Source organism: Mercenaria mercenaria, chromosome 2 (genome assembly GCF_021730395.1).
Source record: "Mercenaria mercenaria strain notata chromosome 2, MADL_Memer_1, whole genome shotgun sequence".
NCBI lineage: Eukaryota > Metazoa > Mollusca > Bivalvia > Venerida > Veneridae > Mercenaria > Mercenaria mercenaria.
Window position 1 is genome coordinate 70,139,430 of NC_069362.1, and position 576,716 is coordinate 70,716,145.

At 34.9% G+C, this 576,716-nt stretch overlaps 5 protein-coding genes, 3 long non-coding RNA genes and 1 pseudogene across 13 annotated transcripts; 7 read left to right on the forward strand and 2 right to left on the reverse strand.

The window, feature by feature from the left end:
• Positions 1-2,033: 2,033 nt before the first annotated feature.
• Positions 2,034-27,159, reverse strand: LOC123564241 (4-aminobutyrate aminotransferase, mitochondrial-like). The gene is made up of 13 exons (XM_045357651.2): positions 26,891-27,159; positions 21,747-21,877; positions 13,996-14,113; positions 13,615-13,664; positions 12,170-12,250; positions 11,491-11,583; positions 10,627-10,753; positions 10,263-10,411; positions 9,825-9,962; positions 8,619-8,786; positions 8,263-8,409; positions 5,308-5,419; positions 2,034-4,558 (listed from the first exon to the last, which is right to left on the reverse strand). The coding sequence occupies exons 1-13, from the start codon at positions 26,949-26,951 to the stop codon at positions 4,434-4,436; spliced, it is 1,500 nt and encodes a 499-aa protein (XP_045213586.2). The 5' UTR covers positions 26,952-27,159; the 3' UTR covers positions 2,034-4,433.
• A 7,689-nt stretch (positions 27,160-34,848) lies between these two features.
• On the reverse strand, positions 34,849-443,516 carry LOC123564244 (BAI1-associated protein 3-like). 6 transcript variants are annotated; one of them, XM_045357655.2, is made up of 30 exons: positions 443,373-443,516; positions 385,694-385,741; positions 326,460-326,621; positions 290,063-290,240; positions 192,254-192,341; positions 148,867-148,950; positions 147,235-147,402; positions 142,982-143,048; positions 123,128-123,389; positions 122,767-122,983; positions 119,374-119,577; positions 118,591-118,694; positions 113,180-113,297; positions 103,271-103,486; positions 101,090-101,250; positions 99,552-99,603; positions 98,195-98,230; positions 84,572-84,741; positions 83,881-84,004; positions 81,718-81,786; positions 81,292-81,468; positions 75,259-75,465; positions 70,590-70,658; positions 63,301-63,447; positions 52,743-52,853; positions 49,821-49,904; positions 49,337-49,418; positions 48,764-48,926; positions 43,991-44,193; positions 34,849-39,990 (listed from the first exon to the last, which is right to left on the reverse strand). In XM_045357655.2, exons 4-30 carry the CDS (start codon positions 290,236-290,238, stop codon positions 39,893-39,895), a joined length of 3,657 nt encoding a protein of 1,218 aa, XP_045213590.2. In that variant the 5' UTR covers positions 290,239-290,240; positions 326,460-326,621; positions 385,694-385,741; positions 443,373-443,516; the 3' UTR covers positions 34,849-39,892. The 6 variants fall into 6 exon arrangements, with proteins under 6 accessions (XP_045213590.2, XP_045213591.2, XP_045213588.2 ...); XM_045357656.2 differs by lacking the exons at positions 385,694-385,741; positions 443,373-443,516 and adding an exon at positions 359,728-359,859; XM_045357653.2 differs by lacking the exons at positions 290,063-290,240; positions 326,460-326,621; positions 385,694-385,741; positions 443,373-443,516 and adding an exon at positions 250,484-250,783.
• Positions 56,497-59,026, forward strand: LOC128555207 (uncharacterized). Its single transcript, XR_008369872.1, has 2 exons — positions 56,497-58,236; positions 58,831-59,026. It is a non-coding gene; the product is annotated as an uncharacterized LOC128555207 (long non-coding RNA).
• Positions 175,789-177,099, forward strand: LOC128555208 (uncharacterized). The gene is made up of 2 exons (XR_008369873.1): positions 175,789-176,706; positions 176,967-177,099. It is a non-coding gene; the product is annotated as an uncharacterized LOC128555208 (long non-coding RNA).
• Positions 443,517-443,525: 9 nt separating the features above from the next.
• Positions 443,526-451,219, forward strand: LOC123564246 (uncharacterized). Its single transcript, XR_006688961.2, has 3 exons — positions 443,526-443,932; positions 445,513-445,613; positions 450,826-451,219. It is a non-coding gene; the product is annotated as an uncharacterized LOC123564246 (long non-coding RNA).
• Positions 451,220-464,866: 13,647 nt separating this feature from the next.
• On the forward strand, positions 464,867-478,055 carry LOC123564248 (astacin-like). Its single transcript, XM_045357662.2, has 10 exons — positions 464,867-464,984; positions 465,301-465,331; positions 468,210-468,289; positions 468,871-468,946; positions 469,866-470,001; positions 473,100-473,275; positions 473,687-473,986; positions 476,784-476,921; positions 477,174-477,424; positions 477,887-478,055. The coding sequence occupies exons 1-10, from the start codon at positions 464,922-464,924 to the stop codon at positions 477,968-477,970; spliced, it is 1,335 nt and encodes a 444-aa protein (XP_045213597.2). The 5' UTR covers positions 464,867-464,921; the 3' UTR covers positions 477,971-478,055.
• Positions 478,056-479,608: 1,553 nt separating this feature from the next.
• On the forward strand, positions 479,609-499,927 carry LOC123564247 (astacin-like). The gene is made up of 10 exons (XM_045357661.2): positions 479,609-479,738; positions 481,246-481,276; positions 485,873-485,952; positions 486,338-486,413; positions 488,649-488,784; positions 492,988-493,163; positions 495,657-495,956; positions 496,983-497,120; positions 497,963-498,213; positions 499,713-499,927. Exons 1-10 carry the CDS (start codon positions 479,676-479,678, stop codon positions 499,794-499,796), a joined length of 1,335 nt encoding a protein of 444 aa, XP_045213596.1. The 5' UTR covers positions 479,609-479,675; the 3' UTR covers positions 499,797-499,927.
• A 37,579-nt stretch (positions 499,928-537,506) lies between these two features.
• On the forward strand, positions 537,507-540,702 carry LOC123562266 (sulfate transporter-like; annotated as a pseudogene).
• A 17,585-nt stretch (positions 540,703-558,287) lies between these two features.
• Positions 558,288-568,281, forward strand: LOC123564249 (sulfate transporter-like). Its single transcript, XM_053536864.1, has 2 exons — positions 558,288-558,404; positions 564,495-568,281. The coding sequence occupies exons 1-2, from the start codon at positions 558,390-558,392 to the stop codon at positions 566,586-566,588; spliced, it is 2,109 nt and encodes a 702-aa protein (XP_053392839.1). The 5' UTR covers positions 558,288-558,389; the 3' UTR covers positions 566,589-568,281.
• Positions 568,282-576,716: the final 8,435 nt, after the last annotated feature.

Sequence of the window (576,716 nt, forward strand, 5' to 3'; positions counted from 1 at the left end):
ACATAACTAGGTAAAACATCGTTTTTGACAATTGTTTACATTTTTTCTTTACAAATGGCATTCTTATTTAAAGGGGGACAACTCATTAAGAATAGTTTAAGTATCCAACTCTGTAGGACAGAACAGTAAAACATGTATTGGACAGATAAGTTGTTTGTCATGGTGCTGTTCATTTACTACAAAAAATCTGTTGTTTGTGATATACTGCTAAACCTTAAATACAATTGAAAAAAAAGCCATGTAGAATAACATGTATATAATGATCTGAGAAATGCCCTTTTTGTACAAGCTAAGCATGTCTAGTGGTGACAAACTTAAATATTTGTTTACAAATGATGCTTTATCAAGAATTCTAGCCAAACCTGCGTTTTAGTTCTACAAAGGAGAAAAGTTTGCTTGTGTAAAATGATTCTGTTTTTATGAAACACGTAAAGTGTTTTTATCATTCCTGAGAAGTAACTGCTAATCAAGTAATCCCCGATGTGACTGAGATTGATCTTCTTAAGTTTGGCGCTGGAGTTTAATTCAAAGCACATGCGTCTTGTCACTGTTGGTTTTTAAAATATGTTTTAATATTCGAAAACAGTGTACCTCTCAGTTTTATCTGTAAGTGCTTATTCAAATGATCTATATTGTGTAAATAATGACAGCTTTTGTGATATTTTTGTATGTGTAATAGTCTCTAGTAATTCCGGTTAGAATGGCCATATCTTGTAACGTAATTTTAACTTGAATGTATATGAATGTATATGAGACTTTAATGCAGAATATATAATGAATGATATATAATGTAGAGTTTTCTCCGGCTAAGACTAAGCATGTTCATGTTGGAAGTGTTACATGTTGGTTTGAGGCTTCTGTAACTACTTCCGCTTCTAACGGAAATGTTACAACTGCAACAAATGTAAAAACGATGACAACAAATGAAACAAACTTTTTGATGCGATTTTCTAAACCCTGATATCTCCTCATACAATATTCGTCCGTATTGTCTAACTAATACATGTTGTTGTCAACCAAGACCCGTACATTCAATCAGAGCTGTTATATTTCGATCTTTTTGAACAGATAATCTGATATTTATGTTGTGTTAGCGTACTGTTTAGTTTTTCAGCTTGTACATTTTGGATACTCCTTCTTCCAAAGCTTTGGGTATTGTTCAATCGCACCTTGGATATAGTGCCTGCTGTTTAATTTTGTCGTTTGGCAGTTTCTGTGATATGCAGGCTCCATCATCTCAGATCCCCTCTCAAAATTCCTGCCTGTTGGGCAAGCCCATACGTGTATTTAAATGGCGACCATACGCCGCATTTCATGGATCACAATCTGTGTATCATTGAAGGTTCCATGTACACTTCAATATGAACACATCTGCGGATGCCTCCAAATTATTTTTTGGTACTGGTTACATGTGTAAATGTTGAGTTCTACTCAACCCAGGGCTAGAGGGTGCGGGGGGTAACATGCATTTCCACAACCGTCCATCATGAACAGGCTCAGTTAAACCGATCCTGAAACATGTTATTTTTGCCGCGTTGGGCGACCTATGGACTTTCATTTTTTTTCTATTTTATAATAACGTTTATTTTAATCATTTTACAATCATCACCATCATTATCATCATAATCATCATAAGAGTCAAACTAAACTCTTACACCAGTCAAACTCGACTATTTTTCATTATTATCACTTATTATCTTATTATTATGATGATGAAGACGATGATGGAAATCAATGTTATTACAAGTTCTGGTTGAAAAAGTATGTATTAGTTACAATACGTGAAGGTGTGTTGTAAGAAGAAATATCAGAGCATTGAAAATCAGATCAAAACTGTTCAACTAGTTTGTTCTATTTTTACTTTTATGGCCGTCGTTGTTACTCTTGCTGCCGATTTGTTAAATTTGTCGCCGGCTAATACATTTGTTGTTATTGTAACATTTATTGCCCTGTTGGGAGGCATGTGCTTTCATTAAAGGTAATCTTTATTATTCTGTTGCATTTTCACAACTGACAGAAAGAACAATGCAAACTTCAGAAAAGAAAAAGTGTTTTATTTCGCAAACAATTCATATATACAATACATATTTCTCTATTCATACTATATTCTGTATAAATTATAAAAGTGGTGTCATATGTAAGTTATCCATTAATTTTGTCTTTTACATCTATCTGATCAACCACATTAAAATTCAAAATTCCAGAAGTCTGTATAAAGGAATGATAAGAGATCGCTCGGTGGGTTGATCATGTGTATCATATGTTGCAAACAATCAAATATAAAGTCAGTGGATTTGTTCCAAACTCATCTGACTGGTCGAAAATAATCACATATTGTCAGATTTCTTTCACGAGTATTTCGTGCAATATCCCTAAGGAACTATCTAAGAGCATTACATTGTATGCTACGTCAAAGGGTATAACCATCAAAGAAAAAAATGTATAGAAGGACGCATGTTGATTTGAATTTTAACTATAATCAGTTAAAATTCTTACAGATTTCTAAACAAACGGAGTTTGTCATGTAGCATTCTCATCCAACAGAACCAAACGAGTAACTAGGGAACTATAGTAAACCTCTGGTATGCGAGAATGGTCACGTATGGACTTTTCGTTGATATTTCATACTTCATGTAGCATTTATATTATATGCCTATTGTGACAAAATTATTTAGTTGTGAGAAAATTATGTATTTGTGCTAAAAGTATGAAAAATATTCGTAATATTTGTGATATTATAATATTTGATATGTATGATCTAATTATTGCATACACATGTATAATCACTAAAAATATACCTTTCTAAGGTGTGAAATATGTATTTACAAAAATACAATACACGTAACATGTATTTACTACGTATAATTAAAACAATCTGAAAAAATATCTAAATTAAAGCAGTTTTTGTTGTACATGTACTAAATACAAAATTTATATGCATGACACATATTAACATTTACACTAATATTTCTAACCGGATAAAACAACTATTCCTTAACAAACAAGAGGGCCACGAAGGCCCTGTATCGCTCACCTGACCTAGGAATCATCAAGATTAACATTCTAACCAAATTTCATTAAGATATGGTCATAACTGTTGCCTCTAGAGTGTTAACTAGTTTTTTCTTTGATTTGACCTGGTGACATAGTTTTTGACCCTACATGACCCAGATTCAAACTGGACCTTGAGATCATCAAGATTAAAATTCTGACCAAGTTTCATGAAGATACAGTCTTAAATGTGGCATCTACAGTATTAACAAGCTTTCCCTTTGATTTGACCTGGTGACCTAGTTTTTGATCCCAGATGAGCCAATATCAAACTCGTCCAAGATTTTATTGAGGGAACCATTCTGACCAAGTTTCTTTAAGATTGCGCCAAAATTGTGACCTCTAGAGTGTTAACTAGCTTTTCCTTTGATTTGACCTGGTGACCTAGATTTTTATCCCATAAGACCCAGATTCAAACTTAATCTAAAGATCATCAAGATTAACAATCTTCCTAAGTTTCATGAAGATACAGTAATAAATGTGGCCTCTAGAGTGTTAACAAACTTTTCCTTTGATCTGACCTAGTGACCCAGTTTTTGACCCCATCTTACCCAGATTTTAACTTGATCTATATATCATCAAGATTAACATTCTGGCCAAGATTCATTAAGATATGGTCATAAATGTGGCCTCTAGAGTGTTAACTAGCTTTTCCTTTGATTTGACCTGGTGACCTAGTTTTTGATCCTACATAACCCAGATTCAAACTGGACCTTGAAATCATCAAGATTAACATTCTGACTAAATTTCATGAAGATACAGTCATAAATGTGGCCCCTACAGTGTTAACAAGCTTTTCCTTTGATTTGACCTGGTGACCTAGTTTTTGACCCTGGATAACCCAATATCAAACTCGTCCGAGATTTTATTAAAGGTAACACTCTGACCGAGTTTCATGAAGACTGGGCCAAAATTGTGACCTCTAGAGTGTTAACAAGCTTTTCCTTTGATTTAACCTGGTGACCTAGTTTTTGAACCCAGATGACGCAATATCGAACTCGTCCAAGATGTTATTGCGGGTAACATTCTGACCAAGTTTCATTAAGATTGGACCAAAATTGTGACCTCTAGAGTGTTAACAGTCAAATTGTTGACGACGACGGACGACGGACACAGAGCGATCACAAAAGCTCACCTTGAGCACTTTGTGCTCAGGTGAGCTAAAAATGTTAAAATCTCAATTCCCCGCCAGTCTGTATAAGTTCTTGAAATACTGTCATATCTGCTGAAAGTATACAATCTCCTCACAGTTCAATAATTACAGTTCAATACCTTACACGATTCCCGTCTTTGTGCTTCATCCAAGCCTTACATTGTTCAATTCAAAGAATTCTAACAAAGAGTCCATGTACTTGCTGAGATCATGAACAAAATGCGTCGCTTCACTTGCTGAGTTCGGACAGGACGTCATCAAATCGTTCCATGAACACGTCAACGTGTTTGTTCTGGAAGAGCAAAGTTGTTCTAAACCTCAGAGACGTCTCTCCACAGGCACCCGTGTGAATTCCTGAAGTTATAAAGTACGTTTTATACATTAAAATAATTTCATAAAAGCTGCTTGAGAACTACGAACTTGTATCATAAGAAAAGCATGCGTGTTTTCTATTGAGTCAATATGTAACCGAATTCCATCAAGCTCTGTCCTGATTACGAGGTTTGAAAAAAAGGTACCAGGGTTTTGTTTGTCTGACATCTGATCAGAGGTTTACATAGGCATAGGAAATAGAGATCAATATAATTGCACCTTTACTAATCCTACCAGGTGTTATATATTACAAAAGTGCTTCTATTGTGACATTTTGATACAAGCAAAACTGTATTATCTGCACTATAAAATACTTACTGGTATTTCATTTTATTATCTGCTATAAGTAAGTTGACAAAATCATAGGAAGCAGGTTTTGATAGGTAAATCAAACAAATGTGAATGAATCCTAAATGTTTTTGTTGTGCAAAAAAGTATTATATTGTGTCTTAAACAGTTTTCATTTTCCACTCAACTGTGTAACTGCAAGGGAAGTAAACTAATAGATATATCTGCTTATAAGTACTAGCCCAATGCAAGAGTTGTCATTCTTTGAGGATCACAACTTTAGGTTAAATCTTGAAACTTCTGTTATTGATATTAACAAAACTATCATAAATTTCACATTTGTGAAATCATTTTTGGTTATTTCAAGGACTTCGAAATCAATTTCTAGACTTTATTTAATGTATTTCTATCATTTAAAATTTGAGGGTCTATCTCTATATTACCTTTCTTACGAAGATTTGCCATCACTTTATCTCTCGTAGCAGTATTGTTACAGTCGATAGCACACAGTGTTCCGAGTCCCCGAGATTTTGATAATATTTCTGGATATTTGGCCTAGAAAACAGACAGAGTACTATAGAAATGTACTTTGTTCCCCTTTAAGTTTCTATCTTAGACAGATCTATCATTTGCTTTTAAAGACAATGGGGTCAAGAAAGCTCAGCAAGCCATAACAAAGGAATAAACTGAAATACTGTCAGAACAATTCAAATGTTAAAAAAGGTGTCACTTCTCTGTCACTATATGAATATTATCTCATTTTATTTTTACACAGCAGGAAATGTCCTCTTTAGCGACAGGATTTTGATAAAGTTAGTAAAGTATTGGAAGACTTCAAAGTCATGCACTCGTTATGGAACAAGAAAATGAAAACGGACACTCATTTTGAACAGAGATGTTATCCTATGATGTTGCTAAACGCAGGTTTCACGTCTTTGACCAAGGGGTCTTGGTTTTATACGCGACACAACGTCTTTGACCAAGGGGTCTTGATTTTATACGTGACACAACGTCTTTGACCAAGGGGTCTTAGTTTTATACGCGACAAAACGTCTTTGACCAAGTTTTATACGCGACACAACGTCTTTGACCAAGTTTTATACGCGACACAACGTCTTTGACCAAGGGGTCTTGGTTTTATACGCGACACAACGTCTTTGACCAAGGGGTCATGGTTTTATATGCGACACAACGTCTTTGACAAAGGGGTCATGGTTTTATTCGCGACACAACGTCTTTGACTTTGAGGCTCTGCTTTTACACGTGTCATAATGTGTTTGACCTAGATGTCTTGGTAGTACCTAAGGGTTGGTTTTGGTTTTACAGGCGACAGAGCGTCTTTGACTTAGGAGTCTTAGTTTTTACAGGTGACACAACGTTTTTGACACAGGGGTCTTGGTTTTACACGCGACATATTGTCTTGACCTATGGACATTGGTTTTACACGAGACCAGGGGTCTTGGTTTTATACGTGACACAATGTATTTGATCTAGGGATCTTAGTCTTTTATGTGACACATTCCCTTCTTCATGCGAATGTTTGTGCCTAGTAGTTTTTGATTGGACAAGAAAAATTATGTAAAATCTCTGTGTGAGTTTGAGCTCCACTGCACTACAGATATGTTATTTGCACGAGTCACAGAGTCTTGAATATGTGTAATCAAAAATTTATTGATACATATATTGGCTTCATAAATATGGAACTGACTGAGCATTTACCTTTTGTTATGGTGGCTGATTTCTGCCAGTGTCGTCCTGTCGTTCTGGCGCCCCCGCCATAACGAAAGAACGACGTTTTCCTCTTTTGGCGTTGTTTCGTTCCCTCGTTCTGGTGCCCCCGCCAAAACAATGTAACGAAGAATGCAACTCGACAGAACGAAAGAACGACACTTATAAACGGCGCCCTAAAAACGTCGTCTTGGCGTTCTGTCGTTCTGGAGCCCCCACCACAACGACGGAACGAAACAACGCCAAATGTGAAAGTATCGTTCTGGCGTTCTGGCGCATTCCGGTAGAGCATGCGCAGTATTGACATGTTTCGGCAGAGTAACTCGGAGTTTTTAGTGGAGACCGCCATTTGGGTTGTTCCTTATCCCCATATCGTACCCGTACCGTACATTCATATTCGGAAACTTTCGATTTTCACGGAGTGTGGCGGAAACACATGACGAAAAAAATCTATTTTTAGACATATTTAAGGGGCTGTTGTTGTGGTCTTATGCTTATGATATGTATATAATTTAATGTCATTTTGAAAATTGTATCTTAAGGTTCATTATGTTTGCTGCTAATTGATGACCCAGTTTTTCGTCAAATTTAAACATGTAGTTCACAAAGGGAGTGGATATAACCACATGTTTTCTGATATTATTCTTTTCCATCAAAGCTAGAATGAATGCATTAAATAAAAAATATTTACTTATGTTTAGAGTAAAAATATGGCTAAGATGTTTTAAGTATTTGACCGTATACATATTTAAAACTAGATAAAAACTTCCACCGTTTTTATCAGTATGTTTATTTTTTCCAAATTTGAATAACCTGAGTATTATAGCTGGATATATCTATTAAGTCGCTGTCATTTTCAACTTAAGCTTGAAACAAAACCGGGTGATATGAATGAAATGAAGTGTGAAATATGAAAGATGGGTGCCGTTTCCAAACATTTATGGATTCCGTGCAAAAGTGTGTCTATCTATTTATGAAACAGTAGAAATGGGCTTAAGCAAAATACGAAAAAAAAATGACAAGACTGCGCATGCTCTACCGGAACGCGCCATGAACGATACTTTCACATTTGGCGTTGTTTCGTTCCGTCGTTGTGGCGGGGGCGCCGTTTATACGTGTCGTTCTTTCGTTCTGTCGCGTTGCATTCTTCGTTATATCGTTTTGGCGGGGGCGCCAGAACGAAGGAACGAAACAACGCCAAAAGAGGAAAACGTCGATCTTTCGTTATGGCGGGGGCGCCAGAACGACAGAACGACACTGGCAGAAATCAGCCACCATATTTTGTACTTAAAACTTGGACATTTACTGCTCAAAAAAGCATAACAGGGGAGAGAACTGAAAATTCAACTTCTTTTAAATCGCTTTAATCTGTTATAAAAATATAAATTAAACACACACAAACACAGACTGTAACTCATCTGCAAATCATATTCCACCAAACAAAGGCAAATTCACCAGTTTCGTATTAGATTAACCTTTACAAAAGAACACCATTGAAACTAGACAGATAACTTTCTTCCTAACAGTGTTAATCGCTCTAGTTTTGTTCCTTATGCTTTTTATTCGACAGTCTTTAATTTTACTTGGGAACCACGGGATCTGCGTGTCATACAATAATATTGTTGCACATATACCACATATGTCACAACTAACTTGAAGAGTAACTTTACCTGCATAAGCTTGAGTCCAGATAGAAGGTAGTCCCCAGTGACCTTCATACTGTGTAATAAATTTTCCTCTTTAATTACTTTGACAACTTCTTCCAACAGAGCAATCTTGCTGGGATCACCTACCCATGTGTTAAAAATCCTGAATCCCTAGAGAAACACGCAAAGTTTGGTACGTAACACTGATTTATTGTATCATATGGTCACCAAATTTCCATTTTAGTATATTAAGACTTTTAATGACGAAATAAATCCATTCTCTACAAAATCTGAGAAATCAATTAATTTACCAACGCTTACTGATTGAGATAACTCTAGTTTAACTGAAACAAACTCTATATGAAACAATGAAGAGATACCTCTTTAGGTTTGAAAGATTCCTTCTTGTAGAATCCTCCAGTCAACATTTTCTTACTGAATGTAACAATATCAGGGGAATCAGTCAGGTTGAAATGTTCATGTGCCCAGAATTTTCCTGTTGCTCCACATCCCGTCTGTACCTCGTCCATGAGGTATCCTAAACCTCTCTGTGAAACAGGCATAACAGGTATGTATCAGTATACATTCATAATTCGTTATAAATACTTGTGAATATAATGGCTAAAGTTTTGAACAATATCGCATGCAAGTTCTTAACAAAACATTCAGCTGACTGCGTGAGTGCATGCCCTGTGATAAGAAGTTGATAAGAGTAGAAGTCGGGATGTAGTCAATAAGTCGTGTTTTTCTGAATTTGGTTAAAATATAGGGGCCTGGATTTGTGTTGGAAATTAGTTTGAGACAAGTTAAAATGTTATGATTAAAATATTATAACTTAAATCCTTCACCATCTATTATAAGATTATACAAAAACTGTACATTTAAATACCATTAAATTTTCATGTATTCCATGTCTACAGAGTAGGACTTAATACCATATGGTGGATTTGTATATCATGGCCCATGAAAGCGTCTTTATGATTGATAGGTCTTTGTGTCAAATAGATATTTCAGCATGTCAATCTTCCAAAATAACCCGTTTCATAGCAGAAACACTATTTTACGTAGTTTACAAGTATATCTATGTAGTCGTATTTAATACGTTAAATAATCACTGTTACTTACACCATTTTGTTCAATTAACTTTTGAAACCGCAGCACTCTCCGCTTTCTCTGATACTATTCAATTCCGTAAACAATATCATTTTGTGCGCAACCATAAAACCCATTTTTTGTTAATATACATATAAATAACAACATGATCTAATCATACAGGGTCGTATCTTTCGTTATTGACCTCATGATCCTAAATACACCCCACACTGTACCGAAAAGGCATAAGAGCAGGGGTGGGGGCAGGGGGCCAGTCCTTCCCACAATATTGACAATGAGGGCAACATATGTATTGCCCCATCCTAACTTTTGACCCCAAAAACAGATTTTTCTTAGAAATAACAGTAGATAGAGGGAAACAAGCCAATTTGAGATATAGTGTAAATATACTGAAATGGATGGATACGCCATTATACAGAACCATCTAAAGGCTAGTGCGGTGATATTAACAGATTTTATGATTTAGTATTCACCTTGTTAGTTATATCCCTGAGTCCCTGGAAAAATTCTCCCGTTGCGAAGACATCTCCCCCTTCACATTGTACAGGTTCTACAACTATCCCGGCAACAGGTTGGCCTTTCTTGTTATATTCCTCTATCTTGTCTTCCACCTGGAAACATTGTAGAAACCATATCTTCTATATAACGTACTCATATTCATACAATATTAAAATTACACTTATTTTCAATACATAATCAGTCTGCTTGTATACTATACTTTCTCCTTTGTTATAGGTATCTGCTGTCATAAAACACGGACATCAATATTATTTGGATTAAGTGTGCAGTTTTAATCTGAAAATACACCTAGATACAGTTAACTTGCGATAACAAAGGTATTTTTTCACACCCATAAAAACTATTCCTTTTATCTTAGTTGATAATTTTTCAATATAACGTTGATGCCAAACCTCTTCTAGGATCTTGTTTTCCTCTGCCCTGTTTTCCGCAACATATTCTTCTAGCGGGTATTTTAGGTTTGGGAATCGGACGAGAGGCCAGTCTGGTACCGGAAAATCCAACTTGTGTATCCACTTAGAGTGAGAGCAAGCTAGAGCGCCTGTCAAGAGTAAAATTATTAGATCATTTGTGTAAAACTTTAAACAAATTGGTATTGTACTCTACATGGACAAAGTTATCTTAACATCCCTACAAGTACTAGCAAATTTGGCCTTTATTTTCGATAATGAGTCATTGTTTTTTTAATTTCATAACTTATTATAAAGATAAATTTTATAATTATAATTATCAATTATCACTATGTGTTTTACTTACCCATTGTTCTTCCATGGAATGATCCATTGAATGAAAGAATGGAGAGAGGGGGTGATCCTGGTGCCTTGTTAACTAGGCATGACTCCAGAGCCTCCTTGTCCGGGGCTTTCCCTCCTCTCTGGTCACTCTGTAAGTATACAGTTTATAATCATAAACGTGGCAGTTAGAATGTCATTATATCCTGACAGAATGATAGGGACAATATTTCTTATATATATGTAGAGAATAACTTCTTATTAAAAACTAGCATTCAGAGTCATGAAAGCTCCTTGTCAAATCATACAATATGTGATATGTGTTAACGCAGCATGCTTCAAATGTATCATTGAAAGTTTGTTACGTTTTAAAGATTAATTTTACATTAAACATAATATCTTGATCAAGGTATGGTTATATGACCTAGTGCTTTGACATCTTGAGCAATGAAATGGGTGTAGTCGCTAAGGTGACTATTCTTAAGACTAGCTAACGAACTATGTTGACTGTCCTCTGTTAAATCGAAAAGCTAATGAGATCAATAAATCTCATATATAATTTTCCTCTTATCACCTTGCCTTGACAATTCGAAAACCCTTTTTTTCAAATGATTTATATTGATTCATATAGGATGGATGTTCCGGTTATGTTTTTTAATGCTGCAGTTTAACATACTTGCACTGATTGCTTCATGTTTAGCTCATATATGCTAAAGTACATTGCAATCAACTACTATAGATTGGATGTAGTTCTCCAACAGAGCTGAATCTTTTTTTATCTCTGTCCTAGCGTCCCGATGCTGTGCTTAAACAAATGTACATATTACATATAATTGTCTGTAGCATCCGAATACTGTTTTCATGTTCAGTATTTTAGTATTTTACATACCATATATTTTATAAAAATAGCTTTAAGACCATGTTCCACAGAACAAGTTCCACATGCCATTGTCTGTACGTTGGTCATACCTGGTGGGCAAACCTGAAAGGGAAGGAATGCACTCTGATTAGTTAATGATGTTTCTCATAAGTATTAATCATTATTGTTTTATAGATACCTTGCCAAAAGTCCTTGAAAACGTTCTTTACGGGCGCCTTTAAAAGACAGTGGTGCAATGTGCCTCACATGTCAAAATTATAATAGTAATACAAACTAACCGCTGACATCAACGTCATAAAGAGATTTCTGACTTGGATGACATTTAACCTTTAATAGCCTGCTGGTCGCAAGTAATTTTGCCTTTGCGACCCATACTGAATGATGGACCATTCCATTTTAGAAATTTTGCAGGGAAAAGGTTAAGGTGAAAAGGAAATGGAACGGATACGTAACCGTACGTTCAAATTCTGAACGAGGAAAATGAAAAGAATCGTTGGTATATAAACAAACTGTTTCAGTGCGTTTTCTGTCCGTAATGGTATAGATGTACCAGCTCATAATGGCCAGAAGGCACAACCATTCCGTATAGCAAAATCTAATAATTCCTAGTTTTAGGAAAGCAGCACATTTTATTTGACAAACGAGCTTTTTACGGTTGAACCAGTCAATGATAACGACATATACATACAGATACAAGAGCATTCTGTAGCCTTGATACCCAGTCTGCGGGAGGATAGACTGCCAGGGCTGGACGGTTTACGAATGTGGACTGAAATATAATCAGACAAAATAATTAGCATTTCTAATACCGCGATAGCCTAACATATCAAACAATGCAATTGCTTAATGGGAAAATGACGTTGTCTTACTGTAACATTGATTCTCTCTGATGGGTCTTCTATAAATCGTTCAAGACAGTGACATGGCAACGTAAAACAAAATGGCAAATTCAGTTACTATTAATAACCCATATTTAGTCATTTTCTTATATTGCCATGTCTTCTTCAATAATTGTTTAATTTTTAAAAAATCATTTAATTATTTGAATGGCTGGATTATGGCTTTCATATTAAACCAACTCTTCTGATCGAGCATTACATTGTACTTCCCTCTTAAAGTGAATGCAAGTTTAGGATAAGAAACGTTCATGAAATGACTCTGTGGCAAGTAAGAATTGATAAAATTGTAACTGTTTTGATGTATATCATCTACGCAAAATAATCCAATAAGGGGTTCTTCAGGAAACTAGACTGTAACTAAGCAAAATACTAGCCAACTCGGTTTGACTGAGTTTATTTATTAGCTGTTACGTTATAAGAAATGAAACACCCCTCAGGCATCTAGTACACTTTATAAGAATTCAATAATAAAAGAACAATACACACACTGATCCTAAAGGACCAGAAATAACTATTATGCTTAGCTTTCTTATCCTTAACAAATGGATCGGTTCATTGAAATAATTTAACCAAAAATTAATGACTTCCTTTTTAATAAAGCAAATATGTACAAAGGATATAAGTCATCCTGGACCAAAATACAACTGTATGCAAAGGCATTTATTGTTTTTATCGCAGTGGCAAAAATATGCAGGAAAAGTACAATGCTTAGAAAACAGACCACAATCTCCTTAAAATCATGCGATCAGAACAGAAGTATAACTGATATCATATGACCAGAACATAACGAGAAATTGGATATACAGATCTTCATTACACAAATACACAGTTTGCTCACAATACAATAAACTCAACAACTACCCACATGGCAAAACAATCCAAGTGTAAGGCCAATCACTCTGCTAAACATTTTGCGTCAGGAATGAAAGTGGAAATAGAATCAAGGTCATTAAAGCTGTAACCCTGCTAGAATTCACCTTACCCGATCTATATATCTTCATCGCATATTTGCATAGCAAATCATAGCTCAATTAGTCTGAAAAAAAGTTAAAAAGGGCCATAACTCTGTTGAAAGAAATTAATCTTTTGATTTTACTTTTACCACTTTCTAATGAAGATCCTATGTACATCTAAGGCAAAAAGAGAGGACGGACGAATATCTATTTCAAAGTGGAGTATCAAAATGAAAAGAAAGTAATCCATCTAGGATTTTGTTTTAATAATAAAAAAATACCATATTTTCAGGTTTGGACACGGCATTGATCAATGCTGGATGGTTGTAACCTGAAAATAAAACAATGGATGATTAAATTAGACATTGTTCTTGTAAAATTGCTCTCTTGTGAGAAGAAAATATGACTAATACAATTTGAACTGCCGCTGTTGTACCACGATCTGTTATGAAAAATGTACTATGGATAATGTATTTTTGTTGCACGTTTATTCCGCCGTTACGTCGGCAGTTTTATGTTTCGAGGATGAGCAGCTACAGTAACAGACATATGTGAAATGCTTGAAATTTTTACATATTACTGCCATATGCCAAACAAATATGCCAAGTTATGTCAAGTAATAAGGACTACAATATCTTTAATGATGCAACGTATGTTTTTACCAAGAGGTACAGACGAAATCTGCGTGAACAAGTCCAACAGAACGTTGCCGTCTACATCAGCCAAGTAGTTGCCATGACTGCTGTCATAGTCACAGAAAAAATGAACTGCGCCAACATTCTGAAATAAAACACAATATCTTAACTTATATTACAATATTCAGTAACCGAGACAAGAAATGTCGGGAGACAACGTCCTCATCTATTTCAATCTAGAGAAGAGTGGCCTGTAACTCAAGGTAAACTGTTTGAAGGCTTTTTTTTTCGCAATGAAAAACAAAACAATAAAAAAAATGTATTTAGAAACTTAAAAAGATCAGGAAAATTTAGCACTAGTTATACACGTTCTGTTTAGATACTGTTATAATACAGTTCTGGTGTAGAAAAATATATCGATGTTTGATGCAAATCCATCTTTTAAGTATTAACGTAAAATTCTAAGTAAAAATGGGCATAACTAATAAAATACTGATACTAGAGTTATGGTCCTTGTCACACATGATGTAGGTGATGATGAGGAGCAAGTATTGTTAGAATGAAAAAAAAATCCGATTTTAAATTTAAGTAAAAGTGTGGCGGCATTCACAAAAATCCATGAGGGGACAAAAACATTGACCTCGGCGCCTAAGAGACGTGTTGTCAAAGTAATAATACTAGCCCCATAACTTATCATAACTGATCGGAATCAGGTGAAGGATACATCAGATAAGGTATGTTATTATCCTTTGGGATCATGGAGTGCATTATCAGTGTAATATAGAATTCAGCTTAAGCCGGAGCTAGGGGACGTGGTGTGTGTTGCTTGTTGCATTGACTCAATCACTAGATCAAACCGAGAGCTATTATTTTGTTTGGCTGCGTTCTACTCGAAAGATATCAAAACTGCCGTTCTGTGAGTGTTGTATGGCAGCCGTAAAAAGTACTGAAAAAAACTGATTAATTTTATTAAGCGCCAAATTCCATACAGTGACACATCCATTGGTGTTGTACATTTAAAATGCTCAGTGTTGACATACAAATGTGAGCTCCACAGCGTGCATTCGCAAAAAGCGTCCATTATTACCATTTGAAGTCGACAAACATTATTTTCAAACTTGTCTGATTTTTTAAGAAATAAGTATACATTAGCCAAAAATCAAATTTGTCTATGCAAGAACATGTGACAACATCTCAACGACAATTGTTAGAGTGCAGCTTAATGTTACGTGACTGAGGTTATTATCATATATGGTAATTACATTGATCCCCTTAGCTATATGGTATTTTAATAAAAAAAATAATAAAAGCAAACATTAACAAAAATATTTAAAATATCAATTATTAGTCAACAACAACAACAACAACAATTACTTTTATTAATGTCAGATTACATACATGTAATAACATGACTCATTTTTTCAAACAAGATGTGGGTTTAGATGGGGACAGACATAATTATATATCATATACGAAGATATAATTTACAAACTTAGAGTATCATAAATACAGATCGTAAAACTTAGTGAAAAGAAAGAGTAATACGTTTACACTGAGGTTTGTAAATACTTATACTTGTTGGGAGAATAAGATCACGAAAAAAGCATGATCTAGTTAAAGGTATGCCATTGACGGTATCATTATTATGAATCGACTGGGGGATTAAGTAGAACTGGGAATTTTGATTGGTCAGTAGTTTCTTTATACATGTACCGGTCATTGACCCAGTTCATTCATAAGTTTACAAAAACAAATGTGTATGTGCGCGTTGGCAGCGTGGACATTACTATGAGATTAGTGTTACTATTGGATATAAGTAATATGGTTGTAAGTACTTATACATATTATTACTGGCTATTTCGAAAATAATTTATTATTAGCGACACGAATGCACTTATGTTTTTTAATACACCGAATGATACGGAAGACAACAGATCACGAAATTTAATTATATTTGGCCTGTTAGAGAACGCTCTAGGGATATATTTCATTCGTTCGTAGGCGAAAAAGGGGCATTTGAGAAGATAGTGGAATTCGTCGCCCACATCATTTAATGAGCACAACGTGCACTTTCTTTCCTCATAGGGAACATTGAATTGACGCCATCTCCCTGTCTCTACTGGCAGTCTATGATTACCTGTTCTAAAGTGAAATAGTACTAGTCTTTTGTTTTTAGGGAGAATAGTAAGGTAAGGTTCTAACTTGATATCAGACTTAAATAGTCTGTAATTTAATCCCTTTGAAGAATTATTTAAACTTCCATCAAACTTTTGTAAGAATTGGTCATGTAAATTCCTTTTAATTAATTGACCTATATTTTTTAAGTATAAAGTTTTCTGATTAATCCAAAAAAAGGTGTTCCCTGTTAGATCCAGAATACTTTTAATATGATTTATCCATTTAAAATGTATTGTAGAGATCAGCATGTATTCGTAACATTTCCTTGCTATTTTTAGTTCACTTCCCGTAAGAAGTTTAGCCCAATAATTAATAATTCTAGTTTTAATCACTATTTCGAGCGGATAGCGGCCAAGTTCTCCATATAACATATATATAGGCGTACTTTTCTTGCTGTCAGTAATTTTACGCAAAAAATCAGTATGTACTTTTCAATTATGTCTAAGTTCTCGAACCCCATACTTCGCAGTTATAAGTTAATATAGGAACAATGGTTTGATCGAAAAGTTTCAACTGGACATCTACTGGCAAATCAATATTAGATATTCTCATATATAGAATGTGTAACGCCTTTCTGGCTTGACTCACTAATTGTTTTCGTGCGTTTAGGAAATTTCCCGAAGAAGAAAAGAGAATACCTAGATATTTGTAATCTTTCACATTTTCTATTATTTCGCCATTTATAGTAAAATTGTAGTTTTCAGGTTTGCTCGTGCCAAATATAACAATTTTTGTCTTTTGCATATTGATTGTTAGTTTCCAAATTTTACAATACTGATAGAAATCATTTAACAAATTTTGAAAAGTTGTTGCATCTTCACTAACTATAACTGTGTCATCTGCATATAAAAGTATGAAAATTTTAAGATACACGTTGATTTCGCCATTGTTTTGATTTAATTCAATACTGGTGTTGTTTCTATTTAGATAATCTTCTAAATCATTGAGATATATTGAAAATAAAACGGGGGACAAGTTCTCTCCCTGTCTTACCCCGCAGAAGCTTTTGAAAAGCGGAGATATATTACCATTTAAAGAAACACATGATTTAATATCTGCATACATATTGAAGATTACATTAAAAAGCTTTCCGTTTATTCCATTTTTAAGCAGTTTGCTCCAGAGTCCTACCCGCCAAATTTTGTCGAAAGCGGCCGTAAAATCGATATACGAGCAAAAAAGTTTCTTTTTTTGTGATCTCAAGGCATCAATTAGAAATTTGAGAGTAAAAATATGGTCTGTGGTTGAAAATCCTGATCTAAATCCGGCCTGATTTTGATTAAGAATGTCAAAGTTGTTAAGAAATACAGTTATACGTTCATTTAAGACAGCTGTGAATAATTTTCCCCAAACAACTCAGTATTGTAATAGGTCTATAATTCGCCGGATCGAGTTGCGAACCCTTTTTTTTGTATATTGGCATTATAGTACCGATAAGCCATTTTTCTGGCAAAATTCCACTATCAAAAATCTTATTAAAAAACTTACAATAAATTGGTGTCATTATATACTGTGTATTTTTGATATATTCATTATAAATGTAATCTTGCGGCAAAGCTGCTTTATTGTTATTGTTTTTATTAATCATTTTTATTATCTCCCTTTCCGTGATTGGTGCGTTTAAAGTATCGTCCTCGGAAATAAAACTCGATTCCTCATGATTAATTTGTTCGCTATCACCATGACAAGGCTCAGAATTTACGGCCTTAAAATGTTCATAAAACTCATGTATATCTGGCGTTTTATTTTGAGGGCATACGGTATTTAAATTATTCAAAATTTTCCAAAAATCTTTAGGCTGCCTGGAATGCATTTCTCTCAGTTTTCGTTCGTTTCGCGTTTTATGCTGATACATGAAAGTATTCAGTGTTTGTTTATAAACTCTAGCGGCACGATTTAATTCTGCTTTATATAGGTCATTTTTATGTATACTATACAATTTACGAGCGCGGTTATATTTACGTCTCGCTTTGTTACACTGAGGCCCATACCACTGGTATTTTTTCCCTTTGGTGGAGATACAATTTGAATATTTATCTTTATTTGAGCAAAAACTTTGCGGAAAAGATTTGTATGCGGAGTATTCAAAAAGACTAGCGATTTTATCGGATATTTCGTTTATTTCAGTTTTTGATATGTCGCTTGTTAAATTGCGGAGGGATTGCTCAATCGACGCGATTTTTCTATCGTCTAAATTTGAAACAAAATCAGCTGTGAGATTATTTTTCCATTTCGGAGGTTTAACATGTCTACTAGAATTTGTATTATTCGGTGCGTTTGGACTATCAGTGCTATGTACATGTGAACATTTTATGACGGCAGATAATAACGCATGCCCATCGGAAAATAAGGTGTCAACTTCTTTTACCTCAAAATCTAGTAAAAAAGGGAAAAGATGTACTGATCCTGCCATGTAATCAATTACAGAAGTTCCTCTAAATGTAAAGTTTCCTTTATCACGATCCTTGCCCACTCTACCATTTAGTATATATAAATCATTGCATTTACATATATCTAAGAACTTATGTCCGACTGCATTGGTTTTAGTATCCATTGAGCTTCTCTTTAGCGGAAAATTATGTTTTTCAAGTACTTCAAAAGAGTTAAAACTACTCAAAAATTCTTCATCAAATTCAAAGTGGTTTGATAAGAATTCATATATAATAGTAAAATCATCAAAGGTAGAAGTATGGCCATTTACGTCCCCTAAAACCAGACAATATTTATATTTAATACACATTGATGATATTTCATTTTCAAGCTTGAGAAATTCGTCATCGTTAAAGAAGCGTGACTGATTTGGTGGGATATACATTGCACCAATAATAAAATCACTATCAAAATTTTTAAACATATCAGCATGAACTTTAACCCAGTAAATATACTCGCAATCAGTCTCCAGTATTTCTATTTGGTTTATATAAGTATTTCGAATGAAAAAACCTATGCCTCCTGATTTCCTATAGTAACTGTCCTTTCTTGGTTTTGAGAAAAAAGTGTACTCGGGTATTTTTATAATATCATAAATATCTAGTTTGCTTTCTTCCACGCAGAAAATGTCGTACTCCTTAATAAGATCGAGAAATTCCGGATAATTACTTCTATTTTTTAATCCGCAAACATTAAGACTCCCTACTTTGAAGGTATTTACTTCAAAATTAGCGTTTTTATGCGGTAAACAATGTGTTTCAGGGGAGGCAATTTTGTTAGTAAATGAGATACAACTTTCCCTATTAATTGTCGCAGACTGATTACTAGTATTAACACAGCTACTTTTAACCTGGTCATTATTCTTTTCATACAATGCTTTACTGTAAGTGTTCGAGTTTATATTTTTCACTTCAGGACTCGTATAATGATCACAACTAGTAAAACTAGAACAACTAGGCAAATCCATACATTGGTTACATAGAAAAGTATCTAAACTTACGTAATGTTCACATCTTACAAAAGTTGAACAGTTAGGTAAATCCATGCATTTGGAACATAGAAAAATTTCAGATGCAAAAGTTGTATTTTCAGTTTCATGACACTTAAGTTCAGTTTGACACACGGGCGTATCCGCCTCAAAGACACATGGCGGTACTGCCCCCGGCCTGTCCTACTTGCACCCGGCCTTGGAACCTAGTGAAAAGTGGTCTGAGGGGCTTTCACCATGGCTTCCAGCGTTGTTTCTGTCCTCGTTGGGGATGGACACTGCTTCCGAATAAAGTTTATTTTGAACAGGGACAGAATCCTGTCTGTAACTGGTAAACAGAATCACTTTAGGTATTTTTTAAAGTTAATATTACACTTTTTTCAAAACAATGTTATAGATAGTCAATGGTGAGTAAAGTGCATTGCCTGATTTATCCTCATTGCATGTGTTTTCTCTAAAATATCTAATATGTACTGTACAATTATGTTACAAAGTCTGACCGAGGATGTTACAAACTCTAAACGAAGTCATAGGCGAACGTTACAAACTCTCGTCATAGTATTGTATTTATAAATTTGTTGAACATACCAGTACGTCTTAATACAAATACTTTAAAAGTATGTTAATTCAGTTTCTGTTTAGAGTGTGTGATAGATAAATAACTGTTCTAGAGATTTCCTTCATACTTTAAAAAAAACTCCAAGGGCTGTTATATTTGATAGGATTGAAAAATTTAAGTATCTTAAAAACTTCTGAAGTTATCGTCAAAACCGATGTATTTGTGATTTTTCTGATGTAACTTTTTATCCATCTTAGACACTGAAATATTTAAAGTTTCATTTCATTTTGAAACTTTTAAGATATCTTAGATAGTATGAAATCAAAATGCTCCTGAAGTCTTCGTATAATTTACGAACAACAATATTACGGGTTCAGAAGATCCTTTGAAAACCTGCTCGATAGCTGTAACACAACCACCTAAAGAAGAAGAGGCTCTGCTTGATTCCGGCTATTCATAAAAAATAATAAAAAGTGCAAGAGATGTCTTTTTTTTTTTACTTAAAAGTAGGTGTTTAATAAAGCATCAATATGAAACAATATGAAAGTGGTATAGTTTTAACCCTTTATACAAATACATTTTACCATGAATACCTAAAGTGTAACATTTAAAAGACCAAGTCGTATACTGACAAAGCATTCGTACTTGAAAATAAAATAATACGAAATGTCAAAGTGAGAGTGTCAAAAGCATAGCTATTTAGATTACAAAACGTTCCACTTTAAACCGTTTTTATTAGCATCCGTATTTGGCAGACTCTCCAAATACCACTTCAAACTGTTTTATTTTTATCAGCTTCCATAATTGGCAAACGACAGAAAATGAAAATAAAAACGAATATTACACACTTTATAGAATGTAGGTGAAAACTGAATAAAGAAATTATGTTTCGGCTGAATAATATTTTTGTTCAGAGTGAACGGCAATACTTGCAGCATCCCGCTGTCTTTAACGAAAAGCAACTTATGAAACCCTGAATATACGAATACTTGCATTGATCGTAGAGCATTAAAACTACGTTTTGATTTATGCTGAGACTGAAAAGGTAGACCCAGACATCCAGTCAGTTATGCCAGTGCTAATTAAAGAGGTGACTTCAAACATATATATTTTCGACTTCTTCAAATGACAAGTACATTTTGACACATTCTAACGCTGAGATATATTTTCTGTTATCGTTGCGGGATTGTAACATATTATGTAGAGTCTGTAACTAATACTTAGTGATATTATTTGCTCTTAACTTCGATATTACAAAACTATCTTTGTCTTTTTTTAATCAACAAGTTGAGGATCTATTATTGTTCTAATGAAGAATATTTTATGGAAGTCGATATCCTACTTTCACTTTCAACCAAAGCAGGCTTTAATAGTAAAATTCCTTATTTTATTCGTACTATGTTTGTACATGTTTTCGAACTGATAGAGTAATAGCTCTTATTTCAAAACCACATTTTACCCATGGAAACATGGAATCAAGGTTGTAGTACATATGATAATTGAATCAACGAGGTCACATGTAGCAAATATCACTTTTCGTTGAGATGTTGTCACATGTTATCGTTGAAACTGGACTTATTTTGTAACGTACTTCTTCCGAAGTAGAAATTTAGATTCACATACCTGTATCTGGTCTAGCTCTTGAATCAGTTGTTTTGACTTTGGTCCGGGGATGTCGGTAACAACCCTAGGTTCACTGGGTTCAGCCAAATCCGTGCTGGGCTGGCGGGCGACTGCCAATACATGTCTATCACCTATTAAATTGTTATGCTGTTAAGTTTATGTTGATCCATGTATAATTGAAATGAGAAACGTTTTAGTGTTATCTGTATAACTATTACAGGTAAATAATTGTTGAACAATAAACATGTTTCACTGAGCATGGATTTACATATTATATACACATACTATTAAAGATAAAGTACAAACTTTTCAAGGTTTAAGTACAAACATTCACAAATAAAGGAAAATCAGAACATTTTGCATTCCGTACATGCTTGCTATTGTTGTCAAAGTCACAGTATGCATTTCAATCTATAGCACACAATTCAGCTTGCCGTGAATATGAAAATTATACAAAACTATGTGTCATCTGAGGGGACCTATATTGCACCCCTTCCGCTTTGTCCTTGCATCAGTCGGCCAGTCTGACTGCCATCAATGCGATAGTGCAAAAACTTGGTAAATAGATAGTGGACAATATGAAAACTATGCACGTTTTTCTATTTTACTACTTAGTCACGTAGCTGTTATGGAAACTAGTCATTTAACTAGATTTTGATGCTTAAATGAACAAAAATGTCTAGCCCGTTATTTGTAAAAATATCGCCTCATTGACGCTGCAGACATTTCGTGTATGTCAACGTTACAGTCCGGACAAGATCTTACTTGACCTTTGACCCCAAAAGTGTGATATTGGCCTGAGAGACAGATGCACGTGTGTTGCGTTTGGCACGCATTCTCATAGATTTCGCTCCGTGCATGATCTAGTTACAGCCTGGACAAGGCCGTCATTTTGCCAAATGTAAAAGATCGCTCTATGCAAGTTACCACCCAGACAAGATCTTACGTGACCTTTGCTTCCTATGTGAGGCATCGAAATTTTCGATGGGAAAAAAATATCAAGATAGTCAACGAATGACCATTTACCTACAAACGAGACCCTGGCCTTGCGCGCGACACGCTGTTCCATCGAGGTAAGTGTCGCATATCAAAGCTACAGCACTTATACTAGCGAACTAACGCATGCACAAACATCGTGTCCATAGCTAGTGGGTCCGACAAAACCTGACTAAAAGCAGATCATGTGATAACTTAAACAAGAGATCACAGAGTGATCTTGGCGCCCACCAATGTGTCATTTTTGAGTGTTTTAAATTTCAAGACTTATTGACTAGCTCAAGGTCAAATTTCATTTCCGTACACAAAACTGTACATGTTGTCCAAATTCGAAAGCTGTAGCTTGAGAAATGTGAAAGTAGGTCATTAGATCAATTTCAAGGACAAAGTTCTTTGAAAAAAAAACTATGCATGTGCATCAAGTTTGAAGGCTGTAGTTTGAGAAATGTGAAAGTAGGTCACTAGGTCAATCTTAAGGTCAAAGTTTCTTCGGTACATAAAACTATGCAAGTGGTCCAAATTTGAAGGCTGTAGCTTGAGAAATGTGAAAATAGGTCACTAGGTCAAAATCAAGGTCAAATTACACTCCAGAACACAAATCTATGCAGGCGGTCCAAATTTAAAGCCTGTACCTTCAAAAATGTGAAAGTCGGTCACTAGGTCAATGTCAAGGTCAAAATTTGTTTCGGTACACAATCCTATGCATGTGGTCTAAATTTGAAGCCTGTAGCTACAGAAATGTGAAAGTAGGTCAATAGGTCAATCTTAAGGTCAAAGTTCATTTCGGTACACAAAACTATGCAAGTGGTCCAAATTTGAAGGCTGTAGCTCGAGAAATGTGAAAGTAGGTCACAAGGTCAAAATCAAGGTCCAATTTTATTTCGGAACACAGAACTATGCATGTGGTCCAAATTTGAAGCCTGTACCTTCAAAAATATGAAAGTAGGTCACTAGGTCAATGTAAAGGTTAAAGTTTGTTTCAGTACAAAAAACTATGTATGTGTCCAAATTTGAAGGCTGTAGCTTGAGAAATGTGAAAGTAGGTCACTAGGTCAAAATCAAGGTCAAATTTCATTTCGGAACACAAAACTATGCATGTGGTCCAAATTTGAAGCCTGTACCTTCAAAAATGTGAAAGTAGGTCACTAGGTCAATGTCAAGGTCAAAGTTTTTTTCAGTGCACAAAACTATGCATGTGGACCAAATTTGAAGGCTGTAGCTACAGAAATGTGAAAGAAGGTCACTAGGTCAAAATCAAGGTCAACTCATTGCCACTCAAAACCATACATGTGGTCCAAATTTGAATGTTGTAGGTTATTGACAAGAATATTTTAAAAGCTTTTCCCTATATAAGTCTATATGAACCATGTGACCCCCAGGGCGGGGCCATATTTGACCCTAGGGGGATAATTTGAACAAACTTGTTAGAGAACCACTAGATGATGCTACATTACAAATGCCAAAGCCCTAGGCTTTGTGGTTTGGACAAGAAGATTTTTAAAGTTCTTCCCTATATAAGTCTATGTAAACCATGTGACCCCCGGGACGGGGCCATATTTGACCCTAGGGGGATAATTTGAACAATCTTAGTAGAAGACCACTAGATGATGTCACATACAAAATATCAAAGCCCTAGGCCCTGTGGTTTTGAACAAGAGGTTTTTAAAAGTTTTTCCCTATATAAGTCTATATAAACCATGTGACCCCCGGGGCGGGGCCATATTAGACCCCAGGGAAATAATTTGAATCTGATGATGGTGGGCTAAAAAGTAAAAGAAATGTTTTCATGCACCTTGATTATATTTGATAGTCAATGAATGACCATTTACCTACAAACGAGACCATGGCCTTGCGCGCGACACGCTGTTCCATCGAGGTAAATGTCGCATATCAAAGCTACAGCACTTATACTAGCGAACTAACGCATGCACAAACATCGTGTCCATAGCTAGTGGGTCCGACAAAACCTGACTAAAAGCGGATCATGTGATAACTTAAAAAAGTACAAGAAATGTTTTCATGCACCTTGGTTATACATGGCAAGCAATTTCTAGAATATGCAGGTCTTTTTATAAGTTGCTGTATCAAAGCGTGTGTTGTGATCAAAATAAAACAACAAAGGATCAAGCAATAAGCGAGACATAAACTCGATACTAAGAGACCCATTTCAGTCTTTTTTAAGTTTTTCGTATATGTAAGGTAGACAAAGTAGAAAAACATGACTTTAAAATTGAATGATCCTGGCCGCCTCATTCCATATATTTTTTCATAGACTCAGAAAACCCATCATACTTCGGGTAATTGAGGCGTTTGTAAAAACGCCATTGAATATGTTTTACGTAAAATAGGCGTTTAATCAAATAAAACAGTTTCAGTTTCAGTTTTCGGTTTAATTGAGGGGTTATTAAGCTGCACAAAAAGTAGCAGGCAAAGTACCAAATTTGGTCCGAGTATGAGCGAAAATAATCAGGTCTTGATCCAAAACATTTTTATCAGCTCATTGTTCCTTAAGGAACACTTATGGTGAACATGTCACATTTGACTGAGCATGTAATGGATACAAGGGTATCGTCAAAGCAATCCGATTTCCCGTAGGGCGCCGCCATCTTAGGCTCATGCATATTCATTACAGATAGCCTCTAGCCCAATATGTGTTTACGCATAATCAATCTTTATTCCAGTGCAATACAACTACGTTAAATAACAGAAATAGAAGACACGATAATAAAGTTTAAGGTTTAGCAGTATATCACAAAACAACAGATTTTTTTTAGTAAATGAACAGCATCTTGACACACAACTAATCTGTCTAATACATGTTTTACTGTTCTTTCCCACAGAGTTGGATACTTAAAATAGTCTAAATGAGTTGTCCCCCTTTAAATAAGAATGCCATTTGTAAAGAAATAAGTGTAAACAATTGTCAAAAACGATGTTTTACCTAGTTATGTAAAGTTTAAACACTCGCATGATGATGCAAATGCATCAAAACGAAGACATGTAACAGCTTTTAAAAAAATGGTGAGTTTTTAAAGGCGCTGAACTGTCCAGAAGTGTGGCCCCTTCATGCAGTCCCTTTCCGGAATTTAATACATATATCAATAAACTGACAATGGTTTTGTAGAATAATATAGATGTTTTATACGCTGTTTAATTTTCATGTAAAACAATGCTTTCTTTCTATGATTTGATGACGTTCGAACTTTTTTCTCCGAAACATGGACCTATACCTTAAATCATGTAACTCCTCGATTAAATATATCATAGTAAAGAATGGAGATTAATGAAATGAATATGCATCATCTAAAAATAGACTCCCGCCAAAACAATTACGTAATAAAATTGTCCCTAGTCACGTGATTCCTTTAGCTTCTAACGTTTCAAATTTGCAAGTAATTTCTTTTGCGTACTTTTTTACTTCCTGATTTGTTTTTCGAATCGTAAACGCATGTACGAAATTTCTTTGTGTTAAGTGTGCGGGTGATACTAGTCGCGTGATGAAAATATCCGGAAGTGAAATACAGACTGCAAGACAAATGCTTCCAATAGCATAATATGTACTGCACTTGCTCATATTTAAAAAGAAAACAGCTTTGGGTTATGATAAAAAAATGTTAATACTTAAGATTAGTTCTTAAATAGATCTAGATTAAGTTTGCACAAAAAATGACAAAACATATTTTTCTCATTGCATTATTAGACATTTGTAACATTATGCTAGATTTCTAAAACAATATCCCTTAAAAAGAATATTTAATATGTGCTAGAAGGAACCTTTTGGTAAGCTAAATCTTGTATAAGTAGAATATCGGAACCGATTCTTAGTTTTAGGGTCCCAAACATTTTTAAAGTTTACAGCGATGTTGTTGCGCATGCCCAATTTTATTGTCTATTTTCACAATTCTCTAAGGCACTTTCCGGTCCTTAACTTTCACTGTGCGCAACAAATTTTATTATTTACCTGTATTGTAATACTAATTATTTTATCTATAAATTTCTTTAATTTTGTTTTCCATATATACATTGTCTAATATACAAAAATGAAACGTTTTCGATAATTATAAGTAATAATGTTTAATTACAAGCAACACTGTATAATGATTAAATCATGTTTTGTAATTAAAAGCATGTATATAAACAATACTTACTGACAGTTACAGTTTCCTGTATTTTCCTTAGCAACACATTGAGTCTCCTAGTTACCGACATTTTTCATCCGAGGAATAAAGTAAATGCAGTAATAAGTGTTAGTGCAAGCTACAATAAATTTAAGACCAAATGTTTTTTCTCCGCTTATATAGAGAATATAACTCGGTTAGCTGGCCTTCGAGAGTACACTACACACATGAAAAAATGGTTCAGTATGTTTTGTTTTTCAGTACAAATTATCTCCTAGTCAGAAGTGATTTCTCCGATTAAGAAAAATACGAATTATAATTCAATCTGCAACGCATGTTAACAGTAACAAAGACGTTTATAATGAATTTTATGAGAATTCATTAATTTAACAGATACCGTAAATGGTCTGATTAACAGACTTTGCAAATTATATTAGCTACTATCACTTAGTTAAACGGTTATTGATATCCATCATCATGTCATACAGATTTTGATATCTTTATACGATCTACTTACGATCTTGACTAGGTATCTGAGTGTCATGGTGACTGATAGGTCCGTGGGTCGGGTGGCTTTTCATGTTTTTATATTATTCAACACGAATGTCACTATAATAAACATACTTACTTATAGCTTCTACAGGGTCGGAAATTCGGTCAATTACAGGGCCTATATAATTCTATGTAGTATATGTGAAAAAGAAAAATGTAAACAAGTCGATGAACTACTCCAGTGGTAACTAGATAGAAGCAGTATGTGCCAGTAAATGGGTGAGATCTTTATTTATGCAATGCACCGTATTGCGCCGTTGGTTTTCTTTGTTAAGCTCATGAATACAAAGTCTGTAATTACTTAAAATCGTACCGTACAAAAATAGCAGCTGAGCATGTCATTTTCCCTTTATTTATACAGAATATTTCAGTCAAGAGCTTACATGTTTATTATTTACTTGGTGAACTATTTACTTATCGGAAAATATTAGCTTTCTATTTACTGACAGCTCATTACAACGAAATAGATTTAAAAATAACATGCGTGTTTATATTTATCTTTCAATAACTTTTCAAAGGGCGGATCCAGATCTTGGCCTGTGTGTGGGAGGGGGGAGCGGGGATGGATCCCTAAGGAAAGTACTGACAGGTAAATTTCAACTGCATCAATCAGAGGAGTGTCTGTCTAAGCCGCTGGACGCGAAGGTAATAGATTCGAGCCCTAGTGGGATCAAGACTACTAGTATGACTTTCCATATAAAACCTGTACGTACTAGCTTTGAGGTCGACGCACGATAATGCGACACGATATCGCGACAATGCGACACGACACATCCAGCTATAGCTTTGATCCCTAAATTTCTGTATTTTATGAATAGCTACACTTTCTATTCTTGAAAAGATCTGTAATCTAGGAAGATTTTCGCACATAAACTGCACGATAACACTTCTGTATAGAGAACATAATGATTATCCTATTAATATATTTCTAATTGATTGCTGCCTATCAATAAGCAGCAAAATATAGGGAGTAAAAATTAAGATCGTATAAATTTGGACTCGATTATCACACGTATGGTATAGTACCGTTGCAGAGACGAAATGTCCAGCGACGACTAAACTTTGAAATGTTGAACTTTACACTACGGCCGATTGTTCTTAAATATATGTGTCTTAAATCTATTTATGTACATATAACTATAGAAAGAGACAGACGTCTAATACTTCGAGCTTGCTGGAATCCGTCTGAGTCTCAGCATAAACTATGATCCCTGAGAAAATGACTTCATGAGGAAGGATTGACCGCATGACCGATATGGCAGAAAATCGATATCAGGGGAGACAACAGCTATATGGTATTGGTAACGGGTGACCGGCATTGCGATGTCGACATCTATTGCCTCCGGGTATCATCACCTGGATGTTTATTTCAATTTCAAGAGGTTTTCCATAAGAAATAAAACAAGTATTGCATGCACTTTTAGTTACAAACTATGTAAAAGAAGGGACCTTACATAAGAAATTTAAAAAGTCATTTTTACCAAAACAATACTTGTAGTTTCTTAAATTTTTGTCTTTCAAGTCACAAAATATTAATAAATAAAACAAATAAATTTTAGAATTGACATTGTAAAATCATGTCGATTTATAATAGTTAATTCTGCTCTTTCTTTTCTGTGTGACATATAGTATATGCTATCAAATGTTTCAGACCCAAGGTTAAAATTCTGATAATGACCTTGTTAGATTTTACAACCACGTCCATTTTTAAGTCACAAAAATCCCTCGGTGTGCCAATGACTGTACTCGTGAGGTGTCGTATTTGAGTATATTATACACTTATTATATACCTATATAAATTCTGTATAAAAATCGGCTTGTATTTCACAATTAAATATGAACAGACAAAACGAAATTCCGTATTGTACCTTTTACATTCTGTATTGTACCTTCCGTATTGTATGCTGCCGGACTACTTTCATAAATATGCATGACCTGACACAGTTCTATAAATAATGCATAAAAACTGGACTTAGTTCCAACATAGAAGACTTCGTTCAATAACAAAACAACAAACAAAAAGTAGAGATATATAATAAAAGGGTCATTATAACAGTAGCTATAGATCTGGGATTTGTATTCGGCTCTCGTGGATTTTGCAAGATCTGGCAAAAATACAGCATCCCAGATCAAGCTACTATTGTAATAACCCTATTGTATTCCGGTGGTCAGTCAGAAAGGAGTCTGCCAAGCAGTGGTAAGCAAGTTGGACTACAGTATCGGTGATCCGCGTTCGATCCGGAATGCTTCGATTCCGAAGGGGCGCCTGATATTCTGGTTATTTTTAGTGCTGGGTGATAGCGTAATTAAACTGGTATTGTTTCCATCCGAATCGGACAGGGTGCTTAGGCTCGACTCCGTCACTGAGATTCTATGCGGGCGGGGACTTTCATCAACTGAGCACTTCACCGAATTCATTTGCCATGATGCCAGTTACACACATATGGTATTCATTCAGATGTAAAATGTGTAAAGTACAAACGGCAAAACTCTCTCCTAAAATAAAATTGTTCAACATTTTATATCAAAAGTACTTGTGTAATAAGTGTGATAAGAGCGGTTTCATTGTGCCTGCAGTCCGCAATTCCTTGCACATGAAAGAAATTCGATATTCAAAAATAAAAGTATAATAAAATTAAAATTTGGATCAGTAATTTGGTGGTAAAAAAGAGAAGTGAAACTTGTGAGAAAGATGATGGGGGCGGGGGAGGGAGAAGGGGGATATTAAGGTCCGAATTGAACGAGTCAATAAAAGATTAAAGGCGTTATTTTCCGAACATCTGTTATATCTATAGATGTATGAACATGCAGAAAGATGGATGTGTTGGCTTTCTGCAAAAGGTCAGTGTGTAGATAGATTGATAGTGTAAAGTTGAAGAAATGACAGGTGCCTTCAGTTATTTCACCATATTCGTAGAGGACAGTCTTTATCTTCTTTAGAACTTAAATGAACTGCAATGTGTGACGTATTTGTTCTTCAGAATATTTTCATATTTTAAGATGAAGAATGTTCGGGGTGCAAGTGAATTGTTACGAATTGCATGTGACCACAACTAAAGAAAATATAAAAAAAAGTAGGGTCATGGTGGCACTTTGTCACTCAACTGAGCACCAGTGCTCTTAACTCTATGCATGTCAAGTTCATGAAACTTTATCTACGTAAAACATACTGTCACATGAATTCACATATCAAGTTTGTATATAGTGCACTGATTTAAATATTACATGGAAATTATTACTAAATCAACCGAACATAACCCATCAATCAAGAGTCTGACCCTACCAGTAATCCGACTTGGCTGTAAGCATGAGAAGTAAATGTATACCAAAGAAAATCATGACAATTTTTGAAAATTTAAGTGCAATTAACTCTAAATATATTTATCTGATCTGGCCCATATTCCAACTTGAAAGAGATCTCATTGGTATAATACACATTATGAAAATATTATTAGAATTGGTTAAAAACATGAAGGTGCTCAAGCTTAAAGAAAGCGACGTATGGCATTTATGATAGATCAAGGGCATGCAACTCTAGACTTACGATTACATATTTTATGTAAACATGGATAGGATTGTTGAAGAAATGTTGGTGCTAGTGTGTAAACACAGTGAAATTAATATACATTTATAGCTTTTTTTCAAAGGCCCATAACTCCGTTAACTAGGCATGGTACTAATTCAAAACCAATCATAGTACAAAAGAAGAAATCCACACAAATTTATCAATATAACTTTAAAGTGGAATTATACGCATTTTTCAAGTAAAAATACAGCACAAATAGATATGTGTGTAAAAAGGGTGAAGGAAATTATAGTTTTTAACCCAGTATACCAAACTCTTCCTGTTACCATTACGAAATAATAACTTTTTAAATATGACTTTTCTTATTTTGACTGGGGCAGTCTTTTTAAGAAAAGTCAAACTGCTTGCAGAAGTTGCTTCCCTTCAACCTCAGAAATCTCTACTTATAGGTAAGGGAGATCATTGCGTACAAGACTGAAGAAATAAATTATTTTTTATAAGTCCGATTTCTTCATTTCTAAAGCATCACTTTCAAATACTTATGCGGCATTATTGTTAATTAAACACATTTAAATGCACAGCAACCGAAAACTAGCTTTTATAAAACATTCACCAAAAACACACTACGTGCTGTGAGATGCGCATAATGCCACTTTAAACGGTCATATCTCAGCCGAAAATCTGTTCGTCGGAAATGCCGACGATATGCAAAACTAGACGTCTTGGGGTAATGAACCTTTCTACAGTTTGGATGAAATCCCACTAGTAGTTGCAGAGTAGTAGTCCAGAAAAACTTTTGTGACAGCCGGACAGACCGACAGACAAACAGACAAGTGAAAGATCAATATATCTTTCTATCAAGATTATCATTAATACATTGATGTGCAGCCGTGTTTTCGCTTTGATGTTTTCAATACAGTATGCAGGTTCAAGGTTCTGCCGTTAGAAACTGACAGATAGCGCAAGATCAGTATCTCTTCTGTACATAGGGACTTTCTATCAAGATTCTCATTATTATGTTGATGTGCACGCAGCCATGTTTACGCTTTGATATTTTCAATATGCTGGTTCAAATGCTTCGTCGGACAGCTCGATACTGTTCATTGTAAAAGGGGCATTGAAAGGTTAAGACGATTTTCAAGAAATACCAAGGAAGCACTGGGAACATTCGTTCGCCCAGTCAGTGACTTTCTTCCAATCTGTTTCACTAATAACAGATAAGTCAAAATGTAAGATTTAATATTATAAAAACAGAAAGAGGAAGGGACCCAATATTGAGCCTTGGGGATTCAACTTGCACAAAAGGAATCCCTCTTTAGCACTTAAAAATATTACAAAAGACAGTTTTGATGTTTCATGTAGGTATAGAAGTTTTTGTCTCTACCCAGCTGACAGTCGTTGAAGATAACAGATGTCGGTTGTTCCTATTTCTTCTTGACCAGTAGTGTTACCTGGAGACAGCTATTTTACTTTGGTTGAAACATTGTGTCCCTTATTTATATAATGTACTTAATTAACCCGATTCATTTGTTTCCTTTGACTCAAGCTCCGTTCAGGGTTTAGTCCTGACAATTTAAAATATTACATTTCCTAGTGGGGATTTTTACCATTTGTTGGACGAGAATTATATAAGTTTCTATATTTGTTGTCTGTTCATGGCTGGAGATTAACATGACCAGTGTAGGTTGAGGTCATGTAATGTCAATGTATTACTGTTTTGGGGTTTTTTAAATGGTGGATGGAATACTTCTCACAGTGCTTCATGGTATAATATGAAACTCGTATTCTTTTTGAAGGTTAATTTTAACCCAGTTTATTGCAGTTTAAGGTTATTCTTCACATATTAGACACCCTGACCTTAGCATCTATCGTCTCTGATAACTTGGCTAATAGTTAGATTTTTGTTTTGTAGTTTCTAATGTACAGAACAATGACGTACCTGAACTAGTTATACAGTCCTCATACTGACATAGGATTTGTTCATTTTACTGTGACCTCCAACATCATTTATGTATATTTAATTATCCCAGATTTATAATTATATTCGCTCATTTCATGATAATCATGTTAAGACGCTTTACATTGCACAAAGTTAGCCACTCGGGGCGCCAAATTCATCCGGAAAGCCGGAACCAGGATTGGCCTTTTAGTTAGGTGGGAGACACTCGAGAACAGAGAAATTTCCAGAGCCTGGACCTGGATACAAACCCCAGATCTGGACAGTCGAGCTTGACACCACTTTACAACAGCTGTATCTTAAATTTTCTACGTGACCTCGGTGACCTATCCAGGTTAGTTCCTACACTTGGTATGAAACCTTTTCACAACAGTTAACATTAAAACAGACAGAATTTTGAAATTGGCTACAAAATAGTCATAAATTTAAGGTAGTTCTGAACATTTGGAATGAAAAACAACTACCGTGTACTCAATCCTGAAATCTTCAATTCAGCACTGAAATAAAAATAGACAGGGCCGAGTGCTTGATTTTGTTAGGGCTTGTGACTGTGAAAATATGGACATCAGGCAAGTTATATAATGGGGTCTATGTGAAAATTAACCTATCGATCTTTCGGCAGACTAAATAATACTCCCGTTACACCGTCTTCTTGTACGAAATAAACAGCTCTTTTACAAATTTAATGTAAAACTTGACCCAAAATCGACGTAGGTTTGTTGATTTCATAACATATACCTATCTACCAAATAATGCATTCATTCTGTCAAAAGTTATCAAAACAATATGAACATTTTTCAAAATTTTACGTCCATAAATCTGTCAAAATTGGTGAATTGTAACAAAATTTGAAGTTGGGACTGTATTCGAGTGCATTTAGTTACAGTATTTTATGATAAAATACCTTTGTACTTAAAATAATTCAATTTATTTATCCGTTCAAGTGTAATTGATCCGACAACCAAATGTTAGGTCAAAATGGGCCATAACTCTTCAAAAAAATTGATGGACTGTAACCAAAATCTAACTAAGTCAACATTTTATAACCATACATGTGTACTATGAATTCAGTCGATTCATCTTTTCAAAAGTTATCAAATGGATATCAGTAATTTATTGAATTTTAAGTAAAATAAGGACCATAACTCTATCAACATTTGGCGAGTTGTAACCAAATTTGAACTAGCCTGCACTTTTTAATCATATCACAGAAACACAGATGCACACACACACTGGCATGCACTGGCATGGTGACTCTAGGGCATGTTCTAAACTTCCTTCACTAAGCTATAATCAAAACTTTGATGACATTTTTGTGAACCGAAAATTTTCTAAAATTAAGATTTTAATAAAACTTCTAACAGTTACGAATTATTTATTACATGGGCAAATAAATGAATAGGTCTGTGTGTTTATTTTTGATATATTTGGGCTTTGAATGAAGTGATCCAAAAATTTCAAGTTGATTGTAAGACATTAATTGGAATTATTTCAAAAAGTCAACATTTTTATGATCATTATTTATCTTTAGAATGATAATGACATTGCCATTTTTATAAATTTACTTGTAAATTGCCAACAATTCTAAGTTTTGGATTCCGTATGTCAAGCCCTGGTTTCATTCTACATTATTCGGGATAAATGTTGTGCCATTACTTTTGGTTTACAAAACTACCTTAATTGCAAGATTTTGCTTTATTTTTTGCTCATCCAATGATTACAGTCTCTCAGGCAATTACCTTATGACCTTGAACAATATTTGACTTCATTACTTGACATCAGGGGAGGTAACTAAAGACACAGATTTGGGACTACTTAGACCCAGTTCAAATACAGCTAAGTAGTAATCTTTGATATACAACTGTAAAAGTGATGGCAGTAAACAAAATATTGAGACTTCAAAATACTGAAATAAATATCCCAGTATTAAATAGGACAAGAAGATGATTTATATAAATACTGGTTATTTATTAGAATAATCAATAAAAGTGCAATATAATATGAAATTTTATATAGCAACAAGAAAGAAAGAAAAAATATGATGCTGACAACAACTAGATTGCAAATAACTTTAACAAAACAACACTGATGCAAAATATCAACTTTGGTCCCATGAAAGTCATGAATGTAACCACAGGGAATTAAGCCTCTATTAGCAAGTAGTCCTATTCTACCAAAAAAGCTCTATCCGTCTTTGTTTGTTATAAATTTCTATTTTCTTAAACAGAAATAAGTTTCAACATGTTTATCCTGAAAACAGGACAAATATTTGAGAGGTGGGCTGAAATCAGACAGTGTTATTTTCTTACATAAACTTGACCTTTCTATGCATTAAATTTTATTGAATAGTAAACAGTGCACTAGTTTTATACCACTGAATGTTGTTGAATTATTAACAGTGCACTAGTACTATGGTGATAATATAGATGGATCACCAACTAAACCATTTTTTTTTTAAATGCCCATCTCCAAATGCCTTTAATCTTGATATGAGAAGATATACTACCGTGATAGCCTTGTCTTTCCCTGCCAGATAGGCAACGAAGAAGCAACAACCTATTTTGTATTCAGTGGAAACATTAAAGGTATAAACAGATAAAATATACATGTTAATTTGGTTCCTACATAGTCAGTCTAAAAATGAAACACCACTGATCGACTTACTGTTATTTTAATTCAGTCATATAACCAAAAATTTACAAACAAGAAACAGTATAAATGTTATACATCATACTTATGTAAGTTTTTTGTTACTCATTTCACGCAAGTTTTGGAACTGCTGCCCTATCTAATTACATATATCATACACCATGTACACTGGTAAATTACAAAACAAATAATGAATCCTCTGGATGTAAAAACACACACACACGTTTATTGCACAAATAAACTGCACAAACAAGGACTGATATATTCTTAAAAACAAAACAACAAAATTCGTATTTCTAAAAGCATATCAACAAATCTTTGGAAGCATTGATAGGTCACCTCAGTTTAGAAGAGTCACAACACACCAAAGTCTAATAATTGCTTTACTTTATGCTATCTACATATTCCATGCTAGGCATACTTAATACCTTGTCATAAAAAGGGAATGATGACCCTAAGACTCTCACATAACCATGTAATGATGTAGTTTTGGACCCAATTTTGTGCAGTTGAACAAAAATTTGAGAGTTATTATGCAAAAAACTATAGATTAACTTGGTGAAGACATATCAAGTGATTCATGACATAAAATTTGTTTGAAAAACAAGAGGCTCTGGGGATATGATGACCTTAATTCATACACCTGAAACATTATTCTGTGTGACAAGATGAATGTTACTAAAGATTAAGGGTGAGTACACCATACCCAAGCATAATTATCATAGTTGAAAAGATCTTTAAATTTCATCCATTTTTTCCCCTTTATTTCATATCATGCGTTGTTTTTGTTAACTCAAATCGAAACAGAACACGAAAAACTAAAACTGGTATTATTGTCAACCTCTGGCAAAAGGCCATGACATTGCTGTGTTTTGTACAGTGAATGTTCATGCCACGTTATCTGAAGACCCATCTAAGCACGAAACATCTAGATGGACAAGGTAAGTTCCATGAAGATCCAGTTTGTGATTTATAACGTTAACAATGACCTAGTTTTAACATCAATGTGACCAAGTTTCAAAATTGCCATAGATTTCCCATGGTAAAAATGCCATACAGAATGTTAATAATGCTTTCCTATAATATAACCTAAATACTAAGTTTTTAACCCCTGACCAAAACTCAAGTGAATCAGGTAAACAAAATCTGTAAGTAAGACAGTACTCGACTATTTGAATTGTTGTCCCAGAAGCAGGAATATAACCCTAAATATCAAAATATCTGTAGAGTTTCAATCCAGAATTTGCATTAGTTTTGGAGATTGTAGTTTGCATGCAAAACTTTAACCAGAAGTTTTATGTTCAAAAGGGGACATGGTTTTGCAAAATACATGTCAGAGATATGGGACTTGATGCTATGACCTACTTTTATAAACCTGAAGAAATGTGTGAAGTTTTAATTCAATATTTTTATAAGTTTTTGAGATAAGTTTTATATGCAAGCATCTAAGTCAAAATGGGGGCATATTTTGCCAAAATACATGTCAGAGTTATACGACTTCATCCTGAGAGGTTAGTTATTGACCTAGAACAAGAAACTAGATTTGTGTTCATAGGACACAGGTGCCCCCATTCCTGTCAATGTACATGGTTTTATGACTCAAGGTTAAACATTTTTTTACATTTTAGAAACAGTTTCAATGATCTGACCTAGTCTTTGACCAGTTTCAACCTTAGCTCAGATAAATAGTTGGATCCAGATTCTTGTAAAGTGTTTAAAACAAGGTGTATGAAGTCTTTACAAGGTTTTTCTATGACCCAGATACGTTGTTTTTGACCTTTTTTAACTTGACTTACATCTTTAGTAAAATTTATAACAGATAATCTATTATCAAACTTGTTCATGATTCTCTTGAGGTGAATATTGTGGTGCAGATTTATAGAAATTGCATTAAAATTGTGACCTTTAGTGTTAACAGTAACTATTAATGAGCAATGACAAGTGACAGAGAGCAGTCAAACAGCTCACCTTGAGCACTTTGTACTCAGGTGAGCTAAAACATGGATACTAGATAACAGATTTCAAAGTACCTCAGTCTCTGGTGACCTAACACAATAAGCAAAAACCTCTCTTTCTAAATATTGCATTCAACTACCAGTCCTTCAAGTACATAGGTGAGAATAGTTTCTGTACTTGTGGTAGATACAAAAAAGTTATCAAAATAGACCCATTATATACATATATATTATAGCTAATCACATTTAACTAAGGCTTTTAGTTCTTCAATGCTCAGATTTTTTTTTCAAACAAGTGGCCCCAGACACAAGCTTTAAGCAATGGCCCGAGATAAGTAATTTCATCTCTCAAAGCAAATAACAAAACACTTCTTGCATACATATTTACAAAAATCATCGGTGACAGATGCCAAACATACTGGATCAGATAATAAGGAGAGAAAATTAAGAAACTGCAGCCGAGATACAGGTAGACAAGACAGACAGACAGACAAACTTGGTTATGTAATACAACATGGTCTAATACAGTAAACAGTAGAGTTACAGTGCTTAATAAAGCTGAAAAGAACTATGATCTTGACCTTTAACCAACAGACACATGAAGCAATAGGGGTCACCACAGACATAGGTAATCATAATAATGACAATTTTAGGCCAAGTGTTTTTTAGTTTTTGAGAGGAAACTGTTTTCAGTCTCCAGGTTAGTATCACATTGACCTTTGATCTATTGATCTCCAGAACAATACTGATCATCTTCAGGCAACAAGCAATTATCCTACGCAGTATGACGACTGTAAGCTGAAGTGTTCTATATCATTGAGTGGAAACCGCTTGCAGTCTAGACGTCATAGGCAATCATCTTAATATGAAGTTTGACCATTGTTAGACCAAGTATTCTCTTGTTACTGATCGCAAACCAGATGTTCTACCGGCCGACTGACTTAGACAGACAAACTGACAATCAGCAAAACAATATACCCCCTCTTCTTCAAGTGGGGCATAAATATTGAATATCGCTAAATGCATTTTTGTCAATAGAGAACTATGAACAAATCTCGGGGAATATTTGATAAAATAAAGGTTTGACAACTACCTAATCTTTTTATCTTTTTACCAATAAAATATACTATTATTAAAATTAATGAAATACTATTAAATTAATGAACTGTTAGTGGAATGCCTGTTGTGCTGAAACCGAGTCTATCATATTGAAATAATTTACTTAAGGCGTAAAAAAAAAAATTGTTTGTTTCCGGTATCCCGACCTACCCTAAATTTTTGGCCCGACCCTAAATGTTTTTATGGCCTTGGAGAATATTTTTTTTCAACTTTTTAACAAAATGATGCAAAACTGCACTTTTTATGCGTTAAACATGGCCAGTGATGTTAGAAATCAACTTACTAATGCTCTAAAGGCATATCCCCCTTATTTGTAATCATTTTTTGACAAAAAAATAATTTCCGAAAAGTCTCCCTTAATAAAAAAAAATTCCAAAAAAAAAAAAAATTTCCGACCTACCTACCCTAATTTTTTTGAGCATGCTACCGGAAACAAAGAATTTTTTTTTTATGCCTAATGCTTTAAACATTGCATCATATTTTATACTTATGTTATTTATATATATAGTTGCCAATTATCATGTTGCATCAATATATATGTACTTTGTTATGTAACCTGTATTATCAATATCAAAATATCCATGGTACAAGTCATGACACATCAAATCTAATCAGTATAACACAGTAAGGTTCCTAGGCCAACAATAAAAAGCTTTAACATTCCTGTATCATCTGCTACACAGAGAAAAAACAAACACTTCACATAACAAATAGTAAAACTCTGTGCAATCTAATGTGTATAATGTGTAATCATCTATGACTTCAAAAAAATCACATAAACTGAAGATAGAAATTTTATGAAATTTCATTTCATGCAATATATACATGTGTATTTGACTAGAAAGATAAAATGTCCCTTTTGCTTATATGTTAATATGTACAAAATAACATTCTCAATTTCAAATTGGGTATATACTGGTTTATCAGGATCCATAAATAAAACAACCCTGATCAATCAAAATTAGCTAACTCAGTAGGTCACAGTGACCTGATCCATACAGAGGAACAGTGAGACATGTATTAGTATGTCCACACAGCAATTTCAGGTACTGTTTACTGTCTTAAATATTATCAATATAGTTTCATGAAATATGTACTGAGCATTTACACATCAAGTACTCTGCTTTAGGTGGACTTTATTGTAACATCAGCCAGAATTGGTTCAATTCAAAGTACTCCAATATCTTGGCCAAGACTTTAGGTCAGTTCAGGTTAAAACCTATTCCATTCACAAACTGAAGTCACTGCATCATTTGACTTTCCAGACATATGTATTATGAAGACTGTTCCTGGACCTTACTACGTAACTTAACAAAGTCTTCTGCTGCTTTGTCCCATTCCCGCTTTGCTAACACTGCCAAGGCACCCGTCTCTGAAAATATCAAAAATTACTGTGAAACCTGCTTGAAAAAAATCTTTTGCATTTTAAACTGTGAATAAAAACCACTATTTGGCTCCCTCAAATATTCTTTGCTAACAGGTTTGAACAAGAGCTGTCTGTTGACAGCATGCTCGACTATTCGAAACATTGATAGAAGTATAGGGTCAAAATATTACCCGAGATTTTCAGACAAAAGAAAAGGAAAAGATAAGACAATGTACCTGCATTTGTAGATCTGGGTAAGTTTTGCACTATAATGCAATGTGTGACCATGTTGGTAAGCAAGTGTTCAAAGTGTCAAAGCCATATGTCAAACAGTTGATAGACAAAATATCGAATGGTATGCGAACCTAACTAATTTCTTTGTCCAGAAAAAGGCCATAACTGAGCTCAAGTCCTTGTCCTAGGTAAGTAGACTATGAAGGTAAACAAGTTTGTTTGTTTTGGGTTTAATGCCATTTTTCAACAGTATTTCAGTTATATAACGGCGGGCAGTTAACCTTACCAGTGTTCCTGGATTCTGTACCAGTACAAACCTGTTCTCCGCAAGTAACTGCCAACTTCCCCACATGAATCAGAGGTGGATGACTAATGATTTCAGACACATTGTCGTTTATCAAATAGTCACGGAGAACATACGCCCCGCCCGAGGATCGAACTCGCAACCCCGCGATCCGTAGACCAACGCTCTTACCTACTGAGCTAAGCGGGCGGGCTAGGTAAACAAGTGGTCAAGTTTCCAAGCCATATGAAAAACAGGTTAGGCACAATATAGACTGGTATGAAAAACTTCACGGATTTCAAAGTCCAAAAAGGGCTGTAATTTAGCCAAAATAGTTGACAGAGTTATGTACTCTTGTCTACAAATGGAAATCATGATGATAAACAAGTGTTCAAAGTTCTAAAGCTACATGTCAGATAGTTCAAAGTTTCAAAGCCACATGCCAAATAGCTTTGACAAAATGTTGACTTGTATGAAAACTAAACCAATTTTCAAGTTCAAAAAGGGCCATAATTCAGCCAAAATAGTTGACAGAGTTATGTACTCTTGCCTACAGATGGAAATCATGATGATAAACAAGTGTTCAAAGTTCTAAAGCTACATGTCAGATAGTTTTGACAAAACATGGACTTGAACGGAATCTGAACCAATTTCAAAGACAAAAAAGGGCCATAATTCAGCCAAAATAGTTGACAGAGTTATGTACTCTTGCCTACAGATATAAATCATGATGATGAACAATTGTGCAAACTTTCAAAGCCACATGTCAAATAGTCCAACAAGTCCAACAAGAGCTGTCACTAATGGTGACAAATGCCCCCGCAGCGCCTTGACCTTTGACCTGGTGACCTTGACCTTTGATGTGGTGACCCCAAAGTCAATAGGGGTCTTGTACTCAATAAGTACTGTTAGCACATGAAGTTTGAAGGTCCTGGGTGCAGTGGTTCGCGAGTAAAGTGCCTTCATGCAAAAAGTTAATGTTGGCCCCTGTGATCTTGACCTTTGACCTGGTGACCCCAAAGTCAGTAGGGGTTGTGTACTCGATGAGTACTATCAGCATGTGATGTTTGAAGGTCCTGGGTGCAGTGGTTCGCGAGTAAAGTGCCTTCATGCAAAAAGTTAATGTTGGCCCCTGTGACCTTGACCTTTGACCTGGTGACCCCAAAGTCAGTAGGGGTTGTGTACTCGATGAGTACTATCAGCACGTGAAGTCTGAAGGTCCTGGGTGCAGTGGTTCGCGAGTAAAGTGCCTTCATGCAAAAAGTTAACGTTGGCCCCTGTGACCTTGACCTTTGACCTGGTGACCCCAAAGTCAGTAGGGGTCATGTACTCAATGAGTACTACCATATACCTGGTTATTTCTGCGGGTGCAAATTTTTGCGTTTTGGGCATGAAAATGGGTATACTAATTTCCGTGATTTTAATTTCTGCTGATTTCTGTAGAGAGGTTAATTTAATTTCTGTGTTTATCCATGGAGAGTTGCTTTAATGTTTGGGACATGGCTCTGTATAGAGAGGTACAAGTTACAAGGTTTAAAATTTATTTCATGCATAAAATACACTTAAAAACACATTGCAGTCATTTATTTCCAATGGCGACAAGCTATCAGACAACGGCCCGTTGTGATCCGGCAAGCCCTTTCTAACAAGGTATTTCAGCAGAGCCATTAATTTACAAATCTTGCTTAACTATCGCAAACACCAAATTGGCTAAAATTGATTGTACACGATAAACTGATAAATTCTTTTGTACTTTACTGCTAGTGTTACAAATCTTTATCAATAAAAGTTAAGCGAGGGGCTAGTAGCGGAATACGTGTATTGATTAAGTAATTTAAAGTACACAGGTAAAAAGAGGCGACAAACGGGGCGATCCAATATACAAAACAATGATATATATCAGGGCTTTTTCAGTGTGTCCCACGGGGCCGAAATTCGGCCCCATTCCCAATGGCAAATATGCATATTTTTTCCCCAATAGCTGTTCAAAAATTCCCAAAGAAAATTTTTTTTTTTTTTTTTTTTTTTTAAGACCTATGTTGTTGCAAATTATAGTGGTGCAACCATTGTATTGTAGATTTTATTGAATTTTCAGCTTGAATTTGAATATAAAGCAGTTTCCTTTTATGAATATTAGCAGTAGAAATCACAGAAATATACGTAAGGAAAAAAAAGACTGATTTTCATGGAAATACTTTCCTAATTTGGATGTTTAACCGATACATATATTTCCCAATATGGCAGTATTCGCGAGTAGGAAATTCCCAAAAAGCACAGGGGCCTTTTCCCAAAATGGCCAGAAAAAGCCCTGTATATGCGAATTTAATTTTTGCGGCTGGAAGAGACCCGCAAAATATCGCAGAAATTACCTACCCACAGAAATAACCAGTTATACAGTATCAGCATGTGAAGTTTGAAGGTCCTGGGTGCAGTGGTTTGCGAGTATTGTGCCTTCATGCAAAAAGTTAACGTTGGCCCCTGTGACCTTGACCTTTAACCTGGTGACCCCAAGGTCAGTAGGGGTCGTGTACTCAATGAGTACTATCAGCATGTGAAGTTTGAAAGTCCTGGGTGCAGTGGTTCGCGAGTAAAGTGCCTTCATGCAAAAAGTTAACGTTGTGACTAACGAACGGACAGTTGAAAACTAATATGCCTCCCTTCGGGGGCATAAAAAGGGCCATAATTCAGTCAAAATAGTTGAGAGAGTTATGTACTCTTGCCTACAGATAGAGACTGTTATAATAAACAAGTGATAAAAGTTTCAAAGCCATATGTCAAACACTTTACACAAAATATGAACTGGTACGAAAAACATAACCATGATTTCTAAGTTAAAAGGGGCCATAATTCAGCCAAAATCCTTGAAAAAGTTATGTACTCTTGCCTACAACTGGACATGGTGATGGTAAACAAGTGTTGAAAGTTTCAAAGCTTTATCTCAAAAGACTTTGTCAAAAAGTGGACTGGTACGAAAAACATAACCAAGGTGTGACGCCGATGCCGTGGTGAGTAGGATAGCTCTACTTATTCTTCGAATAGTCGAGCTAAAGGCAACACATGCAGAACATTTTACTACTGATAACTGAGTATAACAATTTAAAGATAATGTAACCAGATTTATGAAACATAATGTCTCCATCAAAATTGTGTGTCATAGTCGCAAATAAAACATACAGGACAGTCTGCATGACTCTGCAGGAATATATTGAGAATACATCAAACACTACTTTTTGAGCTTTGACCTTTCTGTATGTCACTGTCCTTGAAACCTGCCTTCGGGACATCATCTCATTAAGAAAAAAATCTGGCCCAGATAACAAAAACCCTACAGGAGGTAAAAAGATACAGGAAGGACACAATTTTGTGACGGACAGACAGAAACTAGACAAACATTGACCAAAAGTAAATAGCTATAGCTTAAAAATAAACATCTGCCTCTGCTACTTAAGTTGCACAAGTGTCCTGACTCTATGAAGTAGCAGTACTTACTTTTCCTGCCTGGCTGCATCAGTGGCAATGTGACAACATTCAGTGCCTCATAACCCGTGACTTCATCCCCATCTACCCCCGGGATCTCAGCCAAGGGCATAAACACTTCTCCAGCAAAGTCATTCTGGAACACATAGTCATGATCCATCACAGTGAACACCAAAGCTGCCCCCTTCCTTTGACACTGTTGTAAGGACACATTACTGCAACATAACAACAGATTGGACGTTAGTAGTCTGGTAAGGCTGTAACTAGTGCAGGTAGCTGGGGTTAGAAGTGCCAATGACTGGGGCTGTGACTAGTGTTGGCTACTATGAGCTGTGACTGGTGCAGGTACTCAGAACTCAGACTTGCACAGGTAAGTGGGGGCTGCGGCTAGTGCAGGTAACATAAGGCCATGGCCAGTGCAAGTAGCTGGGTGCTGTGACCAGTGCAGGTAATGGAAGGCTGTGTCAAGTGCAAGTAACTGGGTGCTGGGACCAGTGCAAGTAACTGGGTGCTGTTATCAGCGTAGGTAATGTGAGGCTGTTACCAGTGCATGTAACTGGGGGATGTGACCAGTGCAGGTAAATGGGGGTTGTAACTTGCACAGGTTACTTGGGATTAGGACTATTGCAGGAAACTAGGGACTAAGACTTGCATAGGTAACTGGGGGCTGTGACAAGTGCAGGTTACTGGAGGCAGTAGTTAGTGCAAGTAACTAGGTGCTGTGACCAGTGCTGGTAACTGGGGATTGTGACTAGAGCCAGCAATGTGAGGCTGTGGCAAGTGCAAGTAATTGGGGAAAACTAGGGACTAAGACTTGCACAGATAATTGGATGTTGTGACTAGTGCAGGTAACTGAGTGCTGTGACTAGTGCAGGTAACTGAGTGCTGTGACTAATGCAGGTAACTGAGTGATGTGACTAGTGCTGTGACAGTGCATGTAACCGAGTGCTGTGACTAGTGCAGGTAACTGAGTGCTGTGACTAGTGCAGGTAACTGAGTGCTGTGACTAGTGCAGGTAACTGAGTGCTGTGACTAATGCAGGTAACTGAGTGCTGTGACTAGTGCAGGTAACTGGGTGCTGTGACTAGTGCAGGTAACTGAGTGCTGTGACTAGTGCAGGTAACTGAGAGCTGTGACTAGTGCAGGTAACTGGGTGACTGGCAAAGGTAACTAGGGACTGAGACTTGCACAGGTACTGGGTGCTGTGTCTAGTGTAGGAAAATGGGGGCTGTGACTTGTACAAGTTACTTGGGGCTATGATTATTGCAGGTAACTAGGGACTGAGACTTGCACAGGTACTGGGTGCTGTGACTATAGTGCAGTAAATGGGTGCAAAGGATATTACATATACCACCACCATTATTAAATTGTTTATGCATAATAAAATATAGGTTCACAAAAAGCTGAGAAAATAAAGTTCCCCGACTTTTCTTCGACTAAAATCCGATTTTCCCTGACCAAAACTTTCCACACTGACAGAAGTTGGCTTCCATCAGCCAACCATTACCAGTTTTATTGTTAAAATGATAACTAAGGGTTGAAAAGAAAGTTTGTTTTGTGTTTTATAACTCAATAAGATCAGATGACTGTATGACATTCTGAGAAAACTTACCCTTCTGTATACATTTTTTTTTCATTAAATGTATGGGAGAAGGCCACTTGCAGAGTTAACAGTACATGTATGTTGCAATAGATTTGTATGTCAATTGTTTTGTTTAACATGACAGTAGTTGAATTTCAGTTTACAATTTTACAAATAAGATCTGACATAAAATCAATTAGAAGAAAATATGCCTGATTATTTTCAAAAGATGAAAATTTCTGATCTCAGTATATACAATAAAATAGTATTTTTTCCAATAACAAAATCTGAAATTAACCAAACTGCTGTAGCTGCAATACGTCAACATTATCATCATTCAATACGACTGAAAATATATACATGTCTTACTTCCACCGTTTTTGCAATGCTTATCTGCTTTTCCAATCTGAACTTTCAATACACCTTTTTTATGATAAACAGTTGCTTTTTTGTTTGATTTTCCATTTATAATACTCAGTATTATATGAGAAGCTATGATGCCAAATATGTCCTAATATCCACCCTAAGTATTCCACCCTAAATATTCAGTTTGTTTGCATCTTTTCTACCTTTCATAAACATTCAGTTTTTTTTTTTCTGCTAGCTGAAATTTAAAGTCTTACAGGTATTCATTAAGATATTGACATAGTATGGTTTTTAATTTGGTCTTTTATTTTTAACAAAATACACCACTAGTAGCTAGTTCATTTTACATAGCAAAATGGCCTGTTAATTCATGAAAATACAGTGTGATTTATAACTTTGGTATGCTGTCACATATTGAAGTGATGCCATAATTATACTTTATAACTTCCTGACAAAGAACGTTGATGGAAGTCTTAATGACATGATTAAAAGCAGATGACAATTTCATGAATTACAATAAGGCAGCATAAACCTTACATTCTATCATAGCTTGATTTGATTGCCAGTTAACCCTTAACCTGCTAAATTTCTAAAATGGAATGGTCCATCATTCAATTTGGCCAATACCATTTATTATTTGAAGGGGTGTTTGTTGAAAATTTACTGACTGAATAGCGAACAGTGCAGACCATGATCAGCCTGCACGGATGTGCAGGCTGATCTTGGTCTGCACTGGTTGCAAAGGCAAAATTACTTGCCGCCAGCAGGCTAAGGGTTAAACAAAGAAGAAGGTCAAACTCTGTATATTCTATGATAAATAACGGTTGATGTGCAGACTGGTAAGAAAGCATTAGTACGACAATTATGACGTCAAATTACTGCATGATGTCCAGTTCATTACTACCGTAGATACCCGTGTATAATGCGCACCCGTGTATAATGCGCACCCCCGATCTAAGTCCAAAATCCTGGGAAAAAAAAAAAAAAAAAAAAAAAAAAAAAATTTGGTCAATTTTGAGGTGGATGGAAAACGAAAGTAGAGTTTACATCGACACCGGTAATAAATTTTATCTCCACGGCGGAGAGCAGCATCGGTCTCACGGTACTATCGATTTTTGTTTTCTCGAAAATAAAACCAGTAAATTATTGTTATATTTGTTGTTTTACCTTTTTTAATTCACTATTTTGAATAAATAAATAGCAGCTAATTCAATATTTCGGAATGGTATCTTTCAAAATGACATGAGCTTCTCAATTTAAACTGATAACAAAAGGTGTGATAGTGTTTTTGTCACGATCATAAAGCCAGTAATTACCGGCAATCAACGTGTCACCTCGTGTCAATTATGTTGTTCACAGTTTGATCTCGGTTAAAGATAATTCTCGATCTTTAATTAGTAACATAATTTTTGTGATTTATAAACATTTCTTTCGTCAAAATACTTTTAAATTTATATGAAATTAATTTTGTTTGAAAGAAAAATAAACAATTCGATCTTTTACGGAACGTAACGGCAATCTTAGATTTTAGCGGAGACAGTAAGCGCGGGGAGTAGTTTCCCTTTACCAAAATGGCGAACATCGGTAACAAACTTGTTTTGAAGTTGGAAAATTGTCTATACCTGTGTATTATGCGCACCCACGATTCGGGGGTGGTCCCGGGGGTCAAAAAACTGCGCATTATACATGGGTATCTACGGTACATGGATAAATGAAGCCCAGCATATTTTTTATCAAAATATTTCAGTGGACATGTAAGAATGAAAACAATCAGGGCCTTCTTGTAGTTTGTTGTCTTGTTTACCACGGCTCATCATTCAGATGCTTGGATATTAAACTAACGCCCTCATGTTTCATTTCTTGCGCATCTGAACTCCAAACCACAATAAATTCGATGACAAACCACTCAAAGGCCTTGATTATTTGTTAATTTATCAACTTTCTGACTGATTTTCAAAGTGATTCTGGCACTCCACCTCTACACTATTTTCGTGAGGTATAAAATATATTTACTAACTTGAACCAAAGTTCAAACCTTATTCTGGGCAAAGGAGAGAAAAGCTTTGAAAAAATGTCTGCTGGCCATGTACTTACTATAACATTATGCTATATGCTGGAAATGCGAGAACTATTTTGTAAAGTTGATTTGATCTTCTTTTTATTCAACAGTAGGATTTGACCTCTTAAAAATTTACTTTCCATTGATTTCTTTTTGTTAACTTTAAACTAGCACAGAACTCCCTCTGGTTATAGAGATACTACAGACATAGAAATGTGTTCCTTATAATGATGTTTCCCTACACCGACATTGTTATATCCAAGTGTATTTCATACAAAATATATAGGGGAAAAATCGGGCAAAAAAAAACAAGTTCCGCATAACCAAGATTTCCTCATATTACAGTTTGCAGTAATTGACAGTTTTATTGTATTAGTTTACTTTCCTTGCACTTATACAATAGAGTGGACAATGAATACGGTTTTAGACATAATATTATAAATTTTTTCACAACAAAGACAATAAGGATATATTCATTTGTGTATGGCTTACCCTTGTTAAACTGCTTCAGGTATTTTTGTCAGCTTATTTATAGTACAACATTAACTTGTAACAATCCGATAATAAAATGAAGTATCACTTAGTATTTTATTGTGAAGATACTAACATTGTGCTTGTATCAAAATTTCACATTTATGAATAGGTGTTTTAACATATGGCAGGTAGGATTAGTAAAGATGAAATTATATTGATCTATATTACCAATGCCTACATGCTGTCAAGTTTTGTCAAATGATACATCAAAATTAGGAAACTGAACATCACATCAAAAACTTACAATTCAAAAGACTCATCAAAAACTGGATTGAGCGTTTTCTTGACAATTTTTGTAGTCTGTGTGGGTACATTAGCAAACATATGTTCCGGACAGAAAGACACAACAACATAAGGATCACTGAGACCATTGGCATCCAGGGGTATCACATCCTTGGCACTTAACACTGCAATACAAACATTACAATGTATTTCTACATTAAACATAGTAAAATAAGAAGTTTTTCATTGTTTTTCACTTTGTCTGGTAAGGCTTTGGGGTGGTTGGTGTTAATTTCATTGCCATAAAACTTTTTTTTTGTTTTCTCCATTATAGAAACATGAATTCATGCATTTCATACGTTACAAATAACAATATGAGATTTGATATCATTGACTTAAGCAAACTCAAAAATTTAGAAAAATAGTCCCATTCAGACTTCTTCTATGGCCTGAAAGTAGTCCCCTAAGGTATATAACAATTTTGAAGAGCAGAAAACCTAAGTCAATTTGATCTTAATTTTTGCTTTCTGTGAAATCTATTTCTAATTCAGGCAAATCTGAGAACAGATAAATAAGCTTTTTTTTAATATCTTACCTTCAACAAGCATAGTATGAGAATCTCTCTTGTACCAAACACGTACACTGAGTGCGCCGTATTCTGTGCTGGTCCACTGACGCTGTAACATACACACATGCAGCATATCTCATACACACCTCATTATCAAATGAATAAAATGGATGGAAATGCAGAAGATTTTATGTTTTAAGACAAAACTAATGTCATATCCAATGACTTGATTTAGATAAAAAAAAATGCAATCCTCAAAACTACAACTGAAAATAGATATGACTGCATACAGCATCTATTATAATGAACTCCTCAGAGAGATTACCTCGTAATAACTCATATAAAGCTTCCTTCTCTGAAAGGTATCAAAAAAACAATTTTGATATCTAAATCAAATGACGCACTCCCTTACCCCCCTCCAAAATACCAAAATCCTGTTAGTATGTTTGTGATGGCAGAGATTATTTTTATTGTACATAAAGACCACTACATATAAGTCATGTTCTCATACCTGTTCGTCCAGTTTTTCTTGATAAAATGTCTCTATAAGGCTGTATGTGTCCATTTTGTGAAGTGACAACTCTTGTCTTACTTTCTGAATTGAAAAGTATTCTACTATTCTTATGTATGTAACTGTAACACTGAGTCATGCAAAACAATGGTTTACTAAAGAGTAATACAGCATAATTCTATCCATTTAATAAAGAAATATGTGGTACTTGGCCTTCAAATATAACCATAAATGTTTTTGAATGGGCATGTGTCTCATGTGTAGTCCTGTTGCTTTGAGGTATTAGAAAACAAATTCCTAATTGTCTTTACAACTGAAAAACAAGAGGGCCATGAAGGCCCTGTATCGCTCACCTGACCTATTGACCTAAAGATCATCAAGATTAACATTCTGACCAAGTTTCATAAAGATATGGTCAAAAATGTGATCTCTAATGTGTGAACTAGCTTTTGCTTTGATTTGACCCGGTGCCCTAGTTTTGACCCCACATGACCCAGATTCAAACTTGACCTAAAGATCATCAAGATTAACATTCTGACTAAGTTTCATGAAGATACAGTCATAAATGTGGCCTCTAGAATGTTAATAAGCTTTTCCTTTGATTTGACCTAGTGACCTAGTTTTTGACCCCACCTGATCCAGATTTGAACTTGACCTATAGATCATCAAGATAAACATTCTGTTTCATTAAGATATGGTCATAAATGTGGCCTCTACATTGTTAACTAGCTTTTCCTCTGATTTGACCTGGTAACCTAGTTTTTGATCCTACATGACCCTGATTCACAATGGACCTTGAGACCATCAAGATTAACATTCTGACCAAGATCCATGAAGATACGGTCATAAATGTGGCCTCTACAGTGTTAAAAAGCTTTTCCTTTAATTTGACCTGGTGACCTCGTTTTTGACCCCAGATAACCCAATAGTAAACTCGTCCCAGATTTTATTGAGGATAACATTTTGACCAAGTTTCATTAAGATTGGGCCAAAATTGTGACCTCTGGAGTGTTAAGCTTTTCCTTTGATTTGACCCGGTGACCTAATTTTTGACCCCAGATGACCCAATATCAAAGTCGTCCAAGATTTTATTGAGAGTAACATTCTGACAAAGTTTCATTAAGATTGAGCCAAAATTGTGACCTCTAGAGTGTTAACAAGCTTTTCCTTTGATTTGACCTGGTGGCCTAGTTTTTGACCCCAGATGACCCAATATCGAAACTCGTCCAAGATTTTATTGAAGGTACATCCTAACCAAGTTTCATTAAGATTGGGCCAAAACTGTGACCTCTAGGGTGTTAACAGTCAAATTGTTGATGACGGACGATAGACTGACGGACGACAGACAGACGACGGACACAGGGCGAGCACAAAAGCTCACCTTTGAGCACTTTGTGCTCAGGCGAGCTAAAAATGAAATTTTAGTAGTCACATTTCAATATGTCTATGACCTTTTAACCAATCAGAGGAACGTTGCGCAAATTAATTTTACAAGAAAATACTGTGCACAAGCAAAATGAGACAAGACTGTAACAAAAATGTTTTTAAGAAAACAGAGCAGGTACTTCATCTGCTTATTATTGGTGGTGACTGGGTGGAGGAGCAAGATGGGGGGAGGGTACAACTTTGCATGTTGATAAATATTCATGGATGGTTTAAGATTTAAAAAAGATATTTTTTTTTTTAATTTGTGGGGTGTGGAGGGAGAGGGTGTGTGACCAGTGGTAGAGGTGACCAAGTGTGGGTACACAAATTCACATGTTGATAACAAAATTAATGTTCATGGAAAAAACTGAAAGAAATGTAATGAAATTCTACCAATTGGTTAGTTTGTTATGTATAAATATGTGGATTTTTAAACAATAAAAGGGCAGTTACTCTGAAGTTACAAAACAGATCCTGATGAAACCGAGTGTGCATTACTACATTATGGTGATCTAAATTCAAATTAAGTTTCATAGTTCTAGGTCAAATATGTCACAAGTTATGAAGCAGAAATTGCCACATTTATGGTACGCTATATAGTTAACATTAGAACTACTAAGGGCCATAACTCTGGTGTTACTTGGGCAATCTGACTGAAACTTGACGGGCCGCATTTCCCTATAGCGGTGAACATGTACATGGAGTTTTATTTAAATATTCAAAACTACTTCCTAGACATGGCTCTGGACAGACGGATGGAAAGACGGACGGACAATGTCAAAACTATATCTCTCCACCTTCGGCGGAAGATAATAAAAAGGGACGTCTGAAATTATTCCTTACAAGTGGAAATATAGTCTCTGTCTCAGCTTTACGATGCTCAGCCTGTATTTGCTATCCTCTATCCCGTAAAAGTTTAACTTCTATGCACTGGCCCTAAAGTTGGAAACCTAGTTCCAATATTGCAACTCTTCTTTAGTCTCAAACATCTTCTTTTATATAATTTATCCGCCCTGACAGTGTAGCTGCAATATCTCACTTATCAAGGTACTGGGATAAATTATAAGTTGAATCCTCTATGTGTTTACATCAATCATTGGATACAGAATGACTTCACTGTCATCCGTCTACCTATCTAAACCCTAGCAGAAGTGCGCTTTGATTGGTGCTATTTATAGAACTTCTTTCTGATTGGTCCAAATTCCGTAGTATTTTACAATGCGTATTTGCTCTAACAAATAGTTGGTTCCCTTTTACTATTGTATATAACATAATGTGTGATGCTGGGATCCAGCTATCACTGTAATTAACCTAAAATCGTCAATAATGACCCAAAACCTATTATTTACAGCAATTCAACTATTATTATTGCAATAATAGAATGCATATTGAATCATGCACTATCTGTGCTTATGTATCACGTTTTCAAGACATCAAAAATGGAAATTATTCTGACAACCCTGTTTGTCAAACATAAATTCTACAGAGGTTATCTACCTTATACAATGGACAAACGATATTCTGCATTGGTAAACCTTTATCATTGGCATTGAAGAACTGTACAAGTAGTCCTATTGCATCATACATCCTCTGATAGAAAACTGGCTTCTGAAAATATAAATAGGGCAAACAATTCAAGCAATAAAACAACTGACAATCACAAGTACAAAGTGTCCATAGTACATGATGCCTTGGCTTACTGCTGCTGTACTGTCATTATGTATCTTGTTGACAATAAAAGACTAAGTAAACTTTCATTTTACCTTTGGTTTGGGATTTGAGTCATCTGGGAATAAAATATCATTAAACAAGACAGCCCTGATGGCCCTATACACTGCTTGCTTGAACAGTTTTGGATGATAATTACTCAATTTTGCAAGTAAAATATCTGTGAATTTATCTTGAAATAGTATATTTGTACAATGGGCCAGCAGTTTAAGACAATGAGATTTTTAAGGTTCCATTATATGCATACAGGGAAAGGTTAACACGCCCCCTGGCAGCAATGTTTTTGTGAATCAAAATAATTGGAACAAGTGAATGAAGTATTGCCATGCAATACAAAGTCCCCTACTGGAAGGCACCTAATTTTCTCTACTGCAGTATAACATAATGAACTGATATCTGTCAATGATGTATAAACAATATTGTACTACATATACAATATGTTATAACAACACACTTGGATTAAAATGTGCATATATAAAAACCCACAGTTGTTTTCATATTGAATTTTTTCGGCTGATTATAAAAATGTTATCATGTAAGTTATTTATAGTAACAACAAAGGGAAATTAATCTTTAAAAAAAAAAAAAAAAAAAAAAAAAAAAAAATCTATATAATATAAGTCCACAAGAAACCCTTTACCAGGTAGAGATAGGTCAAAATACACCTAAAAATTGGATGTAACATGCATGCTGTACCACAGAAAAGTGGTCTCGATTTTTCTCTACCGCCAGTAATAAAAAAGTAACAATAAAATCTATTTATAGTAACAACAAAGGGACGTAATTCTAAAAACAAGGGTGCCTCATGGTGGTGAACATTTGTTCCAAGTTACATCAAAATCCCTCCATGCATGAAGAAGAAATGTTCTGTACAAAGTCATTCTTGAATTTGACCTTTGACCTCTAAATATGACCTTGACCTTAGACCTAGGGACCTGGTTCTTGCGCATGACATGTTGTCGCATCCAGGGGAATATTTGTGCCAACTGATATCTAAATCCTGCTTTGCATGACAAAGTTATAGACCGGACAGGAAAAAAATCCTCTTGACCTTTGATCTCCAAGTGTGACCTTGACCTTTAAGCTAGGGTACTGGGTGTTGCGCATGACACGTCGTCTCATCATGGGAAACATTTGTGCCAGGTAATATTAAAATCCCTTCATGGATGGCACAGTTATGGAAGGGACAGGAAAAAAACTCTGTTGACCTTTGACCCCCAATTGTGACCTTGACCTTTGAGCTAGGGGTCCGGGATTTGCGCATGACACGTCGTCTCATCATGGGGAACACTTGTGCTAAGTGATATTAAAATCCCTTAATGAATGTCAGAGTTATGGACCGGACACGAAACAGACCCTGTTCATGCTATGTTAACATTTGACTGTTTAGTGTGACCTTGACCTTTGAGCTAGGGGTCTGAAAGTTGTGCATGACACATCGTCTTATTATGAGGTACATTTCTGCCAAGTAATATTAAAATCCCTTCATAGATGGGAGAGTTATGGACCGGACAGGAAAAAAGCCTTGTTGACCTTTGACCTCCAATTGTGACCTTGACCTTTAAGCTAGGGGTCCAGGTTTTGCGCATGACACGTCGTCTCCTCATGGGGAACATTTGTGCCAAGTAATATTAAAATCTCTTCATGGATGGGAGAGTTATGGACCGGACAGGAAAAAAGCCCTGTTGACCTTTGACCTCCAATTGTGACCTTGACCTTTGAGCTAGGGGTCCGGGATTTGCGCATGACACATCATCTCATCATGGGGAACATTTGTGCCAAGTAATACTAAAATCCCTTCAAGGATGGGAGAGTTGTGGACCGGACAGGAAAAAAGCCCTGTTGACCTTTGACCTCCAATTGTGACCTTGACCTTTGAGCTAGGGGTCCGGGTTTTGCGCATGACACGTCGTCTCATCATGGGGAACATTTGTGCCAAGTAATATTAAAATCCCTTCATGGATGACAGAGTTATGGACCGGACACGAAATTGCGGACGGACGGACGGACAGACGGACGGACGGACAGATGGACGGACGGAATGACGGAAAAGTGCATTCCTATAGTCCCCGAAACTGGTTTTCAACCAGTAGGGGACTAACAATCTTCATTAAAGGTCACCAAAGGAACATTTATGTACAATTATTTTAAAGGCCATGTATGATAAGGGGTATTTTGGGCCCCCATTCTAATTTTGTTTAAACATATATCAATAACTTGGCAAATGTATGTACTTTCTCATTTCAGTTGCCAAATTTCTCAAATACTCCATTAAATTCATAAAATAATAATTTATCTATACATGTCTGTTTGTCTTTAATTAGGGGGTATATGTAAAGAAAATAAAAAAGTGGAGATTCTGTTTACCTAAATTAAAACTCTGGGCCTGCTTTTTCTGATAAGAAGATTTTTTAAAGTTTCTAATATATACAATAGTCATATTAAATTTTGGAAAACTAACTGAAACCTCTGGCCACAATGATTTTTGACAATAAGAATAATTTGAACAATCTTGGTAGAGGGTCACACAAGGACCACACGATTGTGTGACATTATTTTAAAGTTGGGCCAGCAGTTTCATGCAAGAAGATTTTCAAAGTTTCCAATATATACATATAGGGAATAAGTATCCACCTCCTCTGGTAGTCATGTTTTTTGAACAATCTTAGTGGAGGGTTTTGAAGTTTTCACTACATTTGTATATACGTATATTAGGGAAAAGTGACCAAGCTCTCTTATGGCCATGTTTTTTGACAAATCAAAATAATTTGAACAATCTTGGTAGAGGGTCAAGCAAGAACCATTTGTGTGAAATTATTTTAAAATCTGTCCAGAAGTTTCATACAGGAAGATTTTCAAAGTACATGTACTTAGGGAAAAGTGACCATGACCCCCTGGGGCCATGTTTTTTTATGAATCAAAATTATAAGGACCATTTTTGTAAAATTATTTCAAAATCGGACCTGCAGTTTAGGAAATGTTGTTTGAAGATTTTTCTATATTATGTTTGGGTGGCAGCTTTGTGCAATCAAGCGGACTGTTTTGAACAATTATAGAAGAAAAACACTGATGAACCATCAAGGCCAAGCTTCATCAACTTTCACCACACAGTACCAGTGGAGATGTTGTTTGAAGAGGAACAGTGTGTGGTCACAAAAGCTCACCCAAGCACAGTGTGATTAGGTGAGCTTACAACTACCAAGCCTCTGGCTCAAACTTCCTTCCAAATTTGACTTTTCAGTCAAAAAATTTTGCTTTCTGACTACAAAGATATATGTGAAAACATTTCAAGAAAATCCTTGCGGTTCTTGGAGAGACAATTCAATGAGCAGAATATATACCTGTATTGATTTCTTTTGTTATTCAGGCAGGCTTTCAGAAATTTTCAGGCAAGATTTCATGTGACCTGGCACTAATGAATTATATAAATATGTTTATGATGAATAATACATTATTTCTGAAACATGGTTTTGTAGTTTTTGTCTACATTTAATTAATTTGGTGAAAGAAAGCTGTTCACATAGCGATAGGAAATAGGCGCTTCCGCATAATCGGTATGTGTCGCGCACTAAACTGTTTACGTATGCACCGGTTAACAAAATCGATGTGTTCCGGCACTCGCAGTCAGAAAGGTAAGTTTTATTTCTCAAAATATTCTGTTAAGTACTATTTGTCAACGTATAAACACATGTTCAGTCCAAACTTACGATATCAAAGATTGAATTTAACCCGGATTTTTTAGCGAAACCATTTGAAATCATTGATTTTAAAGGTGGGTAGTTCTGTTCTGTCATTCTCTATTCATAACTTGTGTTTACACGAATCTTCAAACTGTGCATATTTATGTGGGTTTCATTGGTGAACCAGTGGCGCATGGAAGCTAAATATACTATTAATGGCAGTTGGTAAGTGGGAATGGTCAATTATTTATGGTTTGTTTTTGGTTTGCAAAATAATCAAAATGTTAGTTTGACAGACGACAACAACAACAACTCGTTATAGTTTGTTTCAAGACATCTAGAAAATAGAATAATAGAATACTTTTGATTTTGTTCGATGATACAAACTGGAGCATATTATGATCTGTTTGTTGGATGATTTTAACATAATGTTTTAACTGAAAATTGTTTTATGGTACTAGAAAAGGGTATTGCAGTTTTTCCTTGAGTACCTATACTTTCGGATAAAATTTATTTCGGATGTAATATTTGGCTACTGTAGTATTATGTTTTTTCTTATGTTTAAAAAAATGAGACATGCTGGGCAGTTTTCCTGATTTTATTTTGTTATAAGTTATACATTAAAATAATGTATGTGTCATTAGGATAAAAATAGAGCTGCATTTGGCAACATAGTAAAGATTGAACGATTTTTTTTTTTGAGATACCAAGAAGACGCCCCGGTACATCCCGGAACTAAGGGCTGGATACACAACCGGTAGGGGGGCACATGAGTCTAACGACTAGAGTCTCCGAAAGGAGGTACATCAGATAGATACACAATGGAGTGTTTCATATGATAAATTACGTTTTAATTTTATTAATTACTTTGTATATTTCAGAAGCTGTGTGTTCACTGTTGGCACATTGAATGATTGGATAAATAATGCTCTATTGGATAAATACATAAGAAAATAACATTTCAATATTTAAGGCAAATGATTTATACATTTGAAAGGATATGTAAATTCAAACTATTTTAGAGAATTTATAAATGACTGCCTCCTTTGTAAAACAAGATTTTATTTTTATTTTTAAACTGATTGTTACTGTTATACTCAAAGGTTAACATAAGAGAATAAAAAAATACATGTGATATCAATGTCTATTTGCGTTTGACCTCCTTTTAAACTGACATTTTACTAACTTAAATATGGACGTTAAAAAAATTAAAACGGTGGATAGGTAGTTTTAGGTAATAAGGGTCTTAAGTTTTAGATATGAAGATAAAACTATATTTCAGGTAAAGTACATTGGACAGCTGTGATTGTGGTGTGGACAGCTGAGATTGTGTTTTGGACAGCTGAGATTGTGACTTGGACAGCTGAGATTGTGGTGTGGACAGCTGAGATTGGTGTGGACAGCTGAGATTGTGGTGTTGACATCTGAAATTGTGATTTGGACAGCTGAGATTGTGACTTGGACAGCTGAGATTGTGCTGTGGACAGCTAAAATTGTGGTGTGGAATAATGATATTGTGGTGTTGACAACATATTGTGGTGTGCACATGTGATATTGTGGTGTGATGGTTTAAAGTAGCAAAGGTATAAAGCATGTATTATATTATTACATTTCATTATAGTTTGACTATACAAAGGAGAGCTTTTATACTTACCCTGAATTTAGCAACACTTAAATCTTCTGCAAAGTACTCTGAGTTCTGTGAAAGTTACCGATGTCAATTGACTCAGTTGTAATGATTATTTGAAAATTGAATATTTAAAAACATAACACAGGAATTAGCTTTAACTTACTCCAGAAACAACAGTGTTAAACATTCCTGTCTGATGTCTCTCATATGACAAAACTAAAGATTCTTTTAAAGGTAAATTTCAAAATTTAGTACTGTACATTTCAAGAGTAGAATTATTAACTGAAAATGAAATATATGGCTAACCAAATAAAATGCCAAAGATCTAAAACAAATGAATATTCCATACTAATTATGTTAAGAAAGGATAACTTATAATTTCATTAAATATGTACACAATGTCAGTTTCAGTACAGTTGGTTTTTAAGTCCACATGTGCTAGCTTATACAGGGACATTTTTTTTTCAATCTGAATAAATTATAGGATAGATTGTTTTAGATAAGAAGGGTGTTAGGTTTTAGGTATGTAGATAAAACTTTATTTCAGGTAAAGAACGTTTGACAGCTTAGATTGTGGTGTGGACAGCTGATATTGTGGTGTGGACAGCTGAGATTGTCATGTGGACTACTTATATTGTGGCTTGCAGAGCTGATATTGTGGTGTGATGGTTTAAAGTACTAAAGGTATGAAGCATGTATTATATTATTACATTTCATTATAGTTTGACTATACAAAGAAAAGCTTTTATACTCACCCTGACTTCAACAACACTTAAATCTTATAAAAAGTACTCAGAGTTCTGTACAAGTCACCGATGTAATTTGACTCAGTCATAGTACTTACTTGATAATTAATTATATTATTTAAAGACATGACACAGGAATAAGCAGTAACCTGAACCTGAAACAACAGTGTTAAACTTTTCTGTCTGATATTATAAACTGATAAGACAGATTATCATGTAAAGGTAAATTTAAAATATAGCAATAGAATTAAGTGCAATTTAAATATAAGGCTGACTCAAGAGAATGATAAAGATCTGAAACAAATCAATTTTGTATACTAAAGAAAGGATAGCAATTAAAACAATTTACAGTGTCGTTTCAGTATAGTTGGTTTTTAAGTCTACAACTGTTGTATATTGACAAAATTAACAAAAATTGACAAAAGTCTGGTCAGGATCCATGCTGTTTGCTTTCAAAGCCTATTGCAATTAGAGAAAACTGTTGAACAGCATGGATCCTGACCAGACTGTGCAGGCTGGTCTGGATCCATGCTGGTCGCTAACGCATTATGTTCGTTTTATCGTGGTGCGGTTCATTAATAGAAAATCAATTTTTGTTAATTATTTTTGTATATATTTGGTGCTTATTTATTTAGTAAATGTTAATATATTCAATTTCAGATTATTCCTTACTACCTTCCTGTCAACTATATCTTCCACAGCATGATTTAATCTAGTCCCAATCATTGACTCTGGTTACCTCACCAGACGGTCCGTCCACAGAGTCACAAGCAACAGATACTAAAACTCGGCAAAGTACATGTACTTCAGTCTTCCAGAGGATATTGTTAACAATGATGATTTGATGTAAAAAAGAAAATGTATTGAATAGCTATATTTCTCTTGTGTCACTTGGGTGTCAAAGGTCATTTTAGAGATTGTCCGGGCTGTAACTTTGCAACGCATAAACGGGCTTAAATGTTTGCCTCAGCTAGACAGTGTTGTGTTGAACTCCCAGTCCTTTTGACCGCTGGTGGGCTCGACATGTTTCCTGTGGGCATTTAGTTTATATTGCATATACTTCAAGTAGATACACATTTTAGAATACCGGTAGATAACCAAATAAGAAAGAAAACATTTTTTTATTTTACATAATAGCAAAATCTGGAAAATTTTAACTTCAATTTTCACTGTTATATTATTATATAATCACTTATGATGAGTATGAATGCAATATAGACACTGTAGACAATTAATCCCGCATTTTTATTCATATGAAGATACAATATCTTGTTATCTATTATTGTCAATCATTGGTATGTAAGATTTTTGCCATAGGTTTGAATAGCTGACAAGCATGGTAGAAATTATTATTAACCATTAACGGGCTAAATTTCTATAATTAACTTGTCCATCTTTCAATATGGACAGTATCATTAAATGAAAGGGATGACTACCAAAACATACTGACTGAATGCAAACAGTGAAGATCTTGATCAGGCTATACGGATGTGCAGGCTGATCATGATCTACACTGTTCACAAAGGCAGAATCAATCGTGTCCAGCATGATAAGGGTTAAATCCGTTGTTTTTACTGCCTCCTTTTTTGGCTCATTATTGCACAAGTACATATACAGCATTGCTTTTCTAACCATGTAATAATGCATATGATTGGTTTTCAAAATAACGAAGCCTTTTCTCCTCTCTCACCATACTTTAAATAAGTTCAGTTTTAGAAAGTGTTTTGGGGCAAATTATATTCAAATCAATGTAGTCAATGAATGTGTGCAGTTTCAGGTGAATGGCTCAAGCAGTTTTATATCAAATTATATAGTTAATTTTGTCCCCTGTGCATCCTAGAAAGTGTGACATTTTATATGAAGGGTAGTTTTCAACTGTGTTTTATTTTTTCAAACCAAGCATTATTGTAACAGCTTTAATTATTTATGTAAGTCAAACTCTGCACATTTAAAGGAAAATACTTTTTTTCATAAACTACATTTTATTCTTACCAATGTGTCAAATCTTGTGATGGAACCCCCTTCACAAATAAATATGAAAACAATTCTAAATTTAAATGTTGATCGCTTCAATTTCATAACCCTATTGCTTTTCTTATGTCCTAATGTTTTACAAGATCTTAATATTTTCAGCTATGAAGATCCAATTAATATGATTTTTTGTTTGATAAATCAATTTAGCAGAACCTTGATGAATGTCTATACACCCCAAAATGTCCACTTTGCACCATTTCAGTTGTTAAGTGTCAGATATATTTTGAGCCGCGCCATGAGAAAACCAACATGGTGGCTTTACGACCAACATAGATCCAGACCAGCCTGCGCATCCACACAGTCTGGTCAGGATCCATGCTGTTCGCTAACAGTTTCTCTAATTGCAGTAGGTTTTGAAAGCAAACAGCATGGATCCTGACCTGACTGAGCGGATGCGCAGGCTGGTCTGGATCCATGTGGTCCCAAAGCCACTATGTTGGTTTTCTCATGGCGCGGCTCATTTTATTTTTTAAATAGAATATTATTTTACTTTACTTTTTCCTTGAAAGGGAGTTACAATGGATATTAAAGCAGCTTTTGACTTCACATGTAAAGGATTGTTAAACATTCACAAAGCCAAAGCTGTGCATCCTTTTTTAACATTCATAAATTACCTTAGCATTACAGTAATACGTACTGGCAGTTCTATATTCTGAGCAATGTGTACACAATGGTTAGGCAATACTTGACGATTTAGAATTATGTAAGAAACCCTGGAAAATTTATAATTCATTCTTTGCTTTTTTGCCAAAGTTGTCGAGTTTCAAGTTAAAAAGTTACTAATACTACTTCTTAAGCTGTTAATTTTACATCCATATGTTAATGGCCGCTAGTGAATATTGTGTAGTTGAAAGAATTTTAATTACTACTGATTTATAGTATAAATATTTTTGGCTGCAATTTGTCCCCTGTGTATCTTCTCAGTAACATTATAAAGTATGTATGTATTTTACTATTCCACAACATACATCATGTGCCCTGACCTGCCATATTTGGTTAAATCAAGCTTTTATTGTTTTAATCATCGTTTATTTTAAGATTTACACTGATATTGAATATTTTTACTGAATTCTGTGTATGACAGAATATTTATGCTGAACCCTTTATATAACATAAGGTTTTTTATACTGTATTCTGTATAGGAGAGATCGTGTTTGTATACAAATTCTATTTTTAGAACTGATAAGACAGTGATCGGGTGGGCAGAAGCCGACCGTCCATGTTTTTTGTAAACAGTGATGTTTTTCTAACGGTCTAAACTTTCTTAAAACACAAATTACATAAATAATTTTTTGATCAATGGAAAGGTTATAAAACAAGCAATTTATTGATTACTTTTAATGGTTATTTCGAAATAAAATGGATTAATTATGAACGCTTAACTTACACTGTTTTTCTAAAGGTTGTGAAAATCACTACGCCGCTTTTAAAATTATATGTCATTTAAAACGGTTATTCATTGAAAAAAGATATTTGGATACAAAAATATGAAGATTGTTAGTATTTCAAATCTTTTTGAATATTGAAAATCCATAAATGAGCAAAAAAGTTATTAAAAATTAAAAATTCTGATTCAATACGCAAACGGTGTTAAAATCATTTGTTTTGCCAACCACCAGATAAACAGATGTTAACGCGTGACGTCACGGCGATCTCTCCTATATAGCAACATTATTTGTTTGTAAACTTTATTGCACATAAAATATCAAAAGCATTAAAATGTTTTAAGCTGTCAAAAATTGCTTTTAACTATTCCATTTCTATATTCAAACACAAAAATGGACTATAGCAAGACCAAGAGGTCATTTGGGTTCAAATTATGTTAAGGTTACTTCCCTTTGCAAAAAACTGTAAAGCAAGCTAGAGTTGCAGTTCTTTCTTAATCACAGGAATGTTTTGTTAGAAGATAATTTGCAATAAAATATTAATTCAATTATGATAGATTGTAAATATATTTTGCTGTTTTAAGTATACTGAAGGACTTCCAAACATATTTCTATATTTTCTAATCTTTAATTCTGCAGTTGAAAAAATATTGTTCTATCTCTAGTTCACACTCATAAAATTCAATGTCCCTATTTGACATTATTTCTATATATGAAGAATTCAAGTTCGTGAAATGACAATAAATTATAGAATTACCCACAAAGAGCCTGTCCAGTTTTCATATGACACAGGATAACTGTGACATTACAGTCTTCTCTATATAGATATAAAGACAGATTACTGTGACTTACTGCCTCTTCAGTGTCAAGAGCCTCCCTGAACTCCTCCAGACATTCTATCCAGATTGACTCCAGTATTCTATCAAAGTTTGTCTTCAGAAGATTTGTATTGAGCACTAGAAGATTACTGTCAAGATATTCCAATAAATCACCGATAGCCTGAAAAAAATAGTGACATGTAAACCATTTTATAAACTAGAAATGTGTCACAGACACGCATGCCCCCGCAACATGAGAAAGGTCACTGGCCTGGTACTGCTCACAAACTAAAAGAAGGACCCTTGGCCCTATTTATTTACAAAAAAAAATTATATGCACCCCGCCCCCCCCCCCCCTCCCCTCATGAAAAAAAACGATAATAAAAGATAATGATAAAAGAATTGTACTATAGTTTATGATTGTTGAATAATCAAAGGGCAATCACTGGGTGAAAAAATATCCAACTGAACAAGAAGATTTCATGTGCATCCCCTCTTAAGAGTGTTTCAACTGTGGTTGCAGAGAAATACTCTGGGCAAGAATTATACTATAATATACTACTGTTGAATAATAAAAGGGAAATGACAAAATGAACAAGAGTGCCAAAATGTCACAATATACGCCCGTCACAGCAAATTTCTTTACTCTAGCACCTGTATTTGCAAATGGAATTTTAATTTTGTGGTTGTTTAGAAACCATTGTAAGTCTTTTGTTTTTCTAAGTCCACAAAAAAACTCCTTACCATGTAGAGATACCTTAAAATACACCTAAAATTGGAAAGTAACATCTATGTTGTACCACAGAAAAGTGGTCTTGTTTTTTCCCTACGATCAATTATAAAAAGTTACAATATAAGTTATTTATAGTAACAACTAAGGGAAGTTAATCTTAAAAAAAAAAAAAAAAAAAAAAAAAAAAATCCAAAAAAAAGTCCACACAAAAATCTTTACCAGGTAGAGATTGGTCAAAATACACCTCAAAATTGGATGTAGCATGCATGTTGTACTACAGAAAAGTGGTCTAGATTGTTCCCTACGACTAGTAATGAAAAAGTTACAATATAAGCTATTTATAGTAACAACAAAGGGAAGTTATTCTAAAGAAGGGAACGGCGCATGACACTTCATCTCATGATGGTGTATAATTGTGCCAAGTTACATCAAAATCCCTCCATGCATGAAGAAGAAATGCTTCGGACAAAGTCATTCTTGTATCTGACATTTGGCCTCTAAGTGTGACCTTGACCTTAGACCTAGGGACCTGGTTCTTGCGCACGACACTCCGTCTTGTGGTGGTGAACATTTGTGCCAAGTTATATCAAAATCCCTCTATGTATGAAGAAGAAATGCTCCGGACAAGGTTTTCATTCTTGTATCCTTTGACCTCTAAGTGTGACCTTGACCTTAGACCTAGGGACCTGGTTCTTGCGCAAGACACTGCGCCTTGTGGTGGTGAACATTTGTGCCAAGCTATATGAAAATCCCTCCATGCATGAAGAAGAAATGCTTCGGACAAAGTCATTCTTGTATCTGACATTTGGCCTCTAAGTGTGACCTTGACCTTAGACCTAGGGACCTGGTTCTTGCGCATGACACTCCGCCTTGTGGTGGTGAACATTTGTGCCAAGTTATATCAAAATCCCTCTATGCATGAAGAAGAAATGCTCCGGACAAGGTTTTCATTTTTGTATCCTTTGACCTCTTAACTGTGACCTTGACCTTAGACCTAGGAACCTGGTTCTTGCGCACGACACTCCGTCTCATAATGATGAACAATTGTGCCAATTTTCATCAAAATCCCTCCATGCATGAAGAAGATATGCTCCAGACAAAGTCATTCTTGAATTTGACCTTTGACCTCTAAGTGTGACCTTGACCTTAGACCCAGTGACCTGGTTCTTGTGCATGACACTCTGTCTCATGATGGTGAACATCTGTGCCAAGTTTCATCAAAATCCCTCCATGCATGTAGAAGATATGCTCCGGACAAAGTCTGTGGACGCCGCCCGCCCGCCCGCCAGGGGCGTTCCCATAATTTGGGCTTATAAAAATCATCTGACTGGAACATGAAGATAATATGTGCATCTCCTCTTGATAATGAAGCTTCCTATGAACATTTGCTAAATTCCAACCAGTGCTTGCAGAGAAATACTCCGGACAAGAATTGTACTACAGTACACGATTGTTGAATAATCAAAAGGCAATAACTCGATATAACAAGAGCTGTCCGTAAGACAGCCAATGCTCCACTATTCGAATTATTGTCCCAGAAGCAGGAAAATATTACCCTAAATGGTAAAATATCTATAGAGTTTCAATCCAGTATCTGCATTAGTTTTGGAGATAGTAACTTGCATGAAAAACTTTAACCAGAAGTTTTAAGTTCAAAAGAGGATATAATTTGACCAAAATGCATGTTTAGAGTTATGGGACTTGATGCAATCAACTAGTTTTATAACCCCGAAGGCACATGTGAAGTTTCAATTTAATATCTGCATTAATTTTGTTCTGCAGATAGTAACTTGCAAGCAAAACTTTAACCAGAATTTTCTATGTCCAAAAGGGGGCATAATTTGCCCAAAATACATGTCTGAGTTGTGGGACTTGACCCAGTGAGGTTGGATATTGATCTAGAAAAAGAAAAAATAAGTTTCAAATCTATATGCCTTCAAGTAATAGCTGTATGTACTTGCACACAAAAGTTTTAACCAGGATTTTCTAAGTCCATAAGGGGGCATAATTTGGCCAAAATGCAGGCCAGAGTTATGGGACTTGATGCTATCAACTAGTTTTATAACCCCGAAGACACATGTGAAGTTTCAATTCAATATCTGCATTAGTTTTGAAGATAGTAACTTGCATGTAAAACTTTAACCAGGATTCTCTAAGTCCAAAAGGGGGTACAATTTGCCCAAAATACAAGTCAGAGTTATGGGACTTGACTCAGTGAGGTTGGTAGTTAATCTAGAAAAAGAAAAAATAAGTTTCAAATCTATATGCCTTTAAGTAATAGCTGTATGTACTTGTATGCAAAACTTTAATCAAGGTGTGACGCCGATGCTGACGCAAGGTGTAAGTAGAATAGCTAGACTATTCTTCGAACAGTCCAGCTAAAAACAGAATAAGTTAAAAGAATTTGACAAAGAGCCACAAAAGAAACATTTCTGTAAAATTATTACAAAATCAGACCAGCAGTTTCTCAGAATAAGATTTTTTAAAGTTTTCCCTTTTGGTTATTATGGCAACCATAATTCAGCATAAATGACCTAGATCTGAAGGAACCTGAAAGGTGACTAGCCAAGGAAGATTCCTGTGAAATTTGGTTGAAACTGATATAGTGGTTTAGGAGCAAATTGAAATTGCTGACGAAGATGGATGAAGGACATCAAACGATCCTAAATGCTCTTCTTAGCACTTTGTGCTCAGGTGATCTAAACAGCAATACTTTCAGCATTCTTTGTTTGGTTTGAATATGAATCATATCCTGTTATAAATTGCAATACATATTGTCTCAAATTGAAGACATTATTTCCAAGTTTAAGAAACACAAGTCAAAGAAATGCTCTCAGATGAGCTTAAAATAGAAATAAATTTCCATGTGTGTCTTACTTCAAAATCTAAGTACATCTGACATTTTGACATTTCATTTCATGTTTTCATCTGTCTTAATAATGTCTAATCAATAAAATAAATACTTAGAAAGTTATTGTCTCTCATGAAACAAGATCTTCTTTGTCTTTAATAATTTTAGACATTTTCAATAGTGTCGGACAATCCTATTAACTTTGACTGATTAGCCAAGTTGTTCAATCAACGAAAGAAAAACAATCAAACTACTACACAGGTAAATCTCTAAAGACAAACACTGGAAAGTGACACATCATAGGGTAAGTGATTGTTCCTTATAAGTAACCTATGTATACATCATTTTACAACGAAACTGCTATCTCAGTAAACTTGTTTGTGTATAATTCAAAATTTTCTAATAAACAATTTGAACCAAACAAGAACAATTAGTACCAAACGAATTTGCAAAATCTTACTAGTACTTTAAAATAAATTGGAAAAATATTCATGATAATAATTCAAACAAAATCAGCATGCCCACTCATTTTTAAAGTTGAGGGTACATGTACCCCCTGCTTTTGCAAAATAGGGGTACACTTCAAAATTTGGGGGTACACTACATGGCAGATCTGAAAATTTTCTATTTTTTAAACTACTGAAAATTTGTATATTACATGTTTTGTTTTTTTTGTTTGTTTTTTTCATACAGAACTCTCGTGGGTGGGGTATAACAGATGAGATAATTTTAGAAAATGTAAAATGTTTTTCCAAAGTTAAGATAGGAAATTCTGAATCAAAAGACCCCTCCCTATATCATACTAAATATAAATAAGTTTTCAGCAAGGTTCATGTATTCCCAATTTCGTGAACGGAACACGATTCGTCCGAAATAACATACAGTCAACTGAAGACTGGTAAAATTCGTCCATCAATAATAAATGCCCAAACTATTACAGATATGCAATGTGTATCAAAGTTGCAGTTAAATATCGAAAAATAAAATACTGTTAACCTTTTGCTGAGTTTATTAAAGCTAAAATGCCTTTTTGCGTTTCGTATCCATTCTTTTTTGCACACGACTCGTGTGACGTCCGACTAAAACATTTACCAAACCCCTCTAAACAGCTGACAATTACGCCGAGAATTCGGTGATGGAAATGAAATTATAACGTTCGTGGACCGGATCTGCGTTTTAGACCATACCAAACAATTGGCAAGTGCGTGATGCAATAAACAGCGATTTGGCAGCTGAACTGGAGATCCGAATCTCTGCGTGCATGTACCCCCAACAAGTGATTTTTATGCGTGCATTTGATATTTTGTGCGTGATTCACGTACTGCAGTGCGTGAATGGGCATGCTGAAAATATTAGACAATGGAGGATTGTTTACAGCTGTCAGTTGGTGAAAAATATGTTTCTTTAGTGAAGTTGACAAAGTCCAAAACACCATATCTTTTATACCTTAAGTACAATAGCAAATAAATTGGGGGCAATAAAAACAGTTGTCCTGCAAAATTCATTTCGCCATTATATTTATTCTAATTGTAGAGATGGTACCTACCCAAATAAATCAAAGGGGGACAACTCTGAATTGATCAATAAACTGAAGCCAACATTAAACATTGATCAAAAGTGAAAGAAAAATCAGATAGGTCCTTTTTCAAACAACTTATCAGGCAGACAAAATATGACCTACATTTGTTTAAATCCCTTTGTATTCAATATACAATATGCATGCTTTTCTCATGACTTACACTGACAGTTATTTTGTAAGTTGTAGTGAGGCCCTGATAGAAAGTTTAGTAATGCATACATTAGAATAATGCATGCATTCTTTTGAAGAAAATTAACGACATTAAGAAACATTAGTTTTGATCTTTTAGCCAAAGTTGTTTATTTATTGTTCTCAATGGTGATACATTGGTTTACACAACATTTATATATCAAAATGTAAAATGTATATATCCAACAATGAGAAATAACAAAAAAAAAGTTAAATTGGTAACACAAAAAATCATTGTCGTCAAATATAATTACAATGTTTTAAGGTAGTGGTTGTAATTACTACATGTTAAGGTAGCTGACAGGTAATGACTCTATGTAATGTATTTTAAGCAACTCTCAATTTAAACATTCTCTGGAGGGAACAAGCATGATCATTTGCTTTCCTTGAAAAACGAATAAATGCTGAAAAAGTATATGGAGATTACTCTATTTGATGATTTTCGTTAAAGGTCAACTACCCTAAACAAACTAAAAGGTGTTTTATTTATTGTTGAAAACAAAGTAATCGGATAATTTCAGATATCAACATTAATTTAAAACTTATACTGTTAACACAACTTGAAAAAAATGTTTTTGTTGGGGCCTCTCATTTACAAATATATCAACAATTATCACCTGAATTGAGTGCATTCATGAGTGGAAAATATTGATAGTAAAATGGTGTAGGGGTTTGTTTACAATACAAAATCTTTAATAACTTCTTTAAGGTACATTTTTGGTATGGTTTTGGTAAGGTTATAATAAAGAGCATGTCATTCTCTTTCACTCAGAATTTTTTCAAGCGTTTTAGACTCTTGGCTAGTCTTGGAATTTGACTTTATTAAAAGACAAAAGGAAGTTCAGTATAGGCTCTTTCAAAATGTTGAAAGTAGAGTAAACTTACCTTATACTCTATTGAATTTATTTAGCTGTGGGAGCTTTTGATATAGACTATAATTGGGGAAGTCCTAAAATCTTTGAAAAACAGTCAATACAAGAGTTGTTCATTTTGCTTCAGATATTTTGAGAAAGTCATTTTTTAGATATCAAATATTTCTATTTTTGACATGGAGAAGAGGAAAACCATGAATATATTTAGAAAATTGGTGCACTTAGCTATCATTTCAGTCTGAAAAAAAACTATAAAGATGAATTTGAATTTTTAGGTACCATCTCTACTAATTGTGTTTATAATGAAAGTGTATTTGAAGGTTGGAGTATTATGTAGGTCACAGCAGCTAGATTGCTGTGAAGGTATGGAAAGAAAACAAATTTAAGCTATTTGATTTCTGACCTTGAAGTGTAACTCTGACCTCTGACCTAATGACCTGAGTTTTGCAGTCTGCTTGTCCTCTGGATGACATTAACAAATGATGCTTGTTTTAGGAAAATCATTTCACTGGTTAGTAAAATATAGAGGAGACACAAATTTAAGCTATATGACCCTTTAGTATGACTCTGACCTCGGACTTAAGGACCTGGGTCATGTGTTTTACATGTCATCTAGATGATGCTAATTGTTTTAAAAAGTCTTCCAAGCAGTTAAGAAGGTATGAAGTACATACAAATTAAAGCTATTTGATCTGACCTCTAAATGTGACCTTGAGACCTTCAGCTTTGAGAACCAGGTCATACACTGTGCACATTGTTATGATCAAGTAAATGATCTTTACTACTGTTATAAAAGTCTTCCCACATGTTTAAAATGTATGAAGCAAACACAAATTACAAATGACCTGCGTAGCTCCAATATAGCCCCCACATACTTTGAATCTGTGGGTATTACCAGACTTTGTCTAATAACAAAGTCTTGATTATTTTGAAGACAGCAATAACAACAGATTGAAAATCATGAAATCCATAAAATAATACAGTAAATAATGTAAGAGCAGCTGCTCCCCAGACAATACTAATTGTTAAACAGTTAATAAAGTAAAAGGTCGTATGTAGGAATTGTTGACATAGACATTAAATGACCTTCAATACATACATCATCAGCTGGTACCGCCTCTGGTGCCCAGTTCAAGTGAAAAACATCCTTCTTTATATCGGGTCGCATCTGTAACATAAACTTACTGTAATAAGTCATAATCTAAGTGAGTTCTACCCACTCAGCTAACCAGGTAAACTTAAGTTTACAAAAATTAAAAAAAATCACATACTGAGAGTGACAGCCCATATTTATTGGACAATTTTTACCTTGTATTTGAGAACCCGCCTCCCATGATTGTTGAAGTCTGAAGGTAGTTGGCCAAAAGGTTCTTAAAGTCACTGCGTGGAAACCATTTTCAGTACTGAGGTCTCTGTGATCTTGTCCTTTAGTTTAGTCTATACTAATTTATTTCAGGTCGATTGTGAAGCAGGTTCTATAACTTATATCAATCACTCTCGACACCTCATTCCTGATAGAACCCATCACCAAGACCTTGACCTTGTCCTTTGACTTACTTATCTTCGAAACAATAGCAGTCAGCTACCTACCACAGAAAATCATCCTATGAAGTTTTTTTTATTATTTTGTTGGGTTTAATGTCACACTGACAAAATTATAGGCAATATGGCTACTTTCCAGCTTTTGATGATGAGGGAATGATTATTTTATCATGGGCCGGCACCCTGGTAGAACCATAGGCCTTCCGTGAGCTAGCTATATGGCTTCCTCATATGAAAACTCAATGCCCTTAGCGGGGCTTGAACTTACATCAGTTAGGAGCAAGTTTCAGAACTATAGGACTAAGTATTCTTAACTTACTGAGTGGAAACTATTTTCAGTCTCAATGTCACTGTAACTTTGACCTTTAATAGAGTTCATCTACTGACCATATGCAATCATCCAATGAAGTTTGATGCCTGTAGGACAAAGCATTCTACAGTTTCTGAGCAGGAACTGTATTCAGTCCTGAGGTCACTGTGACCTTGACAGTTGACGTATTGACCCCTACATAAACAGAGATCTACTACTGACTTCAGGCATCATCAAATGAAGTTGTTTTTTTTATAATTTATTTTTCAATCTTCTTACATTTACAAATATGCTGACATAGAAAAATATGATGACACAGAAATATATTTTTAACAATAGAAATAAACATGTATTTAATGGTCATCACATCATGCAAACATTTGTTTTATCTAGATTTCTTTTTAAGTTTATGGGAAAATGTGAAAAAATTAAAATTAAATGAAGTTTGATTACTGCAGACAAAAGCTCTCTTTAGTTATTTAGCTGAAACCATTTTGAGTCTCAAAATGACTGCGATCTTGACCTTTGACTTACCAAATAATAGAACTTACCTACTAATCACAGGCAGTCATCCTATGAAGCATACATGTGATAAGTTTAGAATCCCAAAACTGGAGGTTTGCCATTTTTCAGCTGGAGTTGGGGTCTCAAAACTGGAGGTTTTTTATCGGCATAAATTAAATGCGCGGACACATAACTTAGAGGCAAAATCCAACATTTTTGGCCACACAATAATGTATATAAGTCTACACCAGAAGAAACAATCCTCATAACTCTTGATTTGAATTTTGACAGAGTTATGCCACTTTTTAACTTCATTTTTTTATATAATGTCTAATATCTCTGTTACATACAAAGCTATTGTCTATTATGCCCCTTTTACTGGCAAAGCTTTAATTCAGAGTCAATCACTGAGAAGTTGAGCATGCTATCTTACAGAAGCTCCCTCTTGTTCTAACTTTTAAACTTTCTTAACAGATTAAATATGTAGAAACAGTCTCAATTTAGGTCTGAAATGAAGGTGAACATGCATTAACATTATTCTACTCGAGGACTTAAAAAACGAAGCTCTAAATTGGTCTGAACACAACTCATAAATTATGTAAATTCCTTACCCCACCCACTTTCGTATAAAAATACTGATGATTTTGACATGAAAAATAGAAAACAGAAATGCATCAACATGTATTTACCCTTACCAAAATAATGTAGATTGATGTTATCAAATAAATGAGTGTGTGTTTTCATCCAATTTTCAATGAAATAAGTCCGATTTAGTATCAAATTAATTTGGTAAACATTGGCAGAAAATGGCGTAACTCCGTAAGGGGAAATAACACTCCTGTTCTAAAAATAGTAATGGGTTGGTTTTTCCAACAATTATTTATGTGATTTTATTACCGAGCAAAATTTTCTTTGAATAATCAAAATTCATTTCAGTTGGGAATTATTTCTTATGACTGGGAGTTTTTTGCTTCAAATTGGTAAAAAATGGAGCTTATAATTGGGATTGAGAATGGGCAGATATTCGGCCCCATGAGACAGGTGGAAAAGACCCTGCTTGTCTAATCCCTTATCAAAACAAACAATTAATAAATTATAATTCACCTGTGAAAAGCAACTCTTTCCTCCAGCTACATGTGTGTCAAACATGTATAATACACAACAGTCGGTGACACTTTGATTTACTGTGTAAACATGTTTGGCACTCCTTGGTAATTATCAACCCAGTTATAATACTGATTTTTATTTTTTGAAAAGCGGGAGAAATATGGTTTTGGTCGGGAGACGGGAGGCAAGGTGAAAAAATCGGGATTTTGACCCTCCTGCGCGGGAGATCACATGTATGTATGAAGTTCGACCACTGGGAAACCAAGTAGGCTCTAGTTATCTATCAGAAACCAAATGGTCTACTGACTTACCAACAGACTGGGTGACTGACCAAAAAATATACACCTAGGATGGGGGCATAACAAACTAGAGCTGCTTTTGAGAAAAGCGCATGTCTCCCACAGCTGCCTAATCATCTGAATAGTAGTATAAGATCAGATCTGATGAGAAATGTTCAAGTGTAAACCCTACTCCCTAAATATTCTTAACTCCCAATCAGACTTTCAGTGCTTTGATTAATCAACAGCCTTGTCGCTTGAATGAATAAGAAAGTCGAAAAAGGGACATAATTTAGTAAAAAAGTAAAATAGGGTTATGGAACCTGCAAAGTGCTTATCAGCTCATGACAGTGGACAAGTGTATGAAGTTTCAATCCATTCCCATTAGTGGGTACTGAGATACCAGCTTACATATAAGAATATAACCCAAAAACTCCTAAGTTGAAAAAGGGGCATAATTTTGTAAAATGCAAAGTTGAGTTATTGATCCTTTGCACTGCAGGTCATATCATGACAGTGAACTAGTGTGTGAAGTTTCAATCCTTTCCCATTAGTGGATACTGAGATACCAGCTTACATACAAAAACGTAACCAAAAATTTCTATGTTGAAAAAGGGGCATAATTTTGTAAAACAGCAAAATAGAGTTATGGAACCTGCTTTGTGCATGTCAAATTATGACAGTGAACAAGTGTGTGAAGTTTCAATCCATTCCCATTAGTGAGTACTGAGATACCAGCTTACATACAAAACCTTAACCAAAAAATTCTAAGTCGAAAAAGGGGCATAATTTTGTAAAAAAGCAAAATAGAGTTATGGAACCTGTGCAATGTAAGTCAGTTTATCACAGTAAATAAGTGTGTGAAGTTTCAATCCATTCCCACAAGTGGTTACTGAGATACCAGCTTACATACAAAACCTTAACCAAAAATTTCTAAGTCAAAAAAGGGGCATAATTTTGTAAAAAAGCAAAACAGAGTTATGGAACCTGTGCAATGTAAGTCAGTTTATCACAGTGAATAAGTGTGTGAAGTTTCAATCCATTCCCACAAGTGGTTGCTGAGATACCAGCTTACATACAAAAACTTAACCAGATCGGGACGCGGACGCCGACGCGGACGCCGACGCATGGGCGAGTCCAATAGCTCTACTATTCTATGAATAGTCGAGCTAAAAACAACCCAATCAGACTTTCAGTGCTTTGATACAACCCAATCAGACTTTCAATGCTTTGATTATCTAAAACAATGTTTCAAGGGCCATAATTTCAAAGTGCCTGGGCCAATTTGGCTAGTTATTCTTAATTCCCAATCAAGACTTTCTGTGCTTTGATTATCAAAACCAACCCAATCAGACTTTCAGTGCTTTGATACAACCCAATCAGACTTTCAGTGCTTTGATAATCAAAAACAATGTTTCAAGGGCCATAATTCCGAAGTGCCTGGGCCGATTTGGCTAGTTATCGAACTTGGCTGAGGACTTATTGGCAAACACATTTTGTTCAAGATTGGTGAAGATCGGATGAGAAATGTTTGACTTAGAGTGCGGACAAGATTTGTGACACCAATCAAGACCTTCAGTGCTTTGATAATCAAAAACAATGTTTCAAGGACCATAATATCAAAGTGCCTGGACTGATTTGGCTAGTTATTCTTAATTCCCAATCAGACTTTCTGTGCTTTGATTATCAAAAACAACCCAATCAGACTTTCAGTGCTTTGATACGACCCAATCAGACTTTCAGTGCTTTGATAATCAAAAACAATGTTTCAAGGGCCATAATTCCGAAGTGCCTGGCCCGATTTGGCTAGTTATTGAACTTGGCCGAGGACTTTTGGCAAACACATTTTGTTCAAGTTTGGTGAAGATTGGATGAGAAATGTTTGACTTAAAAGTGTGGACAAGATTTGTGACAGATGGACGAACGGACAGACAGACAGACAGACAGGAGTAAATCAATATATCTCCCACAACACAGCGGTGTGGGAGACATAATAAATGAAATCTGTTTAAGAAAATTAACCTTACCTTATCAGCAACTCTGTCAACAACGTTTTTAATCTTCTGTATCATTTGAGCATCAGCTTTAGAGAGTATCTTAGACAGGTCATACTTGGATTTGTTCTTTACATTGTAACTTTCTAATGCAGTCTGTATCTCGTTGAACTGTAACATCTCTGGCATAGGTGACAGGGACTTGCGCACTTGCTCTATATTATTGATGGTTATACACAGCTACAGAAAACAAAAACACATTATAATCAAATTCCGTTAAAATGGAAAACTCATTTTTGATACTCCAGGAAATTATTTTGTATCACAACAAAAAGTCTCACATGGTTTTTAACATATTTTATTTACAAGTGAAATATATAATTGTTAGAACTTTTGTCAGTTGAAAATTATGTAATCCAACAATGTCCTAGGGTTAAAGAAACAGATTGAACTAGAACATAATTTAAAAAATAAAAAATAAAAACAAACAAACACAGATCTCCCAAAGCATTTAATTTTGATATCACATAATGTTATAAAGAAATCATTAACGGGCTATAACTTCATGAACTATACCAACAAAATGCACAAGAAGGCTTAACACCAATCACTCCTGTAAAAGTTTCATTGACACCCAGACAGGGGTTATGGTGATGAAGTTCAGTCAGGAATCTCTATGACTGCAAACTTTATGTATTGAAGTTAAAGGACCATAACTCAGTGAAAAATCATTCAACTGTAAAACACACTGTTGCTGTGAAATTTAATCTAAAATGGACAAGCTAATCAAGAAGAGATACCGGGAAAAGATTTTGTGACAACTTGGACAGACAGGTACCCTAAAGTCTGTTCCATTCCAAAGGTTTACCCCAACTTTGGAGTCATATGACAAAACTACGACACTTACCGGCAAAGTAAACATGGTTTGATAAACTAAAAAAAAGTCACCCTCGAGAAATTTAACGATTTTTTTCTGCTTTGCCAAATATCCAAATAAATGACAAATTTATATTTTCAACGGCAGTCTCCCATTGTAATTTCTTGTCGCCATTGGAGTTTGCTCTCTAATATGAAGTATTGCGCGAAAATTCTCGTGAATTTTATCGGGAGCGACTCAAAACTCATTTCGTTCATAATTCACTACAAGTGAATGCATGGGTGAAATGAAATTTTGTGTTTAAAAAACATGTTATTTAGATCTAGAAAAAATGTAAATTGATTCACTTTTAACCTATCAAAGTTGTAAACACTCCAAAATTCTTCCAAGTCTTCAATAGCTCTATCCAATCCTCAATGAATCAGTTGTAAACAAACAAGCTCTTTAAAGTCTTTTACACATCAATGAAATTCAGGCATCAATCGCACCATGCCCTTGAAACGATGACTTGTTCAATTTAACATCATTTCCAAACGCATGGTTCAAAGATAACCTGTATTTTAGCATCCTTAATGAAGTATTTACAGTCCACCACATATCCAATTTCTTTCACAATGAACACAATATTCACCCTATCGAGTCCCAGTTGTGTATGCTTCTTTTTCTTTGAAAGAAACTTATGACGTATGAGATAAATGACGTAGTATTGCTGGCACTATGCAGATTTATATGAGGCGCACAAGGGAAAATTTACATAGGTGTACAATCAGCCGATAGAAGATAGAAATCTTGACGTGTGTCACGCTATAATCATATTTTACTTTTTGAAATTTATAGATCTATTTAAACAATGATTAATTCTTTATCATTTCGTCAACCTATCTGTTTTATTTTTTTTTATAATGTTGCTGTTTATATGGAAGCATCTCCTTTTTCAAAAGCCAAATTAGATCGTGAACCCATTCTCTATTTTTATTAAATTATTATTATTATCTTTATTATGCCAGATTTACATTTGACTTAAATAACTGGTAAAAAGTCCAGAGAGCAGTCATAGAACGTAAAATATTGTTATTCATAACCGCCGATTTCAATTATAAAAAAAATATCCCCGAACTATCATTTATCAACTTTTATTGTCCATCAGAGCTACGATGTCCAGAAACAGATTTAAACATTTACAAACTATTTTCAAATCATTCATGAATAATTAACGCTAATGCGAGCTGAAACTTGTTTTCTTTCCGTTAAAGTTTTGCTTTAGTCTTACATTACTCCAGTCAGGGTTTTTTTTAACAAAGGTTTGATATTTTCTTTTTGTTTCTAATCATTATTTTTATATATCCTATATTCCTGTTGAATTTGCAGTCTGGAGTATGCTTTTAAATTCCACAAAGGTATGAGCGCAATCGTCGCAAGTGTTACGTAACTTCAGATTTTTTTTCTGGATTTAACGAGCACAGATTAATTATTGTCTCTGGCACAAAGTCTTGTTAATAAGGTCCACGGAGACAGATTGATAATTCTTTTCTTTTCGGTCGGTGCTCACACGTGTAACATTTGGCACGTGACGAGGCGCGCGATCGAAGAAAATATGATAGAATGATCAAAATGATAAGCAAAAAGTGTAACATAGGCGTAGGAGCAGCGGGATCTGAAGGACACCCGGTGTACAGCATGTATTTTGCCCCCCTCACCCCCCCCCTCCATCTTACCTCCCCGTCGTTTCCCGCACTTTTAATTAAAACAAGAGGTTTTTTTTCCTAGAATTAACAGAAAAAGCCCATTTGAGAGAGCATTTATATAAGAATTTAGACTAAATTCAGGGGTGTAAAAAAAATTTTCACACCACTCGCCCTGCAGGACTAATAGCCAGTAATATCTACTCGCCCTTAGTAAACAGCCACTCGCCCTAATAATTGACACTTTTAATACTGTCACTTTTATGAAAGGAGTATTATGTACAATAGTATTATTTCCAGAAAAATATTTATTTTGAAGTGTCTAAAAAATGTGGACACAATAACCATCGTCCATCCACCCGTGTTGAAAGAGATGAAAAAAACGTTAAAGATTATCGGTAATTATTCAGTTGATAAACTAAGTAATTGACCTTGTTTTCATGATCAATTTACACCCCCTCAAAGATCTAAAAGAAGTGTGTCAGTATCTTGACATCTGAAGTGGAGATCAAAGCGGTATTTTTGCTCGAGATTGTCATGACATTACGTCATGTTTTTTCGCGCCATGTGACACATCACTGTTTGATCGTACCGCATCGGTTCTTAAAGGTAGTCAATCACATTAATTTTGAGGAACATTTTCTGACATTTTTCAGTATTTATATATTCTGTTAGAGATTTATTTAAGGAACGAAAAGACCCATTACATAAAGTTAGATACCTATTGGAAATGTATGATTTATTACTTCTTAAGAAATTTTGTAATTATCTCCCTTTAATACAAAAGTGTTTAAAACGTGGATTATTTCTTTTAATTTCAATATAATTTCTAGTTTTACATTTGCATTTGATATATATTGGAATATTACAACTATCTGAAACAAAAGGCAAGTTTTGAAACAAAGTGTAGCTTTGGAATTGATTTATTTTAAATCTATCTGGGTTGCGCAACCGAGATAGACAAAGGGAGGTAATAATAATTTTATAAACTTGCATTTCTAATGAATTTGGCAAGATATGTTCTTGTCAATGCAAATCTTTTACAACTCTAATACAGTAGTGCTTATATTCATAACATTCCTTAGGCAATGTATGTTGGTTGGGCAACCAGGATAGGAAAATCATAGTTTAAAAATTCTTCCAGTGAAAATCTGATGTGTATTAAGAACTAATTAAACACAAATAAGTGTAAATTATCAGTTGGTAAAGTTTTTAAAAAATCTGAAAGTTGACCAAAACCTGATTAACCACCTTTAAAATTGCTGAGAAATAGAAATCAATAAAAAGTTTCTTCTTTAATTTGTTATCAAAAGCGAATGTGCTATATCCCGTATAAAAGGTAAATGTCTCAAACGATATTTACTATAGCGGATATCCTACCTCTGTGACCTATTTGCCCTCAAGGAATTTACATTATTGTTTGACAAAAAAAAACTTTTAAATTGTTGGTAAATAAAATACATGTACAAAGATTCATTTAAAACTTAATAAAAACCGCAATGACATCACATTGCTTTATTTTAAAATCGCATTTCTATTTATGTTCATGAGGTCACGTAACCTATTCTGCCGCACTAACAGAAATCTGTTTGCCAAAAATCGTTTTACTCTATGTATTGTAATTGCTGTCGCTTTTTCATTATTTAAGATTTTTTTATTCTGTTTTTTGTTCTTTCTGGTCAAAAGTCTGAATTTTATGCCCAGAGTATTCATCATTTATTTACTTTTCGAAAGAAATAAGTAACTAAGATCGCGCTGTTTGAATTTTTACAAATGATTATATGAAAATTCGACCGTTTTTATAGAATTTTGCCTACATTTCTGTCGATATCTTATTAAAATCATTATAGAATTCAAATAGTATTATTTCTCAAGAGGTGTTGAAAACTTGAAGCGAAAATGTTAAAAAATGAATGCACTACGCACGGTTTTTGTGTACGTGTCGATGTAAATTAGATATTTAATACGACAGGTCGCACGTGCTTGTGGAATGGAAAATTACCGGCATGACGTTTTGATATCTTTACGATTCGCGGGTAAATTCCAGTCAATCCAGGTAGCGACTGAACCATCTCAAAGTTTGTTGAGGTTTTGGAGTTGTAATTTCTGAATTTTGGTAAAGTAAGGACGTAAAAAACCACTCGCCCGATCGGTCGAGTATACAGCGAGGTCCACTCGTCCTACTCAGACTTTAACTCACCAATGCGAGCGGGCGAGTGGAATTTTACACCCTGTCAGTAAAACGTTAAATTGTTACCTTTGAAAAAGAGGCCATTGTCCGTTCTACATTTTTTATCCACAGTGGTGACTAAAGGAGTTTACATGCAACATAAATATGGAGTCTTAAAAAAAAAATTTGTTTACGTTATTACTTTTCTGTATGTTTTCCGTCACTGGTCCAAAATAAAAATTTGGCCTTTCAGTGGAACATTTACATAAACTGATATTTCTTTATAAATTAGATCTGGGTCCTAAATATAACTAAAAAATACAGAAATGTTAACAAAATTATTTAGGAAAACCCAATATTTCTATTTCTAAACGGTCAAGATAGTTTTTGTAACTATGAACGTATTTCAACGCAAATATTTCGAGTAGTAGACATCTAACCATTTTATGTTTAAAACATTTTTTTCCTTGTCCTGTCCGTTCAGATTAATGTGACGTGATTGAAAGGGAATATCCTTACGGACTGCGAAGTTTAGTTTCCACTTTTATTAATTAAATCCATAAAAATACTCCCGGGAGGTAATATCTATCTAGGTCACATCCACAGAAGTCAAGTTATATTATAATTTTCCGGTCTAACAACAGAAAACATAATATAAGAAGAATACCCATGTGTTATTAAAATATCGAGACGCTCGCACGCACATTTGTTTTTAGAATGCCATTGATTTTTGTGTTTGTTTCTTTCTATTTTCTTATTTATTTATTTATTTATTTATTTATTCATGTTGAGGTGGCCTGACATGAATTCCCCAAGAATTAGCATAATACGATAACAAACACAGTATCTTCAAATATTAACTTGGGCGTTTTAATTTTGAGTTGACCCCTAGTTTGTTGCGCTACGGACGCCGCCATATTGGAAAGTCGACGTAACGTCATATAGCATTACGGCCTATGGGGAAAAAAGAAAAATCCAAGATTATATCTTTAAAATACACTTTATTGAAAAAATGAAAAAAAGGTCTAGAGATATTGATGTATGGTATATAAATATGTTTTTTGGACGATTTTATCGATACTGATAATTCAGAAACGAGGTAAACGTAATAGGTGGAACAGACTTTAGTAAAAGAGGACATATTCATAACTTGATGACAAAATCAAATATAAAATGACAGTAAAACAATGTTTACTGTCAACAGTGGCATCATCAATTTGTCCATATTTACTACAGCTCATAATGTAAATCCCATTTATCTGCAATTAAACAAACTTTCCATTTCAAAAAACTTTAACTGAACTCTTGTGTCTGTGAAGATATGAGTGGCTGTATACCTGCTCTGTAACATCAAACTGTCCATCCTCATCATAGTACCCAGCCTTCCTAAGTTTCTCGTGCACGAGGTCAGCATACAACACTGCACCGCCACACACATCTTCTGTCAGCTGTTGCACCAATGGCAGAGCATCTATCAGGTCAGGCCAGTCTAAATTCTTCCAAAACTCAGTCATCTGCAATGATAGAAGATTTTACAAAAAATTCTGATATCATAGGAGAATGGAAAATTTTCAAGTTCGTACAATTAGCAGGTTTGCTTTTCAATCAAAAACTCTTAAAATTCAAAAATGGTAGGTGTACTTCCCAAACACTAATGGCTAGTAGAAGTATACCAAATTCAGCAAGCAGGGGATTGTCTTACGCTGTTAGACAATTTTGTATATAAGTCACAAAAAAAAGACTGAGAAAAACTTAAGACCTACTTGTGAAAAACAGCAGCAGACATCAACAGCAGACGTACTGTATTTAACTCCACTCTTTACATCCACTGTCTGTAAATACAATAAATAAGTTCCTAAGTTCAACATTTTTAGAGAACAAAATATTTGAAAGTTTTCCCTATAGATGTAATTTTAACAACTTGGTAGAAAATAAAACATACAAATGATACACATAAAGTATGATGTCTTCCTGCATTTTAAAAGATTCTTCAAATTTCAGAATAACAAGAGTAAAGACAACCACATCATCTTCTGCCACTTCAGTTGTGAAAGGGAGGTAAACAGATCAGCAAAAACTGAACCTGAACTCATTCACTCAAGTAGTTGCAAAGCAATTGGCCAAACAATAGCTCGTAGAACACCAAATGCCCCCTTGATGCATTCAATAATTGCACAAGGAACAGAAATTATTTGGTCACTGTACACAAAAGTTCTACTGTTCTGGGTCAATGTGACCTTGACCTTTGACCTACTGACCTAAAAACCAATAGGGGTCATCTGCTGGTCATGATCAACCTCCCTATTAATTGTGTGTGTGTGTGTTCAGGTTTAACGTCTTTTTCAACAATTTTTCAGTCATATAAATGACGGTGTCTACTTGTAGCAGTGAGCATAATGCCTAACTTTATAGTGTTGTCTCACTGGAATATCACGCTGTAGACCAGTCTTAGCACTATCCTCTTAATGCTGAGTGCCAAGCGAGGAAGCTACTAGTACCATTTTTTATGTCTTTGGTATGACGCGGCCATGGATCGAACCCACGACCTCCCGCACTCGAAGCGGACACTCTACCACTAGGCTACCGAGGCGGTTCCCTATTAACTGTGATCCTAGGATCTTAAGCCCAAGCAATCTCAAGTTATCGTCCAGAAACCGTTTAAATGTTCTGGGTCACTATGACCTTGACCTTTGGCCTACTGGCCTCAAAATCAATAGGGGTCATCTGCTGGTCATGACCAACATCACTATCAACTTTCATGATCCTATGCCCAAGCATTCTTGAGTTATCATATCGAAACCATTTAACTGTTCCTGGTCACTGTGACCTTGACCTTTGACCTACTGATCTCAGAATCAATAGGAGTCATTTGCTAGTCATGACCAACCTTTCAATCAAATTTCATGGTCCTTGGCCCAAGCGTTCTTGAGTTACCATCCAGAAACCATTTTACTGTCCCGGGTGACTGTGACCTTGAACTTTGACCTACTCATCTCAAAATCAATAGGGGTCATCTGCTGGTCATGACCAATCTGCCTATTAACTTTCACGATCCTAGGCCCAAGCATTCTTGAGTTACTATCCAGAAAAGGATTTGTCTACTTACAGACATACTGACCAACCAACATCTGCAAAACAATATACTCCTCCTTCTTCCAAGGGGGGCATAATAAAAATTAGAACAAGTAGGGAAATAATTCAGTAATTTTTCAAGGTTGTATTATGTTTCTTGTGGTTTGCACTTATGCTTTATCAGGTCATGTTTCTTAGAATTAATTTCAATAGTCATTTAAAAGTACTTTATTATCTTGACAAAAAATATTGAAAACAAGAGCTATCACTAATGGTGACAAATGCCTTTGCAGCACCTTGACCTTTGACCTGGTGACCTTGTCCTTTGACCTGGTGATCCCAAAGTCGGTAGGGGTCGTGTACTCAAAAAGTACTATCAGCATGTGAAGTTTGAAGGTCCTGGGTACAGTGGTTCGCGAGTAAACTGCCTTCATGTAAAAAGTTAAAATTGTGACAAACGAACAAACTAACGGACAGACAGTTGAAAACTAATATGCCTCCCTTTGCGGGCATAAAAAACACAGAGATAACAAAAACACTGTTCAAGGAAGTGTTATGGTTCTAGTGTTCTGCACTTCCTTTTATACCCCTCTACAGTAATCAAGTTCAATAAAATTCTCTTTTTAATGTTTTTTAAAGTTATTTTTATTTAACTCTTAAAATAAAAAGAGACCATCTTCTGACCACAGGCAATCATCCTACAAAGTTTGACTATTTTAGAACAAAGCATTCTCTAGTGATTGATAGTTAAACCAATGTGTTTTAACTCAAATTATGGATAGATGGTCTGACATACCAACATGATAAAAACCATTTAATCCCTCATCTTTGAAGAGTGGTATAATAAATATTACCTTGTCAAGTTCAACAGCTTTATGGATTCTCTTGTAGGCCTTGTGTTTAGCAATCTGAAGCCATTTCTGTACTGCAAACCTGAACCACTGATAGTACTGGCAGATAGATAAATCTTTCTTTATACTGTAATCAGACAGAACTGAACTGAATACAAGACTGATAGTAAATCAAACAGAACTGAACTGAATACAAGACTGATAGTACTGGCAGATAGATAAATCTTTCTTTATACTGTAATCAGACAGAACTCGAACTGAATACAAGACTGATAGTACTGGCAGATAGATAAATCTGTCTTTATACTGTAATCAGACAGAACTCGAACTGAATACAAGAATAAACAAAAACGTGAATATCATGGTATATTATAAAATCAAATATCTTTGCAAGGCAAGAAGTTTGCAATTTAAGAAATGGAAATGTGCACATGATAGTAAATTCATGATGCAAGTGAATCCCTACATAAAACCAGCTTTACAACAGTACTTTACTTATTTCAGTAAAAACAAACCTCCTTTTATCCTTTAAAATGGTATTCTATCATAAATTATTTTATCTGCCATTTTTAGAAATAATCACAACTCTTCCTTGAACTTATAACTTCTTTGCACAATAGTATACATGTATAAACATATGAAATGCATACTACTTGTGCCACACACAAAAAAAAAAACATGCTGTTTTTGAAACCTGTTAGGCAGATGTTCCTTGAACTTGCAGAACTCTTGTAGTGCCAGATACAGCTCAAACAATTGTGTTCCCATGATGATAACAACACTCTGTTGGTCTGAGACATCCTTGTCGACCTTCTCTAACCTTGACAAGGTCATCTGAAGGTCATCATTTACCTCGTCTCCAAACTGAAGTGAAATAAGGAAACAGTCAGTTAACAGTTGTGAAATCTACTAAATGATAATATTCTTCACCATGTATTCAATGCTTAGCTTAACAAAAATACACTTTGACACTTACAACAATAACATCAAAAACATTAAACAATATTTATTCAAATTAACAATTTTTTTTTAAAAAAATGGGGTGACTGTCATTGATCCATACTGTAACAACATAATAATTTTCACATTTGACTTTTTGAATTTTATTCTGATATGGGCTTTGAGTCATTGACAATAAAATGTAAAATAGGAGCAAGAGGGCCATGGTGGCCCTATACTGCTCGCCAAAGCTCCACAGCTCAAATAGGTAAAAATTTTACTTTGAAAACTAGTCAGCATATTTTCTAAGTTTTCCATAGAGCCATATGAGGAAAACTCAACCTACTCTTGGCAGCCATTTTTTTTTTTTGACAAATAAGTATTAATAACATGTCATCAACAGAGCATTTGCTGTGCTCTGGTGTGCTAAAAAAATTAATCTATTCTGTGAAGAAACTAAAGTTAACAAGAGCACCGCAAAGCGGCACAATATACACCCAAGGTATGACCTTTGACCCCTAAGTGTGACCTTGACCTTGTAGCTCCGCACATCGTCTAGATGTGGTGGACATTTGTGTCCAGTTTCTTCGAAATCCTTTAAGGGGTTCAAGAGTTACAGAGCGATGACCTTTGAGCCCTAAGTGTGACCTCGAAGTGAGACATCTAGAACATGCGCTCTGCACATTGTCTCGATGTGGTGAACATTTCCTTCAAGGGTGTCAAGAGTTACAGAGCAGACATGAAATTGCTAACAGACAGACGGACAGACAGGTATAACATAATACGTCCCTTCGGGTGTATAAAAATAAGGAAGTATCACAGTATCTTGTAAAAAAGAAAAGAAAACTGATTTATATAAGAGTCAAATTAACGTTACATTGCAGTAGATCACTTTAGGATGGAACCACATTATAGCGAGCGCGTAGCTCGCCTTACGGCAATGTGTAGGCGAATATAACAAAGGTGTGCCGAATGGGGCAAAGTGATGTAGCTGAAAAATTTTCCTCTCGTCTGGGCGCCGCCATTTTGGGTGCCCCCATTTTGTTCTACTTCCATCAAAGTCGGGAAAATTGTTGTTTTTTTTTTAAATTTTATATTTGAGTTACAATCTCTATGTTCATTAGGTGTCTTTATTTTTAAAAAAGTTATGTTATGGAAATAATTTCAATTTTGCTTTTATTTTACAAAGTGCGTGTCCCTAGAGGACAGGTGCTCACAGGAAATGCTTTGTTGGCAGTGAATACAGAATTTCATTTCATTGCTGAATATTATCCATCACTCAAAAATAATGCAAGAAAGATTTCCAGTTGGTAGAAAAGAATATGATTTTCTTTTAAAAGATCAAGCATTGGCCAGAAAATGGGATAAAATATCATAAATAAGCATAAAGCCATAAGAACGCCACAAACAGGTAATGACGTCACCGTGACACCAGCTTTCCATAAATTTTGCAACGTATGATATTCGCTGTTACAGGTATAACGACACTAAATATTTGTTTCTTTTCAAGTGAATAGGTTCTCGGAATTGTTTTAAGCAGTGAATAGTTTCTTTGCCGTTTAAGCTACGCTCGCTCAGAGGCTTTGCCTTTTTCATATAAGTAGGATTATGAAAAATATTTCACCTTAAACCCCTATGCACATAAAAGAAGACTTTTTTTAATGTTTCCTTTTACAGATTTACAACCATGGTGGCCCTGAATTTTAAATCAGAGATCTGGATTATAAAAACTTGGAATTATTACACAGAGCTGTTTTTAAACAGATCAGGCTAAATGTAAAATATTTAATGTTTTAGCCTTTCATTTTTTTTTCTAGTGTAACTCTATTTTAAAAACACTGATTCTCTGGTGGTCACACATTTGGACCAAGGGACCCCAGCGTTTACGTTTGTTAAGGTATCACTAGCTTTTAATGTTTCACTAATTGAGCCGTGCCACGAGAAAACCAACATAGTGGGTGTGCGACCAGCATAGATCCAGACCAGCCTGCGCATCCGCGCAGTCTGGTCAGGATCTATGCTGTTCGCTAACAGTTTCTCCAATTCCAATAGGCTTTAAAAGCGAACAGCATGGAGCCTGACCAGACTGCGCGGATGCGCAGGCTGGTCTGGATCCATGCTGGTCGCACACCCACTATGTTGGTTTTCCCATGGCAGGGCTCAATTGTTTGGAAATGTTTTAAATTTTCTTCTATTTTTTTATGTTAAAAACTGACCCCAGATCAATGAAATTTGACAGAGGCTAACTAGTCAATGCTTCACATCTTATCTTAAAGCAAAACATTTCATTATACACCACTAACATGTGGCCACCCATAATTTGTCCCAACTAAACTCATTTAAACAGATCTTAAAATATCCAAGCAAAGATTGGTACAAACTAAGTTTGGCGAAGATAATAGTCAAGATATTCATCAGAGGGAGTCACTTGAATAAAATGTGGGACATCAAAGTAGACGTCATTTCTAATAGCTTTAGTTAGCTGAAACAGCAATTCTGCTCATACTGAAGACAAAACGCAAGACAAGACACACACAAGTATACACACAAATGGATTAAAGCTTTTACAAAACACAAATCCTGCAAAAAAGCTCTTCATCATTGAAATATTTAAGTACAGGTCATTTTCAACATCCAACATTCATGGAATTAGACATTCTTGCATACCAAACAGGATTTTACTGTGCTTTAGTCGGTGCTAGAAAAACTAGTCTTGTAAGACCTGGGTGTAAGATAACTCATGTGCTGCAATTTATGAATGATTGCATAAATTCATATGTTACTTTAACAAAATAGAGCTGCAGAAGAAAAGCATTTGTTTTATTTTATTTCTTCTACTTTAAAAAAATACAGTATGCAAGAAAAAGAATCTATCACTGATAGAATATCTAGCTCTCAGGTAAGTGGTACCGTTGAGCCAGATATTTCCATCCGTACATTCAACTGGTGAAAGATACGTTAGGACAACTACCAGGGCTGGGACGATTTCAAAATTTTGAAACCAGTTAATTGTATGTATGAAATCAAATCAAACCGGTTAATCCGATCCAATTAACCGAGTAATTGTCCCAGTCATAACAACTACTAACCTTAGAAAATAGAACATTTGCTCAGGTGAGCTAATACAAGCTGGGTTATTTACCAGAAGACGAGACATGTACCATGCAATACTCCTAACCATACATGATGAAAAAAGGACAATGACTTTCCCTATAAATGTAGCAACAACCGCGCATGTGCGAGGCAAATTATTGCGCAATCGGTGTTCCAGTCAAAACCTGACCTGAAAATATAGCATGTTTCATACGCACTTATACGAATAAAATAAAGGTTAACCAATTGAAAAATCTGCATAAATGGGAGGGGTTAAGTCCAAATATGGCGTATATGACATATTTATCCTTCTACGGTTGACATTTAGTAAAGAGAATAGGGAGTGAAAAAAACAAAGCTCGCGCTTTTCATCAAAACGGCCATATACGCTGCTGTTTTTGTGGTTTTTTGAAAGTTTTATCTTTGTTCCTTTAGAATTGGGCCACTTGAGGATAGTATATTAACGTGATATACCAGTATTTAGCTCATTTTCTGAGCAAGTGCTCGGCCGACAGGGGAGGTAATTTGCCAGGGTCACACCGTCTCACGTTTGTTCTTTCCAGAAAAATTCTACAGAAATAAACAAAGATCGACAAATACATCATCATCTGTCCTGTGACAGTGGTTTGTTTCATCTGTCCTGTGACAGTGGTTTGTTTCTATGCAAAGTTGTTTTATTGATTGTATGTATGTATGAATTTGCTATATTTTTGTGTTTCTACAGAGTTTAAGACATATGTAAAGCTATGTTTTTCGTACCAAAACTCGTTCGTACTAAACTTTAAAGTACTGTCTACTACTGATGATAATACGCAATAACAGTTATTGATGGTGTTGAATGTAAAGAATAGCCTATAGAATAGATGTTGCATTATTAGGATAGGGATTCAGTGATTTATATTAGATGTTAGTGTACTCAGAAACAATTCTGTACTCTCCTTAAAAATCAGCCTAGAACTTTAATTCTGGTCATAAATTATAATTTTTAATTATATAAAACAGTATTTAATAGAACTTTAATACTAAAGTTATAAATTATAATTTTTAAAGAACAGTATTCACTAATTCAGTAATCAGAAATTAGAGATTCCAGACTCAACTTCAAGTGCAGAAAACTGTTTTTTTTAAAAAGGATATGTAATATCTGTTGTACCAGGATTTGGTGATTGGTACAATGTAAAGTATGAAGAAGATGATGCTATTTATGCATATAATTTATGTGAAGATTATGAGCAGGGTGATTTACAGTTGTTGATAGATTATTTACAGAAGATACAAGTTAAATCAGTTGAATTCTAGACTGTTTTTGCAGAATTATGTACTTATTCTATACTGTGAAAATTAAGATCTGTGAAGGTCTACTTGAGTATTTCAGATTTTTTCATGGAGACTGGTGTTGGCATATACTGTATTATTTTCATGTAAGCGCTGCTCAGAGTTAATCCGCTTTGCTATAGCTCATTTCATCTGTTCACTGTTGGTTTCAGCTTAGATTAAGAGAGTATGTAGGAGAGTGTAAAATGACTTTCACTTCTTTACACCTTTTTCCATTGGAATAAGTTTATTATTTATATGCATAAAATAACACATCTATGTCAGTAAGCAAATCAAATATCATTCAAAATTTTTCTTGCTAATTGTCACTTGAAGTAACACATTTGGTCATTTTTCAATTACACTCTCCACTCCTGTTAACTCTCATGTATGGCTGCTAGACTAAGTCACTTGCATGCTATTTTGCTGTTCATGGCTACATATTTGAATCACAATAGCCTTGTAAAAATATCCTGGAAGTTTTCTTCATCTTTTGTATATAAGATGTACCGTTGTTTGGTGCCAAAGTAGATAAAATTACAAGGCTTACACTAACTGTTCATTGCAGTCAGGCTTATTTTAGACATCATGAAGGTTGCATACGCATTGTTTAATTAGTTTAAGACTGTTGGAAGCTAATCATATCAATAAGAATGCAAAGTTTTTAAACTTACTAACCAATGGATACATGTTTAATGATGTGCAGTTTGATCAGGATCTTCATTGGTTGCTTCTCAGTCAAAACAAACTGTGGAGATCCTGATCAGATTGTACAGATGTGTAGGCTGATCTGGTTCTGCACTGGTTGCAAATGTGTTAAAACATGTATCCATAAACTGTCATTTCACCCCCCCCCCCCCCCCCACCACCACCCTTCCCCTAAATTTTCATCACAAAGCTTTTTTTTCATGTTTTTTTCTTCGGCCTCTTATCTTTACTAAAATGAGTTTATTTTGTGTAGGTATCTAACATATTCATATATCTTAAATGCTTAACAACTCTCTTTTTCTCAACATAACTTTTGTAGCTTAAGATCTTCAGCTCTCTCGGTTTATATACTGGATTGCCGCAACTATGAAAAAAAAAAATATATAAAAAAGCGGCATTTAGAGTTTTGGAAGCCAGGACTATAACTTTTGTACTTTTGTAAACACTATTACTGAAAGTGGGTGGGGTAAATTTATATCCTCCAAACTCATATTCTGTCAATTTCTTGATGGCATATCTTTCCTCTCTTGGCAGACTGAAATGCTTCAAGTACATATACATAAAACTTAACTGCAGCATCATATAATAATCTTTTAAGTAATGAAACTAACTTAATGTATATATTTTTTTATATTTTCGGGTATTTTTGATATGAAGTAACATACTTAGAATCCATATAGTGGTGGCACAACAACCTGGGAGTTAAAAGTTCAAGCTACAAAACAGGTCAGAGATGTATGTAGAACCTGTTGGAATTGACTATTGTGCTAAAAATCATTTCTGGGATGGAAAATTAAACCCAGGTCAACTTTTTTGTAAAATGGAAAAATGGCCGCTTTTTTAACTGAAATTTTTGATGTTCTTAAACTATTAAACTGAAAGTGTTTTGACAAAAACTATTAAAAGTATACATTTTTGTGAATGGTTTGGTCCTATCTACCAGAAAATGTATGGTTTCACATGTATTTTGGCATTTTTCAAAATCAGTGATTGTTGCTAATAAATGATGTGAGATATAATGAAAATGTGTATGAAATGTTTGGGAAATAATACACCAGTTTTTCTATAAATATGCTACATCAATGCCAAAGTTTCCTCAACATGTAATTCAGTGGAAGTTTATGTAATAAACGTGGTTTATAAGAAATGTATGTATAGACGTGACGAATCTACTTTCGTTTCATAATCTCATTTTAAAGCTAGCACGTAACAAATACATACATGTACTTCCGTTTACATTAGTGTAACCTTCGGAGCCTCGTTTTCATTAATGTATCATGTGACGATAAATACTTCAACGAATACACAATTCTACTTTCATTTAACGTTGGAAAACAACAACTTCCGGAGCCTCGTCTTGAGAAATGAGAAATGCATCACGTGACGAATACACAAAATTTCGACGCTCATTATAATAAATGCATCACGTGATCAAATCCAGCCACTGAAACATGAGCTCTTTGTTCAAAACCGCGCCGAAGCATGCGTCAGCCGCTGAAACACAGTTCTTTGTTTCTAGTCCGTGTTTAGATCAACACAGCCGAGTAACAGCGTGCTTATCCACCATCCATCCCCACCGCTTCTCCTTGTTGAGTAATGCCAACTGGTTACAGGTGAGCTGGTCTCTTCCTTCTTTCTTAGTGGAGTGGCGTTAGGCTTTAATCTAAAGCCTCTACTCCCAAGAAAGAAGGAGGCATACTGGCTCACTTTCTACACCAGACTTTATCTGATTTAAGTTCATCTATGTATATACTTTGAAATATGTCATTATTCTTATCTAGTCATACTTTTCAGTCTGGTGTTTGTTAAAGCCAGTTATGCCAAAATAAAAGAATATTTAAACCAAATAACAACTTTGTATTATTTACTGATATAGACACTGAGTATAAATGAGCATCTAATATCAAAAATGTTCAGAATTATACCTTTATCACAAATTTCATTGATACTTACATAGTTTCAAACAGCAATCTAATCTTCTAAGGTATTGTTTTATTTTATGTTTTTCGGTGAGATACTAAAAATATATTTAATTTGGTGAAATAAAAATGGTAAGCAGTGAATCTTTTTTCACTGGCTTAAATGTGAAGGAAAAGTATTAAAAATAATCCAAAAATTATTAGCAAAATATATTTCCATAAAGATATAACTGTATATAAATACTAACACGAACATAACAATAAAAGTTCTATAATAATAAAATGTAAAAGGAATCTGGAAACTTCATAGAACTATGTGACAAATGTTAAACATAGATACTGTGACGTCAAATGTGACGTCATAAGGCAATGCACGTGACACCTCACAGCAAGTATGCTAAAATTTGGTTAAAACCATTGAAAATACATCAAATGAAAAGAGAATGCATTTGTTTCAGTGTAAGATAGGTATGTATTTCACTTGTCAACAACATTATTTAAATTTTTCTTTGTGGCTGTGCAATGGATGAGAATACTGCACATGGTGTTCACTCTGTGAAATATATTTCGATCTTACACTGAAACAAACAATATCCTTATATCTTTCTCAATAGAACAGTGGAAATGCAGCTTTTTCAGTACAGAATTAAAATGAACTAGAGATGCTTTTGAGAAAAGCGCATGTCTCCCACAACTGCCCAATGAAAAATGACTAGTTTCTCTGGATGGTCTAGACGAATGGATCCAATCAGTAATTCAAAAGTGCCTGTGCGGATTTGGCTAGTTATCGAACTTGGCCAAGTTCTATTGTCAAACACATTTTGTTCAAATTTGGTGAAGATCGGGTGAAAAATGTTCGACTTAGAGTGCGGACAAGCTTTGTGACAGTGCTGCCCAACGAAAAATGACTAGTTTCTCTGGATGGTCTAGATGAATGGATCCATTTTTGGCTCAAGGGTAACTACCCGGCTTATGGGTAACTATTCAGGGGTAACATTAGGCTCTACCAAGTTACCAACAAAAAAATTATCATTGTGCCAAACATAATGCAATCTGTACCTACAACCATAGACAGATTCTTGCATAACATATATTTCAAATAAACAAATTCAGTGAATTTATATTTCCCCTGTCATATAAGTTTTTTTATGAATGAGGGGACTATATTTTGAAAGATATTTAATTTCGCGATACACAAGTTAGGTACAAATGGACCATACAATGGTTTGTTGGTTTCTGTCTGTCCTACAGTGATCTTTATTTGTATTAAGTTTCATGAAAATCCATCAATGGTTTACTTTGTTTTGTGGGATTTTATGAATTTTAAACCAATTAAAGGGCAGTACTGCCAGTAAGTCTGCAGTTACTGAAGCAATCCTGATGAAAGAATGCATGCACCACTGCCCTACAGTGATCTATATTTGTGTTGAATTTCATGAAGATCCATCAATGGATTACTTTGTTTTGTGGGAATTTATGGATTGTAAAACAATTAAAGGTCAATAACTCTGATTAATGAACAAAATTGCATGTGGACCACTGCCCTATAGTGATCTACATTTTCATAAAGTTTAATGAAGATCCATTTATAGTAATAATCCACAAACATTTAAGTAGTTTGTGTACTTTTCGCTATGTAAATGACCATAACTCTGGTTACCAAACAGAATACCAGGTGCACAACTTCACATGCTATATAACAATCTTCTGGTGTTTATGACTCTAAGTCAAGATATTTTTTTAAATATTTGGGGAGTGATATTTGGGGAGTGAGTGAGTTGGGTTTTATGGTGAATCGACACAAAATGGTCATATATCGCCGAGAAGAAGTTATATTGAAAATGCCAAATTTTCAAACATTTGAGACCAAAACTCATATGCCCTTTATGCATATTTTTGACTAAATCGAGAGCCATAAATCTGGTATGACAGATAGAAATCCAAACAAAAACCTAGGTGTACAACTTCACATGCTGAATAATATTCCTATAATGTTTCATGACCCTGGGTCAAATACGCTTTAAGACAGGTGCCACAAAAACTTTTATGTCCTTTTATGCCCATCATTGACCAAATCAAGGGCAAGAACTCTGGTCTGGCGGAGAGAAATCTCAAATAAACTTCCTGGATGTGTAAAGTCCCAATTAAAACACCAGGTGCACAACTTCACATGCTGAATAACAATCCTGTGATGACTCTAGGCAGGCTGTCTAGCATACCCTGACAAAAAATTAGGGCTAATTTTAGGGCAATTTGTACAAAAAAATAGGGCTAAAATTAGGAATTTGGTACAATTTTAAGGAAATTTTAGGGCTAAATTTAGGAATTTTCAATTAAAATATGTACTTTAAAGACCATGTAATGTGCTTACCTTTATGTGATTGACATAAAAGTAACTCACAAATAATGCTTTATTTACAGAAAAGACGTCTACCACTGGTAAACTGCTTTGAACTGTGCTAAACTGTTTTTTTCTGAATTAGAAGAACTTTTAAACAACATTTAAAACATTTTCTCTTTTTGATCATTGCAAAAAAGTTAAAAAATTAGGAATTTTTGTGAAAAAATAGGGCCTTTTTAGGAATTTCCTTTGATTTTTTTAAAAAAATAGGAATTTTAGCCAAATTGAAAAAAAATAGAAAAAAGTAGGAATTTTAGGGATGCTAGACAGCCTGCTCTAGGTCAAATACCTTTTGAGATTTGCACAACACAAATTCAGACGGACAGACAGACATATGTATGAACTAGGGCAAATCTAAGTGCTCCCCCAAAAAACTGAGGGGCACAAACATGAAGATCATAGTGTGCATTTAAACAAGAAGATACAATAGTGTGCATTGTAAATGTCAGTTAGGAGGATAGTCTAAGCATTTCCAAACACCATGCAAACTACAAACTGCAATAAATAGGCAATCTCAATATAATGGTACATCTGTTGTTAACATACCATAAGAAGCAACTGTAAAATATGACACATAAATGTTTTTGCTCCCTTTTAAGAAATAATAAGATCTAATACAGTCGAACTTCGATGGCTCGAACTCGAGGGTCCCGTGAAAATTAGTTCGAGTTTTCCGTTGTTCGAGCCATCCAAATGGCGGCCATTTTGAATTTGGGAATTTGAGGGCATGATGTGTTACAAACCTTACATCGTAATAATATATTGTCACATTGTACCTAAATGTGTGTATGATACGATGATAAATAAAAAACGAACGGTGAATTATGCTTTATTATTTATTTTCAAACATGACATAGATACGGAAAAAACACGGATAAAACACTAATATAATTATAAGAATTTGGTGAAGACAGCATCAAACAGAAAGACATGAATAACAAACCTTTTTGAATCATAGTCCAGTACAAATATTATCAATTATTTTGCTTTCCAGTAGCCGACTTAGCTATCCCCCCGTATCCGGGTCCTTTACTAAGTTGTTCAGCCATGCTAAAGCAGTATGAAAGTTGACGTCGGATCTCCAGTTTTTATGCAGTAAATATAAAGACAAACGTAGTATATACATTGCTCAATCATTTTAAATAATAAATCAAAGCCCATTAAAGCATTGCAGTGAACGAAAGTCACTTTGTTTAATTTGTTTGTCGTATACCGACGCTAATTACGTAAGCGTGTGAAAATTACGCACGCGCTGGTTAAAGGGGAAGCTTGGCAAATGTCAGGCAGAAGTGTGAAAAACTTTGTAAACCCAAGCCATCCCGGCAATAATTGTCTGTTCGACTGAATAGGTGTAATTATCACTGTAATTAAGCCGAGGGGACCACCAAATGAGTTCGAGAGTTCGAATTATCGAAGTTCGAGCGATCCGAGGTAGAACTATATAGAATAAAGAAGGAATAAATTCGGGACCGGGCGAAGAGTTCGAGCGATCCCAGGTGTTCGAAAGATCCGAGTTCGAGCCATTGAAGTTCAACTGTATCTTAATACTGAGCAGGTACAGAAAGCTAACTTATACAATTAAGGCCACTGTGAACCAGCCAGATAGCCTCCTGTGATACACGAAAGAATTCTACACCAAGAGCAGGGTTTTGAACCCACAATACTGAAGGGCAAGTGATTCTAAGTAAGTGCATTTGGCCACAGAAGCAGGTTTCTAGATCACAAACTTTCTCCCATACCATGCTATATGTCCACTTGCTTTTAAAAATTGCAAACACTCTTTCATAACTAGTTATACAATTTTTCCCTATACAAGAACTATATAAATGGACAAGGAATTTCTTACTCTGTTCAGACTCTATGTTTTGTAGCACTGGTGACAGCTTTTCGGGTAATTCAAGTCTCAATCAAATTATCTCACTTTGTTTCTTAAGACACAACTCTTATTTGGGAAGAGACTGTGCTTAGACAACAAACAAGTGAACAAAGAGCTTTGTTTTTAATCGCAAAATCATGCCCCAGACGTATGACTAAAAACGTTGTTTTTTGAGGTTTTAAGTTTAAGGCGAAGTTCATACGAAAGTCTAGGTCATCTATATATAGGTCAGTTTGTAGCTCTTGTAACAATGTTTATTGAGTGTGAGTATGAACTCTGGTTTTTCTAGTTTTTAGTTTAAGGTGAATATCATATTAAGGTCAAGGTCATATATATATAGGTCAGTTTGTAAGTCTCACCACAAGGTTTATGGAGTGTGAGTATAACTCTGTTGTTTTTCTTTTTAGGTTTTAAGTTTAAGGTAAAGATCATATGAAGGTCAAGGTCATCTATATATAGGTCAGTTTGTAGGTCTTGCCACAGGGTTTGTTGAGTGTGAACATGAACTTAAGTGTGTCATTTATGTGGGCTGTAGGAACACAAATGTTGTTTATTAAGGTTTTAAGTTTGAAGGTGAAGGTCTTTTGAAAGTCAGGGTCATCAATATATAGGTCAGTTTGTTGGTTTTGCCACAAGGATTGTTGAGTGTGAGTATAAACTAAATCAGGTCATTAAATTGGCATACATGTGATACGTCCCGGATTGTCCGGGATTGTCCCGGAAATTACATACTCGTCCCGGTGTCCCGGACAGTCTTAAAATGTCCCGGAAAAATAAAAATACAGGAACAAATGAAAACAATCCCCCAAAAAACTTGTTTTTGTCTATAATTTGTTAAATTTTACACAATAAACAGTCCCCGTTGTCACATTGTTTATTCCTAATCCCTTTATGCCCTCGAGCGGGCGAGCGGGACACGTGTTGATTAAGCCTGCTTTGATCACGCGACGATCTTTTGATGACACTGATTAAGTTACAGTCAGTTATTATGATGACCCTGATTAAGAACTGACAGGATTATGCAATCAATAACTGTTTTATGATAGTTAAATTAGTCGTAAATCACTTTGTTTTTAGCACGTTGGCGGTAAAGCTACATGTAGCCTTTATGGAAGAGATTATTGAAAACGGTCAATTAAACGATAATTATTTTAAAAGGTTGTAATTATTTAAGATCTAGATCGATTGTCACACATATTTTAAATTAAAATGCTGAATGCCTTTGCCGACCGACCCATGAAATTTGACCAGACTCCAAATATTTTATATTGTCGATTTTATCTACAAGATTTATTTTATTCCTTTAAGGATTCATTTAATTATTAGATAAATGTTTAAGCTTTAGAATGATACCAAATTAGCAAGAATCTAAATCACGATGACCAGGTTGATTCTTCGTATATAGTAAGTCTCCTAATTCTGTTCACCTCGGGAACGCAATAAATTCACGTGCCGAACTATAGATGTATTACCCGTATACATGTATTTACCTCCCTTAAAAAGCTAGACGACATTTGCCGCAAATTAATACAAGCGAGTGAACAATGTTTAGTCTTGGGGAAACTACATGTATATTATGATATTTTTGCATGAAACAGATGAATACCAATGTCACGGTGTATGTCCCGGACAAAAGGTAAAAATCCTGGAAATTTTAACTCAGAATCCCGGAAACGTTCTGAAAAATTATGGCATGTATGAAATTGGGCTATAGGCAATCTGATTCGTAGGAACAGAAGGACTAAGGATCAATGGACTGTTCAATCGCTTTATGCCTTGGGGCATGAAAAAATTATACAACAAACTTTACCTTGTCAGTAGCGATATAGAATGTTTCTGTGACAGCCTCATGAAAGTTAGTTAAGCTTCCTCTACATTTTGAATTAAACAATAAATTTTTGAAGTGATACTAAATAGTGTTAGCAAGAACGAAGTTTTATGAACTAAGCTTAAATGAAATCCCTTGCACCTATGCTATTATACTGAGATTGCCCTATGCCTCAAAAGCCATACATGTACATGCAAAAAAGTGAAGAAAAATCAAACCAACAGAATAAAAGGACAGACCTCCTCACGCAAGCCAGTGTTCACGGTCGCTGAAAGCTGAGTGAATATTCACACTTCAATTTAAGCTTAAAACAACAGTTTTATCAATACAACTACATATCTAGCAAATTAATAAAATAGTAACTAAATAGGGATCTTAATACATTAACAATATGTAGATTTAACTTGTTTACATGGTTATTTGAACTTCCAAATGAAAATAGGTAATTAATTTCATTTTTTTTTTCACTGAATAATTGAAATATTTGAGTGAAATAATTTATCTGGCAATACAGTGAAAAGTATGAATATACAAAATGTGGTTAAATCCAGTGAAAACGTGACTACTGTCGAGCAATAACATTCCCCAACCAGATGAGGCATCAGAATTGTTGCCATAGGAACCATGTGTTTTTATATTGAAATTTAATTGAAAAGCCTGCATATTCTCAATATAACCTACCATCTATAAGTCAGATTTCATGAAAACATTTTTTGTAGAATCTAAATTATCACAGAGTCTATTTTCTTTCTCTTATATTTCCAGACCATTTCTGGCAATAGCAACCACATCTGTTGTCAAAGCAACAAAATAAAAGTATGTGCATATTTTCTACATTGCCATTTATCTAAGTATCAAGTTTCGTGATAAAATATCTTGTACTTTTTAAGTTATGACAAATTCCACCATTTGTGACTGGCAGAAGGACAAACAGATGGATTAAGTGACAGACAAATGGAGAAAATATATAAAATATCTTAAAACAGGGTATTTAATGGACAAAGGTCAAATCATAATACCCCTCTGGTGAAACACCGGAAAGAGACTAAAATGAATATTGCTTTATATGCAAGATCACTATATTTCATTTACGGACAGCACATTTTACAGTAAATATACTGATTGTGATGTTAAACTGGAGATCTTACATGGACTCTTTAGTATCTATGGTGTATCATGTATGTGAACATTAGATTTTACGAAACAAGGGCTTAAGACCAAATAAAGATGCTAAAAAAAGTAAAACCTCTACCTAAAACATCAGACATACAGATATGCACTTAATCTTCTGAACTTAGATATCCAGCATGCTTTCTAGTTTATCTGATGCTAATTTCTCTGTCAAGGATATAGACAGAAAACAACTAAATGGTATGAAAAAACTACTTATATTTAGACAAGAACATGATTAACTGTAGAAATACATTTTGAAGTTACGATTAGGGTATAAAGGGTTCACATGCTGGTTGAAAGTTAGATGAAAAATAATTCTGTTTCTGAGAAAATGCAGACAATTTTTGGTTATATGGCTGGTCATGCACTATTTTACAGGTTTGGATATTACAGAAATACATTGACTGTAAAGGTAAAACTTACCATTTTCTCAACAATTTGATAGGTGATTCGGAAGTATTGCACACCTACAATTCTGTAAGATATAGATCATAGCAAGATAATTGCAGAGGCTATATAAAATTATGAGCCAATACACATAGTTCTATAAACTTGTTTCCTTGGTTTTGTAATCTTTAAAGGGAGTTGATCTGAAATTGAAGTATGTGTTTGTGTATATTTATAAGGTAACATATGATATGAGATTTTTGAAGCAAGGAAGATAAAGAAAATAAATGAACAAAGAAATAAAAAGAAATTTTTGCAGTGATAAAACACTGAAGTAGGCGCATTCACACAAAAACAATAAATAGAGGATATTACACGAGTGTCTTCTCAAAATTTATTAAATAAGTTGAATACACTAAATAAAATTTGAGGCTCTACCAATCATTTTATCTATTTGAGCCGTGCCATGACAAAACCAACATAGTGGGTTTGCGACCAGCATGGATCCAGACCAGCCTGCGCATCTGCGCAGTCTGGTCAGGCTCCATGCTGTTCGCTTTTAAAACCTATTGGAATTGGAGAAACTGTTAGCGAACAGCATGGATCCTGACCAGACTGCGCGGATGCGCAGGCTGGTCTGGATCCATGCTGGTCGCAAAGCCACTATGTTGGTTTTCCCATGGCACTGCTCATTTCATTCAACAAGTTCAATAAATTCAATGTGGAAAGACATAAATGTAATATTCTTTTCATCACATGTTAGCTTTGCCTGCTGAAACTTCAAAATTTCTTCTTTCTTTACCTGTTACAAACCAGGTCAATTTGACCAACGTCTATAGTGGACGCAACTTGACCCCGATGGTTGACCTTTGCATTATAATACATAATGAGGCACAACCTATTATTGAAAAGGAGTGTACGTAAAATACGATCTACACGAGAAAAAGGAAATATAAATTTGTGTAAACATAAATTAGTGTATTCTAAAGTTTTAACTGATCAAATGAAAGTATATATACTTGATACTGCACTGTTTACAAATTAATTCCATATAAATATACACGGATACATTAAGCACCCTTGATTTCTACAATGAAATAGTCGATATGAATAATCAGCCTAAGGTGAACCATCGCGGTCAAGTTGCAACTACTATACTATACTTGAAACAACATCAACACCAAAGCTTTATTACACTAATGTAATAACCAAATTCTGTTACGACTTTATTTTACTCCCACATGGTCAAACATAATAGTAACATAGGATTCAAAGATGTGTGAACGTCTTGGCTATAATGTTTGAATTTTTAGACATTGGCTTATTAACACTTGAGCCGCGCCATGGAAAAACCAACATAGTGGCTTTGCGACCAGCATGGATCCAGACCAGCCTGCGCATCTGCGCAGTCTGGTCAGGATCCATGCTATTCGCCAACGGTTTCTCTAATTACAATAGGCTTTAAAAGCGAACAGCATGGATCCTGACCAGACTGCGCGGATGTGCAGGCTGGTCTGGATCCATGCTGGTCGCAAAGCCACTATGTTGGTTTTCTCATGGCAGGGCTCACTTACTGTTCGTAGAGTTTAGTATAGAAGATAACAGCATGATGAAGGTCTGTGTTGAGCAGATTGGTCAGTTCTAGTAGGCCCTGTATAATATCCTCCTCTGTATCTACATGTGTGTGTTGTCTACATCGTCTGTGACTGCGCTCATACCATTCCAATGTACTTTTCTATACAGAAAATAAAACTAGGTCAAACAAGAAGGACTTAGGTCCAACATCACACACCTGGATACTCAAAACTATCTAAATTTACTCAACAAAAGAAGATGAAGTAGTTAATTGTGCACTGGCCCCGTGTTCACAAAACATTTTTCAGTCTCAGCTGAGTTTGAGTTGGAAATTTTAATATCAGTTTTACTAGAACTTCATGGTTAAATTCCAAATGAGACTGACCATCAGTACTACATAGTCACTTGAAAATAGTTATTAACTTCAAATCGAATTTTAAACATGCTGTTTAGATTTAAATGACAAATAAAGTTTCGTTATCAAACTCAGCTGAGACTGAAATTGTTTTGTGAACACGGGGCCAGTACATCATCAACTTCTACATATATTATACACTCACTACATGGCATTGGATATAGAGGGCTTTAAGTGGTCATTGGCATGACTAATCCTACACTGGCACAAGGCAGTCTGAAAGACAGCTAAATCCCCCGCCACTGCTATGGATAGTGAAAGGGTAAACCTTTGATTTTAGCTGTGACCTTGACCTTGAACTGACATGGCTGACTCATGAATTCTGCACAATGTCTTGATGAGGTGATCATTTGACCAAAGTTTCATGAAAATCCTTCAAGGGGTTTAGGAGATACAGAGCTGAAACCTTTGACCTTCAGTTGTGACCTTGACCTTGAGTTGACATGGCTGACTCATGAGTTCTTGATGAGGTGATCATTTGACGCAAGTTTGATGAAAATCCTTCAAGGGGTTAAGGAGATACAGAGTGGACACCAAATGGAAGGCTCAAACCTTCGACCCTTAGTTGTGACCTTGACCTTGAGCTGGCATGGTTGACTCATAATTTCTGCACATCGTTCTGATAAGGTAATCATTTGACCCAAGTTTTATAAAATTCCTTCAAGGGGTTTAGGAGATATAGAGCGGACACGAAATGGAAGGCTCAAACCTTTGACCTTCAGTTGTGACCTTGACCTTGAGCCGACATGGCTGACTCATAAGTTCTGCACATCGCCTTGATGAGGTGATCGTTTGACCCAAGTTTAATGAAAATCCTTCAAGGGGTTTAGGAGATATAGAGCGGACACAAAATGGAAGGCTCAAACCTTTGACCCTAAGTTGTGACCTTGATCTTGAGCCGGCATGACTGACTCATGGGTTCTGCACATCATCTTGATGAGGTGATCATTTGACCCAAGTTTTATAAAATTCCTTCAAGGGGTTTAAGAGATATAGAGCGGACACAAAATGGAAGGCTCAAACCTTTGACCTTGAGTTGTGACCTTGATCTTGAGCCGCAAGTCTGACTCATGGGTTCTGCACATCGTCTTGATGAGGTGATCATTTGACCCATGTTTTATAAAATTCCTTCAAGGGGTTTAGGAGATATAGAGCAGACACAAAATGACAGGCTCAAACCTTTGACCTTGAGTTGTGACCTTGACCTTGAACCGACAAGGCTGACTCATGGGTTCTGCACATCGTCTTGATGAGGTGATCATTTGACCAAAGTTTCATGAAAATCCTTCAAGGGGTTTAGGAGATATGGACCGGACACGATTTTGTTACGGACGGAAGGACAGATGGAAGGACGGACGGACGGAAGGACTGACGCAGACCATTCCTATAATCCCTCCGCCACGGCGGGGGATTAAAAAGGGTATGCTTATAGCTAATGTATACGGAAGCCTGTATGGGGCACCCTGATGATGGAAAAGAGATTATTTCCTCGTGTTCCAAAACTTGGGAAAATATGGGTAGTTTCTGAGGAGTAGTCATGACCAACTTGTGACAGATGGACGAATGCAGATGCTGACTAGCCGTTCACAAAAACTCCACTGAGGACTGGTGCTCAGTTGAGTTATAAAACATCAAAATCTCTACCTAAGATTATTATTAGGCCAAATATGGTCACTACTAAGAGTGTACTGCCCAATTGTATTAAAAATTACTAGCAGTTGCACTGATTTTAATTGGATTATGAAAGTGGAAGACAACAAGTTACCTTTATAACATTTGTAATCTCTGGGTGGAGCTCCTTATGAAACGGACATGTGCGTTTGAACACATGCAGTGAGTAGATCTCAGCGAGGCACTGTAGCATGCCATCAAGACGCAGCATGGCTTGACGGTTATTCACAGGAAATGCATCTCGTTGTCTTTTTATCAGAGTCAGTGAGTGATTGATAAATCTTGTAAATGATTCTGCAAGGCACTCCTCCTGTGTAATATATAAACAATTAAGTAATTAGACAAACTACTTAACAGGCAATATAGACTATAACCCCCAAAACATTTACATTTTACGTTTTGATGTTTCCATTAATTTTATTGTTACTTCATAGGAGTCATAAGAGAGAAATGACAAAAGATGATCACAATGGACACAGCACGTAGACTGGCTCCATTTCAGCTGATACAGCGAAGTAAGGGTGCTAGCTTCTGAAGCCTTTATCAAAATATATCTACTGGTCTCAGTGTGGCTAGAGCAATTGCTAGAAAGTAATACAAATTATTGTGGCAGACTAAGGACCATAGCGTATATCTTGTTAACTGCCAAATAAAACTAGAGCTATCACTAAAGGTGATGAATGTACCCCCCGCATGCACTGACACAGTACATTGCAATTTGACGCACACAAGATTGCATAATTATGTGGACTGTATGTATATAGACTGTATGTAAACAGTATATTAACAAAAAACAAAGTCCCATAACTATGCAGAATATTCATCTAATAGAACGTAACATGTACCATGCACAACTAGGGTTGATACAGATCACTTGTGTGAAGTTTCATTAAATTGTGTGCAAGGGTTCGGAAGGTTATGCGTGCACAAGATTCCATATGCAGACTGTATGTACATAGTATGTTAACAAGAAACAAAGTCTCATAACTCTGCAATTTTTGTTGTTGAAAGAACCTAACATGCCCCATGCACAACTACTGTTGTTACTGATCACTTGTGTGAAGTTTCATTAAATTGTGTCAAGGGGAAGAGGAGAGATGGTGCGCACAAGATTGTGTCTATGTATATAGTATAGTAAAAAAAACAAAGTCCCGTAACTCTGCAATTTTTTTTTCTAAAAGAACCTAACATGCCCCATGCACAACTGCTGTTGTTACTGATCACTTGTGTGAAGTTTCATTAAATTGTGTCAAGGGGATGAGAAGAGATGGTGCGCACAAGATTGTGTCTACGGACAGACAGACAGACAGACAGACAGACAGATGGACAGACAGACAACCTGAAACCACTATACCCGCCCCCCACCCTTACAACTTTGTTGACAGGGGGTACAATTATTTCAATGTGACTGTCCACCTCCCATTTTTTTAATCATAAATGGAATGACACCATCAGACCAGAGCTGCAAGTTTGGTTTACAAGGGTTTTTAATAACAGTGAGTTTTGTCTGTGGACTTAATGATGCAAACAGTTAAATAGTAAATCTTGGAAACCTGATATATTTAAAATCCCAATATAGTTAAGAAATAATGTAAAGAAAGATTGTGTTTTAATGTTATCAATGTATTAAAAAGAGGTGTGTATTTATTTAAGTAAAACACAATTTTGCTTTATATCATTTCGATTCTAATACGCCCTTTTTCTAAAACACATTTTTTCCAAATATTTTACCTGAGGTCAGCTCAAATAACTCTTTTTCAGAAAAAGTAATATATTATTTTTTTCAGACTGCGTACTTTGATGCAGTTAACTACACATATATCTAAAATAGGTAGTGCCTACTTGAAGTTTGTATTTTTAGTTCCACTGCCTAGTAAGAGACACAGAAAAATAACTGCAATAAATTTATTACATTCCCTAAGGTAAGAATCTTTTATCAAAATGCCAGAATAAAGATATCCTTGTGCTGACAAAACATATTGATCCCTGTGCTGGCAAAACATATTGATCAGATGGTCTCTTAAAATTATCACAAGTCTCTTCCTTTCCCTTTGGACAGAACAGTTTCTAACATTTGATATTTTACTTTTTTCTGTCTACAAATAATTGAAATAAGTGTAGAAAAAGCTATCTGTACCTAATTATATAAATGTTGCTTTGTACAAAGGGGAGCAGTCAAAGAAAAATGCTGGTATTTTCAAAATGATCTTCCTATTCCATCTGAATCTTTTCAAACATTATAGAAAGTGGTACTGTAATGTTTAAGAGAAATGAAATAGAAGTTCTACTTCTTCAAAAACCTTGCATCAATGATATCAGTAATATCATTTTTATTCTCTACAACTTATGCAGGTATCAGTGTCGAATAGTTAAATTAATTGTCAACATATCTGCTTTTGATAATTTGGGAAAAACTATTTAATTACAAGGGAACATTGTAACACTATAGTAAATGAAAATACCACCGAGGCTGTAAGGAAAGGATTACTGTCAACTTCAAATGAAAATTCTGAAGCAAAACTGCATAGCAACAATATTCTATGTTAGAGAGATCAAAGTTTCCAAACAATTATCCTCTATAATGAGAGACATTGCTTTCTACATAGCTCACAATACTAATTTCCAATACTTAAATCTACTAAATATTTGTTCTTGTACAGCTCAGCACATTAACAAGTTTCATTAAAGGTAGATATTCAGGGTACAGCAGGTGAAACACTGACAAAAAGATATGAGCCGCGCCATGAGAAAACCAACATAGTGCCTTTGCGACCAGCATGGATCCAGACCAGCCTGCGCGTCTGCGCAGTCTGGTCAGGATCCATGCTGTTGGCTTTCAAAGTCTATTGGAATTAGAGAAACTGTTAGCGAACAGCATGGATCCTGACCAGACTGCGCGGATGCGCAGGCTGGTCTGGATCCATGCTGGTCGCAAAGCCACTTGTTGGTTTTCTCATGGCACGGCTCATATAGATAAAACCTCGAAGATAGATCATCGACCTCTGTAAAACTGCCTATAACAGCAATACTCCAACAACCAGATTCATGCTGCCTTTTCTCATTTCATCCCCAGACCAATTTTTTTAACCAAAAAAAATTCCAATCCTAAAATAGATTGTAAATTTAGGTTCTGTTACAATCAAATTGCAAATTTTTACACTACATTTGTATTTCCCAATGATTCCTGTGCAAACGTCAGAATGCACCAATTTCATGCTAGCTGATAAAACAACAACTGACACTTGACAAGTAAATATCAGTATACTTTTGCTAAATAGTTCAGTCCGGTAAAATGCAGATACAAGTAAGTTATCAAATTGTTTTCTTTTGTTCTGATCTTTTTTGTTCTGTTTTTCTTATCTATTTTCTTTCTGTTCCAATTTTCTTCCTTTCTTCTTAAATAATTTGTATTTGCCTTTATTTAACATATTTTCATCAATCATTTCCTATTTCTATGTTTATTACGTTCACTTAAACAATCATCATTATCTGATTTGCTACTAAACTTTTCTCATCTGCCATATCTGCTTTGGAAATTCCTCTGTCACTGTGTCATGGAGAAAATGATGCGCCCTCATACAAATTTAACTAGAAGATGCTTTTTTAGAAAAGCACATATCTCCCCCAAAAGCATAGTAGTAATAGGCAAGAAGTCAATAGGGGACAGGAGCAAAAGTCAAAGAGACCCTGATGGTTGGTTTGGTTTGGTTTGTTTGGGTTTAACGCCGTTTTTCAACAGTATTTCAGTCATGTAACGGCGGGCAGTTAACCTAACCAGTTTTCCTGGATTCTGTACCAGTACAAACCTGTTCTCCGCAAGTAACTGCCAACTTCCCCACATGAATTATCAGAGGTGGAGGACGAATGATTTCAGACACAATGTCTTTTATCAAATCGTCACTCAGCCCGCTCGAGGATAGAACACGTGACCCTGCGATCCGTAGACCAACGCTCTACATACTGAGTTAAGCGGGCGGGTCCCTGATGGTTGGCTTAGTGACTGAAATGCAACAGGGATCATCCACTTGGCATGTTCAATCATCTCATGAGTTTCAATGTTCTGGATCAAGTGGTTCTCAAGCTATGGATTGGAAACAGTGTTCCATGTTCTGGCCCCTCTGACCTTGACCTCTGAAAGAATGGCCCCAAGATCAATACAGATCATCTACTAGGCATAACCAATCATCCCACGAAGTTTCAACGTTCTGTGTCAAGTGGTTTGGAAACGGTTTAACATATTCTAGCCTCCTGGAAATGTTTTTCCATGTTCTGGACCCTGTGACCTTGATCTTTGATCAAGTAACCCCAAAAACAATAGGAGTCATCTACTCTGTAAGACCTATCACCCTATGAAGTTTAAAGATTCTGGGTCAAATGGTTCTCAAACTATTGATTGTTACATTTTCCCCATGTTCTAGCTCCTGTGACCTTGATCTTTGACCGAGTGACCTCAAAATCAACAGGGGTCATCTACTAGGCATGTCCAATCACCCAATGAAGTTTCAACATTCTGAGTCAAGTGGTTCTCAAGCTATTGATCAGAAACTATTTCCATGTTCAGGCCCTTTGACCTTGACCTTTGACCAAGTGACCCCCAAAAACAATAGGTATCATCTACTCTGTAAGCCCTATCACCCTATGAAGTTTGAAGGTTTTAGGTCAAATTAATCTCCATTTCTTGATTGCAAATGAAGTGTGATGGACAGACAGACTGACAGATGGACGAACAGGGCAAAAACAATATGTCTCCCCCAGTCAGGGGGAAACATTAACATCTTTGATACAAAAACAAAGAATTAATAGTTGCTGAGTTTAGAACTGTTGAATGTAACCTTGGCACTAATTTTTCCTTTAAAACCATTTACAGTATCACATCATTCCTGGGGAATAGTATAATTCTGGACTAGTATTCAAAATTACAGAACAATAGTCTCAAGGCATAATCAAGAAAAGCTCAAGCATATACTAAAAAAAAATCAGGAATTTTGCATAAATTCTATAAAATTGTAAAGAACACCACTGTGGTCATTGAACTTTAATCAGAAGAAGATTGTTTAAGAGATTACAAGTCAGCGTGTATCTTGTTACATTACAGCATGAATGTTTGCTTTCAGATTAGAGTTACATGAACATTCTGTATCAAAATTTGTAAAGGTCACTACTAAGGCTGTTGTTTACAGAATGGATTGATTGTGCAGAGAAAATATGTAAAACAAAGACATTTTAGAACCCCAATAAATGTTTGTTGAGGCATTAATACTGAGATAAAAGTTGACAGTAATGCCAGTAAATGACTGCACAAGACAGTGATAAATGCTCTAAAGCAATCTAAATGACAATCTTCTGGAGTATATTGTATTCATTTGTTATCCAGTAGAAACCCTAGGTGTGCTTCCCTAAGATTTACAAAACCCCGATGTTCAACAATTCTAAAAGCTATACTTTGATTACAGCTGCAACCTTGTTTCAGTAGAACAACAACTTCTCATGGGAGGCAGTGTCAGCTAAGTCAGGCTCTGAACAGAATATTATGGTTTGGAATCCCAGTGAGTTCGGAATTCGAACATAGTCTCTTGGTTAAAACTACTTAATAACTGTTTCAGCCACCTACACTGTGAACGAAGTTATGGACTGGTAAAGAAATATGGCTATACATATTCATTTCACTTTTAAAGGTGGTCAATCATTTTATTTTATATATACTGTTAGAGATTTATATAAGAAACAAAATGACACATTACAAAGAGTTAGATCCTATTAGAATCAATATTATGTTTTATGGTTGTTTTTTTTTTTTATGTAGAATTTTGTAATTACCACCCTCCACCCCCAGCCAATTTAAGAGCTGAGTATTCCTTTTTATTTCAATGTAATATCTAGTTTTACATTTGAATTTGCTAGAATAGGTAGAATATAATAATCTGTTATTGGTTGAAGATGCAGATGGGTAGATATTGTTTGACGGTAACTGAGTTACTGTAGACCAGATATTACCACTTGCACCTTACAACCACTGGTATATTATATTTCTTGCATACTGTACTTTGCAAGCAATAGAATAAACCAAGCAAAATGAAATGTGTTTTTGTAGCACTCTTTCTAATAGTAGCATATCTAAATGAAATAAGGGAAATTAAAGGAACTGTGCTCCAGATCGTTCGAAAATAGAAAAAAAAGATTTTTTGTTAGATATCTGGAAATTATTGCTTTATTTCTTAAGAATGCTTTGAAACTTAATTACTGACAGACTATAATGTTATTACTCGAGGTAAATTAATCTGCCTCGATTATAAATATGTATATTTAATGCACACTGAACACTAAATCTTCCATAATGCTATTGGTAGCAACGGTGGAAAACTTCTTTATTGCCGCGGCAGTCCTGGTTCGATTCCTGACGTGGTCATCTTTTTTTCTTGATCTGGCATTTTTAAAATAGTTTAGAAACAACAAGAGCTGTCTCCATAGGATGACACATGCCCCCGATGGCACTTTGAATGAATAGTTATGGCCGATGTTAGAGTTTAGGACCTTTGACCTATGGACCTGGGTCTTGCGCGCGACACGTCGTCTTACTGTGGTACACATTCATGCCCAATAATTTTAAAATCCATGCATGAATGACAAAGATATGGACCGGACATGCCCATCAATGCACTATCATGAAATATGACCTTTAACATCTAAGTGTGACCTTGACCTTTGAGCTACGGACCTGGGTCTTGCGTGCGACAAGTCGTCTTACTGTGGTACACATTCATGCCAAGTTATTTGAAAATCCATCCATGGATGACAAAGATATGGACTGGACACGAATGCACTATCATGAAAATGACCTTTAACGTCTAAAAGTGACCTTGACCTTTGAGCTACGGACCTGGGTCTTTCGCGCGGCACGTCGTCTTACTGTGGTACATATTCATGCCAAGTTATTTGAAAATCCATCCATGGATGACAAAGATATGGACCGGACACAAATGCACATCATGAAAAATGACTTTGAACGTCTAAGTGTGACCTTGACCTTTGAGCTACGGACCTGGGTCTTTCGCGGGACACGTCGTCTTACTGTGGTACACATTCATGCCAAGTTATTTGAAAATCCATCCATCGATGACAAAGATATGGACCGGACACGAAAATTGCGGACACACCGACAGACTGACAGATGGTTCAACAAGAGTGCAAGAATGTCACAATATACGCCTGTCACAGCAAATTTCTTTACTCTAGCACCTGTATTTGCAAATGGAGTTTTAACTTTGTGGCTGTTTAGTAATAACTAAGTGTTTTGTTTTTCTAAGTCCACAAAAAAAAACTCCTTACCAGGTAGAGATACCTTAAAATACACCTAAAATTGGAAAGTAACATCTATGTTGTACCACAGATAAGTGGTCTTGGTTTTTCCCTACGGTCAATTATAAAAAAGTTACAATATAAGTTATTTATAGTAACAACTAAGGGAAGTTAATCTTAAAAAAAAAAAAAAAAAAAAAAAAAAAAAAAAAAAAAATTGTAAGTCCTCACAAAAATCTTTACCAGGTAGAGACTGGTCAAAATAAACCTCAAAAGTAGCATGCATATTGTACTACAGAAAAGTGGTCTCTATTTTTCCCTATGACTAGTAATGAAAAAGTTACAATATAAGCTATTTATAGTAACAACAAAGGGAAGTAATTCGAAAGAAGAGAACTGCGCATGACACTTCGTCTTATGATGGTGTATAATTGTGTCAAGTTACATCAAAATCCCTCCATGCATGAAGAAGAAATGCTTCGGACAAAGTCATTCTTGTATCTGACCTTTGGCCTCTAAGTGTGACCTTGACCTTAGACCTAGGGACCTGGTTCTTGCGCATGACACTACGTCTCGTGGTGGTGAACATTTGTGCCAAGTTATATCAAAATCCCTCTATGCATGAAGAAGACATGCTCCGGACAAGGTTTTCATTCTTGTATCCTTTGACCTCTAAGTGTGACCTTGACCTTAGACCTAGAGACCTGGTTCTTGCGCATGACACTCCGCCTCATGGTGGTGAACATTTGTGCCAAGTTATATCAAAATCCCTCTATGCATGAAGAAGAAATGCTCCGGACAAAGTTTTCATTCTTGTATCCTTTGACCTCTAAGTGTGACCTTGACCTTAGACCTAGGGACCTGGTTCTTGCGCATGACACTCCTTCTCATGATGATGAACAATTGTGCCAACTTTCATCAAAATATCTCTATGCATGAAGAAGATATGCTCCGGACAAAGTCATTCTTGAATTTGACCTTTGACCTCTAAGTGTGACCTTGACCTTAGACCTAGGGACCAGGTTCTTGCGCATGACACTCCGTCTCATGATGGTGAACAACTGTGCCAAGTTTCATCAAAATCCCTTCATGCATGTAGAAGATATGCTCCGGACAAGGTCTGTGGACGCCGCCGCCCGCCCCCCGCCCGCCCGCCAACCCACCCGCCCGCCCGCCAGGGGCGTTCCCATAATACGTCCCGTTTTTCAAACGGGCGTATAAAAACTATATGCCTCCCTTCGGGGGCATAAAAACTTGTATTCTAATGTTCATTATATGACCAAACTTCAATTTGAGAGAGAAATATTTTTTTTAGCCAAAATCTGGAGGTCAGTGCCTTTAAAGCCAGTCACAGAAATGATTAACAAACAGACAATCCCATAATGGAAGGGGTATATATAGCTTTGAATAACTGCATTATACATTATAAAGTATGTAAAACATTCTGTTTCCTTAGCAACCACTTTTTAAAATATAACAACCGAACTGCCCTCTATCTGCCAGGTTTCGTGAAATAATCTGTTGTAATTTTGAAGCTATTGCATGATCAACCCTCTTTGACTGACAGTTAAACAGACATATATATAAACTCATAATCAGCTTGACAACACAAGAACTAAACAAGCTAATTCTCTGAAGTGAAGTATCGTCAAGGCTTAAGGGAAGTTGCAAGTCCTGCCTTGGACATTGGTTATGGTCAATTTTTTATCTGTTACCTATACTGACATTTTGTGATGCAGGATGCTGGACATCCACCTATACTTATAAATCACTCTGAACAAAGTTCAGGTGAGATAAAAATCAAATAATGACAATATATTCTGGGCAGAAAACTTTGTATGCTAAGGTACTTGGCAATGGTGCTTTTCATTGAAATTTTGTCAAGTAATTACAGTAAAATACACTGGTATTAAAAGAAAATGTTTGCTTAACTTTTTCTCACTTCTATTTACAAAAAGACATTAGGAAAATAAATATTTTGCAAGCACATAATGGACAACTGTGTGTTTAGGATTGGAAGTACTGTGTCACTTTCACACGTCTAGCAAACATTTAAATTAGTAATTTCTACAAAACTGAAAACTGCTAATGAGTGTGTTCTGTGCAAAAACAAGAATATGTGTTTAAGGAGATGGTCAAAAAATGGTCTTAAAATATCTTGTGACACAACAATTACTGAGTGCACAAAAATGTCAAATGTAAATCACTGATTGTAAAATAGCATGTGTTCCTTTCTTACCAAAGTAAAAAGGCGAAGCTGCATGAGAAAAAAATTATATCATTAAAATTGGGATTAAGTGTAAGTAATGCACTCAAAAAGTCTGGATGCACATACAACTGGTACCTTTCATTTTTTTCTGATAACAGAATACAGACATATATGATTATGTTTCTTGCAATATTCTAACAGACGAAAAAAAAACATCACAGATATACATGAAGAGTTGTATTGACAAAAAAGTTTGAAATCTTGTTTCATAATACACTGGATCTCTAAGAGATGAGAAAGATGATGTTTTATACTTAATGATGCATTTAAAGAATCTGCATATCAACAGCAGAGGACTTCACATCTTAAATGCTGTACTTTGACAAATATTACAATGCTACCACTAAACATATTATACTGAAGCACTGATACTTTCATATATACCTATACAATACAACAATGAACAAGACAATGCATTACTGAAAGGATTATATTTACCTCCTCCCTGGAGAGTGATGTTGGTTCCCACAGTTTGTCAAGCTCCTGAAGGAGACTGAGCAGTAACTGATAATCTAACGGGTGATCGAAGTGCTTGCGGCTATAGGCCATCCAGCGACTATGTAAAAGATAAACAGAAAAGTATAAAGCATTGCCTAAAACAGTAGAAAGCTAAAATAGTAAATCAAAAATGCCCCTATGACACCCTGTAGGAGGAAACTTTTGACCGTTGACATACTGAACCCCGAAACAGTTGGGGTAATGAACTGACCAATGACACTTATTTAACAAATTTCAAAGGTATTCTTGAGTTATTAATCAGATACTATTCTAAGGCCTGACATAAGTGTGATCTTGACCTTTTACCAATAACACTTCATGCAATCGGGGTCAGCTCGATTCTATAACTCGCATGCAATCATTTCATTAAGTTTTAATGAGGCAGGCCAAAAGATTCCCCAATTAATTAGTGGAAACATTTTTCAGTCTGGTAGTCACTTTAACCTTGACCTCTGATATACTGAACCCAAAGACAAAAGTTAGCATTTGCTGATCACATTCTATCATCCTATAAAGTTTGATGATGAACCAATGGTTCTCCAGCTAGTTCACAAAATGTCTTCAGTCTCAAGGCCACTGTAGCCTTGACCCTTAAGTTATTGACCTAAAAACAGCAGGGACCATCTACCGACTAAAGGAAATTATTCTTTGCTGTTTGACTATAACAGATTAAAGTGTTTCATAACAAAGGGTCTTCTAGTAGACAGAACTGACCATCAGACATGAGCAAAACATCATTAGTATTGGATTCATGTTACAGATGGGCCATCAAACTTCAGCTGTAAAATGAATTAAGGCTACTACTATAATTGATATTTCTGGAATACTCCTGTGATGAAGCAAATTGTCAGGTTGTTCTTCAGTCACGTAGTGTATCTATCATCATTATGATGTCTCTTGCCAACAGGAAGACCAAGTCATGCACAGGGTTTACTTTATCTAATAAACAATGAAATATGTGGGTATCATTATTCTAAATAATGACAATTATGAAAGGAACTTTTTGTTTTCATTGACACTCGGCACTGTGCTCATGTTTGCATACTGGAGGGTGATTCAATAAATTCTGTCAATGTCTTCCACAGAAATTTTTGTATGTAACAACATGAAAGTTTCATATACTTGATAATGGATTCTGACTCAACATACCTGTGATATATAGAGTTACTCCAGTTATAACTGACCAAGTTATCTACTGCTGAATTATACACAGTAATATTTCAGTGTTAAAATGAAAGGTGAAGAAAAAACATGAAAATCAAGCCCAGGTTTCTTTGCAGGTACCTCCAAAAGAGACCTTACTTACTTATCATCCATGGTAGTTCTGCAGTCACATTAAGAACAGTTTTTTGTTGGGTAAAAATATTCCAAATGGGTGAAAATAGTCTTAAAGATAGTTATTGTCATTTGAGGTATGGTAGAAGATGACGGTGATAAACTATTTCCCACATAGCTCATACAATAGGCATTTCAGAAAGGACCACCCATTGTATCCTGATTGACCATCTGATATTAAAGGTTTCTGCAAGATGGGTCCCCACTTTGTTGTCAGCAGACCAAAAGTCCCAGAGTTAAGATTGCCCCAAAAACTGCTGCAAAACTATAAAAATTGTAATTCCAAGAAAATTTCTGAGTTGCTCACTGGAGATGAAACTTAAGTTTATCATTCTGAGCCCAAGCCATTTATCAATAATAAATATTCACTAAGTCAGGCAAGAACGGTCATTGCAAAAAGAAACAAGAAGCTGCGTTCAATAAACGCTTGATGCCCCCGGTGGCATCCTTGTCGATACAAAGCAACCTAAGTCCAAAACAAGGTCAAGTTCAACGTCAAACTGAGGTCAGATGATGTGTGAAGATGAGGAATGGTCACAGGTTACATCTGCATTAGTATCAAGTCATTCTAGTAAGGGGTATTGATGCTAGATGAAACGGTCCTATTTGGTTAAGCAAGAGATGGCCCATATAAAGCGACCTAAGTCCAAAATGAGTTCAAGGTCAAGGTCAAACTGAGGTCAGGCGATGTGTGAAGATGAGGAATGGTCACATGTTACATCTGCATTAGTATCAAGTCATTCTAGTAAGGGGTATTGATGCTAGACGAAACGGTCCCATTTGGTTAACCAGACAGAAGAACGAATGGATGGACGGACAGGACAATCACTATATGCCTCCCGCATCAGTAGATGCCGGGGGCATAAAAAAAAAGTTGCCCCATTGTACAAATTTCTTGCAAATAGTTTGTTTTTGTTTGTTTTGGGTTTAACGCCGTTTTTCAACAGTATTTCAGTCATGTAACGACGGGCAATTAATCTAACCAGTGTTCCTGGATTGTGTACCAGTACACAGGCAAATTCTACGAAACTAAAGCTCTTACAGCTGTCCAAAAATGTTCCTTTAAAATAAATGCCAAAGTGAAGGTTTGAAAGGAATAAAGCTTATTCAAACACAATGCATCTGCCGAATATGTCAAATTGAACAAGAAGAAGTTATTCAGGATGAGCACTAACCTTATTCTCCTGACCTGAGTCCCTGTGACTTTTTCCTATTTCCCCCTCTTTTTTGCTTGCAGGTAAATATTATGCCAAATGAAATGGCCAAAGTTCTGCAATTTTTCAGTGTCTCAAAGTATATATGAGGGGAAGACTACTTTGCAGCATTAAGGTCATGAACAGCAAGGCTCAAAATGTGTTGTTTCTATGCAGGGAGAATACTCTGAAGGGATGACATGAAAATTGTCTTGATCTGATTGATAATTTAGGCATACAAAGACCAGTGATAGAATTTACTAAATTACCCTCGTATTTATATTTCAAAATATGTATGTAACTATGCTGAAATTATTTGAAACATGCATTAAGCATATAGATTCTGCTTGATCTCCCAAGGCCACTCAAGACAAGCAATCTTATCACACCTGAGGAGTCACGTCATCTTGTCTCCAGGGGTTTCAGAGATTTTATTTAATCATCTCTTCCAGCAAAATTTGACTTTGCAAATAACTAGAGCTATCATGACAAGTGATTTATACTGCAATATCACAGACAATAAGAACAGTGTTGTGTCTTCATGTAACATTATCGGCAAATATTTCATGTCACAAATATAAACTCCATTCAGATGAGTTACGGTTGTTAATTACAGTTTTCAATTGCTATTTTTGCCAATTATCACTGTTATAAACAAATTTCATTTCAGATCCTGGTAAGGTGAAAAATCAGGAATCAGACTGTCATGCTGCCACAGTATATGCTTGTCAAAGCAGATTACTTTAATACTCTACATACTAGTTATTAATTTTCTCATTTTCAGCTAATTCAAGGGCCTTAACTCCAGAATGACAAAAACTATCTATCTGGTTATCAAACTTAGCCAAGATAGTAAGCCCTATAAAAATTCTGACTTAAATATTGATGAACACTATGTTAGTAAGTAGACACTATCAATTTTTGCAGTTTTAAGTCATTCAAGAGCCATAACTCTAGAAACTAGAACAACCAGCTATTGTTACATGTTTGGTGAAAGCGGCTCTACTTACTTAAGAACTGCTCTGCATACAGTGTGGACACTGAAAATTTTCCTTATTTTGAGAAATTTAAGGGACATAACTCAAGACAGGCTCAGTATCAAACTTGGTTTAAGAACTGCTCAGTTAGAGAGCAGGAACTGTCAATTTTGAGTAATTCAAGGGCCATAACTCCAGAGAGACTAGGATAATCAGGATAATTACCAACTATTAGCCAAGATACTATGCCTATGAATATTGTGACCAAGTTAGGTGAATACTGGATAAAAACTGCCGGTTAGATACACTGTTAATTTTCACAATGATGAGTAACTTCAAAGTGACTTGGGGGATCAAGCTGGTTATCGAACTTGACTGAGATATTATAACTATTAAAATCATGATCAAGTTAGACAGCAGAAAACTTTAGTGGCCGCTGCAAGAACATTCGTTCTCCTGCTACTGTAGATTATCCCATAATACAACATGTTTTGTTGCTGTACAAAGCAGAACAAGAGGCACAAATGGACCTAGATCGCTCGCCTGTGGAGGACCTTGACCTTCTTTGTTTTTGACCACATGAACATCATAAAGCAGTTCATTAAAAGCTATTAAAGCTGGTTTATATATTTGATGAGATAGCCCAACAAGAGCACCGCCTTGCGGGTGCTGACGCTCATCTGATTTTTTTGTTATAATAGAAATATTGTCCTACCCATGATTTTCTAAGTCTAAAAAGGGCCATCATTCTTGCAAAAAGCAGGATAGAGTTATGTTTCTTGATGTACAGTGTCCACTTATGATGGGAAAAACTGTTGCAAGTTTAAAGCAATAGCTTTGATAGTTTATGAGAAAATTGACTTAAACATAATCTCAACCAAGAAAATGATTTTTCTAAGTCAAAGGGCAATAATATTGCAAAAAGCAGGATGGAGTATGTTGCTTGCTTACAGGGTCGCTTATGTGGGGAACAACAGTTCAAGTTTTAAAGCAATAGCTTTGATGGTTAAAGAAAAAGTGACCTAAACATAAAACTTAAACAAGAAATCTGATATTTTCTAAGTCCAAAAGGGCCATCATTCTTGCAAAAAGCAGGATGGAGTTATTTTCTTTCTGTACAGTCCACTTATGATGGTGAAAACTGTTGCAAGTTTTAAACAATTAGCTTTGATAGTTTTAGTATAAAAGTTGACCTAAACATAAAATTATACCATGGAAACTGATTCTTAAGTCCAAAGGTGGCAATAATTCTTTTTGCAAAAAGCAAGATGGAGTATTCTGATGACCAGGTCTGCTTATGTGTGACCAAGTATCCAAGTTCAAAGCAATAGCTTTGATAATTTAGGAAAAAAGTGACCTAACATACAACTAACCAAGAAATCTTGATATTTCTAAGTTACAAAAAGGGTCATAAACTTGCAATATGCAAAGATGGATTATGTTGTCTTGCTATACAGTCAGCTTATGATGGTAGAACAAGTATTCCAAGTTTCAAAACAATAGCTTTAATAGTTTTGGATGAAAAACTGACCTAAACATAAAACTTAACAAGCAACGCCGACGCAGACGCCGACGCCGACGCCGACAACCGCTCACAGTGATGACAATAACTCATCATTTTTTTTCAAAAAATCAGATGAGCTAAAAATGCAAAACCATTAGTCTAGGAGCAAACCTGAAAGAGGTCTGTTCAAATGGGTTCACTGCGATAAAAATTTACTTAATGGCCTCTCAAGATGAAACTTAGCCATATTGATTCATGTGAAATAAAAGCACATAAAAGCACACAGCAAATGAACATATCATTACACAGGTCAATGTAAATTAGAACAAAATTGATAATTACCACACTGCCTGTTGTACTGGAGTTATGTCCCCTTGCACAGCATGTTGGTGAATGATGGTTTGTGCTGCCTGAGGCAGCTCACCATGCCACCGATATGAACCCTCCTGTAATATACATACATAAAGGTACATCCAACAAATACACAAAAAGTCTGATGAACTCACTGACGGATGGATGGACAGACAGACAGTTCAAATCACTATATAACCCTGGGTCTTAGACACTGAGGGAAAAAAATAAGGAAGGTAGAGTTATGGTTACTGTATAATGCACCTTCTCTTTAAATGTTTCTAATTTTGAATGCAGTTTGCATACACTCCCTCCAACACTTTTTATAGTTATGGCCTTGACAACTAAATATAAGGAAGGGAGATAATTCAAAAAGTAAGCAAGGTTATTGTACACTGCACTCTCCTGAAGTCCTTGTGTCATTGTGTAATCCCTAATCCCTAGAATAATTTCAATGTTATGGTTCGTACCAGATAATGTCTGGAAACAGACAGACAGATGGACAGACAGAGTCATTACTACATTGCTTCCTTCACTGAACAAGTTTACCATATCCAGATGGATTCATAATACAGCTGAAACTCGTTATATTGAATTCCAAGGGATGGAGCATTTAATTTCAAAAAAATGACATTTTCTTCTTGTGTCTTCAGAACTTTGAGAAGAAAACAAGAAAAGTAAAATATCTAAGACAAAAAAAACTCATTTATTTGTGGAAAGTTTAGGGTAACAGACCAAACACTATTCATCCACTGAAAGTGACAAATTACTAACCTTGCATTTCCTAACCTCATGTTCAATGAAGATACTGATTAGATCCTCATGTTGTCTAACATCTGTCCAGTTATCATCTTCTGGTATCCCACGATCCTCTCTTGTTGCTAGGGTCAACCTCAGCTTTATCTGACCTTCCACGTTGGACTTTGATGTTCTCCCCTGGAGCTGGTACCATTTCTCATGACCTGATGATGGTATGTCCTACAAAGCAAAAAGCAATTTTTATAATAGCCTCGAAGGTTACATAGCTTTTATAATGTTTAGAATATCAATAGAAATATAGTTCAAACCCAGCTGCCTGCCCATGTCTAAAATGATGTCCAGTATGGCACCTGATATCTGTTACTTTAACACCAAAGAAAAACATAATGACCTGTAATAAGTGTATAATGTCTCATGGACTTCTCTATATAATGGTATTGACGATAAACCCGAACAGAAAATGCGGTTTTTGACCTGTAACATTTTTATTTCTGCAAATTGTAATCAATGGTCGGTATCAAAATAAAGCTTAACATTTGCTGAAAACTTTACATAATTCAAATTTATATTTAGTAAGCAAACTCACACAAAGTAAGGCCCTGAAAGGGGTTTGTAAAATGGGGACTGAAAGAATGTTGACTGATGATAAATTCGACCACTTTGTCATTTACAAAATTTTCTTTGTATTATTATATTGAAACTTTCTCAAAAAGCTGCAACAGTCATTCCTGATCAAGTAATGAAAAGTGACCCTGAATGTCAGGCCTTCATGTTTCGGCAGTGAGCATGCACAAAAAACACCCTCTTCCCCAGTAATTTTGGATAAATATTTTTTATACAAATAAATGTAAGTCATTTATTTATATAGAATATTTACCAATTCTGTTTTTGTTTACACCAGTTGGTGTTTTTACTGGAAACTATTAGATGGTGTGTTCAATTTTATAAATAACCGATTGCAATCGAATATTTCCAAGGTGATCGACTTTATCATCTGTCAGGGTTTATCATCAGTACCAGTAACCCTAGGGGGTCATGATTATTAGTACACTGGTAATAAAAAGTTGTGGGTTTTAATTGTAAATAATTCATAAACTCATCAACATAACATTCAACACACAGATATTCTTCTTTACATTTGGTATAGAAATATGGCTGATTCTGAAGGGATGCCATATATGTATAGAAAACTCATCTAATTTCCTATCTTTGTGACAGCACAGACTTACCATTAACATAAGATAACAGATTCATCAGGCAACATCAAACTCCAGTAACTAAGGACTTAGGTATTTGTCAGGGTTCACTTAAAGGTAACCAGGGAATATCCACCTTTTTTTGCATAACAAGAATTTTCCTTGATTTCTCTTCAAATATGTATAGGCTATTGTCTCCACTTTATTTTCATTGAACAGCAATGTAAAACAAGGGGAGTGTGTAACCTACATGTTGTGATATCATTCAAGTGGCAGCTTATCAAAACTAGAATTTTGATATCTCAAAAAATATGTTTTGAGCTCATTTGTTATGTTTTTTTGTTTCCTTGTAGTTATCAAGTTTAATCTGTTAAAGTTTTGAACCCGTACTGACAATGTTCCATTTCTGTTTCTTTACATATTCTCTGTGTATGATTTCGACATGCTCTGCTTCTTATGAAAATACGTTTTCTGTTCAGGCCTAAATGATGCCGAAATCACATACAGAGGATGATGTAATTGCATGGAAATTACCAACTGTCATTATAGACCCATTACGTTAACTGTACCTATATTATGAACATATGGAGCATTGTGACTGATACTGAGTTTAAAATAAACATGTTACAAAAGAAAAGCATTCATTTTAAATTATTTTTTCTAATATTTTGAAGAATACATATGAGCCGCGCCATGAGAAAACCAACATAGTGGGTTTGCAACCAGCATGGATCCAGACCAGCCTGCATATCCGTGCGGTCTGGTCAGGATCCATTCTGTTCGCTAACAGTTTCTCCAATTGCAATAGGCTTTAAAAGCGAACAGCATGGAGCCTGACCAGACTGCGTGGATGCGCAGGCTGGTCTGGATCCATGCTGGTCGCAAAGCCACTATGTTGGTTTTCTCATGGCGCGGCTCATATTAAGAATAAGAGTATATCACTGGTTGAAGGTGTGGATAGAAATATCAGCAGGGCCTCATTACTGCATAACGGTTACCTTCAAGCCTTATATTTCAATCTGCACCTTCAACCTTCTTACAATGTTACAACCACTTCTGTAAACTGAAAGGATGATGTATAAATTACATCTAGATCTTGTAAAATTTAATAAAAAATCTAGAAGATGCTTTTGTAGAAAAGCACATGTCTCCCCCAAATAGCTTAGTCATAGGCAAGAAGTCAATAGCGGGCAGGAGTCGAAGTCAAAGTGACCCCGGTGGTTGGCTAAGTGATTGAAATGCAATAGCGATCATCTAGGTCATCTATATGGAAATTGTTTTCAATGTTCAGGTCTCATGGGGAGGGACAAAATTTATAAAAAGTCCTGTAAAGGCTGTGGTGGACCAGACAGTAATTAGATTCATGGCTTTAGACAAAGATGCAAATATCAACACCAGAATGTAATAAAACTTGTCTCCTTATCTCCTTTCATAACAAAGCTAGAAACAACACTCAAACAGGATAAATGTGGATAAAACAACTGGAAAGTTTTTTTGGCAGGCTATTAGCTTTATGTAAATCAAATGTTTCCTAGGCATGGCTTGCTAATACCTTTTTATGATGCTATGAACAAAATGTTAAAGCTTCCTGACTCTATCTGGGGAGACACAAATGATATTTTCTCTAAATGAAATATTCATGCAAATTATTACTTACTATATCATAGGTTTCTTTATTACCTAAAAACTTATTTTCTCTGTTTATGCATATTTGATACTTTCCAAGAAAGCAAATCAGGACTGTTTACTGTATATCGGATTTACTGATATTGTTCCAAGTAGTAAGAACTAAATAAAAATCTATGAAATATTAACCAAAATATGCCACTTTTTGCTGACTAAAGGAAAACAAAGCTTTTCAAAATGGAAGACTTAAAATTCTCTTATCTAGAGTACTTCTGTGACAAGTCTATGCATAATGGTAATCAGACAGGTCTTGTGCAGTGAAGTGAAAAAGTCCAATAATCAGGGCACTTTTAAAGCAACTTTAACCAAAAAAAAAAAGGGTCCAAGAGCTAGATTTAAGATTATTTGTTCAGGAAATAATAAAAATATTTGATGTCATTACTAAAGCAAGTAGTCGCCATTGAATACTTTTCCATATCTGATGTGAGATAAATACAGTGTTTTATATTCTATGGTGAAATACAAGATAAATTTCAGACAGGAAACTCATCATGATAAATATCTATATCACCAGTAAAAGGCTTACATCTAGAGATATATTGATACAGCCGAGAAAGTCATCAACGCTGTTGCCGCTACTCTTGCTTGTCCTAGCTGACTGAGCAACTTGTTTGAAGTAACGTCCAAGCCCCTTGATACCCTGTATTTCGTTTAACTTCTTTGCTGCTTCGATAACTGAAAATTCATCATCATGATCCCAGATATCTAAATGCACTCTGTCAGTCTGTACATCTTCAAGGTCACTGAAATGTCAAGGTCAAATACATGTTTTAACTAATGAGCTACTTCTTTAAAATCAATAGATTAACTATCTAACAGCATTAGTATACAATTATCTGAAATATTGAATTGCTTTAAATGGCAACATGTTTTAAATGTCAACTTACAATCTAAATTTATCATTCCACACAGGGTTCAGTGTATTTGGGATCACTCGAGTTGTTTGGATATATTTTGCTGGGAGAAGATCTCTTAATGCCGCTGACTTCTTTTTTAAAGAGAACTTTCTAAAATTCCCTTTGTCCTTTTCTCTAGATCTGCCAGAGTTCTCCTCATCTGATGAGCCCATACTACCTCCTTCTGTCCCTTCCAAACTCTCAATTCTATGCCCGGGCATGATACCCAACATACAGTAAGGGTCGCTGAATCCTGCAATTTAAAACATATATTTTAGTATCATCATTTCTGTTCAAATGTTGATGATGTATACCAAGTTTTATTTCAATCGGATGGAAACTGTAGGAGTTGAGTACAAAAGAAAGTATTACAGACAGATGCGCTCTGTCCGACGGCCTGACAGATGGGTTTATGCCTCCTGGGTCTTCAACACTAAGCAGTATATAGAGCCAATATCATTCCCATTTAAACCTGGCAATACTATCATCATGTTGACATCATTTCTAAGCATACAGGTTACCAAGAAAGAATGCTAGTTTGGCAGAATAACTCACTAGACATCAATTTACTCGTAACTTAATCCACACGGTGTGCTACCTCTAGTATTCTAACACTATTAAAACATGGTTATGCGTTGACTTCCCATCGACCTACCATATTTGGTGCTATACATGTGTCAGTGGTTCCCAATTTAATCTACTTGTTTAAAAGACAAATTAACCCTTACCCTGCTAAATTTCTATAATGAACTTGTCCATGTTTCAATTTGGACAGAACCATTAACTGTTAAAAGGGGTGTTCGCTGAAAATTTACTGACTGAATAGCGAACAGTGCAGACCATGATCAGACTGCACAGATGTGCAGGCTGATCTTGGTCTGCACTGGTCGCAAAGGCAAAGTCACTTGCCGCCAGCAGGCTAAGGGTTAAATATAGCAGGACCCTGTTTTAATATATCTAAAGACTCCAAATCAGTAATTTGCCATATATCATAATTTATTCAAGTTATGCCCTTGTGAATTTATTCTACAGAAAAATCTCCCCTTCATATTGTTTAAATATTTTAAAACACTATTCTACTATATCTTTATTTCTTCTTTAAGAAGTTCATGGAGAGATTAAGAAAACACTATCTGTTCATATATTATAGCTGCAGATGGCAGCTAAAATGTCAAACAGACAGAAGGAAGTATGGAGTACAATCATCAATTTTAGTAAGCTCACATTGGCTGTTCTACTAATTATTTCCACTTATAATCAAAAAAGCTACAATAGTCATAAACAATTTACAGAACCCTTTATGCTGCAAACAAGAATGATGAGAGTAATACAGAAAGGCAGAGATACAGGCAGTCATTTAAAGATGAGACTTGTAAAGGATTGCAACATTTGCAAGTGTCTTGTCTACCACCTTGTCTACATCTTCTACCACCTTGTCTACATCTTCTACCAAACACTACTGGATGCACATACAGTACCATTAAACATGGTTTAAAACCCTGTAAAATATCCACTAATATAGGAAAATTAATAAACCCCATTAATTCTTGCATCACTTTATTTAACAGGTTTCACAATATTGATGGGTTACATGTTAAAATACCATTAAAACACCCATTTTTTACCATGAATCATGCCGTTAAAAATTTAGTTTGGTATTAACAGCAGTGTGATGCCCATTAAATCCTACATTCTGTAAAATGTGATTCGTATATTTTCAGAGGCACAAAAAATAGTTTTTGTTTGTTTTTGGCTTGCACTCGTCCCATCGAATGCTTATAATTCCGATCCCATATTGTTCTAAAATGGACTTTCATCACAATGAATACATACTATGCACACATCGTCTATAATATATCATGATGTTATATTTAGTTGCATTAAAGTTATTTCCCCTTGATGCAGTTACGCCATTTTTTTCAAATCCCTTACAGAAGAAAAAGGCCTGCTGCGTACTCTTGCTGTGTACATACAGCGTATATGATGCGTACATGATGTGTACTGAAATCAAGGGCTTTAAATAGTACGCAGGATATACACCGCACATACACCGATAGTACGTTTGTAGTACACTTTTGACATGCAAATGAGCTCTGCCGCGTACTACTTGCTGCGTACATGCTGTGGACTACATAGTACACAGGATGTATGCTGGAGGAATTCAGTATGCAGGAAATAGTACGCAGCATGTACACGGCACATACACTTTTCACATGCAAATGAGCCTGCAGTGTACTACCTCTGCAGCGTACATGCTGTGTACTCCTGCCGCGTACATGCTGTGTACTCCTGCGGCGTACATTCTGTGTACTCCTGGCCCGAGTCCTGCGGCGTACATGCTGTGTACTCCTGCTGCATACATGCTGTGTACTCTTGTGGCGAAACTGCTGTGATAATGTAAATTCCTTACCCCACCAACTTTCTTATGCAAATGCTGATCATTTGGACAGAAAAAAACAGAAAAAAGATAAGTGACATGCATCAATAAGTATTTACCCTTACCAAAATAATGTAGATTGATGTTATCAAATAAATTAGTATGCTTTTCTTCATCCACTTTTCAATGAAATAAATTAATTTTTGTAGCATGTAATTTGGTAAACATCTGAAGAAAATGGCGTAACTGCATCAAGGGGAAACAACTTTAATGCAACTAAATATAAGTGTTATAAATTTCGAAGTATCTGCGGTGTACATGCAGTGTACTATTTTCTTGTACAAGTCCCTCCTGCGTACATGCAGTGTACTCCTTAAATTTTCAGAGTCTGTGCTGCGTACTTGAAGTGTACTAGTGACCTCCTGCGTACATGCTGTGTACTCGTCGAAATAGTACGCGGCATGTACGCGGCATGCGGTGTATGTAAAATGTACTCCTCTGGTGTACTACTGTGTTCGCGGCATATACACAGCAAATACACAGCATGTACGCCACAGAGGTTTGCTTCTGTAAGGGATGTTTACCAAATTGTGTTCCTACAAAAAATCGGATTTATTTCAATGAAAGTCGGATGAAAACAGATTAATTTATTTGATAACATCAGTCTACATTATTTTGGTAAGGGTAAATACGTATTGATGCATGCCACTTTTTCTGTTTTTCCTGTCCAAATTATCAGCATTTGTATAAGAAAATGGGTGGGGTAAGGAATTTACATTATAAAATGTGTTCAGACCAGTTTAGATTTTCAAATTTTCCAATCCTTGAGTAGAAACTAAGGTTTATAGAGAAGTGAACAGTACACATGATTGTGTAGTTTTACAGTCTGATTTAAATTCATTTGGGGCATGGGCAGACCAGTGGCTTCTTCGTTTCAATGAATCAAAGAGTGTGGTACACTTGATTGGTGGGGGGTGGGGGAGACAAAGTACTGCAGGAGAGCTAAATTGTGATCGCCCATTGTGCGCTGACATTGTCATCAACAGTTGCTTTTTGAATACACCTGACGCCTAATGACTGTACCAGTAAAAACTTGGTCAGAATGTTTGCCAATATAAAAATGTTGAATAGTTAAAACTACCCACATGGTCACTTGATCTATTAAACCGGTACCTGTGAACCCTTCTCATTACAATACAATACAATACAATATCCATTTATTTTCTCATTTCATATGAACATAAGACAGAATGAGGATACAATATGACAAATGTTTGTACCAGGCTGTTACATGTGTTTAAATTACAAAATAATGAGAGAAAAAAAAGAATCAAATATTCTTCTAGCATTTTACAAAACAGTACATATGTATAGATACTATAACGTGTGTATAAATACGTAGTTTAAATCAGTTCGACAAATATCAATATGAAGTTGATTATCTTAAGATATCTAATTCTGATGGCAAATTTTCATGGCCCTTAATTTGCTATACCATTAAAATATTACCAACTCATTAAAATTGAATCCGACATATTTAATGAGACCATTAATCAATTTTTAATAATTAACGGCCATTAACAGAGTATTAAAAAAAATTAATGACCCCATTAGTATTTACTAATTAATGTGGAATTAAGGGGTACTTTTTTAATGCCACATTAATTTCATGCCAATTAAAATTTTTCATGGAGTTTTAAGGAGCCAATTAACTTATTTTAATGTTTTTTTAAGCAGCTTTTCATGGCCATCAAAGTCATTTTAACAAGTTATATTTTACCAGGGTTTTAATATACTTATTTCATGGCTTTTTAATATATGGCATTAAAACTATAGTCATGAAAATCCGATTAAATAGTAAGAAGTAATGGGTGAATATTAATGGTGACCTGTTAAAACACTGTTAAAAACGTTTGAAAAAATCAAGGCCAATTTCATGACCCATTTAATGGCATGTGCATCCAGTAGTGAAAGTCCATTAGGATACTGTAATTTGTCTGTCATTTAGATATAGAAAATCATTTATAGTTGGGTAGCAAACAGGTCAAAATAAGCATATGCTGGCCAGTGTCCATTTAATTTGTACACAAGACATTTTCCTACTTTAAAACAGAAAAGAAGCTTTAAACTTTCTACACCAGGGCAACACTAGTTTACATAAAAAATGCCCAAAATAAGACTGGAGACAGTCAATCTGTATCCATTAAATTTTCCTTTCTTGTTCTGTCTAATAGCATTTTTAGCCTTCCTTAATAATGTAGTGATGAAGGCAAACAAGCAGAAATCAGACAAAAACTCGGAACTTCATTAACAAGGAACAAACAAAATTATTGCCAGTATTTTATATCTGAACAGACATTGTTAATCTAGCTTTAAAGGTCAGTCACAAACCATTTATACACTGTATTTAGACTTTATGGCAATAAAGATAGCAGCCGGGGAATCCTCTTTGCTTTATACCAGAAGAATGACATTATGTATGTTTTTAGCTAATGAATTATACTTTTAATAAAGGTATTATGTGATGTCTGGAAACGTGTAATCGTGTTAACATCAAGCTTCAGTTCCTGCTCATTCCATTCACAATCCAATATTACAACATTTCTCCCAGGAATTAAGGTTGTACTTCATGTTCAGATCCATTTGTTGTCTGCATTGTAGATTTTTCTCCCTTGGATTTTTAAGATATGATAACAAAACAAGAGCTGTCACTAATGGTGACTAATGCCCCTGCAGCACCTTGACCTTTGACCTGGTGACCCCAAAGTCAGTAGGGGTGGTGTACTCAATAAGTACTATCAACATGTGAAGTTTGAAGGTCCAAGGTGAAGTGGTTCGCGACTAAAGTGCCTTCATGCAAAAAGTTAACGTTGGTCCCTGTGACCTTTGACCTGGTGACCCCAAAGTCAGTAGGGGTGGTGTACTCAGTACGTTCTATCAGCATGTGAAGTTTGAACGTCCTGAGTGAAGTGGTTCGCGAGTAAAGTGCCATCATGCAAAATGTTAACATTGGCCCCTGTGACCTTGACCTTTGATCTGGTGACCCCCTAGTCAGTAGGTGTGGTGTACTTAGTAAGTACTATCAGCATGTGAAGTTTGAAGGTCCTGGGTGCAGTGGTTCGCGAGTAAAGTGCCTTCATGCAGAAAGTTAACACTGGCCCCTGTGACCTTGACCTGGTGACCCCAAAGTCAGTAGGGGTGGTGTACTCAATAAGTACTATCAGCACGTGAAGTCTGAAGGTCCTGGGTGAAGTTTTGTTTGTTTGTTTTGGGTTTAACGCCGTTTTTCAACAGTATTTCAGTCATGTAACGGCGGGCAGTTAACCTAACCAGTGTTCCCTGTACCAGTACAAACCTGTTCTCCGCAAGTAACTGCCAACTTCCCCACATGAATCAGAGGTGGAGGACTAATGATTTCAGACACAATGTCGTTTATCAAATAGTCATGGAGAACATACGCCCCGCCCAAGGATCGAACTCGTGACCCCGCGAACCGTAGACCAACGCTCTTACCTACTGAGCTAAGCGGGCGGACTCCTGGGTGAAGTGGTTGGCGAGAAAAGTGCCTGCATGCAAAATGTTAACGTTGGACCCTGTGACCTTGACCTTTGACCTGGTGACCCCAAAGTCAGTAGGAGTGGTGTACTCAATAATTACTATCAGCAAATGAAGTTTGAAGGTCCTGGATGCAGTGTTTCGCGAGTAAAGTGCCTTCATGCAAAAAGTTAACTGAAACTGAAACTGGTTTATTTGCTTAAACGCCTATTTCTACATTTAAAACATATTCAATGGCGTTGTACAACACAAGTTGAAATAAAATATTAAATATAAAATATTTTAAATAAGATTAATTAAAACGAATTAAATTGAAATTATTAATTTAAAGTTAATGATAATACTATATTTTAAAATATTACTAACATATAATTATCACAGACAAACATTAAATTTTTATCACTGTCACTAGCATCACTGTTTTAAAACTCAGTCAAAACTTAGAATAATGCAAAGTAGTCTCTGAAGAAATGCGTTTTCAACTTTTTCTTAAAGCAGTCAATTGAAGAACTTTGTCTGATGTTCAGCGGTAAATTGTTCCACAACTTTGGCCCTATAGTACTAAAGCTTCTATCACTAAAAGTTTTTCGCTTGTTGAAAGGGACGGTGTAACAGTCAACTGATAACTCCGAGGATCTGAGGGAGCGCTGGGGGATTTTCGGTGTAAAGAGTTCAATCAAATATGCAGGCGCATTTCCAACATGGCAATTGAACATGTACATCAAGATCTTAAAGTTTATTCTGGCTTTGATCGGCAGCCAGTGCAAATCGTAGAGTGCCTGCTTAGAACTGTCTCTTCTTCTACGATTCAGAACTAACTTCGCACACATATTTTGAATGCGTTGCAGTTTTGCGATGTCACAATCAGAAATACCGTATAAAATAACATTACAGTAGTTTAAATGCGAAATAACCAGCGATAGCACTAAGGTTTCAGTTGCATCCTGAGTCAAATATTTGCGAATGTTTTTGATTCGGAAAAAGTTCAACATTGCCGTTCTACACTTTATTTTTATATGCTCTTTGAAAGTTAAAGTTTCGTCCAAATAGGCCCCAAAATATCTGATGTTACTCTGTCTCTTGATTTTATCACCACAAATATCTATCTCATGAATATTTAACTTATTCAACTGAGGGACACTTCCAAAGGCAATATGTTCAGTTTTTGAGGAATTCATTTTTAGTTTGTTACTGTTCATCCACCCATTTGAATCTGTAGCAAACTCCTCTAGTTCACCAATGGATTTAGCCTTGATGGATGGTTCGGGCTTAAAACGTGTGCTTGCGGTGTGGTCGTCGGCAAAACCATAGACGGAAATGGACGGGGGAACAATGTCAAAAATCATTCCTGCGTACGTGAGATAGAGCCACGGCCCTAAACAGCTTCCCTGGGGGACACTACACATAAGCTCACGTGCTGATGACACTGTTTGATTCACACTCACGCGGCAGCTCCGTGGCCTCAGATATGAGTTCAACCAGTCCAATGCAACACCAGAGACACCATACTGACATTTCAAAACGTCCAAAAGAATATTGTGATCTACCGTATCAAAAGCTGCACTAAGGTCTAATGCAAAAAGTTAACGTTGTTACGAACTAACGCACGAACGAACGAATGGACGGATAGTTGAAAACTAATATGCCTCCCTTCGGGGGCATAACAAGAAAATCTAGCCAACTATAAGGAGAAGGGTTGTGTGCTCAAGTTTTCTGGACTGATTCGATTTTCATGTTAACAGTTCTTTAAAGAATCTTACAGTTGCACAATTAGTGTGTGTGTGCATGATTTTGAGATACCTGTCCATGACTAAGGAAGCCTAAAGTTTGCTAATTGTGTGACATTGTTTTGAAATATTTCATCTGCAAACATTTCATTAATTCATTTAAGCTTTATGCAAAAAATAAAATGCTGATATAGTCTTAATCAGTTTGTACAAGAGTTGCCACTTATTCATGGTATGTTTTACATGTCTTTACATCAGGTTACCCAGATTTTGTTTTATGTTTTAGGGATAAATGATGTGAAGCCATGGTTTTCAGAGTTAAAAATGTGCAGAACTACCTTAAATGAATTATTTGCATTACTACCCTTTGGGAAATAAGAGGCCCCGTAACATTATCCATGTATAACACTGTATTCTATGGCCTGTATAGTTCATTGTTCAGTTGACACAAAGCTTATACCATGTATTATCTGCTCAAGTAATCATCTTTCTTATAGAAAAAAAAATTAATTTACTATAACCATTCTCATATAATCAGACTTGCTAATTGAATTAGCTTTTAGCTTTCATTCATAGGAAACAGGCTGCATGACTAACTGATTATGTTCATTTAGACAATCTATTTCAGCGATGGACTGTGCTTCAACGAAGCTTTTTCGTCATTTACATATCCACGTGCACTAAGATGCTGTAGGTCTAAGAAACTCTTGGTACTCCTACTGCACTGCATTCTTGCAAAGCGCTTTCAAAGTGTTCTATACAGATACTATATACAATTATTCTTATTCATAATGTTTTATGCTCATACTATATTAACTCTTACTTCATGGTACTCTTGCCTGATGTTGTAAAATACTAAAAGTGCTCTAATTTCATGGCTGTCTTCCCTGCTGCTCTAAGATACTGTATGCATTCTTATATACACTATTATTTCATTTTACTTTTAACTTAAGAAATTATAGGTGCTGTTATTTCATGACTTTTTTGCTTGGTGCTCTAAGGTACAAGAAACTGGCATTACTTCATGGCAGCCTTGTCTTGTGCTCTGTTATAATGTATGAGTTCTCACTAATGGTAGTGTTGGCTGATGCTCTCTGATATTGCAGGCACTCTTTATTCAATGACAGACTTGGCTGATGCTCACTGATATTGCAGGCATCCTTTATTCAATGGCAGACTTGGCTGATTCTCTCTGATATTGCAGGCACCCTTTATTCAATGGCAGACTTGGCTGATGCTTCCTGATACTGTTGGCACCCTTTATTCAACAGCAGACTTGGCTGATGCTCTCTAATATTGTAGGCACCCTTTATTCAATGGCAGTCTTGGCTGAAGCTCTCTGATACTGTTTGCACCCTTTATTCAATGGCAGTCTTGGCTGAAGCTCTCTGATACTGTTGGCACCCTTTATTCAACGCCACACTTGGCTGATACTCTCTGATATTGTAGGCACCCTTTATTCAATGGCACACTTGGCTGATGCTCTCTGATATTGTAGGCATCCTTTATTCAACGCCAGACTTGGCTGATGCTCTCTGATATTGTAGGCAACCTTTATTCAATGGCACACTTGGCTGATGCTCTCTGATATTGCAGGCACTCTTTATTCAATGGCAGACTAGGCCGATGCTCTCCAATACTGTTGGCACCCTTTATTCAATGGCAGACTTGGACTTGGCTGATGCTCTCTGATATTGCAGGCACCCTTTATTCAATGGCAGACTTGGCTGATGCTTCCTGATACTGTTGGCACCCTTTATTCAATGGCAGACTTGGCTGATGCTCTCTGATATTGTAGGCACCCTTTATTCAATGGCAGTCTTGGCTGAAGCTCTCTGATACTGTTTGCACCCTTTATTCAATGGCAGACTTGGCTGATGCTCTCTGATATTGTAGGCACCCTTTATTCAATGGCAGACTTGGCTGATGCTTCCTGATACTGTTGGCACCCTTTATTCAATGGCAGACTTGGCTGATGCTCTCTGATATTGTAGGCACCCTTTATTCAATGGTAGCCTTGGCTGAAGCTCTCTGATACTGTTGGCACCCTTTATTCAACGCCACACTTGGCTGATACTCTCTGATATTGTAGGCACCCTTTATTCAACGGCACACTTGGCTGATGCTCTCTGATATTGTAGGCACCCTTTATTCAATGGCAGTCTTGGCTGAAGCTCTCTGATATTGTTAGCACCCTTTATTCAATGGCAGCCTTGGCTGAAGCTCTCTGATACTGTTGGCACCCTTTATTCAACAGCAGACTTGGCTGATGCTCTCTGATATTGTAAGCACCCTTTATTCAACAGCACACTTGGCAGATGCTTTCTGATACCGTAGGCACCCTTTATTCAATGGCAGACTTAGCAGATATTCTCTGATACTGTTGGCATCCTTTATTCAATGGAAGACTTGGCTGATGCTCTCTGATACTGTTGGCACCCTTTATTCAATGGCAGCCTTGGCTAATGCTCTCTGATATTGTAGGCATCTTTTATTCAATGGCAGTCTTCGCTGAAGCTCTCTGATACTGTTGGCACCCTTTATTCAACAGCACACTTGGCTGATGCTCTCTGATATTGCAGGCACCCTTTATTCAATGGCAGGCTAGGCTGATGCTCTCTGATACTGTTGGCACCCTTTTTTCAACAGCACACTTGGCTGATGCTCTCTGATATTGCAGGCACCCTTTATTCAATGGCAGGCTAGGCTGATGCTCTCCGATACTGTTGGCACCCTTAATTCAATGGCAGACTTGGCTGGTGCTCTCTGATATTGTAGGCATCCTTTATTCAATGGAAGACTTGGCTGATGCTCTCTGTTACTGTTGGCACCCTTTATTCAATGGCAGACTTGGCTGATGCTCTCTGATATTGTAGGCATCTTTTATTCAATGGCAGTCTTCGCTGAAGCTCTCTGATACTGTTTGCACCCTTTATTCAATGGCAGACTTGGCTGATGCTCTCTGATATTGTAGGCACCCTTTATTTAATGGCAGACTTGGCTGATGCTCTCATTCTGATACTGTAGGCACCCTATATTCAATGGCAGACTTGGCAGATGCTCTCTGATATTGTAGGCACTCTTTATTTAATGGCAGACTTGACCAAATTCTGATTAGCCATAAAATTTGCTGACAAGTCAAAGATAAATGCATTTATCAAATTAGTGTTCATTATTAATCACTAGTTAGACATAGACATGTTAATGGAACCTTTGTGACATTTCCAGTCTAAAAGGAGAATGAGGTGCTGGTCTTCATCTTCTTGATAGTAGTCTGATGAATATTGTATTACTATAGTCAATAAAACAGACATTTCGAGATATATTTTGCTAACAATAATTATATCTCAAACACTGAGTTGAAAAGCAACATGTAAATACAGACTCGTTCTAGAAAAAGCAAGTATCTCTCAATACCGCTTTATTTCAATGGAAAGGTGAATCATGCAATTTCTGGCCAGGGTACAAAATACAGTTATGCTCAGAAATATATATTAGTGAAATGGTACACAATACAATACTTTTAATAAAATTTTTACTTATTAGGAAAAGTAACTTGGACAAAAATTATTAAAAACTTGTATAATATGTGCAAGAGGGATTGGCACTTGTCATTTCTCTGGAGTTTTGTTCAAATCCTACAATTTGTGTATGACATTGAGACATAAAATTTTGTGTTTTTTGCAAAAATTGCATTGCAAAAAAAATAGAAGTCTTCTCTTCATACTTTTAAGACAAAATAAAATGGCTATAGTTTATTTATTTGTGAAGCTTTAATTTCGTTGAAACCACAAAATCCATGAAAATAAGTCCCTACTGGTACTGATGATAAACCCGAACAGAAAATGAGGTTTTTTACCTATAACTTTTTTATTTCTGCAAATTGAAATCAATGGTCGGCATCAAAATAAAGCTTAACCTTTGCTGAAAACTTTACATAATTCAAATTTATATTTAGTAAGCAAACTCACACGAAGTGAAGGCCTGAAAGGGGTATGTAAAAAGGCGGCTGTATGAACGTTGACTGATGATAAATTGGAACACTTTGTCATTTACAAAATGTTCTTGGTATTATTATATTGAAACTTTCCCCAAAAAGCTGCAACAGTCATTCCTGATCAAGTAATGTAAAGTTAACAAATGTCAGGCCTTCATGTTTCGACAGTGAGCATGCGCAAAAAAACACCCTCTTCCCCAGTAATTTTGAATAAATATTTTTTATACAAATTTATGTAAGTCATTTATTTATACAGAATATTTACCAATCTTGTTTTTGTTTACACCAGTTGGTGTTGTAAGTGGAAACTATTAGATAGTGTGTTCAATTTTATAAATAACCGATTGCAATCGAATATTTCCAAGGTGGTCGACTTTATCATCTGTCCGGGTTTATCATCAGTACCAGTACATATAAAACAGACATTGTTACAAGTCCATTAGAAATGGCCATCAATGTAAATGTATATGGCTTGATTAAAAGCAATAACTGGTAATAGATCTGGTCGAGTGTTTCACTATTCATTGTGTTTTCAAAGAAAATAAGCAAGAAAAATCCTTCAGGTATAGCCTGTATCAGTAGTGTCAATGGAAAATCAATTACAGCTAACAAGTAAATGTCCTTTTATCTATAACACTGATTGGAAAATTTACCTGATAATTCTGCTTTAGTGCCTTTCTATATATTTTTTCTGTTTTTCCTTATCACTCAGGATATTTTGAAAATTTAAGAATAGCAACAATCTAATTAAAGTAGGAGAATAGAACAGTCAAAACATAAAACAAAAACTGGAAAATAATTCCCCATCAGTGTAATAAATCCCCGACACAAGCTAAATGCTAAAGGCGAAAAAGTATTCTCTGAAGTATAATGAAATAAAAAGTTTTACTATGGTAACCAGACCAAGATGTTAGAATCCAGACAGGGACATAAACTGTACAGAAGTAACTAATTAGCTTCCAGTCAGAAAAATGACATGAAGTTCCCCTAGGAGTATACTGTGTCAGCTGATATATCTGTCTCACAAACTTTTGCAAATGCCTGCTGGACAATGCTGGGCATGTGGAAATGTTTGTGACAAATATAAATCTGGAACAAAGCTATCAAATCGGTTTATGGGGACAGTAGTGATAGTGAAATGATCTGTTACGTTTTAATTTTTACTATCAGTTAATCAATTCCCATTTTTCAACACAACCTATCAATTGATGGTGCCTGTAGCTAAGTGATTAAGGTTGCTGATTTCAAATCATTTGCCCTTCAAACCTCACTTGAGGCAGAGAATTCTTCATATTCGAAAGTCATTCAGCTGGTCTATGGATGGTCTTCTGTTCCACTGAGGTGCCAGTATAATGTCTTACAACGATGTCCTGGGGTCTTCCTCCAACATTCTAATTTAGACTAAACCTGACACAGTTACCATATGACCTAAATTGTGTCAGTGTGACATTAAAACAAGTAAAAATGAAACAAAACAACCTGTTAACATATCTGATAAAATGATTTTACTTGTTTTATGAAGTTGCGAGACTCTACATGATAATTATCAAATTTGATATTTGTTCATTATTGGTCAGTTTGGGAATTTGCACATTTCCATAATATAGTATTTCCACTAATTACAAATTTAACTTAAACATTATATATTTCATACCTATTTATAATTGGATACATATGTAAATGACAAAGATTTTGTACAACAGTATATGAATTTGAAGGTTTATTTGATTTTATCTAAGTTAAACACTGTTTTAAGTTTGGTAATATTTTCAGTATGAGTACTTGCAAACATTTCTCTTTCATAAAACTGACCACTTATACAGTTGTCTTTACTTGTCTTACTTTGTAATCATTGAAACAGAAATTGTTCTCTGAACTGAAGTGGTTTGTTCAGAAGACTTCAAACTGTTCCAATCCAAATCAATATGAACAAGTGGTAATCTTTCAGCAGAAAACTATTATTGTCCCCATCCTCTTCAAAGGCCCTTTACAAATGCTTTGAGAGTGAAATTCATGTTAAACACAGAAGTTGAAGGAATTGCTTGCAGGAAAACTGTCAATTTCAATGTCATACTCTGATAAAATTCAAAAGGTTTCAAATAATTATCTTCTCTACCAAAATTAAATACTATTTCAGTCCCTGTATAACCTTTTATGCAAAAACACATTGTCTCCCTCAAAACTTCATATTATAGCTCCAGTAAAAGGAAAGATCTATTTAGACCATGTATTAGTTGTCTGTCTGTTTTTTAAGAAATACTAAATGTACCCACATTTTTTCTCAGTGAATAAAATAATGGAGTATGGATGTGTAATAATTAAGTTATGAGTGCTATACACTTATGATTTAATTATTTTCATCCAAGCAACTCAGGAGAACAATTTCTGTTTGAATGATTACAAATTAGGCCAAAGAAAGTTAAAAACACTGTCACTTGCCCGAAATCAGTGCTTTGGTGAACATCAATTTAATGAGGCATAATCATGATAAAGTACCCCTTTGCAAACAGAATGTGACAGGGCAGAAATAATTGGCATTAAAAACAATTACTTGGCAGGTATTTGGGGGACGGTGTGCCCTGTGGATGAGGGATACTATGAAACAGTATCTGAAGGAACTGAACTCAGAGTAAAACAAGAGCTCCGCCAAGCGGGGCAATATATGCCCGAAGCATTACGTCATAGGATGGGAGCAAAATTTAAAGAACTTGACTGTTGTAGCCCAAAGCAGTGGAACAACAAAAGGAAAACTTCAAAAAACAAATCTAAGTCCACAAAAAAAATATTCAAATCCCACAAAAAACTAGAGCTATCACTAAAGGTGATGAATGTACTGACACAGTACATTGCAATTTGACACACACAAGATTGCATAATTATGTGGACTGTATGTATATAGACTGTATGTATACAGTATAGTAACAAACAACAAAGTCCCATAACTATGCAGAATATTTATCTAAAAGAATGTAACATGCACCATGCACAACTAGGGTTGGTACTGATCACTTGTGTGAAGTTTCATTAAATTGTGTGCAAGGGTTTGGTAGATTAGGCACGCACAAGATTGCATATGCAGACTGTATGTACATAGTATGTTAACAAGAAACAAAGTCCCATAACTCTGCAACTTTTGTCGCTGAAAGAACCTAACATGCCCCATGCACAACTACTGTTGGTACTGATCACTTGTGTGAAGTTTCAATAAATTGTGTCAAGGGGATGAGAAGAGATGGTGCGCATAAGATTGTGTCTATGTATATAGTATAGTCACAAAAAAAACAAAGTCCCATAACTCTGCAATTTTTGCCGCTGAAAGAACCTAACATGCCCCATGCACAACTACTGTTGGTACTGATCACTTGTGTGAAGTTTCATTAAATTGTGTCAAGGGGATGAGGAGAGATGGTGCGCACAAGATTGTGTCTATGTATATAGTATAGTAACAAAAAAACAAAGACCCATAACTCTGCAAATTCTTTTTCTGAAAGAACCCAACATGCCCCATGCACAACTACTGTTGTTACTGATCACTTGTGTGAAGTTTCATTAAATTGTGTCAAGGGGATGAGGTGAGATGGTGCGCACAAGATTGTGTCTATGTATATGGTATAGTAACAAAAAAACAAAGTCCCATAACTCTGCAATTTTTTTTTCTAAAAGAACCTAACATACCCCATGCACAACTACTGTTGGTACTGATCACTTGTGTGAAGTTTCATTAAATTGTGTCAAGGGGATGAGGAGAGATGGTGCGCACAAGATTGTGTCTATGTATATACAGTGAAACACCGCTCGCTCGAGCATCGATGACTCGAGCACCCGGGCTCGCACAAGCAATTCATGTGGCCCCGGCCGATTTCCTTCTATTTTCTATATGAAATTACCATGGCTGGGTTGAGCATCGATAACTCGATCGCTCGAGCATGACACCTGGTCCCTGTGTATTAATTTACTCTTTGTTGCTTATGGCAAACTCGAGCAGAGGTGTCAAAATTTTTCACACCGTCGGCGGTCAGAATGTATCGGTTAATTTAAATTTTTTGTACGTCGTGAGAATTGCATGGTCTATTCCCCGACTATCTTAAGTGTTTTGTTTGTCGGTATATTTGATCTGATAATGAGATCAATTATTGATGAAAGGTGGAAGAAAAATTTTATTGATCAAAATTGTTATTAATTATTACTTTTTTCTGCGGGATCGAGAAGATAATTATGAGATCTTAATATTTCAATCAACAGTTGTTTGCATGCAAATAAAGGAAATAAGATAGCCTTTTCATAAAATTGAGACGATAATTATGAGATCTTAATTTTGGCAAGAAAATTGCAAATTTGATTACAGTATTTCAAAAAAAATAATGTCTTAGCTGTTTCTTCACATGTGCCATTTACGATCTATCATAAATAACGTTTGTAATACGTTTTTTGAAAATGTCACGAGTGTGTTATTATTACGCATCACCGTTTCCTCTGCAATGGTCTCGATGACAATTGGTAAAACAAACTTCAATTTTCTTTGTATGTTGGTCAATGTTTGGGTCGCTCGAAACCATGGATAACTCGAGCATTTTGCTCATCCCCTTGCGACCTCGAGCGAGCGGTGTTTCACTGTAGTATAGTAACAAAAAAACAAAGTCCCATAACTCTGTAAATTTTTTTTCTATAAGAACCTAACATGCCCCATGCACAACTACTGTTGTTACTGATCACTTGTGTGAAGTTTCATTAAATTGTGTCAAGGGGATGAGGAGGGATGGTGCGCACAAGATTGTGTCTATATATATTAAGTATAGTAACAAAAAAACAAAGTCCCATAACTCTGCAAAATTTTTTTCTAAAAGAACCTAACATGCCCCATGCACAACTATTGTTGGAACTGATTACTTGTGTGAAGTTTCATTAAATTGTGTCGAGGGGATGAGGAGAGATGGTGTGCACAAGATTGTGTCTATGTATATAGTAAAGTAACAAAAAAACAAAGTCCCATAACTCTGCAAATTTTTTTTCTAAAAGAACCTAGCATGTCCCATGCACAACTACTGTTGGTACTGATCCCTTGTGTGAAGTTTCATTAAATTCTGTCAAGGGGATAAGGAGAGATGGTGCGCACAAGATTGCGTCTACGGACAGACGGACAGATGGAAGTTCCTACATATGGATACTTATGTGGCTACTCTTTTGTTCTCTCTATTGTTCTTTTAGCCACGTAAAAGAAAAATAGCCACATAAAAGCCTTACGGAATGAATGACATCAAAGAAAAAGTACAGTTACCTATTGTTCCTATAGCCACAGAAGTATCCATATGTGAGCTCGGACAGACAGACAGACAACCTGAAACCAGTATACCCCCCCTTACAACTTTATTGTCGGGGAGTACAAAAATCCTTATCAGGTACAGGTATGTAAAAATACACCTAAAAATTAGAGGTACCATCCATGTTGTACCACAGAAAAGTGGTCTCGGTTTTTCCCTATGGCCAATAACAAGTTTCAAAATAAGCTATTTATAGTAACATAAAAGGGAAGTAATTCCAAAAAAAAATTATTGTAAGTGAACAAAAAAGAGCCAAATAAAAACAAGAGCACTGCAATGCAGAGCAATATACACAAAGCAAAGTCATATATGACTTTTGACCCTTAAGTGTGACCTTGACCTTGAAGTAAGTCATCCGGATTATGCACTCCACATATCGTCTCAGTGTGGTGAACATTTCTGCCAAGTTTCTTTGAAATTCTTTCAGCAGTTCAAGAGTCACAGAGCGGACACGAAACAAACTGATATGACTTTTGACCCCTGTGACCTTGACCTTGAAGCAAGTCACCCGGAACATGCGCTCTGCACGTTGTCTTGGTGTGGTGAACATTTGTGTCAAGTTTCTTTGAAATCCTTCAAGGGGTTCAAGAGTTACAGAGCGAACATGAAACAAACTGATATGACCTTTGACTCCTAAGTGTGACCTTGACCTTGAAGCAAGACATCCAAAAAAGACATCTCAGTGTGGTTAACATTTGTGTCAAGTTTCTTTAAATCCTTTAAGGGGTTCAAGAGTTACAGAGTGGACATGAAATTGCTAACGGACAGACGTTGGACACCAGCGTCATAACATAATACATCCCTTCGGGCGTATAAAAATATATATTTTGGTGGGAATCAATGTGACCATGACCTGAGAGCAACTGATCCAAATATCAATAGGGGTGTTTCACATGGGGTATTTACCAAGTTTGAAAGATGTATCTATTGTACTTTCTTACATTGCACCAAGAAACAAAATATCAGCTATCACATGACAGCACTCTTGACTATTCTTTGGCTTGTCAATAAAATGTATTTTCTATCTAAGAATAGTTATATTGTCCAAATTCATGTAAGAGTTATGGGACTTCATGTAGTAATCTTGTTCCTTAATGACTTGTTTCAAGTCAAACTCTGCATTGACTTTGGAGAGAGCAATTTTTAAAACTAGTTTTTTAAGTCCAAGAAGGGGGTAATTTTGTTTAGGGGGAGTGTGTGGGTGAGTGGAGGGTGGGATGTCAGGTACAAAAAATTGACAATTATCGAATGTGTAAAGTTCCATTAAAACCTACACAGTAAGAGATAGATACTTCAATATATTTATTAACTGAAAATGACATTAAGGAAAACTTGCTTCAGGTTCATTTTTTTTCAGATCACACCAGCAAATAATCAATGCGCCATCTTTTCATTGGGTGGATTTTCTAAGTATAATGTTTTGAAAAATCAGCTATTAGACAAATTCTACACTGTGGAAAATATTTTGATCAAAATATGTAGAACTACTTTAAACAGTATCAGCTTTAAATACAATAACTGGCTTATTTATGGCAGCAATTTAAGTCAGCTACAGCAATTATCTAAACATACAGAAAACTTATGGAAACATCATAACAGCAATGTAGTCTCCTCAATTACTATCTGCAAAGTGATATTAATTTTCTGCAGAAATTGCTCATTCTCCTTTAAATTCCAATATTTAGCAGTTTCAAAGAGAATATCAAATTATGATTTATTTGCAAAATATAAGCAATGGCAATGAATTATGGAAAATATCAAATTGCTGATGGAAATTTTAATTTACCTAAAATCAACCAGTCTATAAAAATAAATGTAAAATCAAATGGTTCAGAACAGTTCCTGTACTACTGAAATAACTGCAATATAGTGTTTTGTCCTCTACTTTTCCTTCTTTGGTTTTGGGAACATTTTCAATAAACCTTTTTTTAATGAAGATTGCACATGAGAGAATGTACAGATCTCAACTATCAGTATATTAGGTAAAATCTGTATGATGAGATAAAAGCCAGGGATGCATATCTCAGCTTTTCTGTGTAAAGTCAAGGTCATACATTGAGATCAAAGGTCAAATCAGCACTTGTTCTGTTTTATCTATATTCTTGTAACCCCTTAAACAATTTCTGAATTATTTCGCACAGATGACACTATAACAATGTGCATAACACACTCCAGATTATGTTGATTCAAGGTCATAAAGTGAGATTAATTGTCAGTATTACCCTCATGTGGGATTATCTTACTACATGTCAAAAGTTGCCCAATAATGAATAAATGTGCACAGAGAAACTTTAAGCCAAGTAGAATATAGTCACTGGCCAAAAATCAAAAGTGTGCCTAGCATTGGCTCTATGTCACAGTTTGGGGGAGATAATGTGATGTTTTTGTCTGAAAAACAACCTTTGTTGTTTGCTGGATACAACAGTTACTGTTCTAAACTGGACAGGTGATGCTTGGATCTAATACCCAATTTTGCACTGGATGTATATATATCTTAAATCTAATTTTGTACCAGTTTTTTTGTTTTGGTACACTGAAGTTAGTACTGGGTGTTGATACCAATGGCATGGTACATCTAATTTTAAATGAATACTGATACAAGCCATTTCTAAGAACAAATTTGAGCTGTGCCATGGGAAAACCAACATAGTGGGTTTGCGACCAGCATGGATCTAGACCAGCCTGTGCATCCGCGCAGTATAGTCAGGATCCATGCTGCTTGCTTTTAAAGACTACTGCAATTAGAGAAACCGTAAGCGAACAGCATGGATCCTGACCAGACTGTGCGGAATGCGCAGACTGGTCTGGATCCATGCTGGTCGCAAAGCTACTATGTTGGTTTTCCCATGACGCGGCTCATTCTGTACATACCATCAGCATCTTTAGCTTCAAGGTTCCTTGCTTCCAACACTGTGGCATTTAGAATTACTATTGGAGGCTGTAAGTGAAATAAAACAACATATTGAGTCACTGATGAAAAGAGTTTTGTTCTATTTTCTACATTTGAAGTTACTTTTATCCCAGTGGATTTCCTTTTATTAACTTAACAAAACTTTTCTATTTAATTTCAAATTTTATATTAGCAATTTGTCTTAGAGATACGGAGTGAATGATTTGTTTAATTTAATATACTGACATGTCAATGGCTCAATGGCTCAGTGGTTCACATATCAGGGACGTAGCCTCACTCCAATGACCATACAGGCACACTGGTAAGTAACCTTCATAAATTAGGGGGATACAATCTTCTGAAAAAAGTTAACGTGTAGATCGAACAGCTCCTTTTACTGACAATTATTATTATTATGAATTATAATGAATTTGACAAATGTACATGTGGACCACTGGTAGCTTACAATTAGCGTTTGGCTATCAAAATGCCAACAAATGAATTCAACTTTATTTACATTATGGGACATTTAAATGATGCCCAATGTCTTGAAGTTGTCAGTATGGAAGCTCTATGTGCAGATGTGATATCAAGATGCTACACAAAGCATACATTATTTTCACTCCACTAGTGAGTGGTTTGTTAGACAACACAAGAAACCTGGTGCTTTGTTGCTGATTGTCCACATCCAGGATGCCAAAGAGTGACGTCTCTTCAACACGACCGCCATATTTATCTCTAAGATTCCTTTCAAGCAGCATCATGGACTACCCAGGATATAACTAGCATTGTATTTGACACTTCAACATGAACAGACACTTTAAGATGCCGGAATTTCAGCCCATAACCATAAAAGGTGTAACATACTGACACAAGAGAAGTGACATAATGGTTAGCTGTGGTGTTACACAACATATACGATGGATGCAATTTTAACCAAAGAGGTATAATTTGAACGAACTTGAAAGAAGACAACTGCACAATGCTACAAGCCAAACATCTAAGATCCAGTACCGCAGGTTTTAAATAAGATTTTAATAAATTTTCTTATGTAAACAAGTGACCCCCTGGATGGGGCCAATTTTCAACCTAGTGGCATGATTTGAAAAACTTGGTAAAGGGCCACTATAACAAGAGCTGTCTGTAAGACAGCACGCTCCACTATTCGGGGATTTGACAGTATTTATTTAAAAATGAATATATGTCTGAACAACAGACCTCTACTTTAAAAGGAAGATACACCAAGGGGCATAAATCCATCAAATACACAAATTTGAGTTATTAGGATTGAAGCAACACATGCAGATGATGATGATAAAGATATATTTTGAGTTTCAAGTCATTATCTTATATAGTACCAAAGTTATATTCAGAAAACAAAAAAAAATTTTAAGTATAAAAAAGGGCAAAATTCGGTCAAAAATACAAATTGGAGTTATGGGGATTGTTACCACACATGCAGATGATGATGATAAAGATACATTTTAAGTTTCAAGTCTTTATCTTATATTGCATTAAAGTAGTATCCAGAAAGCGAAGATTGCAAAAAAGTTTAAGTACAAAAGGGGCATAATTCTTAAAAAACACAATTAGAGTTATGGGGTATGTAGCCACACATGTGAATGATTATAAACAAATACTTTTAACTTCAAGTCATTATCTTTTAAAGTACCAAAGATATGTCTATAAACGAAGTTTCGAACTTGACCTAGATATCATCAAGTTGAACATTCTGACCAATTTTCATGACGATCCATTAAAAAGTATGGCCTCTAGAGAGGTCACAACGTTTTTCTATTTTTAGACCTACTGACCTAGTTTTTGACCACAAGTGACCCGGTTTCAAACTTGATCTAGATATCATCAAGATGAACATTCTGACCAACTTTCATAAAGATCCCATGAAAAATGTGACCTCTAGAGTGGTCACAAGCGAAAGTTTATGCACGGACGGACGGACGCCGCACGATCACAAAAGCTCACCCTGTCACTTTGTGACAGATGAGCTAAAAAGGATAATTTTACCCTTGCTGACACCTGAAGCCCTCCTGGATTTTGCACAGAGATGTATGCCTCATCATTTTTCTAGAAACTTGTTTAAAATCAAGCAGATTTCTAACAGGACAAAATCAAGTAGGTAACTCTGTATCTGTGTGACAGGGTAACAATCAAATCAATGTGACAAACAGAAATGTCACAGTAACAGATTATGTACAAATTGAAAACAACAGTTTCCTCTACCTCTAACATTTCAATTATCAACTTATTTAATTTTCCCACTGGAAGATAAGAGTAAAAACTCTAACACTATGACAAGATTACTTGAACCAGCAGATCTATGAAGCGAATTATAAAAGAATCTATCAACTTGCATGTCAGGCTGACACTAAAGCAACAAGAGCCATGTTAGACATGGCCAATCCCCCCGCCGGGCATATTATAATTGAAGGCTAAAGTTCCTGGCAAGTTAGTGTCTGAAAGTATTAATTTTGGGGAAAACTTTGAAGAACTGTTTAGTTGTGGTCCGCATCAGGGGTTTTAAAGATGTGGAAGAAAGAATAAGTCAGTGGTGAGGTGGTTTATTGCTAAATTTTATTAATTTTCATGAACAGTATAGCTATGATGTTTTTCTATATGGCTACTGTAAAAAGAAGGAATGGAAAGCTAACAGGGAACAAGAGTGCCAGAATGTCACAATATACGCCCGTCACAGCAAATTTCTTTACTCTAACAGCTGTATTTGCAAATGGAATTTTAATTTTGTGGTTGTTTAGTAATCACTGTAAGTCTTTTGTTTTTCTAAGTCCACAAAAAAACTCCTTACCAGGTAGAGATATCTTAAAATACACCTAAAATTGGAAAGTAACATCCATGTTGTACCACAGAAAAGTGGTGTTGTTTTTTCCCTACGGTCAATTATAAAAATGTTACAATATAAGTTATTTATAGTAACAACTAAGGGAAGTTAATCTTAAAAAAAAAAAAAAAAAAAAAAAAAAAAAAAAAAAAAATTGTAAGTCCACACAAAAATCTTTACCAGGTAGGGATTGGTCAAAATACACCTCAAAATTGGATGTAGCATGCATGTTGTACTACAGAAAAGTGGTCTTGATTTTTCCCTATGACTAGTAAGGAAAAAGTTACAATAAAAGCTATTTAAAGTAACAACAAAGGGAAGTAATTCTAAAGAAGGGAATTGCGCATGACACTTCGTCTCATGATGGTGTATAATTGTGCCAAGTTACATCAAAATCCCTCCATGCATGAAGAAGAAATGCTTCAGACAAAGTCATTCTTGTATCTGACCTTTGGCCTCTAAGTGTGACCTTGACCTTAGACCTAGGGACCTGGATCTTGCGCATGACACTCTGTCTCGTGGTGGTGAACATTTGTGCCAAGTTATATCAAAATCCCTCTATGCATGAAGAAGAAATGCTCCGGACAAGGTTTTCATTCTTGTATCCTTTGACAAAGTCATTCTTGTATCTGACCTTTGGCCTCTAAGTGTGACCTTGACCTTAGACCTAGGGACCTGGATCTTAAGCATGACACTCCGCCTCGTGGTGGTGAACATTTGTGCCAAGATATATCAAAAGCCCTCCATGCATGAAGAAGATATGCTCCAGACAAATTTTTTTAAAGAAAATATGATAAAGGGGAATAAAATAAGCAAGGTAGAGTTATTGTTCTTGCACACTGCACTTCCTCCCAATGTGTTCTATCAGTGTATGGAGTTTGAAGAAAATCCCTCCAATACTTTTGGAGTTATGCTCCGGACAAATTTTTTTAAGAAAATAAGATCAAGGGGAATAACTCAAAAAATAGGCATGGTAGAGTTATTGTCTTTGCACACTGCACTTCCTCCCAATGTGTTCTATCAGTGTGTGAAGTTTGAAGAAAATCCCTCCTTTACTTTTGGAGTTATGCTCCGGACAAATTTTTTTAAGAAAATAAGATAAAGGGGAATAACTCATAAAATAGGCAAGGTAGAGTTATCGTTCTTGCACACTGCACTTCCTCTCAATGTGTTCTATCAGTGTATGAAGTTTGAAGAAAATCCCTCCAGTACATTTGGAGTTATGCTCCGGACAAAGATCGTTGCGGACGGACGCATGCACGCATGGACGGACGGAGAGCATTTCTAATATCCCCTCCGCCTTTGGCGGGGGGATAAATAAACACACTTCAAAAGGCAAGAAGCTCCTTTAAATGGTAGGAATTTTCTGTGACATACCTTTTCCTTTGTAGCCTGTGCAAGGAGACGAGCGTGATCCTCTGGAGAGACTTTAAAGGCTTCTTGAGCATACTGGTATAGGTCCTGTATAAATGGCAGGTGCCCTCCAATAGTTGTACCAATCTTGTGTTTGATGGTGTACAATACCTCAACATACAGCAACTCAAACTGTAAATTCAATGTTAAAAATATGTAAATATATATAGTCACCACATTGCAAAAGGTTATTACCTGTAGCAGCACTAAGAAGCACTTAACCATTTCTTGCATTATACAAAAGCAAGGGAACAAGTGTATATAAATCACGCATGCCAATTGATTTAAAATACTAGAAAATGTGATTCCACATTCATCATGGTGTCCATATTTTGCATGAAACACTTCCTATAGTCAAAGTTATGTTTCTGTCTATACCTTATGACAATACAGTACTATTTCAAGTAAATTAAAATTATATTGTTACATTTGAAAATGTGAATAACAAATTTACTTTTTATTATATCTATTAACTTGAATATAGTGTATAAATAAGCTTAAATGAACAGCTCGCTGTGACAAGCTACTGAAATTTTTCCTTTTAATATACATTTATTAAATGTTTCACGTATGCATTTGGTATGTACAAGGCAAGCTAATACATTCTATTATTCGATGGGATAGTTCTTCCAGGACTTCTAGCAAAAATCTATGTAAAACAAGGTCATACTTTAGATTAAATTCAATCAAAAGGTAACTAACTTGGTTTATTATTTCATTTGGTCTGATGATTGGGAAGTGTTGTGTGAGGTTTCAACCAAACACATGCTTTTATTACTGATAACACTTTGATAGTTGCATGCAAATATTTATCAGAATTTTCTAAACTGAAAATGATGGTCATAATTTGCAAAAGCACTGTGTGAAGTTTCATTGTAAACCATGCAGTTGTTTTTAAGATACAGCCCAATTAAAAAAGGGCCATAATTTGTATTAAATTCAACCAGGTGTTACATTACTTAGTTATTTCAGAAAGTGTGATGACAAGGTACTGTGTACGATGTTTCAGTCCAGTACATACAATGGTTACTAAGATATGAACTTGAAGCCAAACTTCAACAACGGTGAGATGCCAACACTTTGGAGAGTAGAACACCATTCACTATAGTTTGAATTGCCAAGCCACTTACAATTTGGTGTATGAGATGCAGTATAACAAAGAGCATTGTAACTTTGTAAATATGCACTGTCCCTTGTCTATAGCACAAACCTGAAGAGGTTAGTTATTCAAGAACACAAAATATTCAACGTCCGAACCTCAAGCATGACCTTGGCGTTGAAATGAAATGCCTACATAGATCATTTAATATAAACGAACATAAAGTAAACTTTATAAAATATAATGGACTGCACTATTAGGAGACTTAACAAATATCTCAGGCTAAAGTTTCTTTTAATTACAACAAGATATTGCTGACACGTGTGTGTTGGCTGAGACTGTAAGTCAATTCACACAAAATGAATATGTTGTTTCAATAGTAGTTCTGTCCAAACCATATAATTTATTATGTTTCATGATTTAAGCTTTTGCATTCAAAAAATCTATACCCAGCTTTGGTATCATCTTCCCACAGAGAAACTGTAGAACTTATTTACCTCTTTTCTTGACAAATCTGGTAGTTTTGGTTTCTGCACAAACTGTGTTTCTGAGGGAGGTGGCTTTGTACTGTCTCGGTCATCCTGAAAAAATATAATATATACACTTAACATAAACATGTACTATCAATGCAAGACATAATACCATGATGGCTTATTTCCATCTTTAGACATCGGATATAAAATAAATGTGAAAATTTGCTAGAGAAAACTTCAGCCTGAATTCAGACAGACACAGCATTATATCCCTTGCAACATTTTCAAAAATAGGGAATTCAAAAATAAGGAAGTCCCATAAACTGATTGTGATCATTCTGAGCTTGAATATATATCATGGTATGCAGTATAAAGGTAACAAGTGTGTTTAGTAAGAAATAAAATTGACCTGCTGAATTAGATTTTATGCCAAGATGACACAAGTTCGGAGTCACTAACAATCATTCTGACATAATCTGAATTAATATGGGTAGAAAAATTAAATGTGACCTCTACAATGATAATTATATTTTTCTATGACTTTACCTAATGAATAAATACAGTCAAATACCGTTACCTCGATATTCAAGGGACTGTAAAAATTGTATCGACGTAACGATATCGACTATCTGGAACAACTTTGTACTTGTGTCGGACGTCTTTATTGTCACTATATCCAATGCTTTTTTCAGAGGGTTTGAAAGGGGAAAGAAATAATATAACGTAAATACGATTTTAATTTTATTGACAAATAAACATCTTAATTAAATAGTACATACTTACATTTAAGTTTTAAATTTTTCAAAATATACGTGTAAACATTAGCATTTTATTCCTTCCATAAACAAGTCTGAATGCAGCTGTAATGTTACTAGTTGAGTAGTCATTTTGACTGTGCTTCGTTAAGGAAAATTTGCCTGTGTAATACGCATATTGTTACTCGATCCTAAATGGCAGATACAGAAAAATATCTCATCCAAATTAGTTGTTATATTGGAAAACAAGTTGCCCGCTTGCACGCTGTTTTATAAGACTAATTATTGGGAATTCAATGCAAACTTCCTAACATTTCGATTGGATTTAAGATTAAACAAGAGCACCGCCTTGCGGGTGCTGACGCTCATCTGATTTTTTTTGTGTAATAGAAATATTGTCCTACCCATGATTTTCTAAGTCTAAAAAGGGCCATCATTCTTGCAAAAAGCAGGATAGAGTTATGTTTCTTGATGTACAGTGTCCACTTATGATGGTGAAAAACTGTTGCAAGTTTTAAAGCAATAGCTTTGATAGTTTATGAGAAAAGTTGACTTAAACATAATACTCAACCAAGAAAATGATTTTCTAAGTCCAAAAGGGGCAATAATTATTGCAAAAATCAGGATGGAGTTACGTTGCTTGCTGTACAGGGTCAGCTTATGATGGTGAACAAGTGTTGCAAGTTTCAAAGCAATAGCTTTGATAGTTTAAGAGAAAAAGTTGACCTAAACATAAAACTTAACCAAGAAATCTGATATTTTCTAAGTCCAAAAGGGGCCATAAATCTTGCAAAAAGCAGGATGGAGTTATGTTTCTTGCTGTACAGGGTCAACATATGATGGTGAACAAGTGTTGCAAGTTTTAAAGCAATAGCTTTGATAGTTTAGGATAAAAGCTGACCTAAACATAAAACTTAACCAAGAAAACTGATTTTCTAAGTCCAAAAGGGGCAAAAAATCTTGCAAAAAGCAAGATGGAGTTATGTTTCTTGCTGTACAGGGTCAGCTTATGATGGTGAACAAGTATTCCAAGTTTCAAAGCAATAGCTTTGACAGTTTGGGAGAAAAGTTGACCTAAACATAAAACTTAACCAAGAAATCTGATATTTTCTAAGTACAAAAGGGGCCATGAATCTTGCAAAAAGCAAGATGGAGTTATGTTTCTTGCTATACAGGGTCAGCTTATGATGGTGAACAAGTATTTCAAGTTTCAAAGCAATAGCTTTGATAGTTTAGGAGAAAAGCTGACCTAAACATAAAACTTAACCAGGCAACGCCGACGCAGACGCCGACGCCGACGCCGACAACCGCTCAAGTGATGACAATAACTCATCATTTTTTTTCAAAAAATCAGATGAGCTAATAACAAACACACTAACTTGATTATGATAAATACATCGCCGGACAACAATAGGTTGCTTTTCACACCTTACAAATAATATGGATATTTTTTGACATGCTGTGATATCGACGAAACCAGGTGTAAAAACATTACAGGTAAGTTGACGGGACTGAAAAATCTCATCGAGCTAAACAAAATATCGAGCTAATCATATCGAGGTAATGATAAATAATTACATTAGAATATATAGGGAAAAATCGGGACCGACTAAAATACATCGTGCTAACCGGAGTATCGAGCTAACCGATATCGAGGTAACGATATTCAACTGTATTAAGAAATGAAAGATTTTCTTTCGGGGTTCATGCAAAATGAATGACAAAATAGGATCAGCAAATTCATGAAATCGTGATAGTGATTCATGTTTAGTTTACCGCCCTTACAGAAGCAAGCCTCTGTGGCGTACATGCTGCGTATATGCCGCGAACACAGTAGTACGCCAGAGGAGTACATTTTACATACACCGCATGCCGCGTACATGCCGCGTACTATTTCAACGAGTACACAGCATGTACGCAGGAGGTCACTAGTACACTTCAAGTACGCAGCACAGACTCTGAAAATTTAAGGAGTACACTGCATGTACGCAGGAGGGACTTGTATAAGAAAATAGTACACTGCATGTACACCGCAGATACTTTGAAATTTGTGCAGTACACTTCATATACACGGGAAAGACTTGTACAATTTCTTTTGGCATTCAATATACTTAGTTTTTCTTTATAAGTTATTCTGAACAATGAAAATTTGCCAAACTATTTGCAATGTTCATTTGTGAAGCTTACATCTTAGTGATTTCTGAGCTGCACCTTGCATGCAGGGTAAAAATATATTCTTTTTCATTTTGAATTAATCCTGGAGCTTTCTAACTTGGATAATTGAAAACTTCAAAAGCCTTATTTGAACGTCGTTGCATTACATTTTGCAATACATGAAATAATTACCAAGATAATGCCTCAACAGCGCCCGAATGAGAAGAATTAATAGCTCTCACTGTTATTTGAATACTCTTAAGCAAAACACCATTCTATCATGTTTTATAAAGGCTTTAATGCTCATTATGTTAACTCATTAAGACCTCACCAAATTAAAAAGTTGTTCATCGGATTTGCCGCTTGTATATTTTCAGAACCATTTGGCTAATTGCGCTCGCCCCATTGGAAAAAATCAATCCAAAAATTTTTGGTGCGCTACTTTTTACGGACGTAAAAGTGTATAAATGCTTATATAATTCCAGTCCTAGATTGTTCTCAGATGGATTTTAATCAAAATAAATACATACTACGCACACATCGTCTATAATAAATCATAACACTTATATTTAGGTGCATTAAAGTTGTTTCCCCTTGATGCAGTTACGCCATTTTCTTCAAATGTTTACCAAATTACATGCTACAAAAATTGATTTATTTCATTGAAAGTGGATGAAGAAAAGCATACTAATTTATTTGATAACATCAATCTACATTATTTTGGTAAGGGTAAATACTTATTGATGCAAGTCACTTATCTTTTTTCTGTTTTTTTCTGTCCAAATGATCAGCATTTGCATACGAAAGTTGGTGGGGTAAGGAATTTACATTATCACAGCAGTTTCGCCACAAGAGTACACAGCATGTATGCAGCAGGAGTACACAGCATGTACGCCGCAGGACTCGGGCCAGGAGTACACAGCATGTACGCCGCAGGAGTACACAGCATGTACGCCGCAGGGGTAGTACACCGCAGGCTCATTTGCATGTGAAAAGTGTATGTGCCGCGTACATGCTGCGTACTATTTCCTGCATACTAATTCCTCCAGCTTTTACATCCTGTGTACTTGTAGTCCACAGCATGTACGCAGCAAGTAGTACGCGCGCAGAGCTCATTTGCATGTCAAAAAGTGTACTACAAACGTACTATCGGTGTATGTGTGGTGTATATCTTGCGTACTATTTAAAGCCCTTGATTTCAGTACACATCATGTACACATCATATACGCTGTATGTACACAGCAGGAGTACACAGCAGGCCTTTTTCTTCTGTAAGGGCGATCCTATTCTGTCATTCATTTCGCACGAACACCAAACAAAAATATTTCATTTCTTATATTTACATTATATATCCTTTCCATTTGAAAACAAGATTATATTATAAATTGCATACTTTTTTTTGCATTTAACATTAATTAATTAATTTATTTATTTGGGTTTTACGGCGCACCAACACAGTATAGGTTAAATGGCGCCAAGAATTTGAGGTATCATCCATGTTGTACCACAGAAAAGTGGTCTCGGTTTTTCCCTACAGCAAATCATAAAAAAGTTACTAAATAAGCTATTTATAGTAACATAAAAGGGAAGTAATTAAAAAAAACAAATATTGTAAATGAACAAAGGAAGGATCTGCCAAATAAAAACAAGAGCACTGCAATGCAATGCAAATGCAGAGCAATATACACACAAAACAAAGTCATATGACCTTAGACCCCTAAGTGTGACCTTGATCTTGATGTGAGCCATCCGAAACATGCGCTCTGCATGTCGTTTCGATGAGGTGAACATTTGTGTCAGGTTTCTTTGAAATCCTTCAAGGGGTTCAAGAGTTAGAGCGGAAGGGAAATTGCTAACCAACAGACAGACAGACAGACAGACAAACACCGAGGCAATAACATAATACGTCCCTTTGGGCGTATAAAAAGGAATTGAGAACATATGGTGATACAAGTTGTGTGCAAGTTTGGTTAAAATCAAATCATAAATGAAGCTGCTATTGTGCAGACAAGGTCAAAATAGCTAATTTTGGCCCTTTTAGGGGCCATAAATCTGGAACCCATTATGGGATCTGGCCGGTTCGAAAAAATGAACCAAGATCTTATGGTGACACACGTTTTGTGCAAGTATGATTAATTTCAAATCATAAATGAAGCTGCTATTGTGCAAACAAGGTCAAAATAGCTAATTCTGGCCCTTTCAGAGGCCATCACTCTGGAACCCATAATGGAATCTGGTCAATTCAAGAAAAGAACCAAGATCTTATGGTGATACAAGTTGTGTGTATGTTTGGTTAAAATAAAATCACAAATGAAGCTGCTATTTTGCAGACAAGGTCAAAATAGCTAATTCTGGCCCTTTCAGGGGCTATAACTCTGGAACCCATAATGGAATCTCGCCAGTTCAAGAAAGGAACCAAGATCTTATGGTGATACAAGTTGTGTGCAAGTTTGGTTAAAATAAAATCATAAATGAAGCTGCTACTCAGTGCAGGTAAGATCAAAATAGCTAATTTTGGCCATTTCAGGGGCCATAACTCTGGAACCCATAATGGAACTTGGCCAGTTCAAGAAAGGAATCAAGATCTTATGGTGATACAAGTTGTTCAAATCATAAATGAAGCTGCTATGGTCAAAATAGCTAATTCTGGCCCTTTCAGGGGCCATCACTCTGGAACCCATAATGGAATCTGGCCAGTTCAAGAAAGGAACCAAGATCTTATGGTGATACAAGTTGTGTGCAAGTTTGGTTAAAATCAAATCATAAATGAGGCTGCTATTGTGCAGACAAGGTCAAAATAGCTAATTTTGGCCCTTTCAGGGGTCATAACTCTGGAACCCATAATGGGCTCTGGCCAATTCAAGAAAGGAAACAAGATCTTATGGTGATACAAGTTGTGTGCAAGTTTGGTTAAAATAAAATCATAAATGAAATCACTATTGTGCGGACAAGAAATTGTAGACGGACGACGGATGAAGGGCGATCACAAAAACTCACCGTGTCACTATGTGACAGGTGAGCTAAAAATCGGCAGCTTCCCAGCCATTCTGTTCAGCAGATGGAACAACTGCTATGTCATCTAAGGAACGTTCTCCCTGACTATACGCGGACGTCGTCAAAACAGTGACCTATTATCAGTAAGCAGCATTGATGTAATTTTCGTGCCTTTCCTTTTGCTGTTTATACGAAATGAACATCATAATTTTCAATGGAAAAGAATAGGGCAAATGTAAATATAGTTTTTGAACATATGAAAGTTAAAGTTTCCACTATATACATATAGGGAAAGTGACCACGCCCCCTGGCGGCTATTGTTTTTGACGAATCAATATAATTTGAACAGTCTTGGTAGAGGGTCATTCAAGAACCATTTGTGAAAAATTATTTTAAAATTGGGCTAGCAGTTTCACACAAGAAGATTTTTAAAGTTTCCACTATATACATATAGGGAAAAGTGACCGTGACGCCCCCAGGCAGCCATGTTTTTTGACGAATTGGTATAATTTGAAAAATTTTGGTATAGGATGACATAAGGACCATTTGTGTGGAATTATTTCAAAACCAGACCGTCGGTTTAGGAGGAGATGTCATTTGAAGATTTTTCTATTTATAGCTCTGGCGGCCCCTATGTGCAACCGAGCAGAACCGTCTGAAAAAACTTTGGCAGATGACCATACAAGGAACATCCATGCCAAGTTTCATCAAAATCCATTCAGTGGTTTTGGAGGAGATGTCTTTTAAACACAATTGTTGAAGATGGACAGACAAACGGACGCACAACGGACACAGCATGATCACAATAGCTCACCATGAGCATTGCTCAGGTGAGCTAAAAATTACAATCTGAAGTCTAATTCTAAATGTTTCAATATCAATTATTATTTACATATAGTAATTTAAAAACTCTGTTAAGTTTCAATGGAACCTGAAACCTCAATATTTTTTTCATATTGATGTTCAAATTTCATATCGGATGCGTGACGTCATTTGTGACATCAATTTCATGTATTTTTCAACAACGGTATTTTCAATTTTACTCAGGCTTAAGAACAAATTAAAATCATTATTATAGAATAGTTATAAGGAAAGATGCATTATGCATATGTAACAAGAGCACCGCAATGCAGAGCAATACACACCCGAAGGTATGACCTCTGACCTCTAAGTGTGACCTTTACCTTGTAGCTAGCCACCCAGAACATGTGCTCAGCACATTGTGCCAATGTGGTGACATTTGTGTCAAGTTTCTTCGAAATCCTTCAAGGGGTTCAAGGGTTACAGAGTAATGACCTTTGACCCCGTAAGTGTGACCTTGACCTTGAAGCGAGACATCTAGAACATGCGCTCTGCACATCGTCTCGATGTGGTGATTATATGTGCTAAGTTTCTTTGCATTCCTTCAAGCATTTCAAGAGTTACAGAGCGGACACGAAATATACTCATATGACTATTGACCCCTAAGTGTGACCTTGATCTTGAAGCGAGCCATCCAGAGCATGCACTCTGCAAGTCATTTCGTTGTGGTGAACATTATGTCAAGTTTCTTTGAAATCCTTCAAGGGGTCAAGAGTTACAGAGTGGACACGAAATTGCTAACAGATGGACGGATGGACACCTGGGGCCGTATTCATAAAGCATCTTAAGTATAAGTATAAGAAATTAATTACGGTATTTACTAAAGTATTACTTAGGTAAGAAATTTATTCTACTTAAGTATATTTTTTATTCATAAAACAACTTAATAAGTAATTCTTGGCTTTTATTATGGACGAAAATATTTAAAAAAAACAACATTGATTTCAGACAGATACAACATGCACAATTAGGTTTAAAGTGCTTTTACCTGACTTAAGTCATTTCTTACGTATCTTAACGTTAAGCTGTTTTATGAATAGGACTTAAGTTTTTTACTTAGACTTAAGCTGAAATCACCACAAACTTAAGTTAAATCTTCAACTTACCGTGATAAGTCAAAACTTATACTTAAGATGCTTTATGAATACGGCCCCAGGGGTATAACATAATACGTCCCTTTGAGCGTATCATAAAACGATTATTAGATTTGCATCAAGAAATATGTACTTGCTCTTCCATGGAATAATATGCTCCCGAAGTCAAGCAATATTTTCGCCGCAGAACTTGTGCAATATCTCGATATAAATCTAATAACCTATAAATATTTGGCCAATGTTTAAAGGTCATTTTTTATACAGATAAACAAGAGTAGCTGAAAGCAAAATAGCTTTGTCACAAAGTAAGAGTTTCCAAGCTTGTAGTGTTTATTTTGTCTCTAAGTCAATTTACATTCAGATTGTTTGCCATAAAAATTGATCCACTGAAACCATCGTGAACACTGGCGCTGACACCAGTACAGTAAACCTCTGGTGATTATTAACAAAAAACAATAACTGACATTTAGGGGAAGACAAACCACGGAATAATCATATAATCGATTAATGGCTACAGCCAGGCTTTGAAATACAATTTAAAAATATCCTAACTCATCAATCTTTATTGATTGCGATCCACCTTATAATGGTGATAATGTCTTCAAAAATTTCTACATACTTTAATATCAAAATCTTCTTCGATAGATGTATCTCTGTATATCAAAATCAATTTATCAGAAATATACTCTTCATCATACCCTCCAGGAAAAAAAGTCAATTTCAATTTCCATTGGGTGACATTAATAAACACAAAACCCGCAAAATGCTTGCGTGTCTATTTATCCTTTGACTGGCTGTCACAAATGAAAACGAGTTTGTATTAATGAGGTGTGAAATATGGCATTCTAAGACTAAATGAGCCGTGCCATGGGAAAACCAACATAGTGGGTTTGCGACCAGCATGGATCCAGACCAGCCTGCGCATCCGCGCAGTCTGGTCAGGATCCATGCTGTTCGCTTTTAAAGCCTACTGCAATTAGAGAAACCATTAGCGAACAGCATGGATCCTGACCAGACTGCGCGGATGCGCAGGCTGGTCTGGATCCATGCTGGTCGCAAACCCACTATGTTGGTTTTCCCATGGCACGGCTCAAATGAAGGATTGGAAAATAAGACTGATGTCTGAAAGACTGCCCCATGTTTCCTTAAACAGAATAATTGTATTTTATCCTGTTTGCATGACGGTAATCATATAAGATTTGCACCGGAAAAACTGAGAAATGCAAGTATCTACTTTGTTTTTTACAAGTACAAACTAACAGTGACATTTAGGAAGTCAAGACAAGAACCTTGTTGAATGAATGTAGCAGTATACACATTGCTTGATGTATAAGTTTGATTATGCTTGTGAGTTCAATTTATAGACCAAACTGTCTGTCAGAGAGGGAAATCAGCATGATTTAGATCACAACCACTGCCTGTTATGAATATTCCAAATGGTGAAGTGGTTGGGCATTGGCCTGTCACAGAAGCAGTTACGGTTCTGCATCAATAGTCTGACAATTTTTTTTTCCATTGAAAAATCTGAGTTGAAGTTATATCCAGTTCATGACTTTGCCATTATTTTTTAATTATATTTTTCTTTTCATTATTACAACTATGTGTGTTCACAGAGCACATGTGATTTCAGAAGGACTGAACTTGCTATGTGTGTGCACAGAGAACATGTGATTTCAAAAGAATTGAACTTGCTATGTGTTTTCATAGAGAACATGTGTGTTCAGACAAGACTAAACTGCTACTCCTGTTCCGAGAATATGTAGCTTCTTAAGAATGTGCCTGCACAGAGAACATTTGGATTCAAAAGGACTGAACTTGCTATGTGCCTGCACAGAGAACATTTGGATTCAGAAGGACTGAACTTGCTTTGTGCCTGCACAGAGAACATATGGATTCAGAAGGACTGAACTTGCTTTGTGCCTGCACAGAGAACATGTAGTTTCAGAGGGAATGATTTGTTTGTTTGTTTGTTTCGGGTTTAACACCGTTTTTCAACAGTATTTCAGTCATGTAACGTCAGGCAGTTAACCTAACCAGTGTTCCTGGATTCTGTACCAGTACAAACCTGTTCTCCACAAGTAACTGCCAACTTCCCCACATGAATGATCAGAGGTGGAGGAAGAATGATTTCAGACACAATGTCTTTTATCAAATTGTCACGGAGAACATATGCCCTGCCCGGGGATCGAACTCGTGACCCCTTGATCTGTAGACCGACGCTCTCCCTACTGAGCTAAGTGGGCGGGCTCAGTGGGAATGAACTTGCTATGTGCCTTCACAGAGAACATATGGATTCAGAAGGACTGAACTTGCTATGTGCCTTCACTGAGAACATGTAGTTTCAGAAGGACTGAACTTGCTTTGCGCCTTCACAGAGAACATTTGGATTCAGAAGGATTGAACTTACTATGTGCCTTCACAGTGAACATGTAGTTTCAGAGGGAATGAACTTGCTGTGTGCCTTCACAGAGAACATATGGATTCAGAGGGATTGAATTTGCTATGTGCCTTCACAGTGAACATGTGGTTTCAGAGGGACTGAACTTGCTATGTGCCTGCACAGAGAACATATGGATTCAGAAGGATTGAACTTGCTATGTGCCTTCACAGTGAACATGTGGTTTCAGAGGGAATGAACTTGCTATGTGCCTTCACAGAGAACATATGGATTCAGAAGGATTGAACTTACTATATGCCTTCACAGTGAACATGTAGTTTCAGAGGGACTGAACTTGCTATGTGCCTGCATAGAGAACATATGGATTCAGAAGGATTGAAGTTGATATGTGCCTTCACAGTGAACATGTAGTTTCAGAGGGACTGAACTTGCTATGTGCCTGCACAGAAAACATATGGATTCAGAAGGATTGAACTTGCTATGTGCCTTCACAGTGAACATGTGGTTTCAGAGGGACTGAACTTGCTATGTGCCTTCACAGAGCACTTATGGATTCAGAAGGATTGAACTTGCTATGTGCCTTCACAGAGAACATATAGTTTCAGAGGGAATGAACTTGCTATGTGCCTTCAGAGAGGACATAATTATGGATTCGGAAGGATTGAACTTGCTATGTGCCTTCACAGTGCAAAACATGTAGTTTCATAGGGACTAAACTTGCTTTGTGCCTGCACAGAGAACATATGGGTTCAGAAGGATTGAACTTGCTATGTGCCTTCACAGCGAACATGTAGTTTCAGAGGGACTGAACTTGCTTTGTGCCTGCACAGAGTACATATGGATTCAGAAGTACTGCACTTGCTATGTGCCTTCACAGTGAACATGTGGTTTCAGAGGGACTGAACTTGCTATGTGCATGCACAGAGAACATATGGATTCAAAAGGATTGAACTTGCTATGTGCCTTCCAAGAGAACATGTAGTTTCAGAGGGAATGAACTTGCTAAGTGCATGCACAGAGAACATATGGGTTCAGAGGGATTGAACTTGCTATGTGCCTTCCAAGAGAACATGTAGTTTCATAGGGACTAAACTTGCTATGTGCCTTCACAGAGAACATATGGATTCAGAAGGACTGAACTTGCTATGTGCCTTCACAGTGAACATGTAGTTTCAGAGGGAATGAACTTGCTATGTGCCTTCACAGAGAACATATGGATTCAGAAGGATTGAACTTACTATATGCCTTCCAAGAGAACATGTAGTTTCAGAGGGACTGAACTTGCTATGTGCCTTCACAGAGAACATATGGATTCAAAAGGATTGAACTTGCTATGTGCCTTCCAAGAGAACATGTAGTTTCAGAGGGAATGAACTTGCTAAGTGCATGCACAGAGAACATATGGGTTCAGAGGGATTGAACTTGCTATGTGCCTTCCAAGAGAACATGTAGTTTCATAGGGACTAAACTTGCTATGTGCCTTCACAGAGAACATATGGATTCAGAAGGACTGAACTTGCTATGTGCCTTCACAGTGAACATGTAGTTTCAGAGGGAATGAACTTGCTATGTGCCTTCACAGAGAACATATGGATTCAGAAGGATTGAACTTACTATATGCCTTCCAAGAGAACATGTAGTTTCAGAGGGAATGAACTTGCTATGTGCCTTCACAGAGAACATATGGATTCAGAGGGATTGAACTTGCTATATGCCTTCACAGTGAACATGTAGTTTCATAGGGACTAAACTTGCTATGTGCCTTCACAGAGAACATATGGATTCAGAAGGATTGAACTTGCTATATGCCTTCACAGTGAACATGTAGTTTCATAGGGACTAAACTTGCTATGTGCCTTCACAGAGAACATATGGATTCAGAGGGACTGAACTTGCTATGTGCCTTCACAGTGAACATGTGGTTTCAGAGGGACTGAACTTGCTATGTGCCTGCACAGAAAACATATGGATTCAGAAGGATTGAACTTGCTATGTGCCTTCACAGTGAACATGTGGTTTCAGAGGGACTGAACTTGCTAAGTGCATGCACAGAGAACATATGGATTCAGAAGGAATGAACTTACTATATGCCTTCACAGTGAACATGTAGTTTCAGAGGGACTGAACTTGCTATGTGCCTTCACAGTGAACATGTGGTTTCAGAGGGACTGAACTTGCTATGTGCATGCACAGAGAACATGTGATTTCAAAAGGATTGAACTTGCCCTGTGTGTTCACAGAGTACATGTGGTATCAAGTGGACTGAACTTGCTATGAGTGTTCACACTGAGAACATGTTATTTCATAAACTATCACAGAACAAACCTGTTGCAAAATGTACAACCACATTTAGATATCAAATGTCTTATGTCCATATTTATCAAAGTTACATTAAATAATAAAATGATGTTTGCTACAATCAGGCAAACTGAATAGAATATTAAACAGCTCCACAGGGTGTTGCAACTCTGGCTCTGTATTTCACTTCCTCTTAGATCAAGTTTGCTATAACTGAGTTGGAAATAAAGGAAAGCATTTTTTTCAATGCATTATTCAGTTAAAACTAAAATTCAAAAATTATTCATGGCAGAAATAGATCATTACCAAGAGACCCCATTAGGCTTATGTTACTCATCTTACGTTGAGAAACTTATACCGTAAAATTGTTTCAAAGAAATGTATGATATATTTCATAATTGTTTTTACCTCTGTAACAGCCAAAAGTATTTATTTAGTCGGTAATAAATGTTGCAATGTTTGTAAATTGTATCTCCATGTCCCCTGCCTCTGCTCCAACTCAGACCTCAGCAGGCTTAAAGCTTGAACAAGAGAAAGGAGTTAAAAGACCACCAGACAATTCTATCCCCAGGTGAGGTGTATCTTTTCCAGAAGACATTGTGTCTGAAATCATTCTTCCTCCACATCTGATTCATGTGGAGAAGTTAGTATTTACTTTCCAAGAACAAATTTGTACTGGTAGAGAGTCCAGGAGCACTGGTTAGGTTAAAGTTATCAAGTATCATGGAACAAACATAATATCCGACTTTAAACAATTCTGAATGTTTTTTTTTTTAAATCAGCGAATTTTCTTAAAATGCTAGGCCCTGTTGTAAATAAGGCAGAAGAAGCATAAACAAAAAGATGAGAAGAATGATCAAGTACCAACTGTGGAAACGGAAGATCCAAAATTGAATCTGCATTGACAATTTGTCATTTTCAATATTTGACAATATTTCGCTCAGAAGCTCTACAGAGCTTATGTTAATTGTTTCACAATGCGACAGTAAATAAAATTTACCTTCACCTTTACAGGTGAGATCATTATATAGTTTTTTATGTTCATGTTAAGTGTGAATATTTTTTATGTTCATGTTAAGTGTGAATATTTTTTATGTTCATGTTAAGTGTGAATATCTTTTGTAGACATATAATTGGAACCTACTCTGGTACTAAAACACTGTCATCATGTATGACTATTCATTCTTTCAAGTAAATTGTGCATGTATTTCTCTTTGATTTCTTTATAATCAGATTAAATGTCAGTTACTGTTAGTGAGATGTAAAAATGGAAGAATGAGGATGCTTTTTTCTATCAATCCCTTATCAGTGCCAAAAACATAATGTTCAAAAGGTCACCACCAACTCTGTAACAAACATGAAAATACATCATGTTCAGTAGTATCAGTAAAACACTTATGCGAGTAAATAAACAGATTCCCAAGTTTATTGTCTTCAATCAAAAGATTAAGCTTTCAAGAATTTTAATTTCAAAATGCTATCAACAGCAACCATTAACAGCAAATTCATCCATTTGAATTGTAATTCTCCAAGTATACACAATTTTTGACACCAATATTCCCCAGCGAAATGGACTTCATGAAATCATGAATTTTTCATCACCCTTATGAATTATTCATGAACTGTTCTGGATCACTTCTTAATCTGACTTCATCAAGTTTTATGCATAAAGTGTCGTTTGATCTACTTTATAAAGATATCAATCATTATTGACAGATTCATAAAATCCTTGCAATATTCATGAACTAGTTAAGAATGAATCAAGATTTTTTCATGAATGTCAATATACAATAAAAATAATATAAAAATTCTTGAAAAAATGATGAACATTTTATGAGCAGTTTAAGAATATTAAATTCTTAAAACATCCTTGATATGTTCTTAAGAAAAAGTCATGTATATTTAATGAGTATATCAATAATTCATTAAAAGTACTAAAATTCAAAACCTTTTTCTAGTTCTTGACCACCCTTACAGAAGAAAAAGGCCTGCTGTGTACTCTTGCTGTGTACATACAGCGTATATGATGCATACATGATGTGTACTGAAATCAAGGGCTTTAAATAGTACGCAGGATATACACCGCACATACACCGATAGTACGTTTGTAGTACACTTTTGACATGCAAATGAGCTCTGCCGCTTACTACTTGCTGCGTACATGCTGTGGACTACATAGTACACAGGATGTACGCTGGAGGAATTTAGTATGCGGGAAATAGTACGCAGCATGTACGCGGCACATACACTTTTCACATGCAAATGAGCCTGCGGTGTACTACCCCTGCGGCGTACATGCTGTGTACTCCTGTGGCGTACATGCTGTGTACTCCTGGCCCGAGTCCTGCGGCATACATGCTGTGTACTCCTGCTGCATACATGCTGTGTACTCTTGTGGCGAAACTGCTGTGATAATAAAAATTCCTTACCCCACCAACTTTCGTATGCAAATGCTGATCATTTGGACAGAAAAAAACAGAAAAAAGATAAGTGACATGCATCAATAAGTATTTACCCTTACCAAAATAATGTAGATTGATGTTATCATAAAATTAGTATGCTTTTCTTCATCCACTTTTCAATGAAATAAATCAATTTTTGTAGCATGTAATTTGGTAAACATTTGAAGAAAATGGCGTAACTGCATCAAGGGGAAACAACTTTCATGCAACTAAATGTAAGTGTTATGATTTATTATAGACGATGTATGCGTAGTATGTATTTATTTTGATTAAAATCCATCTGAGAACAATCTAGGACTGGAATTATATAAGCATTTATACACTTTTACGTCCGTAAAAAGTAGCGCACCAAAAAATTTTGGATTGATTTTTCCAATGGGCGAGCGCATTAGCCAAATGGTTCTGAAAATATACAAGCAGCAAATCCGATGAACAACTTTTATTTGGTGAGGTCTTAATGAGTTAACATAATGAGCATTAAAGCCTTTATAAAAACATGATAATGGTGTTTTGCTTAAGAGTATTCAAATAACAGTGAGAGCTATTAATTCTTCTCATTCGGGGCGCTGTTGAGGCATTATCTTGGTAATTATTTCATGTATTGCAAAATGTAATGCAACAAAGTTCAAATAAAGCTTTTGAAGTTTTCAATTATCCAAGTTAGAAAGCTCCAGGATTAATTCAAAATGAAAAAGAATATATTTTTACACTGCATGCAAGGTGCAGCTCAGAAATCACTAAGATGTAAGCTTCACAAATGAACATTGCAAATAGTTTGGCAAATTTTCATTGTTTAGAATACCGGTAATCTGAACTATTCTATGCTATTAAGCTAAAAGTTACTCGGAAATCAAGTTCTTGCTTCAAAAAAAAAAAAAAAAAATGTACAAATCCTTCCTGCATGAAGTGTACTTCAGACTTTTACCTAAAAAAATTCAAAGTATAAACACCAAAAGAAAATCAACAAGTCCCTCCCGCTAGGGCTGTCATTGATTGGGTCTTTGTCATATCGACGATACTGATATATCGGAAGACAGATATCGACGATACATCGATATATCGATTATTAAGTTAGTGTAACAACCTATTTGTTCATGTACATGCTATATACCTTCTTGTTAATGTTATTTTTAGTTTAATTGTTTTATTTGTATTTATGTATTTCCCCATACAGGTAGTGCCGACTAGTTGGAAAAGACTGCTACGGGATAAGTTTAGACATGACCTTTATTGACAACTTCCGTTACTTAGGGCGCATTTTTGCAGGCAGAAAAGTTGTTTTAGAGGGTCTGAGTGTTTATCTGGATAGTTTTTTTCTTTGTGTAAAATATCGATTTTTAAAAATGGGAATCGATAATCGATCGACCAAAAAATATCATTGATACATTGATATCGTTTCTATCGATGACAGTCCTACCTCCCACGTATATGAAGTTTACTTCAGACTTTAACTTATAAAAAAAAACTAAGTATAAATGCCAAAAGAAATTGTACAAGTCTTTCCCGCATATATGGAGTGTACTGCACAAATTTTAAAGTATCTGCGGTGTACATGCAGTGTACTATTTTCTTATACAAGTCCCTCCTGCGTACATGCAGTGTACTTAAATTTTCAGAGTCTGTGCAGCGTACTTGAAGTGTACTAGTGACCTCCTGTGTACATGCTGTGTACTCGTTGAAATAGTACGCGGCATGTACGCGGCATGCGGTGTATGTAAAATGTACTCCTCTGGCGTACTACTGTGTTCGCGGCATATACACAGCAAATACGCAGCATGTACGCCACAGAGGCTTGCTTCTTTAAGGGCAGTTCTTAGACCCAATTGTGAGTTTCTGAACTGTTCATTCATTAAACATAAAACTTAGGTTTACCTTTTACAATTAATGAATAAGTTCATGAACTGTTCATGAATGTTCATGAACATTAAATTCATAATGTCACATGATCAGTTTCCATTATTTTGTTGCATGCTGGGAAATGCTTTGCACATGTGATTCAGCAAATTTTGAGAAGTTTGTGCAGTAAATGAGAAGGAAATATTTCTCATACTACAGTTAGGAATGGTTTAAAAGGAACATGAGTATACTGAATATCAAGTAAGTAATTATGGTGTTGTCATAAATCATTCATTTTAAAAAATATTAAATCATTTTGAAATGTCACAAGTTTTCACGACCCTGAAGCAAAGCTAGTATATGAATTTCAATCTTGAGATTAAAGTAAATTATACATTGTTTAACTTAATGTTTTGTACTTTATACAGCAATTGTTTACTTCTTATTATGCTCCAAATCCCACTCTAGTTTATTGTTTGACTCAACATGTCATTTGTTGAGGGTGGAAAATATGTCATTGTCACAGTGATTCAGCAGAGACTAACCACTAACTGAACAACACTTTGACCTACAGGATTTTTTCTTGTATCAAGCTGTACTGATATTGTTCAAAGAATTCCATTACATGCAGATCTCTCAGGTTTCATAGTGTTACACTCCTACCAGGTTACCTTGACTAGTTCATGAAACTTTTTTTTTTACAAAAATAGTTCATCAGTAAATATTCATGAAAATCAAAATTTATGTTTCATGAATTTTAATACATTATCTGACTATTTGATAAACGACATTGTGTCTGAAATCATTAGTCCTCCACCTCTGATTCATGTGGGGAAGTTGGCAGTTACTTGCAGAGAACAGGTTTGTACTGGTACAGAATCCACGAATACTGGTTAGGTTAACTGCCTGCCATTACATGACTGGACATACTGTTGAAAAACGGTGTTAAGCCCAAAACAGAGATTAATAAATACAAACTTCATGAATTCTTCATGAACACAAGCTATGCTTAATTTCATGCATTTTTAATGCATTTACCACTTCATGAATAATTCATGAATCTGTTTTCATGAGCTGCTGATGCATTTGTCTCATTTGCACTTCATGTTTTTGTCATGAAGACTTCATGAAGTCTCCTCATGAAGAAGTCATGAATGCTTCATGAGTACTTCATGAAGTATGAATAAACATTTGACAGGGGAACTGAATTATTGGACAACAAAACTGCTGCATTTATATACCAATATGGAAATATATTTGAATAATGAATGCTTACTTCAGTATTTGTTCCCGTCCTTAGTTTGCTGCAGAGTGGTCATATTATCTGAAGTTTGAACCACAGAGTGTTTTCTATGTATATGTATCTTCAAATATAAATAGTCAGGGGAATCCTGAAGCTCTTACTGACCAACCTCTGGTTATAAACTCCCATTACGAGGGTTCAACGCAATAAGGGCGTATGTACATATAATAACTATATGTAGATACGCCCTTATTGCGTTGAACCCACGAAATTTACTCTTTCTCATTATGTGCAATCAGCACAAGGAAACTTCAATCAATAGCTTTCTAATGCTAAACTGTTGTTTTTACAGAGTCTAAACAGAATCATGTTCTGGTAATTACAGACAATCTAATTGAAAGCTCTTTTTTCTGTCAAACTATTCATACAGAAGATCTGCACAATCAATAAATTGATCTGTAATTGAATGAAACAATTTTCATTAATTTCTAGCTTCTAGGTGCTGCTTTAATTCCAGCTTTTAACATTTAAAAGTTAATTCTACAGCAATGCAAAAACACAGTAGCTGTATTTGTCATCAAGGCCTAAAATTCCATTCCAATTATCCAAATGGCCCTATTTTTTGCCAGTGGCACACTGTAGCTCATTTAACTTTTCAATTTTTGCTGAATCACCAAGCCCTTAACGTTTCTGATATGTGATTCAAACATTTTATTTATTTATTTATTTTGTTGGGTTTAATGTCGCACCAACACAATTGTAGGTCATATGGCAACTTTCCAGTTTTGATGGTGGAGGAAGACCCTAGTTGCTCCTCCGTGCATTATTTCATCACAAGCGGGCACCTGGGTAGAACCACCGACCTTCTGTAAGCCAGCTGGATGGCTTCCTCACATGAAGAATTCAATGCCCCGAGTGAGGCTCAAACCCACATCGATGAGGGGCAAGTGATTTGAAGTCAGCGACCTTAACCACTCGGCCCCCGTGATTCAAACATATATGTTATAAAGAACTGCCAAAGTTGTTACATATAAGGCCTAAGAAGAAAATACAAGGGCTAGGAAATTTTCCAAAATGACTGGAAAAAAAAATTTGACTGCCTGATTTAATATTTTGTATAATAAAGGGAGATAATTCAAACACTATGTAAGGTTGAGTTATGATTCTTTAACACTGCACTTTGTCTCAATGGCCTCTATAATTATGTGAAGTTTCAATCAAATGCCATGAATACTTTTCAATTTATACCCTGGACAAAAGTGTGATGGACGTACGGACGGACATATGTTCGCCCTTTGGGGAGCATAAAAATGATTCAACAAGAAAATGCCAATGATATGAAAACTGAACCTTTTTATTGATATCATGCCAATATTTTCAGTGAAGTAGTTGATACAAACCTTTCGGACAGACTGACGGACAAGACAATATATCAATGTACCTCAACACCGAACTATACTGAAATTTGGAAAAATGTAATACAGATGAATCATTCAAGTGAAGGACCAACCATGACTATAACAGTAATACTGTAAGGTTGTCTGATAAATCACTGGTCTCTGTGGATTCATACATATTTAATGACTTACTGATTGTTCTTACTTGTAACTAAAGAATACATGCTACCTTGACAACAACCTTTTCTTGGTCTTCCTTTCTCTCCCCTGTGTCTAACAGGAAGCTGTTGGTTACTCTGATAGTCCAATTATAGTACAGTAAGAAATCAGGAAATTTTTATCTTTAAAACTTTCAAAACAAATTTTATGTCAGCATGGGCATTTTTACATTAAATCAACATCATTAAATCATCACTATTTGCAAAACAAAGTGGAAAGTAACTTTGACAAGATTATGTATATATACCTTTTTTATTCTTCGAAAAATCTCTAAGAAGGGTCTGTGAGTGAAGAAATTAATATACTGTTAAAAAATTCTGTCTCTTAAAATTAAACCTCATCTGCACTTTTAGTTAAGAAAAAACAATCTATTCCAGTAAATGAATGGGATTCACTTAAGATAGTGCCTAAGGTTTAGGTGTCTGGACCAGAAGTCATGTAACAGATTAATAATTTCACAGATAACAACTGTACCCCTAATTCTTTAAGAGAGAAAAAAAAATGTACGTCATACTTTAGCTATCTCACTTTTTGTTTTGCAAATGGTGTCCTTTAATGACTTATATTCTCAACAGTGAAATTGGTTAAATGTTTAGCATAGTGATATTACTGCAAATGAAAGACATGTTAGGAGCATATTGAGGTATCTAAGGTGTTGAATTGGTCACAAGTGCATCAGTATAGATCACTATGCAAAAGGATATCATCTTTTATATTGGGTTTAATTGTATTATAAAATGCTACTGTCTTTATTATGGTGTTGTGATGTTCATTTTCATTTAAAAACAAGAGCTGTCTCCATAGGATGACACATGCCCCCGATGGCACTTTGAATGAATAGTTATGGCCGATGTTAGAGTTTAGGACCTTTGACCTACGGAGCTGGGTCTTGCGCGCGACACATCGTCTTACTGTGTCACACATTCATGCATAGTTGTTTTAAAATCCATGCATGAATGACAATGATATGGACTGGACACGCCCATCAATGCACTATCATGAAAATTGACCTTTAATGTCTAAGTGTGAAGTTGACCTTTGAGCTACGGACCTGGGTCTTGCGTGTGACATGTCGTCTTACTGTGGTACACATTCATGCTAAGTTATTTGAAAATCCATCCATGGATGACAAAGATATGGACCGGACACGAATGCACTATCATGAAAAATGACTTTTAACGTCTAAGTGTGACCTTGACCTTTGAGCTACGGACCTGGGTCTTGCGCGCGACACGTCGTCTTACTGTGGTACACATTCATGCAAAGTTATTTGAAAATCCATCCATCGATGACAAAGATATGGACCGAACATGAAAATTGCGGACAGACAGACCGACAGACTGTCAGACTGTTCAAAAACTATATGCCTCCCTTTGGGGGCATAAAAAACTTCTTATGTATCTTAATTAAATGCATTTGCAAACGTAATATATTTAAGTCCTATTTCCAAATCTATGAAACAAATAACCTTCTTTGCATGTGAAAATGGCTTGTAGGGCTTCCCGACACAGGCAAATATCCGTGTTAATTAAACACAATCCAGACAACAGATATTTAACTCTAATCAATAAAATCACTAACAATCAAATAAAGATAAGAAAATATGTTGGCTTTACCTTTTTCTTAAAGTTTTTGAAATCGAATGTAGTCTGCACACGGTGTCTAAATGTCAATTTTCATGAAAATTTTTCTTAATTTATTTTAATAAGAGGTAATGTCATGGTAACCTTTAATATCAGATACTGTCAAATGCTGTTAAACTGTCTTTGCACCAGCATAGTATGTCAAACATATTCTTTATACAGGGGAATTGGGCAATGTTTTTGGAAGTGTATCAGTATCCGGACATAAAATTTTGGATATCTGAATTTTGATCAATAAAAATTTTCGGGGCGGGGAGTTTCAGATAAGGGCAGGCAGGGATGAGAATGTAAAAACTAATTTTCTATTGCCTTACTTCAACCTTTCTATTTTACCCTGCTTCCAACAGGGCTCCAGATAAGATGCGTATTAGCGTAAATTACGCTTTGAAATAATGCATATACACATGTCTGATAATTTTTAAGCATATAAAAATGTATATGAAATTACAGAAACGCATGCAATGACTTTTTACTAGCGTAAACAAAATCTGAAACGTATGGATGCTTTATGTAACACAGCACAGTCGGCATTAATTCTCCCACATTGATCGTACACACGCATTGAATGGTACTCTATAAACCAAGGTTGAACTATTTTTTACACTCAATGCCTGCTTATATCAAATATCTTAGAACTAATATTGATGGTACGGTAGTGATTTTTAAAGTGGTGTCGATTTAAAATATTCAACTTCTGGTGCGAAGGCAGCGAAGTAAACACAAAAATGTCTCTTTCTAAGAATGTAAAAGTGAACAAACACTCTACGCATTCTTTAAACCAACAAAAATGATCCCCAAAACATAGCTAAAGGTATACTGAATATTCTATTGGATTTGGTAGCGAGTGTGAAGCCAAAGCAAGCCAAGGGAAAAACAAGAGCACCGCCTTGCGGGTGCTAATGCTCATCTGATTTTTTTGTATAATAGAAAAATTATCCTACCCATGATTTTCTAAGTCCAGAAAGGGCCATAATTTTTGCAAAAAGCAGGATGGAGTTATGTTTCTTGATGTACAAGTTTCAAAGCAATAGCTTTGATAGTTTAGGAGAAAAGCTGACCTAAACATAAAACTTAACCAATAAATCTGATATTTTCTAAGTCCAAAAGAGGCCATAATTCTTGCAAAAAGCAGGACAGAGTTATGTTTCTTGCTGTACATAGTCAGCTTATGATGGTGAACAAGTGTTGCAAGTTTTAAAGCAATACCTTTGATAGTTTATGAGAAAAGCTGACCTAAACATAAAACTTAACCAAGAAATCTGATTTTCTTAGTTATACAGAGTCAGCTTATGATGGTGAGCAACTGTTGCAAGTTTCAAAGCAACAGCTTTGATAGTTTAGGAGAAAAGCTGACCTAAACATAAAACTTAACCAATAAATCTGATATTTTCTAAGTCCAAAAGAGGCCATAATTCTTGCAAAAAGCAGGACAGAGTTATGTATCTTGATGTACAGGGTCAGCTTATGATGGTGAACAAGTGTTGCAAGTTTCAAAGCAATAGCTTCGATAGTTTAGGAGAAAAGTTGACCTAAACGTAAAACTTAACATAGAAATCTGATATTTTCTAAGTCCAAAAGGGGCCATAATTTTTGCAAAAAGCAGGATGGAGTTATGTTTCTTGCTGTACAGGGTCAGCTATTGATGGTGAATAAGTGTTGCAAGTTTCAAAGCAATACCTTTGATAGTTTAGGAGAAAAGCTGACCTAAACATAAAACTTAACCAGGCAACGCCGATGCCGACACCGATCAAGTGATGACAATAACTCATCATTCTTTTTCAAAAAATCAGATGAGCTAAAAAAGCAAAAACTTAAATGTTGAATTGAAACTGAACATGGGTGTTACACCCAATAAATATGTTATAAAACTGATTTCTGGTTTTTTCACATTTACAAATTTTCAGGAGTAAAATTACTCCTCGTCAATTTCAGATTTTACCATTTTACTCATTCACAAAAAATATGAATGAGTAAATACACATAGGCCAAAAAAATTATCTGGAGCCCTTTTCCTGTACACTTATTATGTAATGCATAATGGTTTCTTTATTATGACTTTTGATAGACTATGCATTAATACAATTTAAAATTATTACCAAAAGAATTGTAGTACGATACACATTGCCAAGACTGTTAAGAGACACAAGACACTCATAATTATGTGGAATCAATGTATTAGCATTTGCAATACTGATGTCACCTCAAATATTTCATGTCTGCAAGATTAATATCTCACATATCATAAACTCTAACAACAATAAATTATTCAATTCAACAACACCAAGGGAACAATAAAATAACAATAAAACACTTTTATTTACCATCACAGTATCTATCTTTACAAGACCACAGGACTATATTCCAAAGCTGGAGACTGCTAAAACATTCAATAAATTTTTCAGCATGGTTTTCCAAAGCAATCAAGAAAAGGGAAAACAAGTAGTAACTAGAAAATGCTTTTGTAAAAAAGCGCATGTCTCCCCAAATGCAAAGTCCTATAGGCAAGAAGTCAATAGGGGTCAGGAGCGAAAGTCAAAGAGACACTGATGGTTGGCTGCAATAGGGATCATCTACTTGGCATGTCCAGTCATCCCGCTAAATTTCAACACTCTTGGCCTAGTGGTTCTCAAGTCACTGTTCAGGCTCCTGTGACCTTGACCTTTGATCAAGTGACCTCAAAATAAATAGGGGTCATCTACTCTGCATGTCCAATCATCCTATTAAGTTTCAACATTGTAGGTCAAGTGGTTCTCAAGTTATTTCCAAAAAATGATTTTACATGAACTGGCCACTGTGACCTTGACCTTTAATTGACTGACTCCAAAATCAATAGGGGTCATCTACTCTGCATGTTCAATCATCCTATGAAGTTTCAACATTCTGGGTCAAGTGGTTCTCAAGTTATTGATCGGAACTGGTTATCAATTTTCAGGCCCCTGTGACCTTGACCTTTAACGGACTGACCCCAAAAACAATAGGGGTCATTTACTCTGTATGAACAATCATCCTATGAAGTTTCAACATTCTGGGTCGAGCGGTTCCCCAGTTATTGATTGGAAATGGTTTTCCATGTTCAGGCCCCTGTGGCCTTGACCTTTAACAGAGTAACCCAAAATCGTTAGGGGTCATCTACTCTGCATGACCAATCATCCTATGAAGTTTCATAATTCTGGGTTAAGTGGTTCTCAAGTTACTGACCGGAAATGGTTTTCAATGTTCAGGCCCCTGTGACCTTGACCTTTCACAGAGTGACCCCAAAATCATTAGGGGTCATCTACTCTGCATGACCAAATATCCTATTAAGTTTCAACATTCTGGGTCAAGTGGTTCTCAAGTTACTAACCGGAAATGGTTTTCAATGTTCAGGCCCCTGTGACCTTGACCTTTAATGGAGTGACCCCAAAATCGATAGGGGTCATCTACTTTGCATGTACAATCATCCTATGAAGTTTCAATATTCTGGGTCAAGTGGTTCTCCAGTTATTGATCGGAAATGGTTTTCCATGTTCAGGCCCCTGTGACCTTGACCTTTGATGGAGTGACCCCAAAATCAATAGGGGTCATCTACTCTTTATGATCAATCATCCTATGAAGTTTCCACATTCTTGGTCAAGTGGTTCTCTAGTTATTGATCGGAAATGGTTTTCAATGTTCAGGCCCCTGCGACCTTGACCTTTGACGGAGTGACCCCAAAAATAATAGGGGTCGTCTACTCCAGCAGCCCTACAACCCTATAAAGTTTGAAGGTTCTAGGTCAAATGGTTCTCCAGTTATTGCTCGGAAATGAAGTGTGACGTACGGACGGACGAACAGACGGACAGACGGACGGACGGACGGACGGACAGGGCAAAAACAATATGTCTCCTGGGGGAGACATAATGAGCACTCTGCAACGTTTGGAGCACATCTTGCATTGTATGCCGTCCTTGACAATAATTGCTAAATAACTGAAAAATACAATTTTCTTTCCCAAAATCACCTAAACCGCTCCATTTGATCCGAGATCATACGTTACTTATCAGGTTTTTCAAAGTAATGAGTGTTCTAGACAACAAAACTAGTCTTTTAATAAGAGTAGGAAACAAGTGAATAGAGACAACTTGTTAAAGGGTCTGCAAAATCAGAAGGAAACTACAGTAAAATAAAAACAAACACAAACAAGAATGGTAACCCTTATCATGCTGGACACGACTGATTCTGCCTTCGCAACCAGTGTAGATCATGATCAGTCTGCACGTCTATGCAGTCTGATTATGATCTGCACTGTTCGCCATTCAGTCAGTATCTTTTTGGTAAGCATCCCTTTTGACAGTTAATGGTATTGTCCCAATTGAAAGATAGACAAGTTCATCATAGAAATTCAGCAGGGTAAGGGGTAACAAATTATAATGGATTTGTGGACTCTTTACAATCCACTCATGAACTAGTTCATGAATATATTTTTTTTGATGGGTTCAAGTTGCAATGACATAACTTTTTGTCATATATGGACATTCTAGCTTTTGACTGTGGTGGAAGCTCCAACAGTTTAAGGCAACTTGGCAATAATCAGGTTTGTAAGGAAGTTCATGATATATTGTCTATTCTTTAAGTCTACAGCTAAGAAATATAGATGAAAACATACTAAGGATAATAGGTAAGGGTAGATTTCTCAGAAGCACAGAGAAATCCTCTTCATTCTGAAAATTTCTAGTTTCCTGCTTTATTCTGTGGCTGCACAATTGGAAGCAGTATTGTATACCAACTTCATGCAGAAATACAATCCTCCCAGGAGACTAGAGAATTTATACAGCATTCTTAGTATACTGATGTTCTATGTAAATTCCTCTTTCTCATTTCCAGGAACTGATCTTAATTGATCATAGAAGTTTTTAGCTATACTGCCATTAAGTGTGAATTGTAAAGTGTGGTTTCAACAGAGGTAATGAAATAAAAATTGAGGGCACCGACCTCTAGCTTTTGGCTAAAAATGATCATATAATATGAGTTTCTGTTTCTAAACTACCTTAAAAATGTCAAATTAAGAAAAACAAAAGCCTCATGAATGGAACCAGGACCACCGCAGCAATAGAAACATTCCCGCTGTCTCTAAAATGTGTTAAACCACCGTTAAATATGGATATCTATAATTAAGGCAGTTTTCCTCGAGTAAAGCTTACTTTTATTGCTTTCCAGTTTTCAAAAAGCAACAGTTCCTAATTCTCAAGTGTTTCCATTATATAGTCTGTCAATAATTATAAGTTTCAAAGCTTTCTTAAAGGTGGTCAGTCACATTTAAACAACATTTAATGACATTTTTTACTTTTTGTATATTCTGGTAGAGAATTATTTAAGGAACAAAAAGACCGATTACATAGAGTTAGATTCCTATTTGAAATGTATATTTTATTATTTTTATAAAATTTTGTAATTACTCCCCTTTAATATGAAAATATATAAAAAGCTAGGTATTTCTTTTTATTTCGATACAATGTCTAGTTTCACATTTGCATTTGATAGACTATCAACTTTTGAACGATCTGAACCAAAATGCAAGTTTAAAAGCTGTGTGTAGCTTCTGAATTCATTTATTTCCAATCTATCTTGGTGGTTGCGCAACCAAGATAGGCAAAGGGAGGTAATAATAATTTTTCAAACTTGCGTTTCTAATGAATTCCATCTAAATACATAATTTTTAATGCAAATATTTTACAAATATATTACAATATGTCTAATATTTATACATTTCCTTAGGCAAAGTATGTTTATCAAATTTATACTTATGATAAAATAACACTATCTTGGTTGGGCAACCAGGATAGGAAAATGAAATTTTAAAAATACCTCCAGTGAAAATCTAATTTGTATTAAGTGTTAAGTGAACATAAATGAGTGTAAATGATCAGATGCTAAAGTTTCGAACAAATCCGTTACATGGCCAAAATCCGATTATCCACCTTTAACCCAGTAAACACCTGACGTCGTACCGACGTTGGTTAGACGTTGGATTTTGGTCGCGACGTCGGCGACCTGAATCCAACGTCTAACCAACGTCATATCCACGACGTCTAATAGACGTCAGACTTAGACGTCTAAAAGACGTTGGAATTAGGTTGGATAGAAAGTCTGATAAATGTTTTTAGTTATAAAACTAACTGGTATAATTTTGCTAGTATAGTTTAAAGATATTTACTTCTTTTCATAAAGGCCTGGACATGCGCTTATTAATAATAGTTCATTCTCACAACAAACATTATATTAATTATGTTACAATATCGTATGAGATTGTCTATTTTCGGAGACGGATTTTTTCACGAACTTTAAACTGTTCAAGATAAAAATGCATTCTATACACATGTATACATTATTCTAAATTCACATAGATCTTCTCTTCTACACATGTTGTCTATTAGTCACACATTCGCGAGATAAGCCTGCATCGGTTTACACAGTCTTCCTGTAATTTGATATTTATTGGGATAAGATAGAGCAAGTTTATAAATACTTTACACAAAGGGAAGGATCCGCAACGTGAGTAACAGATTTTTAAAAATTATACTTATTTTAAAAGTTATACTGATTTATATTCCGTATTTTTTTTTAAAAAATTGACTTATTTTTGTTTGTTAGCAATTTCATTTAATTACATTTTACGAAGTTATAGAATTTTTTTTTCATAGAATTTGAAATATTACATATTTGTTTGGCACGTATTAATTATGCTCTTAGTAATAGCACTAGTATATTTGTATATGTTAAATAATGAAACTGTCAAATTTTATACATTTCAGGTGGAAATGTTGGCGGAGTTGAAGAATCATACAAAAATGACGAAACTTGAAAGTTTCAATTACTGCATTACTTTTTGGACTTATTGTATTAGACTTACGTCGCCATAATATGAAATAAAGATGATAAAATACATGTGTTGGTTACTTGTTTGATTGCAAATTACGTTGAAAATTTGGTCAAATTTTGGTTGAAAAGTGGTTAGATTTAGGTTGGAAAATGGTCGGATTGCGACGTCTAGCCAACGTCAGGATCCGACGTCTAAACGGTTTGCAAATCCAACCAAAATCCAACGTTAATCCGACGTCGGGGTCCGACGTCTATACGACGTCTAACCGACGTCAAATGCCTACTGGGAAGAAATACTGATATGTAAAATTTTTCTCTTTTATGATGTGGAGGCCAGTGCCTTTGATGTCCACATTTAGATATAATGCACTCCTAAAATGATATGTTACACAGGATTTTCATCCAGAGTCCCAGAAAGTTTTCCATGCAAGTGACTTTAGACAAAATTGCGGACAACATATCCCATTTTATTCAGATACAGAATTTCGTGGTTTATGTAAACAGAAGTATGAATATATAATGATATAAATGATGTCATGCATAATTGTTCATGCACAATAATTATTACTTTTCCTGATATATCTATTAATGTTTGGGGGTGAAGAGGGTGACTGTGGTGGTGGAGGGAGTGAGATGGACCCATACCTGATAGTAGGCATTTTTCCAAGAAAAAATTGTTAACCAAATAAATATAGAAGTGGAGGACTAAGAGCAACCATGATGATTCTGGATTCCAATTAGAGTATTCAATTAAGGGTTAAAGTGGTACAGTATAAGTCAGGACTCCTCTGGGTGCCTTACAATACTGCTACAATCTCACTGCCAGATAATTTCACAAGGGACCTACAAATCAATAAAACATTTTCTTACTGATGAAAGCTAAAAGTGTAAGGAGGTGTTTCATAGCGGACAGGCAAACAGAGATAAATGAGGATTGCCTCTAGAAAATAATTTCCAGAGTGTAAAATATCTATTAACATGTTTCAGGCTCTCAAATGTATTGATAATTGCCAATTTCATTATAGACAGTTAAGCAAATTCCCTGCAATATCTTGGGAAATAGGGAATCAGACAGTATATTGAATGAGCTAATGAAATGACCTATCTAACTACTATGGCTATAAACAGCTATTCTTTCTTTGTTTTTGTCTGCTTCTCTAATACAGTTTCAGCCACAGTTTTGCACAAAAGTAAAAAGTTACTGAGGACACTGCATGAAACAATTTTTTTGAAAACTAGGAATGGGGCCTCCATGGCCCAGTGGTTAAGGTTGCTGACTTCAAATCACTTGCCTTTCGCCGGAGTGGGTTTGAGCCTCACTTGGGGCATTGAATTCTTCATTGAGTTTGTACTTTTAGCATGTGTATATCAATGTTGAGTTCTGCTCAACCCGGGGCTAGAGGGCGTGGACGGTAGCATGCATTTCCACTACTGTCCATGAACAGGCTCAATCAAACCGAGCCTGCAACACTTTCGTTTTTGTCGTGTTGAGCGACCTGTGAAGTTTCTACTTTTCTCTGTTTTAGCCATCTAACTGGCTTACGGAAAGTCAGTGGTAAAAAATCTCTCCACTATTAAACCTGAAAAGTCGCCATATGATCTATAATTGTATCGGTGCGATGTTAAACCCAACAAGAGGGTCATAATGACCCTATATAGCTCACCTATTAAACTTGGCCTTGGAATAATCAAGATAAACATTCTGCCCAAGTTTCATGGCAGCAGGGTCATAAATGTGGCCTCTACAGTGTTAACAAGCTTTCCTTTGATTTGAGTGGTGACCTAGTTTTTGATCCCATATGACTCAGTTTCTAACTTGGCCTAAAAATCATCAAGATGACCATTCTGACCAAGTTTCAAGAAGATAGGGTCATAAAGTGGCCTCAACAGTGTTAACAAGCTGTTCCTTTCATTTGACTGGGTGACCTAGTTTTTGAACCCACATGACCCACTTTTAAACTTGGCATAGGAATCATCAAGATAAACTTTCTGACCATGTTTCATGAAGATAGGGTCATAAATGATTTACAATGTACGAAATTCAGATTTGAATCCACTAGCCTGTTCGGGCTACCAGATAGGAAATTTCACTAGCCCGAACTTTAACACCTTAAAATACTTAATTTTTGCACCATATAACATTTTGTTTTACAGACATCCCTATGCATGTTTGAAGGAATAAAAAAGACATACAGTACATGTTTGCCATGTTTTCGAAAAATTTTAACTCTAAATACTCCAGTCCAGATCAGCATCGCCATAGTCCAAAAGCAACGGACATGACACTCCTTGCCAAACGAAATCTAAACTGTAACGCCCGATTTTTTCGGATCCACACTTGCCAATTACTGCTACTCAGACTGTTGACAATTTGCAAGATGTAAAAATGAGTGCTGAATACAAACATACATACACGCTGATAGCATAATTTAAGCTCTGCCTACTGCAGGTACTTGTGAGATTTTCGCGAGAAGTGTGAAAGCTAATCAAATTATCCGTTACACTAGAGGTGATTGTATTCAGCCAATTAGCGCTGCGGTTATGTCTTTGGCACTTTGCGTTTGTCAAGACGTGAGAGTGCAAAAAAACAACAACAATAATTCAATAGGCGTTCCTCAGTCTGGACTATGCGTGATGCCGTCTTAGTGTTTATTAATGGAGATCATATGAAATCACGATGCTATACTCGTTTAATTAGCATGATTTTTTAAGCAAATTAGGAAAATCCCATAGCCTGGTCGGGCTTGTATCTCCGGAAAATCGGTAGCCCGAGCTGAAATTTGATAGCCACAGGCTATCGGACTACAGCGAATTTCGAACACTGTAAATGTGGCCTCCAGGGTGTTAAGAAGCTTTTCCTTTGATTTGACCTGGTGACTTAGTTTTTTACCCCACATGACCAAGTTTCGAATTTGGCCTAGAGATCATCTTGATAAACATTCTGTGCAAGTTTGTATCAAATCAAAGCATAAAATTTTTAATGAAACCTCTATATGGCTGAAAGGGCCAATATAGAAAATTGTGCCCCTTTCAGGGGCAGTAACTCTAGAACCCATGACCGAATCTAGCTGGTTTTTAAAAGAAACCTAGATATTATTGTGACTTAAGTTGTGTGTAAGTGTGGTTAAACTCGAATGTAAAATGTCACTTCTATTGTGTTCACAAGGTAAAATAAACAAATTTTGGCTCTTTCAGGGGCTGTAACTCTGAAACCTATCATTGGATCTGCTGGATTCATCATGGAATCCAAGATCTATTGTTGCTAAGATATTTTGCAAATTTGTATCAAATCAAACCACAAATGAAGTCTCTATATGGCTGCAAAAGCAAGAATAGCAAATTTTTGCCCTTTAAGGAACCAAGATATCATGCCAATACAAGTTTTGTGCAAGTTTGAATAAAATTGATTGCAAAATGTGGTCTATATCATGTTCACAAGCCAAATTAGCAAATTTTGGCCTTTTAAGGGGCCATAATGTCGTAGAGCACAAATAAATGATTTTTTTAAATGATAAATCAGGAAACCAAGACGGGATCTGGCCAGCTTTCGAAAGGAACCAAGATATTATACCAATGCAAGTTGTGTGCAAGTTTAACTAGAGTTATCACTAAAGATGATGAATGTACCCCCCACATGCACTGACACAGTACATTGCAATTTGACGCACACAAGATTGCATAATTATGTGGACTGTATGAATATAGACTGTATGTATACAGTATAGTAACAAAAAACAAACTCCCATAACTATGCAGAATATTTATCTAAAAGAACGTAACATGCACCATGCACAACTAGGGTTGATACTGATCACTTGTGTGAAGTTTCATTAAACTGTGTGCAAGGGTTCGGAAGATTAGGCGCGCACAAGATTGCATATGCAGACTGTATGTACATAGTATGTAAACAAGAAACAAAGTCCTGTAACTCTGCAATTTTTGTCGTTGAAACAACCTAACATGCCCCATGCACAAATACTGTTGTTACTGATCACTTGTGTGAAGTTTCATTTTATTGTGTCAAGGGGATGAGGAGAGATGGTGCGCACAAGATTGTGTCTATGTATATAGTATAGTAACAAAAAACAAAGTCCCATAACTCTGCAATTTTTTTTTCTGAAAGAATCTAACATGCCCCATGCACAACTACTGTTGTTACTGATCGCTTGTGTAAAGTTTCATTAAACTGTGTCAAGGGGATGAGGAGAGATGGTGCGCACAAGATTGTGTCTATGTATATAGTATAGTAACAAAAAACAAAGTCCCGTAACTCTGCAATTTTTTTATCTGAAAGAACCTAACATGCCCCATGCACAACTACTGTTGTTACTGATCACTTGTGTGAAGTTTCATTAAATTGTGTCAAGGGGATGAGGAGAGATGGTGCGCACAAGATTGTGTCTATGTATATAGTATAGCAACAAAAAACAAAGTCCCGTAACTCTGCAATTTTTTTATCTGAAAGAACCTAACATGCCCCATGCACAACTACTGTTGTTACTGATCACTTGTGTGAAGTTTCATTAAATTGTGTCAAGGGGATGAGGAGAGATGGTGCGCACAAGGTTGTGTCTACGGACAGACAGACGGACGGACAGACAGACAACCTGAAACCAGTATACCCCCCCTTACAACTTTGTTGTCGGGGGGGTACAATTAAAATTGAATGCAAAATGTGGTTTCTATCGTGTTCACAAGAAATTGTGGACAGACGACGACTGACGACTGACGGACGACAGACGGGACGAAGGGCGATCACAAAAGCTCACCTTGTCACTATGTGACAGGTGAGCTAACAAAAACAAAACAATAACTAGGAACGCTGGACCTGGATCTGCACACTTGAAATGAAGCACAGCCTGTACAATATTAAAATCAGAGTCATTATAAGACAGCTGGCCTTGATGTTCAGGGCTTGATCTTAGTAATACACACTACACAATATCTAACAACCACTTCTGCAAATCAATATCATTATCCTGTGTTAGATGGCAGTTATAGACTGGCCACAAAACTGACCCTATAAATATTTCACTTCAAAGTGTGACCTTGACATTGGAGCTACGTGCCTGTGTCTTGCATTAGACATAATCACATTAGAATGGGATCATTTGCACCAAGTTAATGGGAATCCCTTGTTGGATGACAGAGCTTAGGGTCAGACAAACAAGAGCCATCACAGGAGATTAGTGACTTAGTGAAATTATAGACTAAGCACATCTGAGGAAGCCTAAGCTATCACTGGTGTGTTTAATGATTCAAAATTGGATGATTATTATGGACAATAGTTTAAGTGGGAGTTTATGTATTAAGTAATAATATAGATTCAGAGTTTTTTTTCCTTCATAATAGGGGCCGTTAAAAGGCCCCTTCCCCTCGGAAAATTTCTTTTAAATCATGCAGTTTTCCCAAAAAATTGACTTTACATCAGGTTTTTAATTCCCCTCTGCCAAAATACCAATCTATTTTTTCCCAAAATCACAGGCCAAGGCCCCTTCCCCTCCTGGTAAAATTTAGTAATACTTTAGAAAAAGTAAAAAATATATCACTATTTTAACCTAAAATTCGAAATAAAAGGGGGGCATAATTCATAAAATATTGGTATTAAAGTTAAGGACCTTGTGTCATCTGACGATAGGGCTGATGATGTGGCAGAACTATTTAATGGATTAAATAACAAAAATATAGTGAAATTACATAAAACTTTAACTAAAAATGGGGCATTACTGAAAAATATTGAAGTGACAGTCACTATTGGATGCACATACCATTAAACATGGTTTAAAACCCTGTAAAATATCCATTAAAATAGGAAAAACCGTTAATTAACCCCATTAATTCTTGCGTCACTTTATTTAACAGGTTTCACAATATGAATGGGTTACATGTTAAAATACCATTAAAACACCCATTTTTAACCATGAATCATGCCATTAAAAATTTAGTTTGGTAGCTAAAATAGTTAATGGCTTTGAAAAAATAGTGAAATTCTGTATTTTTTAAATTTAACAGGATTATTCATGGCCCTTAAATTTGATTTAATACCCATTAAATGTTCAGGTTGTGTATGATTTCATTTAAGAGTAAACTTAATGGCCCTTAACAGCAATGTAATGCCCATTAAATCCTAAATTCTGTAAAATGTGATTCGTATATATTTTATTTCTGGTTTTTGGCTTGCTCTCCTATTGAATGCTTATAATTCCAGTCTCATATTGTTCTAAAATGGACTTTAATCACAATAAATACATACTACGCACACATCGTCTATAATATATCATGATGTTATATTTAGTTGCATTGAAGTTATTTCCCCTTGATGCAGTTATGCCATTTTTTTTCAAATGTTTGGCAAATTGTGTTCCTACAAAAATCGGATTTATTTCAATGAAAGTCGGATGGAAACGTATTAATTTATTTGATAACATCAATCTACAATATTTTGGTAAGGGTAAATACATATTGATGCATGCCACTTTTTCTGTTCTTTGTTTTTCTTGTCCAAATAATCAGCATTTGTATAAGAAAATGGGTGGGGTAAGGAATTTACATTATAAAATGTGTTCAGACTAGTTTAGATTTTTAAATTCTTGAGTAGAAACTAAGGTTTATAGAGAAGTGAACAGTACACATAATTGTGAAGATTTACAGTCTGATTTAAATTCATTTGGGGCATGGGCAGATCAATCGCTTCTTTGTTTCAATGAATCAAGGAGTGTGGTAGGCTTAATTGAAGATGGGAGAAGCTACTTGTGATGCAATCCCTCAAACTTTTGCTCTTAGCTGTACAGTGCATGCATGTGAGCACAAAATATTGAAGTAGAGCTAAATTGTGATTTGCGCATTGTGCGCTGACATTGTCATCAACAGTTGCTTTTTTAATACACCTGATGCCTAATGTCTGTACCAATAAAAACTTGGTCAGAATGTTTGTCAATATTATAATGTTGAATAGTTAAAACTACCTACATTGTCAATTAATCTATTAAACCGATACCTGTAAACCCTTCTCAGTACAACTCAATACAATACAATATCCATTTATTTTCTCATTTCATATGAACATATGACAGAATAAAGATACAATATAACAAATGTTTGTACGAGGCTGTTACATCATACATGTATTTACATTACAAAATAATAAGAGAAAAAAGAAGAAACAAATATTCTTCTAGCATTTTACAAAACAGTACATATGTATAGATACTATTACATGTGTAGTAATACGTAGTTTAAATCAATAAGGCAAATATCAATATGAAGTTGATTATCTTAAGATGTCTAATTCTGAAGGCAAATTTTCATGGCCCTTAATTTTATATACAATTAAAATATTATAAACCCATTAAAGTTGAATCGGACATATTTAATGCAACCATTAATCAATTTTTTAATAATTAACGGCCATTAACAGAGAATTAAAAAAATTAATGGCCCCGTTAGTTCTTACTAATTAATGGGGAATTAAGGGGTAGTTTTTTAATGGCACATTAATTTCATGCCAATTAAAATTTTTCATGGAGTTTTAAGGAGCCTGTTAACTTATTTTAATGGTTTATTTTAAGCAGCTTTTCATGGCCATCAAAGTCATTTTTAATGTATGGCATTAAAACTATGGTCATGAAAATCCCATTAAATAGTAAGAAGTAATGGGTGAATTTTAATGGTGACCTGTTAAAATTCTGTTAAAAACGTTTGAAAAAATTAAGGCCAATTTCATGACCCGTTTAATGGCATGTGCATCCAGTAGTGAGTTATGACCCTTGTGTCATATTATGTGAGTGATGATGTGGAACAACTATTTTAAGTCAGACTCTGAATCAAATTCCTTTGTTACAGTAATAACTGTAGAGATATAGTAAAATGCATCAAAACTAACCTAAAATTCTAAGTAAAAAGATGGCTTAATTCATGAAAAACTGGTGCAAGAGTTATGGAGCTTGTGTCAAATAACATGGGTGGTGATGTTAACCAACATTTTTTAAGTTTGAATCAAATCTATTTAGTGATAACAGAGAAATCATGTGACAGTGCACCAAAACTTTAACTGAAATTCTAAGTACAAGAGGGCCATGATGGCCCTATATCGCTCACCTGTTATCATTGCACTTGAGGACAAGAAGGTCCTCAGAAAAAATATCTAAGTCCAAAGGACAGGAACAACAAAGGAAGGAAATTTAACCAAAAAGAAAAAAAAATTCTTACAAGGTACAGATATGTCAAAATACACCTAAAAATTGGAGGTATCATCCGTGCTGTACCACAGAAAAATGGTCTTGATTTTTCCCAATGGCCAATAATAAAAAAGTTACTAAAATAAGCTATTTATAGTTACGTAAAAGGAAAGTAATTAAAAAGAAAATTATTGTAAGTGATCAAAAGAAGGATCTGCCAAATAAATCTGTTGACATATATGAAATTTCAGATCAGTATCTTCATAAGTTACGGAGATATACCCATTTTAATTTGAAACAAAGGGAGGTAATTTGACATAAAAACAGTCCATAGTTATCTACTTTGATTGGCTCAGTCCAACTAATGACAACAATGAAATTTCAAATAAGTCCTATAAGTACTTACTGATATAAATCCATTCTGACTACAATCAGGGGAGGTAATCAGATATAAAATAACTCTGGAACCTATGATTGGATCTAATTTGTCATGGAATCCAAGATTTATTGTTGTTGAAGATATTTTGGAAGTTTGTATCAAATAAAACCATAAATGAAGTCTCTATATGGCTGCAAAAGCCAAAATAACCAATTTTGGACCTTTAAGGGGCGATAACTCTGGAACCCATGATGGAATCTGGCCAGTTCAAGAAAGGAACCAAGATCTTGTGGTGATACAAGTTGTGTGCTAGTTTGGTTAAAACCAAATCATAAATGAAATTGCTATTGTCAAAGGTCTAAATAGCTAATTTTGGCCCTTTCAGGGGCCATAACTCTGGAACCCATTATGGGATCTGGCCGGTTCAAGAAAGAATCGAGATCTTATGGTGTTACAAGTTGTGTGCAAGTTTGGTTAAAATCAAATCATAAATGAAATTGCTATTGTGCAGACAAGGTCAAAATAGCTAATTTTGGCCCTTTCAGGGCCATAACTCTGGAACCCATAATGGGATCCGGCCAGTTCAAAAAAGGAACCAAGATCTTATGGTGATACAAGTTGTGTGCCAGTTTAGTAAAAATGAAATCATAAATAAAGCTGCTATTGTGCAGACAAGGTCAAAATAGCTAATTCTGGCCCTTTCAGGGGCCATAACTCTGGAACCCATAATGGGATCTGGCCAGTTCAAGAAAGGAACCAAGATCTTATGGTGACACAAGTTGTGTGCCAGTTTGGTAAAAATCAAATCATAAATAAATCTGCTATTGTGCAGACAATGTCAAAATAGCTGATTTTGGCCCTTTCAGGGGCCATAACTCTGGAACCCATAATGGGATCAGGCCAGTTCAACAAAGGAACCAAGATCTTATGGTGATATAAGTTGTGTGCAAGTTTGGTTAAAATAAAATCATAAATGAAACCACTATCGTGCAGACAAGAAATTGTTGACGGACGCATGCACGGACGGACTGACGACAGACGACGGACGAAGGGTGATCACAAAAGCTCACCTTGTCACTATGTGACAGGTGAGCTAAAAAAGGGAGGATAATTCATGAAATATTGGTATAAGAGTTATGGCCCTTGTGTCATATGATATGGGTAATGATGAGGACTAACTATTTCTTAAATATGAAGCAAATCCATCAAGTAGGTCAGCTCTCCATCACACTGTCCAACATTTGTTACAAATGAATGTAGAAATGGGGCATGGGGGGCAAAAATATGAATAATTAATATGAATCTACAATTATTTGTAATCTTACCAGCAAACACTGCAAACATAGAGCAAAATCCTAAATAGCTGGAACAGAATGCAGATTCCTAATGTCTCCACCTCACACAAGAGACTACAGTCAGATTATGGACCTTTTAATGATGTAAAGAGATAATCTTTTGACAAGAGAATTTTTCAGTGTGACGATGCTCCATCAATACCAGACATGACAGTCTGTGGAGTGAGCAATGAAGCCAGAGAGGTGCAAACTTTATGAGTTGCCCAGCAGACAATTTATGATGTAAGTAAAGAATACATCATTACCTACATTGAATTACTCTCATAGTGAACTTACAGTTACTGTAAGTCTCAGTGCAAATGTTTCTACTTTCATTGAACATTTATTACAATCATCTAAATGGAGTTCATCACTTGTAGTGCCAAACTACAGAGTGATGAAATTTATCATAATTATGGCTTCAATTTCTTTGTCTAAAATTCTGGAAATCAAAGAGCTTTTTCAGTACAATTAATGTCTCTCTGCAGCCTCATTCCATTAAATATTTATGACACTAATTTTTTATTTTTTTTTGTAAAAAAAAAAGGCAGTTCAACAATCTGTCAATACATGTAACACATGATTTCTCGTGGGAAAACTGGAACAATTTAAAACTAACAGCAATGAAAATTCCAGCCTCAAGCAGTCTTTTTTCTTTAATCTAAAAGCTAGAGCAACAAATAAATATACTCAATCTAGTTGAATATTTTGTTATAATTATGTCACATTTATGAACATTTTTAGTTACAGAGCTATAATGTGTAAAGGAACCAGTGTATTGATAAAATTAGGTTCAAACTAGAAATTGCTTTTGTAAAAAAGCGCATGTCTCCCCCAATGCAAAGTGCTATAGGCAAGAAGTCAATAGGGGTCAGGAGCAAAAGTCAAAGAGACACTGATGGTTGGCTGCAATAGGGATCATCTACTTTGAATGTCTAGTCATCCCGCTAAATTCCAACACTCCTGGCCTAATGGTTCTCAAGTCACTGTTCAGGCTCCTGTGACCTTGACCTTTGATCAAGTGACCTCAAAATAAATACAGGTCATCTACTCTGCATGTCCAATCATCCTATTAAGTTTCAACATTCTAGGTCAAGTAGTTCTCAAGTTATTTCCAAAAAATGATTTTACATGACCAGGCCCCTGTGACCTTGACCTTTAATAGACTGACCCCAAAATCAATAGGGGTCATCTACTCTGCTCATCCTATGAAGTTTCAACATTCTGGGTCGAGAGGTTCTCAAGTTATTGACTGGAACTGGTTATCAATGTTCAGGCCCCTGTGACCTTGACCTTTAATGGAGTGACCCCAAAAACAATAGGGGTCATTTACTCTGCATGACCAATCATCCTATGAAGTTTCAACATTCTGGGTCGAGAGGTTCTCAAGTTACTGATTGGAAATGGTTTTCCATTTTTAGGCCCCTGTGACCTTGACCTTTAACAGAGTGACTCAAAATTGTTAGGGGTCATTTACTCTGCATGACCAATCATCCTATGAAGTTTCATCATTCTGGGTCAAGCGGTTTTCAAGTTACTGACTGGAAATAGTTTTCAATGTTGGGGCCCCTGTGACCTTGACCTTTAACAGAGTGACCCCAAAATCGTTAGGGGTCATCTACTCTTCATGACCAATCATCCTATGAAGTTTCAACATTCTGGGTCAAGTGGTACTCAAGTTACTGACTGGAAATGGTTTTCAATGTTGGGGCCCCTGTGACCTTGACCTTTAACAGAGTGACCCCAAAATAGTTAGGGGTCATCTACTCTTCATGAGCAATCATCCTATGAAGTTTCAACATTCTGGGTCAAGTGGTACTTAAGTTACTGACCGGAAATGGTTTTCAATGTTGGGGCCCCTGTGACCTTGACCTTTAACAGAGTGACCCCAAAATCGTTAGGGGTCATCTACTCTTCATGACCAATCATCCTATGAAGTTTCAATATTCTGGGTCAAGTGGTACTCAAGTTACTGACCGGAAATGGTTTTCAATGTTGGGGCCCCTGTGACCTTGACCTTTAACAGAGTGACCCCAAATTCGACAAGGGTCATCTACTTTGCATGTACAATCATCCTATGAAGTTTCAACATATGGGTCAAGTGGTTCTCTAGTTATTGATTGGAAATGGTTTTCAATGTTCAGGCCCCTGTGACCTTGACCTTTGACAGAGTGACCCCAAAATCAATAGGGGTCATCTACTCTTCATGACCAATCATCCTATGAAGTTTCAACATTCTGGGTCAAGTGGTTTTCTAGTTATTGATCGGAAATGGTTTTCAATGTTCAGGCCCCTGCGACCTTGACCTTTGACGGAGTGACCCCAAAATCTATGTGGGTCATCTACTCATCATGACCAATCATCCTATGAAGTTTCAACATTCTGGGTCAAGTGGTTCTCTAGTTATTGATCTGAAATGGTTTTCAATGTTCAGGCCCGTGACCTTGACCTTTGACGGAGTGACCCCAAAATCAATAGGGGTCATCTACTCTTCATGACCAATCATCCTATAAGTTTCAACATTCTGGGTCAAGTGGTTCTCTAGTTATTGATCGGAAATGGTTTTCAATGTTCAGGCCCCTGTGACCTTGACCTTTGACGGAGTGACCCCAAAAACAATAGGGGCCGTCTACTCCAGCAGCCCTACAACCCTATGAAGTTTGAAGGTTCTAGGTCAAATGGTTCTCCAGTTATTGCTCGGAAATAAAGTGTGACGTACGGACGGACAGATGTACAGATGGACAGGGCAAAAACAATATGTCTCCCCCAGAGGAAGAGGGGGTGGGGGAGACATAATTCTGTGACACCCCACTTTTACTTTCAAAGGTTAAATCTGATGACAAGCCATGCTTTCTAGGGTATGATCAATTAAATGCTTCAAAGGTGTAATATAAGATGGCAATCTGTCACTGCAGGCAAGCTGTGGAATCAGGAAATCAATTCATGAATCCTCCAAATTGTCAAACTGACAAGGATAAAAGCTTGCTGAATTGAAATTCAACTAATATTGAATGAAGGTATCACCTCATGCTTCACAGAATATTATAAAGAAAATCAGTATAATGTTTTAATAACAACATTTACTACATGGAAAGTTATTTTAACCCGGAGTCACTTATAATTTCAAACAATATATCAGTAAATCAGTTTATACAATAATGTAAATAAATTTTCATATCCTCTTTAATAGTACAACTGAGTGTACATGTAATTTTCAAAATAGAAAATTTAATGATATATTACTATAGTTTGTCACTGACCTCTGGGCTTACCCTTAAGAAAAGTTTATTTTGAACCCTTAGTAATTCCATTTGCACGCAAAACATGTGCACTGTGTGCAAGTAATATAGATGTCCTTTCATGACAGAATGCTACAAAGTACAGGTAGTGTTTTGACGACAAAAAAACTATTATATAAATGAACTATGTGCAAGTATATAGATTGTCTTTGATAACAGAAAGCTACTGAATAGTATGCAGGTTCATTGGCTTACGTATCGGCACCATTTTCCTGCTGAAAAGTATGCATATTTTCCCTGGTTCAGTATGAAATGAGCCATGCCATGAAAAAACCAACATAGTGGGTGTGCGACCAGCATGGATCCAGACCAGCCTGCGCATCCGCGCAGTCTGGTCAGGCTCCATGCTGTTCGCTAACAGTTTCTCCAATCCCAATAGGCTTTAAAAGCGAACAGCATGGAGCCTGACCAGACTGCGCGGATGCGCAGGCTGGTCTGGATCCATGCTGGTCGCAAAGCCACTATGTTGGTTTTCCCATGGCATGGCTCAAATAGGTTTAATAACCTCGGGCTACAACGCCAGTGATATGGGTTCGATTCTTGGTTGCAGTTTGTATCTGAACTAGTGTTCATGTATCGAGTGTTTTCAATTGGTAATCGGCCTAGACTGGATGTTTGGGAGGTAAATACAATATCTGCCATGGGCTCCACTGAAAAGAAGTTGTTCCTTTCATCCAAGGAGAGGACTTTTGTCACTACCCATGTTAACAAGTAATCTTATACTGTTAGAACGTTTCTATGCTAATAAATACACACACATTAATAAATGACTGACACACTACAAACAGTTTTATGAAGAGTGATACTTTAATAATTTAGTCATTCTTTGTTTAAATCTGTTTACACAGATATGTACTGCAATTTCAACTGAAAACATTACTACATAACTTACATATTATTATATTTGAATATCCACTGACACTTTTGCAACCAAACATTATATGCTCAAATAATTATTTCTATTATAGGCATCGCAAAGTATTAAATATAAATAAACACAAAATAGTTATTGTTCACTTATTGTGCATATATATGTGTAAGTATGTTCAGTTTAGTCTTTTTTCAGTATTTTTTCAGTCATATAAACAACAGTGTCGACTTGTAGCAGTCAGCACAATGCCCAACTTTGTAGTACTGCCTCACTTAAATAACACGTCATAGACACTTGACATGATACCTCACCCAGTCACATTATTCTGACACCAGGCTGACCAGTCCAAGAAGTATCCTCTTAATGCTGAGCCCCAAGTGAGGAAGCTACAAGTACCATTTTTTATGTCTCTGGTATGACTTGGCCTGTAGCAAACCCACAACCTACAACACTCGAAGCAGGTGCTCTACCACTAGGCTACTGAGTAGGACTGGGACGATTACTCGGTTAATCGGATCCGATTCGATTACTATGTAAAACCGGTTTCAATTTTGCAAAACCGCTAATCGCTCTCAAACAATAAACATCACGAATTGTACTTTATCTTTACATTTCTTTGACCATCACATACTATATGATAGACCCGCAGTATATTCGTCACATACTTATTCACAAATACATATCCGCTAAAACACATCAAAGAACACGTCAGGAAAGAAAACAGCATTTTAAATATGGGGGCCGATTAACCGGTTCGATTCGATTTCATACAAATGATTAACCAATTTCAAAATTTAGAAATCGTCCCAGCCCTACTACTGAGGCAGCATAATTATACGTGTATATTGTTTATGAAACATGTGCTTTGGTTGACAACTATAGCGTTCTGACACCTGTTATATGATCTTTGATAACAGAATGCATCAGAACTGTGTGCTGGTAATATAGTTCTTTGATGACAGGGACAGCTAGTGAAAGTTATGCAAGCAGTATAACATTCCCAGGAGAGACAAGGAACTAATAAAGTAAGGTGAAATAGCAAAAACAGGCTGCAAGTGGAGCTTGTGAAATAAATTTTTCCACTTTCTTGGTATTTTTACTCTTTCCCCAGAAAAAAACTGGTGGTTAGCATAGCAATCAGAATTTATAGAATCACCAACCTCATTAGTTGCTCTGAGACGTTTATTCTCCTGACGCCAAGATAAGGCTGTAAAATTCTCAAAAAAATTCCCGTCGGATTCTTGCACCCTGAAAATATACAAATTTAGACATATCATACCTAGGAAAATGGTCATTTTAATGCAGACAAAAGTTTAGAAAATACAAAATTACAGAAAGGAAGGATCAAATGTTTACAACAACTAATGAAACAATAAAACCTTGCAATGTGATTGACAGAACTTTCAGTCAAACACTATACAATGGTTTAGCAAATTTAATACAACAACAAGAAATTAATATTAACTAAAGTTGCTCCAATCTGTTTCAACAGAACTGCTAAATCATGGTTTCCACGCTTAATCTCAACAGTTTTGTTTTTACACCATATTACTTATACAACATGCTACCTGCAGTAAGAACTGCTGGTACATGAAAACAAGAACCAGATATATTTTCATCCTTGGATATTGAATAAAGTACTTTAACAAGCAAAAAGTTTCAGGTTTAAAGTATACACATCAAACTAGACATTGTTATCTATGCCTTATTTCAGCCACTCATTAACAATACTTTGTTATATATATATTATATATATAATTTGCCAATTAGATTTACTATGTTAGTCAAACATTACCTTATCATTTTAGAAATGTAACAGATTCATCTGCAACATTCAAAAGACATGTGAATTTAGCATATTTGGGAAACATGGAATGATGTCCTGTCAAAGCTCTAGAACAGACTCTGCCATTGTTACCTTGCCTCAGGTTACATTCTATGTTCCCAAAGCATCTTCTTATAGATTTTAATAATACCTATAACATGCCATAGGTATAAATCTAACCAACATGTTTTGTTTTTTCTTAGTACGGTATCCCTTCAAAGTACAATTTTTAAAACCATGATTTCTAATTCCGTAAAAAATAAAGCCTGAGATGGACTTGTACTGGTAAACAGACTCAACATTCTATAATTTGTTTTTGCACATATCTCATACCAATTTTCAATACATTGACTCATTTCTCAATGTCAAATATGCGCTGTGCATTATGAAGAGATTATAATTGCAACTCTGAATCTTTAAATAAACAAATTATTAATATCTCAGTGAGCCAATTTTGCAAATATCTTGTATCATTTTTATTCTTGTAGTCATTGTGGTATAAGAGCTTTAAATCAACAATGTGGTGTGTGGAAACAAATAAAAAGCAACAAATAACTTCAAAACAACAACAACAAGACAGTAGCAACAAATTAGGTAATCCATCATTCCCATTGCAGAAATTATAACACAAACTTCAAGTAATAATAGAAAATTACCCTTGAAAATTCATCTTTATAGGATTAATCTTCAATAATAAATCCTTTTAATGACAGAACTCTATTTCAACAAATATTCATGAGCACAATAAAGGAACCATTTCCATTCATGCCACAGTAAAATCCAATTGGAAAACTTTTCAGAAACATCGCTGCACTGTCCTATTACTTCTATCATTCAAATCATGACTTTAAAGCATTGACTACAGCTAACACTTTATTTAATACAGAAATATTGGAATTAAAACAGTGTCAACCTGGATGGATGAAATATTGATGAGAAGGTTCAATGGTTTTCAGCAGTACTGTATTATACCTGACCATATATCGTTCTGTTACCACAATCAATACATACTCTATAGATTACGAAAATACATTTCAATAGAGAAACACTTTTCCTAATTTATCACTTAAAAGTTACATGCTGTTTCACAGGAAAAGATTGTGAATAACTAACAATACTGTATCCCAAGTTTCATGAAAATTAGGTGATTTACTGAATTAAAAACAAAAACACTAAACACATAGGTCTGTAGCACAAACAGCAACTAACTGTGTCCCAGAAAACAATGCATAATAGAAGTGTATTTGAGTCCAATATATCAGCAATAAGAGCAGTTACAAGGATGGCTCCAAACCAATAATAATCGAGCCACTCTACCGTCACAGAGACAACAGGCTAGCAGATAGCTATCTTAGTTTCAACATGCTATCCCTAGTTTGGCATTAGCAGAATTTGTTCATGGATTAAAGAGGTTGTTTTAATCAGCTAACAGAAAAATATAATCTAGTTATAACACCTAACTAATTTACAGCACAATAACTTAAAGCATTAATGCTTACATTGTACTACCATGCAATAGGACATTACCGTCATCATAATGTCAATGTATTGTTGATACTGGACAATTAAAAAAGAGCTGTCCATAAGACAGCACGCTCGACTTTTCTAAGTGCTTTACTCTGAATTAGAGCTTTGCCAGTAAAAGGGGCTTAATTCAATCAAATATATAATCAGAGTTATGGGGACTGTTTCTCCTGGTGTAGACCTTGTTAGTAAATAACTATTTTAAGTTTCAAGTCAATAGCTTTGATAGTAACAGAAACATCTGACTTTATTAAAAACTTTAAACAACGGCAACACTGACGGCAACGCCAATGGCAAAGCTGATGCAGCCAGTGGGGCTAATGCAATAGGTCTACTTTTTCTTAGAAAAAGTCGAGCTAAAAATATAATAATGCATAGACATTCAATTTTTGGTTTTATAACCTATGATTTGGTTTTCTTTTTAATTTCAGAAGGCCATATTTGAAACTGTATTACATTCATTTGTATATTGTTTATGTGTTACAATGTACCTTCTTCAAATAAATATATATTCATTGCAGGGCTTCCGAATTTTGCCGTTTTCGGTTTTGGACCGATATTTGACTTTTCAGACAGATTCGTGAAGTGAAAAAACGAAAAAAACCGGTCCCATAAAAATGGAAAAAAAGTATAAATTTCGGTCTGATATCTCAAAACACGACCACCTGCCAAGCAGGAAATTGTTGGTCGCACCCTCAGATATTCAATAAACGTGTCAATCGGTCTGATTGTCACTTTGATAATCGGTCCGTAATTAGCACGTGACGCAATCAGCGCTCGCGCGGCACATCCTTTGCAGACAGCCGACTGCAATGTATTAAACATTTTTGACTGGTTTCCAAATGTTTCTGACTGGATCCAAATCATTTCGACGGGGATCCACTTCTTTTATTTAGAATCCGACGGATGGTTTATTTCAAAAGGTTATGTTTGATCACGGGTAAAAAACAAATGGTCACTGCATTTAATCATGTACATTATAGGTCTTTGATCTAAAGAGACATCACACTGAAAACCGATAAAAATATTTTTTATAATTACTTGATTTGAAAAAATTACATGATTCATTATGTCTCCCCCAGGAGACATATTGTTTTTGCCCTGTGTCCGTCCGTCCGTACGTCACACTTCATTTCCGAGCAATAACTGGAGAACCATTTGACCTAAAACCTTCAAACTTCATAGGATTGTAGGGCTGCTGGAGTAGACGACCCCTATTGTTTTTGGGGTCACTCCATCAAAGGTCAAGGTCACAGGGGCCTGAACATTGAAAACCATTTCCGATCAATAACTAGAGAACCACTTGACCCAGAATGTTGAAACTTCATAGGATGATTGGTCATGAAGAGTAGATGACCCCTATCAATTTTGGGGTCACTCCGTCAAAGGTCAAGGTCACAGGGGCCTGAACATTGAAAACCATTTCCGATCAATAACTAGAGAACCACTTGACCCAGAATGTTGAAACTTCATAGGATGATTGGTCATGAAGAGTAGATGACCCCTATCGATTTTGGGGTCACTCCGTCAAAGGTCAAGGTCACAGGGGCCTGAACATTGAAAACCATTTCCAATCAATAACTAGAGAACCACCTGACCCAGAATGTTGAAACTTGATAGGATGATTGGTCATAAAGAGTAGATGACCCTTATTGATTATGGGATCACTCTGTCAAAGGTCAAGGTCACAGGGGCCTGAACATTGAAAACCATTTCTGATCAATAACTAGAGAACCACTTGACCCAGAATGTTGAAACTACATAGGATGATTGTACATGCAAAGTAGATGACCCCTATCGATTTTGGGGTCACTCCATTAAAGGTCAAGGTCACAGGGGCCTGAACATTGAAAACCATTTCCGGTCAGTAGCTTGAGAACCACTTGACCCAGAATGTTGGAACTTAATAGGATGATCTGTCATGCAGAGTTGATGATCCCTAACGATTTTGGGGTCACTCTGTGAAAGGTCAAGGTCAAAGGGGCCCTGACATTGAAAACCATTTCCGGTCAGTAACTTGAGAACCACTTGACCCAGAATGATGAAACTTCATAGGATGATTGTTCATGCAGAGTAAATGACCCTTATTGTTTTTGGGGTCACTCCGTTAAAGGTCAAGGTCACAGGGGCCTGAACATTGATAACCAGTTCCGATCAATAACTTGAGAACCACTTGACCCAGAATGTTGAAACTTCATAGGATGATTAAACATGCAGAGTAGATGACCCCTATTGATTTTGGGGTCAGTCTATTAAAGGTCAAGGTCACAGTGGCCTGTTCATGTAAAATCATTTTTTGGAAATAACTTGAGAACCACTTGACCTACAATGCTGAAACTTAATAGGATGATTGGACATGCAGAGTAGATGACCCCTATCTATTTTGAGGTCACTTGATCAAAGGTCAAGGTCACAAGAGCCTGAACAGTGACTTGAGAACCACTAGGCCACGAGTGTTGAAATTTAGCGGGATGACTGGACATGCCAAGTAGATGATCCCTATTGCAGCCAACCATCAGTGTCTCTGACTTTCGCTCCTGACCCCTACTGACTTCTTGCCTATAGCATTTTGCATTGGGGGAGACATGCGCTTTTTTACAAAAGCATTTTCTAGTTTGTTGGGGCTCCAGTTGAAACAAGTGCAGAAAATCGTCTTTGAAATCCGATTGTACAAAAAAGAAAAAAAAAAAATGGACTGGCAAACATGAATGATAAAGAAAACCGGAGTGGCGCTGTTTATCAAATTGGTCTTTTAAAAAACGTTTCAAAATGAAATTTTGTTTACATCAGAAGAGAACATATAACTTTATAAAATTTAGTTGCTTATTGAAGTACAACGTAAGTGAAATGAAATATCCGTGGCCAACCCGCGTGACCTTTTGGTACTATACATGCGGGAAATTCGATCTCAGCATTCACATAACGTACACATTCGGTCCACGGCAGAGTATTCTTAAAATACTGAGGCTGTTTAGCAGAGAATATGTGTCGTGTAATTCACTTTGAGGCATTGTATTTTATAGAATTCCGACAAAGAATGAGGAAACATCACAAAGTATCTGCCGTGTATACGGTACCGAAGTCACGTGCGTTGGCTTTTAGACTAGTTACGTACACGGTGTCAATGCCGGCAATTTCATCCTTGCAGGAAAAAAAATTGAAATTTAAACAAAGTTACGATCACACATAACACTGAATAGCTGTCTTCATTGTATGGTAACTCGCAGTGACCGGTAACTCAGTTTTAATGCATGACATGCTTATTTCTTTACTCTATCACATTTTACAAAATACGTAATATTGGGAATGCGGTGGGTGGGGTAGCGCCGATGTCAGGATTTTTGTTTCGTACCGATTGAGTTATCAAAATTTCCGGAGCCCTGATTCATTGTTATTATTATCTTAATTATCAACTTTGGGATTTTTTATATTTAGAAACAGTTAAAGTGGAATTATACGCATTTTTCAAGTAAAAATACAACACAAATAGATATGTGTGTAAAAAGGGTGGAGGAAATTATTGTTTTTAACCCAGTATACCAAACTCTTCCTGTTACCATTACGAAATAATAACTTTTTAAATATGACTTTTTTTATTTTTGACTGGGGCAGTCTTTTTAAGAAAAGTCAAACTGCTTGCAGGAGTTGCTTCCCTTCAACCTCAGAAATCTCTACTTATAGGTAAGGGAGATCATTGCGTACAAGACTGAAGAAATGAACTATTTTTTATAAGTCCGATTTCTTCATTTCTAAAGCATCACTTTCAAATACTTATGGGGCATTATTGTTAATTAAACACATTTAAATGCACAGCAACCGAAAACTTGCTTTTATAAAACATTCACCAAAAACACACTACGTGCTGTAAGATGCGCAGAATGCCACTTTAAGTGCAGGTCTCCTCACAGTATCATTTCAACAGACCAAGAAAATACTGCACATGCCTTTCTTATAAAAACACTTAAATAGGAAAGTGCCAGTGACTGCACAATACCAATTAGTATTAAGTCCAATCCTATATGTAAGAGACCAGTCAGTCATTATATTATTTATCATAAATGGGGCATGCATGACCATGACCTGCTTTTAAAAGGTTTTTCAACTTTTGGCTTTGGCAGCTCCCTTATCCACCAAAGAAACAAAGAGACCAAGTTTGGTGAGGACCCAGCACATAATTTATGAGAAGAAGCCATTTAAATAATTTTCTTGTCAAGAGGAAGTACCTGTAAAAAAACTGGAGAAAGATCCATTCAATGATACTTTGAAACAAGTTTAGTGGAGATCTATCTATCGGTTCATGAGAAATCATTTTAAAAGTTTTTCCATTTACAGCTCTGAATTCCTGCCCCCTCCCCCAACCCCAAACCCCAAACTAACTGGATTATGAGAAGTTTTTCTGTTTCTAGCTCTGGTGGCAATCAACCATTTAAACAAATGTAAGAAAGGTTTATAAAGGGATTCCTCTAACCAAGTGTAGCGAAGAAACAGGAAATTGATTCATCAAGGTCATGAAGGATTTCTGCAACACCTTAGTGCAGTTTAGTGTCCATCTAAAATATTTATGACCAAATTTGGTGAAGATCTGTCAAGCAGTTCATGAGAAGTCAATAAAATAAAACTTCCCTATTTTTAGTTCTGGCAGTCCCTAAATGCAGTCCATCAGAACCAAATGAACAACCTTGAGACAGTTTCATGCCGGGATGCAGTAAAGTTCAGTGTGATTTTGACCAGTAGTTTCAGACCAGAAAATTTTATGAAAGATGAAAGAATATGCACACCTGACCATCCGCATGCACTTCCAGATCACCATGAACCTCTTATAACTACGGTCAATATATTTCCCCAAGCAATATACATCATTATATAAAATTGATGCTGTTTGTTCTGACATTAACTGTTTAATCTATAAACTGATCCCATATGAGACATAAACAAGCAGAAGTTATGACAGAATGCCAGTTAAATACTTGTATAACTATCAATATTGTAAAAACATTTTTTCTTTGTGAAGTAGGTGCAGAAAAAGGACCCTTATGTTGTTTCCCAATGCAGTTACCACAACACCCTACTCAGAAGTAATTTAAAACTTTGTCTCTATGATCTTCAGTACAGAAAATCAATCAGCCAAAACAAATATTTCAAAGTTACAGGAATACACAAGTAGACTTGTTTCAAGAAAGTACTTAGTGGTCCCCTTGAAGTATTGTAAGAGTTTATTACATATTCTGCCACACTGTCTAGTATGATGGATACTTATAACATTCTGAAAAAGTTCTCCCCCTTTAAAAATGAATGTCACTTGTAAAGAAATAAAAATAAACAATTGCTGAAAACTACATTCCACCTAGTTATGTGAAAATCAGCACTGGGACATCATTGCAAATGCATCAAAACAAAGATATGTAACAGTTCTTTGAAAATGGTGTTTTTAAGGGCATTGAACTGTCTGAAAGTGTAGCCCCTTTATGCACTCGTTTTCCGGAATTCAATGTATATATCAGTATACTGACAATTGTTTTGAAGAGAAATGTACATGTTTTATAAGCTGATCAATATTCATTTTAAACAACCCTTTCTTTCTATGATTAGTCTTGTTTGAATTTTTTTCTCCAAATGGTCAGAGACATACAATTAAAAAAAAGTACAGGAAACTTACTGGGAATGAGGTAAGTGTATACCTGGTAATAAGGTAACGTCTGGCGTTCTAATTGGTCAGTCATGTAAACAACCCAAGAAGTGATTATTTTTTTAAAAATTGTGATTTTTTACTGCATTTACAGTATTTCATTATACATTTTGACAAAATTTGCTACATTTTATGTGTATTGAAAAATCGTGTATTGCCAACGATGTAAACAGGGGGTCAACTTATTCACACAAAAATTAATTGAATTAAGTATCACTATTCATATGTTTTTCATCCGATATTTTGGTAGAACTAAGATAAGTCTTAAAAAAACATATAATTAGATATACATGTTTCGATTTATGGAAGGCCACACACGCCATAATGTTATAATGTAAGTCCATGGGAAAACAATTGGTGGTCTCTAACCAAATGTCAGGCCAAGCTGCATCTCTCAGTCTGTCTAATGTGTGTCCTCTATAATAACTCTGGCATGCATGTAATAATTTCTTAAAACCTTGGCACAAATATATCCCATCACAGCCATATGCGCATGGTTCACACCGATTGCCCAAATGTCAAGGTCACACTCGTAATTAATCACCGCCCTCTGCATGGCAGCGATGTAGCCTGTATCTTGTGACCATGCACTTCTGTGACTGAAATTACATCAAATTCTGATGACTGATCTTTCCTATTATTTCCTCATATTCCTTTATGTAAGTCTTTTATTAACTGCCTTATATTTCTTTTATTTACAATATCATATTTTCATTGTCACATTTTAATAATTTCTCCTACCAGCTGAAGAATCCTAAAGCATATCAAATATAGTCGCCCGTTTCTACCAGTGACTAAAAATATCTACTGAGTTTCAATCCAGTATCTGCATTAGTTTTGGAGATAGTAACTTACATGTATGCAAAACTTTAACCACGATTTTTACATATAAAAGGGGGTATAATCTGGCCATAATGCATGTCAGAATTATGCAATTTGATGCTATCACCTACTTTCATAACAATGAAGACACAATATGAAGTTTCAATTCAACAACTGCATTAGTTTTTGAGATTGCAACTTACATGCAAAACTTTTTTTAAGTCCAAAAGGGGGCATAATTATGTCATAGTTACGGAACTTGGCCAAGTGAGGTTGGTTATTGATCTAGAAAAAGAAAAAGAAGTTTCAAATCAATATGCCTTTAAATGATAGCTATATGTACTTGCATGCAAAACTTTAACCAAGGTGTGACACCAATGCCGAAGCCGACACCAAGCAGCCTTTCGCTGAGTGGCTGCTTTTTAATTTCTGACATGTGCAGCCACTGCAGTTTGACCGTCACAATATAAAACAAACTGTATGCGTCGGATTAGTTTGACTAGACACCAATATGAGTAGAATAGCTAGAAACGGCATCAGTTAAGTCATGAATGGTATGTACCACAGGTGGCAGTAACGTACCTAGGATACAGTATGGGTCCATGAGCCATATGCACTTAAATTTATTACAATTATAATGTTTTCTTAGGAAAACAAGAGTGCCAGAATGTCACAATATACGCCCGTCACAGCAAATTTCTTTACTCTAGCACCTGTATTTGCAAATGGAATTTTAATTTTGTGGTTGTTTAGTAATCATTGTAAGTCTTTTGTTTTTCTAAGTCCACAAAAAAACTCCTTACCAGGTAGAGATACCTTAAAATACACCTAAAATTTGAAAGTAACATCTATGTTGTACCACAGAAAAGTGGTCTTGGTTTTTCCCTACGGTCAATTATAAAAAAGTTACAATATAAGTTATTTATAGTAACAACTAAGGGAAGGTAATCTTAACAAAAAAAAAAAAAAAATCCAAAAAAACAATTGTAACAAAAATCTTAACCAGGTAAAGATTGGTCAAAATACACCTCATAATTGGATGTAGCATGCATGTTGTACTACAGAAAAGTGGTCTCGATTTTTCCCTACGACTAGTAATGAAAAAGTTACAATATAAGCTATTTATAGTAACAACAAAGGGAAGTAATTCTAAAAAGGGAACTGCGCATGACACTTCGTCTCATGATGGTGTATAATTGTGCCAAGTTACATCAAAATCACTCCATGCAAGAAGAAGAAATGCTTCGGACAAAGTCATTCTTGTATCTGACCTTTGGCCTCTAAGTGTGACCTTGACCTTAGACCTAGGGACCTGGTTCTTGCGCATGACACTCCGTCTCGTGGTGGTGAACATTTGTGCCAAGTTATATCAAAATCCCTCTATGCATGAAGAAGAAATGCTCCGGACAAGGTTTTCATTCTTGTATCCTTTGACCTCTAAGTGTGACCTTGACCTTAGACCTAGGGACTTGGTTCTTGCGCATGACACTCCACCTCGTGATGGTGAACATTTGTGCCATGTTATATCAAAATCCCTCCATGCATGAAGAAGATATGCTCCGGACAAAGTTTTCTTTCTTGTGTCCTTTGACCTCTAAGTGTGACCTTGACCTTAGACCTAAGGACCTGGTTCATGCGCAGGACACTCCGCCTCATGATGATGAACAACTGTGCCAACTTTCATCAAAATCCCTCCATGCATGAAGAAGATATGCTCTAGACAAAGTCATTCTTGAATTTGACCTTTGACCTCTAAGTGTGACCTTGACCTTAGACCTAGGGACCTGGTTCTTGCGCATGACACCCCGTCTCATGATGGTGAACAACTGTGCCAAGTTTCATCAAAATCCCTCCATGCATGTAGAAGATATGCTCCGGACAAAGTCTGTGGACGCCGCCCGCCCGCCCGCCAGGGGCGTTCACATAATACGTCCCGTTTTTCAAACGGGCATATAAAAATGACAAAAAGCCGTTTTGAAAAAAAATTTGCACCTGTGACAATGAGCCATGAGAGGTTTTCCATCTATAGATAACGTGTACGTGTATATGTCAAAGTAAACCTATATATTGTTCAACTTGGGAATATGTTCTATACCTTCACCGTTTTTTGTTGTTGTTGTTTCTACCCATAATTCCCTGAACTGCTGCCGTGGTTCACGCAGTAAATAATTTTCAGGAAGACATTTGATAAAATTAAATTGCTTATAAACGATCCGGCACCGCATTACCGTTATAGATATGTGAAAAAGAAAACAAATTATTCTATCGTATTCTAACGAGTTAAAAATTAGTGGTATAAATGGAATCGGTGTTATTCGGGTTTCTTCATGTAACGAGTTTATGGATGATTCAAGCGGCTCACTTTTTTGTTTCCAATATTGAATAATAATGTACATTTACAGCATTGTTTGAATAATAAAATCATCACCAATTTATTCTTTTTTAATGTAGAAAAGCCAATAATTTCAAAAATGTCAAAGTAAAACGAATTTAGACACACTGCCATAACAAAATTTATTTATATACATAATTTTATCACCATACTTACTCCAATAGTTAGTGTACATGCTTCAGAAGCGCGAGGTCCGGAGTTCGAAGCTCGTCAGATGCTTCTAATATATATATATATTTTTTTTGTTTTAGGCCCAATTTTATTTGTTTATTGATATTGATCACAATTTTTGCAAATATTGGAACAGAAATCAATAATGTGTATAATTTACCAATGTTCTGCCTGTAAATTTTGAACAAAAATTCAAAAAGCATATGTTGCTTATCTCCCCTCCCTTCCACAGTATTTCACATGCATTGCAACTACTTTCTCAAAAAATTCAATTCATGGACTAGAGTTTTAACACTTGGAAAAAAATGTTGGCTATAAACTTGAGAGGCCCCAACTACGATCCTATGGTGGCATAGAGGGGACATAGGAAATATTTTATTTATCACATGCGCACGTGTTAGCTAACACATGCGCACATGATAAATAAAATATTTCTTATGTGAACGTGATAGCTATCACTTGCGAACGTGATAAATAAAATATTTCCTATACGAACGTAATAGGTATCACGTGCGAACATGTTAGCTACCACTTGCAAACGTGATAGCTTACACGTGCGCAGGTGTTAATTAACACGTCCACACGTGGAAGCTAACACAGGCACACGTGATGAATAAAATATTTCCTATGTCACCTCTATGCCACCTTCCAATCCCTATCGAACTAAGAAATTAACCTTTAATCATATTCAAAAAAAGGCCCCAGACTGTTAGGTGTTCGGTAAATTAAATTGGATTTCTTGAATTTCGACCAAGAGTGTTTGTGTTATGGATAAAAGTCTGGTCAAGAACTTTTTTAAATGAATTTGAAATAATCATTTTACATGTAAATGGTATTTGTCATTCTCACATACAAGAGGTTTACCATAGCTGTATTAGTGGGCCAAAATTTGTCCTAAAAGAGTGTCATTTGACAATAATGGCATTTAAAAGAATTGCAATAGTCAGTGTTTAGGATAACAGAATTATGTAAGTTCCGGTAACTATACTACTTTTGTTTTTGTCTTTTTTAAAAACTATTTGTATCAAATAAACTGAAAAGAAACTGTGCATTCCCGGATTCCTAAGAAAACATTATAATTGTAATAAATTTAAGTGCATATGGCTCATGGACCCATACTGTATCCTAGGTACATTACTGCCACCTGTGGGCTATGTATGCATTTTGGGACTAGATTCTGAGTACCCAAATATCTCTATTATCTTTAACTCATGAACACTATTTTCCATTGTCTGTCTAGTCTTCACACATTTGAAGAAATTGATCCACGTTCATTTAAACAAAACATTTTCCTTTGTTCATAAGTTTTATAACAAGAGCAAAACCGTCAGGCTTACTCAGTATACTCCTTTCTCATGGTACTGGGGCTTCCATGATACCAGTGTAAACAGTTTTCTTGCGAGACTTTTATGTATGCCCTGCCTACTGGATGACGACATACTTAGCAGAGTAAACCAGAAGCCGCTCTTCCGTATCACAAATGTCAGGGTCACTGGTGCTTTATTATATAATGGTCTATCATTTAAAAAAGATTTTAATGTATATTCTCACAATGTGTTCTTTTTGTGTTGAAAAAAAAAACTTTTGAAATTTGTCTGAAATCTTTGACTGTAAACTTACCTGAAGTATTAAGAAATATTAATATCATTGTGTATCAGGCTTTCCATAGTTGACACTTTTTTATGATTACATCAGTATCATGCACCTGTCAATATTTTGCCCGCCCAGGGGGGTGGCGGGCCGACCCGGGGGAATTTGACATTTCAAAAATTTTGTTGTCTAAATCCCCACCCTAGGGACAACCTTTTTTGTCTAAATCCCACCCTAGAGCCTGGTTGGTACATCAAATGTTTGTCAAATTCCTGCCTGTCGGGAATGGTCTTCTGTCTAAAGTCCCGTGTATGCCCGCCGCTCCCCCGGGCGGGCAAAATATTGACAGGTGCATCATGGGAAACAACTTTGACTTGTCAGATTTCAACATGGCATCATACTCGTCGGGAATTAATAAACAATAACCAGATAATTAAAGTTTTCAATTCATTATAATAATGAGGAATGATGTAGGAAGCAGCAAAGAAATAAAAAACTGAGGTGAATTGTTTTCTTTAGTTTTGTTCGTTTTGAGCATGTTAAGTACCCCGGTAGACCTATCATGAGAAACAAGGCTACTGTCAAAACTGAAAATATCAGAAAGAACAATTTATGCAGAAAGAAGAAAGAATCCTATGACTAGATTTTCCCGTCAGATAGGCAGCGCCTAATTTCATATTATTTTTAGCAGTTTACCCTGTTCATCTCGTTCAAATAAATTATTTACACAATGTCTTGTTGTTTTTTTTTCAGCGTCTGCAGATGGCTTCTATACTTCTAAGGGAAGTAATTCTATCGTGGCGTTCATTGCAAATGGCAACAATTTCACTAAGGTAAGTAATTTTGCTAGGTTAACTCAAAGAAGTATATATTTATTTTATAGCTCTTTGGTTAACTACAGGACCGGTAATTATATAGGTGTTATTTCTATTTATATTTTAAGTTCATGTTACAAAAAATATAACGTGTTGTGTATGAGTTTTGTATGGAAGCACGGTATAGGCCTACCTGGTATCATACCATGTAACTTAGAGAGTCAAAAAATCATGTAAACATTGATAAATTCTATTCTGTTGTGTTTTTTTCTGTGATAATCACCGAATTGCCATTTATTCTACGAGTACTAGAAGCAGGAATATTACTCTAAATGTTAAAATATCTCTAGAATTTCAATCCAGTATCTGCATTAGTTTTAAAGATAGTAGATCTAACTTGCATGCAAAACGTTAACCAGAAGTTTTAAGTCCAAATGAATAGGGCATAATTTGGCAAAAATGCATGTCAGAGTTATGGGACTTGATGCTATCACATAGTTTTATAACCCCGAAGACACATGTGAAGTTTCAACTTAATATCTGCTAGAAACTTACATGTAAAACTTTAACTTTTTTAAGTCTAAGAAGGGGCATGACATGTCCAAAATACATGTCAGAGTTATGGGAGATGACCCAGTGTGTTTGGAAATTGACCTGGAAAAAGAAAAAAATAAGATTCAAAGCTATATGCCTTTAGATGATAGCCTATCTAAAATGAAGAGTACTAGTAGAAAATCAAAGCACTGAAAGTGCTGACAGCAAGGGGTTCATTGACGATCCTGGATGTCAGTTGGACAAATGTATACACTCAGTAATACCAGCATATTAAGTACCGCCATTAAAGTCAGATACATTCAAAAACTTTCTGTTTTGTTGCTTTCGTGCCAGATTTCAACAGACTTTCAGTAAGAACCAGTAGAGTGTGAGTCACGACTCGTGACAATTTTCTCACATGAACAGGTCAATGGCGAAGTGTACGTCATTGGAGTGAGTAACAGAGATGGGTTCTGCAGAGCTGAACGCAGCTGAAGGAGATATCAATATCTCACAGTTTTGTACGTCAAATTGTCAGACAATGCATATAACTGATCTTAGAGAATTGCTATATATTGCTGTTTTAGATATCTCGGATGGTCAGAAAGGGTCGAGGAGAGACCAGGTGAGACCTAGGAATGGGTCTCGTAGATATTAAGTTAGGTTTTAAATTTGACACTTGTTAAAACTTAAGAAGTTACAAAATGAATTATGAAAGTTATGTACGAAATATTCTACTGTGTAAATAAACATCAAAAACGTTCAGACTCGTGCTGTACTACGTTATAACTTTAGTCCATAATGTCTAACTGTTGACTGTTGACAATTATTACCGCTGATGCGCAAGACCATGACTAAGACATGATCACTCGTAATTACAAACTTACAGGAAAATCAGATTAACATAAAAGCTATCCGACAAAATCAACCGTTATACTTACTGTGCACTAATAACAACGAGGAGATGACTACTCAATAATCAAAATCTCGACAACTTGCTTCCAGTGGCTTGTCAAAATAGTGGAGAAACTTCTGAAGAGGAATCCCGGAGCATTGTTTTCGTAGGGATTTTTTTACAAATCCGAAACTTGCACCGAAAAACAAATGACCCATATCGGCTTATTTGTTATATATATAGTATTAATTTTTACTAATTGTATAATCATTTCAAAACAATAACTCTATTTTCTTATTTATTCTATCACTAGGGGCAAGATTATAAATATTTTTTTATAAGTCGGGATGGAAATTGATTTCATTTGTAGTCTTTTCCACTACAAATGACTGACCTAAATCATATGTATATTTTTAAGCATGTGACCAGACGAAAATAATGATGGGAAGAAAAGTGTCTCATAACCGTTTACTTTTTCCGCAAATTTGAGCTGAATCCGGATGGATTGATGACCGTTTCTATATTTTCTTACTTCCGTTACCTCATGTAAGATTTTAGACCCGGTCGCCTACACGGAGCTAGGAAATTCGATTTAAGCATTTATTCATTTATTTTACACAATAATTACTCCATAAATAACCAGTTGAAACCTTTAAAATATATCTCTCTATTCTATTTAAAAAAAAAACGTACACGGGCCAAATGCGAAACTGTCCCCAACCAATTACAAGCGTACAGATTGCTTAGACTCCTATTTCAGCCGTAAACAAATTACGTCCGTAAGACAAGGGAAGTAACACAGTCTAACATATTTCTGTATCAATACCATGATCCATCTAAAAATAGTCAGACTTTCCTAAAGAGAAATGTAGCACAATACAAACTGCTCATAGAAATTTGTCTTAATCCTCAAAAGCAAAGAACTTGACTTGCGTATCGCCAATTAACAAGCATAACATATTAAACCTACAACTATAAAGGTTTAAAAAATACACAATTGATAAGCGCAGATAATTCCAGCGAAAGCATCTAATTCCATTTGATTGAAGGGATAACGCATGTTTTTTCCATTCTCATCCATCAGATGTTCGTCAAAATCCCGAGAACCATCCGGGGAACCACGGTAGACCTCTGCTATGCGAGAATGATTTTTTCGTGTTATAACATCTGCAGAATCCTTCGGGATTGGTTGGTGCTCTCGCACGTTTTCTCTCCTGTTAAAACACCCCCGAAAACTGACAATAACAGCAGTCATACCCAACTTTTTTCTTCTTAGGCGTCTTATCAAGCTATCCGCAGCGGGGTGCGAGAACAGCCGCGGCAGAGACTTTCTGATATCAGACAACCCTCTGATTTACATTGAAATATAGAAGGATTAAATTTTGTTTTGACCATTCTTCTTTCCTGCTTTGATATTTAAATTTATCACTGTTCCTACCATAAAATTCATTTTCTTATCTTTCCACTGGTGTATTTTTTATTAATGTAACACTATTTCTTCTTGCTTCCAATTTCATTTGAAATCAACCATAGTATTTCCCTATGTAACCTATATAAAATGCAAGCAAACCACGTCTTTCGCTAACTTTAAAGGACATTTAATACTCTTTCTCCTCTGAAACAAATTTTATCACTGTTATGACGTGAAAGTATAACAAACAAAGATAATGATGATATAAAAATATTTAAAGTAATTCAATAGCATCTTGCTTCCATTTGCATTTAAAAACGGCTAAAATTGCATTTTAGCCACTCTGCCCAAAATGTCCGAGTTATTCTGTTAGCTGATAAGAGTCTCTGCCTTGCCTGAAGTATTCCGTAGTAGAGGCAAAGATGTTAGAATTATCTTAGCTGGAATACAATTGTATAGTTTTAAGTTTTTTGACTGATTGTTTGAAAAATAAAAGATAAAATATTGCCTTTATCACATTTTGCGTTACATATCGTTTATTTTATGTAAAAAAAAAACTGGTGTCAAATATTACTGTGTATTGCGATCAATGTCAAAGCCACGTGTCATTGTTGCGGTCAAAAATGTAAATTGTCGCAACCACGTGTCATTAAAATATTCGGGGTCTTAAAATGTAACAGATTGTTACATGTGAAATGTCAATAATCACAGTTTATAGTTTTGTAAATTTTACATCCGCGCTACACTGTGACTGAAGAATTATCGGTTGCACTTTTGTAAAAGTGAAATAAATGAGATATTAGTGCCTGCGAAATAAAAATAGTATAACTTTGAGATTCAGTTTAGAAAATATAAAAAAAAATCAGAATTCTTATCGGCCTGTACAGAGTTTCGCTTCCATAGTTATTCATCAGAATCAGATTAATGCATAACAGAATAAATCACAGCTATATGAAAATAAGACTGTATTATTTTTATTGTTATTACTATAAATAAATATGAATGTGTTTTTTTTTTTTAAACTTTTGTCTGGCTTTTTATAGTAGAAATCAATTTTATCTCAGTCTCTTATAATTCATATATGAATGACATTGTACATTGTATTATTGTTTCTTTAACCTATGTTGTATATTGATGTACTGTACAGTGAAGAGACTATCATAAATAAATAAATAAAAATAAAAAAAAAAATTACTAGTATATGTATGACAAGACTGCTATATGATATAATTGACTGATGAATAAGTTTAGCACTCCTGGAAGTATATAAAATATGCTACTGGCACATAGATTCGAGTACTTAATTTTATTATCAGGTTTACGAAGCTTACAGTTGAACAAATAATTGTCTAAACTATTCTAAGTCTAAATGAGAACGATGGACTGATATGATATATCTTTTAACTTGATATCTTTTAATTTAAAATGGATTTTAGTATTACATTAATATTGCTTTTAAAATAAAAAAGCATATAGCAGGTTTGGCTTTTTGCTTGGATTCACTAAGCGTGTAATGTTTTTCTGATTAATAGCAAAGTGTTAAGTATAGTAGCTGTCAGCATGATCATACCATAAAACTTCTGTAAACACAGCAGGTATCCGCGCCTGTACATGTATAAGGGTCAGTTATAAAAAGAAAAATTTTATGATGAAAAGAAATGAAAAAAAATTAACTAGATTTTAAATAAATCATCATATTTCTATACTAAAAATCTATCCTATAACGTTGACTTTTCGGAATTTTTTATGAAAACTTTTGATCACAGAAATGCGAATTTACATAACTGCATGCCGTGTGCGCTATCCATACTGATATACAACCAGATGTTCTGTTGCGCAACATATTATAACTTAACTAACTAAGCAAATGCAAATGAGATAGCGGTCAGATAAACCTAAAAAATTAGTACTTAATTATTAGACTGGTGTCTTAAATTGTCATTTCTTTCTGTACTGTTACATATTGTAAATACATGTGTTTTTAATTGCTGCAAGTAAAACTTTCCACAATGTCAGACTGCCTTAGTTCATTTCATAGCTTGTACTCAAAAAAAACTTTCATTTAATAACCAGGCATCTCCGCATCGAAAGAAAGCCTAGAAGCAAAACGTTATTGTAACACTAAATGTTACAAATCGAGTTTTAAAAGCTGTTGATGAATCAAAATTATCTTATCTGGATACCTATAATTCACAATTTGAATGTTTTCAATTAAAATTTCATTCGCATATTACTGCTGAAAATGACTTTTATGATTTTAATTTATATGACTATATTTACATCATAGCTATGTTTTAATGAGGTTGGTTATTGATTCTGTTCATATTTGAGGTGATCGTGAAAATATTTTATCCAATAAATTCTTGCATTAAATATACGGACTCCCATTCCGTCCTTTCTATTCTTTTATGGATGATAATGACAACACTGTTTATTAGTGAGCATTCTCGCATACCAGAGCTCTACCATGGTTCTCCGGTTCGTGTCGGGTACCATGTCGAACATCTGATGAATCAGAATGATTGGTGATAAGATACGTTACCTTACGGGTAGATAAGGGGAGAAACTCGCATATCTAATATGTCTTATCAACGGTAAATACAGGGTATTGTCCCTTGATGAAAGAAGACTTTAGTTTAACATGTTTATGATAGAATAATCGATAAGTTCGTAGATAAGCATTGTCCCATACAGTTCACGCGTGATAGGCATGATTCCATTCGTTGAAGGTCGCTTTCGCGTAGGAATTAAGACATTTTTTTTAATTCTGTAAATAAAATATTTTAACAGCGAATTTATCTTGGGTGATTTCTATTGTACAAGTAATATCACTTCGCTGATATCAAAAATGCTTACCGCTGCTATGAAAAGGCTCTATCAAACCGAGCCTGCAACATTTTCTTTTTTGTCGTGTTGAACGATCTGTGGAGTGTCCACTTTTTCTATTTCTTTTTGTTAACCAGGGACTACTTTCTTCATGCGAATTTGGCGGTCCAAATCTTAAGGCTTTAATCGAGTGTCTTCAGATTTAGCCTAACAGAAGCAAGTGTCTTTGACGAGACCATTGCTAAAAATGGCCGAGTGATACGAGAATAAATGGCCGTTTGGTGATAATCATTAAAAATGATATGCATTTGAAATCAGTGCGTTAAAATTTTGTAGATTAATCAAGAATATTTCTACGAGTTCTCACGCTTTTACTTGCAAATATACTTGCTTGACAAAATGCTATGTTTTACTTATAACTTTGTTATAAAACCCTCATGTTTTAGGAAGCTTAATTTCGGAATTTTATGGAGGAATCCACACTTTCATTTTAGAACTGCTTTATGCTTTAATACGACAGAAGCCAACCTGACAGTCTGTAAGTGATGGATACGTATATAATGTTGCATAGATACATTTTCTGCGACAAAAAAAACATATAAAGCCGGATTTTAACGTGTTAAAAGAGATGACCGTGTGCTGATGCTGTGGCAGATGTTTTACATTAATATTCAATAATGATTGTTTAAAATGACCAATGGCAGTTCGAGCAGGAGAATTTACCTGAGTACATACATGTGCAGTAAGCATATATAGTATGCATTTACAAAATGCCAAAACATTAAAACACAAAACTATTCACGTCAAACGACGTCTACTAGTACCTCACAAGGAAGAAGATGAACAGAACAAATAAAGAGCATAACATACATGTAGACGAAATACTCCATGTATACAACATCCATGTATATAAATACACCATATGATTGTATATGTCGCTGAACAGCCTTAGTTCGCCCCATCTATTTTCACGACTCATCGGTCACTATAAATGATGAACTCCTACATCATGTAATCATTCTGATCATCTCAATACGATACATTTAAAAGATATATCAAAATGTAGATGAAAAGAAAATGGTTTTTGACATTTTCGCTGGCTCGAAGATGGATATAATTTTTACTAGATTTTATGTTTTCTGAATATCTATGTTTTTATAATGTATGGACTATTCATTTCAGTTTGAAAGTTTAAATATTGAATATGTATATGTGTATTATGTAGTCTGCACGTTTGAAAGAAAATATATTCTAAAATATAGAATTTTCTTAAATCGCTTCATTATATGAGAAGGAAATTCAGCCTGTAAAAATGATAAGGTCTTGTGCTAGACATTTTGTTAGACCGATTTGAAAATATTCGTCCTTTAGATTTACATATAAAAATCACACATTTTGTGGCATTTTTGCGTGTAAAAAAATGTTCCACAGTGTAGAATTTGACACAATTTTAAACGTAGGAACATCAGTGATACATCAATAGTTGCGTTCGAGAATGTAATGAGAAAAGGTACTAAGACGATGCATTTTAATGTTATGAAAATTATGATACCTTTGGGGTATTTTTTGTTGTTTGTTAAAAGCTAAAACTTCACTAAAACTTCACTAAAACTTCATTTTTTTTTGCACATGAATTCATAAAACATTGTTACTGAAATGCAGTACTTAAACAGTTAGGAATAACACTTAAGCCAGCAGTCATGTCCACAGCAATCTCACGAATTAAAAAAAAGAGAGAAAAAAAAAAAAGATAACAGAATGCATGAAATGCAGTAGAGTAGTAAAGAATTCAAACATAATTCTTTTGTCAGAAGAGGTAATGTTCCGTGACATCAATCTGCATTTACGGTGTCTGAATAAAAACGTTAGATGTTTCTGCTAATGGCAAAAAAATATATATTGGGAAAAATTCTATCAAATCACAGTAAGAAGAATTTCCTCAGTTGACTGGCCTTTCTCGCATAACCAGAGGACTATCATGGTTCCCTAGTTGTCTCTGAATTTTGACGGATGAGAATGTAGTTGACGTGCCGTTGCGTTCTTACAAAATTAAACAACAACAAAAGACATTCGCTTTATATATATTATTATTCCTTCTCTTGAGAAGGAATATTATAGTTCAATAAGTCACTCTTGACTGAGCTACTGATACCGAAAGCTGTTGTCATTACAAAGTGGCCAATAAAACTCCGTGACCTTAGAAATAACCTCTGACGTTAGACTATTATTTTCTAATTGAGGCGACTCTCTGACTGAACGCATTCCGTGGATTACATATAACTAAACCCGAGGATGTTATTTCCTCCTCTTGAGGAATATAACATACATTCAGTCGACCAGATAGACATATATCAGCAAATTTAAATGTAAACAACTAAATATTATCGTTACCTTGAAATGCATAGTTAATATATGAAAACAAACCCCATTGCGAGCCTCTAACTTATTCACGCATCGAATCGTAAATGATTAACCAGGTCAATGTCTTATTGCCGTATTTACTCTACTGAAAGTGGTAACAGATTTAATTTGTTGTTGGATTTAACAATTTATGTAAAATAACTAGCGTAAATACTAACTTGATTTTTTTTGGCTGTATAAAACAGACATTGCAACCAAAATTTTACAAGATGATCATTTTATATTTATATAGATATGCCCTAGAAGGAACTTTTGCTATGCTTTAACCTGTTGTTCGTGTTATTCAACCTGGCGGGGCGGAGTTAATTTCTGACTTGTGCAAATAATTGAAATCTCATAAAACGTGCAAAATAGGTAGAGCAATATATCTGTAGATGGCCACTGAATAAGAAATCAGGTTGCCGAATATACTACATATCCTGCGTAGTAATGCAGTGGACCGTCGCGAAACCCCGCCTCGCCAGGTCAATCAAAACGCACAATATCAGCAATATCTTTACAATATAACTGCTAAATTGAAAAAAGTAACGATAGAACAACCAAATCATTGAAGATTGTGTGGACAAAAATGCCATAAAACATTAGAATTCGTAACATTGTACTGCTATATAGACTTCATGTATATTTAGTCAACTAAGTTTTAAGCTTATACTAGCTGCATCACTCTAATCTACTATCGTGTCCAAACAGATTAAGGAAACACACGAAAAATAATGTTTTTCATGTTATTTTATACACACAGTTGTTTCATGTCTGCGGTAGTCTCCTATATTAAAAATACGTGCGTTTGCACTTTGCCTCAACTTAACGGGTTCATCGTGTACATTATAAACATGAAAACCTATATTTTAGCAGTAAAAAAGTGTGATAAAAGGACTTGTTCTTTACAAAATTGTGCAAAAACGAAATGATTAGGATATATTTACTTCGGACTTCTTTCGACTACACAGCATAGACAGAGCTGTATTGCACTCACCAATACGTTGGCATCGGCGTCCTGATTTGTATAAGTTTTATATTTGAGGTTGCAGCTTAATATCCACTTAAAGATAAAGATTGAAACTTTAAACATTTGAACTGACCTGCAATGTACAAGTTCCATAACTGTTTTTTTTTTTTTTTTTTGTTTTTTTTTTGCATTTTATCAAAGGTATGAGCCTTTTCCACCTAAGCAATTTTTGGTGATTTTTTCTAAGTAAGATAGTATCTCAGCAATCACATTTTGGGGAAGGGATTTTAACTTAACGTTTTCGTTCACTTTGATGAAATGAAGTGTACTGGTCCCATAAATTTATTTTGCCTTTCACAAGTTATGCCTCGTTTTCAAGTCTGCAATCTTGTTGGTGTTATTTGTCATCTCATTACGCGTTTTTAGACAGAAAAGTTCCACGACTCAGAATTTTTGCCTTTTTTACTTGTTCATGTCTGTGTTTACATTATTTCATAACTTCTCTAGTGACGACTTTTGATTACCTGGGCGCTGCTGTTCTCCGTCAGCTGTTGTTCTTTTGTATCCGAATTACAGGCTTATTCCTAGACCAAATGGTCCCTGTTTTGGTTCCCTTTTCTCCTTTAGACCTTCGACTTTAGTACGCAAATTTGCTTCAAGGTATTATACGTTATCTTACGTCCAGTTAAGATTTTTTTTTCAGTAATACGATTTATGTTTTTTAATTTGCTAATTCAATTCTAAAACGAAAAAAAAAACACACAAAAAAACAATAACAACAACAACCCCCCCCCCCCCCCCAAAAAAAAAAATTTACATCTGCTAATTAACTATATTTCAAGGAATGATGACGCAAAACTAGTTTACCAATATGTATATCATATCCATTTTCTCTATCAGATATAGATTAAAGACACATCTCTACCCACATTATGTTTATCTACATTTTAAGTTAACATTTTATCTTGATGTATAAGCGGAAGCATGGCCTCTGTCTTATTTTCGGAATACTTTCATTTTCATCACTAATAAAAGATAGATATTGGCAAAGAAAATTAAGGGGTACGAAATAGTATAAAATTTTGGAAAACGAAATTGCGTGCTTGAAGATTTATTATTAAAGGATTATCTATTAATGTTTCTCATTAAAGTAAGATTGATGGGAAGGGAAGATGTTAAGTGGTATATTTCGTGTAATTTAAAGCTTGGATTACATACATCAAACTAGTTGATGAAAGGATGTGCAAATGAGAGAAAATAAACCGATTTTTTATCGCTTTTTAACGTGGCGCCAAAACAGACGTGCATGGTAATGTTTGCGACGGCATCGCTAAAAAGTTTCACTAATAACCAAGAAAACAGTTACACTTTCATGCCTGGGATAACTTCTACCTTTATATGATATCAAAATCATATGCGGGTTGTAAAAATAATACAAAGTGCTATTTCACCTTAAATATTAATGTTTCAACATGTAGTGTACACTACAATAAAACTATATTTTACGTTACAATTTATAGCATGATGATAATGGTAAATTCACCCTTGAGGCTGGCATCGACCTGCACCCCGAATCCCCTGAAGCTCACTTTAAGGAATATTTGTTATATATTATAGTAAAATATTATAGCAGAAGCCGTTACGGCCCTTTTCGACTTCCATTCTGCCTTCCATTATGAGATTGGAAGACAAATCCATACATGTCACGAAATTTAGTAATTTAAGCAACATATTTGTTTAATCAAACAAACCACTGTTGAAAAGTCTTTCTGTCTAAGACTACGAAACAGATAAAGCTGTCTTCTGATTTGAATAATGGATCCACTAATTTGCCAACAAAGCGAATAACCACGTCAGAATAATGCTGACATATATCAACAGAACGTCTAATTTGTGCCAGTTCGTCTGATGGGAAGTTTATTTTATTTATTTTATTTTTGTTGGGTTTAACGTCGCACCGACACAATCACAGGTTATATGGCGACTTTCCAGCTTTGATGGTGGAGGAAGACCCCAGGTGCCCCTCCGTGCATTATTTCATCACGAGCGGGCACCTGGGTAGAACCACCGACCTTTCGTAAGCCAGCTGGATGGCTTCCGCACATGAAGAATTCAACGCCCCGAGTGAGGCTCGAACCCACATCGATGAGGGGCAAGTGGTTTGAAGTCAGCGACCTTAACCACTCAGCCAAGGTCGCTGACTTCAAATCACTAAAGACTTCATAAGTACCATGCACATATGCAAAATATGTTTACATTAATACCTGCCTTAGTGACCATCTGCACTAAGCAACCACTTGCCTTAAGCAGACCGAAATTGACATTTTGCTCAAATTCTATCTTGTCTTAGGTAGCAACCTGCTCAAATTCTATCTTGTCTTAGGTAGCAACCTGCTCTAAACAGACAGACTGTGTTCCTCCCTTGACCGGCTGCCTAAAACATATTAGATTACAATGTTGCTTAGTCAAACGTAGAGGGTAATATTAAGATAATCAATTAAAAGGGATATTTCCATCTGCTTTGTTTTCAAGTGAAAATCATTTCCATGTTGTAAAAGTCTGGAAGGATCTTTAAAGTTTGTTTTTTATTCAGTTTATCTTTGTCTAACAAATAGTGATATCTTTATTGTGAAGTTGGTGCGAGATGCAATTTTAATGATAATATCGAAGTGCTTTATTTTGACTTTCTCCTCTAATGCGTCTAAAAACTGCAAGTTTGTTAAAAGAATAACGCACACTAATTTGCTTAATTTAATCAATTTCTCTCATGCAAAATTTCAATCAAACTGCCATGCTGGAAAATGCCACCAAAGAGAAACACTGCTATTACAGAGAAGCCAAATACTATATTGACAAGTTGTTTCTTTCTGGTGCTTTTGCACTTATTCTTCAACTTGCGGTTCATTCAGTAACTCATTTCGAGAAATTAATTTAAACTCTAAATGAGCTCCATGGAATAACATGTATTTCATACAATATAGCCCTGCATCCCGCAGTTGGTCAGACCTTTGTCGCAACATTCTTATGAATAGCTGAAAGGGGATCGAGTGGGATGGAGGCGTGATATGGGTTAGGGATTTCAGGTACATGTAAATTTATTATGGGTATTCTAGCACAAGAAAGTGGAACGCTGTGCATAGTTACAATATCAAACATTTCCAGACAGAACTTGAAAAAATAAAAACTTAAAAAATGCCAAAAAAAGGGTAAAACTTTTAAAGTTATCACATATTCATTAAATAAAATACACCGTCTCCCCTTCTCACTATAGTCTTGTAAGGTAGACTGACTTTCCAATAAACAATGACCCTTGTTTATTTGAACCATACTGTGATAGTCATTAGCCCCCAACTGTGCTAAAGAAGACAGAAATCCATTGACCCACTGCCAAGATCTAGGCTTTTAAAGGGAATGTGTAATCACGTTCTGAGTAGAAACTTAAGAAAAGTAGACTGTTTTTCAAGAAAATGTATGTTTCCCTCCACTTACTAAGCAGAAATTGTAAAATGCCATAATTTAAGGGCCATAACTCCAGTGAATATCACTGAACGATAACGTTATGTTATATATTGTCTGTAACGCTGTCAAAATAACGTTACGGGGTATCTAGGCGGTCAAGCGTGAACAATCACCTTGTCCCAGCTACAGATAATTCGGCTCCATTTTGTTACGTTAGTAACATACATATACTTTGTTGCTGCCCGGAAGAAGGCAATAATCGACCCTAATTGCCTCAAGTGCGTGGGTATCCAATATAAAATCTTGCTTCTTTATTGAGACGGACCCTGTATTGTTTAGAACCCTAGACAAATGCCAATTACGAATGCCAAGTGAAACATGTGTAAGCCTATATTTAACTCATTCAAGTTTATATGATATATTGACGTATTTAGATCTGCACAGAATGGTTTGTTAAATCTGAAATCAAACAGCACACAGTTCGTCGTTCCTTCAATGTTTAGAGCATACATGCCTCGTGAGAGTTCGAGATTAAAGTGAACGTTAAAGAGTAACACGGATGTTACGAGACAAAAGGTCTTTTTTAACATTAATCATTGTATTTGGTTAAAATGACAGACTAAAGCTGATCCTCGATACTTTGTTTCTCCTGTATGGTGAAAGTTATATCTGGATATATCTGCCAAAATGCTTTCAAAACAGAATTAGTAAGTACTGTAAATGAATTATTACACATGCGATATTCCCTATGGAACAGTAAAATGCTTCTATTTCGCTGAATTTCAAGTAACGTTATTCTGCCTAACCTTTTGAAATCAATAATCAATGTCTATTTTCCATTCCAATTTTCCGTGCGAATTGACAGCTATGTATATATCTACTGTGTGTTTGGAAAATGTTGAACTCTAAATATACTCACATGCACATGTCAAACCGAAAGCAACAGCAAAATTACAACACATAATTCTGTTTGCCTATTCACTTTTTCTGGAATAATTTCTATATAACCTAATTACGCAGAAATGGAGACAACGCAGACTCTTAGATCGTTAGAATAATTTTATGAATATGCTAATTCCAGATGCTTCTAAGACATAAAGAGAAATAAATGCTCAAATGTTTAAAACAGGTTTCTTGACACATTTCTGACTGGCAGTGAACTTGTGCTCATAAGTAAAGTAAATTTACAATTATTTATCCCAACGTTACTTTACATACATGTATTAATGATGTTAAAGGGTTCAAATAAACAAACCTTTCAGCAGAATCATGCCAGTATTCTAAGAACACATGTAAAATAATAGACATGAACAAAATATTTTCAAATCTAACGTTTTGCTGTAGTTTCTGTTGGCGCAGTCTTGACAGGCAGATATATAAAAAGCATTTGAACATAACTTTTTTTCAAAATGAAATTTCGTCTTTGTGGATTATCTGTTTAAGAAATATCTCATGCAAATAAATCACAGACACTATAGCTTCCTTGTTCAATTTAAACAGAATTGCCAAACGAAGCAACAGCATAGGATGTTTTTACATTACACTGTTTTAAAGTTCTTTACTGATAAGTGAGCCATCAAACTGATACGACGTTGATTTAATAAATTCAGTCTCTAATTGTTTTTCCGTAGAAAGCATTGTTCATAACAGCACGGGGCCCTTATATAAATATAAATATAAATATATTTACATTATATTACAACTACTTGTTTTAAAATTCCGCCATAGTTATACAGGGAGAAGAACTCTATAATTTTTCTTTCGTTCTAATCCTTTTTGTACTTGTGGTGTGTTCCTATTTGTGAAATGTAAGTGTAATGTAATTTCCGAAATAAATATGTTTAAACTGAATAAATAAATATTTCACTCATACTTGAATACTGGATGTGTGTCTGTTTATATGGAATGAAAGGCGGAATTTTTACCTATTTATGTGTAGACCAAGCGAATAACTACGTCAGAATAATGCTGACATATATCAACAGAGAACGTCTAATTTGTGTCAGTTGGTCTGATGAGAAGACATCATTAAAGACTTCGTAAGTATCATGCACATGGTCTCTCCCTTGACTGGCTGGCTGCTTAACCCTTAGCCTGCTGGCGGCAGATGATTCTGCCTTTGCGACCAGTGCAGACCAAGATCAGCCTGCACATCCGTGCAGTCTGATCATGGTCTGCACTGTTCGCTATTCAGTCAGTAAATTTTCAGTGAAAACCCCTTTGAGTAATAAGTGGTACTGTCCAAATTGAAAGATGGACTAGTCCATTATAGAAATATAGCAGGTTAAGGGTTAATATAAATAAGGCTGCAATGTTGCTTATTTGCCTTCAAACGTAGAGGGATGTATCAAGATAATCAAATTAAAAGTGGTACTTCTGGGCTTAATTTTCTTTCCTTCTAGAATATCAACATCTGTTTTGTTTTCCAGTGAAAATCATTTCCATCATTCCATGTTGTAAAAACAAGTTAAAATTTTGAAGGATCTTGTAATTTTGCCTTTTATTCACTTTGTCTAACAAAGAGTGATATTTTATTGTGTAGTTGGTGTGAGATGCAGTCTCAGTGACAACACTGAAGAGCTGCATCTTATTATTTTTTATCGACTACCTCTATCAATGGAAAATGAACTAAGAGGCACTGAATGTGATGCTTAAAAACTGCAAAAGAAAAAAAAAACACGAGCACTAATTTTGCTTAATTCAATCAATTTCTCTTATACAAAATTGCAATCAAGCTTTCATGCAGGAAAATGCCACCAAAGAGAATAAGGAGAAGTCAATACTATAGTGACAAGTTGTTTCTTTTTGGTGCTTTTGTACTTATTCCTCAACAGGCTTGGTAACTTACGCAATACTGCAGGTGCAGTTCAATCAGTAACTCATTTCGAGAAACTAATTAAAACTCTAAATAACTTGGAGTAGTACATGTAAGTTCTTACGAATGTAATATACTATAAAGCATGTAACGGTAAAAAGTACGTTTTGTTTTGTAGTTTTTCTTTTACACGCAGAAAATGGAAAACTGTGTAGTTTCTTACGATATTAAAACTGTTTAAATAAAACACAATTTCAATTTACGTACAGTAGGAAATTTCACCTTGTGTTAGGTCCTCTATTTGTCTTAATCTTTTGAATGCGGTAGTTTATCTCTAAAATGCAAAAAAACGGAGCAATCTCATACGCTTAGGCTTGATGTGTACATCGACCATGATACAGGTCCCTTCAAAGTAAAATAAAATTGTGCAGACATTATCCCTAGCCATATTGGCATTTCCATAACGAGAAGTTCTACCATTCTGTGTTCAAAATTAGTTTGCGAGTTTCAAAGTTCTTTAATGGGAAGAAAATTAGACAAAAATAACCAGAAACCAGACTCATAAGAAAATAAGAGAATACAAAAACAAGTTTTCAGTTCAGAGAGCAAAATTGCGTGTTTGAAGATTTATTATAAAAGAAGTTTCTAATAAAAGTAAATGTATTGATAGCTTGTTCAACTTAAATAGAATTCCATAAATAGCGAAGAAATTAGATTGAGGATCAGAAAACATCTTAAGTGGTATATATGTTTCCTGTAATTTTATGTTTTCGTAACGTACATCAAAATAGTTCACATATTTATCCGGTGTATTCCTGCAATTGAAAAAAGGGCCGCAATTTACATAAAAGAAATCTAAGGATGCCCGGCATTACTTACATTTTGTTATTGTTAGGCGTCCAGCCGATTCGGAAAAAAATCACGCCGAATCCGTCAAAAAGTATTTTAAACTTGGACACACGATGTTTTGATCATGATAACGTTTGATTCCAGCAACGGTTAGACAAAGTTATGCATCTTGAAACAATCTATTTATGTTTTTGTTTGATTTTGCGTCACGTCGACACAACTGTTATTCATAAGGAGACTTTTCAGATTTTGATGGTGGAGAAAAACGCTTTGAGCCTCAACCCCTAGCATTATTTCACCCATGAGCAGGCCTTCCGTAAGCTATCTGGATGAATTCAACACTAAGCAGAGTAAGAAATGTAACTTTCCATTGCAATGTATTTAAATAATGGCACTTGAATGTTTTATTTATTAGTTAAAATTGTTACTTCGGTTCACCTGTTTTGAAAATACCAGACCTAGAACTTCGGGATATGATTTATTTTCCACAAAACAATATCTCCCTCTTGAGTTTTAGACCCTAATGAACTTGTTACTAAAATCTTTGCTCATGATCATTTCAGCTGCTCCAATCTTGTAACATGATCTTACTTATAGATTATTATCAACATATTTAAAGGTGGATAATCAGATTTTGGCCATGTAACGGATTTGTTCGAAACTTTAGCATCTGATCATTTACACTCATTTATGTTCACTTAACACTTAATACAAATCAGATTTTCACTGGACGTATTTTTAAAATTTAATTTTCCTATCCTGGTTGCCCAACCAAGATAGAGTTATTTTATCATAAGTATAAATTTGATAAACATACTTTGCCTAAGGAAATGTATAAATATTAGACATAGTGTAATATATTTGTAAAATATTTGCATTAAAAATTATGTATTTAGATGGAATTCATTAGAAACGCAAGTTTGAAAAATTATTATTACCTCCCTTTGCCTATCTTGGTTGCGCAACCAAGATAGATTGGAAATAAATGAATTCAGAAGCTACACACAGCTTAAAAACTTGCATTTTGGTTCAGATTGTTCAATAGTTGATATGTCTATCAAATGCAAATGTAAAACTAGACATTCTATCGAAATAAAAAGGAATACCCAGCTTTTTATATACTTTCATATTAAAGGGGAGTAATTACAAAATTTTATAAAAATAATGAAATATACATTTCAAATAGGAATCTAACTCTATGTAATCGGTCTTTTTGTTCCTTAAATAATTTTCTACCAGAATATGCAAAAAGTAAACAAGAGCTGTCTCCATAGGATGACACATGCCCCCGATGGCACTTTGAATGAATAGTTATGGCCAATGTTAGAGTTTAGGACCTTTGACCTACGGACCTGGGTCTTGCGCGCGACACGTCGTCTTACTGTGGTACACATCCATGCCCAATATTTTTAAAATCCAAGCATGAATGACAAAGATATGGACCGGACACGCCCATAATGCACTATGTGAAATATGACCTTTAACGTCTAAGTGTGACCTTGACCTTTGAGCTACGGGACCTGGTCTTGCGCACGACACGTCGTCTTACTGTGGTTACACATTTATGCCAAGTTATTTGAAAATCCATCCATGGATGACAAAGATATGGACCGGACACGAATGCACTATCATGAAAAATGACCTTTAACGTCTAAGTGTGACCTTGACCTTTGAGCTACGGACCTGGGTCTTGCACGCGACACGTCGTCTTACTGTGGTACACATTCATGCCAAGTTATTTGAAAATCCATCCATGGATGACAAAGATATGGACCGGACACGAATGCACTATCATGAAAAATGACCTTTAACGTCTAAGTGTGACCTTGACCTTTGAGCTACGGACCTGGGTCTTGCACGCGACACGTCGTCTTACTGTGGTACACATTCATGCCAAGTTATTTGAAAATCCATCCATGGATGACAAAGATATGGACCGGACACGAAAATTGCGGACAGACTGACAGACCGACAGACCGACAGACTGACAGACGGTTCAAAAACTATATGCCTCCCTTCGGGGGCATAAAATGTCATTAAATGTTGATTAAATGTGATTGACCACCATTACAATATTTAATAGAAATAAAGCTCGTGCTATATCTAATATTGCTTGTGGTCATTTTTCTTTCTGAACTTTATTGCTTTACTTTCGTGTTAAGACCGACTTGTACAATGAAAGGCCATGTTACTTGAAACACGCTTACATTTTTTTAGATTTGAGAGTTTTGATATGATATAATTATGTTCTGCATATTGCCTCTGATTAAACAATCATTCGAACCAAAATCGGGTGCCCCTTTTAAAGTAACTATATAACACGACTATTCGAAGAATAAGGAGTGTTTCTGCCTTTGTCCTGGGCCCAGTTGTTTGAAACTTTAGTCGTCTGTTAAACTACCCGCCGGTTGAATTTTGATGGTAAATACATGTACTGTTATAAGGTTTTAATCGTAAAGACATTTTTTGTATTCGTCATCCTTAACCTGTAGACTGCTAAATTTTTAAAATGGACTGGTCCATCATTCAATTTGGGCAGTAGATCTACCATTTATATTATTCGAAGGGTTGTTCATGGAAAATTTATTGACTGTATAGCGAACAGTGCAGATCATGATCAGCCTGCACGGATGCGCAGGTTGATCTTGATCTGGACTTGTCGCAAAGGCAGAACACTTGCTACCAGCAGGCTTAAGGTTAATTCATGTATGTTTTACTTAGTCTTATAAGCACCTTAATAGAATCACTGGCATTCCGCAAACCAGATGGATGGCTGTCTCGTATAAAAGTATTATACAGCCCAAGCGAGAATTCAAACCTAAAGCGATGAGGGCTTAAGTCATATAACTTATTCATTGATGTTTATACCATCATGTTATACTAAAGTACAGAAGCTTTACATACCGTAGAATAAATCTGTTTCGTGAAGAAACGTCTCTGAAGCTGATTGTTTCAGCTACAAAGATATGACCGAGTTTTATCCCCACCTATATAACTGATAGAAACTTCGCTCGCATTTTCTTTGTATATGTGTTCCAGATAACTTTTAATAACAATTAAGAGCAATAAATTAAAGTAAAACACTAACAATGCTGTATTTCCACATCCCCGACTTTCTCCGCCGTTTTGAAACTATTTTACAATTACGCTCACCTATTATTTGAACTAAAGTTAAAATATGCCATATTCATTTAACTGACGGCAGTTTGGTGCATGCAACAATAGTTTAACTATAGTTACATCAACAGGTGATCAAACTTGGCCAATGACAGTAAGGAGATCAATGTATTTCAAAGTAGGAAACATGTATCTTGTATTTTCCATAGAAAAAAGCAAGCAAGACGCAAAATAGTACATGGGGCTACTAGTACTGATATTCAACATGGTGATCATTGCAAGGTGCGAGCTATTTATCAAGTTACCTATCGTCTGAAGCCATCAACAAGCTTTCAGCTTGGGCTGAAGATTGGTGTGTATCGATCAATACAGAGAAATCGTCCTCCTCGTTCTCCCTGTCGTCAAAGCAGAGGGCGGGTAAAATCAAGATGGGAAATACTTCGCTGATTGAAGCAGACGAGGCAAATACCTTGGAGTGACCTTTGACAAACGGCTAACCTGGAAGCACCACATTAGTCAAGCAGAAGGGAAGGCCCGTAAAAAGTTTGCCATGATGCGCAAACTTGCTGGAACAACGTGGGGAGCAAACGAGCAAATACTCAAGACAGTATATCAGGGAACAGTGAGACCCCATTTAGAGTATAGCTCAACTGCCTGGTGCACTACTGCCAAAACTAACCAACAGGCTTTAGACAAGGTTCAGAACCAAGCATTGCGGATCATGACAGGTGCTACAAAGTCTACACCAATCTCCTTCATGGAGAAGCTAACAGGCACACAGCCGTTACAAGACAGAAGACATGCAAAAGGTTCTGCTTCAAGCAGAGAAGTTCAGGTCTTTTCAAGACCATCCCATGAAAGCCTAGCTAGATGGCTATACAAAGAATCGGCTCAAACGTAGCAGCTTCGTACATGAGGCAAAGAAACTCAACCGAGAGTTCAAAACTGAGCTGAGCATTCCAACGATCCCTTAGGTAGTGAAGACATCATAAACCCACTAGCGAATGATCTGCCTCAGTGACTTGAGACTTGCTGTTCCTCGTATTGACCGCGGGAAGCAAGAGGATGAAGGCATTCGGAAGAGCCTCACACTTGCTATGATCAATGAAGACTATCCTCCAGAATTATGGACTCATGTCTATACAGACGGATCAGCCACATGCGCCGTCAAAGATGGAGGAGCAGGAGTTTTCATTCAGTACCCATCTGGCAAGAGAGAAACACTACATGCAGCCAAAGGAAAACACTGAAGCAACTATAATGCAGAGACTGAAGCACTCATGAAGGCCGTCTCAATGGTTGAAGACTTGGCAGAAGAAAGCTCCTCAGTCGTCTTTTTCACAGATGCACTGTCTGTCATGGAAGCTCTGATCAACAATAAAGCTCCGCAGCTAGCCAGGAGAATGCAGAGCCTGAGTATGACCTGCAAAGTAGCACTTCAGTGGATTCCATCCCATTGTGGACTTGCAGGCAATGAAGAGGCAGACAAATTGGCTAAGCTAGGAGCTCAGTCAGAACAACCAACAGTACCTGTGAGTTACAAGGAGAAAGTCACCATCATCAAGGCACTAACGAGACCAAGGATGGAAGAAGATGCTTTTCATCTCCTTGATCGGTCTGAACAAGTGATGATGGTCAGGCTCCGCTCAGGGCACAACAAGCTCAATGCTCACATGTACAAGAAATACAGACTGACATCATCGCCAACTTGTCCATGTGGTGAAGAAGATCAGACTGCGGAGCATATACTTCAGAGATGCAAAAGGCACGACCAGGAGCGAGCTGCGACTTGGCCAATAGATACCTCAATCCACCAGAAACTGTATGGAGGCATTGAGGATCTTAGGCAAACCATAAGTTTCATCGAGGCTACTGGTCTGAAAGTGTAGATGCGAACGACAAGAAGAAGAAGAAGTCTGTAACACCACGATTAATATTATGTGTTACCTAGGCGGTCAAACGTGAATAATCACCGTGTCCCAGCTACTGATGATTCAGCTCAATTTTGTTACTATTTATTGTAAATTAGCAGCATACATATTACTTTACTTAATGTGAATAATAGCCTGAAGTAGGTAGGAATCCAAGTTAATATTTTGATTCTTTATTGAGACTGATCATGTATATTGTTTGGAACCTTTGAAAAATGTCAAACCTCGTGAATGTCGAGAGCCTATCTTTAACTCGTTTAATGGTATGTGATATGTTGACGTATTTAGATTTGCCCAGAATGGTTTATAACTTATAAATTTGTACACAATTGCACACACTTTGTCATCCCGTCAATGTTTAGAGAATACATGCCTCGTGAGAGTTCGAGATTAAAGTGAACGTTAAAGAATAACATGGATGTTTCCAGAAAAAAAGTATTTTTTAACATTAATCATTATATTTGGATAAAATGACAAACTAAAGCTGATCCTCGATACTTTGTTTCTCCTGTGTGGTGAAAGTTATGTGTGGATATATCTGCCAAAATGCTTTCAGAACAGAATTAGTAAGTACTGTAAATGAATTATTACACATACGATATTCCCTGTGGAACTTCCAAATAGTAAAATACTTCTATTTTGCTGAATTTTAATTAACGTTTTTCTGCCTAACCTATTGAAATCAATTATCAATGTCTGTTTTCCACTCGGTTTTTCCGTGGAAACTGACAGATACGTATATATCAATTGTATGTTCGGAATGTGTTAAACTCTAAATATGCTCACATGCGAATGTCAAACCGAAAGAAACATGTAAAGTCTGTTTGCCTATCCACTTTTTTCTGGAATAATTTCTATATAACCTAACTACGCAGAAATGGAGACAACGCAGACTCTCTGAGATCGTTAGAACAGTTCTATGAATATGGTAATTCCCTAGGATTCTAAGACGTAAAGAGAAATAAAAGCTCAAATAATTGAACACATTTCTGACCGGCAGTGAACTCGCGGTCATTAGTAAGCTAAATTTCGAACAGTTAGTCACCCTAACGTTACTTGACATCCATTCATTTGTTTAAATAAACAAAGTTATCAGCAGAATTATGCTGATATTCAATAGACACGTAAAATCATAGACATGAAAAAATATAAAACGTATCTTTTTAAGCCATCTTTATAATACAACATTCAATTATTTTAAATAGCTTTTGTAAGACAAAAATAAAAAAAAAAAACATTTGAATATAACTGGCATGCAATATTTAGGGATTACCAAGAGATAGCATTTCATGCTGGGCATAGAGAATTTACATTGTTTGGAGTTATATTAGAGAGAGAAACATGTTGTCCATTAAAGGCAGAGCACACACTTAAGTTCTCAGGGATGTCAGATGTCAGAAACTATTTGTAATACATGAATACATAAATAAACATGAATAATACTTATTTCATGTACATCTGTAAACGATCTCAAGTATATAAGGGACATTACTTATCATTTTGAGATAAAACGTTCACTAATTAAAATAGGTTCGTGTTCCTAAGAGAAAGTAACTATGCTGAATAAAAACAGTACCCAATTTCAAGAAAAAACTTAAGTAATTGCTTAGCTTATTCTGTTATTTCAAATACTTGTTTTTGCTCTTTATGCGTCTTCTATGTTGATTTTTCCATCTATATCAGAACTGTATATGACTAAATCATTGATCAAAACACACTAATTGTGAATTTTACACACACACACACAAAAAAAACGAAGTACAGAAATAAGAAATATACTTAAGCAAATTCTTAAGTTCATTATATCGTACTTGAATAGAAGTGTCATATTTTGTGTGCCTGAAATAAGTACTGCAGACAAATACTACTAACCATAGTATAAGTTTCATTATTATAGAAAAAAAAATCAACATTAAATAACAATAACTTAAGCAAAAGCTCGACTTCAAAATAACAGACTTAACTAAGTAACTACTTAAGTTTTTTCGTGAAAATGGGGCCAGGTTTACATTACACTCAATGTGAGCACAGATGTCCCATTCTGAATCTCTCAACTTTTACACAAGTTTAAATTAAGTCTGGAGTTTCACTGACTCTTATATTAGAAATGTTATTTTGCAAAACAAATTTGGAAATAAAAGTATCAATGAATGTGTATACATATATTGAATATGTAAGATAAAATATCATTTATTATAGTGGCATGTGTATTGTACACTGTTAATTATAGCAGCTTAAACACCCGGCCCAATGGGCCTACATGTCACCTTATACAAAGTATGAAATATAAGTCGTAAGCAAGTATATAATGAAATTTGGAATAATACACAAACACTTATGAGAATGGTAATTATGTACATGACTGTAACAGGCTAATACATTGTGGAGTTTCAAAATAAAATTTCATATTTGTGGATTATCTGTTAAATAAATGTCTCATGCAAATAAATTATAGACATTATAACTTCCTTTTTCAGTTGAATCAAAATTGCCATACTGTAGAAAGTGAATTTAATGGTTTATTTTGCGTAATGTTACAACATATAAGATGTATTATCTTAAGGGGACGCATACTTTGAAATTAGAAAAAAGTGGGTGGGGTATTATACAATTTACCTGCAAAAAAGTACAAGGTTTTGGTAAATGAAATGAATACTGTTTCAACTGTTATAAGTACATAAAGGATTGCTCACTAAAATAAAAATGAGAAAAACTGAAACAAGAAAGTTATTGTTGAATTACGTATGACTTCTTGTGTACATTCAAAGTCAACAATTAAGACTTTTTGGTGCGAAAATAATAGTGCTTCACTTTGTCTAAACATTTATCAATGTCCTACAGATTCTAATTTAAAGAAAGAATGTGAAATAAGTTCACTGTCTTGCTTTTCATTTCGCATATGTGAGCTAAAACACATTATTTACTTTGTTTACAAAGTAGTGCATAAGAAAAGATACGGTGGTCAAGGAATGCCACATTACAAAACTAAAAGAGTATATTCCCCTTAATACATTAAACATTTATCGTTACAGAAATCTAGTGGCTTACAATAAAGGCCTAGAAATGTTGCCATTATTAATTTTTTTACTTGGTATTCATGAACTACAATGCACTTAAATATCAAAACACATTCAACAAACTTTTGAAAATGTATTGTCTTAAAAATCCCTAAAATAAGGTATGAAATTTGGTTGAGAGGTCCAATCAATGTGTATATGTGCAAAAGCAACATTCTAATCTTGTTGACAAAAGTTACTAATAAACAGCAGGAATGTCAATGATCAAAACTGGACGAATATACAGTTATCCTCACTTTAATGTCATTTATAATTTGTCCTTGAATTCTCCACCATACTTTTCATAACTCTGTTTGCACGAGTTGCACGAGAATGCTGTCATTCACGTAAAAAAACGGGGTCAAATAAGTTGTAAATGCAGTATCATCTAAACGTAATTAATGGATTATGCAGTTCAAGATAAACTTTATCTCATATCGTAACGAACATGTATAATGTTGTAACAACAACTTTACTTACACTGATTTAAGTAGCAGTCGGTTTATATGTGACTTTATTGATTCATTTTGTGTTTTGTTATTGTTGTCAAAAAGTATAACGGAAGTGCCTCACAACTGAAGCGGAAACCAGTTTGATGCGCAAAGTAGTCCACTGTAAGTAATATTATTTGACAAATGTCCACAGAAATTAATAATTTTCTAATATTAAAGACGAATATCTGAATAGGATTCATTATTTGATAAGAAATTATAATCATCGACATGTTTTTTTTTAAAAATCGTACACGTGCTGACACCTAAGTTGTCTCCCGTTGTTTATTAGAGTTACCTTTCGTCCGGCGCAGTGATACATTTGCAGTGAATCGCCGAGAAGTTGTGGGAAAATTAAAAACCATGTAAACAAACTAAAATTAACCACCTTTTCAAGATGAATTTCAAGTGATCGACATTATGCATTTAACCCGCCTGACCTGTGTAGCATCTTAGATATCTGTTCTAAGGTATTCATTGTGTAGAATGTCATGTTATGCCCTTGCAATGCTAATCCCACTCTGATTTTTTTGTTTACATTTTTTATCAATGAGAAATATGGCGTCCATCCCGAGATGAACAGACGTGGCGTTACATTTTTACATGTTTAAGCAAACCTGGTGTGTTAGAAAGAAAATCTCATCCCTTCAACATTATTTGGAATACTGTTATTGTAAAAAACCTGTATTTTCCTTATACAAAAGCTTAATATTTTGTGTTGAATGTACTTTCACAAAGACCTCTGTTTTCCTATTACATTCATAGTACCACATCCTTATCCACAAAATACTGAATATTACAGGTGTCCATCAGTATTATATCAGTTTAGGAATATGTTTTTTATTTTCCCACCATCGATTTCTTGAATATGCACCCCTTCCGCATTGCTGTATGAACTGTGAATGTAGCAATATGCGTCCCCTTAAGTGACAAAAATAAAAGGTGCACAGAATATTGAGAATTATGTTTTACAGAATCTCAATATTTTGGAATTTGTTTTACCTATTAAATGTCATGCAGTCGATATTCAGTCAATTCGCGAGTTCGAAGATGGTACCTAAAACTTGGACGCACGAGTTCTGTTATTTTTGTCAGGCAAATAGCTCTCAAAGTTCTTTCACAATAATGTCTTCCAACAGTTTTGAGCGCGTTTTTAAAGCAAAAAGAAAGATCTTTGTTGGTTAGAATGAACACGTATAACATAACTCTAAAACATAATGCTGCGCAAAAAAGTTATTCATATTGTTAGACTACGAGCTCAGGCTAAAGGGTATTTAATGTAATTGATGACCCTCGACCGTCTCTGATATAATAATAATAATAATAATAATAATAATAATAATATAATACCTGATTTATATACCGTCTTTTTCATGATTATCACGTTCAAAGCGCTTTACATAGCACAAAAGCAGCCACTCATGGCGCCAAATATATCCTCTACTAGTACAGACACAGAGCGATCTGACCTGAGAGACAGTTTGTTGGGTTTAACGTGGTACCGACACTATTATACATCATATGACAACTTTCCAGCTTTGTTGGTGGTGGAAGACCCCAGGTGCCCCTCTCTGTGTATTATTTCTACACCACCGACCTTCCGTAAGCCAGTTGGATGGCTTCCTCACATGAAGAATTCTTTCCACAGAACAGCAAAATTTTTGATACTATCAATATTGCAGCGAAGTGTTGTGATACCATTGATATTACAACACCATAATGTTATACTGTTAAGTATATACACTCTATACACTCTATGCCAGACTTGGTGGAAATGAACATGTTGAAAAAAGTTCACCTAAACTATGGGCGAGTAGCTTTAATTAATGTATGTACCATGTAATTGCGAAGTTATAGTCAATAACATGTCTTTATTGCATTGTATTTAATTAAATTACAATTCCATTAAAAATCTACCAGTTACAAATTATTTTCAACTAATCAGGATACGTTATTAAATTGCCATTAATTACAATTACATTTTAATTACCCCCTGGCCTTTGGAGAGAAGTTGCTGGTTATGACAAATGAAACGACAAAGGCACCTCTCCTCCTGTACAATTAGACGTGAATTCAAGCAATTGTTAATTTCGCAGTAAAATTTTGAAGGTGGCGAGAATAAAGACAGGTCATACAAACACAAACTCACAAACTTGATGTTTGCAACTGTAATCTGTGAAAAATGACATATTGAAAATCATGAAGTTGTATCAAACAATAATATTCCCCGAAATACTGCGAAATACATTGTACTCCTTTGTCAATTTCAATTTTACACATTTAAATCGGTTGAAAAAATGTTGTTGATTTGTACGTGCATATTTTCTTTTTTCTTAGAATGAACACATTTATGGAATTCGCTGCTCAGTACAGACAATGTCAACTGGACACATTTTGAATTTTACATTAGTTACAAAATATACCGGATCACGAGTGTATTTAATTATACGTTATAGATTATTATGTTGTTCTGTTCATATTCTTTGTAATCTATTTAAATGTAACTACATTCTACCAAACTTTTAAATACACAAAACAAAAGAACGTTTCTAGACAAAATATCTCCCTATAAAACTCATATACAAGTATTTCTTTTACAATTTAGTATACTGGTGAACATTTTTAGACACAGAGCAAATTTAAATTTCGGGGTTGATGTCAAAAGAAATCTTCATTTGAAACAAATCAGCAATTTATTGTAAAAAGGTGAATACTGTTACCCTCGTAATCCAAAATCACAACAACATGAGTAACTCACACTCATATAATAAGAGATTGATATACGATAAACGCGTTTTTTTTCTAGCCGTCCAGGCACACATAGAGCAATTACGGCATAAAGGCTTTAGCTTGAGGATCATTATGGAACTACTGTGCCAGTATAACCAGCAGACAAACGCATGTCGTTAATAAAGTGCGCTTCATTTTTATATTTTCACCCAATCTGACTAAAGTACATCTTCTATTACGCTACGCATAGGATCTGACAACGAGCTATTGATGGCCTCGTTCTGACAACCCTTCCGCTAGCCAATCAAAAGCTAACTTACAACATTCTGCAAGCTTTAAAAAGCCTTGGTTTTTGATATCAACAATTTTTATGTCGAAATATGTCAGATGGCCGGTTAGCTCAGTCGGTAGGGCACTTGCTCTGTAAGCGAGAGGTCCCGGGTTCGAGCCCTGGATTAACTGCATATTTTTCTTACTCTTTGACATTCGAACAAGTTGTCTGATTGGTTCAAACGAAAATAGATTTGCGAAAATAAAAATAGCAATATTGGAAATCCAAAATATACAGAAGACGAATGTGAATGGGTCGTTCTCAGATCTTCGTTTAGAAGATCAAGTACTTTAGTCAGATTGATTTTCACCATACTGATGCGCCATAATTTTATTGTTATTTTTCTTCTTTCAAGCTATTCAAATCTCAAAATTTATTAAACACTTCAAAACGCAGTTATTGGTGTAGCTATATGACACTGACGTCGGACGTTTCGATTAACCGATACCATTACTATTGTGGTACGTGAGGCACACTGCGCCAATACCTTTCTTCCAAAAGTGGCTCTTATTGCCACCTATGCCACGTTTAAAGTCAATACCTTAGTTGATTTTGAAGTTGTGCCACGCAAAATACAAAGGATAATTTTGACATCTGAAATGTGATCTTGACCTTTGACCATGCGTTCAAACGCCATCTATCTACATGCCAAGTTTAATGTCAATACTTGAATTGTTATTACGTTATATTCAAGAGACGAAATATGACCTAGTGACAGGCGGACAGATGGACCCAAGCGCCATTACAAAATAAGCCCGTTTGTCCAAAAAGGCCGTAAAAATCGCTTTTGACAAAATGCATATTTATTGCTACGAGACATAAATAAAGCGACCCGGTATTTTAGTTATGAGGAAGATACCAAAAACTCTAATTTGTAAAAGGCAATTTGTGTCAGAACCCCAACATTTGATTTCAAGTATTAAAGATGACAGTTAGGTTTGCTTGATATACTCGCCTTATAATATTTAGACAGCTACATTCTCAAATCTCCATTTGTACAAACTTAGACCCCGGGACGCCTTGTTGAAATACAGTACAATTGCAGAATGGCGATGCTGAGTATAATTAAGTTGTCGACAGTACAGAATGTAGTTCTTCCGTCATGCACATGCCCCAGAACGCAAAACGAAAAAATAACATGAAATTATTGGAAGAACGACAATCTATTTACAGAAAAACAAATACTTTTGAAATTCGATACCAAGAGCATTGTCTCTGAGACGCCAACATTTCTATGTTTGCTTGTGAAATCATCGTGATCTTAGATACACATCCCTGATTGAGTTCCACTTCAGTTCAAAGGGAGAGCAAAAATAATTCGAATATCTAAAAGATAATTGCGACATTGAATCAATATTCAAGACAATCAACCGCAATTACGGACCGCATTATCTTCTTTCTTAGTTTGAAAATAATTTCTCAAATCAATGAAAGATTGATATTCATGACAACAACACAGCATGAGTGGCATATTATATGTTATTTTAATCTTAGGTTGTTTGAACCACAGAGATTTAGCAGGTAAATATTTCTCATCCAAATGTTATCGTTGAAATGCGTTACCAACTGTTCATTTCATCGACATACCACTTTGATAAACCAGTAAGCTTTCAACTCCTGCTTCGACTAAAACAATAGAAATCAGTTTGATCAGTGATTATGAGGCTTGTTTTAAAGCTTTTATTTTTATACTGCGTAGTACATCATTTTACATGCTGACTTCTGCTAACCTTTATTATTTATATATAAGGATTATATTATACATATACATTGGCCTTGTCATATGTCGCCGTTATAATTATAATCACGGTAGATAGATCTTTTATTCTTTTAATTGTTTGGTAAAAACCCAAGACCACTCAATGTTCCTTAGAACTCGTTCATGTAGCCTCTGAATGTACGCAGTTTTGAAAAAATAATGAGAAAAACATACTGCTATAAGTATGTTTCTTTCCTTGGAGAACCTTTCAAAAAATATTCTACTTTGGATCAAAGTAAGACCAACCCTCTGTTTACGATGTTGATCTACGTATAACTAAACAATTCACAGGTTATTTAACAAATCAATATAAAATTGATATGAACACACGTCCATTGCACTTCAACTGATCAGCATTATTTTTTTTTTGGTTATAAAATGAAAATATGTATTCAAGACCATTCCTGTCGTTGAAATGTATATGAAAGTACGACTTTTTCTAACAAAGAGCGGCAATGATTCATTTTGTTCTAGTCATTCAAATAACATTTGTTTGTGTTAGATAAAAGGCACAGTTCTTGGCGCATCTTACTGAATTTGGTTTTTTTATTAGGAAATTATTTGTCAATCTTTTAGCGGAGAAAGAAGAACCCATGTGCTCCTCCGGAATTATTGCAGGCTCGGGCAAATTATACAAAAACGACTAGGCCACGTGCAATTACGTTGTAAATACATAGCTATTTGCTTTTCCGTTTGAGATATGTAGTATCTCATGGAAACGAGGTAGTTATCTCGTGGCCAGGATATGTTATCTCGTGGAAACGACAACTATTTCGTCGCAACGAGTTAGTTACGAAGTGATCGCAAAACACCAACTCGCAGGAACGAGATACCAGTTTAGTATGATCATTGCCACGAGATATTATCTAGTTTCCAAAAATTAGTATCTCGTAGCCATGAGATATTATCTCGTTCCCATGAGTTAGTATCTCGCAACCACAAGAGAAAAAGTACACTTCAAAGCTTCCGTACCAATTTATGTCTGACAAAGCAGAGTGTAAACTTGGTGTAAGATATAATCTTTCTTGTGATAACGTATTTTATTTTCGCGACGGAAGGCTTGACAGATACTGGTGGAGGAGATACTGGGCACTAGAAATGTTGTTATGAAACACTTCGTTGCGTTTAAAACCACCCCGCACCAACGACTAACTGAAACTTAATTCAATAAATGTTTCTCGTGGAAAATTTCAATCAACTTTTCCTGCTGAAAGTTGTCAAACTACGATGATAAAGAAGCATTTAGAGACAGATCGAAATGTTAATCTGATGATGGAAAGTCTACTTATTATGTGGATTACAATAACTTGATAAGCTGGGTGTGTTTACCATTGTAAAATTGTGAGTTAGAATGTTCTTGTAACGCCATTCATAGCTTTGAAACACCTTGTATCAGCCTCAGAAACATATACAACCCTTTTTCTCCAAACTCGTTCATGATTTCTGCAATTCGACTGAAATCAAAACCCATAAAATATCTGAATTTTATTTATCCTGGTGATAAAGCAAACAAAATATAGCACAATACTGCACTGAACTGGATAGATATAGCACAATACCGCACTGAACTGGACAAATATAGCACAATACTGCACTGAACTGGATAAATAGTGTGTTTTATACATAAAGGAATCCTTTCGTTGTGGTTATCGTGTCATGACTGAATGTATTATAATGTAGTTTTACTTGAACGGCATACCCTTACAGGCATCATAAAACTGTAAGGTTATAACATATGATGTTGCACGAGTAAAACTTGTTAAAACTCATAGAAAAGACAGACATGGAATAAAATGACTACTTGTTTGTTTAACCTTGTTGAAGAAATTACATTTCACTCGTGACCACCAGAATTTACATTTTATTGATGGTGTGCAAATTGAAATTTGTATAAGTCAAATACGTAGAACACATTTGTTTATTTTATTATTATCAGGAAGGAAACATCAGTTGCAGTATTTTCATATGTGAAAAAGTAAAAATATTGTGTACATCAGTTAATATGCGTTCAAATGTGAAAGCTAATTTGATTGATAAAGTCAATAAAGTCACACAAATCACACAAAAATACCCAAAGATATCTGCGTGATTTCGGATTAAACCATCACTTTGTGTGAAGAATCTCGGTGCTAGAATGGATTCAAACATGGTCATGACACAGCATGTTAACTCTCTATGTAGAGCTAGTTATGTACAACTTTGGCAAAAAGGCCACATTAGGTAGTACATCACAGCTGATGCTACCAAGTCTCTTGTGAACTCTCTGGTTACATCGAAAGTTGACTACTGTATTTCGCTGCTGTATGGAATTCCCAAAGACACACTGCAAAAACTTCAGTGTGTACAAAACACAGCGGCCCGCATCATAACCAAGACTCCGCGATACAATCACATCACACCAGTCCTGAAGGAGTTGCATTGTCTTCCGGTTCAGCACCGAATTGAATTCAAAATCTTGACACTTACATACAAAGCCATGCACAATGAATCTCCCAAGTACATTGTCGATATGCTGGACGTGTACAAGTCTCGTAGAGACTGAAGGTTGGCAAATGGCCCAGTGTCTTTAGTTGTACCGAGGAGTCGAACAGTGAAGTATGGTGACAGAAGTTTCAAGCATGCAGCTCCAAAGCTTTGAAATGCCCTCCAAGCAAGCATCAGAGATTCAAGCTCACTGTGCGCATTTAAAAATCTATGAAAACGCATCTCTTTCACACATGTTATATAAAATAACAAAATCTAAATTACTGTTGAAAAATGGCGTTGAACCCAAAACGAACGAACAAACAAAAATAACAAAATCATGACAGGTTTTTTTTCGTGTTGCCCTCCTTTCATGTGTATGTAATGTGATTTAACGCGGAGCAAAATTTAAGGATGATCTTGTTTTAATTATTATTCCTTTTAATCTTTTACCAATGTAATTACATGTGTGTGTGTGTATATATATATATATATATATATATATATATATATATATATATATATATATATATATATATATATATATATATTATATATATATATATATATATATATATATATATATAATTTAATGTCTTTGTAAAGCACTTTTGAACGCACATATTTTGTAAGAAAAAAGTGCTATATAAAAGAAATGTGGTATAATAATGATAATAATAATAGTAGTAATAATCCTGGACTGTTGTTTTTAAAAGCGTACGCTAAAGAAACTTAAATGCAAAGGCAGTGTTGTTCTTATGCTAATTCCGTCTGCAAAGATTTCGTAAATAATTCTAAGAAGTGAAATAATTTTCAAAATCGGGTTAAAAATGATTTAAACAATTGATCAAAACGATGGCCATTTTGTTTCCATGGCAGCAAAAAAACAAACAAAATAGTGGATTTATTAAATTTCTAGATACATATTTAAACTGTATTTACTTATTTCTGTAAAATAATTTCTCTACTTTTCCAGCTATGATGAAAGAAATTACCATGTTTTACATCTTACACTCATCAAACATATAAAATTATCTATTTAAAAGGTTATTAGCTAAATAAAGAATTCAGCAGTGTGTAGATGATGTCATAAACAAACTAAAATGGCTGCCTCCTTGATCAGCTATTTTCTGTGTTATGGCTTTCATATGAAATTAACTTACTGTCAGGCATTTTTTGCCCTTTAACATGTATTCTTACAATCATACGATGACCTATCAGCCTTAAGCTGTAACAACGCTGACTGACTATAGTACTTTGGTAAAAACGTTTACCATATTTTCATTTTTAATGTCGATGGTGGTTATTTTCTTTGTTTTTGGCATTAAAACGTCATATTATTTCTTATAATAGAAGTTTAATATACCTCGTCCCAGTTGGCTTTAAGAACTGCATGTCATGGTGTGTTCAGCCTCCTTTGTCTGTTAAAAGCAAAGAGAAAAGCATCCGATTGCAAAAGGACTGAACACAGAATACTTTTCTGCATCTTTGTTTTTGCATTTTGAAATCAAACTTATATTAACAAGCTGCAATAGTGTTGTAAATACTACTTTAATTCCGTTTGAGATATATACATTTTTTGAACACGTCTGTGAATAATATAACAAATAATTCGGACTGAATGAATAATTGAGCCAATTTGTGATCTTGTTACAATAAAGTACGAACTCTTATTACACACTGGAGAATAAATTAGGTACACACGTATTTAGGAACAACCTCTGTCAATATGTAATACCAAACTGAACATGGTGGAAATTAAACATTACCATAGTTCAAGCCTAAAACGTCATTATAAAGCGTAATGCGGTTATCAATTTGCACATGGAAGAAGCAATTTGTTTCTCCCAACCCAGCATCAGACAGTTTGTCAGGAAGGAAGTGTCCCTTTGACACGTACGTAAATAGGAAACGTTTTAATCGTATATGTTTTAGGAAGATCACGGACAGTGCAAAGTTTGTAAACAAAACGTCAATCACACTATTCACATATGTGTGCAAATGTATGCACATTTTAAAAGGTTCAAAAATTTGAATGAATAAGAAGATACAAAAGATTAGCTAGACAAATGTCAAATCTCAGTAATATCAAACGATGCTTGTATTCCTATCTATAAGCCATAGATAATCTGATCAGTTCATCTTTGGCATATTTAGATATACATTGAACAGTTGAGCAATTATTATAAATATACCCTTCAACATGTAGATAATTTCGAGCGGAAATACACACACGCCATCATGTCTTCAATGTTTAGAGTAAAAATTTATCTTAAACCTTACCTACCTTCCGCAGAAACAAACGGATCTATACGTTTGGTAATTTTTTTTTATCTGTATATACCTACCAAACTGTTGTCAGCACTATATTAATTAAGCAATGTCAATGATCGGGTACACAGACTATCTTCTAAACCTTAAAATGCTTCAAATCCACTGAAAGACTCAGATGAGCTTTCTTATCATTGTGCTTCGGACGTAATGACATATGTAATAGGTTTATCTTGTTTTCTATATAACTTATTCCGTGCATGCCAATTAATAGTTACATCAAGATATTCTGCCTGCTAGGAATGCTGTAAACTTCGAGTCTGCTCATGTGCGCAGGTCAAACAGGAAACAACAATAACGTTACGGTAAACAAAGTAAATGTGCCTCCAGTGTGAAGGATCTTAGTAAGCTCATTACATAGATATAAAGTAAACATAGACTATCAAAGACGTTTTAGAGTCATAGGAATAATATGGTAATTTCCAGAAATTTATATTGCTTGTGTTCTTACAATCAATTTAAAAAATATAAATGCAAATTGATGCAAACATGTTTCCTAACACATTTTAAGACAACAGTGTACTTGGGCAAAAGGGAGTAAGATTTACATTTATTTACAGCAAGCTTATGAACTTTACATAAATGTATTGCGCAATGCTCGTGGGTTTTAATAATTTAAGAATATCAGCAACAGGATATTGACAGTAAATATGTGAAATAGTAGACATGAAATATGTTATTTTATATAGTTGTTACTGTAAAATCTTTTAATTTCGTGGGCATGAAATTTCGTGGTTTGGGTCAAAACGGCAATTTCGTGCGGATATGAATTCGTGGATTTCAACTTTTGAACATAAAATGAATTGGAATTTTACTTGTTCGTTAGGATTAAATTTTTTGGATTGACTCAACCACGAAATCCACGAAAATTAGTCCCCCACGGATATTAATGATTTCACAGTATACTATTCAATATTGATTAATCAGTCTCTATACAAAACTACAAATATTGCATTGCAAAATTTTGTCATTGCAGTGAAATATACTGAACGACATTGAACATTTACTGAAATTCAGTATTTGGGAGTTATAAATAGACAGGAATTGTTACAGGACACAAAGTAATTACACAGCTTTGTGGTATATTAGGTATAGTCCATCACTTTCAAAGACTTCTAATATAACAGAGAATGTATGTACACAAGGATAAGTCGTGTTCAATTAATCATTTGTGATTTATAAATATAATGTGTGAATAATGCTTGTATATCTGTAACATGTGGCTCTTGGACTATACAGGGCACTAGACGTAACATATCGAGATAAAACGATAACAGAAAAAATGGGTACATGCCCCTACTAAGTGACTGAGAAAGTAGGTAATACAAGTAAAAGAAATACCCTAGAAAGATTGTCAGTATCACAAATGTTCAAATGAACAGAGTTGTCGGGACTGATTTTTTTCTCGACCGTTACGTAAGTGTTCCAAATTAGTTTGCTTGTTTCACATGTATTTTAATTGTAGATACATCCTTGCAAAAAATTAGCAAATGGAAAAATGTATTCAGTTTTGCAAAGCAAAAGTGCATGTTTGTAAATTACCTTTAAAAGAAATATCTGGTACAAATGAATTATTTAGAACACAGTAAAAGCATGAGACTGATGGACAGAACATATTTTTGTGGTTTGCTTACTAGAACTACGTAAATAAGGATGCAAGAGTTTTATCTGGTGTATGTTTGAGAAAATGCTGTACCACAATCTTCTTTAAACTACACATAAAAAAGACAAAAATTAACTAATAATTGTAGTCGCTATAGGGTTTGGGGTAGGCGTTAATTCAGCTTTTGCTAATGTTCAAATTTCATTGAAACTGGAAGAGGTTAGTAGTGAAACTGTTTACCACCATCAAATGGGAATAGACAGTCTGGGTTTTTAACGTGAACGGTAGGAAGGACCGACACACGCGATGCCATTTGTCCTTGGAAGAACCGGTAATAGCCTCCGGTTAAGTAGCGTATCTCTGAAATTTCCAGACTCTGGACAGGGATTCGAACCTCGGATTTCTGGATTGACAGTCAAGAGTGTTACCACTACCTCTAACGAACAGACTCTGCTATAATTTTACTTGGTTGCGTTCTGTATTTTAAAAGGATTTTCTTATTTCTTCACCTGAAAAATTCTACACCCCGGAGTAAGGTTTTGAACCCATAACAGTAAGGGGCAAGTGAATAGAAGTCAGCTTCCTTAACCACTCGGTCATGGATGTGGTCAAAATGGTGCTTATGTAAAAACATTCTCTTCACAAAATGTTTTAGTAAAATTAATTGATAAAGCCGCCATGAACTTTTCGTCTCCTAAAATAGTTTTATTTTGAACTAAAGACACATAAAATTATATTTCAAAACTTTAAAATAAATTAATTTGTGTCTCTCACTCACGTAATGCCTATCGTAAATATCATATCTTATGAACATTAACACTAAACGACATCAAAAAATTTCCTACTCGGTATGTTTCCACGCATAATATGAAGAAAACATGTCTTCTGCAGAATCTTTGAATATTGATAGTAACCTCACAAACTACTTTGGATCCACTTGGTAGCTTTCGGCACGTGGATTCAAACGCTGATTAACTTTTCACTAGTGTCAGATTACAGACCGGCAACAGTTGTTAGAGTCATTAAAGTTCTTCTTTAACAGAACTTTCTACAAAATCAGCGCCTCTGATTACTCTTTTCAGGTGAAACAAGATATGAAATGGATTTTTAGAGAAAATTCAAGGTCAGTAAAAACAGAAATAAACAACTTGAAACATTTAATGGTCCTAAATCTAAATAAATTCGGATGATTGCTATTGTCGCTGTTAGATAATGGCATTTTAACCATTACTGTCGTTAAAACGTTATCAACGAATAAGTTGCTTGATGCCTTAAAGTCTGACTGTTTTGAAGATAAATATGTATAAATTGAATGTCTTTTTAAGAATAGCCATCACTGCTGAACATTCTCTCTTTCTTTAGTGGGATTAAACAGAATATTTTCCAGATTTCCACTGCAATATCAGTTGAATAATGGACCAATGTGATGAGAAAATGAATGATATTGACACATATCAACAAAGTATGTGTAATTTGTGAATGTCAGTCTCATTAGTTGACTTCATAAATGACTTCAAAAGCAAAGTGCTTGCTGTATCACAAGCTAATGAATAATGATGCGTTGTCTCCAGCTGTGAAAAGTGATGTATGCAGGTTTATTTTCTAGAAAACCTTTCTCTCTTGAAAATCATGAACAGTCTTCATATTGGATAAAGGTGTTTAACCTTTCAAGATTTGTCTTACATTTTCGCTATTGTTTCGTCCATCTCTGACAAAGTAATGTATTTCTATTGGGAAGTGGGTGTAAGATGTAATATTACTGATGATAGCACCAAGTCCTGTGTTTTTAGCTAAGCGTTGTCAGACACTTGCTAGGAAATAACGGGCATTATTTCAATTAGTTGCAAACTAATGTCTACAATCTGTTAGATATGTTGTTATGAAACGCATCGTGGCGTTAAAACACCTACATACTATGTTAAACTTAATTCTATAAATGTTTCAAAATTTCAATTAAATTATTGTGCTAAATTGAGACTAAATGATTAAACTATAGTTTTGTGATGTCATATCATATCGCTTGCCTGTTGTCTTGTTTTTGTCCTCTTATTTGTGTCGGCTTCTGACAGGTCGTTGCACGCTGGCAACCTTCTCTTTGTGATACTAAAACAGTTTAATATTTGTTTCTAGTTATTTGTGGATATCCAGCATACTAGGTGTAAAATATTTGATTTCGACCAGAAATTGTTTGAGAAAACAGCAGCTAAAACGAAAAAGTAAGAAGCTGAAACATCTGTATGGGAAAACAACAACACACCACAGTACTACGAGTTTTATAAAAGAAAACTCTGAGAAGTTTGAAAAGAACCATCCTAAAACGTCAAAGAAAATAAAAATGGCAGTCTATAACAGAAGCCAGCGAAATAAAAGACAACAGAATACGACCTGCTACAAATTCAAACACTCAGAATGAAAAGAAAACCTTAAGAAAACATTATCAAATCTTAACACTCAAGACACGTAAAAATTCAATTGCCCCAAACTTTCACAGAGGCCATACGAATGCGGGCAGAAAACTCCTCTCGGTCTACTATCAACAGCGCAAACACTTCTGGAGAAAACCTAAACCGGCCATAAAGAAGACAAAAACGATTTGTCAAGAAAACAGACAAAAATAAATGGACACGGGAAAAATAGGATATAGAGGATCAAACGACATGTAGAAGATTTAAACGATAATTATTCTTCTAGGAAAAGGATTAAAATTTGGCCCTAAACCAAGATCACACGTAAATTAGAACAAGTGTTTAATTATGCAAAAATACTTAGGACTTAATGAATACCTCTACGAAAAGTCTGAAAGAAGATCTTATAACAATAACGAATATGCTGAATTTCAAAAAATGCCATTCTTCAATAAAAAAAAATCTACATTTACAGCCCATAACGGCCGTGTCATTGATTTAGATTTTATGTAGAAGCTATTACACAAACAAGAGGGCCATGATGGCCCTATATCGCTCACTAGAGTTGATCTGGCCTACTGATCTAGTTTTTGACCCACATGACCCAGTTTCAAACTTGACCGAGAGATCATCAAGGCAAACATTCTGACCAAGTTTCATAACGATTGAGTCACAACTGTGGCCTCTAGAGTGTTAACAAGTTTTTCCTTTGGTTTGACCGGGTGCACTGACCTAGTTTTTGACCCCACATGACCAAAATTCAAACTTGACCTAGAGGTCATCAAGACAAACATTCTGACCATTTCTCATGAGATTCAAACTTAAACAGTGGACTCTAGAGTGTTAACAAGATTTTCCTTTGATCTGGCCTACTGACCTAGTTTTTGACCCATATGACCCAGTTTCAAATTTGACCTAGAGATCAAGACAAACATTCTGACCAGGTTTCATAAAGATTGGGTCACAACTGTGGCCTCTAGTGGAGGAGGTAAAATGAGAAAATAAGGGGTTCCTCCTCTCCTAGGTACCTATTTTAGCAAGCTTCAGTAACCAGATCTCCAGTTTTATTCTTTAAGGAATAACACAAGCATATTTGCTAAAATATCAATAACGGTTAACAAGTACTTCAACCTGTATTATATTTTGAACAAGCTTTGCATATTCAACTAATCCAGATGACCAGTATCATCAATATCGCTACAATCACTCTTCGATTCGGAAATTCGTTAATTGGTTTATGTATTTTGCTAATTCATACTCATGTTATTTCGGGATCTTTTGAGTGAGCTTTCAGCTCCCAGGACTTACGTCAAGCAACGCTCTACACTTTCCCTTTGACATTTTTTCGAGTCCAAGTTGTATTTCGTTTATAACTTGCTGGTTTACAAACTAAATGTTTAACAATTATTTCCAAATGTTTTTGATTTGAGTGTTATTTAAGTTAGAAGAATTGCTTTCACAATACCTTTTTACAACCAATGTCTACAAAAGGCCATGGTCCATGATACAGGTCCAGTTCATTAACGGATGGTCATTATTTAAAGGATTCTGGTCCGCAGTGTTTACTGGAAAGTGTTAACTTTTTAGGTAAAAAAGGACCATTGCTATATGAATATCTAAATTGCACCCTTGTATTTTTAACAACTTGATTTCATCTTCCACAAGATGAACAGGTTAGCCATTATCATTTTTTTCGTATTTGCTGTAACATAATGAGGAATTAATTATCAGTAATTTTCTTTCATTTAAACAATACTTTTGTTCTGTAAAACTCAATTATATATTAAATGGTTTTTTAAAATTTGTTAAGACCTATATAGTTTATTGAAATTAAACCGATACTTTCCACTTTATCTTAAATACCACCAAAGTTTTGCAAAGTGGCAGATCTGACAACATTGTGCCATTGCAGAATTTGCAGAAGTTTTATACAGTTTAGATAATTAAATAATTAAATACCTTGCCAAAGTTTTGCAAAGTGGCAGTACACTGTACACATTGCTGCCATCTGGCAGAAATTGACAGAAGTTTGGCAAGAGCGTTTTAATTGTCAACCAGTAGGTTTTCACAGTAATTTTAAAACTGCGTTTTTTTGAGTTTGCAGCATTTGGTCGTTTAGGGGAAGGGAAGGGTCAAAAATGAGGTGAAACTGCGTAAAACATCATTTCTTATACTACTCATTTGACTAAGATTCATAAAGATGTACAACTGTGGCCCTAGAGTGTAACAGGATTTATTTTTTGATTTGTTTTCTGGTGTGTATTTTTGACCACATAACCAGATTCAAACTTAACCTAGAGGTTAATGACAAACATTTTAAACAATCTCATTATGTTTCAATTTAAACTGGTGGACTTCTAGATGTTAACAAGATTTCTTTGATTTGGCCTATGACTAGTTTTGACAATGACCAGTTTTCAAATTTGACCTAGACGTCATCAAGTCAAACTTCTGACAAGTTTCTGAAGATTGGTGTACAATGGTGGTCTCCCAGAGTTGACAGGCAAAATGTGACGGACGCCGGAGACACGACAGACGCACGGACCCGGACAATGACGTCACAATAGCTCACATTGGCACTCGTGCTGATGAGCTAAAAAGACTTTTGCATTTTTTTTTAATTCACGAATCTTATAGATTTGCAAGGACTAAATAGCAAGACTACAGTGTTCCTTACATCGTGACTTTTATTTAATACTAAACTGCAAATGCATCATGGTAAATACGAAAGCATGGCGCGATGGCACGATGATGAACAACGATGGTACGTGGTGAAAAACGCAATGGTGCGATGTACGATGGTGAAATGTCGATATAATACCGCGTTTATCATCGTACATCGCGTTTCACATCGTATCATCGTACCACGTACCATCGCTTTTCATCATGTACCATCGCGTTTTCACATATCGCTTACATATCACTCTTCGTTTCGAAATTATTCGTTTAATTGGTTTATGTAATTCTTCTGCTAATTCATCACTCCATGTTATTTCGGGGATCTTTTTGAGTGAGCTTTCAGCTCCCAGGGACTTACGTCAAAGCAGACGTTCTACCCACTTTTCCCGTTTTTTGACTTTTTTCCGAGTCCAAGTTTGTATTTCGTTTTAATTGCTGGTTTTACAACTAAATGTTTTACAATCTTTTCTCCAAATGTTTTTGATTGAGTGTTATTTAAGTTAGAAAGCATTTGCTTGTCACATATACCTTTTTTACACCAATGTCGTAACAAAAGGCATGGTCCATGCATACTGCGTCCAGTTCATTAACAGGAGGTCCATTATCCAAAGGATTTCCTGGTCCGCAGTAGTTATATCCTGGAAGTGTTAAACCTTTCTTAGGTAATAAAGGTAACATTGCTATATGAATATCTAAATTACCCCTTGTACTTTTTAACAAACTTTGATTTCATTCTTCCACAAGATGAACAGGTAGCCATTATCATTTTTTTCTCGTTTTTTGCTGTAACATAATGAGGATTTATATTATCAGTAAATTTTCTTTCATTTAAACAATACATTTTGTTCTGTAAACTCATTTATATATTATATGTTTTTTAAAATTATTTAAAGACTACTAATATAGTTACTAATTGAAAATAAAACCGATACCTTTCCACTTTATCAATTAAAATAACCTACCAAAGTTTTGCCAAAGTGGCAGACACTGACACATTGCTGCCATCTGGCAGAAATTTGGCAGAAGTTTAATATAAGTGTTTTATTAAATTTAAATACATTAAATAACCTTGCCAAAGTTTTGCCAAAGTGGCAGATACTGACACATTGCTGCCATCTGGCAGAAATTTGACAGAAGTTTGGCAAAAGTGTTTAATTTGTCAAACCAGAGGTTTTCACAGTAATTTTTAAAACCTGCGTTTTTTTTTGAGTTTGCCAGCAGTTTGGTCAGTTTAGGTGAAGGGGAAGGGTCAAAATGAGGTGAAACTGCGTCAAAACCATCATTTCTTATACTACTCATTCTGACTAAGATTCATAAAGATTGGGTTACAATTGTGGCCTCTAGAGTGTTAACAAGCTTTTACTTTGATTTGTTCTGGTGACCTAGTTTTTGACCCCACATAACCCAGATTCAAACTTAACCTAGAGGTTATCAAGACAAACATTTTAACCAATTCTCATTAGTTTCAAATTTAAACTGTGGACTCTAGAGTGTTAACAATATTTTCCTTTGATCTGGCCTACTGACCTAGTTTTTGACCAACATGACCCAGTTTCAAATTTGACCTAGACGTCATCAAGTCAAACATTCTGACCAAGTTTCATGAAGATTGGTTTTCAAATGTGGTCTCTAGAGTCTTGACAAGGCAAATGTTGACGGACGCCGGACGACGCACGACAGACGACGACGGACGCCGGACAATGACCGGTCACAATAGCTCACATTGAGCACTTCGTGCTCTGATGAGCTAAAAAGACTTTTGACATTTTTTTTTAATTCACAGAAATCTTATAAAGCATTTTGCATAGGACTAATAGCAAGACTACAGTGTTCCATTTGGACAATCGTGACTTTTTATTTAATACTAAACTGCGATGCACGATGGTACAATGACGAAAACGCGATGGCGCGATGGCACGATGATGAAACAACGATGGTACGATGGTGAAAACGCAATGGTGCGATGGTACGATGGTGAAATGTCGATATAATATCGCGTTTTCATCATCGTACCATCGCGTTTTCACCATCGTATCATCGTACCATCGCGTTTTCATCATCGTACCATCGCGTTTTCACCATCGTGTCATCGCGTTTTCATCATCGTACCATCGCGTTATCACTATCGTACCATCGCGTTATCACCATCGTACCATCGCATTTTCACCATCGTACCATCGCTTTCCGGTGGTCATGCGCAGTGGTACAGTATATGTGTCAGTAAAATACAAGCTTGATATAATCTCATTTTCACATTGCACTATGTACTTTCTACATCCTAACAAGAATAAGCTGAGTTTGAATAATACCACGTAACTATTACACCCAGCTTTTTATTTACTTTCATGCATACATTAAATACAAAGGACGTGGCCTTGAAGAGTTTAGTTTTAATGAACTGAGCACTAAACATTTTGTAAAACATTCTGCAAAACAGCAAAAAATGGTTAATTTCGTCTCACAAAATACATTGAGATACATTCATCTATTGTTGACAAAAATACAAGTGTACGGGACTACGCATTTCTAACCGGAAGACGGTAGTATGATGGTGAAAACGCGACGGTACGATGGTGAAAACCCGATGGCATGATGGTGAAACCACGAAGGTACGATGATGATACAGCGATGGCACGATGGTGAAAACGCGATGGTACGATAGTGAAAACGCGGTGGTACGATGGTGAAACCACGATGGTGCGATGGTGATAACGCGATGGTACGATGGTGAAAACGCGATGGCACGATGGTACGATGATGAAAACGCGATGGCACGATGGTGCGATGGTGAAAACGCGATGGTACGATGATGAAAACGCGATATTACATCGACATTTCACCATCGTACCATCGCAACATCGCGATTTCATCATCGTGTCATCGCGTCATCGCGTTTTCGTTATCGTACCATCGTGCATCGCAGTTCAGTATTAAATAAAATGTCACGATTGTTCAAACGGAACACATTACAAGACCCTGTCTTCTTATAAGATAACAAAAATTAACATATATCCAAAATTTTGGTTTGGAAATTCAACCAAGTTTAACAGAAATGGACCATTTAACTTTATATATTTACAAAACTCTGCCATAACTAAATGATAAAAAATTTGCAACAATAACCCTATGTAAACTGAGTCTTAGTTTTCTTTCATAGCTCATTTTAAAATTACGGTACAAAGTAGATGGGTAAACCGTAAATATAACATGGTGAGATCATTTCTAAATATTTAAGTATCCGCATTCTGCTGAACCTGAAATAAGCAACTTAAGAAATTTCAATTTAAATCCCGGATATTGTCAGCCTTATAAATTATCTTCTGGATAAACTATGTTGATGGTTATTTAGATATACAAGAGAGAATAACACCAACATTAAAAACGTTTAATTATCTCTTTTCTAAAATGCTCTGGCTTGAAGCACTCTGTGGAGCAAAAAGTAAAAACAAATAGTCATGATGTCATCTGAATAATGTGACGTCCCTGACAGTTACAGAAGTTACATTTTACCTGTCGACAGTGGCCTCGGAAAGTTCATGTTGTATAGACTGATAGTGAGTTTCTGAGGGTAAAATCCTCGCATATTCTACCAAATTTCTCTTATTAGAAAAATCAGCACTCCATTTAATGTCCACAGACTTGTCCACAGACTTATCAAGTTCCTCTGAACAACCGTCGATCTGTTTATATTCCATATTACTTGACTGACTATCACAAAAGTTTTTTATCCTCACCTTTGCCGAGTGCATTGTTAAACATCTGAACAAAGCGAGGCACAACCCCATATCTTGCGCACATCTAACCACATTAACTATTACATTTGTGTATGTATATACTCCTTTTCTATCTTTTATCAAATCATCAAAAGCGGATATATTTTTTTTGGAATTAATTTATGTCAATAAATACACACAGCTTTACAAATAACCATTTTCCTGTTATTTTTTTTTTAACTATCTCTAAAGATTTTACAATAAATGCTATTTATAGAATGACCAAAGAATCTAATTACGTTTCAAAGTATACTTTTAAATTGCTTCAATAGAATAAAGTTTACAAACCTTTTCTACACCAAAATAAAAAGTGTCAATTTTGCAATCGCTTTCAGTATGGCTTAAACTGTGTAGTATGAAAATATGCCCGTTAAAGTACAATTTAAACAAACAGTCACACTGAAATATAATCTTTTGAAAAAACTGTTGAATCTAATCCTTTAAACAAAATCCGAAAGTGCAGCTTCCAAAAGTGTACTATCTCTCCAACATAGAATCAAAAATAAATGTAAAATAGCTCATATATTGTTTTGATTAAAATGGTAAAACATGTATATTTATCCAGTATATACTAGTTAATTACTATATGTAGAGATATATCTTTCCACAACTGTTGTAACACTGTCGTACAAATCTGACACATCCATAATATATAGAACAAAAACTTTTGAAAATTGGATGATTAATGTTTATAAACATAATTATCATGTTGGTGGAACATTATAGAGTATATTTTTTTAATTATGTGATTTGTAAGATTTCCAGATCAAAGTTTTAAAATCATTCAAAACGTAAATAGTTCCCCTTTAGAAATGGAAAAGATATTTCAGCAGTGTCATCAACATAAAGCAAAAAAAAAACCCAACATGTTTTGGGTTTATTGACCTAAAAACCTCAAAATAGGGAAAATATCTCATAAAGAGCAAATATACTTATAAATCAAATATCTGAAGAATGCATTTTGATAAATATTACCAATTTTAAAATTCCTAAAGTTCACATATTTCTCCTTTTTTGCCCAAGATGAAAACAAGAGGGCCATGATGGCCCTATATCGCTCGCCTGAGTTTAGTTGCTTGCTTCAACAAATTTCTTTGCTAAAGCTTCAGAAACAAAAAACTAAAAAACTAGGTGAGAAGGTCATGGTAAAGATTATTCAAGATAACTACTAAAATCTGTTAAAAATTCTACAGGTGGTCCAAATCTCTTTGCTGTAGATTTAAAAACAAGAAAATAGGTCAGTAGGTCAGGGTTAACAATATTAAAGACTGTATCAAAAAAAAAAAAAAAAAAAGTATTGAAATCTGTATCAAAAATTGTACAGGTGGTCCAAATTTCTATCCTGTAACTTCAACAAGAATTTTTAAAAGTTTTTTCCCTACACATGTCTATTTAAACCATGTGCCCCACTCAGGCCAGTTTTAACCCCATGGGATAGTTTGAGCAATCTTGGTAAAAGACTACTACACAATGCTACACACCAAATATCAAAGCTCTAGACCATGTGGTTTTGTACATTTTCTAAGTTTTTCCCTACATAAGTCTTTAGAAACCATGTGACCCCCAGGGCGGGGGAATTCCTAGGGGAATAATTTGAAAAATCTTGGTAGAGGACCACTAGATGATGCTACATACCAAATATCAAAGCCCTAGGCCCTGTCGTTTTGGACAAGAAGATTTTCAAAATTTTCCCATATGTCTATGTAAACCATGTGACCCCAGGGGATAATTTCAACAATCTTGGTAGTGGATTACTAGATGATGCTACATACCAAATATCAAGCCCCAGGACCAGTGGTTTTTTTCCCTATATAAGTCTATAGAAACCGTGTTTTTTTGTTTTTTTTTTTCTGTTAGGTTTAACGTCGCACCGACACAATTATAGGTCATAAAGCGACTTTCCAGCTTTGGTGGTGGAGGAAGACCCCAGGTGCCCCTCCGTGCATTATTTCATCACGAGTGGGCACCTAGGTAGAACCACCGACCTTCCGTAAGCCAGCTGGATGGCTTCCTCAGATGAAGAATTCAACGCGCCGAGTGAGGCTCGAACCCACATCGATGAGGGGCCTCCGTGGCCGAGTGGTTATAAAAACCATGTGACCCCCAGGGCGGGGCCATATTTGATTCTAGGGGAATAATTTGAACAATCTTCGTAGAGGACCCCTAGATCATGCTACATACAAAATATCAAAATCCTAGGCCCTGTCGGTTTTCAAAGTTTTTCCCTATATAAGTCTATAGAAACCATGTGACCCCTAGGGCGGGGCCATATTTGGCCCTAGGAGGATAATTTGACAATCTTTGTAGAGGACCAATAGATGATGCTACATACCAAATATCAAAGCCCTAGGCCCTGTGGTTTTGGACAAGAAGATTTTCAAAATTTTCCCCATATAAGTCTATGTAAACCATGTGATCCCCAGGGAATAATTTGAACTTAATCTTGATAGAGGATTACTAGATGATGCTACATACCAAATATCAAGCCCCAGGACCTGTGGTTTTGGATAAGAAGCTTTTTTAAGTTTTTCCTTTCGGTGGTTGCCATGGCAACCAGAGTTCTATATGGAATTCAATTCTTTGAATAATTTTTAAAGAAAACCATCCAACGAACATCCCTGTGAAGTTTCATCAAAATTGGCATGGTGGTTTAGGATGAGATGTTGTTTAAAGGAACGTGTGGACGGACAACAGACGACAGACGGACGGACGGACGGACGACAGACGGACAGACGGACGCCGGACAGTGAGCGCTCACAATAGCACATCCCGAGCACTTTGTGCTCAGGTGAGCTAAAAAGTCTTAGATCTAGTCCCAAAAGGCGTAACCAAAGTAACAGTTCAAAAGAAATAAATGCACTTGTAACGTTCACTTACTAGTGCTGAAGATGTCTCAACTGTGATTAAAAACAGACAATTCGGACATGGTTGTTATCTTAAATAAAGTTGTATATATACGGAAAGTTCAACGTCAAATAAGCGACGAAACCTATCACACTAAACTAGATCAGTACCAATTAAAAGAAATAAAGCTGAAATCCAAAACTTTTTATAAATTCGATCAGTGTATCAAACAGTGGCATAAATAATGAATTTGACACATTTCCAGACAATGTGAAACGCTACAATTTTACGTACTACCGAAAATACACAAAACTGCATTGAAAAGCTACCCGTCGGATATCCAGGTACACAAGTTGTTTCAGCATGCAAGAGTTACGTTACACGGACAATATATCCAAATGTGTTGATTTCATTCTACAACTACAACTGAAGTCTCTACTATCATATTTCATAGATAAAATTGAAATCTGTGCAAGAAGTATAAAATAAAACTTTATTGCTTTTGACTTTGGACATCACTTCGTTGATACAAAGCCACAACAAGTTAATTAATTAGACTCGTGTAGATACTACATAGATAAAGAAGGAATTTGGACATGCTTATAGATTTCTACTTTCAGAACGTTCATGTCCCATCTTCCTCCTGTTTCCAATCCAAATTTAATAAAACGTGCTATACATCAATAAAGACATGCGAATATTGTTAAGACTTTCAAATTTAGTTACCAGATAGACAACTGAATATTCGTTAGAGGATTTGTACTTAAACAAGCTGACATTGTCATTGTAAACCTTTATTATAGAAAATTAGATTGTTTGAACCCTAACATTTGTAAAGTACTGAAGTTGACAATAAAGTGAGTAATCATCTTCCATGCCTGACAAATCCACCCTACCCTATATAGATAAAGCATCTTCCCAACATCTTTTTAAGTACCAATTTTGGCTATGTGACGTCGCCATGTTATGTAAAAAAGCTGAATGTTACAGTAGAGCTATTCGTGTCTTTAATATGGAATAAAGTGATGCTGGCACGCACTATTTTCAAATGCGTACACAAATAAAATGACATGAAGATCTTGTAGAACGACAATATGTTTACAGAAAACAGACACTTTCGAAATTCGATACCAAGAGCATGGTGCCTGAGACAGCAACACTTCAAGAGTTGCTCGCAAAACCAATCATGATCTTAGATGCAAACCAACAATCGAGTTACTATTCAATTTTAAATGGAGACAGACAAATTTTCAAGAAGCACACCCGCGATCAAGTTAAAAGTTAATTTTAAATGAATACAAGTATAATTCCAAAAGTGTATTAAGGAAAATATAACAGTGTTTGCTAATCTGAAAAAAAAATCAATTATTTTGTGTAATTTTAATCTTAGGTTTGAAATTTGAAGGTGTTTCCCTGTGTTGTTATATCTAAGTGTGAGCTAAATATTTTACTCTATCACTGAGACTGTGAATAAAGGTTTCAACGCATTATATATATATTATTTATATTTCAACATAGGGATCAATGTTTGATAAAAAATCATGTGTAATAACGACATGCCTGTCGCCAACCAAGAGGAAGAAGTTGCAACATATTTGTGGAGTATCATTATTTAATGCAGCTGAAAACAGTACTTTTTACTGAATATCTCGATTATAATGTATGAAACATAACATCTTTCTTTTAACTGTGCGCGACAATATTCCATTCTCACAAAGTCTCACAATTTCTGTTTTAATACTTAAAACATATTGCTATTCTAGACAAAACATGATTTTGTGCAAAGATGTTTCTTTAGTAAAGCTGCTATATGCACTACATATAGATCAGCCCTTCAGTTTTAAGTTCAAAACAGAATTACTTAACTACTCAGTTTGTCATCAAGACAAGTTTCCCTATCAGCCTACGTGTTAACTGATACATATTTTACCCATATTCATATTTAACGTTATGAGCAATAACGTTATAGCATTGTGTACACATTTATTCAACATGTCTATGTGTATAACCAGTACTGTGCGTTAGGCACCTGATACATGTATAGCTCAGCACAGTATGAATTAATTGTTTTCCAACAATTTTCAGATGACACGAAACATTGGAAAATTAAACTAAACATTGTTCCTGGATTCTGTACCAATTTTTACCTATTCTCGGCAAGTAACTGCCAACTTCTCCACAGGACTTAAAGGTGGACGAATGATTTCAGACCGAAAGTCTTTTATCAATTATTACGGTTTGATTTGATGTCAGTTTACATACTACATTTAATGCATATATAAGAACATATCTCGTCAATCCTTAACACATATATTAGCGTTACATTTAATAACGAAATTACACCAATCTTAAAAACCTTTTTTTTTCTTTTGGAATTTGGACTGAAACAAAACTTTCTCTATTTTGTATGTCTGAAAACAATTTCCCGTTTTAGCCTTTCTTATTTAAGAAGTACCATATGAATATGCCATGGCATTATGCATTACATTATTAGTAAAAGTATAATGTAATTGGGATGATCATATTCAGGGATCCGAAAACAGGTACAAACACAGCCTTATAACAATAACTTGCAAGGTTGAAATATAATATTGAATGCTTTGGCATAATAATATATATGCCCACCAATGTGTAAATGACACACACGTCATTATGCCTTCAATATTTAGGGTAAATAATTGGTTTCAGCTAAACTACCTTCCACAGAAACAAACGTATCTGTACTTTTCTATATCATGTTTGGTGATCATTTTATCTGCATATATCTGTCAAATAGCTTTTAGCACTAAATAAGAAAAGAACAGTAAATGATTTGGTACACAGACGAACTTCTAAATCGTAAAATGCTTCTAATTTGCCAAAAGTTTCAGATTAGCTTTTAGTGTCATTCTGCCAAATACACTATTATATTTGTAACTCTAGCGTTTCATTTATCTTGTTTTCTACAAGACCTTTTTCGTGTATGCCAATCAACAGATACATTAAGATACGTTGCGTGTAAGGTGTGCCTTAAATTTTAACTTTGCTCACGTAAACACTTAAGGACGTATGCTAGAATTTGGTGCGAAAATTTTCCCAATAACAGAATTTCTTTAAACTTTGGATATTGAAGGACAATCATCTAAGAAACAAAAAAATGCAATAAAAATCATAGGTCACCGGTATCGAAAAAGAGTTATCTGCCCTTGAAATTCGCATTTCCCCCAAAAATGGCGTTTTCAAGGGCAGATAACTCTTTTTCGATACCGGTGACCTCTTCCGTCAGATCAAAGAGGGAAGCGTAGTGTCCAACTGTAAACGGGTTGAACACTAAACATGCGGTATGTCTCAAAACAGTTGCGTCGTAACCACTTTTAATAAAACGTTTTATAGTTTTACCAAATACAGTTGGAAAATTACCATGACCCAAGATCTTACGAAGTTTGTAAACCACATCCCCATAAAAAACGGGGTTTGAAATACCTTCTCGCAGAAGTGTCTTTAAATTACTATTGAATTTTAAAACCAAATCAGAATTAAGATAGTAAAATTTAGCAAAATATAAAACTTACTTATATACAATCCAATAAAAACACAATAAAATGGGTTTAAAAATTAGCATGAATTAACTTTACAAAGAAGTATCCGGAATTTCAGTTGGAATAAAAAGCCTATATCCCCTATCATATGAAATAAATGTGGCAAATAACAATGACATTATGTCTACAATATAATAAATCAATATCTAAAATAAAATAAAAAGACAAAATTATTACACACAAAAAGGTAACATTCTTTCTGGCGCATTCATCAAACTGAAAACGAAAGGAATTTTCCACGTGCTGTCCGCTACAAATTGCTTTCTTTTCTGCTCTTTGATTTCTTTCCTGCTTCTTTTTTTTCTAGCGAAACTTATTTTTCTCATTTGTATTGTAAAATCTGATGCCCTTATTAGGGCCAGATCAGACATTAAAAATAAAAATTTGAAATTTTGCAAATCGAAAGGCAAAAAACGTCAATTATGACATACACTGCACCACTGCACTCACAAAAAGCCATCACAAATTCTCCGCGCCCTAACCCTAACCATGTGGGCGCGGAGAAGAAACAGTCTTAAATATTTGTTTATCCTAACAGACGTCTGAAGTCTAAATAAATTCATGTTATTATTTAATAAGGATAGCTATTTTAGATAAGTTGTTTGCTGTCTTATAGTCTAACTGCTTTGAACATTAAGACATATGTATTGAATATTCCTTCTCGATTTAAATCTTTAGGAGAATTATCACTGCTGTTGAACACTCTTCCTGTCACATTTGCAGATAAAATGAATGTAATGGCTCGTATCAACAAAGTATTGAGTTTTGTGAATGTCGGACTCATTACCTGACTTCATTAATGGCATCAAAAGCGGAATAATAGCTGCATCACAAACTAATAAATAATGATACGCCGGTTTCAGCTATAATCTGTGAAAAGTGATGCATGCGTGTAAATTTGTTTTGACTTAAATTAATCAAAAGCGGAATAATAGCTGCATCACAAACTAATAAATAACGATACGCCGGTTTCAGCTATAATCTGTGAAAAGTGATGCATGCGTGTAAATTTGTTTTGACTTAAATTATTTGGTTGATTTACTTTTATGTTGTTGGAAATCATGAACAGATATTACCCTGTATATATGTATTTAGCCTGTCACGATTTTGTCCAATTTTTACCACAGTCCATTTTAACGAAATAATGATATTGGGAAGTTGTTGTTAGATATAATATTCCTGATGACAACATCAAGTCATGTTTCGAGCTAAGAGTAGTCAGACGCTTGCCTGGAAATAACGGGCGGTATTCTAAATAATATGAAACTGATGCATAAAACCTGTTAGGTATGTTGTTATAAGAAGCATCTTGATGTTAAAACACACACGTACTATTTGAAACTTCAAACAATATTTCGAGTTCAAAAATTCCAATCAATTTATTATGCTAAACTGAGACTAATTGATTGTTCTGTAGTTTTGTGATGTCATCTCATCTCGTTCAAATGCTGTTGTAATTGTTCTTGTTGTCTCTTTTGCTTCGGCTTCTGATAGGTCGGTGCGCACTATTAGCCTTCTGTTTAGATCATTGATAGTGTTTATCATCTGTTTTTAAAATTGTTTTGAATATCCAGGTTCTAATTGCCCCTTGGTCAACGCCATTTTATTTTCATATAAAGTGTATCGCCAGTACATATCATAGTTATAATGTTTCACACTATTAATGTGAAAGCAATATTTGACAGATACTTTGTTGTTCATCCTTAAAATTAATTTGATGTATTTTAACTGATTAACTCAACACAAAAGTCAATAAAAGGCTGCTTATTTAGTTTAACTCAAGGCAGTAATTTCCTCCTCCCCTAACGCTACATTAAGCGCTGTTGTCACCACGTGGCATTGAACCCACATGAACGTTAAAATAAAATAAATTCCAACATTACCTTTTCATTTTCGACATTATTTTTTCATTTTTTTTCACCAACATTAGTCTTCTATTAGTTTCAAACACTGAAGGACAGGGTTCATTAAAATATTGAAAAAAGAAATTTTGTAATGGCAGAGGTTTCTTCCCTTTAAACGAAGACGTATCTTTCGAGTTATTGTTTTGATAATGCAGGCGAATTTTAATTAACTTTAGTCATATAAGGATAAGTTAAGGGTTCAGACTGTATTTGTAGTTAGTGTTTTCCATATTCCAGGGACAATCCTGAAGATAGAGACCTATTAAATCGATTTGGACCCAAGTAGACCATTCCGACGCATTTTTCAAGAGTATTTTGTAAAGTGTTTGTCTGTTATTGTTCTAAATTTTGTTCCTTGGCACATTATGCGTTCTGTGTTTAATAGGCTGTTGGATTGATTGTAAGTGACAATGCCGTAGAATACATGTTTTTCTACTAACTATGGAAGCCCTGGAGGGACAATTGATTTCCGTACTTCCCACTTCTGACTTCTAACTTTTGCACTTCTCACTTCCAACTTCTTGATTTCCTACTTACTATTTCTAACTTCTGCACTTCCGACTTCTACCTTCCACACTTCTGACTTCCAACTTCCTGACTTTCGACTTCTGATTTCCAACTTCCACACTTCTTACTTCCGACTTCTTAACTTCTTACTTCCTTCTTCTTACTTCTGCACTTCTGACTTCTAACTTCCGCGCTTCTGTATTCCAATTTCCTGACTTCTTTCTTCCGACTTCCAACTTCCACACTCCTTACTTCCGACTTCCAAAGAAGGAAAGTTGGAAGTCAGAAGTGCGGAAGTTGGAAGTCGGAAGTCAGGAAGTTAGAAGTCAGAAGTGTGGACGTTAGAAGTCAGAAGTGCGGAAGTTAGAAGGGGGAAGTAAGAAGTCAAGAAGTCGGAAGTAAGAAGTGTGGAAGTTGGAAATCAGAAGTCGCAAGTCAGGAAGTTAGAAGTCAGAAGTGCGGAAGTTAGAAGAGGGAAGTAAGAAGTCAAGAAGTCGGAAGTAAGAAGTATGGAAGTTGGAAATCAGAAGTCGAAAGTCAGGTAGTTGGAAGTTAGAAGTGCGGAAGTTAGACGTCAGAAGTGCGGAAGTTAGAAGAAGGAAGTAAGAAGTCAAGAAGTCGGAAGTAAGAAGTGTGGAAGTTGGAAATCAGAAATCGAAAGTCAGGAAGTTGGAAGTCAGAAATGTGGAAGTTAGAAGTCAGAAGTGCGGAAGTTAGAAGTAGGAAGTCAAGAAGTTGGAAGTGAGAAGTGCAAAAGTTAGAAGTCAGAAGTGTGAAGTACGGAAATCAATTGTCCCTCCAGGACTTCCATAACTAACCTAAAATTTTGTCTAGTTTCATAAGCTCTGGATTGGCTTATGTGAGATGGAATACCCGAAAAGGTCACAAATTACGTATGGTATCATATATTTTAGAAAGATTAAAACTGAAGTTCGTAAAGTTTCATTAAAGGTCCATTACTAAGGGAAAGTGAGTTGGCATTTTTTTCATAGCCAGTGCATAGACTTCTGCAAGACACTAAATGATGAAGATTGGCAGGTCAAAATTTACAGAAGGTCTTTGGAACTCAAAGAAATGTATGTGTATTATGTTGAAATTTCAATGAATCGACAGAATGACCCCCCAGGTCTTTTTAACTTTCTTCATACTTCATAGAAAAATAATTGTACCTATACTGCGATTTATTTCGAATTTCTACATACCAACTTTCATTTTCCAATAAAATGAAATAGTTTCTGTGCTTTTTAAAAGAAATTAAAATGTTCACTTTCCTTAGTATTGGACCTTTAAGCAAACGTTTTCCTAAACAACAAATCATTTAGTAATATAGTGTTGAACAATCCGACAATCAGCCGATCTGTAACAATTTCTTGTGAACTGAAATCCTGCTACAGTTTTATTTCAACTGATATAAAACTTGGACATAAGTGGACATGTGCACATAGTAATTTTATATCGGCTTATATTTGGAACTGTGGCCCTTTCTGGCTTTGGAATCTTACAGGACATTGTGTACTAAAGTCCTGCTTACAATTTCACTTCAAATGAAATGAAACTTTTCATCTCAGTGTTGTTATATTTTCTGGTCCTTCGGGATCATTGATTTCAACTCGTTTAGATTTGAAGATTGAATACTGCTTCAGCCGGTGCTAGGGGGCGTGGGCAGTGTTGCATTTTACATTACTGCTCATGAACAGACTCAATCAAACCGAGTCTGCAATTTTCACTGTTTGCCTTGTTCTCGGTGCTTCCGCGGGATCTACTTTCCAGATTTTATTGGTATACATCATCAACATGATGTGGACATGCGCAAATTGTCAAGAATTACAAGATATGTTGCAGATTTTATTTATTATAATGTAAAGTACTTTCAGGGGCATATGTCAAACAATTTTGACATATTTCTATTCTATTAAAGCGAATCTGGTTTGTTGTAATTGTTACCAGACAGACAACTGAATATATTCGTTCGAGTTTGTTTACTAAAACAAGCTGCTGTTCATTTTGAACTTTTATTACAGGAAATGGGATTGTGTGAACTATAACTTTTGTAAAGTATTGAAGATGCAATAAGTGGGTAATCACCTTTTTTTTGCCTGACAAACTAACGTGTGCAGGTAAAGCAATTTTCCAACATCTCTTTTAGTACGAGTGTAGGTTATTTGATGTCATGTTATATGTTTCTAGTAAAATCTGAATGCTAAAGTACAGCTATTCTTGTCTATAATATGAAATAAAGTGATGCCGACAAGCACTATCTTTAGGTACTAACACGAACATCTGTACAGAAGCCGATATGCTTGCGAAAACAGACAATTTTGAATTTCGATGCCAAGACCATTGTCTCCGAGACGGCAATATTTCTAGGGTTGCTCGCACAACCATCATGAACTTAGATGCGAACCAGCGATCGAGTTACAATTCAATTAAAAATGGAGACAGACATATTTTCAAAAGAGTGTCAAGAAAAATAGGAACAAATTGATGTAAATCTAGTGTACAGCATTATCTCCTTCCCGCGTTTCAAAATAATTACCGTGACAGATGACGAATTTTAATTAATTACAGCAAGACAACGTGAGTAGTTTAATAAGACTTTGAATGAGAAACTTTTCAATATCTTAAAAACTTCTTAACATAGTAATCTATGTTACATCAAACAAAATCACGTGTTATATGATCATGCCGGTCGCTTACCGAGAGGAAATAGACATGACAAACTTAGTGCATGATTTCTGTTGAGTGACATTATTTATTGTTGCTAAAAAAGAAAAGTCTGACGTTAAAAGGTATCACGGCTGTAATCACGTCTTTCCTCTGACTGGGAGCGGCAATATTCCATTCCCTTCTGGTCACACAGTTTCTGCTTTAATACTCGAACAGATTGCTATTCTAGACAAAATCAATTTTAGATCGGATCGTACAACGAACTGAAACAAATTCTGTAAATTTTATCTCACGTCACCTTCCGACCAGGAAGAAGAGAAAATCACTTCTTTTTCATTGACTTTTTAGAATGCCTTTTTTTTCCTCGATTTCTTTGATTTCTTCTGTTCAATTAGAATAATTATGCACACATATTTTTCATCACATAGACTTTATTCATCGCTGTTTTTATCTTCGTTAGCTGTGCTTGTTTTACATGATGCATCTATATTCGTTAGACAGTTTTTGTAAGGTTGTTATAAAGCACTCTATATGAAGCAAAACTTGTATATAAACACAGTCTGCAAGGAATTGAAATAGGATAGCGGAAAACCGTAGGTCGTCCAGCACAACATAAGTATCACTATTGAACCTGTACAATTCGTCTGAGAAAGTAACCTTCAAGTTAAAGAAATAATTAACTTTTACTGGAAGCATACAGTTTGTCAGTGAGGTCTGTATCTCATCAGCCTATGTAGTAAACATATGAACTTAAACTTGATAGCAGCACCCGCACAAGATACAAAACACATACTACACTAGTCTTACAAGGCATAGTTATTAGCATGTATTATATGTGAGAAAAATGTACAGACAGTACCGGGCTCGAAGCCGGGACCCCTGACTAACAAGGCGAGTGCTCAAACGACTGAGCTAACAGGCAAGGCGGCTAGGCGGCTACCTACACAAATTCTCTCTTTTCAGTAATCAAGTCTTGGGCTGTGAAATACTCTGCAATATGAAATTCGTCCTCGAATTTCTAATGGGATAGAGAAACATGATCTCGGAGTATATACAGTCGCGGCCCAACTGTGCGCCAAATGTCTCACGGTGGGGGAAATGCGTAGTCAGTCCGGGACTCAAACCCCCGGACCCCTTGCTTACAGGATGATTGCTTTACCGAAGGAACTAACTTGCTGCATACACGAATTCTCTCCTTTTTAGTAATCAAGACCAGGAACCTGTTTCTCAAAATTTCATGAGTTCTATCCTTAGATAGTTCCTAAGTATGAACTTTTACTGAATATCTCTTTCATTGGATTGCAAAAATATGTTTTTTCTCCACGTTATGACAAATGTATCACATCGTGCCCTCCTATGGTGGTAGGAATAGCCGAATAGTTAAATGAATGTATTTGAAATTATTTCCGTGAAACACCTAACACGTAAGTTCCTACTTATTGCGTAACGATAACGTCTCATGAAACATTCCAGTTAAAAATGCCCGAGACATCTGTATCCTTGCAACGTATGAATTATGTAGAAAAAAGCTTGAAGCCAACACAGTCAACTTGTCCATTCATTTTCAATCAACTTTTCGATAGTGAATGTTTTATAGAACATTACCTTTATATTTTTGTCACGTCTGCAGGTTGTTTTCATAATTTTGTAAATATCTAACTATTGTTAAAGTGATTTCCACCCCCGTATTGAATTTTGACGGAAATTTCAAACTAAAAAAATGAATTTAAAGGAGTTTGATCTAAAAGCGTAATACAATGTTTAAATGGAACAATAGTGTGACAATGTTTAAAATTTAAATTGATCATATCTCCTAACTGTCGTTAATCTGACACTGAGTAAATTTGAAAGGTAAGATATTGATCAGATTTAACATAATCCAAACAAATTACGCGATGAAAAGCTGCCATTATACATCTCATAAATAAGTTCATAAATATTTTATAGACATATCGTCTTTTTTGTTTAATTCGAAGGGCAGAGTAGTGTAAATTGTGCAAAGTTACTTTGCATTTAGCATCCGTTTACTGTTGTTGCTATTAGTTACAGAGCCAAATAGACAAGCGTTAGATTTTTCAAAAACATTCAATTTTTAGGGTTCATACGCACTGGTCATCATATATGGACGTTTTGTTGTTATGCTAATTGTGAATCATTTTCTGTATGATTTGAAGATATTTGGGGTTGAACACGACATGACCGTTTTTATGTATGAAAAATATCAGCACTTTTATAAAACGCAAATTCCACTGGGGTCCGTAACGAAGCATGGCTTTAGAGATCAAATCGTTCAAAGGGCACTTTTTGATGTTGTCTAAGTGTCAGCATATTCCTCCGGTGTTAGATATATCCGGTTTTGCGAGTTAGCTGACCTATACATGTCAACCATATTTTCAAAATGACTTTGTTGTACTAAATGTTGATTCTACGAAATCGTGAAAGGACCTTCGGACACTTTTACCTTTTATTACTTTACAGGTGCAGAAAGGATACAAACAAACAAACCTGGTGTTAAAATACTACTCAAAATTGGCGATATTAAAGCTATAAATGATTGTCTTAACGGAACCACATAAAAAAAAACTGATAGGTTTCATTAATATTGTCGTAAGCATAAGAAATACCGTGATTTCTCGGAAGAAGACACCATCTTTCCCAGAGAAACTTGATATTAAATAAATTAGATACATTTTCGTTATTGGTAATATATTCACCTGTTTAATGTATTTGCAATGGAATTACAGGCATAATATAAATATTTCATGGTGCTCCAAAGGCGGCTGAAGGCAAACATTTGCATGTTTTCTTTCGTTGTTCTATTCAAAGAAGCAGTCAAGTTGATGGAGAGGATCAAAAATTGTTGATATGCATCAAATCTTGATAGCATATATTACTGTATGTGTTCTGGCTTTCTTAGAATCAAAACCTGGTTCAAAACTTCACGTTAAATAATTGCAATAATCAAAACAATTGATAATACACAACGCAAAACAGCAATTAAATAATTGCAATAATCAAAACAATTGATAATACACAACGCAAAACAGCAATTCCGTGAATATACAATTAATGGAAATACGATGTTATAAAGTTGTTGCGCACTGGATCTTTAAGAACAAAACATTCGTCCTTCCTGCATCAGGTAAACGTAATCTTTCTTTCTTAGCTATAGAACCTACCATCAGCAGCGTTTTCAAAGTATGTTTTCTATTTTTCATTCGTATCGTATATGTTTGTCTTGCAAATCAACTCTTCGGTATCTTTACGGAAGAAATTTCAATAATGTTGCTATAAAGTAAGTATTCTTTAATATAGTCACACACAAAAAATAATTTGCCCATTTACTTAGATTCTCTTTCACACTTTGCAATTACATGTACCAGTATATTATGTTGGTACAGTATTCAAAAACCATTCAAACACCAACTGAAACTTGCATTATATTTACTTTAATCAGTATTTCTTGTTCACAATTTTAATTACAAAGTCATGCTGGAATGCCTAAAAACAATTCAATTATAGAACATCAGTCAATTGCAATTTGCAATTTTCAGGTCTATTTTGATTATAATTGTGTTTCTTTTGAAGTATCAGGGTATCTACATGTATGTATTAGAAAACATTACGAAATATTAACTTTCATTATTGATCAATGTACTGGTGTAACTCTACTAAGAGAGGCAACGTTTCAAAAAGATGTCATATATGAAAACTCGGGGAACGTTACAATGTTACACAAAATTAAATGTCTGACAGCCGTATATAATAGTATATATCTTTACATTCACTCTACAAAACGCCTGAGGTGGGAGGATTGAAATTAAAGTTCTACAAGACAAATTGCTACATTTTAAGCAATTTCAGCCAAAATCAAATCCCCAAAGAGACCAGTTTTAAAAGTACCCATTACTAGGGTGAATGACTGGAGTACAAATAGTTGGAGGGCCAATGTGTATCATATTGCTTAGGATCAACATCTACATGATAATAAACCATTTTGTGAAATAAAGTTAGTCTACAATATTATCTTCTAAATTAAAGTGAGTTCCAGTTTAAGTCATTTATGATACTTTTTTTTATATTTATTACATAACAGTCTTTATTTCTTACCGTTACTTAACACTTTAGCCGGTTTTATAATTTTTGTTAGGATGACACAGTATTAATACGAACACTGATATATTGTTTTAACATAATCACACAAGACAATAATTCCGATTATAAATGACTGAAAAATAGGATTCAAACATTTCAAATAAATATATCTAGACAGTCTGTACAGTTGCCACCGTCGCTGAAACATTAGGTAAGACTTCACTTTAGTTTACATATTATGAATTAAATAACAGCTGAAATGTTTCTGTTACAGTTTTATATATCTTTATAGAAAAGTAAAGCTGCATGTGAGAATTCCTGAAGTCTGATTTCACATAATAATGCTACATTTCAAAACAACACTAGAATGTGTCTGTATGAAACATGGTCCCCACTGGTACATTTTACTATTTCAGGGGCCGTAACTCTGAAAATAGGGGGCGAAGGCAGACAAAAAATAAGCGGTGCACACGTTCATATAATGATTAAGACTCATGTAAGGTTTAATCAATTTATATGTAATACTTTTTGAGCTAGGTGCTTCACAAGGTGAAAATGTGCATTTTTGACAATTTCAGGGCCCATAACTCTGAAAATAGGGGCGGAGCCAGATGAAAAATAGGAGGTGCGCAAGTTCATATCATGATTTAGACTCATGCAAGATTTCATGAATCTATATCAAATACTTTTTGAACTACATGTGTCACAAGGTGAAAATGTGCAGTTTTGACTATTTCAGGGGCCATAACTCTGGAAATAGGGGGCGGAGTCAGACGAAAAATAGAAGGTGCGCAAGTTCATATCATAATAAAGACTCAAGCAAGGTTTCATTAATTTATATCGAATACTTTTTGAGCTAGGCGCGTCATGAACTTCGGACTGACAGACGTATGCACGGACAAGAGCAAATCTATATGCCCCCACCACTCATGAGGGTGGGGAGGGGGGACACAAAATGAAAAACTAAGAATAAAAATGTGCAATGATATTGTGAATGTACACAGTATGAACATTTGCATTACTGATATTTCTAATACTTGGGACAGAATGTATATTAGAAGGAATAATTGACATACCGCAAGTACAGACTTAACACGCAGGAAAATAAGTAAATAACAATACACACGCATTTAGAAACACGCAACATGGAGGAAATTAACATGGACTTAATTCCAGCCTCCTGCGTCATGATATATAGCTAAAGTGACTAGTTACAAAAGACAATTTACTAACTTTCCCATGCATCACGCAATTTTCCAGGAAGGAATTGTCTTTTCGGCCTACGTAAATTGGAACCGATTAAAACGATGTACTAAAGGAATATGATTAAGGTTGTAGGCAAAACGCTAAATATATTTCAATTTTGAGTGTATCCCGCCCCAAGGTATCTGTGGGGATCTCCGGCGCTTTTTTACCGTTTTGTGTTGAATTGTCGCTTAACATTTTCACTTATTTGAACTTGATGGCTTTTTTCTACTCGAACGCCACTTTTCACAGAATGGTATTACATTGTGCGTGAGTATGTGTGTAGATCGTGTGCGTGTATGGGGAGGCTGTTATTATAACGTGGCTTTCCCTGTTGGATATTCTTCCTTGTTTTAATATTTCACCCTCTGTTGTTATCTTATGTTAATATCTATGCGGTAGCACCCACAGTGTATTTATTTTCAATTATGATTCTGACAAAATAAGTGAAATATTTTCTTTTTTATTGCGATTGCTCGTGTAATTTGGAATTCTTACACAACACGATTTCATTCCCTATTGATAAAAAAACGACTGAAACTGTTAGTTATTATGCAACACATTCATGGTTTGTACGTCATAATTATAACGTCAAAGACGTCAAACGTTGCAATAAAAAAACACACAAAACAATTTTTGTGGACATCTTCAAAGATTTAGATAAGAATCCATGGTAGCGTATTAAATTCGAAATAATACATCACAAACAGTGAGTTTATCTGAAACTGAAGAGTACGTACGCATTACATTCTTAATATCAATCACTCATTACAGTAACAAAGTAACTGGCTAAAGTTTATCTGATATTTTGCAACAAAATAGATTCGAATTTGTTGTCTGTTTGTCCTTTTGGTGATATTTTGCCCGTTTATATATGTTTCTACAAAAAATGCGTTTAGCATTGAATAATCAAGCGCTGTTTATAAACAATTATTCCCTGTAGAACAGCAAAATGCAATTTTCCTACTTGAAATTCCAACTTAATGACATATGTTACTCATCAATTTTTAATGCAGTCAATGATTGAAGTTATCTTCAAGGCTTCTTTCGTGCTGAAATCTGCTACATTACATATAGATAACTATATTGCATGCTAGGAATGTGTTAAACTCTAAATAGCCTCACATGCGCGTGTCAAACAGGAATTAACAGCAAAATTACGACATAAAATCTGTGTTTGCATATCCTTTTTTTCTTGAATACTCTATATAACTTCATTATGCAGAAGCGGAGAAAATGCAGATCCTCTGGGATCGTTTAGGACAGTTCTATGAATATGATAATTTCCGAAGCTGTTCTGATTTTGTTTTAATATGTGAAGAGAAATAAACGCAAATGTATGCAAGCATGCAAAAATAATGCTTAACTTTCGAAGGGCTATTTTCAGTGAGTTATAATACAATCAAAATTATAGCATTCTAGATATCTCAATTGCCGGGTTTTCAGCAACGATGTAAAGACTTGTATCGTTGGCAATTAATCAAATAGAAGATGTACTTTCATGAACAATGTAGGACAAGAAAGAGAAAGGGATCCAAAGTGGAGCCTTGGGGAACACCCGGAGAAACTGTGAGTACATCAGATGTAGCACCAGGAAGTACAACTATTTGATAAATAACCATAAAACCAGTCGAGTAGCTGGTCTATGATACAAGATGGCTTCAGGTTATACAAAAGATCTCAATGCCATACGCGACCAAAATCATTTGAGATATCGTAAAAGACATCACGCACTTCTTCATGAGATTTGCAAAAGGTACTGTATATAGATATAAGCTGGGTAGTAGTAGATTCTTTTGGAGCAAAACTAGATTGCAAAGAGGTAAAAGTGTTGTTTGAAACAAAGGAGTTAAAGAAGAGCTTATAGTGCTTAAAGGTCGTATGGGTCTATAACTGGAGACATTTTTGGGGTAAATATTTTGAAAACTGCTCTAACAGGTGCTTCTTTCCACTGACAGGGTATTTTGCATTAAGTTGGAGACTTGAAAAGATAACAAATTGGGTGTGCTAGTTCTCCTGAGAGAGCTCTTTGTATTCTGTTATTGATCATATCTGGCCCGACAAACCTACCTAATGTTAATTATTTCAATAATGATGTTATATTATTTCATCTTCTATAATAGTAACATTCGTTAGTGTAGGAGATCTATGTGTAGAAGTCAATTAGTTCTACTTGCGATTAAAGGAAACTATTAAATATGTTTGTATTCTCAGTATCTGAAGTAATTGGTGTACCATTATCAATCAGAGAGTGAATGTTTAAGTTATTTGGATGAATTGTTTTAGTAGTTTCTAGTAGGTAGTCTGAATTGCTTATTTTTTTTGAGAGTTTTAATAACAGCCTGCTTTTGGCATTTCTATGGAGGTCTATAGTTTTATTTCGTAACTGTTTGTAAATTTTCTGTTGCTGTTGATTCTGTGTTCCTTTTTCTCTGACGTATGCTCTTTGCGTTTTCTTATGCACATCCAGGTTGGGTCGCACTGTGATTGATTTATGTGATAAGTGTTCTCCGGCTAACGGTTGAGTATTTTCTTCTGTTGCTTTTCAGTGATAAATATCAATAGTGTTCTAATCAAAAGGAAGTGCTGCCACATAGACCTTTAAAACATTTACGATGGGATTTAATGCATATTAGACAGCAACGAGAGTACAATAATATGAGTCACAAAAATTGATAAACAACTTGCATGCTTTATAAACATAATGAATATTTGCAGTATTCGTAATTTTTGCCGTTCTACTTTCACTTTCGTTTAGCTGTTTTTAGACTCTACGTCCTTAGTACAGGTTCTACTGTTAATATATTTAGATGTTACACCAACAAACCGATTGAGTAAAGCTATCATTTCTCTAAAATGGAGCGAATATTTACCGTGATTCCTCAAACGTATCATTGTTTTGTATACATTTTTTTCAATTCATATCTATTATATACGATTTGAGAACTAAATGCACTTTTATATATATACATAAAATTTAAAAAAAAAATAAGATGCCAGAAGTTCTGTGTTGCTATGGGGTGACTTCTTTTAGGGTAATTTGTTTTTTGTTGGGCTTAACGTCGCGCCGACACAAGTTGTGCATACGATAATGGAATTTCTGTAAGATAGAGTACTACGCGTCTTAACAGTTCGATCCTTTATTCAATTCTGCATAAACAACTCAACAACATGACGTCAATATCTGACGTCCGACGTATACATAAATTGGCGGCAACGTTAACGTTATCACGACATCCTGGGGGCCGCTAAATGATATATTTTGCAAAACACCATGACATAATGATATCTCTAGTGTCTTTTCGTAAAATGAATGCTCAGATAAAGGAAATATCTAAAAATTTACAAAAAAAATCACATTTAATATCCTGCAGAATGCACCAGTCACGGTTTCGTATTAAGGAATAGTACAACTCTAAACATGCTTGAATTAAAATAAACTTCAAATTAGCGTGTCTTTTTAACTGTCACAGTATATTCGCGAATTTATGAAAATGAACCACTTCGCAATAATAACTAACTATGATTAATGAATCTGACATCTCTTCACATTACACTCGTAATGTTTAAGTGTTTCTATAGTTCACACATTCTAGTGGGTATAATTTCACTATTGGTCTGGTTGTAGTTCCGTTCGCAGTTCTAATTGTAGCAGCTCGGGTACGATCGTCTCTTCCGGTAATTAACTGCTCAACAACGCCTAGTTTCCATTGGTTCCGTGGACATTCATCGTGGATTTGTACTACGTCACCCACGGCTATCATCTGTTCATTCGTTCCTGATTTACGGTGAGATTCACGTAATGCTGTTAAGTACTCCATTCTCCACCGTTTCCAGAAATGGTCAAGGAGCTTTGATTGTAATTTTGCCTGTTTTGTAACCGCAGAATGTTCGTCAAATTTGGATGAATTTTCAAAGTCTAAGGTAGTTGTGTTATACGGAAGTGACGTCAGTCTCCGGCCGTAGAGAAGGTGTGACGGTGTTAGTGGGTCCATGTCATCGACACTTGATGACATCTGAGTTAACGGTCTGTCGTTCAGCATGGCTTCGATCTCCGTAACTACCGTTTGAAGTGTTTCCATGGTAACAAGGGAGCATCCTACAACTTTCTTCAGCGCTATTTTTGTGAGACCTATTAGTCGCTCCCACCATCCTCCATACCATGGTGCTCGTTTGGGAATGAATTTCCATTCTGTGCCTTTTCTGCTTAATGTTTCTCTGACTTGAGTTGACTGGAAAATATGTTTCAAGCTTTCTGAAGCACTTGTAAACGTTGTAGCATTGTCTGACATCATGACCCTCGGAACTGATCTCCGGCTTACGAAACGCCTAAAAGCTAGTAGGAATGACTCTTTGGACAGGTCTGGTACAACCTCTAAATGTAAGGCTCGAGAATTGGCACATGTGAATAAACATATATATACTTTTATTACGCTTCCGGAATGGTCTCTTACGTATAACGCACCTGTGTAATCAACTCCAGTCACAGTGAAAGGTGGAGACTCTTCTACTCTTACTTTTGGTAATGGTGGTGGATCTGGCGCTCTATACGGCTTTCCTTGTACTCGTCTGCATATTGTACATTTCCTGAGGATAGATTTTACGCACTGCCTGGTAGCTGGGATCCAGTACTTCTGCCTTAACTGGGTAGCAGTAGCGTTCGTTCCTGCATGTAACTGGTTCTCATGTGTGTCTAGTACAATCAGGCGTGTAAGTGGATGTCTCTTCGGTAACAAATAGGGAATTTGGTGACGTCGGATAATGGCGCGTTATGTATACGTCCTTCACAACGAATAATACCGCTTTTATCTACGAATAAACGCAATTGTTTGACAAGTGGTAATCTTTTGGTGGTATTGGACTTCAAACTGGACATCTCATCTGGGTAAGTACTTTCTTGGCAACATTTTAGCCACCTTATCTCTGCTCTTTCGATTTCTGCTGTCGTTAATTCATCGGTAAGTTTTGTCTGTGTATTTCGGCAATTGCTTATGAATCGTAATAAGTAGGCAGTTACACGTAACAGTTTGAAGTATTTGCTGTATTTCTCTATGTTGATTACTTGATGGATGCCTTCATTTGTGCTACACTTTATACTGCATACTACGCTCATCTTTGTGGCATCGGAGGGCAACGAGATATCCGAAACTGTCGTCTGCGTTTTTGTTGTCGTCTGCATTTCATTCTCTGTTGGTTTCCAAACAGGCCAGTTGGACTGGTTTTGTATCCATGACGGCCCACTGTTCCATAGGTCGTTCTGTAAGAGCTGGTCAGCAGGAATACCACGAGTTAGAAGGTCTGAAGGATTATCATATGTTGGACAATAGTGCCATGGGTAATTTTTAGTAAGTGTTTGTATTTCTATCACTCTGTTCTGCACGAACCGTTTCAGTGGTTTAGATGTTGATAACCAATGAAGCACAATCTGGCTATCGACCAGCAGATGACGTCGGAAATGTTCAAGGATTCTTGTACGTGTTGAACTAATCTGGCGCCGACTACTGCGGCCATAAGTTCGAGCTGTGGTAATGTCATGGGTTTCACGGGAGCTACCCGATTTTTCGCGATCACCAATCTGGATCCATCTGCGTTCACTATGTATACTGCTGCTCCATATGATTTGAGACTGGAATCGACAAATACATGGAGAGTACTTTTTGTTCTTGAATTATTTATGGTCTGTTTATGCTTTGACTGCCGTATGTACTGTCTGGAAAACTCTGTATCTGTAACTGTGTTCAGATCTTCAGCCAGCTTGTTCCATTTATCTTGCACCTCTAGTGGTAACGGTACATCCCAATCAAACTTATCTTTCCATAATTGCTGAAGAAGTAATTTTGCCCTTACTGTTACCGGGCTTAACAGACCTAGTGGATCATAAATTCGTGATGAATATCTTAGAATGTCCCTCTTGGTTACAGAGTCTAACTTTGGTATCTTGTGATGTCTGTATGCCATGGAATCTGTTTCCGGTTTCCAGCACATACCTAGTACCTTGGTTACTTCATCTCTATCTATGACTCCTTCTCGTGTGGCGATAGCTTTTAGTTCGGAGTTGTTAGAAGACCACGATCTTAAGTTCATACTGGCACATTTCATCAGATCACGTGCATCACGGAAATAGGTGAGTAGATCTCTTTTTTCTTCAAAACTAGAGAGTATATTGTCAACATATAAATCTCTCTTTATAATCTCGGCTGCTTTGTTTGTTTTGTTCAATTCCAGGTGTTTGAGAATAGTGGCGTTAAGAATGAACGGTGAGCACGTCGCGCCGAACAACACTGCTTTGAATCGGTATGTGCAAAGTTGAGATTTAGGATCACTAGGATCAGTGAGCCACAAAAACCGGGTAACATCCCTGTCTTTTTCTTGTAGTCCCACATGTAGGAAAGCTTTTTCTATGTCAGTGGTTACAGCGTACTTTTTCAATCGAAATCGCATCAATATAGACGTTAATTCATTCAGCACAGGTGCTGTAGACTCCAGGCAGTCGTTCAGGCTAGGTTGACTAGATGACTGTTTACAACTACAGTCATACACGATACGAATAGGAGTGGTAGATGATTCCTTTCGCACAGGGTGGTGGGGAATATAGTGGACTGCATTTGAAGTTTGTGCAACATCGTTAATCTTTTCTATAAATCCCCGTCTCTCTTGCTCTGATATAATTTCACCATATTTCTTTAGCATATCAGGTTCCTGGCTAAGTCTGCGAATCGTGCTCTCGTTCTTTTCTTTGTGATGTTGTAATTTGTTGGAAGTGGGTCGTGGTCTAATTTCCATGGAAGGGCTGCAGTGTACTTATCGTCTGTAAATTCAATTGACGTCTGCTGATACTGCACCAAGTAATCCGTCTTCTCATGCTCGTCTTTGCACGGAGTGATACCTATGCTCTCGAGCGACCAGAAACGTTCTATAGCGTTTTCATCTCGTGCACGTGTGGTCATAACGTTAAATATGTGGTTCATCTTACTAGTAGTATTGTTGCAGTATGCATTCACAGGTCCCGACAAAAGATATCCGATCTTGGACTTCACTGCAGTTGGTCCACATCCGCGTATAATATGATCTTCAATGACGTCCCAGTAATGGTCAGCTCCTATCAGCAGAGAAATTGTAAATACCTCATCGCCGCTAACCGGATGTGCCAGGTTCAGTCCTCTCAGGTAAGGTAAATGGGACGCTGTGTTGTGTAGACTGGTACTAATAGGTACTGATATAGTAGGCACTATTAATACATTGATCGGTATTCTCTTTTTCTGGTTTGTAATGAGGTACACCGTTGCGGAATCAACATGTTTTAGTTGTTGTTCTTGGTTACCAAACGTTGCTAAGTGTAAGGTTTCTGTACCGGATGTGGATAGTTGCAATTCTTGTGCTAGCGTCTCGGTGATAAATGACTTCTGTGCTCCTTCGTCAAACAGGATATGAGTATCCCTTGTTATGTTACCGGAAGTCACCTTGCTAATGGCTGTTTTCAGTAAAACACCATGGGAAGTTTCTTGGGTAGATGAATGTAGAACTGCCGTTTCCGGTTTTGATGGCTGTACATCCGGAACATTCCCGCCACTGTTGTGTTCTTTACTCTTGTTGTTACATATGCTAGTATGATGTTTCTTTTTACAGACCAGACATCTTCTTTGTGACGTGCAGTTTATGACCCGGTGTTTTCTTAAACAATTAAAGCACAATTGTTTTTCTTTCACTTTCTGCATTCTTAACAGCGTATCAGGAAACCTTGTACAGTCAATAGATTTATGTGATTCTTCACAGAATGCACAAATGATATCATTTGATTTATTTTTTCTGTTTGTATTGAAATCTATCTCTGTTTTGTCTTTATTTTGCTTTCTTCTTTGCTTTGATAACGCTCCAGTGTAAAAAGACGATGTCGGTATGAAATCGTTTATTTCCGGTGTATAGCTTTGAATTCCGACTTCAAGTATCCGGGCTTCTTTCCTCAGGGCACTCCTAAGTTCTTCTAACTTCCAGTCATTGTCGCCGTGTTCTCGTGCAAGATTTTTTCTGACCTCTTGTGGCATTTTGTCTAAAATTATTGGCACTAACAGGCTTCCGTAACTTTCTTGATTCTGCCCCATTGATTCTAACCCTCGAATGTACGTTTCCATTTTGTCATGGAACGCTTGTAAACTGCTAAGCGTGTTCAATGGCGCCGGTAGTTGTATCAAGGCCTGCATGGTGGTATGTACAATCTTATGCTGTTGTCCGAACCTCTCTCTAAGTAAACTAATGGCTCTCAAATAATTGGAATTTGTTAAGGCAAAACCGTCTATAGTACGTGCTGCAACGCCCTCTAGCTGAGACTGTAAATATGTAAACTTCTGTACGTCTGTGAGATTGGTATTCAGGTGAATGGTTGATTCAAAGGAATCCCAGAAACCTTGCCATTTAAGAATATCACCGTTAAATTTTGGTAGAGACAACTTGGCAGTCTATGAAATTGAAATGAATTGTTACTTACATTCTGACTGACGAAAGGATGTGCATTTACATTCAACTGTGCTTGTTGAAAACCGGAAGTGCTCTGTGACGATCTGTCAGTTGTGGACTGCGAAAATTCAGAGGAAAATGTCTGCTGCGACTCCACATGAAGAGTTGACTGACCATCAGTGGGGAAAAACTGCGGTTGTTGTACATCTGTACGAATCTGTTTATCTCTAAAGTCACTAAGGTGTCTCATTTTAAGGTCTAAGTCCAACATATACTTTTCGGTTTGTATAATTTCTTCGTTAATTTCTTCGCTGTCCGTAAGATTTGCAATCTTCTCGTTCATTTCTTCCATTTGTTTCACTTTTAACGCGAGTTTTTCAAATATTCCGTTGAAATCGATCAGTGAAATGTTCTCGGCGCTTTTGGCGTCTTCTATTCTCGCTAAATAATAGTCTATAACATTCTTCTGAGCATTTCTCTGTGCTATATGTTTCTGTAAATTCATCTTTGTTGTTTGGTCACGGCACCAGAAAAATGTGCATACGATAATGGAATTTCTGTAAGATAGAGTACTACGCGTCTTAACAGTTCGATCCTTTATTCAATTCTGCATAAACAACTCAACAACATGACGTCAATATCTGACGTCCGACGTATACATAAATTGGCGGCAACGTTAACGTTATCACGACACAAGTGTAGGTCATATGGCGACTTTCCAGCTTTGATGATGGAGGAAGACCCCAGGTGCCCCTCCATGCATTATTTCACCACGGGCGTGTACCTGGGTAGAACCACCCATTTTCCGTAAGCCAGCTGGTCTTTTAAGGTAAGAAAACACATTGTCTTCTGTATTAACTCTAGTGGGAAGCCCTAGCATATAGATGAAGTTGATATTTATGTATTTCTGTGAAACGTAATAACAATATCAATATTAGCTCTTACAGGTAGCTTCACACTCTGTATGTACTGAAAGGAAACTAGATGTGTGTCCACAGGATACAGGTGCCCCAACACCCGTCCCTGTACTTTCATGATTCTGTGTGAAATAGTTTTCAAGATACATGTATATGCAACACAAACTTTCAAGCACTAAGTGAAGGACCGTAACTCTGGTCTAGCTGAGTAAAATCCCTAAGACAACATCAGGTGCACAATTTCACATGCTCTAAGTATCCTCTTATGTATGTCAAATACATTTTGAAATACATGGAACAAAATTTTTATTTTTTGACTAAGTAAATGGCCATAACTCTAGTCTTGCAAAGTGAAATAAAAAAAAACATGCACAAATTCAAATACTGGATAACATTCCTGCATGTTTCATGACTCTATGTGAAATATTTTTTAGATATATGTAGCACAAATCTTTAATCATTTTATGTGTATTTTTACTCAAATTCAAGGACTATGACTCTTGTCTTGATGAGAGGAATCCAACAATTCATCTGCTGTATAAAAAGCTACTAATTTTTTATGACGCTAAGTCAAATACTTTTTGAAATACATGAGACGAAAACATGTATGTCCTGTATACATATTTTCGTATCATAAATCTGGAACAGAATCCTAGGTGCATAACTTCACATGCTGAATAATATTCTTATAATGTTTCATGACCATAAGTCAAATACATTTTGCGACATGTGCGGCACAAACTTTTATGCCAATTTATACATATTTTTGACTAAGTCAAGGGTCATAACTCTGGTCTGGCTGAGTGAAATTTCTAACATAACCCCAGGTACATAACCTCACATGCTGAATAATATTCCTGTAATGTTTCGTAATCCTGGGTCAAATACTTTTTGAGAGACATGAGACACAAACTTTGGAAATTTTAAGCATATTTTAAGACTACGTCAAGGGCCATAAATTTGGTCTGGCTATGTGACACCCCAAATACAACATCAGGTGCATAACTATACTTGCAACAATCATGTGACGTTTGATGACACTGGATCAAATACTTTTTGAGATATATGCACGACACAAATTCTGACGGACGGACAGACGGACGGACAAGAACAACTCTTAAGTGACCCCCTTCCCAGCGCTCCCCCTCCAAAAAAATGGGTGGGGTACAATATCAGAAAAGTTTTCAAACATATGTCCGTAAAATTCTGAGTCAAACTTATATTTTAATAACGTTTTTTAATACATTAAATTTTCCTGAAATTTTCTGTAAGTTTGTTTGCACTACAAGTAAAATGACTTTCGAAGATTCTGAGATACCTTTTAATGAAAACCTATTATTCAAAGTGTGAACGAGTGTGTTCAGGTTTAACGTCTTTTTTCAACATTTTTATTCAGTCATACAAGCGCCGGTGTCTGCTTGTAGCCGTGATCACAATGCCAAGACTTATAGTTCTACCATACTGGAATGTCACGCCGTCTTTGCCAGGAGTGATCATACTTAGTTGACCCTTGGAGTAATGTTTTAAGAAAAAACAAGTATATGCGACTAAACGACAAGTTGTTTTTTAAATCGATATGTTGTGCATTACCATGCCGAACTACATTTCAAGATCTTCTTGTAGCTGGCATGCATGTATATAAATACAAAGCTGATACTATTAATAAATTTTTATACATGTAATAAACAAGTTAAAATAAATGCTGTTGCAGCTTTAACATTTAAATTTAAAAGGGAAGGTAATGGTTGCATGTTTTTGCCAGATGTACAGATTTGCCGCTACGTGGAAAGAGGCGTTCTGGTTTTATTTATCAGGAAATAATCATGTACATGTACAGTTAAATTGCTAACTTGTTTTTCTTCAGTAGAATTCTTTTTGAACTTTCAATGTTATGCAGTTTAATGGACTAGAGCATTTCATGTATAAATAAATTTTAAAGTTCGGGTTTAGGCTACATCTGTACAATTATTTACAACACTTTTCAATGTCCTCACACCTGCTGTGAAGAATTTGTAATGGCGGAAGAACATGACAAACTTATAATCAGCACATTTTCAACTAGATTCTTACTGAAAACATAAAAGTAATAAATATCAATTTAATATTATTTAGTGAATTTTCGGAGTCATCATGAGGTACTGACAAATCTATTTTGGGCAGATTTTTGTATTCTGAAAACTTCTGTTGTCAAAGGAAGAACATAGACCACTGTCCTGCTCTGGTACCTAGCACAATTGGGATTATCCAAAATGGAAAAGAACAAAGACTTGCTATCCACAGTTGTAGATATTTATCACTTTACCAGCTTTTATTAAGAACAGTCCTAAGATATTCCAGAATACTGCCTTTCCCCATTCCCCCATTCCGTTGGATAGCAGTATGTGCATACTGTTCGTGTTTAGGGTATTCAAAGAAATGTATGGTAAGTGTTACTGTATACTGGTGTTATCCTATTTTGGACGTGTACGCAAGTACACATACAGCCAATAAGCAAAAAATTGCAAATAATAGAGTACAAGGTCAATTTTACTTGGTAAATTTTAAACGGATGCCGAAGTTCTGTTACAATACACAAAAACTTAGTATCAAGAACCTCTCTCATATATACATGGAACATTGAGGAACACTGACTTTATTCCAGCTTATAGCATCGTAATATAAAGCTCAATGCGGTTATCAAGTTGCTAGTTACAAAAGCAATTAACTTTTCCAGGACATCACGCAGATTGTCAGGAAGGAAGTGTCTCTACAGCCTACGTAAATAGGATACACTAATACTGTATATATATTTTAGGAACGTATTAATTAGAACATGATCACAGCACTAAGACTGTGTGGAAAACTGTAAATATGTTACCAAAACATGTATGCGAAGTTAAATAGTTTTCATTAGATAATTTGATACAAAGTGAAATCAACCCGCCCGCTTAGCACAGTAGGTAGAGCGTTGGTCTACGGATCGCGGGTTCGTGAGTTCGATCCTCGGGCAGGGCGTATGTTCTCCGTGACGATTTGATAAACGACATTGTGTCTGAAATCATTCGTCCTCCACCTCTGATTCATGTGGGGAAGTTGGCAGTTACTTGCGGAGAACTGGTTTGTACTGGTACAGAATCCAGGAACACTGGTTACTATGTTAACTGCCCGCCGTTACATGACTGAAATACTGTTGAAAAACGGCGTTAAACCCAACACAAACAAACAAACAAAACAAAGTGAAATCTATGATATTATCTATAAAATTTGTTTGTTTTTAAATATCAGGCACATAGAAGCAAATTTACCCGGATAATTTGACTGTTGAAAAATTTCATTTTCAGAAAGTCTATTGGTCTTATCATGTCCTGGTAAAAGCCTTTAAGTCGTAGCACTGCCATGTTTTTTTTTTTTATTTCTTACTGCATATGTGTGGAAAAGGGTTGCAAATGTACGTTTTGATGGGACTGCTTTTATATATTTGGCAGATATACCGTATAGCGAGTTATTTTTACTGCTGTAAAAGTTTACGGATTTGAGGTAAAAATACATGATTTCCTTTTACACGGATACCGGTTTACTTGACTTTACACGGCAAATTTATACGAGGCCAATATTTACGAATCTGATTTGGTCGTAAAAAATAGTAAAAATTAGTAGCAGGTAAAACTACTCATTATACGGTAAGAAACATGTCAAACTTAATAATGTCAAACCAGAAATGTGTATTACAAGAATAAATATCCAACAGGGAAAGCCACGTTCCAAAAACGCAGCCTCCTCAAACCACAACCCAGCCGCGGACGTGCACGCAACACACATACACTCACACACAAAGCAAACACGCGAGCACAAAACGAACAAATAAAGGAACATAGTGAGGCACCGCCTAGGATGAAACAGGCTAGAAGATGGAACTCAAAACAAAACAGCCCAATCACTATTTTTAAATAAAGGAAAATCTGAGAGCAAAAGACGTTGCCGTGTTTGATATATAGAGTATTGTGTGGTTATAAATATATGTGAGAGTTGTAGAATCGAATGAAATTTTACAGCAACTGCGCTTTGCAGCAAACACAACAAAAACATGTTACACTTCTAACATTCATTTAATGGAATAAAATTACTGGCTAATGCTTTCATTCTATACTTTCCGTTTCTCCTATTTGGTGATATGTTTTCTGTATATATCTGTCAAAATGCTTTCAGAACTGAATTAGTCAATGAAGTAAATTATAAAGTATACCGACATAATTCCCTGTGGAACTCCTGAACTGTTAAATGTTTCTTTATTTTGACTAAGCGTCAATGTCATTCTGCCTAACTTGATTATATCTCAAACTCTTATCGGTTATCAATGCTGCTTGATTTATCTTGTTTTTACATGACTTCTTTCGTGCAGCAATCTATAATATCCAACATTCAACAGATATATACAGACATTTGGCATGATACCAATGTATTAAAATCTAACTATATTCAAGGGAGCTTCTTAATAACCTAATTACATAGAAATGGAAACTAAGGCCATTAAGAACCATCCTGTATATATGGTAACAAGGTTTCTTGTTTAGCGTAGATTGTCGACGAAAGTCTCCTAATGGAATTGATGGGACAACTTATTTCGCAAGGTGACATATTTACCTCCCCAGCATACAGGTCGATACTGCCGGAAACAGTACCAATTTGTGTAAAATATTAATCATTGATATACCGAGGTATATCAGCCGCGACCGGGATTCGAATCCGGATCGCTGTTGTTGTAGCCTGCTGGCCTTCACAATCAACTCCCTCGCTAACGGTTTCTCTAATTGCAATAGGCTTTAAAAGCGAACAGCATGGATCCTGACCAGACTGCGTGGATGCGCTGGCTGGTCTGGATCCATGCTGGTCGCAAACGCACTATGCTGGTTTTCTCATGGCGCGGCTCAATTATACTATTTTTAAAGATTTATACAAGTCATCTTTCCCAAATATTTGTGTTGAGCCTGACATTAAAAGCTCCCATTGAATAAGATCACTCTAATACAAACCATTCTCTGGTAACGATAAAAAAAAAACAACAAAATCTAGCGTTATTACAAATAAAAACGTTTTATTGACTTGAAGTTTCCACTTTTTCTGTTTTGATACACATGTGCGTTACAATTGTCCTGATACTCACATGTATTGGCCCTAATTACACGACATTACGAATTTATGTGCGAAATGATGATCACCTGCACTTTATCAGTATATTTGTCTGTTGGATTTTCATTCATTATTAAACAATAACATTATTTCTATATTTATATCTTTAATATCTTAATATCTTATAACATCATTCTATGAAGCCGTCTAGATTCTGTAGGGATAACACCAATGATTGGAATAAATAAATATCGATAGATACTTCACTTGTATATTATATAAAGACCAGAGAGTATCTGAATTTAAATGTTACACAGAAGTTATACTTAGACATAATGATAAGGTTACTAAGCATCTAAAGTTGTTCAAAACGGAACTAAATTGGAGCAAACAGAAAATTGATGAAAACAGTATTTCAAATAGCAAATGTTTAGTAAACATCGCACAGCAGAAACTCTCATGTATATTTGACAAAATGTGTTCAGGGCTAAATAGGCACAGTGGAACCTCCCTAATCCGAACCCCTCTAATCCGAAAACCTTTCTAGACTGAACGAATTATTTGGTCCCAATTTTTCTTATTCATTCTCTATTGTAAAATACCCTTGTAATTCGAAACCTCTCTACTCCGAAAACCGAACAAACTTTTGTAAATTTTATATCTAATTACATTAAATTCTACCCTTCTAATCCGAACCTTAGTCAATGTCTCTGATATTAATCTTGCTCACTTCTGTCATTTTTGAGTCTGTTTATATTCTAAACTATTACTCTTTATAAAAGTGTCAACAGCAATAGTCCCCAACACTGGTATAAACCAAAAGTCATGTCAGATTTTTGCTTTGCAGATGCGTGCAATTAGCACAGGTTTGAAAGAAGCAAGACTAAGTAGTTTATTTCAACAGAAATTTGTAAGAATAGACATATGTGCAATAAGTACTAACAATGTAATAGATCCTTATTAATCTGTATCTTCCTCACACATTTTTGTGGAATTTGTTCATTAAAGCAGCAAATTGATTCACTAAATGGGGAACTAAATTGGACCATTACAATAACCAGACAAGTAAAAATGTTTTCAAGTGATATTGCGAAGTTAAATAAACATGAAATTTACAGACACTAAAGTAATCTACATAATGCTTACGATTTAACTATTTTTTATTTGTCTTTTCACAAAAAGATGAATCTACACATCTTGTATAACAAATAGCCTGATTTATCGTTCTGAATAGAAACCTTTCTAATCTAAAAACCCATCTAATCCGAACTTTTTTTCTGGTCCGAGCATGTTCGGATTAGACAGGTTCCACTGCATTTGCAACTCAGTTAATAATACCCTCTGGAAATCACTTCCATTTATTCTATTTGACGTAGCAGCATTCGTTCTAATATAATAACCGTGCTAATCAGTTAACAACAGCCGAAATATTTTACTGCAAATAACACTGAACCAATTTTGTTAAATTTATGTGTTATTGTATGGTAAATAATGACTCGTTTACGAAAGAGGAAACCGTAACATAAATCTGACTGTGCACAATAATTGCCTTTAATAAGATTTATCTGCTAAAGTTGCCATAAAAGGTAAACACAGGAGTGTAGTATATCACCATTGGACATAGCATTGTATCAATGAAATTGCTGACATTACATTTTTAAGTGTTTTGAATATTTTTTATTCATAGTTTTTCCGCAAATCTAATAATTTTGAATGATGCCATCATATTTTACTTACATTGCGTCTCTTCATATTTCTACAAAGGCAACATTTTTTAAAAGTTGTAATAGATTGAAGAACTACTAATATTTTTGAAAAGTAAATAATTATATGTTAGATTCTCTATAGATGAATTTCGTTTAGGTATGAGTATTTTTATGAAAAATGGGATCAGACCAATACGGTGATGTAATTCGACTAAACTTTGTAGCACATAGTATCGGAATCATTTCAAACATGAGAGGTGTAATCAGTAATAACTTTGATTAGAGGACTTGTTAGGTTCGTATTCAAAGTACAAAGGTACATTTTTGCATAAAACTACTTTTTCACTGGATCCGCCCATGTATTAACGAGAGAAAAGTTATGTACAAACAAGGCAATTCACGTGCTGTTGATACATGATTTTTATTTTTGAAATGCTTTGTCATTGACGCATATGTATTACGGCGCAGACTGACATCTGATATCTGCGTCTTGTTTCTTCCATAATAACCTCTTTTTGTAGCATAAAGGATGCAATCTAATCCATGTATGTTTTTGCTGTATCATTTAGCAATTTCAAACGCACTGCCCTTACCCACGTGCTTACTGGCTTCTCCCTCTGTTTACCCCCTTTCAGTGAACTCAGCGTCAGTTCAATTATTGTCGATAACCGTGAGTGCATTGAATTGCGTGTAACTTGTGCGTTTGTTTATTTTTAAGAATCATAGCAATAGCTTTTGGAAGTATCAGACGGTATTTCACAAAAATCATAAATTTTGAAAGCTTGTCGTACACAAATATTTCCAGGATGTTTCAGGAAGTATTTTATTCTGTTTAAGTAACTTCCTTGTATATACGTATTCACTGTCTTTTCAACAAGAAGAACCACATTCCAAAAACGAAGCCTCCACAACTACAACCCACATAACGTGGACATTCAAACACTGACAAAGCAATACTTGACAATTATTCGTTTCTTGTATTCACAAACTTGGATACGTTTTTTTTTTATAGATACAGTTTTTAGAGAAAAAATAATTAAACTGTATCGATCATGTAAGGATTTTATAAACTCTCCTATGCGGATTTTATTAAATCTACATTGACCTCCGCCTGTACAGAAAGTCTGTAAATTTTCAATTTAATGTTCATTGATAATTCATTAATAACTGGCGCCAATATTGTCATAATTATTCCCGACGCTCTTCGTAATAGTTTTGAGGATTTATAATCTTGTAAGTTTTTGCAACATATTTGTAATACATTTTTGTACAGAAAACCCAAGAATGATGGCATTAAGGTAAATATTTGTGTCAAGGGAGTTCTTAAGTTGACTTAGTGTCTCCAAGTGTAGATAATGTTGAGAATAAAAACGCGTTTTGTCTAAATTGACTAGACAAACGATAAATAATAAGAAACAGACACGATATCTTTTTAAAATAGGCTAGCAAAGGAAAAGGAATGGGAGCCGAGACCAGACAGAAAAGATAGAAAGTGTCAATATAGCAAATATCAGGGGAAACATCTATTGTGCATTTATTACAAGTAATAAATTGATATTTCTAACGTTACCAGAAGTAGGGGATCTGTCAATGTAATAAATACAAGCAAAGTCTGAATACTACTTGGATTAGTGTCAACGTTGTCTTATCTTAAGATAGGTATATACAAAACGTACATTCTGTAAGCTAAGTTAAGTTGTGCAGTCAAATGGGAATCCCAATGCCGCTGATTGATCCCGTAGATTCATATGTGACGGCGACACCGTTATACCTGAAATACCGCTTAGTTATCTTTTCTGGAAATAGAGAACTACATGTTTGTAACTGATGAATTGTAGAAATATATATTTTTGCAAAAAATAAAGAAATGTTTACCGGCTGTAGGTGCGGATGAGATCATCCGGCTCGAGGGTAGTTGTTCAGGCGGGAAGGAGACTCTGCCGATATACCAGAAAACAGTTACCAGAGAACCGGATTTCCAGGCACAATCTGGGTTTAATCAAATTCTACAATGAAGAAAACTTTTAAACCGAACTTTTAGAACTATCTTTAAGTCAGTGCTCGCCTCGAACACAGAGTTTGCTTTATGTATACAGCCTTTTATTTTCTGCTGCGAGATCAGCCAAAGAAAAGTATAAATGGCAGTATAACTATAGCTAATATTGCTGCCGCCATATTGCTTTTGTTCAACTACACTAGGAGCGTAGCAAGTACATGAGTAGAATATATGCGACTGTTGAGATGGAATTATACTGTCAATAGTCTATCAAATTGCGTGTTGTCTTTTAAGAATAAAAGTAGAACGAAAAAAAAAATCGAATTCCACACAGACTTTTCATTATCTCTTTGCTATTTAAGAACGTATATTAGACAGTAAAGTCACGAAACAATATTTACGTTACATCATACAATTTTAGTGTTAAAACTGAATTGAACGATATAAATTGACTTTTTTTCCTAGAGGATTAGACACAGTTACGAGGTATATAATACACACAGCTATTCTAAGCCAGTCTATACAATTTCTAGTATTTTCATGTACATCAGTTTGTGATTCCTAAACTGAAAAGAATAAAACGGTATGGTACAAAAATATTGCGTTTTCAAATAGCGGTATCATGTACAGTTTGATAGTCAAACCAAGTGTTTATTGTCCGAATTTATGATTGAATAGTTTTATCAGCTTAAAATGTAATCAATGGAAGTTGTTAATGGGCTATGTATTTGATCGACGAGTTACGATGTAAACGGTACTATACAGTTTTCGCGTCAAAGACTCATTCTCACTGTTTGATGATCAGTGGCAATCAAAACCAGTGATTGAAAATAATCATAAATGTCAAGTGCGGGTGATTTGTAGCAGACTTTTTTTTTATACTTTTATTACCTTACGCAATCATACAAATCTGATTTGGTAGTAAAGTGGAGGTATATTAATGAAATGCTGACCAAATGGACAAAAGAAAATATATATGACGAAAACGAAGTGATTTTATATCGAAACTGTGTTGTAACTAAAATCTAAATATCAAATATAGCACTACACTAGCCAAAGACACTTTGAAGATTAACAGGTACTTTAAGGGACAAACCCACACATTTTAGGCGAAAAACAATTTCTCACAAAAATGTATAAAAATGAGTTGTCCGAAAATGACTAGTGGTACAAACTTATTGACATAAGATTTTTGCAAGACATTCTTATAAATAACCAGAAATATTTTGCAGAAGGTAGTAAACTGTTGCAACGCTTTTGAAATAATGCAGAACATGTACATACTTCTTGCATCTTTGCCAACATCTAACTTTTATTTTCACACACATTATCATATTTCAGTGTCATATATATATTCTGTGTCAAATTTGGTAGAAATGAACATGTTGTAAGATTTCACCAAAACTTTGGGCTAGTTATATCATATGACCATAGTACGTACAGATTCAACTGCAATAACGTTATTGTACATATGAATTGATGTATAGGTTACTACTACAGGTTACACATGGCAATCCAGTAACTCTTTGGGCGACCAAATCATCTCCACTGATACCATATTTGTGTCATCGTAAAAAATTGAAGAGACTGGTAAAAACTGAATATCACTGGAAACGTTGTAGAATTTTAATACAACTAAATCATTATTTTTGTATAATGTTAAACAATATTAGAAAATGCATTCACTCTTATACTGATAAATAGTATGCTAACTTAGTTGGGATGTGATTTCTATACAAAGTATCAGCGGTCAAAATTTAAGCTAGAATAATCAATATTACTTCATTAAAACAAACACAAATACCAAAATAAAAGAAAAACAAAACAATTCTCTCTGCGTAGCTTTTCTTAATTAACAACAACCTGCGATTTGTCATTTAAAAGCGAAACGCTACCATAACTGAATTAGTTTCAAATGCCATCGACACACTCCTTAGATGAAACCACCGGGATTACTCTCTCGGGGATGTGCAGTTTTGATGTAAATGTCAATGCAACAACGGCACTGAATATTAAACTAAACCGTCAATGTGTGTTTCATATTTCCTTATGGTTCTTCCAGCTGGAATCTGCAACATATCTCTGTGTGTCTCTATAAATCATAACAAAAATGAAGGAACCTCATTTTTTTGCGGATTTAGCTTTTCCCATGGTTTGAGGATAATTTTGAAGTTATTTAAAAATATTATTAGTGAAGATAGCCTGCAAATTTTTTCACAAAGTAAATATTGATTTAGCGTTTATTTTGAGCTCATTTGCATTTTTAGAAGGCATACAGTGTATTTTGTATAACGCGTTTCTCTTTATCTGAAATGTTGTGTCTTGCCGTCATGTGCAGGAGGTGTATTTTGGGTGAGGCGTAAAAAACTTGTTTGTTTCCGGTATCCCGACTTAACCTAAATTTTAGTGCTTTAAACATGATCAGTGATGTAAGATATCAACTAAATGATGATCTAAAGGCATATTATTTGTTTCCCCTTATTTGTTTCCATTTCAAACACAAAACTAATTTCCGAAAAGTCTCATTTAATAAAAAAAAAAAAAAAAAAATCAAAACAATTTTCCGACCTACGTACCCTGATTTTTTTAGCATGTTACCGGAAACAGAGTTTTTAGGCCTGAGTGCATTTTCACTCACTCAGTTGTTTAAATTGTGACAAAAGGTCAAAGAAAAAAGCAAATGTCACAAGATAAAGAATTATCTCACTGAAGCTATAACACAAAACATTTCCCCTTCAACAGATTATTACATATCAACATATTCGTACTATAGATATTTATTTCTCAAGGCAGTTTCGAAACTATGACTTCGTTACACATAAATTGGTTTTCCATCCCACAGGAACAGACGCATTATACAATATATTACATACACACCCTTTTAAAATTAGTTTTATGTGGGAAATTGATTTTTTCCGTTCTTTTTCTATGTATCAGTTTGTTTTGCTATTTCTATCCCCATGTGGAGTTAAGTGCAAACGTTTCAACCTTTAAGTAAGAACGGACTGTAACAGGTTAAAAGAGTCATTTTTTTCATAATATTCAGAGCGCATGGATAAGGACATAGGAACATCGAATACAGTTACAAAATAAAAACTAACAATTGAATATCTGGAAGCATACCCAGACAACGGAAAGATAAAACATACGGAGTGCAGTGTGATAAAAATTAATTCATGGTTTTAGTAAAATCAATTGGTGTAACCACTTAAACATACAAAATAACGTACACATGCCAGATATAACGAAATGAGCAAAAAGCAAGCTGAAAGTAACGACACCGTCTTGAAACGGTCAGTAATCATAGTAGAAAATTGAACTTGGGCTTATGTTAAATATACCCTATACGTCATATATTTAAGTTTCAAGAACGCCGTTTCAACCAATACTATTAATCACCATACAAACTAACAATATTTTAAAGTCAAAATTCAATTTTATAATATATATATTAATCATTTTTGTGAGAATGGGCATGTTCTGCTACTAGTGCTACAAATATTTTGTCACTGCAGTTAGATTAATAAGTATTTATTAATATATCGTGTATATAAATCCCATTCTTTCAAAACAGTACAATGAATCTTGAAGGCTTATCCTTTTTTCTTAAATCAATTCATCTCTTTTTTCAATACAATTACTTCATCTCAATATTCTCTTATTATCATTTAATTTTAAGTATCATTCCTTCACTCTTCCCTAAAAGTTTGGCATGAGACGACTGAAACAACTGTCAAGTGAGTTTTTTTCTTATTTCCGTAGTTGTAATAAAAGGCAATATCACAAGGACATTTATTGGCCAGACATACATATTTAGTATCAGCTGTAATTGTTTTCTTAAATAAGAGGCGACATAAAATATCTCTAACTGAAAAAGTATGCATTTAGAAACAATGACGTCATAATGTAGCATTTTTCTATGATAATTAAGTCCTCGGAGATTAATAAAGTGATTTCACATTCTTAGTGTCTTATTGTTTGGTTTCTTTATATTCTGACATAATAAAATGCTGTTGAATCAGGTATATTACATATTTCTTCTATTCTGTACATATGAGAAATGTTTCGTAAGTATTTTAAGCTATGTTTCCTACATTTATGTTACTTTATTTAAGAAAAGTATTTTTTCCACACAATTGACTGAATATTGGTATTTAAGATAGTATTTTTCTGGCAGAGAAAGTATACACTTTGCATTTTCTTTTAGGTGAACACTTTGATATATTGTATTTTCTTGTTACATGCACTAACATTATGTACGAGTTTGGTACACGTGTATATAAAGGAAGCAACCACCTACTTAAGATTTTGATGCTCATCTGGTAATGGATTGTACTTGCTGCCATTTCCGGAGCTCGGAATATTTAAAACTCGGCCAGCAGAACCTTTACTGACTCCGCCATTTTGTCCATGATGCTGGCGGGGACGATGACGTCCCTTTTGCGCCGGAAGTTGAAGCTGGTTTGCCGCTGCCATTCCTGAAATGTCAACAGAAATATTATTTACTAAGTCTTAGTCCTTGTATGTACTTTGAAATGTATAAAAATAGATATTAAATGTGTCGAGTGGCTGGGCAGGATGGGAAGCATAACAGCACAAGTGAACAAATGTCTTTTGTAATACATAATTATATGATAAAGTAGAATAACACACGACGAATACCAGATACCAGAAGGATCAAATTCACAGGATATAATCAGTACTTATTGTAGGTTTCTTTCAGCAGGAACTATATCATTAAGTCAGTTTAATACATTTCAATGCTCTGCTTCCGAATCACACTATGCGCGATATTGTCATTCCTGAGGTTTACAGTTTAGCTAATGAAAAAGTCACTAAAAGTATGTACAAGTTCTGTGGATGACGACTGAATGCAAGAGAATATACTCTTTCTAAACAATAAATTGTTCTGCTGGTAAGTTATTTCCCTTATTTTACCATAAAGAGGCACTACTCAATACCGAGTGTTAATAGATGAGAAGACTTATTATTTCCCTCATAATAAAAAATAATAGGTAAGGGTAGATTTCTCGGAAGCACAGAGCACTAAAAACACAGCCTCAGAGCCACGTATTTGCATAGTAGGCCTACAACAAAAAGAAGCTGTAATGGAAAAATATTTCAGACGGGTTGCTTCAAACATCCAACAAGTACATATTATTTTATGCTAAATATAGATGGAGGGGGAGGAAATGGTAAGGGGCAAAATGGGGCCGGGGCGGGGGGATGGGGGAACCCGAAGGGGAAGTTGAACAAGGACGAATATACAAAGGGAATGCCATGTTCTTTAATAACAGTCACACTACAACGTTAACCACAATAGCGCAGACACTCATGTACCAAAGATAAAACACAACCACCATCAACTGAATAACATAGAGAAACGAACAAGCAAACATAAGAAAACAGTAGGGCACCGTTATAGACTCACAAGCATACAAACGCACCCACACAAGTAGGAAAAAACAATCGTGTACCGTCTTAGGATTCCGGCTGCCAACAAAAGGGAGCCACGAAAACTTACTCAAAGTAAAGGGGGGAGGGGATGCAGAGAGTAGCGTAAATGCAAGGGAAAGGAGGGGGTAATAAATAGGGGGAGTGAGGAGGAGGAAAAATCGCTTACAACAAACAAGAAAACATACGCAGCAGACAATACAAGACAGACAAAACAACCAGTTGAAAATAGGAACACCGCCTTGGAACGGTCAGTAACATATACAAAGGAAACTGGGGGTTTAAACGCGTTTAGGGCATGCCAACCTCGCACTTACCCTATTTTCAACAACAACACAATGTAAATAAAATCCCCGCTGAGAAAGGCTCTAACATTAGTGTTAAAATAGATAAATAAAGCAAAACATAAAATTAAGGTAAATTTAAGGTATGATAACACCAATGTACTCAACAACTTGTCTGAAGTCAGAGCAACAAGAGACTAACTTTTAAGGGCACGACTAAGAAAACTGTAAGACAAAAATCAACTCCCTCCGTCCGTTGTAGGATTTAGCAGAAAAGCATCATGGAGGCTTACACTTTATTAGTCATCGCACCACCAAATAGGAAAGCGTAGCAATTAATTGTAGAGGGGTCAATCACTAAACATTCACTGTGCTTCACGATTTTCGCATTGTATCCTCTTTTGATAAATTTTTTTAACCCATTTTACAATAAAACTTATTCATGAAACTGCCAAGATATTTTAACAAAAAAGTACAAAGAAGCATTGAGCAAATCAAACTGTAAGACTCGGCTGGGAGAGATATTACACAACGAGTGGAGTGTACCCGTATCTAGATACCTTTTAAAACAATCGAAATAAGTACGTCTCCTTGGATAAGTAAGTACCTTTGATAAGGTGACTGGATGGTGGAGGCGCGTTATTCACTTATCAGCTACTTCATATCCTACATGACGATTTTAAATAATACAAGGTAAGCTTTTTGTATCGTTTATTACACTACTGTCCAGTCCAGAATAGAAATGTGGGTATAACATAAAACTGAACAATATTCGCACTCACATGAAAGAAAAGGGAAATGGGACAAATACAGACAGTCATACTGTAAAGAACTTCCGGGCCAAATTAATAATAACTATACCCATTTCTTACAGAAATCTTAGTTTTGATTTAGACTATCTTAAAGAAACGTCTTTACTGAATTTTTACCTAGCCTGCTTTAGATTAGTATTTAACGTAACATTCAATACCTGGCAACTGCAACCTATGCTGAAACACGTCATATAGTACATTGACTGATTTATTTCAGTATATAAAACACATGGAATGGTACAACACAAATTAAAACAAAGTTCAAATATCACACATAAAATGACTAGGAATTAAACATATTGAAAGACAATTAAGAATCATTACTAACTTAGAATACCAATAACTGCAGAAAAAAATGTACCAGGACATGTATTCATATACCCAGGATGACACAAAAAAGGGGGAATGTGAAACCCCTTATTTCCATTTTGGTCTTGTGTACCCCTCGCCTTACCGTCCACAGAAAACAACTTTCATTTTCAAAGAGTCTCTTTAGGCTAACTGCGATAGGTTGGTTTGTACTCAATTTGCAAACTGCTTATTCCACAGAAAGCAATGAAAACAAAACTGCTATCACTATATCAACCCTTATAGCCTGGCCGAAAAATGTTCTACTGAACTTAAGAACTTAACGACTGACCCAAAATTAGGATATATATAACAAATTCTAACAGAAGATAGCAATTCACAAATGTCTCGCGCAAGACATTTTGAATAAAAGCAACAAACGGCTAACTGTAAGTGTATGACCAGGCAACAGAAGATTCAAACAAAACATCTGCGTCCTCTATCAGAGTATAACATCAGTGTGTCTGAAGTCTGATTTAAATTCTGGAAGGTATTAATTAACACAAATGCAATGTGATAGAATATTCACCCATCTAATAATATAAACACAGTCTTTTCAAGACAATTTGAACTGCATTTAACCTTCTATGAGCACTGTTTATGTGTTTTTATTTGCAGTATTTCGGTATTTTTATATCGTTTTTTCAATTACTTTGAAAAACTTTTTGCCCTTATCTGTTTTGTTCTGCTTTTTAATTTGTAAGTGTATCTCTTACATTTTGTCGCAGTTTATCAAGAAAACTTTACATCACATTTGTCTTAAAATATATTGCATTTGCAAACTATTCATCAAATGAATTGCCCATGGGAATTTGTGTCTCCAAATCCTTACAAAGTCTTTTATTGTCCAGGAAAACGGAAATTTAGTTTCGATTTACTTCGCATTATCTATATATTTCATACAATCTGACTAAAGTACATATCCTATAACGCTACGCATAGGATCTGAGAACGACCTATTCATTGCCTCGTTCTGACGACCCTTTCGCTAACCAATCAGAGCCTAACTTACAACATCTTGCAAATCTACCTGTAGCCTTGACTTTTGATATTTACAATTCTTATATCATAATGTATCAAATAGCCGGTTAGCTCAGTCGGTAGGCCACTCGCTTTGTAAGATAGGGGTCCCGGGTTCGAGCCCTGGAAATGATTGCACATTTTTCTTACTCTTTGACATTCGAACAAGTCGTCTGATTGGATAAAATAAAAATAGCAATACTGGAAATCCAAAATATACAGAAGACGAATGTGAATGGGTCGTTTTCAGATCTTCGTTTAGAAGATCAAGTACTTAAGTCAGATTGATATTTCATACAGTAACCATTTTATGCGAACGATTGAGACCAATCAAACCTTAGACTGTCGCCGGTTTGTGGCTGTCTACCAAGCATCACGAGTTACACATTTCACTACCTCTGAAAAACACTCAATTGAACAGAGTCTTCTATTACTTAGGTACGTTCAATATTTTCAAAAAACTAATCAGATTTATTGTTTTACTTTTCTGTTAGAATGTAAGTCGTCACTTTCTCATATTGATATTTCCCCCAGAGAACTAAAATCCATCGTTGTAAATGAAAAAAGTATTTGGAATTGAAACATTCTCTCTTTTATTGCACGTTTACGATTTAACAAAACGTTTCAAGATTGTCAGATTGATAACAGTTTTCTTGCAGGGAAATACTGAATTTTTATTATGTATCATTTTTGAAAGCCGAAAATTCGACGTGTATTGAAGAAAAAGTAATATGCTCTCTATAACATACAGCTGTATGGCAAATCATTGTTTGATAAAAAAAATTATGTCCTTAAGTAACTGGAATGTTCAATATTTAGAATGCAAAGCAAGGGGTCAGTTATATATTACATTTTCTCATTATATGATGAATACACATACGAGTATTCATATGCAGGCGTTTTTATGCTGTGCGGCGACCAGTATCAAAACTTATTAGAAAGAATATGTGGATCGGCATTCATTATAACAAATTACAAATTCGTAGATCATTTGTTTTTCATAGTTAAATAGAAATACAGATGAAACTGAATGTAATATAAAGTTACTTTAGTGTAGCTTGAATATGTGCAAATGACCTCCACTAAGAAACAACATTTGTTTGTTTATTCATGGACTAGTGATATTGCAATTATCAATCCTGGAAGATACATGTGAAATAAATTTCCTCAGAGCCATGGATTCCCTCAGGTTCTCAGCGCTCAGAGAAAACTACAAAAAGTAGTATTTAGATAAGTGACGACGGATCACCGATATGGTAATAAGAACAGGATAAATTGCTAACTGGTTCTGTCATACAGATGCTACCATGGATTCATCTTCACTTGACAGACTTCAATGAATTCTTATAATATGCATATTGTCATTATATGGGAAAACAGTAACCAAACGATTGCAAATTGTGTTTGCAGCTCGCATATGTACAATTCCATTATGATAAAAGTTTACTTCTTATTATTCAAATAATTTACTGACGGTAAAGACAGAAAGGTATTAAAAAGCAACCGCCGATGCTTGACAATCTGTAACAGTTCGATCCCTGCTTAGCAATTCAAAGCAATTAAAAACACACGTTTCTGTCATAATAGTTTTGACAATCTGTATAGCTAGAGGTTATATCTCAGCTGACCGTTAATTGTATTCGACTATGCCAAGTTCGCACCCCTTTAAGTTTATACAGCATAGAGATATATAGTCCTGTACAATCATACATCTTGCAAAATAATTGAGGTCAATTTGACCATGTTAAGAAGCTAGTACCGTCACGTTCGAATAAAAAAGTACGATATGGTACAGAACTGTACCTCCATGATGTATTTCACAAAAAGGAAATACGATATGCCGCAAAAATGATGCTAGTTGTAAGTAACCCACATCAGAAAATCAATTTCTTCAATAAACTTCAAGTTTCATGTATGTATTAGGTACTGGCTTTGATCTAGGTTTCAACATGAGATTTAGTATCGGACGTTTCAGTTCTATAGCTGGAACTAAATTTGTTCAACTTAAGTAAATGTTTATATTCGAACACAATTACTCTTCGACATTTGTTGTCTGATTTGTGTTTTGGACAGATGTTTGAAAAAGATTAGGTAACAGTCTTCGTCATCTAGGTTTTCAAAATATTTAGAATAAAAGATTGTTTCAGTCATTCTTGTTATCTGGTTCTATCACCTTATATATACAAACTTGTTTCTAATCTTCACCATAGATGCATTACCGAATAAGACTTGGTGCGAAATAGGATAAAGCCTTAGATCCTTACCATTATTATCTCGACAATATTTCAAAATGCAGGTAAAATATTTAATGACAGTGATGAAAAATGATGTCGGTATAATGTTATTTCAAGATTGCGATTTCCACAAGGCTAAAAAAACATTATTATGAATTGAACTGAGGATCATTTAGCTGTATCAATTTCATACTCTCTGTATATTTTATATTTTTAGTATTTGATGCAATTTTTATATAGGAAAGCATGTCTTTTGCTCAGAATTCTATACAAAAACAAATACAAAACCACGTACTAAGACTGCCGTTCCATCAGTATTTTCTTAAACAATCCAACTATAATAGCTAGCCTATCATGTTAGATTTAGTTAGCACATGTCTATAGAGTGTTAACAAAATAAAGGGGACTGGGTTCCAGCTTTTAGCTAAAAAAAAAGTTAAATGTAATAATGAGCATTGGAATACGGCTTTTTGTTTCTAAACCATTTTAAAAATGCTTAATCAAAGAAAAAATCATGTCTGAGTCGGAAATCGAACTCGTGTTGACTCGGAAATAAAACACTTCCTACCGTCTTGACCAATGAACCACGTAGGAATTCGTGTGTTCAGACCGTATGTTTTGTTCATAGGAGATAACTCCCGAGGCTATTCAAATTTTGTATAATTATGTCCCTTCTCTTCTCAAAACATACTGTCTGTGCAAATGCGGATTGAGCATCTCCTGAATCCTGGAGATCGACCTTTATCTCAGGTCAAACTATTAGATGTAGATTACAGGGAGCACTTTGGTAAAAATTATTGAACTAGGAAAAATACCAAATGAATAATTGATACATAGTGGATTAATGGTGTTGTTTATACTTTTTATATATTATGTATTCTGTTTTTGAAATTGAATGATTTATTAAAACAAAATGTTGTACAGATGATTGATTCTATATAATAATTCATGTTTTAATTGTTAAAATAAGGAAATGCGGATTGTAATCTACAATGGTTCAGAATATCCGGTAGAAGGAGTTTTAAGAATAGAATTAACACCTTCTACAAAGCAGAAATCATGTATAATGTGGGAAAAAGTGAAACTGCTCCCAATTTTAACACAATATTCAAAACACATCATAAAATGCATGTGTAGTATATTGCACATACTTTTTTCAATTTTATATGGTATACTTATTTTCTGTAAAGAAGTTACTTCATTTAACTCTTTCTGTATAAAAATATTTTATTTCAACCTGAGTTATGTTTTGAAACCGCATGTGCACAGGGCAGCAGCTACTAGCAACAGCAGTTGTAACAATATGTAAATTTATACCATTGCATCATTAAAACGAAATAGTAAGTATGATAACAGTTACTGATATGTGAAAAGATTTTTCAGTCTTGAAATGTGAACTATAACTTGATTATATAAGGTTTCTAAATCACTAATACTATCTTCAGCTAATTTCAACTTAAGCTTCGATGGAATATTAGGGCTTTACACCTACGTGCAGAATTAAAAACTGCCGTTAAAATCTGATAAATTGATGCCTATTTTGTCACACACATATGACTGCCTCTATTCTCGTACAAAAAATTATTCTTCATTTATTAAAAAATCAAAATTATCACAGCAACAAATGTGCAAGTTTTGCAACATCTAATCCGTTTGCTATACTAGTTAAAATATTCATTCTGCCTATGTCCTACTTTAACTGAATATCAGTTTATTATTCTGTTCAACATTATTCAATATCTGTTTAACATCATTCTTAGATATCATTCTTTTATAATTTTTTGCACTTTCGGCAATGAAATACTTGCTGCTGAGGATACACTGATGAATATATTTACTTATTATATGTTCTTACAATCCTGTGGGTCAAACTGTTGTTTATGGAAGGGTAATTGACTTCTTTTCTTATTATGCACTGTGCTATTAGATAAGACTTACTGGTTTCAAATAACATACTGCACTTCTAAATAGTTTATACGTATTTATTAATCTAACCAATAAGAAGACTATTCATATGTTTTTATTTAGGAATTATTGTTTTAACATGATTATAATTGAAGACTAAGGGCAATACGATCAGACCTTTCGATTTTTTGGTGTATGATTAAAACTAGCCAGATTAAACTGAAACACAAAATTAAACCTCAGCTCATGTGCTCACCACCTGTTAACTAAATGCTGATTAAGATCTCTATCCACAGGAAAAATTTATTGCAGTTTGTCGTACTTGTGATCGGTCAGCTAACGGTTTATCATGCGATATCGGTCACAAGCTCTGACCAGAGTTTACCAGACTAGATAATCAGAGCCAAAACTGATGAAGTAAGAATATATAAAAGAATTATTTTTTCTAAAAAAAAGAGAAGATTATCTAGTCGGTAGCCAGACTAGCCTTTACCCACCGTGTATAAAAAACTTTATAATCATTAAAAACAGTTTAGCTCATCGTGAACACCATTACTAACATTTTCATGAGTGGCTAAGCCACTTGTGAAAATATTGCATATAGTATTTACTCGGTGAAATATATTTTGATCTTACATTGAAATATTTAAGAGGAACTCGTTCATAAAACGTCATACGTCACCTGAAAGAATATTATTGTTTGATCTTTGCCTTTAATTGTGTTGATGGTAGACCTGCTATATTCAGTTAATCATGACTGATGTAAACAAAGGCAAACAAATTTAAAATGGAAGTGAATGGTTTACGTCAATGAAACTACCAGCCTGCTATAGGTCGGTTTCAAGGTCAGCGATGTTTTTGTACTTTTAATCATGGAACGGTCCGTGATTTAGATAGTGTTATTCAGTATAAAGTGGTTAAATCCTTACCTAAATAAGGTAAGGTAAATCATTCCTTAATCGACAGACGAGTCTATAAATTGAACTCTCAGACATAAAAAATGAGCCGTGCCATGGGAAAACCAACATAGTGGGTATGCGACCAGAATGGATCCAGACCAGCCTGCGCATCCGCGCAGTCTGGTCAGGCTCCATGCTGTTCGCTTTTAAAGCCTATTGGAATTGGAGAAACTATTAGCGAACAGCATGGATCCTGACCAGACTGCGCGGATGCGCAGGCTGGTCTGGATCCATGCTGGTCGCATACCCACTATGTTGGTTTTCTCATGGCACGGCTCAAATACTTCTGACGGTAAATACTTCACTTCTAAGACGTACATAATGTAAATGATTTCCTGGGGCTTACATCAACTACAGTACTTGTAATGACTTTACTGTAAATGAAGTTGGTAATATCAATGGTATTGTCAGACAATGTTGAAGATAAATTCATTTGAAGACTGGATGCTCTGCTGAGATCAACTGTAAGTATAGTACTAATAAAATTTTCCAGTTTAAGCAAACACCACCACTTTTTCCTTCTCACTATGAAATGTTTTCTTAGTTCATGTATTATAAATGCATCAGCCGTTATTGTGAAAGGGTAAATAACAATAGGATTGATAGTTGTCAGATTCTGAGACATATGAGACTATTCGCTAGAATGGTTGCTTAATGTAACGTTCGTCCCTTAAATAATGAACTTGTCCATCTTTCAATTTGGACAGTACCATCAACTGTTAAAAGGGGTGCTTACCAAAAATCATACTGACTGAATGGCGGACAGTGCAGATTTTGATCGGCCTTGTTATTCTTGGAGAGATATTTATTTTTTGTAAAAAAACTATAATTACCATGAACTTCCTTGTATGCTCTGGCAAAAAAGTGTGTTCTTTATTTCTTTATTTTATATCTTATGTCGGTTTAGTGATTATAACAGTAACGGTGATCAAATCTTTCTCATTCGTCATTATCATCAACAATATCATTATCATTATAATCACCACCATATCATCAATTGATTACCAAAATCGTCACCAATTTCGTCAACATCTCCTCCAATCAAGCAAAGTGTTGCATAAATATCAACGTAAACAACATTTAGTTTTTATTTCATTTTAATGTAAACTATAAGACATACTGGTAACGACAACAGCCAAAAATATCTTCCTTTATTCCTTATAATTTCATTATTAATATTCAGTTAAATAGTGTACAAAATAATACATGTCCGTATGCAGCGTCCGTAATGCTATACTAGATGATGCACACTTAAAAGGGTAGTGATATCCGTATGTAATGTCCGTAAAGCATTTCTAGCCAACGAAAATTTGAGGTAATGTTTAAAATGGGTACTGATATTTATTCAAGAATACAGGAAGTTGAATTCTTTGTTTAATAATAGTCAGTAGAATGTTCCCATTGATATTTGATAACTAACATAAGAGCTCTCTGCCAGAGGACTGGGCATACTCCACATAAAACTCCTATGAGATGGGAGACCTATGCCTTGCTCAGTCAACGCATAAGAGCTCATCGAAGAGCTCTGTTCGTTGGAGCTCTATGCTGTCCAACAAAGAATGCTATCAGTCATTTAGGTACAGCAATAACACTTGTTGCAGATATAAACTGGAAATGTGTCCATGGGACACAGATGCCCCCACTACATGACATTAAAATGACAATTTTTTCCCAGGTCAGGGGCCATAACTCCTACAATACTGAATGAATCCGGACGCGAAACCCCAGGTGCACAACTGCACATGCTGACCAATATTCCTGTAAACTTTGGTGACTCTAGGTCAAATACTTTTGGAGCTACGCACAACACAACATTAAAATGACCAATTTTTAACTAAGTCAGGGGCCATAACTCCTACAAGACTGAATGAATTCGGACGCGAAACCGCAGGTGCACAACTGCACATGCTGACCAACATTCCTGTAAACTCTGGTGACTCTAGGTCAAATACTTTTGGAGCTACGCACGACACAACATTAAAATGACCAATTTTAAACTAAGTCAGGGGCTATAACTCCTACAAGACTGAATGAATCCGGACGCAAAACCCCAGGTGCACAACTGATCATGCTGACCAACATTCCTGTAAAGTTTTGTGACTCTAAGTCATATACTTTTGGAGCTAGGCGCGACACAACACTAAAATGACCAATTTTTACAAAGTCAGGGGCCATAACTTCTACATGACTGAATGAATCCGGACGCAAAACCCCAGGTGCACAACTACACATGCTGACCAACATTCTTGTAAAGTTTTGTGACTCTACGTCAAATACTTTTGGAGCTAGGCGCGACACAACATTCTCGGAAGGACGGACGGATGGACAGACGGACGGACGGAAGGACGGACGGATAAGGGCAAATCTTAAGCCCCCCCCCAAAGTGGGGGCATAAAAAACAAATTCTACAATAAGGTTAAGGTTATGAAATACCTTTACATGGTATGCCTGCCTAGGAATCCAGAGACGTGTTAATGAATTTCTTAGCAATCAAAAGAAATATAACTTACAGACAATAGTGAGAATTAAGAGAAATCACGAGTCTGATTAACTGACAATTGGACAGTTTGGGCTTAAAGTTTAATTCACAATTAATTCACAATTTTCGTTCAGATTGTTCGACTATCAACAGAACTAGTTTGCTCACCTCTTTTAATATTTCTTTACATTTAATATGTCTAAGAAGTAATTTAAATTATTGTGGATGAAGTCGGTAAATAATGATAAATTGTTCTTTCAAAAAGAATATGTCAAATTGTCGACTAAATCAAAAATGCTGTATGTATATTCTATTTCTTTTTAAACACTGTTTGTTCACACATGCTTTGAATCCTCGTATTCTAATAATAATAAGAACTGAATTCCAAAAGTACAAGCACCCCTTTTTGCCATGTCAGACGACTGTTTGCACCAATAAATTTATCTCAGTATTTATGGGAAGACAGACACGCTGTTGAGCCTCCAAGGAATACACATACTGGAGATATAAAAGAAAACTGAGTTGAATTCCCAAATATGAGCCGTGCCATAGGAAAACCAACATAGTGGGTTTGCGACCAGCATGGATCCAGACCAGCCTGCGCATCCGCGCAGTCTGGTCAGGATCCATGCTGTTCGCTAACAGCTTCTCCAATTCCAATAGGCTTTAAAAGCGAACAGCATGGAGCCTGACCAGACTGCGCGGATGCGCAGGCTGGTCTGGATCCATGCTGGTCGCAAACCCACTATGTTGGTTTTCCCATGGCACGGCTCATATAATGTTATCTCTTCAATGTCTGACAAATCTGTAAATATCTCAAAATTTACGACTGAATTAAAAAAAATCCTGTATTAGATCTAGTAAGAAGAATGAAAGATTTGTTCCGACAAAGATATATGAAGTAAGTGAATCGCTCACTTTTAGAGTACATTTGAGACATGCAGCCTAAAAAACCTAAGGTCATGTGATTAAATATGTCAGTCAGCTAAGTTGTTGGCTATTAACTTCGAGGTAAAGATATCATGTCTATGACTATTCGTAAAAAATCGTGCCATTGGAGACAAACATACTGTCCATAAATGTATTTTTTCGTTTACTACAACCATTAAAGAAACAGTGTCAATCCAATGGCAAGGGATGCAGCTATTATTCATTAACAACTATGCTATTTTAGAAGTATTTTAAAACCGTTTTTGATGAATTATGGCGTATTTTCCACCTGTATATTTTGATATATAAAAATTAGAATTTTTATATTGAAGATAGCATTATATATCGAACTTTAAAGCATTATGGTTTTGTTTTTATTATTATTATTATTCATTGGGATCGAGCGTGTTTGAAATGCCGTTATATTCGTTCAAGGTGTTTTTTTACTTTCTCACGCTTATATATATTTGTTTTAAAAGAGCCAGATTTAACTCACACATGCCTACCAATGTTCATTTTAAAAAAGCGTCTAACTAATTGTATTTTAAATAAACAGCACGTCTGTGAGAAGGCAAGTTTGTTAAGTACCTCTACAAAACTTTCCAGAAACAAAGATATTTTTAATGTATTGTGCAGTTCAATGCCATAAAACGACTCTTAACTGTAATAAAATTTGTTGCTTCTAATTTAACCTTAGGTCTGATAATGTAAAGAATATGCCGTGCGCAGTAACATAGACTTGTTAACGGCAACTGTATAGTGGCTAGTAGTACGACTTAACCTAAATTCGTTTTATGAGTAGTTTATTACATATCTAAAACAATCACTCGATACATTTTGTTAGAGGCGAAGTTTATTGGAACTGAATGTTTAACTTCTTAGAGTGATTAGGCGCGTTCTATAAGTATTAGAACTGTAAACCAACCATTGTTATCAGTTAATAAAAACTTCTGTTCTCCGAGGAGAAAGCGTTTGTCTTTCGAATGAACTTGGATTCTGTCTGAAATGACAAACAGCCTTTTACTTTTTTCTTGTAGATGGAGTCGTAGATACGCCGGTTTTATCTTACAACATAAATGAGACACAGAAAACACCAATCGTCGATGCTGGCTATATTACCGATATAACAATCCACGCCTGCCCTGTACGCTGAAATATGTTAAAGACAAATTGAACATGAATCTGGCTGTAAACTTAAGAACGACTCCTTTACTAACTTCAAATTTCTACTTTAAAAAAGGGCGTTTCTTGAACCAAACTAAGGACGCCAATTCTAGAACGAATTCAAGCATTTCAGAAATTCAGTTCGTTTGTAGTTTTTGCTTATCAACGCCAATGGAAGGCGAATAACCCAGATTATGTTCATCATGTAAAACAATAATAACCGTTCATTATCTGCTATCATTCAGGTTCACATTTCCGCCGACCGTGAATTAAAATGATCATGAAATAATAACATAATGTCATTTTATTAGCCTACTATTGTGTACAAATGTGTTTCATTTATTAGTTTCCATTGGAATAAAAATGAAGAGTACCAGTTTTGATAAATCATAAACATGGACCAACATGCTACAGTTTTGTAGAGTTTTTGTTTATACACATTTGCAAATATTGACATTCGACGACTAAATTTCGTAATACTGTTTACAAAGTTACATAATAGATAGACGGGGTTGAGGCAGGAATAAGTTTGCATTTTCTGCAACACATTAAAACACAAAAAGAAATAAAATAACTTCACTGTCAATCTCATGTTATCAGGCAGTAAGATAACAAAATATGCTAGCCTTTTATCGAAAAACGAAAATAAAACGTTATCGGGTTTGCTGTTCAACGGATTAGTCTATGCATTGTGTCTTATGAAACGTGATCTTAATACACATTTAACTTCAAACACTACTAAATAAACGAGGTATGCAGTTTAATCAGTAAAGACCTAAATAATATTCGTTTCCTATTTTGAATGACTTTGAACAAAATTTCTTAATTTAAGTATTTTTTGAGTCCATCATTTAAATGGAATAGATCTTTTATTTTCCTTAACTCATTATACACTACGGAAAATTCTACTGCAAAATGGTACTCATCTTCTAAACCATTACAAACATTACATTTCCTTTCATCTAAAGGTGTTCTGAAAGATTTGGACCAAAGTACGGATTCAGCAGCTGATCTATGCTACGAAACTCTAAATATGGTTAGTGAGTGACAATTTTTTTCAAATCGTAAAACATTCAAATACGGTTGACATCTGAAATTAGAACTATGTCTGTAAACTAGATCTCTGCTATAGTCAGACTGCCTTCTTTTTCAATTTTGAAATAACTTATCATTTGAGCCGCACCATGGGAAAATCATGGCAACATAGTGCAATTCCGACCAGCATGGATGCAGACCAGCCGTTCGCTAAAGGTTTCTCTAATTGCAATAGGCTTTGAAAGCGAATAGCATGGATCCTGACCAGCCTGCGCGGCTGGTCTTGATCAATGCTGGTCGCAAATGCACAATGTTGGTTTTCTCATGGTGCGGCTCATTTATCGTTTGTCTGACTAACAACAAAACTACACCATAACTCCCTACACTTGCCTCATAAAAGCCGAGTGAGCACAATAAATCTTTGAGATAGAAACACCAGTTTACAGTTTACCTCATTATGCGCATTTCAATGTCTATATTAATGATACATATTTACTTTCAGGATCTAAACCCGGTACTTTATAACATTAAATGATGCATTTATTTAAAAGATGTAATGCACCTTACACAGAATCATTTTGTGGTGCGTTTGCAACACCCAGAAGAGTATTATAGAATTTCAAGTTATCTCTCCATAAAGACAAATCTTTGACAAAATCACATAATTTACTACAATAATTTAAAATGGGAGCAATTTTCTAATTTATGTTTTTCGGGAATATATGTAAATCTATATAAATATTTATTACAAATATATCTCAGCTGCGCATAACGAGTTTCCACACAAAAGCAATACCTAATAAATAGGTTGCCCATCATCATAGAATGCCAAATTTCTTGGTAAACGCTCCATCCATTTTACAAACCTTTACGTTCACTTCTGCAGTATTGATCTCGAGTTTCCAAGCTTTGCAATAATCATTTAAAAAAAAATATACTCTGTTGTAAATCTTTGCTGAGTAAGCGAATATTACAAGTTAAAGCATACCAAAAGTTCCTTCTAGGGCACATCTATATAAATATATAAAATGACCATCTTGTAAAATTTTGGTTGCAATGTCTGTTTTATACTGCCAAAAAATATCAGGTAAGTATTTACGCTAGTTATTTAACATAAATTGTTAAATCCAAACAACAAATTAATTAGCACATTCTCTAATCAGCCCCTGTGTCTATTTTTAGAATGACCTGATAAAACTCAGGTTTATGGTTTTAGAATTCGGACAAACATTCAGAGAGATGTGTGTTATTTATATAGACTCAATGAATGTTATGTGATGGTTGAATATTGTTTTACACATTATTTTTTTCTGTTCAAGAACTTAAATGGATTCAGACATGTCCTAGAACTCTGTTGACTGAATTACAGAAACATCTACTTTAATTACCTGATGTTATTATAACATACAGTAAACTGTTTTCACACCAAATTAGATTACTAGTATATCTTATTCGTGTTGAAATTTAATTAGATTGACTATACTGAGAGCTATGGCATTAGTTATAACAAATAATAATTCAGGAAAACTTGATGAATAAAAAATAACATTAAAAATTAGTTTTAACTATGATTATCATAAAATCAAATCACATATTGTTCTGTATTATCATTGGTGAATGTAAACAACAGATGACACCGATAGAAAAATAAACCATCTGTTATTGAAGCCTTAGATTGAAATCTATATCAATAAAAAATACATTACATATTAATATGAAAGTTACATAATGTGATCTGTCAGTATAAAACACTTTCCCCTTTTTCTTAGAACCAGAGTGGGGAGATCATGAACAATTGTCTTAACTTTGTAAGAACTTTTTTTTTTGTTTAAACTAAAACATATTCAGTATTTTAGCCAACTCAGTGTGACCAATCCAGATGTTGCGAGTTTGATCTCGGGGACACTTTGACTAGTGAGAGTAAATCAGAAATAATTTGTTCTGGATCCAAATTTTGTGGGGAAGTTGTATGACAGTTTACATTACTTCAGAGACGCATGATACATAGCCTAAATAGGACTAAAACGATAATAATGCTACAACAAACAATACAGAAAAAAGTAGAATCTGTCAGAACAAATGTTATAAATTTATTATTAAAAACAATATATTTTTCTGCATTTTTTTACTATCATTCAAGATTATCTAAATAATTATTATGTGTAAAATTCAAATTTAATTTTCCGTCTTAAACAAAAGCAGAGATTGTTACAAAATACAATTAACAAATATCATCTAATAACATCGCGGAAAATAATAGTTTAAAAGTTTGTCCAGCACCTTTACTAGGTACATTAATTACATAAGTAGCTTAAAATGGGCTATAAAATTACAACCCATTAATTTTTTAATTTAAACTATCGTATATATATAAAACCATGCAGATATTCTTATTTTAACTGCCCATTTCGCCAATTGTTAAGACATTTTCTAAGCATTTTTTTACTAAGAATAAGTCTCATAACCTTAGGACGGCCAGAACATATTCATGCAACCTCGCCAGGTATATGTATGTTTTTGACAATACAGAAAATGACGTCACTCGACCTTCAGCTATTTCCGGAAGTAAATAAAATGAAAGTAGAAATGCTAAACTTGAAAACGAAAGCCGCATTTTGATTGGTAGATAGTCAGGGGTCATTCGCAGGGGTCACCCCGTCTAAATGTATGCGCGTGGATTTCCTTTTTTTTTTTTTTTTTTGCTATTGGGGAGCCAATTTTCAGCACTTTATTACGAATTGAAATTACCTGGGCTTTAGTACAGCATGTCAGCTTTTAATCTATGAAAAAGTATTTGAGCTCTGGATAAACAAAAATTTCACAGGGGTCCGTAACCCTATGCCTCAGATGTAAGATATAACCGTATTTGAGAGCTGCAGACCTAGACATTTCAGAAATATTTTCAAAATAAGTTTCGTGTAATAAATGTTGTTTCTACGGAAGCTTGAAAGGGCCATCAGACGCTAATACGTTCTAGTACGTTAAGGCTGCGGAAAGGATAAGTATTTTCCATTCATGATTATATTAAAAGATATGAACAAAATGCACCAAATATTCAACCATCTCAGTTAATATGCATTTAAGTGCCTTAAATATAAACAAATTTTGCAACACTGGCCGGTACATCATTTACTGTAAGATAAGAATGTGCAAATGCAATCCTTACACTAATTAACTCTATGTGCTATAGAATTCTACTGTCCGAAAATCTCTCTGCCACGAGTGTTTGTTACTAATAATAGGGTAGACTGGCTCCCATCCCTATGTTTGTTCTTATTTACATAGATCAGTTTTCTTCATTAAGAGGGAAGTAACTCCAGAAAGTTGTTTCTACATTGAGATTTTTATTGCCCCTGGCTCCGAACATAGGGACTGGTGAAAGTTGGCTACCAGTGTCTCACAAATTTGTGAGACAAATTCCCATTAATTTCTTTCAGTGACAATCAGCTGCTATTACTGTGACGTGTTACTTAAGGGTTTCATGAAGCGCTTGAGCTAACCATCATTTAATGAGCCGCACCTAATTTACCGATTTATGGCCTGCCCTCAGCTTGTATTGGCTTATCAGACAACAGGAATGTGCTTTTACATATTTATCAGAGGATTTATGATCTTTAGATAAAGAATTAAATAATTTTAAACTTCACTTTTAATGATGAAATGGATGAAGCTATAATTATAAGTTTTAAAATTTGAACAAATAAGACCAAGCCAAGAGCATGTTGTAAAAGAATATTTAAAAGGAAATTATGTTTTATTCTGTTGACCAACTGGCAACTTAACTTTTGAAATTGCCCCGTTTGCATTTGATTTTTGTGCCCCCCTATGAGTGGTGGGGTGCATATAGATTTGCTCTTGTCCGTCCGTCCGTCCTTCTGAGAATGTTGTGTCGCACCTAGCTCCAAAAGTATTTGACGTAGAGTCACAAAACTTTACAGGAATGTTGGTCAGCATGTGTAGTTGTGCACCTGGGGTTTCGCGTCCGGATTCATTCAGTCATGTAGGAGTTATGGCCCCTGACTATGTAAAAAATGGTCATTTTAGTATTGTGTTGTGCCTAGCTCCAAAAGTATTTGATGTAGAGTCACAAAACTTTACAGAAATATTGGTCAGCATGTGTAGTTGTGCACCTGGGGTTTCGCGTTTGGATTCATTCAGTCGTGTAGGAGTTATGGCCCATGACTTATTTTGTTTTTTAAGTTTTTTCATTACATAAGACCAGACTTCTTGTCCAGACTTACTCAAAAAAAAGTTTGTGAAACATGTATGTTAAAATGTACTTGACCTAGAATCATAAAACATTAGAGGATAGTTTTATAGCCTGTGAAATGTTCTCTTTAGGATTTTACTCAGCTAGGCCATAGTTATGGCTAACTAAGTGAAAAATACACATAAGGTTCTTAAAAGTTTGTGTTGCAAACATCTTAAAAATTATTTAACCTGAGTCATAAAACCATGCTACAGTGGCAGAAGGGGTGGGGGTGGGGGGTGCACCTGTGTCCTATGGACACACACCTAGTTTCCATTATGACAGCACACAATGTACCATTATTGTTGAGTCACTTCATGTACCTGAAGCGACGTCCAATCCCTTACCAAAATTGTGTACATTGTCAGTGTAAATCCAGTTTTTTGTCAGTGTTTTACCATTGTATTCCCAGTGTATTTTAAGTTTTTTTTTCCAGCTAATTTCCAGCTTGTTATTCTGTTATCACCAGTTATTACAGTGTGTATTGAGTTTATTATCAGTGTAGTACCAGACCTGGTAACAGCATACAATAATCTGTCATTAAACTGACAAGTAACTAAAAACACACTACTAGTATATGCAAAACATTATTAAATCATGCATGAATGAAATATTTTTGATTTCAGTACACTTTATTAATGCAATTTAAGACACATATGATAATAGACAGACTGCAAAACTGGCATTTAACTGAAGAAAGTATGGTAATACACTGACAACACAGAACAGCTGATAATAAACGACCAATACACTAGCAATAGCCTATAGGAGGGATTTTCGACAAACCAATATAATGTCATTGTATTTCCAGAGTGATGTCAGATATGTGGAAATAACTGAACAATTCTGGTAATAGTCTAAATGTCATAGGGTAATACACTGACAATACAATGGTTGTAACTAAGATAATTTGTCAGTTTGTTACCCTGTTTTTGTCAGTTTTATACCAGAAACTGGATACCAGTTTTTGTCAGGTAAATCTGACGTCAATCTTGAAGTACACAGACTTGACACTGGTTTGTCTGAATTCCCTCCTATTGCTAGTGTATTGGTCATTTATTCTCAGCTGTTGTATGTTGCCAGTGTATTGCCATTAGCTCATTAATAACCCAAAAATCACTCAATTATGTACCAATACAAGTCTGTTTTTTTCTTGACCATGAAACAAGCGCTGTCTTTCTTTTCTGTTTTCTTTCATTTCTCTACCTAAAATACACTAAGTCTTGAACTTTTTGATGTAAGGGTTAATTTTACCACAGCAGTAAACACTTTCTGTAGTTAAGAGTTTTCATATAATTAATATTTAATAAAACCTAAAAATTTATAATAAAAAAGATCCTGAGTTAATGTTTCCTCCAAATAATTATCCACATACAATATTTCACACTAACATTTACTAGTAAACTGTTGAATAGTCTCAGTATCATACTCTTCTAGAAAGTAACAACATCTGATGTTTTCTCAAATGACCCTTATCAAATTGGTAAGGAGAACTTGTCATTACATTGATAGTTAATTGCCTCACAATTTATAGGGTTCTCAGTAGTTAACAGTTTACAGGGGCAATCTAGGGTTACACTGGCCAACTTTCACCAGGCTGTATGGTTCAGCCATCAGATAAAATTGTGCTATTTTAGAGGCGTAAAATTTTCTTAAAAAATATTTCCGGTATTTATACAAAAATAACCATGCAGCCAGGGAGCCAGGCTAATAATAGGGATGAGCGTATTGAATGTGACGTAGTGATATCTGTAATCTGAAAATGTGCTACAATGGGGGTTTGTTTTAACATATTAACCATGCATTTGAAGGTAACGATAATATTTGGTTGTTTACATTTAAATTTGCTGATATATGTCTATATAGTGAATGTACATATGTTATGTTCAGGAGGAAATAAAAGAATCAATTAATCATCCCCGGGTTTAGTATTGTGTAACCCATAAAATCGCCTCAATTGAGAAACAATAGTTTAACGTCAGAGGTTATTTCTAAGGTCACGGAGTTTAATTGGCCAGCTTGTAATTACAATAGCTTTCGACATCAGTAGCTCAGTCAAGTGTGACTTATTGAATTAAGATATTCCTTCTCAAAAAAAGGAATAACAATATCATTCGCATATAATAATAAAAATACTTTAAATATGTTAAAATGACACAGATGAGTTCAGTTAAATTCTTGAGAATCTACGATAGCGATTAATGTATTTATAGTAATATAAATGAAGAGGAGATTTTGAATAATAATTTTCACTTAAATCAAATATCCATTTTGATACTGTTAAGGATCAAAAATCAAACGTATCAAATAAATGATGATGCTCACGGATAATAAATCGAAACCATTTACATATTTCTATGGTATATTTATGTATATGTTTTATTTCTTCCGAAAACAAAACTTCCTCACAATTTTCCCTTCTAAAATAAATGGCAGCCATATACTTTGTGTCTAACCAGTTAACGCCTTAATGCCAAAATAGCAAAGAATCCGATACTAATACTAAAAGAACAAAAACAGCTAGAAACCGACCATAAAAAATGTATATCTCCAACAAGTGAAAATAATTCTCTTTAAAAAGAGTATTAGTACTGCTTTAAGCTATCAGCGGCACTATATACACAGACTGACTCAATGAAAGGCACTGACCTTCAGATCGTACAACAAAAAAAATGAAAACGTTTAGTCATCAGGAAATTAAGGCTCTAATTCTTAAAAAGCTTTGAAACTTAATTACTGCGGACTATATGTTATGGAAACACATGAGAATTACTTATTTATTCAAAATTGAAAAGCGTTTGTATCGGGTTACCAGAGACAAACTGCCTTAATTATAAATATTTCTATTAAACGATCGTTCAATAGTATTCCTTCGTACTGGTCAAGAACGCAGGAACATTTTTATTGCCGTGGAAATTAATTAAAAAGAAATTAATATATTCTATGTTCAAAACGGAAAATGCATCCACATTTTAAACAAAGGCGCTATAATAGAAATAGTAGAAACATCACAGGTCGCTCAACACGACAAAAACAAAAATGTTGCAGGCTCGGTTTGATCGAGCCTGTTCATGGACGGAAGTGGAAATGCATGCTACCGTCCACGCCCTCTAGCCCCGGGTTGAGCAGAACTGAACATTTACACATACTAAAAGTACAAAAAGCAATTTAGTGACATCCGATGTATTCAAACGGCGGAGGACATGGAACCTTCAATGATACACGTGTTGAGGCGTGTAATTCCATGAAGAGCGGCGTTTGGTCCCCAGATAAAGTAATGGGTTTGCCCCAAACGAGAAAAAACAATGGGCAGAACTAAACAAACTAGAATTTAGAAAGGGGATCTGAGGTTATGGAGCCTGCATATCATAAGCCTTTAAAGATAGTTTAGAAAGAATAACTGTTCAAAATATGACCAAATTTCAATCTTAAAGAAAGATCATTTTTGGCTGGAGGTCAGGGCCTCTAATATCGGTTTTATTACTGATATTGAATATAACAATTCACTGCTGATTTGCATGATTCATGTTAATTCTAAAATGAAAGGCCTCCTTGCGTAAGCCCAATGGATGATACCATTAGGACATTAAAAGACCTTTTAATTAAATTTCTAAGCTTTCAGATGAAACGTTTTACACATAATCTCGGTTATAGAAAAGGAAATTATTTTCTCATTAAGTCGAGACATTGACAGTTTGATTGAAAACTTCTTTAACAATGTTTAATCAGCTACGTTATTCCGTTAATGAAGAGAATCAACCATTTCATCTAATACTGAACTTGTCAAACGAGTTTGTGAGAAGAATTCCCATACTTTGATGATATTTAGATACTTGGAACGTTGTTTTCCTATTTCTAGAAAAAAAAAGAGATGTAACCATTACTAACAATGCACACAGTTATCCCTTTATCCCCAAAGCTCCTTACGGATAAATCGTAATAAATATCAATTGTTTCTTTTAGGATTTGTCCTGTTATTTGGCGTGTTTACTAGTTCATTTCAGTTGAGAAAGGTGTCTCAACATAAACGAGGGAACAGTAATTATGTGGCAGACAAAAAAGTCAATTATCTGCTATCATGTCTAATTTTCTTTCCGGGTATGTAATGGAAATAATTATTTTCGCTTATTTGATATCATTTACCAGTGAGACAGATGTCTCTATTCAGTTGCTTGTAAATGTCTTATTGTTCAATATTAAACAGTTGTGATTTCTTTCTTGCACGGAAATGTAATTGAAATTAAGCTTTTGTGCATTTTGTTTCTTTGAATAGACAAAAATGTTCCTAAGGTAAATGTCATAGTAAAAGTACAAGAGATGACTGGTAGTTCCGCTGTCGCTTCAAGGATCTGGGTTCAGCTATTGTTCTTATTGTCTCACAACACAGGACCGGCTGTTTGTAGACAAGGGAAGTTTATGATACGAAGAGCTTAAAATGTGTTTGTGGCAGACAAAAAATATCTTATCGAATTTGCATTCGACTAGGTCCGAGCAAGGAAGGTAAATAGAAAGCGTTCCCAGTTCTATCCATTGCTCCGCGGTTAAAAACCACCTTACAAGGAGTGATGTAGATTTTCTTGCTTCTTTAACTTGTTAATATCTAATATAAATGACGATTATGGAGTCTGTATTAATAAATACTGTCATATGTGTCAAAAGGTTTCACAGAAGCCTGGCTTTCCAAAGAAATAAAATGGATACTAGCTGCATATCCCATTGTCTTCCTGCAGGGTTTAGGCAATACATTTAACACAAGAATGTGTCTGGATTGCCCCACTTACATGACAAAGGACACAGATCAACTTTGGAAAAAAGTATGATCTATTAACAAAATCAAAAAATAAACACACTATACATGCTTTCATAGAAAAAAATATGCTTTCTTGATTTTTAGGATACAACTATTATCAATTCGTTAATGATGTAGTAAAATATTTTCGAGCTACCGCGATAAAACATTTAAAATGTCAATTTTTCCTAGGTCAGGGGCCATAACTCCTACAATACTGAATGAATCCGGACGCGAAACCCCAGGTGCATAAATGCACATGCTGACCAACATTCCTGTAAAGTTTTGTGACTCTACGTCAAATACTTTTGGAGCTAGGCGCGACACAACACTAAAATGACCAATTTTTACAAAGTCAGGGCCATAACTCCTTCGGTGACTCTAGGTCAAATACTTTTGGAGCTACGCGCGACACAACATTAAAATGACCAAATTTTACATTTTACTAAGTCAGGGGCAATAACTCCTACACGACTGAATGAATCCGGACGTGAAACCCCAGGTGCACAACTACACATGCTGACCAACATTCCTGTAAAGTTTTGTGACTCTACGTCAAATACTTTTGGAGCTAGGCGCGACACAACACTAAAATGACCAATTTTTACAAAGTCAGGGCCATAACCCCTTCACGACTGAATGAATCCGGACGCGAAACCCCAGGTGCACAACTACACATGCTGACCAACATCCCTGTAAAGTTTTGTGACTCTACGTCAAATACTTTTGGAGCTAGGCGCGACACAACATTCTCGGAAGGACGGACGGACAAGGGCAAATGTATATCCCCCACACACACCAAAAAAGTGGGGGCATAAAAATGTAAATGTATAACAAAAATCATAGCATAGCAATTAACAAAAGAACAATGTTATCAAAATAGCTGACAAAAGAGTATACGGACAAATTACAAAATTGAACAATCACAACCAACATAAAGAAAAACACACCAGTAATTTATGCCAGGACGTGCATATATAAGACATGAATATATATTCCATGAATGTAAGGAGTAAAACAAACTACGCATATAAATGGAACAAGTGGAGATATCGCCTAAGAAAGGTCAGAGTCTGAGCAGCAGTAGGGAGTTTCAACCTGTTAATTGAGCACAAATGTGTACCACTTATTCTTAAATATCATAGGACAGGTAGATAAATGTTATCGCCATCACGGGAATCATTAACACACGTACCAGAAGACATGATATAAATAAAAAATTGGCGTAAAAACGAGTATACATTAAATTTATACAATTTAAAACATAAACGCATACACGTGATGCCTTTGAAGAAGGCAGGCAGAGCAACAAAAACACTATTAAGGACACAAACAAAACATAAAGACCACACACAGATTGCATAGAAATGTGCCGGTAGTCCGAAGGATATGCGCGTGTTGTTAAGCACATATAATTGCTCTATACTATTGTTAGTGCCAGCTGGCTGCAGAGAACTTATAACTCCTATCTATAATAACGGGGTAGTATAAAGAGCGTCGTCCTTAACTAATATTTTCTACTACAGAGATACTTTATAATGCCACAGTAAAGGGTGACTGATTCACATCTGGAACTGTAACGTTTTTTTTTTTCCGCAGAAAAATAGTTTTCATATATATATCTACAAATAAGGAATGTTGAAAAAGTCTCATTACGTTGCAAACAGTCTGTAGATGTACCGTCGGCAATGGCTTCACTGAATTAATCGAATTTAATCAGTGTTTCTCCGCAGGCGACACAGCGCAACCAGCTGGTTTATATGATGCACTTCATTGCTGTAGGGCGTAATATACGTACGCATATTAATCAAATGTCTGAGTCACAGAATGCAAAGTTCAGGAGACAAGCCTGATAATAAAATGTAAATAACAAGCGTCTCCTTCTGCGCAGATCATGTAACTATATCGTACTGAACATTTCACAATATGACATTACCTTTTAGGTTGTGTAAATGAGTTATTAGTATATATTAAAACGCCAGTCTTATAGTTTTCTTCAAGTTCCTTCAAACAAATATTCGAATAACTCGCAATTTACACGCCGTACATGGACTCTGTGTTGTATAATAGAATTCCGCTTAAGCCAGTGCTAGGTGGTAAAAGGGAGGTTTCAATTTTCATTATCTCTCTTCAATAGTCTTAATTATACCGAGTCTGCCATTATGTTTTGGTTGCGTTCTATGCTTCTAAAAGATCTTTTCACAGATTTTATTTCCTATCATTTCAAATCACCGTTTAAGTGTCACATAAACTTAAAAAAAAACTAACTAAATTTATACTAAGATGACTATGGTGATGTTGCTCAATACCCCAGTTTTGTGACCACCAATATCGTATATAAGTAAATAAGACAAATATTTAGGTAAATGGCATCAATGTTCTATGCGTAATTTGATCTACTAGATCAGCAAACGACATGCCGAAGATATCAAAAATCACAAAAGGCAATATGATGTATCTTGCCAGTTTACGTTTGATCTAGTAGAAGATATGAAATGGAATTATCTGAAATATAAGTCTGGTAGTTATTTGCTATAGTTCGATCAGGTTAAGTAATCAAATAACAGTCTTGATATGTACATATGTTCTCTTAAGATATACTGTATATCACCGCGTATCTAGGGGCAATACTTGCCAAAGACAACGATATAGGAAAAATCTTATGGCATAAATTGTTTAAAACGAGAAGAAGACAACGACGTGGGACGCATCTTTTTGCAAGCAATTTGCTATAGATCACACTCTTCAAGGTACATCTGCAGACTACACATACCATAGATATTTTTTCCAGGAAAAGATATTTCCTTGATATTTGAAAGCGAAAAGAATTTCGGTCATACAAGTGACTTTATTGACTAAAAGAATGCTTAGAATGATTTGCTTTTTGGACCTTCGATACAAATAATTACATATTTGAGTCTATTATAATATAGATTCGAACAATTGTTTGCATAAATTGGTTGCTTAATTTTATAAATGTCGAGCGTTACATTGTAGCATGATTTGCATAGCAACACGTTCAAAAGTGCTTATATCTTGATTCTAAACGAAACCTTTACAAGAAGCTTCATATTTGCAGGTAAAAATTGACGCATGTGCTTACCAGAATACATTGCGTTAACGAACTTTTACTAGCGTTTTAAAATATATATTTCGTTTTTTCATTCAACTAAATATACCAATAAAAACTGTAGAAATATCCTTTTGGAAGCAAAGAATGCAACCAAGAAGAATAATACAGACTCGGTTTGACTGAGTCTGCTCATGAGAGGTAATGAAATGTGCAATACCTCACACAATTACAAGTATCATTAACGGCCTGTGTTTCAAAATATTCTCCATTCTATGTCTACATTAACCCATTTACACTTCTTTTCAAAAGACTGAGCATACAATTTTGCAAACCTTTACAGTGCAAAACACTTCTATAAAGCCTATTTATTAAGCTTAGGCAAAAGAGCGTGTCTTATTCGACGAATAATCCCATAAAATGACTGTTGGTATTAATACATATTTGACCTAAATCATAGAAAATTGCTTTCACTTGAAGGAAACTTTGTAGCTTGAAGATAATATGTTCGTAAATACGTTACACTATAACTTCAACCAATGTATTACGCGTAATTAAGCTAAACGTCATCCTTAATATGCGTCTTGTATGACAAGTTTCTATTTGCCTAAGAAAGACTTAAATATTTTAACTGTACTTGAAAAAACGATAAATTGTCTGTTGATAAACGTTTAAGATTAAACTGAAGCAAAATTATTGCCTTATTTAGCTCTCATAATTTCGATGTTATTGTTTGTTGATCCTTCGGTTCTTAGATCAAATAATTCTTTAGCACTCATCCGGTCGGTCGCTCTGAGGTAACAACTAAGTCATATCATGAAACGCCACCACTGTTTCTTCCACAGTTATTTGATACAAACTAAATAAAACTTAACCTTAGATGTAGCAAAAGAGAAAAATCATGGGCATTTGTTTTTTGATAATTTACTGCCTATAGATATATTTGAGGGGAAAACCAGGCATCTATATGCGTTCATAAAGGTTTGGACCAACGTTCAGATTCCGTACGAAACTCTTATGTCTGGTTGGTGACTGACAAAAATATGTCTGTAAAATAGAACTCTGCAAAAGTAAGAAACCCTAATTTTCCAGATTATTTTTTTCTGACAAAACTTAATTAACAACAAGAATACATCAGAATTCACTACACTTTGTTGTAACCATGCCTCATAAAAGCATAGTGAGCACAATAAATCATTAAGGATGTGCATTTTCAGTGTCATTTCAGAATAGTATATACTAATTAAGAAATAATGTATAGCAAAAGAGTGTTTTAATACTATTTATGCACGATGGGCGGTTATACGTCGGGCGTAATAATTTCACGAGGGCACAAATTATTTGTACGACATATTACCGCCCGAGTGTACAAATAGTATTAAAACACGGTTTTACTATAAATTATTTCGATTCTAATATGTCCTTAATCTAGAACAGTAGATAAAATGTAATAGGCTCTTCTTGTCGCACAATACTTAATTTACGCACGTTAACGTGACGTCATTCAGCGTAAGAGTGTTTACAGATAAGCACATTAGAATGATGCATATTCACTTTCACGTTTCATCTTGACATAAGACTTTGAATACATCTGCGGATGTCTCTAAATTGCTTTTTGTGCCTTTAGCATGTGTAAATGTTGAGTTCTGCTCAACCCGGGGTTAGAGGGCGTGGACGGTAGCATGCATTTCCACTACCATCCATGAACAGGCTCAATCAAACCGAGCCTGCAACATTTTCGTTTTTGTCGTGTTGAGCGACCTGTGAAGTTTCCACTTTTCTCTATTTTATAATATTAAAATAATGCGTACATTTAAAAGATGTCCTTCTTAATTTACCGTACAAAGAACCATTCAATACCAAGAAGAGTTTTACAGAATTTTAAATTAACTCTCTCTATAGACAAATCTTTGGAAAAAATCACAAATCAACAACAATACGAGTCTCCATACGTAGAACACTTCCAAAATAAATAAACTTATTATTTCAGTAGGATGCCCACCATAATAAAGTGCCAAACTTCATGGTATTGCTCCGACCTTTTTAAAATCCAATACCTTCGTTTTTGTTTTAACTTTAATGTTCAAAGCTTTGCAAAAATCATTAGATAAAAAAGTACACTCTGCTGAAATCTCTACTGAGAAAGCAAAAGCTACATATAAAAAGCAGCGAATAACTCGACACTATTAAAAATGTACAGCTAGAAACTGACCAAGAAAAATATAAATCTCCGACAATTAGAATTAATTCTATTTATTTATTAATAAGATATGTTGTAGGAAACAACAGACAGCGACGTATCCACAAATATTTACTTATCTCATAATAAAAGACGTAAATAGTCTTTTGCAAACATGCAAATATCAGTAAAAAAAAACTTCCCAATAAACACCTAAACACCAGACATTTCGTGCTATTGTACGCGGCGTCGCAATTTGCCATAATCTTTCTAAACTAAAGTTTCACGTCAGCTTTCAGACAAATCATCCGGAATCACTATAAAAATATTGAGATGTCTGATAACATTTAGTAAAGCGACAGTATATAACATCTGATTTTAGATATCATTCTTACTGATGAAAGCTATGTACAAGCGGAACTTGTTGGCCCTATGCAACTAACCCAAAGGTCAATCTCAACGTTATATACACTAAACTAAAAATATCACTTTCATACATCCAGATACGAATTCTCATACAAAACTTTGTATATGTAATAATATTATATACCCTTCTCAAATGCGCTCATTTGATTGGCCGAAATAAGTGCATGCGCGGGTCCGCAAAAGGCGATATTGACCTGCAAAAGTGATAATGACTCTTGTGATATCACTTTTTTTATATGCATGAAATATGGGCCAGTCAAATGAATGCGATTTAGAAGGTCATATAATATAACAATTATAGACTGCGTCCTCGGTCAATATCATTTTTTCCAGGTCCGTAAAAACACATATTGAACGAAACATAAGTCAATAACTGTATAATATAAACCAAATACGTCACATGGGAAAATAGTTAAACAAAAAGCATACTCAATAAGCTGTCAGACCTTAAAAAACCTATGTTAACAGATATTACATAAACATATATATTCAAACATCGGTGAAGTATTGATGTCTTTAAAATGAATGTCTGGATGAATCAGTCTTTTCTCTATACAGGTACAACTTTACCAAGGTTTAATTGGAATTTATATTACGTCTAGGTAGAGTAAGGATTGGATTCTAAAATAATAAAATGGTAAAATAGCAAATTTAGGAAACATAATTTATTTCAGCAGTTCATGAAACATTTACAAACTGACGATAAAGGAACTGAACAGAAAGCTTTGTCCGAGTTGGCCTGTAATCCAAACTAAATTTAAACATTTTGTGGATCGGCAAAGAAATAAAAGTACTAGACGTGTAAGCAATTGAGCCGCTTGTTTCTGACCCGTAAACGAATTTAAATGAGATCTTTTACTACACATCTACTATAAATATTATTAAGATTTGCGCAGAAAGATGTTACAGTACAAACATGAATGTGTCTATGTTTGCGTTATTTTTAAAATCTATCGACGGAAGACCATTTTGATTATAAACTCTTTTACTAACAGTCTATGCCACTGGCACCAGACCAGAAAGAATGTACACGTTATACCCTACCCCTAGGTATTTTATAAGAACCACGGTCGTAAACGGGAAAATATACTAACCTATTTTAATCGCGCATTTCATACTTAAAACGCGCACTTCAGTAAATGTGTGCTGTGGATATTGAACAAGTGGTAATCTATTTTCCATTGTGTACCGGTCATTTTCTTCAATATTTCTTATCTGAGAGAAACAACGCGTAGTTTATAGTTTTTTCAACGTTACACAAAAAACTTCGTTGAACTTCCCTAGTGAAGTTCCGGTCTAGATTACAAACACATTCTGATTGGCTGATGTGAAAATTTTTGTCAGTCGTGGTTTAACTACACGTGTTCGCTAATATGTGTATTTGCAGCATAAATGTGCAATATGAATTTAATAAACAGTACACTCAGATATATGCCATGTATGACTTCAAATTCAAAATCATATATAAGATGATTTTCATTCATCATTTCGAGTTTTATTGTTAAACTGTGAATATTTTGCATTCTGTTTTTTTTCTTTAGATTTCGCCTAACATGTGCACACTGTTGTGACCTCTAGACCGGATGTTCATTAGGGGAGTTCACGCAAGTTTTTTCTGTAACGTTAACGGAAGCATAAAATATGTGGAGTATCTCTGCAATATGAAATATTGATACATTGTGAATGGTGCACGATGGAAGATAATTTCCGCTTGTTCAATATGCTGGATACCCATTCACCGAACTTAGCGTTTTGGGTGAGAAATTCACGATTGAAATGGGTTACTGCACTTTCCCGTTCATAACCATGGTTCTTATAGAATACCTAGGGGTAGAGTATAACATGTACAGAGGCATTTTCTTTCTGGTCTGGTGCCAGTGGGTGGGTCCATTCAATGTTTTCTTATGGAGTGCCAGGGAACGTAAGAAATGTTGCATGTTACTACTCTTACGAAAATACAATAAAACAGTCTGCTAATGTTTTGCTTGGTATGATTTCGAGCTTGCAACAAGTGTTTTTATAAATCTATTTGATTTACACACACACAATATATGTCTAAACTAAGTGTCTAATATCTCGATGTTACGTTCTTGTAAAGAGTATCAGTACTGCTGTAAGCTATCTGCGGCACTATATGCAAATAAAATCTGGAAAGTAGATCCCTCGGAAGCACCGAGAACAAGGCAAACAGTGAAAATTGCAGACTCGGTTTGATTGAGTCCTCATTACCAGTAATGGAAAATGCAACACTGCCCACGCCCCTAGCACCGGCTTAAGCAGTATTTAATCTTCAAATCTAAATGAGTTGAAATCAATGATCCCAAAGGACCAAACCTGAATCGATACCAATCAGTTTAGTTACTAATAGTGAATATAACAATTCTCCGCTGATTTGCGTGATACGTGTCAATACTAAAATGAATGATCTCCTTGCCTAAGCCGAATGGATGATGTCTTTTAGGGCGGATATTAAAGGAACTTTTAACTAAATTTCGAAGCTTTCGCATTAATTGTTTTACAGACAATCTTGGTTATAAAAAAGAAATTATTTTCTCATTTAGTCAAGACATTGACAGTTTGATTGAAAATTTCTTTAACAATGTTTAATCAGCTATGGTACTCCGCTAATGAAGAGAATCAACATTCTCATTAAATGCTGAATGTGTCAATTTTTTATGAGATTAGAATTCCTGTATGTTGACTGATATTTAAATACTTGGAACGCTGTTTCCTTAATTCTAGTAAAAAAGAAATGTAACAAATTATTTGATTGATTTCCATGATAATCTTTCAAGTAAAGAACATGCACACAGTAATCCCGTTATCATCAAAGCTCCTTACGAATAAATTCTAATAAATATTAATTGTTTCTTTTACGATTTGTCCTGTTAGTTTGCGTGTCTTTCTTATTTATTTCAGTCCAGAAAGTTGGCCCAACATAAACCATGGAAACGATAATTGTCTACTATCATGTCTACTTTTTAGGTTTGCATCCCATCTGTCCTTCCATCCATAAAATACAAAATTATTCCAGATACCTCTTCACGAAAATAGTATGCACGGATATTTTGCATTGTTGATAAGACAAACATTGTTCCCAAGGGTAATGTGACAGTAAAAATACGAGATAGGACTGGTAGATGACTGGTAGTTCCACTAGCATTGAACGGCTAGAAGCTATGGGTTCAATCCAGGACCTGAACCAGTTTGTAAGACAAGGGGACAGTTTAGAAAAACAGATATTTGTACAGTTCCTCCGGATATAATATTCATCTCATCGAGGGTCTTTCCGAGTAGTAGGACAGCGGGAAATTAGAAACTGAGTGTTACCGAGATTTTTAATCATACTGTTTCACGGGTTAAAACACCCTACAAACGCTGTCATATAAGATATTTTCTCTTGCCTTCTTTTAACATTTTCCTGATATTTAAATCATAAATGGACCGTTGTATAAATATATATATAATGACGTCAAATATGATGTCACAAGGCGCAATTGAAGCCTGTCTAAAAAAGTGTACTACCAGGATACCCTTGTCTTTCCCTGCAAGGTAGACAATACATATTAACAAAAAATAAATATGTAAACAAAAATCATAACACCGTAATTAACAAAAGAATAAAGTTATAAATATAGCTGACAAAAAATACAGGGACAAATACCAAAATTGAACAACCACAACAGAAAATAAAGCAAAACACAACAGTAGTTTATGCAAGGCAGTATATATATCGGTCATGTATAAACATCCAAGAATGTAAAGAGTAAAACAAACAATGAGGAACATCAAACATATAAAGAAGAAGTTGAGATACAGCCTTAGAAAGGTCGGATTCTGAACATTACTATGGGGTTTCAACCTGTTACCTGAGAACAAATGTAGTTCTTAATCCCATTATTTTCTAAGATATTATAGGACGAGGTAAATCAATGTTATCCCCGTCATATCAATTATTAACAAACATTTCTGTAACAAAACGATATAAGCAATTACGGGTATACATTAAATATGAACAAAGTAAAACAAACACATAAACTTGATGCATATGAAGAAGGCAGAGCAACATAAACACCATAAAGGACACAACAAAACAGACAGACCACATAAAGTAGCAAAATTACAAATAACAAACAGGTAAAAATGTAAGATAAAACAACAGTACAAAGTATGTAATGATGCTACAATATATTCCATAAAAAGAAGCTTTCATTTTCAAATCTAGAGACATCACATCAGAGAATTGCATGTCACGACCAAACATATCTTTCGTGCTACATGCAGATGCTAAGCAGACATTATTGTATACTATTGTTAGCGCCATCTGTCTGAGATTTATTAAATCACTTATTACGCCTACGTATAATGACGGAATACTCCGTCGTCCTCATCTATTAGACATATTATACTACAGAGATATTTTGTAATGCCAGAGTAAAGGGGTGACTGGGAAGCAAAGCTGATCAATTTCACATTATGAACTGTACTGCTTTTCTCGCAGAAATTTAGTAAACGTATAAGTATCTACAAATAAGAAATTTATAAATACTTTTCATCATTTTGCAATCAGCCTGTAATGTACCACCGCAATGGCTTCAAAGAATTTTAATCAAATTAAATCATTGTTTCTCCGCAGGTGATACTGTGCAACCAGCTAGTTTACACGTCGTAGTGCGCTATATATCTACGCATATTAATCAAATTTCTGAGTCACAGACAGACAAGCCTGATACTAAAATGAAAATGATTAGCGTCTCCTTTTGCGCAGACTATTTCGTACTGAGCATGTCACGATATCCTATTACCTTGTAAGCTGTGTAAATGTGTTATTTACCAGTATATATACAACTGAAATGCCAGTCATAACGCTTTCTTCAAGTTTCTTAACATAAAGATACGTATGAAAGTTTAATTACTTATGTTTTGGACACAGGTGCGCTTTGAGGCAAACTGATGGCATCACAAAGATGATGATCAGTTACAAGCTACAGTGTATCCTCAAATATTAGGCAAGTGTTATTATACCAAAACTACACCATAAAATAGAGAACAGAATTATGAAGACTAAAAGTATGTGGAAATTACGTACAAGATGTTAAACGGAACTGCTATAAGAATTATGATACCAGTACAAAAAATACTGTGACTATAACAATCTAATTTAATATGAACATGGTTAGACACTGATGTACGGTGGCACAAAAGTGACATCCGCAACACTTTATTTATATTGTGGCCACAACTTAGTAAATTGTGGCCACAATTTAGTAACTTGTGGCCGCAAGTTAGTAAATCATGGCCATAACTTATTAAATTGTGGCCACAACTTATTATATTGTGGCCACAACTTAGCATCTTGTGGCCACAAGTTAGTAAATTGTGGCCACAAGTTAGTATATTGTGGCCACAACTTAATAAATTGTGGCCATAATTTATTAAGTTGTGGTCGCGAGATATTATATTGACTTAGATTAGCCAGTCGAAACGACCGTTTTATTGTTGCCGCGGTATAGAAAGGGTAGGGACAGAGTGCGAAATGGACGCGCACAAAAGTGTCTACGTCCCAGCAAAGGGTTAGACAGGAATGGAAGATAGATAGGTGGATGGACAGACGAACGAATGGATTGGATGGTACGTACCTACCTATTTTTATGTCTGTCCGTCCGTCTATCTATTTTTCATTCCTGTCTAACCCTTTGCAGGGACGTACACACTTTTGTGCGCGTCCATTTCGTATGGTTGCTGATTTCTGCTACTTTGTGTTTTCGCCCCGCGACCTCGTCGGGCGAAAACACGAGAATTAACAAGTTAAAATGGCGGGGACGCAGGCCAAAAACTCTCTATTTAGCGGGGACGCGGGGCGAAAACATGATAATTAGCGGGATCGCGGGGCGAGATTTAGTAACTGATATGTCGGGGGCGTGGAGCGAAAACACGATAATAAGTGCTGCTTAAACATCGAGTTCTCGCACCGCGCTCTCGACATTCCACTCACTAAAATTCGCCCCATCATTACAATTATCGTGTTTTCACTCCTCGCCCCGCTAAATAGCGAGTTTTCGCCATTTTAACTTGTTAATTCTTGTGTTTTCGCCCCGCGCCCCCGACATACCAGTTACTAAATCTCGCACCGCGGAGTTTCGGCCTGCGTCCGCGCCATTTTAACTTGTTAATTCTCGTGTTTTCGCCCGACGAGGTCGCGGGGCGAAAATTTAATTTAATTGGGCGAAAACGCGAAATGGCAGAAATGAGCAACCTTACAAAATGAACGCAATATAATACCTTGTGGCCACAATATGATAAGTCGTGGCCACAACTGTTGACCGCTGTAGTAATAATGCATGCTTTTTATGTCTAGAGGTAAAAATTGCATGGTTTGCATGAGATACTAGGTACAAAGTCACCTAAACCTACAATAACGTTTTAGTGGAGCTATTTAGCGGGGCGAGGAGCGAAAACACGATAATTAGCATGATCATGGGGCGAATTTTAGTAACTGGAATATCGAGGGCGCGTTGCGAGAACTCGAAGTTTAAGCAGCGCTAATTATCGTGTTTTCGCTCTGCGCCCCCGACATACCAGTTACTAAATCTCGCCCCGCGATCCCGCTAATTATCATGTTTTCGAATTCGCTCCGCGTCCCCGCTAAATAGAGAGTTTTTGGCTTGCGTCCCCACCATTTTAACTTGTTAATTCTCGTATTTTCGCCCCGCGCCCCCGACATACCAGTTACTAAATCTCGCACCGCGGGGTTTCGGCCTGCGTCCGCGCCATTTTAACTTGTTAATTCTCGTGTTTTCGCTCGACGGGGTCGCGGGGCGAAAATTTAATTTAACTGGGCGAAAACGCGAAATGGCAGAAATGAGCAACCTTACAAAATGAACACAATATAATACCTTGTGGCCACAATTTACGAAGTTGTGGCCACAATATAATAAGTCGTGGCCACAATTTACTAAGTTGCGGCCACGAATTACTATGCTGAGGCCACAAGTTACTAAACTGTGGCCACAATTTACTAAGTTGTGGCCACAATATAAATAAAGTGTTGCGGATGTCACCTCTGTGCCACCGTACTGAAGACTTGCTGTATCCATATGCGTGTAATTTCCAAACATAGTGTAACAAAGTTACAGGAGCCATAATTCAATATGGTGCACTTTGTAAGAAAATATTCAACACCTACAACCAACAAGATAAGTGTTTTCGTACATTTACAGACAGACAAATTGCAATGGCATATATATATCAAAGGCTTTGCTTTGTCAGCATTAACAAATATGGCTGTGTCTTGAGGTGAAGCAAGGAACATTGTAAACATAAAGCTTTGACTTTTCCAACTTACTAAAGTTATATTTACCTTTATTAAGAAGAACCTCAGCCTTTACAAATCAACAGACATCAAAAGTTACATAGGCCAAATATTTTATCTGTAATGTCAACTTTACTTCCTATGTCTTTAAAACCGTCCTCGCAGTGATCAAGGTGTGTGGAAGCTTCAGATTCCTTCAAAGACACAAACCTAAAAGAGATAAAAATCAGTTCTTAAAATTTTAATTTGCGAACATACAAATACAAATGCGATACTCCATATGTTATCAAGCTTGTATTTCCTCAATCCAGATGCCACCTGATAGCGAACGACAAGCTGCGAACGACCACGAAAGACCATTTTTTCCTAATGGCATAAAATGTCAGTGGAACAGCTTAAGGCACATTGCCTTTTGAATTTTGCACATTATTATAAGCCTTACATGTAGAATTGAACACAACTTCTGTCGACTGATTACTTATTACAGTATTACAGTATTACCAACTGTATGAGGTATATCTGATATTTTGCAGTTCACATGAAGCTAGAAATTGCTAATGTGGAGAACATTAATACTTAGAATATTCTTAATCGCATTCTAACAAATGTAAGATTGGGGTCCCAATTAGCCAGGCCAAAAGATACAGACGTATTATTTCTGATGATACAAGTTAACTATACCGCTATTATTGTTGACAACGCGTTGAACAAAGTTTCCGCAATGTTATAGACGGATTCAGAGTGAAAAAATGACAGTACAGTAGTACTGTATTGTTCACTGTGTACTGTGTGTTAAAAACCATAATTACCTAACATTGGTGGTAAATTTTTAAACAAGAAATGTCAGTTATTTGCATATGTATAAACAAATTGTAGCGTTCAAACATCAAACGAATACTAAGGACTTAAAACACATGATGGTAAAATGCAGTTTTTCAGATCACAACAATAACAATTTCAGTTCTGTTAATGTAACAGGCCAATGTCGAAACAAATGGGACCACCAAGGTCACTACACTCCTTCTCACTGACCCCTATCAATACCTAAAGTATGAAGTCAATAGCTTACGTAATATTAGAGTTATGTATGTACCTGACGAAGTTTTCAAAAATGGGAGATAATTAAAAATTGGGATCATCTAGAGTTATGTTTTTTTATCACTGCACCTTTATCATTGCATGAACTTACAACTTGGGTTCTTCAATACATTTTGAGTTATCCTCCGGCCAAGAAGTGTGACTGACGGACGGACGTTCTTATAAACGTACCTTTACTGGGTATTTATTTTGTTATAAGGTACCCGTTACAGATGGATTTCGGTTGAATACCTTTTCTTGGACAATCAGATGTAGGAGACTTACCCTAAGCCTTCTTTTCACAAGGGAAACAATTTGCTTACAGAGTGAAATTGTTGAATGAATACTGTTTGTCTGAATCGTGTCCATGTTATATCAATGCGATAGAAAAGTAAGCTATCTATGTTACCGGCTAAATATGCATCTAACAGTCCTGAAATTGTTTTCTTGATTTTCTTATATTTCTAGATATTTTCCCATACTTTGACGCATATAATATGGGAAGCAGAGATAGTTTTATTTCCAACAATAGCTATCTAAACCTATTTTTTTCTTGCGAATTTTTGTGGGTTTTAACTTCTTTTTTTAAAATCCTCTGTTTGTTGACAAATTTCACCACAAAAAATGTCAAACTTTCCCAAGGGCAGTCACTAATTTGATCCTTTCAAACTGGTGACCGCTGTAGTAATAATGCATGATTTTTATGTCCAGAGGTAAAACTTGCATGGTTTGCATGAGATACTAAGTACAAAGTCACCTAAACCTACAATAACGTTTTAGTGGAGTTGTCTTCATTTTTCCAAATATTTTACCCAGGATCATTCTTTTTTCAGCAAATAATCCTTCCTGAAAACAATTGTCTTTGTTATTTGTTCAGACTGTGTATTCTAATGCAGTTAACTAAACATCTATCTAAAATTGGTAGTGCCTACTTGAAGTTCACTGCCTAGCAGATGACATTATGCATTAGATCAATCATTCTCATTCATCAGATGTTCGACATGGTACCCGAGTTCTACCGGGGTACCATGGTAGACATCTGGTTTGCGAGAATGTAGATCAATCTAATGGAAATATTACAAAGACTGCAAACCACAAAAATAAAAGTTAGATGCAACTGACTCCCTTTCACATAGATTAAAATAAAGATTACGATTTCAGAAAATCAGTAATTCAATGGATGCGTTCTAGTTCATTTTCAGGAACTTCGTTTACAAGCAGTGCCTGAGACAGATATTTATATCTAATCGTTTCAAATGTTTTCAATTTCAGACATCATATCTTAGCCTTTATGTACGCGTAAAATACAATAACAAACTGGCATCTAATACTTCTTTTCTTAGATCAAAGGATAAGCGCTTTGATACAAAATACACGTCAAATTGTAATGAGTGTAAAGAAAGATCAATACGCGTTAGGAAAGAAATATTGTCCTTGTTACGTTAATAGATAACCTGTGTTTTACATTTCAGTGGCTTTAACGGAATGTTGATATACTAGATAGAAATGACTAGTCAGCTACGCATGCAAACACTATTTTCTTCTTATCTAGTTCAGTGTTAGTACTATTTTGTAAGAATGTCTATCTGTGATAAATCATTTTTCGTGCCTCTCTATGTCATGCCATCAGCAACAAGAACCACAATGAAAATAAGGGTTCTTATCACTCTTTGTGTTATCCTTGGTACTGAGATGCATGATATGGTAAAATCTATCTATCTATGTATTTGACAAAGTCAGATCATGTAAAGTAATAAAATGTGTAATGACCATCATCCCTTAGCACTGGCTTAAGTGTAATTGTATTATATTGGAATATTAAATGGATTACACGATTCTAAAAGACGTGAAATAACAACACTGTCTTAAAACATACATCGGCTTGGAAAGAAAGCAAATTTCTAGAAATGTGTATATGTTGATACTATTTACATATTGAATGTCTTGCTGGTCGATAGTCAAAACTATTGCTCAAGGTTCGATTGACATCAGAAATTAATTTTCACAACCACTAATAAAATTAGAGATGCTTTTGAGAAAAGCGCATGTCTCCCACAACTGCAACATTTAAAAATGTCTAGTTTTTCTCGATGGTTCTGATGAATGGATCCAATCAGTAATTCAAGGGCCATAATTCAAAAGTGCCTGGAAGGATTTGGCTAGTTATCGAACATGGCCGAGGTCTCATGGTCAAACACATTTTATTTAAGTTCGGTGAAGATCAGATGAGTAATGTTTGACTTAGAGTGCGGATAAGCTTGAAAAATGTCTAGTTTCTCTCAATGGCTGTGATGAGTGGATCCAATCAGTAATTCAAGGGCCATAATTCAAAAGTGCCTGGGCGGATTTGGCTAGTTATCGAACTTGGCCGAGGTCTCATGGTCAAACACATTTTGTTCAAGTTTGGTGATGATCAGAAGAGAAATGTTCGACTTAGAGTGCGGACAAGCTTTGTGACAGAGAGACACACACACACAGACACACACACACACATACATACACATACACATACACATACACATACACACACACGCACACACACACAGACTGGAGTAAATCAGTATGTCTCCTACACCACTGTGTGGTGGGAGACATAACTACTCGTTTTCGTCTAGAGCTGAAGATGATTAACGTTGAAAACCATCTCGAGTTGCATAGGGATAGAATATGGTATACTTTCCTTGCGTAATAGACTGGCTATATAGCTTTGGCAATTCTAGCAAGTTACGAGAAATATTGGTTGACCACTAAATCCAGGTCAATCAAAGAAATGAACAGATGTAAGCTGTTCTGGGTCTATTTCCGTGATTTCATTACATGAAAACCGCCACAAACTTTACATCTGAAATGTAATTAAATGTCGTAATTTTCACTTATTTGCAGTAGCTCTAAGTATACCTCTTATACGAACAGATTAACGGGACAAACATGGCAGGCAACATCACGTCAAGTGTATATGTAAGTCATTGTTAACCATAAATATATGTAGAAGAATACAAATTGGAACAGCGAGTCATTTTTGTAGGTTGTTTCAGTATATACATAAAGCACAGCAAACTCATTGCCCTATCTTTTGAACAAAACAGATGATAGACATTGCATCCTTTTTTTTATAGATTATGTAGACCTCATCTATATTCAAGAGACACGTTTAATCTCGCATGCAATCACCGAAAAATAGGATGCCGTGATTACGACCCTTCAAGTCTGAAAGGCTATATCAAGTTGATATTTTTTCTTAACATGATACAGCTGTAGATATTGAAGAATAATGTTGTATCGCTTTCAAAGTAATCATTTCTATATTAATGTCCAAGTGAGACATGTATATGTCAAAAAGAGCATAAGTTTTTAACATAGAAACAACACAAAAAAACAACACTTCGGTCCGTGTTTGCGGAGTTCTCGTCATCGATCTTTTTTATGGAGCATTGATTGAACAGAATAAATAGAGGATATTTGTTTGTTTGCAGTGTGATATCGAAATATATCTTCACCGATATGGGAGACAATTGAATATTTTCACGAAGGCGGAGCCTTGTCTCCCTTATCGGTGAAGATATATTTCGATATCACACTGCAAACAAACAAATTTTCTTTTTATTTTATGCTAATTGGTGAAGATCATCGAATTTTCTGTTTATTACATGCTAACATGTTCAAATAAAACCAATACTTAATGATGATATTAGGATTTATTTAGGCTACTGTGTTACATATGATGCATCCGCTAAATTACCATGGACACTCAGGCACACTGATATCGAATATTGGTGATTAGGTCCGTGAAATCAACACGACGCCATTTTGTTTTTGAAAACAAAAACTACATTTAAAATATTTTGTTAATAAATGCACAATCCGCGGCCAACAGACAGTAGTTAAGCATATTTAAAACTTTTCGGTCAATGCCGTCAGTTCGTTAAATAAGCGGAAGCTTGCTTTGTTTACAAACGCTGAAGGTCAGATTAAAAAACAACCCGAAAAACGTAAACAACTGGGGAATATCCGAAAGTCCTTGGAAAACCAAGCTGCAGAATTAAATATCATCATGGATTTAATGGAAATATTGGTCTAGGAGCTGTATACCATTACGAACAGGAATGGAATTTGGAACACAACTGGCTGGGTGGGGAAGAATTTCGACGAAAATGCTGGCCAGTTACGTAAGGTTGAGTTGATGTCTTGTGATAATAAACTAAGACAACAACCAACTAAATGTGCTGTCGCCAGTAAAATCTACCACACGCTAGTGAGGAACCGATGAAAAGTGCAGGAAAGACGTATCTATAGCTACTTTATCGGCAAGGCCAAGCAACCACTTTTGAAGGTAACATTTCTAGAGCATTAGATCTATAATATTATTTCTTCTGCAAATTTTATTATAGCTAGCTTGTCCTATATAGGATTGTCTAGCTGTACATGTCTCCTGTATGGCTTAAATGTTAGGAAAATAATAGCAATCCAGCAATTATAAATGCAACAAAGGGAGTTAATTAAAAGAATATATTTCAAGGGAGATAATTTTACCCGAAAAAAAAAGTTCGGCACAGTGAGTGATATAGAGAAATATCTCACTGATATTTTTCAGTATTTCACCAGTTAGCATGAAATAAAATATGATAATGATTTAATTAGGAAATTGACAAAGTATCTCCCGAGCGCAAGCAACATGTCTTGGTCCAATAACATTTTACAGCATGGTACGTTTCCTTATTCCTCAGGGTAGCATGTAAAATACTTCGCCGGACATGCTTCCATACGCAACCTTCTCGCAAGAATCTAAGCACTGTGAAATCTACTAAAACGTTATATAAACTGACATAAGTAGAATTGTACTTTTTTAGAGTATTCGTTTATTACCTTCGTACTCATTACAATTGATTATTTAGACATCACTCTAGTTTGTTTTGACCCTCCTAAATAAGATCATCCGCAATATAGATGTTTCATGTGCAGTGATCATTATGGAGACAGAGATCAATTCTTGGAGAATTCTGAGTAAAGTAAATAACGACTGAGGATCATCAGTTTGTAAAAGAGGATAATTTGTGGTCAGTTCTTGATAAATAGCCTAATAAGTACAAGCAGTCTCAGTATTGCAATGTACTGTTGTCTGTTAAACTGAAATATACATATACATTGTATCTGTTTCCTATACACTATTTACAACTAGACTTAATTACTAAATGTGATTCATACTCGCACTTAAAGCCTTGTTTGAAAAGTTTATAATGGTAATAAATAACACCCATTGTATCTTTTGAATACAACCCATTGTACTTTTTATGCTCAATCTGGGAGATAAGTTTATATTTATTAAAGAAAGAGTTATATTTGTTCCTATGATTTTTCTGCTTTTTTTTTTGTTTTCATTTACCATTGTATCAAGTTACTTTGAATTCTCTTCACTGGAATTTATTATTTTTCACTGTGAAGCCGCATTACATTCTCTTCATCGAGTTTAAAGTTATTGCATTAAATTTTAAAAATTGAAATACAAAGATGAGATAATTTTAACATAATTTACTCAATTTAAAAAAAATAGTTTCATTACTTTATAGGCTTAAACTTTCATATGGGAGAAATATTGTTAAGGTTTTCTGAAGCGTTTTATCTCAGATTTTATATCTGTTTAAAAGTCAAAATCTTCCTTATTTTGTCCAACAGTAATAACTCATGCAAGTTAGTTAACGAGTCATAGACGAAGAAGAGTTGTCAAAGTCATTACATTTCGAAATAGTCTCGAAATCTGACAAGAAAGACACATACAATATGTTCTATATTATAAGCTTATTGTATCTTTTAAAATCAAATATGTTACATACCCTTTTATTCCTATCTATGATAAGTAAATCCATAAATTTAATTACGTTAAACATTTGTATAGAATAAACTGCCACTATTTCTTGCAACACGTCTGCGACGTAAATGTTAAATTATGCAAGAGAGTCTCGCTCCGGGGACACTGAAAACCTCGCGTCTTCTGAAGGCACGAGAACATATACAAGCTCTATTGACTCCGAGACTCGCGTGCGTAATTCATGATTCGTTGTATTGGTGACAAGTTGAAGTTAAACGAACTTGTATTGACCATTGACCGGACACATACTATAACTTTATTAAATGTTCTAACACGAAGGATTACCTATTGCGTATATGTATAATGGTCTCATTTAAAACTGCGTACATATTTCTAGATTTCTAAAAGCATTCGCTATCTAAAATATTGGTATTCTTATGAAGTTGACTTACAGTGTGTAAATGTCTTACATCGTTTTGAAGGTGGCCAATCACATTTTAGATTTTTTTTCATTTTCGTATATTCTGCCCAAGCATTATACCTTTTACAAAAAGTTCGATTACGTTCGGAAAATGTATGTTTTTATCAATTTTTATAAAAATTGCAATTAACAACGATGTGTGGTTCTTTTGTTTTCAATATGTTTCTAGTTAAAATTGTATGTAGCTTCTAAATTGATTTATTTCCAGATAGCAAATGTATGTATCAATATTTTTTCCAACTTTTATTTCTAATAAATTTCAGCGCTCGTGAAAATATTTGAAATTTTTTCACTTCTCAGTGAGATATATTCCATATTCACTCAAAACAAACAAATATCCTCTATATATTTGTTATTGCACATGTCACTATAATAGAATATATACTTACTTACTTACTTATATCTAAAATATTGACCATGTGGAGGCTCTAGATTTAGCAAATGAACACATTATGACAAATCCTGAAGAAGCTTATTAAAACGAAACTTGTCTTGACCAGACTTTCGGTTTTTTGAATGTCCGTATTTATCTTAGCTCAAGTACGTAGCCGTGCTCTAACGTAAAGTAGCATATTACTGAGATATGGTGTATTTATTAGCATTCAAGCAAAATCAAGCATATGCGTGTTGCTTTCGACAAAGAAAACATATTTAGCCAGTGCTTTAGCAACTAGCTACAGCTCTAAATCAACTACCAAGTTTCAACCTCGCGTCGTTTGAGTTTTCCTTCTATTTCTATGTGACCGCATCACACAAATATTCTGGACGTGTAAAAAGTAGTCCTATATTTATGTTGTTTTTTTTTTTATAATTTTGGTATTGTGTGAGTGTTTGAGCAACTGAGGACTACTGTTTTAAACAACAAACACAAGCAGCAACGGATTCTAGAATAATTATGAAAGTTATATTCACATTCGAAATCACTCCACTTTAGGGTTATGGTTAGGGTTTAGGGTTGGAACTACGGGTTTAGGGTAAGGGTTAGAGTTGAAATTGGCCCTACCCTGGGGCAAAAATAGTTTTACATAGAGTTGTATAGGGAAAACTTTTAAAATTCTTATTGCCTTGAACCACAATTCACAGAGCTTAGATATTTGTCATGTAGCATTGTCTAGTGGACCTCTACAAAAATTATTCAAATCATGACCGGTCTATGAACAATGAAATATTAATTCCTCAGGTGTATCGGTTGAAATATCATTCAGTAATCATTTTAACTTTACTTTGTACTCAAGCTTCTACGAAAAATCAACAAATACTTTTCTAAAAGTATAAACTGCCCGTATATCACATTTCTGTTGACATCCCGACAACAATTTTAACAATCAATACTTCTTTTTACCATCTTTTTTCTTCTATTATTAATATAAGAAAAAATCACGTCGTTCAATTATTAATGAAATACGTTTTTCCTTTTGTTTATAAAATGCCTCTACTCAGGCAGAAAACACAGTTTATTACTATATTTTGGTGTTTCAATGAACCTTTCATGTTTCCATGAAGTACTATCAAAATACAAGGCTATCTACCGATATCATACTACTGTTTTTCTCTTTGAAACCATTGTTTTACCATAACAAAGCTGTCATTAATAGGATTTTATGTTACACTTTATCACTGTACTGTAGGGTTAAGAGAAGTTTAGATGTCATTGAAGATTTATATTTTTTAACGATTTCTATTAACGTTAAAAGATTTAAGTGTTTCAAACCATACAGTTGAGTTGCTCCAGCAGAAATGAACAAGGGTTAGGGTTAGGGTTAAGTGTTCATTATTGAAGTTCACAGAAACTCTTCTAAAGAATAACTGCAATATGGAATTGCACCGGACTTTATTCCATTATAGCAATGTAATAACCATGGAAATAACTAAGTTTACAGACATAACATTAAAGTCATTATTCCAAAAGACACGATATGTTCTGTCATGTTCTAAAATTTTCAATATATTGCTGTTATAATGTTTTTCTATGTTATTTTGAATGCACATACTTTAAAAAATCTGAAATGTCTTAAATTGCTCTACTAGTATGTGATTGTAAAGTGTCTTTTGTTTGTTCCAAGGAGTCTTTGTATGAAAAAAAAAAGAAATGTCTATCCTGTTATATAGATTCAGCAAATAAATATTGCTGTAGCACAAGGAAAACCCATATTATAGTTAAGGACAAAACTTATCAATACAATAACATTTTAAAGGAATTCATACACAAAACACAACAAAAAAATCCAAGCTTACAAACGGCTACTGTCAGTATACTACATAGGAAAGACGTTTTCGAAATGAGCCGCGCCATGAGAAAACCAACATAGTGGCTTTGCGACCAGGATGGATCCAGACCAGCCTGTGCATCCACGCAGTCTGGTCAGAATCCATGCTGTTCGCTTTCAAAGTCTATTGCAATTAGAGAAACCGTTAACGAACAGCATGGATCCTGACCAGACTGCGCGGATGCGGTTTTCTCATGGCGCGGCTCAAATGGTAACAAAATGACACCAGATATCTCTAAGTTAACCTGAGAGCCTTTGCAGCACTTATTCTGATTCAGAAACCTTTACTGCAACATAAACTATATAAACATTCATTCCAAGATAAAAATTCAAAATGCCACTTTTATGTACCCAAACATATGTTGCCTAATCGTCTTTCAGTTATATAAAAAGAAAATTATCGAAAAATGTCTTTTATTATGACATTACCTAAAATGTAATAATTTATATCAATTGATGTAAACTGTCGCAAAACAATTCATAATCAAAGCTCTGAAAGGACTGATAGCCAGTGCTTATTGAGTGATATTTCAACCGATACACCTGAATAATCAACATTTCATTGTGCATAGACAGGTCATGTTTGAACAATGTTGTTAGAGGTCCAATAGACAATGCTACATGCCATATATCTAAGTTCTGTGTATTCTGGTTCAAGACAAGAAGATTTTAAAAGGTTTTCCCATACAAGTCTATGTAAAACTAAGTTTGCTCCAGGGTGGGGCCAATATCAACCCCAACCCTAAATCATAACCCTAACCCTAGAGCGGAGTGATTCCGAATATTTCGAATGTTAATATAAAGTTCATAATTAATCTAGAATCCGTTTGTTTGTTTTTATTGTTTAAAACGGTAGTCCTCAGTTGCTTACACACTTACACCATATGCCAAGATTATAAAAGATAAATATGGGACTATTTTGTACACGTCCAGAATATTTGTGTGGTGCTGTCACATAGAAATAGAAGGAAAACTCAAACGACGCCCGGTTGAAACTAGGTAGTTGATTTAGCTATAGCCAGTTGCTAAAGAACTGGCTAAAAAACATTATGCCCTTAAAGTCAAAATCATTTTTATTTAACTTTAAAGTCTTTTGAATGAGTTACAACTAGGAAAAGGGCCCGATTTCGTCACCTTACAGTAGGATTCACGACATACCGTAAGTTTCGATGTCGTCTAGACAAGCAAGAAAAATGCTTCGATTGTCCTTAAGTCCAAGAGGAAAAGCCACATCCTAAAACACAGCCGCAACAAAGTGGTCATAAGTTTGTGTTACAGTCTCCTAAGGACATACGTTATTTTTGAGACATTCATCCCAGGTCTCTATGGTATATACTAGAAGATAAATCACTCGGTATTCTCGGATATGTCACAGAATATAGGTAAACATCTGGCACTTTGTTATCATTTGATGTTTCACTTCTGTCTGGTACAGACGTATTTGTAAACTGATTATAAAACATGTTTTAAATAAAAATATATAGTGCTAGGCTTAAAATTGTACTTTGGTAGCTTGTCACACGCCCTAAATAGTTTTCAGCTCACGAGTTCATTTATCAGGATTCCAATTGTTGTTCTTACAATAAGGATGTTACATAAAAAGAATAATAATAAAAAAAAAATGTGAAAATTCTTTGTGCGTGCATACTGATCGTTAATTTATTACTTACTAGTTTGAGAAATAAAATACTTGCTTTAACAAGGCAATCGTCTTGACTTTACATGGTCCTTAAACCTTAATGCAAGTAAGCAATCTGATAACAGCAATTTTTTTCCCAACCCATCTAAGGTATCAAGCCCTCTCAGATGTGAGTGCTATATAGCCTGTTTTTTATTCTATTATTAACAAACATCTAGATTTTCGAGGTATCTGGTGGACTAAATTTCTGTATCCTTACAGTTTGGTACAAGTGTATCTTTGTGTCTTTATTAGTTGGATTTATGTTATGATATGTCCACAGGCGCCGCGGCGCGTAATGTACAAAGTAACTATGTGCCTGACGAGAACGCTAATTATCTGTCTCGAAAAGAGACTATTAATGTCCTGAGACAGATAATTCTAACTCTCAAACGGCTTATATTTTTTTCTTAATGCAGAGTCCTTGTTGAACGTGTTACAAAAAAAACAACAAAAAAACAACAGCATTTCCTTGAATTTGTATAATTCTGCAGTTTTCATATACGCAATTGCAACAAGATATTCACATTTTCTTCGAACGCTTCAGAATAAAGATACCAATCTCCCATATAACACGCACACGAAGAATGCATTGTTTGTGATGCATAATTGAAACAGACACAAAACAAAAACATATCGTCCTGTGAGTATACGTTTTCCCATTAGAGGATATTATTAATTATTGGTTTGTTAGTGTGACTGTCTGCACTTTTCTATCACCTCTATCACTGTATGCAATTTGCTAAAATTTTCTGCGGCATTTCAAAAGTTTTGAGATGGACACGAAAATTCAATAAAAGGAGATAACTCAAACAATTAAGGTCGGTAGAGAAATGGTTCTTGCATGTGACACATCATCATGTTATGCTGATCACTGGGGTGCAAAATTGTTCACGTAGGCATATAGCTTCGATTATCGAACACATATAGTCTCATGCATTAAATAAGTCTTCGATTATTGGACACATATTTAGAAGTTTGTACCAAATATGTCTTCCCTTATTGAATGCATATATACAGTAATGTATCTAATATGTCTTCGATTACTAGACATATAAATATTTATAAACAAAGTATGTGCGATAATCAAATACATTTTGATTTTATCATCGAACAAACGTAACATGAAAATAATTACTTGTATGCGATAATCGAAGAGAAATATAAACAACTAACCGCATATGTGTCCGAGTTTTGAACATAATATAAAAATCGAACATAGACACAAATCTTACTGCCATACTTTTCAAAGGGAAACATGCAGGCTTGATTAACTTTATATTATTGTGAACTATAAATTAGTACGGTAATAAGAAGCCATGTCCTGATGTATTTATGATTGTAAATACTTGCTGGCAATGTTTGAAAAATAAAAGCATTCCCTTCATTTTAATGTACACTCCAGATTTTCGTTCTAAAAATAATATCTAGTATTGGTATCATTTCAACGATCTGTGCTCTATGGTTGAAACAGCTTGCATTCCATTATCATTAAATAATCTACATGTTGTTGTAAACAATGTTGCAACAATTACCGTTTCAATGCTGACGAAGAAATACATTTGTAATTATGCTAGATAGATCTCTAATTTGCCGATTATATATGTGTTTGGTTTAAAATAGAAAAAATAATCACAAAAGTGTCCCTATCTTTTATCAGTTAATAGTTTCGAAGAGATCGAAAAATATTTATGGCCCCAAACTAAACCTATAAGACGTTTTATCACAATTGTGATTATGGTTATAGAAATGTTGTTTTATTACTGTTTTGCACTATAATATTTTGTATAGAATAGAGCAGAAGCAGAGCCTCTTACGTTGCCATCTTAGGAGTTAGACTATTACAGCAAAGCATATATGAGCCGTGCCATGAGAAAACCAACATAGTGGGTTTGCGACCAGCATGGATCCAGACCAGCCTGCGCATCCGCGCAGTCTGGTCAGGATCCATGCTGTTCGCTTTCAAAGCCTACTGGAATTAGAGAAACTGTTAGCGAACAGCATGGATCCTGACCAGACTGCGCGGATGCGCAGGCTGGTCTGGATCCATGCTGGTCGCATACCCACTATGTTGGTTTTCCCATGGCGCGGCTCATATCATCATAGAATATTATAAAATATTGTTTGCTTTATGTTTATATGGCAGTTGCTGCGGATCTTGTAAGAATTCAAAATAAATTCAAATTATTTAACAGAATGACCAAATATGCATATGAGAATAAAACAGTGTGAAGCCGTCTGAAGCCTTATATTATTCTATTTCTGATGAAATGTTCTTTTTGAATGATGTTAAAAGTAGATAGTTCCGTGATTTAGTCTACCTTAACAGTTGTTAGATCTTTACTTGAGAGATTTCAATGCAATTTTGTGAAAATGATACGAAACAGGTACATACTCATCTAATGTTAAACAATGCTGATGCATGTGAGTGGTATTATTTTTTTGTATGATATTCAGACGTTGTATTTATGCTGGAAAGTATGGTTAGATGACGGGCCAATGTTAAGACATGTTCAAATCGCCCATAACGTCATATTATATATCAGTCAGATCATAGGTTGGACAGTTGGACTTAGAATATATGAATAAAAGTCTTTGCAATTTGAAGTATACTGTATATCTGACAGAAAAGGCAAATACATGTCATATAAACAATAACCGGTAAAAGCCTAAATATAGTGCACACAAGTTTATTTGCAGATAATAAAATATACATTTCTATATTTAATGCAACTCCATAGTAAAACTTCTTACATTTTTTAAGATTATATCAGATACCTGTTTTCGTTCTGCCACCTGTTACAGCAGTCAATATTTCATTATACACAACGCAAAGTGAACTTCTTCATTTATGAAGAAAATGTGTTTCGCTGTATCCATTATTCATTCCCTTTATTCTGCCTTAAAGTGTAAGAACTGAATTGATTTGATGTCACTACTGTCTGAAAAGACCTCGCATTCGAAATTATTCTACTCTTTCTTCTGGCATTTAATTTAGTACAGATAGTATATCTATTTTTCTTTTCAACGGTCTTGCCCTTCGGCATATTATAGTTTATTCTCCTACAAAATGACGAATTGTATCACTAATATAATCTACCTTCAAAAAGAATATAAAATGATGTTTCCATTTGTTTCCACTATCATATTATACTCAAAGGTTTGGCAGATTCTTTAAGCAGTTAAGTTAGACATTAAATAGCAAAATGATTATTTTGCCATTTTCTACAGTCACGTAAATAAATATATTATTGTAACGTATATCATTTCTTTTTTATTTTCACATCGTGTATAGCAAAACTGCCGTATTTTATTATTCCACTGTAGATGTTCGAGTAGGATATTTGTCCATGCAATATCTTCAAATGTGACAATGTTTCTAGACGCACCGTCAGGTATTAAGTGCTAAGTACATCTACGTGTTTAGAACGTAGTAATACGACAATATACGTAGAAAAATCGTATCAGATACGGCTATATACATATTGATGACTTCACCAGACCGGTTTGTTTTGGGCTGTGGTTGCGATATACCGTTTTTCACTCTACCTTGTAACCCATAATAAAAGCAAACTGAACAGAAGGGAAAACGTAGCATATGTAATTAAAAGATAATCATCAGTGAAAACGTTTTGATAACCAGCCTGCTACACTTCAAATTGATTACACAATGCGTATTATAATGTAGTTGGAACTTACTTGGACCCTAGGTAATACCTAATATCGCCAAATTGGGACAACTATTTGGCAATCCGTAGGGTTTGGAAACCCTTTAATACCTGATAGTGTGATTTTGGCCTAGACACACCCAAGGATATGCTAGACAAAACAAATTTGAAACTGAAATTCAATAGATCTCTTTAAAAGAATAACACAAGTATGTAAATTGGAAATAACAATATTTAATAAAATATTTCAAGTAAAAAAACGAAGAAGGAAAGTAAGAAACCTTTAGAACGTCGTTACGAGAAGATTTGCAGAGTAGATGATGGTGATCTAGAGTTATTATATTGCTTACAGTTATGGAATATTAAACTTGTAATATCTTCATATCTGAATAAAATACAGTTTACTCAACCGAAGACTGATTCATTGATTATTATGGACAACATGTTCACTGTTTATGTCAGCTAATGAGTGCAATATGTGTGCTACACTCACGAGGTTTGTATGTATTATAAGAACAAAATTCATGTTTAATATTCATTCAAAATTATTTATTAAAATTGATCACCCAACACATTTTGTTTTACACAAAATGTAAATACGATGAAGGTTTAATATTCATTTAACATTATATACTGAACAGCAAAAGAAACTATCCAGATGTATACCTGGGGTATTTTTAATAAAAAAAAACTTAAATTTATAAATTTGACTTGTTTTCTGCATACCACATTACACTTGAAGAACTTCACGCGTTAAATTAAAAAAATCGATCAACCGTGAAGTCAGTAGTCCCACAATAGCCGTTTTGCACGAAATTCACGTGCGCGTGTAATTAACGATTTTCTTTTTGAAATTTTATTGTCACTGGAAACATTGATGATTGACGCACTCGAAAAACGCATAAAGTTAAAAAAAATTGTTGGTTGCATGGCACGACTGAATCAAATTCAGCGTGAGCGCGCAATTGAAATGTTACATTGTAACAGACGCGCAGAAGATACAGCCAGAATTTCGTGAAAATGGCTATTGTCGGACTACTGACTTCACGGTTGATCGATTTTGTTAAATTTAACACGTGAAGTTCTTCAACTTTAATGTGGTATGAAGAAAACAAGTACAATTTATAAATTTAAGATTTTTATTAAAATATATCCCAGTTATACATCTGGATAGTTTCTTTTGCTGTTCAGTATATATAGTAAAATGCCTTTCCATTAATCTTCCGTGCAGCTGAAATTGAAGAATCTTATAAAAGGAAAAGACGAACTATTTTGAAACATTACATACCTTTTTTAACAATCTGTAACAACTTACTTTCGTCACAGTTAATTAAAACAACACACAATATCCTGTCAAATTTAGATAAATTAGTTTTACTCAACAATTGGTAAGGTATTGCCGCGTGTATTAATAATTCATTTTAATACATACATTGCATTAAGGAGGTAGGTTACCTTAATATTTGTATGTGCGCATGCCAAACCGGAAGCTAACGTGACGATTTACGACGACGTTTACAAAAAACTAAATGTGTTTAATTATGCAAAAATGATGAATAAATTGCCGCAGAAACGCTTTAAGACATTGTTGCCTTAAAATGACGTCATTGACGTGTCAGTTAACGCGCAAAATTTATAGCTTTTATTTTGAAAGTACGTAATTCTGTGCATTTTCTTAATTTGAACTATTTTCAAACAGCCATTATTTGCTGAAATACTTTTATGAGTCTTTCGCTCTGAATAAAGATCAATATTTTGCTTTTTTATGCAGTTAAATTGAAATGTTATGCGGAATGTAAGAAATGGATGATGGTAACTTATGTTATTGGGAATACAGTTAAATGAAAGGTTACTTTTTATGGCCATTTTCAAATAAAAATTGGGCAGTTTGATTTGTAATATCTATTTTTCAGTTTCCGTTGACAATTTGTTACTTATATACTAAATCTAAGCTCAAAACTTTTCAAATTTCAGAAGAAAATTGTGGCTTCTTGAATTAAACTGATGTTACCATGGAAAAGAAGCCCGTGACCTATTATATCTAAATGTAAAATTCCAAAGCGTTGACACTGGTCTATGTAAGGAACACAGTTTCGGCTTTTTATTTTCATTTCAACAATATCCATGAGAATAATAGCAGCATGCATAAAAAATGTCAGACGAGGGTTACTGCTGTAAGTATTTTATGTTGTGAAATTTGTCTAAATAAATGCAAATAATACGACACTATTTACTTACGTTAGAAATAAGATGTTTTAAAGCTACATTTACAAGAAAGATAATTGTATTTAATATTTTTATAAGAAATTATGACAAAAAGCAAGATATAAGCTATTTCAAACATCTTTGTTGACATGGTTACTTTAAACTTTAAGAAAAATAGGGTACCATGTGAAGTGCTTGGTATTTTGCTTTTAATAGTACCAAAATATTCCATGTTGGTCATTAACGGAATTGCACTAAAGCCATCGAAAAAAAACCCGTTTTCATATATAGTTGTTTAAAAATGATAGAAAACTGCATTACCATGGAAACATGAGCCCCGTGACATATACATTTTAAACTTAAATTAGAAAGCTAACGCACATACTAGTAAAATTATCAATTATGCAGACTTCTGCGGATAACAATGAAACCAAAATACACTGAAAGCTGTTAAATATCCGTATTTTCCTCCTTTTTCAATATAAAATACCTTTGGAGGGTTATGTACTTCAAACCTGGATAAAAATTGTACTTGAAGGGTCAGAGATAAACGAAATTGAGATTGTAGCAGTAAAAACATTAAATTACGCGAAGTACAAAAATTGCTGCGGTTCAACTTATTTGAATTTACCCTGGTAACAAGGTAACCTACCGTTTTAATATAAAGATTCTGCAGATACAGTGAATTCCTCACATGATATTTTGATATTATGTAAAGATTGATTGACAATTCCGCTAAATCAGTTTATTAGACTGATCCGTCAATCAATATCAATCTGCAAAATACAAACAATTTATTGGTGTTGCTCTTCAGTTCTTCTCACTTTGATTCATAAGACATTATTTATAGGCTGTAGATGACTGAATATGCAACGCAGAAACTCTCTGAATGTTTAGTAATATCTTGTCGTTGTAGTCTATACCTGTATGATGTAGAGATGAATGTTTTATCTAATAAATGTCAGCTTGTTGCAAGTTTTTGTAAGGCTACCAGGCAGATGTATATGTGAAATGTAAAACAAATAAAATCTGGAAAGTAGATCCCTCGGAAGCACCGAAAACAATGCAAACAGTGAAAATTGCAGACTCGGTTTGATTGAGTCTGTTCATGACCAGTAATGGAAAATGCAACATTGCTCACGCCCCCTAGCACCGGCTTAAGCAGTATTCAATCTTCAAATCTAAATGAGTTGAAATAAATGATCCCGAAGGACCAGAAAATATAACAACACTGAGATGAAGTCGGGGCGACTTTTTACGGCCGCCACACAGCACTTAACACCCGCTGTTGTGAAGTAAATAAAATCTGGAAAGTAGATCCCTCGGAAGTAATGCTATAGAAAAATACCGAATATGATGTAAATATGTTTCAAAGTCAATACAATACCATTGCAAACCAACATCTTTTATAACACAAAAAATAAGATTCAGCTTAATGTTATTTCATTCGCTAGTATTAATCAACTGAAGGATACTGTTTATACCGGCAATAGCTTTTCTTTCATTTTAATACTAAAGTAACACTATAACATCAATTAATCAACAAAGATTATATGTTTTTCAAGTGTCAATTTATGAATGATTTTAAAACTTTATTTGATTCTTTGCACTTTAACCTGTATATCTAACTTCTATTTAACGATATATATCATATCATTTAAATAAGTTTGTAGAGCAGAGGTGCTCTCAAATTGTTTTACAAAAGAGTTGAAGATTTAGGAGCATTTTTGTGTTTTACATGCCATGCCTTTTTGTTTCCATTACGTGTGTAAGAGATTCACCTGGAGGGGATTACTTTTATTTACACTGTCCCATGTCTTTGGAACATGGTGGGGGTAAGAGTGAGGTTAGGTGCACCATAAACCGGTTTAAGCTCCCCAGTGGTGTTTTTGCCACTGACCGTTCCAAGGCGGTGTCCCACTGTGTTCCTTTGTTTGTTCGTTTTGTCCTTATGTGTTGGCTTTGTGTGCGTGTGTGTTGTTCGTTTTGTCCTTATGTGTTGGCTTTGAGTGTGTGTGTGTGTGTGTGTGTGTGTGTGTGTGTGTGGTGCACGCGTCTGCGTGCTGGGGGTTTCGTTTTGGGGAGGATGCGTTTTTGGTGCGTGGCATTCCCTGTTTGATATTTTTATTTGTTTTTTACCTTTATAGTCAATTAATAATGCTTTATCAGAATTAGCAGCAACTTTAGTCGAAATAATTTATAATTATAGTAATGATAATAATAATATTATGTGCGACATCTGCACTACCCTTATGACTTTTAGTGCAATTGTATAACAGAGTTTCTTTTGAAGCCACGCAAGTAGATGTGTGTTCAATAGAGATGCTACACATTTTATTACTTCTCCCAAACAGACTTCATCACATTAAGTCTCCTATTTCGTTTGGTTTCAATCTTTGCTGCAAACGGATCGTCTTAGACATTATAATTCTCTGATAAATTGGAAATGTCATTTATGTCAACATACGACTAAGCTACAACAGTTGTAAAGTTTACATTTTATATAATAATCACAATAATCTCCTTATTTCAGGGATGTCTAGACAGATAATCAGTTATTTGAGATGGACTACAATAAACAAGACTTAGTGTGCATTTATAATCTTAACATCAGAGTTCAATTCTATGTTAACGTAAGGTGGAATAATCAGAATAACCGTCTATAGGTACAGTGCGGTATACTACAAATTGATAAAACTTTTTTTTCGGGGTGTGTGTGTGTGTTGGGGGGGGGGGGGGGGGGGGGGGGGGGGTCAGGGGAGGGGTTTAAATGTTAAATTTTGTACTACCTTTAAAGTTTAGTTTTAAATTGTACTACCTTTAAAGTTTAGTTTTAAATTTACTTGTAAAGTATTTTATATCATAAAGCCCAAATGGACACAAATGAAAGTATGCTCATGTGCCTTTATTCTAATAGAGAGGTTTTATGAATACGTAAGCATGCAATTTGTTTTAAATTAATGGCTGGAATTTGTTTTTATAGCCTTTCAAAAACCACTGGAAGTGTATTAAAAGGTTAAAGCGTTTTCTTTTACCACCCTTTGCGATATACAGAATGTTGTTAAATGGTCAATGGTTTTATTTTTACTGTCCGTAGTTTTCTTGTTGAGAGCAAACCCGTTAAGTACGCCGCTTTTCATGGAATTGAACTCCATGTATCATTAGAAGCTCCCATGTACACCGCTGTATGAGCACATTTGCAATGTCTCTCAGTTGTTGTTGTTGTTTTTTTACTTGTCACATGTGCAAAGGTTGAGTTCTGCTCAATCTTAAGCTAGAGTGTCTGTAGGGGAGCTGAACTTTCCTGCAAAACATTTTCATTTTTGCCGTTTGGACGACATATGGAGTTTCCTTTTTTTCTATTTTATATCGTTCTAAGAAAGAAATCAACAAAAATCCCTTTTATGGAATAGGCCAATTAAAAGAAATATAATTGTGTTACGATTCAACAGAAAATTACAAATGATGGCTTGATCATATTAATAAACTGTTTTAGAAATTATTAAATTCTCAGAAGTTGGTTAGATAGCTCTAAATTAAGCAATAAATATTTAAAGTAATTATTTCAATTTATGTTAAGAGCATTAAGGTACCTCAATGTTAGTTGTAGTGGCTTGAAAACAATGTGAAACCAAACCATGCTTTTATCTGTGAAATAAAAGCCATCTTTTTTTCGTTGAAGAACTATAATAAACGATACATATTTTAGTTTCCAAGAGTGATATATGTAATAGTCACATACACCCTAACCTAAGGTACCCTAATGGAAACATATAAGAGATAAAATCAATATGAGGATGATCGTCACGCTACGGACTTACAAGTCATCAGTAGTAAGCACAAATAGATCTAGTACACTTAGAAAAATGACTTTGGAAGTAAAACCGATTACTTCAATTTGGCAGACAGGGCAGTGCAGATCGCATAAAGCCAAAGAAAAAGAAAAAGATGCAATGTATTTTAAATAAAACTATGAAGAATAATGCTTTGTTCATGTCAATAATTTGAAATCTAATTCAATTTTGACAAGACACTTTGAAAGACATATTTTACACAACGAAACAGGAAACAGTTTTCTGCATTCTGAGTGTCGCAGAGTTGTGTTTCTTTGAGTTGATCTCATGATTTACAGTCTCTTTCTTAAGCACTACTCTTCGTTTCATAAGCCTCCAAAACTACCTGATCTAAAACAGACTAGAAATACATTTGCCACAAGGAGCGTATAACGAAACGTTTTTCTTTTCTTTTTGTTTAGAATTTACTTTGTTGGGAAACATTAACTTTGGGATTTTGGTAAGAAATATAAATTTTATTTTTCATTTTCATAATTGTAATTATTAATTCCTGTTTTGATCACCATTATGCAGATTAAAAGTATATATGGAAATATGGATTGTTAGAACGTATTAAATTAGACTTTTCTGTGTTATACCCACAACTAAAAGAGATGAACACACAAGGTCCAAGACATAAAACCCAATACGGGTATCAAACCGAGAACTTGGAGATATGTAGACGAGTGTTATAATCTACCCTTACCTTTTACCTTATTCATCTGCACCACTGTGCATCTCTGTTCTTATATGTTTTACAGCGATACTGACTTTCAATTATGTGACATAACCTATACACCATATCAATTAAATGTTACATAATCCCAAAACACTGCATACTTCATGTATTTTCATGTATTGTCAAATCTGTGTGAAATGAAAGGTCCCTCGATATGGATGTGGAGGTCCTTCGACATAGATAAACCTACACTATTTTTGATTCAATAGGAACAGAAAATACTCGCCTATATAAATAGGTTTTATAGAAGGGACCTATATTCGGATGTGTAGCACAGATAGGTTTGACTGTGAACACAACAAACGGCACCATTAACATGTTCTTATTAATTTTAACGTATTTTTTCAGCACAATTCATCGATATTTGCTTTATTTGTATATTTACTTGCCAAGCCTTTAAAATACCTCTTAAAGCATTGGCGGACTAATAGGATGAAGAGCGGCGTGATGCTAGAGAAAAGCGATTATACAGCTGCCAATCCACTTAGGATGGCACCTGTATCGTCCCGGTGAATGGGTGTGACCTTTGCAGAATGTTTGTAAGTTATATATCACATGGAAGTTTCTGTATTTGGAGGGTACGGACAATTGCTCTTATCCTTCACCAAACCACGAGGCTTCAATAACTGTGAAGCTTACAGATTCCTAAAACAACAAACATACGTAACGGCCAACCATTAATGTATCAATTGTAAATATTTAAGAAATGTTAGCATAGTATGAGGGATCGGGTGTTTTCTAAGTTTTCTTTGATATCTTCTGATGTAATATCTTGTTCCTTTTGGCACGAATTCGTATGAAAGATGTTTTACCTAGATGGGATATATTTTATTTATATTGCCATGCGACTTTAAAAATTTGTTCGGATAAAATGTGACAGTGTGCACGATTAACCGGTTTAAGTTTCCAATGGAAGTTCCGAGGCTGTGCCCTTCTGTGTTTCGCAATGTGTTTGCATTGTCCTTTTTGTCTGTCTATGCATATTTGTGTTTATGTCTATAGTTTACACATCTGTACATAGACTGCTGAATGGTTTTGTTTTGGGAAGGTTCATGGAATATTAAATAGGTCAATGCAATACAAAAACAAGCAGGGTAAAATTACAGTAAATCCTATCCTCAGATTTGTAAGAACAGCAAATAATCAGATGATGGATAATACTAAGATCTGAAAACTATCAGGTCTGGATATATACTAGGCTAAAGGTTTCTGTACAGTACTAATCAACAAAGAATAAGCAGTATTTGATTAAATTTTGAGTACAAAAGATATATTTCTTCTTTTGAATCAACATTTAGAGATGACTAAACTAATTGTTAAGTGCTGAATAATTCAAAGAGACATAAAGTTTGGATTTGCTGAGTTTTTGAATTATTCATTTAAACAATATGTATCTGGTGACACTCGAAACTTAACTTCAAACTAAAAGCTTTTACAACTATTCAATTAGTAGAAATGTTAAAAATATATCACGTTACAGTTAAGCTTATACCATTTCTGTTGTTTAGCAATCAATATTGTCTCATCAGTGTTCCCACTGTTTTACAATTAATGTCATAAACAGTCATTTATTTTCAATTATGAACGAAGTTAGTAAACGCCTTGAATTTTACATTATATATATTTATATATGTCCAAAATGTATTGATTTGCAAAACGGATATTCATATCAGTTACCACATTCAATTTTCTTACCTTCCGCATGACATTTCAATAAGCTATGTCAAAAGCCTTAAAATATTTATCATTATTCAAAGCGAAAGACTCAGCAGAACATTTCAGCAAATAATGGCTGTTTAAAATATAGCTGAAATAAGACAATGATCAGAATGACCTATTTTCAAGAAAAGTCATTAATTTTGAGCCGAAACTGACATGTAACGTCAAGACGTCGATGAGTCACTTTAACACAACAATTTTTTGTAGGGTTTCTGCGTTAATTTATTCATGAATTCATATTAAATTTATTAAACGAAGTGAATAAAATAATAAAATGAGTTTAATAAATTCAGTGTGGAAAGTCATAAATGTATTATTCTTTTTATCACATGTAAGCTTTTCCAGCCGAAACATAAAAAAATCTTCTTTCTTTAACTATTATAAACAAGTCAAGCTGTCCAACGTCACCGATGTTTTAAAGTACGTCTACATCAAAGCTTTATTACACTAGTGTATTAACAAATTTATGTAATGGCTTTATTTCACTCCCGCGATGTCAAACATGTGATAAATATTACTAAATCATTAAGCATGAGTTCGGCGACATGTTAACGGATTTATGTTAGAAGAATGAATATACACACATTTAGTTTATCGTAAGCGTTGTTGCAAATCCTCACGTTAACTTCCGCATACAAATGCTGAGGTATACTTCCTACTTAAGAGGGAAGTTTTAGAAATTTTTGAATTTTTCAATATAAATAAAAAGCTGTATTTAAGCATATTGCTTTCATTGGTACCTCAAAACATTCATCCAGAAACGTACTTTTCCATCCTGGCTACCAATGACCGAGAATAATCTGCTGTAATTGATACAAGCTTAGTTTCGTAAAACAATAGCAACAAAATCGCAGCAATATACGCCGAAGGTATGCATTTGATATTGACTGCCGAGCGCCAAAGGGCGTTGGCTATGAACACTTTGAAAATCTCGCAGTCAAGAGTACAGGGATAGACTTCTCATGACGGAAACGCAGACAGAACAGCACCACTAAAAAAAGCTAGTATGCGGCCCGTTGTCGATTTGATTTCGTAAAAATAGTTACTTTAACATGCTTTAAACTCTTAAAAAGTTTATTCAAATGTAATTTTAATGGTATGATATTTGTTGATTTAAACCAGAAATATTATTGACAGAACATACATATATTACAACATGTCAATCGTTGCTCTACTTCATACATTCAATAATCAGAACGAAAAATATATCCAATCTAATCAATGATCACAAAATTTACTATTTTTTAAACTAATTAATAATAAGTGAATCCTGAAACAAATTCTACCAATTAGACATTAAGTCTCTACAACTCATTCATTAACGACAGGTTCCCCTCGAAGAAGACATAAGACAAAGAAGAAGAGAACATTGAGTTCACTAAGTCAGGTGGAAGAGACTTTAGTACTGACAAGTAGATTTCAGAATAGCCTTATCATTTGACTTTATCGGGATGACCTTATTTTAAAGTAGTTACATAGCTTTATTACACGTACGTGATTAACAATTTAGTGTAATGTTTATTATCCGCGATGTCAAACATGTGATAAACTCTTCACTAAATCATTAAGCATGACTCTCGACATGTTAATGAATTGTGATTAGAACTAATGAATTAGTACAGCATTTAGTTATCGTAAGCGTTGTCAAATCCTACTTAATTCCGCATACAAATCGATAAATTCATACTAAGAGGGAAGTTTAGATTTTTGATTTCAATATAATATATAGCTGTATTTAAATATTGTTCATTGGTACTCAAAAATTCATCCAAACGATTTATCCTGGCTACAATGACCAGAATAATACTGCCGGAACTGATACAAGTTAGTTTCGTAAACAAAGAAACAAACGTAAGCATTACGCCCGAAGTTGACCTTTACCCTAAGGTGACCTGACGGTCGCAAAGCTAAAAATGTATCCCTGCGTTTGATTTTAATATTACTTTACTGCTTTACTAAAAATTTATTCTAATTAATTTTAGTAAGATTTGTTTGATTAAACCGAATTTTATCGACGAAACTACTTTATTAAACATGTCAGTTGCCCTCTTAAATGTATAATCAAAGAAAATAATATCCATCTACATCTGGATTTACTATTTTTGTAGCAGATTATCTAATAATCCTGAACAAATTCTCATGTAACTTGTTTATCTCATAGCGACAGTCCAACCGGAGAGAGCAAAAAAAAGACGACATTACACTGTCCCGTAAACATTTAGTCCTGAAAGATAATCTTCAGTTAGCCTATCATTTCTTCATGAAAATCTTATTTTAAGTCTGATATATTTCAGTTGTCATGCCTCTAAGTCTTACCCGTATCTGCATTTTACTGTTAGGAAAATGAAGATATTAAAAAATCCAAAAAAAAGTCATAACATACTGGTCAGAATTACTTGCTCTCATAAATTAGACATTGATATTCATGTAGAAACTTCAAATGGGTTGAATATAACTCATAATTTGAAATAAGAGACTTAAATCTTCGAAAATATGAAGTGACAGGTGCGATGAGATATCTACACTGACACTGGTTTCAGTACAAAACAGACTGGCGATAATACTTAATTGCAGAAACAAAACACAAAATATACATTCATAAAATGTCAGCAAGGTAAGTATATGCTTTTTTGTCAACATAAATTCATTATCAGGGATGTAATTATTACAAATACTTTGTACATGTACCAGAAAATTTTCCCAATGGATTTTCCTTGGGGATTTCCTAACAGAATTATGCAGAATAAGTTTGGACGTGACGGAGACAGCGACAGTCAAAAGTTATCACGCTGTCCCGAAACGTCCTATTATTTTGACTAGATCTTCAGATGACGATAAAGCATTGCAGCTGGTCCAACGCTGAGAATTTATTCTTGAGAGAGTGTTCAGCTCAGCTGCAGGTCCAATGCAAAGAATTTATTCCTTGGCGGGAACCTTTTAATCAAGTTTCTTTTCTCACTAAACTAGATTTTTGGACTTTATCTTTACGTAGATTTTCATATATAATTCCTATCGTAATATCAGCCGAAAACATAGAGCTTAGGAAAAAATACAGTCAGCTGTCACAAATATGACTAATAAGAAATCATTCACATATTTCCATTAAGAAGTTGCTGGATTTTAGCTCTTTTTGTGGGAGATTGACGTAATCATCAGCACGTGAAAATTCTTGATAACTTGATAATTCTCATAGACGATCACGTCATGGACCATTTATTCATATATATCGTCAACGCACATTACTAATGGTATCCTATAACGATATCAAGTAGAAATGAAAAATATATGCTAGTTAAGCTATTTTCTGTCAAGGTAAATGAATGTTACATACCTTTAAGTTTTTATTTCCAAAATCAGTTTGGCAGTCTAATAAAATTACATTGTTTCACCAAGCCACAGATGATAGAATGTTATAACAGCCTGCAACGTATTACAAATGAATATTGTTTAATTTTGCAATTCCATTAACTTGTTTGCACGTTATATGTTAGAGAATCTCTGCTTCAGGGACTCTAAAAAACCCCGCGACATCTGAAGGCACGAGAAAAAAGGCTACCTATTGATTTTGACACGCGTGCGTTATCCATGTTGCATTGTACTGGTGACATGTTGAAACCGCACTGTCTGAAATAATGCTATAGTTCTGCAGCTGATTACAGAATAGGTTTGCTATATATATAAAGTTTTCTTATAGCTTTAAAATTTTGTAAATATTGCCGCAACTAAAAAATCAATGTCATAATAGGCTTTACATATTGTATGCTTATACCCCAAAACAAGTTTAATTTAACAAATTTACAATAGATATGGAACCGTTTGAGGCGGTCATAAGTTTGTAAAACTGTTTCGTAAGAATGTGATAATTCTGCATAAATATTCTGTCTGCCAAATGTAAGCATTTCTTATGCGTACTGAATCAGTTATGACAAAACACATAGAACTGGTTACTGAAGAAGGCCACACGTTACATGAAACTTCGTGTATCTGGGAAACCTAAACTGTGACCAAACACGTAAATCGTATCTCATTTTCTCTATTGGAAAGAAGATTTTGGAAGGATCCTAATAATAAACAGAAAACTTCATACATTACACAGTAAATATCTATATCAATGACTAAGTAGCATATAGTGAAAAGCAATAGCTGAAGTCAAGTGGTTAAGGTGTCGGCCGCTCCACCCGGGGGTCGTGGGTTCGAACTCCACTGTGGTCACGTTCTCATATAACAAAAGTACTGTTAATTTCAAGGAAGCGGATCGTGAGTGGTTCAAACTTGAAGTTTTCGTCAGAATCGAGCAGAAAGAAACAAATTAATATAAAGACAAAACCTGTATTATTTAATTGTTGCACGTAAACATTGAGATGGACATATCACATAAGGTCATCCAGCACGTCTTATTTATTTCTATTTCATTCCAATTGTATTCATTATTTTAACTAATAAATATATAAAAACATTTCAAAATAAATTGCATACCATTTTCTAAGAGTTAACACCAAAACAGAAAAAATGGAAAATTTTCAGAATTAAGTAAATTTAATTTTAATAAAATCAGCCTAGATTTTGGCTTTGCAATCTCTGGAAATTCTACCCGTCTTTAACAAGTTTTTCCACCAGAACCCAGTAGAAACGGAAGACTGGTCAATGGGGAAACACCTGAGGTGTTATAACTTGTGCTGTAGATCAAAGCCATTAATTAAACATGTCACTTCATTGATCTCGTACCATTTTACGCTGAACGAAATAAAATTGTCGCATTGTGCTTCTACTTAGCATCTATAAATGTTCAACAAACATGGTCACCATGATCTTAACCAAGATATATTAACAGCTGGATCCTTTACATCTTTCTGAAGTAACAGCCCTTAAATTACTCACAAAAACGAAACTTGACAGTGTCCACTCTTGAACTCCAGTATTACCTTTCCGGTGTTAACTAAATTGGTCACAGAGTTTATGGGCATACTATCTCGAACAAGCTCGATAACAGCCCTAGTAGTTCTGGATTTATGGTCTTTGAATTAATAAAATAGGAAAACTATGTCTCGTCTGAATTGTTCATCAAATTTGGACACACACAGTGTTTATGGGCAAAACATCTCGGCCATGTTGATAATATGATAATAAGTGTCCACATTTTTTCATAGTGTTATTGTAAAATTGTTTCTACAGTTGATTATTCACACCGCTGAGTACTAAACGAAACTGTTTGCAGAAGTGTATTTTTTAACAGTTTCAACTTTCGCTTGCAAGAATGAAGGTTGTACCAAACATAGGCATTGTTGATATATCTGTTACAGTGTTCATCTCTTGTGCAGTATAGATTTGTTTATGCTATATTTTGTAATAAAAAAGATATCATTTCTGTTTATGACTAGTCGCCATTTATATTGTGATGCCGATATACAAAGCTGTGTTTTGTGTTCCATTTGTATTTTTCTTGGAAATGCTTTGGGACTTCATTAGAATGTTAAAGCACCGCTTCTGGCACAGTTTCCCAAGTAGTGCTTTTAGGTACAGGGGAAAGATCTTTCTTCTAAACTAGTTTGAACATTACCGTATTCGATTTGCTTGATATGTTTTCATTATCTTAAATATTCTTCATGGGTCCATAATACATTCGAAAATGCAAAATAGGAGACCAGATGTATTTACATATTTCTTTAATGGAATAAAACCGATATTCTAAACTGATGCTAAGCAATACAATTTGTAGAAACTTTCCTTTTCATAATAAGTGCTATTCAAGATCAGTTCCAACACATCCGATTTATTTTCCTGTTATAATTAAAAGAAACTGGAACTGCGAGTTATTTCATCACAATTATTACGTCATATCTTCAAACGAAACAGTGGCGCGTTGTAAAAGAAAAACACACGAAACAATCAAAAAGTTGGAGGACGTCAAAAAGTGTGTAAAGAACTATCCTTGATATCGTGCTAGAATAAAAATAATATATCTCAAACAGTGTTTTTTTTTTCTTGAATAAAGTCATTGTTTGTCGTTCAGATTATATTATTAGCATCATACGCCCTTTAAGTGATTTAATTCAATGACAAATCACTGTTTCTGTTTGCTAACTTACAGGCAGAATCTGTATGCTGTTGGTAGAAACTAGACGCATCATAATTATACACAAAAAAGCTAGTCTACATAGTCTACATGATACTTATATACCACCGAGCAGTCACACAAAATGGAAACAAATTTCTGTTTCTTAGCTTGCCAATGCAATTGCAATATAGGAGATTTTATCATTTTATTAAAATCGGCTTATTATTGAGAAGTAAACTTTTTCTGCCTGTAAAACACGACATCCTTGTGAACACATGAGACTTTAAATAAAAGCACTTTATACGTCTACCCATAATGACGCGATGATATATAGCCTTTCCGTCTTTTGTTCTTAAATATTTGACATACATTCTTTTAATTTCATGTAAAATACTCGACCAAAAGCAAAATTGATGGATTTCTCAATGTGAGACATCTGTTACTTACTTGCAAATAATTACGAACGCATTAGCAACCATAAAATGCGTGTCATTATTTTGGAATCAGCCTGTAGCTGAATCTTCAGTGGAGACTTCTTTGAATATATCAGTTTCAATATCATTGTTTCTTTGCGGGCGACAATCTGCAGTCAGTTATTTTGCATGATGTTCTTCGTTCCCGTAGTGCAAAATACCCAATGATAATGTTGGTGACATTTAATTAAATATCTAAGCCACTGATAAGGTTTGATTATAAAATGTAAAAGATACTTCTTCATTTTAGTGAGATAGTGGATCGACTTATAAATTGTTAAGGCCTAAGAATTTCATTTTCAAGAAACGCCTTTGAGTTGAACACAGCTTATTCATTTAAATCAAAAGTAGGTGAAAGCTTGTGTTTTAATTTTGGCAATATATGCATTTCCGACAACCATTTCCTTTTATTAATTCTTCATTAGTGTAAATGTATTCTGTGATCTTACAATACTTTGAAAGGTCCAATTTTAGCGTAAATGGTATTCCCACAATACAAAATGCCGAGGAAAAGCAATTCCTTTTATAAATTACTTCTTTCTTAGACAGGCAGATAGAGCAATGTCCTTTAACAAGTCACTTATTTCTTTAACAGACAGATCAAGCCAATCTGCCCATCTTGTAATCAATTCATCTCAAACATTTTAGACAGATAGATTTATGGCCGTGTCTCTAAGGGATACACGGATTTCAGATGCATTTAGGAAAAACATCACGTGGTATTCCCACAGACAATCTGTCGTTGCTACGTCTGTTATATTCGTTGACAGTATGTCGGTATATGCTTGACATTTTGACGTTCAATTAAAAGATTCACCAGAGTTTAACTAATCTGTCTGGTAGAGATATCTCTGTAAATGTGTAATAGAAATGGTACTTATTAATATTATTGTAGTTCATAGGCTTAAAATCGCGCCCCCAGACTTCTAAGATAGTTTTCAAATCAAAATTTTGGTTAGAAGGATAACGCTTTTTCTTAGTGTTACACCGTTTCATATGAAACAGGACAGTCCATAAGAGGAGAGATTGACAGGCATAAAGACAAAATTGTATATACAATATTCTATGTAGCCTGATAAGTTATAAACCACTTTCTAGTGTGTGAAGTACCACATAAAATAAAGTGAACGAGTTCTATAATCTCTCTGGATAAATCTTCAACATGGTATCAAACATCATACATTTTACAAATGTCAATGGACGTGCTGGACAGTACCTCGCATTTTACATCAAATATTTAAGTTTTCTTTAGTGTTAACTCGGAAGGCCAAAAGAAATCGAAATATTCTGGCATTTTAATTACTCTGTAACTACCATGACAAAAGGCTTCTTGTTAAGTAAAGCACCAATGAGACATCATCTTCCAAAATAGCATACATGATATTGTGACTTCTATCAAACTTTCCCATTAGTGAGAATATCAAACAAATTGTTAAACATATTTGTAAGCACTAATCTAAGTCTGAATCTGTGTAGACAACGTTTGTAGAAGTAAGACAAACTGACAGAAAATTGGTTGTTAAACATATCGGAAAGATATCAAGATAAAGATATTGAGTGGAAACCTTTTTGATATTATTAATCAACAGTGACCTTGACCTTAATTCCACCAATCCCAAACTTGGTCTTACCATAAGCTATCTGTAAGTCAAATTTCATTTCTTTGTCTGATTCAAAGGTAAAATCTTGAACGGTAATGTAAATTTTGACACTGCCATCCATCCATCCGTCCGCCTGACGCATTTTCAATTTAATCTTTAAAATGAAACTGTTTGATATTTCATCAGACACTCTATCAACGCGAGCTTTTTACTCTTCATGAAGATTAACGAAAACTCTTTAAGCTTCTTATCTCATCATTTCTTCTTGGTAAGATCATTTAAACCACCTAAGTCATTGCGAGTAAAGACATAATTTCCAATGCTGGACACAAAGTCTTCTACATGCTATCTTTTACCATTTCATTTTATAAACATTTTCAGTTATTAAGCAATTCATATCTGGTACAGTACAGTCACATTGTGTATTATCTATTTATATACATGTATTTAATGATTATAGTATTCAATTTACTGTGTTTTTTCTAAATTATGTGCTAGCAACTATAACATAACAGAGCGTGCGCGAAAGGTTGCCCACTGGCAACTCACGGACACATCTTTAACGTGATTAAAACATTTTCGACGATAACAAATGATAACTTAGTATTACTAAACATTTACTATACAGAGTATTAGAAATATTTAAACCGTACGTTTTATACGACTGTAGCAGCTGCAGTCATAGAATATCTATCGTATTACTGTACTAATTTACAATATTTCATATAATTTATGCAAGGTAGTTTCCAACTTTGAAAATTGTACCCAAATATGATGAGAAACAGAAACATAACAAATATTTCTTAAAATAAACAAAAAGAACATTTATTGTGGACTTGAAAACGATATGAAACAATATGTTTGTGGTATTGTTTTCTGTGACTTATGCAGAAGTATATTTGCTCTAAAAGTCTTGGAAATTAAATAAATGCTGTGAGAATGTCAGCACAATAGGGGCTTTTTTTATAACAGCGAGCCGCTCACAATTCCGACACACACCTACAAGGGTCTACATAATCATTAGGGATATGACATAAGTGTACAGACTGCTTGGAAACCTAAGATCACAAGTCACTGTGTTATTGTTGTCCTAAAGGCAAAAGCCATGATGCTTTTCGTACACTGTCTCCAGAACAGTACATAAATACTTTACTGTTCAATATTTTTATACGTTGGTCTTGTTTATCATTGGTTGAACAGCACACCAACACAGTATATGGTTTGGCGACTTTCTGGCTTGAGGTGATGGAAGAAGACACAATGTGCCTTTCCGGTCGTCAGTATATGCGCGGGTTGACAGCTGGATAGAAACATCGATCTTCCTTAAACCAGCTGGATGATTGCTTTCTGCACATGAAATAATTATACATCCTAAGCGAGGTTGCGAAACAACAGCAGTAAGGTGAGGGAAAAACGATTCGAAGTCAGCGATCTTAACCTCTTGGCCGCGGAGGCACCTGTTTTAGACTGTACCTTTATTTTGATATTCATTTTCAATTATAAAAGCAGTCAATGTCTGAATATTCATTCGAAATATTTTCTTAAAAAATCAAAACGTGTGAAATGCACATAATATATGTATATAAATGTCGAAAAAAATAATATATTAATTCATGGCTTCCTGACTTTGAGCATGAAAGACAAATACAATGTACATGTCATATGAAAAATATTCTATATTAAAAAATCATTTATTTCAAAGTAGATACCACAATACCTTTTTGTCCTTTCAAAAATGATAAATATCCATCTGTTAGAACAAGTACCTGGGAATATAACGTAACAATTCTATAAATAAGTAATCCTGCAAGAAACTTGCGACAAATAATGTTTTATTTACTTGCAGTAAGTTAGAGAATCACCGCTTCGGGACAATTAAAACTCCGCGCCATCTGGATTCATGGAAACAGATGCTATCTATTGATTGTGGGACACGCTCGCAATATTCAGGTGACATGTTGAAACTGTGACAAAATGAACTTGTATTGACTGGAACTGTATGAATTGATTCAACTTTCTAGAATTTTGAAAATAATATCTGTGATAAGATCTCTTGCAGCACAGAAGGCAACCAAGCAACATAACAGCTGAGTCTGTTCAAGAATTGCCCAGCTGAAAGATTAATATCTAAATTTGATCGATTGTAAACTGTAGGCCTATGTAATATATTGTAAAATAATTAAGAAAATTTATGATGAAGCTGACATACTATGGAACTATTATTTTGGTTATATGTTTACAAATATATTTCATAAATATGAACAATTATCTTTTAATACCATTCAAAGTACTGCATGTTTAATCTGCCTGCCAAATTGAAGTGTTATTTGGGCGTCAAACATCGGTTTTGAAATAAGTCAGTATAAGTTTTACAATAGCAATGTTAATGTAAGTACATTTACCTAGAAATGATGATTCTTGGAATATTATAATACACGTTACTACTACAATATATAAATAGCCTACATGCTAATAATACATAAACCATACTACGGCCATTTTAGCATGCATCATTTGAAAGAACTAATCAACCGCAAAACACCTAATTAAGCAGAACAAATTTAGTTACACAGAATGTCATCAAAATTATTATATCGCTTTCATGTGTTTTACCACTTTTTGGTGGTTGAATTACACCACTTTCTGCTTTTGTGATAGTTAACTGAATAGAGAAAAGTGGAAACTTCACTTTATAGTGAGTTTATAGTAACAAGATATGCCGACGCACATAGTTTGACCAGTCAACAGCTCAAACACACAAAATAGCCTTGAATGTTCCATTGGCATATTTACTTTTGACGAGCTTCAGTCTTTATATGTCTGTTGCACCTCTCTCTCTTTCTCTGCCCATCCATCCACCCGTCTACACATTACTTCATCTCAGTGTTGTTATATTTTCTGGTCCTTCGGGATCATTGATTTCAACTCATTTAGATTTGAAGATTGAATACTGCTTAAGCCGGTGCTAGGGGGCGTGGGCAGTGTTGCATTTTCCATTACTGCTCATGAACAGACTCAATCAAACCGAGTCTGCAATTTTCACTGTTTGCATTGTTTTCGGTGCTTCCGAGGGATCTTCTTTCCAGATTTTATTCTTTAATTGCCCCTGGCCTGTATGAATCCTCTTTACTAGTTTGCAGTAAATATAATTTTACACTAATATACCAGATGCTTACTAATAACGAGGAGGATACGCTCATTTCGTTCTTTTCTAATACATGGTTACACATTGAAGACGCAGTGAGATAAGAAGTAAGATTCAGTATATGACTTCAAGATATGAAAAAAAAAACAACGCGTCGTAAAAACCCACAGCAAGATGCTGCAAATGTACAACTGTACAGCAATCAATTATCAACAATTTAATAATATAACGTGTATCTGCGCGTTAGAATCCCCGGCCATAAAGAATGCATTGAACATGCAGGGAGTAATACTATACTGAAAAAGAGTCAGCAATACGCCGTGTTTGATGGTAAAGAAGTGACGGTGTTACTGTAGTATGTGTTTCACTTGAGCTAGATATAGAATATAATCTATTGTAATATTGTGTGTACATTCCTGTATGTCGTGTTATAATCCTTGTTATTCTCAGTGTTCGGCTAAATGGGATAACTCACATGTCCGAAGAGCTGCTCTAAGATGGTTGAATAAGTTGTTATTGAATAAATGCCACCAACATTATCTTCTCAACCTTCAACAAAATAAGTCATGTTTCTGTTCGGAAACGATGTTCGTGGCCAAGTGGTTGTTTTGCCTTAACCGCTGTGATGTCGAAACCTAACTTAGGTTGTAACATTCTTTCATGTTAGTAAGCCATCTATATGGAATACCGAAGGTCGATTGGTCTATGTGGGTGACCACCGTTGTTATGATGCACGGACGTGTATATACGGTCTTTTAATATTATGACAATTATGCCATTATTATGATTAAACTAAATGTTACTTATGCGTTAATATGAATTTAGGCGCTTTTCGCCAGAATGCGACACAATTTTTATGTTATCAATACAAAAGAGATAACACTGACTATAACAACAAAATGACACCAAACTACAGTCAACAAAGCTTGTTCAAGTTTCAATGAATAATGATGCCATTTTTGTATTTCACATTTCAGTCGGTCTGTTTTGTGACATAGCCTATAATTTGGCATTGACGGCAAGCAAATGAGAGTTATTTTTTTTAAATTTGCAATTTAATTGATTTTCCGATTTCAATTATATATCTCTTTCATGCCGACAGGTTAGGTCGGTTATTTATATTCTATCAACCAGTAAATATTTCAGTAGTAGGAAAGGCAAACATGAAATACGTGTTTATCGATCAAAGGTTTTTAAAGAGATTGCAGGACTTCTTGATAGGGTTCGTTTCCTCACTTTTAAGTTTAATACGTGTCACTTTGATGTAGTTTCAAATAGTCGAAGAACTAAACCGCCGCAAAAATTTTGCGACAACAAGTTTACCTCTTATAAAATATAATCACTCAAGACTGAGTAAAATAAGTTATGTCTATGTAATCAAAGTATTTACTGACTGTCGTATATCTAAAAAACTGACTTAGGAAGTATCTTGTAAGTGTACATTTAGAACGTTTTCATAGGAACAATTGGTAAAAATAGGAATAATTATTTCACAATTTTTAGAAATTCTATACAAATTGAAGTTTGCAAGTAGTGACAATTAAGGTTTATTATGTATACTTGCTATACTAAAATACTGTCGCAATGAACATCTCGAAAATCAACGGTTTAATTTTTTTTGAAAAAAAAGAAAGAAAGAGGTTCTCATAAGAATGTGTGGAAATAAAAAACTACAACACCTTAGAAATTCCAAACGAAACATCTTATCCTTTTCTGAATGTTTAGTTACTTTTATACAAATGTATATATCCGAAAATAGGGGTAACATGTCCCCTTTTAGCTGAAGTACCGAGCAGGCGGAGACAAGAAATCATTTTGTCATAAAAAGGAATGTTCAACATGAGCATGGTGTTCAAAATACAGACCAAGTTATATTACTTTTCAAACGCGATCAAGTAATAAATAACGACGGCTGAATAATGTCTATGCATTTTGCGCAGAAGCAAAGAGCGGTATTAGATTGTTAACCTTAGATAATTATCAAAAATAGAAGTAGATAAAACTCTTCATATATAAGAAATGTGTTAAAACATTAACGAAACTTATTTAACGATAATTTACATAATTTGAGACAGAAAAAATCAGGAAGAAATTATAGCATGGGGTTCATTCTGTTTAGTATCAATCCGAAATCTGACTACTATTTCTGCTGCGCTAGAAAGAAAATCTCTCCTTATTTGATAAATACAATTTTGTTAATACAGTTGCATGGCAAAGTAATATCAACTTTTCAATAACAAAAGCGCTATATGGTATCCTTGATTGCATACCAGTACTCTTCACAACTAGCAGTATTTCGCAGGACAGAATGCAACAACTTTAAGCCCGAGGCAGCACTATCTGGACATATTTTATAAGTTAATAGCATTGCAATACTTGTTATTTTGCTGACAATAATGTGCATCTGATGTGAATGACGCATGTCACCTCTAGGATGGACGATCTAAGTAGGTAAATAAAATCTGTAAAAGGATCTTATGGAAGCAAAGAATGCAACCAAGAAGAATAATAGCAGACTCGGTTTGATTGAGTCTCTTCATGAGAGGTAGTGAAATGTGCAACACCTCTCACGCCCCCTAGCACCGGCTTAAGCGGAACTCTATTTCACATACGTTGAATGGACTCCATGATCCCAAAAGAACAGAAAATATAACAACACTGAAGTCCCGTGCATGGTATCTTTATGAACGTTATTGAACAATTGAATTGAATTTCTATGCAGTTTTACAGACTTTCCCGATTATAAAACGGATATTACTTTCTCATTAAAGTAAGACATTGGCAGTTTGACTAAAGACTTCATTAACAATTTAATCAACTACGTTATTCGGGGAATGACCAGAATAATAAATTTCAGTAAATTAATCCATCAGGCTTTTATTAGATGAATTCGTTGACGTTGGCGATAATCTGAAACGATTGAAAAGAGATTGCCTTGGAATATATTGTGCGCGGTTAATTGGTCAAACTCCTCAGTCGTGTTTTTGCAACTGACCATTCCAAGGAAGCACCTTAGTGTGCTCAATTTCTTTTTGTCCCGTTTACATGCTTGTTTTACTTTTGGTATTTAATGAACCTAGATTTTTACTAACACATATATAATTGAATTTATTATTTATCTGATTTTCATAAAATGTATCAAATATTAAACAGATGAACAAATATCAGTTTCCACCTAATACATGCTCCTCTCTTATTTTATCATCCAATACCAATGTGCTACTGGTACATATGTAGAACGTACATAGCTTCGTAATCATACATAATTATAGACGTTAGCTGCCAGATATTTCCGGTAAAATCACTTTGTGCGCCTACCTTATATTACGTGATAAAATTTCAACTGTTCGTTCTTTGTAATTAGGCATTATTATGCTCTATCACATTTACAAAGTTCTTTTGTAGTGCCTACATAAAGGTCTGACTAAAAGACTAGACTGATGGAGATTTCAAGTAATGAATATTTTTGTTTTTCTTGCAAATAGATATATACGTATCAAGGCTTCCGTTGTTTGGCATTCAGGTAGAAAATGAACCTTTGGCATTGACAGAACTGATTAATTAAAGACAATTTTGTAATCTTTACACGGTGACGCGATTCACTGTGCAATTACGAAATCTTCATAACGTGTCTTAAAACATGTTAAATCACTGTGTATATCTGAGCGATACTGTGTAAACAGTTAATTTACATGTTGCTAGGAATGGTGCCATAATTGGACTGGTATCCTGTTATAGTGTTAGTTTGTCCGTATACAGTCTCATTCCATTCGATCTGAAGTTATTTATACTTCGAACTTAAAAAGACCTACCTTAACCCCACTGAGTTTACTTTTACAGTTGGAATATATAGTTTCTCTGGTCCCAAACAGTGAAAAGACCTGTCTTAACAATTAAAAGGTATGGGTAGATTTCCTTGAAGCACTACATATTAACAGAGAGTTAAGCCTGTATATACTGATGTTGAAGCAGTTAAAATGTATCGTGCAGTTGATGGCGCGTTTATAAAGCAACATTGTAATGAACTCTTTATTGGTTCACGACTTTTGCAAGCTAGGCTGCATTCCACCATGCTTCACCGCCGTAACGGGATTGCTATTTTGTTATAGTTGTGGTTTGTTTCGTATAAATTTATTTTCTCTTTCTGAAACTATATATATTTTTATCTTTTTAACAAGCCTTTGAGTTCTTATCTCAGGCCAAGAATTATCTTTAGGAAACGGCGGAACAATCTAAGCCAATTCCAGTTAATTGTCAAACTGCTACTTTAAAGATAACAAATGATGTGTCAAAGGCAGTAAAAAAGGAAAATACTACTTCAGGTTTTCTTTCTACTCATACTGATAAAGCTAATGCTTAACCTTTGCTGTATCTACAATCGAAGAATCGCGATCCTGTCTTTCGAATTATAAACCATATCTTTGATAAGTGGTGTTCAAAAGGTAATGGAAAGAGAACGTTTCAATATATGCATAATTATTTGCATAGTAATTTTCTCATATACTCTCGTATATTCCGAGCCAGTCAACCTCCTATTAATCAGTTGTCATTTACCACCGGATCTGTAAATCAATCGAGGAGAAAACTTCAACATGTTTACTTTTTTTGTGATATTTAAAGGATTTTTACAAGATATGGCGTAAACATACAGTTTACAGATTGCACCAATACGGAATTATGCCTCTTTCTCATAATTCCGAGCCTTCTCATTGATTCCGAGACTTAAGAAATAATGCTCGTGCAACGCTCGCGCGTGTCCGAAGTATACGCAACTTTAGACGAAAATCAAGCAAAGATTTCTAGCGTGTGAAAAATGCGAAAAAAAAAACAGGTAAAAATTCACAAACTGCTAATCCTTTGGTGTAAATGCATAAAATAATTACGATGGCATTATTAAAAATTGCACTAAAATAACCTAAAATTGTCCAAATTTCCAGTTTTAACACCAAAATTCTGTCACCAGTATGCGAGCGTCCATGAAGTAATGTCACGTGATATTAATATTTCCTGCTCCGTGGTAATTTTATCATCATAACTACACTTATCGTCAAAAAATATCGTGACACCTAATTTATTCGAAATCAATTAAAATCCAATTAACTTCATAAGTCATCCTGGCCCTGTTATGTGATTCCTGTTTCTAAATAAAGTTGTAAAATTTGCTTCCAGACATCCCCCAGGCATTTATCCAAGAAAAAGCGATGTTACAATGCTGAAGCTCTGATAAATGCATTTAATACTGTTAAAGAAAAGGGTGTGCCTGTGAAGAGAGCAGCACTACAGTATGGGGTACCTGAGACAACTTTGAGGGATAGGGTTAAAGGGCGTGTAGATCCTACAGAGTCAAAAGCAGGGAAAGATACTTTCTTTAGCCACGAAGAGGAACTTTCCATAGTTGACCATGTTCAGGCAATGGCTGAACATGGTTATGGTTATAGTAATGTACAATTACGACATCTTGCTGGAGAAATTGCTTACGGTCTTGGGAAGAAAGAAAATGAAAAAGCCCTTAGTAATAATTGGCTTTATGGGTTTCTTTCACGCTGGAAAGACAGACTCGCCACACTCAAACCATCTAAACTTGATAGCAATCGTGCTAGATGCACGACCCCAGAGGCTGTAAAAATGTATTTTGACAATCTTAAATCTATTTTTGATAAGTATGATTTGCATGATAAGCCTCAGTGTGTCTACAATCTGGACGAAACTGGCCTACAACCAGATCACAGACCCCCCAATGTCATTGCTCCCCCAAAAAGTAAGCCACAAGCCATAACCTCACCACGGTCAACTACGACAACGCTCATTGGATGTGCAAATGCTGCTGGTAATTCCATTCCTCCTTAATTTATTTTCAAGGGAAAGAGGTATAACTCTGACCTCATGAAAGGATCAACTCCAGGTGCAAAATAAGATATGTCAGATAGTGGATGGTCCAATGGAAAAATTTTCAAGCAGTACTTAGAAGACCATTTTTCTACCAAATGTAAGAGGTCAGACTAGTGGAGACAATCATGTTCTTTTAATTTTTGATGGACACTCTTCACACTACAATGAGCCATTGATCAACTGGGCAAAGGCACACAATATAATTCTGTTTGTTCTACCGGCCCATACCTCGCACTTATTGCAACCCTTAGATGTTGGGATCTTTGGCCCTTTTAAGACTTTCTATTACACTGAGTGTGCAGTCTTCATGAACAAACACATGGGCAGAAATATTACACGTTATGACATGTGCCAGATTGCTTGCAAAGCATACCTTAAGTCAATGTCTCCCATGAACATATTGTCAGGCTTCAAAAAAACTGGAGTGTTTCCATGTGGACCAGAGGAGGTACCCATGGAAAAATTGTTTCCATGTGAAAGCTTTCGAGAAAATAAACCTCTTGAAAAAGTAAAAGCTTTAAAATGCGGACAGGAGGCAGTGGAGGAATTTCTGAGGGTGAAGTTCGAAAGCCAGGCATCCCAGGTTCAGGAATTTGAAAGTAAATGCACTGAATGCAAGAAAAAGATTAACAACAGTCATAAACCCAAGCCTGGAGGAAGGGCCATCACAGAAGAAAAGTATATTGAGGAGATGAAGAACTAAGAAGAGGCTTAATCATCATGCGTCGGCGAAAAAAGTGTGAAAGAAACAAGAGCATCAACAAAGTCAAAAAGAAATAAGACAATGAAAAGACTAAAATATACTGAAGATGCGCCCCTTAAATCAAATGATCAAGGTCCAGTACCTTCCACAAGTTTGTTTGTTTGTTTTGGGTTTAACGCCGTTTTTCAACAGTATTTCAGTCATGTAACGGCGGGCAGTTAACCTAACCAGTGTTCCTGGATTCTGTACCAGTACAAACCTGTTCTCCGCAAGTAACTGCCAACTTCCCCACATGAACCAGAGGTGGAGGACTAATGATTTCAGACACAATGTCGTTTATCAAATAGTCACGGAGAACATACGCCCCGCCCGGGGATCGAACTCACGACCCCGCGATCTAGACCAACGCTCTTAGCTACTGAGCTAAGCGGGCGGGCCCTTCCACAAGTGGAATGAACAACCCCAATACTGGTATCAACATAGCGGACACAGATTCTGACAATAGTGATACCGAAGAAATAAATGAAAACGAGTTATGTTGTGTGTGCAAGCAATTATCCCCACCAAAGTTGAAAGACTTGCCATTCCTGAAAATTGTGAACTGGGCCCAGTGTGATAACTGCTGTCACTGGGTTCATCTAGCTCTGTGTACAGATGTACACGTTGTTAGGAGACACAGTACATTCTTGTGTCCCCATTGTAAACATTAAGGCTAGCTAGTATGAACAGCTAATACTTGTACATAAGTTATAAGAGTTAATTTGTTGACTTTTCCACAAAGTTTTGAAAGTTCGTATTAATTGACTTAAAAACATTTTTGAGATGTGACTGTAAATTTGTTAATTTAAAACTAGTGATGTATTTCATTATCAAATGTTAAACAAACTGATCGCGTATGTTCAGCTATAAACCTGTATGTATATAGCAGGATGCCTGTTATTAATTTTGAGAAGTATACTTTGTAAACAAACTCTTCTATTTCGGAGAACCATGGCAACTCATCACAGGGCTCGGTACAATGAGAAAGATACATGCTGATTAACAGGGTGAAGGTCAACTTATAAACGGTTAGATTTTTCAATGTTTTCGTTGTTTCAGTGTTTTTATTTTTTCCTCAGTTACAGTTCAATGGTTTTACTTGTGATACATGCTAAAAGACAGATCAGCCACTAACATATAGATTGCGCATGTGCTGATTTGCCGATTTAGAGGCTCGGAATTATGAGAAAAGGGCATACATCACTTTTTTCACCGGATTGTTAGCAAGCTATTTTGAATCAAGATTTCGTCGATTCCTCCTTCTCTGATATTAATTTGTGAGTTGGTGTGTCAAAGGGGTCTGTCTTATGTCCTCTTCTATTTGTAATTTTTTGTCAATGGTATTGCTGATAATTTATAAAGTTTGACTCGTTAAAGTTTGATTCGTCTGTTTGTTGACATAAGTTCTGTAAAAATATGAATTAAATGGACCTAAATGAAGATATAGAAACGCTCCGTGCTCAAAGACAGCAAAGACATCAATTTTTCATTGCTAAACGCGCTATTCTCGTCCGTTAACTTCCAATACGCTTCTCAATGTAGGGTAAAGAAAAATTAAATGTAGAAGAAAATTCTTTCAGATTCAATGAAGTGCGAATGTTTATACATGATAAGGAAATGTTTAATTGCTATTAACGACATATCACATATCAGAACATTGACTCATACATATGTGAGTACCACCCTATAACTGTATGAAAATCTCATAATGTGGCACTGGCAGACAGACCAACTGATAACAAAAGGATCAAAATACATGAAATATGTCTGTTTTTTGTTTTTGTTTGCTTTTTCTTTTTTTTTTTTTTTTTTGGTTTCATTTGCAGTAGTCAATGTACCATTCATATACATTTCATCATTGCTATGTCATTAGTGTTTGTTTCATGCATTCTTATTATTTCTGTTTATAATGCTTAACGGATGCTTAGTATCTTATGTTGGCCGACCCTTTTGTCCTTTGATTCTCTGTGTAGATATATGGTTTCAAAAATTATTCCTAACAGCAGAAAAAAATTTATACTGTTGGACTGATGGTTTTCAAAAAAGTGCACGTATTTCAGAAAATCAATTTATTGTATGCATTTAATTATTATTTTCTTCATCTCTTTAGAATCGCATCAGTGCCGATGTACCCAGTATGCTGTCAAGTAAAATTTCAATACAACTAGTATACACATAATGCAACATATCTGTGAAAGTCAATTCTGTAGTTTTACAAACGACTGCTTTCTTAACAAGACAGTTCAAGCCAATTTGCATATCTTATAATGAATGTATCTAAGTAATAATGGACGGATAGTTTGTGGCCGTGACTCTAAGGTATACACACATATCAGATGGTTTAGGAAATATATCACGCTTTATTCCCATGGTACAAAATGCCCAGGAAAAGCAATTCCTTTTACAAATCACTGCTTTCTTAACTAGACAGATCAAGCAAATGTAATGGTTGTATCTGATTAAATATGGACAAAAAGAGTTGTGGCTGTGTCTCTAAAGTATACTCATATTTCAGACGCTTAAGAAAATATGTCATACGTTATTCCGATGTAAAATCTGTCGTTGAAATGGCAAGTACATATATATACATTTACAGTATATGATTGACATAAATACGTTCAATTCAGTCATTTATACAGAAGAAAGGCTTGCTTTTAATGAAGAGACATACTGCAAATAGATAATAAAAAGATATGCATAAAATATGATAGCTATACTTGGGCTATTACCCTATAATGCTTTCCAAGCATCCTAAACAGTTTCCAGGTCGCGTGTTTGGTTACCAGTAAAACAACTACTTACAACATCTGTAGTTATTAGACAACATAAAAGCATATTATCTATTAGAGATATCGGAAATAACCAAAAGCAGTAAAACATATGACACCCTGTTCAGTTTGTAAAAAACATATATTTATGCCAGTTATGGGAATGTATATCAAATAGAAGTTTCGCAGTTTCTGTAGATAGACCGGTCTTGATTTGAAATATACCGTAAACTTTGTAGTACAATCAATAGCCATGAATTATGTGAAATATTGTAGGACACCTCTTGAGAACATCCAAGATATTACATTAGATAAACAAGTGGATCTATGCACAAAAATTATTCCGTAAATCACTCTCTGTAAACATAATATTTTCTCAGAAACAGAATTCTATAATATTATGTTTGTAAGTAGGAATTAGAGCAACCCATGTTAAACTGTTCCCCTCCCCCATCCCCCCACCTTCCATCCCAAGTTTTGTAGACATTTATCAAATATATCTGGAAGCAGTTCTTTGCCTTAATTCTGTAAACTTTTATGTACTTGTAATTAAAATGTTATAATCTCACAGGGTGGGTATGTGACGCTACACATAGATACAATAAAAATAAGCAAGACAGAAATATGTCCATGATAGGAGAAAATGGAATTATTGTGCAAGATGTCAAACCGAATTGCAATAGAATAAACATAATTCATGCAAACAAGTCTCTATGATAAGCAGTTTATAATTCCTTCCTGGACTGAACTGTTTTGATATATGTCTTCTGACCTGTTTCGTCGGGCCCTTAAGAGTGTTTCTCTTGTTGCTCTGTCTTCTGTAAAGGCACTGGGTACATACGTTTTTGGTTCTTAAGGTTTGCTTTTTATACATTTATACACGAGCATTTTTGTGTTTTACATGCCATGCCTTTTTGTTTCCATTACGTGTGTCATAGATTCACCTGGAGGGGATTACTTTTATTTACACTGTCCCGTGTCTTTGGAACATGGTGGGGGTAAGAGTGAGGTTGGGTGCGCACCATAAACCGGTTTAAGCTCCCCAGTGGTCACTGACCATTCCAAGGCAGTGCCCCACTGGGTTCCTTTGTTTGTTCGTATTGTCCTCATGTGATGGCTTTGTGTGTGCGTGTGTGTATGTGTTTGTGGTGTGCATGTTTGCGTGTTGTGGGTTTGGGAGGCTGCGTTTTTGGTACGTGGCATACCCTGTTTGATATTTGTCTTTGTTTTTTTTTCACTTCCCAACAATCCAATGACGATATCTATTGTACCCCACAGAGTAGAACAATCTGAAGAGACTTGTTAGAAAGCATTAAACATCCACAGCTAAGTAATGCAAGACGATGGAACTACTGACAGTAAACTAATAGCTAGAACACGTATTGCCTTGAATAACCTAGTCAAACGTAATCAAAGATGTTGCATTATCAGTGTCAACAAGTTGTGATTAAAATGATTTTGTAAAGCAGAGAAAATTGCTATATGAAAATGAGTTTAGTTCCAGCTTTATCTATGCACCTGTGCTGTTAAATACATCGAACAGATTCCGCTTTTATACATGGTTTACAATTTCATACACGGAAGGTTTAAAAAATATTTAACAAGAGCTGTTACTATTGGTGACAAATGCCCCCCGAAACCTGCTCAAGAATGCTACAGTTGTATGCGCAACCTTCATCTAAGAGGCCAGAGTCATAAACGTGACACACCTTCCCAATATGGTTAACGTTTGTGTCAAACTATTTTAAAATCCCTTGATAAATGGCAGAGTTATGGACCAGAGAAGAAACACCTTTGACTTCTAAGTGTGACCTTGACCTTGGAGCTAGAGGTCTGGGTCTTGTGCATGACATCTCATCTCATTATAGGGAAGATTTATGCCAAGTAATTACAAAATCCCTTCATCAATGGCAGAGTAATAGACCGGACAAGAAAAAGACCATGTTAACCTTTAACCACTAAGTATGACCTTGACCTTAGAGCAAGAGGTCTGGATCTTGCGCACGTCACGTCGTCTCATTATGGTAAACATTCATGCCACGTTATTTCAAAATCCCTTGATGAATGGCAGAGTTATGGACCGGACACGAAACAGACCCTGTTAATTTTTGACTTCTAAGTGTGACATTGACCTTGGAGCAAGGGGCCTGGGTCTTGCGCATGACACGTCGTCTCATTATGGTAAACATTTATACCAAGTTATTTCAAAATCCCTTCTTGGATGACAGTGTTATGGACCGGACACGAAACAGGCCATGTTAACCTTTGACCTCTTAAGTGTGACATTGACCTTTGAGCTAGAGGTCTGGGTTTTGCACATGACACGTCGTCTCATTATGGTAAACATTTATACCAAGTTATTTCAAAATCCCTTTATGGATGGAAGAGTTACAGCCCGGACAAGAATTTACCGGACGCACACACGGATGGACGGAAGGACAGTGCGATTTTAATATGCCCACCTTAGGGTGCATAAAAAGGAATGGAAAAAAAATAGGGGTGGGGGGATAACTGGATGAGGGTATGAGGGTGCAAAACTTCACATGCTGTTAATAAATATTGATGGGGATAAAAAATGTTGCAGTGGGTAGGGGGGGGGGGAATGCATGATCGTGCGTGGTGGGTGACTGGGTGGAGGAGCAAGGGGGGGGGGTACAGATTTGCACGTTGATAAATATTTATGGACGGTTTGAAAAATTAAAAAAAGAAAACATTTTTGGTGGGGGTGGGGGTGGGGGTAGGGGTTGGGAGGGGGTGTACAGGGCAGTGGGCTGACCGGGTGTGGGTACATAACTTCACATGTTGATAATAAATGTTCATGGAAGAAAATGAAAGAAGTTTAATGGAACTCTACCAATTGGTTAGTTTGTTATGTACAAACATGTGGATTTTTAAACAATTAAAGGACAATAACTCTGAAGTTACTAAAGAGATCACGACAGATTTGTGTGTGCACTACCATATTATGGGGATCTAAATTCAGTTTAAGTTTCAGAGTTCTAGGTCAAATATGTCACAAGTTATGAAGCAGATATTGCCATATTTATATTACCCTATATAGTTAACATTAGAAACTTCTAAGGTCCATAACTCTAGTGTTACTTGGGCAATCTGATTGAGACTTGACGGGCCGCATTTCCCCATAGTGGTGAACATGTATATGAAGTTTTATTTAAATATTCCCAACCACTTTCTAGATATGGCTCCGGACGGACGGACGGAAAGACGGACGTTCCTACATATGGGTATTTATATGGCTACTCTTTTGTTCTCTCTATTGTTCTTTTAGCCACGTAAAAGAAAAAATAGCCACATAAAAGCCTTACGGAATGAATGACATCAAAGAAAAAGTACAGTTACCTATTGTTCCTATAGCCACTTAAGTATGCAAATATGGGCTCGGATGGACGGACGGACAACGCCAAAACTATATCCCTCCACCTTCGGCGGGGGATAATTAGGATGGCGTTTATCGCCAGAAGTTGGTGTACTTAACTTTATCACCAATTCTGTTTGTTATAGAGCCGAATTCAATATCAGACTGCATATTCAAAATATATTTTCCATATACTGGTACACAACAGACTTAAAATGTACGTATGCAATTGCCTTACAGATTAAACTTTCTGCTTTTGTCAGAATACACAGTAACATACCGCCAATCTCTGCCTATTCATGATCACTAACGTAACATAATTTGTTCAAAGATATCAAATGCTCATCTTTCGCTAAAATGCCACACCATAACCTAGGGTTATTTTCTCTCTGACATTTTAGCGTTAAAAATTGGTAGAGGATCACCTGAGGGACAATAGTGGACGGCTATTCTCAAACCAAACTAGCAGCTAGGCATTCAAACTATCCAATGTGTACACATAGTAAAGACTCAACTTTAACCCTCTTTACTCAAGGGAAATAACCTTTTTATAAACAAAAAGTGTTGAATGAAAAATTGTGTCCACAGAAATTCTGTATTAGTTCAATGCCTATGAAATTTACCTAATCACTTAAGCCTACAATACAGTTTTATTTTTTAGGGATTACACAAATATCTTGTCTAGGATATTTTACCTATATCTTAAATAAAAGGTGGTTATCTGAAGTTTGTATTTTTTATTTTCAGTGCCATATTTCTGTGATTAATTGCTACGGCTTGATTAACTTTTGGAGGAAATCACTGCTCAATTAATTTGAAAGTCGGTCTGCTGATTCTCTACGGTTTCTGTAAAACTATATCGAGAAGACTAACCCCTCATCTGGCGACCATGTTTTTGACGAATATGTGAAATTATTCTCATATTTGACCAGTGTTTTCTAACAAGACATCGTTGCTAAATACACATAGTGTAAGCGTCTGTGAAATAATTTCAAATGGAACCAATGGTTCTTGAAATGTCAATGGTTCAGGAGATGTTGTCTGCAGATCTTTTCTATTCTGAGCTCTGGCTGATCGTTTGCGTGGTACTGTTAAACAATTTCAAACCGTCAATGCTGATATCACAATTTTCATAGAATGTTTTCAGAAGAATCTTAGGATTTGTGTAATTTGAGGAAGATTAAGATTTACGGGTACTGGACTGTGGGTCGTCAGCACTATCTTCTCGGGTGATCTAAAAGTCATTCGATATAGTTTCAAACTAACATTTCTAATCTAATATCTTCAATTATATCACATTACAGATTGGTTTAACCATGCCATCTGTTTAGCGATCGATACTGTTTATCAGAGTTTCTCTATTGTTTTATTATTAACGAGATGATTAGTAATATGTTAGCATTGTTTACATTGTACAATCAATAACATATACTACTGCACAAATGTGGAGACGATGCCATGCTGTACAGATTCCAAGTTAACAATCTCGTAGAAAGGCTTTGCAATTTCAGGACAGACACAAATTACTAGTATCTTTCAGTATTCAAACAATGTTATAAATCATAGAAACTTCTTTAACTTTCCTTATCCATACAAAAAGCATTTTCTTTTACTTTGCGAATTAGACAACTTGTTTTTTACTTCGCAGCGGTTTCAAAACAAGGTTATTCATATTCATTTGCATATTCGTATGTGACAAGCATCTAGACTAATGAAACAACACTTTGTGCCCCCCCTGGGGGGAGGGGGTGGGGGGAGGGAAACAAGGGGTCACTTAAGTGTTGCTCTCGTCTGTCCGTCTGTCAGAATGTTTCGATGCATATCTCAAAAAATATTTTACCCTGAGTCATCAAACCTCACAGGATTGCCATTCAGCATATGAAGTTCCACACCTGGTGTTTTACATAGCCAGATCAGAGTTATGGCCTTTATCTTAGTCAAAAATATTAATAAGTAGGGGCTTAAAGTTTGTGTTGCATAGACCTCAAAAAGTATTTGACCTAGGATTATGAAACGTGACAGGAACATTATTCAGTATATGAAGTTTTGAATCTTGGGTTTTACATATATCGCAATATGTATTCGATTATAATATGAATATTATTCAGCACGTAAAGCTGTGTACTTTGGGTTTTGTTAGGGATTTCTTTCGAACAGACCAAAGTTATGGCCCTTGATTAAGTCAAACATATGCATAAAAGGTACAAAAGTTGTGTCGCATGTATCTCAAAAAGTATTTGAATTATAGTCATAAAACTTTAGAGGATTGTAAAAGAGCATGTGAAGTTGCGAACCAGGCATTCAGTTTGGGACTGCAGTCAGCAAAACTAGGGTAATGGTCCTTAACTTAATAAAAAATACACATAAAGTGCTTAAAAATTTGTGTTGCATATATCTTAAAAATATTTCACCTAGTCATGAAACCGTGTCTGAATATTATTCAGCTTTTAAACTTATGCACCTGAGTTTTTACCTGGATTTCACACTGCAAGACAAGAGTTATGGTCACGTACTTAGTCAAAAATATGCATTAAGGGCATAAAAGTTTGTGTCATATGTATCTCAAAATGTATTTGGCATAGAGTCATGAAACATTAAAGGGTTGCTATATAGCAGTTGTTGTGAACCTGGTGATATGTCTGGGATTGCAGTCAGTCAGACCAGAGTCATAGTCCTTGACTTAGTTAGAATACACACGAAGTGCTTAAAAGTTTATGTTGCGGGTACCTTAAAATATTACACGTAGAGTCATGAAACCATTTACAGTGACATGAATGTGTGTGTGTGTGGCGGGAGTGGGATGGGGCACACATTTACAATATTGAACAAAAATGAAATCGGTATATCTTAGCTTAATAAATTGACAGTTAAATACACAACTTTGATCTTTTGAAACACACAAAACACACGATATCATGTCTGGACGTGGAAAGGGAGGAAAGGCTAAAGGAAAGTAAAGAGAGAAGTAAAGGGAAAGTAAACAAGAGGGACATGATGGCCCTATATCGCTCACCTGTTATCATTGCACTTGAGGACAAGAAGGTCCTCAGAAAAAATATCTAAGTCCAAAGGACAGAAACAACAAAGCAAAGAAATTTAACCAAAAAGAAAAAAAATTACAAGGTATAGATATGTCAAAATACACCTAAAAATCGGAGGTACCATCCGTGTTGTACCACAGAAAAGTGGTCTCGGTTTTTCCCTACGGCCAATAATAAAAAAGCTACTAAAAATAAGCTATTTATAGTAACGTAAAAGGGAAGTAATTAAAAAAAGAATATTGTAAGTGAACAAAAGAAGTCTCTGCCAAATAAATCTGTTGACATAAATGAAATTTCAGATAAGTATCTTCATTAGTTATGGAGATATACCCATTTTAATTTGAAATAAAGGGAGGTAATTTGACATAAAATCAGTTCATAGTTATCTACCCTGATTGTCTCAGTCCAACTAATAACAATTATGAAATTTCAAATAAGTCCTATATGTATTTACTGATATAAATCCATTTTGATTACAATCAGGGGAGGTAATCAGATATAAAATAACTCTGGAACCTACGATTGGATCTGATTTGTCATGGAATCCAAGATTTATTGTTGTTGAAGATATTTTGGAAGTTTGTATCAAATAAAACCATATATGAAGTCTCTATATGGCTGCAAAAGCAAATCATAAATGAACCTGCTATTGTGCAGACAAGGTCAAAATAGCTAATTTTGGCCCTTTCAGGGGTCATAACTCTGGAACCCATTATGGGATCTAGCCGATTCAAGAAAGGAATTGAGATCTTATGGTGACACAAGTTTTGTGCAAGTTTGATTAAATTCAAATCAAAAATGAAGCTGCTATTGTGCAGACAAGGTCAAAATAGCTATTCTGGCCTTTTCAGGGGCCATAACTCTGTAACCCATAATGGAATCTGGCCAGTTCAAGAATGAAACCAAGATCTTATGGTGATACAAGTTGTGTGCCAGTTTGGTAAAAATCAAATCATAAATAAAGCTGCTATTGTGCAGACAAGGTCAAAATAGCTAATTTTGGCCCTTTCAGGGGCCATAACTCTGGAACCCATTTTGGGATCTGGCCAGTTCAAGAAAGGAACCGTGATCTTATGGTGATACAAGCTGTGTGCAAGTTTGGTTAAAATAAAATCATAAATGAAACCACTATCGTGCAGACAAAAAATTGTTGACGGACGGACGGACGCACGCACGGACGGACGGACTGACGACGGACGAAGGGTGATCACAAAAGCTCACCTTGTCACTATGTGACAGGTGAGCTAAAAAGACAGTAAAAGGGTGATAGCGTTAATGTGAACTTCGAAGCTTTTGTCTATATCTTTTGAAAATTTATTGTGTACTTTTTATATCACACTATCTATTTAATATCGTAATGCCAAACTGTGAGTGATAATTTAAGAGAAATCATTCCAGATAATCTTAAACTACATACTGCTTATAATTCTTATATTGTTTCATGATGCATGTTTAAATATATAGATGTTTTATTGAACGCGAAAAACCTGAAAATATATCTTCTTTAATATTCTATCACATGCAAATATATATCGGATACATAGAGTAATCTAGGATTTCAACTTGTCTTTATTTTGTGGACTTTGCACCGAAGCTATGTATAACTGTACATCTGCTTTTAACAGCAACCGACTTAACCGGCACGATCAGTCGATACCGAAGGACGACAAGGCAGGTTTTACTTTTCCTGTCACATATTTAATCAACAATAGTGTTATTATATTATCACCATTGTTTTAATTATGGATGAAGCGACTGTTCTTGTCAGTCAATGATAGTATGTCAATTACCTCTTTTACCATATTGATTCACACGCCTGAAGAATTGCATAATGAAGTGTTTCCTAGTACCGCTTGTGTTTTTGTGTTATGTAGACATTTTCTACAATATTTTTCTCACAAGGTTTGAAGAACAAAAGGGAAAATGAATATAAAAACAAGACTTGATTATGATTTGATTGGTTGCGGTACCTGAGAAAGTATATTTGCGCCTTAACTGATATTTACAATTTTACATCACCAGGTGTCAGAGAATGTAAGGTTGTTCAACAGTAAAATAATATATATTTTAGCAAATAAAACTTACTTTTCGAATTTTTACATTTTAGTATCTTATCACCTGGGACAATTCAACCTTTCAGTTGCAGTTGTTTCAGTTTATTAGGTGTTCCGGTAGATTATTTATTCTCCAAACGTTACGGAAGGTCCGGACTGTATGCATGAAAAATACATTAACAAGAGGGCCATAATGGCCCTATATCGCTCACCTGTCATCATTGTCTGTAAGGACAAGAAGGTCAAAAAATCATAATCAAGATCAATCAAAAGAATCATGAGAAAATATAGTTGAAATTTTCTTAAAGGTACAGATATGTCAAAATACACCTATAAATAAGAGGTACCATCCATGTTGTACCACAGGAAAGTGGTCTCGGTTTTTCCCTACGGCCAATAATAAAAAAGTTACTAAATAAGCTATTTATAGTAACATAAAAGGGAAGTAATTAAAAAAGATAACCAAGGATCTGCCAAATAAAAACAAGAGCACTGCAATGCAACGCAAATGCAGAGCAATATACACACAAAACAAAGTCATATGACCTTTGACCCCTAAGTGTGACATTGACCATTAAGTGAGCCATCCGAAACATGCGCTCTGCACATCATTTCGATGAGGTGAACATTTGTGTCAGGTTTCTTTGAAATCCTTCAAGGGGTTCAAGAGTCACAGAGTGGAAGGGAAATAGCTAACCAACAGACAGACAGACGGATACGGTGGCGATAACATAATACGTCTTTAGGGCGTATAAAAAGGAATCGAGATCTTATGGTGATACAACTTGTGTGCAAGTCTGGTTAAAATCAAATCATAAATGAAGCTGCTATTGTGCAGACAAAGTCATAATAGCTAATTTTGGCCCTTTCAGAGGTCATAACTCTGGAACCCATTAAGGGATCTGACCAGTTCAAGAAAGGAACCAAGATCATATGGTGACACAAGTTTTTGTGCAAGTTTGATTAGATTCAAATCATAAATGAAGCTGCTATTGTGAAGACAAGGTCAAAATAGCTAATTCTGGCTCTATCAGGGGCCATAACTCTGGAACCAGTAATGGAATCTGGCCAGTTGAAGAAAGAAATCGAGATCTTGTGGTGATACAACTTGTGTGCAAGTTTGGTTAAAATCAAATCATAAATGAAGCTGCTATTGTGCAGACAAAGTCAAAATTGCTAATTTTGGCCCTTTCAGAGGTCATAACTCTGGAACCCATTAAGGGATCTGGCCAGTTCAAGAAAGGAACCAAGATCATATGGTGACACAAGTTTTTGTGCAAGTTTGATTAGATTCAAATCATAAATGAAGCTGCTATTGTGAAGACAAGGTCAAAATAGCTAATTCTGGCTCTATCAGGGGCCATAACTCTGGAACCAGTAATGGAATCTGGCCAGTTGAAGAAAGGAATCAAGATCTTGTGGTGATACAATTTTTGTGCAAGTTTGGTTAAAATCAAATCATAAATGAAGCTGCTATTGCTCAGACAAGGTCAAAATAGCAAATTTTGGCCCTTTCAGGGGCCATAACTCTGAAATCCATAATGGGATCTAGCCGGTTCAAGAAAGGAACTCAGATCGTATGGTGACACAAGTTTTGTGCAAGTTTGATTAAATTCAAATCATAAATGAAGCTGCTATTGTGCAGACAAGGCCAAAATAGCTAATTTTGGCCCTTTCAGGGGCCATAACTCTGGAACCCAAAATGGGATCTAGCCAATTCAAGAAACGAACCAAGATCTTATAGTGATACAAGTTGTGTGCAAGTTTGGTAAAAATCAAATCATAAATAAAGCTGCTATTGTGCAGAAAAGGTCAAAATAGCTAATTTTGGCCCTTTCAGGGGCCATAACTCTGGAACCAATAAGGGGATCTGGCCAGTTCAAGATAGGAACCAAGATCTTATAGTGATACAAGTTGTGTGCAAGTTTGGTAAAAATAAAATCATAAATGAAACCACTATCGTGCAGACAAGAAATTGTGGACGGACGACGGACGAAGGGCGATCACAAAAGCTCACCCTGAGCTAAAAATGTGATCGAGTTCCAACAACAAGGATGTACGCAATATACATCAGCATTGCTTTTGGCTATATCTATTTCTGTTGATTTTTTTTCATAATGTGTTTTTTTTCCCGACAAAGACAGCTGAATAAGCTAGGCATGTAAATATATATAATTATTATATGTTCTAAAAATAACCTAAATTTCATTGGCTGAAATCGCCTATTTCATCCTCTTTCAAAATATATTTCGTGTTTAGTGGGATTTCCCCATAAAACATAACTTTCTAAAAATAGAATGGAAGAACGGTGTTACTCCAGCCAATGATAATTTGTCAAAATGCTCCAGTTACAATCAACTACAATAAATTTCAGCGATAAAGAACTGTATACACAATGATTCCGGGAATTTTAAGTGTCTTCATTTAAACGTTAATAGGTTTTCACACAGTTTCTTTTAGTTTCAAACATTAAATATGTTGCAATAAATATTTTGCCTCGGTCAATATTGCCGTCTTCCGGTGAATATCACATCATAGCCAATGGCTCAAGAGTCAATAATTGTATAATATTTGATAGCTGACAAAAAGTTTTCTAGCTTTTAAACATGTTCAATAATGGTGCATTACGAACCAAACATACATAATCTGATTAACTGCCGTGAGCGTCAGTAAGAGTTATATCATACGAATAATGTTTTTGATTTCTGTTTTGATATAATTTTCAAGTTCTGCTGTTTTTCTAGCTGGTAAGTTGTTCTAGCAGATAACTTATTCTCCATTCGTTGGATGATAGTCACATTAATGTTTTGGACTCAAAATGGTACAGTTAAACAGGTGCTCGCGTTTCAACAAACAAGGTGCTATGTTATAATTTCTTGATTTTCTTTACGAAAACGTTACGTATGTTCCTCTTTTGTTTTTAAATTTCACTTAATTAAATAATGTAGAAATCATTCATGTCGGTTGTTTACAATCTCACTACAAATGAAATTGGAATAAGACATATCTTTAAAAATGATGGTCGGCGAATTGTAATAAGGAAAGAAGTTTATGAATTTTTCATCTAGCATTCATCTTTCATCTAACATTTTTCAAATTGCAAAACTAAACACCGCACTTTAACAATTTAAATGGTTCTCTTTTAATTTTTCGCAAAGGTTTCGTAGGGTTGCAATTTTGTTTCGTTTATCCTTAGACAAATAATTACAGCAGTAGTTTGATGAAGATTCATGAAGCGGTTCATGAGAAGAGTTCATTAAACGTGTTTATATTTTTGGCTAAATTGGTCCCTATCCCCATTTGTAACAAATAGCAGGAGACCTTACGATATTGTTACACATCGAGTTTGATAAAAATCCATTACATTTTAGTGGTTAATGCGAAGAAAGGCATATCTACTTTTAGCTATAGTGGTCCCTAGTAGGGCCCAAGTTCCTACATAAATAAATTTGGAAGAGGACCTTATAATGATGCTCCAGACCAAGTATGACAAAGATCCACCAAGCTGTTCATGAGATGCTGTATAAAGGCATTTCTAGTTTTAGCTCTAGCAGCCCCTAAAAGGGGTCAAATGTCCCAGCTGAACAAAGTTGGCTGCGGGCCTAATAAAGATGCTACAAATCAAGTTTTTGATTTTTTTATTTATTATCTTTATTTATTTCTAAAATAGGCCAACTGATCCCGCTTTAACAAATAGCATATTCGCTATTCATGAATCTTTGGACAATGACGTCACACCTATAAAAAAGTGAAGGTCAAGCAAAACATACAATTGTAATTATTTCAATATTTCTGTTTCATAAGCAAAGTTTGACCGTAGTCATATCACCTAGATAAACCGTATGCAGCGTAGTTTCATTTCAGTGTAATGAGATTCAGTCATTATATAGCATATATATAATAAAACAGATTTCAACTGAGTTCAATATTTGCATACCATACTAAAGAAAAATATTCATATATAATAAATCAGTTAAATAATTTATAACAAATATATCAAAGCAAACAAGTACTCATTTTAATATGCAATCTGAATAAGTCACAAAAGCAAGAAACTTTTTCATATACAAACTACAATTGTAACAAGGAAAATCTTTTAAAAAGCACTTCTCTACATAAAAGCCTCTTATCACACCCTTTTTCATGTGATACGCAGACCGTATCAGCTCTTTCTTTAATTTGATATATGTTGGTATTTGAACAGGTTTTTATCATATTTATTAAACTTACTTATCATTTTGAGATATATCAATATTCTTGCTAAATATACCGAGCCAAAGTTGGCTTTAAGACTGTGAACAGTGTCGTTTAGGATAAACGCTTTGTCTACATTTCACTCAGCGTAGCACAATCAACAGAGTGAAAGAAATTGACACTCTCGTCCAATCAGGCAGAGTGTTACATAAATCTTCCATTTTGATATATTATCTATAATGCGTTATCAAGGCATGAAGGGGGCAATTAGCCGGATATGCCTCCGTGGTCCACTCGAATGTAGTCCATATCAATATATAGTGCAATTTTCCCGCCTAGTAAAGGCCATTTTCATGCCAGATATAAGCTTTATTTGTGCTTGATTGTAAAAAGGAATGTCCGCAGATGATTTTAAGCTACGTTATATGCTTCAGAAGATGATTGGAAGCTGCCTTGTAAAATGAAAGTGAAAGTAGATATTTCCTGATGTCTACCTACGCAATATTAACGTTTTCATCACGTGTCTCAGTCACGTGACCATGGTTTCACTGCATTATGGTCAACCCCATATTTTTTTGGTATATTTTGATTGCCTAAAGACAGACCTTCAAGACAAGGGTAGTCTCGCAGGAAGTGAAAGGCTAGAAATCTTGAAAAAAATATGTTATAAGTTGTTAATTTTATATAGAAAATAGCAGCGGATGCATTTAATACCTTCATACCTAAAATGAAAAATTCGCACTTCGTGAAAATTGCTTCAACCGATGTAAAACTGGTATTTTCTGATCAGAATTGAGCAATAAGCACCATTTTAAGACAAACATGGCATATTATTTGCATATTTTGGGCAAATTTGAGATTTTTTCGGAAAGTAGGCAAAATTCTGATTTTTAAGGTGATTCCCCACATCTCAGTTTTGCATCAGCGTCACCATTTTAGGTAAGAATGACAGAAATCGATTATTTTTCGTGTACTTCTAGCTGTTTCTTGCAAACAAATAATAGAAATAAGATAAGTAAGGCCGTATGATACTATATTTAATGAAAAATTGGCATTATCTATGCCCCTGACACGTTTTTTTGCAGGTGTGGACTGTCTGTCTGAATGGGGCATAATTCCAACAGTAGCCATTCTTTCAAACTGAAAGTTGGCAAAATTGTTGACAATTGACTTACGTACAATAATTGACTGCAACAGAACGATTTTGAAAACTTTGGTATTTCTTATAGGCATGAAGGGGGCAATTAGCCGGATATGCCTCCGTGGTCCACTCGAATGTAGTCCATATCAATATATAGTGCAATTTTCCCGCCTAGTAAAGGCCATTTTCATGCCAGATATAAGTTTTATTTGTGCTTGATTGTAAAAAGGAATGTCCGCAGATGATTTTAAGCTACGTTATATGCTTCAGAAGATGATTGGAAGCTGCCTTGTAAAATGAAAGTGAAAGTAGGTATTTCCTGATGTCTACCTACGCAATATTAACGTTTTCATCACGTGTCTCAGTCACGTGACCATGGTTTCACTGCATTATGGTCAACCCCATATTTTTTTGGTATATTTTGATTGCCTAAAGACAGACCTTCAAGACAAGGGTAGTCTCGCAGGAAGTGAAAGGCTAGAAATCTTGATAAAAATATGTTATAAGTTGTTAATTTTATATAGAAAATAGCAGCGGATGCATCTAATACCTTCATACCTCAAGTAGTTTGATTTGCAAACTGAAGTCACGTGGCATGTGTAACGAAAACGAATTTAGACGGTGTTCGCCGAAAAATAATCAGCTAGGTATGCATAATTATATTTGAATATTTGACAGTTAAGAGCTTTCCAGCATCTTGAAGGCTCAACTCTACGACAAGAACCTATAGATACTGATTCACCAAGGTGCGCGTATGTTATATACATATTTTGTGAAACCAATTTTAACACATTCTTGCTTATGTGAGAAGTCAAACAGTATTATGGTCGATTTGTTGCAACATAACATGACTTTAATGTCTTCAGTTATAACAACAAATGACTAAATGGTTTATAAGAAATAGTCCAAACAGCAAAAATACTTTCTTTACGGAGTTTCGGAAATACAACCAAAGATTGATACAGCTGGCCATTACCATTAACAAGGTGCATGCCGTCTTGAATCCTGGTGCAACAGTACGGCACATGCTGTCGCAATGGTATCGAAGAAATACATTTGAAATATTTAAATGGCTAATCTTCTTCCGTTTAAAAATAAAATGAACTGTTATCTTATGCAATCGTTAGTCAAACATTTTTTTTTTGAAATTCTTTTTTACAAAAAAGGGTACCTATATAAACAATAGGACAATGCTAAAACATGGTTATGTTCTATTAGGATATCCGTCAGATCATGATTTATTACTGAAATTGACGTGGGCCTTATGACTCAAGGTCTTTGCAAAACATTTATTAATAAAGCTCATTTCTTTGAGAGAAAATGAGTTACAAACCTTTTTTGTCTTTTCAATAATCTGATTATCTGTCTAATGAATATCCACCTGTTTAAAGAAAGAAAACAATACGTCAATTCAATACTTCAGTAAATTAATATTCCTGAAACGGTTTTATACTGAATGTTTATTTTGCAGTTATATTAACTTGTAACTTATTTACATGCGTAATGTTAGAGAATCTCTGCTCCAGGGACATTGAAAACCTCGCGACATTCTGGATGCTATTGATTACTGTACATAGTGCATTGTCCTCTTTATACTGTATTGGTAACATGCTGAAGACGCGATGAGCTGAGAGGCATGCCTTAAATGCCAACACATAAAACAGAACGCATTTTTTATATAGACAAAATTTTCTCATTTAAAACTTCATATTTATTCAGTATTGGCAAATTGAGCAACTGACTGCCTACTGTATGTATGATATAGGACATGTACTAATATCAAGTATTGTTATAAACACAACTTATCATAACCGTTTTCATTGAATGTTTTGTTTATTGTCGTGAATACACTAAATACATTTTTCCCAAATAGTCTATATAAAATGAACACTGTTGGCTCTCACATATAACTATTACAAGCCCCATCCTCAGTCTGAGAAGAAAATATAAAACTGGCATAAAATGACTATGAAAATAGGGGTTATATATCTTTAAGAGCAATTTTACGGTTACATTTGACAATACAGAATTAAACCAAAATAACAATAATGCGATGTTATACTACTTTTCATACCGAAATTAAGTTTTTCTTAACAATTACAAAATCGCTTTCGTTTTTTCAACCAAATTTGTCAAAATACTTCCGCAATAACACTTAAGCAAAAATTGCCCTTACGTATACTGGAATGTCCACGTCCTGGTTCTTTTATCTCATTCAGACCTGTATTGAATATGACATTTGAAAACCGAATTCTGTCTTATTCTATGGGCGTCTTAAGTCAATTTAGACAATAGCTGTCTTTAAACCTCTTAAAAGTTATTGAGCGAAAATCAATTTCAGTCTTAAGACCTCTGGGATGTGACAGTGGCCTTTGATCCTATAAACCTCCAAACAGGCGGATTATCTACTAACCACAGGCAATCATTCTATGAAAACTGTAAGTCAAAGCGTCCGTCAGTTACTGGTGGGAAAACTTTTTTAGTCTCACGGTCACTGTGACATTGACCTTTGACCTACCGACCCGTAAGACAATAGGAATCACTGCTGACCACAGGCAATCCCCCTCTGGATTTTGACCAAATGACCAATCATTTACTGATCCGAAACCAAATGGTTTAACGACGGACCGATAGAGAGGCTGTCACACAGACCGAACCTAAGCAAAACAATACAGGCGCCAGTATCATAGTAATGAAAATGAAAATGCTAACACTTTTATATTAAATATACAATATAATCATACAACAAAATGGGAAAATATTAAATATAAAGTGCAATAATTATTGTTAATTAAATGTTACTTAAAGACGCGACACAGAATAGCAGTGAGCTGTAGTTTTCTGTATTTCCTTGTTGGTAATCATATAAAATTAACATGAAAAAGTTTAGAAATGCAAGTGTCTTGTAACGAACTGACAGTGACATACGATAACTGAGGCCAAGGCAATGTGTTTATGCCTAAATATATTATTACATTAATTTAGCAGTATTCACTGTATTTGATTATGAAGTCCAGTTTAAATACTTCGTTTGTACTGTGTAAGATAGTTAGCTGTCTATGTTTATTTTTTTTAACTGTACTGAAAAGAAATTTCATATGAAGTAGTGAAAGCACATTAATTAATGGAGGGTCTAAATTGTCCACATGTCATCTTCTCGGAAAGCTGTATTCTACAAGTATTATCAGAATGATTTTCACGCAGTAAATGTGGGAGGAAAAAAAGGCCACTAGGTTGTGGTGGGTCTTTATATATACCAACAGCATAAAATCAATATATTGTGTTTCATTTATTTTCCCGTACATAATGAATGGAATCGTTTACAAAAACAAATAGACACCAAAGCTTCAGAAAGAACATTAAATAAAAGCTAAAACTAAGTTTTTGATGTAAATATCAAAACTAAATCGACACGACTGTAAGACTTTTCACTTGATTTAACGATATTTTAAATGAAAATCCGGAGTTGTAGAATAACAATTAAACGTAGGCGGATTTTTTTGCTGCCCCATTTATATTTCAAAAAGAATGATATATTGTCCTTTATTTTGGTGTTCCAATACTTGTGGAATGCAAACCATTTTGTAGCAACCTAATGTAAAAATGTAATGCTATTTTTGGTGCGTTAATATTTATTTAATTTAGTAAAAACCATCAATTCACAGATTTGCAATATATCCCAATTTGTTTATACCCGTATAAAAGCAAATTCAGAAAAAAAACAACATTTATTTCTTAAGTTAACAAAATATTCTGTAAGACTATTAGTTATGAAATGAAAACACTTGCGACCACAAAATATTGTCTTGGACACGCTTGAAAAAGAACCTGATAGGAATCTTTTTGACAAATATTCAAAATAGAAAAAGTGGAAACACCATAGGTCCGACCGAAATTGTAATTAGACAATTTAAAACAAATTGATTGTTGAACTCAGAAACGCCGAAACCTAGATCCGCTGTCGTTTAAAATAACGCTAGGGAGGATGTAGTGTTCAGTTCGCATTAAATATACAAATGCTTTTAATTTTCATCGCAAAATATATTTAAAGCAACTAATTCTCATGTCTTTCCGTAAAATATAGTCTGTCAGTAATTGAGTTTCAAAGCATTCTTAAGAAATATAACGACGATTAATTTATAAATTTCCAGTTACCTTTATTATTTTTTGCCGAAGGATCTGGAGACTTTTTTTTGCCGCGGCGGTCCGGGTCCGATCTCCGACGCGGTCTTCATTTTTTCTTCATATAGGATTATATAAGTTTTTTTTAAAAAAAAAGATCATTTTCTATTATTCATAATATGACCAAACGTTAATTTGAAAGATAGCCTTGATGAACTGATAATTCTGCTTCTTTCCGAACCTCCATTGTATCAAAGAACTAAAAATACATTTATTATTTTTATAGCTCTTTGATTGTATATATTATTCTGTATTCTTAAATTAATTCATGTTTTTGGTACATTCTTTAATCATTCGTTTAAAAAAAAATGCGATATCTATTATTCGATTTAATTGTAACAAAAATAACTTAAAATTACCCTTTGACTTTTATTGTGTATTGCCTAGGGGTAAACAATATCCGGTCAGTGTTGTTTCAAGGCGGGTCATAAAAGATATGTTACCCCACTTACTATAAGTATTTTATGGTTTTTGCGTTGTAATATATTTCTGTCTTTATATAGTCTTTTCCCTTTGTTTTTACGATTTTTACCCTTATTTCACGAATCGTATGGCAGTAGAAAGAATCAGAACAAATTTGAAATTCACATCGTTAACATAGTTGTTCCATAAATATTTACTGAGTAAAGATCCTGGCCCAAATTACACGAAAAATATTAAGTTATTACTTAGTTTAGTCTGCTATTCTAAAATTTAGATATTGATGGAGTTATTGTTATTTAATGTTGTAGCAGCATTTGTCAGCAGTACCTATTCAAGTCAGGCAAGTATGATATTTCTATTTAGACACGATATGAGAAACTTAATCCTTACCATGCTAAATTACATTAATGAACTTGTCTGTCTTTCAGTTTGGACAGTACTATTAATTATGAAAAGGGTGCATACCAAAAACCTTACTGAATGGCAGACAGTGCAGATCATGATCAGTCTGCACATCCGTGCAGACTGATCATGATCTACACTGATTACAAAGGAAGAACCAGTCGTGTCCAGCATGGTAAGGGTTATGTATTTTCTTTTAAAAGTATAAGTCTTATTTCTGTACTTCTTTTTCTTTAAAGCGACCGGTCTCCAGATCGTTCGACAACAAAAATACTTTTTAGATATCTTGAAAAAAATGCTATATTTCTTATGAAGGCTTCAAAACTTAATTACTGACAAACTTTATGTTATGGAAATACATGAGAATTTGCTGTTTTTACTACCGTTTACGATCAAAATCGAAAAACGTTAGTGGTTTAGAATTTTGAAAATATTTTAGAATCAAAAGCGCATATTCTAATGTTCATAATATGTGAAAGAAAGCGCGTATAGAGGATGTATGTACGCTTTCTAAATAGTTCATATAACATATTCATATTCTTGAATATTTATTTTATTTACAGACAGTTTCTTGTGCGTAAATATTTCTTTTCTGTACATAGATATACGTTAGCATGATGTTTCATGTATTAAAAAGAAAGTAAATCTATGTGTTCGATATATAAAATGTAACGATTTCTAAATATTTTAGATAACATATTCATAAATATTACTTTTAGTTGACAATTAATAATAAAATGTTATATAAATTTTCGACTTGTTCCGATTTTCACTTTAATAATTATCAAAACTGCATTCAGTTCAAACATAGATCTATCGTTTAGCAAACCGCCCGCCTGTAAATGCATCAGTTAATTATCGATTTTTCCCCCGTATTACTACAACAACAACAACAATAAGTACGGAAATCAACGAATCCGTCCGGTAGCGATGATATTGGATTATTGGTTTTATTGATTTTTATGAAAGGTAGATCTGTCCGGCTTTATCGGTTTCGAGATGTTACTAAAAGTTGGTAATGCGCTCAACATGACAAAAACGAAAATGTTGCAGGCTCGGTTTGATTGAGCCTGTTCATGGACGGTAGTGAAAATGATGCTACCGTCCACACCCTCTAGCCCTAGGTTGAGCAGAATTCAACCTTTACACATGCTACAATTACCAAAAAAAAAAAACAACAAAAAAAAACAACAATTTAGAGACATCCGCAGATGTGTTCATACGTCGGTGCACATGGTATCTTCAATGATACACTAGCGTGTAATTCTGAGAAGCGGCGTATGGTCCCCAGTTAAAATAATGGGTTTTAAACATTCTCATCATAATTATTATTCATTTGGTAAAGCCACGTTCCTAAAGCGGTGTTTGTTGTCCTATGTAAATGATTAACATGTAAACAAAAATTCAATTCAATTCATTTTTTTCTATTTCTCTCAGGTCATAATACATGAAAACACGAGGTATAACATATATTACATATAATAAGTGAGGCAACAAAAAGACATAGAAACAAAAAATTGTTATCGTATACAATAGCATGATGATTTGGGATACATGATTATCGTCGCGTCATTCCCATAGTAACGTCACGTTATATTTGTACACACTGGTGAGCCGATAGTTGAAATTAGTTTGTATTTTTTTGTAATTAAATACTGTTGGAGAGACATGTGTAGTCGTTTTATTTATGTACACTTTACGTCGTCCTTTATTGTTCAACAATGAAGTTGCACAATAGTTTCATCTATTTCCACTCTGTATATATAGCAATAATTATTAACGGCACGCAAAATGAATATTTTCATTTCAATTATGAATCCAGTTTATGTCTGTAATGATGAATGGCCGGCTACAGAAGTAACATTTATTACCGTTTTCCTTGTTAGGTAAAACAAGTTTGTTGAAGACTGTATTACAGGTAAGTTATCCCTTACAATGTAATGTCTGTTTTACTACTTTTCTTTTTTATGGTACTGCTAGTCATATGTAGTAGCAGCAACGAGAAACTCATTTTTATTTTGCAACTACTCAGTATCAACTTGACAAATTTCAAAAACAGATAAAAGCCAAGAAGCACAGCGCACCTCAAACACAGCCAGAGAGGCAACGCAAAGTAGGCCAGAAACATGAAGAAACTGTAACGGAAAAATATAGCAGACAGGTAGCTCGAACATCCGACAACGATTACATTTTAATTATATGCAAAATAAAAAAGGGGGAGGGTAGACAAAAGGGTGGAAAGTGGAAAAAAGCAAGGATGCATATTCAACTTCATTATATGTTTCCTCACTTTCATCTAGGCAAACAAAAAAAGACATTACATGTGACATTTATAAGAATTGCAGTAAAATATCTATCGTAAGCTACAAGATAACGAAAAGACAAAAAAGACAGTCTGTAGGTGGCATTATTTCTAATCTATACTTTTATTTACATTATGTTACAATAAGATCGTTATTTTTCTTATTTAATATTCTTTTGTTTTGTTCTTAATATGCAATGATTGATCAGGCACCTGACTGTCTACTGCACCAGCTGAAATATTATATTCCTAATGCAAGCTTTCATTTTCTCTGTGAAACACTATCATAATTTCGAATTTTAGTCAATATTTGATTTAGTTAATTCATCAGCACTGAAGAGCTTTGTTTCCGAGTTATATTCAATTAATTTGATAAAAATCAAGATAATTTTGGTGTAACATCACGAACGTACGAAACCTAACATGATAGACAGTTAGCATAGATAGCAAGTTTAAAATAGCGGCGACGCTTGGGATTCAAAGTGAAATTTGAGCTAAAATGTAAATTCACTAAATCCCTAAATCCCTAAATTCAACTTATTGGACGATTCAGATTAAAGAAAAGTTAATTAAAGGAACTACTCGCAGTGACATCTTGCAGTATTACAAAGAACATTTTATTAAACTGATAAGAGAAGCATAGCAAAAAAAAAAACGTCACCTTATAAATTAATATCCTGCAAAATCGATTTTCAAAATAAGCGCTAAAAAGGCATTTGTTTTCTTTCAAGGTACGTTGAACATTCATTTTTTAATACAAAAGAAGCCATATATTATTTATTACAGTCCCATCAATGTACAATATACATGTTATTATTATTATTATTATATACCACATTTATATAGCACTCTTTTCATATAAAAATACGTTCAAAAGTGCTTTACATAAAAAACATTTATATAATGTTCAATAAAAAAATGGGAATTGAACTATTATAGAAGAAATTAAAATTACATTACGGTAATAAGATACCAAGCATTTAAATTGGAAGGTAGGCAGATCAAAACATGAAACAAAAATACAATATCATAAAACATTAACTGACCTATCAAAGACACAGGTCAGAGCAGAAATAGAACAGAAGATATCTTACATTTTGAACAGACGGAATTAAACGGTATGATGTCTGCGAAATGCATCACAGCATGCAAACCGTCCCGGATGATTGGGTCAATCCCCACCCAAACGGTCCGGAGAACATCCATGATACATCCCACAGAAAAAAAAAAACACCGCCAACATTATTCTGTCACACTGGAGTTCTTAATTAAAGTAATTAATTGGCCGGCAAAGTACCTACATTATAAATCAGGTAATCAGTGAGATGTTAGTTTGTCAAAGAATTGTATGAAATAATGCGTCTTTAGCGCTTTTTTTGAAACTTTGCACGGTCTTGCACTCTCTTATGCCAGATGGGAGGGCATTCCATAACCTCGCAGCAGCTGTCTGAAAGCTCCTGTCACCAAATCGTATTGTTCGACATTTGGGCACCACTAGTTTTAATGCATTATTCTGCGATCTCAGATTTCTGGATGGTGTATATATTTCTAGCATGTTCGCTACATAAGCTGGTGATTGATCTTTGAGTGCCTTATATGTATGTGTTATAATTTTGTATTCTACCCTACATTGCACAGGAAGCCAATGGAGTTCACGCAGAACCGGCGTTATATGGTCGTATCTGGATGTTCTGGTTACGATTCTAGCTGCCGTGTTTTGGACATATTGCAGTTTGTTCATTGACCGTTTTGGAATTCCATATAGAAGAGAGTTGCAATAATCCAAACGTGATGTAACAAGAGAGTTGATGAGATTTGCTGCGTTTGCGGTTATATATTGTCTGATGTGACTAATTTGCCGCAACTGTGCATAGGAATTCCTACACACACTATTCACATGTTGCTCCATCCTCATGTTCGAATCCAGGAAAGCACCGAGGTTCCTGACACTGCCTGATTGTTTGATTTCAGATCCGTCCACTTTCACAGATATGTTTGAAACAGATTGTGTCTTGTGTTCAGATGAAAATATGATTAATTCTGTTTTTTTCAGCATTGAGTTTCAACATGTAGTATTCATCCAACTTACTATATCCTTTAAACAACTTTCAACGCGATGAATGGTCTCTTCAATAGACATTTTATTTATTGGTTTGAAGGATTGATATAACTGCGAATCGTCCGCATAGAAATGATTGTTCAGTCCGTGCTTTCTGCAGATAGCTCCAACTGGTTTTGTGTACATTGTGTAGTTCTTTGGCCCCAGGACAGACCCTTGGGGTACACTGTACTTCATTAGCACTGGTTGTGATAGCTCGCCATCTATGCATACGGTCTGGTAGCGGTCACTAAGGTATGACATCATCCATGCGAGTGGTTTGCCTGTAACACCAAAGTGACGTTCAAGGCGATGAATCAACGTCCCGTGGTCAATAGTGTCAAATGCTGCAGAGAGATCAGCAATCACAAGAATAGTCACATTGTTCTTATCCAACGATTGAAGAATGTCATTTTGAACTTTTAATAGGGCGGTTTCGGTTGAGTGGAATTTTTAATAAGCAGATTGATTAACTTCATGAAGTTCGTTGTTCCTCAGATGATTTTCAATTCGAACATCTACCACTTTTTCTAAGATTTTAGACAGAAACGGCAAGTTTGACACAGGTCTATAGTTTTTTAGGACATTAGAATCTAGGCTTGCTTTTTTTAGAAGAGGTCTTATTCGTGAATGTTTGAACGCTTTGGGCACATACGCAGCATCTAGAGATGCATTCATAATTGTTGTTATCACTGGTGTTAGTTCGTCAAGACATTCTTTTAATAACCATGTTGGGATAGGATCTAGTTCGCATGATTTGTTTGCTGACTTTTTGATAATTGATTTCACTTCGTCTTCTGAGGCTTGAGTAAACTCTACATAATTGACACCTGTGTATTCAGTTTCTATGTCATCTAAATCAGATACAGATTGTGTTTGCGATGCTATATCGTTTCTGATTGTTTCGATCTTTCCAATAAAGAAGTCACTGAAATCTTGTGCGAGATGCTGTGGAGATGATTGTGATGGTAAAATCACCTGATTTGTATCGCCAAGAAGATTTTTGGTAATCTTTGATAAACTCTTATGATCACTGCCACATGAGTCAATTTTGCCTGTATAGTATTCAACACGAGCTTGTTTTAGCATCTTATTCACTTCAGCACACTGTGTTCTGTAAATTTGGTGATCAATTGTGAGCTTACTTTCACGCCATTTCCGTTCTAATGTTCGTTTCTGATGTTTTGCTTTGTGGAGTTGCTCGGTATACCAAGGACATGAAGGTCTTAACACAATAGTCTTGGTAGTCAAAGGGGCGTGTTTGTCTACTATAGAAATTAACTGATTTGAATATTCCTCCACAAATTCATCGATATCAGTATCAGATGGAGTGCATTGTGTGTTAAAGAAATCTATTCTTCGTATGTCTTCTCGAAATGAGTCAATGTCGATCGAACGTAATTCCTGTACGACACAGTTTTTCGTACTGGGGTGGTTTGGAAGCTTTAGCGTCAAATATCACAGCAAAATGATCACGTGACATCTTTCCATTTGAATCAGAGAGTCCAGGATCTATGACTTCGATATTTGAAACCGTGACATCATTATCTCTGGTTATCACTACATCCAACGTATGCCCAGCTACATGTGTTGGTTCTTGTACATGTTGACGCATGCCACATGCATCTAGACTGCTTGTAAACTTTTTTGTTTCACTATTTTCCGGTAAATCAAGATGGAAGTTAAGGTCCCCTACAATGATGGTGGTCTTGTCAATTGTAGCATATTTAGTTAAGAAATTGGGCCATTCTTGCTCCAGGAAAATATTTGTGTTTAAACCGTTTTCTTTGGAAGGGGGTGGCCGGTATATAATGGCAAGCCGTAGGCCTATGGAGTGTCCGCCTGTAACTACATTGCAATCCATATACTCAAATTGGGAAAATTCGTTGTCTTTGCTTGATGTGACAATGTTCACTTGTATGGCTCTCTTGTGAATAATTGCTACGCCCCCGCCGCGCCTACCACTACGAGGGACATGTTTCATTTTGTAACAGTCGGGCACGAGTTCGCCGATGCACGCTTTGTTAACAGAGCTACCGAGCCATGTTTCAGTTATGGCACAAATGTCGAATTCATTTGTAAGGATGAAGTCACATATGGAGAGTGTTTTATTTTTCACTGATCGTGTATTGACGGAGCAAATTTTGATGTTTTTCTGCCCCTGAACTAATGTACAGTTTTCAGGTTTTATCCGTATCAAGTTGTTATTATTTACCCCATTGTTAGTGTCCCATGCTCGTCTAATCTGGTTTTTCCCACCTCGAGTCCCTCTATATTGAATTAATCGAAACTCTTTCATGTTATACTTAGATTTTACATATAATTGAAGTACATTGCATTCATAAATACAATAGACTTTAATAAACTACTTATAGACATCTACATTACTGTATGCATAACAGTCACAATTGTTATCATGTATGAGAAGTTAAAAAGAAAGGAACTAAAATTTGATTTTCCTAGAAACGTGTTAATTTTATATATCGGGCCATTATTTAATGTGCAGTATTTCGGGAGAAAACATGAAGAAAAGATATTATGGTAAACTTTAAAGTTAAATATTTTCTAGTTGTTTGTTTAATGTAAAGCCTAGTTGGTTTTTTTTTTTTCAAGAAAAATGAAATATTTAGTTAAAAATAACTGTAAGCTGTTGAAATGGAGTATTTCATTTTTCATTTCTTACCGAGATTAAACTCAATACATGACTGTCGTTTAGGGTGTTTAGTTAGCATAACCGGCTCCAAGAATCAAAATTGAATAGCATAAACACTCTTATATCGAAAAAGGTTATGTACAACATTCAGATATCTTTGAACCATATTTTGATCAGTAGACCTATAAAATCACCTAATTTATTTTTTTTTAATCAAGCACATACTGATCGGACTACGGTGTTCGATTTGTGATATCATATTTCAAAAACAGAAAAAATGAAAGAAAATGCAATTTCGACAGTAAAATTATAAAATTTTCGTGCACATAAATTATCGTTCACTGGTAGCGCCACATTCCCATTGAAGTGAAGCGCCAGTGGTGCTTTAATTGTCAAATAAGCACCCGTTTAAAATGCAATTATTGTACTTTTTTTTGTATCTAAATACTAGCTGTGCTCACGTAGCAGAAAAATGTGGGGGAACGGCCTCATGGAACTCATACAATCCTATATTGATTATCCAGTCAGAATCCTATTACAGTAAATTCTGTCTGATATCAATTTGTTTTATCTTGCACGTGGGCTTAAAAACACAAACGATTTTTTTGCACATTGCAATTCTAAACAAAGAGTGTCGGAATTCCTCGTTTTAAAATTAAAAACAATTAAAAATTTCCGTGGCAGTTTTGAGACAGATACTCAACGGCTTTCCTAACTCCGCATTTGGTTTTATGTTTACATCTCTGCTAAATTTTTACAGATGATTTGAATTTGGGCGCACAATGTTTAATTATAACTTTATGGTTACAATAAAAGGTAACCCATAAATCAAAAGTCACATAATTATAAATCCCAAACGACAGCAATACACAATGATGAAATTCAAATTATCATATCCTGATTTTTCAGTTCCGTTTAGTCGAAATGAAACATCCGTCAGTATTTGCAATATCAGTGTAAATTTTATGTTAGGTTTGTGACGTCACTAATGAGACGGCATAAATTGATGACGTGGCGTAAATAGTACATTTACGTCGATAATGTTCAAATTTTCTAAGCCGAACGAGCAAAAATGTGTATCCTTTTAATAGTGAAATGAATATGCAGCAAAATAATGATAATGATAGCATCGAGAAATATACATTCGTTTTTATGATAATGCTGAAAGATCTGAAGAGATCGAAATATAAGTCTTGGATATTTCAAAGAAATGTGCTCTTTTTGTTTAACGTTTGTCTATGTAGTCTCTGTAAATGCAATTAAATCATTTGTGTTTTTGAAACGTGGCACTTTCCAAAATCGTAGGATTTTTATTCATGTTCTTTTTCTCTCGTATTTCATTTTTTTTAAAGTTCTGAAAATGTTTTACGTGCGAACAACTTCAAAACTGGCGATGAAATAAAGGATTTCTTATTAAAGCTATATTATGCGTGACTACTTGCCTTCTGGTAATTAACTGTTTGATGTATTCAGTGAAAGGTTTGAAGGTTATAAAATTAATTTCCCAAGCCATCGAGTGGAATTGATTATACATCGAAAAATATGCAGTTGCAGGCTGAACCCCGAGGAATATCATAATGCATAATCCTAATAACGTAAATGTCTTCACTTCATAAATATCTTGAAGTACAACATGTTGTACTTTTATATTTTGAAGTAAATAAAACTGGATTTTCCTATACAGAATGCCCGTAAATCTGATCGTCAACGAATGAGACTGCTGCAAAAAGTGTCTTTGGAAAACAACATCATTTTATCATGTATCTTAAAATAATGTAATGAATAAAAAGCACAATGCTGTAAGTGATTGTGATATGATTTGTCATAGGAGAAATTTGTTTGACCTGAAAATTGAAGTCTGTAAGATATGGGTCAAGTTCAGTAAGAACTAGACGTTAAAATCAATCACTCAGTTTAATCGTGTAATGAAATCTTCTGTTCTCCCGGGTGGTGATTTGTCTTTGGAATGAATTCCTTTTATGTCTATAATGATAATAACATCCTTACTAAACAAGATTAGCAGACTATATAAGTAAGATATTAATAATTCAAACAAATCCTGTACTCACTATTTGACTATTCTTACAACTGTTCAATTTGTCCTACCACTGTCCCTTTATAACATAGAGCCGAATGCAGCTTCTATTTTAATGACCCTTTTATTATATACATGTACATATGCCTATTTCTGTTGTTACATCAATCAAAACCGACCATAAATTTAAACAAATAAGCCTGAAAACTGTTATGTAGTCATTTTTACAAATAAGCCTGAAAACTGTGAAAACTGGTATGTAGTCATTTTTACAAATAAGCCTGAAAACTGTTATGTAGTCATTTTTGATGCATAGACCATGCCGATCTTTACCCCGTTCTGACAAATGTCTAGTATAAATTTGAAAAACTATACCTCTCAAATATAACTGGCATGGAGACAGCAGTTTTCTGTAATTTCTTTATTGAACTTAAATACGTTTTCTTGTTCAATAGTAAAAAGACACGAAGTATTTAATGATAATACAGGGACAATCTATCTGTCTTACGTTAATCTATAAGACAAAAACTCAATAACTATAAACTCCTGTTACATTTTTTAACTGCAACCTCTTTTGTGTTAAATATGCTGCTTACAATGATAACTATAATTATCTTATCTCTTAATTGTTAATGAAGTCAAGTCTGTCATGGACATATTTTGCCACTGGGACAGTCAAAAGTTGCAAGTCTGACACAGTTTCATCAAACAAGTTTGAAGCAGGTAAATATCGCTATACTAGATCAGCCTAATCTGTTTTCACATGACCAATTGCGTCTTAGTGTTTTGCAGTCAGTCTTTAGATGTACCTTCGGGCATTTTTATTGCGGGCGACACTGCAACTAGCTATTTTGAACAAATCGATGTATTGCAATCCTCATTCAAAATGTCGATGGCAAATTAAATCAAATTTCTGAGACAACATTTCATTATCTGACAGGCTTGGTTATAAGTTGTAAATTGTGTTTCTTCGTTATTGAGAGTGTTGTTTTACATCATTTTAGGACAACCTTTGAGCTAAACTCAGCTTATTAATTTACAAGGCCCAATAACTGCAAAAAGATTTATTTCTGAAAATCGATTCATTTTACAGATTACCTAATTAAAAAACCTAATTTTATGAAACAACCAATTGTATATCAATTGTGTACTAGTTCTATACTGTTCAGTATATTATCACAGTATGAAATTCTATTCTTCTATTTGATCGCAAAAGTGTCTTCTAATCTGTTAGTATATCACTCTACTATGACGTTGCATCTTTCGTATTTGGTCTAGTATTTATAAGTATGTAGCATTAGTAAGTACATCATAGCACTTATACAACTTGTACAATCCAGTATGAACAATAAACATTTGTCATGCAATTGCACTTGTACTACAAATAATAGGTATGTTAATTATATTAAACTTGTGTGCCTACTGAGAAATACTTTTTCATAAAATTATGATGTGTGTAGGTCATATTTCTCTTTTACTCAATTTTAACTCTTCAAATGCAGTTCAATTAGAAGGTATGTTTATGACCAATATCATGCTCTAAAAGGTTTTCTATTTTTAAAAAAAACATTGAAATGCCTTGGACTTTAATTTCTGTTACTTGGACTGAGCTTTTACAGTTTGAGTTTTGTAGTTATTCATTCTAAAACAGAAAAATCTATTTTGTTATCATTTCTATCCTGGAGTATATCACCAGAATATGCGCAGCAGCAAATTTACAATAATCTCGTGCCGTCTCTGCTTTCTTTATTACAGAGAGAACCTACCTACAGTCTTCAATAACTAAGAGGTTGCTGAGCTATTTAAGTTTAATGTTGGATCTAATTAAATTATTATTCTCGTATAAGTTTTGAAAGGATTAAAATGTAAAATACTAAAAATATAAAAAATGAACTAAAGGACCCAGTACACAGAGTTAGATCCATATAAAATATGTATTTGATTAATTTTTAAAATAAGTCATAATTACCCCCATTAATATAAAGGTTTTTAAAAAAGTGGAATATTTCTTTGAATTGCAATACTATTTCAAGTTTTACATTTGCATTTGATACATATTTCAAGAATCTGGACAAAACAGCAAGTTTGCGCAGCAAAAACAGGCAAAAATTGATAACATTACCTTTACAACTGTGCATTCTAATGAATTTGGAGTGTGTTATTTTCAATGCAAATCTTTGACAATTGTAATGTAATAATTCTTATATTCATATCATTTCTTTTTCAATGGATGTTTATTTTTATTTACGATAAAACAACTTCATTTTTGCTGGGCAATCGAGATATGAAAATCAGTATGTATGTATATAAGCTTTTTACTAACTTTGAAACATTCTGCCTTGGTTGAGCAATCAGGATAAACAATCAAATGTTGAAAACATTCTCAGAAAAAAATGTAACATGTATTACATGTATTAATGAATTAATAAAGATGCTTGATTAAAATCAAATTAACTACATTAAAACTAGATTTTTAAATAAAACTATTATTCCTTTCAATAGGAATACACTTAATATGAAGTTTTATCATTATATAATTATCCTATGCTTGTGTATGGGTAGAACTGACTCTTTGAAAGTAGTTTTGTGATATATAATTGTGTCAGTGCGGCTTAACGCATGTACTACAAAGACTATTCATCTATTCAGAATCGCTTACGTGCCGATATACTCTGTATCAAAGTCCAATATCAGTGCAACTGTGCCCGTGAAAAGCAATTCTCTTACAAATAACTTCGTTTTAAATCGGACAGCTAATTACAGTTTGCATAGCTTGTAATAAACGAATCTAACTAATTATGGACAGATAGATTTGTGACCGTGTCTCCAAGGTATACACACAATTCAGACGCCTTATGAAATATAACACACGGTATTCCATGAGGCCATGTCTGGTATATTTGTTCACAAAATATCAGTAAATGATTTACCCCAGAGTTAAGCCAGCCTGTCTGGTAGAGACATAATTATGTATTACTTGATAATAAATTGTTTTGTACAAAACAGAATTGTATGCTCTTCAGACATCCTACATAGTGTACGGTTACCAAAATAAGGGTCAAAGGTTCGGTTACCAGGATAATAAGTGAGCAATACAATATTTCATTTGAATAATAATGTTTGTGATGGACATGCATACTGTAACATTCTTCCTATATGCAGCTCGATTGGTAATAAATTAATTGCCAATTAATGAAACATGGTGAAAAACTCTACAATCCCGCTGGACAAATATTCAATACTGTATTACAGTCTTATAATAAAATGGCATTAAAGGTGATGAAATTTATATGCGGGGTACAAAGCAATAACAGTGTAAAAGCAGAGATTAGTTCGACTTGAAATTGTTTCCAGATACATAATATATATAGTTATGAAACAGGAACTCAAAGTCATTGTCATCATCATGATTACTGTTTCACTCATGGGATTGCTATCCTCAACTTTTACTTTTAGTTTGACGTTAAAATCTATCAAATGATGGTTTTTATTTTTTCAAGGTTTCTATTTGAACAAACAGCTATATTCTTAGTATGTTATATTATGTTTACATGTTTTCTTGTTATTTCAATTTAAGTCGCAGTATACCAAGATATAAATCAGACAGATCAAGCTTCGTGCTGAACAACAGACGAAAACACTAATTAGCAGCAGTTATATGACTCGATAAGAGGTTCATTTCCCCAGATAGTTATTTCTCAGTCACAAGTAGGTATTAACAGTGACTTTTATTTTCTAGCAGCCACGTCTATGTCACTATTCCGTATTGAGCATGACATTACATTGTTAAGTCTGCTATTATCATCAATAATTCAATTCTGCAACGTTAAGCAATGAAAACAGCAGTACTACCATTTAAAAAAAAGTGTTCAAAATAATATTTTGTAATGCTACACATCTCATTTGCCGCAACCCCAACATTCCCGTTTCTGTATCAAAATAGTCAAATAGGTTTGAGAATTTCAATGACACTGATACTTACATGGACGACAGGCTTGACTTTTAAGCTGACGGCAAACAAGAAATACCGAATGGTTTTATAAAACTGTTCCTTTCTACTGTAATACAAATGATCAAACACATTTCATTATAATATATTTTATACAAATCTTCCTCAATACCCAAAAAAGTCTACGTTAATAATTTAAAGCTGGCAGTCAGAATTAATAACGAACGTCTTTTCAAGGTGAAATACCTGTCGTTGACAACTTTATTGAAAATAACCAAAAACAAAATATGTGAGTAGTCTCCTTTTGGACGTTTGGATGTCGTAAGAACTAGGGTAATGGTAATTTTCGAGCTGTATTTGGTAAAATTATCAAACGTTTTATTAACGACCCAACTGTTTTGAGACATACCGCATGTTTAGTGTTCAACCCGTGTACAGTTTTGTTTTAGAACATGGCATTCCCTGTTTGATATTTATCCTTGCTTTTTTGTAGAACAAAATGGGTAATCATATAATCGTCTGAAATAAAATTGCGTGCGCAGTCATATGCAAGCACGTAAACATGTCACAGGCATTTGTTAATAGGAAAAACGTTTCGAATCGTTTTAGTATCTCTACTTAAACTACATCGAAAACGTACAGAAAATATCAGAATTTTATGGTACAACAAAACGTTTCATCCGGAGCAATTACAAATATCTCCATGTGAAACAGTGTGTGTTAATCAAGGTATATTAGACCCATGTTTTATATTGTGAAACATGAACAGTTACTTCATATAGTTGATGTAAACATAAAATTAGTAAGTTAATGTGTATTTACAGTACCATGCATTATGTTTAAAACAATACACACTGTATACCTGTGTAGATAAACACAATATAAATGTGTACTACCACTGAAAAAAAAGAGGCTCTTTTTTACAATCAATTGTTAATGCATGACATTTTATTATGAATGTAGCTCTACAGGCAAACTTATTTTATATATTTAGCAACATTAAATACATTTAATGAGGATTTTATACATTTGAAGTGTAAATTTCTAAAGATAAAATAGGCAGTTGGATATCTTTAAACATGAATAAAATCTGCCATAAATTTGTGTAGATAAATACGAACGAAGAAGAAAACTCTTCTTAACCCCAAGGTTTCTGTTTACGATTTAATAATAAGGGAATGATTTAAAAATGCATTATTACTTTGCAGTCAGAAAACATTTCTTCGGGCTCAGGTTGAGACAAATTTCAAAATGATAGTCACTGTCAAAAATGTTTGCAGAGAATTCATTATACCAATGATTTTGATAAAAGGAAAGTCAAACTATTTGTAAACAAATATAAAACACAAAATAAAACTGTCTATATTATTTTTTTCTAGGGTTCCTCAAGTAAAAGGAATTAATGAGACAGAATTCTAACACTAACATCGAAAAATTTAGGTTGAGTCCTGTTGGACTGTTTTAAATTTTGCTCACATCATTCAAAAATAACCCTGGGACAGAAGTAAAACCTACCTACATTTCTTTCACAATATGTAATCTAAAGAGTAAAAGTCAAAATCGAATTTTTTTACCGCATGGAACTCAGTATTCTTAAAGATGCCTAACTCTGCCCCCTTCTGTTTCAGAGGTATATTCACTTTGAACAGCAAAAAATCGCTTATCAAATGAAAAATTTCCACTTCTGAACAATAAATCAATAATAAGTCTTGAAAAGAAGGTAAAAACTTACTAGAATCAAGAAATGTCTTTAAAAAAGACAAACGGCGTAGAGGTAATAATGTTTTGGCGCATGGAAAAACCATAATTAAACAGGATGTACCGACAGAAAAGATTTTGATATGCATCTATGAACACATGACTCATTTGCAAATATTTCAACTAAGCAGCAAACTTAAAGGATCAATATGTATCCTTTAAGTAATAGAAGGTCAAAATGAATCGACGTCCTGTGCTGATTCTGAAATAAGTTCGTGTTTGGTCAGAATCCCCGTAAAGTACCCACTAGCACAATATCTCGATCCAGACTACAGTTACAACCATCCACTACTCATTCATACAAGTATGAAAGTTGCTGCAAGATGCAGCAAAAGTAAACTCCGCGCCAAACAAAGCAGTGTATACATGTAGTACTGATAGAACAGGAGATGATATAACGATACTGGTGTCTTTGTTGTAGACCCTAGGCAAACAGACAGTCTGATGGGATTTCATGAATGTTGGGAGAGAAAAAACATTGTCTTTATAGTGTGAGCAGGATTTTATTGTTGTAATTAGTGATCTAATTATTGACTGATCATGACCCATATGCGACTGACTTCTAGGTTTTAATATATGAACTGAAATGTATTGTATACACCAGGTTGTGCTTGAATTCAGACTTACGTAGTTGTTCATCAGAAATGACCGAGTTTCAAACTTAGCTCAGATGTTATCAAGACCATTGTTCTGAAACATGTCTACTCAGGAATGTGGGCTCTATTTGATACTTTCAAGTTAAATGATGAGAAAGGAATAAGATGTACAATGAATGAAACACAACAAACATCATTTAAGGCGTGAAACTCACCTAGGGACGTGAAACTCACAGTTTAAAAGGAACCCAAGTGTTACAAGTTGACGATTACAATGGTGTACTTACTTAGAGAGTATTGTTGCTGTTGTTGTTTTCTTCACCTCATCCTTCGGAGAACAGCTTCTGAATACGCAGCAATGAATATTGACTAAACAGTTCACTACTATAAACACCTTTACCACTTTATACAGTTATATACTGATCAACTGGTATTTTGGAAAGACAAACGGTCAATGTTGTGCCTCTCAAGAAAGATCATTGTTCTAATATTGCTAAAGAACCTATATTGAGATGATAGAGCAAGGATACTTTAGAATGCAAGTCATCTTTGTTCAAAGGCCATTTTTTGCCTGATTGTTAGGTGACAATTGTAAAAGGTTTGACTATAATTATGCATATCAAACATCAAACACATAAATACTTAACTTTAAAAAATCAATGTATAAAACCTAAAAGTATAAGACACTGCTTATGGATGTTTGTGTTCCAGACGTACGTACTGTGTAATAAGGTTGGTGTTGATTACCGAAAGAGTAAGTAAAATAATATCCCTATGGATAATATGTGCATTTTCCCCACTCACATTTCAAATATAATGTGTTAATTAAATGCTGATGATATTAATAAAAACTTTGGTAATAACTATAAAGTTAAATATTCTAGTTGTTAATAACACACAGTTAAATATCGATGAGATTATTTCTGTTATATCAAAGAATACATTTTACTACGCATTTTAATGTTACACAATTTCAACTCTTTTATGTATAGAGCAAAACTTGCAACTTGGTAAGAGTAGTAGATTTTATACCGGTTTGTCAATACAAAAACACAAGTCTCCTTTATCTATTTTTTCCTGTTAATTTTCATTTTCTTGTTATAATAATTATAAATTTAACGATTATCTAAGACTTACATAAATAGATAAAGCTTTTCAAATAAATAATTCAGATACATCATTGAATAATTACCTCCCTTTATTATTACTTTTTTAATTTCTAAATAAAGAGTTTTCTTGTAGAAACCTCATAACTTTCTATAAGTAGCGCAGGTTTTTAAATAGAAAGTATGTACCCCAGTTTTGGCGGGTGTACGTCGATTGTATTCTTTACGTAAACGTCACTTCCGTGATTTCATATAACTTTACTTATCTTATGTATTTGTTATCCAGAATAATTGCAAAGTGTGTAATCTAAGAATTGTGCATGTGACTTGATAATTAGTGATAATAAAACTAAAGACGAATAATCTCCACGGATATATATTATAATATACAGGAAATTCGTACATAACTTACTTATATACTGCCCGTCGTTTATATGACTGTAAAATTGTTGAAAAAGACGTTAAACCCGAACACACACATACTTATATACTGTACCAATAAAAGTAACACAATAAAAAGGTTTAAAAAATAGAATAAATTAAGTTTAAAAAGCAGTATCCAGAATTTCGTTGGAATAAAAGATCTATACACCCTATCATAGATAATAAATGTGGCAAAAAACAATGCCAACAATATGATAAAATTTAATAAATATTTAAAATAAAATAGAAAATAAAATTATAACACACGAAAAAAGAAACCTTCTTTCTGACGCATTAATCAAACTGAAAACGAAAGGAATTTTCAAAGTGATGTCCGACACAAATTGCTTTCTTTTCTGCACTTTGATTTCTTTCCTGCTTCTTTATTCTAGTGAAACTTATTTTTCTTGTTTGTTTAATCTGATGCCATTTTATTGGTCAGAGCAGACATTTAAAATAAAAATTAAAAATTTTGCAAATCGAAAGGAAAAAATCTTCATTAAGTGAAAGCGAGGTACGCAACAGGGAAAGAAGCGTACTTTCAATTTCTCTTTAGATGATAAATTACTAAAGGCTATAAAGTTAGAATAAATCATTTTAGTTTTGGGTTAAAAATATCCTCTTTTTAATATGTGTCTTCTAATATTCAATGTTATTCAAATGGTTTATCTTTTCAGCGCGCACCTGTTCCGTGCCCCGCTTACTATAGAATATAGGTCAAAATCCATGTTATTCAGCTACGCCGAAAAAAGAAATATAAGGAAAAAACTGTGTTCCCAGTGTGGCTTGAACCTACGCCCATCTGAAAAAATTTAAGTCAAAGTAGTTTTATGGTAGGAATTGAATACTCTGCAAAAGGAGGTACACTACTATTCCTTTACTTTATCAGTTAATAAGATATGTGCAGGAGTTCCGATGTGTAATAAGTATATCGCGAGTGTGTAGCACAACAGATCTCTGTATTCGCATCCGAACAACTTTCTATAATTATTGCCTGAAAAAAATACTGGAAAATATTTATTTCGATTTTAACCACGTAAATATTTTGCATTTAACAACGCTACATTTTAGCCTGAGGCGTCATTTGGGTCCCATGCTGTTAAAGTTAACTCCTCACAGTTGAAAATTTCGAAAACAAAAACTTTCGATATTTGGTATCTTTTTATTAGAACATAGACAGTAAACATCTAAATTCTGATGTAAAAGAAATAAAAATTAAGTACCTTTTTCAAAATGTATGAAGTGTAAGAAGTTTCTAAAACTAGAACATGTGGCCTGTGAAGCTCCAGTAAATAATTACACACCAGGACGTTTTGTCACTATTAGTGACAAATGCCCCCGATCATTTTTGCAAAGTAATTTTAAAATCCCTTCACCGATGGCAGAGTTATTGACCGGACAAGAAATAGGCCATGTTAATCTTTAACCTCTAAGTCCGACCTTAGAGCTAGGGGTCTGGATCTTGCGCGTGACACGTCATCTCCTTACGGGGAACATTTATGCCAAGAAATTTCAAATGGCAGAGTTATAACCGAACACGAAACATACCCTGTTAACCTTTGACTTCTAAGTATGACCTTGACCTTGGAGCTAGGGGTCTGGGTCTTGCGCATGACATATCGTCTTATTATGGTGAACATTTATTCCAAGTTATTTAAAAATCCCTTCATCGATGGCAGAGTTATGGACCGGACACGAAACAGACCCTGTTTTAACCTTTGACCTCTATGTGAATGGCAGAGTTACAGCCAGGACAATAATTTACACGGACGGATGCACGCACGGACAGTGCGATTTTAATTTGCCCACCTTCGGGGGCATAAAATGACAATTTGAATGCTGATTATTATAAGTTATCTACTGTTAAAGAACTTGAATTTGTGGTACCTGTATTTACTGCACCGGAGAAATTGCAACATACATGGCATAACAAAGGACAACTATGCTGATCTGCAACTTTGATACTGTTGACCAGCAAAACATTTTTCCCATGCAAAAAATTGCTTTTGACAAATATCATAAAGTAATTGTTTCAGAATGTTCGATTATATTTCACTACTACCATTTAAACATACTGGAAAAATGAGTATATTTACGACATGTAATGTAAGTAGAGACTGAATCTCCTATGACATAATCTTTGGGATTTCAGCAGTGGCTAACATATATTCAAGTTATTATCTGCTTCAATACGTAATTCTTTTGCATGATCTATTCATAGAAAAATTCATCAAAATTAGTTTCCAAGCCATCCGGTGAAACTGATTATAAAAAAACGGAAAACAAGATTTTCATAACGATTTGAATATCATTTATTTTGTTATGTGACATGGCAGTTAGAAATGGAAATGAGAGTGAATCGCTGTAATCGTGTAATATTATTCTGTTCTCCCAAGAGATTGCTTCTCTTGATAGGAATTCGGATTTGAGCCGCGCCATAAGAAAACAAACATAGTGCGTTTGCGACCAGCATGGGTCCAGACCAGCCTGCACATCCACGCAATCTGGTCAGGATCCATGCAGTTCGCTTTCAAAGCCTATTGCAATTAGAGAAACCATCAGCGAACCAGACTGCGCGGATGCGCAGGCTGTTCTGGATCCATGCATGGTCGCAAACGCACTTGGTTTTCTCATGGCGCGGCTCATTTATTCTGTATTGACAAAAAGCTGTTTTCATAAACCGGAATAACAAATTGATTAGGTAAGATAATGTTTCATCCTGGTTAACCACAAACATGAGACACTCGTAATAAATCAATTGTCTCTATTTGCTTAGTCTGCGAATAATTCCATTCACCCTTCCACTACCACTTTATTTCGCCAAGGTCGGCATGCCGTGTAGACGTTGCAATGACATGTCTGCTGTCGGACATCTAGGTTTAACTTAGTGGTTGTTCAGTTTGGATTCCTAGATTCTAGTGTCCTCTCCAGAAAGACTGTCATAGCTGATAAATTATACAGCTTAACGTAAATATAGCCCACTTAAAGTTCGAAATAAGTTGTACACCACGACTGTTTTCTAAGAGCGATAACATTAAAAAGAGACAAAGCAAATGGTATTTATGAATAAGTTCCATAAAAGTGAGAGAATGCAAAGGCGTTTATCATCACCGTGTAGCAAATATGTCATTGAGGCCACCTACACATTCATTACAGAAACGCGATTTGCATGAACCGTGATTTAATGAAGAATTATAGTAATCCCCAGTGTTGTGAGCTAAAGTAAATTTAATCGTTATATACCATACAGGCGCAATCATTAAAACGTGTTTGCGCACATCGGAAAACACGCTACTGCGAAAATACCATTCCGCGTTGAACGTAAATATAATAATGTACCACAAGGGATCAAACATGAATTAAACACGAACTCAATAAACATGAATAAATATAAATGACAAGATGTCAAACTGCCGAACAAGTACAGTACTTTACCAAAATTTGTTTAATTACCTTAAAGGGCCATTACTAAAGGGGCTAAAAAAATCAAGCTAATTATGTATGACTTTGCAATCGTTTCTATCGAGCCCGTGGGCGGTGGTAGTTGTCACAATGGCGGTTCGGTGTATGTGTCCTTCCAAGTTTGTCCGGGCTGTAACTTATCCATGAATCAAGGGATTCTTTAATAACTTGGCACATATGTTGCCACAATATCACGGTGTGTCGCGTACAAGAAACAGATTGGTAGCTTAAAGGTCAATGTCATACTTTGAGGTCAAAGGCAAAACTCTGTACTGTTTTGTTTGTCCGGGCTGTAATTCAGCAATGGATAGAGAGGTGCTTAAATACTTTGGCAAAAATGTTTACCTCGATAAGATGATGTGCTACAACCAGATTGGTAGCTTAAAGGTCAAGGTCATACTGGTAGCTTAAAGGTCAAGGTCATACTTAGAGGTCAAAAGTCAATTTGGTGCAGTTTTCCTTGTCCGGGCTGTAACTCAGCCATGGACTGAGGGTTTCTTAAGTAACTTTGCACAATTGTTTGTGGCAGTCTGTCAGGTGGAAGTAGTTGAAAGGTCAAGGTCACCCTTAGGGTCAAAGGTTAAAAGTTGATGCAGTTTCTTTTGTCTGGGCTGTAACTTAGCCATGGATGGAGATGTTCTTAAATAACTTGGCAGAAATGTTTGCCGCAATCAGTTTTGTCGCCGTCAAATAGTATCATAAATGTTAGTCTTTTTGGCAGCTGGCGGGCTCGACATGTTGCCCGTGGGCATCTAGTTATTTCGTTGTGTATGATTAACAGCATTCTGTAGAACTAAAGTAAATATATTCAAGGTATAAAGTCATATGACTGTTGCCTTTTGAATTGTGCTAAAATAACAATATTGTTACCTGTGACCTTGAAGACCCTATTTTGATTTATACTATAATCTAGCTTTAATAAAAATTTGGTAGATTAGTCTAATCTGTCTAGATCCTACCAAATATTCTCTAATTTTACCGGTACGTGAACATAGCTAAATGCAAATAGTTTTCCATTCGATTTGCTACAAGCGGTTGCCAAAATCCCTTTCATAAGTACACTATTTTTAGGTGTCTGTTGGGTTGGTTCTCGACTATTAGCTCAGAGGCCTAAATTACGTATTTTACAAAGCTTTGATCAGTCAAAGTCTAATCGTTTTTTTTCTTCTTGTTTTTTTTTTTTTAATTTGACGGTAGCTTGCATTTCCACTACCGTCCATGAACAGGCTCAATCAAACCAAGCCTGCAACATTTTCGTTTATGTCTTGTTGGGCGACCTGTGTGTTTCCACTTTTTTATTTTACGTTACGGCCAAACTCAAGAGATAAACGTAAACAATTATATATTTTTCACTCCTAAAAGTGTTTATATGCTCAGTTTATCCACAGAGACACAATTTGAAATTATTAAAACTCATAAGGAACCTCGAGGTACCTTGATGATATTTTAAATATGGACAACCTATATTTTTCAGAAATGGTGAAACAAATTTATATAAAGGAGTTGCAGCTTAACAAGGCCAGAACCTCAGATTTAGAAGCGTCATTTTTGGACTTAAATTGAACAATTGTGAACAGTAATCTAGAAACGAAAATATGTGATAAAAGAGACGAATTGTCAACTTCCCCAACCTTGGTGAAGATGTCCCTCGAGCGGCATCATAGGGGGTCTGTATTTCGCAACTTATTCGTTTTGAAAGAGCTTGCTCAAAGTTAGAGGATTTTAATGATAGAAATATTAAAGTGGCATTATGCGCATCTTACTGCACATAGTGTTTTTGGTGAATGTTTTATAAAAGCAATTTTCGGTTGCTGTGCATTTAAATATGTTAAGTGAACGATAACACTGCATACGTATTTGAAGTTGATGCTTTAAAAATAAAGAAATCAGACTAATATATAATAGTTCTTTTCTTCATTCTTCTACGCAATGAACTCTCTTACTTATAGGTGAAATTTCAAAAGTTGAAGGGGAGCAACTCCTGCGTGCAGTTTGACTTTTCTTTAAAAAACTGCCCCAGTCAAAATAAGAAAAGTCATATTTGGAAAATTATAATTTCGTATTTGTAACAGGAAGAGTTTGGTATATTGGGTTAAAAGCTATAATTTCATCCACCCTTTTTACACACACATCTATTTCAGCTGGAATTTTACTTAAAGAATGCGAATAAATCCACTTTGATATCACCAAAGAATTATTACAACAGGGTTACCGTTATCATAAACTACGGAAGGCGTTCACTAAATTTTATTACAGATCGTCTGAACTTTTAAAGAAATATAATACTAACCTTAAAACACTTTTAAAACTCGGTCTTACACACCCAGTATACTATGAAGATGTAGTTAATAAAATTTGGAAAATTGTTAATTGAAAAATTGTGTAAAATGTGTTAAAAAATTATCAAAAGAGGATACAATGCGGAAATCGTTAGGCACAGTGCATGTTTAGTGATTGACCCCTCTACAGTTAATCGCTACGCTTTCCTAATTGATAGATTGACCCTAATTTTATATTTTACTTTATATGATCTGGTATTTTGTCACTAATGTTACAGCCTTTCTCAGTGGAGAGTGATTTTATTTACATTGTCTTGTCTAACTTATTGAAAATAGGATAAGTGTGAGGTTGGCATGCCATCAACGCGCCTCCAACCCCCATCCCTAACCCCTAGTTTCCTTCATATAGGTTACTGACTGTTCCAAGGCGGTGCCCCTATTTTCAACACGTTTTCTGTCTGTCTTGTATTTTGTGTTACGTATGTTGTCTTCTTTGTTGTTGGCGTTTTTCATCTTTCTCCTCACTATCCCCATCGCCCCCTCCCATCCTTTCCTCTTGCATTTGCGCTCCCTTCCATTTGCACACCCTTTCCTTTTACTAGAAGTAATTCAGTTATCATGCCCACCATAATTCTGTGTGTGTTGGGCTGTACCCCACAGTTTTGTTTTTTCTTACTTGTGTGTATGTTAGTTGTGTGTGTGTTTGTCTTTTGTACGTTGAAGTCTGCGCCAATGTGGTTTACGTTGTAGCGTTACTGCGTTTAAGGAATGTGGTTTTCCCTTTTGCATATTCATCCTTGCTCCACTTTTCCCCAACATACATCCCTTTTATCTAAACTCACCCCTTCCCGCCCACTTTTTTCTGTATTTAGCATATAATTAAAATGTACTTGTTGGATATTGGAAGCAACCCGTCTACAATATTTTCCGTTACAGCATTTTTTTTATTGTGGGCCTACTTTGCAATGCATGGCTCTATGGCTGTGTTTGGGGTGCGTTGTGCTTCCGGGAAATCTACCCTTACCTTTCATCTTCTAAATAGATAAGACTGTCAGAATAATATCACATGCATGATGTTTACATAGTTTAGCTATTTCCAAAATTACCAACTACGTATTAAAAATCTAATGTATGTTCAGGTTTACACGAAGACCATTATTTCCATTTCATTGCAATATCCACATTTTGTTGCCTCAGGTCAAGTTCGTTTTTGTCAAGGTTAACTCATATTTATATTTTTTAGTACCCTAATTCCTTTTAAGAGCTTTCTCATGTTTCGATAGTTCACCATAATCTTTCTTTTTTCAATATTTGCTTGTTTCTCCTATGTACAAGCGAAGCACTAAATAGATTTTATTATAAGTTGCACATCTAACGACTTATTAAAATCCACCTTTGTCCTTATACCAAGCAAAATGCAGAACAAATACACTAAATACCGAAATACAGCTAACCAACTAAAGTTTAGCCTGGCTCCCTGGCTGCATGGTTATTTTTATATAAATACTGGAAACTTTTATAAGAAAATTTTAGCTCTAAAATAGCATAATTTTATTGATGGCTGAACCTATGTTCGAGCCAGAGCAATAAAAAATCTCAATGTAGAAAACCCTTCTGGATTACTTCCTCTTAATGAAGAAACTGATATATGTAATAAGAACAAACATAGGGACGGGAGCCAGTCTAACTAAAGTTCTATACAAGCTGAAAAAGCTAGCTGCAATGACTTCTGGTGAAAACACTTTGATATACGCCTGGTTTCAATATCGGCAAGTTTTCTGCTTACATATATGGGACTTTCTCCCTTTGTCATTACTTGTATTTTACACCTTACTTCAGTTTGTATTTTCAAAAATCAATCTTTTACATATAAAATTTTCTGCACATATGTTAAAAATCGCATTAAAGCCGATGTACTCTCACTACTCTGTAAGTCTCTACTCTGTACTTTTTATCAGAGCAGAGTCACGTTAAATACTGTGCTCACATTATAACATATTATGCCTGTAAAAAACCAATTCCTATGACAATTCCAGATGGTTTAAGCTACTCCACACATCTTGTAATGATTGTATCTCAGTAAGTATTGTGACTGAGGCTCTAACGTTAGTAAATATATAAAGGATATTTGTTTGTTTTGAGTGAATATTGTTTGTTTTTTGGGGTTTAACGCCGTTTTTCAACAGTATTTCAGTCATGTAACGGCGGGCAGTTAACCTAACCAGTGTTCCTGGATTCTGTACCAGTACAAACCTGTTCTCCGTAAGTAAATGCCAACGTGAATTATCAGAGGAGGAGGACGAATGATTTCAGACACAATGTCTTTTATCAAATCGTCACGGAGAACATACGCCCCGCCCAGGGATCGAACTCGCGACCCCGCGATCCGTAGACCAATGGTCTCCCTATTGAGCTAATCGGGCGGGAATATGGAATATATCTCACTGAGAAGTGAGAAAATTTCAAATATTTTGAGATGTATTCAATATTCACGAAAAACAAACAAATTTTCTTTTTAATTTATGCCCAATTACGTTGAAATGTGCATATTGCATCAACTTTTAACAGACGCGCGTAAACAGACATGACGTCAGACGTCTTGTGACGTTAGAAAGACGCACACAACATAAAGTTCCATTTTGTTTTATTTTTTGCTGCATAACGTTATGAAATTCTCATTAAGTAAAATAATTTGAATCGAAAAATATACTATAAAGAACAAAGTGCGACTACAATTTTCATCCTGTTTTAAGCAAATAATTTAAAATTCATACACAATGTATGAGGGGGCGGAGCTATATCTCTCACAGTGTGAAAATATAGATTTCATATTTTCACAGTGTGAGTGATGAGATATAAAAATATTTAACTGATAGAATACAGTATTTCATTAGTTAGCATAAAATAAATATCACGCAGTAATCCTTTGTAAATACATGACATATAGGCGTTTAATCAAATGATTTAAATTCATTAAAACAGAGACTTTGTCCGGGCTTCTTGTTGGAGATTATAAATGTCTAAACTTACATAACGGTTTTCTCTGACTATGGTTATCATTTGCTGTAATTTTACATAGAAGCGGAATTAAGATTTTGTCAGCTATGATCAATACAAATTTGTAGTACTTTGTAAAGCTTTTAAGGATGGAATAAAGTCGGTGTGAAATCTGAAATATCTTAATGTAATCAGTCAGTCACCTCGATTGTAAAGGTTTGAAGAGCTTTACAAAAATGAGTTATTACTTAATCTGAGAAAAGGTGTTTTATTCCTCTCATATAAATTTATTATACCTCTCTTTTGCCTACAATGATAAAATCCCATTACACGAGAAAGAGATATTTTGACTATTAAAAATGTTCAACCTTTCTGACACGTGACCAAGCGAAAGTGACTGTCAGGTCATGTGACCGCGCTGATATTTTGAATATCATATAAGGGCAATTAACTGCTTCAGATTTTCAGCCATCTGATTGCCTCCCTTGTACACATATAGGAGTGACCTCACTATTCAATGTGTACACAGGCGATTACCGCGCTAAAGATGAAACTGTTAAATTAAATGATTTAAAAATATATTAAACATTTTATGTACTAAATTTTGTTCGGTATAATAAAATAAATATCATATGGCAGCGTGTGAGACATTGATATTGTCAACCCTCGAAACAGAATGTCACAACTCGACTTTCGCCTCGGGTGACATTCTGCCCTCGGGTTGACAATATCAATGTCACACACGCGGCCATATGACATTTACATACTAACACTTGTCATCTACACGTATTAAGTATTCTCAGAACTGATTTCCCAGCTTTAAAATCTATCAATGAAAAACTTCTAGATTGTCGGTGTCTCGTTTTGTTAAAATGTTAAAACTCTTGTATCATTACTGAAGTATGTTACATCTTTTTTGTTAAATTTGTTACAATATGTAATGATATAAACTAGAGGTGTCACGTCTTGTACTGAACACAAGTAATTACGTGGCAGTCGAGAAAGCTGATTATCTGCAAATACATTTCTTAATCAGAGATTCATTTCCTGTACCAATTATTTCTTATTCTCATGTTGGTTTGTAGCATCTTCTACTTTCTTGCCGCAAATCCACGGCAACTATGTCGTAATGAACATGTTCTGTTATACTGATGCCTTCTATTGGTCTATTACGTTTGTTGCTTTTTTATCATTATTTCACTTTTTAATGTTACGCAATTAAATTTCAGTACAAAAAAACAAAAACAAAGAAAAATATCAAACAGGGAATGCCACGCACCAAAAACGTAGTCTCCTCAAAACGAAACCCCCAGCACGAAGACGCGTGCACCACACACACATACACACACACACATACACACACCCAAAGCCAACACAAAAGGACAAAACGAACAACACACACGTACACAAAGCCAACACATAAGACGAAACGAACAAACAAAGGAACACAGTGGGGCACCGCCTTGGAACAGTCAGTGGCAAAAACACCACTGGGGAGCTTAAACCGGTTTATGGTGCACCTAACCTCACTCTTACCCCCACCATGTTTCAAAGACATGGGACAGTGTAAACAAAAGAAATCCCTTCCAGGTGAATCTCTTACACACGTAATGGAAACAAAAAGGCATGGCATGTAAAACACAAAAATGCTCGTGTATAAATATATAAAAAGCAAACCTTAAGAACCAAAAACGTATGTACTCAATGCCTTTTCAGAAGACAGAGCAACAAGAGAAACACTCTTAAGGGCCCGACGAAACAGGCCAGAAGACAAATATCAAGACAGTTCAGTCCTGGTAGGATTTAAAAACTGCTTATTATAGAGTCCTCCCCCTCTTCCGTCAGACGCAATCAAAAAGGGAAGCTTAGTGTCCAACTGTAAACGGGTTGAACACTAAACATGCGGTATGTCTCAAAACAATTTGGTCGTAACCTCTTTTAATAAAACGTTTGATAATCTTTCCAAATACATTTGGAAAATTACCATGACCCAAGATCTTACGAAGTTTGTAAACCACATCCCCATAAAAAACGGGTTTAGAAATACCTTCTCGCAGAAGTGTCTTTAAATTACTATTGAATTTTAAAACTAAATCAGAATTACGATAATAAAATTTAGCAAAATATTTACGCAATTTGTAATAACGGTAGCCTTGCTGAAGAAGTTTACCTGTAATATATTGATTACGTTCATTGAAATGCTTGACATGACTACACGCTCTGGCAAACCGAATTAATTGAGAAATATATACTCCATAAGATGTAGCCTGAGGTATATCCCCATCCAAATGGGGAAAATTTACAATACTAAAATTAAAATCATCCCTCTTGTCATAAATTTTGGTATGTACAAAATTGTCATAAATAGAGAGATGTAAATCTAAAAATGAAGCATCAGTATCCGAATTGTTAGTTTTAATTAACTGAAGCTCCCTAGGATAAATAGTACCCACCAATTGACCAAAAAACGGATTATCCATATTAAGAATATCATCGAGATAGCGTGATGTATTATTAAATGCCGTTATAATATCTGCCTGCGTATCTGGACAGAGGCTCAACATAAAGTCTCTTTCATAACAATATAAAAACAAATCTGCGACAAGGGGTGCACAATTTGTTCCCATGGGAATAGCAACAACTTGTCTAAAAACTGCATTCCCAAACCTGATGTAAATGTTGTTCAATAAAAAGGAAAGGGTTTTACAAACTTCGTCACAGGTCCACATTGTATAATGTTTAATAATATTGTTAGTAAAAAAAGCTTTATCAAAATTGCAAGCAATAAATGTAGCATTCTCTCTGGCAAAAGTCTTTTGAAATAGGGCAGTTAATTTGTCATTTATTAAGTTATGTGGTAAAGTGGTATACAAAGTAGAAAAATCGTATGTACTGACTGTAGATACCATGTAATTATTAATTTTCAACATATCCAGGATTTCACCAGAATTTTTAATCGACCAAAATAAGTGTTTACCAGAGTTTTCGTATACTTTATCGCAGTATCTTTCCACGTGGGCTTTCACAGCAGTTAGACATGATGTTAATAGTTTTGAAATATTTGTAGTTGTACAAGAGCTTGAATTAGCGATAAAGCGAGCTTTATATGGCTTTTTATGCAATTTAGGAATCCAATACATGGTCGGTAGTTTAATTTGTTGATCGTCTATACGAACTTTTAAATTAGAAACTTCAGTGATGTGATCAGTAATCAATTTATTTTCAACAGAAGGACTCAATGTATAAGTGTTAGTGCTATTTAGTTCGTTTTGTAAAACATTAATATAATGTAGGCGTCAAATGATGATAATATTGTTGGCCGCCTTGTCTGCTGGAACTAAAAACAAAGAAAAATATCAAACAGGGAGTGCCACGCACCAAAAGCGCAGCCTCCTCAAAACGAACCCCCCAGCACGCGAACGCGTGCACCACAAACACACTCAAAGCTTACACATCAGGACAAAACGAACTACACACACACACACACACACACACACACACACCCAAAGCCAACACATAAGGACAAGACGAACAATAAGCATACACACACGCGCGCACACAAAGTCAACACACAAGGACAAAACGAACAAACAAAGGAACACAGTGGGGCACCGCCTTGGAACGGTCAGTGGCAAAAACACCACTGGGGAGCTTAAACCGGTTTATAGTGCGCACCCAACCTCACTCTTACCCCCACCATGTTTCAAAGACATGGGACAGTGTAAATAAAAGTAATCCCCTCCAGGTGAATCTCTAACACACGTAATGGAAACAAAAAGGCATGGCATGTAAAACACAAAAATGCTCGTGTATAAATATATAAAAAGCAAACCTTAAGAACCAAAAACGTATGTACTCAATGCCTTTTCAGAAGACAGAGCAACAAGAGAAACACCCTTAAGGGCCCGACGGAACAGGCCAGAATGAAATTCTTGGATTTCCTTTTTCAAATGTCTTAAAGTAAACTTGGGTTTTGGTGGAAGTATGTGTTCATTAGTTTGATAAAATTTTAGTTGAGAATCAACAATGTTAAAAATATTTCGTTTCCAAGACGTTAATGCATTCGGATCAGCGTTCTCACGACGACACCATTTAACACAGAAGGTTTCGATGGATTCTGCAATCTGACCACGACAAGCATTAAAATCAATAGTTGAAGAAATTCTACATTTAGGTCCTTTAAAGAATAAATTACGAATACGCTTGTCCTTAACAATATCAAAATTACCAGTGATGACATGACCTGCATCTGAATAGCAAAATTTTGAGTTTTTACATTCGCAGTAAGAAGGAGTAATTGTTTGAACATCTAGTCGGAAACAATTTTATTGTAATTGAAAATAACATTTCTTACAGGTGTTTTATATTTATAACAGATAATAGGAACTTCGGAGTTTCTGAAATATTTAGGCACAGAATCAATGACACGTTTATCACGAAATATACTGGGTACATCGATGAAGTCAATACCTTTGTTCATGAAAAAAATTTTAAGAAAATGTCTCTCATGGTCAGATTGGGTGTCAATATGAGGACGGAGAACATGTTGTGTGTAACTTTGAATAAGATATGATACAGTGTAAAACGGATCTGTTTGAATAACATACTGGTCCGCTTCTTCGTCTAGCTTTTTAAGAGACTGTACAGATAAAGATGTAAGACGAGAAAGCATTGAATGTCTACCAGAGTTTGAAAGAATTAAATCGAGGTCAGCAACAGATATAAGTCTTTTCTAAACTTTTCATAATGCAGTCACAGTGCATTGGAAACTGGGTTATACAAGTTGTATAGTTTCTCGTAAACTCGCGCTATTACATTATTTTTTAATTTGAAACGTTTCATAACCGAAAACAAACGACGATTGTAGAGCCGCTAAACAAGTTTAGTGAATATGATTATTACTGAATTCAAACCATTTGTACAATTTAAGCGTATTGAATCAAAAAGTAGAGCAAAATCAGTATTTTGCATCTTTATATATCCAAGTACTAGTCTATACAATATCTTCAAAATGTTATTGATAAATGAAATATTACAACGCCAGTAGTGGTTAGAGCGTTCATACATCCCCATACATTTCAATCCTAGACATGTAGTCAAATGAATACATTACATCATGTAACATCTCTACATAGAAAGTATGACAATGTAACAGTAAGACATGTATTGGCAAAAGTATTGTCTTATTTAGCTTTATATTTATGAAAAATGATTGCTTATTTATTAGTACATCAAAAATTCGATCGCTCTCGGTTTAAAGTATAAAGCAATAAGTCAAATTTTGCTTTTAAGCTTTGAAAACGTTAAAATACGGCATTAAGATCTGATGATAAATAAGTTAATCTTTTAGAAGTTCCCGTACTCAACGCAGGAAGCATATCTTACTCCTTTTGTAAATGTACAAATTTTACATACTGGTTATGTATAGTGATATCTGTCAAATTAGACAGACTTGAAAAATCAGCTTTTTTCAATGTAGCCTTGACAATAAATAAATTGTACGACGGAATCAAGCTGGTCACATTTTTTCAGTTAAGCATTTGACTAGGCGGCTAGAAAGTGATAAGTCGCTATAACTTACATGAATTAGGCAACTGATTCTAAAAAAATGTCCCCGATAAATAAACTAATCTCCTTATCATACTGCAACAGAATAATATCAATTCTTTGACAATGTTAGCTATTTTTTAAGCCGTCAAGTGTTCGTATGACATGATAACAGTTTATATTTTCAATAGCAATTGATCAGTAGTTTCTATGAACGCAGAAAAACATTGATCGGTAGTTTGACTGAATATGATCATAAGTCAACTCTTCTCAAATTCAAGGTCAGCACATATTGGTTTGCGGAAAGATGTTAAGACTGTGGAATATCACAGACGTTGGAGATTACAGAATTGGTTCAGGCAATCCTCTGTCCTTTCCACCCAAACAATGTTAATGAATCAAGATTCAGGTACAGATGTTTAGCATTTGTCATTAAGCAGTCGTATCCTGTGCTGATGAAAGGCCATGAAGCTGAATTTAACTACACGTTGTTAATTTTCAACTTTAAATGCCGTTTGACTAATTCTGAGTTATTACTGATATTGATCTTTTCAGTCAGACTCATTGAAATCGAGGAGTTAAAATTCAAAACCGCAATCACGATTATAATAGTTGAAATTATGTTATTTTATCTACACTGAAATATTAGCATATATAAAATATAGACAGGTACTTTGCAACTCACACTAAACGTCGGTTTTGAATTCACCGGGTAACTGATTCTGATGCTAAATGCACGTTATTTGCTCATAAAACCAAACATAACTAAATGATAATACATTAACTCTTGCAAATGTGCATTTATTTATTATTCTAAACATACAAGAGAAAAAGAGTTAAAGCTGCCCATGTAGTGAATTATCGGCAGCAGTCTGAAATATGAATAGCATGAATAATTCAAGAATGCGTGTCCAACGAGTGAAATTAAATTAGATGAAACAAGTCTACCATTGAGTATGTATAACGTCAAGGACTATATCTTTGTTTCTGTTAATACTGCATTGTTATGAAGAACGTGTATCTTGCATCTTATCTGTGAGTCTTAAACTACGTAGTTTGATATTAAGAAGATGTTCACTTACAGTTTGATTATTGAAACATCCAAAAAGTCTCGATCGCTCTGCGGGTGTAAAACGTATAAGAGGCGATAAAGTCAAATTCTTGCCCTATTTAAGCTCTGCTGACTCAACGTTATAATTACTACCACTTGAGATCTGAGATAAAATTAATCTTAACCCTTAGAAGTTTCCTGTCACTGCATAACGCAGGAAGACAATATCAGTATAGCTGCTTGTTTTGAAATTTACAATTTTCACATACTGGTATAGTTAAGTGATATTCTGGTCAAATCTAGACAGACTTGACAAAATTACCAGTTTTTTCAATGTAGCCTCTTGACACAAACAATTTAAAATTGACGACGGACACAAGCTGGTCACATTATTTCAGCTGTAAGCATTTGGCTGAGGCGAGCTAGAAAAAGGTGATAAGTCGGCTATAACATTACATGAAATACGGCAAACTGATATCATAAACAAAATGTCCACCCTTAAGATTCTAAAAACTACCATCTCCTCTACAACACTGCAACAGGACAACATTAATCAATCTTTACAAATGTGTTAGCAATTCTTTTTAAGCCGTAAGTGTTCGTATTGTACACTGGATAACAGTTTTTATTTCTCAAAGCAATTGGATGCAAGTGTAATCTATGAAACGCAGAAAAACACTTGAATTGAGTAGTATGTGACTGAAATATGATTATAAGTCAACTCTTTCTTCAATATTCAAGAAACTTCAAGCCAACATATTTGTTTTTTGACAAGGAAAGATGTTAAAACTGTGGAATACCTCACAAGAACGTATAGAGAAGATTACAGCAAAATTGGTCTTAGCGCAAATACCTCTGTCACTTTCACCCCTAAACAAATGCTTAATGAATCAAGATTCCAGGCAACATAATGTTTAAGCAATTAATTTTTCATTAAGCAGTTTTATTCTTCTGTTGTTGATGAAAGGCCTAAGCTGAATTAAACTGACACGGTGTGTTAATATTTCAACTTTAACAAGCTGTTAGATGACTAATTCTAGAGGTATTGACTGTTATTGCATCTTTTCAGTCAGACTCATTGGAAATCGAGGAGTTAAAAAATTCAAAACCGCGAATCACGATTATAATGTGAAGTTGTTATGTTTTTTATCTACACTGAAATATGTCAGCAGGTTATATATAAATATCAAGACAGGATACTTCTTGCAACCTCAACAGCTACATACCGTTCGGTTTGTGAATATTTTCTACCGTGTTGTAACTGTTATTCTGATGCTTAAACTGCACCGTTATTATTTCGCAGTAAAAAGCAAACATAACTAAATTGATAAATAACATTAACTTCAAAATGCAATGTGCAATTTATTTGTATTATTCCTAAAACAATTAACACAAGGCAGAAAAAGATTAAAAGCTGGCATGCGTAGTGAATATCCCGGCCGCGAGTTCTGAAATATGTAATACTATGAATAATTCAAGAATGCAGTGCCAACGAGTGAAATTTCAAATTAGATGAAAATCAAATCATATCAAATCTTGAGTATTTGTTATATACTCAATGGACATTATGATCCTTTTGTTGTCTTTGAGTAAATACGTGCATTTGTTAGAAAGAACGTGTGTTCTTGGCATCTTATCTGTGACGTCGTTAAGCTACCGTAAAGTGATATCTAAGAGAGATGTTCAAGTTACAGTTGAACACATTGAAACACTTTAAAATTTAAATCTCGTGAATTTTGAATGTGTGCAGTCTTAAGTTATCTACACTATACATCTTATAGATACAGGTCGGTCTTAAAATTTAACTTCATAGCAATTTGTATCATAAATCACATACCCTTTTGTCGGCTAAATTATGGTCATATTGAAGAGCATTTATTATCTTTGGACTTTTCTTATGCAAAGAAATTTTATTTTATGCTTCATGTAAATAATTAATTAGCTCAGGTATAAAATTCTTTTAACTTAATCACGAACTTTTTGTAATAAATTTGGCTAAAGTGAAGTAACTAGCGATAATATTGGTTGAATTCATGAACCTTTCAAAATTGTCCTACTTCGGCAATAACTTAGATGATTAAGTATATCACTTGTATGATCTGTCGATAAAAATACTTACGTCTTCTAAGCTAGGAACTTCTCTCGAACTTTTACCCGTGTAAAAAGTAAAGTAGCAAACTTTCGGAAAATACAACGTTTGTCAACTCAATACTGCACATATCAACAAACGAAGGGCGAACTCTTTGAATTTGTATAAGAAATTATTTTGTTTGCAATAACACTGTAATTTTTTATATAAAAAAACAAAGACAAATATCAAACAGGAAATGCCACGTACCAAAAACACAGCCTCCCCAAAACGAAACCTACAGCACGCAGACGTGCACACCACAAACACACAGACATACACATACACGTGCACACACACACAAACCCAACACAAGAAACAAAGGAACACAGTGGGGCACCGTCTTGGAACGGTCAGTGGCAAAAACACCACTGGGGAGCTTAAACCGGTTTGAGACTACTTCTACTAAATTGTAAGCCTGTTCATTGCATATAAGATCACCGCAAACAGGTGTGTAAAATGCTAATCCATTTCTAACTAGTAGTTACTGGAATACCTGCGTACATACAGAAACGTTACAAAAATTGCCAAAATCGAAAAAGTGAAAAAAGAAATCTCGAGTTATGGAATACTTGCATAACATATCATATCATCACAGTAAACAATTGTTGTTTTTTTTTGTTTCAATACAAAATATTATTAAGTCGGAACACTGAAACCTATGAAAGTATGCGTGCAATAGCCGTGCGTGTTCTTCTATTTGGAGTTGCAAAGAATTACTTCGTACAGGGCGTTTGCTTTTACATTTGTGTTGGAGACCACTGGCACCAGAACAGAAAGAAAATCCCACTGTATATGTTATACCATACCCCTAGGTATAGTATAAGAACCATGGTCGTGAACGGGAAAATATATTTACCTATTTAAATTGCACATTTCTCACATAAAACGTGCAGTTTGGTAAATGGGTTTTTTATTTCATTATTTTAATTATCTTCCATAACAAGTGGTAATTTATCTTCCATTGTGCAACGATCATATTGCTTCAGCATTTCTTATCTCAGAGAAACACCCTTAGTTTATGGTTTCATCAATGTTACAGAAAAAACTTGAATGAACTTCCCTAATGAAGTTCCGGTCTAGATTTCAAAATTATTTTGATTAGCTGATATGAAAATGTATGTCAACGTCATTTAACTACACGTGTACAGACGAATGTGTATATGCAACATTAATGTGCAATGTGAATTTAATGAATAATAAAAAATGTCTACTAGTGTATGATTTCAAATTCAAAATCACTTATAAGATGAATTTCATTCATCATTTCGCGTTTTATTGTATAACTATGAATACTTCGCGTTCAATTTTTGTTTGTTTACATTTCGCCTAACATGTGCACACTGCTATGACCTCTAGACGGGATGTTCATTAGGGAAATTCACGCAAGTTTTTTCTGTAACGTTGATGAAAGCATAAACTATGTGTTGTTTCTCAACAATATGAAATATTGATACAATGTGACTGGTGCACAATGGAAGATAAATTACCGCTTGTGCAATGTGCTTGATAACCATTTATCGAACTGCGAGTATTTGATGAGAAATGTGCGATTGAAATTGGTAAGTGCATTTTCCTGTTCACGACCATGGTTCTTATAGTATACTTTGGGGTAGGGTATAACATGCACCATAGTATTTTCTTTCTGTTCTGGTACCAGTGGTGGAGACGGCAAACAAACGTTTTAGTGGCGGTCTAGTTTTTATTCATTTACTGATCTATGTTCATAAAACGCAACTAACAAATGAGGTAGACATGTGAGATTGGTTTCTATCAAATCATCATAGAAACGGAAGATTGACATGTGATTTAACCCATGGTTTAGAAAACGAATGACTTAGTAGGCACTCAAACATATTTACACCCCATGTTTGACCTATCTATCAGGATATTTAATGCTTCATTTTATAAATGTTCCCAGACATAGATACTTTATTATACGCATCATATTCTCACGCATCAGTAACAAAAATGATTTGTTACAATGTTAATTCTTGAAGCGTTTATACACAGTTTTTCATTTTAGCTTAGATATTTAGTTTTATGACCTTCAGATTTGATACAGCGCCTTTTGGTGTCTATCACCGATCATGTGAATTGTTGCTATCCAAACCGTTACATATTCTAAATCCATACCTTTAACTGTTTTTCGAACACTTGTATCCGAACCGTTACATACCTTATACATATGGTTGACTTCATGTTGTATTTTGCCGTAAAGATGCTAAATTTTCAGTTGAGAGACCAATGACTACTTATGCAAAAATGTTTCTTCTTTCTTTATAACAATTTTTACTGATAATGCAATTGCGAGAAATTTGTTAACCTCATTTAAAAGTTTCGTTTTTGCTTCTTGATTATCGTAATATGCACGTTTTCATTAGTTAATGATTTAAACTGGAATGCTTTGACCATTTTATATTAAACCCATAGTTTGGAGTTTAGAATGATGAGACAAAACGGTATCAATTTTATGTACAAATATTCGTTAAATGGTAGAAATGAGTAAACTTTACGTGTTTTTTTGGTCTTTTTTTTTTTTTTTTTTGATCGGAAGAGGCCATATTGGACAGATCCAATCACACGGCTCATCGCAGGGAAACTGATTTCTATGATTAATAATCCTCTGTTAATTATAAAAACATCATATTTTCAGCAACATCACAAATTAAGCTAAAGTGAATTGACCCGAGGACAGTGAATAAATAATCCTATTACTGACAGAATTTCTGAAAGCTACATAGAAAATGGAGATGTCAGCTTAAACACAGAACACAGAAGAGGGAAATGACTTGTATCGGGTTTCAACGCGGGCATCATTTCTTTATTTCATAAAGAACAAGCAAATTCGATAAGTTGGTATCCCCAGCCGAAAGGGCTTGTGGTGAGGAATGGCAAAAAAATATATCCGGCAAAAAGTTAAGGATGTTACTAAGAAGCAATAATTTCATTAGTCAAAATCATTTTAACAGAAAATGAATGCTTTTTTGGGGGAGGGGGGTGAGGGTGCAGCGGGGGTGTCCAGGTGAGGGTACAAAATTTCACATGTTGATTATAAATATTGATGGAAAATTAAAAATGATGAAAAAAATGGGTGGGGGATTTGGATGCATGATCGGGGTAGTGGGCAAGACTGAGTGGAGAGTGAGGTGGGGGAACGGTACAACGTTGCATGCTGATAAATATTCATGGAAAGTTTGAAAAGAAATAATAATAAAAATAAATTTTTTGTTGGGGGGGGGGGGGGGGGGGGGGGGTGTGTGACCAAGGCAAAGTGGTGATCAGGTGTGGGTACAAAACTTCACATGTTTATAATAAATGTTCACGTTCGTGGAAAAGAATGAAACAAGTTTAATGAAATTCTACCAATTGGTTGGTTTGTTATGTACAAATATGTAGATTTTTAAACAATTAAAGGGCAATAACTAAAAAAAGAATGACAGGCATCATCGAGGAATGTTGGTTCATATTTATTTCAAGTTTCAAGTGAGAAATGGCTACAAACGTGGATTTTTTCATTAAATCAAGGGCAATAACTCTAAGGGAAATTGACCAATCCAAAAAAGACTAGACGGGCATCATCGCAGTATGTTGGTGCATGTTTATTTCAAGTTTTATGAAATTCTACCTGATAGTTACTGAGAAATGGCTGTAGACGGACATTTTTGGGCATTTTTCATTAAATCAAGGGCAATAACTCTAAGGGAAATTGACAAATCCAAAAAAATTTGACGGGCATCATCGCAGTATGTTGGTTCATGTTTATTTCAAATTCATGAAACTCTACCTGCTAGTTACTGAGAAATGGCTGCGCCATTTCATTACCCCTCTCCCGATTTCATCGGCGGGGGAAAATAAGAATCGTGGAGGAAATATTTGATTAGGCAGTGCGCACATAAGATAGGTTAAAAATTTTAAACTATCTTTGATTCAATGTTGTTTTGCTTATTCTAACATGATCCGATTGATTTTCCTATTAACAAAGAAGGCTGAAATAGTGTGTTATAATACAACAATTCATTTTTCTGACGTCACAATTATTACGTCATAGCGTGAAATGGCAGAGCGGCACCTGAAAAACCAACAACAAAAAACAGGCAAACATTAACGTGTTAGAATTGAAAAAATATATCTCATTTAGTGATTTGCTCTTGAATAAAATCATTGTCGTTCAGATGCGTATTATATCACCAGAGCTGCGCCCTCGTGATATAATTCCTACAAATCTAAACTCAAAACAATGATCTTATTCAACGATAAATCACAAATGAGATATATAATTACTTAACAGATATGATATCTGAAAATCTTTATTTCAGCCTATCTTTTCTGTAAACAAGAGTACCAGAATGTCACTATATCTGCCCGTCACAGCAAATGTCTTAACACTAGCACCTGTATTTGCAAATGGAATTTTAATTTTGTGGTTGTTTAGTAATTATTGTAATTCTTTTGTTTATCTAAATCCACATAAAAACTCTTTACCAGGTAGAGATACCTTAAAATACACCTAAAATTTGAAAGTAACATCTATGTTGTACCACAGAAAAGTGGTCTTGGTTTTCCCTACGGTCCATTATAAAAAAGTTACAATATAAGTTATTTATAGTAACAACTAAGGGAAGTTAATCTTTAAAAAAAAAAATCCTCCTAAAAAATGTGTAAGTCCACACAAAAATCCTAACCAGGTAGAGATAGGTCAAAATATACATAAACATTGGATGTAACATGCATGTTGTACTACAGAAAAGTGGTCTCGATTTTTCCCTACGACTAGTAATGAAAAAGTTACAATATAAGCTATTTATGGTAATAACAAAGGGAAGTAATTCTAAAGAAGGGACCTGCGCATGACCCTTTGTCTCATGATGGTGTACAATTGTGCAAAGTTACATCAAAATCACTCCATGCATGAAGAAGAAATGCTTCGGACAAAGTCATTCTTGTATCTGACCTTTGGTCTCTAAGTGTGACCTTGACCTTAGATCTAGGGACCTGGTTCTTGCGCATGGCACTCCGACTCGTGGTGGTGAACATTTATGCCAAGTTATATCAAAATCTCTCCATGCATGAAGAAGAAATGCTCCAAACAAAGTTTTCATTCTTGTATCCTTTGACCTCCAAGTGTGACCTTGACCTTAGACCTAGGGACCTGGTTCTTGCACATGATACTCCGTCTCATAATGGTGAACAATTGTGCAAAGTTACATCAAAATCCCTCCATGTATGAAGAAGATATGCTCCGGATAAAGTCATTCTTGAATTTGACATTTGATCTCTAAGTGTGACCTTGACCTTTGACCTGGGGACCTGGATCTTGCGTATGACACTCTGTCTCATGGTGGTGAACAACTATGCCAAGTTTCATCAAAATCCCTCGATGCAAGAAAAAGATATGCTCTGGACAAAGTCTGTGGACGCCGCCCGCCCACCCACCTGCCAGGGGTGTTCCCATAATACGTCCCGTTTTTCAAACAGGCGTATAAAAACTAGACGTAAATAATTTGCTATAAAAGTAAATTTCAGTCATACGTAGATCTACTTACGTACGACAAAACTGAATGTTTTAGGGTTGTTCTGAACGTGTCAAAAATGCACTTAATCGTCAACTAAGTTTTCACCGGAACAATAAGATATTTAACCATGAAGAACAGTTATAGGTCTATACACGTATAAAAATCTCCCGCTGGATACATAGGAAGTTAAAATCCCTAGAACCTCGCCATTCATCACCATTTCACCCATCGTTCTAATAAAGTTCTTCTGCTGGCTAGCAGAACCGTCTGTGATACTACACGGAAAGATTTCTGTACATTAAACATATGTATGCATGATATTTCGAATATTGTACGATCAAAGAATACGAAAGTGGTACTTCAGTGTGATTGCATATTTGTTCTTGAATATGAAATAAATATAAAACAATTCAAACTTGTTTGTTAGATATTAATTCACTACTTCCTAATCTGTGGTAGTCTGTCAATAATATTTATATGCACGTTTTCTTTTTCTGTTTAAATATCACAAAAGACTTTTTTGTGAGCATTTGGGATTTAATATGTAAATGATATTGACAAACTTCCATTTCTGCTAAGTGCAAACATAATACGACAGATCGACAGATAGCTTGAGAAAATCGGCCATTGACATTATAATAAGCAACACTCACGAAGGTCATTTCTCTCTCGTATGTCCTAACATTAAGCGAGCTCTCACTATTCTGCTGTTACAAGAAAGAAAAAGGGATTCATCAAAGTGGCTGTTAAAATCTAGGGTAAAGGAAAATATGCAAACGAAACACATGTGAGCATAGGACCATAGAACCCAAGTTTGACAAAGAGTAAATAACAAATAGTGACATCTGGGGAAAAGAATCTTGAGACGTGTAGAATGTTTCTACAAGGAAGGACACGAACGCTTACAGCGTATTTCAATAGCATTCTATTATCACTACTCTCTGAGGCTAAATGACATACTCAGTGCCGCTAAAAGTACATGTATAGATTATTGTAGGAGAAGTAAAAATCTGTTTTGGTCTATGTTCAATCGTCTTCTTTATGTCATTTATTCTATTCATATGTTTTTATAACAAAATACGTGGAGTACTCAACGTCCATATTGAACGGGGCTTATGATGATATTCATCGAAAGCACAGTTAAGAGATAGGAAAATGAATATTCCATCTTATTTCAGAAAGAATATCTTTAAAAGAAACACCTGTAAAGTAGAGACAACAGCTGTAAACAATCAGGTTTCGGTGTACTTTGAATTAAAATCGGATCATTGCTTTATCCTAAACCTTGGAGCGAAAACTGGTAAAATGTTTATAAACTGTCTTAAGTCTGTGTTACACAATCAAAAGTGTAACATCTAAAGTCATTCTTTCCAACTTTCCTGAAAAAAAAAACCCTGTGTAAATGATAAGCTTTGAACAGATAAGTATCCGGGATATTCCTGTCGTTAGACAGCTGTAGAAGGATCGATGAATCACTTGTTATTGAATAAATGCCAGATTAATCATCGGCTAATCTCCAAGCAAACAATAATATAGCTAACCATAAAAAGCAGTTATAGGTTTTTACAAGGGTAATTGCGATATACAGCTGGATATTTGAGACGGGAAAATCCATAGAAGCCTAATATTATTTTTTTGCAGTTAGTAAACTGACAGCAACAACCTTGTTGACAGCTTATCTAAATAGCATTAATGTCTTCAGAGCGGTGACAGTCTTTCTAAGCTAAAGCATTGTAGATATTGCTTTTCGAGAAAATAATGTTTTGGAGTTTGCTTGATAAAACGACTCAGAAAGTTGTTATTCCAATAACGAAAACCGTTATACCGTATAGTTATATGTACATAGTTCAATAATATCCGACCTAATCTTTAAATCCTGATCGGAATGAGCACTATTTATGTCTGCAAAAGGCCTCGAACTGAGACCTCAAGATTGTGAGTCTATATATACTGCAAGTCAATGACTTCTAAGAAGACGTACATTCTTTGTGCATGTAACTAAATCAGGTAGTATGTTCAACATTTCGGTTCCATTTCTATGTAACTTAAAGTGCATGTTACTTCGGGTGTGAAATTACAACAATGATACTTTTCAGTGAAAACCGTCATGTATGGCACTGCAGAATTGGAAGAAATGCAGTGATAATTTGTTCAGGATACAATTTGAGAAGGCTAAAGATATTATGAGTAAATGAAGCTATTTTGTTGTTCTTGTCTCTTGTAAGAAACAACGACGATTAATTAAATTGTATCAGAGAATTGTGTTGAATAACGTCCATTTGATTTTCTCATCTGTGATTTCTTCCGTTTAATTTTATCGAACTATTATCATTTTCCACTTTGTAGATTACAAAGCTGTAATATAATATAAAGCTGTCGTAGAACAGACATCATTTATACCGGCTCAGATAGTAAATCAAGCAATTGTCTCGTGGATTTATAATTGCATATTCTGTCATAAGAATAAAACGCCTGTCCAAAAAAGCAAACAGTGTTACATCAGTATCTGTATATCTATATAAACAGTCCTCACGATGAAGAGTATTATACGTAATTAATGCACTGGAAAAGAGAAGCATTAATACCAAGATATTAGACGCTTGTTTGCGCTAAGGCAGTGTTCCAAGTTGGACTGCAGGACCCAGTTGTCTGAAACTTTAACAGGCGGTTACGCTAACGGTCGGTTAACATTTAGCATTATATTTTAGAATACTTAGAAAAACAAATATATCAATTAAGATATGAGCCACTATAACGTTTCAGTAAATAAATTAGGTTATGAGCATAAAGCGATTTACAGTTAAATCAACATAGGATCATGAGCCTAACGTTTTACAGTAAATCAACAATTAGGTTTGAGCACTAACGCTTTACAGTAAAACTAAACATAGGTTATGAGACTAAACGTCTTAACAGTTTAACCAAACAATTTAAGGATTATGAGCACTAAGCTTACGTAAAATCAAAACAATTAAGGATTATGAGCACTAAAACGTCTTTACAGTAAAACCAAAACAATTAAGGATTATGAGCACTAAAACGTCTTTACAGTAAAATCAAAACAATTAAGGATTATGAGCACTAAAACGCCTTTACAGTAAAATCAAAACAATTAAGGATTATGAGCACTAAAACGTCTTTACAGTAAAATCAAAACAATTAAGGATTATGAGCACTAAAACGTCTTTAGTAACTCTTTACAGTAAAATCAAAACATGATACTAGTGTTTTACACCAAGACTAATATTTTCAATCTAAATTTAATAGGTGGTTAATTTTACCCGTGGTTCAAGTTTCAAACAACTGGGCCCTGAACGACAAAATCCTCTATCAAGTCGTTTGACACTTCCATCCTAATGAATCAAGCTGCGTACCAATAACACTTTATTCAAATTTCTGGCCAACAGCTACATGTGAAACCCGGCAACAATACACACATGCCCGGAAATGGTCCAATATTCCAAGTTCACACACTATATGGTAGTTTACTTACTTTCGCTGCAGCAGTTGTAGTGGCAGAGATTGGGCACTTTGGCTTATTTTTTATCCAGTTTGTATGGTGACGCTTCCACCATGCCATTGTAAATATTATACACCGTAAGTTGTCATTATTTTCCATTTTTTGTGTAAAGAGTAAGTTATCCACTAACCTTAGACACACGTACCTTTAACATAGCTTGTATTGGGACAGGTTTGAACGACATGAGAAAGTTAGCTTACACCACAACTGATCCTGCGTTTGGATGAGTTTCAAGCTATACATACGCATTAAATGTGACTAATAAAAACTGAGCAGCAGTCACACCGCAAAAACAGTTTTAACTATTAAAACTATACATGATGCCTGTTCGCGACCAATATTGTTTCAGTATCATTATAGTGTACATTGTTTCATTATTGATGACACGCAGTGCGTTTATTCAATATTGCAAATTGAATTCATTTTTGTAGACTGTTTACTGTGTTCAATTTAATCAAAGCTCTGACTGAATACAGAATTGATACAATAAGTGTTTTGTGATGCTATCGTCTATATATTACCACAATGTAATACTTTACTTTATTATATATCAATATAAATTCTATAAAAATGCAGCTTGCATTTCACAAGGAAATACGAACATGCTGAAAAAAATCTCGTATTGTACCTTCCAAATCCCGTATTGTATGTTGCCGGACTACTTTCATTAGTATGCATGCATGAGCACACAGAAACATCACTCATTTCATTTTAACATCAACAAACATTTGAGATTTCGTTCGGTTACAAATAAACAAACAAAAAGATGGTATAATTCAACGACAATTAGGGAGGCGTGACTTATCCGCTATTCTCGGCGTTTACTGCAGTATTGTTATGAGCTAAATGTGCAGACACGCCTCGATGCATAAAGTTGATCTACAGTATATAATAAAAGGGTCACTGCAACAGTAGCTAGATCTGGGATTTTGTAATTTTGCAAGGACGGATTACACTCGGCACATGCGCGCCTCGTGAGATCCGATCTTGCAGATCCCATCCGAGCTACTGTTATAATAACCCTATTTTATCACCAAACCAATTTCCAGTTTCCATTTTATGTCATTTTGTCTTCCAAAACTGATATGACTTCATCTAACAAAGGTTCAAAAACAAACCGCTGATCAAACATTTTGAAATGAAGAAACGTAGCCAGTACTATATACATTAATAGGCACAAAAATGATTTTCAATATGTTATGAAACTGGAGTTCTTCCAGCCTAATAAATGATTAATTTATTTAAGTAACACATGCATTGTGGTCGCCAAAAATATTTATTTTCTAATGAAGCGGAAAATTGAAGTCTTAAAAATAATACAAAAAAATTCAAGTTATGGGGAAAAGTCATAACAGACACTACATATCAGCCTTATTAGAGCGGCCTTTAGACAGATAATTAGGTATTTGCGGAATGCTCCTAGATATCTAATTTCCCTTTAAAGTATTATGCATTAGAGTGTGTTTCTATAACTCCGGATAATCAATAACAGGTGTGGAATGAAAACGCTATTGTTCCTTCATTTTCGTCTTGAACTTGAAGAATCTTAAATTTCTCTAGCAGTTTCTGTTTTGTAAAATCCTGGTATCGTTCAAGTACTACAGATGGTCAATCTTATTTCGTAAAGTAACCCATACCCTGCTAAATGTCTATAATGAACTTGTCCATCTTTCGATTGGAACAAAAAAAGGCGAAGAGTGCAGGTCATGATCAGAGTGCATGATCAGCACGGATGTGCAGGCTTATCATGATCTGCATTGGTCGCAAAGGCAGAATCTGTGAAAATGTTAAAGTCTTATGGGAGGTAAAACAAAGGAAACTGCCCTTGTTCAAATAAAATTCATAACGGTATACTCCCTAAATTTTCACTCAGTCATAGACTTACTTTCCACAAGACATCCATTCATTTGCTAAAAATTGAAAAGTGAAACGTGGTTCTGAATATTATGCTGTGAAATTAAGTCCACAGAAGTCAAGAAGCCCCGTATTGCCGCTTTTCAGAAGAATCCTGTCCGCAGGATAAAAACCTTTCTTAGTTTTCAAGCAAATCTCGAAACCATGCAAATGTAAGCAGGACAATTGTCTTATATCTTACTTAAGATGCGTTCTCTTGATTTCCGCCGCTGTTTTACGCACATACGCGTTTAATCATTGAAACATTAGCATCTATTTATCAATGTCATCCCAGAATCATATTTTTAACCGAATTCAGAAACTGGTCTTTTTAAAGTAAACAACTAAAAACCATGCAAATATATTAAAAGTGTTTTATTTTATGTAACATACATTCAGTGAATACAATAAAGTTCACTTGGTCCCTGCTTTGCGCAAAATATAACTCATGTTTGCATTTTGACAAAATTATGCTCCTTTTTGTACTTAGCCACCTGTTCGCGATGGTCAGCAAGTACCAAAAACTGCAGCTTTGTCATAGTAATAAAAAGTGAACTGCAAAGGTCTAGTAACTCTTTTGCGGACCCTACTAATTATGTACAAGTGTGTCAAATGCATGCAAGATAACGAAAAACATAAAACGCCTTTTAAACAGGGTTATACTAGTATTGTGTATCTATCCTCAACAAAGTTAAATACTGTGTAAGAACTACAATAGGAATTTGACATAATATGCAGTACGCATTATAATGTATACCAGAAACAAGCGTTATTTCTCGCTATAATAAAACATTTTTATCAATAAATAACTGCTAATTACATAATTACACGTGAACAAACATGTATACTGTATTTTTACCATGAAGAACAGGAAACATCGCCAAAAGGACACAAACAAACTCATTATTTCTGTAAACAAGTGTTGCATAACCATTTATTCCTGTATTGCAGACTAAGGTGTATCAAATGCTGTTGTTCACTCCCAACACACTAATAATGCACCCACCTTTCACAATTATCACACCCAATCTATGTCATGTCATCACTTCCTGTCAGACACACCTCACACAAAACCTCATTCGCACTTTGAACAACATTCACACCCTCACCTACATCAGATGTCTCCATACATCCATCAGAACTTTCGTCATTATCACCAAACCTTCCTTTCTTAATCTGTACACATTCTCTTAGATGTTGGTTTTTTGCTTAGTACAGGAGGGTCAACCAAAATTGATTTTAGTTTTTTTCTGGATTAAACCCAATTGAACAAATTTGTTTTGTACATTTATCTGACCACAAGTGATACATTTATCACATTCAGGGTGGGTTTTATTAGAACTTCTTTGAAATTGTTTATTGCCCTGTGAATAAGTTGACCTTGCCCTATTTCTGTCAAATGGATATATGCCAATACCAGAAAAGGCAGAAGACACAGAGGAACCAGGAATTTTGTTCATGGTAAGATTTAGAACCTTGGGCAATTTGTGTCTGGGAATACTCTTCAGACCGCAATAGCCCAATGATACACTTAGACTTGTGAATTTTCCTTTTAGAAGATGATAGTACCCAACATCGGGTGCTTGTAATAAATGTGTGGAGTAGTTCAATCTGATCTTCTTGACGTGCAAAAAAAAACCAGATCTTTGCTCAGGTGGGAAACATGATTGTCCATTATGAAAAATATGGCAAGGCCTACCGCACTGCTTTGCGAAGCATTTCTTGAACCAAGATAGAAATATGTCTGCATTAATAAAACCGCTATCAGTAACATCAAAGATCAGTTGATCAGGAATACCCTCTGTAACTAATGGAGCTATTGTCCTTCGGCAGATATAGCCATCTGTAAGGTCACATGTCCATTTACAGAAGCAACTGGCTGTAGGCTTGTTTTACACTGTAATTCGGAACGAACCCGCTGTAAACAATGAGGTTTCCTTAACGTTAAGCCTTTATGTCCCTTCAAACAACCGCGAAGTCATTTATGAATTGGACCCTTTGCAGCGTTAAATAAACACGGACGTCCAGACTTACTTACTATATCATTTGATAACTATTTTCCTTGTTATCAGAAACCATCTGTCACTCATACATTTGGCATAATTACATAAAGCCCGTTCCTCTGACCGAGACAGTGCATATATTCCACCAGGCTTAGTCATAACTCTTTTGAATTTACCCCTAGTGTGACCTTTAATTGTAGTCACTGGTACATTAGCTTATGTCGAATCTTTCCTCAAGGATAAACATCTCCTTACTTTGACAACAGCTCTCTCTAAATCTTCTTTAGTGTACTTCTTTGGCATATTAACCTAACGGCGAAATATATGCAAGCAAAAAAAACCTAGAAGCTCAATTTTTAAAGCAATTCTGAAAACAAAATGCATAATGCATATTTCAAAGCTGGAAACTAAAGAGACTGAAGTTTCAACTTTTCTCTATTTTATTAGTTTGGCTATCGCCCGGTATCACTTCCGATAATTTTGACTTAAATGACCGATATCTAAATTTGCTGCACCCAGAACGCTTTGGATTCGCCCTTGACTACTCCTAGATCAATTTGTTTGTCAGAACATACAGCACTAAAATTATGTAATCGTTATATACATTAAAGAAGAAACACAGACAAAAAAGTTCATTTTGCAGATGTGAATCTCATCCGCATTCAGTATAAGGTTTTTTTCTTATTTGGATTCTCAAGAGAAATGGAGTTGGGTAAACCATGTAAATCTCATTGACAGACGGTCTATATTTGCTTTGTTAAACACGTGAATAACAGGCATTGCTCTAAACAATATTGTTATCTACATTCCAAGGAGGTTTGTTCTGAACAATATGACAGTCTATATTCATGGGCAAACATGCCTGACACCGATGTGGGACAGTTTATGTATGTTCTGATGGAGAGAAGTCTTGTATTGGAACTCTGTGTGAAATTTCATAGAAACTGAAACTGTTTAACAGAAACTGTATGACGTGAATAAAAAGGGCATAAATGTATCCGACGTCTGTTATATCAGATGCAACTGTGTTTATCAGATTGACATATAGACTGAGTAGGGCACCGATATATCATCAGCTCTATATTTAAAGCTTGGATTGATCTATATATAAAATTTAAGCAATCAATGAAATTCAGTCTGTTGCTGACAATTCAAATCAATATACAGATATTAATTTTTTATCATTATTACATTCTGAATTATAAACTCCGTCAAGCTGCAGTGGAACTTGAAACGTCAATATTTTCCATATTAAAGTTCAAATTTCATATCGGGTGCTTAACGTCATTTATGACGTCAGTTTCACGCGTGTCATCGGGTTTAGAAGTGTTTTAGCGACGAAATGTTTAGTTTTACTCAGGCTTATTACAATAGGTGTATGCAATAAAAAGATTATTAAATTTGCATCGAAAATACGGACTCGTTCTTTCGCAGAATGATATTGCGTTCCTAACGTCGCGCAGTATTTTACGATACAAATCTAATAACCTATAATTATCATATCACTATCTAAAAATCACTCTTACCCTGACGGTATATATCCCACTATCTAAGAATGTTGTAATGCAATAACAGCCTCAAAAGTCTGCGAGACAGAAAATTTACAGTATGATAATATGTTACAAGCCTTTTTCTGATGAAATTTAGAAGAAATAATGGGGAAAACGACAGTTAATACATAAAAAACATGGCGTAAACGACCATCATTATAGCAAGTGAAATCGCTAGATAGTTTAAAACGGTAAGGTCGGTAAATAGATAACAGTGTGGCGGGGGAAGTACTGTAAATAATAATAATTATTAATGCTGTTACATTTTTTCCATGTTACGCAGTATTGAATGTTTTGTCTTTACTTTTCCTCATTAAATGGCCTAAATGACGCATAAGTGCAATGTGTGTAATATAATCACGTCTTCTTACAAAACCATGACGTTGCATACACATTCTTTGTGACGTATTTAATTTCCAAGCTTAAACGATTATCTTTGACGTCATTCTACAATATCACTTCTCTGCCTGTAATGCGTTACTGATTTACTTCATTATTTCTATACAGTTGTTATTCAACAAAGTACAAGCGTATTTCATTGTCCTCGTAGTGGTCTTAAATCAATATTTTTCAAAATTGTGCGGTAAAGACAATTGCAAGTTTTAAGTCAGAAAACATGGTTATTAAATCTGTTGTTAACAAATACATACGCACATACACACGCGAGACGACGTACCGTGCTCAAGATGCACGTCTGCAGCTCAGATGCCATATTTACAATTATAGGGCAAAATTGTATAGAGGCTATGTTTCATATCCGAGGCGGTACATTGTCATTTATATTTCCCGGCACAAATGTTTCCAATTGCGCTCAGCATTGTGTTGAAAAACGGCGTTAAACCCAAAACAAACATGGTCCGTATCCCAATTATCAAGGTCTAATTTAAGAGGCCTGTTTCTTGTTCTTTTCAATAGTATGTTGTCTACGAATGTTTTTTTTTTTCAGCACAAATGTCCAAATCCAGGGTCCTTACAGGAATATTTACATCTCTCTGACATGATACAGAGATAAGTGATGTACGCGTCGGACTACATCTTTGTTTTCAAAGACATAAATAGAGATGAAGAAAAGTCACATGTCCCAACAGGTAAAACACCCGTAACTCTGTCAAAATATTTAAGTGTTTTTTTTTTCTTATTATAAATAAAACGTCTTACTTCTGATTTTCTTGTACAGTTAGTAGAAATACCCTATTCAAGTTATTGTGCTTCTTACTATAGTCATGTAAAATTTTGATAATTAAATTTTTCATGACTATACTTTTTTTGTCTTGCGGCACTGCTAGGCTAAAGTTCACGTCAATATACCACAAACGGTATAAGAAAATAAATGGCGATGAAAGACTGAAATCTGAAATGAAATAGGTTTTCATTTGTGCCCACTTTGATATTTTATCCTTCAATTACCTTACTACTTTAGATTTGATTACCCTTGCTATATTATGGCAGTTAATGGAAATAGCATTCCGTTACAGCAAAAAATGCAATTGTTTTGGTGTGTTTTTTTGTCAACAGATCGTATTGTATGACTAAACGATTCTTCATTAATCGATAGTGGATAAAGCATAAGGAGGTAGGCTACCTTGTTACAAGGGTAAATTCAAATTAGTTGAACCGCAGCAATTTTTTGTATTTCGTGTTATATGATGTTTTGAATGTTACAATCTCAATTTCGTTTATCTCTGTCCCTTCAAGTTCAATTTTTATTCAGGTTTGAAGAATATGACCGTCGAAAGGTATTTTATATTGAAATAAGAAGGAAAATGCGGATAGTTAACACTTTTCACTTTAATTGATATCCGTAGAAGTCTGCATAATTGATAATTGTGCGTAAGCTTTCCATCATAAGCTTAAAATGTATATGTCGCGGGGCTCGTGTCTCCATGGTAACGCATTTTCTCTCATTTTTAAACAACTATGTATAAAAACGGGGATTTCGATGGCTTCAGTGCCAATCTGTTAATGACCAACATGGAATAGTTGGGTAATATTATTAGCAAAATAACAAGCACTTTACATGGTACCCTATTTTTCTTAAAGTTTAAAGTAACCATGGCAACAGAGATGTTTAAAATAGCTTATATCTTGCTTTTTGTCGTAATTTCTTATAAAAAATATTGAATAAAATTATCTTTCTTGTTAATGTAGCTTTAAAACATATTATTTCTAACGTAAGTCATATTTTCGTGTTATTTGCATTTATTCAAACAAATTACTTTCAGCAGTACACTTCGTCTGGCATTTTTCATGGAAAAATCGTTCAGCATGCTGGTATTATTCTCATGGATATTGTTGAAATGAAAATAAAAAGCCGAAGCTGTGTTCCTTGAATAGACCAGTGTCAACGCTTTTGAATTTTACATTTAGATATATAGATTACGGGCTTCGTTTCCATGGTAACATCAATTCAATTCAAGAAACCACAATTTTCTACTGAAATTTAACAATTTTGGATCTTAGTTTTATTACATAAGTAACAAATTATCAACGGAAACTGAAAATAGGTATTACAAATCAAACTGCTAGATTTTTTTTATTGAAAATGGCCGTAACAAGTAACCTTTCACCCAACTATATTCCAGATAACATTGGTTACTATCATCCATTTTCTTACATTCCGCATAACATTTCAATGTAACTTCATAAAAGAAGCAAAATATTGATTATTATTCGGAGCAAAAGACTCATAAACAGCAAATAATGGTAATTTGAAATTAGTTCAAATAAAGATAATGCGCAGAATTACGTACTTTCAAAATAAAAGCTATTAATTTTGCGCGTTAACTGACACGTAACGTCATGATGTCAATGACGTCATTTTAAGGCAACATTGTTTTGAAGCGTTTCTGCGGCAATTTATTCATTATTTCTGCATTATTAAACCATAAAGCATCAGATCGGAGACAGGTTCATGATTTGTTTTCAGACGAATGGATATACAAACACATTTAGTTTGTCGTAAACGTCGTCGTAAATCGTCACGTTAGCTTCCGGTTGGACATGCGCACATACAAATAGTAAGGTAACCTACTGCCATAAATTACCTGTTATACCTGTTATTAACTGTTATATTTTGTACGAATGGATAAAAATAAAAGCTGCCGATACAATGATCTTTCTGTAAAAAGATCATTTGGAAGCATAAACTTCAACCAAGCAAAATAATAACAGACTCGGTTTGATTGAGTCTGTTCATGAGAGGTTAATATGAAATAAGACAAAGCCTAAAAGCGAGCTCAAAAAAATCGGATTTAGCTAAAAATATTATGCATCATTTATTTGTCATAAAGACACTATTCACTACTCAAAAGAATTCGCGAGAACGTATATATTTGAAAAAAATGTCTACATATAGTGTCACCATACCTGTAACAGTGAATATCATATGTTGCAAAATTTATGGGAAGCCGGTGTCACAGTGACGTCATTACCGCGTTCCCGTGCCTTTCTGCTTATTGATATTTTTTTCTCCATTTTCTGGCCGATTCTTGATCTTTTAAATGAAAATAGAGCTATTTTTTTTCAAACAACTATAAATCTTTCTTGCATTATTGTTGAGTGATGAATAATTTTTATCAATTGAATCCTGTTTTGTATTCACTGCGGAAAGAAGTATTTCCTGTGAGCACTTGTCCGCTAGGGTGCGCTTTTTAAGAACTTCCGACGAAACTTTTCAAATCCATCACCAAGTGTGAAAGTATACTTGCGTTACCGTAAAGCTCGATTCTCGAGCAGGCCCTTCGGGCCTGCTCTTCGAGCTCGCTAATATGAAATAAGGCAAAGCCTCAAAGCGAGCTCAAAGAAATCGGATTTATCTAAAAATATTATGCATCATTTATTTGTCACAAGAAACTATTCACTAGTCACAAGAACTCAGGAGAACCTATTCACTGAAAAAGTCTACATTTAGTGTCACCATACCTATAACAGTGAATATCATACGTTGCAAAATTTATGGGAAGCCGGTGTCACGGTGATGTCATTACCGCGTTCCCGTTTCTTTTTGCTTATTATGACATTTTTTCCATTTTCTGGCCGATGCTTGATCTTTTAAATGAAAACAATATTTTTTTCAAACAACTGGAAATCATTTTTTCATTATTGTTAACTGATGAATTATTTTTAGCAATTGAATGAAGTTCTGTAATCACTCCGGAAAGAAGTACTTCCTGTGAGCACCAGTCCGCTAGGGTGCGCTTTTTAAAAACTTCCGACGAAACTTTTCAAATCCATCACCAAGTGTGAAAGTATACTTGCGTTACCGTAAAGCTCGATTCTCGAGCAGGCCCTTCGGGCCTGCTCTTCGAGCTCGCTATTAATGTGCAACACTCCGTGATCCCAAAGGAACAGACAATATAACAACACTGAATCAAAGTACGAGAAGATTTTTTACGGCCGACAAACCAAACAAATGAAACGAAAAGTGTTTAACAAATACCATAAACTTCATCGACAGGAATCACTAACATTAGTTAACGAATTTTGTTCAGACCTTACATAAAGGTTTTAAAGCTTTAAGATATGAAGCTTGCACAGGTTTTATAAGATACATATTGTTTGCAGAAAAATTAAGCAGGCGTGAAATGTTTGCATATCTTGATATTTGTTCATTGTTCCGTATAGTATATTTATCCATTCAAAAATGTTGATAACAAAAAACAAAAATGCTACGTTACGCTAAACCGAAACTTTGTTGCTGAGCGTCTTTGAAACATCAGTATGTCTTTATTTAATTTCCCGCGCTTTGTTTAAAACGCTGTTATAAGAAAGAGTGGTAAAGAAATCGTATTTTGTTTTGCTTTATGCATTCTACAATTTGTAAGCTACGGTATGCATAAAAAATAACCTGCCACTTGTAGTGCAGAGTAGAACCTCATTACCGTCAAAACAGTTACCAGAGGGCAAGCTATTGTTTCCTAGTAATAAGCTTGTGTTTACGATATTCAGTACGCGCATATTAAATTGGTACGTCTGCTGTTATAATCCGAGAAATAAATGACAATAGAAGCTATAACCCATTAAGATCGTCGTCATGTAATGGAAAGTACGCGTTTACTTAAGGAGACAATATTACATATAATGTACAATCCCTTTCTAAACCTTTGTAGCAAAGCACTGAATAATGTATACGTTACATACCCTTTTCTGTTGTAATCCACTAAATGAATTAGCTTTGTCACAATTAATGTAAAATATCAACTCCCAATCTCGTAAATCAGCAATCCGACAACAACTGCAATACTAGTCTGCAGTTTTATTGACTGGTTGATATGTTAGAGAATCTCAGCTCCGGGGACACTGAAAACCTCGCGACATCTGAAAGCACGAGAACAGATGATAGTTATTGATTGCAAGCCACGCGCGCGTTATCCACGCTTCATTGTATTGGTGACATGATAAGATTTACTAATATTGAACGGATGCAAGATATGATAGTTTTAGGAGCTCCAGGGAGAAGCATTAATCCACAAATATCACACAGATTGGAATGTCGCACGGAGCATGTCATTAGCCTGTTTTAATGTTTAAAGGAATTATTGTCGTTTAAAGAATTGGTATACAACTTTACACTTCATACCACCCACACTAATGTAGGACTTATACTTCAGATGGTGCGTTCTTGAACACGCCTGATTCACTCGGTCATTACTGGGGTTTCTCTTGATGATCTGCGCTCTACACAGCCATCGAGTACACAGGTATGTGGTTCCTTATGCTTGCTTTTTACATTAATTTTCATCATAACATACCATCCCTTCTGTTTCGATTTCGATGCAAGGGATCCTATTGACGACGATAACTGTTATTTACACTGTCCTTAACTTTGGAACACGCTTTGTTGCCTCATTGTCCGGTTTAATCTCCCAAGTGGTGTTTTGCCAGAAAAAAGTTCAGCTTGGTCCTGAGCTATGGAAGTAGGGGTACGTGTGGAGTTTTATTAGTTACTGATTTTCCTAATTGCGTTCCAGTCTTTACGGAGTCCATCTATAATAAAGTTCCGCTCAGTTTGGTTAAAGGAAGCATGGATTCTCTACCTCTCAAGAATGTTCTCTGTCAATCGAACCAAATCTGCTGTTCTCTTTTATGATTATATTTTATGCTTCCCAACGACCGCTTTATAAATTTGAGTGTATAAATAATACATATTGACGTAATTCTAGAAGACGGACACTTATTTATGACTAATATGCAGACAGAAGTCAATATTTTATACGAAATTCGCTTATTAATACCATGTTCAACCTAAATTATCAAGCGAGATATTATTATGCTGATCAAATTCATCTTTCAGTTTGTGATTTGATAGCAATGTACTCGCCCTTTATAGCTTATGTGATACAATAAAAGATAAGCCGAATGTAAAATGATGTCATAGGAATAACACAATAACACAGGAATAATAAAGCTAAATTCAGTTGTCTACCGCCCTTGTTCATATCGGACAATCTACAGAATCAATCATCTTGTCGTTTTAATTGAGTTCTATATAACGTCGCGGATTGAACCAAAAATAAGAAGAGTATCAAATGAAACACTATCTGCGACAGTGATCAGCATCATTAACTGTAAAACTAAACAAAATCGACGAATATGTCCGTTTAAATCATTAAACATGTTTTATTCTTCCAGGCATTGGTGCTTTTGTGATCATTTTGGTTCAGTTAAATACACAATGTATAATTATCTAGGTTTGCATTAATTTAATGGTCATTATAAATGGCATACCGACGATTGTTTACATTTTTAAAAACTTAAGTGGCTGTGCAGAAAGCACATGATCTCAATTGTTGGACCTGATAATACTGTCTAATACAATATCATAGTAAAATTGTAGCGTAAGATTGTACTTGAAAGACATCACACAGTCATGCGTAACACTAAATATCAGCTTGATATTTAAGAAAATCACAAAACAGGATAGAAGGCTGCCATTTCAGGGTTTATAATGACATTAGCAAACAATTGAAATATACATATCTAATAAATGTGTTTATAAATATATCTAAGGTGTGATAGTTTTAATGAGTCGTTATAAAACAATGGGGTAAACGTTTTTCAAAATGAAAAAAACAACATTTAGAATGAATATCAAAAATTGTTTGAATCTACTGTGTTTTACGTCATTCTGGAAACAAAATGGCCGCCTTTATTAAAATCAAATATTGTAATTTGCAATGTGCAATGTGCAAAACAAGCGGAGGCGCTTTGACTTGAATAATTCGAAAGTGACGCTTCAGTCAACAAGAACGCCCACTCTCTCTGTATTTTAAATGTTCAGTTTTCAGCACGAGTCAATGTGGATTCAGTTAAAGTCTATGAAGAGGTTACATTCAACACTGCATGATGAAAGGTAGTCTCTCGAATTGATAACGGATAAAGGTAGTGTGCCTAAGAAAGTAAAAGTATGGTTTTCTTCTTTACAACATTCAATGATTGGATAAAAATATTTGCGGTTGTCTCTGTTCGCACAACCGTTACAGACGTGCTTCTGAGTTCACACTACATTTTATATGTAAAACTTTTTTTTCCTTATATGAAGGAAATTTGCTTTTTCGGGAAATTATTGTTATGCTTGATTTGTTCACACGAAGGCTACTCACTGCTCGTCCGAAGGTCTAGTGCATATGCAGTAACTCCAGTTTGACTTAAGCACTCGATCTACCTAAATGTTAGATCTGATGACAACCCAGTCAGATTCCTCTTTCTGTATAATCAGATTTCCAATATTGCTATTTTTACCTATTTTTATCAGACGACTTTTCTCAAACAAGCGTTTGGCTTAAAGGACTGGACTCATTTTGGCTAAAATGATCTTTCTTTAGAATTGAAGTTTTGTCATATTATGAATATGAGAACATGAGCTTTTGTTTCTAAACTATCTTGAAAAATGCAAAATCAAGACAAAATTATGGCCAAGTCGGAATCCAACCTGGGCCACCGCGGCAGTAAAATCTTTCCCGCGTTCATGACCAATACACCAAGGAGAAATACCTACTTACCTTTGGTTTAATATAAAACCTTATAAGACAGTTACCTTCGTTACCCCGTTACAAACACTTTTCAATTTCGAATGGAAAAAGGAAAAACAGCTAATTATCATGTGTTTCCAAAACATTATCTTTTTGCTTTATTATTTTATTTCTTCGCAAAGAAAAACAAGAGGGCTCAGCCATAAATATTATATACCCATGATAATCACATATCGAAAATTGGAATCCAGGGTTTTATATAGATTTTTTAACTTCTACTTTCAATTTCAAATCAGATTGGCAGTTACTCTATAGGAGGCGTAACCTTTGACAAATAATGTTGCCAACCCCTGGTGAAAGGGTACACTTAACCGAAAAAATGAGAGACGATATTTCAGTAGACATTTCAGCACAGTTCAATTTTTGGTCTTCAGAGTAATGTCTAGACCTTAATCCTTTAATCAATTACTCGATCTTTGATTTAAACAGTATTTATTGTCATAATTGCAATTGTTAAAATATTACAAATAACAACATAGAGGATTGAGTAGAAAGCTATATAAGCTTTTCAGAAACTCTCCCCGACTCATTCACTTACTCACTCACTTATATACTGTATTCTGCGATACACAGAGCTCCATTAATAGGGAATCGATTCCGGCACGTGCACCGAGATTTAATTTTGGATTTTTGAAAGAATTATTGTTATTATTTATTTAAGGACATTGTACATAATACAAACAAGACAAACAAATAACTTAAATATCACAGACAAAAAGTGGCAGATATTAAGAATCACCATTTAAAACAAGAGATTATAAAAATTAAAACAAATTAGTCAATTTGCATTTTATAAAACCTTGAAAGCATACTTTTACTTCTGTGTATGTGAATAAATATATATTATACCAGATTTATATAGCGCCCTTTTCATGATAAACACGTTCAAAGGCGCTTTACAGCAACTGCAGCCACACAGGGCGCGAAATCATCCTCTACTAGTACAGACACAGAGCGATCTGACCAGAGGGACAGAGTGAGACAAAGCCCCCACAGAGAGATCAGAAATCAGATACAGGCTTGTCCGGCTAACTTAGCCTAGCTCGTTGCGAATAGACAGCCTGGTTCTTTAACGTGCCCAGTGTATAGCACTGATACACGCAAGGATTGCCTGGGTTCCTGACCAGTACACCTCTAGCTGGGTGGGAAACACTGAAAAGCGTTTCTGAAAAGTCCCGAGTAGCTGCCGGGGATCGAACCCCGACCTCAGGATTGGAAGGCCAGTGTGCAAACCACTGAGCTATCCGTCCACCCATATGCATACATATACATGTACACACACACACACACACACACACACACACACACACATACACACACACAAACACACGCACACACGCACACACACACACCAAAAAGGGAAATGAGTATTAAAAAATTACGTTCCTATGGATAACCCATTAAGCTGAAATCTTATTTCCAGTGGGGTCCATGGGTAAAATTGATACGCCCAAAGTAAAAAAAAAAACTGAATAATATATAATAGAAACGAAATCCTTTGTCAAGATTTAGGTCCGATTGAGACGCTTTTTTCTTGTGTCAATAAGCGTCTACGCAACTTTTGAACCGCAGAATTTCGCACGTTGTAAACAAAGTAATGACTGATGGGTTGCTTTTATGCCACACTAAATAGAAGGAATTATACCTTGAAATCTTAAATTTGCATCTGCACGGCTCGCTGAATTGTGTATAAAGATGAATGAAAACAAACAAACACTAGTTATTTCCCATCCAGAGGGCGTCACGTACAGAGCAAACAAGATATTTAGAGGCCGCTCATTTACACTAATTATAGATACTTCGAGATTTCAAAGATGATTAGTAATGATTATGAAATCTGGTGAGCATACACTTAACAGAATTATCATTTGTTGTTTCGTACCAGTAAGTATAGTCTCCAATGCCTTGATTGCAAATTAATTAGAAGAAACGACCCTGTGTGCACAAGACACTGGCGTCCAACTTTCTGTCAATGTACATGGCTTCGTGACTCTAGGTTAAGTACTGTTAAGATATGTGCAACACAATTATAAGCGCTTTATGTGTATATTTTACCTAGTAAAGGACCATAACTCTGGTCTGACTGTGTGAAATCCTAAACAGAACACCAGCTGCTCAATTTCACATGCTATTTGAAAATCTTGTAATGTTTTATGACTCTAGGTCAAGTACATTTTGGGATACGTGGGAAACAAACTTTTTTGTCCTTAATGCATATGTTTAACAGTCAGGGACCATAACTCTGGTCTTGCAGAGAGATATCAAAACAACTCGGTGTTTAAATTTACATGCTGAATAACATTTCTATATTGTTTTATGACTCCAGGTGAAATAGTTTTAATATATATGTTACACAAACTTTTAAGTACATGAATTATTAATGAACAATGACGCAAATATCCAAACTTTCTTTCAAACAAACTACTCAGTGTAGCTAAGAAACAGATCTGAGCACCTTGCGGTGTAAGACATGTGTGGTTTAGCAAGTAGTGTAATACATACAGTTATGCAATTTTTCAGCTTATGTTCAATGCATGTTTTTTTTTTTGTGTGAAAAAACAATGACATTGCAGGATTTTAGTGTATTAAGACCTTCTTTTGCTAATGGAAAAGAAACATTTGACTGAAAGTAAAGGTATATTCCATATTACTTTGCCATGTTTTAACATAAGAAAACTGAGACCAAATCACTTTGTGAAATAGGGACTTTGTGAAAATAAAAATAGCTTCAACGTTACATGTCTTTATGGCCTTTTGTATAGCAGTTACATAATTTATTAGTGATGTCGTAAACATTTAAGGATGTATACCATTTTTTTTCACACTCCGTGAGCTTGAAGAACATAAGTTTCTAAGACATTTGTGGTTTAGCATATATATTATTCAGTTTTTTTTACTTTGGGCGTATCAATTTTACCCATGGACCCCATTGGAAATAATCCCACTTCATGTTATACGTATTTCAGGTCTTACAGGTTACTATGAATATACGGTTATGACACGCCAATTGTCCAATTATTAGGTGAACCCCAGTTCACGGTCGAAAAACTAGGATTAACGATCGATAAACCAGGTTTTTTGAACGTAAAACCAGGTTTTTCGAATACTAACCTATATTTTCGAGGGAAAACACAGGATAACGCCGTAAACCATAGTTCACGCTCGTAAACCTAGGTTTACGCTTGTAAACCCAAGTTCACGGTCGTAAACATAGGTTTACGTCCGTAAACTATGGTTTACGACCGTGAACCGGGGTTCACGAGCGTAAACATAGGATAATGACCGTAAACATAGGATAACGACCGAAAGTCGTAGTTCAGTCGAGAAACCTAGTTTATCAAACGTAAACCATGTTTACGACCGTGAACTTGGGTATACGAGAGTGACCCTAGGTTTACGTTCGATAAACTAGGTTTCTCGAACAAAACTATGATTTTCGGTCGTAAACATAGGTTGACGTTTGTAAACTATGGTTCACGCTCGTGAACCGAGGTTCACGCCAGTAAACATAGGTTCATGTTCAATCGAGAAACCTAGTTTATCGAACATAAACATGGGTTAACGTTATCCTATATTTTTGCTCGAAAATTTAGGTTAGTATTCGATAATCCTAGTTTTTCGACCAAGAACGTAATTATTGGATAATTGGCTTGCCGTGAACCTATGTTTACTAAACTATGATTTTCGGTCGTTTTCCTATGATCACGAGCGTGAACATATGTTTACGGTCGTTAACCCATTTCACGGTCGTAAACCCAAGATCACGGTCGTTAACATAGGTTCACGCTCGTGAACTTAGGATAACGACATAATTTCATAGTTCAACTTCAATCGAGAAACCTAGTTTATCGAACGTTAACCTATGTTTACGAGCGTGAACTATGGTTTACGGCGTTATCCTATGTTTTCGCTCGAAAATATAAGTTTGTATTCGAAAAACCTGGTTTTACGTTCGAAAAAAACCAGTTTATGGATCGTTAATCCTAATTTTTCGACCGTGAACCTGGGTTCACGTAATAATTGGACAATTGGCGTGCCATATACGGTAATATCAGTATTATGAAAGCATAAATGTCACAAACAGATCTTTATCATTTTATATGTTTACATATTTAAACAACCAACCTTTCTTTAATGGAAAACATGTATTTAAATCTACAAAAAATCTGTAGTTCGGATTTGAAAATTATTTTGCTGCTTCAATGACACAAAATAGTGCTTCAAAATAGAAAGAAAGAAGTTGGGGTCATTATGGATCTTAGAGATATATTTTTTAAAAAAAGCCTTTAAAAACTAGTGAATTTTCATTTTTGAAGTTTCAATTTAAAGGTTATAGGAATGGTTTTTTATCTTCTATATTTTTCTATACATATTACCTTTCTATGTCAAAAAACAAAACAAAATAAAACAATTAATTCATGTTTGAATATCTTTTTTTATAAAATATTTTATACTAACATATATAATGCCTTCCAAAAAATATTTCATGGCTTATTTCCCCCTCATCACACATTATAATGTACAGACTCACCAGCAGTTATTAAATGTTTTATCTATTTCAGGACTTAACGCTATCTTGCCTACAGAAGGTTTGTGAGATGGATCTTTCATATTGCCGAAGAAGATGCGGAAAGTTCTCCCAGCTTGTGTTGTCACCAGTATAAGGAAAAAAAAATCAATCTGAGACATACCGTGGTTTCAAATACCCTACAGTGTTCAGTATCAGTTGTGAATTTTACTTAGGATTTATTTATGATATATATCTATTACTGAATAGGTTTTCGAAGCCATTAAAATAAATATCAGCAAATATATTTTTTTCTGTAATTTCTCATATCAACGTTTCTTTTTTAAAGGGCAAAAGTAAACAAGAGGGCCATGATGGTCCTAGATCGCTCACCGTAGTTATGCATTTTCTACTGAATACATACAGGCAGGCAGTTTCTACTGAATACATACCGGCAGGTACTTTGTGTGTTGGGCTAGATAATATACATATAATAATTCGATGAAATTTTACATTTCAGTTGTAGCTATTATTAAATATATCAGTCAGAAAAATATCAAAACCACGCTTGATCTACTTAAATAGATATTTGAAATTACCAACCCCTAACCTCATTGTGCATTTTACGTTAAATAAGGTTAAATAGTACGTTATTAGCCATATTTTGATGATTAAGCATTTATTTTCGGCATAAATTTTGTTAGGAAAAATATTCAAAGAAATATACCCTGAAAAAAAAACGCTGCTACATCTTTAAAGTGGCTGTTCACAAGCACAAAACTCGATTAAGCAAAGATAGTAAAAGCTAAGTTAACACATTATATATTTCTACTCCAGACACACTAAAAACCTACTCGCAGCATTAAGCCATGCGAGAAATCTTGCCAGCTCATTACACGCGTGTTATCCGATTTTCATTTTGTTGAAAGCGAGTAAGAGCTACGATGTTATGAGTACCGTTAGGACACCCGACTACTATCTTTGCCATGCGCGAAGTTCAATTTCACGATGGCGAGTCGCAAGACTACGATGGCGTAGCGTGAGATCATAATGCCGAAACGTAACTGAAATAATTTCGCACTTCGTAATTCTGATTTTGCACGTCCCCAGAGAGAACGCGACGGCCCTGACGGAACACTTAACTTACGAGATGAACTGACCTTGAAAAGATAGAAGATATGATAGTTTCACAGAATGACCTATCAGTCTAAACTATTTACATATACATTTTCTGCTGAAATGACGAAACTCGAGTTATGTAACACAGGCGATTGAGATTTTGTCTTTGTCAAATTACAGACAAATATGGTAGACATTATTGATGAAGTTCGAAATTATAGCATCATTTTTTAGATATAATCAAATGAGTCTTATGCAAATGGTGCAAAGGAATGAAATGAACGACATTTGTAACAAAGAAGAATGTTTTTCCAACAGGAATAGCCACGGTCAGAGAACTTTCTCCGAAACGAAATCATACAGCAGTCTATGTATTGTAACGCATTTAGACAACAAGAACAAAACTATAATAAGCTAATAAAGAAATTACGGTAGGGTATCACCTTGGAGCGGCTAGTGGCTAAACCACCACTGGAGAGTTTACATCATTCTTAATCCACACTATGTTCCAGTCACAGGATGTAAATCACAAAGCATGCTCGGTAAATATTCATATAAAATAAAATAGAACTTCAATAAAAAACATATAGACATATGTTCAATGCAATTGCAGAAAGCAGGTCAACAAGAGGGACATTTCAAGTGCCAGATGAAACGGCCCTTGAGCAAATCAGTTTCAGTGGGCTTTAGGAACAACCTGAATCACATTCTGCTACAACAAAAACAAAGGAACAAAATGCTTACAGAACACCACAATCAGTTTTACATGAATAGATTTGAATAACGTTTCAGCCTTGAAACTGTGCTGATATCAGTTGAGTGTAGTATTGAAGCAAGTCAGATAAGACGACATGTACGGGACACTTGGTTCTTGTGAAATTATTCAAACTTCAAATATCACTATATTTGTTTTCAGTTGAAATGTTTCATTTAAGTAAATTTTTTAAAGAATTTTTCGGAGCTCATGAAATGAACGACAGAATAGGATCTGTGAATTCTTGAATCGCGCCATTCGTGTTTAATTTGCTGATCATATTCTGTCGTTCATTTCGCATGAACTCTGAAAAAAAATCTACATTATATTTCCTAACAGCGGGAATTGAACAATTAAGCAGCGTTATCGTAACTTTGGCGCCTTTCCTTTTGCGATTCATACAAAATGAACGTGATAACTTCAATAGAACGAATGGGAGTATCGTGTAATCAACGCTTAAAACTTTGTTTGTTTATTTTAGGTTTTGCCGCCGTTCTCTCTCTCTCTCTCTCTCTCTCTCTCTCTCTCTCTCTCTCTCCAATATTTCGGTCAATATATGGCGAAATTCAATTTCCAACAGTGGTCATCGTTCCAGTAACAGTATTAACTGGTTCTTTGCAAGTAATTTTCAACTTTTCCACAAGTATCAGAGATGAAAGACGAATGTTACAATGTCTTTATCAAATTGTCATGAAAACATACATCTAGCCCAGGGATCATGACCCCACAATCCATAGCACAATCCCCTTTTGAGCTCTATGGGTGACAGACTACAATTGATTACAAGACTGAGTCAAAGTTGAAGGGTTTATTTAAACTGAAGTCACGAATATGTTATTCAATTAAGTCACGATGCGCCCTATATAGATTGACAGGAGCTGATAAGGTAAGCATTCCACATTTCCTACACGGAGTAACCTAATATTTGCTTGATGTAGGTTAAGTCCATCTGAAATAGCCTTTATCTCTATTTCATCAAATAGTCTGCAAATGAAATACTAAAATGGAAACCACTGAATTGCAATTCTTCTTCCGTCCTGCTATATACATATTATAATTTGTAATTTCGGTGCGCTTCCATGGTTTGTGCAAATCGTAGATTATCTTTCAACTTAATATATCATATGTACAGCGTTTTTGGCGCAGTTGGTAAATCTGCTACACAGGATGTAATATCATATAAATACTGCATTCCTGAGAGGGTGATATGAAAAATGTTAATCTCGATATCTATGAATATCGACAGAGGCGTCAGTCGAGGTCTATAGGCCCTATTAATATTTCGAGAAGTGAACATTTTTCTTATTACCCTCTCAGGAATGCAATATTTATTTCATTATATCGAAAACATATAAAGATCAAAATATTTACTGAAAAATCAACATAATGAGTTAAATGATTTTTTTAAATAATCATTAAAAGCACATAATAAACACCCAATAAGAAAAAGACAGTAGGAATCTTTAAAGAGAGCACATCAAAATTGTTGCAAATTTTCTATAGCAGCCGAGACGTTCATATATAAACCCCTACATTTATGCGCTTGCGTCAGTGCCGAAACATTCGAAAAACGTTGATTGTTTTCTTATTTCTAAACGAAACCTATACGAGTAAGCACTCATTGGCTTAGTTAGATCATTTCCTTTCCGACGATCATACCTTCTGTTTACATTTTGATAAAAACTTGCTTTCGAAAAAATTGACAAGGAGAGCAAATATTTAAATAAAAGAAAAATCGGCAGGGTTCACACATGCATGAATACAAGAACACAATTTAATCCTACAATATATATAACCGCCTCGTCAAAATTGATCGTTTCAGTCTTTTATCAATGCAAAATTATCATATCACCCAACGGGACATATGAAAAATAATATAACATGCGCAGAAAACCAAAACAGCGCTGTTGCGCATGTGATATCAAATTTCGGATCATATCACACGTGTAGAAAAGAATAACGATTTTGCGCATGAGATATTAAATCACTGGGGAATATGAAATATCATTCAAGTTAAACTATTTGGAAATTTATATTATACATTTATATGAGGTATAATAACACATAAATATTGCATACCTGAGAGGGTGATATGAAAAATGTTCACCTCGATATATATGAATATCTAACGAGGCGTTTTATTATACTGAAAACATATAAAGTCAAAACATTTACTGGAAAATCAACATAATGAGTTTCTTCTCAAGCAATATGATTGGTTTAACCGAGACGTTCACATACGTACATTTATTCGCGTATTTCAGCGTAGCGTCAGTACCGAAACCGACAGCAATACCATTTGAAAAACGGCGATAGCTTTCTTATTTCTAAACGAAACATAATATTATGTGTGCGCACTCATTTTCCTATCCGGTGATTACAAATTCGATTCAAAATTTGATAAAAAGTTGTTTTCAAAATTTTTGGCACAAAGAGCAAGTCATTAAAAACGAAAATTCGGCAGGGTTCATACATCCACGAGCACTAAGAACACTAAACAAATCCTATAATATATAGGGCATTTATGTGAGGTATAATAATCAGTAATATTTATTAGCTGCCTCCTAGTGGTACATAATTCATGCCACATTGTATCATATTTCTTCAAAGATGAAAAGTACACACTTTGTATAGACATGGCATTAGTTCTGTTCTATAATACAGTAATTATAGACGCCTGTGTCAAATTTCAGTCACTTTTATAATAAAAAAATAGCATTTTAATTAAAGCTGCTCGCCCGCACAAATTTTTACGGATTCACCGCACTATATGGTTATGTAGGAAAAAGTAAAGCGTTGCAAACGGTTTATTATTTTTCAATATAGCCATATAGTGCTGTGAACCCGTAAACGTGTTTTCATCAGTCATTTTCTCAAAACGCTACGTAGATTTTCGCTTATTTTGTTGATTATACCTTTTCATTTTATATTCTTGTTACAAAAATGTTGCTTTTGAGAAATTTATTTTTTTTTGACCAAAATGAGGACGAGAAGCTTTAAAGGATATTATAATAAATAACAAATTGTTAACCAAAACGGTCATTTACTTCTATATCACATTAATTTGTAGTAACTGCGCTATCTTTGGTATCAAAATATTTCTGATATTCAAGCATTTCTGTCGTTTTTATACCATGCTTTTTGTTATTATGATAGGATAGCTTTCATTTATACAGCGCTATAGAATTGAAACATTATGGAGTTTAAAAGCTATTACATTATTGCAATAGTAGACCTTGGAAATTAAAATATTACTACTTTTGTCTTGATGTTGTCCGTTGCTGTTTCAGCACAACTGGACAAAGCAAACAGCCATGAACCTGGGTGCATAAGTTTGAATTTCTGTCATAATGAAACAGTAAATATGAGTAATATCAATCAGTTGATTATCATGCAAATAATGTTTTTAGTTTAAAGTAAAGATTATAATAATGTCATAGAAACGTCCAATGGAACTGACCTCGTGAGTATGTTGCAAGGGTTGAACAATCTAGGACGGAGTGCACTGTATAGGTTCAGAGCTGATAACGTTAGTATATTTCGTGTCCTTCACAATGTAACCTAATTTTCCTCTTGTTCGTCTAAAATTATAGAAGGCATATTTGGAAGAGCATTCATAACTATTCTGATAAATATTTTCCAGTGAAACATAAAACTGCAAGTTCTAGTAAACGAGCATTCTCAAATAACAGAGGCCCACTGTTGTCTCGAGAAGCACTGTGTCGAACCTTTGATAGACGAGAATGATTAACAGCGGGCAGCTGCCGTTAGCGGTAACATTATACTATACCTATATCTCGATTTCCGTTAATCACCCTGAGTAAAAACCTGGGGGAAAAGTTTCAAAAATTTAGTTACATGTTTATGCCCTTCTATAAAACACACATTTGCTCTGTATGTGTTGTCACGCAAACGCAAATTTCCTAAAGCACGTGTATTGAAAGCACATTTATACGATGTTCTTAAAAGTGCAGATAGAAAAACGGAGCAAAATGCTCCTTGGTCATGTGATCGCGATCACGTTGGATATTTCTGGTGCGAGAGGTCTAGAATTCAAGTCCAACTTTTTTCCATATATGTTTGTTTGCTCCCCATTTTACCTTGGAACCTTTATGTTTTAATTCTTGTATTTGCTTTTATTTCATTTTTAGTTTTATGCGTGTATACACTTATCAAAATTGCTTAGTACTATGCTAAAGAACATGGGTCTACAGTTTCTATACCTTATAAAAACGTCGTGACGTGATGTTAAATTAATGGTACAGATCTATGTGAATTGCTGATAAGTATTATTACCTTCGTTTGCTGACTTGCCTTAACAAAAACAATACAATTACAATTGAGATAGGAATTACGATGAAAATTATGTTTTCTCAGTTTAAAAATGTATTTAAAAGAAAGCAGCCAAGCTTTATTGTTGCTAAACGAAAACTAGGCTTTACATCAGGTTTGGGAATGCAGTTTTTAAACAAGTTGTTGGTATTCCCATGAGAACAAATTGTGCACCCCTTGTCGCAGATTTGTTTTTTATATTGTTATGAAAGAGACTTTATGTTGAGCCTTTCTCCAGATACGCAAGCAGATATTATAACTGCATTTAATAATACATCACGCTATCTGGATGATATTCTTAATATGGATAATCCGTTTTTTGGTCATTTGGTGGGTACTATTTATCCTAGGGAGCTTCAGTTAATTAAAACTAATAATTCGGATACTGATGCTTCATTTTTAGATTTACATCTCTCTATTTATGACAATATTATACATACCAAAATTTATGACAAGAGGGATGATTTTAATTTTAGTATTGTAAATTTTCCCCATTTGGATGGGGATGTACCTCAGGCTACATCTTATGGGGTATATATTTCTCAATTAATTCGGTTTGCCAGAGCGTGTAGTCATGTCAAGCATTTCAATGAACGTAATCAATATATTACAAGTAAACTTCTTCAGCAAGGCTACCGTTATTACAAATTGCGTAAATATTTTACTAAATTTTATTATCGTAATTCTGATTTAGTTTTAAAATTCAATAGTAATTTAAAGACACTTCTGCGAGAAGGTATTTCTAAACCCGTTTTTATGGGGATGTGGTTTACAAACTTCGTAAGATCTTGGGTCATGGTAATTTTCCAAATGTATTTGAAAAGATTATCAAACGTTTTATTAAAAGAGGTTACGACCCAGCTGTTTTGAGACATACCGCATGTTTAGTGTTCAACCCGTTTACAGTTGGACACTACGCTTCCCTCTTTGATTGCGTCTGACGGAAGAGGGGGAGGACTCTATGATGAGCAGTTTTTAAATCCTACCAGGACTGAACTGTTTTGATATTTGTCTTCTGGCCTGTTTCGTCGGGCCTTTAAGGGTGTTTCTCTTGTTGCTCTGTCTTCTGAAAAGGCATTGAGTACATACGTTTTTTTGGTTCTTAAGGTTTGCTTTTTATATATTTATACAGGAGCATTTTTGTGTTTTACATGCCATGCCTTTTTGTTTCCATTACGTGTGTTAGAGATTCACCTGGAGGGGATTACTTTTATTTACACTGTCCCATGTCTTTGGAACATGGTGGGGGTAAGAGTGAGGTTGGGTGCGCAACATAAACCGGTTTAAGCTCCCCAGTGGTGTTTTTGCCACTGACCGTTCCAAGGCGGTGCCCCACTATGTTCCTTTGTTTGTTCGTTTTGTCCTTGTGTGTTGACTTTGTGTACGCGCGTGTGTGTATGCTTATTGTTCGTCTTGTCCTTATGTGTTGGCTCTGAGTGTGTGTGTGTGTGTGTGTGTGTTGTTCGTTTCGTCCTGATGTGTAAGCTTTGAGTATGTGTGTGTGTGTGTGTGTGTGTGTGTGTGTGAATGGTGCACGCGTTTGCGTGCTGGGGGTTCGTTTTGAGGAGGCTGCGCTTTTGGTGCGTGGCATTCCCTGTTTGATATTTTTCTTTGTTTTTTTGAAACAAATAAATTTTATTTGTTTTTGTTGTCAGTCAAAATGTAACTGAGCATGCGGAGACTTTCAAAATGTAAGGTTATAGACAAGTGTTTTATTGTTCTTCCTTTTTATTCTTTTCATTCCATAAAATAAAAGTTTCTTGATTGAGATATAAACTGACCTGTAAATGCGTTATTAGTCGTCAAAAATTAGGTTACTAGTACTTAGCTAGGTACGTAGTTTTTTTTATAAGAGTGGACTGAATTATTGATGTATGGATCATGTCCTTGCACTTTACCCAATATTAATTGTGAATTCATTTTCGTCTACGGTCAGTGACTTAGATTTGAGAATTTGTACTTATCTACTGTATAATGGTAAAGAATCTCATAAAAGTCGAATCGTGACTGCTATTTCTTATACATGTACTTTCATCATTCTGTAACTAAATATAGTGAACTTTTCGTGACACAGTTGTAACTCTGTATAAATTTGAGGACAATTCTCTGACATACTACCATATGTTATACCAAAGTTCAAAATTGTTCATCTGGTCTATTTGGAATCACATGATTTACAGTTTACATGTATTTGCTGAATATATACCGGTAACTTTATTAAAATAACATGTTCAAGAATAAGCCACAGTATACAGTATCCTGGCTAAAATTTATGCTTGCCAACTTACATGACTGTATGTTCACTGTCTTGTTTCTATGTTTCCTCACTCATGTATTCTTAATGGCTCACACAAATGTTTGCTGGATTACATTTATACTTGCTGGATTACACGTATGATTACAGGCTCACATATGTGTTTTCTGGCTGACATTTCACTAACGCTATTCAGTAATAAAACCTGTGAAAAGATCCTTTGGACGCATAGAACGCAACCAAGCAACATAATACCAGACTTGGTTTGATTAAGCCTGTTCATGAGAGGTAATGAAATATGCAACACCCCTCACGGCCCCCACCCCCCTAGCACCGGATTAAGTGGAATTCTATTATAGCAAAAACGAATGTTCTCCCTGATCCCAAAGACCAGAAAATATAACAACACTGAGTAAGGGGAGACATTTTACACCTGCCATACAGCACTTAAAGACTACTGTTGTGGTAGTAAATAAAATTTGTGAATAGATCCTTTGAAAGGACATGAAATAATCTACTTTAAAAATAAAACGTATAGATTCACCTAAAAGTATAATTATACAGTTTAAATTCGATAAAAATACAAGTTTGGGATTATTTGCTTATGTAAATGAAAAATGACATTAGCGGGGTCTCCTGTTAGACATGTTGTGGGAATAGTGACGAATAAATAGCACCAGATACAGTTCGAGACAGGGACCGTTTAGACGTTTGTTGATTTAATACGGGACAATGTAGATTTTATAACTGTACCTCAAAAGTACGGAGAATAAGCTAATGGCTAAGTCAGAATTTGAAATATAACCCAAAGCTAAAAATAAATTTAACTGTAATCAGTTCGTAATTCAAAATGTTAAACGGCATCATATGGAAAACCATTCATAAAACAAAAAATATTTAAGTGAAAGTAACCTATATATAGAGTCACTGGACCTATGCTCACCCAGGCACATGCTCGCCCACTTTTTATTTTGATGCCAGATTGTGTAATAAAGATGCAAACTTTTATCACATGTGTTGTTTATTTTTCGTACCCATTGTGTCCCACTTTCTGTCCTCACTTTTGAAGAGTTTCCGGTTCCGGTCAAGGTCGATAGCAGACGAAAATAAAAGTGAAAGTGAAACCAAAAGTGAAAGTGGCCAAAAAGAAACATGACTTAAAATAAATATTTTCAAAAACACTGGTTAAAAGCTGTTGCAACACTAAAGGTTACACATAGTATGAACTTTTTATGCTGTTTATTTTCAAACTATCAGACCAAATAATGATTTTATATCAGCAAATATTCGTTGACTCCGGGCTGTCAAAATTGTTTTCGAAATGCTGCTTCCAGGGCAAAAACAATTACAGACAATTTTGCGGTCATCTTTCACATCTAGTTTATTTAAATGTAATTAAAAATATGTTGTTGATGCAATTTTGTGATTCGTCTGCATCCTGCCTATAAATTCTAGGCAAGAATGCTGCATCATTAGTTTTTACAGTAAATACGTTTTGATAACTTCTATTGTATAACTATCATGCTTTTTGTGGAAGTGAATATGTTTTTGAGAATACTGATAGATTAGACTAAATGTTTATCATGTCATTTAATACATAAATGGTTTTCTTTTAAAAATATACCACTGGGCGAGCATGGGTCCTGTCCACCTGGAAAAACGATGAAAACAGTATAGTGGTGTTATGTCCGATTTTCAAAGTCCCGGATGTAAGTGTTTACTATAAATTGGGTCATCTTAATGGGGCAATGCCTGGGTAGAACTAAGGAGGCAAAGAAGTTTATATATAGTATTACAATAAAAATATTGCAATTTTAATGCCTTTTCTGGGCGAGGACTGGTCCAGTCAGTCTAGTGTATTTTGTAATCGCTGTGTTATGCCACTCGATGTTTTCTTTGAAAAATATTACAAGGTTGTGTTGTTAAAAAACGAGGTATATTTATTTCACAATTTGGCGTATACAGTAGAGTGACAATATCTGTTGTAAATGAAAACTTTCTTTGAAGCGATATTTTGCAATTTTCTTTGGCAAAACGAATTAGGTTTGTAATGACTATTACTGAAACTGAACGTTTATACATTTCTGCATTATTACCTAAACAGGATTTATCCAAATTTACCTTTGTTCATTTTTATTCTATGAACTGCTCCGGCATCCCTGGCAGGATTGTCCTCATCGGTTTGGCGAATTAAGTAAAAACCATTAACCTTTACCCTACTACATTTCTATAATGAACTTGTTCATCTTTCATTTTGAACAGTACCATTAACTGTTAAAAGGGGTGCTTACCTAAAATATACTGACTGAATAGCGAACAGTGCAGACCATGATCAGACTACACGGATGTGCAGGCTGATCTTGGTCTGCACTGGTCGCAAAGGCAGAATCACTTGTCGCCAGCAGGCTAAAGGTTAATGTAAAACAAGTGGACCAGTCACTAGTTTGATGTTTTCCATACAGTTAAACATTTGCTAAGAATGTTAATGCATTGTCGGAAGTTTGTCAGAAGATCATCGCCCAATATGCAAGCTTGAATTGTGGTTATGATCTTATTATGACTGCAGTTTGAATGACACATGTAGCATTGTCACTGTATCTTCTGAGTGCTGATCAACAAGGACATAGGGCATCTTTCACGAGTGGATAAGTTTTCAAGATGATATTTTATATAACTTACCTACTATTTGGTTTCCCCTTTAACAGACATCTTACAGCTGAACGTGAAATAACTTTGAAACCAGTTATCAAATTGTTTCTAATAACAATTGAAATATTCTATGTAAAATGAAATACCCGTAATAGAATACAACAGATTTCAAGACAATAACGTAGGTAAAAGACAAATGCCAAATGCACCAGATAAATTTAAGAGTTTTGACCCATAAATATTGACCAAATCTAAAACTGATGCTTCATAAGCAAGTTTAACAATAAAGATATTCTCCGTCCGTAAATCCGTTTGTCAGTCCGTCAACCTTTAGCCTGTCCGCAAAGTATCTAAACAACTCCTTTCCGGATTTATATTAAGCTTAGTTGTGAATATCATTGGCGTGGCGCGGCGCGTTCAACTCGGATTAATCGGTATTAACTCCCGGATCGTGTTTCTTTTGCCACTGAGCGTTCAAAGGCGTGTCATATAGTGTCCCTTTATGTGTTTGATTTGTCCTCGTTTTCTAATTGTTTAAATTCATTAAGTGTGATAACTTCTGCACAGCGCGTCTCCGACACCAACGTATCCCTATGTGAAATCTATTCCAGCATTAAACGTGTAAACGCTAAGAAGCTTAAGACAGAATGCGCCCTAAATTTATTTGCTGAATTTCGTTCTTAAATTTATACTGTACAAAATTCAGGATATAGGCGATTGAGTTCCGATTTTTTCTGTCGCCATATTGTTCGAGGTTTTTGCTACTGCGTCAGAAACATGGTCCCTGACGTCACTTTTCGTGCAACGCCAATTCCGAGTGCTCTTGGCAATTTTCCTTTCCTGCGCTCTGAATGTCATATGAATGAAAAATACAAAATAATTAAAACTTTGCATGTAGAAAGTGTTTTCCAATGGTACAAAATTCAGCGAAATAAGATTGACGCTTAAAGACGTCAGAGGCGAGATTGTAACGTCAGAACGGAAATTAAATGTCATGATTTTGGGGAATATCAGCCATGTTTGATCACGTTGACATCAATCCCGTTTATATCTTGGTCAACGAAATGGGTCCAGTCACTGAGGTGATTATGTCTTAGGCTAGCTGACAAACTATGTTTTGACTAACCGTAGAACTGGTGAGACCAATAAATCTCTTAAATATAATTTCCCTCTGCTACCTTGCCTAAATGATTCGTAAATCATGATATTCAAATGATTTAAATTGACAGCACAACGGGAAAAGTAATAGCACAAAACAAATGGTGTTCATTAAACATCTCATAGGCTGAAACTAATATAGTTCACTGGCCTTGTTGCTGAAGTTCACTTCAGGCGACTTTTTTTTTTTTAAATCAGCCTATGTCTTCTTAAAGCTGCAACTGAATACATTTAGAACACAAATGAAGTTCGTGAAATTCAATAAAAAAGAGAAGAAATGCTTTTGAGATGGCTACTCCAGTCCACTGAAAAGATCTTCTTTACAATATTATTGTATACCAAGTTAAACGTAAAAGGAACGTATGTTGAAACTTAAGCCAGGACGATATTGATTTATTGACACTTCTTTATTTAAATAACACAAAATGTATTTCAAAAATTCAAAACTTTAGTTAAACTTGCAACATGTTCTAGTAACATGCAGAATATATATAGGAAATATTGTTGTTTTGGAAAATCTATACATATTTCAATTACTTTTAAAGATGGTTAATCAGTGCTTAGGCAAGTTATGGATTTGTTTGAAATAAAATCTGTTTATTCACTCTATTTCTGTTATCTTAGCGCTAAGTATAAGATTTTCACTGATGTTTTTAAAATTTGATTTTCCTATCCTTGATGCCCAACCAAAATAGAGTTATTTCAGTATATATTTGATAAATATATTTTGCCAAAGGAATAATATGAATATAAGGCTACTATTTTATTATATTTGTAAACAATATACATTAACAAATACATATTTCGCTAAAATTCATTAAAAATGCAAGCTTTGAAAATTATTATTACTTCCCAGTGTCAATGTTGGTTGACCAAGACAGATTGAAAATAAATTAATTCAGACGCTAGACTCAGATATAAAACATGCTTTGTGGACTATGTTATTGAAATATCCCGATATCTTTCGAACGCAAATGTAAAACTAAAACCATAGTAACAGAATGGACGATCAGTGAAAAATGTCATAAAATTCGCTTAACTGTGAATGACCACCGTTTAAACCTTATGTAAAATCTAAAATCATGTACACATGTTTACTAAATTTGGCCTTAAAGGTGGTCAATCACATTTAAACAACATTTAATGACATTTTTTACTTTTTGTATATTCTGGTAGAGAATTATTTAAGGAACAAAAAGACCAATGACATAGAGTTAGATTCCTATTTGAAATGTATATTTTATTATTTTTATAAAATTTTGTAATTACTCCCCTTTAATATAAAAGTGTATAAAAAGCTGGGTATTTCTTTTTATTTCGATACAATGTCTAGTTTTACATTTGCATTTGATAGACATACCAACTATTGAACAATCTGAACCAAAATGCAAGTTTAAGAGCTGTGTGTAGCTTCTGAATTCATTTATTTCCAATCTATCTTGGTTGCGCAACCAAGATAGGCAAAGGGAGGTAATAATAATTTTTCAAATCTGCGTTTCTAATGAATTCCATCTAAATACATATTTTTTAATGCAAATATTTTACAAATATATTACAATATGTCTCATATTTATACATTTCCTTAGGCAAAGTATGTTTATCAAATTTATACTTATGATAAAATAACTCTATCTTGGTTGGGCAACCAGGATAGGAAAATGAAATTTTAAAAATACCTCCAGTGAAAATCTAATTTGTATTAAGTGTTAAGTGAACATAAATGAGTGTAAATGATCAGATGCTAATGTTTCGAACAAATCCGTTACATGGCCAAAATCTGATTATCCACCTTTAATGATCGTTCGTGACCAGGTGTTTATGTGTACATATATAAGCGTTTCAATGGTCGCTGCTTTCTTAGCCATTGGGGAATTGATAAGGCACCATGAAATTATTAGTTCTGTTGTCGATATTGGGACTAGCCGTTGCTGTGCCAGCTATAGATGAGGTCTGATAGAAAGTATTTTGTATAATTTAATTGTTTTTTAATAATTATGTAGAATATAAATACAGGTATAGTGTACGAAGAAGTTTGTTATTGTGTATGCTGAGTAACCATAAAAGCTTTGTCTGGATACATGCCGTTTGTACAAAAGCAAAAACTGTCTAATCGTCAGTGACTTCCAAATGTAATAGCTTTTTATTATCATACACGAAATTTCGATATTGAACCTTTCTTTCATTTATGAAGCGATTTATGTGTTCTCGTGTACTTATCCATGCTTTTAATAACCACTGTCCATATGTTTTCTTTTATATTGCAGACACAAGCTGGTGTTGAGCTAGTTTACGGAGGTATGTTCTAGTTTTCTTACCGTTGTGATAGATGCTAGAAATAATCTGTCTGTAACCATATTCACACTTCTGATTATTTCAATGTTATCTTTGTTATATAAGACATGAATCTCAGGCGAGTAAACTATAAGGGTAGGATCTGAATACTAGAGGCTCTTTAGTGCATGAGCTATGTATCTTTCTAGTTTAACATGAATACTGGCTTGCGAAAACGTTCACTGAACTTTTAGCACCATTTTCCATCCGCGTAAAAAACTATTATAAAGTTAAAGGAACAAGAACAAATAATGACTATTAAATTAAGAAATGCAATAAAATTGGACAGTGTTCTTGCAGCGGGATCATTGTTGACTGTTCAAAAGGTGCAAAATTGATGATTTTGGCACGATATTTTTCATGGATGATGTAAACCTTTCGCTTTGATAACTTTCTTTATTCTTGTATGAGAATCCTGATCTTGCCATTAATTAAAAGCACAAAACATGCACGCAATTTATAAAATAGCCACCCAAATTTTGCTCATAGGGGAAGTGCAATATTGCGACTCGCTGCATGTAAAACCGTCCGTGCCAAAAATTTTCGCATCTAAGTGTACCTTGCTACCTTAAGGAAAATCTGCCAAAATTAAATTTTGAAAGAACTCTTAAATTTGTGCGGTTTCAAATAGTTTAGAACCTCTTCTTCGATATTCTAAAATTCTGGGCACTTAAAACGCTACCTGACGGCACAGCAGCTCAAAAATGTTACGGTGAGGACACATAAAAGCATAAAAGTCAATATACACGCATACGATTTTTTTTTTGGATTCTAGCTCCAGTAACAAGGTTCTGGTACAGTAAAAACATCATTTTTATCGTTATTAACCCAGTCAGCTCATATTTGGCCCACCAGCTATGTAGTTCGTCAATCAGGGGGATGGTCGGACGGTGGGGACCGCATGAAATAAGAAAATAAGGGGTGGAGACATTTTATTTTCGCAAAATGGTGCAGAATTGCCCTTATATCATTCCTAATGACAAAATACGTTAAATCGTGTCAGAAAATGGTAAAAACTGATGTATTGTACGTTCTTTGTCTCGTAGCGACGATTTATAAATTTTGGCTAAATTTGTGCATTAGGGGTGGGCAAGTTTAGAGTCTCTCATACAGACTTCTTTTGATGCTATTGAAAACATTTTTATTTGGTTGAATTGGCGAAAGACATATAAAAGTTAAGAACAAGTAAAACCCTCTTTTGTTCATTAACTGAAAAATCTTAAGGTAGCAGGGTACACTTTCGAATTTTGGCCCCCGTCAATATTTGTTATAAAGAGAACATCGTGATTTTGGATGTCTGTAAATTAAGGTGAGAGATAATGATTATTAATTCTTTAGAAAATTTATACAGCCGATACATGTAAAATTCTGATGTCAGTTGGAAAACTAACTGCTGGTAGCTTTGTATGATCAATGAGACACCATTTCGCGGAAAAATTCAATTCACGGAAGGGTTCTGTGCTTGTTGATTGATACTCGGGAACATTTTCGTTATTTTCCGAAAAAACGAGCTGGATGGGCCCCCATTCCGTTTATGTCCTGACGTTCAGTAAGGACTATTAAATTAAGAAATGCAATAAAATTGGACAGTGTTCTTGCAGCGGGATCATTGTTGACTGTTCAAAAGGTGCAAAATTGATGATTTTGGCACGCTATTTTTCATGGATGATGTAAACGTTTCGCTTTGATAACTTTCTTTATTCTTGTATGAGAATCCTGATCTTGCCATTAATTAAAAGCACAAAACATGCACGCAATTTATAAAATAGCCACCCAAATTTTGCTCATAGGGGAAGTGCAATATTGCGACTCGCTGCATGTAAGACCGTCCGTGCCAAAAATTTTCGCATCTAAGTGTACCTTGCTACCTAAAGTGTAAGTGTACCATAATGATGTGTTGAGTAGAAATGGGTTAATTAATCAGAGGATAAACACATACAAATGCTTATCGGATTTCAGTTAGCCAGGATTTCAATTTTTCGCAAATAGATAGCATACGACCAGTACCAGTAAGAGAAAATTTGCGAAACAAGATTCGCGCAAATTCAAATCAAATTAATTATATGACAGTCATGAACGTTCTTAATTAAGGACTATAAATGCTAGTCCAGTATATGATAAGAAAATAACAAGAAGGAAACGGGGTCAACACTTTCTGTACACATATGTTATGCATATATTGTGATATTACAATATATTATTAACGACGACATGGTATTTTTCTGTTTGGAGAGTTGTCTTAAGTGTCATGTGACGGCTGTAACATGTTTTCCCGTTCTTGGTTCCAGTGTTGTTACACTTCCTGATATTTTTGGAAACTGGGAGAACATGCAGTTTAACTATAATATAATCACGCTTAAAAGTTAGTTTCAGCCCATTACTGAAGACGACACTGACGAGAGCAGAATTTACCATTTATCTAATATTTTGCAAATAATTTTAATTATTAACTAACAATATCTTATATGAATCAATTATAAACTGATTTATAATACAATGTACGTTTATATAATTAACATAAATGCCCTATGTTGACATGTAGATTCTTATGCTTGTCTGCCTGTGAATCTAAATGATTTCTCTGGACACTCGCAATTAGATGAACTGGGCACTTAGCGTTATATGGGCGCTGCATAGGGTGGCTACAGTCTTTGACTGCTGTTCTTCTTGTTTATTCTTTGCTTTTTTTATGACTCGATAAGTTTTCGCGCTCTTATGAATCATCTCGTCTCCAGAATTTGAAAGATTATACTTGTTACGTTGCCGCAATATTGTACAATAGCATTGAGTTGCGCAAGAGTATTAATACATTTTGATATTTTCCGTTTCTGTGTTGTTACAGAGGAAGCCTCAGATAATCCTGAAGAAAACTCTGGACTTTTCGAGGGAGATATTGACCTTTTACCCGGTGAAAATCCTCTGGTAACTATTTACATATTTGTGCAAATTATGTTATGTTATTTTCTTTTGTTAGACTAGACACTAGAATAAAAATAGAAATATTTCTACACTTCCGTCCGATTTTTGGTCTAATTCAATTCTGTCAATCATTGTCAAAAATCAGTCTATTCTAGGGATATTATTAGATCGTATGCTTCTTGACATATGATATGGCTCAATTCACTGCATTGATAAAAAATGTAAAAATGATTTATCATAGTTTGAGGATATTTTTTCAGTGTTCACGTGTTGGTGTATCACAACAAGATTATTTTGATCAAAATTGTGTTCGTTTAGATATTTTGCAAAGAATGTACTGCAAAAGATAGATAATCAGTAAAGAACATATGGAAAATATTGCTTACACAAGACCTATGTGATATAACAACGGTTATCAACAAAAAAAAAACAACAACAACAATTATCATATTAACTGGCATGAAATGTTAAATGACCATTTGTTGACATTATAAATTCTGCTGCATACTTTACAAATTTAAACAAATTCAATTTATAACAATTCAATGAACCTATTAATACTATAATAACAATTTATATAAAAGCACAGAAACGCTGTAGCAGACAGAAGGAGGAGATGGGCCAATGGCGTTGTTCCATATGAAATCTCGTCAGTATATCGTAAGTGATAACATTATTGAATGCAATGACAGTCCACGACGTAGCATATTGTTGTTATGCTTTAACACTGCCGTAAAATATATAGATTTATTATTCCTGCATAACAAATTGTTTCAAACTGTTTATAATTTCTTATCCAACTTTGGACAAACTGACAAAGTTAAGTATCATGTAAAAATTATGATATACTTATGGATTATCTGTCTCAAATACAGCATGTATATAGTGAAAACAAACTCTTGTATTTAACTACAGTCGGATACGGAAAAATATTCAATCATAAATGACGTAATAATGGTGTCTCGACCTTCCATTCGTTAAAAAGTTTATCTTTTCAAACAAGTTTTAGCCTTATTTATCAAAAGTCATAGTCAATTTTGGCAGAAACATAGCTAGAAACAGGTATATGTATATGAGCCGTGTCATGGGAAAACCAACATAGTGGCTTTGCGACCAGTATGGATCCAAACACAGCCTGCGCATCCGCGCAGTCTGGTCAGGATCCATGCTGTTCGCTTTCAAAGCCTATTGAAATTAGAGAAACCGTTAGCGTACAGCATGGATCCTGACCAGACTGCGCGGATGCGCAGGCTGGCCTGCATCCATGCTGGTCGCAAAGCCACTATGTTGGTTTTCCGATGACACGGCTCATATCATAAACGGGTCATTAAAACAGTACCTTGATCTAAAAGGATGCCCTTCGGGATCCAGACCTGGCAAAATTCACTCCAGCCAAAAACAACATTGCAGATCAAAATATTGTTATAGTAATACTATTTTATCACACACGCAGAAGTTTGAAGCTGCTTAAACTAATGATTCACATATGTACACATTCTGTATTGTAACAAGATGAGATTAATTAATGCGATAAAACATGTAAAGTTTACAATTAAGACCATATACTGCATTGTTTCAGCATCTGCCGTGCAGAACATCTTCCATCAAGCTATGGCTGAAATCGAATCTAGAACAAAAGTCAACGGCAAGACATGCATCCATTTCAAACCTCATTCTGGAGAAACGGGATTTATAAAATTCGTAACAGGAAACGGGTTTGTAAAATGCTTCAAAGTTTTTAAATGTAGTTTTTATGACTATATTTCTTGACTATAAAAGCAGGGTATCTAAAGTGTCTGCCAGTGTTATTTTCATCTAAATCCCTCGTTCTACAGTCTAGTTCCAAAAGCAATTTTTTTTCAATCACAGATGTTTCTGTGAAAAATTCTTTTAACTATATAACAAATTTTTTGGCAGCTTCAGCCCTTATCACAATACTCCACCTGCTTATATTAATAATATTCCACAATTGATGTTAACGTACGTGGATAAATTTTAAATACGTCGATTAACATTTAAGATTGGTTTCATAATTAATGGTTACATAGAACAATAGTGTAAAGGAAATATATTCAAACTGGATCCAACCTGCACATTACAATCTAATGAAAACAGCGTCATAGTGACTCTATAATCAGGGTTGTTAATAATTACTTGCAATAGTAATGCATTAAATTAGCATTAATTGGGAAAAGATGGCATTAAATTAGCATTAGCATTACTCATTTTTATCAAAATAATGCATTAAATTAGCATTACATAGGGTGCATTAGCATTAGCATTACCTTTTGAGAATCATTGCATGTTATTATCACATACACTGTTTTTCATTAAATCATTTTAGTTTCCCTACGTCTAGGTCGTCTACATGAATAGTTAAATACGTGTATGACTTCCTTGTCTTATATCTGATTTTTTTCTTTTACCATTACTTTATAAAAAAAATAAAAATACCTAATGTTGGAAGTACAGCATGCATGAGCATTTAAATTGTTAGAGAAAGTCAAGTACCTGTTTAATGGCTCCCTAACAGCCTAATTTAACAGGACATGTAAAAGCTAGCTGCCTTAAACAGGTCTTAAACATCACTATCAGTGGCATAGTGTTAATTGATAAAAAGGTGTCAAAAGATAATAGATTCTGTTTGATATTTTGGGTGACAAATCTAATTATGTCACACTTCTATGGCTATTATAAATATGCACCTTGGAGTTGTCCAAAGTTTTAAATGTATTTTTCAAAATCTTTCAGGTGTACATTGAACAAAAGGCAATTATATCATCAGACAGTTTATTAAAATCAAACAAAAATCTATTAGAGAACTGCTATAACCTGTATAAATAACAGCATACATGTGTATTATTTTTTTTCCAGTGATACAAAAAATAATGCCTAAGTAATGCTAAGCATTAGCATTAGCATTACTTACTTTGGCATTAAATTAGCATTATTTTCAATGCTAAAATTGTGGCATTAATCATTACTTGGCATTATTTGAAAAAAATAATGCATTACTAATGCATTACCATAAGCATTAGCATTACTACAACCCTGTCTATAATACAATGTTAGTTATCCGAGTATCCAAAATGTAAACAAATACATAATTAGAGAAGTCTCAAAGAATGTGTGAGTTTTTACATTTGGCTTATTTATTGTATCACTTGAGGAATGTCAACATAATGTGTGAGCTTTTACAGATTGATATCCAAATCTAAGTTACCATACCCGGATAATGTGGGTAAATGATAAGGTTTATATAACATATTTACTTGTACAAATGCACCAAATGTACAAACACGTACATTTCCAAATTGGAAGTACATTAAATTTTCTATTGTTCTGATACTAAGCTAAGTAACTATTTTGATGTTAACTTTATTACTGGCTCTACTGCATTATTGCAAGAAATATCTTACTAACTAAAGTGTATTTATTTTTATCTGAAAGTGGGTTGGTCCAAAACATTCATTGTTGATTCAAATCTAAACAATAATACGTGGATCGAGGCAAGCGTACACTAAATAGCAATGTACTGTATACACGTATTTCAAAAATAATATATACACTTCTTTTACTCTTTATATTAAACAAGTATTTATTATATATTTTTAAATAGTTTTACACTTTTGTGCCTTTATAACTATCTGCTGAAAACACTCAAATATTGAAGTTCCATTGATAAACACTAGCAAGAAATGAATACAATGTAATTTAAGTGCAGCGTTTGTGTAAGTGATTAACAATATATATTTGAGAAATCTACTTTACAATACTTACTTTGAGATATAAATGTTCCATAAAATTTGGAAAGACATGTAAGTCGATGACAAAAATGTTTTGTGGACTTTCAGTTCATACGTGACACGATGAGCAATTGATGTGGTTCAACCAGGTTTTTCATGGCAGAATACACTTAAAGCACAATGACATTAACTTAAGTTTATTGTTTTGTTCATGTTGTACTTTTACCTACACGTTATTTAGTTTCATGTGCATAAAACAATAAAATTGTAATAGTACGTTGTATCCCAGAATACTGAATATACTGGTAAAATGAACTAGGAAAAGCATACTATCCAATATTATACCACCAAGTGTATCCTTATCCCGTACCTCAGGCTCAATTCATATACAAAACTCTGTTTATCATTTATAAATATACTGCAAACATTCAAAACTTTTACTCATTCAGCTAAGATTTACTTAGCTTGTGTTTCATTTATCATAAAAAGAGCAGTGAGATCACGCCTCTCCATTCTTAGCTTTTTAAAGCGGTATGTATGCACATTAGACGTTAATCGTAACAACACGCTTTAAATGCTTGTGGTGAGATTAGAGGGCAACCGCAAACTGGGAACGAGGCTGTCATGACGCATTTGAAAAGCAAGCTCTGGTCTGAGAGTTGCAGCCCCTGTTACAGCTTTATTGTTGTTATCTATGATTAAAGAAGAAATGGAAAAGATGTTTGAAAAAGCTTGAACAGGTTAAATTAACTGAAGATTTTAGAGCTATAAAAGGAAATGAGTACAAACATCTTCATCATATTTCGACCTTGTTCGTATATTCTGTTACGTTACTTGATGTGCAGTTAAATCTAATTTGACCTTTCACGTGAGTTGAGTTCCGAATGGTACAACAGAAGCGAACATATGCAGATATTTTTGTATAGACATTATTTGAGGTTGTCCTCTGTAAATAGTAGATTTTCATCGTTACAGAAGTATACATGATAACTCTAAAAGTGTTATTATAGAGACAGTAGTATGAAGATTTTTAGTTTCCGTCTGAAGTATTCTGCTTTTTTTGGCAGTTGTCATACACCTGTAGGATATATTGGCCGCCAATCGAGTGTTACAATTGGACATGGTTGTGAAAGGAAGGGAACTGTTATGCACGAGCTGTTGCACGCGCTCGGATTCTGGCACGAGCAGAGCAGAACTGACAGAGACAACTATGTAACAATCCATTTCAACAACATACAGAAAGGTTAGTACAGTAACACATATCAGCCTGATGCTTGTTTCAAATAACTCTTAAATATCATGTAATATTTCGGAAAAATGAACGTGTTTTTTAGCATTAATGCGTAACTTGTGTTGCCTAGAATGGCTGAATATGTAGGAGACACTAGTTCATTTTAAATAACTTTTATCATGGTGCCAACAATACTTTTAACAGGAAACTTATTTATCAAATACCTCTTCAGCAGATGTAAGAAAATAACGTTAAAAGTATAATTGAGTTACAGCTTGAGGTACTACTAATATTAAGTACTTTACTGTTCAAGAATTTCGGCATATTTCTTTATTTGATATCTGACTGGATAAGTTAGGTGAGTGTTCCTGTTTAGATTTAGAAACATGCACTACTATGTATAAGAACATTGTAACATTTTAGGTCATGAGGGAAATTTCAACAAATATCCGGTTGGATACATCGATATGTTAGGACAACCTTACGATTATGGAAGTATCATGCACTACAGTGCCTATGCCTTCGCTATTGACCGTTCAAAGATGACCATTGAGCCAAAGCAGCCTGGAGTGACCATTGGTCAGAGAATAAGACTCAGTGACACTGATGTTAAAGAGATCCAGCTTCTGTACGACTGTATACCTAACTCAGGTCATACCAGCGCTCCAGTGACCGGATTTGTGACTGCTGCTCCAGCAACAACTGCTAAACCCCCATCTGGCTGTAAGTTCATATACTGTCCCCACCGTTTCTTAACATACACTCCTACCGATCTTACAAATGATTCTCAAAGAAATGGTGTTTTCCTAATCACACTGGCCAAAATACATTGTTAACGTCTTACCAATGCTTAGTCAAATCAAAACGTTAACATGTGAGTGCAGTTGGTGTCATGAATCCGTAAACTGAATTTTGTCTCTTTATCCTAGATTGATATATTGAAACCGAGCATATTTTGAAACCTTGCTTCCTAATTTTGGAAAGATATCACTGTTAAACGCTTCGAAGGAGTCTTATAACCCGACTGAACTTTGTATTTATGTCGGCAGATCGATTTTGGAGACCAGGCCAGCGATGTAATAATAATAATAACTATACTTTGTAAGTTATTCTGCAGTTGTTCCATTTTTGAACATTTTCACATTTCCACCAATAATGTGCTAATTTTACTTATAATTTCAATTTATTTAATGACAAATATCTGGTAATTCGGTTAAAGAAATGTTATATCCGAGATCATTTCTTACTAATTTAATACTTTTGAATGAAGAGTTGCTCTTCAAAATCCAAAATACTGTGTAAGCAAAATTTATCTCCTATTTTCGCAAGTACAACTTGTTTTTCGAATCAAAGATTGTGTTTCTATAAGATAGTAAAATGATGAAAACATGTACAATGCACAAAGGACATAGTTCACTTAAGCCTTAATTGGCGTACACAATTTGGAAAACTTTAAAATTTGTTATAATTAGAAAAAATATACACTGATTACTACCAGAATGTTTATCCTGTATAGTGAATTCAAATTTTTAGAATACAATTTATTATTTTTATCAAAACATGTCACTGAATATTTCTGAAATCACTCGTTTTTGAGAAAATGCGCATTTTTGCCATATTTAGGTCACATAGGAATGTTTTTCGTAGTGAGCACACCCAAGGACCACAAAAATATTTTGACCGTAGGTCCAGCTTCCTTCACAGAAGTTGTGGTCATTTTTATTGTGGTCGACAGCTGTGCTCATATTGAACATTTCAGATTTCTTCAAATTTTTAGTAATAAACTGAATGTTTCCAATACTCGTAATGTTAAAAGTATTTTTAATTACGTTAGATATTTTCTTTGATAATGAAAAGATTGTAAAATATCTCATGCAGTCTGATAAAACAATACTTCTTGATGAAAGAAAACTAGTTCTTCACTACATTTTGAGACTTTTAGTTTTTAGGCCATTTTTGGGTAAAAGTGAAATTCTTGTGCATGCATCTATCGAGATTCAACAGGTTTAAATTTCAAACTGTTCATTTATAACTTGAAGACTTATCATATCTCGCACTCTATATTTAAGCTTTTGGATACAGAAATTTACTAGACATTGCATGTTGTGTTTGAATAATGTTTGCTGACATCAAAATTTGTAGAAATCACCTGTTCTTTTAATCATTACTTTTCAATTTTAAGAATCTTTTTAAGACTATTTCCCATTAGTTTTTTCAATACGCACAACCAACATTCAAAGCGAACTGTTCACATCCACAGGTTCTTTACTTCTGCTCTTTTATCATCTTTGGCTATTGACTAGTTGTCATAGACAAAATACACAATCATTACAGTAAAATATATTAGGATTTTTGTTTATTTTGAAACTGGTAAGATTTTGTTTTTTTGGGGTGGAGTTTATCATGAATTGCCGATGTGAACTCCAACACTTCGAACTTCATTCATAAGCCAAAACTGATTCAAGCTTTCACCTATTACAATTGCACTATTTAGAGACCGTACCATAGCTCTTCGCATACTTTGATTTTTCAAACTAAAGTGATTTTTACAAGTGCACCGGTTACGATAAAAATGTAAACAACAGACTCTGTCTATGAAACTTTGAAATGAATGAATGACAGTCGATCTCAGTCATAATACTGATTGACAGTGAATGCTAATGACTCCATGTGTTGCAGAAAGGTATTTAGTTTGTAACTGTAATTTCCCATCAATTGAAATCCTCTCAAAACTGGTAAAATAATTACTTATATTTGGACAAATCTCATCGTCTTTGCCGTTCGGCAGCTGCAAAAAGGGCAAATATAAAAGATTCAGTGTAAGTAATATTTCACTGGTACTGCCAGTTAGTAAGTTCATACTCTGAACAACATGTCAGAGAAATTTGGGCAGATTTGACCAATTATGACGTTGGCAGCATTAGATTATATTTTTTCTTTACACAAAAATTGCCGTTAGGTAACAAAGCGAATACGCCGATAATCCGGAGTTCACCGATTATTGTTCCAGTTCACGCAATGTAATCCAGCAATTAAACTGCATAGCTATTAGCTACTGCTGTTATAGGGAAGTGGTAGAGTGTCTGCCTTAGGGGTGAGAGGTCCTGGGTTCGAGTCCCAGTTAGAGCTTAACTCTATTTAGATTCTGCTAAAGCATAGTTTTGCTGTTAATAGACTGTTCCAGATGTTCTAAATTTTTAGCACACAGTATCATGGATCAGTATTTAGCAATCCAGATCAAAGTTGAATGTTAAATCAAATGCACCCAATTAGAAAATATTGACTATATTATGTCCCTTTGATGTTTATGCTCTATATGTTCAAGAAGAGTTACATTTCCTTGATCACAAAATTTTCGTTATCATGAAAATATTAAATGCTCATAACTCCGCACTTCTGGTTAAAACTTGTCTAAATTTCTGTTTTTGAGAAATATATGGACATTTCTCTTCATTTCAAAGCTTTTTAACTTCAAACCTATGATTTGAAAAGCTTAGGTACGATCTCTACACTATTGTAGCTGATGTATGCACATTTGAGCACAACTTCTGTCACTGGACTCAGTCACATAGTGACAACACTAACTGGAGACGTCATGCCGGAAAAACACCAAGCTCAAACACGGGACCATCAACTGATGCTCATGGATCAACAACTGGTTAGGACTATTCTTTGAATATGTTACATCATACTTAAACATATAGCAAACGTTATGTACCTGCTACCTCAAAAGAGACTGTGAGAAGTACCTCATTAATTACCTGACTGTAGACCTGTAATCTATAAAGCATCTGATAAACACAGGTAAAGAGAAGGAAAATAAAATTTGTGTCGTAAAAGAAATCAAGCAGTACAAATATGTTAAGATAATACAAATATTTGAATAATTTTACATTTAAATATTTATAAGGGCATTACATTTATGTCGAGGCCTCTGGACACAAGAACCAAGGATCCAAGCTCGATTCTCAGGCTTTCCCTGGCGGCGACTACTGTGTTGATTTCTACTACCATATGTATGGATCAGACATTGGTTATCTTCGTTTGAATGTCGTCTCTGGCACACATGAGTATCATCTGAAACAATGGAATGGTGACCATGGTAACCACTGGGTACATCAGAGAATGAACGCACATATCCACACAAGTGGAACCTTTAAAGTATGAATTCATTTTCTGGTCTTTTTGTTGGATTTAATGTTTTCCCTGTGAACAAGAGTGCATTTAATATACATTTGTACTTAATTGTGTTTTGACCGAATTTCTCTATGCGTATTTTCAAAACGATCATCGACTCCATAAGCAAATGGACCGCTATTTGTACAGTTTTTTGACCACATTTATTCATCTTTCTCGAAAGTTTTGACCTCTGAAATGTTCCACTTTTTGGGTAGGCAGATTTCATGTTGTAACTGTATGTCTTCATTTGAAATAAATATTAATAATTTGCCACGCGTTCAAAACTGCAAATGCCATTATTTTCATGATATCAACACATTTCCTTGATGAATGACTTTTGTACTGCTTAAAATAAGTACATTATTACTATTCGGATGGAGTAAGGATATGCAAAAAAATGATATATTCTGAGATGTTTATAATATATTACATTTTTTTTTTCAGTTTGAAATTGAAGCTCATACTGGTAGCAACTACCACAGTGATATTGCAATCGATGACATCATCATACATCCGGGCAACTGTTAACAGGATTATCTTTGTTATTTGCAGTGTTGTTTACTAAGTTTTACATTTATTTGTAAATTGGTATGAATAAAGCAACTTTTCGGATTGCTTGTATTTTGTCCTATAAAGGTGCACCAGAACTGACCATTATGTACTGTACTTTATATCAAAATCATCAAATCCCAATGTAAGAACGACTCACTGTTCTCTAAATGAACAGTCAAGACTTTCAAGATTATTCTTAATATTAGTTGATTTACTGGATGTTTTTTTAGGCGAACAGTAAAAGTGTCAAGTCTTCGATATACAAAGTTTTTCAGTTCCGTGATGGCGAAATAGATTTGCTGGCTTGACTTTGAAGATATATTGGCATTTTACTGTTTAAATACATCTTTATTAAAACATCCGTATGAATAAAGAACAATCGCGCAATAGCTTGTCCGATCGATCCGCTGTCGAGGAGTTGAAATCATCCGCCTGTCATTTGTGTGATGTGATTTTAAAAATAATAATAATTCGCTTTTACAGCTTTTGCCATCCTTATAGTGCTTTTGCCGTGATCAATTTATAAATACAATATCTTTTTTACGAATTTGTATAGGTTTTAAACTTGATAATGAAATGTGACTAAAGGCGAGTTCATTTGGGTAAGAACTGACATGAGAAATATAGATCTGAAAGTTCATTCGACGATAACTATGTATAAATAGAAGGAAAGGCAACCAGAACACGTTAAAAATCTTGAAGATAAACAGATGTTTTAACAGAGATGTTTTTAAACAGGAAGATGACAAGTAATTCTGAAATACTTCTACGGACATGGTAACCTGGTCCTGACGGAAATTGTTAAAAATGAAAACGACACATTTTTATACCTATACACTTCGCACATCTCTTTAAATAGTGTGCATACAGTTAAACAAAACTGTACTTAAAACAGAATCTAATTTTCCTACCATATTTTACAAGCGGTGCCAAATAAGTGACTGTTTTCACAAAAGATTGTGCACACAAATTTAAAAAGTACTCTACTAAGCAATGCAGTATTTCACACGGACATTTGAAATTCGTATTACTTTACCGAAATAAACTTCTTAGTTTTTGATTTCATAAATGTATGTCCTCAAAGCTAGTTATTTTGGATAGTTTTTCCACTATGCACATTTTCCCTCGGCTGATCAGCAAAATAGTTAATGCTTTGTAGCTTCAATAGAAAAGACCTTCCCTTGCATGTTGCAATAACGTCTATCAATAAATATAATGTTCTTAGTGTAGTTAGTGATTTAAGGTGCATTTTGGGACTCATTTAGTCTGCATATTGGACTTATCGATAGATATAACTGTAAACAGCTGAGAAAATGAATGTTTTTATCAGTACCTTTAAAATAGTTTTTTTTTCAGATAAGCTACATTGATCATGTTTTGCAACCAGCTATACAATATTGTTGCGACAACGCTTCCGTTAAATTTAGACATATAAATATTTCGGCTAAAACTTGTCCAAATTTATTTTTAAATGTCAGATGTCTGAATAATGTGGTGTATAACTTTTGAATTACTTTACGACACTAAAATCATGTCCATACGGTCGCAAAAGCCACGAGAGGTTAATAAAATGTGGCATTGTCGAGCATGTGTTATCAGCTGTTTGAATGTATATGTCTGTATATATAAAGCACTTAAATGTTCCTAGTTTTCTTCACCAGAGAGGGACTGCTAAGGCAACATGAAAGTGTTAGTTCTGTTGTCGGTATTGGGACTAGTCGTCGCCGTGCCTGTTGTCGATGAGGTCTGTTTACAAATTTTAGATTTATTGTGAATTAATTACTGCATACAGCATAAATAATGGTATACAATTTTGTCAAATTTTGTTCTGAGTATAACAAAAACAGACTGTTAATGTCTGAATACATACCAAAATCAAGACATCATAAAGGCTAAATAATAAATGACTTTTCATATAGTCACAGAAATGCTTTAAAAGCGCACACATTATTTTGGTTCATGAGTATTTGAAGTAAAGTAGGTGATGCTTCATTTTGACTTTTTAGTAGAATTTCTAATGTTTAATTTGAAACTGTTCCTACGCGAAATTTAATCTATGTGTTTGATAATGATGAAAATCCCTTTTAGTTCAACTACCGGACGGGAAGAACATTTTATTTATCAGATAAAATAGTTATGTTGTATAAATTTCGGCGTTCTTCTGAAATATGGCGAGAGAGTCTTGACATTAACACTTTCTTATCTAAACCGTTGATTTTGTACAAAAATTGTTTGAAATTACACACAATGATTTATTAAATATGTTTAACTTTTGATATTCTAGTCTTATTCTCATTATACTAAAGCTTAAGGAACGCTATTCAGTTAACATCAAACATTCTAGGTATTAAGCACAGTTGTAGGCGGCATAAATCTTAAACACATAGACTGAGGTCCAATATTATAGACAACAAAGAAAAACCAAACAACCTAATGTACCGCCTTGGACGGTCAGTTGCAAAAGCACCACTGGAGAATTTTAACCTGTAAATAAATGCACCAATCCTCATTCTTAATCTCCATCATAATCCAACACTACAGTTATTATCATCCGTTGAATCCTTAAGCATGTAATGTTTACAGAAGGCATGGCATGTAAACCAGAGAAACACTGTTTCTGTAAATTAACATAAAAAGAAAACTGAATGAACCATGTATACGTATTCTTTAATGCCATGCCAGAAGTCGGAGCATCACAAGTACATACTATGGAGGGACGAAACAGACCAGAAGTCAGATTTCAAATTACATCAATTTTAATACCTTCCTGTGTGCAATACTGGGATTTTCATAGCCTTATTCTTAAACAACATCCCCATGAAATATAGTTTTAAGTTGCCTTGTTTAAATTACTTTTAACTTTTAAGACGTAGTTTCGGTTACTATAGTAAATTTTGAAAATTATGGAAACAATTTATTATCACGTTAGCCCAACCAAAGAAATTGTTGATACTATATTGATTATGTCATTTAAATCCTCAATATTACCACACGTTTTGAATCACGTTAGCCCAACCAAAGAAATTGTTGATACTATATTGATTATGTCATTTAAATCCTCAATGTTACCACACGTTCTGGTATTCGTATTCATTCAAAACTTCAACAAATATGTTTCAATATTTAAAAGAAAAGTTTTTTTGACTATTTTCTTTTGCTGACACATTTAGCATTTTAGTTGAAAGTATCTATTACGGTAAGTCTGTATGATCAGATAAGTGTTTGTACAGTCAAATTCTTTTATATTGCAGACACAAGCTGGTGTTGAGGTCATTTACGGAGGTTTGTATCAGTTTTTTTTTGCCATTGTAAGATGCGAATGCATGAATGTTGAACTAATCATGCACATGTGTAATTTCTGCAAAATTGTTTTGGTTTCCCATTTAAGAAAACGTTCAATTTAGAATCAAATTATATTTTTGTTAATAATAACAATCTTGAGATAATGTTTACAATGTTTTCGACATAGAATCGACGGGTGTTTAGTCCTTTTTGTTTTAGTGCAAGTATCATTTTAGTTTGTCATTTTTTAATTTTTCTATATTTCAAGAAAATTACTCTCTAATTTAAATAAACTGCATTTGATCAAGTGAAAAAACTTCATAAATCGTGTACACAGTTGCTCGCACTTGTAGCATATGCTAGTATATGCTAGACATAGAAGCTAGTGGAACACATCTAGGCGGATCTAGAAAGATTCAAACTAGTCATTTGCTTGAGCTGTGTAATGTTAAACACAACGATATGTTGCATATAAGCATCTAAAAGAAAATAATATTGTCATCACTTGCATTGAAACTAGGACATGTTTGATAATTTTGTTTCACATTTTAAAGAATATATTTATCAAAATAGGAAATAGGAATTTCATTTATATAATGTTGAAAACTTTTTAATTAAAATGTATATGGCTTTATGGACGAATACTTAGAATTCGTCATTCTCTCATGACCTTGGATATTATGAACTCTACTGTTTTGATCATCTTTTCCGTTTGTAGATTTTTCTCGAGTTTTCTGTTTAATATAAGACAATACTTTTGAAAACTATATATCAATGTTAAGATGTCTAAGAATAGTAATAGGGTATTGTTGAAATTCTGTAGTATTTCATCTTCTTTTGAATTTATCTTAAAAACGGACTTGATAGAGTATGATTTACAGCAACTTTCAGAATTCTGGATAGTTAAATTACAAAAAAAGTAATATTCGCCTTACTTTTCGTTGAATCAATAAGAAAGTTTTCAATTATCTCAGTCAACAAGGAAAACAACTATTTGTTTAACAATTTTAGAAAATTCTGAAAATCATTCGAAGCTTTTTTCTACAATAACATCTTTGCGTATAAAATAAATATAAAAAAAACCCTTCATAATATTAAAATTTCCCTCTAACAACACCAGACCACCTGCAAAATGGTGTGTCACAAATATCTGCCTCTCATTAGCATTGAGAAAACCTATTAAAGATGGTGCAAACAGTAGACTAAATAATACTTTTCGTTAAATACCAGAAACGAATTTGTACGCGTATTATAACTGCACGAAAGTATGTCGTTTTTGACACTAGATACTGTTGTTCTAGATTCACAGAGTAAATAACGTATTCCGTGGTGAACTAGTATTGCGACAGTCACGAAAGTATCCACTTTAGGACAATATATTAGAGTGGGTCACGTGAAAGATAAGAGAAATGCCCGAAGTAGGCAGATCAATGGAGTTTCATTTCTGCTAACGCATATACCGCCACACTTAATCGAAAATATACAATTTTGCAGTACAGATGTATCTAAAAGACATTCAGGATAAAAAAGAATATATATATATATATATATATATATATAACCATTAACTTGTTTAATTATAGGGTCTAATTTAAATAGGAAAGCCAACAGTTGGATCCGAAGTCGGTTGTCGGGCCACGAAGTGGAAAAGTGGGTCTTTTGGCAACCAACTGTTTTTTACCACTTCACCAATGGTCTAGTGGGTTACCCCTATGCAACTAGCCTAATGTGTTAAGAACCGATAAGTGGGCCTCTTTGATTATAACTGATTGGTGGGTTAAAATTTTATATAAAAATTATATAGGGACCCATTATTTAACCAAATATATATATATTGCTTGACACTATAGTATTCTAAATCACTGTGATATTTCTGCATTTCAACAATGATGGCTTTAACACATAACATGTTATTAATGTTACGTAATTCTGCACGTTCTGATCAATTTTTGTTTCATAATTTTTCATAACTTCAGAATATACGTAGAAAGCTGGTCAAACAGGGAAGTGAGTGTCACTTGCTTGTGTTTATTCTTGATTGATTTGAAAAATTGGAGTGTGCATAGGAAAATCCAATTTTAAATAACATATTTTTTCCAATAAAATTGTTTCTGTACTGCAGATTTTGATTAAACTTTGGAAAGTCAATTAATTGTCTATAATACGTTGAGATAAAATTTGGTGGTCCGTGTGATTATTTTCAAGAGATCTGCCCATAATTAAAGAGGTCCACCAATTTCATGTGGATCTGAAGGCATTATGTAGAATTATTTCACGTCTGTCATTTTCTTATCTCTGAGTAAGGTTGTTGTGGTTAACGTATAAACAAGACTACATTTAAATGTAAGATTATTTTCTATTCCGTATACCGGAATAGTCGTGACATAGCTTTGTATTGTCAATGCCCAAAACAGCAAGAACCTCAGAAAGAACAGTTAAGCGAACTCATTTTTAATTAGGTTTAGAAAACAAATGTTTGTTCTTTTTAGCTCATCTGATTTTTTGAAAAAAAAAGATGAGTTATTGTCATCACTTGAGCGGTTGTCGGCGTCGGCGTCGGCGTCGGCGTCGGCGTCTGCGTCGGCGTTGCCTGGTTAAGTTTTATGTTTAGGTCAGCTTTTCTCCTAAACTATCAAAGCTATTGCTTTGAAACTTGGAATACTTATTCACCATCATAAGCTGACCCTGTATAGCAAGAAACATAACTCCATCTTGCTTTTTGCAAGATTTATGGCCCCTTTTGTACTTAGAAAATATCAGATTTCTTGGTTAAGTTTTATGTTTAGGTCAACTTTTCTCCTAAACTATCAAAGCTATTGCTTTGAAACTTGGAATACTTGTTCACCATCATAAGCAGACCCTGTACATCAAGAAACATAACTCCATCTTGCTTTTTGCAAGATTTATTGCCCCTTTTGGACTTAGAAAATCAGTTTTCTTGGTTAAGTTTTATGTTTAGGTCAGCTTTTATCCTAAACTATCAAAGCTATTGCTTTAAAACTTGCAACACTTGTTCACCATCATAAGTTGACCCTGTATAGCAAGAAACATAACTCCGTCCTGCTTTTTGCAAGATTTATGGCCCCTTTTGGACTTAGAAAATATCAGATTTCTTGGTTAAGTTTTATGTTTAGGTCAACTTTTTCTCTTAAACTATCAAAGCTATTACTTTGAAACTTGCAACACTTGTTCACCATCATAAGCTGACCCTGTACAGCAAGCAACATAACTCCATCCTGCTTTTTGCAATAATTATTGCCCCTTTTGGACTTAGAAAATCATTTTCTTGGTTGAGTATTATGTTTAAGTCAACTTTTCTCATAAACTATCAAAGCTATTGCTTTAAAACTTGCAACAGTTTTTCACCATCATAAGTGGACACTGTACATCAAGAAACATAACTCTATCCTGCTTTTTGCAAGAATGATGGCCCTTTTTAGACTTAGAAAATCATGGGTAGGACAATATTTCTATTACACAAAAAAATCAGATGAGCGTCAGCACCCGCAAGGCGGTGCTCTTGTTTAACTAATGCAACCGACCCTCTTTATCTACCATCGATCGTAAAGTTTTTCTATTTTTCTTTTGTTTTGCGAAAAAAAAATAAGAATGAAAAATATAGCGAACAATACTTTACAATGTATAATAAATGAGCATGTAAATCATATATAACACACCTCTGTAAAATACCCCGTTTTTGCGGTTATCGGCAACAGTACTGTAGCGAATTTTATGTATATTTCATAGAAGAAGGTGACGCATGTATCTATTTGCTAGGAAATAATTTGTGCCCATGTTTCCAAAATATATCTCTTTTTATCTACACTCATCAGGCATAATTCAAACTTTGCCGAATCGCCGAAAAATATACAATATAGCAGCATATGAACTGAATATTTTACACCTCAAGTAATAACTAAAACTTCCTAGTATAGCGATATACTTCTGATTTTTTTTTCATGCCTGTTTCTACGAAATATGCGGACGATTTGCCGACACACTTTGACATTTTTATATAAAATTTGTATCCAATATTGACATATTTCAATGAAAATTTGATATAATATCTTATTATTCAAACTAAATAAAAAGTAACAACGACAACAAATCGAATTAAATTCATTGAGCTGTGGCATTTAAAAGACAATAAAATCTATTAGCAGATCAAGTAAAAGCGCATAACTCACCCAAGCAAATTAGTACCAGAGTCGGTTCATTAGAGGTAAAGAAACACTCAACACACCTCACGCTCCTCATTAACTGCTTAATTAAGTGGAATTCTATTATAGTAAAACTGAAGACTTTAAACCGTTAGTAACATTAAAAGTGCATCTAGGTGCTGGCCGCTGTGTGGTAGTTAGTGCCTTCCGAAGATTAAAAAAAAATGCGGCTAGTAATCTTGATTTACATGCTCTGTTAAAAAGTTATCTACCGTTAGTGGTAGTTTGTCATGTGTTTACCCTATAACTGTTGTACCGCATATGAATGACTGACTATGTTGTGACTCTTCTTCCTCCTATGCTATGACTATGTCACTATGGTGAAGTTGTTTTACCCTTAGTATGTTTCGATATTTACTGATTCTGTATTTTACAGAGGAGGCCTCTGATAACCCTGAAGAAACCTCGGGGTATTTTGAGGGAGACATCGAACTTTTACCAGGAGAAAACCCATTGGTACAATTTACATATTATAGATTATATAATTTTTTATGGTATGTGAATGTTTTAGGTTTATTTCCAAAACGTTAAATTAGTGTATTTCAAATAAAATAAAATATAAATGCAAAAGTTTGATAAATAGAAATTTTATTATAAGATGTACAGCATTATAAAACGGTCGCCTCTTAATAAATATTTTAATCAACATGGGTTTTAGACACCAGCTATTTGATATGTAATAAGGTAATAAGTAAGAAATATCAATAAAAAGCATCATGATTATTTACTAACATGTCAGATAAATTTACCCCTAACTAGAATAACAAGTAATAGTAATACCAACCATATGAGAACATTATGCTTAATGTGTATAAAACTGTTGTAACCAATGTATTTAAAGCACAGAAATGCTATAGCAGATAGAAGAAGGAGATGGGCCAATGGGATTGTTCCGTATGAAATCTCGTCAACTTACCGTAAGTGTAGTAATATATTCATTGCAAGTGATGGTCATGTTTGACATAGAACTTTTCCGTTCTGATAGATATTCCCATGAATTTCTAATAGTTACACATTTTATGCTTCAAAGTTGATATAATTTCAGATCTTCCATTGTTTCATATCGTGTAAAATGTATCAAACTAGCAAATAAAACTGTTTTAATGACTGGCATCGAATACTCCGAAAACAACAGGCAACACGTAAAAGACTACAAGTTTAGCCATGAATAAGTAGTTGTTTAAATGGCATCTACGCTGTAAATGATATTTTACAAACAGCACGAGGGAAGTACTACAGAATAATGATCACGCAATCTACGACTAACTGGTCATGTTCTTACTTGCATGTAAATTAAAGGAATATTTAGGACCAATTATTTATCATTCACGAGTCCTATATATATACACCGAACCGCAAAATAAACGCAACACATTTCTTTTTTGAATATTTCCGCCGTAAATATATTTTACTAACCCAAACGTATTTGAATATTATTTATACATGTAAAATATTACTATGCCACTAAAATTTATTGAAATCATCGTACCGTGACACCTGACTGGCACAACAATACGAAAAGCACGTTTTGCACGTGCGCGCTCAAAGTAAGTAAATTATTTTTAAAAAATCGCTAATTTCGTGACCTGTTACGATTTTACAATTAAAAAAACACCCCAAAAGATTTTTAGCTGACATAAATAGTCTTTTGCAATGCCACGACTTCCGGATAATTTGCGAAATCTGGCTGTCGAAATGCTACATGCATGAATGTCCACGAGACGTATAGCTGCAGCATTAGGTTGTCATGCTTCGACGATTGTAAGACTCCATCAACGTCTATTACAAACTGGTAATGTTCAGGATCGACCAAGGACAGGACGTCCCAATGTGACAACACCGGCACAAGACGCACAGGTGCAAGCTGCCCGCCTCAAAGCCACAACTACAACTACTGGGATTAATGGGTGAGTCTCATATACATGTACAAAACATTAACATTGCAATCATTCTTTATTTTAAAAAAATAACCAGTTATATGTATCAACCTTGTTGGTATCAATTAAACAAATAACGCAATGAAGTCATATTGATAATATTTCATATGCGATTCGGTGCACTACTTCATACAATGATACAAATAACGTAATGTGCATGTACTTGTACTAATTGCATATTTGTTCATTGTAGACGTAACGTCAGCGATGATACGATACGCCGTCGGCTATATGCTATTGGTTTCAAGGCTAGACGCCCGAAGAAAGAATTGATTCTCACTGCTAGAAATCGGCAGAGGCGTTTAAAGTGGGCTACGAGACATCTACGATTTACCCGCAGGCAATGGGGTCAAGTGCTATTTTCGGACGAATCCAAGGTCAACGTCAACCGGCAGGATGGACGTGTACGTGTATGGCGCGCACGTGGTGAGCGAGTAGCAGATCAGTGTGTACAGAGGTATGATCCTAGGGGTGGTGGAAGCGTGCACATCTGGGCTGGTATGTCCCAATTTGGACGTACTACTTCTCAACGGCAACGGCAACGCCCATAGGTACGTAAATGACGTTCTCCAACCGGAAGTGATGCCGTATATGCGACAGAAACTACGTGGTGGCATATACCAGCATGATAATGCAAGGCCTCACACGGCGAACCTAACAACTAACTTTCAAAGAAACAATAATGTTAATGTCCTGGACTGGCCGTCCTTGTCGCCAGACCTGGCACCGATAGAGAACATCTTGGCGGAGCTCAAAACACGCGTGTATGCACGTCAACCACCACCGAACAACCTTCAACAGTTACGTCAGGCTCTTATCCAAGAGTGGAACAATATTCCACAGAACGATATCGCGAATGTAATTGGCTTCATGAGACGTAGATGCGTTGCTTGTATTCAGGTCAATGTAGGATACACGAGATATTGACAATGTGTGAAAATTGAACTTTGACATAATGAAATCGGGGTTATTTGTTGATATATTTTAATGAAATTTACACAGTATGTAGGTAAGGTACCAATGAAATGAAATAAACTCGTTATTCATCATTTGAATTGTTTATTTTCGAATAAGATGTGTTTCCCCAACCCGTTGCGTTTATTTTGCGGTTCGGTGTACATCTATATTACTGTGTGTCTTGTAACAAGATGCTACAAATGCAATATAATATAACTCATAATATAAAGTTGCAAACTTTAAACTGCATTTTTGTAGCATCTGCTGTGCAGAATATCTTCCATCAAGCCATGACTGAAATCGAATCTAGAACAAAAGTCAACGGCAAGACATGCATTCATTTCAAACCTCATTCTGGAGAATCCGGATTCGTTAAATTTGTTACTGGAACCGGGTTTGTATAATCTTTCAAATTCTAATGGGTTCGTTTCTTGACAATTTCGGCAGGTCATTAAAGTATGTTAGTAACAGGTCACACTTAATTTATCTACGTACAGTGTGGTTTAAATTCACGACATACATGAAATGTCGTCCCAAATGACGTCAAGCACACGGACGATATTTGCACGCCGAAAAAAATGTTTGTAATAAATCGTTGTATCAATGTATTTATCCAACGGAAAGGACTATGAATACAGACTGTAATAAATGTTACCTACCGGTTTCTTTGTTCGATGAGGTCTATAAACACCTTATAGACCACCAATTTCCAGGCCTGTCCTACCTCTACTGTTTACACGAAAAATCTCATGTTCCTGTAGCGGAATCGGACCCGAGTCGCTTGGATGATAGTCCAATGCTCCATCCACTGAGCCAAATTTGTCGACACACTTACTCACTTGTCAGAGATTAAATTTAAAGTTATGCGTAAGCGACCGAAACAATGCAGTAGAATCATGAGAAATCCGTGCCTGTAATTTAAGGCGAACGCGTGACTGACTCCGTAAACATAGTATCACTGGTTTCAAGAAAAGCGGCATGCCTTCAGATCGTTCGACAACAACAAAAAAATCATTTTTTAGATATCTTGAAATAAATGCTATATTTCTTAAGAAGGTTTTAAAACTTTATTACTGACAAACTTTATGTTACGGAAACGCATGAGAATTTGCTGTTTTTACTACTTTTTACGATGAAAATCGAAAGGCGTTTGTCACGGTTTTACTCCAGGTAAACTGTCTCGATTATAAATATCTATAATAGACCTTTCTAACGTAAACGTAAATCGGAAACGGATTACTGAATCCGTAAATGTTATTTGCAAATAATGGTCTAAGGGAGATACTATTGCATTACTATTGGATGAAATTGTCTCCCCTAGACCACAGATTAGCCTAAAATTTTACGAATTCAGTATTCCGTTTCGTTATTACGTTTACGTTAGAAAGGTCTATTTTGAAGTCATTATTCACTACTTCGGCTATAACGCTATTGGTTACCACAACAGGAAAATGTTTGTTTTTGCCGCGGCGGTCCGGGGTTTGATTCCCGACGCGGTCATCTTGTTTTTCTTGATTTGGAATTTTTGAAATATTTTAGAAACAAAAATTCATATTTTAATATTCATAATATGACCAAAACTTCAATTTGAAAGAAAGATTATTTTTTAGCCAAATCTGGAGGCATGCTGCTTTAAGTGAGAAATTTCCGACCAGTTTTATATATCTTGAAAATTGATCTAAACATGACTTTACTGTAAAGTTTTAACATTCAATTCTAAAAAAGTCTTGATATTTGTCTGAAAGTTAATACTGGCCAACTCGTCCGTCTAGGAGGAGAATGCTTCATGAAACAGGACATTTTATTTTACAATGAAAAATAAAGACAATGATAAAATTGCAAAAAAAGAAAAAAAAACAAAAAACACAACTTTCGTCCAGGTTAATCATTAATCTGCTTTGAAAATTGTAACGATTTTCAGTACAATCAACATGGAACATAAATTTAAAAAAAAACAGTCCTGTTTAATGATCGTGAAACATTCCAAACTTGTTTGAAATAAGATTGACAGTTTAAGCATATTTAAAGACCGTTTTTAGGAAGTGGCAATTGATGAGTAACTGGTCAAAGTACATTTCTTGTTTTCTGAAAAATGTTCTTATTTTGCTGAATGTCGTTAATTCATATCAAAATATCAGTCGCCATTTTATGCCTTTAAATATCATAAGATATTTTGAACTGTACAAAGTTTTGTCGACCTGACAGTCTTTCATACGTATAAAACTGACAGTTTCCTGGATTCTATACTTGTATTTACATCCACAAGTATCTGACAACTTCCTCACGTGAATCAGATGTGGAGGACCAGAACGAATTTAAACTATATAATATTTATTCAAATCGTTGCCATGTATGTATATTTAGGTAGCAAATTAAAGAACTAAATAAACTAAAAGTTTCTTATAATAATTATGAAAAACAAGAGCTGTCACTATTGGTGACAAATAGCCCCGAAGTAGGCCCCAAAATGCCACAGTTGTGTGCACAAAAGAAATCACATATCATTTTGTGACCTTGACCTTGCCCTAAGAGGCCTCGGTCATAAACGTGACACATCTTCTCAATATGGTTAACATTTGTGTCAAATTATTTTCAAATCCCTTGATGAATGGCAGAGTTATTGACAAGACAAGAAACACCTTTGACTTCTAAGTGTGACATTGACCTTGGAGCTAGAGATCTGGGTCCCGCGCGCGCATGACACCTCATCTCATTATATGGAACATTAATGCAAAGTAATTTCAAAATTCCTTCATCAATGACAGAGTTATGGACCGGACAAGAAACAAACCAATTTAACCTTTGACCTATCATTGTGACCTTGACCTTGGAGCTAGGGGTCTGTCTCTTGCTCATGACACGTCGTCCCAATATGAGGAACATTTATGCCAAGTAAGTTCAAAATTCTTTAAAGAATGGAAGAGTTATGAACCGGACACGAAACATACCCTGTTAACCTGACTTATAAGAGTGACATTGACCTTGGGAGCTAGGGATCTGGTCTTGCGCTTGACATATCGTCTCATTATGATAAACATTTATGCTTAGTTGTTTCAAAACCTCTTCATGGATGGCAGAGTTATGGACATGACAAGAAACAGACCATGTTAACCTTTGACCTCTAAGTGTGACCTTGACCTTGGATCTTGGAGCCTGGGTCTTGCGCCTGACACGTCATCTCATTATTGTAGATATTTATGCCAAGTTATTTCAAAATCCCTTTATGGATGGAAGACAAACATCCCGGACAAGAATTAACCGGACGCATACACGCACGGACGCACGCAAGGACGGACATTGCGATTTTCATATGCCCATCTTGCGGGCATAAAAACTTATAAAATACCATCCGCGTCAAATTCTGACTAATTGACTAAACACACATCGATAATCTCAGAAAGAGACTATAATCTTCCGAATATTTCCCAAATGTGCACGGATTTTTCATGGAAAACAAAATGTCATGTCCTAGTTGCTGACAAATATATTTACGTATGCGTAGCAAGTTGGGCCTTTTGTTATATTAATAGTATCCGATAAATTGTAGCACATATTGTCTTCTTCCTTCTTCTAACTATTTGTTTGTAATCATACATACACGTTACAAACGTTCTTCAAATCCGAAACAAATCTGGACTAGGTAAAACAAAGAAGCATGTAGGTAAGTCAGTTATCATACTCGGAATAGGTCTGCATAGTGTTTATAGACCAGTGAGGTGATTTGAAAATCCGCCCGCTACGCTCGCTCGGTTCACAAATCCCTCACAGGTCTATAAACACAATGCAGACCTATTCCTCGAACAATAACTATTACATAATCTAAGATATGACTGTATAATCAATGTTAGAAAGTTATGTAAATTGATGGAAAACTGTTTTCAGAACGTAACATGCTGAGTTCAACTAGATTTCACATTTTAAAATGTATTTAAAATACAATATCATTTGTAAATTCACTGTATGATCATTATGTTGCCCGGGGTGTTTTGCCCATGTATTATTCTGATTTTCTAGGGAAAACAAAAAATATATAATAATACGCTGCAAATACTACTGAAAAAAAAAGGAGCAAAATTCATTTCAAACGCATAACGGATAATCGAATACATGGTTATAAACTAACACAATTGAACAAATAACAAAACAATTCTTCGTTTTAGTTTATTAATATGTCTGTACATTAGATGACAGTGAAGAGTAACCATACGATATATATGTTTTGTGCTGACAGGTTAGAAAGTCGAGCAGTTTTCTCTTTTGCCATACTGTTAATTCATGATTTTAGTTTTCATGACATTAACTTAGCTGTACAGCGTAGGTAGAAAGGGATTTATTTAATGTAAAAAAAATAAACTGAAGACTCAAACGTTATTAAAGGGTTTGAGAATAAAAAACTTCACGGAAAATATATCGCGTGCCATACAAATGAAAATGACACGACCTTACATTTGTCTTGACAATTTTCCCAATTTATAGTTTCTTACTAGTAAAAAATCTATTTGATATTTTTTCACTGTGAAGGTACAAAACATTTTTCACTCCAATATTTCGATAATTCACTGAAAAGCATGTAATAAATGATTTTGCTTTTATGCAGTTGTCATACACCAGTAGGGTACATCGGCCGTCAGTCGAGTGTTACAATTGGACATGGTTGTGAACGCAAAGGAACTGTTATGCACGAGCTGTTGCACGCGCTCGGATTCTGGCACGAGCAGAGCAGAACCGACAGAGACAATTATGTAACAATCCATTTCAATAACATACAGAAAGGTTAGTAAACTACCTGTGTAATGTAAAGCTAAGTTAGCTGTTTACGTCACATGTTAATGTGGTACGAATCACGTCATCAATGTTAATTGTGCAATCTGATTAATTCATGACCTAAAATCTGACAACGGCCTATAAAGCATTAAGCTCAGACGACATTTCCACAGGCTAATCACAGAGTTCCTTTCACTTCAAAAAGTAAAAATGCAATCACCAAACAGCACTCCATGTAAGTTATACCTGTGAACACAAACTGTGTATACATATATTTAAATAAAATATATACAGATGTATACAGATGCAACAAGCAGACACAAGCATACATCAAGAAATACGATTTAAAAATGCATACGGTTATTACAGCTGATGAAAAGATCTAGATGCACTAAGTGTAAGTTTCCAGGGCATTCGTTAATGTCAATGACGCTATAAACAAACTTGAAATTGAAATCCTGTTATTCAAAAAGGGAATGTATCGTCTTCAGATCAAGCTTGGGTTATCTCATCTTCAAGATAGCCAGTAGTGCCCATCTTTCACTAGAATATTTTATTTTTAGATATTTACTTGAAATTATTAGTGTCCACATCAAATGTATTAAACTGTCATGAATATATAGATTAATTAAGAAATAATAAATCTGTTCCTATATTTTATCAGTTAATAAAATATGGGCAGGAGTTTGGATGCGTAATAATTATATCACGAGTGCGTAGCACGAGTGATTTAATTATCCGCATCCAAACGACTGCCCATGTTTTATTAATTGATAAAATTATTGGAACATATTTATTATTTCGATTCTAACAACGCAAATAATTCGCATTTTACAGTACTACATTTTCAGCGTAATACGTCATTCGGGTCATATGCTGTTACAATTTACCCCCCTATGGTTAGAGAAAGTTGCGTAGCCAATGTAACGTATAGATATTTGTTTCTTTTTATCAGAAGTTTGAGAAGTATTTATAATTTAGTAATCTAACAGCTCGCAAACTAATTATGAAGAGAATCGTCAAATAAAGCGAGTTGACCCTGTGTTACAAGTTACGAGCTTAACTTTATATGACGTCACATAATTATGACGTCATACTTTATGTCATACATTTATGACGTCACCGCTGAATCTTAATTAAGGTAGTTCTGCACGTTTGAAAAACCGGAAGTGATGGCGTAACGTCATTTTTCCGGAAAACGTAGAATAGAGCCTGGATTTGGCGTACGGAAATGAAAATCAATTTATGAATTAATCGAAACCTGTGAGTAAATTTGTTACAATGGCACTGTTGCTATATTTCTAAAGTCAAAATATGATATTAAAACATGTGTCACGTTAGAAAAATCAAAATAATGTCTTAAAATTAACGTGAAATATCCGGTTCCCTTTAATCATGGCCAAATATCTCAAAAATAAGCACACGGACCTATACAATTTATTTCACCAAACTTTAGGCCATGTGTTTATTTACAACTTTGAGAAGTTTCATCAAAATCTACATTGTAGAAAAAATTCTATTCGCGAAAATGTTATGAAAGTTATGATTTTCCCATAGACTCCCATTATGAAATATTGCGTGATGTCCAAATTTTTCAAATCAGCCTAGCAAAAAATCAAGCACACGACCCTGTGTTTTTTATTTGCTGAATTTTCTAGGTATATTCTGAAGTTTTGAAAAATTGGGTTTAATCAAATTCTACATTGTAGAAAAAAAATAGATCCAAACGTGCAGAACTACCTTAAGCTAATTGAATTCGCTTGTAGAGATCAAAATGTGTTTTACGGTCCAACACATAAGTCAATATGACATTTTATCATATTTACGTTTTTGAGATGCTGTTTTCAACCGTTTGGCCTTGAAATAATTTGTATGTAATGGAACTGAAGAAGAATCTCTTATTTCACAATCATAGGGGGTGAAATGTAACAGCCAACCATATTTTATCGTAGATTCATGTATAGGCGATTTTGCTATATGTTTATATACCAATTGCTGCAGATCGTGTTAGAATTCTGTATATAAAGCTACATTCATATCTAAATGTCATATAGTAACATATAGTTTAAAAACTTCCAGTTTTTAATGAAAGTACGTATTTATACTGTATTAAGATATGCATGTATTATGTGTGTACTATTTTAAACAAAAAACACAGTACTGTTTATACACATAAACTTGTTACTTTTATATATAGTAACTGTTTATATTTACAAATATGAAATTTATGTCTTCACCTTTAATGAAATCGTTTGCTTCAGTCAGATTTATTATTCGTGCTGCCTAGAATGGACTAGAAACGTAGGGAATACAGCAAGTTTAAAAAACTTTGTCATTACACTCAAAAATACTTCTTAGGCTGAAAAGATGTTAACAGTGCTATCGGAGTACAGTTTCTACAATACATTGAAATTGCTTGTTTTGTAACTTGTGGCTGAGAAGTGAGAAGTATCGGTTTCAAAACCTTTACTGATATTAATGAAACCATTATATTTTAACAAGGTCATGAGGGAAATTTCAACAAATACCAGCAAGGTTACATCGATATGTTAGGACAACCTTACGATTATGGAAGTATCATGCACTACAGTGCCTATGCCTTTGCTATTGACCGTTCAAAGATGACCATTGAGCCAAAGCAGAATGGAGTGACCATAGGTCAGAGAGTCAGACTCAGTAACACTGACGTTAAGGAGATCCAGCTCCTGTACGGATGTATATCTGACACAGGTCATACCAGTGCTCCAGTGTCCGGATTTGTGACTCCAGCTCCAGCTGCCACTGCGAAACCTCCATCTGGATGTGAGTAAATACATTAAATAAACGGAAAAAATAATCTTGCGGATCAACGTGAAGTTTAACCATATGTACGTGCTCATGGATGGAAAGCCGCCAACTGAAGAGGAAGGCTGTATTTTTAAACTTTAAAGCATTAATTTCCGTGAATTGTAAACAGTCTTATCGAGTCTATCCAATGAGCGCGACTTACGGATTTTCTTGACCAATGAAAATGTTTCGTAAGTCTCAGGACTCTGATATATCAGTTTCGTAGAAAATGTAGATCCGTTAGCTGATTTAAACGTTCGAACTGTTGTAGTTACTACTAGAAAAGATACATTACGGTACTAAACATAGATAATGGTATAACAAAAAAAAATGTTTGTTCTGACTTACGGAAACAAGATCCGTGTATTGGTTGCACTTCAAGTTAAATGCAAGCTCCCTAGGCAACCGAGTGAAAGTTTTGCGTTTATTAGAAAACGAATTAGTTTGTTCTTAGAGTTACACTTAGATTGCATGAAGCAGCTCATATGATTTAAGTGAGACAATAAACTCGTTTGTACTGGTTTCCGCGATAGGGTAAACACTTCCCCATAGATTATGTTCCCTCAGCTGTTTATATAAACTTGTACTCTCGGGGTTTTTCAGGTATGAATAAAATGGAAAATGGAGTTTTATTCGATCTTATTGCTGTAAACAGAAATAGTTTATTAACTTAACTGTATTTGTGACAGGTTGGTCTCTGTCAGATCATTGTACATTTGGTAACAGTATTACAATGACCTCTGTCAGTAATTATCATATTCCTAGTATAATAAGTGATTTTAGTCGCATTTTGGGCCTCGTCATAATGAACTGGTCGGTAGAAATTACTGTAAACAATTGAGGGAACGCTTTCTTTTATCATTGCCTTTAAAGTAGTTTTTCAGATAAACTACATTGATCATATTTTGTTTTTATCAAGAATTGCCAATGTCAATACTTCGTACTTCATTCATAAGCCGAAACTGATTCAAGCTTTCACCTATTACAATTGCACTATTGTAGCTGATGTATGCACATTTGAGCACAACTTCTGTCACTGGACTCAGTCCCATAGCGACAATACTGATTGGAGACGTCATTTCGGTAAAACACCAAGCTCAAACACGGGACCATCAGCCGATTCACACGGATCGGCAAGAGGTTAACACTATAATTTATATAAACTGTATCATAAATATATATATTGTACTGGGACAATCTGATAAAGTTAACATTATTTGTTTTTAACTGTTTTTGACATGAATCCTAAAATCGTGACAACGACTACTTATAAGGTTCTTTACACGTTTCGATTAACTGAAGGTGACACCGTAACGTCATTTATCCGGAAAATCTGGAACAATGACTAGTATGCATTACACGGGCTACATAAGTAATGCCGTGAATTTATTACAACTGTTTTATTAAGAGCTTAACAGTCAAGGTTATTGCCTTTCTTAAGGTTAACATTGATAACAGATAGGTTTTCATGTAAAATAATTCTAAATGATAACAAAAGGACTCCTATCGATATTTGGCGAATTGTGAAAAATTGAGCACACTGACCTGTACATTTGATTTGGCCTTATGATTGAAAATAATAAAAAAATATCTGCAACTGTAAAGGTTTAAGTAAAATCTACTATGTGGAAAGTTTTCTATGTATACGCGAAAATGTCATCGGAAGTGTAACTTTCCCAGAAGCCCATTTTGAAAATTGACAGCAGTACCAGTATGGGAACCATCGCCATGAGGGTATGGGAGATGAGGCCAGTTTCCCTTTTAATTCTGAGCGAAAGCAATGGAGCTACTGGTACCAATTTTTACGTCTTTGGTATGACGCGGCCGGGGATCGAACCCATCACCTCCCGCACTCAATGCGGACGCTCTACCGTTCAACGGTTCAACAAATATATTTTAATTAGAAGAAGTAAGTATTAAAGTTATAGCAAATATTGATATGAATTAACATATTTAATAGAGTTTTAATTCATTTTTAAAAGGGCATTACATCTACGTTGAGGCCTCTGGACACAAGAATCAAGGAGCCAAGCTCGATTCTCAGGCTTACCCTGGCGGCGACTACTGTGTTGATTTCTACTACCATATGTATGGATCAGACATTGGCTATCTCCGTCTCAATGTCGTCTCTGGCACACATGAGTATCACCTGAAACAATGGGATGGTAACCATGGTGACCACTGGGTACACCAGAGAATGAATGCCCATATTCACACAAGTGGAACCTTCAAAGTATGATTATTTATGCCACTTTATTGATTGAACTTTTGCTGTCAATAATTAACCTATAGATAAGAACTACTCGGTGTACAGTACTTTATTTTTGGACATGAAATACTTGGTCGCGTATGAATTACTCCATTCATACATTAATCACAATCTCGTATTTTATACCCAGTAAGAAAATACTTAAACGAGATTTATATCTTATATTTAAAATTTCTTTTCCTTATCTTTCACATTGACTAATTACCAAATATTGCATACTGCGTCCTGCAAACTAGTATATATTTCGTCAGGTAAAGGCGACTATTTAAATATCAAGAAAAGAATTGTAAACGAGAGTCACGACGTATTTTTCCGTAGGCAACATCTAGTTTAAGGTATTAGGCCCATAATAGAGTACCTCCTTTTTGAAGAGTATTCAATTCCTACCATAAACCTACTTTGACTGCAATTTTCGAGGGGGGGGGGGGGGGGGGGGGGGGGGGGGGGGGGGGGGGGAAGGGGTTAGGTTCAAGCCCCACTGGGACCAATTTTTTTCTTCCTAAATCTCCTTTTTTTCTAGTCAGTTTTTACTTCTTTCAAGACTTATTATTGATTTATTGTACCAAAGTGGAAAGATTTCATTTGATAAGCGACTTCTTGCTGTCCAAAGCGAATTTACCTCTGAAACAGAAGGGGTAGCGTTAGACATCTTTAAGAATTAGTTAAAAGAGTTACATGCGGTAAAAGTTCTCTATTTTGCCTTCATTCTTTAGACTACATATTGTGGAAGAAATGTAGGTAGGTTTTACTTTTGCCACAAGGTTATTTTTGAATAAAGTGAGCAAAATTCAAGACAGACCCGTAGGATTCGACCTTAATTTTTCAATGTTGGAGTTTGAATTCTGTCACATAAAATCTGTTTACTTGAGGCACCCTAGAAAAATTATATTAACAGTTTTATTTTGGGTTTTATAATTGTTTTCCAATAGTTTGATGTTTCATTTATCAAAATTAATGCTATAACGAATTCTCTGCAAACGTTTTGGATAGAGGCCATCACTTTGAAATTTGTCTCTACTTGAGCTTGAGGAAATACCATAAATTACACCAAATTTATAAAAAAAAAAAAAACGGCACGGTAAAAACTGTTTAAAAATTGCAACACAGTGCGAAATACGATCAACTTTAAGAATATACCAAGCAAATGCCATTTTTTTTTAAACATTACTATTAGGGGTCTAATACCTTAATACACATATCTCAAATGACGTCACATATCTCAAATGACGTCACATATCTCAAATGGCATATGGATGAAAATTACAGTTGAAGTCGGCTGAGCGTGAAGACCGCGGAAATGATCTGCCTTTTAGGTGGAACTTGAATGAAAGTTTTATCTCAATAATCAAGAACTTTTCACGACTACAAATGTATCAAAATAACTTTTAGTCAACACAATTATTTTATTAAATTACTTGTTAGGAAGAACAACATTTCAAATTGCTATATCATATATTTTTCAGTTCGAATTTGAAGCGCATACCGGTAACAGTTACCACAGTGACTTTGCTCTCGATGACATCATCATACATCCGGGCAATTGTTAACAATTCTCACCAGATGTCAAATATATTCATTTATGTTTTACAGTGCCATATAATATCTTTATAAAATGATTTAATTTTGTAGCCAAATTGTATGAATAAATTATCTTCTGTGATTGTTTGGTGGAAGAGAATTTTGTTTGAATATTTTTTTCATATATTCATATTGTCTTATAAAATGGTGTTTTCACCACATAGTCGTAGCAAGTTTGTTTAATAGGAATTGAGAATTGAGCCGCGCCATGAGAAAACCAACATAGTGGCTTTGCGACCAGCATGGATTCAGACCAGCCTGCACATCCGCGCAGTCTGGTCAGGATCCATGCTGTTCGCTAACAGTTTCTTCAATTCCAATAGGCTTTAAAAGCGAACAGCATGGAGCCTGACCAGTCTGGTCTGGATCCATGCTGGTCGCACACCCACTATGTTGGTTTTGTCATGGCACGGCTCAATAGATTTAGCAGCTGTAAAGAGGCTAGTTGGAATAGTTACAGGAGGAGGATACGTATATTTTCTAAAAGATCTGGAATGTATTTTGTTCAATTTAATGTATATTTGAGAGCTTGTCTGATTAGAACTTTAAGTCGCTTCAACAGAATTATAACAAAAGCTGTCCGTAAGACAAGCACTGCTCGACTATTCGAAAAGTGTCGCAGAAGCAGGAATATTACCCTTGATGTTATAATATCTATAGAGTTTTAATCTAGTATCAGCATCAGTTTTGGAGATAGTAACTTATATGTAAAACTTTAACCAAGATTTTCTAAGTCCAAAAGGGGCTTAATTAGGCCAAAATACAAGTCAAATTAATGGGACTTAATGCTATCACCTAGTTTTATAACCCTTAAAGACATAAGTGAATTTTCAAATCTATATCTGCATTAGTTTTGGAGATAGTAATTTGCATGCAAAACTTTCACAAGTATTTTCTATGTCCAAAAGTGGGCACAATGTGGCCCAAATGCATGTCAGAGTTATAAGATTTAATGCTCTCACTTAGTTTTATAACCCCGAAGACACGTGTGAAGTTTCAATTCAATATCTGCATTAGTTTTGGAGACAATAGCTTACATGCAAAACTTTAACCAGGATTTTCTATGTCCAAAAGGAGGTATAATTTGCTCACATTGCATGTCAGAGGTATGGGACTTGACCCAGTAAGGTTGGGAATTGACCAAAAAAAGAAAAAAAAGGTTTCAAAGCTATATGTCTTTGAAGGATTGCTATATTTACTTGCACGCACTACTTTAACCAAGGTATGACGCCTACGCCGAAGCCGGCGCCAGGGTGAGTAGAATAGCTCGGACTATTCTTCTTCGAATAGTCGAGCTAAAAATTACAAAATTTCAGATGTTTCTCACATGCGGCCTTGGAGAGACCTCTCCTTAATTCATGAATATGTTTGCGTGATAAAAATCACATAGCAATGAAAGTGTTTGTAATAAACACTCGCTATTGAATAGTAGAAATTAATTAAAATATCATTTAGGTGAACTTGTAAATATTTTAAACATCGTGAAAGGGCTGTACACCTAAGAAAAATTCAATGGTCTGATTTCCTATCACTGTTTGCCACTACCTTATGTGTGTCTAGTCAAGTTGGATGTTCAGTTTAGGGCAGCAAATTGCTGCTCGGGAATGTATCCAGCGGGAATACGGTAGTTCTTTCATGTAATTTTTACTTAAACCACAAAAAACACCTGAGAAAACATCAAACAAACGAACAGAAGCATCCTGATCTAAAATCACTACACTTCCAGCTCAGTTTTCTTAGGACGTCAGTATTTGTCATGTGGGTATGGATAAAAAACTCATGTGCCATGACATTTGTTCAGAAGTGGAAGATTCGCTGAACGCTCACATTATGTAATGATTTTTGTTAATGAAACTGGCAATGTGTATGCTTTTTTGAGCAAAATGTTTTTATTTTGTTAGACAATTCGGTTGCATTGCTTTAGAGCTAATCCACATTTGTCAGGCGAAATGCATTTATATGAAACTTTGGAAAATCATAGATAACCCTTCTCATGCATCAGGCCGGGCGACGGTATGTGATTGCCATGGCACGGCAGTGTTTCAAATATTTTGTGCGTCTTGTGGATTTTTATATTTTTATCATCTGCATATTCCATAATAGGGAATCGATCCTATCGATTTTCGTCGAATCCCACTACGGTAACATACGAGGTAATCAAAACAACACATACTATCCAAATAAAAAAATATGGAGTTCCAGTTTAGACCATGGGCGTGCGACGACCCCGATGAAATTCGGGATATCACGGTCTTCGTTAATGTTATTAAGCGTCCGTCAGATCAGTAGGCCAAACGCAATATCCGCACAATAAGATGTCTGCGACACGAAAGAAAATTCAAAGTAAGCTGTTAATTTTGTTGCGTCACAAGCTAATCAGCCGGTAACATGACTACACTGATATAATTTGTGATACAAACATGCTTTATTCATTACTGAGTAGCATTTTTAAAAGGCGACATTTTGAACATTTGATTTATAGTGAGAGTAGATACAGTTAGATCTACACTGGCGCCGACATTTTGAAAATTTGAGAAAACAAAAACTTCTCCAACGAGTTCTTCAGCTCGGGGAATGAGAGAATGGATTCACCTTTGTGTCGCTTTTCAGTTCGTATTTTAATCTCTTTCCGGTAGTTTAATTTCTTGGAACTTCTCTGTTACTCACTAAGCCTGTATTGAATCTTTATACGCCCGTTTGAAAAACGGGACGTATTATGGGAACGCCCCTGTCGGGCGGATGGGCGGATGAGCGGGCGGGCGGCGGTCTAAGGTCAAGGTCACACTTAGAGGTCAAAGGATTCAAGAATGAAAACCTTGTCCGGAGCATTTCTTCTTCATGCATAGAGGAATTTTGATATAACTTGGCATAAATGTTCACCACCATGAGGCGGAGTGTCATGCGCAAGAACCAGGTCCCTAGGTCTAAGGTCAAGGTCACATTTAGAGGCCAAATGTCAGATACAAGAATGACTGTGTCCGGAGCATTTCTTCTTCATGCATGGAGGGATTTTGACGTTACTTGGCGCAACTATACACCATCATGAAACGAAGTGTCATACGCAGTTCCCTTCTTTTGAATTACTTCCCTTTGTTGTTACTATAAATAGCTTATATTGTAACTTTTTCATTACTAGTCGTAGGGAAAAATCGAGACCACTTTTCTGCAGTACAACATGCATGCTACATCCAATTTTGATGTGTATTTTGACCAATCTCTACCTGGTAAAGATTTTTGTGTGGACTTACAATTTTTTTTTGGATTTTTTTTTTTAAGATTAACTTCCCTTAGTTGTTACTATAAATAACTGATATTAACATATCAGCAGGTTTTTTTTTCAGCCGTTTTTATAGCCGTTATTCGGCTATATTCCCAATGCCAAAAAGTATGTATTTTTCCCAAAATGAGTGCAAACATTCCCAATCTACATTCTGAAAAAAAATTCATCAAAATTGCACAAACATTGGCCAAATTATGGACAATTTTGTAATGGAAGTATGTTAAAAGAGGTTGTACAATGTGAAACAAGTGTATGAGAAACCGCTTAAACACATCTTTACTATATCCTATGGGACTAAATATTTCCCAGTTTGGAACATTTACGCGTCAAAATTCCCAATTTTGGGGGTATAGGCTATGTTCCCAAATTAGCTAGAAAAAACCCTGTCGCACAATGTACAGGTTGAGGAACACTTATTAATTTATTGAAACTGTACGAGCATGCTCCATTAGTTGGTTAGAATTATGAAGGAATTGAATTCAAACTGTTCCATAAATGCAAGAGTTTAAGAGTTAGTCAGAACCATAATCATGCAGAAGATGTAATTACTTTCACAAATCACAGGGTTCAAATTTTCACTCGCTAAATGCAAGTCAGTTTCATGGAATGCGAGTTAAGATAAAAATTTCACACAATTTATTTTGCAAATACAAATAATAGTCAAAATTGTTGCGGTTTTTGTTAATGTTTGTAGATTTGCTTTCATTGAGGACAATTAAAGGCAGTGGCCGTGTTTTCTCCACGTGCAGATAACAGAAAACACAACATCTTTTGTTGGTTAGCCATTTTTTGCTGAATGGATTACTGATTATAAAGAGATATAGAGGTCTATCTGATAATTAAATCTAGAACACAGACTACCTTACTACTTCGTACATACGGTTGAATCGGTACTTATAATATTAGGTACGAACATTTGCCTTGCTGTAGTTTCAGCCTAGCTGTAGTTAAGTTACGCCATCAATGATGCGTTCAGAATTACTTAGAGGGTCATTTTGAGCTATAACGCACACAATTGTACGACAAGGAAAACCGTGCAAACAATATTGATGTTCTAGCATGATTGTTTAGGATATTCTAACATTTCTAATTGAAAGGCTAAATTTGCAAGTAGATTTTCAGATTTAGCAACAAGAAAAAAAAGCTACGTGCTAAAATTTGCAATTGGTCAAAAAAGTTATATTCAAGCTCTGCAAATGCAAACCGAAGCCACTCACATTACTTGTTGGAAGACTGTTCTGATGCATTTAATTCCTGTTTTCCTAGGAACCCCCAATCGAGCATGTCCTAAACAATATGATGAAGTATTTTGTTGGGTATGAGACCAGTTGTTTTATGGTGCAAAATTAAGATATTTTATACCTGTAGATATATGCGCCATATTGTTAGGCTGCACTTTTTGAGCTCTGATTTGATTTAATTTTGTTGTCGTTAATAGTGGGAGTAGAGACGTGATTTTTGGAGTGTAGTTTTGTGAATGTGTGCTTGATGTGTTTGTGTCATTATATTTTGGATTGCTGCATGTGTTGATCCGGAATCAGCATCAGAAACAATCACATAAATAAACTTGAAATATTTACTATTGATAAACACTTTGTGAACTTTCGTTCTCTATTGTAGTTTTCAATCATGGATTTTATTATGTATGACAGCAATTTTCTACACAAAATTGGACAATCAACAAGGTGTAGACTTAATCCTATTGTGTTATCAAGGTTAAAAGATTTGAGAATATTGAAACAGTACAGAGGAAAAAGAGCTGGTCGCCTAAAGGCACAATCCTTGAACAATAGCAAAAGTGGTTACGGTAAACCAGTGGTTTTCAGAGGTGTAAACTTAAGCAACCTTATATACCCTAAGAAAAATGGAAATAAATTGAATGGACAAAATGAACAGCTAACATGTTTGACGCTAAATTGTCGCTCGGCAGTAAACAAGGATGTTCTTATTGGTCAATTATTACGCGAGGAAAAGATAGATTTTGCTCTTCTTACAGAGACTTGGTTTTCGGACGACAAACAGTACCAATATGAAACGTTTGATCTCAATCAAAATGGCTACAAACTGAGTGTTACGAACAGGCAAAATAGGGTGGGTGGTGGTGTTGCACTGACGTGTAGATCTGCTGTAAACATGCGCAAACTTTCGGCAGGAAATTCTCACAGTTTTGAATATGGTATTTGGCAGTTGATTTTCAAGAACATTACTATGCATATAGTTGGGATTTACAGACCTCCATCTTTATCCACTTGTTCCCAGTTCGTCACAGACTTCTTTCAATATATGGAGGGAGTACTATCACAGTACTCAAATGTAATGGTCATGGGTGACTTTAATCTTCACATCCACGATGACACAAATGCAGTAACAGAATTCAATAATTCTTTGTACGCTATGGGTTTACAACAACATGTACAATTTAGTACACACACTGGCGGTAACATTCTTGATTTGGTCCTTACGGAAGTCGTAAATGGTGTTGAAGTAGTTTCTTGTGAACAGGGTCCATATATTTCTGATCACTGTGCAGTCAAAATTGTGACAAATGTTAGAAAGGAAAATATAACCAGTGAGGTTGTGCTCTTTAGAAATTTCAAAGACATGGATACGAACACTTTTTCAAGCGATCTGAGAAAAATGACAATCGAAAGTGATAATGTCGACCTTTCTGTTGAAGAGTTTCAGACAGCAGTAGAAAATATTTTTAACTCACACGCACCATTTATAGAAAAAAAACAATCATCCATCGCGCTCCAAAACCCTGGTTCACAGAAAAACTTCTTCACCTTAAAAGAGTGACTTGCAAATCTGAACGTTTGTGGAAGAAACATAGACAATCACATCTGCATGAAGCCTTCAAAACAGCGCGTAAAAACTACGGAAAAGAACTCAAACATGAGAAAAAGTCATCTCTGAGTGAAAAAGTTCTTAATACAAAAGGTGACTCGAAAAAGCTTTATAGATTTGTATCTGAGACAACAGGCACTAGGTTGGAGAACCCTATGCCAACTGGACATGACAGTACACTGGCTGAGAAATTTGCAGATCATTTCATGAATAAAATCGAAAAAATTCGAGAATCGTTCAAAAAATTTCGATAAGTTTTAACCATGCGAAAAAGATATTCCTTGTTTTGACAGTTTTAAAGATCTGAGCGAGGAAGAAGTTAGAAAAATTATAAACCAACTACAGACAAAATCATGTGAACTTGATATTCTACCAACAAAAGTGCTAAAATCATACTTGGATGAGCTGTTGCCTGTTATTACTAAATTGGTTAATTTGTCGTTGCGCGACGGCATCTTTCCAACAAATTGGAAACAGGCAATTGTAAGACCTTTGTTGAAGAAAATGGGACTGGAACTTGAATTCGCAAACTACAGGCCTGTTAGTAATCTATCGTTTCTGTCAAAATTAATTGAAAAAGCAGCTCTGTTCAGGCTCAATGATCATGTAAACAAACGCAATCTTCTACCAAAAAACCAATCTGCTTACAGGAAAAACCATTCTTGCGAATCAGCACTGTTACGTCTTGTAAATGATTTATTGGATGCTATGGAGAAGAAAGAAGTTACGGCGCTAATTGCCATCGATCTCAGTGCCGCTTTTGATACTGTTGATCATGACATTCTTGCTGATGTGTTAAACAAGCAGTATGGCGTTCGTGGAACAGCACTGAGCTGGGTTGATTCCTATCTGCGCCCCAGAAGTTGTCGTGTAAGTGTCAATTCAACCATGTCATCTCCACGCCAATTAAATTGTAGCGTTCCACAAGGGAGCTGCTTAGGACCTTGGCTATATTTGACATATGCGGGGACACTGTTTGATGTTATTCCGCCGTCGATTTCAGTTTACGGCTTTGCGGATGACCACACTGCTAATAAACGCTTTAAACCATCATCTCCAACAGTAGAATCCCAGGCAATACGAGAACTTGAACAATGTGCTAAAACAATCAACAACTGGATGAATGAAAATAAGCTGAAAATGAACACTTCCTGGTAGTAGGCAACAGCTCTCTAAGTGTTAAACTGACAAAGTATGTATTGTAGGTGATGAAGTGAAATCAGTGAGCTTTATTCGATATCTAGGTGCATTCCTGGATGAAAACTTGAATCTAAAAGAGCATGTAAAACGAAAGTGTAGAACAGCAATGCTCAACTACTTCAGAATAAAATGTATCCGGAAATATCTTACCAAAGAGGCTACCGAAACCCTTGTACTGTCATTGATGATATCCCATTTAGATTACTGTAATGTCATTCTATATGGTATTACTCAAAGCGAAGTAAACAAAATGCAACGAATTCAGAACATGTGTGCAAAACTTGTCCTAAATCGGAGAAAATATGACAGTTCCAAGCAAGCGCTGTATGACCTTCACTGGCTACCAATCAAAGCCAGAATCACATTCAAAATGCTCACCTACATGTATAATTGTTCAGTTGGAAACTCTCCAGAATATCTTTCTGAACTTCTCGTAAAACAAACACAGACAAGGAACTTGCGTTCTTCAAATTCCGTTACTGGGTGTTTCGTTGTTCCTTTCAACAAGCGCAAAACGTTCAGCGACAGAAGTTTGGTACTGTTGGACCTAAACTCTGGAATGAATTGCCTCTCGAAATAAGGAACTCAGACACAATAGATGTTTTCAAAAAGAAGTTGAAAACTCATTATTTTGGAAATTACTATGCACTCTTTTAGAAACTGTGACTGTATTTTTTTAAGAGATTGAAGTAACGTGAACTGGATGATTTTATTGAGTAAATACATTCGAATTCTTACTTGATAACAAACAGCTGTCTTACCGTATCTTAATGTGCTAATATTTTATTAATCTTATCTGATGTCTGATCTTTTTTTTAATGCTTACTAAATAGTTTATTCACAATGATATTTATGCTCATTTATGTTATATGTCATTAAATATCTTATTTTTTTTGTCGTATTTTTATGTATTTGTAAAACGCCATTGAATATGTTTTCCGTAAAAATAGGCGTTTAATCAAATAAAACAGTTTCAGTTTCAGTTTTAAGATATTTTATGGTGCTTTAAGTTCAGGCATTAGAAATTGGTGTCAGGCTTGGAAAATGTTCTATCTGGTTGCCAGAATGGGTTAGCTGAAATCTGAATTTTGTACACTGCACGCATACTCAAATACGTTTAAATTTATACGTTTATGAATCATGGCCGTCAGATACCAATAAACAATTGTAGCATTTTGTCGGCTCCTATGTTCATACTAAACTGAGGAAGGCAGAACAAATTCTTCTAGCTGCTTTACCAGTCTGTTTTTGCCTTTCAATGATATCGAGCAAAGTGAAGGTCATAGACCACCAAGTCAAAAAGGTACATGGAATTCACTGCGTTAAAGTAATGTCTGGCCGTTCTGGCTGGTCAGTCCTGTAAACAAACCCACTCATACAGTGGCTTTTTTTTTCAAAACTGAAATTTTTAACCGCATTTACTTTGTTTCATTAATTATACATTTTGACAAAATTTGCTACCGTTTTATTTTCATTGAAAAAAGTTTTATTTAACAAATTTCTCCCACCATGCCAATGATATAATTGGGGTCATCTTATTGGCATGAAAATTGAAGGGAAAAAAACAGTTTTTGCGAAAAAGATGTTAGCCCTTAGACCTTAGAAATTTCAAAACAGCTGGTTGTCCATGTTTTCTTAAGTTGCTCACTTTTCACTATTTTCAGGCATCTTGGTCTATTATACAGAGTATTGTTGTACTGCTCCAATGTGCTTGTTTACAGACTGAAACCACTTGCTTGCAGCTCATAAGGTATTTATTTCTATCTTTCTATTTCTTTATAGTTGCAGCTGTGAGAAGCAGTTTCAATCATTCAAAAAGCAAAGTATACTGTAAAATCATTAGTATTTGTGTGGATATATTTTTGTGTCAGTGCACAGAATCAAATATCAAGGAACATTAGGCATAAAAAAATTGTTTGTTTCCGGTAACCCGACCTACCATAAATGTTTGGCCCGACCCTAAATGTTTTTATGGCCTTGGAGAACAATTTTTTCAACAAAAAAATGCACTTTTTATGCTTTAAACATGATCAGTGATGTTATAAATCAACTTAATGATGCTCTAGACGCATAACCCCCCTATTTATATTCATTTTTGACACAAAAATAATTTCCGAAAAGTCTCCCTAAAACTAATAAAAAAAAAATCCAAAGAAAAAGTTTTTCCGACCTACCTACCCTAATTTTTTTAGCATGTTACCGGAAACAAAGAACTTTTTTTTAGACCTTAGTAAAGACTCCATTTCATTTTCTTGATGTGAAAATCCATGATATGGTATCTGAATGAAAAAGCATTTCTGGACAAAACCATTTAAATTTTATACATGTATGCAAATTTAAACAATTATTAGCTCACCTGTCACAGGGTGACAACATGAGTTGATGTCCGTCATGTGTCAATAATTTGTAAAAAATCTTCTGCTTCAGAACCACTGGGCAGATTTACACCAAACATCACAGGAATGATCACTGGGTGGTCCTCTTTCAAAATTGCCCAAAGAATTTAATTCCATATAGAACTCTGGTTGCCATGGCAACCGAAACGAAAAACTTTGAAAATGATTTCTTGTCAGAAATTGTTAGCCGGCAGGGCTTTTCATCCTTATATGACAGAGGCCTATATTCGGCCACTTTCCAATCCAAACTGGCAGAGAAACATCCCAAAATGCAAGGTAACATTTCCCAAAAATCACATCAACAAATGGTTTAATTTTGTTTACGTTTTAGTATTACCGGAGGAAGCAGTTCTCGGGTATCGATTTTTATATGCCCGAAGGGACGTATTATGTTATGACGCTGGTGTCCGTCCGTTAGCAATTTCGTGTCCGCTCTGTAACTCTTGAACCCCTTGAAGGATTTCATGGAAACTTGAAACAAATGTTCACCACACCAAGACGCAGAGCGCATGTTTTGGATGTCTCACTTCAAGGTCAATGTCACACTTAGGCGTCAAAGGTCATATCAGTTTGTTTTGTGTCCGCCCTGTAACTCTTGAACCCCTTGAAGGATTTCAAAGAAACTTGACACAAATGTTCACCACACCAAGACGATGTGCAGAGTGCATGTCCCGGACGAGTCGCTTAAAGGTCAAGGTCAAACTTAGGGGTCAAAAGTCATATCAGTTTGTTTCGTGTCCGCTCTGTAACTCTTGAACTGCTAGAAGGATTTCAAAGAAACTTGGCAGAAATGTTCACAACACTAAGACAATGTGCAGATCGCATGTTCCGGATGACTTGCTTCAAGGTCAAGGTCACACTTAAGGGTCAAAGGTCATATATGACTCCTTTGTGTATATTGCTCTGCATTGCAGTGCTCTTGTTTTTATTTGGCAGATCTCTTTTTTGTTCACTTACAATAATTTTTTTTGAATTACTTCCCTTTTATGTTACTATAAATAGCTAATTTTGAAACTTTTTAATTATTGGCTGTAGGGAAAAACCGACACCACTTTTCTGTGGTATAACATGGATGGTCCTCTGATTTTTAGGTGTATTTTTACATACCTGTACCTGATAAGGATTTTTTTGTGGACTTTGAATATTTTTTTGTGGACTGTTTTTTGAAGTTTTCCTTTTGTTGTTCCACTCCTTTGGGCTACAAGTCAAGTTCTTTAAATTTTGCTCCCATCCTATGATGTAATCCTTCGGGCGTATATTGCCCCACTTGGCGGAGCTCTTGTTTGTCTTACTATAGCACACAGTACTGCGTGTTACGCATTTAAATACCAGTCTGATCCGTTATGGTATGTTCCATGTCCTGGAATTTTTATTTTAGTCCGTGCTTCAGGGGAGATAAATTTAATTCGTCTTCGGTGTTTACTTCCGGTTGATTATTTTCCTGACAAAGTGTCATATAACGGGAAATATTACTGCAAATCTATCAAATCTATTGGAGGTAATCTTTCGACCGTGGGGTAAAAAGGCGTAACTTTGAGGGTACGGGTAATAATACCACCGAAGAAACGGCCTGTGATTAGATTTGTAAAACTTGAAGTCTGAAAAATGCTGTAGTCTGGTCTATTACAGTAAAAATTAAATATGAGTTGAAAATATTTATTACTGTTCAAATTTATACACTAACACCATCTTTCCATGAAAAGCATTTCTTCCCAAACTGGACAGTTATCGCACATAAATTTCCAAATTTTAAAGGCGTTGGCCACTATCCAATTTGCTGGTGAAAAGCCCTGGCTGGATTTCAAAAATATTTTATGGAAATGATCTCTAGGTGACCCTCTACCAAAATTGACTTAGCCGTTCTGTTTCGGTTAAAAGCAAGTTCCTCTACCAAGTTAGTTCAGATTACCCCCTTGGGTCAAATATGGCCCTGCCATTTGGTCGGCTACATAGACTTGTTTAGGAAAAACTTTGGCCAACTCTGTATTGAAACAGCTGAAAATATTTCAAATTGTTCAGAATAATGTCCAATTTGTAATAGAAATTTTATGTTTATTTGTTTATTTGCCTGCTTTCTGAAAGCTTTGAGTATGAAAACATGTCTTTTTTGTTGGGGTCTCTTTTTATCAATTTACAATGTTTGATTTGTGTTTTACAGGTTCACTTCTTGAGAGCAGGCAGCTACAAAATGGAAGGTCAACAAAACCAGTATACTTGAAAAGCATGAAAGAAACACCAGAAAATATGAAAAGACAGAACAAGTGAACTTGAATAAAAAAAACTTTTAAAGATAGGAATTCAGGATTTACTTGGAAACTAAATTTATTTTGAGAACAGCAGTGATTGACTAAGCTCTGTTACTTTAAGAGATTATCACATTGGTTTTGTTATGCTCATAAAACATACTAAAGTTTCATTAATCTTATTTTAGATAATTGTTTTCTGGTTTATTTTGTAAAGGTTGTCTACTAATTAACATAGTTATATTTAAGTAATATTTTCCATGAAATTTTAAAGAGAAAGTTTTGTTATACCCCCATGTAGTAAGCTTGTCTGTCTTTCAGTCAGCTGGTTTTCATGGTTTCCAGATGATAACTCATGAAAAGCTTGACCGATTTAAATATTTTTGGTACACAGGTGTAACATCAGAAAATACAGGGCAAGATTGACTTTGGGGTTAGAAGGTCAAAGGTCAAGGTCGCAGTGACCCTGAACAGGTAAATGGTTTCTAGATGATAACTTGCGAACGCTTTGGCCTAGGATCATAGCTTTTGTAACACAGGTGTAACATGATAAAATACAGGTGTTTGAATTTGAGATCAGTAGATCAAAGGTCAAGGTCACAATGACCCTGAACAGTTGAACCGTTTCCGAATGATAACTTGAGACCTTGAGCCTAGGATGATAAAGTTTAGTACACAGGTGTCACATCATGAAATACAGGTCAAGTTTTACTTTGAGGTCAGTAGGTCAAGGTCACAATAAGGCGAAACAGTGAAATGTTTTTCAGATTAGAACTTGAGAATGCTTGAGCCTAGGATCATGAAAATTGTTAGGGAGGTTGATTATGACCAGCAGGTGACCCCTAATGATGTTGAGGTCACAGGTCAAGGTCACACTGACCCGGTTCTTTAAAATAATGCACTGAGAGGCATCTGGGGTCTTCCTCCACCATTAAAGCTGCAAAGTCGCCATGTGACCTATCCTGTGTCGGTGTGACATTAAATCCAACAAAATAAATAACGGTTCTTTAAAACGGTTTTTGGACAATAACTTCAGTATGCATGGGATGAGGATCACAAAATTTAGTACAAGGTTGGTCTTGACCAGCAGATGACCCGTATTGATTTTGAGTTCCAAAGGTCAGGATGACCCGGAACATTTAAACCTTTTCCATACAACAGCTTGAGAACACTTGGGCGGAGGATCATGAAACTTCATATGGAGATTGATCTGGACCAGCATGCAGGTCATTAGGTGAAAGCTCAAGAAAGTGCTGCTTTGACATTGGCTTAGTTCTGTGATAAGACCATATTGTTGGGGTATAATTCGTCACTCCTGTGACAACTCTAGTGTTTAGCTCACCTGAGCACAAAGTGCTCAAGGTGAGCTTTTGTGATCGCCCTTTGTCCGTCTTCGTCCGTCCGTCGTCAACAATTTGACTGTTAACACTCTAGAGGTCACAATTTTGACCTAATCTTAATGAAACTTGGTCAGAATGTTACCCTCAATAAAATCTTGGATGAGTTTGATATTTGTTCATCTGGGGTCAAAAACTACGTCACAGGTCAAATCAAAGGAAAAGCTTGTTAACACTCTAGACGTCACAGTTTTGACCCAATCTTAATTAAACTTGGTCAGAATGTTACCCTTAATAAAATCTTGGACGAGTTTAATATTGGGTCATCTGGAGTCAAAAACTAGGTCACCAGGTCAAATCAAAGGAAAGGCTTGTTTACACTCTAGACGTCAAAATTTTGGCCCAATGTTAATGAAACTTGGTCAGAATGTTACCCTCAATAAAATCTTGGACGAGTTCTATATTAGGTCATCTGGGATCAAAAACTAGGTCACCAGGTCAGGACAAAGGAAAAGATTGTTAACACTCTGGAGGTCACCATTTTGGCCCAATCTTAATGAAACTTGGTCAGAATGTTACCCTTAATAAAATCTTGGACGAGTTTAATATTGGGTCATCTGGGTTCAAAAACTAGGTCACCAGGTCAAATCAAAGGAAAAGCTTGTTAACACTGTAGAGGTCACATTTAAGACTATATCTTCATGAAACTTGGTCAGAATGTTAATCTTGATGATCTCAAGGTTCAGTTTGAATCTGGATTATGTAGGATCAAAAACTAGGTCACTAGGTCAAATCAAAGGAAAAGCTAGTTAACACTCTAGAAGCCACATTTATGACTATATCTTAATGAAACTTGGTCAAAATGTTAATCTTGATGATCCATAGGTCAAGTTTAAATCTGGGTCAGGTGGGGTCAAAAACTAGGTCACCAGGTTAAATCAAGGAAAAAGCTTGTTAACACTCTAGAGGTTACAATTTTGGCCCAATCTTAATGAAACTTAGTCAAAATGTTACCCTCAATAAAATCTTGGATGAGTTTGATATTGGGTCATCTAGGATCAAAAACTAGGTCAAATCAAAGGAAAAGCTTGTTAACACTGTAGTGGCCACATTTATGACCATATCTTAATGAAACTTGGCCAGAATGTAATCTTGATGATCTATAGGTAAAGTTTAAATCTGGGTCAGGTGGGATCAAAAACTAGGTCACTAGGTCAAATCAAAGGAAAAGCTTGTTAACACTCTAGAGGCCACATTTATGACTGTATCTTCATGAAACTTAATCAGAATGTTAATCTTGATGATCTTTAGGTAAAGTTTGAATCTGGATCATGTGGGGTCAAAAACTAGGTCACCGGGTCAAATCAAAGGAAAAGCTAGTTAACACTTCAGAGGCTACATTTATGATTATGTCTTAATGAAACTTAGTCAGAATGTTGATCTTGATGATCTTTAGGTCAATAGGTCAGGTGAGCGATACAGGGCCTTCAAGGCCCTCTTTTTTATTTATTCTTGTTGCAAGAGAAATGGTACACTTTAGAATACAGATTACAGCAAGTCACATTTTCTTTATTTTGACAATACTTATTTCAAAGCCCGACAAAAGCATCCAGTACTGTTATTAAAAGTTGTTATTCACAGTTCAGCTTTATTTTATGTATGGATAAAACAAATTATGTGATCTGTGATCATTATAAATGTGTATATAGATAAAACTTAAACATGTGGACAGTTTATTCAATAAATAAAGTGTGATGCAAGTCTTTGTAATGTGTATATAAAAGCGAAATTAGGATTTGTTTTACCAAGCACTGTACTAAGAGCGAGTAATTTCAGAATTACAATTAACGCAAATAGAAAAAATCAAGCCTGCACAAGAAGGCTAATATGTCTCCCTAGTCTGAGCTTTTAACCTGCCGTGGTGCAAATAGATTGTTACATGTGTGTCTGTCTGTTACAGTCTTGTTAACAGTGGATTGCAATCTAGTAACTTTTCAGTTTGTATGATTTTTAGCTCATCTGAGTACAGTGTGAGCTGATGTGATCACCCTAAGTCTGTCATTTTGCTTCTCAACAATTTGCCTGTTAACACCCTAGTAGACAGTCTTTTTTTAAATGTTAAAGGGACGAGTTGAAGTCTGATCGATTCCCGATTGAGGCAGTGCCTTATTTCATATTACCTTTTCATTTCTGCATATGCGACAAATCAAATATAAATCGTATGCAATTTGGTGAGCGGAGCGAGTCAAAAATATACAAGAACATATAGAAATGACATTAAAAAGTATATAAATGAAGTACTATATGCAAATTTTGCCGAAAAAGGACCCCGGCTCTTGCATCATACATAAGTAATATTCACTGATATCCCTGATCGAGAAATAATTATTATTATTATATCAGATTTATTATTATACCAGATTTATATAGCGCCCTTTTCATGATAAACACGTTCAAAGGCGCTTTACATATAGCAAACGCAGCCACACAGGGCGCGAATTTCATCCTCTTCTAGTACAGAGACAGAGCGATCTGACCAGAGGGACAGAGATAAAGCCCCCGGAACAGAAAGAGAGAAATCATGTTTAGGTAGAGATTTGTCCGGCTAACTTAGCCTAGCTCTTTGCGAATAGACAGTCTGGTTCTTTAACGTGTCCGGTGTATAGCACCGATACACGCGAAGCCGTCTTTCCTGGGAAGAACCAGTACAGGCCTCTAAGTTAGGTGGGAGACACTAAAGAGCATCTCAGAAATTTCCAGTGCCTGGACCGGGATTCGAACCCTGGGCCTCTGGATTAACAGTCGAGCGTGTTACCCAGTCAAGCGTGTTACCACTAGGCCATCGGCCCACCTATTGTACTGATGAAACTGTGTTTATAAACATCACTGACACGAATGCACAAAAAATGCTGTGTTACGCCGTATATATAGCTCACGCATGAGCTATATTCGGTAGTTGACATACGATGAGTTGTATCCGTGAGCATGCAACGAATACGGCTTACGTAAGCTGTATACATCGGATATACACATATTCTTTTCAGATAAGTCTGTCGTCTTAACGTATATAGCTTACATGGTCAGTATTAAACATATTTATGACATCCCCAGCTTTTATTATATTTGACTGGCTTATCGTAGTAGGTTGTCCCCCTTGAAAATTATCCGATATTCAATATTGGTTTCCCTGCTGATATTACTTTGAGCAATAGATTATATAGGAAATTTATTTTCAATGATTAATTTCAGATATTTGTTTTGGTTTGTGAATAATTTACCAGATATGACAGTATACATCAATTTCTCTTCAGTTTTATGTGAAAATATTTATTCTGACTTAACATCTTCTTGCTTCCAATTGTGTTTAAAAAGTATCACCATCACTTATATTGAACATATAGTGAAAATCACTAAATTTTTCAATTTGTTTTACTTTAGAGGCAAATAAATGATATTTTCCAAAGCATGACAATTTATTATCACATATGTAGGTATTCGTGACTTTATAAACAATACAATAGTATAATTAGAAGTGTAATAGGGTAAAGGCTTCTTGCTTCCATTTAACTTCAAAGTGTATCAAGAAATAAAAACTTGTGGATTTCTTAAGTTCTGATGTAACTTAAACGATGTAACGATATAACAACAACTGACGTTAAATAATAATGTTCATAATTGTCTCATAGTCAAAAAATAGAAAAAAATGAACAGAACAGAATAGAACAGAGCTTTGATTTTTCACCAAACTGTTTATAAGAACAATACGAATCAACATAAATTGCAGTTTTTCTGACTGAAAGCTAAAATCTTTGCAATATTGAAACATTCGGAGACAGGAGAAAAACTACGCCAAGGAATAGTTTTCTTATGAAATTGTGTAATTTGCAAGTTAGGCGCTCCTTGAAAACTGGTGAGTGGGGGAGAGAATGTGTACATTTATTTAAACAAAAGACACAGTATGGTTTCCACGCTTTGCAAAGAAAGGGTGAAATTAACAGACGCGCGATATCATTTCTATTTTAGAAAAGAAATCCAAGCTTGAAAACGAAAAACAAAACAAAAACAAAAAAAAATATTTATAATAGCGTGCTTTCCGTGAGTTTGCGCGGTAGGATTAGAGAGTTTGAGATTTCAACCTTCGCCTTCCCCTTCAACGTCTCTTGCGAAGTTAACGTATGAAGATGAAGTTCGATTAAAATTCCTTGAGATTTCCAACATTAGAATGAACCTTACTTCTTTTAATCCGCCCATTAAATTTATCCGTAATTATGATCGTTTTTTTTTTTCGTGCATTTTGATACCAATTGTCCGAAAGGGCAGGAATTTTACAAGAGGTTTTAAAAATGAAAAAATGAAAATTAAATAAAAAAAAACATCTCAATTAATATCATCATCGCATGGATATTAGAGCGATTACCAACAACAACAACAACAACAACAACAACAAAAAAAACACGATAAAACAATGTGAACAATGTAAATGTAAAAACTCGTAAGTGTTCCTCCAAACATTTAGGTTTTATATAAAATTGTGTCAGTATAGTCAGTATACAATGCACGATTGTAAATCATACACGAGAGGAAATAAAAATGATTATTACATACCTAAAATTACTTTCCATTGGGTTTCAATGGACCGCGATCGTGCAATATCTTTCCATATCATGACGTTGAACGCTTTCATATCGGACTAGTCCCAATCCGTGACTCTAGTTACCTCCACTGACGGTCCGTCCATTGCGGATCTCGTTTCTTTAGATTTTTGTTGCTATTGTGTGTTTGTTTAATTTGTAATTTATGCCACATTTTGTTTACTTTTACACTTTGATTAATCTTACCTATTAGATACTGGCACGTAGTAATTTATCAGACAGAAATGAAAGTTATAATTACGTCATGAGTTGGACTAATATATGACGTGGTATGTTTTCTTAACGTTGTGATGGAAAGAATCGCGTGACGTCCATGGCGTCCACACGCACGTTGCGACAACAAGTTGACGTCATTTTCACGGAAAATATTAATGCGCGTCAGTTTGATTTGTTTATTGCGTTTTTGGAGATTTTTTTTTCCGTATTTTTTCCTGTCTTTCGTGACAGAACGATAAATTAAATATAAATTAATCATTTGATAGTGGATATGTAACAGAAAGGTTATCAACTTTGTATGTGGATATATGCACTCGTTCTTCCGCGGACAATATTGCGCTCCTAAAGTCGCGCAATATTACCGCTGCAGAACTCGTGCATACATCCACATACAAAGTTAATAACCTATAATGATCATATCAACGTGATAATGACACTCTGTATGACTGTGTATAATGCCAAACTCTCAGACAGCACAATATGATTTTAATATACTATTTTATAGTAAAACATCTGCGGATCCAGGAATTTTGATTAGAGGGACACCAACATTAAAGAGGGCGTCACCCATTTCAGTAGGGTAGGGTCGCACCGAGTTTCAAGACCGACTTTCTTTGTAAAATGTAAGAATCAAAGGGGGAATTAACCCACAATGTCCCTCTGCCAGGCTCTGGTTCCGTGCATTTAAAGAATGGAGTTATCCCATACGGCTAACAGGAAACGTCTCTCATCATGATATTCTAGATCTGAAATTGTCTGATACTTCAGAATAATTTTCCGTCTTACTAGTACCATTATACATGTGGTAGAAAAAGCCACGCAAACATATTTTAGGAAGCCGATTGCGGCCATTTTAATCCGCAATATTATTTTATGCGTACCTTGTAAAAAGTCGAGTTTGAACATTTAAGCCTTTTTTATGTCTAGAAACATCTCATAAATAACGCAGTTAAAAACTCGCTATTTTTCGCCGTCGCTATGAGACCGTTATTGAGAAACAAAAAGTCACGGCTTCTTTTTACCCGCGATCTTTTGTAGAATTTCTACTAAAATTTCAAAAAATGTCGCGGAACTTTTTCTGTTTCTCGAGTTTTTATAGACTGACGAAGGATAAAATATAGAGTCAAACCATGGACGCTACCGGCCACCGGAGTCAGAATGTTCCTTTCTGTTTCCAGCAACTATTATAAAACACCTCAGTTTATGATCCTCAGGACATTTTGTATGATTTCGATAGAAAATCTCGCGGATTTGTTAGTTCCGCGCGACATTTTATACTCAGACGATAAAATTTCTCGCGGGTTTAAAATTACCCCATCCGGCCACCATAAACAGGGGACTTTTATTTTGGGTGGTTAAAATGTTGTATTTAAAACTTATTCTCATGGAAATCTGAAAGTGGGTCTGATTTAATCTTGTCCTGATTGATTGGGTCAATGTTACTGGGACGTTTTCTTGGTATGACACAAATACAGTTTACAATTATGAATAACCTTCACAACAGGGTTATGTAGATAAATCACGGTAGAAATGAATTGCTATTATTACCCTATTAACTGACGGAATTCATGTCGTATATATTACAACACCGTTTTATGAGAAAATGCAAATATATGCCCATTTTACAATGTTATAAAGTTATGTCATATAATTTATATTCACATAAAGTTACAGTAACAAGATGAGTCTATTGTAAATATTCATTTAAAATAACATCAGTGAATGGAAACATTCACTGTATCCTTGATATCGCATACAACATCGTAGATATAAACAAAATGTTGTCATTCGTTCCGTATCCCATTTTTTGTCTCTTACAAGTTATTTATATGTGCTTAGCGGGCTCCAAACCAGGCTGGCCGCATGTGTACAAAACGTGTTAGTCTCGTCCGAGTTTGATATTGTGATCTATCCCCAAATTGCATGTTTAAATTTTAATGTTAATGTAGTTCTACACATTCGGATAAATTCTTTCCTACAATGTATTTTTTTCATTAAATCCTGATTTTTATACCCCCAAATTTATGGGAAAAGACATATAGCGTTGCTGCTGTCCGTACGTCCGTCGTCCCGAAATCGTGTGTGTCCAACTCCTCCCACACTATTAGCCTGATTTGCTTCAAACTTTAACAGATGAACAAGCTTGAGGTGCAGATGACCATAAAGGAAAGAACTTTTGCTGTAAGTATTTTACCGCAGTTATGACCCTTTGTTAGTTTTGCTATACCTACAATAGAGAAAAATCTTGTGTGTCCATCTCCTCTAACACTATTGAAAGGATATGCTTCAAATATTCGCAGATAAACAATCTTGATGTGCAGATGACCATAAAAGAATGAACTCTTGGTGTGGCTATTTTTCTACAATTATGGCATTTTTATCACATTTCGGCTTTTCCAGAAAAGCTATTTAGTATCTAGTGTACTAGTATTTAACTGTTTTAAGCTTAACAGCAAAAATACAGCCACTTTCCCATCATATGTTTTATACATTTTATCACTGATTTTATCCCATAATTAATTAAGTAGTATGTCCTAAACAAATACCTGTATATGTAGGATAATAACTTGTTACTTGTGTCCATCACGTAATATTTCAAAATAAGTTGCACACCACAACCAGTTTTTAAGAGCAACGTGGCAATGAGAAAAAGCTAAGGTAATTTTTAATTTGATAATTTCAACAAGAAAGTGTTTATCATCGCATTGTTAAAATATTACTAACATTAACATGGCACTAAGGACAGTCAAAAATGTTTGTGTTTGAAGACCTTAAATAAAATTAACTGTTAACTTGTTGCACTTGATAAAGTGTTTATACATTATAAAAGAGATACGTCTATATTCTATAACATCTACACTGTTTAAACATCAACAATGTTGAACGAATTCTAGTTTTTATTTACATTTATCAACAAATGATTTGGCAACTGCTGTTTTACTTTATATTCACCTGAAAATGGTTGTTTGTACTCTGTTTGTTCCCCGTCTTTAGTACATAAACAATGACATATGAATCAATCAATGTTGCAGGTTAAAAGACAATCTGTCCAACCGTCTAGCTTTATAAAATATTTTTAAAAAAAAAACGATTAACACTCGGGTCGCCATTAAAGCTTTTTTATCTTCCAAACGCAAGATATACGAGGGTTGATCAATACATCTGTGGGCACGTTGCGCTAATGGTTTGTTTCGGGTTACGAACAACTAAGGAGAGTGTAGGATATATCTCTGATCATTCATGAGTATGGTGAGTAAATTTCAAGTATGAATTTCATCACTGAAACAAGAATTTACTACAAGCATGCAAAAGCAATTACCGTAGCAAAAGCGAACACTAACGTTAAAACGACGTCAACTTTCCCAAAATAACAGCCACTAACCTCCATACAGCGTTCATGGCTATGCATCAACTGACTTTCTTGCATACCAGACGGGGATTTCCGGTATTTTTACCGGTGCTGGAAAACTCCATCTTACACCCCGGGGTGTAAGATGACTCTCGTGCTGTAAATGACGTATTACGAACTACATATATGTAGAAGATTTATGTAGTAATTGATATTTTATTTAAAAAACGGAATAAAAATTCAATACCTTGACTGTTCCTATTAGTTCCTGATAGTATATTTCTCGATTCAAATCACGTTATTTTATCAAAAATTCATAACGTTACGCTGCAACTGATAAAACAAAACCGGAACTAAACATTGTTATTTGTTTTGAAACGTCATGACGTCTTTCCTGTTTACGGACGTTGGTTTCCCGCGCTTTGTTTAAATACACTGCTATAAGAAATAGTTCTAAAAGGAAAGCCGTTCGATTGATTTTATTTTTATTATTATTTCTCGAAATCGGTATGCAAGAAAAAGAATCAATCACTGGTCGCGGGTAAAGATGGGAATATCCGGCACTCGGGTAACTGTTTAGGCGGTAACTCGGCTGGAAGCCTCGTTACCGCCTAAACAGTTACCCTCGTGCCGGATATTCCCATCTTTACCCGCGACACTGGCACCAGATCAGAAAGAAAATGCCTCCGTACGTGTTATACCCTACCCCTAGGTATTCTATAAGAACCATGGTCATGAACGGGAAAGTGCACTAACCCGTTTCAATCGTACATTTCTCAACTTAAACGCGCAGTTCGGTGAATGGGTACCTAGTATATTGAACAAGCGATAATTTATCTTCCATCGTGCACCAGTCACATTGTCTCAATATTCCATATTGCTGAGATTATCAACATATTTTATGCTTTCGTCAACGTTACAGGAAAAACTAACTTGACCTTCCCTAATGAACATCCGGTCTAGAGGTCACGGCAGTGTGCACATGTTTGGCGATACGTAAACAAACAAAAACGGAATTTAAAAAAATCACAATTTTACACTAAAACTCGAAATGATGAATGAAATTCATCTTGTATATGATCTTAATTATGAATCGTACATTGGTCTGTTGTATCTGTTTATTTTTTCATTTTGCACATTTATGCTGCATTTTCACATTTTAGCGAACACGTGTAGTAAAATGACGTTTGACATACATTTTCACAACAGCCAATCAGAATGGTTTTGTAATCTAGAACGGAACTTCACCAGGGAAGTTCAAGCAAGTTTTTTGTGTAACGTTGAAATAATTATAAACTACGCGTTGTTTTTCTAAGATAAGATGTATTGAAAAAATGTGACCGGTACACAATGGAAGATAAATTACCACTTGTTTGATATCCATAGTACACATTTACCGCACTGCGTGTTTTAGGTATGAAATGCGCGATTGAAACGGGTTAGTATATTTTCCCGTTCATGACCATGGTTCTTATAGAATACCTAGGGGTAGGGTATAACACGTACGGAGGCATTGTCTTTCTGATCTGGTGCCAGTGACCCGCGACCAGTGAAAGATTCTTATATTCTTTAGCGGCGGTGAATTCGAGTTCTTCCAATAACAACTTTGTTGCTTCGTTTCAGGATCATAATAGTACACATAACCAGGTTTCAACCGTTGTTATAATCACTGTCCTTATACTGACATATAGTCATATACTCCACAAAATTTCTAATTTCAATATGTATATAACACCTTTGTTTTGTTTTTGTTTTTTGTTGTTGTTGTTGTTGTTTTAGGGAGTGGGGCGGTTGGGGGGGGGGGGGGGGGGGGGGGGGTGCGGGGGTGTCATAATGTTTTAATTTATTTTCGTATGTTTTCATTGCGACTGAATTCTTATCACTTGCAGTTCCCGGTACTTTCGACATATTGTTGATGTCTTATTTTCTTGCGAAATTTATTTTCAAATCAAAAGTCAAAATTTAAGGTCCCATTGCAGAAGGTTAAATGCCGTGTACTCGTATACTTACCGGATAGACTGTACTATATGTACGGGTTGCGATCATTGTAAATGATATATTTTGACTTGTAATAGATTACTTATCCATATACATTTTATCCTAAACTGAAAGCAAAGTCAGTACCTTAAGAATACTAAAATAGTTCCGGAAAATAAGAGAAAATATAGAAAATATATGTCACTGCAGTGAAAATTTAGAAAATAAACACAATAAAATATGTATTATATTTCATCTATATTTTTCAATAATTCATAATTTCTTATGAAATAAATTACTGTAATTAATTATTACTTGGACGGTCCACTGGGTCGACATGGGTTTGACGCCTTTTTTTCAACAGTATTGCAATTATGTAACGGCGGGAAGTTAACCTAACTAGTGGTCAAGATGACCAATATGAGCATTTGCTAAGTGTATACACGGCAGTCTTTAAGTTAGTAATTTTCTCCGAAATGATTATGTCTGCAGGCATATGTATTAATTTAAATCATGCAATTAATTGTACTATTAAACTAGAGAATCATTGTAGCTTTGAGTCATCCACCTGGTTTTGATGAATACATGTGATGAAAAATTACTAAAGATAACAGATTTGTTTGTTGGGGGAGGGGGGTGAGTGGGGGGGGGGGGGGGGGGGGTTGCTGTTGTTTTTTTACAAAAAGAATTTCATGAAGATTCATTTTCATCAAATATAAGATTTCTAATAATAATCGTTTCTATTATGTTTCCAAGTGACCTAGACGTTATGCAAAAGCGACACAGTTCCGAAATTGCCATCAATTGCATTAAAATGAAAGTTGTTTCCATAATTATAGCGTAAGTAAAGACTTTCGAAAATAAAATCCAGATTAATCCCATAGACAGCGATTGATGTAAACCGACAAGCTGTCTAATTCAGCAGGCGAGGTTTACCATATGACTAGCCGATGTATGGCGTACTCAAATTGCTTTACTGATAAGTACAGTTATAGGACAAGGGGTAGCTGGAGAATCAATTTTGATTTGGAACTTTCAGGCTTGTTATCTTGTCAGCATGATGTCCCATTAAGAATCAGATAATGTGAATTAATGGCACTGACCAATTTGATAAGCTTGGAATCAGTTCTAATGGTGGTTTGAGAATTTTAGAACATGTTCAATGATTGTAAAACTTTAGTCAAAAGGTTAAATTTTGTGTCTCACAGCAAGAATGAATGTGATAACCCATTAGTTGTTTTATTTTGAGATGAGTTTTATTAAAAATCTTTATTGAAACTGTTTTACATAATGAAATTATGAATAAACATTGTAATCATTTTATATTGTAACTTGTGATAAAATATAATGTAAATGGCAATATTTCATAATACTATAATATGAATGCAACTTTGAATCACAAGACCTAAAGCTTGAAATTTATAATTCAGGGGCATAGTTAGGCTAAAATGGAATTGTAGGCCACTGTCCAAGGAGGGTATGGCATGCTTCCACAGAAATTTTTCATATTATAAATGCAAAATGGTGCTTTTTGGTTTATATCTGGACTTTTATGTTTTTCATTTTTCAAAATGAAGTGTAGACCCGGGGAGCTATTGTACAATTTAGAAAGTACACCAGTGTCAAAGGCGTAGCTGGGCCATAATGGAAGTATGAGTCACTGTTCTAAGGGGGATGGGGTGATGTTACCCCTGAAAAAATACGTTCTAGATAAGACATGATGTGTTTTGGTGAAGTTCATAATTCAGGGGCGTTGCTAGGCTAAAATTGAAGTGTATGCCACTGTCCTGTGAGTTCTGGGGCATGCTCCCACGTAAAAATTGCACAAATTAGATGCAAAATGTATTTTTGCAAAATTCATAATTCTGGGGTTTAGCTAGGTCAAAATGGAAGTGTAAGCCACTGTCCTAGAGGGTTCGGGAAAAACTGGACATCATAGAGGCAAAGCGGTGCATTTTTTGTGTGTGTGTGTAACTGGACCTTTAAACTTTTTCATGAAGTGTAGACCCAGGGGAACTACTGTACCTTATAGAAAGTACACCAGTGTCAAGTGCGTAGCAGGAACAAAATGGAAGTGTAAGGCACTGTACTAGGGTGTTTGGTTGGGGAGGGGGGCAGTCATGCTCCCCCCGGAAGATTTTTACATTCTAAATGCAAAATATGGTGCTATCTGGCGAAATTCATAATTAATGGGCGTAGCTTGGCCAAAATGGAAGTGTAAGACACTGTCTTAAGAGGGTTTGGGAGCATGCTCCCTGTAAAATTCATCCATTATAGATACAAAGTTAATTTCTAAATGTAAAATGGTGCGTCTTGGCGCATTTTGTAACCTTTCCGTTGTTTAAATCGTCAATGCTGCAGACTAAAACGGAATGCATGGCCAGTGTCTAATAGTGATATATTTTCGCACTGCCTCTTTTCAAAATTAAATATGCTAATGTTATATTTAGTACACATATATATTTCCCCTTTTTCTATAAAACTGCATGCACATTTAGTGAAGAAATAACATAAGTACTTTAATATTCAATTTATATTTTAACATTATGTACAATATTTAAAGGTCTTTTGAATTTACTAATACAGAATATTACTTTTTGTCGACTCTACCTGACAATTATTCATAATACCTATGCTCCGTACCTTTAGACAAGCCTGTAAGGGGTTTTCTAGGGGTAGGAACCTCTGTTTTTTAGAGATTAAGGATCATTTACATTTCAAATTTTGTTGAAAATGAAATAACAAAAAAGACTTCGTCAGTATTCACCTTAAACTTGGATCTATTAATGCTTTACAGATAACAATGTTCACCCTATCTTTCAAAATGTAAGTAACCGAGAAACACAATTTAAATCACCAAATAAATCACGAGGATTCGAACTGGCAGAAAAATATAAAGATTAAACAAAATAATGTTAAATAAACAAAATAATGTTAAATAAACAAAATAATGTTAAATATGTTGTGAAAAAACTATTTTTTTATGATAATTAACCCATATGGTATTTATGTTTCCCATACATTTGGTAGCCGTTACGAGATACAAGAGACGAGATACAAGAGACGTTTTCACAAACAGTTTCTTTTACTTAATGACGGTTAATGGATTATTAAACAATCAGTTCCTTGTCTATTATTATTATCTCTTGCTAAATAACAAATAAATAGGTGCATATTATTATGCCTATTAGCTCAACTATTCGAAGAATGAGTAGATCTATCCTACTCACCTCAGCGTCGGCGTCACACCTTGATTAAGTTGTTCAAAACAGTCCCTATTTTGACAGTCTTTTGAGATAAAGCTTTGAAACTTTCAACACTTGTTTACCATCACCATGTCCAGTTATAGGCACGAGTACATAGCTCCATGAAGGATTTTGGCTGAATTATGACCCCTTTTGACTTGAAATTCTTGATTAAGTTTTTCGTACCAGTTCATATTTTGTATAACGAGTTTGACATATTGCTTTGAAACTTTTATCACCTGTTTATCATAGCAACCTCTATCTGTAGACAAGAGTACATAACTCTGACATATATTTTGGCTGAATTTTGGCCCTTTTTTGATTTTGTACAAGTCTATGTTTTGTCAAAATTATTTGACATATTATGGCTTTTAAACATTGAACATTTGCTTATCATCATGATTTCCATCTGTACGCAAGAGTACATAAATCTGACAACTATTTTGGCTGTATTATGGCCTTTGTTGAACTTGGGAATCAGTTCAGTTTTTTGGACAAGTCAGCGTTTTGTCAAAACTATTTGACACGTGGCTTTGAAAGTTTGAACACTTATTTAATATCATCATGATTTCAATCTGTAGGCAAAAGTACATAACTCTGTCAACTATTTTGGCTGAATTATGGCATTTTTTGGACTTGGAAATCAGTTAATTTTTTTTATAATAGTCCATATTTTGCCTAAACTCTTTGTCATATGGCTTTGAAACTTTGACCACTTGTTTACCATCATAGTCGACATAATTATGTAGGCAAGACTTCATAACTAGGACAAGGACTTTAGCCCAGTTTAGCCCTTTTTTGACATTAGTCTGTTATCAACAGTTTATTAGCCCACCATCATCAGATGGTGGGCTATTCAAATCACTCTGCGTCCGTGGTCCGTCGTCCTTCCGTCCGTCCGTCCGTCCGTCCGTCCGTCCTTCCGTCCGTTAACAATTTCTCGTTATCGCATCTCCTCAGAAACTACCAAGGGGAATTTTGACCAAACTTTGTCAGAATGATGTATTGGTACCCTAGTTGTGTCCCCCTGAAAATCAGACTGGTTCAACAATTTTTTAGTAAGTTATGGCCCTTTGTTTATTTCTATAATTTACATAGATTTATATAGGGAAAAACTTTGAAAATCTTCTTGTCCAAAACCACAGAGCCTAGGGATTTGATATTTGGTATGAAGCATCATCTAGTGGTCCTCTACCAAGATGATTCAAAATATTTCCTTGGGGTCTAATATGGCCCCGCCCCGGGGGTCACATGGTTTATATAGACTTATATAGGGAAAAACTTTGAAAAACCTCTTGTTCAAAACCACAGGGCCTAGGGCTTTGATATTTTGTATATGACATCATCTAGTGGTCTTCTACTAAGATTGTTCAAATTATCCCCCTAGGGTCAAATATGGCTCCACCCCGGGGGTCACATGGTTTACATAGACTTACATAGGGAAAAACGTTGAAAATCTTCTTGTCCAAACCACAAAGCCTAGGGCTTTGGCATTTGTCTGATGTAGGAGATTTGGTTTATCAACAAAGGGGTCAGCAGTTAAGCATTTTGCACTTAGTCTGAACATAAAACGATTTTACTGTCGGTCATAAATTCATGAAATGACGATAAATGTACTATCACTATGGTTTTTGCATTAAATAAGATTTTTCTATCTCCATACAGATGATACTCAGTCCTTAATGTTACCCGTTTAGACTGTACATGTATATGTGATTACAAGTGATATCAAAGTTGAGTGTATTACTAAAGTATCAGTCCTGTATATCTTACTGGATCGGCTATTGTCTGACTTGTACGAGTTTCAAGATCAGTTTTAATCATTTTGTTTTTTAATAAGTTAAAGTACAACTAATCTGGTTTAAATTGATTTATGATACTGCATATAAATGTACGCTTTTCTTCATAACTAATGAACTTTGCACTTATACTATATATAAGAGTTATTCAGTTATCCCGTTCTGATACTTTACTTGGAATTATAGAAATGTTAAAAATAGAAACGCAGGACACTGCATAAAATATTATGTATGTTTTGATGTTTATGTATCTTATTCCAAAGTTATGAATTCACTCTCCACATAATGATATTTTTATCAAATACAAAAAAAAATAATAAAAACCTTGGCCACATGTCACTTTGCATAATTGTTCTTTACACTGACACGTAACTTTTTTCATTGTTAGTTTCTGGCAATAATCTCTATCAAATTATATAAGATAAAAGATAAGGGAAGATTTCCTGGAAGCACAGAACACCCCAAACAAGCATCGCAAAGTAGGCCCACAAAAAAGGAAGCTGTAACGAAAAAAATATTGTAGACGGGTTGCTTTAAAAATCCAACAACAAGTACATCATAAATATATGCAAAATACAGAAAAATGGGGGTGAGGTGGTAAGGGGTAGATAAAAGGGGAGGCCTTCCTAACTGAAGTGATCTATAAGCGTCACTATGAACAGCATTTTTGGTAATAAATGAATGATCTCCTTGAGAACAAAAGTTGAATCACCTGCATGTAATTAGCTGATGCTGTCTGCAATAAACACCATTTGAGCCGCTCCATGAGAAAACCAACATAGTGGGTTTGCGACCAGCATGGATCCGGACCAGCCTGCGCAACCGCGCAGGCTGGTCAGGATCCATGCTGTTCGCTTTCAAAGCCTATTGCAATTAGAGAAACAGTTAGCAAAAGCATAGATCCTTACCAGACTGGGCGGATGCGCAGGCTGGTCTGGATCCATGCTGGTCGCAAAACCACTATGTTGGTTTTCTCATGGAGCGGCTCATTTGTACTGCTAGTGAAAGTGGTCATTTATCATTCAGCAAATTATTACTTTATCCCGAGATTTCACTTTAAAGCCCTGCTCCCGTCCTACCTTTTAACCTAGAATTGTAACTAAAAAGCATGAAAATCCTGACTATGAACAGTAACGCCTGTCAAAATAGAGTCTATTTTATATATAATTCTATATGAAATACCTGTGGTTTCGCGTGCTACAGTGTGACACGTGGCCGTTAACTGTTACCTATTGTAATCATGGGTTGCATACACACAAATGTATTTTATAGTTAGATAAAATTATTTATGTCATTGTTGTACATTTGGGCGTGCAGGTCCCATTCTGAATTATGTTAATGTATGTACTACGCTAAAAGCCAATCAGGTATTTCCTTTTTATCACGTGATACCGTTTAACCAATCGGGAAACGGCATCTTCCTTCTTCGGAAAATTTCCAGAGTTAAAACCACGCTTCTTTCTTCAAAGTTCATTTTGACAAATTTTTGGTTTTATCTTGTGTGAATCGACTGGAATTTTATGGTAATCTAATACACAATATATTTGTTGACATTTACATTCTAGTTCATTGCAGTACGGATGGGATATACTTATAAACTTAGAAGGTTTTTTTTTTATTGTTGTGTACACAGCGTTGGACTGTAAACCATGACGCACGTCTTTGTTGAATAATTCAAAATGGCGGTTTCAATCCAGCTTTTCGGACATTCTTTTGTGACTCGTTTGAAACGTTTCATTAGGAGCCAGCCACAGCTACATTTCAATTTAAATTTATCGTCGTCACCTTTGGTTCAATATTCTGGTTATCCTGGAGCTAATGTCGAAACACTGCGGAACAATTTGTCGGACATAACTGATTTTTCTCCGGACGTTGTGGTTCTTGTGATTGGAACAAATGATTTATATCATTTAGAAGCGGACACTAACAGTGTTACGTCATCAATTTTGGATCTTGTGGACAGGTTGATATTTTTTGAACACGTGAAAAGAGTGGTAATCTGCCAGATCTTACATCGACAACCGTCTGACACAGGCCGCTACCGAGTTAACACTTCCTGGTTCAATCACCGGGTTGATGACACAAATTATCTGTTATCAGCACGGATTCAAGAACTTCCGCATACTCGGGTCACATTTTGGCGTCTAAAAGGATTTTGGTCGCAAGAAGCCCAGTCCACTGCCTTCTCAGCAGACGGTGTACACCTGTCAGATGAGGGCCAAAGAAAATTATATTCCAACATCCGTGCTGCAGTGGTTCACACATTAAACAGAGGGCTACAGACTTAGATGAACAAGATACGTAGCTTATTTACGCATATCATTTTATGTTCATTATTTTTTCTTTAGATTTGAGAAGACTATACAAATATTGTTCAGCAGATAATGTAAAGGACATTCTTATATTGTTTACTTTTGCCAAAATTTTATTCTATGTAGCCTGCTGCTTCGATAATGTTTTCACTACAGCTTAAAAGGCTGGCCAGCCACAGCCTTTGACCGTCTGTACTATGTATGTCGTGTGGTCAATGATACACAAAACATAAGACAATTTATAAGAGTCTGTAAGTGTTGAGTGGTTTACTTACTTGCTGAATTTATCAGGAATCTGTTCTTGCAGGCTAACAAAGTCAGTACTTAATAGGTGCAATAGGTTGCCGTGCTATTTAAACGATACAGTATTATCACATTCCAAGGTTTTATTTTGTGTGTTTTATCTTGTTGAGGTGACACGTGCAGTAATTCGAATTTGTACATTGTACCTTCTAACCTTTCCCTGGTGTAAATTTTCATTCATTAACAAGGCAATTCTTTTGTGAGCAAACACTTCATCACAATATAAACTGAACGGTTTCTGATAATTTCATTATTTTGTATCCAGTGACAGGTTTCTCTAGGCAGCGCAGTCTGACATTTTAAATGGTATGGTAGTTGATGAAAAACAGCTCTGACCGTAAATTCGAGATAAACAAGTGTGGTGTAGCATGAATGGGGTTTTAATTAGTTTATCAACTGCAGCTCGCAAGCATGAGATATCAAGTAGGATCGATCAAATGCCATAAATTTGTTCACGGCATTTGTTTTATATGATTGTTTACTTTATATATTTGCCTAATCAGTTTCAAACTTTAACACGGAAAAGCTGTCATGTTTAAGATAAATAAATTTAAATTTATTTTATTTTATTATTATTATTACATGTATTTTTGTCCGGCTTGAACCACTCGAATTATTAGTAACTTAGGAAACTTTTAAGTTCTAGACTATGTTCTGAGGTTCCAGACTATGTTCTGAGGTTCCAGACTATGTTCTGAGTTTTTATGTTCCAGACTGTGTTCTGAGGTTCCAGACTGTGTTCTGAGGTTCCAGACTATGTTCTGAGTTTTTATGTTCAAGACTGTGTTCTGAGGTTCCAGACTGTGTTCTGAGGTTCCAGACTATGTTCTGAGGTTCCAGATCTTTTTCTGAGATTGGATATAAACATGAAACAGTAATATTAAGATTTCCAATGTTCTAATATTATTATAATATTATTACAGATGAAACGCCAAAAGCGCTCTGCTACCACGAGCACGTGTAGTCTTCCTTGTTGTGAGGGCGGTTGTTCAAAACAAAGTGAAAGTTCTCAGCCTTCCTCGACACAGCATCAGTCCGGCAAACGCGCTAAAACTAAATCCAAACAAAACTCACACAGACAAAACAGTGACAGTCTGGAGTCTTGCTCAGGGCAAATTATTCGAGAAACGCGGAACGCCAGTAATAATAAACAAAACATACATAAGAGCAAAACCCGGACACAGAAAGCTCAAGGAAGCAAACAAGTGCATGCAAGTACTATACAAGGAGAGTCTTCTCTCGGAAGCCTGGATAGCTTCACAGCTACTCCATTACAGGACCAGACGGAACACCAGCATGTTGAGCCTGAAACAAACAACGATGTATCGTCGATAGTATCTGAAAATACGTCAATTTCAGAATATTCAAACAGTGACGACGCTTAGTTCACTTTTATATTTTCCCATACATAGTCCTCAGGGCCAGTGCTTCTTGGTGAACAGATGCACATAAATGTATTTTATAGTTAGATAAAATTATTTATGTCATTGTTGTACATTTGGGCGTGCAGGTCCCATTCTGAATTATGTTAATGTATGTACTACGCTAAAAGCCAATCAGGTATTTCCTTTTTATCACGTGATACCGTTTAACCAATCGGGAAACGGCATCTTCCTTCTTCGGAAAATTTCCAGAGTTAAAACCTTGCTTCTTTCTTCAAAGTTCATTTTGACAAATTTTTGGTTTTATCTTGCCACCACCTCCCTTTCCACCTCCTCTTTTGAGTGACATTTTTTTTTAACTCTGAAGGTTTATCTTATGTAACTTATTCACATTTCTTCAGGGCTTTAAGGCAAAGCTGATAAATGTGACCTGTAGCGTGATAGTCAGTTTACGATTTATCTATTATATTACCTTGTAACCTACATCTGGTGACCAAAGCCGTTTTCATATCGATTAATGTGTTCAAAAGATTTTTCGCGGTTTAGACCTTGTGCCCTAGTTTTAGAACCCTGAAAGTTCCACTTTTTAAAACTAAACCTTGATTTATAAACAACTTTCTGATCAGATTTCATGTAAATAAGGTATGCTTTTTTCCTCTAAGGTGTTTATAATGTCTTTTTGTGATTTGACATAGTTACATAGCTTGTAAACCAAAATGACCCACTTCTGTATCAAGACTAAATTTAATAAACCAATATTTTGAAAAGGTTTCATATATGTAGCATGTGGAGCGAAAACAAACCTTTTTAAAAATTCACTTACAAGTTTTTAATTACAAATGACCTGGTTTCAGACATAACCTAAATTTATGCAGGCAGAATTTGGGGCAGGTGAAGAAAATAAGAAATCTATATTGGTATGATGGTAGTAATTCGCCGGATGTGCGTTCGTAGTCCATATCCATATCAGTATAAAAGCTAAAACGTGGCTTGCTAAGCTCTTGTTATGAGAAGGCAGGGATGGAGCTCAAAGTGATATGCCATTGAAAACATGTCTATGAACGTTTATAGTTCCGCCTCGATAACTCAGAGGTAGAGCGTCTGCTTCGAGTGCGCAATCGAGTGGGATCGATCCCTGGCTGTGTCATACCATTGACATCCTAATGGCATTCGCATAGAAACCTCTATGCTACCAACTCAGAACAGTTATGTAAGCTCAAGAATTAGGAGAGCGATTGAGCAATATTCTACTTAGTAATTGATCGGTCCGCGGTCGTTGAGTCTATTGTCATAAGAGGGGTCTGGCAAATGTTTTCTCGCAGCTTTCGATGGTCACTTTACATAAAGAAGCACCATTTTTTAGGTCTGCTGATATCCAGTGTGACATCCTAATGGCATTCGTTTCAATTACGAAAACCTCTAAGTGCTCAACCAACTCAGTAACCCAGTTACTGTTAAGCTCATTTATGTAATTAGGGAGAAGCGATTGATGCAATATTCTACTTGTAATTGATCGGTCCTTTGCGTGTCGTTGAGCTCTTTTTGTTCATTAAAGATGGCCGCGGCCTCCTGGGGGCAATATGTTTTTTCTCAGCCAGCTTTCGATTGGTCACTTTACATAAACGAAGCACCATTTTGTTTTAGGTTGCTTGCTTGCTCTTTCTTATTGAAGGAAAAAGCTTGGAGCCAGCAATTGGAGATGTTCGGCGTTTTAGGTAGTTTTCAATAAGATATTATTTCAAAAGATATTTTACTAGATGTCGAAATAAAGTTTATAGGTATGGTGAATAAAAATCAAAATCGAGGAAGTAAAGCCAACGGTGGTAGTCGGCAGGAAAAAATATGTTTAATTTCTATTAAGGTTTCTCCCCACCTTAACTTGTAATACATATGCAATATGTGAATCCCCAGTTATTAAATCAACACAGTATTGAGTATTTATAGAAAGTAGTCAATCATACAATAGGTTTATTTTCATTCTGTGATGTTGAATAAGTCACAACGTGGTAAAGAAGACGTTACAATGTCGTATAACCAACATTTTATCAGTGACGATGCATTAACAAAAAATAATATTTTTTAGCATAAACGTTTTCCATAATGAGACAGCTCGTCATGCACAACACATAGATCCCCAGCTCGAAGATCAAGGTCACACTTGGAGGTCAAAGATCGATAGGTTTATTTTCCTGTCCGGTCAATAACTCTGCCATTCATCAATGGGTTTTAATTTTTTTGGCACTACTCTTTCCCATAATGAGACTCCTCAAAGGTCAAGGTTATACATGGAGGTCAAAGTGCAACTGATTTTCCCTGTTTGGTCCATACAATATAGGTAATACAAAAACTTGACGAATCATTTACTCGTATATTACATATCAGTATCCACTTCCATTCAAATGAAGCTGGATGGGGGCATGCACTTTTTCAAAAGTAGCCTATTCTTTTATCTTGAATGTTTTGATTTTGAATTTGCAAAATGAGAATTGAGACTACCTTTTGGCAACCCTATATATTCAAACAAATGAGTACTTTTGTGCAGCAAAGTCATTGGGTAATATTTAGCTGAAATAGAGTAGTAAGTGATATTACGGTTAAACCTTTATGTACAAATGAATAATGTGAATACAAATGTTTATCTTTTGTATCTGTTTTTATCATGAATTCTATGCCTTCTTACAAACGTAAAATCACGTCATCTTGCTGAGCGTCTAGTACAGAATCATCTTCGGTGGTCTTTCCTATGTCTCCCGCATCATATAATAATGTATCAGATGACTTAGTATTTCGAAAGAAAAAACAATCAAATAAGATAATGAAAAATTTTCACACGAATCCCAGTCTTTGGATATTTCAGATGCAGGTTATATATAAATAAAAACGCATTTTTCCGCCAATTAATTATAAAAATTAGAAGTTTTTGGTGATGCATTTCTTACTATTTAATTTGATTCGCTGAACCCTCATCTTTTACTTGTAGTTTTTATATTTTGCCTTTTATTCCTATTTCGAAATATTTAAAGCCCATATGCATGCCCATTATTGAAACTACTAAACGAAACAACTAACCCACTACTTGCTGTTTTACTGAAATTTAGGACAAAATAATTATGCATAATAGAAAACTGCGCAAAGGTGTAATGTTATTTTATTTATCGGAACCCGTTTGTAAAATGTCACAAAGTACACACTGAAAACTAGTGAATAGCTATTCATCTCCAAAGACTTTGTAGACTGACTTTGTAGTCTTGTTTCAATAAACTGTCATGACATAGTCATGCACTGATAAGATGAGTCCAAATGTCAAATTTCAGTATGCATTTTTGTGATGTTTTACAGCCGTAGCCGTACGATTTTGTTTAATATCAATGAATTGATATTTTGAAAAGTTACAAGTTCATGCGTTGATAAGACAAAGTCCAACTTCAGTATCGGAGTGTCAAATTTCAGTATGCTTTTTTTTGGTGATTTACTGACGTAGTCATATAATTGTATTTTATATCAACGAAGGAATATTTGGAGAAGGTATAAGCTCAATTATGTATTATAGCAATATGTCCTGATCACCAGTAGTGTTCTTTGGTGGCTTTGTCATACAGTAAGAATCCAAAGGGGTGAAACTAATTTATATTTGTTTGGATAAACCACCAGACATTTTCAGAGCGATTTATAAAGAATCTGAACGTCGAAAATTTATATGTTTGATTCAGACATTTTCTTCTTTTTTACGTTTTTGCTAGTAACAGACAGATATCTTAAGGTTTTAAAGGGACTTGTTTTACCTAACAAATATAAATAGTTTCTTTGCGTAGCTTTATATATATTCTTTATTGCATTTGTGTATAACATGTTGGATACGACAAGGTGGATATAAGATGTCAAACGATTAAAATCTTTATAGATTTATTTTCAAATTAAAAGAAAAACAAGTTTTAAGAAATTAAGTGTCATTAAAAAGAATTTTTAATTTAAGGATTTTATTTAATCATTCTAAATGAAAAAGGTTTCAATAAAGTACGTTGTGTTGTAAAATTCTCTTATACCTGATATCTCAAATTTCATATCAACAATATCGTTCACTAGATGAATGATTATAGATTTGTTGTTTAAATCAACAGAAAGGATTCTGACTCATTTTCCTCCTTTATAATGTATATTACATTATATTGCTCGGAAAGTTTTCCTGCATAAAATTTCATTTATGATACCTTGGATTTTCTAGCATATAAATCGTTGCATTTACCTATATTTGCTTGCAAACTCAAGTTGTTTTTCTTGCAAAGGTTCCCGCAAGCTGAACGTTATTTTTTGCAATAGGTTTAATGCATGTTCTTGCAGCTCCAGTGCATTTTCGTGCAATAGGGTTAATGTATGCTCTTGCAAATTCAACTGCATGTTCTTGCGATATGTTTAGTGCATATCTTTACAGACTCCAGGTTTAGTAATATTCTTTCAAACTCCAGAGCATTTTCTTGTTACAAGTTTAGTACATGTTCGTGCAATAGGTTAATATATGTTCCTTCAAACTCCAGTGCATTTTCTTGCAAACTGCACTTCATTTTCTTACAATAGTTTCAGTATAGATTTTGCAAAATATAGTTGACTTTCTTGCATTAGGTTTTGTGCATGCTTTTACAAACTCAGTGAATTTTCTTGCAATAGGTTTAGTGCGAGTTCTTGCAAGCTCAAGTGCATTTTTTTTTTTGCATTAGGTTAAGTGCGTGTTCTTGCAAACTGCAAATGGTTTTCTTGTAATTGGTTTAGTGCATGTTTTTCAAACTGGCTGTTTTTCTTGCACAGTAAAAATAATGTTCTTTGCACGCCAGTGCATTTTATAGCAAAAGAATTATTTTATGACTCTATTGAAAATATTTACTCAATTCTAATGACAATAACTTTGGCTTTACTCCTATTTCGTTTTCAATACAATATGAAGGGTGGCAGCTATGATAACATACTTTGAAACAAACCAAACAACGACTAAACTTAACAATTTGGACGAAATAACCATTACATAATAGAAAATGCGCAGTAGAGGAAAATGTTCAGTTTTATTAACGTTATTAAGTCAAGTTAACACTGAAATTAAAGTATATGTCAGCTTTGGTAAATGACGACTCAATAAATATATATCAATCACGATGAGACAAACAATTTACAGATCATTGGTGTTGAAGGACCGAACGATTAATCACTCGGACGAATTTGCAACAAGTACAATGCATGCCAAAGCAAATCATTCTGCTTATTCGTGTGTCAAACGTATAGTATCTATTTCATTCATGTTTGCTTAAATAAAGTCGCAAGTAATTGTGTTTTATATAAAGAAAGATCATTTGAAAGCGACTTTTATGCGCCATTATGTTGTTCCAATTTCTATACCAAGAATGTCTGTTGTACAGTGGCTTGTCGGTAGATTGACATGAAATAAAAGTAATTGATATTAATTTGATAAACAGCATCAAGATTTTAGTTCACTTCTGACTGCTTATTGATTCACTTTTCTCTTGTAAATCTTTTGTCAGACGGTTAGTTTGCAGGTTGTATGGATTGTTGGACAAACCAAAATAACAATATTTTTGACGAGCGTTATATAACTTAAGACATTTGTGTAATACAACATGGAGCAAACAAGGTGTATTTGACAACATAAAGAAATCAATTGCGATATTCAAAAGAGAATTTGAAAGAATTCTTGATCGTACAAAGTTTCCAATTAGTTGAGTAATTTTATACTGTACATACAGACTTAAGTGAATGATTGTTCTTGGTGATGTCACTGTTCCGGATTCACAGTCAGTTTCATGCATATTCCACAGGCTATGGGGTTTGGTATTCTTGCCTCCCTACGACCTATCCATGGACTCTACTCCACATTCTTCCCCGTGCTCATTTACCTAATGTTTGGAACTTCGCCGTATATATCATTTGGAACGAACGCTGTTATGTCTTTGCTTACACAAGAAGTGGTTCAGAGAGAAGCCGATTCTTTTATAGCGTCATTGTCCAATACAAATGCATCTCAGCCCACGGAAGATGAAATCATGGACGTTAAAATCGGTACTTCTATGGCATGTTGTGTACTGGTATATTTCTCATGGCAATGGGGCTCTTGAAACTTGGTATAATAACTAGCTATCTTTCCGTGTCTTTTGTTGGTGGATTTACTACGGCAGCTGCCTTCCACATCGCATCCAGCCAAGTTCCCAAAATATTCGGAATTAAAGTGGAAACATTTGCTGGAGCGGGCAAACTGGTGCTCATGTACATAGACTTGTTCAGTAAAATCACACAAACCAGATTTGCGGAAATTATCATTGCAGTGATCTGTATCATTGTACTTCTTCTTGTGAAGATATGTATCAATGAACGTTACGCTAAGAAACTGAGAATGCCAATTCCAATTGATTTTATCGTGGTAGTTATTGGAACAATAATATCACATTTTGCGAAATTCGAGGACGTTTTTGATGTAAAGATAGTGGGAGACATACCGAGCGGGTTCACCATGCCGGCATTACCAAACTTCAATAATGTCAGTAATTTTGTGAGCGACGCTTTTGTTATGGCGATATTGTCCTTTGCTATGAGCATTTCACTTGCGAAACTCTGTTCGAACAAACACGGGTTGCCAATTGATGATAACCAAGAGTTGATCGCGTATGGTGCTTCCAATTTTGTATCGGGATTTTTCCATTGTTTTCCTTCCGCAACAGCGCCACCTAGGACAATGATATTGAGTTCACTTGGTGCGAGGACCACGCTAAATGCCATCGCTACTTCTGTTTTTTTCCTGTTGGTTATTCTGGTTATTGGTCAGCTATTCGTTTCGCTGCCACTCAGTGTTCTTGCTGCAGTGATTATTGTTTCCATGAAAGAGCTGCTGCTACAGTATAGAAACTTACCAAAGATTTGGAAAGTTAACAAGTATGACTTTATCATTTGGGTCGTGACAAACTCTGTAAGTATCCTCGTAGACCTGAATTACGGCATCATAGCTGGGGTGGGAATTTCAATATTTCTGACTGTAGTTAATGATCAGCTGTCTACTGGACATTTGATTGGACTTTCTCAAGCTGAAGATATTGCGGTCAGATATACAGACGGCAAAAATATGAGAGAAACAAACGGTGTGAAGATCTTCAAAATTCCAACAAATCTATATTTTGCGACTGCGGAGAGAATGAAGTTTCAGATTTTTAAGAAAATTGTGAATCCCAAAAAGTATTTAAAGAAGATGCAGAATTTGGAAACTATGGCTAAGATTGTTGATGAAGAGATAGTTGTTATAAAGAACAATATTTCCATCGAGGATATTGGAAAACCTACCTCAGCTAGTTTGGACGTAAAGCTGAAGTCGCTAGTGCTTGACTGCTCAGTGGTGATTTACATCGACATGGCAGGAATAGCAGCTCTACAACAAGTTATCAAAGAATACAAAACAGTACAAGTAGATGTCTATTTTGTTGCTATCACTGATAATGTTTGTGTAACTTTGGAAGCAGGCGAATTTTTCAAGACCTTCCCGAAGAGTAACGTTTTCGTTGATGTGTTTGACGCTGTTTCGGTTTTAAGTTCACAGATATAGACTCATCATCAGACCTATAACGTTTCAGTTTCAATGCCAAAATACTTGAATATTTTAGCTGAGTTAGAAATAATTATTAGACAGAATAGGACATTGACATTTAAAACTATTTACCTATACAAACTAGATAAGATTGTTTTTGAAGCTCGAGAAGTCAGAGCATGTAGTAAGTTTTACCGTTCCAACGTGTAAGCACTTTTTATCGTATTTAGTATTCTTTCTCACTGACTTGTGAACTATACCAATCGTTTATATTTTGATAGACTCAATTATTCAAGCGCTTAAGACTAAAGATACATTTTACTCTATATAAAATGTAGCGGGATGTGTACATCCAATAAGTGCGAGATTGTGAATTAATACACGTCAACGTTAGCTTTATTTAATACACGCACTAACTTGTTACTACATCTAACTCTATAAAATGAAGCTTGTGAAAGCGGGAAATTGTGTATGAGTACACATCAACGAGAATTTCCAACATCTCGTAGTCTGTGACCTTGCAAATATTTTAACCTGTTCTATAAACAGTTTGTTATAACACTGATACACCACACAAGCGGATATTTTGCCGTTTTCCCCGGTTAACGTGTTTAAAAATGGTACGCCAATACGTTTAATTTTAAATTTTATACCGATTTGGCACTTTAATTTTAGACGTACTAGTATTAGTTTTTGTTTTCCCTTTAACTTTGATATATACTTGAACTTTGACATCTTCCAATTAAATTACAGATGCTTCTACAATAGTATTTTCCTACACCTCGTGTTTATTATGCATGTATTATTATCATAAATTCTAAATTGGTAAGTAAAAGTGAGGTACTGCATTAAAAAAAGGTTATAGTAGTCTAATCAATTTGAGTTTGATGGACTGACCGATTTTTAAATCTGACGTTTAATGAGGACACCCGACGTCTCCCACATCAAAATTTTTGGACTAAATGAAAAGTATTTTTCCAATGCCTAAACTTCCGAAAAGTTCGAAGTTGAATAGGCATGTGCGGTCGAAAATGAAGAGAATGAAATTCACTGCTAACTCCTAAGAGATTTTCTAAGTTACCTAATTTGCTAAGCTAATTATTCCCAAAGCACAATTTGCACCGAGTTCATGCCCATGTGGGAACATGGGTGTGCGTAACGTCACACCGACACAATTATAGGCCCTCCGGGAATGATTTCATTACGGGCTAGTACCTGGATAGAACCACTTACATTCTGTGAGGCAGCTAGATGGCTCCCTCTCATGAAGGATTTTTATCCTCAAATGAGACTGGGACCCATATCGGTGAGGGACTAGTAATTCGAAGTCAGCAGCCTTAATCACTCGGCCACGGAGGGCCCTGAACACATGGTTTAATTCGTAAATACATACAATGACCAAAAGTTAATGCCCGTTTAAAACCACATTGGGATAAATGGTATACCCCGGATCAGTGCGATGATAAATGTTTCAATCTTTAGAGTCAAAACAAATATTTGATCATGTCATATATATGTATGATACATGTCTTCATATTATACTATGCATATGGTCGAATTAGTCAATATAATACAGATACATGTATTTCGACCTTAGTATAATAGATATTTAATGTGAACAAAAGGAGTAAAATCCTCAATGAAATACTTAGCTCTGATATCCTGAAACCAGTTCTACCAGGTAAATGTCGTCGTTTTGCGAATGTTATGGGACTTTGACCTATTACACTAGATCCTAACCTCTGACTTGATATTTGTCCTAAATAGACTGGTCAGTCATTTTCAAGCACGTATGATTTAATAAATTTGGACATACACGTTATGACGAATACATGTATGTCTTCTCATACCAGGCCCACCGTAGTCTTGAAACATGAAAAGGAGCAAAAAATACGAAGAAAAATACTAGTATGTGCTTTGTGGTGTAGTTAAATTAAACACATAATTTATTGGGCTCATAAGTAAAAAATATGAATATTAGTAGGCAATATTGCTTTGTACTTAAATGAGTTTTAAAAATCTGCTTATTACCTGGTCCTCATTAGTTGTCTGTATGATTGCTGGCCATACTATGCAAGGACAGATTGAAAATATAGAGATGGAAATAAAAAAGTTACATGCTGTTTTCAAACTTGACTTTTCTTTCAGGTAGTTGAAATATCCCAATATTTATCAAATGCAATGTAAAACTAGCAATAATATTGAAATCAAAAGAAATAAAGCACCTTTTAAATACTTTTATATTAAAGGGAGGTAATTAGAACATTTCATAAAAAGTAAAAAATTATATAACTGAACAATCTTTTCCTTAAATAAATTTCTAACAGGATATACAAAAACTGAAAAATGTCATAAAATGTTGCTCAAATGTTATTGACCACCTTTAAAGTTCAGGGAATATTTTTTTGCTACCCGCTAAACTTCGAATTACATCGACCCTCGTGTTTTTAACCAAAACGCGGTACTTTCAAAATAAAAAATAAAAAGTTACTACTGTCTCATTTTTTCCATCGAACTTAGACTTGTAGCTGTCATTTATCATGTTTTGTTTCAATATGTATTATATTAATATACTTGTACCCATTACTCGATACTAGATACATATTAAAATTATATTTGGAAAATAACTAAACAGAAGTTGTTATAAATCCTTATTAATTGTATGTACCAAATTCATGATAGCCTGTACACTTTCGTAATGACATTATTAGTTAATAGCTTGACTAATCCAAGAATAACAAAATTCAAACATTGTGAGCTATTCTACAGGTAGGTTTCAAAGTTTTACTGCAAAGTGATTTGTCACATACTTTTTCGCATACCCCTATGACGCGTTACGATCTCTCTTTCAACAGGGTACTTTTAACATTTAATTAAACTTAAAATTGATAAAATATTGACCTCTTGTATGTCAGCACTTGGTAACTGAGATTAGAAATCGTATTTGCAACAAGTACCTTTTTCAAATTTTCTATGTTTTATAATAATTTCAGTGTTAATTAAAATATTTCTCATATGAATGTGAAGCCTGAAATGTCACTAAAAAGGAATAAATTTAAATCTGTGATGTTGAAAAGTTGTTAACCGCTGTGCTTTAATTAGTCTAATAGGGGTATTCAAAATATTATAAGACAAATCGCTATGAAATTAAATTTTGAAACTGACATGCACTAACCTTTGCTCCAGAGTCATAGTCGCCGTCATCGTCGTCACTGCTTGGTTAAGGCTTTGCACACAAGGTCAATTTTGATTGAATTTCCAGTGAAATATTGTCTCACAAGCTCTACGTTTTAACAAAGGGCATTCTACGTAATTTGTCAGCTAGTCAGAGACAAGTCACCTTAGCGATTGGACCCATTTCATTGCTCACGGTACTAAAGGCATATGCACTTCCCTGGGCCATATAACTTGTATCCTGACAGTCTATACTTATCCGGTGGTCAGTCCGGTTTTAGTCATGTTAAGGATTTGCTAGGAATTGTTTGGAATGGAACTATACACTTTTATGAATTTCTATAGCATTCCAGTAAGGTGTGATATCAACAGAAAGGCTGTTCAAATCATGATTTGTCTCCTCTGGCTGCCTAACAAAGATAAAGATAGAAATTTTCAAACATTTATATTTGCTTGTGTTTTTCTATCGGTGAGTCATGATATTTCCTGAAAAATAAATGGACAGTTGGACGATCGAGCGTATGGCTCAAGAACAAACAACTGGGGCTACCAATCAAGCGATGTGTAGCTATCCTGCTGCTTGTAGGTAAGCTGTATCTAGTTTTAAATATTGAGTATGTTAGCCGGCATTTCGAGATACGTTAGGTCAATGTTTTGAGTTTACTTAGTAAATCCATTTTTCCTATAGAGTTAATTAGGTCAAAAGTTCGTGTTAACATTATACATCGACTGGTTCTTCTGCTATTCCGTATAATAGTCAAAAAATGTTTATTTGTAAGTTCTATTCCATTTTCTTCGACGGGGCCAAAACTGACATTTCGGATGTGTTTAAAATGTTCAGTCGGTATGAGCAGTTCGTATAACTCATTTACCCTTACAAGGTATGTGTGCATCAATATACATTTCCGCGTTTTCTTCGAACCTGAACGTTGTGAAATATTCGAACGTTTCTTTTACATTTGTTTGAAGAGACACACGTTTCCGCATCACGTATCTGTACATTTATTAATGTTCTGCTATCATTTCTTCCACCTTCATTTTGTTTTGTTTTTCTTAGTTTACATATTTTGATATTTCTTTGTTAGAAGCTCTAATTCTGAAGTCGGCAATCTGTCGAACAGCTTCACATTTCACTCCGTCCCCATCAAACGTTTATGCACACGTCTTTGTGCTGTGGATACATATTTCATAACCGTTCATCCTTTTACTAAATAAAGCATTGTGGGGTCTAGTTATTCATAAATAGAAAAAGTGGAAACTCCACAGGTCGCTCAACACAACAAAAACGAAAATGTTGCAGGTTCGGTTTGATTGAACCTGTTCATGGACGGTAGTGGAAATGCATGCTACCGTCCACGCCCTCTAGCCCCGGTTTGAGCAGAACTCAACATTTACACATGTTAAAAGTACAAAAAACAATTTAGAGACATCCGCAGATGTGTTCATGCGGCGGTGCACATGGAACCTTCAATAATACACTAGTGTGTAATTCCATGAAAAGCGGCGTATGGTCCCCAGTTAAAATAATGGGTTTGCCCTAAACGAGAAAACAATGAGCAGAACTAAACAAACTGGAATTTAGAAAGGGGATCTGAGGTTATGGAGCCTGCATATCACAGGAACTGCCAAAAGACAAAATTAACAAGAGGACCATGATGGTCCTGAATCGCTCACCTCTTCCCACATGACCCAGTTTTGAGTATGACGTCGTTTTTTTCTATTATTTGACATAGTGACCTAGTTTTTGAGCTCATGTGACCCAGTTTCAAACTTGACCTAGATATCATCAAGATGGAACATTCAGACCAACTTTCATACAGATCCCATGAAAAATATGGTCTCTAGAGAGGTCACAAGGTTTTTCTATTATTTGACCTATTGACCTAGTTTTCGAAGGTACGTGACCCTGTTTTGAATTTTACCTAGATATCATCAAGGTGAACATTCTTACTAATTTTCATGAAGATCTCATGAAAAGTATGGCTTCTAGGGAGGTCACAAGGTTTTTCTATTTTTATACCTACTGGCCTAGTTTTTGACCGCACATGACCCAATTTCGAAATTGATTTAGATATCATCAAGGTGAACATTCAGATCAATTTTCATGAAGATCCATTGAAAAATATGGCCTCTAGAGAGGTCAAAAGATTTTTCTAATTTTAGACCTACTGACCTAGTTTTTGACCGCAGTTGACCCAGTTTCAAACTTGACCTAGATATCATCAAGATGAACATTCAGACCAACTTTCATACAGATCCCATGAAAAGTATGGCCTCTAGAGAGGTCACAAGGTTTTTTTATTATTTGACCTACTGACCTAGTTTTTTAAGGCACGTAACCCAGTTTCAAACTTGACCTAGATATCATCAAGGTGAACATTCTGACCAATTTTCATGAAGATCCATTCAAGGGTATGGCCTCTAGAGAGGTCACAAGGTTTTTCTATTTTTAGACCTACTGACCTAGTTTTTGACCGCACATGACTCTGTTTCAAACTTGACCTAGATATTATCAAGATAAGCATTCAGACCAATATTCATACAGATCCCATGAAAAATATGGCCTTTAGAGAGGTCACAAGGCTTTTTCTATTATTTGACCTACTGACCTAGTTTTTAAGGGCACGTGACCCACTTTTGAATTTGACCTAGATATCATCAAGATAAACATTCAGACCAACTTTCATACAGATCCCATGAAAAATATGGCCTCTAGAGAGGTCACAAGATTTTTCTATTATTTGACCTACTGACCTAGTTTTTAAAGGCACGTGACCCACTTTCGACCTAGATATCATCAAGATAAACATTCTGACCAATTTTCATAAAGATCCCATGAAAAATGTGACCTCTAGAGTGGTCACAAGCAAAAGTTTACGGACTGACGCACGCACGACGGACGCTGCGCGATCACAAAAGCTCACCTTGTCACTTTGTGACAGGTGAGCTAAAAAGCAGGCGCCATATCCAAGGGGTGATTATACAATACCCAAAGCTATAAAAGCGGGAGTATTGGAACCACCCAGGCCGAAATGCTCATGTTCAGAAACTAAACAGTACCAATAACACGACTTAAAAGTCGTGCTGACCGATCTGAGAAGATCGAAATATAACAGCCCTGATTGAATGTACGGGGAGACTTTTTGCGGCCGCCACACGGCACAAACAACGCTGCTATGATAATAAATAGAAACAGTGGAAACTCCACAGGTCGCTCAACACAACAAAAACGAAAATGTTGCAGGTTCGGTTTGATTGAGCCTGTTCATGGACGGTAGTGGAAATGCATGCTACCGTCCACGCCCTCTAGCCCCGGTTTGAGCAGAACTCAACATTTACACATGTTAAAAGTACAAAAAACAATTTAGAGACGTCCGCAGATGTGTTCATACGGCGGTGCACATGGAACCTTCAATGCTACACTAGTTTGTAATTCCATGAAAAGCGGCGTATGGTCCCCGTAAGTTTGGTTATTCGTTTATGCACTCACTTTTGTTGAAAATGAACTCAAAATGTAGCTTGTGGAATATCGTGTTTGTTAGTTTAATAGGTTCAACGTCACAGTTGTAAGTTCAACTCAGTCAGTCAAGGTAACAAGTGACAACTTCCCAACCAGAGGTGCTTTAGAACTAGGAAGAAAAAAGGACAAATATCGAATTTGGAGAGATAAAAAGTATCCTTTAAGAATGACAAAAAAAAAATCAAATTTGATGTTTTTATTTCCTTTTGTCAGGTAGGGTGACATCAAGCATACATTTCAAATGGAGCCTCGTGTAACATTATGGTTCCAGATATCAGGTTCAGGTCTTCAGATGCGACATGTCATAAATTACTGGTCAACTTTTGAATCATTATCTAGATTCATCCAAGCATAAAAAAGGATACAGAACATAAAAATGTCCCGTTGTTCACCTGTGACCTGACAGTAAAGAAGTAATTATAGCGTTTACATGAACATAATTTTGTTTCAGTAACTTATGCCCAATCACGTGATCGCGCTACGTCATTTTGAGCTTGAAAGTGAAAGTGGAAAGGTAAACAAAAATTATAAATCAGGGCGTAAGTTTTTTATTCAGTATATTCCTGTTCAATTGACATGCAGTGAGAACACATAAGAGCGCACAATGTCGAAAGTGGTTGAACAGGAATAGCATTAAAACGAGAAGGTTTTGGTGGGGAAATCGTAGTACCGGGGGTAGCACTTTCAAATAGGTTTCGAATCATGTGCATGATATTAACACAATATATTGGGGGGAAAAACTTACGCCTTAATTTATAATTTTTTCACTTTCGAGCTTGTAGCGGGAACAAAATGACGTACAGCGATCACGTGATTTGGCACACTGTTATACATATATAGTATCTCATTACATACATACAATTTTATAGAATTATTTCATGTTCACGTGCTAAACTCATACGATGTTTAAGTAAAGAAAAAAAGAAAAGAAACATATAGCAAATTGTAATCACATTGTGTGAATGGAGAATAGAAGTTCACATTTAACAGATGTTGTTATATTATAACTGCACGACATGATATCATACGTTGTACATATTTTACAAGTTATACAGTACAATATGACACCCTGACAAACTTTTTACAAATATCTTACACATGCATTAAAAGTAACCAGTAAAGTCAATTGCACTAAGGATGAATCAAACATAAACTAGAAAATGCTTTTGTAAAAAAGCGCATGCCTCCCCCAATGCAAAGTCCTATAGGCAAGAAGTCAATAGGGGTCAGGAGCGAAAGTCAAAGAGACACTGATGGTTGGCTGCAATAGGGATCATCTACTTGGCATGTCCAGTCATTCCGCTAAATTTCGACACTCTTGGCCTAGTGGTTCTCAAGTCACTGTTCAGGCTCCTGTGACCTTGACCTTTGATCAAGTGACCTCAAAATAAATAGGGGTCATCTACTCTGCATGTCCAATCATCCTATTAAGTTTCAACATTGAAGGTCAAGTGGTTCTCAAGTAATTTCCAAAAAAATGATTTTACATGAACAGGCCACTGTGACCTTGACCTTCAATAGACTGACCCCAAAATCAATAGGGATCATCTACTCTGCATGTTCAATCATCCTATAAAGTTTCAATATTTTGGGTCAAGTGGTTCTCAAGTTATTGATCGGAACTGGTTATCAATGTTCAGGCCTCTGTGACCTTGACCTTTAACGGAGTGACCCCAAAAACAATAGGGGTCATTTATTCTGCATGAACAATCATCCTATGAAGTTTCAACATTCTGGGTCGAGAGGTTCCAAGTTATTGATTGGAAATGGTTTTCCATGTTCAGGCCCCTGTGGCATTGGCCTTTAACAGAGTGACCCTAAAATCGTTAGGGGTCATCTACTCTGCATGACCAATCATCCTATGAAGTTTCATCATTCTGGGTCAAGTGGTTCTCAAGTTACTGACCGGAAATGGTTTTCAAAGTTCAGGCCCCTGTGACCTTGACCTTTCACAGAGTGATCCCAAAATCGTTAGGGGTCATCTACTGTGCATGACCAATCATCCTATTAAGTTTCAACATTCTGGGTCAAGTGGTTCTCAAGTTACTGACCGGAAATGGTTTTCAATGTTCAGGCCCCTGTGACCTTGACCTTTAATCGAGTGACCCCAAAATCGATAGGAGTCATCTACTTTGCATGCTCAATCATCCTATGAAGTTTCAACATTCTGGGTCAAGTGGTTCTCTAGTTATCCCCCCGCCAAAGGCGAAGGGGATATTAGAAATGCTCTCCGTCCGTGCGTGCGTGCGTGCGTCCGCAACGATCTTTGTCCGGAGCATAACTCCAAAAGTACTGGAGGGATTTACTTCAAACTTCATACACTGATAGAACACATTGGGAGGAAGTGCAGTATGCAAGAACAATAACTCTACCTTGCCTATTTTTTGAGTTATTCCCCTTTATAATATTTTCATAAAAAAATTTGTCCGGAGCATAACTCCAAAAGTACTGGAGGGATTTACTTCAAACTTCATACACTGATAGAACACATTGGGAGGAAGTGCAGTGTGCAAGAACAATTACTCTACCTTGCCTATTTTTTGAGTTATTCCCCTTTATCATATTTTCATAAAAAATTTTGTCCAGAGCATAACTCCAAAAGTACTGGAGGGATTTTCTTCAAACTTCATACACTGATAGAATACATTGGGTGGAAGTGCAGTATGCAAGAACAATAACTCTACCTTGCCTATTTTTTGAGTAATTCCCCTTTATCATATTTTCTTAAAACAATTTGTTCGGAGCATAACCCCAAAAGTATTGGAGGGATTTTCTTCAAACTTCATACACTGATAGAACACATTGGGAAGAAGGGCAATGTGCAAGAACAATAACTCTACCTTGCCTATTTTTTGAGTTATTCCCCTTTATCATATTTTCTTAAAAAAAATTGTCCGGAGCATATCTTCTTCATGCATGGAGGGATTTTGATATGTCTTGGCACAAATGTTTACCACCATGAGGCGGAGTGTGTGCGCAAGAACCAGGTCCCTAGGTCTAAGGTCAAGGTCATACTTAGAGGTCAAAGGATATAAGAATAAAAACCTTGTCCGGAGCATTTCTTCTTCATGCATAGAGGGATTTTGATATAACTTGGCACAAATGTTCACCACCACGAGACGGAGTGTCATGCGCAAGATCCAGGTCACTAGGCCTAAGGTCAAGGTCACACTTAAGAGGCCAAAGGTCAGATACAAGAATGACTTTGTCCGAAGCATTTCTTCTTCATGCTTGGAGGGATTTTGATGTAACTTGGCACAATTATACACCATCATGAGACGAAGTGTCATGCGCAGTTCCCTTCTTTAGAATTACTTCCCTTTGTTGTTACTTTAAATAGCTTTTATTGTAACTTTTTCATTACTAGTCGTAGGGAAAAATCGAGACCACTTTTCTGTAGTACAACAAGCACATGCTAAATCCAATTTTGAGGTGTATTTTGACCAATCTCTACCTGATAAAGATTTTTGTGTGGACTTGCAATTTTTTTTTTTTTTTTTTTTTTTTTCTTTCTTTTTTTTTTATAAAGATTAACTTCCTTTATTTGTTACTATAAATAACATTAATACTTTCAGACACTAACTTGCCAGGAACTTTAGCCTTCAATTATAATATGCCCGGCGGGGGGATTAGCCATGTCTAACATGGCTCTTGTTATTGATCGGAAATGGTTTTCCATGTTCAGGCCCCTGTGACCTTGACCTTTGACGGAGTGACCCCAAAATCGATAGGGATCATCTTATCTTCATGACCAATCATCCTATGAAGTTTCAACATTCTGGGTCAAGTGGTTCTCTAGTTATTGATCGGAAGTGGTTTTCAATGTTCAGGCCCCTGTGACCTTCACCTTTGACGGAGTAACCCCAAAATCAATAGAGGTCATCTACTCTTCATGACCAATCATCCTATGAAGTTTCAACATTCTGGGTCAAGTGGTTCTCTAGTTATAGATCGGAAATGGTTTTCAATGTTCAGGCCCCTGTGACCTTGACCTTTGACGGAGTGACCCCAAAACCAATAGGGGTCGTCTACTCCAGTAGCCCTACAACCCTATGAAGTTTGAAGGTTCTAGGTTAAACGGTTCTCCAGTTATTGCTCGGAAATGAAGTGTGACGTACGGACGGACGGTCGGAAGGACGGACGGACGGACAGGGCAAAAACAATATGTCTCCTGGGGGAGACATAATAACAATATTGGTCGAAATGCATAATTGACATATGAATTGAGTAAAATGTAAAACGAACTATATGTACCACCATATGCCGCCAGGAGAGGGTCGCATTCAGACGATCTTCATGGCAGCACACCCTCTGCTGCGCAGTGAGCAACACATGAGCGTCCCCTCCCCCAGGGCGGTGTCCACCGCAGGTGTAATTTCCCCAAGGTGGACAACTCGACAATAGCTTTACAGTACTAACTGGAGCGATTTGTTTCACTGTTTGCCGGTGTAATGAAGTATTTCGACCCCCATAGAATAATGACCCCCGGTCATTATTCTATAGAAAAAGTGACCCCCCGGTCATAGTATTATGACCTCCAGATCATAGTACTATGACTTCCCCACGTGAAGTAAACTGAACCTCACGAAGAATATTGACTCCCATAAAAAAACGACCCCCGGTCATTTGGTCAAATTTAGTGATAACTCATGTATCTAAGGCCTAATTGCTGCATTTTATGCCCCCACTCGGGGGAGGGGGCATATAAATTTGCCCTTTGTCCGTCCGTCCTTCCGTTTGACCATTAGCCCCAGATACCATCACTTGACACAGAAATCAGAGCATTCCGCAATGGGAAAAGGGATTCTATTTCTAGACGCTGTATCTTGGTGTATACATTTTTTTCAGGAAAATAGCAATTCACAATACGTCCGCAAAACACACCAGTGTCAATAATCCCTGCAAACTTCGGTATGAAGTAATTCTTCAGAAGAAAACTGCACAAGAAACTGCTAGCATAGAACTTAGTATTAATAGAAGTTGCAATACTTATCAGTGGCAGTAAAGTACGGTAGCGGCAACAATAAAAAGTAGTAGTAGTAGTAGTAGTAATAGTGGTAGTGGTAGTGGTAGTGGTAGTGGCAGTGACAGTGGCAGTGGTAGTGGCAGTGGCAGTAACAGCAGCAGCAGCAGCAGCAGCAGCAGAGGAATAAGTGACAGCAACAACAGCAGCAGGAGAAGAAGAGGTAGATGTACAAGACGTATTAGTGGAAGCAGGTATAGTAGTAGCAGTTGTAGTAGTAGTAGTAGAAGTAGTAGTAGTAGTAGAAGAAGAAGAAGAAGTACATGTAGTAATAGCAATAGAAGTAGCGGCACCAGTAGTGGTAGTACAATCAAAATGTTAACTATTGGCAATGGAGAGTATTAGAGTTGTAGGTCTAGTAAAATTGTCCGTTAGGTTTGGTGGGGATCACTTTTTAATAGATATTATCGTCGAAAGTCTTTTTAGGAGCCGGTGTTTTAAACGGAAAGAGTAACTTTTTTAAACAGAATAATGTCCGGGTATCGATTATGTATGAGAGTTCGAATGTAGTAGTTTCGGCAGTGAGTATTTTACATGGAAGGAGTCACTTTTTCTATAGAATAATAACCGGGGTCGTTATTCTATGAGATTCGAAGGGAGTCATCTTTAGGGAGTCAGAATTTTACTTGGAGGGGTCAGTTTTTCTATAGAATAATGACCGGGGGGTCGTTATTCTATAGAGTTTTCAAAGGGAGTCAGTTTTTTATAAGGGGAGTCAATATTTTACAAGAAAGAAGTCACATTTTCTATAGAATAATGACCGGGGGGTCTTTATTCTATGGGGGTCGAAATACTTCATTACACAGGCATAACAAATATATTTACCTAAATTTACAAGAACAGATTTATTGTTTGACTGTAACAATTCAACTAATTTGTACATACTTGGTCTTGTATAATAATAACGTTTTATAAATTTTCGGCAAAGTTCATTGTAACTAGAACATACTAAAATAAAGTGATATTCATCTTCCTCCTCCTCTAAGTCACATAGCTGACATAGTCTTTCATGACGCTGTGTTATATTACGCCCGTATCTACCAGTTTCTATGCGTAGACTATATATGTGCTGATATTCCTGTCCTACTAATATTCTTGCAGATAGATTTACAACAATAGTTCTAAGATAGTTTTCCATGCAAAATTGTGGTTTAATATACTTATACAAAGTGTTACCAAGCATTGGTTATTAAGTGTAATTAAAAACCACGCCTAAGTAATTAAAGTCGTTGACAACTTCAATAGGTTCACCATTATAAAACCATTTTTCACTCGCTTTGACGGGTCCCCTTTTACGAAATACAACAATTTTTGTTTTTGCAGTATTAACTTCAAGACCCCACATATTACAATATTCATATAATGTACTTAAAGAGTGTTGCAAATCTTCTTGGGATCTGCCAACAATTACCATATCATCCGCAAGTAGTAAAATAATAATACACAATTCATAACGAGTAAGACCACAGTCGGATCTATTTTGTAAAAACAATTCAAGATCTTCTTAAAATAAGGCGAATAGTGCCGGCGAATTATTTTGTCCTTGTCTTAAACCAATTGATATATTAAAAAAGAGTAAGAATTACAATGTTAACACATGATTTCACAACTGAATACATAGCTTTGAATATATTCAGTATTTTTCCATCAATGCCCATATTAAATCATTTGAACCAGAGGGCGTTTCTGTACAGAGAATCAAATGCCCTTTTAAGATCAATAAACGCACATGGAAGTATATGCTTCTCTGTTAACGTTTGTACAATCAAATTATGTAAGACAAAAATTGAATCCACTGTGCTACATTCCTCTCGGAAACCAAACTGTGCATCTGACAAAAAGTTGTTATCCTCAAACCATTTTGCTTCTCTTGACGTAAGAATACTGGTAAATAATTTTCCAAAATTGCTGAGTAAAGTGATACCTCGGTAATTATTTACATTTTTATTATCTCCCTTTTTATGTAGAGGAACAATAAAACCTTGTGTCCAAAGTTCAGGAAAATACCCTGAATCAAAAACAATGTTGAATAAATCTGTAATATGTCCTACTAATATATCAATAGACTCAATAAAATATTCGTTTAATCGATTTTCACTAGGAGAAGACGTTTATTGCGATTTAAACGACGGACTGCTGCTCTCACCCCCTCATTTGTAATTCAAATCTTCAAAAGTAGGGCTTTCTGTATTAAAATCACCATTTTGGCTGAATGATTCTACCTTATCAATCACTGTTGATTTAATATTGTTAAAAATTGTTAAACATTTCAGAAAAATATTTTACATGAAAAGCAATTTTGCACAACTATAATAAAATAATCTTCATTGATCAATCCGGGCCTGTATACTTATTTATGTGAATGACTAAGACAATTCCTTCTCACATGTCTTCAATACGCCCCCCCCCCCCGCCCCCTCTGATGCAAAGTTACTTATTTCTAACCAGGCTTTCGTATTTGTTATGAAAGTCCTAAACCGCTACAAATTACAAATAAGGTTCGATTAAATATGTCCGGGTTAAATATAATCTGTTGCTGTTATCATCCAGTTATTTGAGTACATGTCATATTTTACAATACCGTTTTAGGCGAAAATGTAAATCAGAATAATTGTACAATGCTATAAAATTATGCAATGTCATTTATATTCGTATACGTTTCAGTGACTAGACACGTCTATTATTAATATTTAAGTCAAATACAATCAAAACTTTCCATAAAGACTACCCTCTGGAGAGCCAAAATGTGGTCTTTATTGGGAGTTGGTCTTTATTCACAGGTTAAAATACACTGTAAAGGTTAAAATGAGAAACAAAACATGTGGTCTTTAGAGCGAGGTGGTCTCCATTCAGAGGTGGTCTTTAACACAGGTTTGACTGTAATTGTACAGTTTTGAGCAATACAATGTATGTAACAATTATAGCATTAAATAAATAGATAGAATTGCCGAACGCACAATGGCAGTCGGGCGGTATAGAGTGAGCGAAATGTGTTTACTGGGTAGTTATCTAAAGTTTAAATAAACGATCTGTCTATCGTTTATTGTTGCACGCCAAACAACCATATCAAAATTTTGAGAAAAAATGTATCATTTTGGCAAATGCGCCAACGCAGTCATGAAAATGAAACTAACAACACGAATTTACGAAACATAGCGCGTAAAGGAAACAAACATTTCATTTTGCGTTGGTGTGCGTACCATTAACAAAAATTTTTTTACGTGTTGGCTCGTGTGCCAAAACGAAATAAAATGTTTCGTTGTCTCACGTTGGTACGCGCGACAGGAGAACTCAATTAAACAATTGAAGGATTCATCATGGATTCCAAGATCTATTGTTGTTAAAAACATTTTGCAAGTTTGTAATAAATCAAACAAATAAAGTCTCTGTATTGCTGCAAATGCCAAAATAGCCAATTTTGACTTTCAAGGGGCATAACTCTGAAACCCATAAGGAAGCTGGCCGATTTTCGAGAGGAACCGAGATATTACGCCAAGTGTGCAAGTTTGATTGCAAAATGTGGTCTCTGTCGTGTTAACAAGCCAAAATGGACGAAAGGCCGGCGGGCCGACGACGGACGAAAGGCGATCACAAAAGCTCACCATGTTATTTCGTGACAGGGTTTATAAAACACGTATTGTCATCATTCCCAATTTCAGGCCCGAGATCACGTTGACCTTTACCTTTAACCTACTGACCCCTAACTTAAAACCTACAGGCAATCATCTTAAGAAGTTTGTGTACTGTACGCCAATGCGTTCCTTAGTCACAAAATGTAAACAGTTTTCAGTAAACTTTTACCCACTAGCACTAAAACAATAGGGATTATCATCTGCAGTTATCGTACGAAGTTTAAAGGCAGTTCTCCGAGCTGTTCTCAAGTTCATTTTCGGTCTCGAGGTCACAATGACATTGGTCTTTAACTTAGTGACCACCGCATCACTTGGGAAAGCCTACTTAACACAGGCAACATCAATGAACATTGAACAATAATACCGAGTAGTACTTAAAGCACGCCGACATCAACGTTAATTAAGAAATAATTTATAGCAAAAGAGTGCTTTAACACTATTTATGCACGATGGGCGATTATATGTCGGGCGTAATAATTGCACGAGGAGTGAAATTATTTGTACATATTACCACACGAGTGTATTAATAGTGTTAACGCACGCTTGTGCCATAAATTATTTCGATTCTAATATCATATGCCCTTAATCTAAAACAGTAGATAAAATATATAGAGGATATTTGTTTGTTTCAGTGTAAGATCGAAATATAATTTCACCGAGTGAACACGATAATGCAATATTTTCACGAGTGGCGCAGCCACGAGTGAAAATGTAAATTATGGTGTTCACGAGTGAAATATATTTTGATCTTACACTGAAACAAACAAATTTTCTATTTATTTTATGTGCTTTTAATGGTTTTAACCAAATTATATCCAGTTTGTCCACGCAACGTCACGTGAATGACATCATGACGTCATAATGTCGTGACGTCAGGATATATTTGTAGAACAAACTGTAAATAGTTCTATTCCGTTTCCTGGTTTCTTTTACATTTTATTATAACAGAATGGATATATTTATAATCCTGTTGGTATTTTTATACATCTATATCTTTACAGAAGTATATTTTGCAAGGAATTTTCTGTTATATATAATTCATATTCTTTCGCATTCAAGTGTAGTAAATAAAATGATATTTTCACTGGTTGAAACAGTGAAAATATCAATTTTATTTCACTAATAAATTTCAGTATTTCACTAAAGAGCATAAAATAAAGAAGCGCTCTTTCTTGGTCGCAACAAAAACTTTGACGTCACCGCACGTTAATGTGATGTCATTCTAGCGTAAGGGTGTTTTAACAGAGACGAGCGTATTAGAATTCAGATTATTTCCGGACATTAAAAGTGAACTAAGAGGACAAATGTTTGAAACATCGTTAGGATTACGTAACAATGCAAGAGAAATAATAATATGATTTAATAATATCGTCGTTCAATTAGGATTAGTTCAAGATTACATTTGACCAGTCGGTACATAGACAGTGTGTGACCACAGATGGTGACTACGTCGAGAAAGTCAACGATACTCTGCAATTTGACGTTTAGGTGACGTTAACGTTGATGTCGGCGTGCTTTGAGTACTGGTCAAATGTTTCTCAACAAACACATTACTATGATAACGGAATAATCTCCTTGCAAAAATAATTTCTACAATTTTATGATCAGATAGAAACTTACTATTATAGTACTTTATTTGATAATCCTAATAATGAAATAAACTTATTATAAAGGTTTTAAATAGTTTTATGTGAAATCCGCGGCAAATAATTACGGCCGCACATTTATAATCAAGTCGTTAGCCGTGACACTGTCTTAAATTTCTGACTAGCTTAGAAGTTATGTCAGCTCGAGAAATTCAACTTCATAGGTTGCCAAATTTCAATTACAAGCTACCCCTTAACTAAAGATCGATATTCATATTTTCAAAATTTAAAAAGTGGAATATCGAGCCAGCATTGAATGTCGAACCAGCTCGAAAATCTTACTTCAAATTGTGAACAGCTGATTTTCAATGTGGTACACTGAAACTGAGATCTGTCCAAGATCATAATTCAAAGAAGATGCCGAAAGACTAGAAATTCATATTAGATCGAAATAATTAAATTTTGATCTTCGAGCTGGCTCTATTTTCAATTCTCCAATTTTGTAGTTTAATTTCGATCTCCAGGTTTGCTCGAATTTCAATGTCAGCGAAAGTTAACGTCATCCTTTCGAAAGAATTTCGATCTTCCATATTCTAACTTGCACAAAATTGCCGCCTCTAAATTCGACGTTTTGAAACTTTTAATTTCTTTCACCTTGCAGGCTCTTCGATAGACTCTAAGTTCAATGCTTCCTCGAATAATTTCTCAGAAAATTTTAGTTTCGAGCTTCCATTCAGATTTAAAGCCTAAGTGAATTCAAATTCTCCTTTTTAAAAAAATGAATTTCGATGAAATTGGCTATTGACTGTAAACAAAATCAGATTATGGAGCGTCCATTAACTGCTTAGCGGGCGAGAAGAAATCAGTATTTACCGTTAAGAAACTTAATTAGATTCCGTAAGAAACAGAAGGAAATATACGAGAACGTTCGAGTCTTTCCGATAATGAATAATGTCTGTTCTCATCTACAAAACCCTAAAAAGACCACGTTCTTCTTCACATAGAAAAGTGAAGTTAATATGAAACAATAGCTAAATGAACATAGACTACTAAGCCGTTTGCAATAGTCTGATAAGGCAAATAATACTATTTGTTCTTTGTCAAACAGAAGTAATTTCAGCAAATTATCCATATTTTACTACATATCTAATTGTGGATAGACAGACAAAAAGTATACCATAAAAAGACCATTTTCTTTTAAAGGCATTTTAAAAATTAAATTTAATTACATTCATTAGAAAGACAGTATATTGAATATTATTACACCGTTTGCAAAGTTAAAATACATATAATACTTTTTCCATAAATATAAAAATGTACAAGATTTCTGACTGTACTTAAACATAGCCGCATGTGCATCTAAAGTATAAATACCGCATCCTACTTTACAGACACTGAGAACCAGAAAATACACATACAGGAATTGAATTGTGCCGAGAGTCAGGAAACATGTAAAACGTAAACAAAAGATGTTGTTTCTCGTACGCTGTATATATTGGTAGTTATAAAACATAACATAATGGAAACAGAAATGGTAAGTAACTTCTTAATACTTTATCACTTTAATCAATGTTGTGTTCATGTTTCAAGGAAAATAGCAAAGGAATGCATGTAAATCTGGCATACGCACTTCGTGTTCTCTCAGCATTTGACACATATTGAATGAACAGTAAATTCGATCATAAATGCTAGTCTGTGGTTCTTAGGCATTTCAGTTTAGGTTAGTGAAATTAAATACTTTCACTGTTTTATCAACATCACCATGGATAGTGTTTATGTTTACTTAGAAAAGATTCAATCGGTGAAGGTCTATTAGTGCTATACCTTAGAGCAGTATACATTACGTCTTAGTAATATCACTTCACTTCCAATACTAAATGCTACGCGTAGAAACGTTATTGTGTGTCTATGTATATTTAACAAATAATCAAGGCCTTCGAGTTGTTTATCGTCTGATTTACCACGGTTCAGAGTTAAATACTGAAGCATCTGAACGATGAACCGTGGTAAATTAGATGATAAATCACAAGAAGGCCTTGATTGTTTTCATTCTGACATGCTCATTGATATATTTCAATAAATATTACACTGGACTTCATTTACGTGAGGAGTAATGTATCGGACGTCATGCGGCAATTTGACGTAATAAATGACGCCATAATGCTCTCTTACAGGTCCGCGCGTCAACCGTTGTTTATCGCAGAATATACAGAGCTTGATTTTCTTCTTTCTTTAACTGGAAATCAAATCGAGCCATGTTAGAATTTACTATAAATTTGTAATTTCATAAGGGCATTTTATAATTATATATTATGTGCTACTTTATTTGCTGAACGGCAACTAATATTCGATGACAACGCCTAGCCATGTCATAGAAAAACATGCATTGGGTTGGTAATCTTTGGCAAATTGGTTTGTCACCCTCCGCACCTGATAGATATATAAACTATAGATTGATGAAAGGATAGATAGATGGATAGATGGATGGATCTCTTAATGCGATTGACAAAACTATACATGTTATTACATTTACGTAAAACAGAGCTAAAACAATTTGAAAAATACAAATGATATTTTGTTAGATATTTCTGATAAAAAATTCGTCTTGTTAGAAAATGTAGTAGCTTCATTATTAAATTCTGAGCGAGTTATTTTTAAAGTAAAGACATCTGTTGCAGTAACGCAAAGATTAATCATACATAGATAGATAGAATTATTAATTATTGGGTTAAACTTCTTATGGAAAGTGAACTAAAAATAGAAAGGAAATGTTACGAATTCATGCTGATCTCAAAAATACATTTTAAATGGATAAATCATGTTAAAAGTATTCTGGATCTAACACGGAACACATTTTTTTGGATTAATTAAAAAACTGTATACTTAAAAAATATAGGTCGATTAATTAAAAGGAATTTACATGACCAATTCTTACAAAAGTTTGATGGAAGTTTAAATAATTCTTCAAAGGGATAAAATTACAGACTATTTAATTAAGTCTGATATCAAGTTAGAATTTTACCTTACTATTCTTCCTAAAAACAAAAGACTACTACTATTTCACTTTAGAACAGGTAACCATAGACTGCCAGTAGAGACAGGGAGATGGCGTCAATCATTGTTCCCTATGAGGAAAGAAAGTGCACATTGTGCTCATTAAACGATGTGGGCGACGAATTCCATTATCTTCTTAAATGCCCCTTTTTCGCCTACGAAAGAATGAAGTATATTCACATTCAAAAATAAATTTTAAACTCCATAGATCTAGTACAGGAAACGAAAGAAATAATTTAATTTGCTGTTGATAATAAATCTACATTTATCTTGTGAACAGAAACATTCTTCAGCATTTTCTGCATAAAACCTATAGAATAAACAGCTATCAAATATATGAATGAACATACGTCATTTAGCACACTGTAAAGTAGAGCTCCACTTGTGCACCATACTTTATCCGGGAGTACATAAAAGAACAGAGCATAAAAGGATCTCTCCCAAAATATTTTTTGCTTTCAAATGCTGTGATTTGGTGTTATGTCCTTGTAAAAAATATATAACAAATTATGCGCTTATAGACTTAGAATTAGCTCGAGACAGTGCTCTTCCCATTAACCACGGGTGGTAAACGCGTAATCCAATTCCCACTGGGAATACGCTATAAATGGGTTGCGCGACTTCCGGTGCTGGTGTTGCGCATCAATATATACAAAATCGAGGTAGGTGTTTTTTTGTTTTTGTAAATAATGACACATTTACGAGTGCTTTCGAAAAAAAGCAAAATGCTATTCGACACAAAAATGAATAACGATCATATGTGTGAAATACCAACTTATAAATTTAAGAATCAGCTCTGTTATCACGAAAACACTGCTGGCTCGCGCTGTCAAAAAAGCATGGAATCATGAAAAACGCAAATTTTCTAATTCTTGTGCCTCCTCTCTGGAAATGTGACGCTTCTAATGATCAAACACGTGTAAAACAGTCATTAATATTACCTACACTTGAATGAAATGTTGCTTTTGGGGGAAAGATTGGCAAAAAATAATCGGGAATGGGGTTGCGCCCCGGGAATGGAGTTGCGCGTATACATTATATACATTATGATGTATACGAGCAACTCCATTCCCGGTGCGCAACCCCATTCCCGATTATTTTTTTGTCAATTATGTCCCAGTAAGCAGGATTTGAAGCAAATAATTTTGATATTCGTTACTTTATAACAGTTGAGTTATCATAAAAAGCCTCAGATGTCCTCAGATTAGGCATATGAGGTCAGAAACTTCCATTTTTGTTGATTTCATACTTTTTTCACGCTTCGTGTCGCCTGAGTTTTTGTGATAATAGAGCCGAATCGTAAATTACAAACCAGATATTTTACACATATGATGTATTATCATATTTGTGTCGAATAGCATTTTGATTTTTTCGAGAAAATTTATTCTTGTCTCATACTAAGCAAAATCATAACTTCACATACCTCAATTTCGTCTTTTTTTACGCGCAACACCAGCACCGGACGTTGCGCAACCCATTTTAAGCGTATTCCCGGCGGGAATTGGATTGCGCGTTTACCACCCGTGTTAACGTTACATGACGACAACATGAAATACGCCAACAGTGACGTAGTAAAGATGTGACGTCACCAAGGAAGGACGCATAATACACAGAGAATCAATTTGCTATTCAGAAATATTTTACTTTTCGAAATTATATCGGGTTAGTATTGTGCTAGCAATCATATATGGAAGACTGAAGTAGATCTACCTCAATTACGCCGATGCGTAACTGCGGACGGACCGTCAGGGGAGGTAACTAGTCACAGATCGGGACTAGATCTACTCAAACACAACCAGAAACCCATGCAAAGTAGGCCCGCAACAAAAAGAAACAATAGTGGAAAGATATAGCAGATAGGTTGCTTCAAAAATCAAACAAAAGTACATTTAAAAAAAAAAACAAGATAGGAAAATAATCGAGAGGTTGAAACCCGATTTATGAAACGCCTATGCTGTTCCAATTTTGTTGTAAATCAGCCTTTTATTCATACAAATAGGGTTGTAGGAAAAGGGAAAGGTAAACATTATTACATTTTAATTTTTCTGCATTAACATTTTCTGCTCGTATTAGTACAAGTACATGCATGAACACCCAAAAAAACATGCACAATAACAAAAAGTAAAATGATTATCTTCATAATTCTTAAGAATGCATTATCTCTTTTATAAATACTCCTGGCTTCCATTTTAACACACTCAATATGTAGAAACTAGTACACTCTTTAAAGACCCACCACGACCTAGTGACATACTTTTTCACCCACAAAAACTTCATGAAAATCATTCTTATAATACAGGTAATATATACAGCTATACTACAAGTTTTCATGAGGACAATTTAGGCCTTTCCTGAATAAATGTGTTTTGACAACTTCATCAGCAAACTTATTCAGTCAGTCTCTTTTCAGCATAGTTTCAAAAATATGGATGAATAAGCATCTTACACTGTAGAAACAAAATGTGATTTGAAATTTAACTAAATACACGAATCTCTGTACATATTGCTACAGTAATTCAATAAAATGTTAAGACATTACACACATATATGTCACTGTCAATTTGTAACTAAATACTTGTATATCTCATTTTTTTCATGCAAATAATTTTTAATTACCATCATGGAAATACAAAAGAATACGATTATTTTGTGGTGCATCTTTAAAAACTATTTCAAGATTTTTACGTGATATCAATGCCTTATATTTAAAGAAAACTTTGGTCCAGGGGAAGTTAATTCAATTATTACGTTTCTAACCTTGAAGACATTTAAATTCCTTCCTTGAGTTAAAGTCTGATAAGGATAGACATCATGTGTATGTATATTTGCATGTGTGGGTATATGTGTGTATGTAGATGTTATGTTTTTGAGAAATGTGGTCGTTAAAATGCTCAGTTTAAGTATCACTTGTAATGTTGTATTTTCCACTGTTGATTTCTAACATGCGGCAATCATTCGATTCTAAAATACTGACATGTATGGTGTGAATGATATTACTGAAAATGTATTGAGTGTTACACGCTTATTTGCTGATGATAGCTCTTTAGCTGTTTCATCTTCACACATAAACTTTATGCAAAATACTTTAAATTCTGATCTTCAGAAAATTAGGGACTGGTCTCAGCAATGGCTCGTTGAATTTAATCCAAACAAAACTGAAGTAGCATTTTATCTTAGGGTCAGAACGCAAACCTGCGATGACATTTAATAATCTCCATCTCGACTTTGTTTAAAGTCATAAACATTTAGGACTAACATTTAGATCACATGGAAAATGGCATGATCGTATTAATAACATCATCTCATCCGCATCGGAAGTTCTTGGATCTATGCGAGCTTTAAAGTTTAAAATAAATCGTAATTCACTAAATCAGACATATATTTCATACTTGAGACCCCTATTAGAGTATGCTTCTGTTTTATGTGATTGGTGTACCGAATACGAGAGGCAATCTCAAGAAAAACTACAGTTGTCACGGGACTAACCCGATCTGTTTCCATTTAAAAATTAATAACAGAAATAGGCTGGGTTTCATTAAAAGGACGTATTATTGAAAAACTAACTACTGTATATGCAGGGAGACAAGGAAAGCTGTCAGATTATCTAGCTGATTTATTTCCCGGAATTGTATCTGAATCAAACTCATACAGACTTTGTAATAGCAATGACTACGTAACATTAGCTCGCCATACCCAAATATGTAATTCATCTTTTATTCCATCTGCCACTTCTCTCTGGAACAGTCTGGAAATAGATATTAGAAACTCGGATTCATTGAGTATTTTCAAAACCAGATTAAAGGCAAAATACAAAGCATGTACAGTTCTTAAATATTTAAGTATTGGTGACAGAAACTTTTCTGTGTATCACGCACGCATACGCAACGGATGAAGTAACCTGAATGCCGATCTTTTTCACAGTCATTTACGTTACAACTCTTCATGCGAATGTGGTCATCAAAACGAGGACGCCAATCATTTTTCTTTAACTGTAAAAATTATCATACTCAGAGAATCGTTTTATTTCACGAGACACGCATATATCATCCGCTTAACCTACAAACAATTCTGTTTGGGAATGATCAATATACGGAAGATGAAACACATTAATCTTCTACAAATTCAAAAATATATAAAACCGACAGCCAGTTTCTAATGACACATCTTAAAACTAAAAGACGACATTTTAAAATGCTGGACAAGCCCCACCTCTCTCTCTCTCTCTCTTTCTCTCTCTCTCTCTCTCTCTCTCTCTCTCTCATAATTTAATTACAAATTATTTCAATGATAAAACCACAACTTCTCATATTTATTTTGTTTTCCCCGCCTAGATACTTTATGTTATATCTGTTGGGAAGGGCCGTTTACTGATGTTGCAAGAACTTGTGACCCGACCTATTTGCTTATTTTTTGCTGTACATGTACATTTATTGATATATGTTATTATAAATGTAAATAATAATAAGCAATGAAATATGATTAAAATACGATTAAACTAAAATCTGCATTAACTTCAATGAACTAGTAACCTTCCCGTCTGTCACTTGTTATCGTTTGAAATCTCTTTCAGGAAGAATTAGTTAGTAGCGATGAAGATACAATGACGGATGAAAGAAAGAAAACAATTTCTCTTACGAAGCAGGTGTACACGTTAGAGACATTTGCTGAAGCATACAAAGATGAAGGAACAAAACAGACTGTGTTTGACAGCATTAAGAAATCAATGCGATGTTCAAAGAAAAAAGCTGGAAAGATTCTTGGATCCTATCTTCCATTTGTTGAGTTTATTCGTACTTACAGACTGAGGCAGTATATCCTTGGAGATGTATTGTCCGGTTTCACAGTCAGTTTCATGCACCTTCCACAAGCTATGGGATTTGGCATTCTTGCCTCACTACGACCTATCCATGGACTCTACTCCACATTCTTCCCCGTGCTTGTTTACATACTGTTTGGAACATCGCCGTATATATCATTTGGAACAAACGCTGTCATGGCTTTGCTTACAAAAGAAGTGGTTGAGAGAGAAGCCGATTCTTTTGTAGCGTTATTTACAAATACAAATGCATCCCAGCCTTCTGAAGATGAAATCATGGACGTTAAAGTCAGTGCTTCAATGGCATGTTGTGTACTTGTCGGTATTTTTCTCATGGGAATGGGACTCTTAAAACTAGGTATAATTACTACCTATTTGTCTGTATCTTTTATTGGTGGGTTTACTACGGCAGCTGCCTTCCACATCGCGTCTAGCCAAGTCCCTACAATATTTGGAATCAAAGTGAAAACGTTTGCTGGGGCGGGCAAACTGGTGTTAATGTACATAGACTTGTTCAGTAAAATAACACAAACAACATTTGCGGAAGTTATCATCGCAGTAATCTGTATTACTGTCCTTCTTTTTGTGAAGATGTGTATCAATGAACGATACGATTACAAACTTAGAATGCCAATTCCAATTGATCTTATTGTGGTAGTAATTGGAACAATAATATCTCATTATGCAACGCTTGAGGACTGTTATAATGTAAAAATCGTTGGGGAAATACCGAGCGGGTTCACTATACCAACTTTACCTAACTTCGATAGTGCAAGCAGTTTTGTGAGCGACGCATTTGTGATGGCGATATTGTCACTTGCTATGAGTATTTCAATGGCGAAGCTCTGTTCGGACAAACACGGTTTGCCAATTGATGATAACCAAGAGTTGATAGCGTACGGTGCCTGTAATTTTGTTTCAGGATTCTTCTATTGTTTCCCTTCCGCTACAGCGCCTCCTAGGACAATGATACTGAGTTCACTGGGTGCGAGGACCACGCTTAATGCTATCGCTACATCCGTGTTTTTCCTGTTGGTTATCCTGGTTATTGGACAGCTGTTCGTATCGCTGCCCCTCAGTGTTCTTGCTGCAATGATTATTGTTTCTATGAAAGAACTGCTGCTGCAGTATAGAAACTTACCCAATGTTTGGAAAGTTAACAAGTATGACTTTATCATTTGGGTCGTGACAAACTCTGTAAGTATCCTCATAGACCTGAAATACGGCATCATAGCAGGGGTGGGAATTTCAATATTTTTGACTGTAGTAAATGACCAGCTGTCCACTGGACATTTGATTGGACTTTCTCAAGCTGAAGATATTGCGGTCAGATATACAGACGGCAAAAATATGAGAGAAACAAACGGGATCAAGATCTTCAAAATTCCAACAAATTTATATTTTGCAACTGCGGAGAGAATGAAGTTTCAGATTTTTAGGAAGGTTTTGAATCCCAAGAAGTATTTAGAGAAGATGCAGCAATTGGAAACAATGGCAAAGATTATTGATGAAGAGACACTTGTTGTGAAGAACAGTATTTTCATCGAAAATGTCGGAAAACCTACTTCAGCTTGTTTGGACGTCAAGCTGAAATCCCTGTTGCTTGACTGCTCAATGGTGAATTACATTGACATGGCAGGGATAGCAGCTTTGCAACAAGTTGTTAGGGAATATAAAAAAGTACAAGTAGATGTATTTCTTGTTGCTGTCACAGAAAACGTTTGTGCAACTTTGGAAGCAGGCGACTTTTTCAAGAATTTTCCCAAGAGTAAAGTTTTTGTTGATGTGTTTGGCGCTTTTTCAGTATTAAGTTCGTCGGCAGTTGATTCAGTCCCATCGCAACTATGAGATGACAGTTTCAAAGGACGCGAGTAGTTTTGCTGAGCAGAAAAAAATCTGAAATGCTGGACAAAAGAGAGTAGTAACATCTGGAATTAAGACAAATTAGATGAGATATTTTAGAAGGTTAAGCTTATCCTATACGGCGTGTAGGCGATAACAGAGGTGTTCTTACATACTGACATTTTTTCGTGTATACTTCATGTGACTCAGAAGCTTGCAAATAAAATTTACACTACTTGTTTTATTTAGTACACGCGCTGACTTCTGCTTTGTTTCTAATTTTAATTAAATCACTGAGAGGACTGCTGTGGGCTGCGGTTGGCGGTTCTACTTATGACATGAACAGTTCGCTTTAAAGAATCTTATTTTATGTGCTAATTAATAATTATGTGAGGTTTTGTGATTGCAATTAAAATACTTTTGATTAATAAGCATTTCAACCTTTTTGTACCAAATTAAAATAAAAAAGTGGAAAACCAAAGGTCGCCCTACACAAAATAAACGAAAATGTTGCAGGCTCGGTTTGATTGAGCCTGTTCATGGACGTAAGGCGAAAACACTGCTTTTACTGGTCAAGGGGTATAATATAATATATAAACAAAATTCATGTGTTATTCATAATTGTTTTAGGTTTGGTTATTCTAGCTCGAATTCCTTTTGAATTACATGCATTTTCATTTTCTTAACAAATCTGGGTCATGAGGAACAATATCCCTCCGCCTCTGGCGTAGGATAAGAACGCTCTGACAAATTATTATGGAGATCAAGTAGAAATTGTGGCCTCTAGAGCGTTAACAAGGCTTTTCTATGACTTGGCCTACAAATAGTGACATAGGTTTTGACCTCAAATAACTCGGCTTCAAACTTGACATAGATTTCTTAAAAGTAAACTTTCTGACAAAGTTTAATGAAGATGATGTTGAAAATATAGCTGAATAAGTGTTAACAAGGTTTTCCCAGTATTAAACCTAGTGATCTAATTAAGTGTTTGTCCGAGATCTTATTGATGGTCACATTCTAACCAAGTTTCATTTTTGGCCAATATTGTGACCTTCAGATTGTTTACAGTCTAATTGCTAGTGACCGACGATGACAATGGACAAAAGACTTTCAAAATAGCTCACACTGAGCATTTTGTGCTCAAGTGAGTTAAAACTAAAATCTATATATTTTCCCTTTTCGGCCGCCAAATCATGAAAAGTGCAGCACTAAATTATATTGCAATTTATTATACATGAAAGTATTGACAAAAATAGATATTCGTATCTTTATTTCTATAGAAAATCTCACTGCAATTGAGAGTGCTAATTAGTCACTAAATTATATATTAGAATATGACTCGGTTCTTCCAACCTCCGTCAATAGTTTTGACTAGTGACCTCAACTTGATCAAGAAAGCTGAAAACACATTTGTTTAGGAAGTGTCATGAACAATGAGTGTAGTCTTGTTAAAAATACAAAATAGCAGAAGTGGTGTAAAATAGTATTTATACATGTCCAAATCTCTAAATCTAAGTTCTAGAATGCTGTTCATATTTTGTGTGTATATATTTTAAATGTGTGTTATGTAATTGTAAAGCGCAATAGATATTTTATAATTTTTGCGCTATATAAATGCCATGTATTTGTATTTGTAAGTAATTCAGCGAGTGTATACATTAGTATATCAGGCATAATTTTAATAAAATGAACACTGTCACTGTTTTCATATTAAGTTGTAAAGCACCATTTATATTGTTCAAAATACTTAATCACATTGTTTAAGTATGTTTTAATGATATAACTTCAATGGTTGTCTTAACTTTTCCTCACATAGATTCACATTATGTCAGTTTGTAAAAATATTACAAGCTGCTTCTTGTCTTGGTTGTTCTATGTATAAAGTAGAAAAATGAAAGAAAAACATTAGTTGCAAGATGAAGAAAATGAAATCACAACGATAAAATTATCATTTAACACTTCTTTGTATAACATAAGTAAATGAAAGCTGCAGGACATGGGAAGACTAAGAAAGAAAACCAGAATGTGTAAACACTATGGACAGATACACTGCTTTGCTAGTTCTACTGCAGGTTTGATTATCCGGACGGATAACGTAGAATAAAGAAATGAAAATTGTTTTATGAATAAATGGCAACCTGTGAGTAAAATTATTAAAACAGCAATGTTATTATCCTTCTTATGATAAAATACAACATTAAAATGTTTGACACGTTTAATCACACCAAATAATGTCTTAATATCAGCATGTAACGTGCGGATCTCTTGAATTATGGGTAAATATCTCAAAAACAAACTTAACAGACTTGTACATTTTTATTTCACATATTATTGACCACACATTTATTTACGACTGCGAGCACTTTTTTATTATGGTAGCATATGAATATAGGCATTTATCCATTTACAACACAAAAGCTATCTTACACCCCAGGTTTTTTTTCTAGCACGGACAAAATATGGGGAAAATCCTGTCTGGCATGCAAGAAATAAAGTCTTGTAGGGAGCCATAGTTTTTGTTTTCTTTTGTTTTACATACATGCATATCAATTTAAAATTTGATTATGCTCAACTGCTAAGGTCAAGCGAAATCTGAATTTGTTTATCCCTATTTAGTAACCAAATGTCTCGTCGTCAGTATTACCTATTAGTATAGGTGGATGGTCCGTCGTCCGTCGTTCACCGTCCACATTTTCACTTAAACATCTCCTATTCTGAAACTACTGGTTAGAATAACACCAGATTTGGTCTGCAGCATTCTGGCGAGGTCCTCTATCACTTTTATTCAAATAGAGGCCGCTAGAGCTAAAAGCTAAAAACAGAAATACCTTTAAAGTTTTCCTCTCATCACCAGAACCGCTTGATGGATCTGCATTAAATTTGGTCTGTAGCATCATTATATGGTCTTCCAAATTTATTCAAATGGGGAAACTTAGCCCCTTTTAGGAGCCGCCACATCTAAGAAAAAAAAGAGAAAAAAAACTAGCTAAACTGTAATAAGGCATATTGAATGAGGGAGAAAAATGCTAAACAGTGTACTGTTCTACTGCGTAAGAATTAATTCTCTTGAATAAGGATAAACTGCATGTCCCTATACGAAAACCTTTTAAAATCTTCTTGTCTGAAACCGTTATGTCCTGGACTTAGATATTTGGCATTTAGCATTATGTAGTGGCCCTTTACTAAGTGTTAGAAATAATGTCTTTGATCAATATAATGACGACAGATCTTCTTATTGATAAGGTCACATGCAATTATTAAAGCGTTCTTCCTAAATATCATTTTGATTCTAACATCTCTTGTATTTAATAGAAGTTAAAAATGGAAGCCCTGTTTCTTTGTCTCTATTAAGTCAATGTTGGAATAAACATAATCATTGTATCAGATCTGAATTTACTTTGAACAACTTTAATGAAACCAAACAAATGGGGCAAATCTATGCCGTAACATTATATGTGTTAGTAGTTTATTAAATACCGCACCGAAAACAACCTTGCCCCCCCCCCCCCCCTGACCCCTTGCCCCTATTCTAAAAAATCCAATGCCGGACAATTTAAAATCCACAGGTTTTAAACCCAGCAATTAACCCAACCCTAAACTTATAATACTAACTCACGTAGCTGAAACCTTCGGGGTCTTTGACCCAGTCAGACCTACAGTCTTTGGTTGCACTCGGTACACTTGTACCCTCAAAATCTAACGACACCGGTGTCGTTTTCTTTAACAAGTTTATCAATCAATATCGTTTGTAAAGCGACACCGGTGTCGTTCTATTGGTATTTACTTTCATTCATAAAACCGATATGTTTACATTTGTAGTACAATTCGTTTAAACTTCCTTGTGATCGATTTACGTTTTACAGCTGATTTAATATAAGTGTCAAAGGTAAATTAAGTGCATTTTTTAAAAATGATAATGCGGGAAACCACAAATTCAACCAATCAAAAGCCTGCCATTTTTCTGCCAAGTTGGCAGACACTGCCACATTCCTGCCACTTGGCAAAACTTTGGCAAAACTTTGGCAAATTATATTTATTAATAAAATGTAAGGTATTTGATCTTATTTTCAATTAGTAAGTATATTATTAGGGTACACATAGTAATTAAAACTTTAATTAAGCTTTTAATCCAAAAGTCTGTTTCTATCATAGGATACAGGTTCATCCGATATGTAGAATCTGATGTAACTATTCATCAAAAGCATAAATGTTACTTCTGTAGATGCTGAATCGTCATAAGGATGAATGTCAAACATTGTCCCTTGTTTTAGACAAATTTTAATTTTTTTCTTATACATAGATATTAACAGATCAGTGTCAAAGTCCTCAGCTGCCTCAGCTGCTATATTTACATTATCAAATATATCAAAAAATAAAACATCATCCTGAGGCCTATAATTCCGCCACCTAAATATAAAATGTGATATTGGGCTTTTAGTCGGTTTATCCAGTTCACCTAAAGAGCTCGCACCCTTTAATAAAATCTTAATATCTATTATATAAGTTCCGGTTTTTCTAACTATAAACATACCACTCAAAAGCATATCTAGTACATCTATTTTATATTTTTGGTCTATGAGTATAAAATCTTTATAATCTACAATAATTCCAGGTCTTATTTCAAATATATTTAAATAGTTCAGATCGGCCATATTTTTATATGTTGAATATATCCAGGCACCACGACGGTCAAAATACTTTTTCATTTGTATGTAATCAAAAGTATGATTATAATAGTATTCAAAGAGAAACACTTCACGTCCCACTTCCTCCAGCCTTTTTTCTATTTCCTGTCTTTCTTTTTAAGTTTAAGAATTATTTCAGCTAAATCATCAAGTCGTTTTGTTGTAGCAACTTCAGAAGCAGATAAATTGTCAACAACGCCTTTTGTTCTAGCTAATTGTGTTTCTTGTTTTAAGAAAACATTTTTTACTTTTGTAATTTCTTGGGTATTAGTGGTAATTTCTCCGACATTAGCGGTTATTGCTTTAGTATTAGCAGTAATTACTTGAGTATTAGCAGTGATTGATTCTCCTTGTTTAGCTGATATTTCAACTACAGAGTCCAAATCATTTATTATTTTTTTAATTTTATCATTAAATTTATTATTAAATTCATTAATATCTTTTTGTAATAAACCTTTAAGTTTACTTAACTCTTCGTACTTTATATTGTGACGTGCATCGACATTATTAATCATGTTTACAAGTTGTTTCTTCAAATTTTCAAGCTGATTATTAACTGTGTTAATTGCTTCAGTATTAGCAGTAATTAACTCTCCTTGTTTAACTGATTTTTCAACTACAAAGTCCAGTTCATTTTTATGTTCTTCAACTTTAGCATTAAGCTGCGTCATATCTTCTTGTAATTTTTTTGTAATATTACTTAAGTCTGCATACTTTAAATTGTGACGGTTGTCAACAATACTAATCCAATTTCGAATTTGTTTTTTAAAGTCATCTATTTTATAATTTAGCTCTTTTTTAAAATCCTCTAATGCTGTGTCATGATCATCACCTCTTTGTGAAGCTGCCTTTTCCAGTTCAGATTTATATTCTTCAAGTTTATTTGAAATTAATTCTAATAAATCTTTATGCTTATTTTCAGTTTCAGTATTTAGTTTATTTATTTCTGTTCTAATTTCTAACTGATACATATTTTGTAACTTTTTCTCAGCTTCAATAATCTTGTCATTTAGTTCTTCATGTTTAATCATACTATCTTTTAATTCTTGAATTTGGGTGAATAAAATGTTTAAATTAACTCGAAATACTTCTTTTATGTTGTCATCTGTCAAATCAGATTTCTCTTCAAGTTCTTTAATAGAATCAACCATAGCTTTCATTTCTTCTTCAATTTTACCTTGTAATTGATTAATTAGTAATGAATTCTTTTTAAAATCTTTTGTTAATTCTTCAATATTCTTTACTTCTGCTTCTAGTGTTTGTTTTATACTTTTAACATCTTCAAGTTTATAGTCATCTATTACACTTTGAATTTTTCTATAAAAAAACCGTCTTGGAACTACATCGGTGGATTTATCTGGATTTCCTAGGTTGATTATTTTATTACCTCCCATATCTAATGCTCTATTCATTGTGTTATCAAGTTCCTTATTTCTGTGAAGATATGATTCCATGTCCTTTCTAAGCTTTTTGTATTGTTTTTTAGTAGCATAATCACTTAAATCAATATCAAATTTAACTTTACTTATACTTTCAGGTTCACCTATTTGTTCTATATTATTAAAAACTCCCATTATATAATTATTATATATTACCAGTAAAGTTTTTTCTTAAAAACTTCCTTGGTTTGTCAATATATAAGAAATCATATTTTTGATTTGTTGCATTAGCAAAAGAGTTAGGGTTAATATTTTGTTCATTACAAATCATATTATTTTCTCGTTTACCTGGACTTTCAAATAAAATATAATGTGAACAGTTAATTCGAATATCTTTTGGTGTTTTATAGTAAGACTGACTTAAATAAATAACACAACAGTTTTTGTGACGTCCTTGAATAAAGTATTTTGTTATTTCATTTTGAACTTTTTTATCTTCACATACAAAATCATCAAATATTACTACTTTTTGTTTTTCTGATTCAAGATTCTCACAAGGTTCAATTTGGTTGGGATCAGCTGAATATTAAAGTATTTCATTTGGTTCTACTTTAATTTTTTTTGCAATTTGGCTTAAGTTGTTAATTAAATCTTGATATTTAGATTGTTCTAGGTTTTTAGCATATAAGTATAATTTATCATAATATATAAGAGGTTTTCGAAGTATATGCATTAATGTATTTGTTTTTCCAGATCCAGAAGATCCACATATTAACATTCTAAAACATGAATCTGGCATAAAAGGATAAAATTGTGTAAAGTTATTGGATTTATCACTTTTTGTATCATAATTTGGAATTTCCATTTATATAATATTATATAATATTATATAATATTACATTATTTTACATTATTTTACAATATCTTACATTATTTTACATTATTTTACATTATCTTACATTATCTTACATTATTATATAAATGCAATCAAAACTTAATGAAATAAGAATAAGAAAAAACTTAGTCGGGCAAAAGATGAGAGATCTTAGAGAAGAAATAATGAGAGAAAAAATAAGAAAAGCTACAAATCGGGATATGTATACTGAAATTTATAAGCCAATTACTGAAAAAGTAGAAAGTCAAAAAGAACAATTATCAAGTCAGTTAAAAGCATTACCTGGAATTAAGGAGCAATTAGCGTTACTTCCAAAAAGTATATCAGAAGATTTGACACAAGGTATTGCTGAATTAACTAAAGGAATGCAAGAAGAATCTAAAAAACAACAAGTTTTAAAACCGGCTCCTTATACATCAATAGATTGGGGAGATGAACCAGCTGGATGGGTTCCTCAAGATGAACTTAAAAGATTAGAAGATTACGGAAGAGAAAAGATGGGAATAACTGAAGAATCAGAAGAATTTCCTGAAATTGTTGAGACAAGACCGAAAGAAAAGGAAATACCTACAGTAGATTTAGATGCTTTTCTGGATAATGATGTTTTAGAAGAATATGGATATTACAAACCGTCTGAATTGTTTGACTTTTTAACTGCAAATGTAATTGATCCAGATAAAATACATAAAGACAATCTTAAAGCTACAATAGATAAGGTTACTGAAAATATTAGAAAATTAAATGGTTCAATAACTGGCAAATCAAATTCAAAAGATCCAAATAAGCAAAAAGAAGTAAAAGAATTAAAACATGATCAAGGTGAACTTATAAAGTACAAAGACAGGTTAAATAATATTCTTGATATGGCTTCTACATATGGACAAGGAATAAAACATCATAACCCATATAAAGTTTCACCAAATGGGCAATATGGTAATTTAATTATTAACTTAAATAAACTTTATGGTCAAAACAAATTAATTGCTAAGGATAGAATAACTGGAAAAGAAGTCATTAACACTAAAGTAGATGATGATTTAATTGATTTGATTAATAAAAGATATAACAGTAATAAAAAGCATTCAATTCATTCAAGAAAAATATTCAAAGAATTAACAGAAAAGTCAGAATTACCTATCAATAAAAGATCTATGAAATTTAAAAAAGTAATTAGGGGACAAGGTTATGACATTTGTCCATGTAATCCAGAAGAATTGGTTAATGAGTTGGAGTTAATTTGTGGTTCGATTGATGCAGGAAATAATAATGAAGAACTAAAAAATGAAGGTATTAGAATAATTGATGAACTATTAAAAATGAAAAAATTGTTACCAGAACAACATGAAAAGTTATATAAAAATTATTTTTCTTGAATTTAGATTTTAATTAAAGTTTTAAAACTTTAGTTTTTAATTATATATAAATGGAACAAAAAATAGTATTAAGTTCTGAAACAGTTAAAGATAATAAAAATAAACCGAGTGATTTTACAATCAGATTTAGTCGTTCTTTAATTTTAGATAAAAATAAAACTTATGTTGTTGGTTTGGATAGTATTAACACTATGACCTACTCTTGGCATAATATTAGTGATGAATATGACAATAAAAGAATTCGTTACAATAATGGTAAAGAATGGAAAGATATCATATTTACAAATGGTTCTTACAGTTACACAGATATTAATAATTATATTAGGGAAACATTAATAAGTAATGGTGATTATGAATTTGATAAATCAGAAATTGCTCCAATAAGTTTGGAATTTGATTTAAGTAGTTTTAAGATTTTGATTTCAATTACAGATAATTTTATGTTGGATTTAAGAATGTCAAATTTTCATACATTGCTTGGATTTGAGAAAAAAATTGTAAACAAAACTGAATGGGGAACTACAACACCAAATATAACTAACTCTGTGGATACAATTTACATTCATTGTGATCTTATTGATAATTCACTTGTTGATGGTAATTTCAGTGATATTATCTATGCTTTAAGTACTGCAGATATAACAAGAGCTTATCCTTTTACAAAAGAACCACAAAGAGTTGGATATTCTGAAATTAATAAATATATTATAAATTCAATTAGAATATATATTACAGATGTATTTGGTAGAATAATTAATTTTAATGAGGTTGAAACAAGTTTTACACTAATTTTAAAAGAAATTAATTAAAACTAAAGTTTTTAAACTTTAATTAAAACTAAAGTTTTTAAACTTTAATTAAAACTAAAGTTTTTTAAACTTTAATTAAAACTAAAGTTTTAAACTTTAATTAAAACTTTTATTAAAACTTTTATTAAAACTTTTATTAAATTTTAGTTTTATATAATGTACAAAAAAGTTTATGACAAAAATAAAGGAATATTTATTTATGTTGATGCTCACACAGGAAAAGAAATCATACATGGAATACCTGTGGTCTCCGGAGATTCCATCTCTGGTACAGGTATCTTTGACACTTTAACGAAATTGTTTTCAAGCGGAGTTGCATCTTCGATTAGCACAGCTGGAAAAATAGCTTTGGAAACAGCAGGAAAAGCTGCGTTAGAAAGTGGAACAAAAAAGGTTGGAACAGAAGTTGGAAATTTAGCTGCAGCAAAGCTTATTGGAAGCTTCACTGGAGATACTAATAAAATTGTTGAAAAATTTAAAAAGAAACCTGCTCCAGCAGTTGGTAATTTAATTGCTAAGGAATTACAAGAAAAGAATAACAGTAAAAATAATAGTAAAAATAGTAAGGAGGAGGATATTCATATGAGAATAAATAGAATATTGTCAGGATCTGGAACTTCAGCCCAACAAAAACGTATTAACAGATTAATTTATAAAAAATAAAGTTTTAACTTTAATAAAAACTAAAATAAAAACTAAAGTTTTAACTTTAATAATACGGAAAAATAAAATAATATATAATATATACATGTTTAGAACAAAACAATATTGTGAAAGATATGAATTAACTCCTATTCAATTAGATACAGCTTTAATATCTGTCCTGGGAAATAATGTTCAGCAACAAAAAAACGGATATCACTTTACAATTAATGATAGAAGTTCATATTTTGATTGGTTTAATGGTTATTTTGAAGTAAGTTTTAAAGTAAATAAACTTGCTGATGGTGGTGATTATGATGGAGCCCAAATTGCTCTAATTAATAATGCAGC

Coding starts and splice junctions, on each gene's coding strand:
- LOC123564241 (XM_045357651.2), bottom strand. CDS start 26,951: ATGTCGGTAACTAGGAGACTCAATGTGTTGCTAAGGAAAATACAGGAA. Junction 8,787..9,824: donor TCAGGGATATAACTAACAAG/GTGAATACTAAA, acceptor CCTGTTTCACAG/AGAGGTTTAGGATACCTCAT. Junction 5,420..8,262: donor CTGGACTCAAGCTTATGCAG/GTAAAGTTACTC, acceptor TCTGTTTTCTAG/GCCAAATATCCAGAAATATT.
- LOC123564247 (XM_045357661.2), top strand. CDS start 479,676: ATGAAAGTGTTAGTTCTGTTGTCGGTATTGGGACTAGTCGTCGCCGTG. Junction 481,277..485,872: donor TGTTGAGGTCATTTACGGAG/GTTTGTATCAGT, acceptor TGTATTTTACAG/AGGAGGCCTCTGATAACCCT. Junction 495,957..496,982: donor TGCGAAACCTCCATCTGGAT/GTGAGTAAATAC, acceptor GCACTATTGTAG/CTGATGTATGCACATTTGAG.
- LOC123564244 (XM_045357653.2), bottom strand. CDS start 250,758: ATGGGGTTGTGCCTCGCTTTGTTCAGATGTTTAACAATGCACTCGGCA. Junction 99,604..101,089: donor TATACTAAACTCTACGAACA/GTAAGTGAGCCC, acceptor TATATCTTACAG/AATTGTAGGTGTGCAATACT. Junction 84,005..84,571: donor AAGGAACATCTGCCTAACAG/GTTTCAAAAACA, acceptor GTCTGATTACAG/TATAAAGAAAGATTTATCTA.
- LOC123564248 (XM_045357662.2), top strand. CDS start 464,922: ATGAAATTATTAGTTCTGTTGTCGATATTGGGACTAGCCGTTGCTGTG. Junction 468,947..469,865: donor TGAAATCTCGTCAGTATATC/GTAAGTGATAAC, acceptor GCATTGTTTCAG/CATCTGCCGTGCAGAACATC. Junction 473,276..473,686: donor TTTCAACAACATACAGAAAG/GTTAGTACAGTA, acceptor GTAACATTTTAG/GTCATGAGGGAAATTTCAAC.